The sequence below is a fragment of the Melospiza georgiana genome, chromosome 6, assembly GCF_028018845.1.
Source record: "Melospiza georgiana isolate bMelGeo1 chromosome 6, bMelGeo1.pri, whole genome shotgun sequence".
Lineage (NCBI taxonomy): Eukaryota > Metazoa > Chordata > Aves > Passeriformes > Passerellidae > Melospiza > Melospiza georgiana.
Window position 1 is genome coordinate 4,922,432 of NC_080435.1, and position 552,246 is coordinate 5,474,677.

At 42.5% G+C, this 552,246-nt stretch overlaps 10 protein-coding genes and 1 pseudogene across 20 annotated transcripts; 4 read left to right on the forward strand and 7 right to left on the reverse strand.

Moving 5' to 3' along the window:
* Positions 1 to 244: 244 nt before the first annotated feature.
* Positions 245 to 47,295, forward strand: LOC131084326 (uncharacterized). The gene is given in 43 exon segments (XM_058025692.1): positions 245 to 359; positions 1,154 to 1,239; positions 4,844 to 4,916; positions 8,155 to 8,291; positions 8,767 to 8,898; positions 9,953 to 9,993; positions 11,370 to 11,412; positions 12,233 to 12,295; positions 12,689 to 12,853; positions 12,970 to 13,056; positions 14,029 to 14,066; positions 15,726 to 15,873; positions 16,733 to 16,869; positions 17,811 to 18,033; positions 18,435 to 18,549; positions 19,620 to 19,757; positions 20,696 to 20,803; positions 22,280 to 22,471; positions 23,247 to 23,413; positions 24,661 to 24,847; positions 26,011 to 26,221; positions 29,049 to 29,163; positions 30,015 to 30,074; positions 30,716 to 30,799; positions 33,256 to 33,328; positions 34,304 to 34,440; positions 34,838 to 34,969; positions 36,438 to 36,478; positions 37,181 to 37,223; positions 37,851 to 37,920; positions 38,115 to 38,284; positions 38,426 to 38,506; positions 39,263 to 39,300; positions 39,967 to 40,102; positions 41,363 to 41,499; positions 41,913 to 42,135; positions 42,841 to 42,955; positions 43,282 to 43,419; positions 44,080 to 44,187; positions 45,142 to 45,333; positions 45,786 to 45,952; positions 46,337 to 46,523; positions 47,087 to 47,295. Coding segments are annotated over 43 exon segments (5,262 nt in total).
* A 5,992-nt stretch (positions 47,296 to 53,287) lies between these two features.
* Positions 53,288 to 90,603, forward strand: LOC131084309 (cytosolic phospholipase A2 epsilon-like; annotated as a pseudogene).
* Positions 90,604 to 93,959: 3,356 nt separating this feature from the next.
* EHD4 (EH domain containing 4) lies at positions 93,960 to 120,712 on the forward strand. Its single transcript, XM_058025704.1, has 6 exons — positions 93,960 to 94,195; positions 101,839 to 102,015; positions 106,294 to 106,391; positions 110,419 to 110,831; positions 113,614 to 113,778; positions 116,236 to 120,712. The coding sequence occupies exons 1-6, from the start codon at positions 93,960 to 93,962 to the stop codon at positions 116,770 to 116,772; spliced, it is 1,626 nt and encodes a 541-aa protein (XP_057881687.1). The 3' UTR covers positions 116,773 to 120,712.
* An 8,346-nt stretch (positions 120,713 to 129,058) lies between these two features.
* SPTBN5 (spectrin beta, non-erythrocytic 5) lies at positions 129,059 to 218,405 on the forward strand. Its single transcript, XM_058027083.1, has 67 exons — positions 129,059 to 129,169; positions 131,518 to 131,685; positions 132,165 to 132,284; positions 132,958 to 133,115; positions 134,015 to 134,243; positions 137,095 to 137,726; positions 138,694 to 138,832; positions 140,182 to 140,414; positions 140,858 to 141,011; positions 141,515 to 141,715; positions 142,853 to 143,059; positions 144,210 to 144,401; positions 145,119 to 145,271; positions 145,798 to 145,928; positions 146,605 to 146,856; positions 147,403 to 147,690; positions 148,334 to 148,580; positions 149,408 to 149,547; positions 150,543 to 150,642; positions 151,205 to 151,375; positions 151,464 to 151,628; positions 152,372 to 152,598; positions 153,118 to 153,304; positions 154,426 to 154,626; positions 155,659 to 155,775; positions 156,348 to 156,511; positions 158,275 to 158,407; positions 159,254 to 159,399; positions 160,580 to 160,694; positions 161,989 to 162,099; positions 163,252 to 163,431; positions 167,409 to 167,612; positions 168,866 to 169,015; positions 179,065 to 179,169; positions 180,164 to 180,349; positions 184,169 to 184,324; positions 184,952 to 185,143; positions 185,762 to 185,857; positions 188,477 to 188,595; positions 189,239 to 189,353; positions 190,033 to 190,146; positions 191,256 to 191,377; positions 192,018 to 192,180; positions 194,040 to 194,228; positions 195,015 to 195,092; positions 196,518 to 196,690; positions 197,757 to 197,847; positions 198,468 to 198,614; positions 199,768 to 199,905; positions 200,635 to 200,891; positions 201,045 to 201,231; positions 203,592 to 203,804; positions 204,180 to 204,376; positions 204,968 to 205,172; positions 205,875 to 206,069; positions 207,188 to 207,343; positions 207,910 to 208,127; positions 209,720 to 209,909; positions 210,711 to 210,887; positions 211,831 to 211,935; positions 212,905 to 213,525; positions 214,476 to 214,547; positions 216,095 to 216,181; positions 216,586 to 216,677; positions 216,847 to 216,932; positions 217,403 to 217,538; positions 218,146 to 218,405. Exons 1-67 carry the CDS (start codon positions 129,059 to 129,061, stop codon positions 218,318 to 218,320), a joined length of 11,679 nt encoding a protein of 3,892 aa, XP_057883066.1. The 3' UTR covers positions 218,321 to 218,405.
* A 2,436-nt stretch (positions 218,406 to 220,841) lies between these two features.
* LOC131085302 (cytosolic phospholipase A2 beta-like) lies at positions 220,842 to 272,735 on the reverse strand. Of its 4 annotated transcripts, XM_058027288.1 has the most exons (23): positions 272,650 to 272,735; positions 268,174 to 268,284; positions 264,853 to 265,016; positions 243,849 to 243,921; positions 242,663 to 242,839; positions 241,886 to 242,022; positions 241,056 to 241,187; positions 239,803 to 239,861; positions 237,956 to 237,998; positions 236,702 to 236,765; positions 236,124 to 236,251; positions 235,890 to 236,000; positions 235,642 to 235,679; positions 234,622 to 234,757; positions 233,536 to 233,672; positions 233,046 to 233,268; positions 232,319 to 232,436; positions 231,186 to 231,323; positions 229,913 to 230,017; positions 229,273 to 229,458; positions 226,136 to 226,302; positions 225,453 to 225,639; positions 220,842 to 223,257 (listed from the first exon to the last, which is right to left on the reverse strand). In XM_058027288.1, exons 4-23 carry the CDS (start codon positions 243,919 to 243,921, stop codon positions 223,019 to 223,021), a joined length of 2,598 nt encoding a protein of 865 aa, XP_057883271.1. In that variant the 5' UTR covers positions 264,853 to 265,016; positions 268,174 to 268,284; positions 272,650 to 272,735; the 3' UTR covers positions 220,842 to 223,018. The 4 variants fall into 4 exon arrangements, with proteins under 4 accessions (XP_057883271.1, XP_057883270.1, XP_057883272.1 ...); XM_058027287.1 differs by lacking the exon at positions 272,650 to 272,735 and having other exon boundaries at positions 268,174 to 271,692; XM_058027289.1 differs by lacking the exons at positions 242,663 to 242,839; positions 272,650 to 272,735 and having other exon boundaries at positions 268,174 to 271,692.
* Positions 272,736 to 273,832: 1,097 nt separating this feature from the next.
* On the reverse strand, positions 273,833 to 277,658 carry LOC131085303 (acyl-coenzyme A thioesterase 1-like). The gene is made up of 3 exons (XM_058027290.1): positions 277,078 to 277,658; positions 275,571 to 275,773; positions 273,833 to 274,530 (listed from the first exon to the last, which is right to left on the reverse strand). The coding sequence occupies exons 1-3, from the start codon at positions 277,532 to 277,534 to the stop codon at positions 273,928 to 273,930; spliced, it is 1,263 nt and encodes a 420-aa protein (XP_057883273.1). The 5' UTR covers positions 277,535 to 277,658; the 3' UTR covers positions 273,833 to 273,927.
* Positions 277,659 to 278,618: 960 nt separating this feature from the next.
* Positions 278,619 to 286,259, reverse strand: JMJD7 (jumonji domain containing 7). Its single transcript, XM_058027291.1, has 8 exons — positions 286,193 to 286,259; positions 285,476 to 285,629; positions 284,334 to 284,587; positions 283,819 to 283,875; positions 283,307 to 283,402; positions 281,087 to 281,163; positions 279,860 to 280,019; positions 278,619 to 279,332 (listed from the first exon to the last, which is right to left on the reverse strand). The coding sequence occupies exons 1-8, from the start codon at positions 286,257 to 286,259 to the stop codon at positions 279,244 to 279,246; spliced, it is 954 nt and encodes a 317-aa protein (XP_057883274.1). The 3' UTR covers positions 278,619 to 279,243.
* A 95-nt stretch (positions 286,260 to 286,354) lies between these two features.
* On the reverse strand, positions 286,355 to 387,713 carry MAPKBP1 (mitogen-activated protein kinase binding protein 1). Of its 4 annotated transcripts, none has more exons than XM_058025471.1 (32): positions 387,628 to 387,713; positions 386,481 to 386,824; positions 358,607 to 358,698; positions 334,646 to 334,708; positions 334,010 to 334,067; positions 330,852 to 331,022; positions 327,778 to 327,915; positions 326,982 to 327,164; positions 326,373 to 326,390; positions 325,673 to 325,833; positions 325,097 to 325,286; positions 323,968 to 324,114; positions 322,907 to 323,091; positions 322,705 to 322,796; positions 322,211 to 322,336; positions 320,502 to 320,572; positions 319,938 to 320,059; positions 318,961 to 319,036; positions 316,313 to 316,424; positions 315,687 to 315,750; positions 312,507 to 312,632; positions 305,940 to 306,088; positions 305,177 to 305,226; positions 303,779 to 304,015; positions 302,661 to 302,830; positions 300,916 to 301,061; positions 300,297 to 300,467; positions 299,308 to 299,386; positions 297,469 to 297,779; positions 295,770 to 296,681; positions 292,304 to 292,389; positions 286,355 to 291,304 (listed from the first exon to the last, which is right to left on the reverse strand). In XM_058025471.1, the coding sequence occupies exons 2-32, from the start codon at positions 386,595 to 386,597 to the stop codon at positions 291,011 to 291,013; spliced, it is 4,917 nt and encodes a 1,638-aa protein (XP_057881454.1). In that variant the 5' UTR covers positions 386,598 to 386,824; positions 387,628 to 387,713; the 3' UTR covers positions 286,355 to 291,010. The 4 variants fall into 4 exon arrangements, with proteins under 4 accessions (XP_057881454.1, XP_057881456.1, XP_057881455.1 ...); XM_058025473.1 differs by having other exon boundaries at positions 386,481 to 386,819; positions 387,628 to 387,707; XM_058025472.1 differs by lacking the exon at positions 387,628 to 387,713 and adding an exon at positions 387,084 to 387,267.
* A 17,746-nt stretch (positions 387,714 to 405,459) lies between these two features.
* MGA (MAX dimerization protein MGA) lies at positions 405,460 to 464,650 on the reverse strand. 5 transcript variants are annotated; one of them, XM_058025562.1, is made up of 27 exons: positions 464,591 to 464,639; positions 463,469 to 463,584; positions 461,429 to 461,546; positions 451,665 to 452,806; positions 445,576 to 446,506; positions 445,165 to 445,252; positions 444,929 to 445,024; positions 441,125 to 441,232; positions 439,621 to 439,719; positions 438,433 to 439,076; positions 437,427 to 437,784; positions 435,905 to 436,128; positions 434,881 to 435,021; positions 434,402 to 434,471; positions 432,529 to 433,061; positions 430,767 to 431,064; positions 428,461 to 429,084; positions 427,547 to 427,843; positions 424,450 to 426,143; positions 417,997 to 418,121; positions 416,634 to 416,685; positions 414,782 to 414,964; positions 413,974 to 414,085; positions 412,750 to 412,983; positions 411,924 to 412,100; positions 411,349 to 411,501; positions 405,460 to 410,384 (listed from the first exon to the last, which is right to left on the reverse strand). In XM_058025562.1, the coding sequence occupies exons 4-27, from the start codon at positions 452,726 to 452,728 to the stop codon at positions 409,084 to 409,086; spliced, it is 9,606 nt and encodes a 3,201-aa protein (XP_057881545.1). In that variant the 5' UTR covers positions 452,729 to 452,806; positions 461,429 to 461,546; positions 463,469 to 463,584; positions 464,591 to 464,639; the 3' UTR covers positions 405,460 to 409,083. The 5 variants fall into 5 exon arrangements, with proteins under 5 accessions (XP_057881545.1, XP_057881543.1, XP_057881547.1 ...); XM_058025560.1 differs by lacking the exon at positions 463,469 to 463,584 and having other exon boundaries at positions 441,104 to 441,232; positions 464,591 to 464,650; XM_058025564.1 differs by lacking the exons at positions 430,767 to 431,064; positions 432,529 to 433,061 and having other exon boundaries at positions 434,402 to 434,468; positions 441,104 to 441,232.
* Positions 464,651 to 477,677: 13,027 nt separating this feature from the next.
* On the reverse strand, positions 477,678 to 518,989 carry TYRO3 (TYRO3 protein tyrosine kinase). Its single transcript, XM_058026100.1, has 19 exons — positions 518,506 to 518,989; positions 515,076 to 515,259; positions 512,912 to 513,012; positions 508,799 to 508,969; positions 506,025 to 506,111; positions 501,973 to 502,088; positions 498,991 to 499,168; positions 498,371 to 498,513; positions 496,942 to 497,086; positions 492,727 to 492,856; positions 491,792 to 491,892; positions 490,762 to 490,857; positions 488,987 to 489,067; positions 487,250 to 487,342; positions 486,397 to 486,518; positions 485,945 to 486,054; positions 484,365 to 484,524; positions 482,905 to 483,041; positions 477,678 to 480,109 (listed from the first exon to the last, which is right to left on the reverse strand). Exons 1-19 carry the CDS (start codon positions 518,591 to 518,593, stop codon positions 479,734 to 479,736), a joined length of 2,619 nt encoding a protein of 872 aa, XP_057882083.1. The 5' UTR covers positions 518,594 to 518,989; the 3' UTR covers positions 477,678 to 479,733.
* A 3,941-nt stretch (positions 518,990 to 522,930) lies between these two features.
* On the reverse strand, positions 522,931 to 545,454 carry LOC131084546 (transmembrane protein 151B-like). Its single transcript, XM_058026101.1, has 2 exons — positions 545,314 to 545,454; positions 522,931 to 526,259 (listed from the first exon to the last, which is right to left on the reverse strand). The coding sequence occupies exons 1-2, from the start codon at positions 545,401 to 545,403 to the stop codon at positions 524,829 to 524,831; spliced, it is 1,521 nt and encodes a 506-aa protein (XP_057882084.1). The 5' UTR covers positions 545,404 to 545,454; the 3' UTR covers positions 522,931 to 524,828.
* Positions 545,455 to 552,246: the final 6,792 nt, after the last annotated feature.

Below are 552,246 nucleotides of genomic sequence, written 5' to 3' on the forward strand. Positions count from 1 at the left end.
AGACTTCTGCTACTCCTGATGAAAAGGTGGTCTGATCAGAAGAAGAGGAAATGTTACTAACAAAGCCCATGAAACACACAGCTGTTGAAAAGCACTGCTGTGGCAGCAGTGATCATCAGCATCACCTGCCTGCCCACACACAGCCCCATAGCCCTCGGCTGAGGGGCCCTCCCCAGCCTGGAGGAGGTGAAGGAAGGAAGCAATTAGAGCATCTTTTCCATCGTGGAGCCTGATTTTGTCAAGAATGAGGAAGAACTTCAGAGAGGCGGCCAGGAGCAGCAGGTCTGGGCAGCCTGCCACGGGGGATCCCAGCACATCCCGCAGCATCCCACGGCTGCAGCAAGCTGGGGCAGGGATTGGTGAGTGATGTTCACAGCCTGAAGCATCCTGAGTGCAACTGTGAAAAACTCACACACACTCTTTAAGGAGACCTGACTTTCAGACAGCTCAAGATGGACTTTCACACACCACCAGCTCTAGGTGCACCATCAGCAAGGAATGATTTGGTCTCTGGCTACCATCTAGTTAAATTAGCGCTTGGAGATGAAGAAAGGAGTGCCCTGCAACATCCTGGGAGTGATTTCATCTCAGCAGAATGCTTCTCTGAGCCAGGAATTCAGGAATACCTTAGACAAGGCAAGGAATTGATCTTTGCCAGGAAAGGCTGCTGAGCTAGTAGATGACGTAGAAACACATAGAGGAATTATTACTGGGTGATTGCAGGAAAAATGTGTGGATAGAGAGGAAGTTTTTTTCCGTGGGTTCCATAGATAACACAGTCTTTTTCAGGTTGGTGTGTAGAAATGGCTTTTTCAGCCATTGTAAAAGTAAATTGATTGTGCTAGAGGTATTTTAAATCTTGTCTGATCTTTGCAGGATGGTTTGTGGAATAGTATGTAGTGCAATTGCACTGGAATAGGTAATAATACTGGCACACTGTTGCACATAGTTCTCTTTGCTTCCTCATCACAGTTTTGCACCTAGCATGAGACAGACCACCTACTCATGAGACCTGGTGAAACACATTCCACATTTCATGTAGAAAATCAACAGCTGAATATCTGGGTGGAGGATGCCTGCTTATTGGTGATACAGTTTTCAAACACAAAAACTTAATGTGAATTTCAGGCTCTCTGCATTATTCTTCTGTTAGTTTATAACTGCTTTGGAATAAATACCAATCTAAAAAGAGGAACAGTCAAGTCTGAGGATGTGTTGACTGCTCACAAAGATTCAAAAGTAAGTTCTCTTCTCTGGGTCAGTGTTGTTGGATGACTGGTCTCTGTTTTGGGAAGGCAGCTACAATATTCTGCTATCTATGCTAAACCAAGCACCCAACACTAAAAAAAAAACCTTAAAAGCATTCACCCAGCACACATTTGACTTTACTGTTGTGGAATTGTTTGACTGGGGTAATCTACAGTAAGTGAAGGGCTGAATGTTCATACTATTGATATCACAAGCTGGAAAGATGTAGCTAGCAGCCGTCCATGCTGGCAGAGTCTGTTAGATGAAGAAGCCTAAAGGCTGAAGAAAGAAAGCTACTGAGAGAAAAGCAAGTTTAAAAAAAAAAAAAAAAGAAAAAGATATAGAAATAGAGTCACCCTCTGGTCTCATGGACTTTTGGCTCATTAAGGAGTCCTGCCATTTTAGAGCTCCACAGCCACTTATGACAGGATGTGTTACACAGCTAAACTAGTGGAGTAATTTACAGCAGTGCTTCTTGAGATGGATGCATGCCACACATACCTACATCTGAATATAAGCATGACTTTAAAGAGGCTGCAGAGGCACAAATGTTCCAGGAATGCAGGCAGCCTGCATCACCAGAGTGCTCATGACAGTAAAATTTGTGTTTTCAAATTCTTACTCCTCAGCTGGGAGAAAGTGGGTATCATTCACATGACAGAGGAATCCCTGACTTATACCAATGTAGTAACTTAGTGCCAAGTATCATACCATGTTGCTCTTTTTTATGGGAAGAGCTATAATATCAGAAGAAGAGACTATGAGGTCTGTTTTACATTAGATGGAGCTGCTGTTTGGAGAATCCCAGTAAAACTTCATTTCCCTGGGACTTCAGAGAAACTAGCACTATACAGCCTACTCATGCAGAGGCACCTCAGAGTGCTATACTGCATGCATACTGCATGTTACACACACAAGAGCACGAGTTGGGAAACACCAAATTGAAGACAAGCTGACAAGTTGGCAATTTGCTGTGGTGGAAACGTCTCTGTATATGGAACCTCATTAAAAAGCAGCAGCTTTTTTTTTTCTGGTAAAGATATCATAATAGGTGTTAAGCAAACAGAATAACAGAACCTCTGTCTTTTGTTTTATACATGCATGACTGCTATTTTCTTTGTCTCTGTAACTAGACCCTGGTGCATCATGTTATAGTTGTCCCAGCTGCTATTTAAATACATTTCTTTTGTTTAAGATGTTACCGGAATTAATTAAAATGACAAATCCTCCTGGGAGCAGAAGAACTGGCAAGGCCTGATCCCCGGGTGCATTGTACCCTTCCTCTTGTCCTTGCTACCACCACTGGCTGTTGCTGGGGCTGTCAGGAGTGATGCCTGGCTCCTGCCTTTCCTCAGGGAACTGCCTGGTGGCATCTGCCTCTCCCCTACTCCAAGCATAGGTCCTGATTACTGCAGCTTCTCTAAGCCACTGATTTTTTGGTTTTTTTTTTTTCAGTAACTTTTCAGTAAATCCTTTTGTGAATCCTGTGTCTGTAAGAACTGATTTCTCCATGCCAGATAGGGAAAATCTGGCTAACATGTCAGAAAGTCATTGCATGGGAATCAGGAAGAAGGTGGTCAGATGCCAGAAACCATCTAATATTCTTTAAAAGAAAAAAACCCAACCTAAGTTTTCTGCTATCTAAGAATCACAAATGGCTTTGCAAACAATGAATTCATTGGTTATCACTCAAGCAATGCTGCTTGTCAGTGGAAGTGTTGCCAGAGCTGATCCAGGAGCTGGCACCACCTTACACAATCTTTGGAGATAAATGCCTGCTACAATTTCCTCCATGTTTATGCAGAACCTAAGGAGCAATGAGTTTCTGCCTTCTAGGGCATATGCTGAGGTGCCCTAAGCTCATTCCTAACATGTGAGTATGGTGATCCACTTTGCTCATTACCCAGCTGAGAAGAAGGGTAAATTAACAGGGTGTAGAACTGTATTAACATGGATAATACTGTTTCTAAAATCTGAACCAGTGTCTTTGCACGAGGTAGCTCTGAGGACATATCCTTCCACCAGCTGTCTGCAAATTTTGCAGCTTCTGTAAGGATTTTTCTCTTTTGAGAACAATTAAAATAGAAGGTAAATAGATTTCGTTGGTTGAATTTCAAGAAGAAGCACTAAAAAAAGAAAAAAGTCATCAATTTCTTGAGACACATATAAGAGGGGTGGAAGCAGCAATGGTTTTTAAGAACTCTGTAAAAAGATTTTAACATAACATGATATGTTAGAGGAAAGAATAGAGGATTCCAATTGCATATTGGAAAAGTAATTTGTTGTGATGAAAGAGGCATAATTACCTTTCCATCTGTAAATAAGACCCTTTTTCTCTGTTCTCTTGAGGAAAAAAAAATTGGTTCAAGTGAGGTTCTTCCAGTTTCTGTCTTAACATCTATTTTGTCTGGTTGTTTATAATGGTTATAGGAAGTCTCTGAAGTGCTATAGAAATAGAAGGATGCTCCTAAATGACAGGAAACCTGTTTATAAAAATAGAAATTGTCAAAAAGAATGACTTGTGGGGCACTGCTTTAACCACTTATGCAGATGGAAATGTTTCTAGGAGTGTGAGGAAATAACCATGTGTCACAGCCACAGGAAATGCTGATTTATTTATTGGCTTGGTCAAAATAACCTTTTGCATATAGCTCTGAGCCAGAGACAGGTTTATGGAATGAGCCAGCAGGAAATTGCGTTGCTTAGAAGAAGGAACTCACATTTATCTTCTAATAATAAATAGGAAGAGGTCCCTGCAGCCACAAAAGCTGGAGAGACTTGTTTTATAGAAGATTAAGTCAAATATATTTAAAGGGAACAAAGGAAGTTTAGCACTTTCAGTCTTTATGTTTTTTTTTGAGGACGGTTGTATGTTTTATTTTTCTCCAAAGGCAACCCATACCTAAATCTTTGGATCCTAAATATTTAGGTAATAATTTGTAGCCATTGGCTTATCTCATAGTTGTGGTTTACAAAAGCTCACATTACTATTACTCTTTTTCTTGTGCAATTGTAAATTGCAGTAAATCAATGTTTCTGAAGCAGAAAAACATCTCTTAAAAAGTGATACTTTGGGTTTATCCCATGGGAGTCCGCAACAACAGATATTCTCCGCAGCATTTTATTTTCAATGCTATGGGACCGTATGGGTGGTTACTAGGGGGACTGACTGTAGCTCTGACTAAGATTGATGGCATTTTGACAACTTCATAATGGTACCCACCAGTGAATTTAATCTGTTCAAGAGACTGTAGTTGCGTTGTAGACTAGACTCAGCAATTTCAGAGTGAAAGGTTTTGCAAGCATCTCACAGGCTGTGTAAATTGTCAGGGATTTATTCCTTTTTGGAATTCAAAGTCCTTTCTGCTCTGATGAGCAATCTGGAACCTCAGAGTAACAAAGCAAAAAGACAGTGAAATATATAAAATATTAAGACATTTTTAACAGCAGAAGCTTCATTCTGCAAAATAGTGAGATAATTGGCCCAAGTTTTACCAACTGTATTTATGCTTTGTGGCACCCAGGTAGTTTGCACATTTGAAATTTTTTCCCACCAAAGGCTTATTCAGACCCCATTTTTACTGTTCCTCTCTAGATAGAATCCTCTCCTTGCTACCTGTTGACGGTAAGGATCATCCGGATGAGAAATCTCCAGCGAGTGGATGCCTGTAAGTATCTCCATTCTTAGTGGTAACTCAGGAAACAGGCAAATTAGATCTTTTATAATTTTGTAACAGCCTTTTCTTAGTGTTTCTGAAATAGCCCAGTGTTTATGTAAACTAATTATTATAAACAAGGCCAGTCCTTGCTGCTGTTTCATTGTTCTCCCTGTGCTTTCTGACTGGTTTCAAGACTTGAATGCGCTTTTGGGAATAAATATTTTCTGTCAAAGAAAGGAGAGTTTCTGACAGAGGTAGATGAAAGACTCCATTCCATGTTTTTAAAAACAAGGGGTAATTCTGCTGATGGGTTGTAGCACCTTGGGAAATGTGGCTGGGAGGAGCAAACCTTTTCAACATCCTCAGTCTTGATTCTGACAAAGAGGAATTGAACAGGGAAAAACTTTTTATGATCATTACGAGCAGGCTAATGCCATCATTAATTACCCTGAGGACAGTTAAAAAACCATACTAACTGAGGGCTGGATGCTTGGTCCTTTCTAAGGCTTCTGCAGCAGACTTGCAGTTGAGCAAGAGTGTGAGTCATGTGGCAGGAAAGTGGTGGGAAGGGAGTAAGTTGGAAAGGAAAACACCACTGTTTTGTAAAAGAACATGGACTCTCCACATATGTGCTGTGGAGAGGTGTCCCACACAAAATAGACAAGTTAACAGTTTGTTTTGTTTGAGTCAAAAATAGAGCTATGTGAAAGGATGCCGAGATTAGTTTTAGCGTGAGCTTGGCTTGAGTTTGAGCGTAACCCTCACGAGTCTCTTGATTCTGCTGTTTTGCTGTGAGCAGCAGTGATTGACTCTACAATGTCTTGCACACAAAGAGTCAGCAAAGATTTTCTGAGGGAGAAAGATCTGGATTTACCATGCAGTACCACTCCTGTCTTACCCTGTGGTTGCCACATGTTTTTCTGGAAGATGTACCAGAGGAGCTCCCTGTGTCACAGCTCTGAGTGAGGCAGACAACAGCTGTATCCTGGGTCACACCACTGGGCTGCACGCTCTGCACCTCCCTCCTGGTCCATGGCTGTGGCACACGTGTGGTGAAGCAAGAACACAAAAAGGTCTCATCAGGGACTCGTCTCAGATCTGCTGTGTGTCAGGCAACAAGGCAAATAATGAGGTTGTAGAAACAGATTGTGCAAGCAGAACTGAGGCAACATTTTGCATTAAATACACAGCTGACTAGTTTGGCTGCATCTACTCATATAATTAAGGATTGCTTGATTAAGGATTGCTTGATATGCTTTGTATCTCAAAGTACAGTTAAGATATACAGGAATGATGAATCACATCAGCAGAATAAAGTGCTTGCCAGCCAAACAGCCATCTGTCATTGATTTGAAGTGATAAAGCCAAAGTCATATAGTAGTTACAAAAAATCACCTTTAATGCATTTTAAAATCAGTAGCATTACTTCTAGACTATCCAAATATATTCAAATACATATTTTTGCAATTTCAGAATTCTTCAAAGCATTATTGTCTGCATGGAATTTCCTAGATTAAAATTAAAAAAATAAAACAGTTGAGGAAACAGAATAACTTGAAACAACTTTTACATCCAGAGGGACTGAAGAGTCTATAGTCCTTAGGTGTGAAAGTGAAATTATTGAGGAGGACATGGAAGCTCTTGCAACAAAACAGAAGAGGCAAAGAAGGTGAATAAGGAGTAATTTTTCACAAGGAGGCTAAGAAACAAGAGTCGTGGGAAGGTAGAATTAAAGCAGATGTAATGACTCTAGACAAGTACAGTGAAATTGCTGTCAGAATCTCATTTTTAAAGCCAAACTAAGATCTGAAATGTGAAGTAGAGCAAGACAGTCAGAAGGCTAGGGTCTACTCAATATTTTCCAAACAAACTTCTCCAGTGGAGGAATTCTTTTTTTATTCAGTAGGAATATGCTAATTTCTCAAAGCTTTTTTTGGAAAAAACAATTGACAGAATTAAACTTCGTTGATGTTGTTTCTGCATTGTAATGTTAAAAAATTGAAAACCGATCACTGAGCTATCTATTGACCTATCACAATTCATTTATAATTTTTCAAGCAGTTCCAGATGTTTTTCCCTCTCACTTGGACAGGAAAGCAGCAAGGCTTCTTGAACACTTTCAACAGCATAAAATGCAGCCTCCAACCAGTTTGAGAGAGTCAGTAGCTGTAGGGTGACATGGGGCAAAACTTGGTGGAGAAGGAAGGAGAAGAAGAAGAGAAAAAATGCTTGTTGCAGACAGGCAAGATTTTGCTTTTCCCCACAGGTCAGTGTACAAGCTCCTGTTCCCTGCTCTGCCTGCAGAGTCCTTACCTGCTGCTGAAGGATCTTCTCCATTTACTGCTGCCATCACGTCTCTCTCAAAAGTCTCACATCACAGGACATAATTCTCAAAGCTAGTTACCTTTTGCATTACATAACAGCTGATAATTTTTTTGTTGAGGACTGCATCAGAGAGGCTTTCAAGGTGCCGAAGTACCTTGCATAACCTCCAAGAAGAAACACAGTAAATGGCATTTTTGTCTGTAGCTGTTTGAGATATACCTTAATTTAGGTGAGAAAAAGGATGTAAAATCTTTCACTAACTTTCTGGTGCCTTTTGGGAGAGAGACTTGGTCCCCCTTCTTCCTGTAGGTGGCAGTTAGTTAAATTCCAATGTCTAATTCAGTGAGCTCCTTTTGGAGGAAGCCTCTGCCATCACATACAGCAGGCGTAGTTCTGCAGCTCGTTTCACAAACCCTCACAAAGAACATCACTGAGGGCAAGGCAGAGATGAAGACCTTTTGCAGTTGTTCTCAAAAAGTGGAGGAAGGTTCCAACCCCTCTTATCAGAGAGCAGCTCAGGGTGAGTGTGTGTGTGTGTGTGTGTGTGCATGCACACATGAGCACAGGAAAGCTTGTTGGCTGAGAAACTGAAGTGGCTGACTAGAAGAAAAAATTCTCAGTGGTTTTTTTCTTAATGCACAATATCAGTGCTGTGTGTAACTCATACAAGGAAGAACAGAAGCCACCTCCTCTTCTAGGTCACCTTGTGGTCAGTGCTTTTTCCCTGTCAGAAGGGAGTCGTGGAAAGTTACATGGCATCAGACTTTTCTATCTTTAAATAACTTATGCTTGTTTTTGGTACCAGTTGCTGCAGTAACCTCTCCAGTGTCCTGTAGCTCTGCTGCCTCTGCCAGTTAGCAACTGTTTTGCCTCTCCCCTGCCCAGTAAGCCAGGCTGATTTTTTTGCCTCTCCCCTGCCCAGTAAGCCAGGCTGATTGCTACGTGTCCTTGTGGCTGCCGACTGCGACGTCTGAAAGGGCACGCACGAAAACTGTGAGAAACTCTGACAATCCAGTGTGGAACGAAACCTTCTACTTCAGAATCCAGAGTCAGGTCAAGGTAAGGAACCAAAGTTGTCTGCTTGAAGCAGCCTGAGGATTTTGTGTATGTATGTATCTCCTGAACCATGCCCAGGAATTGTTTAAGAAATGGCACACAATAAAGGACTGCTCAAAGCATTTAACAGCAGAGATGACAGAGTTCCTGTGCCTGTTCAGTGGTGCTATGTGGGAGGGCCAGAAAGCGAGCCCAGTTTTGAAGTTTTAAGGAAACAAGAGACAGATCAGTGCCAGATGGATACAGAATCTGGGAGTTACCCAAGCTGTTGTATAGGTATAGCCAATGTATTTCATTACAGCAATTAAAATGAACTAGACAAGAATTAATATGCTGTTCAAGCATGTTTTTCTAAAGGGGGATAATGTTTAATTTCTCAGCTTTTCTTCTCAAGCTTATCCTCAGCAATACTTTTTGCCTGGAGCTAATGATGTCTAGCCTGAGAAACAATAACAAATTCTTCTCCCTCTTTTTCCAGAACGTGCTGGAGCTCACGGTGTATGATGAGGATTTTGCTACTCCAGATGACCATCTCCTCTGTGCACTCTTTGATACTGCTAAGCTTCCACTTGAAAGAACAGTGATCCTGTACTTCAAACCTAGCCCAAACGTGAGTGCAACTAAGCAACTAAAGCAACTGGGAAACCAGTGGAGAGTTACAGAACAGTCTCAAAATCTTTCTGAACCTGCCATAGATTACTTATCCCAGTAATGAGTGCATTAATTGCCATTCAAATTATAACCACAAAAATGTGATTAAAAATATGAATTTGAGAGTCTGAACTCTTCTTTGCAATATTTTTAAAATTATTAAAGACCATGGGACTGAAACAGTGCAGTAGGTAGGGGAGGGATCTAATTGCGAGCTACCTCTGAGCAACACCAAGGCCATACAGCTCTTGCAGGGTGAATAATCTGCATATTTTTTTTCACAGTGTAATTCATAACCTGAGTAATTCCCATAATTCATAAAGCCCTGCCCCTTTGCTTGTGTCTTCTTTCACCCCAAAAGGCGAATTTACCCCTGTGTATATCCCACTATAAATGGATGACAATTCACTCTGTTTCTTAGTTTCCTATCTATAAAATGGGAAAAATAACCTTTATTCCCTTTGAGATCTAAGGATAAGATCAGCAAAATATCTCACATACAACTTCTTGCTACCAGGGAGAAATTCTGGTATCCAAACTAGGTCGTTCACAATCAGCTTGTACACATCAACACTGCCTTACTTGGGGTTGCATAATAGGAATTCTGAATCACTCACTGTACTCTGTTTATTATGGTAAAGTAATGGGTGTAAAGTATGTTTAATTTCCAAGATAATAGCCAGTACAGTAAGTCATGGCAGGACAGTGCCAGGAATAGTTGGAAGGAAAGGGTGGAATTCATAAAATAAAGGAAGTTGCAAATTGTTTTTTTGCAGCAGCTTCACACTAAGAAGTATAGGTTGTTTTGGTGATATTGTGAAGTCAGAAGGAGATGAGGAAGGAATCATTTGATCATCTGGCTGAATTTTTGATTCAGGCCACCCAGTCTGAAGTATTTATCACAGGCTACTCATTGCAACCAATAACTTCAATATTGCCTATCAGACTGTGGTTTAGACTAAGGACAAAGCATTATGTAGCTACTTCATTTAATATCTTCTTCTTGCTTTCAGGCCACGGAGGAGCTAGAGGTTGAATTCAAATTGGAGGTTGCGTAAGTGATAAAGAGATTATTTTAAAAATGCAAAAATCGTTAATGATAAAACAAACAAAACAGTATGAGAAGTCATGCTTTGGATATTTCTGTAAAAAAGTTTCAGCCTTCTCCTGCATTATTGCTGCAGTCCCCAACACCTGATGGATTAGCTTGTTCTGTAGCTTAGCTGCTCTCAACGATGCATGTACCAGTTACCCAGAGAGCTGTGTGAATGGCCCACCCCTGGAACTGCTCAAGGTCATGCTGGGTGGACCTTTGAGCAACCTGGTCTAGTGGAAGTTGTCCCTGCCCATGGCACGGGATTGGAACTAGATGACTTTAAAGATCCTTTCCAACCCAAACTATTCTATGATTTATCTACCTGGGGACATTTCAGAAGGCTTTCTGAGTGTGTAAGCATTCCTGCCTATCAATTTTTCCTTGCCTGTTTCAGGTTATGTATTTGACACAGTTTTAGTGTTGAAACATCCTAGTTAGGTTTTCAGTATACCTCCAATTCCTTCAGTTTTCCCTTGCAGTACTCTTTGAATCCTAGTAATTGTGTTTTCTTTCTGCCTAACACAACCACAATGGGATGGGAACTCTTGTAAGGATGTAAAGCTCCTTCTCCAGCATGGTCAGCCTGCCACCCATGAATCACCCTTTTTGTCTCTGTGTGGCCACAAGGTAACTAAGGCATGGCAGAATCAGAGTGACTAGCTAAGGCCATACTATTGGAGAGCCAAGGCCAGAAGTCAAGTTGCTCCACACCATGTTCTGATTTCACATCTCCTTCACTCACTTGAATGATCTGGAAGGCATTTGGGGTTTTTTCCCATGTAATTGGTGCTGCCTGCTGCTTTGAAACAGGCTCCCCAGGAAAGTGGTTACAGCACCAAGCCTGCCAGAGTTCAGGAAGAATTTGGACAATGCTCTCGGGCGCATGGTGTGATTCTTGGGGTTCTCCTGTGCAGGGCCAGGAGTTGGACTAGGTGTGGATCCTCATGGGTCCCTTGCAACTCAGAATATTTGCATGCCAGCAAATACATATAACTGTCTTCCCAACAAGGACATGCTGGTGTATCAGCTGAAATACATTTATTTCACATGTTACAGTGAGAAAAATTTGACTGCCTAACAGGAGATTCCATTTTAGATGATCATGAGATTGCACTGTAAAAAAACAACCATGTTAAACATTGTTCAGCTTTGGTACAGAGATGAGTCTCCTCAGAGCAGTGCTCAGTCCATGCAGGCAAGGAAAGGAGTTTGTTACATGCTTGCTGGGGTCCCCTCAGACTATTGTTTTTTGAAGTGGGAAGAAAGGGCAACATCCTGGGTAAAGATGAATGGGATTTGTTTAACGTTAAAAAATCAATGTTTTTGTTTCCCAGATCTGGTCCTCATGAAATGATTGCTAGCAATGGAGTGCTGGTGGTATGTGTCTTTCCCAAGATATTTTCTATAAGTGATTCCTTAATGTAAAGTGCAAGGGAGGCTGGGGATTAAAGAAGCTAGTAGGCCAGTTCTTTCTCTTTCTTTCCTCTTTCCTATTTAGATACATTCAGAATGGGACATTTTCTTTACCTGTTCATTGGAGATATCCCATTTGTCCTATACTTCCCTATTTCTAATTTTTCCTATACTTCACCACACCACGCACACACACAAACACACACACAGAGACAGAATTTTTCTCTGTTACTAGTACTTCAAAAAGTGTACTACTATCTATCAGAACACAATGAGAAAAAGGCTGTGAAGTCACTTATTGATAATCTACCCAGACCTTTCCTTCCCTTGGGTAAGTTCTGTATGAAATACTGACTTGTCAAAACACAGTACGTTGAAGAAGAGTAAGCACCATTAAAAAAATCAACCCCCAAAATACTAAAAGCAATGCTTCTTCAGAAAACTCTTCCTACTACTGACTCTTGATCTCTCAGTGGCATATCTTTATTTATTTCCTAGTTTAACCCTTTGTATTTATGCTACAATCATGAAAACAGTCCTGCTTTTCCTTCTTTGTATATTCCTCTCACTGTGCTCAATCTTAAGTCAGTGTCACACATACGATTCCTGCAACTCCCTCCAAAGCTTTTCCTTTTCTTTAGTCAGCAGCTAATGGGAAAAAGCCTGGAGATGCCAGGGAATTCAGAGCTCCAAGTGACTCCAAGCTGAGGGGTCCACAGCTCCCTGTAACGAGGATGGGATGTGATGATCTTTCTCACAGAATCCCGCATTCTGTCTTTCACAGTGTCGTGAACTTTGCTGCTTGGAAGTTGAAGTGGCAGAGAAGACAAAGCAAAAATCAAGTAAGGTTATTGCTTTGTCATCTATTTACCAGTAATTGCATGCTTACTTATGAGAAGGTGCCCCTTCCATCTAATGTGTTAGTGAAATAAATAGTGCTTAGAGTATTTAGTAGAGTTAATGTCAGGTAAATACATTAGGTTGTTATAGACTCCAATGACCTCATCTAGATATATGTTAACAAGGCCTATTAAATGCACAATAAAGTTGAAATCCCAGTTCTGTGTCACAGCAGAAATATTCAGAGTCCCCTTTCTGTCAGAAGAGTATCCACTTTGCTCTTTTCCCTGTAGTGCCAGCATTTGCCCTGGGCAAAGCTATGCCACCCTCACCCCACATTTAATCAAGCTAGCACATTTTTCTGCTTAATCATGTTAATCTTTGTTTTGCCACTTTAGAGAAAGAGCTTTCCCTGACTGTGAAGGGCTCCTTTGAGGGGACGCAGGATATCGTGCTGGGCCCCAATGGGGTGGTCAGCCCAGCGTGTCCCACCGAGTTCCACTACATCAAGTACGCGGAGCCAACGCTGGATGTCATGCTGCCAAAGAAGAGGCGCTACCACCCCGTATGTTGGAGTGGCCTCAGGGGTGGAGAGATTTCGAGTGGCTCTCAAGAAAGTGGGAGGAAGGAGAGAGGGTAAACTCGTTCCCGATTGTGTCCTAAAGCATGTTGTTTTCCCAGTGGTCCTGTAGGTACAGCACAGAGACCGGCTCCCCAGTCGTGATGCTGAACTCGCTGCCCATGGGAAGGAAAACGACCATTGCAGAGGTGGGCATCACTTCCAGGTGTTGGTAATAAAGGGTCACTCCAATAGAAACCATTCCTCATAAGATTGTCCCAGATGGCCACTAAGAGTGTCAGAAACATTCTGCTTTTCTGTTAGACTTTGAGAAAACAGGAGCTTTGTTTCTCCAGATGTTTTCTCCACAGAGACAGGTTGTCCCTGTATTAATCTCCATTTTGTGCCGGTAGTGAAGACAGAGACCTAAAAGGATGTAAGAAATACCATACTTGCTTCAGAACATCTCCCCCTGTTTACCCAAAGACTTGCTGACTCCCCCTTTGCTTAGGATCCAAACTGAAAGTTGCTCCTTGGGCACAAAAAAGGAAAACATCAATAAACCTGCCCTTAGTCAACCATATATTTAGGAGGACAATATATTGAAAGATGCTGAAAATATTAGTCATGGGGTATGTATTTTAAATAATATAGTGAGAATATTGATTTAAAAGAGCCATTAAGATATCCTCTCAGAACAGGGCACATTTTATAACTTAATATGAAGATTGGAATAATGATTTTTAAGAGACAATAAAGTGTGGGCAGAAGCAAATGCAGACTTTGCAGTCTCTTCACTGTGAGACTATGTCTGGGATGTCAAAGATGTACTGTGTACTAGAGCATAAAGAATGGAAAAGGCACAAAAAATGGTAATTCAGGATGCTGCAGGAAGCTTATGAGTTGTACAGGAAATGGGACCTACTGTGTGAGGCGCAGAAACATCTTATACCAGGATGCTTAAAGGTTTCTTCAGCCTGGGAGGATTTAGGATCTGTAGGTAGGGGTGTTCCACTAATGATAAGTGAATGCTTTTGGAAATATATGCCAAGATCTCAGACATTGAAGTTTGTGATTGCCAGACATCGCTGGGTTATAAATCAAACTCTGACCCCAAGACAGAAAGGGAAAATAGAAACTTTAAAATTTAAACTTTAAAATTACACATTCTTGCTTTCCAGGAGAAAAGATTTGACTTGAATGTGACAGCAAAACCTTGGTAAGAGATTTTCTTTTATTCCTTTATACTTGGTTCATTGATTTTCATATTGTTTTAGCCACATGGAAATGACACAAGCAAGCATTCTCAGTCTGAAAACTAGAATGTGCTTATAATAAAATGTAAAATACATGCATAATATATAATGCATAATTAGCCTTAGGAAGATTTGACTTTAATCCGTTGATAAAGCATTAAATAAACATGTGTTTATTTCAGCATTATCCCTTTCATTCTGACCACAGAATATTTTCTTTGGTCAGTGTCAGTCTCTGAAATTCACGAAAAGAACAAAGCTAGCTGACAATGACAAAAAAAGAATAGTCAGATGTAAACATTTTGTTTAATCAGGAATTAAGAATTATTTTTTTGCTTTACTGTCACTATTCAGTGGTGATGAACCTTGTGTTCTGTTAAATCCAGTTATACTATATATTGAGTAGAAACTAAGGTAAACAAGGTAACTTGTGGTTTGACGTCTGTAGACATGCTCCTTAATACTCATCAGTAAACACGGAGATACTTCAGGTTATCTGTAGCTATGTGGGACACATAGAACTGGACAAACTGGTATTTTTGTGTGTGTCTGACTAAGAAATAAAAGGAAAAAGAATATTTTTGAATTCAAACAGAGTTTTCTGTCATTAATTTCAAAACAGCAAGTGGTCAATGATAACAGGAAAATCAGTGTTATACCACAACAGGAAAAACAACTTCTGCTTATTTATTTTATTTTCAGAGAACTTTAGAAATAGTTTGTTTGGATCTTGATTTACAGTAGAAACTGGCTTTTGCCGCTCTGCCTAACTCAATTCCCATTGTGTGAATTAATTTACAAATAAGGTTATAATAGTTTATACAAACTTGATTTTATCCAAATTTGGTGGTAGAGAAAGCTCATAATTAAATTCCTTTACTAGTTTCATACAAGTTATGGACCCAGTAGAAGAAAGAGGTTCTGTCACTGGAAGAAAAAGCAAACCCCTGTCATCTGGCAATGTAGATCTGACCTGACCATGACCATCTCTTGCCTATTGATGCCTTGTAGGAGCAGGGCAGGAAGAACGAGGAGGGAGATTAGTGAGCAGAAGAGCAAAAATGCCCAGGGAAATAAACCACAATTGTGGGGCCTTAAGCAACGGCTTGTTGAATTTCAAAATAGACTCCAGTGAAATCTTCCTCTAAGGTTGAGGAAGAGGAACCACCGCTAGAGGGGGGTGCCTTCCCACTCCGGTTCCTCAGAAGGAGAATTTTCATTCACATTGAATATGCCAGCCTTTGGAAAATGAGTGTTATTTTCAGATTTTGAATGAGGAAAATAACCTGTGAAATGGGAATCAGTGCTTTCACTTTTTACCGTTTCCATGGATTTTCTAAGCTTGTAAATCTTTTACTTGTAGAATATTTATTTAAATATTTTTTTTAATTTGTAAACACTGTACATTGTTTCTTCCAGTTAGCAATATTTAGGAATGATGGCACTAGTTAGTCTTGACATGAGTTTCATACTTTTAAAAATAGTACTATTATTCTCTCTGGCTCCTGTCATGTTGCATCATCCTGTTTGAAGGGAAGGATGCTGTAGATTATCTTTGATCAACGTCCTAAGATTGATATGGGTGTGTTAATATTTAATATATGTGTCTGTTTTTATCTTAGCAATTGTACATGCCACCAAGACCTGGACATGCGCTTTGGGTTTAACTTATGTTCTGAAGAGATGGCTTTCCTGGGGAAAAGAAAGAGATATGTAGCAAGTGCTCTCAAAAATGTTTTTCACCTACCACATGATCTGCAGGATCAAGAAGTACGTGTGTGCTGAGTGGATAGAACTTGAATCTCTAGTGTTTTCATGTACTCCTGTAGATGAGTGGTCAGCAAAACAGGCCACACCTATCTGTTGTGCAGGTACCAGCTGCTCCATGTGTCTTAAGTACATTTGCTTCTGCTGCTGAGGTTTGTTACTGAAAACACAGTCACCATCCTTTATTACTATCAGTTTGGAACTTTTCGTAGTTGAGGTGTGTTCATTCCTGCCAGGCTGAGCTGTCACTGCCTTGGTTCAGAACTACTGAATACATTCCACAGCAAAGATTTTTTTTTTTTTTTCCCTTATTCCAGTTTCACTACTTTGTGAGAGTTTAGGACAAACATCTTTGAGTGCTTCTTGTATCTTCTGTTTCTTGCAGTTTTGAAATTCCTTAAAATAATGTAATTTATTTTAAAATAACTTCAAGATACTGAATAATAACAGTATTGCTGAGGGTAACTTAACAGTAGCTGTGAACTGAGTATTTCTTCATGGGATTGGCAGGCAGATTTTCATACGGAAGTAGTCAGTGTGTGAAATAAGTAGTGGAGTGAGTGATGCATAGATAATACATTGTTACTTCCACAGAAGGTTTATTCTTGTTCGTCTGTGCCTAAATTGCCTTAGAGATGGGCAAGAATCCAAGTTTGGGTTAATCTCTGAATCCATGTTAATCCAAAGGGAAATAAGTGGCAGTAGCAGTTGTTGCTGGGTTTTGGAGTCTTTCCTTCTGAGAAGGGACCTGGGCTCTGAGATCAGGCCCTGGGCTGCCTGTAGTGACCAGACCCCATTGCAGGGTGGGCTGCAGAGTTGGATGCTGTCAGTGTGAATGTCCCATCCTCCCTCTGCCCTACAGGTGCCCATCGTGGCTATCATCACGACAGGAGGAGGACTGAAGTCAATGACAGGATTGTATGGCAGCCTCATGGGACTCAAGAAGTTAAACCTCCTGGACTGCATAACGTACATCAGTGGGCTGTCCGGCACCACGTGGTAAGCCAGCTCGAGCAGAAGGCCTGACCAGGCTTTCTGCGGGTCACGCTGATGCAGTGAGAAACTCCAAAAAGCAAACAAGATCAGGAGATTTTCTTCAAACATGATATAAACAAGTTTCTCAGTAACAGGCCATTAAGTACTAGCTTGATTTAGTGCATGCTTTTCCTGTAAGGACCTCTTTACTGTGCTTATCAACTCCACACGTGCAGCAGTTAAATGTGCATATGACAATTACACTCATCAAGATGCTTTCCAGTGGTTACTGTGGATGTAACTGTGGATGCCCATAGCATGATGCCTCTTCCTTTCTGCACTGAATCCCAGCTGTTGTGGTCCCGTTAGCTTCTGATACTGACTGTGATTTCTAGCTGGAAAAAACTGCTGGATAGTGCATACTGACCCCTGCAACCTGCCAGTTTTGTGTTTCCCTGGGCAGTGTCATTCCCTGCTCACAGGACCTACAGCTCCCTAATGTCTGATTGTTCTATGCAGAGGAGGTTGGTAAAATAGAGGTTGATGTTAAAATAAAGCATAGTGATATCATAAGATTAACAGTAAGTGAATCACGGCAGGAAATAGCAGCTAATATGAAAGAATTTAAGGTTCTGAAAATAAAGCAAAGAAAATTTATTATAATTTTCTGCCTAAACTGTGCTTCACAAATATAAGTTCACACCTGGCAGTTTTATCCCTTAAGCTTCTGCCTGTTCTGCTTAAAAAAAAAAGTTAAGAACGTAAACTCCCACCTCTTTTTTAGTGCCACTTTTAAAAACAGTCATAGAAACTCTGAAGTGTTCATTCTGCTGGATGGAGCAGCTAAACCAGAGTATGTGTGAGCAGAAGGGAATCCATAATGTAAACCTCTATTCTGAAAGCACAAAATAGCCAGTCTTCTTTTGCTCCTTTTAATTTTTGCTGTCTGCATTTTCTTTCTCCAGGACCATGGCCAACTTATACAGAGATGCCTACTGGTCACAGAAGGACCTGGACTCACATATTGGTGAAGCCCAAAAACAAGCAACAAAATGCAAGATGGGCTGTTTCTCTATGGATCGCATGAAGTACTACAACAAGCAGCTTTGCCAGCGGAAAGAAGAGGGATACAGGACATCATTTATAGATCTTTGGGGTCTCATGATTGAGTACTTACTAAATGATGGGGTATGATAGCTGTTCCAGTTCTAAAGAACCATGTGTTTTTCCCTTAGTGGATGGAGAGGAAACTAGTTCATCATTTCACAGAATGTCCCTCAAAACAGAGGGGAATTCTCTGTGTTAACAATATAGCGCATTATGCAGTAGTTTTGGTTCGCCCAGTCATAGACGTGTGCAGAAATAGTTGTCTCCCTCCTCATCTTTTTGTGAATCCGTGCACAAAGCCAGGCTGGAGCCTGGGAGCCTGGTCTGTGGTGGTTGGTGGGGGTGCCTGCAGTGCTCTGTGTGGCGGAGCTGCCAGAGCGTGTCCTGCAGGCTGGGAGTGGAGCCGCCCGCCTCCTCCCGCGCCGGGGCCAGTGCATTCACCATGTGCTCCTCTCACGTGAACGCTTTTTCTTCAAAACCAGAAAGACCCCCACAAGCTCTCAGATCAGCAAGAAGCACTGTGTGATGGCCAGAACCCACTGCCCATCTACGTGTCGGTCTGCGTCCGGGATAGTTACAGCACCAATGATTTCAAAGGTAAGGATGTTGTTTCAGATCCTCTCAGGCTAAAATTGGCAGCTGAATTCCTGTCATCACTCTTCTCTTCTTGGTAGCACTTGGAGTAAACAATCCTTATGTGTCAGTTGCTATTTGGAGAAATAACCATTGCCTCCATACCTTACAATTTTAATACAAGGGTTTTGGAGAGCAGCATTTCCCTGTCTCAACATACACAGTAGAAATTCTTCCAGAAAGGCCATTTTGAGAAATATTGGAATTATCAAATAATTGCTTTTTCTCAACAGCCAGTTATTGTTTCAGTATGAAGAAGACCACATGGTTATGGGTAGAGTTTGGGAAGGCTCCCAACTGAATCTGTTGCTTTTCTCATTGTTTTGTTTGTTTGTGTTTCTTTCCTATGGAGGATCAGAAAGAAGATAAGGGGAAAATAAAAATTCAGATACAATTTTTTATTGTTGAGGCAAGAAAATGAACCATTTCTGAAATGAAAATGAAATTACAGTCCATGACATTTCTGTCTCAGGTTTCACTCATGCTGCAGTTATATCAAACAACTGCACTTCACTTGGAGAGGATATCCAAGAAAGTCAAGAGCTAGTTCTGTTTCTATTAGTACCACACAGAGAGAGTATAACTGGTCTCTTACAAAAAAAAATAATTTCTGAGGAGCTGAGTACATAAATATCTTTGTACATTAGCAATTATTTAGGGAAGATAAATTAACTGTATTGGTGAAGTACTGGTCACCTGGACATGGTGTATGGAAGGGCAGAGAAAAACTGCCTAGGTGCTGGAAAACCCTGGACTGGTGTGTGCACATGGGATGTGCAAGGTCTGGAGCCTTGCCATGCCCCCAGTGTGCCACTTGTGCCACCAGCAGCACCACCACGACCAGCACAACTGCTCCTGCCTCCTCATCACCACCATGCCCAAGCTGAGACACCTCCCTGGAGATCTGTGAGAGTGAGGCTTTGCAAAGGCAACATATTAAACGTAACTCAGACCAATGCATGCCCAAACTTCCCCTCTCTCCACGCCTCTCTGGGAGCCCTCTAAATGCCCTGCTGTGGCTGTATTTATTGCAGAGTGGGTGGAGTTCACTCCCTACGAGGTGGGACTGCTGAAGTACGGCGCGTTTGTTCGCACGGAGCATTTCGGAAGCGAGTTCTTCATGGGCCGCATGTTAAAAAAGGTCCCCGAGTCCCGCATCTGCTACCTTCAAGGTGAGGTGTAGTGTTGTCCTGGCACAGAGACACTTTGGAGGGGTGCAATGCTGTTAACCAGCAGGTAGATAGTTCTGTCCTAACAGGCTGGACACTGCCTGCGGGGAAATGGGAGTGGTAGCTTATCCAAAAGAATACAGTAAAAAAAACACATCTTTTTTTAGTTTCTTGTCACTGTCTTGTCACTGTCTTGGTAGATGAGTTGTCTGTGTCTTAGAGATGGAATAGATGAAGATCCTTAATTCTTTCATTGTAAGTAATAACGCCTGCTTTTTTGGTTATTCTTCTGATTCCTCTGAATGCGCTCCAACTTAAGTCCAATTGTGATAGTCAGATTTAAATTTACAATGACTGGTGGTATGGTGGCACTCTGTTTTGTCAACAGAGCCACCAGTGCCCTTGTGGCAAGGCAGAGAGGGGTAATCCTGGATGGAGAAAAGAGTGCACAATGGAGCTGGAGCCTCCTGCATGTGTGAGCCTTTACAAACTGTGGTGTGAGATCTTGTCTTACAAACAAACATCTGAAAAGCCAGTTCATCCCCTTGTGAAACAATTCAGAGTGTTGAAAGAGTTACTGATCAGAGTGAGTGCAGAAAAAGACAAGATGGAGAAAGGAAGATGGGGATGGAAGTTATGTGTTTGTGGTGTGTTATCTGAATTCTTTGTTTTGCCTCTTGAGCAAGTGTGTCTTGTTTTCTCCTTTACTTGCCTCACATTCTTTGCTCCCTTACCATGTGGCAGAGCCATAAACTAGGTTAGGCACAAAGTTGATGGTAGCATGACGTGAATCAATGACGGAGAAAGAGGAATTTAATAGCATAGAAGTTTAGAAATATTTGCATTAAGCCCATTAAAAATTAAGCCAGATGGTCAAAAGAGAAGGAAAAGGGCATTTTCTTGTTAAAATATGTCCTTGTGTTCACTAATTCCTTTTACAGGTATGTGGAGCAGTATATTTTCTGTGAACCTTTTACAAATATGGGGACTGTCCCACAGTTCAGAGGACTTCTGGAAGAGATGGACAGAAGACAGAATAGATGAAGTTGGTGAGAAATTACTAAGCCTTTCATTTATGGTCATTTATTTTCCTGTGTGGCTTCTGGCATCATCTTGTTGCCTTTGCTGAAGCTGGCATCATAGGATCTAAGAGATAGTGACTTCTCCTCACACTGAATAGAGTAAGAGGAAGAGGGTAATCAGGGAAAAAGGGAAAAGCTGCTGTAATTGCAATATTTACTAAAGCTCTACTAGTTCTTTCAGAGGAAGTTTTAGAGGGGTGAGACACTTCTCAGGAAGTGTTCTGGCATTACAGCTCTCACTTAACCATACAGAACCAAGAACCAACAGCAGAGAATATGATATTTTTTACTGAGGAGAATAAACCTTAATATCAACTGGTTAATCAATTTCCTGGGTTTTTATTTTTTTACTCAGTACAGTAATTACTGCATTGTATTCATACTGACACAAAGATAAATGAGGCCCAGAGGGTATTTTCTGAAGCAATACAGAAACTGTGATTTTATTGCTAAATCTCTTGATATGATAGTAACTATAATTACAGACATCCTGAAAAATGTAGAAATACAATGTGCAATCATGGAAACCACTAAGTCTCTCCTGCTCCACTGTCAGCCTCTCAGGCTGGCAAAGCACATTGTCATTTCTGGAAACCACACCTTGTGCCATATTTCTGCTTTTCACCCATATGCCATCTAAAGTACCCATAGTTTTTGAATAGGAATGTATGCCCCAGGTTCTCCTGGAGTGCTCTCACTGTGCTGATTAAGCATATGCTCATGGAGCCATGAGTGATTATTAGGCTGCTGCTGTCACTGTTGCAATGGTCAGTCTCTTTCTCCAGGCGACAACAGATAGAACAAGAGGACACAGTCTCAAGCTGCGTCAAGGGAGATACAAGTTAGAATTAAGAAGGAAGTATTTTACAGAAAGAGTGGTCAGATACTGGAATCATCTACCCAGTGAGGTGGTGGAGTCATCATCCCTCGAAGAGTTCAAAAAAAGACTGGATGTGGCACTTGCTGCCATGATCTAGTTGAATTGTTAGAACATGGGTTGGACTTGATGATCTTATAGGTCTCTTCCAGCCTTGAAATTCTGTGATTCTGTGATTCTGTGACCCCGTGGTTGCTGTTGTTGCCCATCTGGCTGAGCAGTAGCGTATTCATCAGCCCCATTTTCTCAACGCTTGTGCCTGTTTCATGTTATCTCCCTGTGATGATATTTAAGTTCTGGCAGAACATTTTCTGAATCGCCTAATTTCCTTAAGATGTCCTTTTTCCAACACTAAAGACTGCTTCTGATGAACTGCCTTCAGCCCAAAGCTTAAGACCATCACCAGAGCTTTGTCCAGCAGCCATTCCTTTCCCTCCACTCCAGAAGAGTTTGTGTGCGTTCAGGGGATCATCCCACAAGAGCCCCTGAGAACTCCTTTGTGCCAGGGCAGCCAGAGAGGAGCGTAAGTTACCAAGCAGCTCACCGGCTTTTCCCCCCTGCTCTAGATGAGGACCCGGTGCTGCCCACGAGGCCCCACGAGCTGCGGACCCGCATGTACACCCCGCCCGGGCCCCTGTCCAGCGCCCTGCGCGGCGCGCTCACCGACCGCTTCTCCGTGGCCCAGCACCACAACTTCCTCAAGGGCTACCAGCTGCACAACAACTACATGGAGAACCAGCACTTCTGTCGGTGGAAAGGTGATGGCCGCTGATGTCCAACTGGCATCCTTTTCAGGGAGTTTTGGCGTTGGGGACTTTAGGAAAGAAGCTTGTCAGGCTCGGCAGGGGATAAAAATCCTCCCAAGAGAACATTTATTGTCTGAATAGAGAGAAGACGCTAAGACTTCAGTGTTGTCAGGTGCTGAAGACTTAATGTTTGTATTAGTTTGCTTCAGCTGAGACCTCTGCAGTCCAGACTGAGAAGGTAGACTTGAAGGTGACACAACCAAATTTAAAGTGGCAGAGAGCAGAGTGAACATAGGAGAAAGCTTAATTTGGCAAGATTATACTTCTAACTTCAGATGCAACTGAAATATCCAGGAAAATATCACCTATAACAGAAAACTGGAAATGAATGGGGCTTTCTAGTCCAAAGAAGAGGGGACTGAGTGGGAAGCATAAGTCCAAATGTAAAAAGGATTGAAAATACTTTGTTCTCCAAAGCAATGGCAGATAGAAGATGAAAAAAATGACTGAAATGAAGCAAGGCAGATTTAAGTTAATTATTAGACGTAGCTAATTGGCATTAATAGGTGTGCCATGTTAATGCAGTATATTGCCTTGAAACTCAACACTGATTTTTCATAACTGGAACTTAGGTGTTTTGCAGTCCTTCTCATGCCTGTTTGATAATCTAGCAGTATAGCAATTAAATTAAACCAGGCCTCTGGAATGGTCAGTTGCACCTTACATTTCTTTTTCCAGTCAAAATACCCACAGATCTATTCTTATTCATAAAATATTTTCCTTTTAGACACTGTGTTAGACTCACGTCCCAACCAGTTGATGCAAAGTCCTGATCAGCTGGGCATGATAGATGCTGGATTTTTCATCAATACCAGCAGTGCACCACTTTTAAGGCCACAGAGGGAGGTGGATGTCATCATCTATCTAAGTTATACTACTGGATCACATACATCGGTGAGGATGCTCTTGTTAGCATGTGTTGTGTCTCCTTTTACTTTTAAGTGCCCAGCCTGTAGCATCCAGAACTGCTGGTTTTATCAGCTGTTTGTTTACAACTCCTGCATTCCCCGATATGTTTCACTGTAGTGACTAATACTGTTCCTATTTCTTCCTGCCATTCCTGGACTCTTTCTTGCTGGTTTATGAACATGTTGAATTATTCAAGGGGGTGTCAGTATGGTCATTTCTAGAGTAATGGGAGGAGCCCCTTCTGCTTTATACTGAATCAAGCAGTATAAATAATAGTAAATAATATTCCTGTGCATATTCTGGACCATGCACAGGAATATTCATAAAGATGAGGAATTTATTTCTTTTGACTTAAGTTAGAATATAAAAAGAGTTAATTGAATATTAGCAGGTGATCCTTTCTTTTCTGGGCTGACAAATAAGACACTACAAGTAAAATTCAGTTTTAAGCATCTTCCTGCAGAAAACCCATTTTGTGGAGATAAAGCTGATTAGCTGGCAGAAAAAAAGTTTGGATTTTTTACCCATCTGTATGTTGGATGAGACAGATGTAATGAAGTTTTATTTCAGCCTCATTCATTGTCTAGATAAACTTATAAAAAAAGACTGCTACAGTTTTAAGTATTTTAGTAGAAACCTTTTTCTGCTTGACAGTGTTTGCTATTAGATGGTGCAGAGTAAATAATACAGTGCATATTATTACATTATATTTTATTAAACATTTCAAGGAAAATATATAGCATAGCCTAATACTTCAGATTTTCTCAGTAAAATATTAATCTCAATTAACAATGTGCCATAATGACTGCACAGGCAGAGATAAAATTGCACATTCAAACTTAACTTTCTTATCTCCTAGCTTCCAAGCATAATAAGATACCTTAAACATTTTCTTGCTGGGATTTCCTTCTCTAGTTAATTCTATACAATGCATTAACACAGGCTCTTTCATTTGCTACAACTAATGCTTTACCCTAAACTTCTGCAAATTGCTTCAATTTTTTAAAAAAGCTGTGCCCTGGGTGAACTCTTTAATTCTGAAATTGTGTTTGTTTAGAGCTTATGATTAGCAATGTAGTCACTATGTGTGGCAATTATATATAGAGTAACCCTTGATAAGACAGAACTCGCCCTATGGGTCTGAGTCACTAAACCTTAATAGTAGATGACAATTTGGGGTCTTTGCACAGTGAAGTTGATTTCCAGTGCTGACCATTTTTGTGATCCTCCAGTCTCTAGATAAGGCATGTAAATACTACTCAGAGCAGAAAATCCCATTCCCAACAATTTCTTTGACTGATGAAGATAAGAAAAATCTGAAGGAGTGCTACATCTTCCAAGATTCAGATTTGCCAGGATGTCCAATTGTGATTTTTCTTCCCCTTGTGAATGACACCTTCCAAGAGTACAAAGCACCTGGTAAGTTACAGTAGTAGCAAAGCATTAAACAAAAGACACCACTGCTTCCCTGACTCAGACAGAGACTTCTTCTTTGCTGCTGGCTGTCTTTGTTCACTGGGTTCATGGGGGAGCTCTTTAGCTAATTGAACTTGTTTTCCCATCCCTGTCAAAGCTATTATGTTCACTCATGTCTTCATTGTGGCCTTAAGAGAACCAGCACAGCCTGTGTCTGCTGGAAGGTGTCTACCTTCACCTCTCTCCCATTTGTTACTTGAAGTGGTCCTACCCATTTACAAAAGTTTTTTTTTTCCTGTGAAAGGTATAGCTCCCTCAGATTATTTCCCACTGCATATATTGTCTATTGTTCAGGTTTTAATTCTACACTTGAGGAACCATAGTTCCTCCCCAATATGAGGGATGGGGGAGAAAGCCTGGCTTTCAGGCTGAACTCCAATAACGTTAAGATTAGTGGGTCTCATTTTGGTACAGCATCAGCCCAGGGATCATTGTACTGACTGTGCTGTTTTCAGGGCCTGTCACTCCTTTTCTGCCAGATCATCTGCTTTGTACTCCTCTTCTTTACTGCAGCTTACTGGGATGCATTTGCTCTGCTCCTTGGTAGCAGGGAGGTTAAGCCCAAAATACTGCTGTTGTGGAATTGTGTGACACAAAAATCAGAAAGGCAGAGATGGATCCTGGTGGCAGGTGCCCTGGGCCTTATTCAGCATTGAAGGAACTCTCAGTTTCCACATGTTTCTGTTGCTCCTTTCTCACTTAAATTCTATTCTCTTACTAGCAATAATCTTCTTTGACTGAGGTTCATAGAAATCCCAGCTGCCCAGGGTTCACAGAAATCCCAGCTGCAGTGCATGGACACTGGCTTTTGGAGTGCCCTTGCAGGCTGACATCCTTGTCTGATCCATGGCTTTAATGAGACAAATGTTTCTGAGTAAGCTGTAGATGAACATAGTGATGCCATCCCTCACTTCTCCCTTGTGCCCTCCTTACTTGAGACTCACAATGTTCTCTTGACTAGGGTGGTGAATATGACCTGCACTGTTTGCATTTAAACCCTATGAATTTTCTTCAGGGGAAAAGTCGTGCTCTTTGACACTTTATGGACAGTTTGACACTGGCTAAGATAAACATCATGTCACAGCAACAACAACTCTTTCTCTCAGGTGTCAAGCGCTGTTGCTCAGAGATGGAGGAAGGCCAGCTGGATTTGACCAGCTCCTGTTCCCCCTACTGCATGTTCTCAGTCAGATACACCGACGACAACTACCGCAAGCTGCTCAATCTCAGCGAGTACAACATCCTCAACAACTCTCAGATGATTATGCAGGCCTTGCAGACAGCGATGCAAAGGAGGAGGCAGAAGATGTGCTGATTGCCTGTCCAACTGCCCTTATCTTCTCAGAGGAGTTTTTCATGCTCTGGGACCCAGAAGGGACACAGCTTTTTCAAACACTGGCTGTTCTGCACTACAGAAACCACCCCAGCCAGTGGAGTCGTTTGCTGGAGTTTTTCCATTCCCAAGAAGTGGTCTCTATAAGCAAAGACATTGTGTGGGAAATTTCTACTTACGTTTTGTTCCATAAATTAAGGTTATCTGTAGAACACTCTTTGCCTAAAATACTTGTTAGATTTTTTTAAATAGTGTGATTTTAAGGCTAACTTATTATAATATACGACATAAAGGAAAATAATTTTTTATTGCCACAGTGCTGCAGTTATACAACACAGCCAACACACCTAGAGGCCATAAGAAGGGAGTATAAACATCTGCTCCCACAATTCTGCTCTGTGGAACACAAGGTATGACCAGCCCTGGAAAACAAAGAGAATTTGAGACACAGCTGGAAGCTGATATTGGATCCCTGAGTCAACTCTGTTTTGCAAGTGTCCCAAAGAGCAGCCACAGAGGCTGGAAATGTAAAGAGGGACAAGTGTGTGCTCACAACCAGCCCCACGATTTGCATCCACATCCTGGGCTCTCCTGGGCTGTGAATGAATCATATGTGATGGGAAGGAGCAACTTAGGAGGAAGTGGCATAAGACTTTTCACATAAGTTTTTTTTTTAAAAGCAAAGGGTGTAATTTGGGCGCATCAAAATCCCCTGTTGATTTATGTGAGTTTTAATTGGTTTGTACTGAGAAAATATATGAAACCTTAACACTTCAATTTGAAGCTTTCAGAATAAAACACCCTGGAACTTGTTTTCCCTGTTACTTCTCATAATAAAATACCATTCTTAAATTAAAAAGAGAAAGTACTTGAAAATATTTTACTTCCAATAGACAATGAAAACTTTGCTGTGTTACTCAGTGTAACAGTTTAGGTCATATGCCTATTTAAAAAAAACCCTCTTATTTGTTCTTATTTGTTTAGTTCTGCCCATTCAAACTGAGTAGAACTGAGTCAGAAGTCTGAAACAACTAAGACCATCTTAAAACAACCTGAAGACCATGTATGGAATCTATCACAAAAACACCAATTACATTTGTTGAGGGCTTGCATTTATAAACTTCCTTCCTTTTCCCTGTTATTGCAAGTGTCTTTTTTTAAACTATACTAAACTGTGCTGAGGGTGAGCTGTAAAAATTGTAAATCCATAACAACTTTGTATTCCAGGAGCAAGTCAAATTGAAAACACACTTTATTAATAAAGTTTTGTATCCTAGAGACAACTGGGAAAATTTTGAACAAAGAGTCTATTCAGTCAGAAAAAAAGTGTATCAACTACATATTATAATATGGGACTAAAATAAACCAGGGAAAATGCTTGGGTAAGTTGAAACATTTCATATTAATATTTTACAAAACATCTTTGTTTTGAAACATAACTTCTTTTTAATAGACTGCCTACCTCGTCAGCCCAGGGAACCCAACATGAAAATAACAGGGTTCCTTCACAGCCAAATAACCTGTTTGACTCATTACAAAATGACACTCTGAGGATTTTCATTTTAGCAAGGAGTGACGACGAATTATCTTTACAAATCGGTTCACAATGACTTTTCCAACAATTTAGTCATTTATTATGTCAAAACAAAACTTACATTTTTGTGCAACTGTAGCCCAATATTGCCAGCCTAAAGATCACGGCATAAATATTAACATTTGAAACTTGTCAGGTTTTGAACAACTATGCACTTCTCTTTTTTTTTTTTTTTGGGGGGGGGGGGTTTGTTGCTTTTTTTTTTTTTTTTGTTGTTGTTATATGGTAGTTTTAGTAGTCATAGTCAGAAATATAATGCTATGTGCTCTGCATATAATCCTGGGATTTACCTCCATTTTTACCTGAAAACCCTGTTGTGAAAAAGTAAACAGGTTCTAGCCATAAACTCTTGCCGCCTCCAGTTCTGAAGAAATGTTATTTCCATGCAAAAATTTTGTGTATACAGTACAAGACAATAAAGGCTTGTTTGCAAAATGAAAATTCTGCCTTGCTCCACATATTCAGGCATTTCAGTAATATGCTTCAGGTTCACAGTGTGAACATTCCTTGTTCCTGGAAAACAAAACTGTTTTTATCTCTGCAAAGAGCATACCAAATACTTGCTGTGAGCATCATGGATAAAGGAATGTCACAGAGTCGGATTGCAGGAGTGTGGAGTGAACTATGGTCCCTCCCTCATGCAAGGGCTGTCTCTAATGTGAATTGCAAGTGCTGTCCATGAAAATGAGAGTTTTTTGGCCACTGGCACTGAGGGAGTGAGAGCCTCAGAGGTGCAGTGCTGGTAAACAGTCTGGTTAATTGTTTTGCCCTCCAATGAGACATTATAGTAAAGCACTGTCTTTAAACATGACTGACATGCCAATGCTGCCAATTTTCTGTGACCTAATGAAAAATGCATTTCATCAAGCTGCAGTGTTGAGCTGGCACCGAGAGGAAACATGCCATGTGTGACAAAACCACCCTTCATGACATCACAAAATACTGTACCCCATGGCAAAAATTTATTCTGCCAAGTTGGCTGTGATGACTGTTGGTATTATTTTGCATGGAAATGTGCAAAGGGGACCTGTGATGGCTGGTGGCAATGTTTGACCAGTAAGCTCAAGAATGCTCAGGGAATGAGCATCTTTTTGCTCAGAGATGACGTACTGGGGAAGCAGGGAAATCAAAAGAATCTCTTTCCCCAGGAAGTTTGATCTGTTATGATCCCTTGATGATGCAACAGTCTTTGTCTGCCTTTTCTGATCCTCTTCCAGCAAGTATGAGCCGTGCAGTTTCAATGGCACGGGGGTCAGCAGTGTGTGGGCAGGGGCAGGCGTCCTGCCCCAGCAGTGGTGCCACAGTTGTGCCAAGGACTTTGGGGAGGGCAGCGTGAGGTCAGGGCTGAGTTTTGCATCTGGCTGGCAGGTTTCATTGGGTCAGACACAGGTGCTCAAATGCAGCTAGTTTGCGGCCAGAGTCAGTTTGAGCCATAAAACGGTGCAGAAGTATTCATGAGTGTGGAGCTAAGCTAAGGAAGGTCATTGCTTCAGGACTCTACATCTAAACACACAAATAATTATAGCAAGCAATAGGAAAGGAGAGGGAAAGAATACAATGACTTGAGGAGAGAACCAGCCCTGCTGGACCTTGGCTGAGTAGATATAAACCACCATATGAGTGTGCTGCTCTGCATGCCTAGACCTGGGAATGTAGGGGCATGTAGTTCAGAAAGCCTTAAACTGTTTTTTGCAATAACCAGCTTAGTCTGAGACCAATAGTGTTCTCTTTTGGGTTTTTTTTCTCATTAGCTGTTTTATTATATCTACTTACTGTCACAGATAACCTAAATTCAATTTATGAACTGTTGCTGTATCTTATTTGCAGAGTATATATTTCTGTGGGCTTTGAGGTCTTGCTAAGTTGAAATTTCAGTGCTCAGGTAAGAGGGCATCCTTCTCTTATGTTTAGTTTTAAACCTGCCATTGGCCAGTCTAGGGCAAAGTGACTCAAACACAATACTTCCACCTGCAATATGGCCAAAGGTATTTTTTTCCTACTTATTTGACCACAGGATTCAGCTTCCTACCATAAGAAAATGGGAGGGGAGTAACTGGTTTTAAGAAACCCGTCAGAGGTGGGGCTCTGAGTCAGTTTATAAAATAGTTGCTCACCTGCACCTGGGACATTTTGAACCATTGGTGTCTGTGGAAGCTGGGAGATGTGAGATTGCATTGCCACAGATAACACTGGATGTGTGCGTGAACGCTACCAGAATGGACCGAGATGGGATTTTGTCTCAGGTAAGAGGGGTGCAGAGCAAAGCAAGGCATCTGGGATCTCAAATGGTTGTGCTGCAAGTAGTGTAAAGATGACACTAATTTATTGACCTACCGTTGACTATAATGATTCTGTGCAGGATGAAGGAAGTCAAGGCTTTAATATTGCAACTTTTAAAGTTACAGTAATTCAAAGAAAGAAAAAGAAAACTACTTGGGGAGTAAGAGCTTGTTTACAAGGGGAGCATTTTGAATATTTAGGGGTTTTATAAATTTGAGAGACACCATATATGCAACTTTAGAAGAAGCATTAAGTAACATGGAGGCGTACTTCAAGATGAAAGATTAATAACAGGGCGTGTTTATGGGAGACGGGTTTGCTGTTCCTTTAACAGCCAGGGCCAGGAGCTGCTTCCCTCCCCGTGTGTCATGAAGGGCGGGCCTTACCTGGCTGCTACGCCTCTGCTCAGGCTTAGTGGGGCAAGCACAGCCCAGGCTGTGGCACCGGGCATTGCAGGGAACCCCGGCTCTGCCAGGGCTCTACAGCCAGCACTGACCATGGGCTCCCTGTCCCTGTGGCTCTGATGTTCTCCATTCCCAAAGAGGATTGTCTTTAAGAGAAATGATGGTTTTTTCAGGGATAACGTTGGCCCTTCTTGTTCCAGGAGCTAATCACTCAAACCTCTCAACAAGGAGACGGAGCTATGCAGCTGAATCCTGATGGGAAACAGTGGACTTCTCTTACAAAGGTACCGCAAAGGAGAATTTCTAAAGGAAACTGTAAAGGCGACTTTGCTGATGGGTGGAGGCTGGGTGAAGGCAGATAGGGTTCAGCGTCTGCCAAACAATGTAATTAGCTACTGTAACCCATTCAGTTCCCTCCATGAGACACTGTCCCACTTATCACTTTGATCATTCTACTTACATAGTCTTGCTTCATGTTAAATTCCCAGTGTGGCTTCCTGTCCTTGACACATGGGGAACAATGTCTGTTTAAATAAGACTGATATCTTTAAAGTGATGGGTTTCAATAGACTTTCTCCGTATGTGTCTTGCTAAAGCACAAGGACAAGTTTCCTGCCAGTGTAGAAAGCAAGAGCTGGGAAATTATGCCATTTATTCTCATAATAGTATGGCAGAATCTTAAAGTGGATTTTCAACATCTGATTTCCTGAATTAACCCCTCTTCTAGCCTCTAGTAAAAACTAGTAGATTTCCAGGAACCTTCAGACATGAAATCTCTCTAGGAAATGAGAGGACTAGATGTATAGATGTGCTAGAAAAGATTTTTACCTTTCCTCTCTCTAGTTTGAGGCCATTTAGTAATAATTAGGAAATCTCCCTTGTTCTGTTTTGTGATGAGTAAAGTTGCAGAGCAGCAGGTGTTGTGCTCACAGTTTAAGAAACAGCCAACCTTTTATTGATTAGCTGGATGGAAAACCCAAAGATGAGAAAATACACCCTGCAATACAACTCTCTACGCTTCAGGGGTTGCAGCAGTTTCAGAACACACCAAACACCTCAAATATTTTAGGCAAAATTGACAAAGCTGACAGGATTTTGGTCATTTGTTATTTATAGCTCTGTGATGTGATTTATAGTCAAGGCTCCTTGGTCATGACAGGGCACATCCACGTGCCTGAGTATTTTATTCAATCTGCAATGCCTTCTTGACGCATTGGGATTACCACAAAGATAATCCAGGCTCCAGGGGATCTGATCCATGAAACTGAGTTGAGCCCTTCCAGGAATTGTTTTCTCCAAACCCAGTCACTGGCAGCATCAGTTATTGGTTCTGCAATTACTGAGCACTTTCTGTACCTGCCTCATTTCTGTGCCTTTAGGAGTTAGGTTGTAGACATGAATTCAAGTGCCCTTGGTGGTCTGATCCACAGCCACTCTTGGGACCCTCTGAAGGGGTTTGACACCCTTGATTTGCACACCCAGTGACCTGGTGTGCGGCTGCACAGTACAAATATTCTTGGTGCCTTTTCCCAGAGCAGGATACTTTGGTTACTTGAAGGCTGATTTTACTGTTTCTTCATTAGACTACTCTCTGACTGCCTCCAATCTCAACATCATTGTATTCATTAGCCCTGGCTGCCTGCATTGATACACTCAGGTTAAACATTTGGAGAGACTTCACATGGATGTATATTCCATTAAGCCTATGAACACTGTGGCATTTCCCTTTTTGTGAATGGACATTATTAACAGGCCACATACGAAATTGTTCTGCTCAGACAGTCCAACTCAAAGTCTTGCTCTCCTTTCCTGCACTGCCTGTGTCACACTTCTTTCTCATTGGGTCTGATGATGTTAGTGTCATGCAAAAGCCGCTTCAGGGCTGGCTATGGTCTTTTATAGTCATTTTGCAGTATAGGTGAAGTCTTTACCTGTCCATGGCCCTGTGCTAAGTGTCTTTCAGGTCTTTTGGAACAAAATCTTCCTGTGAATTTATATTCCAGTATGTTGTGTCTTTCCACCCCTCTCCATGACAGTAGAAAAAAATAAGTTATCTGGAAGGTATTTATTTGTTTATTTCATGGTAAAGGGAGAGGAGATATGAACTCATATCTCCAATATGAGATCAGAACAGCAATGTGAGAGGCTAAGAAGTCATGCATGAGGTCAGAAACATGGTCTAGTATGAAAGAGGGAAGCTGCAAGAGAAAACAGGAGTTTCTTATCTGGTGTGAAACACTGTTTACACTTCTTAGGCAAAACATTGCAAAGAAGCTCAAGACATGAAGAGTTTACATACTTCAAAACTAGAGAGAAATTTCTCACAAGAAGTCAGAGGTGACCTTAGGTCAAGAGGGCAGCTATATCCCTGTAAATTAAAAACTCATGCATAGTGAGTAGCATGGTGGAAGCACAAAGCAGCAATCTCTTTCTCAGATCTTAAAATCAAGTGCTGAATCTTAGCACTTTGTGCAGCCAGATTTTAGATAAGAAACAAATAAATGCTCTAATAAGGTTAATCCTCATATCATGCTCTAGAAGAAAAGAAGTATTTCTGTCTAGTACTTGATTTAAATGTTAGCAGGGAAACAAATGCATTGGCCATTTCATAATCAAATTGAAAATTCAACTAAATTGTTCCTGATTTGGGAGTTTATCTCTCTTTATCACTTCTGTCTTCTAAATATGCTATCTAATGTTAGCATTCATTCCTGTCTTTTGTATGTTTTTTTCCCTGCAGATAGAATCCTCTCTGTGTTACTTACTGACTGTAAGAGTCATAAGAGCAAGAAACATCCACCAGGCAGATGTCTGTAAGTATCTGTAGTGTTCTACACAGGAGCTCATGGAGGTCCTCTCACCTCTGTGGGCTATTAGCTAGTCCTGCTGCAAGAAGAGGTGCTTTCTACATTTCTTCCATGAATGGAGACAGTTCTGTTGTTGGTGTGCTGGGCCCAGCAGTGAACACAGAGTGCGTTGCTTTTCTTTGCATCAGCCCTTGTTCTGAGCTAACTCCATTAGGTCACAGCTGTGCCTATCACGCACATTTCTCTGTGTCCCCAAAAGGAACAGTGAAAGCTCTGCAATCTGTTGAAAGCAAAAAAATGTGGCAAGATCTCCCATGTTTTCCTCTGGAGTACATTTATGGGACAAACACAAAATGGTTGCATTAATTGAGTAAATACCGAAAGATGAGAAGGTTTGTCTCAAGTTTAGCTTGTATTCAGTTTTCTCAATGCTAAATAATCCAAACTACCGTACCCTAATTCTCTGTGTGCCAGCATGCCCAGATAAAAGCCCATCAGGTGTTTTTACATTTTGTAGCTCCTCTGGCTTCTGCTGGCCTGGAACCAAAATATAATAGAAGATTGTATCTTTACTTATGCGGAAAATAGGAAGCTTTTTCTTAATGTTCTGTTTGGCTAAATGAGAAGATATAATTTTTTTCCTTAATGCTTCCTGCATTTGTCCTGGATTTTTTATCCTTGGCTAAACTTATTGTTTGATGACATAGAAGGAAGAGAAAACCCTTTTGTTTAATGTATTTTTATATTTATTATCACATTTATCTAGAGAAAAGTAATGTCACCCTTTTTCTCCATTCCTCCTACCTAAATTGTATTGTTTATGTTGAACAAATATGTCATTTTGTATCATAGAAAACAGAACAAATATGGTGAAACAAATATGTCATTTTGTATCATAGAAAACACAACTTCATATTCTTCAATTAATTCTTTCTTCTAGAGCAAATGCTCATTTTAGATGTGTTTGTGTTTTTAATACAGTGAGCCAAACTGATTGCTATGTGAGCCTGTGGCTGCCAACTGCTTCAAACGACAAATTTCAGACTAAAGCCATCAAGAATTGCAAAGATCCAGTCTGGAATGAAACCTTCTACTTCAGGATCCAAAGTCAGGTCAAGGTACTGAACTGGGACCTTTCTGGTAACTGACCAAGGGAGCTACTGAGAAGCTTTATCCTTTTGCAAAGGGACATAAGCAATTTTCTCATGAGGCAAGGAAAGATGCAGAAAGATGTGAGAATAACTCATACCTCGTGATGGTTTTCCATGCCATGAAAGACGATTGTCTCTCTCAGCTGTAGGTAGAATATGGCATTTGAAATGTCTCTGATTTCCTCTCATTCCACCTCATAGGTGCTGGCATGGACTTGATTTCCTCTCCACTTCCTTCCCTTCTTGTTCTTTTTCTTTATGTCCTCCCACTTCTCACAACAGCTGACTCAATCAGTTGTCCCCAGGATCTCCTGCTTCGAATAAAACCTGACATATTTCTAAAGGCCTTTCCTTCCTTTCCCAGAATGTGCTGGAGCTGGCACTCTATGATAAGGATGTGGTTACTCGGGATGACCACCTCTTCACAGTGTACTTTGACATAGCCAAACTTTCCCTGGGAGAGGAAGTCTTCATGCACTTCAAGTGTGACTCACAGGTGAGGTCCCAAATAAGAAATTAAATAGCTTAGCAAAAGAATGTGTTTGTTAGCTTTTCTGTCTAAAATGTTATTTGTAAAATTTTGCCTTTTTTCTTTGTTGTGTGCCAGCTGCCCAGCCACATAAAAATAAGTTGGTTTTCACTCTGACATGGGAAAACCTCTTTACTCCTGGATCTGTAGGCACACTCAAGGGTTCGGTGTTTGCCACAGAGGTTCATAAATTTCAGGTGTATTGGCAAAATTGTGACTTTGCTGAACCTGTCCCCATCGAGGGTCAAGGAGGGTGTCCACACCAGTAGGTGATGCCTTTGTCATAACCTTTTACTTAGCCTAGTAATTAGGAAGTAAAAGCTCTGTGATCAGAACTAAATGTCAAGCCAGACTAGTTGCTAATTATGGAATGTGGCATGGGTGTTTAAATAAAGTCTAAGTCATGCCACCCAGCTTGGCAGCAAGAAATAATCCAATTTTGAATGTCCAGGGAGACTGAAAGTTGTACATCCCATCTCCCAGTATGTTCTGTCTATCATTCTCCTTTTCCAATGCCCTTCCAGTTTCTTGTGCATCTCGTGTGTCCCTCAGTTGAGGAATTACCTTATCAACACACACCCAAGCTCCACACTGCACTTCTTTGTCTTGAAATGCCTTATTTGACAATTTAATTCCTTGCAAAATACCAAAGGAGCAGTGTGTGGACTTCACTAAGTGATGGCGAAATTAAAACTTTGGCTAGTTGTAACCCAGCTGATCACTTTGAGTGATTACAGGTGCCATATCCAAGCCTTTTCTTTTTGTGTTTGCACAGCTACACCAGTTAGAGCTCATACTCTTCAAGCCTTTGTAAACTTTTTTGTTCTATATTATTAACTTCTTGGTGTCTTTAATTCAGTGGGTAATTTGAGCAACTAAGTAGCGTACAGCATGATCTCACTTTGCTGTTCATCATCCCTTCTGTCTCCACTTTTGTTTTCCTCTTGGTTCTGCTTTTTTTTCCCCTGAGGATTATACTCTTTTCACCACTTCACAGACCAGGCCTTCATTTACCTCTGTCCCAAAGACCTCAACTCTTTGCCAGACAAAGAGATTTTCCTCTTCCACAACTGCTTAGCATGTCACCATTTCTCCTCCTGACACCAGAAGGCTTTGGCTCTCCCCTTCAGCACATCCCCTTTCCTTTTGCTGGCAGACTCAGAATGAGACATCTCTTCCTAGGTCTGTGCCAGAAGCAGGCAAGTCTAACAATTTCTGTGTTAAAAACTGCTATGACAGCCATCCACAAGCTTCCTATCACTAGAGAGTCTTGAGGCTAAAGACACACAGATGTGAGGTGGTGTGTGCCTCTCTTTTAAATGCTCTGCTGGTCACAAGCAGTGCATGCATACCCAGATTGTGAGAATGAGTTCCTGCATTATGAAAATTGCCAGTAAACTAGTACCAAAATCATTTTCCTTTCTTTATTTTCCAGCGACAAGAGGAGTTGGAGATGGGATTTGTCTTGGATAATATGTGAGTAAACATGAAATGCAACATTAGCTGGGAAAAAAAAAAGAAACAGCAATTCAGAGGCATTAAATAATTTAGTCTGATTGTTCAGAGTGCATCATTCCCAAGGAATCTGTGCTATGAGCTGTGTTGACAAATGGGTGAATGCCAGGATGACCTCCCATGAACTTCAGGCAAACAGGGAGAACACACTAAAACCTTTTCTTTGTCTAATGTAGTGAACACTATTGACGACCAGAATGTTGCTGGTTTGTTTTGTGCTTGTGTTTGAGATCAGCAAGAGGGTCCGGCTCCCTTTGAAACACAACATGGAATAATACATTGGATTTCTGATCCAATGCCTTTATTGTTTCATTGTCCAACAAAGCATGATTAAAAAAAAAAAAAAAAAAAAAAAAGTGGATTCCATGAAACCATCCTTGGCCTTAGCTTGGGACTCAGCACGAATCGCTACATGGTTTGGCCTCAGAGCACCTTTGGCTTTTTTTTTGCTGAGCTCCAGGACCGGATGAGCCAGTAGGATGACAATTGTGCCTTGACATAGTAAAGTGAGGAAACTTGTACAACAAGTCTCCTGGGACTTTTCTTTCAAATCCAATATGCAGGTAAAAATATACAAGAGGAAAATCAGGAGAAGGGTGGGGCTCATGAACTATACTGTAATTTTAATGAGTTAGTAAATGCATTTGTGTTTCTGTTTCCTAGTTCAGGCCCTCCTGAAACCATCATTACTAATGGAGTGCTAGTGGTAAGTGTTGTATTTCATCATCTTTCTTGTCCTGTTGCCACACTTGTTTCACTTGACTCACAGTCATCAGGACAACATACTCCTTGACTGAGACAGCCAGCACTGAAACATTGCCATTTTCCACTTCATCATGACACATCCTTGTGGATGGCACCTCTGGAGATGCTGTGCCTGGAACAGCATGGAAATCCCCCATGCCAGCACCCTTTCAGGGTTGCAAAGGAAACACATGGTTTAGGTCTGAGACATCAGTGCAGCAGTGAATGCTTCCTTAGACATCACTCCTCCCAAATTCCCATATTGCTGAAGTGAGAGGGTTTGTCCTGTCCCATGCACATATAATTTCCCACATTCAAAACTGCTTTTCACACAGGGACTTCCTATCCCTGACATTTTCTCCTTTATTATCTTTGCTTGCTCATGAATTGTGTTTAAAACAATCCTCACATCCCTGGGATCCTGAAAGTACTGTTTTTCACTTTGTCCTCATCTTCTCCCTTCTGCAAGCCCTGTTCATCCACACTGCACTCCTGCCTTGCCCTGGTTGTGTCCCGTTTAGACTAGGAAACTGAATGTCATATTGGAAAATTCCCTGCCATGATGTATTTTACTGCTCACATCTTACAGTCTCGCAAAATCTGCTGCTTAGAAGTTCAGGTGGTTGAGAGGAAAAAGAAGAAAAAAGAGAAGAAATCAAGTAAGGTTATTTCTCCCTCAGCTATTTTTAACTGATGTGCTAATATTATGAGCACAATTGGATTAATGTAAGAATTAAAAAGCCCCAACAAATCCAAAACATGAGAAGAGCCTTATGATAGACTCTGTGTGAATTTTTGTTACCAGTTTTGATGAGAAAACTAATCTGTGTCTGCTTTTGTGTCATTTTCTTAGAAAAAGAATTCTCCTTTAAAGTGCAAGGCTCTTATGAAGGCACCCAGGACATTGTGCTGGGATCAAATCTGCTCTTCAGCTCCTCCTGTCCTGCCAAATTCCACTATGCTAGATACAAGCAGCCAATGCTGGATGTTACACTACCAGGGAAGAAAGGACCTCCCTCCTCAGTATGTTACAACTGAGCTTTAAAAAACATAATAATGGCATGTAAAATATTAGACACCATAAATGGACACCATTAATTCGCACTGTGGGCAGACAGTAACATTCCTTACAATATAAACCTTGCTTTATTTGTATTTTTTCAGCACTCATGTGTGTACGATACAGGCTCTCCAAATGTGGAACTTCATTCCATTCCAAGTGGGAAAAACATGATCTTAGCAGAGGTGAGTGCCTGCTTTTTTAGTGGGAGAGGCTGAGAAACCTGGATATGGAAATCTGCATCCCCCTGATGATTACCATGGTACTTTCTAACAATGAAAGCCTGCAGACAAAATACCACAGCCTAACAGTGGTGGGTCTTTCAGCAATTAGGCCAGGTTGTACCTTGTTCTGTTTGAATAGAGGTGGGGCATCTTGCTACTCCATCCTGGTATTACTCCACGTGAATGTTGAAGATCTGCTCTTCCCCTTCTCACACACCAGCGGGGCACCTGAACTGACTGAGGCAGCAGCATCAGACTCCTGCTGATGCTGACGATGCTTTACAAAACACTTTGAGATTCATGGTTTTAAAAACCCATGTAGGATAAAAGGATCATACTGTTGTGTAGTATAAGCCACAGAAAGAGGGGAACAAATACTGCTGTGTAGAATCATAGTCCTGGCAGGCTGCCTAGGAGGTACTGTTAGCAGAGATGGGTAAGGTGTACATTATCGTGACTCTGTAAACAGCAGATTTATCCTGTAATATCCTCCGATGTTACATTTACTGCACAGCATTAAAAATTATTGAACAGCTTCCCTTTCAGTAAAACACTGCAGTCAATTTGCATAGGCTGCTGGATTATGTGAGCTCCTGATTATTCAGAGCACCTATTTATACCCACATTGCTAGGATAGCACAAGACAAAATTCCTGCTCAGGCTGCAGGGAGGAAGCAGGTTGTCAGCACTCACATTGTTCACATTCTTGCTTTCCAGGATAAAAGATACCGTTTATATGCGAAGGCAGAAGACTGGTAAGAGACTTGGCCACTCTTGGAGGTGAACTTTTACTAAGCTGAACTCACCTCACCCTAGGCTCTTTACTGGGGAGGAGGCACAGCTGGACTGTAGGTGGTGTGACCAGGTGATGTGGCATTCACATGAGCTGGAAGCAACTGCATGTAGTATAGTGTAATACATCTAGATAACCCATACTGAGACCTGAATAATGAAAAAATATGCATAAAACAGAAAACATAATATTACAAGTCAATTATGCTACCCAGTGTTACGGTCAGCACAGTCTTTTACCTTTAACACTGGGCTAGAGCGCAGCCTATCACGTGGCATTGTTGATTATGAAGTAGGAAAAGTTTCTCCCTAATTCAAGAAAGTATGAGAAGTTTTTCCTATAGCTCTCAGTTCACTAAAATATGAGAGAATCCAGACAGCAGGTATCTCAGAAATTAGCTGCAGAAATGTCTTTCCTTAGGTTTTATTTTGATAGCTGCTTAGAAATTTATCAGTCATTTTTTCTATCCTTCTTTCATGCAGCATTGTATACTTGCTTGGGAGTGTAGGAAAGGGACCTCCTGTAAATGCAGCATTTTGTGGATCAGGTTCATTTCATTGCATTGGAAACTCCTAGTTTTTCTACCAAAACTAAAATGGATTTTTTTTTTTCCTGATCTCTGCTTCAGCCCAGACCACCTTGATGTGCGTTTAGGATTTGACCTCTGCATACAGGAACAAGACTTTCTCTGCAAAAGGAAGAATTATGTTATTCCTGCTCTGAAGAAGGTTTTGCAGCTGGAACAGGATCTGCTGGACCATGAGGTCGGTAGGGAAAACATTTAAAACATCTCAGCAGTGCTTAGCAGTGAGAACTTAATGGCATAATACAACCTCTTTTTCTTCATGGTTAAAAGTTTTTCTGATCTTTCCTCATCTTAAAACTTATATATACCTCCAATACTGCCCTATACCTCTAAATTCACTCTGCTGTTTGTGTCCTTTGCAGTTGCTATCCTGAGTTTAACCCTTTTCCTGCTACACCTGTCTTGGAAGTCAGACCAGATATTCCTTATATAGGAATGGCTTCTTCCACACTCTTTAGTATTGTTATCCTTATTGATAGTCCCTCCTTTCTTCAGCCTGTGAGTTTTCTTTTTAATTCCTGTTGTTTCAACTGATTTTTTTCCTCTCTTACTGTGTCTTTTGGTTTGAATCAATGCATTTTTATTTGTTTCATGCCAAACATCTCTGTTGAACACACTGGAGACAAGTGTCAGATTTCTAATGGTCATTGCTTCTATTCCTGCTCTCCTTTATAAAATAAATGGTAGGTTATATTTTGTTGTGGTGTGCTGTAATGTCCCATTTTGGCCTTCCAGGTCATTTCCCCAGGTGTGCCTATGTCTCTCTCCCTTCCCCCTTGCCCCCATGCTGAGTGAGTCCTGTCAATCAGGCTGAACATTCCAGCAAGGCGTGGTGTGGTTGGTCAAGTTCAAAGGATGCCCCTATGCCCAGGGGTCATTGGCCTGTCTGGTGTCATCTTCCCCTGAGACCCTGCCCCTCTCACCTGGTTGGTGCTCACCTGTACCTCCCCTCCCCCTGTCCCTGAGCTTAAAAAGGTCATGAGACCATGCGGTCTCAGTTCTGTTGGAGCAGTTGCTCACGTTCAGACCTCTGTAACCATGGAATAAACCTCTGGACATTAAACCCTCCAGCAGAATCCTCTCCTTTTTCTCTTCACCATCACCTGAAGCCATTCCTCCTGAGGTAAACGGGGGTCCTAACAAGCCTGGACTTGTTCAGTGCCCAGCTGCAACCACCAGCAAGCCAAGGTATCTCTGAGGTGACACACCGCAGCTGCTGCCTTTGGCCCAGCAGCGAGGGTCAGACTGGGTCAGACTGGCCCAGGCACAATCTAACTGGTAATACTGGGAGCCTTTTTTCCAATAATATTTCAGTAGAAATAATTTAGAAAGGAGTCTGTGGCTGGGCACAGGTGGTGGTGCCAGGCTTTATGTATCACTCTGAGGTCAGGTGCAGCCACCGTGTGACGCCAGCCCTTTCTGTCCCTGTGTTGCGCAGAGCCCGGTGGTGGCCATCATGACCACGGGAGGAGGGATGAGATCCTTGACCGCACTCTACGGCAGCCTCAGGGGGCTCAAGAAGCTCAATATCTTGGACTGTGCCACCTACCTGACTGGCTTGTCTGGTACCACGTGGTGAGTGGCGCTGGGCAGCCCTTGGCTGGAATCTCCCTCGTGACACCAAAGTGCTGAAGGAGGCTGGGGCTCATGTACAGTAGTTTACCTATACCAGCTTCTCAGCATATTCTTGAGCGTTCGTGATCTTCTTCCAAAATTGACAGAATAAAGTCTTTCCTTGGGGGAAAGTCGCATAATTTGCAACTATATGAAAACAAGCATTTTTCTGAGAATGGTCTGTAGAAAATTGTTCCAGCTGTTTTGAAAGGAGTAATGACTGTGACTTCAAAGGGAACATGACAGTTTCATAGGGAATTGAAGAAAGGAAGCATTAATCAAGAACTTAAACCAGAAACATTAAATGTAGCTATTGCCTACCTCAAGCCTTGGTGTGCTTTTTATCCCTCTTCAACATGGATTTCTCTTCCTAGGACCATGTCAAACTTGTACAGAGATGCTGACTGGTCACGAAAGGATCTCGACAAGCAAATCAGTGAGGCTCGAAAACATATGACAAAATGCAAAATAAATTCCTTCTCCTTGGAATATTTGAAGTATTACAAAAAGCAGCTGTGCCAGCGGAAAAGAGAGGGCCGCAAAACATCTTTTATAGATTTCTGGGGGCTTGTCCTGGAATCTTTTTTGCATGATGGGGTACAGTATATCATAAAGCAGCATTCACTGTGGCTTACCATTTTCTGAAAAGTTGTTTCTAGAGAAGGTATTTTTCTGTTGGCTCTGAGAAAAGGAGTTTCTGAGACTGTGCAAGCAAATATGCAGCCATTTCCAAAACTTTGGTACCAGACTTGTAGATGCTCATCCATGGTGGAAATCAGCATTCTTGCTTGTGAAATTATGAGTATATTTTTCTGAGAAAATTCCAAGACTAACATTCAGTTAAATGAAATAGTATTACTGAAGTCTATTACAGTTTAGAATGTTTTCAAATTCTGCAAATTACTTGTTTAGAAATAACAAAATTGCAGATATTAGGCATGCCCGTCAGAGGTGTTAACAAAAGGACCTGCAGAGTTTTGAAAGGTGTGAGGTCCTCCATAAAGCTGCAGCACAATGCAATAACATGTTTTATATCAAAAGTATTGCTTTCTGCTCTGTATTATTCCTTTCCATTTTCATCTTAATCTGTCATCAAATAATCTGGCATCGGATTGGATGGGTGCAGCTCTTTCAGTAGCAGAATGTCTATGGGAATTTTGAAAACTCTGGAACATTTCAGAAGATAAGCCAAGCGCACATCATACATTAGAGGCAGGAATTTTTCTGCCCTGCAAGCTTAGATGCAGAGAATATTGCCATGCTAATTTTTGTCTCAGTGTAACCGTATTTCTGGAATCACAGAAAGACAACCACAGACTCTCTGATCAGCAACGGGCCATTGATCGTGGTCAGAACCCACTTCCTATCTACACTGCAGTCAATGTCAAGAACAACTACAGCACTCTGGATTTCAAAGGTAATTATGAGACTTTTTGGAGTCATTTATCTTTATATTTAAGGTGGTAAATCACGGAACAGTCTTTTTAGACAGCCTAAAAACCCCCTCTTATTTGAAGACCAGAATCTCAGCTGATGTGTGTTCATATAATACCCTTGTGGTCAGGTAAAAGTTTGACTGTCTATGCAACAGACTCAAAAATATTCCAAAGCCTTTCCACATTCATGAGTTTTCAGTTGTAGCATGCTTATAACTCATTGCTATTGGTCCGAAATATTAGACTCAAAAATTATTTTGAGGGCTGTAATAAAACATTGTTCTCTTCTCTGGGTACTTTTTTACAGAATGGGTGGAGTTCACCCCATATGAGGTAGGATTGCAAAAATATGGAGTTTTTGTTCGCACCGAGGATTTTGGCAGCGAGTTCTTCATGGGACGATTGATGAAGAAGGTCCCTGAATCCAGGATCTGCTTTTTGGAAGGTAAGCTATTAAAAACAACAAATTATTTTATTGCTTGTTTTGTTTTGGGGGTTTTGTTTTGGGGTTTTTTTTGTTTTTTTTGGTTTTGTTTTGTTTTTTTTAATGTGAGCTATATAAACTACACTCTAATAAAATAGGTGGAGGACTAAGATGGCAGTTTCACCAGAGAGGATAAATATATTTTTGCCAAATTAATACTTACTATAATGGATTCAGTTTACAGTAAAGAAGAAAATTCAGAGGGACAGTTATTTATAGTAGTTATTTACACTATTAAACCTGGTTTTGAATTAAAATATAGTACGGCTTCCAGTACAACAACAAAATTGAGGTCCCTGTGAATCCATGGTTCAGCCCATGCTACCCCAGAAGGGTGAACTTCCAAGCCTACTGCCTGTCTCACGGGTAGTCACTATTTTGCATGCTCCCTATAAACAAATTCCATATTAATTCACAAAGATCTCCATAAAGATCTTTTTGTCTAACATAGACAAAAAACTGGATATCAAAAATAAGGTCTAAAACCCAGCAGCCAAATACAAATGACACACCATGCTTTTAAAACAAAATGACAAAAAACAAACTTCATGAATTTCATCATAACAGTTTGAGATTCATGATATGTGAATGTTTGAATTAGAAAGCTCTTTTCTTTCACAGGCATGTGGAGTAGTTTATTTTCATTCAATGTGTTATATATCTGGAATTTGTCCCATTCATCAGAAGATTTCTGGCACAGGTGGACCCGGGACCATATTGACAATATAGGTAAACAGCCATACTTCTTTTTCACTGTGTATTTATCGTCAAATGGAGTTATATGTCTCATACTGCAAAGTACAAATAAATAATTTAAAAATCTCTGATCTTGTGATCTATCAGGGGTCAACACTGATGCTAGCAGATGATTAAAATGTTAAGAAATAATAATATTGATCTGTAAATTATTAATAAAGCAAAACAATTTTGACTGCTTCAAGTGGGAGGTACAGTAATACAAAGAAGCTCAATACATGTCCTTTTCCAAAGCCTGTTCCACCAATGTGTGTATGTCCGGAGCGGACTTTTGTTGCTGCTTGACTCTGTATCTTGGGGGTTTTTATCCAAGTCCAGACTGTGTAAGGAAAAGGTATTTGTCTAGTGAGAGTAGCTTCTCATTTTCTGTTTTGTTTGGTCACCTATGCTTTTTGGTCCTTTAAAAAAAGAGAGAGCATCATCAGGGTTCATTACTTACCTCGACTGCATGAGGGATGTCCCTGCTCTGGGCAGGCGGACTTCACCATTTCTTGACTCTGTATCTTGGGGGTTTTTATCCAAGTCCAGACTGTGTAAGGAAATGGTATTTGTCTAGTGAGAGTAGCTTCTCATTTTCTGTTTTGTTTGGTCACCTATGCTTGTTGGTCCTTTAAAAAAAGAGAGAGAGCATTCATCAGGGTTCATTGCTTACCTCGACTGCGTGAGGGCTGTCCCTGCTCTGGGCAGGCGGACTTCACCATTTCTTGACTCTGTATCTTGGGGGTTTTAATCCAAGTCCAGACTGTGTAAGGAAATGGTATTTGTCTAGTGAGAGTAGCTTCTCATTTTCTGTTTTGTTCGGTCACCTAATGCTTGTTGGTCCTTTAAAAAAAGAGAGAGAGCATTCATCAGGGTTCATTACTTACCTCGACTGCGTGAGGCCTGTCCCTGCTCTGGGCAGGTGGACTTCACCATTTTTCCCCGCAGAGGAGGAGCCGGCGCTGCCCGCGCAGCCGCAGGAGCTGCGCACGCGGCTGGCCACGCCGCCCGGGCCCCTGGGCAGCGCCCTGCGCGCCGCCCTCACCGACCGCGTCTGCCTGGCCCAGGAGCACAACTTCCTCAGGGGCCTCCAGATCCACAACCAGTACCTGGAGAACGCCCACTTCCGCAGGTGGAAAGGTAATGGGAGGCCTGCGGGCCTGGGGAGACGATAAACCGGCTGAACAAAACAAAACCCCAGATTTGACGTTACTGGGATTGGAGGCCAGGTTTGGGCGGAATCTCTATAACATCAATCTATGGTTGATCGTACTGCGGGACGTAGCATGGCGTGGTGTTGAGTTACGTATCAGTGATTTGCTGGTGGCACTCACCTCCGGAGGCTGGGCCACCAGGTCCTTCCTCTTTTCCAAGACACACTCCGTGGTGAGGCACAGTAAACCCCTTTCATGAATCTTAGAACTGCAGGTCCAAAACTGCATGTGGAGCTGAGAGGGAAGAAGAGAAGGGATATGGCAAATCTCCCTTCCCCAAGGACTGTAACCAGCTCTATGGACATTGTGTAAGGGTGGAAAAACAGGCCAACAAGTTTTGTGGTATTGCACTTACAGCAAGAATTTCTTTTCTTTCAGATACTGTGTTAGACACATTTCCCAACCAGCTGACACAATCAGATGAATTCCTCTCTCTGGTAGATACTGGATTTTTCATCAATACAAGCGTCATGCCACTTTTAAAACCAGAGAGAAAGGTGGATGTCATCCTGCATTTAAATTACAGTGCAGGATCCCAGATACAGGTGGGAGTAATTGAAACAGTCTTTATGTCTTCTTCAATATGTGTATACCTATAATTTTTTTAACACTTAGGTGCTTTTTATATTGGTCCTACTAAAAATCTTAACCTTTAGCATTTTTAGCTTAATGGTGAAGCACAATGCATCTTTTATAGGCTGCATGTAGTCTCGTTTGTTTTTCTTGTAGATAAACTGTATTGTGCTAAGACTCAGGAAAACATTAAATCACAAAAAATCTTCTGTCCAGTGTCACAGTGCTTTTTATTAGGGGTTAAGAGCTTTTGCACAAGCAACTTAGAAAATATCTACTTTATTACTGGACCCCAGGAAATCCCGACCCTTAAAATCCTATTTGAAGTCTTAATACTGCTCTGTTCCTTGATCCAGGCTTTGGACCAGACCTGCAAGTACTGCTCTGAGCAGGGAATTGTTTTTCCCAGGGTGGACCTGAGTGAAGAAGACAGGAAAAAGCTGAAGGAATGTTACCTCTTTGATGGTGCTGAGACTCCAGGAGCACCAGTACTGCTATTTTTCCCGCTAGTTAATGATACCTTCCAGAAATACAAAGCACCAGGCAAGTACGCAAACATGTTAAAAAGAAGTTTTACATCATGGACAGCCTATTAAAAGGAGTGTATATAATACTCGAACTCTTGAACTTCACTGTTGACTCTTTTCAGTACATCAAGCATTTCTGTTGCTTAAAGTTAATTTTTTTAACCATGTGAGATTTGATGCAAGGGCTGTGGTGTTTCCATCCCTAAGCTAGTTATCTTGCAGGTAATTAGCTTTCAGGTAACCTTGATGTTTCTACTAATGTGTGCTTCCATAGATACATACTGTAGGTACCTTCAGGTACAGCTAAGAACTAGGCAGCAGACCCATACAAGAATAATCACCCTTTTTTCTCCCCTCATCCTGTGAAGCCAGTCTGGTATGCACTTGAGCCAGGGACTGAGCTGCCAATTTGAATAAGAATTATTTGGTTTTTTTTTTTTTAAATAAAGTCAAACAAGTAATTTACGCTGTGAACTCTCTCTGTGGAGAGACACCTCCTTTCCTTCCTCTGTTAAGAGTTTGCTTGCTCATGACCAGGGTGATTTCTCTCAGCAGTGATTTCTCACCCCTTCCTCGCAGGTCAGAAGCGCTCAGAGTCAGAGATGGAAGATGGCAAAGTTGATCTCTACGGCTGCTGTTCCCCGTATTCAACATACTCCCTTCAGTACACTGAGAAGGCGTTCAACTGCCTGGTTCAGCTGGGTGAATACAACATCCTCAACAACGAGGACCTCATTTTACAGGCCTTGCGCACAGCAGTGGCACGGAAAAGGCAGATGAAGAAATAATGTCAGACAAGACAGGGCGCTTTTAAGTCCTTTAACCTGCTGAGAGACTGAAGGTCTCTTATTATTGGCCAGCAGGCTTCAAAGCATTCCTGCTCAATCCCACTAAATGGTAATCTCAGGTGAACAAAAGACTGAAGAAAAACCTTTTCTCCGAAGAATTTCACTGCAGAAATCTGTTGCAATTCAGCTACAACAATGGAGTATGAATCGTTGTGTGGTACAGAGGATGGGCAGCCACAAAGAAGAAGGTGCTAAAATGATAATAAACATGGTGCTCGTTGCCCTGAGAAAGAGCTTTAAGTGTTTAAGCCTGACATCTTCAGGGAAGACCACATTAAAAGCATATTTTATTAACTTGGCTTGTGTTTTGTATTTGCAAGGTGGTCTTGAGACAAGCAGCAGCCTTTGGGGCAGGTTTGTGACTGGGGTCATGGCAGGCTGCATGCTTAGAGAAAAGCACATGCAGTCTGGAGAATAGCACTGTGGAAAGGGACCTGGGAGTCTGTGGCAAGCTGGATATGAGCCAGCAGTGCCCTGGCAGCCACAAGGGCCAAGCTTGGCCTAGGGTGCATCAGGCCAAGCGTCACCAGGCAGGCCAGGGAGGGGATTGTCTCTGCTCTGCACTGGGCTGGCTTCACCTCTAGTCCTTAGTGTTTTGGATGCTACAATGTGACAAGAAAGATAGAAAGCTATGAGAGGGTGTCCGAACAAGGGCACTGAAACCGTGCAAAGCCTTGAGGGGAAGCCCATGGGGGGTGACTGAGGTGACTAGGTCTGCTCAGCCTGGAGAAGACGAGGCTGAGGGGAGACTTCATTGCAGTCTGCAATGTAAATATCTTGTTGGCTTGTCAGGTTTTGGGTTGGTTTTTTGGTTGGTTATATGTTTCTCTGTGGGTTGTGGACTTTTGGGATTTGGGGTTTTTTTTGCTGTAGTGCTTTTAGAAGGTTACGTTGAAAGGTTAAACTTAGATTGAGTTTCTCAGAGTACTTAACAGTAGACTATCTACAATTTGTTGCCTATTGAAACCACCTGTGGTACCATTTAAAATCCTTTGGAATGCAGAAGATGCAGACTAGAATATGAAATGCTGTGCTTGATGCATCCCAGGCTGTCAGTGCACACTGCTGGCCCATACTGAGCCTGCCGCCGACCAGCACCCCCAGGTCCCTGTTCTGCAGGGCTGCTCTCCAGCCACTCCTCCCCCTATTCATACTTGTCTCTGGAGTATCTTGTGTCTTCCTGTATTGGGTTTGCATGGCAAAGTGTTGGTAGCAGGGTGGGCTGCTGCTGGCGTGGCCTCTGTGGCGGCCAGCTGCATTTCAAGGCTAGCGTGGAGGATTTTATCTTTGCTTTCCAAACAAGTTGATAAAGATATTCACAGTGTGCTTAGCTGAGTTGTGTTACTCTGAAGCTTTAATCAGCATCATCATTCTGGCAGAGGCAGTGGGACACAGCGTTTCTGCAACAACAGGCCAGCCAAGGACAGCAGTGCTCTGTGCAGCTCTCAGTTCTAGAATAGAGAGGAGAAGTGTTAATGACAGGGAGGGGTGCCTGTGAAATGCCTGCCTTGTGCCTACGGGGGAGCTCTCTGGATATACTCATGCTTTTATTTCTGTACTGCTGAAAAGTTGTAGCTTTAATAGTGTGGTTTGTCCAGGGTAAATTCTTGGAAGATATTTTTTTTTGTATATTATAAACAGGTTTTGCCTCTCAGCAATTCTTTACTTTGTACCTATCCTTCCAGAATTAAAGTCTGAGAATTTGTGTTGTTGTAGTGAGGCAGGACTGATTTTCTCATGAGCAGTTCACTTTCTTTGCAAGGTAAGTGTGCACATCTCAGGTGATGGTTCTTATAGCTACAAGCAGGGCAGATGTGATTTCCTTACAGATATCACCAATGCTTCCAGCTCCAGCCATTCCCAAGCCAGTGGGGAGCTGGGTATATCGTATGTGGCTCTGTGCTTGTCTTTTCTTCTAGGATGCCCATCAAATGGATAGGCTTTTTGAATCCACTGTGGTCATTTAAAAAAATGTCTCATTTTATACATTTTCTGGTAGGCCTTACTGAAGATTCAACAAGTTTGAGGGAGGCTTTTTACACCTTTTGCATGTGAAACCTGAAGAGGAAGTTCAGCAAGGAGTGCAGTAAATAAGTCTGGAAGGTCCTAGGAGAGGGGAAGAATGCTTGCAAAGTTGTTGGATGTAAAACTAAACCTGGAGGGATACCTAGCTTGACTGCATCCTTTGCCTTTGCAATCCTTGTTTGCAAGTACATAATAAGCCTTTAGCAGAAAGTCCAGGGACAGCTTTCTGGGCTTTCCCACTTTTGCTTGCTAAATGGTCCTACCAGCTTGCACTTCTTTGATAAGTCCATTTTATAACACTGTACAGAGATATTCAGTTGTGTAACTCTGATGAATTGCTATTAGGCTGTGGAAGAACAAGTAAAATAACAAATGAGCTTATATTATACTAGATTATTGATCTGATTTCTTTCCATGGCTTATAAAAGCCAGAAGTACCATCAGATCATGTTGCTAGACTTGATAGATGTCAGACTGCTACCTGCCATGCAGTTACTGAAATGTCAGTCTTGATGATCTGTGGCTGACCAAAGTCTATCTTGAAGAAAAATGATCCCTCTTGTATTATAGATATCAGGAATGGTGAAGTCACCACATTTTGTGGAGCTAGGTTGTGATCAGTGATCATCTTCCAGCAATGGATATGCACCTTGTTTCCAGCCTCATTTATTTTGGTCAGAGCCCAGATATTAGCACATTACATCTTTTCCTAGCACCTTAAAAGCCATTGCATAACCACTGTTTCTTTATTAGGATCAATTTTGTAGAAAAAGTTTACATCACAGCCTTCTTTTTGTCAAACCAGTAGATGCAACCCTTCAAATTCTGATTATAAACCCCCCCCCTTTATCTGATGTATCCAGCTTTTTCTCATCTCTTGCACACGTTCCAATTCTTCATTGTCCCTTTATCAAATGCAGACTCCAGTACCCTTCCCATTAATGCTACACACTAAGACATTAACATTTGTTATTCTTATATTCTTACACATAAATGAGTTCCCAGTTTCTATACATAGAATCCAGTTGTCCTCATTTGCTATTAAAGGCTTCTCACCAGTTGTTTGTCTTCCATAAGCTGGTTAGTTAGATTTTTACACACTCCAGTCTTGCCTTTTGTATGGGGGAGGAAATTAAAACATACATTTGGCAATTCTTTAATCATAACTCACACTCCAGTGCATTAAATTTTACCATGGTTAATCAGGCCAGTCTATCAAGTAGATCAGATCATTCTTTATGATTTCCTTGTCCTTAGTATTACTCCCTTGATCTTTGTTCTGCAAATCTGGCCAGTCATGGTGCCTCGTTTACTTCCAAAACACTCATGAAAATGTTCAATAGAGTTTGAGACTGGTAAACTCTTAAAAATTCCTCAAAAGAAAACTTGTCAGTGATATTTATCACTAAGGACTGCTTCTGAAATCAGTTAGAAAAAATATTCTTTACCTTCCGAATACAGACTTTCTTTTCAGTCTTTGCATTAAAAGATCTTACTGTCTTTGTACGATACACTTTAAAAAATGTGATATTCAGCATAGAACAAAATCTGTTTCTTCATATTGAAAAACACTATTTCCTACTGACTGGCTACCAGAGACAGCTCGGGGCTTACCAAACCTGCTCATCACCTTACAGGGAACCTCTAGCTAATGCTAACCCCAGAAAGATCTCTTCCATGCAGTTACCTTTCATTGCCATTTTGCTATGCCATGCACATTTCTGGGAGGACATCCTGTAATTACTTTGGCATCCTTTGCAGCCTTGGTGCACGCTGGTGACTTAAAGGCAGCTTCAGTAACCTGCCTTGCAAGATCAATGCATCCGTTGGACAGCACATGTTTTGGTCTCGCAGCGGCACCACCTCTATAACATACCTAAAATAAGGAAATTAAAGAAGAATTTCTTTGCATAGTCCAAATATAAGTAAGACTTTTACAAAGTTTTAAAAAGAAAGAAAAAGGAAAAAAATTAAAAGAAAAAGAAAGGCACAGTTATATCCCTTTATTAATATCAACTTCCGCCGGCTTTCCTATCCTTTTCCCCTGTTCTTTTATTTCACAGCTACATGGTTCTTAAGCTCTTTACTGAACCATATGGATAGGCATTCAGTTCACATGCAAGGGAGGTAGGTCTTTTAATTCTGCATTCATGCAAAGTGTTTCAGACATAATTTTTTACTCCAAATATTCCCTGGTGTTTTTATACACACATATATATATGGAATTTGATTGGGTGGAACCTGTCCAGACAGTAAATTGTACTAGCTAATGACTGTCCTAAGGCCAACTAATTACACATCAACAATCTTTTTTTGGCAAAACACTCCCTTGTGTGGTGGAGCACAGTTTTCAGTGGATAATTGCTTTGTATGCTAAAAGTTATATATATATTATAAACATTAACAAATGCTGTACAAAATGTATGAAGCATAAAAGTAAGGAATGTATGCAACTTGAAACCAACTCTTCCTTTAACACAGAGATTTCTATCAACTACTTCAGGGATGATGGAGCATTTGGCATGCATGGCTACCATCCCACATTTTGAGGAATAGCAAGAGAACCCAGAGTGGTAGTATAAGATAATTTATTTTTAGTTAGTCAGGTATTGTATTCATTATGCCAATGGCAGCCAGGGTAAACAAACCACTGGCACATTACTACATCCCCCTTGCTACTTTTAAAAATTGGCACAATATTCACATTCTTTCTGTAGTTCTGCAGTATACCAAGAATTAAAATAGCTGAAGCATAGATAGTCAAGAATCCTAGACAATGTTTTAGAAACTAATTGGTAAGAATGATCTCTGTTCTGTCTTATTACATGTTGGTTGACTATGTGATCATTTTCATTATTCATTGATGAAACATGTAAAGTGTCATCTTTTTGAACATAGAATACAAGTGTTTTATTATAATTTCTGATTTAGTAGCATAATTAGTAATTATTTTTGCTTTTTATATGAAGTAAGTAATAAGGCCAAACCTTTGATAGCATTTTGCTTTCTCTTCATAAACATTTCCTTTTTATTTGCACATATGAGCTTATTATTGTCTTGGACTTGTAGAAACACAGCAAATAATTAATTTTCCTTTCATGTTGTATCTGTGCAATGTGATCTAACTGAGTAGGTTTTAGTTGTTACATCACATAGGGTCAAAATATCAAACACATGTGAGAGTTAATGCAAGAGCTGTTTAGACAGGTTTCCACATGCTTTAGTAATGCGTGGCTCCCTTACATTTATTGTAATGGCTATTCAGCAATGTTTGCCACCAAGAATTTGTTCTTCTTTAATCTGTTTTCTTGACCTGACTTAGGAGTCATGCTTGACTTTGATGTCGGTGAGTTTTAGCACAGTATAGTGTTGCAATGGTGATCTAATTTCACATGTAATAGGATGTACCTACAAAGTTGCCTATCTTGATCTCCTGGAGAATGTTTCTTTCCTTACGCATTTCTGAAACACTTCCTTAAGATGTTTTGCAATGGTTTCTTTAAAGTCGTTCCATACAGAGCTGTCGACATAGTTTAATCTTTGTGATCAGCCCTTTTGTGAGTAAGTGGCCACACTAGATTCCTGCACAGGTTTGTATTTTATTCTGACGGAGCATGTGTTATGATGGTGAGACTCTTTTGCTTACCAGTCCCAAATTCTCCCATACAGCTGTGAAGCCATGTGGAGTCCCCGGGAAATGGCACTGTTTTGTTAAAGCCCATGTGAAGTCATGTATTGTGGCATCACTGAGACCCCATCCCATGGGCAGCTGGCATGAGGCACGGTGACAGCTCAGAGGAACAAAGGGCAGCTGTGACTCCCAAAGGAGCCTGGGTTTGTTAAGCACTGCTTACATGACCTACCAGGTGCCCTGGAAAGGCTATCATTCCATCTTCCCAGTGACAACATGCTGTATATGGGGCAAGACTGGCTGTCATGCGCATGAGTTCAGATTGCTCAATGAATGAACAGCACGCAAGGCAGATACTGGATGTGAGAGCTTCTGCAACAGCCAGGCCTTTCTCAGACAAGGAAGGGACACAAGGAATTTCAGCACTGCAAGATGAGCTGGAGTGAGTACATCACCTAACCCCGTGCTTCCTTTTCCTCTTCAGGCAGCAAATGGGGTGGGAAATGCCCACAGTGGCTGGCAGCCTTTCCTCCTCTGGGTATGCGCATGTCCTCTTCCCATAGCTTGTGTTTTTTCACCAGGGCTCTCACACTGGAGACATCTGCATCAGATGTGAGCTGTGGTCTCATAATGCACCATTCTATAATCTTTTGTGATATGGAAAATGACAGAAAAATTAGGAATTTCATTATACCAAATCCTGAGGCATTTCCGTGTTGAGAAAAGCAGTCTCCTGATGTGTGCTGAAACATGCTGGCTGTAGATCTCTTGGCTGGAAAGGCAATGCACTCAGAAAGGTGCTGTGGCCACTTTTACACTGAGGACGTAAAAGAGAGCCTGCTTAACAATGGGGAAGGCTTGGAGGAACAGCCAGAATCAGGAGTGAAACTGTCACCTGCATTGGGGTTCCCTTACCTTGCCTGGGACTCTCAAACAGTTCTCATGGGAAATGGCATTTTTCTCTCTGTAGTCAGGAAATGCACTCTGGTAACCAGCAGATTTATGCATCAACTAGATTTTGTAATGTACTTTATCCCTTGGAGCTAACTGCAATGAACACTGGAAATTTAAAGCTGGTGTTAGCCTCTGATGTCACATATGTTAGACAAGGATAGTAAACTCAAAAGTATACCTCTCCAGCACTTGCTGACTTTATTAAGACAGCAAGATACCATCAACTTACTGCAGCTGGAAAGGTTTAGAGGCCAGTTATTTCTGGATAAGTTGCTTTAGCAACCCCAACGTCTTCTAGTGTTTGATGGGATACTGCAGTGATGCTGGCAAGAACTAGAATACTCAAGGCAGTGTGTGCCTTACAAAGAAAGACTAATTTAAGAAATTGATATATAAGCTCCATAATACCTCCAAAGAAGTATTGCGTTTTTGCATATGCACAGGTCTTCTATGAGTCAGGTCAGAAGAGAGATTATGTTCTGTGAAAGAACATATATAACTCTGCAGATATGAGGTACTATCAGTATTTGTCCAGTACATTAAGTACTTTTGGGAGAGTTTCTGAAATATTGTCTGAATACACATTTTTTCTGAGTCTGAGTAAAGTTAGCTTTATATGTTCACTATATAAAGCTGACTTTACTCAGACTCAGTACTATTTAGCTTTATATGTAACAACAAATATCTAAACTCCCTATTTGTCGTGGGGAAGAACATACAGAGACCTTTTAAAATCAAGTTAATATTTGAAGTGAATAGAAGCACTCCTTTTTCTGCTGATTTTACCTTATGGTCCAAATTTTCTCAAGCCATTTCCCTTTTTCTATCCTAATGCCTTCATGGTTTAGTGGTAGACTCAGTGGTGTTAGATTAACAGTTGGTCTCAATGGTCTTAGAGGTCTTTTCCAACCTGAAAGATTCTATTAATCTATATTTGAATTACAGATAAATATGTTTATGTATACCTTTCTCATTATGACATATATATTTATCTTGTTCAAATAAAGACCATATGGGTCACCAGAAGCAGCTATGTGGATCAGCCTGATTCTTGTGAGCAATATTCAACATTGCTCTTGTGGGGATTGTTATGATCTGGACTTCAACATTTTTGCTTTTATTCAGATGGGCCTGAAGCATCATACTGATGCACATTAGCTCCATTTACCTGTATCCCTGAACAGAACATGGATGTTTCTAGTAAAGATAGTAATCAGGAATAAAACAGAATGGATTTCAGTGAAGCTCCCTTTTCTTTTATGTTCAAAAAGGTGGTCTGAAAAGTCTGAGAGGAACATGTGCTGGAACACCTGATATCAAAAGCCCATGGTATAGGGATGAGACATAATGAAGAGTCTGTAGGCTGCAGAGAAGCTGTAAAGGATAGGAAAGAGTCTGAAGGGAGCAATCATGAAGAATGATTGACAAAAGTGGAAAGAAAACACAAAATCTAACTCATCTTTTATTTGTCCTTAGCAGTCACTTTAATAAATCTTTTAATAATTAAATCTGATCCATCCCATGTCTTTGAGCATTAATATTGAATTCCTAACTCAGTTGGAGTGGTAGTTTTATAATGTGTTTATTGTGGTCTTAGACACCATCAGACTAATTAGGGAGAAAAAATCATTGCAGAAAAAAACCTTAAATGAAAATCGTTTCAAGGCAGAGCAACTTTGGGTGAACTGTGTCTCACCACCAGCTCATCAGCTGGCAGACAGACCCCAAAACCCCAAAATTTCCGTAAGTGTAGTATCTTGGGGTGGCCCAGCAAGGTTTCTCTGCTCTTTGAGCTGCAATAACTGTATAATTTGGCCACTGAGGCTCTACCCCACAAGTCAGGAGTGAAATTTTCTCAGAGAGTTGTTGCAGCCCTCTGGTGTCAGTCTTTCCCTCTGACATTTCCCGTTGGTCCCAAACTTGTCTCTTATTAATCTGCTGCTGAACATCTTCAGATGGCTGTCGCAGACATTTCTCCACAGAAATCCTTTCTTTCGGATTTCTGCGTCTTCTGGAGGCCAGAGGCCTCAGAAGACAAGGTAAACAATTATTATCAGCTGCTGGGGAATGCAACAGGGACACCTATTTTGATTGGTGATCGGTTCATGTTCTATGTTTATAATTAAGGGCCAATCACCAGTGCAAGCCAGGGGACTGAGTCCTTGGCCACAACTTTGTTTTAGATTCTTTTCTATCTATTCTTAGCCTAGCCTAGCTGCTCTGCAAACCTCTCTCTATATTCTATTAGTATAGTAATAATGTATTATATATGATATCTCAATAAATCAGCCTTCTGTTTCAAGAAACAAGATTCACCGTCTCTCTCTCACCAGCTGCGACCCACTCAGGCACGGTAATAGATGGCAGCCTGGGGTTTCACAGGAAATCCAGCTTGGTATTACTCCCTTAATGCTCCAGGACATGAGCTGCCGCTGCACAGCCTGTGCTTTACGGGCAGCAATCCCAAGTCAGGCTGCCTATTTCACCACCATGGGGGCCTTTGGTGATCCTTAACCTGAGCATGGCTGGAAGTTTGTGCTGCTACTAGCCACATTGAATTTTGCATTCTCTGCCACCCTGGTAATCACAAAACTTCTTCTTTGTTATTTGAGTGGATACCAGAGAGGATTTTTCATTTGTATGCTAATAGAGCTTTTGCCCGAGGGTGTTTTGCAGCTTCGCATTGCAACAGGGTGAATCCACGTGCTGACAACAAAACCAGGCTCCTCGATGGCAGGTTCCCTCTGCATCAGTAACTTTGGAAACAAGTGACTGAAGAGGACATGTGGATTGCCCACGGTGGGATTCATCTCAGCTGCCTTCAGACATTCGGAAGTTCGGTGTCAAGTGTGGCCTGGACATTAAGGCTTCTCCAGAACCATCCCGTGTGGAGATGTTTAGTCATTACTTGCAGTTGTCATGCTTTTTTTTTCATCGACTCAATATAGAGAAAATACAACCAGCTTCTACTATGAGTTTAATTTACAGATGACTTAGTCAAGTCAAGTCATAGTCAAGTATATCCTGAGCACACACCTTGTGAAAAGGATGTGTTTGCCTCAAAAGGAGTAGTGCTTCATAGCAAAAAGCAATTTTGAACTTTGAACTAATTTGGGAAATTTAATACCAGTGCCAGCTTTGAGTCAAAGGTACCTTTGGCCACCTCTGTCTTGAGCTCAAAGAAAAAGAATTTCATATAGGGAAGCTTGAGTTAGGAAAGAAAAGTTATTTTCCAGGCAACAAGCAACTTTTAGTCAACTTCCTAAGGGATGCTGAAGGCTTCTTCCCCCACCTCATTTCCTTTTGTCTTAAAAGAAAAGGTGCAATATGACAAGGGAAATGAAAACAGGATCTCGTGCAAAAACCTCACACCCATTAGCTTCCATACATTTCAGAAACATGACCTTGATCTGAGAGCTGTAATAAATGTTCTCATTCCTCGGTGAGGCGCTGAAACTCTTCTAGGTACTTCAGCCAGGGACACAGGTAGGTTGTAGCAGAAGAAATAGAAAATGTGTGTGCTTTTGTGTATACAATCACTTTTGTCTAAACGGTTTCTTGTCACCATTCTCACAGGAAAAAAAAAAAAGATTCTAATACTTTATTTTACAGAAATGCAGATGCTCACATTAAATAAAGCATCAGCCAAGGAATGGGAGAGACTTGTGACTCTCCTTAACTTACTGCTGTAGATTATCTAACTCTGGCTTCAGTTAAGCAGTTCCAGAAAATTTCAATACAATGAAGGTGAGAAAGGAAGTTAAAAGCAAACAGCTCTTGTATTTCATGAATAAAATTAATGTGCTTATTTCAAAAAAGCATCAACAAAAAAAGATAACACAGATAAAAAAATGAAACCTAAGAAATCAAACTTTAGGAAGAATAGAATACTCCATGTAAGATGATAAGATTGTCTTAACTTGTTCTTCTTGTAAGAACAACTTTTCCTATTGTTTCCTCTGTTCACATAAGAAAAGTATGTAATGAGACTTCTAGAAGTCATTGGGTTTGTCTCTAGTTTCTGTTAGTCAAGGTCCTGGTACAAAACTCATACCCACAGTCAGAGTGGCAGTGATTTCACACATTTGCCCATCTCTAAGAGGAAGCAGGATGCTTTGTCATCCTATTAATCTCAAGTTCTTTCATAAGCACTAATTTTAATCATTCAGGGGGACTTTCAATGCGTATGTATGTGTGGCTAATAATGCTTGCATAATGTCTTAGAAAATTTAATCACTGAGCTTCCTAGAGGTGTCCTGAACACATGCAGATCCTCATTAGATTAAAAAAATTCCAACAAAAAAATTGTTCAATCAGTCCATTAAATTCCAATAATCTGATAATAACGTCCAGCCAGATGACAATTTCAATACAGTTGGTAAGAAATCTGGAGCTTTTCTTCATGAGAAATTGATATTTTATTTTGTTGAAATATTTAATGATTTTTAAGATGAAATGTTTGAATCTCATTTAAATTTGTTAAGCTGCATGCTGTATTAAATGTGAAGCCCAGAAATAAGAAAGACATTTCAAATGGAAAAATGATAAAATGTAGTTTAGGGAGCAGAGAAATGTTACTTATCATACCTTCTTTTATTTCTTTTGAGATCGAGTGTGTACGCAGAAATCATGATGCAACAGCACTTTTCAGGGAAACATGTTCCTTCAGAAGAATTCTTATTCTCTTCCTCATGTAAATGTCTTCATTCTAACAACCATCTCCATAGCTGTTTTTAAATTTATTTTTTATTGTGGATGTAATTATGTATGGAATTCAGGTGTTTGCATGGAGAAAATACGCTGATGTGTTTATTAGACTATCATCACTTTTAGAATATCCCTGTTAGGCTATCTCACATAGATGATCTCTATCATATCATCAGTCAGGTTACAGCTGCTACTGCATTTCCTTGAGCCCCAGGTGGGAACAATTTGGTCCCTCAGCAAGCTCTGCTCAGCCGCAAGACCTGCAGCTACGAAGGCTCACACCTTGCAGCAGCTGCTCTTTGGACAAATAATGTGGGTGGGAAATTTCCCTGTTTCAGAAATCGTGGAGGGGTGGAGCTCTGACTCAGTGCAATAAAACACCTGTTCAGCAACTTCTGAGACTTTGTCAGGATTGTAAATTTGTTTCAGGAGGCACTGGCGCCTGTGGAGCCCAGTACTAAGGTGCCATTCACAGCAGCTGCTTTTAATGTAGCAGCGATCTCGATGGCATCGACCTCTGCCTTATCTCAGGTAAGTGGAAAACTGAATAACCCTGGCAGCAGTCTTGGAGTTTTGATTCAGATTTGCCCCTGAACTACAACAGGTCGAGTTCCCTGTTATCTATAGGACATAAATTTCCAAGAAAACCGGATTATCCTTTCTTGGATATTTGCAGTTGCCAGGACATGGAGTCAGAATCTTTCCATATAGCACAGAACTGGTACATCTATTTCATTAGCCACAATGAGGAGGTGCCAATTGCCTGTTCCACACTGAAATGCTACAGTGGGGAACTGAAATAAGTAAAAAAAAAAAAAAAAAAAAAAAAAAAAAAATCTTTGCTCTCTTTTTTATCCCCTGTTCTTCTTCTTTCAGCAGCATTCAAGCAGAAAATCAAGCCCCTTGGAAAATGAAGAAAGAAAATGGATGATGCACTATGTAGCCCCAAGTGATGATGCTAAGGTACCATATTTTTACAAACTAAAAATATAGAGGACTAAACCAATACTTTTTTGAGCAGGGTAGGATCTTTCCCCCCTGCCCAGATTTGGTTATTAAAGATTCACGTGGTTATGTAGAAATAGGAATATTTAATGAAAGACAATTTTCTTTAGAGGCAACATCTGCATAGTATTAATAATAAAGAATGTGTTGTTTCCATGGTTTTATTCCTTAGGGAATTCTCTTAGTGGAAAAGTTACTGATTTGCTGTTAAAATGAGACTCACTTTGGCTTTCTTCTAATGCTATCTATTGACTTCATGGAGCTTTACCCAGAACAAATGGAGAATGTTGGCATAGGCAGAAAGTCAGAGCACGGTTGTTGGTGAACCTTTGGGGTTTGGTCAGTATTGCCAGTTTTCAGGACAAATGCCCACTTTGATCCCTGTGCACTTCCTCACAACAAAAGAACAACTCTGGACACGTTTGCAGGGCCTCTGGCACAGGCAGAGTTGCATCAAACACGTAGCAGCTCTATCAGTGATGATTTTTGCTGCTGGCATTGTGCCAAACTGCCTCCAAGTAAAACATGGGGGCTACAAATGGAAAGAAAACTTACTTTTGATGGCATTTTAAATGATGTGTGATTCAAGCGTCTATAGCTCATATATATTTTGTTGGGTTCTTTTCGTGTAACCAGACTACCAAATGAACAGAAAACCACAAACACTGTTTTGCCTATGTATGTCACAACCTTATCAAACTGATTGATCAAACTGATGTCTTGTTAACAGCGTGCTGACAGCTCCTACAGATGGATATTAGTGTACAAAAGGTACAAACTACCAGTGGGGAGTGAAACTTGCTGTAAGGGCAAAGTAGCACAACCAAACCTGGCATGGCATTCAGGTGTTCCTAATTTACTCTCTGTGTGTGTATGCGTATGCTAAAGCTCGGCAACAGAATGTACTAAAGCAGGAAAAGCAGCTGTTGGGGGAAAATGATGACCCAATCTCCTTAGCAGTTTTGTAATGATTTAATGTATTCATACTGTAGTTCTGTTTTGGGTTAGAATGTCCATGGCTAAAAGCAACCAACCCCCTTTACCGCTAATGTAGTTATATTTACATAAAGATTGTTAGAATCCAGCATATGTTTTAGAACATACCTGAAGTAATAATAAAAAAATTATTCTGTGGCCATAATCTCCAGTGTAGAGGGGGCTGTGGGGCCCTTTCCACAGCTTCAATTCATTATTCATGCCATAATTTCTTCCTGCCAAATGAATTTCTGAAAGTTCTGTTTGCTGTGCACAGGCATTTAACAACAAAGACATTCTCAGGCACTCTTTATTTACCTCCTGGTTTTGAATGCCTTCTCTCCTCAAGTAATAAATCTTGGCAGAAAACTGGCACTAAAGGCACGGACTTGTCTAAACTGGCCAATTTCTGCCTCTTACAGCTATTGAGTTTCCTATGTAGCTTTGGTAATTGCCTCAATTTTTGTAAGTCATAGCTTACACAGATAATCATTAGTAGGGAGCTATTAGAAAGGATAACATGCTTGTAGCAGACCTTGACTTCCAGGAGAAGTAAACAGGTATAAACTTTCCTTAATGCAAATGCTCAAACATTTGCCTAAGTACTTGTTTAAATTTGAGAGGGCTTTGCATAGCTGTGTGATAAACTGAATAACTACTGGATTTGGTTTAGTAAAACATGCCTGGGGCTGTGCATGGAATTTAGCTATAGTGCAAAGTCAGATATGTTCCACTGCTAAATTTTCAGGGGAATGTAACAACAATTCACAATTGTGTGGAGCTGGCTCAACTGATAATGCTGAGATCTTACCTCCCCTGTTTAGAACATAGCCAGGTAAAATATCCTGGGCCTTACAAATGACTTTGAGCAACAATGATTAATTTATTTTTCAGTTTTGGAATACACCCATCCAGAAGCCAAATACTCTATTCTTTGTAGCCTGATGAAGATAATGCATTTTTTTGGCACTTAGCCCACTTGTTTTGATGTGCTGCTTCTGTACCTCACAACACAAAGTGTTAGCATTTAACAGTCAGCTCACTGAAGACATTCTGGTACAATTCCTGGTCATAAACTTGAGCTGATGGGCAGGCAGGATGGTTATATTAGGCACTGGCTTCTATTTAACATGCCTTTCAATTACCCAGTGTTTTATAAAAACATCAATCTTGCCATTTTTTTTAACAACTTCATAGCCTGGAAATTACTGCATTTTTTGTGCAATTTCCTTTGATGACCTTCATGTCTTTCATTCTTATAGAGATGGAAACTATTTGAGAGGTTAAGCTAAATTTTATCATGATGGATTCCCCATGGTCCAACGCTCTACACACTTCAGCTGATGTACTGTCTTGTCTCACTGATTTCTTATACTTTGACCTTTTTATCAGCCTTTGACTTTTGTCACAGTAGCAGCATGTTTGTAGGTGCTTTCTGTTATTTCACTCAAGAGTTACTCCCTATTATTTTAATTGAAGTCTCTCAGAAAATATCTTCCAATAATTTCATCATCTTCAACCAGCTCTGCTCTATTTCACTTCAGATTGTCTTTTCCAAATTTTGGTCATTAGCTTTCATAACAGCTTCTCTCTTTGGCCACCCCTTTTTTTTGATGATCTTGCATATTGTGACTTTTTAAGAATTACTGATCTATTTTTCTTCTGCCATTATCTGAACTTCTCCTTGAGCACTGTCTGAATATCAGTGACCACCTACCTATTGGTCACTGAAGTGGCCATCTGTTTCTTGGCCCACCATATGCTGTGCCTTCGGTATTATTTGTCTGAATATCTTTTTGCAAATACACAAGAGGCATTATAATAAGTTTGGTCATTTTATAACTTACACAGATCCTTGCTACTAGAACTGCAAACTAACACTTCCCTATTCCTGAATCTGCCTCATTTTAATGCTATAATATTTTTTTTCATTAGTGCTTTGCTCAGAAGTCCTTGAAAATTTCCTTATTATTTCATAGCCTAACTCAAGGTGACTTTTAAAATTACGTATTATTTATAGATGTACTATTTATACCTTCCCCTTTTGTTGGAGATACTCAATTCAGGATCTGATAACATATTTGTATGCAGATTAAAGCTCTTCATGCAGCAGTTGCAGTCAGACCTCAGGGCTGTTTGCATTTTCTCCCCTGCAAAGCCTCATCCTCAGACATCCACTGCAGTAATTTTATGTTACTTCTACCAAACAAAGACCTCTTACTACTATAATCATGCATAAACTGCAGAACTTAAAACAATCTGAAATTCCTTCTTTTCTTCTGCTTCTGTTCCTAAACAGTGAGAGAGGGAGCCATCCCCAGCGCTGCTTTACCCTTTGCATTCAATCTCTTTAGCACAATCATGATTCAACTCTCTTTCCTTTCTATAAACTTGAGCTGTTTTGATAAATATTCCCCAACTGTTTGCACAGTTAGAGAATCAATATGACCACCTGTGCTGCAGCCACAGTAAGCATTGTCTGTTTTCTCCTTCTTTTTGCTGATATCCTGCTTGCTGTATCTGCTGCTAGGGGACATGATGGGTATGTTCTCTGAAGATGTAAAATCCATTAAGCACATGTGATTGTCACAACTCCTGCAGACCCAGATGGGCAGACCTAGCACCTCCAACAAAGAATTGGAGATAACCTTCTTTGAAATTAAGGATTGTAGTCAAAACTATTCCATGTCCATCAATCAGATAACCATCCTTGGTAAGGAAAACCTCTGTTCCCACAAAGCAACTTGGAATGTTTGTCCAAAGCCATGTGTTGTGGAGTCCTGAGACATTCCCTAAGGTGCTAACACTCATCCTTAGTCATCCCACTCTCATGAAAATTATTGTTTTAAAAACAAGCAAGAAAACTTAAAAAAAGAACCCTCCTTCTCTCCAATTATCCAAGCATGCATTAAAAGAAGACTTTTTTGCATAAGCCTTTATTCTACCTACAGCACAACACAGGCTGTTGGCCAATAACAAACCAAATTTGAAGCATCTCTGATTTTCAGATTCACTGAATTTTGTCTTCATATTGGCTGCTGATGTTCATGTATACAATTTAATGTTACTGGCTAAATGAACTTTTTCAGCTTATTTACACCAACTTAACTTTCCTATTCACCCTCTCTCCCCACACCTTCTCTTTATGCTTAGATAGCTACAGGCTTTAGGGGTTAACAAAGTTTGTGAAGAAAGTGCATCTTGCTGCCTATTATATTTTTGCTGTGATGCCAACTGGAAGAGACAACTTTAGCAGAACCTTGGTTCTTTTCAGTGTTTGGTTGTGTTACAGTCAATACATATATTCAATGTATCAAGATACATCTCCTTTGTTGTTTTTTTTTCAGCAGGAAGAAATGACACCTTACTCCTTGCTTACTGTAAGAATCATAAAGTTGAAAAATGCCCATCAGGCAGATTTTTGTAAGTACCACATTTTTTTATTGATGTTACATTGTTCTCAAATTTCTATATCAGCCTCTGTTTCTGCTAGATATTGCACAGATGCAAAACACTGAAGTCATAGTAGCTAAGAAATCACAGTTGAAGGTAGTTTATGCCACATAATATCTATTTGCATTATCAGAGGTTTATTTTGATATGGGAGTTTTTTCCACTTTATTTATCTGACAAGTTGGCTGTTTCAGGGGCTTGAAAATATCTTAACACCAGAGTAAACACACAGATGTTTATATAACATATCCATGACAAATGCATAGAATATAGAGATGATATACTTACACACCAGTCCCTCTTAATTCTTTGGTTGTCCTGAGCATCATGACATCAGCTGACTCTTGCCCCCCCAGTGAAAAATGTCTAACAGAAATCTTTTGGGGACTATGGTACATGCAAAGTGTTCTGAAAATGTGTGGTACTTGTACCACCAGCCCTTGCCTGTGGTTCACATTCCCAGAGATTTTTCTCTGAAAATTTTCTCCTGCCATTCCTACATGTGTCTCATGAACTTGGCACATCACTAATTACACAGTTTTGCATATCCCTTTATCAAACTGTTCTTCCTCCTCTTGTTTTGCATTTTCTTTCCTTTTGGGGAGATCATGATGAAGTTTGCTGAAGTGATAAAATCCTACAGATAAAATTTCTCACCATCCCTTTGTATTTCACTCATTTTGGTGTTTCAAGGCCATGGATGTCAATGTCACCCTTGTCAATTTTCCAGTCAAGTGGAGAGAAGTGGTCTGTTCACATTGTCTGTAATACAGGGCTGAGAAAATAGAAGGAATATTGTAGTACAGCAGAAAAGGTCAAATTAATTTCTATTCCTTTTGAGAGCTATGAAACACTGCATATATGTGCATGACCGCACCTTCATTCCTTGGAACTGTTGGTTTAATTTTTCTTAGTATCACCTTTGATCTAGAAAATTGAACCAGGTAAGAACCATGATTCAGCTGCTAATGCAAAGGGATTGCCCAAAGTAAAATGATGCTGCATTCTCAGAAAACAGTGACCTTGCCCTTCATGCTGAAGATAGGGAGATTTCTGAGAAGCCTCACTTAGTGAGTTGCAGACATTTTGAAAATTCCTATTATCACCAAAATGTACACCCCTGGACTAGAACTCAAGACATGTGGGCTCAGTTTTTAGCTCTGTTCATGGACTTATTGCATAAGAAGTTTAGGTAAATTTATACATCAAAACATTCTGTGCCTCTGTTGCCCTGTCTACAAAACAGAGTATCTTCTCCAATACCTGTTGTTTCTCTCTTATCCATTTAGGTGATGTGCTCATTTTGAATCTCCTGCTATTGTAGAGAGATTTTAATTAAGTTGTTAGGTAAGGCCTAGAAACAGTGGGAAGTATTTTCAGATTCCTTTGTTAATTACCAATCAATAAGGCTTGGGGACCAGTTGGTGAAGAAAATTGTCTTTCTGTCAGTAATTCCCCAGCTAATCTGTGAGCCCGTTTGAGACTGTTTCTTAAGGATGTCATAGAATGAAGTGCTGTAGACCAGGGTGCTGTTGAACAAGGAAGATAAATAAACATCAGATAGCTTTTTGTTGACTAAGTAACAACCTATCTCTGCTTTCAAAGAAGTTGAAGTCTCACAGGAAAAATAGTGTGATACTGGAATTTAAAAACTTAAGTACAATTCAAAAGAGATATATTGTACCTTTCAAGTCCTTGATTTTGCATTGCTATTGATGTTCTTTTAGCTTAACGTTTTTATTTTAACATTTGAATTATTGGAAAACTAAAATAACTAGACATGCTTCTGTGTGCTAATGAGAATAATAAAATTATATTTACATAGCCTTTTTTCAGCAATATGATCTTTCCCCTGTAAAACTGATCAGAAGCATCTGATACAGATGCTATCTGACTCTGAGATATCTGTAGAAGAATGGCAATTTTTGTAATAACATATGCCCGACTTCCCTAAATTTTCAGTTTCCCTGTATCAAATCCAGGAGCAAGCCACCTTTTCAAACAAGTGCAGCCACTTCTGACTTGCTTTTTCTACCTGAATGCTGGCTTCCCATCTTTTTCAGCATATGCAGTGCTCCATTCCATGATTTTCTCTATTTGTTGTAAGCGCAGTCACACCAGGTTATTTGGTCATAGAGTTTCTACATTTTTCTTTGACTTACTTGCCAAATCCTGGCTTCAGGGAACACTACTTCTGTATATTTCCCCTGATATTCCTCATGATTCCGTGCACCCAACTTAATCTTGGCTGGTTTTTTTTAAAAATATGCACCTCAAGATTCATGGGATGTGTGTTTCACAAGCCTGGGATGAAATTCAGGTTTACCCTGAAATCTGATGTTACACCTTTGCCTGTGTTACACCTTTGCCTGTAGACAACACATGCTGATGGAGTTTGGCACACAATTAAAAAAATTAAACCGAAAGGAAAACAGTTCACTCCTCCTGAATGGGTCAATTGGCCCCTTTCATATCCGAGCTATCACCCCACCCTTTTTGTGGTCTCCTCCATATGAGTGATGTTCCTCTCTAGCATCTGCTTCATGCTGCATATAATTGGTTTCTGTCTTGTCTTATCTTACCATGCAAATGCTCTTGACAGACCTGGGCTAATTATTTTGCACTGTACTCCTAACTAACCTTTATGCCAATTAGTAATCATGGGTCAGACTCAAACATTTCTGGCACTCCCTGATCTCACTGTGGGCACTGGAGAGAAAGGCACCCAGATAAGATCACTTACACTCATCCTGCTGCCCTGCAGGCGCTGAGTGTCATCACCAGGCCCCAGTGCTCTATGCAGCTTGGCTGTGAAGGTGGTACCAGGACTAGAAAGGAATAAATCCCATTAAAGTTTGCAGTCTGGTGTCTATTTTGCAGTGGTATTCCCCTCCTCAGTCCAAGACTGCATGCAGCCTTTGGTAAAATAGTGACTTTTTAGGTCACCGGTGTGTCCATTTGCTCCTTCTCAGCTGGAAGTCAGTGCTAGTGCTTTTACAAAAGCTCGTGTTTCCTAACTCTATTCATGGTGTCACTTCTACAGAGCTCCCCATATGTGGGAGGAATATCTGGTCAGGAAAATAGTCTATTATCTTATTTTCTTGCTGATGATACCCCTTCCAGTGTTTCCCAAAAGAAAGGAAAAGGAGCTGGGTGATGGGAGAGGAGGACCATGGTGGCACAGATTCTCCAACACTTTCCAGCTGCTCTCCTTAAACAAGTGAGTTATTGGGTGGCCACATAGAGCTGCACCAAGCTCCCAGCCTGGCCCATTTTCACCATCATTAGTGTTTGTTTTATGGCAGCCTCTAGACCCCGTGGCTGAAGCTGACACCTGCCCCACAGACAAACAGAGGGTCAGTGAGGGGCTCTGCCTCATCTGGCATGCCTGAAGCCCAGGCACCAAGAGAGGGGATTGCCCTGAGGCAACAGAAGTGGAATAAACCTCTTCCAGATCCTTAGCACAGGCGAACAGATCTGCAGTTATGTCATCTCTCCACCACTACTTAGTGCCACGTGAAAGAGCAAAGTGGCTGGACTCCTCTGGATCTCACCTGATCCTGAAGATCTGAGTAAAGAGGTCTGTGTGACAGCACTCCTGTCTGAAGCTGTGGCAGCCTAGTGGGTGCCAGCTGGTTCCACATTCCGGGAGATGACCTTTGCTGTTGGAGTTCATGTTCAGGCTCGTTCACACCGATGAGGTGAAGAGTGGTGGTGTCAGGTCTGGCTTGACACATTTAGCCTCAGTGGTGCTGAGTGTTTGCAATGCTCTTCCTGGACTGCTGAGGTGGATTTGAGCTCTGTGTCCCAGTCAGAAATTACCCAGAGCGAGCTTCAGATTGGCAGGTGCTTTTTATTCTGGGACACAGAAACTTCTCTGAGAGAAGTCTTGCCAGATCAAGAGGCTGTCAGAGCTGAGGTAGGAAAGTCAGTGCTGGGCTGAAATGTGACTGCACTCCAGTATATTTTCTGCTGTAGAAAATAGGCACATATGGAAACCTTCTCAGCTGTGGAAACAAACCTGTTAGTCTTAGCTGGGATGTTAGAACAATCACTCCTCTTCCTTAACTCTTCCTTCTGTTTTCAGATCTTCCATTGGTTTTTCCCCTTTGAATGAAGAGAGATCTCATGTATTTATAAAAGAGGATCTCAGCGACTTTGTCCTCTAAGGTCTTATGAAATTATTTTGTGGAAGCTTTTATATTATCCCTTCAGAGAAAATGAGTCAGTTCTGCAACACTACAGTTGGAACCTTTGCAAATCAGAGTCATTCTCCAGAGGCATTAAGGGTTATTTTTGCTATAGAAAATAAGTGCAAAAAAAATAGGGAGATTACAGCTAGTGCAGGTGATACTAATGGCCCTGTCCCAGGAAAGCAAGTGGTGCCAGTGGGAGCACAGTGGCACAGGAGGTGACCCAGGGTATGAAACTTTGAGCTGGGACTGCAGCAGGTACTGCACCCACTGAATCTGCTTCAGGGAGAAAATCCTACTTTGCCACTTGACTTAAATGGCTGGATTGGGTAAAGGGCTCATTCACAAGAGGACTCTGTTCATCCCTGGCCAAAGACATCACCGATTAAGCACAGTTCACCTATGAGCTTTTGTTATTTCCACAAGTAAGGCACAGAGAGCAATACTGTGCTTACAAATGAGTGGATACTGGTAGAGCTCTTATCTGAGTCCAAATCCTCTCTCAGATAGCAGTAGGAGGTAAATCCTCAATACTGTTTGTACTGGACTAAGCTGGTGAGGGAAAATGTTCCCAAATATCATGTCCAGCAATTGAGAAATGGGAGCAGTACTGCTCCTCCTCTTAGGTGAACTGTAGTAAACTAGGATTCAAGGCGAACCTGTCTGTGCAGGTGAAGAATATTTCACTAGGAGAAAATTATTTCTTCGTTTTGGTGTTACGAAATGCAGTAACAGGACGGATGGGATTTTGTAGTTTACCTTCATTGTTCCTATGAGACTAGTTTTTCTTATATGCTTTACTTTTCAGTGCTGTAATTTTCTCCTAATGGAGGTGAGTGATTTTAGCACGTGATGGTTCATCTCAGGTGCACGTCACAGGACTGTACTCTCACAGACTCGCACACATGGCTGCAGTTCTGAACTCCTTCTTTTGGTCTTGTATTTTTAACTGATCTTTAGCTGTCAGGCAGAGTTGAGGAGCAGTCTCACCATCATAAAAATTGAATCAGAAGCTGCAAATTGGAAAAGGACACCAGAGTCACTTAGTGCTGGCTTTCAGAGAGACTGTGACTTCAGATGTCTCAGCATTCACATGAGGTGACATTATGTCATCAGGGAAGTTGCAACACGTGCACTAAAGTAAGGGCCTGGCATGGCATGAAACTGCTAACAAAACCCAGCAACTGCATTACAACTGGAGCATGAAGAAAATGTAAACAGAATTTTTATGTATTAGCTCTCAGGTAGCAATGAATAAACTGGAACATTTTCAGTAGCTCTCCTGTACACTTTTTTGAGGGATAAGAGAGAGCAATGTAAGGTGATTAGTCATTTCAAGGGCTGCCATGTAATAATGGTATCATAATTATCATAGTATTCAGCAGACATTCAACTATCCTTTTATTTTTTTATTTATCTCACTGATTGCCTCACAGTTTAGCCTCAGTTAATATGAAGTGGCACTTCTACAGAAATACGTAAGCTCAGTTAGAACCACAGCATGGGAATACTGTCTGTAAAATTAAAGGAAACCATAGAAAATCACAGGAATCCTATGGAAAACAATAACATCTCCACATTAGTAGGGACTGTAGATAAATTGTGGCAAAACCAGATGTGGCATAGTCCCCTTTCTTCACAGGAAGAGAATGTTCTTTGTCCTAGTGGTATCACCTCACCCCATATTCAAGGTCAAATTTGCATACAGGAGTTACTAACACTATTATGTAAGTTATTTGTGTGTGACAAACTAGCCTTGTTACAGCAGAATCACACAAAATGGCTGAGGTGTGAAGGCACGTCTGGAGATTGTGTAGTCCAGACCCCTGCCATAGACAGTATTGGCTTCAGTAGGTTGTTCAGAGCCACACTCATTTGGGTTTTGAACATTTCCAAGGGTAGAGACTTCACGACCTTTCTGGGCAATCTGTGACAGTGTGTGGTGGTGTTCACACTGTCATGGTGAACATTAAAATTTTACTTATGTTTCAGTGGGATTCCCTGCATATTGGTTTGTGTCCTTTTACCTTTCACTGGGCACTACAGAGGAGGGTCTGACTCAGGCTTATTAATTTTCCTCTCCCCTGATCGGGTATTTACACAAATTGGTAAGACCCCGTAAGCCTTCTCTGCTTCAGGCTGAAGAGCCTCAGCTTCTCCCCACAGAGCAGATGATCCATTCCCCCATTCTCTTTCTGGACTTTTTTGTTCAGCTCACTTCAGCATATCCTTACCTCTCTTGTACTGGGGAACCCAGAGATGCGGCCTTGTCAGTGCTGAGAGGAAGGACCACCTTTCCAGCTGCTGGCAGCACTCCTGATGCAGCTCAGGAGGCTGCTGGCCTCGCTTGCCACAGGACAGCTCACTGGCTTGTGTTCAACCTCACATGCACAGATGCTTTTCTGCAGAGCTGCTGTCCAGCTGGTCGGCCCTCAGCCCATCCTAGTGCTGGGGGTTTGCCTCCTCCTGTGAAGGACTTTGCATTACATCCCCCCCCCATCCACTTTGGCAGTTATGGACATGCTGGATTCATGGTTTTGAAACACTTGAGATTGGCAGTTTTGTGTGCGTTAATGAGAGGAGGGATGGTCCAGGTGCCCTGAAGCCACGTTTAGTTCTTGGCCATTGTACAGGCTCTGTAGATCAGAGGCAGTGATACCATTTATCAGGATTAGTACATCACAGCTCAGCAGGCTGTCAGGCAGCACAGGGAGGGAAGAACTTTCAGTTATCAGACAGATCAACAAACAGAGCCCTCCCACTCCTAATAAATTAAGTATTGCACTGGTAATTGCCAAAGTCAACATATTATCCCGTCACCTCCATCATGTTAAAATCTGAGATTCTGTCGTCAGTGGAAATAATTTCAAAGACAGAAAATCTACTACCTTCTAGAGAGAAAACTCCTGACAGTGTCAAGAAATGCCTTCAAGATACAGCATGAAGTGTTACATGGGGATCTCCATAATCGACAGGCATCTTCCCCTGAGGATGCCACAGTCACAGGGTCTCTGGATTTCAGGCCCCTAAAAATAAACACCTTATGTTTATGCAAAATATCCCAAAGCCATGTGTTCTGAACAAAGACACGGGGATGAACTCACTTCTAACCTTGAGGAGCTGCCTCAAGACCTGTACCGTGTTCACAGATGGTAGGTGCTCCTCTCCCTGCTTGTGAGGTGGCTCTCTCTGTCGACTGCACGGCACCAGACTCCTCCTGTTTTCTGGCAAAAGCCTGCATTTACAGAGCAGGATGGATCAACCCTTCTAGCTGCCACTGGAAAGCTTCCTGTGCAAGGTCTGCGAATCTCTTTGGTGTTCACTTGGTTCAGGGTCTGTGTGAGATGGTAGCTTACAGCAAAGTGCAGCCTCACTCCACTCCCTCCGTCCGCAAGATGTAAATCCTTTCTGCCATTTCACTTTTCCTGGGAAGAGATGTGAAGTAGAAGTTAAATTCCTGGTCTTTCAAGCATCAGCAAACACCAGGAAAAGGCTCCAGTTCCTACTGAGCTCCTGAAGCAGCAATTGTACTGCTGGTAGGCCTCTCCCTTCCTACCCCGCCTAGGGAGACAAGGATCAAGGTCGCTGCAGTAATTAATTTTCTGTCATAAAGAGTTAATAGCCAGGCATGCCAGACATCTACTATCCGAATCAGACTTAAATCTGATTCTTTTGGTATTTCTCACAAAGTTCAATTGCTACAGAGACAATTTATGTGCAATCCCTCTCCGGGTCTGAAGTTAATGCTGTGCTGCCTCTGTCACAGTTTTGCCCGCCAAATTTTGTTAATATGGAGCAATATAAGACTTCTGAATATATATACTGTTCTATTTGCTAGCTAGGATTGTATTTTTTTCTTTGAATGTATAAGAATTACACATGATTGTTTGAATACACTGCTTATTAAAAATAGTGTTGAGATGAGCAAATTAATTTTATCCAGCAGTTTTATCTTCCTGGTTTGGCCAATCTTTATCAGAAAGGACTGGCCATTTCTCACCCATGTTTAAGCTGAAGAACATATTGAAATGTCTCCACTGCTTGTATCATGCCTCCTCTGCCAGATATTTTCTGCCTCTGTTTCTACAGTAAGTCAATCCGATTGCTATGTGAGGCTCTGGTTGCCAACAGCTTCAGATGAAATATTCCACACCAAAACCATCAAAAACTGCAGAAATCCTGTGTGGAATGAAACTTTCTACTTCCGGATACAGAGAAAAGTCAAGGTAAGCAACCCAAAACCTCTCCTTTTTATCTAATCTCTGTGCAGAGTCTTTCAGTTTAGCCCAAAACCTCTAAACTAGAAATATCTTCTAGTGCATTTCTGAGTTTACTTAAAATTCCCCACACAAGCTGAAGCAAAGCAATTCTGGCCTTGCTGGAACCCAATTTACTCTTAACAGATAGTTTTTATTTACATATGGGTAATGAGAGTCTGACCTCCTTGGGGAAGGCTTGGGACCCGTGACAGTGACAGTGACAACACAGGGAAACTGAAATGAAAATATAAAATTACACTGTAACAGAAAAACACATCTTTTTCTGAAAGGACATGAAGTAATGGCAAGAGATGATGCCAAATTCTTGTATGATAAAGATCTTTACACAGTTTGCTGCTAATAATTGAACTACACTCAAATACCTGTGAACAGGTGGCTGAAAGCAGAAGGTCCAAGGATCTAGAAGAGTGATTATTGATATGAAGTAATCTCTATTGCCCCTGCCGATATAAAGCAATATAGAGCTTTTGGTAATCCATATTCCTCCCTAGCAGATGGCATTTTTTATGATATCTATTTAAAAGCATAACAGCTGACTCAAAAGATATCTCAGTTCAGCTTTAATTGATAAGACTAAGACATGGCTCTTTATACTTGCTTTCTTGCTCTCCCTTCTCACACTTTTTCATCACTTATTTTCTATTTCCTCTCTGTAAAGCAGACACTAAGCCTGGAAGAGCTGCAGAATGTCGTATTTCTTGTATGCCATACATGCTAGTGAACTAGATATTTTTCATTTCTTTTCCTAGAATGTTCTGGAAATTACTGTTTCTGATGATGACATCATTCACGATGATGACCATGCAATTGTGCTTTTTGATGTTGCTAAAATCCCCCTTGGGGAAAGAGTTTTTACAGCATTTCCACTAACCCCAGAGGTAAGAGTTCTGTCAGACATTTGGTACAGCTCGATGTCCATTCTCTCCCCTCTGTTAAAGAGGTGTACTGTCTCTTCTGGTTTTACCAACAGGAGCAGCTTGGTGGTAAAGATGTAGCAAAATTTATTGACATCCTGGAAACTGCACATCAGTGACAAAATAGATGGCCTTCTCAAATTCCTGTTGGTTTCCTTTCACACTGATCATGGCCAAATTCGCAAGCCCCAGAGTACATGCAATTTTAGGGAAGCTTTGCACTTTCAATAACCTGATAGAAAATAACAGTTTATGTAATCCTCACAAAGACTATAAAAACCAAAACAATGCAAGCACGGGGAAATGGCCCGTTTCCACAATATCTTACTAAACACTAAGCCTTAGCATATCATGTTCTTCTCTGCCTGCACATGGGAGCTGGCAGAGAAGAAAGGGTGAAATAGGTTTGTTAGGGAAATTTACAAGCACCAAACGCCCTTCATTCTTCAAGTACAATTGAGTTCCTTGGGGAAGAAGAAGCTGCCTCTGTCATTTAATGCTGATAATAGCAAGTACAAAACAGAATATTTTTACTCGTTAAAGGTAAATGACACAGTGCTTGCAAAAGTTAAGGTCACTTTGATAACCTCTACACATGCTACTTGAGACACCTTTTTTTATTTTCAGGGGAAGGAGGAGCTGGAAGTTGAGTTTTTATTGGAGACCATGTGAGTAAAACTCCATTACTGTTGGCAGCTTGGAGTTCTGCATTAGTGCAGGGAAACCTTTTGTAGATCCAGTACCATCTTAATAGCCAGAGACAAGTTTTTCCAGACTTAATATGTGCATTAAAAATCACTATATGAAAGGGAAAATGCCATGATGTGGAGAAGGGTTGAGAATTTTTAATTCAGTGACTTTCTCTTAAGATTTTTGACTTACATAGTTCAGAGTTGGCTGGCAAACCCCACTCCAGTAAGTCTGCAGATTTACTGTGCAGTGTTTTCTGGGAAAGTCATGGCTGAGGAGAATGTTGCTACCCAATTTGTGCCATGCCTTTGCTACTAAGGCTGTTGCAAGGACTTGCCAGGTGCCTTACGGCAATTTAATAATTCCTGCTGGGTCATTATGTGGCATCTAGTGACAATGGAGTATACTTACAGAAATCACAAGAAGGAGTAACAAAAAAAAATAGTAATAAAAAATTTAGAGAGAATAATGTGTCCTGCTCAGGACAGTATCCAGAACGTATTGTTTGTAAAATACATATTGTTTGTTTTTGTTTTCCAGCCAGGATCCTCCTGAAACCATCATCACAAATGGGGCAATAGTGGTAAAATAATGTTTTGTTCTTTTGTATTCTTTCTTTACCACATCATTCCTCACCACAGCTGACTATAATGTCAGTGAGGGAAACATTGCAAATCTTCATTCTTTATGATACTTTCTCTTAGGAGCTTTATCTTTAAGGAGAACAGCATGATCTTAGAGGTGCCCTCTAAGATCAGAATTATAATTTTCCCTTGTTTTGTCTGCATCCATTGAAAATGACAACATGTTTAGCATAGCACCATCTTCCCATGTGACAATAAATTAATTCTCACATTCACTGTGTCTGGCAAAAGTGTCCAACACAGCTGGCCTCCCCCCTTCAAACCTTTCCTACAATGATCAAACCTTTCAAACCTTTCCTATAATGATCCTTTCAACATCTGTCAGCACTGGTGGTGAGATGGCTGGATGAGCTATCTAATTAGATAACTCATTAGATAATAATTAGCTAGTGAGTTATCTAATCTGTCCTCATCACACCTACCATAGTGTCGTGAAGAAGCCTGTTTGGAAATTCACTTGGACAGCAGGAGACAAAAGAAGCGTTTTTCAGGTAAGATTATTACTTCTTAAAATAATTATTGTTGATTTTACTGTCTCTAACAAGGCCTGGACATTGCATCAGCAAAATACTAAGGTTTAAATTGATCACATCTAAGGTGATTTGTACAAAATTTGCAGTAGGGAATGCCACCAGTCCTGCAGCAGTTCAGGGCTCTGACTTCATGGGGAGTCTTGTGCCAGACTAGAAACAACTAGAATCAGATGATTATACAGAAGGTATCTAAAACCCAAGTTGAGATTCTGCAAACCTCTGCTGCAGTACTGCTGAACCCTGAAGAAGCTTAATTCCTCAGGTATTATAGTTATATTATAGCATTAACTTTGCTCAGGATCTCTGTCACTTCAACTTACGCATGTGCACAGAAACACCTCATTTTTTGCAGGGGTTAGCCACTCAGCAGCTGGCTCCTGCCTGACCCTGGTCAAGATTCAGAGTCTAGAAGCTCCTCTGCCCACATCCCCTGAGGGGCTGGATCTGGTAGGCAATCTCAGAGCATGCATAATGCACACTGGCAGGATTAGCTGAGCTATTCATATAAATAGGGTCATCTGCTGCTCAAAAGAGTCAGATCTTATTTTAGGGGACTGAGAAGTTCTTCAGCTCATTATTTGGCCTGGGATGAGGATAATTTATCATGCAAAGTACCTGGTTGTATTCACCGTGTCATGATGAAAGCGCAACAGAAAAGCAGCAACCTAAAATTCAGTGCCGTCCATATCACGTTCCCATCTGACTCCTTGCTCAGCACATTATAACGATACAGTCACCCGAACTGTCTGGGGTTTGGATCACTTTTAGAAGGTAGTTTTCCAAATACAAAGGAAGTGGAGAAGGAATTTACTCAAAGCTACCTTTTGCTTCTTTTTTTCCTCTCTCTCTTTTTTTTTACAATTATAAGTAACTTTGTGTATGCATTTTCTCTCATTGTTTTAGAGAATGAGCTAACATTTACAGTGAGAGGATCCTTTGAAGAAACTCAGACAGTTTCAGTGGGCTGTGACCCCCGCTCCCCTCTCCCAGATCCCACTGTCTTCCACTATGCCAGATACAAGCAACCTTCCCTGGATGTTGCACTCAGGAAGAAGAGGAAGCTTCCCACCTTTGTACGTTGCCCCAGAACATGGTAGACAACACAGACAGTTCTGTGACCTGACATTTATGTGTGAATAGGGAGCAAGAGGAGAACGTTTCTGTTTTAACCAAAAAGCCCTCCATGTTCCTTTTCAGTGTGCTTGCATGTCATGTGGGCCAAGGAGGAGAAGTGTCCCCTTGACAATCCCTCTGAAGTCTCTCCCCTCCGAGCAGGAGGTGGTTGGTGAGGTGAGTGTCTGCTGGCCATGGGGAATCCTTTGCAAGCTTTTTTAAAATTCTTTCTGATTTGCATGAAGCAGAAACCAAGGGCCAGCTCTCTTTCGACAGAGACAGTTGTTTTCTTACCTCCCTCCAGCCTAGGGCAATGCATAGTGAAGTGAATTGTTTGAAGCAAAACAAAATGAGAAATCCATGGGAAAAGGGGGAAGAAGAAAAACATCCAGCATCTTCAGTGCTGGATCCTTCCAGGCAGGTGAGCTGCAGCACTGCAGCTCTCCTGGTATTTATTAGTGCAGCTAGCCAGTACCAGGCAAGCTGCACTGTGTTTTATGAGAGAGATAACATGGGGACTATAGATGATAGTGTACTAAAGTCTTATCTATTAAATCGGTGCACATCTCTGGTTATTATTGAAATATTGAGAAGAGATCTCATTTTTTTTGAGATTCAGAGTTTTGTAGGCATAATGATGACCCAAAAGATCTGTGTCTCAGTCTGAGTGGGGTAAAGGAACTATTTTAAACAAAATATCAATTTTCATCATTTTACCTTTTCCATTTTCAGCACAGAAAATTTGATTTGCTCCTTAAGGTGAAAAAATGGTAAGACACCTGCAGTTTTCGCCTTGTTTTCCCCTTGGTTATTTGTATTTAGATAGCTGTAAATCAAGTTCCAATCTCTTTGTTACTACTGCCTTTGAATGCTGGTCCATCCTTATTTCAGACTATAAAAAAAATACACTCAGTGCATAATGCAAAGATTTTAAGCAATGGAGTTTTTGCAATGGGAGAGGGAGTTAAGAAAAGGTTTTATAAAGAAAACACCAAATTTCTATTCATACTGTGCTGCAATCAATATTACATGGCAAAGGCTACTGTAGACACCTCTACTATTTATTGCCAAATGCAGATTCTCAATAAAAGCAACATTTCAAAGCTGATTGAAAAAAACATTTTCTGTTTTCCAAAAGGTCTCTTTAACTGTTTTCTTCCACTGAAAGATCAAAATCAGAGTTCCTGTATACTCTAAGATGTGAAAAAAAAAAGAAATAATAAATGTACTGGCACTTATTGTTTTAATGTCTACTCAAAGAGATAAATGCAAATAAACTCAGTGAAGTGATTGCTTATTTCTAAAGGAGGAAACACACTGTGTGTTTTGGAATATTGTTCAGGCCTTAGTAAGATTTATAAGATGGCTATGTTACATTATGTTCCATATTGTAACAGAAGAGAACTTCCAGAAACGTAGGTGCTTTTTCCATCATGCTGTTTATTTTCAGTAAATATACTATGAAATATACAGTTTACAGCTGCCATTTGAAAAGTTCTTCCTTAGAAGCCTATGCAAGATTTTCACAGCAGCTTTCAAACCACAAATGTAGTGCTTTTAAGCATCAAAAGAACATCTGATCATGCAAATCTACGACTTCAGTAGAACGTTTCGCTGGTATCAGCGGCAGTTCACAAAACTTTTAAAAGCCACCTTTGAAACACTGCCCTCTGCAGGCTTCTGGATTTATATCTGAAAAGGAACGGCTGCCATTTGTACCTATATTTAATTCCAGGCGTCTTTGGCAGGGAGAAAAAAAATTCCTTTCAGTTCAAAGGCAGATGGGCTGGTTTTTCTCCAAGAAAAAACCAGAACATTTAATATCTTCCTCCTTTGCTTTATGTAGACCTGGTAGTGAAGGCATGTCTATTTATCAGGTAAAGCAATTAAGATGACTACAAATGTGATGCATGATACCTGACCCTTGTTGCAGCCAGGAAGACCTGGACGTGCGCCTGGGGTTTGATCTGTGTGCCCAGGAGCAGGATTTCATTCACAAGAGGAAGAAGGTGGTTGCAGCTGCTTTGAAGGACATTCTCCATCTGGAAGAGGACTTGCAGGATGATGAGGTATCTGAGACATAATTATTCTCTGCTTTCTGCACAGATAAGCGTCAAAACATAGCATTGATGGTCACATTTTTTTGGAAACGCTGTAGCTTCATGTACAAGCTACATCTGAGTTCTTTTCTCAGTGGCTGACTTCTCTCTTCTAGGGAAGGAATGAGTGCTCATCACAGACATGAATAAAAAGCCTTGTAGCCCTGAAGCTAGAGAATCTAGCCTTGTGTTCAGTAGCAGTCTGCCCTATAACATAGAGAAGGGCTTGGTGCTCTCAGAGCCAAGGCCAAAGTTTCTTTTTGGCCAGATCTGAACAGTGGATCCAGCACTTCATTCCCTCACGGCTAAATCTGGATTTTGTGTATCATTTGTGCCACCATTTAGGGTCCTGTTGTCTGAGCATAGCATGCTGCCAGTCTGACTTCATCTTGCACAGCAAGCAGGATTGATAACAGAAATTTTAAGGCAGGGGAAAATCAGGTGTCTCTTATTTTATTTATGCACCTATGACTGTAGTGTGAAACCTAAACTCAAATGCAGACATGATAATTTTTTCTTGTTTGGACCTAAACTGAGTTCAGCTTTTCTTGCACAGCTGGGCCTTGCAGACACAAGACTCTGCCTTTCAATGCCAGCACTAAGCCATGTGTCATTCCCTTCCCCTCAGATGTAGAGCCCATACTTCCCTGCAGAGCATACAGTCTCTCTATATTTTTCCGATTTATATATGACATTCATTCACTCCAATGCACAGTAACCGTCTTTACTGTTAAAGAAGCCAAGTCATGCTTATAAATTAATTCTGTTTCTAAGACTGCCCAGAAGTCCCTGGATTTCTGTATGATCACAGAAGCCAGTAATTGCAGCTCACTTGCATACCTAGTACTGTAAATACATATGTAGCAGGTGGAGTGAGCATGGTTCCTCTTTCCCTCCAGAAACTTTTAAAGTTTCTGGAGGGAAACTTTTAAACCAGCCTCTGGTTTCAGGGGTTCTGAACTGGCCTGTGTTCTTAAATCTATCAGTCATGACATTTCTAGTATGGCCTGTAGAATAACTGTACAATAGTTTCAGCAAACTTCAGGAAAAGAGAAGTTATTACTGCCCACATGGAAATTGTGAGACAGCACTGATATTTTCTGCTCTGATAATAATCTGATTCAGATGAAAGAAGGTAACACTTCCTCTAATTTTTTGCTGCTCTGTTAATGGTTTTCAAACAGAGCACTGAAAATGTGATAATGGATTTCATGTTCTATTGCAGAGCTGCTTGACAGAGGAAAAGATGAAGTATTTCTTACTCCTTAGCATGCTCCATTATTAATTCAGGTTTTTCTTCACGTTGGACTTCACGTTCTTCACGCTGGTGGCATGTTTTCACTACTTTATCAGTGCTATAAATTTCTCCTTCTAATCAGAGTCTCTGTCCCTTCTCAGGCCATGTCACTAAATCCATGTGTTTTGGGATTGAACAGGTACCTGTGGTGGCAATCATGACAACGGGAGGTGGAACCAGAGCTCTGACAGCCATGTATGCTCACCTCCTCAGTGTGCAGGAAATGAATGTCTTGGACTGTGTCTCATATATCACTGGTTTATCTGGAACAACATGGTAAGAGCAAGATAAGAACACACGAATTTTCCAAAATTGACGTTAAGGAGGGATCTTGAGTTATATGATCTTAATTATCAAGAAGAGGCTTTCTTTTTCGGCTTCCATTTTGTTGTTGTTTCTTTCAGTGGGTATTTTCCCACATTTGTAATTAATTAAATATGTGGATACTACCAAACACATGGTGTTTTTTTGTATAAATGAGGACAATAATACACAAACCTCCATAACTTCCCAAAGCTCTGTTTCAGAACTCACACTTTTCCTTGTGGGGTTCTTTTGTTTGTTCTTTTTTGTTTTTTTAGGACCATGTCAAACTTGTATGAAGATCCTGACTGGTCCCAAAAGGATCTCAAGGAAACCCTCAATGATGTCCGAAAGCATGTACTTAAAAATAAGTTTGTCACTTGTTTTGCCCCTGATCGTCTGAAATACTATTTGGAAGAGTTGTGCCAGAGGAAACAGGAAGGACATCAGTTGTGTTTCACAGACCTGTGGGGACTCATCATTGAAATCATGTTACATGATAAGGTACAAAAACAGCACCTTTCTCTTCAGATTTGAATATCCAGTGAATACAGCAGTGAGGAAAGAGAGTAAATCAAAAACTAGTTGAGACTGGAAGGCACCTCTGGAATCATCTTGTCCAAGCAGGATTAGGAAGGGCCAGCTACCCTGAGCTATGGGCTTTGAATATCTCCACAGCTGAAGACTCCAGAAATTCTCTGGGCAACACATACCAGTGTTTGACCACCCTCATGCAAAACAGGTTTTTTTGCATGTTTGTTTTTCACAGATATGGCTAAAGCATGTGCCTTGGCAGTACCATTCATTGTACCATTGTACCATGCTTGTTGCCTGTGTTATAGAGATCTTAACTTCACACCTGGTACAGAAAGGATGGGAATGAAAAGAAATAACAGGAAACTTACAGTATGAACCTCTTTCAAATTATTCCTCACAGGATGTAGAAGGGGCTTATATAAAAGCTGGGGAGAGACTATTCACAAGGGCATGCAGTGGTAGGAAAAGAGGGAAATGGCCTTAAGATGAAGGAGGGCAGGTTTCGATTAGGTATTAGGAATACCTAATAAGAATAAGAATTCTTCACTATGAGGGTAGTGAGTTCCCAGAGAGGTTGTGGACCTCCTGTCCCTGGAGGTGTTTAAGACCAGGTTGGATGGGGAGCAACCTGGTCTTGTGGAAGGTGTCCCTGTCTGTGGCAGTGGGATTGGAACTAAGTGATTTTTAAGGGCCCTTCCAACTCCAAGCATTCTGTGATCCTGTGAATTCACATGTAAATATTTCCATGAAAATCCCGCTGTTCTTTTAAAAGAGCTGCACAATAAAACAAGGCAAAGGAAAATCACAAGCCCAAAGACAGTATCTCTGAGCTGTTAATAAGACATCACCCTGCAAACATTTCCATCAAGAGCTTTGTTCGGGGCTATTTTAATCTTCTTTAATATTTCTTTCCCACTGGGTCATTTATGCTTTAGAATGAGAAAACATCCCCCCTGTAATGTTTAATAATCCCCCACACAGCCACATTTCTACTGCCTGGTGGTAGCACAGTGGTAGAGACTCCCTGGGGCTGTGTTCAGCAGGGAGCTGTGGGTGTCCCCAGAGCCCTGTCCCCTGGCCAACAGTGGCCCAAGGGAAGCCTGGTGGCACTGGTGGCACTGCCATCCTTCCACGGGCTCACCTGCAGCTCTGCTTGTCGGAGCACCCTCCCAAACCTTGGTTCTGCTCCCAAACCATCCTGCCTGAGCTCTGCAGCAGAAAGGCCAAGGCTTGTTGCACACTGTGCATGAGCCTTGTCTCTGTCACAGCTCTGAGGAAAAGGTGTTTTCTAGGCAGTCAGAGAGGGGCTCACTCTTTCATAATGAAATATTTCCTGTCAGGAGTGCTTTTCAAGCATTCCCAGACATTTTTTGTGAAATTAAAAATGTGGGTAACGGCATTTTCTCCTCACCACATTCTTTCAATACATGAATTTAGGATTATTCTTGTGCTGAAGTGTTGGGGCAGGGGAGGGGCAGGGATAGGGATGACAGCACCTCTCTAAACTAAGCAACTGGGGAATGTCTTAGTTGGAGTCATGTATGACTGCATTGTCAGAACCCAGGTTTAGATTAAGTGGCAGGCTCTTTGTGTCATCCAATTGTCCTGAGCTACTGTCATTTTTCAAAACAGGAGGACTGCCATAAGCTCACAGATCAGCAGCAGGCACTAAATCAGGGTCAAAATCCGCTGCCCATCTACCTCTCTCTCAATGTGAAGGATAAAATCAGCGACCAGGATTTTAGAGGTAACAATACTCCAGAATTGCATGTAATATTTAATCCCAATTGGGGTCAATTTAAGATTAGATAAGGATATCAATTCAATGAACAAATACTCTGAAGGCTAATCCACCTCAAAGGAGATATTTAATAGTTAATATTTTAAAGACCTTTGTATAATTCAGTATTCAGGGCCAAAGGCAGGACAACAGAAGACACTATGTACTTCTGCACTTCTGTGCGCATTATGCACAGAAACTGTCAAAAAGCTTATACAGACATATAGATGTAAGAGGACAATTTGTTCTGCATGTTCACCACTGTGAAATGTACAGTGAATAAATGCCTGTTGCAAAGGATGTGAATTAGAAACCAGTCTGCCTTAACCTGGCCAATATCATGCTTTATTCAAATAACTATGCCTCTGCTGCTGTAATCAGTCTGTCTTATGCCTTTTCTTTTAGAATGGGTGGAATTCACCCCTTATGAGGTAGGATTCCCAAAATATGGTGCCTTCATTCCTGCAGAAGATTTTGGCAGCGAGTTCTTCATGGGTCGCCTGATGAAGAAAGTCCCAGAATCCAGAATCTGCTTTTTGGAAGGTGATTTCTTGTACTGGGAAAAAGTAGTATAATATAATCTGCTCCTGCACAAACCCCTCTTCTGAAATTAAACATTTAGTGTGTTTTTATCTACCAGGAGCATTATATGGTAAAATATCAGAACTGATAACAGGTCACAATCTGCAGGATTTTTCATTTTCTCTGTGATCTTATTCATTTTAACAGATTTATTGATTTCATCTGTGGTTATGTGCACTGACATGAGACCTTTGCAATACATATATATATATATATATTTGTCAGCAACAAAAGTTGTGTATCTTTGCTGCTAGGTTAAATCATCCATTTCTTTTGCAGCCTGAGTCTCTAAAATGTACCTTTTTATCTACAAAAAATGCACCTTTTTATCTACCACATCTAGTCCTGATTAGTTCTTAAGATAAAATTTCCATTTCAGAGTGCAAATAGGTTGTAATACTTATATTTTTTTCCCATCTTGCATTGCATAAAAAAGTGAAAGCAGTAAGGAAACCTTTCTTCTCTTTGCAGAAGCAATCTCTTGCCTCATTGTTCTTTCTACTTCCACCAACTGCATAAAGGAAAAAGGAAGTTTCAGGGTTTTTTTTTTAGAAGTTGAAACTTTTTGCTTGTGTGGAGATTTCACTACAGCTAATGGTGAGGCATAAAGAAGCAACTTAGAATCTCTCTGTCCCTGGCTGCAGTTTCTAGTAAGGACCCAAATCCTTCTGTGATCAGAAACAAAAGTGGATGTCATTTTGCATCTCAGGTCACCACCCCCTTTCTACACCTTGGCACTTTCTCCTTAGCTTCTCTAGAACGATTAAAGGACATTTATGCCCCTGTTCCCTGAAGTGTCCAGTGACACAGTTATTTGAAAGTTTTACATCAAATTCCTTTGCATCCCATTTATTTTTTGTCAAATACATCCTATGCCACAGGGATATGGAGCAGTGTATTTTCCTTGAATCTCATGGATGCTTGGTATATATCTGTTAATTCAGAAGACTTCTGGCACAAATGGACACGAGACAAAATTACTGACATAGGTGGGTTATTCTTATGTGATTATTTTGGGTTTTTTTTTGGGGGGGGGGGGTTTCCCCTCTGTGCTGCTGCTCTGTTCCTGAATTTTTTTCAAAGTCTTTTTAGAACATTCTCTTCCAGCAATTCCATTATCCCCATGTAAACCAGAAGGAAATTCATGCCATGTACTACTACTATGGCAATTATTTCAGTTGTATGTGAAAAGAACCCACAGGATCCATCACAGAAAAATAAAAGAGACAATGACCCTCTTATGAGATGTTTTCTGAGCAGGAGAGTAAAACTAGAGAAAAATATCCCTGTAGATGGAGGATGTTCACATAGCATTCCACAACCCTCTAGCTCCTCACTCACAAGTTGGAGCATCAGAGAAATGGGAGCAAACAACATCCTTGCATCTCTGAAGTCTACAAATCATTGACACAAACTTCAGTACTATTGGAAGTCATTCCAAACTACTCATAAGGATGAGATTTGCAAAACATGATACAAAATTAAGAAAGATCTCTGCAGGGTCAGATTTCAAGGATAAATACTCAAGACAAACACATTACAAAGAAAAGATGACAAGGAAGAGAAGTATTTCAAAAAGGCTTACTTATTTTATCTTCTAGCGCTTTTAAGCGAGTAATTTCTGGTTGTTAAATCAAGGATTCTGTATTTGCTAGTGAGGAACATTAATTATGTTTGTGTGGCTGAGAGTTTGTGTGGCTTTATATGTGCCTGAGAGAGAAAATGTGGCATGGAGTAGCAAAGGAAGACACAAGTAAGTGCAATTTGATAGATAAAATCATAGCAGAGCAAAGAAATTTCTTGTAGGTGAAATGGAGTCTTTTGCAGTACAAAAAAAGCTTTTATCACTGTGAAGTGAGAAGAAGAAAGGGATTTTTCAAAGCTAAGCTAAAAAACCCACGAGATTTGTGAAAATCCTGGCAGTAAAAAGAGAAAGAAGTCCAAATTTTTCAAACATACTAGACTAAGAGATGACTGCAAGATTGACTTCAGATATATAAGCTGTTATTCTTTCTTCTGCAGATGATGAAGCCCTATTCCCTACAAGACCAAATGAGCTGGATACTCGAGTGGTTTGTCCTCCTGACAGCTTTTCAGAAATATTCCGAGATGTTGCAATGTTACGTCCAGCAGCCTCAGAAATCCATAACTTCCTGAAAGGCCTCCAGATAAACAACAACTACCTGGAGAGCGAGTTTTCCAAGTGGAAAGGTGTGGTAACAACACCCTGCTTTGAGTTACAGTGTAAACCAACCTTGTGAAAAAGAAACAATCCTTTAAAAGTTATCAAGCTAACTGGTTTTTTTGTTTTGTTCTGATAGTATTTGACACTGTTTGTCGCTGAAAGCTAAAATTAGTCATCAAGAGAGGCTTCAAACTAAGTTCTTAAAAAAAAATTCATAAAGTCCCACAACTGATAGGTGAGAGGAGTCCCAATTAGTCACCCATACTCAAGGGCTGCAGCAGTGAGCTTTGTTTCCTGTCACATTTTTACTTCTAAGTAAGACATAACCTTTGTAACAGTATTACCTGTCGTCCAGGTAGGGAATTTTTTTGTTCAGTCTGGCACCAGTTATTCCATGTAAAATTGTAGCTGTGTGCTGGTTCTCATAGTGAGCAAGGCACCCAACACATTTAGTCCTTTTACTGTGTTGAGAGAGCGGGGTGCCATTTTAATTTGTTTCATATTAACAGAAAAGACAAAAAAAAAAGAAAACAAAAAAACACACTAACCTGATCAGAGTCACACACAAGATGAATTAAGTCTATTCTTCTGAGCCCCAAGTTAATCCCTTTTAGTCAGAGGAAAACCAAAGAAATTGCAGAGTAAAGAGAGAAAAGAGGAAGCCAGATGAGGAACTGAGAAATTACTGAACTGCAGCCATCAGCTAGATGGGTAGGTCTAGGACCCAAGAAAAGATGAAGCCCCTTTTTGTTAACAGTAGACTTTCCTCAGCACTTCCCTTGCATCAGGCACTTTCTCTGAAAAAAACGTGCTTCTTTCCTAGACTGTGAGCTGGACTCCCAGCCCAACCACCTGACAACAGCTACAGACTACCTCATCCTGATTGACACTGCATTTGCCTTTGCTACCAGTTACCCACCCCTTATGAGGCCAGAAAGGAAAGTGGATGTCATTTTGCATTTCAACTACAGCTCAGGTTCACAGACAGGGGTGAGTCTTGCACATTCTTCTTCAATGACTTCTCTGTTTCATTGCTGAATTCCCAGAGTGGCTGATCCTCTACTCATAGAAACTTTTGTTTTTCTCCAATATCTGGGAAGTGTCGATAAGTTAACAGTTTGCTGTTAACTGGGGGTCACATATCTTTATGGAACAGTACAAATGTTATCAGGAAGTAATCATTTAGTAAACTGTACCTGCCCCTTTTTACATGTAAGGGGTTTTAGCTGATTGGAAGGCAGCCAGAAGTAGAATGAATGAAGCTAATTGCCTTTAAACATTGTCTAATATTTGTCAATGCAATATTGAGAAATATTCCCTGTGCAAGGGAAAATGTGCCTTCAGGACAATATAACTGTAACAATAGGTTTGATGTAGAAGACTAGATATGCAAATAAATGCAACAACAGTTTGCATTTAGGAATGTTAAATTCCTCAGGAATAAAAAGTTGTTTAAAGGCAACTTTTTCATAGCCAAATGTGAAACATAGCCAGTGTAGATTTTCAGAGACATGTGGAGTCAGATCCATCTCACTTAACTCTGGCCTTCCAAGGCTTGGCTCCATAAAAACCCTCAACCTAGACCTAAATTGGATATGCACCATAATCTGTCAGAACCTGTCCCTTGCCCCACAAATATTCCCAGTGAAATTAGATTTTGGTCAAATTCAAAGTTCTTCCTGTATGTCCTGATGTTTTCTTTTGTTTTGTTTTCCTATTGTGGCAACAAGCCCCTCAAAGATGCCTCTAAATACTTCGCAAAACAGGGAATTCCTTTTCCTACAAAGGTGCCAGATGATCAGGAAACTCCACATCTGAAGGAATGCTACATTGTTGGTGATAAAGAGAGCCCAGAAACACCTATTGTGATATTTTTCCCTCTAGTAAATGACACCTTCAGGGAATACAAAGCACCTGGTAAGTTAACAGTTACCCATCACATTAACAGCCAGTGGCCACTTTCTTCCTCTTTTTTACTGGATAATACCTGCTTTTCAGATCACACTGTAATAACAAACTTGAACTCTCTTTGCTTACATATGAACCATATCAAGAAACTTAAAATATGTGATTTTTCCTGGACAGTAGAGGATCATGTGGGATTAGCCTTTGCCACATGTTTTCCTCTTCAGATTTTTTTGGCTTTTCATAAGCAGATTGCAGTTAATTGAGGAAAGCAATATTTTTTTTATCTGCTGTAGCAGAAATTCACAGGGTTAATTTCCTCTCATACTTGTCATCCTCTCCTGTTAGAGAATGCTCCAAGGAGTCTATGGATTTCATTGTTTAAAATAATTTCCAGGCTTACAGTTAGGCAGATAACCTTGAAAACAAAAGTATGAACTAGCAAAGTGATGAAAATGTAACAGTGAAGCACAGTGAAGTGATGAAAGTGCAACACTGAGCCATTCCAACAGTGTCTGTTCCCTTTGAAATTTAAAGAGTGTCAATAGCAACATTGCCTGTCACTTCTAAACAGATGAATTATAAGTCCTGGTACCATATCCCACATGCCATAATATTCTCTTGCTACCAAAGCCTCAGTTGCTCCTTCTCCAGATGCTAAAATTCCTAACTCAGATTGTGAGTTCACTTCAAAGCCCCACAGTATACTTGAAAGCCAGAAGTTCCATGTTAGTACATGGTACATTCAATTTAACACCAAAACAAATGCAGAAACTATGGTCTCAATTGTATCAATCCTTATTCTTTTATGTTAAGTAAGTTGTAAAAGATAATATGGTACTTTTGTTTTGTTGATTGACTTCATTGCACATTTGAGGTGTACAACTGGGGTTTTGAGCAGGATTCAAATAGACTAAGGGTATTTATACAGGTACACACACCATTCTACTCCAGCTCTCACAAATGATGAGATAGCCCAAAAGTTGCTTTCTGCAGTTGCCTTTTGTAGAGAGAATTAAAGAAAGGAAAAAAGAAGAAAGAAGTAGAAGGAGGACTGAGATTTAGCTTCAGTTTTGCTCTTCTATACTGAACTGCTCTTGTGCACTGCTCTGTGAGGGAGTTTGCTGGCCTTCTTCCCTTCACTAATTTCCAGAAACGAGGGATGCCTAGCCTCAGTCAGTTATCTACTATCAGGTGTACGTCTGATGATGTGCAGATGCTAAATGTCAACATAAATTATCAGCGAGTCTAAAAAGGGGTGTTGCTAGGAATGAAGAAAATTCATTTGAAGACCTGCACAATATCTGCCTATTGCAAACCCTTGAGGCAAGCTTGTGTTGCCCAACCAGTTCAGCTGGTGGCTGCAAGATGAGACTAAACAGGAAGAGAAAGAAGGGTCCTCGTCATGCCCCCTCGAGCAAAGGGTCAGCTGAGCTGGCATGGAAGGGCTCTGCGCAGGCAGATTTTTTGGGAGGACTGACACCTTGCAGCTGAGACCTGACCTCCATAGCAGCAGGATGGATGCTGCAGAAGGTCCTGTGAGGCTGGAAAAGGATGTCTGCCTTTTGTTAGTGACAGGCAGAGATCAGCTTAATTTATAGGGCTTCAGTACCATGCCCTAGCCCGGTTTTAAATTGTACAGCATGTGAAGTTTTAGTACAATCACATAAACAGGCAGTTTTTCCATAGGCAGTTCATCCAGCAGCTTGTTCAGAGGGGGAATTTAGAGTCTGGGCAGTAAAAAAGTAAAACTGACATATTCAAACTGCTTAACTTCTGCCCTCTTAAGTTATTCCATAATTAAGTAGAAAGGGAATTCTCTGTGGGACACTTAGACTGCTTCAGTTGAGTGGCACCAGTTCACTGTAACTCTGTCTGCAAAGCCGAGAGGAGTACATCTATTGGGCACTGAGAGACCCCTCAAGGAAAATCAGAACCCTTTGATTGATGTTGTTAGATCCATGTTGGTAGAAAAGATTCCCCAAATGCATGATGTACTGTCAGGGAGATGCTTTTCCCAGTGCCTACTCCCCTGCCATGGCTCAGGGGGTGCAGGTATCTGTGACGGTGGAGGGTGCTTGTCTCCTACAATAACGCCCTCTTGGCAATGTAATCGTCTCACTGGAGGCTGACAGAAAAATTCTCATGTTTCTGATACTCTCTCTGACAGTATTACCTACCATTTCTGGGTTGCTAATGCTCTCTTTCCTTCATGCCACCTGTCAGAAAACCAAAGCGTCTGTGCAAATGATGAGGAAGCATAAAAACATATGTGAACCTGGTTTGATCTGGGAAAGAGTTAATTTTCTTCCTAGCAGCTGGAATAGTGCTGCTTGGGATCTGGAATGAGAATTATGTTGCTCTTCCTTTTCTGTCCCATTAAACCGCCTTTATCTCCACCCACATTTTCTCCCTTTGCTCTTCTGGTTCTCTCCCCACCCCCTGGTCAGGGTGTACTGAACAAGCAGCTGTGCTGCTTAGCTGCTGGCTGGGGTGAAACCCTGACGTGGGATTGCAGGACACCACGCAGCAGTGGATCCCCACCTCCTCAGGTCTCTGCCCCATGGCTGGGATCTTCAGCTGTCCTCTAGCAGTTAAAGGCACATAATGGAATCCAGTAATCTTCAGAATCCAACAAAATTAATTGACCTCTTCCCTTTCAAGAACCTATTTATTCTATGTATTAGCAGATAGATAGAAGCTCAGCCTGCTCATATGCCGAGTCCCATTGGTGCAGCGTGGAGCAAAAACCTGATTTAGTTTAGGTTTGTGATCCACTATTTGTGCATGCCTGGGAAACACCCAGACCCCAATTGTTCTGTGCAAATTAACCAAGCCATTGCTTGTCTGTTTAGGTGTGAAGCGTAGTCCCTCAGAGATGGCAGAGGGCGAGGTTGATGTTACCAATGCCTGTGGCCCATATTACATAAACAATCTGAGCTATTCAGAGGAAAATTTTGACAAACTGGTGAATCTAAGTTACTACAACGTCCAGAACAACAAAGATTTGATTCTTCAGGCCTTGCGTACAGCTGTGGAGCGGAAAAAGCAGCGCAAGAAAGAGCAAGGGCTGCACAAACAACCCGATGGCCATGGCACGCCTGTGCCTGCCAGAGAGGGAATCCAGCGCTTGGCTGGCTGCCCAGCACCGGGGAATATGAAATAAAGGATCGTCCTATTGATGAAGAAGAAAAGGAATTTCATTAGGAAGTGAAGACAAGCCAAAGAACGCTAAGAATAGCGCTTAATTTGTCATCAGAAATGTTAAGCCTGTCTGTCAGTGGAGGGAATAAACTCAAAGAACCAGCTCCTCCTTAATGAACTCATGTCCTTCCCACGTTGACAACCTCAGGAGCGTGGCTAGGTGAGGCTCTGCTCCCCTGTACTTGCAGAAGTGACCTGCCAAGCTGTGTGGACAAGGAAGTGTGAGGGAGTTTACACTGACTGTTTGTGTTCTACCTGTGCTATAGAAACAGAGGATTGCCGGTCCAGAAATGCAGCAGAGAACAAAATCCATTGTTTCTAAAAAAAAAAATCAAGGAAGCCATTTGTGAACTAAGAAATCTTTATGTGAATGTAAATAAATATTGAATTTATATAATAAATTACTACTTCTGAGTGGAAGTTACAGCAAATAAATAGTTTTCATATCAAATACCTGTTTCAGCTACTTATTTTAGGTGCTTCTTCCTCTAATGGCAAGACAAAGAAAACATGTGGACATTTCATAGCTGCTGAAGAATTATTGAAGAAGAACATGTACCTGCTCCAGACCTAGATGTAAGCAAGTGCAAGATTCTGGAACCCCTTGAGTTTAGGATTACAACTAAAACCCATCTATACAAGAACCAACTCATGTTAATTTGTTTTAGCAAGCTGGATTTAAATGCTATTGATATTATCAAACATTCTTTAAGATTGATTGAGACTATTACATCAAAAACACAAGAAACACAGACAAAGCAAAACTGAAATTGTGTACCTAATATCACTCATGCAAATGTGATTTTTTTTAAACTTGCTGTAGAGTATAGCAAATGAAGTTAACAGACATCAATTTTCAACTTTCTGATGCTTTGGTTGTGAGACTAACATATCTCTTTTCCAGCAAGCAGTCTGGGTTTTTGACAGATGGAATCTGTAAAAATCGACATTTATTCTTCTTCTAATTTCTTAAATTCAATGCTATAGTTTTATTTATTAGACATGTTGCATCCACAAGCCCATGTTTTCCTACAGGCTTCCCCACTCCTGAATTCTGCTGTAGTATTCTTTGTCAAGAAATCCTGTTATTGTGGGCCAGAAATGGAACGGCCTTTGGTCTCAAGGTTGAGGGTCTCCTCCTCTGTGGTGCACAGAGATGTAACCCCTCTGTTTGCTACTTAGGTCAGTGAACACTTAGCTGCTTTCTACAGGAGCCCAGAGAGCTCCTGGACTGTATGCCCAGAGTTTATGTCCCATGGAAACGAGAGAGCAAACAGGGCTGCACCAGCAGTTATGGATCTCATCATAGCGTGGGATGGGATGTAGTCAGAGGGCACAGCCAGACCTGGGAATTTGGAAGCACTCCCAGGTTCCCATATACAGTTGGAGCTTTATTGTCTGAAGGGCAAAAATTATTTCACCGACAGCAGGAAGCATCTAGGCAGGAAGTCTGAAGACAAGCCGAACGAGGTGTGTGAGTGCAAACACTTCCCTGCCCTTCCTGCTGCTTTCCAGCAGACACGAAAGGGTCATGGAGAAAAATGAGCACTTTACCACATTTCAAAAAATCTTGCGTGGAATAATTACTCAGTATTTCAGTTTTCTGTGTTCAAAAAGAATACAGAGGAAAATGTCAGGCCTGATCAAGGAGGTGGAACTGCTTCCACCCAAGGCACAAATAGCTGAGGAATCTGCAACCCAGAAAAAGAACAGGAGGAGTGAAAGGCAGAAAAGAGAGATGCATGAAGTCAGTGCACATCTATCACAAGACCTTGAGAGGACCAGTCAAAACTAGTGAACAGCAGGTTTAAACAGAGTGAGGTAGTTCTGCACACATGTAATTAAGTTTTCTTGTTGGCAAAATTTTATGCATTCAAAAAACTGACTGAGACATTCACTGGAAAATCTTTAGGGACTGAAAAAATACAATGGCTCTGCATCTGCCTCAGTCCTGCACTGAATCATGAATTCCCAGAGGCTTGGAGGACAGTCTGAGGCAGTATCATACCTGCCCTGTAAGGCATGTGAGCTATGTAAGCTTCTCCAGTCACTAAATACTGGATTTAGCACTGCAGACAAGGGGGAAAGGAATCTCACTCCACACTGCAGTACTTAGATTTTCAACAGCCCAGATATTTTTGCAGATAATTAATAATTAGGAGCAGTCAGACCTCTAAAGATGTGGTGATACAAGACTAATTTAAAAGAAATTACTGAAATAAAATAGAGAAGGTGTAAGTAACTACAAGGATAACTTAATTGTGTATTAATTAAGCCATAGAGAAAATGAATGACAATTAAAGGAATACTATGAAAAAGAGATTTTAAAAACTGAGGAAACCAGTCAGCAATACCCTACGTGAACTGGTATAAAATCTTTGGACTCAGCATGGAAATTGCAACAAGAAAGTTGCAAAATATATGCACAGCCCTAAATAAAATGCAAAGCAAGGAACCAAGAAAAGGCAAAGTGGTTAAATGCCCAGAACTGAGCATTGCTAAAGTCTAACATCTGTTCTTTGAGGAACAGCATAGAGAGGAAGGAGATTAAAAGAGCACATCTAAACCTGCTGATGTATTGAGAAAAGACCCAGGGCATATCGAGAAAATGCAGCATTCAATATGGAAATGAGGATGAAGAAAGGTACATAGATAAAAATGTGAAACAGTAGATGTACTGGACCAGCAAAAGGGGATTTATATGATATGGGTACTCTGAAGGAGCCATAAGTGCCACAAAAGGCACATTTGTAATACAGGGTTTAAACACAGTTTCAGCAAAAATTTCCACTCCTTTGCTTTTAACGGAGATCCCAAGTTTTTGTTTTGATTTTTTTTCTTTTTAGTTACTGAGCAAAAACTTTAATATCAGAGGACAAAAAATACTTGTTTTATTGATTTCCCCAAGATTGTAATGAATCCGGTGTTACCCTCCACTAAAATCTCCTGTAAAATCAATGGGCAAGGTGGCAGGACCTAGGGTTAGAACTAATGGTCGTGTCTTCTACACGAAAGATTCTGTCTCACAGAAAGATTTCCCTGTTTTACTCAGATTTTTCACTGTGTTTAAAACAGTTGCCTGATGTCGCAGCTAAACACCACGGCGCTTAGTCACACATTTCTTTTGCATCCAAAGACAGCAACCATCATCCCAAAAACACGAAAAGCATTTGGGCCATTCTACGTTCAGATCGGAGCTGTCAAAGTGCTTCCGCATTTAATCGCCAGGGGCTGAGATTTTAGCGCAGAGGAGCAGCAGGCACAATTAAACCTCCAGAGACGGACTTGTGGCCAAAAAAAAGAGAAAAAAAAAAAAAAAAAAAAAAGAAAAATCATCGGATTCGATAAAAGCCCCAGACGACCTTCCCTTTCCGAAGAGCCCCAAGCGTGCCCCGCCGGCAGGGTGTGTGCCGCAGGGCCCCGCCCGGCCCGGCCCGGCCCGGCCGCTGAGTGGAGCGCGGCCGCGCTGCCGGCACCGCCTCTCGCCGGGGCCGGGCGGGCCCGCGGCGGCGGCTGCGTGAGGCGCGGCGGCGGCGGCAGCAGCAGCAGCGGTGGTGGTGGCAGCGGCAGCAGCGGCGGCGGCAGCGGCAGCGGGATGTTCAGCTGGCTGGGGAAGCAGGGCGGCGGGCGGGAGCGCGGCGGCGGCGCCGACGTGGTGCAGACGGTGACCGGAGGGCTGCGGGACCTCTACCTCCGCAAGCTGCTGCCGCTGGAGGAGCACTACCGCTTCCATGAGTTCCACTCGCCCGCCCTGGAGGAGGCCGACTTCGAGAACAAGCCCATGGTGCTGCTGGTGGGGCAGTACAGCACCGGCAAGACCACCTTCATCCGGTAGGTGACCCCCGGCGTGCGCGGCCTTGCCCGGCCGGCGCCCCCGCCGCCCGCTCGGCCGTCCTGGCTCGGCTCCTGCCCGGCACGGTGCTGCCGGCGGTAAATCCCTCCCGCGCCCACGCGGGTGCGAGCCGGGCCGGGCAGCGCCGCGCCCCTGACGGGCGGCGGGGCTGGAGCCGCGACCCCGCCGGCGAGCGGGGCTTGAGAGAGCTCCGAGCTGTGCCGAGGGTGTGCCGCTCCCCGCCCTGGCACACGCTCTGTAGCTCGCCGCTTGCTTCCCGGTCAAGAATATTCTCTCCATTCCATGTTCTGCTGAGAAAGTGTAACCCCGTTGTCTACTTCCTCTTAGTTCTTGTAATCCCCAAATTGTTTCAAAGGAAAACCAAGGGCTTCGTGTTGAAACGGTATGACTGCATCGGCCGTGGGGGATCGCTTCACCTTATCTCCTCCCCTTTCTTTCCCGAAAGTGGCTTAATGCACAGATCAGATGTCATCATAGAGGAGAAAGGTGACAAGAGTTTTGGGCAAAAAACCACGTGGTATCTGGAAAATCTTCCCTTCCATGTGTGTTCATTTTGATCAATTACATTGAAGAAGCAGTATGACTATTAAGGCACCTTAACATTGTTGTTCCTGTTGTAGTATTTTCTGTCTTTCCTATATTCCTTATTTCTAAGTTTCTGGTAACTCATTTTTAGGAAGCTGAAGCATATCTTGGGTAAGCACAATGCTATCAATCTGTAAATATTTTGCATAAGTTTGTCCCTCTCACATGCCCCTTACAAATCAGTCTAATGATTTGCCCAGCTCTGCAAGAGACACTGAGGGGTCACTTGGTTCACATTTTGACCTGCTTCTATCTGAAGTTCATTGTAGTCTTTCTGTAAAATTTACAAATATTTATCTTTCAATTCCAAGGATTACAGGCAGCCTTTCCATAACACTGTTTTCTTTTTGCAGTGCAAAATACCTACCTCCCTCTCCCCTGAAGATCGATGTTTACCTTTAATCACCTGAGAGCTTTTCAGATGTTTGCAGAACTAATCATGTGTGTGTCTTTTCAGATTTTACAGCTAGTTAATTGAAAGCTTAAAGTCAAACATGGTTTCTTTACTGATTATTATTGAACTCCCACAAATACATAAAGAGGTGTTGCTCAGAGGAATATTTTAAAAATAAAAATATGTCTGTAATTAAAAGAAAAGAAACTTAGTTTCACGATCTCCACAGACAGTCACAAGGTGATGAGTGGGGGGAGAGGGTTTCGATCTGGATTTTGCCAACGTTTCTCTAGGTACGTTAATTCATTTTCTTCTTTAAAATTACAGTCTCCTTGTTAGTCTGTATATATTTCCTGATAAGTGTTATTACTTGGCTTATGGACAAGAGATGGGGTGAGCGCAGGTAATATAGAGGGAGGCAGAGTGGTCAGAAATATGTCCATACCAGAACTTGTGCTGTCAGCAGCATTGTTCTGTTATTTGCAATTCATAGAAAACTCTGGGTCTCCCCTCCTGTAAGAGTCTGCCTTGGTTCAGAACACAAGTTCTGGATTTAGGGACATTCAGCTTTTCTGTCCTTTATAGCTGCCCATATTTGACTGAAGTACAAGTCAGTACTGTGCTTAGAAATATTAGTGTTCCTTGCAGTGCCTGAGGTGTATTTTTGCTACTGTTGCTTTGTGAGTAACTTATCACTTTAACAATAAAATGCTGAGCAAAAAGGTTGATTGATACTAATATACAGTCTGAATGAGAAAGGACCTATACTTTATTACAGCTCTTACCAGCTTTTTTAAGCATTTGTTGGTGCCAGATGAAGATGCCTAGACAATTTTGACAGAGATGAAGTTTTCAAAAATGGTTTCTCATGTGTTTTGTTAAAATACTTGACTTGATGCAAGATGTGGCTTCTACTGTGATGTGCTCTTCTTTTTATCCTCTTACCCCTTTCTGCTGTGCCCATTTTAGGAAGCTTGCAGAGCAGTTTAATCTTGTACAAGGTATTGGAGAAGACAGGCATTGACTACAGAGGCCAAATCTGTAGCAGAATATCTTCTATTGCTTCTAAAGGCTCTCACTGTGATCAACATTGCTTACCTCAGTGTTTTCTATAGCATAGATAATAGCTGGCTAAATCAGCATTAAAAAATGCTCACTGAATATGGGCAGCAACTTAGACAATAGTGTCACAGTGACTGCTACTCAAAATCCAATTTTGAGGAGGAAAAGAAGGGCAAAAAAAAAAAGAAGTTCTTGTATGCTGTGTGCAAGACTTAGAAGAAGATGTGGAAAAATATTATAGTGTCCAGGTCATCCAGAAATAAATTTATCCTCTGGTAGCCTGAATCTCCCATGGAAAAATGTCATACCCTCTCAAGATTATTATAATCCTGTATTTGTTCTAGATTTTTTTTCTTAGGATGAAGTAACACTGTAGGGGACTTATTCCTCCAGACCTTTTAATAAGAAAACATTATTTTAAATTTTAAATAAATAATAAGAAACTGCCTTTTGTTCACATTTCTTGACTTCAGAGTCAGGAGGGCATATTAGGTCTACTTAAGTGTTTACTGTTTGGTTTATGTGTGAACATAATAATTATGTTTAGCTGTCAGATATTTATTTGGGATTTACTTTAATTGCAACGTTATCGTGAGAACTTCACATTTTCATACCTCTGACACATCCACATCCACCCAGTTCCTTCCACTAAGTCTTTATGGAAAACACTGATGTACCAGTGACTGAATGTCCCTAGGGGTTAAGATATGGAAACAAACACTTCCAGGTTTCTAACAGCTCTTGTGTTTTTTCACTCAGTGCTGTTTATCCGCTTTGGCACTCGGAACAATGCAGTGAAACCAGTGAGTTTTGCTGTCTAAGGTGTAGTGTGGTGATAGTTTTATTCACTTATTTGACAGTGCTGACAATTCAAACAAACACATCCAAATGTTAATGCTTGTCCAGTTGTGTTTAATGAAGTGGGAGTATGGTGAGAGCCAATTGTTATCTTACATGTGAGCTGCTCGGCCTTGCAGTTTCTGTAGTTGTCTCAATTTCTTGTGCCTCTTTTAGAAAAAAAAGTGGGGTCGGGAGAGGAGAATTGTACTGTATGAAAAAGAGATAGGAGGTAGTCAATGCAAATAGGTAGCTTCTTTCATTCTGTTTTAGAAGTGTTGGAGACTGATTTTTTTTAAAGAACTTATCAACATGAGGCAAACCAGAAGTAAATTCCTCAGATTGCCAAGCTGCGCTTTTACTTTGCTCACAGGTATTACTCAGAGGTTAGAAATTGTAAACTTCCTGCTATTTAACTCAGCCAGAGCTGACTTTTGTGAAAGCACACTTTTGTATGCATAATGTCTGGAGTCTGCAAGTGGTGTGATCACTTGTGCAGCTGCATCTATTTATTTGGGGGTGAAGTGGGAGGAAGGTCCTTCTTAATTTCTTTGGGTGAACTTTTTCACTATCTCTACATGAAAGCTTTGGATTATTTAGAGCAGAATTCTTACACTAAAGTAAACATCTAGTTTTGCTGTGTTAATAAAAACCCTGAATACTTGGTGCAGTATGTAGTATGGAGGTGAGCAGCCCTATAAAGGAGCCATGAGTTTATCTCCCAGTGCATCACAGGGTATCCCTGTTCAGTGCTGCTCTGTCCAGCTCACTTGCTTTTAAGCATTAGTGTGGCCTAGCTAATACATTTAGACTTCAGATGATAATTGGTATCTGCAACTGTGAGTAATCTTTTCTATCTCTGGGAACTTTGGAAGCTAGTTCCCCATAGTCTGGCTATCCATCTTGCAGAGGAACCTAGATGAATGTTTATTGGCAAAGCTGAAAGGTTATAGCCCAGGTAAAAACAGAGAAGAATCAACAGGATGTCTGTTGTTTGATCTAGACTGTCTTTGGGGCATTGGCTATTTTTAAGCATTCTTCCTGTGAACCTTTTTGAACTTCTTCTCTGCTGAAAATTCCTGAGAAGAGCATGTAGTTGCAGATGCTGAAAATCCAGGTATTTTCCTGTGCTAATGAAGCATTTGGTACAGAAACATTGACAGCTTTTCAATGTACAGAAGACTGCTCTTAGCTTTTGTGTGGGTGGGTAAAACTGTTTTTTCTCACTGAGAAGAGTGATAGATTGTGTTGTGGCTTTGCCCAGCCCACAGCTCCAGCCTCGGCCGAGCACCACACAGCCACTCACACCCTGCACGGTGGGGTGGGGGGAGAATCAGGATGGTAAAACTGAGAAAACTCATGGCTTGAGATAAAGACAGTTCAGTAGGTACAGTAAAAGAATCACAGGCAAGGCAAAGCAAGGAATTCATTCACTACTTTCCATGGGCAGGCAGATATTCAGGTATTGCCAGGAAAGCAGGGCTCTATCATACATAGCAGTGACTTGGGAAGAGAAAATGCTATCATTCCAAGTGTCTCCTCCTTCCCCTAGCTTTATATGGTAAGCACGATGCCATATGCTACAGGACATCCCTTGGGTCAGCTGGGATCAGCTGTCCCAGCTGTGTCCCCTCTTAACCCTTTGTTCACGGGATGGGGTGAGAAGCAGAAAAGGCCTTGAGTGTGAGTGCTGCTCAGCAGTAATGAAGATATCCCTGTATTGTCAACACTTTTCAGCACATATCCAGAACACAGCCACATAGTAGTTATTGTCCCAGCCAAACCCATCACACTTGAGCACAGCCAGTGCTCAAGAAGAGGCTTATTTTAGTCTGTACTAATTCTTGATGTGCAATTGTGAGCCTATCTTAATGGAAAATACCTGTGATGCAAAGTGATTTCTGCGTCTGTTAATAGTTGTACCAGGCAGAGCATTGTGACTGTTGGGTGGGGCTTGGTATTTGGAAGGAGGTCTTGCCTTTGGGTGGGGCTTGGTATTTGGAAGGAGGTCTTGCCTTCCTGGATTGTTATCACTATAAAAGTCTGGTTTTTTAAAGCTGCCTTTATGACATTAACTTGAGAGTATCAATGCAGTTCAGGAGCACTTTATTCTGGTTTAGTCATTTCAATAAAGTGCTAATCGGAATTTGCACTATCAAGTTCAGAGCAGCAGAAAGAGATGTTGGAAATCATGAACTCTTTAAAGCTGCTACAGATTCATGAACAGGCCATGAAATTACCTTTTTAGACACCTAAAAGACTGTCACCACTGAATTTCCACAATCATGCCATAAGTTATGAGCTTAGGATAGATGGCAATTATCCTGTTACCCTGGAGGTGTCTGCTGCTGCGTTTAGATCCCACCATGTAGTTTTCCTTGACCTGGGATGTGGGACTTCACTCCTGTGCATTTAATTCAATATATGTTCTTTACTGCTGCTCTTGGAGCATCTTCTGGTATTTGTTGTCTGTCACCTTATGAGTTGCTGCCTCTGTCGGTAGAAGCCCGGGAATGACAATTTGTATCTATAGAGGAGCTTATTTACAGAGCTCTCTCTTAGAGACTCTTTGTCTTTTAAAAGAAGGGAAATGAGGAAAAGCAGTGTTTGAAATAGAACATTTTATTGTGGCAAGTTAAAAACTTCTTTTTAGAAGACGAAAGTATAATTGATCTTTCAAAATCAAAGCCATGGATAATGCCAAGCTGGAAATTTTTAGTGGCTCTTGTGAGTTAGCCTTGGCACCCTGTTTTAGAGAACTCTGGTGTGCAGTGATGTTCTGTAAAGAGCTGGGAACACACTTTGGCATTTCATGTGTTCAGCTGTTTGCCAGAACACTTGAAAACCCTGGATTTCCATGAGGGCTTCAACTGGCGAGCAATTAAAGGAGTTTTGTCTTCATTTAATTCAGATAATTTAATGATTTAGTTTGTACAGTGAGGTATCTGCTGCATTTTACAAACCTGTGTGGGCAGAGAGGTTTGAGTGTTGTTTCATTTGCTTTTGGAGAGGGGTCAGTTTTATTTCCCTGTTACTGTGCATTAGGTACAGCTTATTCTAGAGATAAAATAGATTGTCATGTTCTGGCATGATTGTTCCTATGTTCCTCCTCTTATGTTCCTCCTTCCTCACAAGTTTTAGTATTGGTATTTTTTTAATTTCTTTTTTCGGAAGCAGAAAGCTACAGGAAATCTCATGTAAATAACTGTTCCATGCTCCCTGATCATAGGCTGAGTGAATTGGAGCCAATTTGCTAAGGCTCGTGGAAAACAGTCTTTGAAATATGTAACGTATATTTAGTTTCTTAAATTCAGCTTCTGTGCACTGATCTATAAAGTTTGTGAATGCTTGCGTACTTTATTTGGAAAACAGAGATTGATCAGCAAGTATAGATACTATGTAAAATGTTTTTTGCAGCAAAAGCAAACAGCAAGTGCTCTCAAATCAGTATTGATTTAGGAAGCTATAGCAGAGTAGACATAGCACTGTTGGATTAAGTCCAGAATAAACCTTTATTAAAAGAGCAGCATTAATATAGATGCACTAAAGTGTAGCTAGTGCTGTCGCTGCATGCAGGACCACCACCTGTGACTTAAGAAAAATTCTCATGTAAATCCAGTTTTGATTATGTAAATAGTTAAAATATACTTGATTAAAATGGCGGTGTTTTGGGTTTTTTATAGGAACTGCAGGGTGACATTGAAAACGTTTTGTTTTAGTCTGGAGTGCCAAGATGGTGCTGTTGTGCCTGTGGACAATAACACTCTTGCTGTAAAGTTAAGCAGAGCTGTCTGTGTCTCTCTGAAGGATGGCAGCTGTCATAGAGTGTGTGCTAGAGGGAGGTTTGCTCAAAGGACTTGGTGCTGCTTTTACTTCTTTGCACTTGCCATCCATGAAGGGACGCAGACAGGCATTTTATGTAAATAAATGCCCTGGTTCCATTAAGTTTTAATACTTAAATACACACTAAATTAATTTCAGACCTTGTTGTCTGGAAAGTCAAGGCCCTCTGAGTTTGTGCCATATCTCCTGTCAGTGGACTACTCAAAGGGAAGTGCAGGATGGTTTCTGGTGGTAGAGCACTGCCTGACTTGGTGCCTTTTGGAAGTACTTTAGTGTAGGCCTAAATTTCTGCAGATCTGACTTAGTTAACAATTAATTTTTGATGTGCAGGTCAAAAGAAAGAAAAAATTTCCTCACTCCCAAAGAGATAAAATTTTATTGTCTCATAGTGGTTCTCTTTGCCTCTGACAGGATGAGTTAAAGTTCATGAGATCACACCAAGTTGATTAAAGGGTTGGATCTGTCAAACTGAATCTGCTCATTTGCAGCTGCAAACCATTCCCTTTTTGTACCAGCAGCACTGGTTTAGGCTTGGAAACACTCAGAAAAGCAGCCATGTGTTGTAGTGTAACCTACAGCACTCAGATCTTTGGTAGGAAGCATCCACTTAAATCCCTGCAGTTTAGGGAGTGCTTTCCACAATATTTGTAAAGGGATTTACTTTATCCTTTTACCTAGATGTTGTGGAAAACTAAGTGAGTTCTTTTCCTCCTTCCCCAGTTAACAGAAATAATGAAATAAAGGAAAAATATCATCTTAATCTTATAGAATGTGCATATCCTTAGGAATTTTCAAGCAAATTTGCTTTTGCCTTGGATCCCAATCATTCATTCTTTTGGAATATTTAAGTACAAATATAGCAATTGTGTATAAATACATTTATGTGTTATTTACCTCCAGGTACCTGCTTGAGCAAGACTTTCCAGGCATGAGGATTGGTCCAGAGCCTACCACAGATTCCTTTATTGCTGTAATGTATGGAGAAACAGAAGGAAATGTTCCTGGAAATGCCCTGGTTGTTGATCCTAAGAAGCCATTTCGGAAACTCGGCCGCTTTGGAAATGCTTTCCTGAACAGGTGAGATCATCTTGCTTTCTGTCTTCTGATGATTACATTTAAATTTTGGCACGTTCTGTTTTGAACAACATGGAATAAATATAGAAGTACAAGCAGGAATGGTGACAGTTCAGGTGAATTAAATGAAAAAAGGCAGTACTAGGTAGGGTGGCGTTATGACAGAGATATTCAGTCATCTGAATAATAAATAGCTGTTAAAACCAGTTCACAGAAAACTGTAGAAATGATCCACTGGGTGACTTGTTTGTGACTCCAGATGGAACTCAGGATAAGTTTATGCAAAAATTCTACTCAATAAAACTGATAGGTTAGTACTATTTTTTAAAACTACCATTCAAAAAAAAAGAGAAACAATTATTTTCCCTTTGGTGCTATCTTGTTCCTTTCCACTGATCTTGTTCCTTTCCACTGATTTCACTGGAAATAGCTCTTGGTATAGCTATTTGAAATTATGAATTGCTAGGATATGTAAAAAGAGATACAAGAAGGAAAAAATTTGAATGTGTCCAATGGATAAAATAAAAGCTCAAGCTGTTAAGTGTTTAATATTAAACTGCCTGGGTGTTCAGGTAGTTCCATAGATCAGGGAGATAGTGTTAGTTTTTGCTGTGTATTTGTAAAAAGGGAAGAGTTGTTCAGGGACTGTGAACATTTTGATAGTAAACTTAAGTAGCATGCTGAATATTTTCAGTTGGAAGTTGGTTACTAATAACTCTATTCTTATTGTCTGAGCAATCACCTTGTTTTCTTCCTGTATTTGATGGTAGCTTGACATGGAGGCTTCACTTTGCAAGCCAATTAATCTAAATTGGTTCTTTTTAACAATACAATTTCCTGTTTGGCTGATAAATATTGGCATGCGTGTTAAAAGTTCATCATGTACAATTTTATCTGTTGCTGTGCTTATTCAAAGAAGAAAGTTTATAGCTGCTTACAGTTGGCTTGGCTATCGCTTTGCAGAGATAAGAATATGTGCTGTGGGAGACTGTAGTCAAGTCCCATTTTAAATAACAATTTAGAGATGATTAGTTAAACTCTGTCTTCCAGATCACTATTCTCTTTCTCCCTTTCCTCACCATTGTGCTCTCTCTACAAAAAATTAATATGCTTATAATAAAAATTATATAAGTTGTATTTTGCGTAATATTTATTATTTGCGCAGAACATTTAATAATGGTATGTGTTTGTTTGGATGAGTGGCAATGCAATTTTTTTGCCTAAATCATCTAACTAGTTGTGTCAGGTTCCAACTGTTATGCAAGCAAGATTATTGGCTAGCTAAAAAGATGTACTTTCAAAGTAACTGACCAAGTTACTCCAGTTCTTTTGGTGACTGTGATATTGTTGTATTGAACTGCTGTGGGCACCCTTATCTTCCCCAACAGTCACTCTTACTCGTTAGCTATTCAGCAGAGGTCTGGGTGCTTATCTTTCCCTAGCATTTTTCAACACTTACCAACTCCTTTCTCTTTATGACTTACATAAAATTGTCTTAGGCTTCGGTATCTTTGAGTTCCTCCCAGGTTACCTGTAATCATAGTACACATTTTACTTTGCCTTCTCTTATTTGCCATGCTGACAGTTCTTTTTATCCAATATTACATTTTTCATACCTGCCTCAATAGACTTCTCTCTACTTCCTCCCCCACTGTGTCCCATTTTATTTTTTAAATAGTTTCCCAATCCTGAAGTTTTGTTTTATGGAGGAACTTAAGGCTATGAACACTTAGACTATGAAGTTGAGTATCTTTTTCATCCAAGTCTAACAATCCAAATGACAGGAAGCAGGGACTGAGGTAATGGAAAAAATGAAGCAAACAAGGAAACGGTATCACAATCAAGGCTTGTACTTAGTAATTAGTTGCATTAATTTATTATGTTACCTTGTTTTTGTCTTTGTCCATGATCCCTTCTAATTGCCCCCTGTATCCCACTGATTATGGGAGGTGTTCCTCTATTAAACTCTTACTTATCCTATATACTTTTAAGAAAAGTTGGGGAGGAAACCGAAGGGGGACAGGACCTAGTGTGTCCTTGGATGCTGGTGAGGGAAGAATACTGCATTATACAGTAATTTACATGCAGAAAACCATGTAAATAAATTAGTGCTGCTGAGAAGAAATGCATGGTCCTAGTCTATTTTGATGTGTCATAAGAAATTACAGTCATTCATACAGCTGGTTCTGTAACACTTTTTTAAAGAATCTCTCATTCAGGTGGATAGCATGTAGTTCTGTTTTTTGTGATGTAGCACTTACTTGACCTGTATGAAGTGGTATGTTAAGAAATAAGTCTCGATGTTGAAAAGAGATACTCAATATCCACTATCATTACAGTTGTCTAAAATATTAGTTTGAGGCAAGATTTTTAACCCATCTTTCATCTTTATCTTATGGACATATTCTAAAAGCTAACAAGCAGTTAATTCTGAGCTCATGCTTCTATTTCCTATGTGTTTACCCATATGTTTACTTATCTCCTCCCATTGCCACTAGTGACTGCTGCAAAGAAGGCAGTGTCTGCATTTCTGAGGCCTGTAATTCTCTATTTTATCGCATGGTCTTTTCCAGCTGTCCCAGTTTGGGTGGTGCCTGAGTCAAGACACTGCTGTATTGTTCAGCTGGCATAACAGTGCCTTTCTTCCCATAAGATAGGTCTAGAAACATCTTGGTGATACTGAACAAACACTGGGCTTTCTAAGGTTGGATGAGAGTGATAAGAAAAAATCTACATGGAAAGTCAGTCTTCAAATATATATGAAAGCTGCTTTATGCTGTAGTAATGTATGTATTTTTGTAATGGTTCACATGATTAAATGTGTTTTCTTTGTCACTTATGCACATCCCTTATGCTTCCACATGTTTGCTTTGACACAGCACTGCCTTTAGGTTTTGGCAAGTTCAAATAATGTAATTTATTTTTACATACCCTCAGGTTCTTTCAGGCTTGGATGGCTGCTCTTTCCTTATGCCCTTTTGGGTTTCAGGGTGAGGTGCAGGTGATGCTGCCATTTCTGTTTTATCCAAGATCGCACACTGTGTGCTTTTGTTGAAGGTTCATTGCTACAAGGTCACTTGCAGAACAAGGTGAAGTGAGGTGTTAGGACTTCTTTTCTTCTCAATTTCCTTTGAACAATTTGCATTATATAAAATATCATCTAGACTTTGATATAGTTTACATTTTATATCTGATACTTGACTGGTTGAACTCTTCCTAACTCAGATCATCCAAGGCCTTAAAGGTCTTGTTTAACCTCAGCACAGCTACAGTTTCCTGTCTGTGATATCCTGTTTTTTGAGCCATTGTGCTTTGTGAAGCCATAGGTTGGCATATGGCAGCCCCATCTTGGAGCCTGAGGCTGCAGCTTAACCCTGTGTGGGGCAGCCCTGCAGGAGGAGGCTGGGTTACTCTGTGTGCTCGTTTGTATCTTCAACTGCTCCCTGATAAGAAGATTAAACTCTTATGCAAATCTCTTAAAGGCAGGTTATGATGAAGGGCAGTGAAGTTCTTCAGTCATTAACTACTGTCACAGAAGCATCATTGTAGCTTGCGAGTAACGCACCAAGTGTTCTGCGCAGCTCTGAGTCCTTGTCAATTATTTATTCCTCTGTAATACCACCATTGAATTTGCCTCTCGTTGCAGAGGCAGGAGGTTATTGTTTAGAGTATACTGTGTGTAATTTGAACTCCTGCTTCTGGCAGTGTGACAGTTTTGGCTGGGTTTGTGGGAGGAATACTGGTGTTTTTCACTGGTGCTCCAGCTGAGGAGAGTGGGGAGTTAGGGAGTAGGGATCACTCGAACACTGCTAAATCAGGCAAGAGGGAGATGTGGCAGGAACTGGACCTTAAACATATTGTCAGTATGGCTTTCTGCTTCCTCCCCTTTTTGGCCTTTGAGTCTGGGCATAAGCTGGAGTACATGAAGAATTTTCTCTTGTGTGTACTAATTTTGGTCCTAGCAAAATGTGTTTGATGCCATCTTTTTGATGTTGCATTTTCAGCCCAAGTTGTCAGCTCTTGCAAAATTTGAAGTCTTATCAGCACTTAGATGTATGGTTTTACAATGTTTCCCTGTGGGGTTTTTTTGAGAAGCTCTCTTCATAATTTTTGTTAAACACGTATGCCTGCGAAACGTAGCGGTTTGCCAGGATTCAGAAACTGTTTTGAGTCTCACTTGAGTCTTTCTAAAATCAGATATGTAATGGAGAGCTCTCAAGCAACAATCTGTATGTGAGCTAGAGCTATTGTTAATGGTTTTTTTTCCCTGCTTTCCTGCAGGTTCATGTGTTCTCAGCTACCCAACGAGGTCCTGAAGAGCATCAGTATCATTGACAGCCCTGGCATTCTCTCTGGAGAGAAGCAGCGCATCAGCAGAGGTGAGTTGCAGAGCTTTATAGGCACCAAGCTCACTGAATGTTTTCTGCTCTATTGGACAAATCAGCATCCTAATCTCTGGGAAGCCTGTTTTAGTGGTACTGTATGTACTTTTGTACTGCAAGCCCATATTTTAAGGCTGGATGCAGCTTTGGAATTTTTTCTCTTGAAAGCTGGTGGGGGTTGGTATTTCTGTCATCCTGCTGCTATGGCTGCAAATGGCTACAGTTGCATGGTCTGTTGACTAAATAGTGCTTTATCACTCCCTAGAAATAATTTTTAATTAATTAATTTAATAATAAAAATTGATAATTTTAATCGCTTTCCATGAAGTATTAATGACTCATACATATTGTTGAAGTTCATGAGTGAAGAAATGTTTCATAATAGCTGTAGATTGGTTATGTCTGAAAAATTCAGGGGTGGGGCTATAAATAAGGTGGGTTTTTGTGGGCACACCTGCTAGAGCTGCTTCTTAAGGTTGCTCAGTCATGCCATAATATAATACAGTCAAAAGAGGAAGTCAAATGGTAAAAGGAGAAAGAGCAAATGAGAATATTTTTAATAATATGAAAATTCTGCAGACAACTGAGCACTGTTTATCAAGCTGTTTTAAACATTAGCCTGTCTTGAGAAAGTATTTAAACAGAGCAGCGTAATGTAAACAACTTTCTTCCTTGCATTCTTCAGCTGCATTTAAGTGCCTGTTGCTTTTCTGTGGAGTTGTAAATGGTAGTGATGCAGGGTGTGGCTTATGCTGCCCTCTGTTTGCAGGCCTTTGCTTAAGAAATGGAAACTTGTGTTTCATGTCTCTGTCAGAGGAAATAATCAATTCTTTACCATACCACACCTGGAATTTTCTGAGGAAATCATGGTACAAGCGCAATATATGGCAGCTATGCAACAGTAGTCTTGTCTTTATAATAAATTGATAAAATAAGGGACTGACTTCTTAGGACTATAATCTAAATTATGCTTACCTAATAAACTGGTCAACCACATGCTTCTGGATTCTTTATTCAGTGATGTTTTGTCCTCTTTATTACTCATAGTCATGGCTTTCCTTTATGTGATGTGTTGGTGAAATAGTAGAGATGAACAGCATGAGAGCTCTGCATCTCTGCAAGCAAAGACTTGAATCTTGTGAAACCAGAAATAAAACAAATACTGCATGTTGGCACTCATATTTTGGACAAAAGCTTGAGAGTACGACTAATGATCTTTAGTCCTGAAAAAAATCTTCTGATAAAATGTCCACAAAATATTTAGATTGCAGTTTACACAGTCTCATAAAATCAGTAATGGTCTGCTTTTCCATTGCGGATTCCAGCTCCGTTTTTCCTCCTCAAGAGAAAACTGACCCCTTCTTTGCTTATTAAATAAAGAGAAAATTATATATGGCAGCATCTGTTGCTAGTTTCATTATAGTATGAAGGGAACATAGAAATGAGCAGAAAACTAGAGTATTACATTAATATACCACTGAAAAAGTGAACAATTGTGTAACCAAATTCAAGACCATTAGGTAATGCTGTGGAAGTCTCAGACTTCCGAGTGCAGGACAGAGTTGTGTTTCTCTCCAGATTATGTTTCACTGGTAGTCCTGTTTTGACTGAAGGACCATGACTCTTCACTAGCATCTAGAATTGCTCCTGGGATTTAACAAAACATGGCTCTTGTTCCCTTGTTGTTCAGAAACTCCTTGTCAGGATGGTATGTGCCTTATCAATTGTTACAGCCTAGCTGGCTTGCCCTTTGATATGATAGACTTCCACCTAATTTGACATAGTTCGGTGATTACCTCAAACTCTTACCTGTTTCACAGGCTTTAATTTGATTAATTTTTTTACATGTGATAAAGATTGTCTTGAATGTGTCCCTTGTCATAGTTCTCTTATCAAAGTGTCGTTCTCCTGTATGCTGTCAGTTTTAATCATGTTTAAAGTGTCATTGTACCAAATATGAGGTTTTGGGAGTTGGCTTTATAGCGCTGTTCTCTCAGAGTCCCAGGCTTTGAGGGCAGGTTAAATAAAGGTTTCGTACACTTAGGCATCACCATACAAGGAGTTATTTACAAGTGCCTATGCATTTATTGCATGCACATACTCCATGCTATCATGATCAGAAATTCCTACACTCAACCTTGGCTGAAATTCTGCATAGTCAGATACATTTCCTGTAAATGGCTTTTGGGCTGCTTATGCAGTTTGCATATAGGTGGTTTTGTGGGCCACAGACTTGACTTGTCCTGTGATGCTGCAAATAGCAAGGTTAGTCTGACCTGCTTCTTGAAGGAGTCAGTCTGACTTAGACATATGTATGCTATAGGTCTAATTTAGCACATTTTGAAGTTTGAGTTGCTTTGATGACTTTCTAAATTATTGTGTGTAAATGTAAGCAGGATTGTACAAGGTGTTTTCTGCTACCCCTGAATGTGTCTGTCAAAGAGGGTTCTGCTTTCTAGAAGTTTACCTTCTGTCTAACATTGGTAAGCTACAGCTTTTCTTATTTAAAATGTTTGATGGAAGACTAACATTACAAGGCATCAGTGTAAGACCATGTCTCTTTGCTGTTGGTGTTTTTTTCCCATCTCACTAGCTACTGCTTAACTATTTACCTACAAACGAATGTAACATCTGTACAATATTAATGTTTGACAGGTATCGCTAGGAGTAAGTTGAAGCCTTCTGAGTCCAAGAGAGGACTCAAATAGTAGCTTTCATTTTAACATGCAGGAAAACAGCAAAGGGACTAAGTAAAATTTGAGGACATACACTATTTCCCAGCATGCTCTATTTTTAACTCTGGAAAGCATCCAGGATGAAGGAGCTTGATTTCTTGAAGGGTCAAAAATATACACAGAGGGCAACATTTAAAGAAGTCTCAAGACACACCTTTCCCGCTCCTGTTGTCGCCAGGAGGGTGTTCCAGAAGCTTCCTGCCTGTCAGTTCAGGGGCAGTGTAAGTGGCTGGAGGAGAATGTGCAGATGTCTGCCAGCATTGTCCCCTGGGCAGACAGTGCCCGTCCCTGTGCTGCTTCTGCAGCATCACTGGTGATGTTCACGCCCCTGCAGACAGAAATGTCTGCGTGGGCTGCAGGACTTGGAAAAATGAGTGTCTGGCAGGATGTAGGGAGGAGCCCCTTTAGGAAGGGAGGGGGTGTTTCGTTCATGACTGAGTGGTGTGAGGGCAAGTGTTTCAAAGAGTATGGCGAAAGAGTTCAGGGGAAAATGGATTTTGTGGGTTTTTTTTAAAAAGCAAAAGGCTCCCAGTACATACTTAGCTGTTCCTTACTCATACTAGATGAGTCACATCCATGCCAAACCCAGAGCCTCATCGCCAGTGGTGACTCTGCGGATTAGATGTGTCACTTCTGAGTAAGGAGTTCCTGGATACTGTTTGTTGTGTGGATTAGGTACCAGCTGAACCTGTAAAAGCATTTAGACAGGTGCTATGAATAGGCTTTCCTTTAGAATGTGATAAAGCTTGTTTCAGGTGATGAGGAAGGTCACTGCTTGTGTTCTTGTAACCTGTCATGTCCTCAAAGCCATCAGCAATGTACTCACATTACTTGTAAATTGTACTTTTTAGTGTGTTGTGGCAAAAATAACAGCAAGTGTTGCAAGGTAAGGAGAGATCATTTTCCTTCCTAATTCAGATAAGCAGTGCTAATGAAGTGACCAATATTGCAGTGACGAAGAGAGATTGTGATTAGACCCCCACAGCCCTATTTAGCTTTGGTGCTGTGCTGGAACCAGACTCCTGGAAAGAGGCAAATGTGGATGTGGGACAGAAAAAAGGGCAGTGATAAAAACAGAAGGCGTTAATAGTGAAACTGGTCCAAGGAAATGCAGAATACAGTTGTCATGACCTCACTGCCCAAATATACTGTCCTCTTGACTCATAAATGTCCTTTTTGCCCCCAGGCAGAAGCTGTTACCCTCTTGTTCTCTGTCCCCAGCCCTACATTCTCCAAAACTCACTTTTCTGAATGGTAAGAGTGTAACAACATGTTCTTCCTTCCTTCAGGCTACGACTTCTGCCAAGTCCTCCAGTGGTTTGCTGAGAGGGTTGACCGAATCATCCTGCTTTTTGATGCCCACAAGCTGGATATATCTGATGAGTTTTCAGAGGCCATTAAGTCATTCCGGGGCCAGGATGACAAGATCCGAGTGGTGCTTAACAAGGCTGACCAGGTGGACACCCAGCAGCTGATGAGGGTCTATGGTGCTCTCATGTGGTCCCTGGGGAAGGTGATCGACACGCCGGAGGTGCTGCGGGTCTACATTGGCTCCTTCTGGGCCCATCCTCTCCGAAACACAGACAACCGGAGGCTCTTTGAAGCCGAGGCACAGGATCTTTTCAAGGACATCCAGAGCCTGCCACAGAAGGCTGCTGTGAGGAAACTCAATGATCTCATTAAAAGGGCAAGACTTGCAAAGGTAAGAAGAGAGGAAAACAGAATTGAATGAGCCTTCTCTGCTGCTCCCAGTGTGTCCTTTCTCGACCTTGCCAGTTTTTCTCTTGCTATAAAATATGTCTTTTTAGCACAGTTTTTAATCTGGGATTGAATTGTCACTTTTTCAAGGAAAAGATAGTCACTTGAGGAGAAAGCTATTGGTAGAAGACAGGATCTCTAATTTCCTGTGCAGTTATCAAACCAAATGCGTTTTCCTTGAAATATATTTTAATGTGAACTACTAATCAGAAATGAAGAGGACTTGAAAATCCATCGGTATATGAATAGTTGTCTGGGGATGTGTACCACTTCCTGTGTTGGCTTATTTAAATTTCTGAATAGGAAGATAGAGTTTCAGGAGTTTTTGATGGGGTTATTTTTGGGGGTTGGAGGGGGGAATGAGGGAGGGCTGTTGGTTTGGGGGTGTTTTGCAGCCTGAGCTTTAGGGCACCCTGTAGAAGTTGCTGCTTTGAAAATTCCATTTAAAATCACAATGATGTTGTGTTAAAAGTTGCTCTGATCCCAGACCAATCTCAGATCCAGTCTGTTTTGTAAATGTTGGCAGCATTTTGTTTTCATTTGTTACAATCATTTTGGCATTTAAGGAGGGTCAGTTGAGTAATTTTTAGATATTTCTATGAAATGTAAAATAAAAATTTATAAAGGTAAACACAGTACACAGTGGTCTTAGGGATATGTTAGACAGTCCCGGAAGGGGAATAAACTGTTTATGTGCAGGAAAGCAGCAGTGTAATCCAGTGGCATTTTTCTGCCTTTCAAACTGCTCTCAAAGTATTGACAGTCAAAAATAGCTTTTTACAGTGTTGAGTGTGGGGTTTCTTTTACCTTATTCTGTGCTACTCTCTTCTTAATGTTTTCTAAAGCATTTACAGTAAATTGAAACAAAAGCAAACTCTTAACAGGCTGTCAGATTTAGGCATTAGACTTTTTTTTTTTTTTTTCTTCCCTAAGTCCTGTGACTCACTATCCCGTTTTGGAGATGGGGACTGTTCTTATCTGCAAGAAACACATGTGCATACTGGCAGACCTTAGGCCACTTAGAATACACATGTGAAACTGTTGGTGCTTATGAATTATAAACATATTTTTCTGAGTTTGATAGAAATATTCTTTTAGACATAAGATCCATAAAATTGCTCACAATTATTTGTAAACTCTCTTAAAAATACCCTTACTGAATCCATTCTGTAGTTCTGGAGAAATACTTACATCTGTACTCTTAGAAAATTTCATGGTTTTATGCTTCTTTATGCTGAAGTTTTTTTCTCCTCTATAGAAATGTACATTTATTTGCCATTAAAATGCATACGCTCTTTTTGGATATAAGGAAGTGTTGTGTGAAATTTGTGAACTTAAGATGTGCACATAAAAACTGGCTACATCATTTTTCTTTTAAAAGCAATTTTTTTTTTCTGTTTCTTCCTAAACAAGTAAGGAAATGAATGGGCAATTGCCATGTGCAGATTGTGTAAGGTTTGTGTGAAATGCTACAATACACACATTCTGTCATGGTTTGGTAGGTATTAAGTATTACACTTACACAACACTGAAGCAATCACTTGTTTTACTGATGCTTTTTAATGGTAATTTGTCTTCCCCCAGTCTCCAAAATTTCACCTGTTTATTGCTCAACAGTTTGATAGACATACATAATTTTTAACTCTTGTTTTTTTTTTCTGTGTGCGTGAAAATTATAACTTACTTCTGATTTGTGGACAGCTACATTCTTTTAAAATGAGCAAGGACCAGATGTAAAGACATCCTGTAGTGGGGCCATTTGGCTGCTGTGGTCCTGCAGAGGTCAGAGCTTAGGGCAGCATTACTTCTAAAAGAAGGCTTCCCTCTTGTGTGCAAAATGAGTATCCATGTCCACACAATGAGCTGGATAGGTGAGCTCACCTCAGTTAGGAATTGCAATCACTGTTTCTGTTCTGTAGCTGATCACTTGTTCTGTGGCCAAGCAGATCCTTTTAGTGGGGAAAGGTGGTAGGAGAAGAGATGAATGGTTCAGACTAGAGGCATAAGGAAGGTGGGCAGGATGGATATTTTGATGGCAATGCAAGAATCAATGTGTTTAAAGACATCCTAGATTAGTGTCTTTCCTTGTAAGCTGGAAAGGCTCTACTTCTCTCCCTAGGGCTTCACAAGGCAGCCATGGCATGCTGCTCCTGTTGGAACTGGCTGCTCTGTCATCTGCATAGGTGGCTGCATAAATACAGACTGTAGGTACTCACTTTTCTGTCAGTAAATAGGTAGGAATGCAATATCACTCCAAACAGATAGCTCTGCCACTTGGCATACTTGGATTGCTGGAGGAGTTATCCCATTGATACCCACAATGGCTGGCTGCTGTGGCAAATGAGCTACAGATCATACAGATGGACCAGTGTGGCTGGAGCTCTGTGTCAGGACGTGGGGTTTGTGGTCTTGCCTTTTCTCTTGCTGTTGGTACTCGTAGAGTGCTGTACCAAGCTTCTTCTTAAAAGAGCAAGTGTGCATCTGTATTTCCTTGAAATGTGTTTCCTTTCTCTCTGCCCCTCAAAGGAATGCTGAAAGCAGCAAAAGCTAATAATAAACCAACAGGCAGCTAACTGTTCATGTAAACATGAAGTTCCAGAAACAGTAGTTGATAACATCTTTCCTTAGGGAAACATGTTTCTGTTTCTTTTTATCACCTAGGTGAGGAAACCTCCTGCTAAGTGTTGGTAAACAGTAGTTTTGATTTCGGTTTTGCTTATTTTTAGGTTCATGCTTATATCATCAGCTATCTGAAAAAAGAGATGCCCTCTGTATTTGGGAAAGAGAATAAGAAGAAGGAACTGATCAACAAGTTGCCTGAGATCTACATTCAGCTGCAAAGGGAATACCATATTTCAGCAGGGGACTTCCCTGAAGTCAAGAAAATGCAGGTAAGATGGTAGATTACCATTCCACTGAAATAACTCTTAACTTTGTAGCAGGATTGGCAAAATTGAAAAGGTAGAACAGAGTATCTCAGTGTCACAGCTGAGGGTGTAGAGCAGTTGAAATGACAGTCATTTGACTGATATGACATTAGAGTGACTTGGAAGTGCTACAGACCAAAAAAAGAATGGTAACTTGCTTAGTGTGCATTCACTAATACAGGACTACATAAAGACTATGAAAATAAGGAATAAAAAAATCTGACCTACTCTCCTTTTAGTCAGTACTTGGTCTCTCCTGACCAGAAGTAACAAAGACTTGGTGCAAATAAAATGGCAGTGAATACTCACAGCTTAAGGGGCTTCTTTTGAATCCTAAATGTGGTTATATTTATCTTTTTTGTGATAGTATCAAATATTTGTGTAGGTGAAGATATCATTAGTCATTAGCTCATTTTCACTCTACTCTGTTCCTGTTCTTACTGGTACTGTTTCCCAGTGACTAATAAAGGCAATGTGTTACTTGAAAAGTCCAGCTTAAAACCTCTTGCTTCTGAAAACAGTCTTTGGCTTTTTTTCTTGTCTATGAAGGAGAGAGAGAGAAGTTCTAGGTTTATGCTCACAACTTATTTTTAAATACCTTTTGTCTCTTCCTCTTTTGGGTTTTCTGCAGTCTTTCACACAATTTTCTGTCACTTTCTTGCCTATTTATTTCTGTTCTCTGATTCGAGATGAGTTAGAAAATATCCCAGGGAAAAACAGCTAGTGTCATGTTAGTAGTGATTTCAAGCATCACTTGGCATTTTTTGCATCTCAGATCATAGGCTTATTAAATGGCGTTTGAATTAGAGGATAATTCAGCTTGAAAGCTGAAGAACAAGAGATCCGGGGCCTGCAGTTTGCTCTGACCATGGACTAGTCATGAGTGTGATGGAGGATGTTTTCCAGATGTGTCATTCTGACAGCACACGTGGTACACTTGCACAGCTATCATCAGGAGTGATGGCTGGCTGATTATCTATACAAAGGCACACATTTCTTTCATAAACTAAAGTATTTAACCTAGGAATCAGCTACTGGCATGAGATAGCAAATCACTGATGAAGCATAAGATGCATTTTAGCTAAGTTTTCACAGGCAAGATTGGTGGAGGCATTTCGTGAGTTAGGCTTTGAAAGAGGATCCTGGGGCAAAAGTTGACTCTTTCTTCCCTTGCTGCTTTTGCTTGTGATGCAGAGTGAGAGAATGAGACATCTGAATATTGAAACAAAATTTGAATGAAACTCTTTCAGACTTGTACATGTCAGTTAAGCCTCAACAGCAGATGGCAGCAAATATTACAGGATACTGTGATACAAATATCACAGTCACTTCTGCAATGAGGAGCAAAACTGCGAGAAAGCAAAATTGTGTGAATACAAAGTTGTGCCAAAACCAATAGCAAATTGATCTTTGATTCTTGGTATTTATTCCACTACATACATTTATTCTGATCATGTGCTGTCAATCGGGTGATTGTGTATAAATGTCACCTGAACAGAGTTGCTGTTTGACTGTATTTACCCTGTGCTCCAGGTTTCTTGGGTTCATGTCATGATCATTTTGATATGTATAGGAGCAGCTTCTTGAGGGGATAGATGGGATTTGTTAAAGCAATTTAACATCATTTTACAGAAGGTGGGAGGTGGCGGTGGTGGTGATGTTTGAATTTTTTTAACCTTTTCTGCTGTAACTTTCTCTTCGTTGCAAGCATTTTGCATGTAGAAAAAATTTAATAATTGCCTAAAGCATTTTTAATTTTCTGATGCTGTGGTGTAAAACGTGCTTGGGCTTGTGTTGGAATAGTACATATTACCTAGGTAAACATCTCACTGGTGTTGGGATGAAAACTCGACAAATTCTGCAGGGAGCATCTGACTTCATGAGTTCTGGCAGCACTGCTGTATAACATTGTTGCTATCTCAACTCAGCTTTTCTTTATTAGTAAAGGATACCTTTTCCTCACCTAACCATAACCAAGAAGTCTAATCTATAAAATCAGATGAGTCCTGCAAACATTTGATTTTATTTTTAACTCTGAACTCTTGCATAAGTGCTAGCAGGACTGAGGACTTACTTGCATGCTTTCTTTGATGTTTGGAAAAATATCATCAAATGGAAAGTTGCTGGGTAGCATTCATCAGCTACTGTGGTTTTATCCACTGCACTTTGAAATTTGTATTGTAAATGAAATTTAATAAATGAACTCATACACTGTTGCAAAATTGTCTTAGTGTGTTTGATGAAATATATTGGTACATGTGTTTTGTTTCACCATCAAGAGGAGTTTCAGCTATAGAGCCAGCTTCAAAAAATACATATTTTAATTGAGTTATCACTTGACTATTTTAATTTTAAGCCCATTCTTTAAACTTTTCAATGCATTGGAATGGTTTTTAACTACTGTCACTGTATCATTCACAGGAGCAGCTGGAGAATTGTGATTTCACTAAGTTTCATTCTTTGAAACCAAAGCTAATTGAAACTGTGGATAACATGCTGGCCAACAAAATTGCCTCCCTGATGAACCTAATCAGACAGGAAGAGAACAACATGCCCACAGAGATGGTGCACGGTGGAGCGTTCGATGGCACCATGGCCGGACCTTTTGGCCATGGATATGGGGAAGGCGCTAAGGAAGGAGCTGATGAAGAGGAGTGGGTTGTTGCCAAAGATAAACCTGCCTACGATGAGATTTTCTACACTCTGTCACCAATCAATGGCAAAATATCTGGGATTAGTGCAAAGAAGGAGATGGTGACTTCTAAACTACCCAATAGCGTCTTGGGGAAGATCTGGAAACTTGCGGACTGTGATGGCGATGGGATGTTGGATGATGAAGAGTTTGCATTAGCAAAACACCTCATCAAGATTAAACTGGATGGATATGAACTGCCTGGCACACTACCTTCCCACCTGGTGCCACCATCTCACAGGAAACCTTTCCAGACAGCAGAATGAACAATACAAGGAGAAGAGCGAGGATTTTGAAATTCCAACAGGAAATGCGTTGAAAATACCAAAATTCGAAGTTAAGCTTAGATCCTTAAACCTCACAGCACATTTCACACAAGCTACTGAAGTTATAAGCATGGCAGCAGGGAAACATTCGTGTTGCTGTCCCTGCTGACCTTCACTCAGACATGCTTATCACAAGTGCCTTATAATAGCTCTGTCATAAGGTGAAAATGTTTTTGTAGTCCTGTGTCCATGTCTTGCTGCCTTCACAACCATAAAGCAGAAAAGACCATGCATAAAATTTGCTGACCTTCACCAAACCTAAATACTTATCAACCCTGTATCCAAACTATCCTAAATAGCACACTGAAGCTCAAAATGTTAAATTCACCTGCATATGCAAAGAATATTTAGATGCTAAAAATGTACTTAAGCCATTAAGTGAATGTAAGCATCTCTATAGTCTAAGAAAAGGCTGATATAAAAGGAAATCCTTTTCTTTCTTTTTATTGTGTAATTGGAATTAGAAAAAGATAGAATAATAATGAGGAGAGTCTTGTAAGTGCTCAAAATGTGCACTAAAACCTGTTTTAAAATTTCAGATTCTATCTAGAACTGCAAAAAAAGTAATTTTTTTTCGATCTGTCATTGTGTCTTGTCTGAAGACCAGCTTCTTCAGTTTTACACAGCACTATATAGTCAGTATTATCAATAGAAGAACAGAGATCTCATTTGTTCCTTGTATTTAGAGTTTTATTTGCAGTTTAAGCTTAGCTTCTGTGCAGACTATGAATTTCTGAATGGTTCAAAGTGACAGCAGAATGGTTTCTGTAGCTGAAAAAACCATATTTGCATTGAAATTAAGCCTCACTGTCTGTTCAGAAGAGGTGTATTGCTCAAATTCAGCCTCCTCAAAGCATATCAAATTGTCTCGGAATATTTTCATTGGTATTTAATTTCTATTTACAGCTAATTATACAGTTATGTCTGTGTATTTTTTAATATATAATATATTTAAGGGAAATTTTTAACTCTTTTGCCAACACATAGCTGACAACCACAAAGAGAGTTTCAATTCTCATGGCAGCAGATTTGAAGGATGGGGAGGCTAAAAGAAACTGTTACATTGACTGTAATAAGTATAACTCATCCCTCCAAATATTACTCCTTTATTGAAAACAATCCATGAAAGGAATGGATGTTTAATAAACATTTATTTTCCAACAACACACAATCAAAGTTGAACATACTGTCTGCTTACAACTGATTTTTATCAGTACCTTAAAAGAAGGCAAGTCTTTGGCCCTGTGAACTTGAGTCTTTCAGTGAGGGCCAGTTCTTTCCCAAAATCAAATTTGGCAGCCAGTTCTGGTCTATGTGTATGAGCAGGAATTGATTTGTATTCCATTTGTAATAGGAAAGATCCTACATATCAAAGGTACTGTACTTTCAAGCACTTTCTTGTGAAGTCTCAATAAGTGGCAGCACCAATGCCTTCTGAGACAGAGCAAGCCAAAAAGTGCTTTAACATCCTTGTAGTTGGGGTGAGGAGGAAATAGTTTGGATATTGTCTCCCAGTTAAGGTTTTAGTCACACTTCCATGTTCAGTTTTGTGGGTGATCTAAGAAAAGCCTCAGCTTCTTTTTTCAAATCATGTATTTGTAGGTTGTCGGGTTTAATACTTCGCATCTTTCTGGACCTCTCATCTTTCTGTATCTGTTCTATTCTGAGGTGCAATTTCCATTAACTGTGTCAGGGCACTTGCAGGAGAAAACAATGATGCTATTTTAAGTAATGGCAGAACGCCACCTTTACCTCGCGAGGTTTCTGGGCCTGTATCAAGGATGTCCTGGCATAGCTGAATTGTTCTGAGGACTTGATTTTTTGGGGTGTTTTGTTGTTTTTTGTTTTTTTTTTTTTTTTAATTCTTAGGTGTTTTTCCTATCATTCAAGCATACCGACTTTATTTCTGTTAGACCTAAATTAGGAGCCAAATTAACCTTAGTGCATCTCTGTGCACTTCAGTAGAGCTGTGAAACTTGACACTGAGTCTACCTGTGTGACTGTACATCTGCAGAGTAACTATTTTCTATGTAATTTATTTTTGATTGAAAAAAAAAGTAGTCTATAGACATTGCTGGTGTTGAAAAAGAAAAAGGCTGCAGAAGTAGTAAGGTGTGTTTTTTTTTGTGGGTAGTGTCTGCAGTCATTACCACTTCATACACTACTGACCAGTTTAGTACTAGTGACTAGTTTAATCAGGACAGCCACCAGGAGAAAGAATGCAAGCTTGTGTATTGTGAGTCTTGGAGTGTAGGCAAAACTGAGAGGATCTGGGAAGCTGCTGATTTTCCCACTCTGCCTTACCTTGCTTTGCAGCAGCACAGGGCTGCAGCAGGGGACTCCTGCTTGAGTTCCCACCACATGCAGCTTCCAGGGGTGATGCTCCAGATATATTGGAGCCATGTGATCCCATGCCATTTGAGCAGGGTAGTTTCAGTGGTTTTATTCTATTTTTCTAGTTTTGTTGGTAGTAAAATGGAGAACACAGCCTTTTCCTCGATCTCTGTGACAGTATGCTAGCTTGATCTTAAGGCAGACAAATTGAAATACATCCTTTTGATAAATTAAAAAATTTTGCCTAGATGGGGTTGTAGTATTTTGCTTTGCGTTCCTGTAGAATTTGGAACATGAATGCATGAAGCATGTATAGGAGTAGAGGTGGATTTTCTCTGGCTGTCTGGAGAAATAGGAGTGTTTCGTGGTTGGCATCCAGAGCTACATAAGTCCATTTCTAGGTATGTAGTACCTAGGTACCACTTAAATCTAGGTGTGTGGTACAGTGAACTTAGATGATAGGAATAAAATACATTTCATGGGAACTTTAAACAGCAGTTTCTTGCACACCTAAACTGATGGAGTAGCTTGCTGTTGCTCAGGGGAGGGGTTTTCTTCTCACTATGTTCTCAGAGGTCCATGGGCCTCCCCCGTTTCCCTTGCTGCAAGCCTGTTCAGTTAAACCAGCCACACACAAGCGTTTGGGTAATGTTATGTGGAGTTAGTGAATCCGTGTGTTAGAAGCATGGGAAGTCAGCAGGATTGCCTTCTCTCAGGATAGTATGCTCTAAGTAGTTATTTTAACAGCAGTGTGAGGTAATCTCTGGTGTTCAGTTTGTTGCTAATGTCTACTGAAGAAAGGTGAAGATGTTGAGTTGGTTAGATATTTTATGCCTAGGATTTTAATAACGTTTTCTGCAAGATCATTCAAAGCTGTCTGTAATTCATCCTGTGAAATCTGTGCCCACTGATGTAGCCCACTGTCTTAAACTAAAAGAGAAACTGCTGCTTTTACCTTTTCTCCAACTATTCCACAACACAGTATCAATTTACGTTCATTTTTAAATCAGGATGAGGTCCCTTTTGTTAATTAGGTGTGGTGTGGATTTGTGTGGAACCTGGTCTCAAAGCAGCAGGTATGTGGTCCCTGGCTTTCAATGTTGTTTATTGCCAGCACTTGAAATGCACCCTCTTTTTCTTTCCATCACTTCCTTCCCTTCACAATGTGCACTCATTTTAGTGGCTCTTTAAATTGTTGGATATCAAGCAGAGTTTGAAGTGTATGGTTTGATGGATATGTGTAACTTAGCACTGAGGAATGATCATGAACTTCATTTTCTATTTCACATGCTCACGTTTTCTAATATTTTTGTTAAACACTGTTTTCACTTAAAAGGCACTCTGATTTTTGAGGAAAGGCTTGATCTGTGCAGTGTGCTTCAGTTTGTCCAATTAGGCAAACAAAGTTGTAAGTTCATTATTGTTGCACTTTTATTACACAGTAAATTCTTTGCAGATACTGTAATATATTTTAATATGCTTTGTAATCATTTTTAGAAAGCGGTGATAAAAATTGCTGATTTAATAAACTAATATTGAACTACCTGAGATTCTGGTTTGTATGTTTCTTTCTGGAAGATAATCTTTCAGTGACTCATATTTTGTAATCCTGCTACTTAAGGCTCATAGGCAGAGTAGCTATTTGGCAAGCTGCTGATTTTCCCACCTCACTTTATGTATCCATAATAGGTTCTGGCTATTTCTTTTCTGTGCCCTTGAACTTGTTGCTGAAATTACTGCTTGTGCCATGGCTTGGTTCCAGAATTAAATTTATCTGTAAAGAATTAAAAAAACTCCCACAAACCTCCAGCACCTCTCTGTAATTAGCATGTTATAGCAGAATGTAATTTTGGAACTTCCTAATGTCTAAATGTGGAAGTACTCCAAAGTCCAAGTGTGGAACATAAATCTAAAACTTCCTGTGTGGATTGAAGGTTTGAAACTTGATCTGAGAGGTGGTATTTTAACTTCAGTGGGGGCACTAAGCTTGAAAAGTAGGAGTAGATTGAAAAACAGCTTAGCAAAAAGCACTTTGATGTGTTTGTCCCAAAAAATCCGAAGACATCTTCCACACCGTGCTGCCTACTCCTTGAGAGTAACCAATGGCATAAATAGAACATTGATTGTAACATTGTGCTGAAGTTAATCCCCCGGCCCCTTCTTTCTCCTCTATGCACACATCTTTCTTAAGGCATTTCCAGAGATATATCTGTGCCATCAGGATGCTGGAGTTTAGCCATGGCCCCAAGTGGTCAGATTTCAGCTGCTGTGGAGTTCCTATGTAGCAGTGTTGATGCCATGTGTCACATGAAAGCAAATGTTTCACGTGCAAGCAATCTGTGGGTTCCTGGAGGCTCCCTAGAGCTTCAACTGCAGCGACTTGCTGGAACTGCTCCTTATAAAAGTAAAAAATAATCTGAAGAAGAGGAGGTTTTAGTGGTGTCTGTAGGTGGGAGGGGTTGCTCTTTGTGGTTTTATTTTAATGTCGTTTTACATGCTCTGCATATAAGATATTTCAGGCTTTGAAATATTTACAGAACACTTCAGCAGTTGTTATCTCTAATCCACAATTCGTATTTGGATAATAGGAAAAGTGGACAACTGTCCATGCTACCAGTTTGTAAGTTTTGCAGCAATTGTTGTTTCTAATATTTGGCCCTATTAAACAGTAAAACATTTCTGTTTTAACTCGGGTGCCAGTACTAACCTTGAAAAATAAGAGTACTGGGGAGCCACTTAGTTTCTCCAAATCTTATTTGCTCCCATGTGTGGTGCATTTGCAAGGCCTTTGGAGCAGACACTGCTCTGGGTTTCTCTGATCTTGCCATGCTGCAAGTACTAACTGAGAGTGCAGAGGACCTTTTGAAGGCTTGGCCCTGCCTGCCTGACTTGGCCAGGAAAACACAGGAGAAAAGGTTGGCTGCCCTGCCCTGCCCTGCCCTGCTCAGACAGGTGTACAAATGCATTTGCTGAAAGTGCCTTCTTTCACTCAGGGATCACAGCAATGAGCTGGAAATAAATATCCATACCAAATAAACACAGTCAGGAAGGTGGGGTGGTTTCTCACCAGTGTGTTCAGAAGTCCTGAATCTATGCAACTTTTTCTGACCTGAGGGAAAAATATGGATGGAAACCATGGTTTTGAGGCAGAATCTTCTCCCTTTTCCCACTGGAGGACTTCATGCTAGCACAGATTTGTACCTGCTGATAGACTGGGGGCTCAGTTTCTGGTCCAGTGAATACTGGAAGCTCACTAATGCCACATGTAACTTGTTTTCCCACCTTTTCTCTGAGATGGAGCTTGTCCATGTTCTTTCCAAGGTCTTGCTAGCTCAACAGCCCATATTCCACTTCAGTCTGAAGCTCTGAAGATTTCATTGTAGCGAAAATAGCTCATGAATGGTATGTATCTGTCACTAGGTGCTGTATTTCAGATATACTGTAAGATTTCTATGTTCACCATTTTGCAGTTTTTTTAACAAGGAACTGCTGAAACATGCTGCTCATGCTTAGTGAGTCTCTTCAGATAATTCTGTGGGTTTATTCTCAAAATGCATTTTTTTGTGTCTAGTCAGAAAGTAAGAAATTAACAAACAATGTAAGTATAACCGGTAAGCTCAGGGCTTGGTAATTTTTGCCTACAATGGAGATTAATTGCTATTTTTATTTGTGTTGTATTAGCATGTCTTAGCTTGCATCTGCTAAAATTCGCACCTTTAATGTTAACTGTTTATACATTTTTATTAAAATGTATACAGTGTTTTTGCCAATGACCTTCAACCATTCCACATGACACCTTCATATGGAAACTGAGATGGGCTGGGCTGGTTTGCAGTCAGTAATCTGCTGGTCAGGGCTGTGGGGGACCAAAACCTGAGAGCACACCATTGGTATGCACTGTTCCTGGAGGCAGGTGCAGTGCTCTGGCATTGAGGGTGCTGGGAGCCACTTCCATATGTGAGTCCCACAGTTTTCTTCCATCAACAAATGGAGCTAAGTGCTTTATCAGTCCAATATATAAATAAGCCCCTAAAATACAGCTGTGAATAAAAAGTTTCACTCTCATGCAGCAGTCTTCATTAGTAGCTGTGGAAAAAATGGAAATATCTCATTTAAATGATACAAATGCGCTAGTTAGATCTGGCATTGCCAACATGGTGATTTCTAAGCCCAGTTTCAGTTTCATGTTCAAAATATTAAAGCTATTTTGTCACTTGAAATCTTTTATCTATGTTTGTATGAAATGGAAAGAGACTGAGAGTCCTTTGTCCCATGTGTTCATCTCAAAAAGCCTTTGAAGCTCTTATGTTAACTATTTGAGGTTCAGAAACAGAAGGGAAATTTCAAGATAATATAAACAGCTCCAAGGAGAAAATGTCTTTAACTCATGACTAAACAAGCAAACATATATTTTCTGTTTCAAAATGATGACTGAACTTCTTCATGCCAGGAAAAATAAATCCATCTGATTTTGCTTTAAGCTGTCCTCTTTTTCAAACGCAGTGAGGGGCTCCAGTTCCTTTGGATGATGTAATTCGACTGTTCTGCTTGAGTTCTGCTCCCTGTTGATGTCATGTCGCTGCTAGCCAACTATTCAAAGAGAAAAGCAACTTCTAGTTTAGACTGGAGCACGAGGAGGCTGAGGTTTACAACGACCCAGCGTGCTGGGTTAGATCCTCCCAGGCAGAGCCCAGCTTTAGGAGAAGCCCATCCACTGTGGACCTGCAGGTGGGTGGCACCCCGGGGTGGCTGGTGACAGCGGGTACGTAGCGGCAGGGCACCGGGGGTGTGCTGAAGTCCTTTGGGGAAAGAAGCTGAGAGAAATACGTGGCTGTTTTGGGACAGAAGTTCAGCTGAGAGGCCTGTGAAAGCAGGGAGCCTCTGCAGACCGAGCTGGAGGTTGCCGTGCCTCTCCTCAGCTGCTTTTGCCCAACTCCTCCCAGCTTTTCTTCAGCTCTGGTATTCCATTCCCAAGTGAGTGAACAGCTTCTTCTGCTCCTCCCCCGTGCTCCCAATATCCAAAGTATAGATCCTCTGTGCCGCTGTGAGGTCTAAGATTACATGTAATGCATGGTTAGGAATGTGCTTAGATGTGGTCAGGAAACATCCTGGGATCATGGTTCAGTTCACCTGTGTCCACACTACGTTGATGAAACTGAACATCAGCTGTTTGCTGGCATTGGGAAGGGTGGCAGAGGGAAAGGGCCACCTGTGGGACCCAGATTGCTGGCCCCAAGTAGTAGGATAGTTTCTCTGCTTGCTTGGAACACTGTGAGCTACAAGACTGTAGTCCCAGGAGGGGGCTGCCATTATACTCCGGGAGTCAATGTCCAGATGTTTTGGGACTCTTGCTTATGGAAGTAACACGGCTGAAAACCCAGTGGGGGACAAAGGGCTAAGCTGTCATGCACGTGCTTACATTTAACAAGCTTATTTTCTTTGGGATTTGGGGAACCCTCTACTTAGTAGGGATCAGGCAGGATTTTCCTGTACCTTCAGAAAGGTGTGTATGCACAGCTTGTGTAAGGGAGGGGCACACCGAGGTACAGGAATGCCAGCTACAAATGGCCTTGCTGGGGATGCTGTAGTACAGGAAGGTGCTGCACCCAGCCATGTGTGTGTGTGTGTGTCTGTGTTCCTCGCTGGGAGACTGCTCCATCCCTGTGGGCAAGGGCAATGAGGAGGGGAAGCCGTGCTGCTGCCTGGAGAGCACAGCCTGCTCTGGTGAAGCTCATGGTGGGGAAGCTCATGGTAAGATCAGCCCTCACCTGAGATCAGCAGTGGGAGTGGTAGCAGCAAACTCAGCATCTGCATCCCTGAGACTGCATCCCACTTCTGGGCTTTTTATGGCAAGGGAATTAAACATTTCTTCCCATCTTAGAGAGGTGCTGAAAATTCACGTGCATGTTATGAGAGGAGGGCAATAATGACATTTAAGAAAAAGAATTCAAAGAGAATGAAGTATCACGTCCTTCTTTGATGTACGTGGTGTTGCCAGGAGGGGAGGAGCAGTGGGAGATGGGCTGGGAACTGTGGAGTTTTGGGGACAGGCTGCTTGTGCATGAGGTCTGTTTGATCTCCATGATCTCCGTTTTCCTCTTAAGCAGAACAAGATTGTGGGCAGATAAGAAAGGGTGGTAAGGAATCTTAACACATCTTACTGGTGGCTATTTTGTAGAGGGAAATCTGGCATCGGGATCCTTCCTGTTAGGAAACAAACACATCTGCCATCATGGAAAACCACTTCAGGCTGGAAACAAGGCATGGGAAGGGTACTCTTTGGGCCCTTCTTCCTGAGGTCAGTGGAAAGTCTTTCCTTCTCTGCACAGGCAGCAGGAGAGGGCCCATAATTATCCTAGATGGGTGATTTTTTTCCTGATCCCTCCAGGAAACTGCACGCAAATACTGTTGTGCCCTTCCTCTTGCTTTGTTAGGATATAAATAACTGAGGAAATGGCTTTATTTATCACTGTCACATAAGTGTCCACCATTTAACTTTGAACTTTAGAAAGATATTCAGGAGTTAGTGAAATTTTATACCATATCTTTGATTGCCTTGTGTCATCATAAAAAGCAAAGGGAGTGATTTGCACATTTTACTATATAGATAATAATTAACTTGCAATAAGGACAAATACCTGCATCCAGGACCAATTCACTCACTGGTCCTCTACCTTCTGTTTGAAAAGAGCAAGGAGATTTTCTCAATGCACAAAACCTAACCAACTTGTGCCAGATTTAAACCAACTGCTCACAGTATTAGTTGGCTAGTCCAGGACATGAGCCCAGGAATTTTGAGGGAATATTTTGGGAAATACCTGTAATGTAAATATTCAACTTATTTATTTTTAGCAGTTTTATGTTACATTGTATATGATATTTCTAGTGTGCATATGAAGATATAGAATCTACTGATAAAGTTTTATCTATCCTGAATTTGGGTGAGTTCCTAATTTCTTTTTATGTTTTCTCCTGTCCCTTTTGGAGGCTAGCTAAACTACACTTGCTAAAAGGGAAAACACTGCTATTCCCTTATCTCAGCTCTGAGCTTGATATCTTTCCTTACAGCCTCTGATTTCAGATGCCTGCCCATTTTCTAGTACTGGGTCCCAGCAGAAACTTTCTGATTCCTGGCAATGATGCCAGGTAAATGTGTCCTGTGCACGTGTCACCTTGCAAAGGCCAGAAGGGACTCACTGCTATCTATATAAGTCGCCAGAATTATCTTCCCTTTTGTTATTAATGAGAAGTCCATGAATAGTAAACTTTGGAATCAGCTGGCATTGCCAGCTTGACTCCAGTTGCCCGGCCAGCAGCAGGTATCTGTGCACAAAAGTGTCCTCAAAGCAGTGCTGAGCAAATTCCTAACACTTCACAGTTTCACCTTCTCGTTTGCTGTGTCCCAGTTTAACCGCTTGGCTATCTCTCTGATCTTTGTACTCTCTGCTGTGCTTTCATTTCCTGAGTCCATTGTCAGGTTCAATTTTCCAGGTAAGAGTTTCTTTAGAAGGGCAGAACCTCCAGTTCAATTGTGCAAGATGCTCTTTACCAGAGCCTCAGAGCTATGTATGACTTTTCAACGGGTTTACAGCAATTTTGTTGACTTTCATATATTATTTTTGAGTGTAAGAATTGGACAAGACCAGTGAAGACGTTTACTCATTGTGTCCTGTTGGGTTAATTTCTTTCAGATCAGATGAGAGGTTCATAGGTAGATCATAAATACTTGGTCTCTGTTCCTGAAAGCAAAGGTCACTCTGCATTAAAGCAGTGAGGAGAATGTAGAAGTGGATCCAGTGGAAGCCATTCTCAGAAAAGCCAGCTGCTGAATGTCAGAAACTACTTCCTCCAAAACTGGGTAAGTCCATTTTTTTCATGTTCTTTGATATTTTATTTTCTTGTAATGTACCACCATGAATAGTTTTAGTTCCTAGCACTGTTTATGCATCCTGAAAATGCAGATAATCTACTATGGATGTGTCCTTTAGGTAACCATCTACCCATGCAGGGAGCATTTCTAACTTGATGAAACAGATGAGCTGTTACGTGAGGCAGTAGCTCAACAAATAATCTTCCTTTGTACCTAAACGAAACCACTTCTATCATTATTCAGGGTGACTGCAGTGTTTGGATAGGAATCCTTAAAAAGAAAATAAGAGGCCTGCAGATGTTCTGAGAAGCATTTGGCAAACTCAGAAATGGCATTATGGGTTACTCAGATATGGATTGTTACATGGGAGCGAGCTAATGTCACCTCTACAGCAAGGAAAGGCAATTCTTTGAATATCTGCTCTTCAAATGGAGAAAACAGGCAGTGCTGAACTAGCCCACAAAATAAGAAAATGTTGAGAGAATGTTCTCCATAATTCTACATGAGATTTTGCTCAATTCTTCCTTTCATTAGGCTCTCATCTACAGTGATGACCCTTCCCTGTTCTGAGGAAGTCAGGCTCTGAGGGTTAAGAAATATCTGCCCCAAAAAGAAATAACAAAAAATGCAGTAATAAATTATTGCTTCTGCACTTTCCACACCTCTAAATATTGTAAAATGGCAAATTTTTTTTAATATTAATCAGAGCATGAAAAGCTATCAGGTAAGGACTTTCCTATTTACAGTGGCTGCTGTTGCTGGTTCCCTGTTGCTGTCTTCTCATGCTAGGACAGATAAAGTTTTCTTCCTCAATATTTTATGTTTTATGAATTAAGTGGGTACAAAGCCCATAACTCTTCAGAACTTTGCCTTGGCAAAACAAACATGGAATTTTGGGAAGTATGTCACACTGCTCCGCAGGTTCTCAGATGTTTTAATTTTTCATTCTTTTCTCTCTTTGCAGTGGGTTGACAGCAGTAGACTCCTCTCTCCTCTCCCATCACTATAACAGGTTTCTTGGTTTCCCAGCCAAGCTGATATCCAGGTTATACTTATCATTATAGCAGTAGTGGTCACTAAAAGTGTCCGTAGCCATGAATCATACACTGATTTTTCTTTTTTTAATTTTTTAAAAACAATACTCTTGCCTTCATAACAGCAAGGCTGCAGTTAAAATTTACAATGTAAGCCAAGTGTTTTCAAAAGAGATATTCAGCTGAGCTGAAATCCAGTTTATTGTGTCACAGACACTAAAGGCAAGAGTCCTCCTTTCTAATCTTTCTGAATGTTCATCTTGGGTGCTGTGAGGAGTTACAAGCCTGACTTTTCACTGGTATGGATGAGGTAGACAAGAGTAGGGGAGAGGAATAATGTTTCCTGACACCCAGGCTAGGACCTTTTTCATGTGACTATGGACCTGTGTTACCATCCTTACTGTGATAGATGTGCAAAAGCTGAACCTGTGAGAGGAAAGAGACAAGATGGTTCCATTTCCTTTCTAAGCAGCTCCGATTTCTGCTGGAAATACTGTGATGTGAAAGCCAAGAACAGAATCTCAACCAGCCCTCAGAGAGCACAACACACTTTTTCTCTTCTTTGGAGGTGATTTGCAGATTCCTCCTTCTGGCAGTGTCTAAGGTCTCTGTGAGGTGCTTTCAGCACACCCAAGGAAGTTATTGATGGCTTTCAGGTAGAAGTGGTCCTCATGGGATCAAGGAGGCTGAGTGGAAGCTGAGAGCAAGAAAATAAAGCTGCATAGGTACATGTCACATTTTCATCCTGAAGCTAGAGATATATTTTTAAAGGGTGAGGTCAAGCAAGTTAAAAATAAAATTGGTGAAATTGAAGTGCAAAGTGCAAGCAAAAGGAAATGGAGGTACTACACTGGGTGTGGTATTGAATCTTGTACCTGTTGGTGCTGGGTTTCCTATAAACACTGGTGTATACTGTTTTTTGTAGGTGGCCTGGCAGATCTTTTCAGCACTCAGTAGCCCACTGAGGTTTCTGGCTTCCTAGGTGACCATGGGCACCGAATATGAAAAAGATCATATCAAAAAGCTGCAGGAGCAGCGAATGTCCATGCAAAAGAAAACCTTCACCAACTGGATGAACAATGTCTTCTCCAGGAATAATGTAGGTAGCTCCTTCAATTTGAATATTTTTTTCTGGTTTTTGTTTGATTTTATTTTCCCACGGTATCATTTTTAATGTTATTGTTAATGTATTTTTTCCTGGATGTTGTCACATGCAAGCAAGGAAGGATTTGACTAACCAGAATGCTCCATCCTCTATCTTTTACCTCACATCTGTCTCCTTTTTCCATGGTACCAGTCTTCTCTGAAATCAGGGTTCATTATGTAGACTGTATAAGCCCATCATATTGTGATGTCCATTGTACAGTGGTGATCCTCTCAGAGAAAAATCCTCATATGCTTCTTTTACCTGTAAATAAATTATCTGCAGATGTCAGGGTTTCTCCAAGCAATGCTCAATTCCTTATTTCCTGGCCAAAATTTATGACTTTGTGCTATGCCTGATCAGTTCAGTTCAAGTTGCTGCTCCAAGGATCTGAAAAAGTAGCCCAAATTTTGGGAATTTCAGACATACTGCCATGCAAGTACTGACCAGTTTGTTTTCTGTAGCTCTCAGAATTCAGAAAATCTTCAGAGCCAGTGTGCACTCGATACGTATGTGGAAGGTAACGCCAGCATGTTCCAGGCTCCAGACTTACTGCAGATAAAGTTTCAGGCATGAATGATGTAGCTGTGTCACAGAAAGGAATGATGTCATCCAAAGCAATTCCATTTTCTGGAGTCTGTAGTAGGTAGTAATGAAAATGGATACTGGGGACACCAAGCAGGACCAGGCCACTGGGTCCACTATAGCTCATCACTGTGTTTCAGCACCAGATGTGTTTTTTCAGTGTAATGTTTTGAGTTTGTGATTCATACAAAGGCAGCTGCAGAGCACAACAAACTTTCAAATTCATTTTTCGTAACGGGAGCGAACAAACGCAAAACGCAGGCTTGTTTTGCCACCTGCAGAAAGTTAGGCTTTTATGGCGTAGGAAATTAGTTCTGTTTAGCTGCAGACATATACTTTCCCATTTTAAAAATACTTTCAAGTTCAGAGATAAAAATGCCGGTCCGAAGTTCCGGCAATGTGCTTGTTCACGTACCATAAATGTCTGGGGAGCAAAGCCTGTGAGAGCTTTCCAGGCCATATACGGCAGAGACCACGCAGAGCTTATCTGGGTCTTCCTGGCAGCTTAGTCCCAGCTTTCCAAGGCAAACTTTGAGGGGATTGGATCATGCTACAGGACACTGCAATGCTCTCAGTTATACTGTTGACTACTTCAAGTCTAGCACTGAGGATGCTATTGGATTGGATTTGTTAAGCTATCTGTGACTGGTATCTTTATGAGAAGAATGAGGCAACAAAGCTATTAAAGCAACAGCTGGGTGAGACATAAAGCAGATGTATGAAGCTTGTCTTTTTACAAATTCAAATGGAACTATTCTTCATTATGGAAGTGTCACAGAATACAACAACTTTAGCTTTTTTATTGTAGTATATCATAGGCAGAACTTTAAGTTTTATTAAATATGCAAAAAGGAATAAAGTTGGCAACTTAACAGGGAGGTTTTTTTATTAAGGTAATCAGTGCAGCAAGTTGTAAATCTTTTTCTCTTTTTCTCTCTTTTTTTGATTAACAAGATGATTTACTGTAATTGCAAAATCACAGTAATTTATTCTTAGGTGTGGTTTATTCTTAGGTATGGTTTTAATGTCACTTCTAGATGGCAAGTGGCATAAGGCCAAAAGGAAACACCCAAGGCAAGTTCTTGTTAGGTCAGAGTACAGACTGTGTCATGCTGTATCACCTGAGCACTGGGTGACCTCATTACTGGCAGCAATAAAGCACATTCTTGTAAATGATCCCAACCTTTCACTTAGTGTGAGATTCTGGCTAAAAATATGGAGACTTTGAGTGGTAGTGCAGGTCCAAGCAGGACGTGACAAACTTTGTTGAGACTATGGAGTATAAGATGAGTCACTGAATGGAATTATCAGCTCAACTTTTAAATGAAATGCACAGCTCAGAGTAAAATTATTCTGATAAAATAAAAGATTCACTTGAATTGGAATAAAAAATGCCAGCATTTTCAAAAGATTTGATTTTGAAAATGCTCAATTTTTTATTTTTCAAAATCTCCTACTTTTTCCTTTTTTACTCTCTTGTGGGTTTGCAGTTTTGTTTGGTTCTTGGGGTCATTTTTAACTTCAGACTACTTGCATAATTAATGCAAGTCCTCCTGCACATCCATTTTTTCTGAATTAAGGCTCACCACTCTGTGTATATAGGCACTGTCATAGAGAAGACTCACTGGAACATCAAGAAGGTGTTGTTTGTTTCATTTTAGAAGTACAGGGTTCTCTGTGCCAAATGTTAAGCTGGAGTCTGTACCTGGTCTTTGCAGGTAAAGATTGAGATAGAAGATATTTACACAGATTTGAAGGATGGCATCTCTCTCATGAAACTCCTGGAGCTGCTCTCTGGAGAAGCTTTGCCCAAACCAAGCCGAGGACAGATGAGAGTGCATTTTCTAGAGAACAACAGCAAAGCCATCACATTTCTGAAATCCAAGGTAAGTTAATATTGATATTAGAGATCACAACAGTTTATGTATGTTATTAATTAAGTATTATGTATGTTATTAATTAAGTATAGCCTCATGTCCATTGTGGTTTCCCCCTCTAGTATACAAGAGCATAACCTCTGAAGACAGACTAGGGATTTTATTAAAAAGAAAAAAAATTAATCAAATTTTAATTTCTTTGTTATTTGAGTAATGTGTTTTAGAAACAGCTAATATTCCGTTCCTTTGGGGGAAAGAAATGCGTTTCTTTCCTCTCCCTAACCACCAGTTTTCAAAAAACATGTATAGAAATTTTAAATTTTTGAGATCACTATCCCTTTGCTAGTAGGTCTGTGGACTGATGAAAAGGTGTAAACATTAAACCTCTTTGCTTAAGAAAAGGGCCTGAACGCCCTCTCTAGTAACAGTTTGTTACACTGAGAGCTGGACACGAGTGCATTTATGCTGAACAGATACTGGTTTATTAGCAGGTACAAGTAAAAGTGATTGGTCCTGAGAATATCGTAGATGGCGACAGAACCTTAATCCTGGGCCTTATCTGGATCATCATACTTCGATTTCAGATTTCATCTATCAAACTTGATAAGGTAAAACTGTATCTTTGTCTTTTCGCTCGTGCAGTTGTGAGGTTTTTTTCAAAGGGACAAAACAGTGACTTGGAGATAGAACATTCATGTTCTTCACCCTCTTCTACAAATTTTTTACCAACTTTTGACTTCATGTTGAATTTCTCTGTCAATAGTTCTCTCTGGATTTGAGTCCCTTGACACTGCTCTGAAGAAGCACACGCTTTTTAAAATCGTTTAATGTGTACTCTAAGAACGTGAAAAACAAGGTTCTATAAGGGTATTGTGAAATCAAAGTTGATCAATTCTAACATTAGACCTGAACACATAATATTTTGTTTCTGAGTTCTATTTCACAGCTAAGGATGCAAATAAACTGAACTTTCCTTTCTGCCTGATTTCTACAGACCTTACAGAAGAGAAACATTTAAAATAATTCAGCATCTACATTTTATCTTATAGTTTCTGCATTCATTCATTTCACTTTTTTTTTTTTTTAATTGAAAACTTCTATTTTCGTGTTAAACTTTTCTACCTTTATGACAGATACAGTCTGTAAGTCGTGACTTTGAGTGGATCTGTGAATTGAACAAAAGTAATACAAAGTGACCTTTGGGAACATAAGTGTAAACTCACTGGTAATATTTTCATACATTGTTGACACCAATTTTTCTTTTCCCTGTTCTCTTCACAGGAAGAGTTTGGAGGTAGAGCTGATGTTCTATTTGCCAATGAAGCCTTATTGCTATGGTGTCAGCATAAAACTGCCAGCTATTCCAATGTGAGTGTGAAGGACTTCTCCAAAAGTTGGAGTGATGGGCTGGCCTTCAATGCACTCATACATGCTCACAGGTAAGATTTGATGGATCAGTTTGGGCAGAGTTGCTCATTGCTCTTTCTAGCTCTGACACAGGTTGTTCCAGGGTCTGAATTACAAGTTTTGGTCAAGAAACTGTTAGATACTCTCTGCCCTTTCTTACTGAGGACTCTTCTTTCTTAAATTCTCTCTCTCCTTGGAAGGAAGAACAAAAAGCTCCTACTTGGAAGCTCCTTTAGTTGGGTATAATATTGAATTTTCAGGGGAATATCATGTATCTGAACAGTACTGCCCATTTGGTCTTAACCCCTCAGTCATGTTCCCTTTGCTCTTTTTCTAAAATTTTTTTCAGGCAGTGATTTTATTGTATGACCTTTGGAGCATGTATATCTTCCTGTTCAATTGTAATAGAGTAAGCAACTTCTCAGTCTCTTTTTTTCTCCCTTCTGTCCCTTTGAAAAAGAGTGAAGGAAATAGCCAAAAGCAGGAGAGAGAAACCACTTATGGGAACCTTGAACACTTCTTTGTCCTCAAGAGTTCTGCTATATCTTACAGGGGATACCATAGTGGGATTGTGGAACTTCCCCAGCTGGGAGTCACCTCCCTTCTCACAACTAGTGAGAGAGAGAACTAGTCTCTCTAGTGGGCTTTGGTTTTCACCCACTGGGGAAGAGGAGAAATAAGGGCAGACATTTGTTGGGAGTGGTAATTCAATTTCATAGAAAACAATTTTCTTCCTGCTATGTGGGCAAGGGACAATGCTCTTGAATAAAGTTCAGGGTCAAAGTAATTCCAGCATTAATGTCACATAACATTAACAGTTACATGACTATTCACTTAGTCTCATAAACAGTTTGTGGTTTATGATCTGAAAGAACTTACTACAAACATAAATCTTCCTTCATCTCTATGCCCTCTTTATCTCCTTGCCCAGGCCTGATCTTATCCACTATAGCTCACTGCGGCAGGAGCAGCCCATTAAAAACCTGAATAATGCCTTTGATGTGGCTGAGAAAGAGTTTGGAATCAGCAAACTGCTTGATGCTGAGGATGTGGCAGTGCCCTACCCAGACGAGAGATCCATCATGACTTACGTGTCACTCTATTACCACTACTTCTCCAGACTGAAACAAGGCCAGACAATACAAAAAAGACTTAACAAGGTAAGTGCATTGCTATCTTTGGAAGTTATAAGTTAAAAAGGTAAGGCTGAATTTAATTTGGAAGTGTGGGGGGTTTTCTGCAAGCTCAACTTCAGGATCATTTTAACTGAATCAAGAGGCACAGCTATCTGAAAGACGTGGTACCTTGAGACTTGTACCTGTACACTCTCTGATGTCCAAGAGGGTTGCAATTATCTCTCTGAAAATCAATCCCTTTTTGACCTCACACTTTCTGTTTGAGAACAGATATGGTTCCAAGGCAGCTTGAGGCATAGAGATCTCAATAATATTTGAAGAAGATTAAGACTAGGCAAAAGCAGACCTAATCAACATTTTTCTCATTTAATAGGAATGATGATCCCTTCCTCTATAGAGCTACTTTGGATTTTGATCTCCTTTGAAAATCCTCATCCTTTCTTTCTAACTCCTTAGGTGAAAAATGAAAAAAAAAACAACCAAACAAAAAGCCCAAACAAATGAAACAAAACCAAAACAATTTAATACCGCCACCACCAAATAAAACTGAGAGAACGCTAGTTAAATTGGCTGAATTTGTAAAAATTTTATTAATTTTTTTAAATTTTTTATTAAATTTAGCTAAGTTATGGGTTTTTTCTGTTTCCACTTACAATTCATCTCACATAAAAATGAGCTATATTAAAATTTTCTTGTATCCCACTGATGGAAAACTAAAGTAATTTTGTAGTTGTTCCTCCGAAGACCACTTCCCTTGAGAGAATTTGTCTTCTATCTCCAGAGAAGTCTGTTCTTGTTTTGACAAAACTACAAAAGAAGTAGCCTGCAGAAAGCCTACACATCCAGGATGGGTCCTACAAACATCTGGATTCAGAGAACTGCCTGTGCAGCTGAGAGGGGGAATATATTGCTTAGAGGGAGGAACAAAAATACACACTGAGACTTCCTGGTGGTGCCAAGGTGAAAAAGCAGGGTTTGGTCAGCTAAAAATGTGGTGTGTGTCAAGGATCAGATGATCCTGTAGCATGGCTCCCCACAGCACCGAGCCTGTTAGTGTGGAAGGAGTTTCTGGAGGATGCTTTTTGTCCGAAACCCAACGTTAGGTAGTCCTGCAAGGAGCAGGGAGTTGGACTGAATGGGCCTTAGGGGGCCCTTACAATTAGAGATACTCTAGGATGATATGTATTAGAGCAGCATGTTCTCCAAAGAGATGCATTAGATGAGAGCAGGACTTGGAATTCAAAGTTTGGGCATCAGTGAGGAGAGTGGGCAGTAGGACTCCACAGCTCTACACATGGGTCACTGGATTTTGGCCAGGAAGCATTATTTATCTCTTGATAAACATGAAATAGTCCTTGAGTCCACAAGCATGTATTAGAGGAACTGTAAGGACCAAGCAGGCCATCACTTTTGTATTTTATGAGTAAGCAGTTTGCTTGCTCTTTCTTTTTTCAATTCTCATTGTGCTCCACTGTTTTTCCCATTTTTTCATTTTTTCCTTCTTTTCTCTCTCTCCACTCACCTGCTTCTTTTTCGCCCTTTGACTCCTTCCCTATTTCTAGCCTGTCTTGAATATTGCATTCCCATCATCCTGCATTTCTGACACACACAATCAGAAGGAGAAGGAAAGAGATGTTAATCTCTTCATGTCCTCAGACCCCTCAAATAGATGGCTCTGAATTTACTAATAGGATTGGGAGGGAAGCCTGAATGTGTCAAGGAAGCCTTTGGATTCAGACTAAATGTGTGACCAGGATGGCAGAGAGAAACAGCTCTGGAAGGCAAATCTCCTTTCCCTCTGCCATCTGAGGTCTGGGATCTACATTTGCTTGGGTCTTTCAGCAAGAACTGGGTACGATGGCAGAAAATTCACAAGCGAGCCCTGATGTCATGGGCTGCTTTTCCTGCACTAAAGGTTGGTGCTATTTTGCTGCTCTTACAAGACTGCAGCACTTAGTGATTGCCCAGTGCACTTTCTGGTAAGCAAAAGCAGTTTACCACTTGGAAGGACTGGGTCTTTTCTCCCTCACTATTCTACCTGGCTGGGGCAGGTAAACTCAGGAGAATGATAGAGGCAGACAGCATTGTTCAGCACTACACCTGACATTTGCAGGAGTAAAGATCTGCATCTTTACTAAGTTAGGGTGAGGAAAAAATAATAGGAAGTAAAAAGACAAAGTTGGAAAAAATGTAAAATAGAAAGAAATGATAATTTGATTCTAACACCTTTTGTTTCATTGGGGATTCAGTTCTGGATGTTTGCTCCAGTATTTACCTGAACTTGAAATAAAGGCAGGTCAGGCCACAAATGAAACAGATAAACATTTTGGTCTTGAAAAGTTAGTATTAAATCAGAGTTAACATCCTTACTAAAACCCTGTTTGACCACAAAACTTTTTCAGGTAATTTTAATAAAGAGAAACAGTTCCAACAGAAGAGATGGAGAAGGAGATGTTTGACCACAGTCTGCTGTGTGCATGTGAGAGAACTAGGATCTTGTCAGATGGTCTGCTAAATCCTAAGTGGTGAAGCTGAAAGGGTGTAGTTACGGATCAGCCTAGAATTGTTTGGGGTTGAGGAATGAGACTGGTAAAAAAAATCTGGTTTTTTTCTTCAATTCTGAAACAAAAATTGTGAACCATGCTGTTTATTCCAAAATGTTTTCTTAAATAAAAACTGAAACGAAACATTAGGTAATATTGATTTATCTGTGTTTTATGGAAGGCTGTTCTAGCATTTCACCTAGCCTCAGATGTGACAGCTATCAGCAAATCAGTATAAAAATGTGATGACAGCTGAAGGCACTGCTTTCTGTTCACCCACCATGCCTCATTCTGTTTCTTATGTGGCTTGTCATTTTATCTTCCCATTACAGATTGTGTTCCTCCTGAAGGAGATAGATGACTTGAAGCTTCAGTATGAGCAGATGGTCTCTGACCTCCTGAAATGGATTAGACAGAAGGTGGTGGAACTGGATGACCGTCATTTCCCCAACTCTCTTCAGGAAATGTGGCTGCTCATGGCCAACTTTAAAACCTTCCGCACTGTGGAGAAACCCCCCAAGTACCAAGAGAAGGGCATGATTGAAGCTCATCTCTTCAACATCAGGACCAAGCAGAGAGCCAACAACCAACGGCCATACTTGCCCCCAGAGGGGAAGACGCTGCAGGATGTGGAAAAGCACTGGATCATCCTGGAAAAGTCGGAGCACAACCGTGGAAAAGCGCTGCAGAAGGAGATGCTGAGGCTGGAAAGGCTGGAACAGCTAGCCCAGAGGTTCCTGAAGAAGGCAGCCCTGCGTGAGTCCTACTTGGAAGACATGAGGAAGGTGATTGGGAAGCAAGACTTCTGGCCAGAGAGTGTGGACAGGATGGAGGCTGCCAGTAAGAAGCTGGAAGCCATTGTGGCAGATGTGCTGCCCAGGAGGGAACGCTTCACAGCTTTGGATGAAATGGCCTCCGCTATCAGCCAGGAGAACTATCACAGCAAAGATCAAATCTTGCAGAAGTGAGTGATGGCTGAGAAACTCTGTGGCAGTGGAGGTCAATATTAGTTGAAACTCTGTGGTGCGGTGGAAGGAAATTAATCATAATTGTGAACCCTATCTTTGCTCCTCATGAGTAGAACTGTCAGCAATTTCTTCTACCTGTGTACGGCAGATAAGACAAACACTTAACCTTCTTCAAAATTCTAACTTTTTTCCTTGAATGATCAAATCCTCAGACCAATTTAGAGTGAAAAATATTTTTAAGGTATTTTTTTAATATATGAAAATATACCTACAATTTTCTACTGAATATTCTATCTGCCATCAAAAAATGCTTAGAGAGGTACTATTTTTTTCCCAAACCAACACATTTCTATTTCAGTCTGCGACTTGGGGAGATATGAATTGTTTAAGGCATGGTATTCTCAGATTAACTTCATTTTGGAGAGAAATTATATATTCTGTGCTTATCTCAGGTTATTATATAACCTGATTTGTGAGTATCTAAGAATGGCATCCAAACAACTTCTCTTATGGTGCTTTTCTAAATTCAGACAAAATCAAGACCCTCTGTGAAAACTCAGAAAAACAGTTTAGAAATAGTAAATCAGACTATGAGATCAGGTTGTGACTTATGATGTTTAGATTAACGTTTTAATTTAAGCAGCCATTTAAAGAACATTTCTTTATTTCCAAGCCTTTTCACTGTATCAAGCAAAAGCACTGTAGCAAACAAAAGGATGTTTTATGAACATCCTTAAAAATAGTGTCTAAATTTTAAGAAGTCAATGACAGTTGATGTGCTAGTCAAAATTCCCATAATAACATTCTTTTGACCTGTTTTGTGTTCCTGGCCTGTCCTTTTACACTGATGTCAAGAGTCATGTGTGTTCATTTAACTCCTCTAAAGCTGCAAGCACTGAGAATCCTCCAGTGATGCCCAAGGCCTTTGGTCCAAACTGGTAATTTCTTTCTCTTCCTTTGCAGGCAAAGGAACATTTCAAAGCAATGGCAGGATCTCCTGGATCAGCTGCAGAGACGAGAACAATCCCTGGGAACCATGCAGGAAATTCTGGGCCTCCTGAGGGACATAGATGCCATTACAGAGGAGCTGAAAGAGCTGCAGGTACTGAGCCCTCTCCAGCAGCACACAAATTGCAGTGCTGCCAATGTGTGTCCCCGTGTTCCAGGGACTGGCTGCTGCCAACAGGAGATAAGTCTACCAGCTATAGAAAAAATAGACAGTTTTTACCTAGATGTCTAATTGAGCATTTTGGTTCATCATCACAGATAGCTACACGAGGAAAAACAAGCTTTGCTCTAGGGGATTTCCCTAAAAGGAAAGCCAGGAATCCTATTACGTGGAATGTACTACAAGTTCAAGTTATATGGTAATATAAAGATGTGAAACAATATTTTCTAAATTTACGATTGCAAAAGCAAAATTGGAATAAACACACTCCTGTTTCCATTCCACATAATTCTTCTGAATAGCTTCTGGAAGTTCCTGCAGTAATTTTACAGATGGGAATTAGCTCAGCCTTACAGATATATAAGCTCATGAGAAAGAAAAGTTCTGCTGTAAATGCATAGTGGCTGCTTTTAGCAAGAATTTCCAACTGTTACCAGAGTCTTAAAGCACAAACTATCCAGCATGAGAAATAACTGGATTCATATTGATTTTGTAATGGAAGGAAGTATGTGTACATTCTTTGCCTTGAAGACAGAAAAATCCTCATGACTGCAGGTTGCTTTGTACCCAAGCTGAAAGAGTCAGTATGGGTGAGTTTCAAATTAAAGATAAGAGATATCTCTAAGTTGCAAATATTTCTGTTCTAGTGCTAGTAGGCAAAGAATAGCTAATGGTAATATTGGAACAACAATAGTCTGAGAATATGGGAAAAGTTTGGTAAGGAGAGATAGTACCCTAGGATTAATGGTTGTATCCATTGATACAATTGGGAAGAAGACAGACTGATAAGCACTTCTCATCAGTCACCAGTTAACTATTATAAAGTACTTATTTTCTTTATTTACATAGGCAAGTAGGCTTCTCAAATGAAAGAACATTGCAGTTAGAACATATCATAGAATGGGATATTGTGGAATTCTTCAAATACAGACTGTGAATCAATCTGCCTACAGTTGGGTCTATAGCAAAGAGATATTCATTGCACCCACAAATCCTGAGACCTTGAGTGCTTCATCAGAAGAAATATCTTAGATGCCTATTTGATGAGACTGTTATTTACACTGCAACAGATCAAAACTCTGGATTGTTGCCATTAGCTTCTAGAATTGAAAAAAAAAAAAGTATAATTTCTCTAAATAGGCAGGTTTTTAGCTTTACCTATCCGACATTCTGGGACATTTAGAAGCTATGAGAGACAACCGGAGCCTTTTAACTGATTTATTTGCACTGAGACCCGGGATGGACTCTCTGAAAATGTCTATTTTTTTCTTCTCACTTTGTAGGTGCTGGTGAATTCCCAGGACTGTGGGAAGCAGCTCCTTGAAGTAGTAGATTTGCTGCAGAATCACAACTTGGTTGACTCACAGATCTCTTCCTATGATGACAGATTGACACACATCACCCAGAGAACAGCAGAAATCAGCAAGGACAGCACAGTTAAATCAGAACTGCTTCATGCAAAAGTTCAGATGCTTCGTCAGCTGTACCAGAACCTCACAGCTCAGAGCAAGTCACGGTAGGGCTGTGCTTGTGGCTCTGTTCTTCCTGATTAGGATGCCCAATGTGCCACTCTTTAATGAGAAGGCACAGCTTCCCAGCATTTGAAATTTTGTCATTTCTCCATTTATCAACACATAACAAAAGCAACTTGAGTGTCTTGATGGCACTTGTGAAAGGATCACTCACTTTCATAGATGAGAAACAGATTCACTCTCAGCATTTATTATAACTTGCTTTATGAGAAGTCTGAATAGCAAATGGTTATCTCCTCATCTCCTGGAGAAAGAAGAAAATATAATTTTGTTTCTTTTGTCTTATTCCATGAATAAATTAATATATGACAAAGAGGAACTAAAGGCATTCAAATTCTCAATTTTAAAATATTTCTTCAATCAATCTACCACTGTCTTCATGAATCTTAATTCTGACATTCACATACTGTTTGTTTCCTTGGTTCAGTAAATCTCAGCTAGAAGAAGCCTTGAAGCTTTTTGAATTCTTCCGTGATTGCAAAGAGGAAGAATCATGGATCTCTGAGAAGTGGAAGCTGGCAAGAATGACAACATTAGGGAAAGATGTCAGCCAGATCACAGCCTCCATTCAGAAAAACAAGGTATCTTACTCTGTTGCTGGTGCCTTGTCTTTGTATTAAAGCAAGATTTTAGATCATCCATGTCTTTCAGTTCAGTCCGTGCAGCACTTATAAGAATGCTGTCAAACTAATCCTTATCTTAAGGATAAGATAATCCTTGTCTTATTTCAGGGTTTGGAATTTTTAAAAAATGTATAGAGCAGGCATTTTTTTCCCAAGGAGTGGAAATAAAAGGGTATAGAAGGAATATGCTTCATTCTGGAGTAGAAGTGGGCCTTCTTGTGGAGTCACTGAGCTCCATATTAGCTAATTTTTGATGGGCAAAAAAAATGGTTGCTAGTTTCTGTGTCTCTTACCTTTTTTCCCCATCCAAGAGAGATGAGGTTAAAGAGAGAAGCGGTGAAAATATCAGACATGGGGCTCTTGGAAATACTTGCATGACAGCAGCAGAGAGTAGGAGCCGCTCTTTTCTCTTGGCTGGTGGGGAATGAGCTGTGCTGACAGGTTTTCTGTCCTTGTGCTAGGCTCTTGAGGCAGAGTGCAACTCACACAGGGCCATATGCACGGAAGTGATGAGGAAGGGCTGGGAGCTCAGCCAGAAGAACCCCACGCGCCAGGACGACATTCTGAGGCAGACAGACAACCTCCAGAAGCTGTGGCAGCAGCTCCAAGATGAGATTGCTGATCGCAAAGGCCGCCTGCAGGCAGCAGCCCTCATCAAACAGGTAAGAGGAGGTTCTGCTGGGGTGTGTGATATGCGGGACATGCACGTAGCTCAGTTCTGCCCCATGCCCCCACGTGGAAGACAGCACTGGCAGGAAAGACTTCATCTGTTGGCCTTCAAAAAGATCTCTGGCAGTGAAGCCTCGATCCTCCTGCAAGCCAGGCACGCAGGAGATTTGAGCAGCTGGGAGATGCTTTAAAGGTTAATGGAAATAACTCACATGACAGCACTAATGGAGAGTCTTTTTAGAGAGTGGATCAGGTAGCTGCGTGATATATTTAAAAAATGAAAAAAAATTCCAAAGACCGCCAGCAAAAGAAACACATTGTAAGACTTAAATTGACTGTGAACTTCACAAATCCTGCAAAGTGTTTGACCCTTCCATTCTGACCGACAGTTTTACTCCCACAAACATCCACACATCTGCGAATAAAGAATTTGTATAAAAGCAACATTCTTAAATCTTATCACATTATCTCAGGTATTCTTATTTTCCCCTTCTTAAGATTTTTCTCAGTCTGTTGTTTCCATTAAATGTTTGAGCAAAACTGAACAGCTTTTTTCTTAAGAAAGTCTAAATTCTCTCTTCTCTCTATTGACACCGTTATGGTGTTTTTGTTTTTCATTGTCCCTCATTACTATGGGCATTCTTTGTTTCCTGTTATTCCTTTATTCTATGTCTCAAACCCATGTTTCACCCTTCTACAACCATAGCCAGGCAGACTGCAAATTCTGGAAAAAAGTAAACTTCTGTTGTAGGCCATGTTCATTGCTTGTTCCTTAAACAATTAGAAAGTATCTGTTGGTCTTACATAGTGATGCATACCAACATCATACATTTTATTGCTGCTGTCATGCACCACTAAGTTTTAATTAGTTAGGCGTTTTTAGGCAGCTACATAGGCAATCCTTGAATCTCTTTACTCACTATAATTCTGCGAATTAGCTGTGTTGTGAGCAGGAAACACGTCACAAGCTTAGACTTACCTTATCCATGGCTTATCACAACACCTGGAAGTAGCCTGAAGACTACAGACCTAACGGAACTTCCCCTTACTCATAATTTTACAACGAGGAAGGGGCTGGACGTGCTACCTCCAGCACAAATCCAAGTGTTTCTCTCCCTGTGCTCCTTCAGTACTTCGCTGACGCCGACGAGGCGGACTCGTGGCTGCGGGAGAGGCAGCCCCTGCTCGCCAGCCAGGACCACGGCAAGGATGAGTCGGGCGCCGAGGCGCTGCTGCACCGTCACCTGCGCCTGGAGAAGGAGATCGCGGCCTACTCCTCCGAGATGAGGCGCCTCAAGGAGCAGGCTGACGTCGCGGCCCGGCACGCTCCAGCCGCAGTAAGCAGGGGAGGGATTGTGTCACGCTGTGCTGAAGAATGCCGGCGAAATTTTTCGGTTTTTTTTATTATTCATTTTTTTTTTAATTTGTTTTACCCGAATAGAGTATTCCAAGTTAAGGTGTTAATTAGAACCGGGAGAAATTTTTATGGCGAAAAAGAAGTTTCTTTCTGCTCCTAGCACACCTAGTTAGTATTCTTTAAAGTGCTCTCATCCATGTTAGTACCTCTAATGGTCCGCAGAAATACATTCTCATTCTTTATTCTCATAAAATTATAAATTTTAATAATCTTTAAAAAGCAGACATTTAATCAAAACATCCTTACAAATTCTTCTGGTACCCTTAATGTAGTGAAGAACTATCCCACAGCTCCAGGAGCAGCTCATTCCATCCCTTGTTATTAAAACAAATGAGATGAAGTCACGCTCTTCAGATGCCCCTCTTTTTCACTGACTAGAAAAGGAACTTTTTTACCTGAAATCAGCTCATTTAATAACAGAATTCAGGGGAGATGAATGAATGACACATTTATTAGTTTATGTTAAATGTCTATATTCACTCAATGTTTAGCCCAGTAAATTTGAGAGCAATGAGCATCTCTTGTGGCCTTCCTTCTTGTGGCCATCAATCCAACATTAATTTTTATTAGAAAAATATTTTATTACTTTGCTATGAAATGTAAAAAAGCACATGACAAGATGATGTTGATGCACAAATAGAAGTATTGGTTCACTAGGGCACTCACAGATTTTGAAACTGGAAGTGTTCAGCTGCTGAAACATCACCACAAAGAGAACCATGAGTAGAGTTAGTTGCCTTGCTTTGTTGGCACTCCTGAAAATAAAAAAGCTTCTCCAACCAAACAACTTTGATTTGGGCAGAAAATGAGAATTTTTACTGTATCAATACATTTTAAAATGAGATGAATTAAACTTCTTCTTTAAACAAAACCAGAATATTTTCCAGGTTTTTAAATTAATTTCTCAGAATAAAACAACGGAAACAGTTCCCAAAAAATACTGGAAGTTTTTGGTTTAAAGGGTCAGAATGCTGTGATTTGAACTAGCAAATCCAAATTTTCCTTCCAAGTGAAATTTCATCCAAATCAGAAATTCTTATCCATTGATTTTGTTAAATTTTTTTTAACAGATGACAAAGAGGGAACCTCCAAGTGACTTAAACCAAAAGACAGCTAAGCTACCATTCAGTCGAACCTGGGCAACATCTGAAACTGCATCCACTGGAACCTCAAGTCTGGATGATCATTTTCTTCCAGAGAATATCCGGAAGACCCAAGAAGAAATAGATTCACTTTATGAGCATCTACAGAGCATGGCTGAGGTATAATATCCCCTTCTGCTGTGCAGTTCATGAAAAAATCCAAACCTGTGAAAAACTGAAATTAAGTGCTTTGCTGGCTTCTGCTTTTCAGTTTAATAATGTGCCTCAATCCTGTTAATTCCTGAAGGACTTCAAGCCTTGAGATTATCACTGAAGTTTTTTATCAAAACAGATTTTATGTGGGCAAATTTCCCATTTATATTCCAGGATTTTAGTCCGTGAAAAGCAGATTCTTTTGTGTAATCCTTTTCTTTTCCCCCCTTAATTTTTGCTGCTTGTAGCTCCTCAATCACCAGGCTGACACCAGAAAAAATAAACTGCAACCTGTATTTTGTTAATATGCTGCTCTTCACTCACACCTGCTCTAATCATGCCCTAAAGACTGACACAAAGATGTTCTATGTGACTTTTACATATTCTAGAAACTGCTGCCTTATGCCTTCAGCAAGCAGAGGCAGGTTGCACAGCAGCCTTCCTTACAGTCCAGAGGCTGAGCACTCTCCAAATTATTCTCTTATGCTTTTAAACCACTGTTGCTCTGGAAGAAATATTGTGATCTTAAAATTTCATGTTCTGTTCTCTTTCAGCAGCATATGGGAAAACTGCTAAGATACTAATACTACGTGTATTGTAGCTTAAATGGAAGGATCCTTTTTCTGTTTCTTCAAATGGTAAGGAGTTATTACAGCAATAGTTAAGTCTTCATCTCTCTTATAGGACAGAAAAAAGGCTCTGGAGGAGATGATTGGATATTATCGCTTCTGTAGCTCTTGTGAAGAATTTCAGTCATGGATGAGAGATAAAGAGAACATTTTCCGCACTCTTCAACCACAAGCTGACAATGTGGAGGTCATGCAACAGAAATATCAGGTATCCTTTTTTCCTCTTCCCAGATGACCCCTTTTTAATCAATTTTACCTTAAGAAAAAAGATAAAGTTGAGAAATTATGTTTTGAGAGCCTTTTCATTAATTTCAGCTTAGAGAGTCATGCATAGGCCAGATATTTCTTTTGTACAGACTATGCCAACTTACTGAAGCTGATGTGACTGTGTCCCTTTATCTTCCTGTGAACACGGTATCCTGTACAAATACCATGGTACACAAGGATTCTTTCTGTCATTTATCTTGCATCACTTTTAAAAAGTACCAAATTATGAAAAAATCCATCAGTGCACTTGCATCCCAGTGGAGTGGGACATATGTGCACAGTGTGCACACCAGGGAGGGCAGGGGGATGCAGGGGAATTGTGTGCACGTGTGTGCATGGAGAAGGCAGGCAAGGGAAGAAGCCACCTGTGGAAGAGGGATATGAGTGGATGTAAGAGATGATAGAGAATTGTGTCCACAGAAACAGAAAAACCTCATGTTCTTCATTATTGTATTGTTCCATTTTAGAGATTTTTAACGGAACTGGCTGCAGGCAAAGGCCAGCTGGAAGACATTGAAAACTTAGCTGCTAAATATGGGAAGATCAGTCCCAGTAAATATTTTGAGATCCAGACTTGGATGGAAAAGATCAACATCAGGTAAAAGCGCTACTGATAAGCAGAGGATTGTTTAACAGGGATAATTGGAGAGCTGACTATTCTAGAGCCTTCTAGACAGCAGTGCCACCGATGGGAAAGGGGCAGCCCTCAGCTGGCTGTAGGCTGGCCCTGAGCTCAGTGCTGTGTCTCCAGGACTGAGGGGGGCTCCTAGGACCCTGGTACCAAATTGCTTATACTGCAGAAATGTTTGGGTGCCAGTTAAAGCACAATGTGAATTCATCCACAGGTGACGATGTTGTATTCAGAGTAGTTCTGCTGTGCTGCAGCTGATTTGGTTACTTAAGCATCAGGCTGAGGGCATACTTCACAAATCTTGAAAGGAGCATCAAACCATGTTTGACTTCGCTAGGAGTATTTAGTATCTGTTGTGAATGAATTCCTGCTACCATGTCACTCAGTGGGCATAGGCAGGTCCTGATTTTGACCATGGTTATTCAATTGCATTGTGTTCACAGTGTTCTGGTCACCTGAGCAGGTCCCGATTTTGGAGATGACACTGATATGAACTTTGATGTTGTAAGGGAGTACTGGTATTCACCCCCACCCATCCCAAACATTTAAGTCCTGATGTAATCTTTATACAAGACTCTTTCTGAACAGAAAGCAGATGCAGTTCATTTATAACAATGGCTACAAATTATCATCTCGCTTCAAGGTGGCAATCCATGGAAACGCTGAAGGAGGAGAAAGGCTCTGAGCTGATTGGAGTGGCTGATGTGAGGACATTTCTTCAGGACTGTCAGAGCATAGGGGTACTACTGCAAGACAAGATGGTCCAACTCAGGGATCTGGAACCAGGGAACTTGCCTGCTGGACTGGAGTCAGACAAGCGCAAACTGTACACAATTGAGAGAGAGGTCCTGGTGACAGAGAGGAAAATTGAATACTTGAGGAGTGTTGCAAAATCGTAAGGAACCTTCTTTATGTTTTCACTTTCTTTGCTAGTTCTCTAAGATCATGCTGCAAGTTATGGCTATAAAGAGAAAGAGCAGCTTTTGAAGTTTCTCTTTCTAGAAAACCAAAGAACTCGCTTGCCTGCTGGACTGAGCTGATTTCTCTTGATTGTGGCTGGGTGGCTGGGGAGGTGTTTTTTTCCAGACTTCGCAGTTGCAGAAGGATGAAAATCACAGGATTGTTTGTAGCTCTAAAAAATCCTCTCTTACTAGTTACCTACTTCAAAATATGGAGGTATCACTTAGGTCCTGAAATAGGGTAATTAGGGGAAGCAAGGGTGATGGTAGGAGAATAGCAGATAATTGTGCAAAGGAAATTTGCCCAAATAAATTTGAAATATTAAGGGTTTTTACTTTAGTTTTCAGTACATTCACAATGGGGATATGTTGCCTTAGCTGACTTTCTTTTTAATGGAACTCTAAATATCCAAATCCATTCCTTTTAAAGAGTACTGGTTCAAGCTCTAAGTGTTCATACAGTTGAATGTATTTTATTGAAGGATCAAAGACACCAACCCTGCAGAGAGCAGGGCCATCACTGAGCAGGTAGAAAACATGGAGAGGCTTCTGGCAGAGCTCAAGCTGGAGATCCAAAAGAAGCGAGACATTCTGCAGTGGGCCCAAAACCAGCAGTCCTTCCTGCAAGACAGCCGCAGGCTCCTGCTGTGGGCAGAGGGCATTCGGGAGAAACTGAGCAGTGAAGAAATGGGTCTGGACGTGGGATCTGCAGAGCAATTGCTGAAGGAACATCAAGACCTGCTGATAGAAATTGGCTCTCAGAATGAGAGGTAGAGAGATTCTGGCAGGGTGGGCAGAGTGGGGTGATATGACAACAGTACTGTGAAAATGAAATGTGTAAATCATGTACATAAATTGTGCATGAAGGTGATGCCAAAATTTTATTCACATTCACTTGAATGTTCATGACAAAAGGAGACTGCAAGACATAAAATCTTGTCAACTTTTGCATGCTTATCCTGTAGGCTGAGGGAGGGGGAAGGAGGAGCTGTGTGTTTGCAGTAGTAGAATTCCACAATCTCTCCTGACACTCTCAGAAAGTGCCATCTGTACTTCTTTCCAGTACCCCATTCCTTCTCGGGCCTTATGCTTCCATTTGCCATCATTTTCAGTTCTTCTTCTGCACTGTTATGAATTTCCAGATACTGTTGGCCCTCCTTTCCCTTTAAATATGGAAGCCTGCTTATGTGGGCTTTCAGTCCCAATGGGGAAATCTCACCTACTGCTTCCAGCATGTGTCCCTGAGCAATAAAACAGCTGCACTTTGTAGCGCATAACCTGCAGGGAAAAGGTAATAGGGAAGGAGGGACACTTGGTGTATGGGTGCTGCCAAGAGACCAAAGAGCTGTGATGAAAAAGAATTTGTATTCCCTCATGCAGTGAGGTCTCATTTTTCTTTTTGACTCTGGGAAGATTTCTGCAGCTTGAAGAGCTTGGGCGCAAAGTAGTTGACCAACAACCCAGTAACAACAGGAGCCGAGATGTCCACCAGACCATGGAGAGGCTTGCCAAGGAGAACAAAGAGCTGGAGGAAATGTGGGAAAAGCGATGGAAAAAGCTGCAGGATGGCCTGGAATTGCAGAAGTTCAACAGGGAGGGAGACCGTATCAATGCAGCCCTCTCTGGCCACGAGGCCTTTCTCCGGGGGGATGACCTTGGGGTACAGACAGCAGCTGATCTTGTTTCCTCCTGCTTCTTCTCCCCATCCAGGGAGTAGCAACAGCCTTCTTTATTAGAATGGCTTCTTTATTCTTCTGATCACGGCATTTCCATGCTTGGGAACTAGACCTTCAGGATCTTATTAACATTCTCAGGTTCTTACTCACCTTAATGGGAACAAAGCTCATTGTCCCTCAAAAAAATTTTAAAACAGCTAGGGTAGTGATTTGCTGCTGTTTGTACCTGTCGTATAAATTTTATATAAAATTGACTCATCCATTAAAAAATAAGGTTTCCACTTAAACATAGTAATTTCTTTTCAAGTCAAATTGCAACCTTTTTTTTTAAAAAAAAGCTTTTTATTTCATTAATTTACGAATATTAAAGCATATGAAGCAAAAAACAAATGCAGACAATATTCACAAAATCAGTGAAGAAGGAGGTTGTGGTCTTTCACTGCCTCTTATGTTCTCAGCTGAACCCAAAACATTGATACTTTGGGATCAACTGAGTGGAATAAAGTTTTGCAAGTTAGTCTTTTGTAATGCATATCCCTGCATGGGCCAGAGTGGGGACAGAGAGCAGATTTTCTTAAAAGGTGAAAATGGAACCATAATGGAAAGGTAGAACAGAGAAACTAGATATGATGCAAACCTGCTGCTTGTTTGTAGCCCTGAACATCCTTGGGCTCATGCAAAATGTATACCGTATTTCCTGCCTAAGAGAGAAGGAGGAAAGTGAGGTCCAACTTTTTTTTTTTTTTTTCCCCTGATACAGGAACAATAAGAACAAGAAAAGCCCTGAACAAATTTTCTTTTTCAAATGCAGGACCATGTAGATGCTGTTCGAAGCCTCCTGAAGCAGCATCAGGAATTTGAACAACTGCTGGTGGCACTGAAGAGACGAGTGGAAGCACTCAATGAAAATGGGGTGAACCTACTAGAGAGCAGGCACTTCGCATCTCATGTGTGAGTCCAAACCCATTGCCTTTTTATTTAGCTTTAATAAATGATCCCGTGATCCATGTGAAATGAAAAATTTTCTCTGAGGAGAAATTAGTTGACCTCCAATCCACAATTTGATGGATAAGGGAGCCAAAAGGAATTATTTTCAAAAAATAGATTTCCTGTGCTCTTAGGACAAATGAGCTTTAGGTTAAATGTGGCATTTGGCAGAACACTAGAATAATTTGTTTTGTATCATAAATTACACATAGTGATAAAACTTCCTTAGAGTAAACTCATTAAATGCCTACAGAAAAAGAACTCCTTAATTTGTCAGTATCACATATACTGACAAATGATAGAAATACGGTTTGCTTTCAAAAAGTTACTGAAGCAAAATTCTTCAGGAGCATCTCCTTCGTGTTTTTGTCCAAGCTGAACTGTTAACCTGTAATTCCTTTCTCTGTCCTAGAGCCACTAGGATCTAGTAAGGGGACTCCTTTGCAAATAAGAATTAGAAATGGAGGGTTAGAATGGACCTCTTGGATCAGAAGACTGTGTTCTTGTGATCATAAGTGATAATGTCTTGAACACTCCCTCCACAAATTTATAAAACTGCCCTTAAGATCTGATTTCTTGCCAGCACTACTACCATTAGAAAACCATTCCAAAGCCTCATTGCACTTACACCCAAGTGGAAGTTATTAGTTAATTATGAGTAATGTAACAATTACATAACTATGGAATGTTCAGAGCACAGGGAGGTCTCAGTGTTCCAGTGTATGGCTGCAGTGCACTAGTGTGACACAGCCATACAAGAGGAAAATCCAGAGCAGCTAGCAAGCAATACCTGCTCTCCAGGTGAGCCCAACATGGTGATGGGACAGGGCCTTATATCCCTTTTTTCCTGTCAGCAAAGTTGTAGAAACTAGATTAGATTTATATCACAGTCATGACTGCAGCATAAGCAAGGGGAAGCAGTGTTAGTACAGCATTGGACTTTCTGTTTTTCATGGTAGTATTGAAGAGAGAATGGTCACTCTCCGGAGAAGGTGGGAGCAACTGATACAAAGCAATGCCAAGCGAAAACAGAGGTTGTTGGATTCCCTGCAACTACAGGTAACTGATACTGCAGATTTGGTCAGGCATCTGTGAATTTGGAATTTTACCCTTTGTCTTAATATGAGACAAAAACTCAAACTGCTGAACATTCCTACTACAGCTCACTTTCTCTTTGGCTCTGGGACAGAGCTTTGTTTTCCAGGGAGCAGATGATGGAGTGGCAATAAAACTTACAAAGCTATAACCATAGAATTTTTTTTAAAAAGAGGAGATTCTGAATGAAAAATATCAATAGAATGCTTTGTCTACTGGTTGAATTTATTCTGTTTATTACTTACTATTGGTCTGGGCCTTAATAACTTAGTGCAGTTAATCAAAGCTTTGACACCAAGCTTAGTTTCTATGCTGAGATATGAAGTTATACTGGAGGACTGGTCCTCTTCTGGTTAAAATATTCTATCAACAATGCAAAACTTCACTGACAATTACAGGCAACAGATTAGTAAATGTGGTAAAAAAGAGACCAAGAGGTATTATGATGTCTTAAAACCTCCTTTATAGTTCAAGATCATACTTCTTCATTAGTTAAATCAATTTAATCCTGTTTGTTTTCTGTAAGGAGTTTAATCGTGATGCTGCTGAGCTTTTGATATGGATGGAAGAGAAGTACAAGATTGCATCAGATGAATCCTATCGAGATCCAACAAATGTTCTACGCAAGCTGAAGTGGCATGAGGCTGCTGAGAAGGAAATGTTGGCTAATGAGGAGCACTTTACAACACTGATTAAGGTGAAGGCAGCTTTGGAGCTGTTTTCCATCTTGTACTGAAATTCATAGATGCTGACTGCTAATAAAGTGATGCTCTGTGTTTCTCCAGAAAGGAAATCAATTGATTCAAGACAACCATTACGCTGCAGTTTCTGTCCAGGAGAAGATGTCAGAGCTTCAGAAGAAGTGGAGGGAATTGTATGGCAAGATGATAGAGCGAGGTGACAAACTGCGACAAGCTGGACAGCAGGAACAACTCATGGAACTGCTGCAGGTCAGGAAGTCATGAGGAACAGATGGGAGGAATAGCCTAGGAGCCTGGTTCCTCTATTGTGTGGACACCATATAAAATAGAATACCATCCAGACAGAAGTTGTTTTCAAGGTCTCCATTTTGTCTACAGTTCCTGGAAAGAAACCCCAATATTATAGTATCCAAGCTAACTTCAAATTTATGAGCATGATAACAGCCAGCAAAGCATCAGGCTGTTGAACTTGGGCTCAACACTGCATCTGTGTGGCCATCCTGCACTGGGAAAACAACCCAAACTCTGTAGGGGTCAGTGCTATGCACACATAAGTGCTTGCCTGGAGGCAATCTGGGGCTGCAGACATGACACTGTATTAAGCACATGGTCATCCAGTCTAATTTTATAGCAAGGACAAATATGCTGTGAAGCTGTTGTGAGACCATTATGAATGGAATTGCTGTTGAGTTATAGCTACAATCTGAAGTCTTTGAAGATTGTGTAACGCTTTTATATTGTGTTGCTGGAAGATATTCCAAAGAGACAGTTTTCAATGATGTGTTTTAGTGTTTCAGAGAGAAGAGTACTCCAAAATAGTTCACAAAACAAAATATTCCCAGAAGATGTCTCTTAGAGACATCCAGACATCATATTACCAAGAAAGGACAATTGAATTTAAAAATTGTGCCCAGGAAGCTGCCATAAGAGGGAGTGAGTGACAGAAAGTGTTGAAAGGACAGTATGAGTGTGCTGTAATCTTTTTCTGGCAGGATGCCAAAAAGAAGATAGAAAAAATTGAGAAAGTTCTTCAGGAATCTGAGACAGGCCATGATTTGCGCTCGAGCCGTGATCTACTCAAGCAGCACAGACAGCTGGAAAATGAGACACGTGAGCTGGCAGAGAAAATGAATGCCATTGTATCTCATGCAAGGAAAATGGCCACCAATCACTTTGACTCCCAGAGGATTCTGGATGAAACACAGAAATATCTGAAAAGGTACAGTGTCCCTCTGTTTTTTGTTCCCGTCCACGTCTTGTGACAAATAGCATTTTTTATTCTACCTTCTAAAAAATTCTCTTGGTTGATTAAGTTTAACCCATACTCGGGTAAGATTTTTCCTTCCAGCTGGACCTGATCTGTACCTACACAGCTGCCTGTTGACCCTGACTGAACATTGCTCCTTGCCAGCTGCACTCCTCCTCTAGTCCCTTTCTTATCCCTACTTCATCCACTGCTTTGTAAGAGGTACAGCGATCCAGCATTCAATACATCACAGGACAAACCTAGGACTTTAAAGGTGTAAATAATTTTTTCTCTGCTTACATTTAGCGGTATCATATAGGTCTGCTTGCCAAGGAATCCTTGTATGTGCAGCAACTACTAAACATTGAAATTTAATTGCAAAGAAGTGTCTGGTGCTTCAAAATCTCCATGATGGTGTTGTCGTCTAATTCCCTTGGCAGAATGAGGATAAAGCTTTGTTTTATTAACATGTATTTAATGGATGACCCCTAGGTTTGAGTCTTTGCAAGCGCCTCTTTATGAGAGGCATAAGTTGCTGGAAGCTGCTGTGGATCTTTATGAGTTCTACCATTATCATGACATGGAACTGAACTGGATCAATGAGCGCTTGCCTATTGCCCATTCCACCAACTGCGGGAAATCCTTGGATGCGGCTCAAAACCTGTTGCAAAAGCACAAGGTACCTCCTTTATTCAAGTCTTTTATAGTGTGGTAACCCACTGCACTTCACCTCAGCCTACAAACCTGCACCCACCCCTGCACAGTCAAAGCTTCCAATGAGTACATTCACTGATTCCATCTCTGGTCCAGATAAAATGGTTCAGTGGATCGACACCAATCAGCAGAGTGGTGATGATTTTCAGAGCAAATACAACATTCCTGTGAGAACTGCAAAATTTGTCGTATCATGGAGAATTATTAATGTGAGAAATTGTAGAGCTCTTCCCATTAAAAAAAGGATTAAAAAAACTAGTGCGTTTGGCACTACATGGTAAAGAGTAAACAAAATAAAACTATTGTAGTTTTCTGGTTATGGCTTCATTATAAATTGTATATTGAAGTTTGTGGATGCTGGATTTTCTAGGAGGGCATATAATGGGCATTTAGGAATTATCTTAAATCTCTACAGATTTTACAATGGTCTGGACAAGCTACAGTCGCTGTATTCATAAGGACAGGTTAATATTAATTTCTGGGGAATTTGATTCTTTGTAGCAGTTCCTTACAGCCAGAGTGGTACCTCAGCTGTTCTGCACCACAAGCAATGCTGGATTTTGTGGCACCTTAATTGCAAATTTCATGAGAACATTTATAAGACTGGTGGGGAGGATTTATGGAGCAGTAGTCCGATAGTTTTCATGGTACTGATGACAGTGTCTCTCTTTCCATCATCCTCCAGCCACTTCATCATCTTGGATATTTTATTTTTGCATCACCAGCTCAACATTTTTTTCTGATTCCACCAGCTTTTTGTCTCAGCCTGTGATCTGCTCCTTCTCCCAAATCTCCCTGGCTGCTGGACAGGGGAAGGGGCAGGAGCATGGTAAAGAGAGGGCTTTGGTGTGGAGAAGTTAGGGGATGTGTGCTGCTTCCCTCGATGGCAGTACCGAGAGCAGAGCATTATGTGTGGGGGCTGGCACCGCTGACCAAGGCTGCAGGAATAAGACAGTCCTGGTGTCCACTTGCTATACTCTGCCCACTGTCACCAGCTGCCAGTTTTGCTTAGGATTAGGAGCACGTAGAATTTAACTTGTCCTCACATATCCTTTATTCTTAATTTTTCTTTTCCCTCATTCCCAGGAACTGCAGGCAGAAGTGAATGCCCACAAACAGCAAGTCCAGCGGGTCCTGGATAAAGGAAAGGCGATGATTGTAGACCAGCACCCATCAGCTCAGAAAATAAGTGAGAAATGCCAGGAGCTTCTGACTGCCTGGCAGGGCTTGGAGACATCCTCTGAGGAAAGGATGAAGCAGCTGCAGCACTCAGTTGGCTTCCAGGAGGTACAAATTAAAGCAAAGAGCTTGCACAGTAGCTGCTTCAGATGAACAAGAGAACCAAAATGTTAAAGTGAATAAAAATCCAGCTTTGCTGGGACTGGTGTTCTCTCCAGCTGCTTGAGGCCAGACTCATGGGAACAGAGGTCTGGACTGCCCAGCTGAATGCAGACCCACTCTCCACCTGCTGCCCTACAGGTTCCCTTGGGTTCTATACCCATCCCATACAGCTATGCACAGAACACACATTTCTCCCAGTAGTAGCTCCTTTCTCTGCGTCTTTACACAGTCTCAGGCTTCAACTTATTGATGTAATGAATCCTGAACTGGCCCTTCAAGCTGGAGAATTATAAAATGGAAATCAGAAAAGAGAGGATTTCTTGTGCTATCCATTCTTTACCTGTTCCACGCAACAATTTTCCAGGCAATAAAGTGATACTGAGGAACAGATACTCTCAAATACTCTCAGATACTCTCCGAACAAGTTAGGGAGTTTGACTTTATTCTTTTCAGTAGGCTTCTGGACCTTCATGCTTATTCTGTTTAAAAAAATAAAACTAAAAATGGCATGCAAATATTTATATCGGTAATCCAAATTTTCTGTCATCAGTGGGTCCTTTAGGAGTTCAGTTACTCAGGTGGTACATGCAGTTTTGTAGAAATAAACAGCATTTGCATGAAGTTCACAGCCCCAGTTAAAGTTTGTTCCATTCGATCATCTGACCTTTATTTCCTCTATATATGAACACACTTGTCAGGACTGTAGACTTTATGAAGCCTGATTCTTACAGTGATTTGAACTTCTCAGGCAGAGGAAGGAGAAATGTCCCACTGATATTATACACTTAGTTATCCTGCACTGAAGTCTTCCATCTGTGATATCTTCATCATTTTATGATTTCACAGAGAACAGTGAATTAAATAAAACATTACAGTAAGCCTTACAGTGCACCATCTATTCAGAATTTATTAGGTAAGAAAAAAATGTCATTAATGTTTTGAAAGTGGAAGCTTATTTGTTTTCTCTTTAACTGATAGTTTTTAATGAATACATCAGACCTGGAGGCTTGGATAGCAGAAAAATATCCACTCGTGACAAGCAAGGACTATGGTAAAGATGAAGATGGAACACTGAAACTCATCAAGAAACATAAGGTATTTCACTGCCTAAATTCTGTGGGCTAGCCTGATCTTTTGGTCCCTCTGCAGTCATAAAATTGTTTGTCTTATTGGTAGTTGAGTGCCCAGCCATCTACAATGTTTTGCATTGATAAATGTCTACGTATGAATAGATTGATAGAAGAGATCAGTGCAGTTTGCTAACTTGGTTGGTAAAATGTAGTTTGGGGGAAAAGGCGGATAGTGAATATTCTCATATTCCTCTGAGGCCAAATCTGACTATCTGCTTTTCAGTTTCAGCAGATGTGTGCAGAAGCCTTGTAATTTTTTCCTAAAATCGAAGATACAGATAAAGTATTAATCCAGGAATACTTTACCTAATATTCCATCAGGGAATTCTAATTGTCTTTATTCATTTAATTGGTTTGAATTTCTGTACAATTTTTTTTTTTAAATGTTGCTAGAAAATACTCTAAAATTATTCAGGTCTTGGAAATGTCCCATCCTTCCCAAAAATATTTCTTTTTCAGTCACTGCACCCTAGGCTGTTCGCAGGCAGTGGCTATCTCGGACAACTGGCTCTCAATTCACTGTTTTATCTTTGTCAGGCACTGGAGCATGAGATTGCCATTTACCAGGATTTGCTGAAAGAACTGAGTGAAAGTGCCCAAACTCTTCCTCTTGTGGGCTCTATCCAGTGCATTGAGGTTGATGCACCAAGGGAACAAGTTCATTCAAGGCTCCAGGAGCTGCAGGAGCTAGCAGCAGCAAGGTATAAACCAGAACTCCCCCTTGGGTCCTAGATTAGATTCAAAGCCCACTGAAATCCATAAAGGATATCTCCAGTTACGTCACTGGAATTTATATTCATTATATTATAAATAAGTAATTCATTATAATTATGATATTGTTCTTGTTATTAATTTTATTTTGCTTCTACATTTTATAATTAAATTATAATATCTCCTCTTTTTTCAATTATATTTAGGAAATTACTTGTTTCTATATTGTAATTCTGTGCATTTATCAGCTTTTCATTTTACTGAACATGATTTCTACAATTTATTCAAGGAGTTTCCCTACATATTAAGGATTTGATATCTACCAATTTCCTCTTTATCTTTATTCATCCTCTTGTAAAATGACTTCAGGTGCCAGATTCTGGCTTGCATTTGTGGTATTTAGAATCTGCTATCAATTGGAAAAAATATTTTAGAATGTTCCCTTAATGTTACTTTAAAATTGTTCGATTTTTACATATCATAAGAGACACAATAATGAATTCACTTATTTATGTACCCAGTGACTGTGCTAGTATAGGAAGGCTTTTATTCTTGAATGATTCTTTACTTTTAATTTCACTTTCTTTCAGTTATTATTACATTAAGATATTTACAACAGGAACAGTTGGCTTGTACAAAGGATTTTAACACTTACAGTTTTTTTTCAGAAAGAAAAAAATGTCTGAACAACTTTGATTTTTCCCCCACAAAAATTTCACTCAGAAAAGGAAGAGGATTCTGCAAGCAGAATAACAAATAAATTAATCTGAATACTAGAATAATTAAACCTAAAGAAAATGCTGGTATTTTACCTTTTATTTTTAATCTTGTTTGCAGTTGAAGAAGTAAAAGCATCTATAGAAAAACCTGTGACTGAAAATTTCAGGAAAAGAAATAATCTAGAAATATCAAAACACTTCTGTGTGTTGAACACAGAAATGTCTTCATTTTTCTAAATGTTAACCTGTGTCTTGTGGCATCTTATTGGTGCTCTGGTTTGCACCTCTCATCTGCATTCTCCTTGGGCTGGACTCTTAACAAGTTACATCTCTTGTGATGAACATTTGTGAGTCAAACTGGGAAGCCAGATTCTTCTTTTCTGCAATATTTGCACAATGGCAGGCTGATAGATGGAAAATTGATTTTTTTTTTTTTTTTTTTTTTTTTTTTTTTTTTTTTTTTTTTTTTTTTTTTTTTTTTTTTTTTGCTGTGGAAGCCCTGTAATGTCTCTGACTGAATTATAAAGTAATCTAGATCATTGGAAATATGTAACAGATTGGAGCAATTCTGCCGAACAGGCAATATGAGAATTGCATCCAAAGGCTTTCCTAGCATCTGCTTTCCTGATGCTCATTTTCACATATTTCCTTCTCATTTTCACAAGTAATTCAATTATCTTTAGAAAGACAGATCAGGACAGATCTGGAAAAAAAAAAAAGGGATTCTTTCTCATGGAAATAAAAAAACCCAGCAAAAGCAATAACAAACCCCAGGCAAAATCAAAAATAGAGCAGAAAAAGAGTTCAGATAGGCACAGTACCCTTCTGGGAAATTCAGCTCATGAGATGAGCATGACCTGTCTGACAGCTGGCATCCTACAATCATCATTTCCAAATCTGAGAAATAATCAGCTCTTTCATTACAGAGAATGAATTTTGATGGTGAGAGGTTTTGGGGATTCATTGGAACAAAGTTACTGATAGCCCCTCTCTTCTATTATTAATTATATTATCTTGTCTCCTTCCCCCAACAGAGGGAAGAAGCTCGATGAAACTCTTCTCTTGCATGAGTTTCTACAAGAATATGAAGATCTGGAAGACTGGATCACTCGGCAGAAACAAACAGCCAGCTCTAAAGACTATGGAAATGATTATGAACATGTTTTGGTGAGTTTTTTGAGTAGCAAATTAAAAAATCAAATAAACTGTATGTAGTGAGACTGTAAACAGATACTAAGATTGTCCTTGAAAACTTAAAAGATAAAGTAAGAAGTAAGTATAAATACCTGGAAGATGGTTGGGTGAAGAAAAGGGTGAAGTGGATGGGAAGGACTGAAGAACAGGCAGATTGCATCCTGTTACCATGAGGTCTGAGCTGTCTGAAACAACTGCATGCTAAAATGTCTACACCTTCAGAGAGCAAATCTTTTCTATTTTTAATAAGTAGATATTTCAGTATGGTAGCCATTTAGGATTTTTTTTCTTTTTTTTTTCTTTTTAATTGTGATTGCTGATATACAGACCTCTCACATGGCATAGAAACCAATCTAATGTCAGCCTGTTACAAATCACTGCAATGTCAGTCTGTTAGAAATCACTACAATTCACCTGTTCATCTTAACTTTTATAATATTTATTATTTATTTCAAAATAGCTTGTCTTAAACCTGAAAATCAGACTACATTATCCATTTACAGCACTGAATACGTATTTACATTCATTAAGTAAAACCACATAATTTTATAATTGAAATTCATTGCACACAGCTTATTTCTGTCCCCAGTAACCATGTTTATGCCTCCCATCTGCATCACAAACCTCATGTTTCACTAAGAGTTTGAAGCTTCTCATGGTCTTTGAAAGTAGAATCCAGTCATTCCCTGAAGTTTCTCTACCTCTAAGTATTATCAGCTTATTACATGTTTTATGGCTGTGTTCTGATGAGCAGGTATGTTTGGAAAAAGAGAGCACTCATAAGGGGTTTTCTCTTTATTCTTGTTTTCTCTTCTAAAGCAACTTTGCGCCAAATACGATGCATTCCGACATCAGTTGGAAGCAGCTGGGAGAAGAGTTGTGGCTTTCCAGCAGCTGGCAGACAACTTGCTGAGCCAAGGGTACTCTGAGTCCTGGGAAATTCGGCAGATGCAGAAACAACTGAGGTAGGAGCCTTCTGTTAGGTCTAAAATGCTTTGTCCTTTCCACCTGCTCTCAAGGAGGAGGAAGCAACAAGAAACTAGGAAGGGATAAGGCATGTCCTCCTGATTCTCTAATTGCAAACTATGTAGTTTGCTGACACAGAGTTGCTTCCAGCCTCACTTAAAAATAAACATCATACTTGCTGTTCTGGCTTCTTGTAAATTGCTTTGGAGGTGTTTCACCAGGTGAACTTCCTTTGCCCTTTGAAAGAGGATCACCAGATGAAAGGCTCAGAGTTTAGATGCTTTTTATTGCTCCTTTTTTTTTCGCGTTTGAATCCCATCACTGCACTGCAGGATAACATTGAGATGCTCTGAACTTCTTAGTTCTGGCATCAGTCCAAACTGGCCCAAAGGAGAAGTGGGTCTCAGGCAGCTGTGGTCACCACAATATAAGAGAGTTATTAAGCTATTAGAGAGTGTCCAAAGGAGGCCGTGAGGATGATGAAGGGCCTTGAGGGGAAGCTCCTCATATGAGGAGTGGCTGAGGTCACTTGGTCTGTTCAGCCTGGAGAAGACTGAGGAGAGACCTCACTGCAGTCTGCAACTTCCTTGGGAGGGAAAGAGGAGGGGTAGAGGTTGATCTCTTCTCTGTGGTGACCAATGACAGGACCAAGGAAATGGCCTGAAGCTGAGTCAAGGGAAGCTTAAGTTGGATATTAGGAAAAGGTTTTTTACCCAGAGAGTGGTTGGGCACTGGAACAGGCTCCCCAGGGATGCAGTCACATCACCCTGAGTTCAAGAAATGTTTGGACGAGGCTATCAGATGCATGGTGTGATTCTTGGGGTGTTCTGTGCAGGGCTAGGAGTTGGATTTTAATGATTCTTGTGGGTCTTTCCCAACTCAAGATATTCTGTGATTATATGCTTGGTACTCCAAGTACTGCATATAAAACCTGAAAAGTGCAATTGAGGGGGGAACTCTTAAATAGGACCATTTCTTTAAGTTCCTGGAGCAAACAGGAGGACAGAGTAGGGTAAGAGACATGCTGCCATTCAGAGAATAACTCCAACAGAATTTAAAGGCAGGAATTAAAAACTAAGCAAGAACAGGTTCTGTTTTCAGTATTTCTTTAGACATTTGGTCTCCTTTACTGCTAGTTCAAGTGTTTTACATTGTTCTTTTCCCCATTTTACCGTGAAGGAACTCTTGGGAGGAACTGTTGGAAATGACCAGATCACGAGGTGAGCAGCTGAGAGATGCTGAGGCGATTCACAAGTGTTACCAAGATCTGACAGATGCTCTGGCCCATATTGAGGTAAAAATTCATAGGAAAATCTCATATAATGCAAACTTTATTTCAGCTTTTTTTTGGTGGAATATTCTTATGATTCTCAGCACTCTTACTGCTGACTTCAAATCCTGGGTAAATCTTTGACACGTGACTGGTTACCTTATGAGATTCACTGGTGAAACAAGGTGGAGCTGGAGCTCCTGATCTGTGGGGAAAGCTGAGAAGATCAGGGTTTGCACTAAGGTGCCTCACAGTGCAATGCATACAGTGATGTAGTTTGCAGTCATCAGGCCTAAGAAACTACTGCCCCACCATGGTGGTTCTTTGTACACTGTTGTAGTTTCATGTGTGCTGAAGAACTCTCCTCTGAAAAAGGCATTTGTTTGGATTACAGTGACCATTAGCCTGGAAAGTTGTCAGGCAATCATGTGATCTGAAGCGAAAAGCTGAGCCAAAAATCTTTTCCTCTCATTCCAGTGCCCAGTACTGGCAATAATTTCAAACTGTCACAGCATGAAAACTAGGGGGAGAAGTCTCCCGAAAAAATCTTCAGCCTTTTGTTTTATCTGAACATCCTGAAGAATTTCACAGAGAAACCACATCCTTGCTGTAATGAGAGGTGTGGTTTCCCTAACGCAGATGTTTACAGGAGGCAGTGATCCAAGGGGTTCCACTGTTTGCAAGGCAACAGGGCTTTGTTTGGTTACATGTGATGAATTTTCTACTTGTTTGTGCTGGCAGAGGCTGCCCTATTCAACCGTGTTATTCCTGTTTTCTTCCCCTGTCATGAAGAGAAAATCAAACACAATATTTCACTATTCACCTTGGCTGAATTAAAAAAATGTTTACATTTTCATTTATGTAGTGGCCCCTCCATTTCTCTCATCTTTACAGTAATTTTTCTTGTGCATATATAACCAAAATTGTATCTAAAGATGGTTCACAGGAAGAATGGACTGAAACTGTTGCTTGTTAATGCTACTTTTAAGAATTCATTGTCCCTGCAGTAGGTACTCAAGACTGATTCCCAACACAAAGCCTGTAAGAAATTTTCTTGTATTGTCTGATCAAGGAAAGACACAAACCTTCATTTCTAACAGTCCATTTGAAAAGTTTAGCCATTAAGATATTTAGAAGTGAGTTACTAGAAGAGATTTTTCTGGCTTCGTTTTATCTATCATAGTTGAGTAACTCAGAATGTCCTCAAATGTGCAGCATCTGTTAGAGTACCCAATATTATTTAATGTAGGCTTGTAGTGAGTTTTGCTTGGAAACAGGAAAAAAAACCCCAAAGCTTTCTCTGATTTCTTATTTCCAGGAGAAATCCAAAAGTATTCCAGATGATGTTGCCAAGGACATGAGAGGTGTGCAAACCCAGCTCCGGAACCATGTGGCTTTGGAGCACGAGCTCTCTGGGAATGAGCAGCAGGTAATGGCAGTCATTTGTGGTCTTCAATGTGCAGCCAAAGTTCAGCTTTCCAAGAAAAGCATAATAATAATAATAATAATAATAATAATAATAATTTGGTATTGTGAACCAAATTATTACAGTCTCTCACAGAAAGCCTGGAAATCTCTAGTGATTTTCCTTCATTTTCTGGGTTTTTTTAATGTAGTCAAGGTCTGATGGCAGTGATAAGGTAGGTAATTAAAACTTATCAAATAAGGTGCATACTGACAGTAGTTCAATATGACCATTGAAGTGATTCACAGGGATATTTTTGATCATGGTTTGAAATGTAGGATTATGCCAGGCTTTGTGATATGCTTATTTTCTTCTTCAAAGGGTTCCAAGTGATTACAAGGAAAAATCCAAAATCAGTTTTATATGCAGACAAAATTAATATTGGTACAAATTGGATTGTGAGAAAAAGGATGGCGCTCACAATACAAATATGTAAATGTCATGTAAATAAATGTAAATGTTACAAATACATAAAATTTTATGAGAACCTGTACCTTGTATATGGGCGACTTGATTGGCTTCAACAAACTATTAAAACCAGCATGAGTTTTCACTCTTGTATAATATGTGTAATAGTATACAATAGTATATACAGTGTAAAACACAGCATGAGTTATACTGAGATTACTGAAGTTATCCCAGTGTTACTTATCAGTGGCCTCAAATATTTTGGCCTTGGGGTGGTAACGTTAGAATTGATCCCATCAGCTTTTCATTACTTTTAAGAGTAAAAAAGCATGAGACATGCATGAAGAGAATGTAGTCACAGTTAAGCTATATAGTCAATAAAGAAAAAATTGTTTTGCTATTACTTGCATTATAATAGTAATTATAATACTACTTTCATTGTTCATATAATAAATGATGTAGTAAAAAAGAGAAAACAAATCTGCCTCTGAAAAATCACTTGTGATGAGCCTTGACAAACACTGGATGTCACTATTACTCCATACAACAGACATTATAAAAGTTTTTGTTTAATACGAGAAGAGTTAAGTCAGAAAACGATGTATTTTCATGTACAGAAAAGATAGCCCTTATCAGAACTTCTCTAATATTAGCAGGATCTGCACGATGCTCTCGTTCTTACCCTCTTCTTTCGCCCCCTGTGCGCAGCTGCAGGAGCTGATCCACGCTGCTGACCAGGTGCTGCCCCATTGCTCCAGGAAGCAGGTGGAAGACCTGAAGGCAAAGCAGCAGGCAGTGGTGGCCAACTGGAAGGCCCTGAAGTCCAAAGTGGAGCAGCGCAGGAGGCTCCTGGAACAAGCCCACAAGCTCTATGAGTTTCAGGCACATGTAAGCGCTTCTGCCCTTTGTCCCTCTCTACTCAGGGAAGGTTGCCTGCAGTGGGTGTGAATCAGAGGTTCACTTCCAAGCTGGTAAAAGGCTGCAAGTGCTCTCTGTGTTATCAATCAAGCATTTAGTGCTCACAGATATTTAGAAAGGCATTAGAGGATAAGGGTCTTTTCTATAGGATAAGGATTTTTTTACCTTCTGTGGGAATAGAAGCTTCCATGCAGAGGTGTAAGGAATAATTGTCAGCTGTCAGAAGCAGTCACCACTTTGCAGGAGTAGCAGTAATCTTTTCAAAGTCTTTGCAATTTCCACTGAGTAAGAGTGACAAAAAGAGATGTTACTGTCCCATTTAGAATGCATAAAACTTTGTTCTCTCTCTCTCTCAGGGCATGCAATAACCCTTGGTTCACTTACCTCATGGCACGTATCAAATACAACTCACTGATTTTTGCACTAACCTCTCAAGCTGCTCAGACAGGGACACGGATATATCAGCATAGCATCAAAATCAGCAATGCACAGTTGCTTTTTCTCCAAAGAACTCAGCAGGTCACTGAGCTGTGATTTGCCATGGAATACTCTGCAAATGTCAATAGTCTCAGTGAAGGCACTTGAGCTACACCACTACAGATCGGTAGATTATTGCTGCAAGCACTGCAGGTGCTAAACCAGCGAGAGTACCCCCTTACATCATGAAAGGAGTTGCTAATGTAGATTTCAAGAATGCATTTACATTTTTTTATTCTTCAAACCGTTCCAAGTGTAACTATCGTGTCAATTCAAGATACTTCTGGTAGTTCACGTTCTGCTTCCATTTTTAGTGGGAAGCAGAGAGTGTCCAGATTATGTTGACCTGAAAAAAACTTGCTGCAAGTTTATGTTAGGGCTGTGATCTGGGATCAAGACCACAACAGAGTGTACATGGTTGGTTTTTTAACATGAGAGGCATCTGCATATTCAATTAATCCGCTTTAAGTCTAAGTGTTTAAATTAGCCTTACCTGTCTTATTTTATACAAAGAAATGTTATATAGTTAGAGATAAAGGATGTTTATGGTAGTTTGGGGGTTTTGAGGGTTTGGTTTGTTTTTCAACTGCTGCAAGTTCCATTATCATGTGCGGAACTGTTGATGGGGAAAATTAGTGTGATTCTCCTGGTGTAGGTGAAAAGTTCATTTGCCCACTGTCTTTCTAACAGTATCTAGGACTCATAGAATGAACAAGGCAATGTAGAATGTACAATTTTAGAATGTATTTTTCTATCATATATATTGGATTCTTGAAGTCTTCGGCCTGGAGGCATTTTCATCAGGAGGTGGATCTTGGTGGATTTGACCATTAAAATGTAGTCACTCAGAGTTCACTTCTTTATTGATTTACTTCATAGCTTACATCATAGATTTAGTTTTTGACTTCAGATAAAAAATGTTAAGTTGTCCCTATCCTGTGGGAGTGTTAGTCTAATTTTTATCGCTGGAATGATGCAAAGCACCTTTGGTTTGAATTTTGTCTGAAATTCTGAAGTGTGTGATGCAGCCTGTGGTCTGAATGACAAATCTATAGTTCATGTTTTGCTCTGCCAGTGTGTCCTTTGATCTTCATTACTCTTGACATCATTAAACAAAATGACAAAGCCATGTGACCATATTCTCAGTGATGTGTCTAGATGGGACTATGCCTCAGGCAAGTCCCTCTGTCCCTCTGATGTCAGGCTGATGGCAAAAAGTATTCCCAGTCCTCTCAATTTCCACCTCCTTATGTGACAGTAATTCCTGAAGAAGTGAAGAGCTGGTTCTGCAATTTGGTAAGCCTGTCTTGCTGCCCAGATGGGACAAGGCAGGATTATGCAGCCATGGCTATATAACTGTAAAAATTTCAGAAACTCTACAGTAGGTAAGAGCAGCTTTGCTGCAGAATATCTCCCAAACTACTGAAGGCAAAGAGGCAACTTTGCCTTTCCTCTTTCAGCTGCGCCAAGAGGTGCACAAATTTAATGTTAGTCATAGCTGCTCAGAGTACTTTTTCCATTATATTGTTCATTTGCCGTCCACAGGGCCTTTTCATTTAAAAATCATCCACAGATAAAGTGAAACAAGCAAACAAAAAAAATCAATTTCTATAAAATGAGAATTCTGCACCATCATCTAGTGTATCTCCTTACACCCCAGCAAGTACAATTTTAATGTGATGAAGTAGCAGAGCTGAACCTAACTGACAACACGCAGCACAGCAGAGGGCTTCAGATCTTCCACGGAACTTTGTCAGGGAAGATGAGTGTAGACACAGACTCAAAGTATTTCTGAATGATCTGGGGCCCTTACTGTGAAGTTTGTGCTAGGATCTGCACAATCAGAGTCGGGCTCTGCTCAGGAGTTTCCTGCAGACTGATGCCTACTCTATGCTTAAATATTGCTGGCAGTGGTCCAGTAACCTCTTATTGGCTCTTGACTCGTTCCACTGCATTATATATCCTGAGGCTTATGGATTTTTTCCTAATGCTTAGCTCAAAAAACTCAGGGAGTTTTAGACATTTGCAGTGCCAAGTACAATGTCAGTGTCTACAGTGACACCCAGCTGTGTGAAGGAATTAGTTCTACAAATGGAAATTATGCCAACAAGTGTGCACTACCATGGGCCCCTTTAAAAGGACCACAGTCTTTTTAAAGAGTCATTTAGTACCTGTGTTCACTGGCTTTAAAAAAGCAGTATCTTGGCTTTAAAGGCTAAAGTCAAGACTCCAGATTGGCCAGTTTCAATTTTGTGGTGCTTTTCTGAATTTTTTTCCTGGCTGTCTTTACAAGATTTTCATTATAGGAACACAAATCTATGGGTAGAATGGAGCAGCCGAGAATCTATTTCCATTACATATTTTCCTTCAGTGAAAAAGCCAGCAACCATTTAAAAGATAAACAAAAAATTTATTTTCTGCAATAAAAGAGAATTTTTCTTCAGCACTTCCTATAAATAACAGTACTTTAAAATAAATTTTATAAACCTGAAAGACCATTTACTACCTAAAAATTGAATAAACTAATCCAGACATAGCTAAACTATAACCAACTTTAATCACCATAGATAATCCCTTGTATATCCCTCACAGTCCTAGTTTTTACCTACTGACATAAGAGCAAAACTCCTCCTGCAGATTCAAATAAGATGCCTAAAGTAAGAGACTGTTGAAGTATAGAATCAAATGGAGAAAAAGACATACAGAGAACAACAAATTATTTTTACTTGTAAAATTTTCTTCAATCACAATTTTAAAATAAAGCTCAGGGATTTGTTTTAGCATTTTTATGCTCATAATTGCTTCACACATTTTGAGTTATTGCAAGTATATTTATTGGTTCATCAGATTTTGAAAGTAAGCTAGCATGGCATACTTGTTCCTCCCAATCTCAGTCCTATACTTCTACATACATAATATGCTTATGCAATTTATTCTGACCTGTGATTTACCCTTTTCCCACTTCTATTAGAGTGCATTTGTTTTTTTCCTGAAAATTCCCACTCTCATTTTAGAATATGTGCATAATCTAATTTTCCAATAGGCTTGTATAAGCAGAAGTTTTCACAGAAATGTAAGATGACCTAACAATGACCATATAAACATAGGTTTATCCTTTATGAGGGAATAACATCAGAAAATACTTTAATAAAGATGGATTAAAGGGCAATAAATGATATCCTGCTGCCACTGATATGATATGACAGTTTGATCATCATCATAAATATCATCATATTTATGATTATGATACTATAAATCATGTAACACAGTATATAGGAATTCCTGTAGTCGTGTTGTCCATCGTTATAAAATTCATAGAAATACTGCAAGCACTAATGAAATATTTTATTTATCTATTATTTTATTACCTATTATTCACTTAAAGTTGAAGAGTCAGCCTTAGATTTTTTCCTACCTGCTAACCTGAGTTTGAGCCCTAACCTGAATTTTCATATTTTCTGGGGTTCCAGGTGTGGGACTATTTCTTATGGACAGCAGAAATCATAAGGGGAATGAGAGCCAAGGAGTCTATCCGGGACATATCTACCAGCAGCCTGAGACTCACCCAGCACCAGCAGCTGCTGGCAGAGATCGAGGCACGGGAGGAGAAGTACAGCCACGTTGTACAGCTAGGACAGTCCCTCTTGCAAGATGAGGAGATGCCATCAAAAGAGGTAATTGAAACTCCTCTGAGCTCAGTCACGCATATTCAGCACTGCACCCCAAGGTAGTGTGATTCTGTGTTTTATCACACTGTGAGATACAAGTCACACACTCACTTGTCCCTGTGCATGACCTACATTTGCCTCGGTATGTGACCTATCTTGGGCACAAAAACATCTGCTTCATTTCTAACTCCAGCAGCAGGTGTGTAGAGGCGTTTCCTAAAGGCCCCCTGCAGCAAATCTCGACTTTTTCAAGAATTTCATCATGTTCTGAGCCACAGAATCAACTCTACAAACTTCCCAAACCCGATTTTCAAACAGTGCTATACTTTGTATTACAGTGGTATACCCACGCCAGGACAGTCTGGACAAAATCCTGTCAACCAAAGAATGAAAACACTCAAACGTATGGAGAGAGTTTAAAGATTGATTGAAACATTTTCTGTAGAAAAACATTACACTAGAAAATACACTAGTAAAATACACTCCCTGGAAATGAAAGATTTAAATCAAAATGTCAGTTTACTCAAGACAAATCACTTCTAAGATTCTCACAGCATTTATTTCTTTTCCAGTACCTACCAGCTCATTTCTCCCCTGATAATTCATTGACATGTCTGTTGAATACCTTCAGAAAAATGCAGAGTTTGTGCAAGTTACTCTCCCATCTCACCAAGCTATTTCCTGAAAATTTGCTGAATATGAATTGCACTGTATGACTATGGTAGCTAGAAATCTTGCTGACTTTAAAGTCCTTTGCCTGTAGAAAAAGGCAGGAAAAAAATCATTCATAGAAGGCATGTGGATATACAGTGTTAGAGAGCTGAATAAAGTCTAGCCTTGTGGCATGAATTCACTGACTAGAAAATTATGCTATGTTGATAATCGTTATTTTAATATCTATCATATAAAAGTTTGAAGTGCTATAATAGCACTCTTAATGCTTAAAGATAATGAAGAATTAGGATCTGATGCTAGAAGTCACACTTGAGAAACAGTTACCTTTCTTTGCTTTTGGTTTGGACTGCTATATATGCTCTAAGCACTTCTCCATTGCAGAAATGAGGCACCTTTGATTATCTCTGTGCCCAAACAGAAGTGCTAGAACTTGTTCTAGTTGTTTGGGGTTTTTTTCTGTTTAATAATTTTCTGCCATTTAAAGGCATTATCCACCACTCCACTTAATCCTCTCTTCTGTCAACTTACCCGGATCATGGGATATAAAGACCAACACAAGTTTTTAACTGGGTTTTTTTTTTCAGATTCAGCAGAAGCTACAGGCTTTGTTGGAAGAGAAGAAAAATGTATACAATGCATGGAGAGAGAAGAAGGAGTGGCTGGAGAAAACACACCAAGAACAAATGTTCTACAAGGATTGGGATCACCTTGACATGCTCCTGAACTCACAGGAGGTGAGCAAATTATAAACTTGAAACAAGCAGCTAAAACCTTCAAGCATGTAAACTCTTTCAAACTAAAAATGCCACTAGTGTTCACCTACAGCTTGAAATCCCTGTGCCTGTGTACAGAAAAGACAGTCTCTTTTATGGGTATTGTTTGTGTTGTAGTATCACTTGGAGACTGTAGCAATGTGCAAGAAGCCTTCCTTTCTCATTGGGGCTGAGGTGTGGAACAGAAACAAGTAGATGATCCTTACCTGAAAGATAATTCACTGCAAATACACCTAAGAGGGAACATATGAGCATCACAACAGAAGAGGGAGACAAGAGTCCAATATTAGTCCACTTTACAAACAGATCTCAGCTTGCCAGCTGCTTAACCACTGACAAATTTGGTAGGATTCAAAGAGAAAGGAAATTGTAAAGAGGGTTTGAAGGGATTTTTCTTTGCCGGTGTTGCTGGAATTCTCACCTCAGGCTGAGAGTTATGCTGGGAAAATGCAGCTGGAGGGAAATGGATGTCAGCAGTGTGAGATAATACAGGAAGTGAATCGACTTCTCAGTTCTGCAAGGGCATTGATAGGAGTGTGTAGAACAACAATGAAAGGAGCATTAACTTCTGTTTGATGCAGTTGAGAAAAATGAGCTAGTGAAAAAGGCCGTCTCATGAAAAAAAAAGAGGGCAGATATAATCAGTGCAAAGAGACAGAAGGTTGTTCTTATTATCTTATTTTGCAGCTCTTGAAATAGATATTTTTTCAGCATTCTTGAATTATGTTTTGTCTTCCTTGCACTTTCTTTGATTCGTGTAACTATTTCAAAAGGTTCCATTTTGAGGTCTGGCATTTGCTATTACAAAACTGAGTGCAGCCACTCTGAAAATTCATGAATTGATAGATTGCTGCAATTGTGCTGAGACTTGGCATACAAACCACATCAATGGGTTGCAGGTTGCCAAACTGAAGGATTGGTGCAATGCTGGAGGAGGTTGCACCTCTGGGTCATTTTTCATTAAGGAAAACTAATTCTTAATTCTCCAAGACCACTGAAAGCAAAATATAATGGCTCTTATTTTGCACTGAGCTCGACTTTCCACCAGTGCTTTCCACTGGCACTAAATACTGGCACTAAATCCTTTTGGAAACTGACTCTGAGCTGTGCCATGCAGTGATACTTAACCCTTTGGAGTACATGGGCCTGGAGATTTCTGCTACTCCTTCCTTGAAGGAAATGCATGTCTATATAATTCTTCATAATTGGTTCTTTTAGAAAATGTGACCTGCATTCTGGATTTTGTAGCGTGAAGCAGAGAGTTTCACCTAGGTGTAAGATATTACATAATTCTGACCACTATTTGTTGCTTATATAGCAAATGACATGATTTGCATTATCTACCTCAATTCCCTACCAAGCAGTGATACATCATTGTTAAGCTCCTGCATGAGAGCTTATCAGGGAGAATGTAAACACTACAAAAGTTTGGCCACTGTATTTTTTTTCTCTTTTCATTAAATGGATATCAGCCAACACACAGAGGCACTATCACTACAGCATCTGCTTTGCTCTGTGTAATGCAGGGGTAAATGTGTGGGAAGCTACTGTGGATAGGTGATTTTTTTGCTCCTCAGTTGTGACTCCTGGTTGCAAAAGTCTGTATTACTCATACATGAAACGATATGAAAGGATAATGCACCTGGCATTTCTGGTATGGCCCCAGCACTTTCTCTAGAGGTCAGTGGCACTTCACATTATTTCTGTGTTCAGATGAATTTGCCATTGCCATAGGTTGTGACGTAGAGTGCCACAAGAGGGCTGGTGTTCATCAGAAGCTAGGCAAATTCTCCTGGTGGGATCAGAAAGCAGAAGTTTCTTCAGCCAAACCTGAAGAAAGCCTGAGAATGAAGATTGTGACCTTGAGGACCACGAAGAGCAGTTCTGTTATCAGAATCTTTTTCCCACAGTATCCTCTCTATGAACTTCAAAGGAGCCTGGTGCTCAGTTTTTCGCACTGACACTAAGCATCCAGAAGGTGGAAACAGTAAAGTGAGGATGCTTGGCTGTCCCTTGCAACAGCTGTCAAGCTGTCTTTTGCAGCTGCTGCCATCTGCCATGTAGATCAGAATAAACAATTTGACAGCGGAGTGATGTTCCTTAGTCACTACTTGTATTTCACTTTTCTGCAGTTGAAGAACTCTTGGAAGAGAAATCTATTTCTTTTGGATTGAACTCTGTTACTACTATATAGAGTTAAAATGTGGTTGCATAGTGATACAGACCAGCAGGATGATAGGAAAGCAGTTTTATTCAAACATGTTTTTAAAAAAGAACTCAGCCAGGACTTCAGCTGAAGAATCTCAAACCATTTTCCCAATAGGAATTTCATAATTTGCTGCTTTCAGAAAGAACAAAAGCAAACACGCATTCAAAAAGGATTCCTATCAGGCAAACAAATAGAAGCAATCTCTCCACCCTTTTCGTTTCTTCTGACTTTTGTGTTTGAGTTAAGGCTGTTATGTGCATTTCACTTCTTATGTCTGCAAAACATCTGTGTAAGAAAGCATGCCATAACTTTTCAATCCTGTTTTGGCCGTACTTCATATGCCATAGACCAGAAGCAAGAAACAGGCGAAGGAAGAAGGTAACAGAGGAGTATTTTAAACTAAGAATTATTACTAAGAATTGCTCTTTCATTCGCTGTCTGTGCCACTGTGACAGGTTTGACTTTAAGCCAGCATCTTATATTACATCCAAGTTACTTAAGCCTTCAAAACATTTCTGCAGAATATCATCTACCATTGTTCTGTGCTAAAGAAAATAGAGTACATGTGAACAAAATTAGGCAAAATCAATTTTTAATTTTTTTATTGTTGTTAATTCAGTTGCGCCATCAAATGGAACTTCTGTAGGAATCTCTTGTAAGAGTTGCAAACTGAGATCTTGTCATGCAGAGTGCAGACAATTAACAGCTGAAAAAGGGAAAGAAAGAAAAATATTTTTTTTACTTTGAGCAGAAACTGTGTCCAATACTCTCTACTCTGTTCTGATCTTTTCACAGCAGCAGATCCACTGCTCAGGTTAGCTGGTTTTTTTTTCCCCACAGATGAAATAACAGCGAGTTTGCAGGCTGTCTCTGGCAGGCACTTTTGGCTCCCTCCTACTCTGTCTGCAGTCTCACTGTCAGAACACTCAGGGAGCAGAGCCGTGTGCTCCGTAATTTATCTTTCAGCCCATCCCACACTCATATTGCTTTGCAGACATGACAAGAGGTGGTAGCAGTTTTAGAAGAGCTGAGATTTTTTATTTTGAATGTGGATTTTTTTTGTTCGCATTTTTCTTCCTGGAGAATGTTTATTCATCTCCCATTCCTTTGCTTCAGAGGAAGAATGGAAATTTCCAGTGCCAAAGGAAAAAGGATTAGGACTTGGTTTTAAGCACAGGGGGGAAGGCAAGCTCTGTGGATTTGAATTGTGCATCATTTAGGACTAAGCTTCAGAATGTCATACAGGGACCATTGCTGCAAACCTTCATCTGCAACCTACATCTCCACTGTGGAAGTCCTGCTCTCTTCCTGTAGAACGACCCCACCTCCTGCTTTTGAATCTGCCGTGCAGGACAAGCCTTTTCAAAAGATGCCAGTGCCAGCTTGGCATCCTCCCGCTGGTCAATCAGTTGCCAAGCTTGCTCCAGGAAATGCCATCTCACCACCTAGCAGTGTGTCTTACTGCTCAAGGCTAGATGTCATCCTGGCACACACAGACCAGAGGAAAGGCTTTGGGAGCACTAGTCCCTGTGTCAGTCCTTCTGATGAGACATCCATATGTTCCAGTGCTAGCAAGGATCCTTGGGACCATGGATATGAGAGGTCTGGCACTCAGTCAACATCTGCATCTTACAAGCAATATTCAAAAAGAGAAAAAAGTGTTCATCGTATTTCCCCTGGAACCAGTGATCCCTTGAAGCTTGCTCTGTCTTTGCCCTCAGATGTTCTTTCCTGCAAAGCTCCATCAAGCTGGACATCACACCTAAATGTTGATCTGTCTGCTCTTCCATCTGCTTCTGTGCTCCACACCAAAAATCTGCAGTCAGCCCCGGAACCTTGTGATTCACTGCCACGCCAACAACATTGCTGTAGCCAGTGCAATGTCCAAATGTCAGACCTCCACACTTCAATGAAGTTTTACATTTCAACGTGCAGCTTGATGATAAAGCCTTTTCGAGCAGGTTCCCATGGAAGCAGTCATGCTCATTCAAGTCTGCTCATGCCACAATTAGAGAAGGTGCCTGGAACTCCCTCTGGTCTTTCAACACGATCCCAGAAACCAAAACAAGGTTTCCCTTCAGGTGGGTCTCCAGCTCTGCAAATCACAAGATTTCATGTGACTTCCTCCAAGCATCGTGGCCTTCCCCAGCAGGCTTTATCCAGAGACATATGGCTGTCCCCAGCTGTGCTGACTGGAAGAGAAAATTCAGCTAGCAGGAATGAGATCGTGAGCAAGGATTTAAGTCCAGAGCTGATTGTCTTTCAGAATTACCCCTCGTCTAGGCCAGAGTTTAGGAAGACTCCATGTGATGGTCTAACACCTGCTCACCACAAGGTTTCCAAAATCACCTTGATACTTGCCACTCCTTGGACTGCTATGCCTATCCAGGTGGTAAGAGAATTTAGAAGAAGCCCAAATCCAACAATCTTTATCAAAACTCATGATTCAGATAGAGCTGGCCCACCCTTTCACCCTGTGGAGATTCGGGCTGGCCTCTCTCTTTCAGTAAACCCTGTTTGCTGCTCAGGATTGCTTTCTAGCCACTGGACAAGATCTGGTTTCAAGCCTTCCCAGGAAACATGCACTGTAAAAAGTGTATGTCCTGACAACCTTGTGACAAAAATTCCAGCTCCCACCACAGCTTCAACTCACAGAGACACAGCGCGCCCGGGGTCTCCATCTATTGCCGTCAACATTGCATCCTTTGGAACTGGGAGGAGAGTGGTGAAGATTTGCATTCCGTTCTAGGAACATTTGCAAACAGAAGATCTAAGCTGTGTTTACCCAAGCCATATGAATTGCTTTTTGTATGCATCCATGCCATGTTCCAACTCCTTAGAGATGACTTGCAAGACAAGAAAGCCACGTGTGTTCTGCTGTCACCAAGGCTGCAGCTACAGATTGATCCAGCTGAGTGAAGATAAGGACTCTGCTCTAATCGAGCACTTAACAAGAGTTTCATTTTAACCATTTGAGTGCTGCTGTCAACACAGCATGCAACTGCTTACAGGCATGATTGGGCCGTAGTGCTCAGCACTTTGAAGACTCAAGATTCTAGAACCAAGAGCTGGTTTTCTTCTCTGCTAGGTTGGACTTGATGATCTCAAAGGTCTTTTCCAACCTAGTCAATTCTGTAATTCTGCAGTCAGTCTGGGACCTGGGAAAAAATCCTCAGTGTAGTTTTTCTTAGTTCTTTTCTGCTTCACTGTTTTCATTTCCTTACTTGTCAAATTATGCTGTATTTCTAAATGGTTAATTCCTGGGTTTGTAACTTTAAAAGCAAGGCTTGTTTTCAAAAACCAAAGCATTTAAGTATGTAGCAAGAAATCACTTTTTTCCCTTATTAGAAAAGGAGAGGTACCACCCTTTCCTGAGGGAAAAGAAACAAAGATAATTTAATATCCACAGCACGTCAAATTTGGATATCCCACCAAAGTTTCCAGCCGTGAAACTATGGGGAGTTTCAGAGGAATTTAGCCTGCTTTCAGACAAGTGTTTCATAAGTAAATATTTAAATGATGATGTTGTATGGGTGTAAGATTCTGGTATAACACCTAATACTTACAGGGTAGGGATCGATACTGCAAATTTTGAAGAAGGAGGAAATAGGTGTGAGGAAGCAACTAGGGCAGTTATCAGAAAAAACAGCAGTTTTATCTCTGTGTTTTCCCATATATATTTCCAATATCAGATAACTATATTCTTATGCCCAGGAGACAGCATGCAGTAGGGGGAGGGAAAGAAATTTTAAATACATTCAACATTAGAATTTTGCATATAAATGGTGAGGACAGATGCCAATGATGTCACCATGGTAGAAAAAATGTATGTTTTCTTTTTATAAGCAACTTTAGTATCATTTATTCCTCTTGTAATAGTATGATACCTTCTTACAACTTTTACTGAAATTAAGCATAGTAAAACATTTTTGCGAACCTTATATATTCATGGTATCAAGAACATTTACTTATTTGCTAAAGCAAATTTCAGATTATTTTCATTAGTGTTTTTAGTATTTACTTTTATGAGAATTAAGTCAAACCACACCTTATTCTTCTCTGTCTTGGAAGATAGTTTGGACTTGCTTACATGCTTTAAGTGAAGGTTTTTAAAACTGATAACAATTCAGACTTCTAGTACATGGTTAGAGCAGAATGATTTTCTGTGGTTTTCCAGCAATCTCAGCAGCAAGCCCATGACAGGCAGTGAGAGGCAAAATCTGTGGAGCTTGTTATACTTGGAAGAGAAAAAGCAGAAGAAGGAAGTGGATTTGCACAAATACCTAAAATATATTTTATTCTAGAGAAATAAAAACTGCTCTTCTTGGAATAAAAATTTATTTTGGGGCTGTGTCATTTTCCAGTGCATATAAATGTGAAATTGTGGCATCCAATTTCAAGTTGGAACATAGTTAATGACTGAAATGTTTCATTCAGTGTTTCTCCAAAAGCTAGAGCTGGCAGATGCGGTCACCTAACTATGTAAATAGCATTGGTTTATTTAAAATTACTTTTTTCTTAATTGGACTTTGTTTTTAATTCTGCATTAACTTGTACAAAAAATGCAGCAGCTATGCAATGAACTCAGAAATAAGGAAAAGCTCCAGAAACAAGGAAAGCTCCATGGTTTACAATGTTAGTAACTTGAAAATTTATTCCAGAAAATGTCAGAAATCTCAAAAACCATTTTGTGGTTTTAAGCATCTTTGGAAGTCTTCACTTAAAAACAAATCTGTTTTATAGTGAGTGGCTGAGTCTTTTGTGCTTTTTGTGTCTGAATATTAAATTCCCAATGATGAGCCATGATGCCTAACAGACACAAACTTGACAGAAAGTTTATACCTGCTGTACTCTGTGGGAGACCTCAGTACGTTACCTGAGGAGAGCTATGCAGTGTTTTGTATTTGAAATCAAAGTGTCTCATTCAGAGCAGGAGTTAGGAGACCTGTCTAAAAGTGAGCCAAAATGTTACTGGTGACAGGCCAGCATTGTGGCATGGGAGCCAATTTTTATTCTGCTTTCAGGCTGGTATAACAATTGCTTGAAACCTTGTGGTTCTGATTATAGCAATGGCTGTTGTAAGATTTCTGTGTAAAATACAAATGGAATTTTTTTTTGCCTCAGCAGCTCTCCAGGCAGCAGCACTGTTGGTGCTGCAGGGGCTGCTCTCCTCTGAGCACTTTGCCATTTCCTACCCTGCAATGTGTGCAGCCGCTTCCCTTTCGCAGCAATTTTCTTTCTGGGCACCAGTTTTCCTACTCAGTGTCACAGCCTTGGTTGCCAGGAGCATTTGCACAGACTTTGCTTGGGGGACTTAGTCCAAAGCTTTCAGTAGTCAGGAGGACCTTTTCTCAGTGCTGTAACATCCAAAGGAATTGAGCTTTGAATGCCAAGTGTCATTTGTGCTCAGTGGATTTCAGTGGGAGCAAGGCACTGAGCTCTCTGATGGCAGCTGCTCATGAGTCACCACCCCACACCCCTGCTCTCAGATGTCTCTGTTCTCTCTCTCTAAGGAAAATAACCATCTTTACCAGTAGCTGCTTCTTGCCTTTTCCTTCCATCAGAGGTATACAAGCAGGAAAACTAATAGCTGACCTTTTCTTCAGGTATCAGTTTCACTGCTAACAGCTACAAAATAAAAGTCTTGGAGATAAATCTTTTTTGACCAGAAATGGTAGATAAGCCACAAAATGTATCAAGAAGTGGGAGTATTTTTAAAGCAAGGTTTAAAAACCCAAAATACATGATGTTCAGGGCTAAGCCTCAGAGAGGTTTCCAGATGGGAGCAGGGGTCCATCCAGGGCATTTTACTGCAGTCAGACCCTGGCAAGTAGGTGTGGATTACCCTGCACATGTGTTCAAACTTAGGAAGCTTCTCCTACAGAAGATGCTCTGTGGGGTTAAGCAGTTGTCCAGAGAATGAACATCATGGCTGGTTTTCTAAAACACCTTACAAAGAACATCTTTTCCCTCTTACAAAAATCCACCCTCTTAGACTGCTACAGGATTGTGATGCTTTGCAAAGCAAGAGTGAGCTCTCTAAATTGTTTTTGTTCCTGTGCACATCTGTGGCTTAAAAGCACAGATTTACCCATGTCCTTTACTAGCCATTTTCCAAAACATTTAGCATTTGTTTAGCAGACTGATTATTCTGTTTCCTTCCTGCCTCTTGATTCTTTCACACTGTATCACTGATCTCAAATACTTCTTCCATCTCTGTTAATTGCACTTTACCCAGGCAAAGTTACTGACTGGAATTTCTCACCCTCGTTTAAATACTTGTGATTCCATGAGCTCAAAAATTGGATTACACATTACACACTGCTGATAAATGCCATCACTCACAGCATGCTGATTTCCCAAAGTCTGTCCAGCCACAGACACTTCAGTGTGAACCTTATCTATGAGTAGTCCTTGCTCATGTCCCATCAGAGCCTGTAATTGGGGATTTTATCCTGCTGTTGTCTCATCACTGAAGAAAAAGCCTGTGGGCAATTCCATCCAATGAAAAAGAATAAATTCCTGTCAACCTGCAGAAAAGCATAATTTTTCTTGATAATTGATAACTGTATTTATTCTTTTGCATTTGGCAAAACTGAGTATGACAGAATGTATGGGACAAGTAATTGGGCATTCATTTTTCTTAACACCAGAACAGAGTAAGGGAGCAATGCAATGCCTTTGAAACATGTGTGAATTAGTTGGAAAAGGCGCACACTTGCACAGTGTTAAAAGGTGCAGAGGTCAGATTCTTTAAAACCACATTTATTATTTGTTATTTTGAATGCATCAGACTGGCAGAACAGACAGTAAAAAATATTAATGCAGATAGGTTGGAAGGATGGCCTGAGAAAGTGACAGGTGCCATGCACTTGATACAGGTGCCAGCTACGACATTTTTTCAGGAAGGATCAGCTGCATAAATACAGGATGGGGACAAGCTGGTCTGACAGCACTTCTGAAAAGTTTCTGGAAGCTCATAGCAAATTGCAAGGTGAACTTGAGTTCGTGGTGTTGTATAAAACACAAGCACTATATGCAGATACCTGCTGAAGATTGCAGCTTGAAAGTCACTCTGTTGCCTTCCCAGCCTTCACTCTGGCAGCTTTATTGCTTCTTGCCACTTATTACATCAAGTCTCAAAATAAGTGGAAGTGGAGAAAACCCAGAGGAGAGTGAAAAGAATAATGAGAATCAAAAAAACCACAGCTGTTGTGGAATGATCAGTCAGATCACTGTAGTTTAACCTTGAGAAGACAGAAATCCCAGTATGTAAAAGGTCTATAAACATGCTCTAGGCTGAAGCAAACATAAAAGGAATGATCTCCTGAGTGTGGTTGAGAGGGCAGTATGTAACAAGGTGTAGCAATAGCCATGCATTTTCAGGCTAGGTGTTTGAAAATTCCTGCTAATGGCTGAGGTAATAAAGCACTGGTAACAGGCTGCAAAGTCTCTGGTTTGGGAACTCTTCTAAGAAGGAATCATTTGGACATCTGTCAGACATGACAGTGATCTTGCTTGGGATTACAAGGATGGCTTAGACTTCTGGAATTCACTGCCTTGTGACCTAGTGATTAATAAGGACTGACAGGTCACTTTCCTTAGCTAGACCTGTTAATGCTTCTCTTTCTTGCTCAAGACCATGGACTTCTAACAATTAATTTCTAGCTTCTGTTGCCTCCTCTTCCTTTTTTCCACTCTCAAGTGTACTCTCAGCAGCAGAGTTAATACCTCTTCTCCCATTTATGAATCAAGATTATGGGATAATTGATTCACTGAGAAAAATAAACTTTTTTTATAGGTTTATTTGAAAAGCAGTGACCTCGGAAGGTCTGTAGATGAAATAGAGCAACTGATAAGGAAACATGAGGCTTTTGAGAAGCTTCTGGCATCACAGGATGAGAAGGTAAAAAAATAAACAACTGATATTCTACCAGCTAGAATTCAATGAGCTAAAATGATAGATATTTGTAATTATGGTAACACTCTGAATTGGTGACGGGGATGAAATGCTTGGTAGGCCTGATGTGTTTGAACAAAAGATAAAATGGAGAAGCTTGGGAAAATAAGAGGCAGAGCATTGGAGAACAACTGTCAAAACACTCCATGTCCAAGTCCTTGCAACAGATAGGAAAACCACTTTGTAAGCAGAACAGGGGGACTTAACAAGAGGAAATATTTAAAGCAGGCCATATTGTATTATGGATATCAGAAGTGTCTGCTCTTTTTATTTAAAAAAATAGTGACTTTTAAAGCAAGTAAAATGGAGTAGGTATTTTACAAAATGCAGTAGGCATTTTAACATTAAAAGAAGTTGTCAAATCCTTTAAACATTCATTTGGAACAACAGCTGTACCAAAAAAGCAGCCTCTCTGCACCTTTGCAATAGCTCCTGAATCGCTCACCCGTGTGCAAAGGAACCTGCCTGGCTGGTGGCCACTGCTGTAACTCACCCAGGCTGGGGCTCAGCTGAAACCTGCAGCTGTGCCTGGGTTCCCCAGAATGAGCTCCAGGACTCTTGCCAGCTCCCTGCCAGGCTGATTGCTCATTTTGAGAGCTACATTACAACACCTGGTTTCCAGAAAGCAACAAAATCTGAGCACTCCTGGATGTCATGCTTACTCCATGACTCCTTGCACTGGATGATCAGCGGCCTAGGGACTCCTGAAGCTACAACTTCAATTAATTTATGTAGCCAGGATGCACCATAGAGTCCAATGACAGTAATGTCATAGATGTAACATAGTACAGGGTGAGGGGGAATGCTGGTTGGCTTCTCCCTGCACTTCTTGCTTCATTACAGAAAAAAGAGAGTATTTTAACTATGAAAGGAGCTTGATTTTGTTTCTTTCACACCACTTGGAAGCATAAAAGTAATTTCAGTTCTGTTGCCTCCTCAGATGATGTCTCTTCAAGAACAGGCAAGGAGGTTGGAAAAGGCTGATGGGCTAGAAGGGCAAAAGATTCAGCACAAACTGGATGTCATTCATGAGAGGAAGCGTCAGATCAAGGATCTATCCCAGAGCAGGCGAGAGAAGCTGCAGACCGCCCTTCTTCTGGCACTTTTCTACCAAAACTTGGAAGAGGTAAGAGGGTTTTAGACTGGGATGGGGATGAAAAGCAGAGGAACCATCTACCTCTATTGGATGAAGTGCTTGCTCTTGCCAGACATTATTGAGTGGATGGATGATCTAATCTGGTGTGTCAGCTCCTGCCACACTCATGCAAAAAGATGCTCCAATGCCATTCCTGTTATTGTACTATTGTTGTGGCACATTACAGCAACTTCAGTCATCAAAAGCTCTGCTAAAATAAAACAGTTGAAAAGAAAACTGCAAGCTAATACATATTTTTCCTTTAGTGGGAAAGAAAATGTATTTCAAATCAGGATGAACACAAAGTGGAAAGCATTATGGCCTGGGCACCGAGCTTTATTAGTGGGTGTTCATTGAAGGCCTTCAAAGCACTGCTGTGGCTCAGCATAGCTCTTGAGCTGCTGTAGACTGGCTCTGCAGAACACGCTGCTCTCTGTCTCCTGCTCTGGCCTTAGCCCTGTAACTGAGTAGCTCTGCTCTGTCACCACTGTTGGAAACATAAACGAGGTCAGCCTTTCAAAGGGCAGCACAACATGTGGGACTGAGAACTGTGCTGGCATAAACAAGAGCACACAGACTCAGGGGCACATTTTCAAGCACTCTTGCTGGTCTGGTATCCACCCCTTCTTCTGCTGTGTCCCATGAAATGTCCTCAGTGATTTACAAAAACAGAGCTATACTTATTCCTTCCTTCCTTCCTTCCTTCCTTCCTTCCTTCCTTCCTTCCTTCCTTCCTTCCTTCCTTCCTTCCTTCCTTCCTTCCTTCCTTCCTTCCTTCCTTCCTTCCTTCCTTCCTTCCTTCCTTCCTTCCTTCCTTCCTTCCTTCCTTCCTTCCTTCCTTCCTTCCTTCCTTCCTTCCTTCCTTCCTTCATTTCCTTCCTTCCCATTTCCTTCCTTCCCATTTCCTTCCTTCCCATTTCCTTCCTTCCCATTTCCTTCCTTCCTTCCTTCCCATTTCCTTCCTTCCCATTTCCTTCCTTCCCATTAGGTAGGAATACTTATGCATTTCTTTCTATCTCTCTGTAATTGTCAAATCAGTGCTTGAGCTGGGGTCCCCTTTCATTCTTGAATCACACACTTAGAGCATGAAATTTGGCCCTGCATAGAAGAACATTTCCCTATTCTCATCCACTTTCTCCACATAAATTCAGCCAGGAGTTCTTTGGGGAACTTTTGCTCTCAGGTTATGTGCTCATTTACCTCACCAACCTAGAATCATTGCCCACTGTTGGAGGATGTGAATGTCACCAAGGAATTACAAAACAAAAAATCTTAGAAAATCTTACTCAATCAGTGATATCTTTCTTTCTCTTTGTCGGATAGAATGGAATGTTTAATTTCATTTTAATTATATTCTGGGCGTGTACAAGTTCATATATGAGAATGGTCCCCACAGGAATGTTAAATTTGGAGATGAGTTTTGAGTTTAGCTGTGAAATCAATGAGGTCATTGCTTATTCTTACTTATTAAGAGAACAACACCCATAGCTCAGGTCCCACTCCCCTGAAAACTCTCTGTCCTGCAAACATGTTAAGTAATTTCTATTAAACAGAATTTTTTATGTCAGCAGAAATTAGTGATCACTGTCATCATTAAAATTCTTCTTACTCTCTAGAAGCATAGAGACCTACACACATTAGTACAACGAACCACAATCATTAACTCAAGAGATCACATACAGATTACAAAATAAAACTCAGCCTTCTACTGTTGAAATTGGTGCTTTTGTCTCACTCAAAAGAAGCAAGATGGACTTACAGACTACACCCTATTGCCAAAAAGTCTGTAGCTCAGTGCTAATCTGGAAGGGAAATGAGCAAGTTGCTACTTAGAAATATGTGTATTTAAGTTATTGCAGAGGGAATACTATAAAGTTAAAAGTTTTGATTCTAAAGTTGGCTCTGGGTTTTAATGCTGACTTAGAAATTTGCTCATGGTATTAGTAGTACTTCCTTTCCCTTTCACCCTGTACATAAGAATAAGAAAACCATTCACATCTTTAACTCATTAACACATTACTTTAAGGGTAATGAGAGAAAGAATTAGTTGTTGTCTCTAGATGTCTGGAGCAGGCACATCCCTTTATATGCTTTGCATACTTCTGTCATTAAAAAATCAGTGTAATTTACACTTTGTACTTGTGAGGTTACAGTAACTGATATTTTGAAAAAGTAAGATTCTAAACTGGTAGTGCCCACATTTTTTATGACTCCCATAGAAATAAGTCTGGTCTTGTGCCTATACTGAGCATAACACTGGTTTTTCTGTTGCCTTCAATGAAGCGAAAATGGCCATCCAGACAAATCTTTCCATAGAAAGACCTTGGGAAAACAGAGCAGCTTTGCTTCACGTCTGAATGTGGGCAAGAGGCCAGGAGCAGGATCCCTCACTCTCTAGAGCCATCTTAAACAAGCCTTAAATAAACCAAGGCACTGAGGGTGCAGATGTTCAGTCTGTCATTAACGCCACTGCTTCTAATTAAAAAGTAAGAGGGAAACCGACCTTAAAGTCGTTTTATCCGGGAGATTGGTTTGTTTCTCATTCCAATTGTATGGGTGAGCCTCCATTCAAATGAAGAGTCGCTGAAGGGACGCTGAAGCACGAGTGTGTGGCTGGGAACGGGAGAAGGCCATCAGGGAGGGTGTTGGAAATGCAAACAGCACGTGGCAACATGCAGCCCTGGGCAAGTTTGACATGGCCTGTCTCAGTCTCTAACTGGGCTTTGGAGGGAAACAGTTTCTGGAGAGCATGCTGCTAGTGAGAGCTATTTCTGTTATTGTTTATGGAATCTCAGCAGCTGAAACAACATTTCAAGTCATTAATTAACAGAGAAAATCCTCCAGCTGACAAGTCTTGTGTGCACATAATGCACAGTTCCACAAGGACAGCCAAGATATTTTGAAGCTAATAAAGCTGCCCTTCAATTTGCAGCTCTTGTGTTGTCAAAACATTGCATTACTTCAGTGCTCTGAGGACAACAGGATCAGTTACAACATTATGTCAAGCGTTCAATTCCCAGTGTTTTGATGGATAGAAAATATTTACTTCAATGCTAAGGGCTAAAGTTCAGCAGAACTTCAAGAAAATTGTAGAAAACTTGTCATCCTATTCTTCATTTTATTCTGCATACTTTAAAATCCCCTTAAAAATAATTTCCTAAGAGAAACATATAACTTTTGGTTTGTTAGCTCTCATAAATCATCTGCTTTTCTGATATTCCTGACCAGACCATTTTGAATTTTATGAAATATAAAAGCAAATACAGTTGTATTTCCTTTCAAATAATCTGACTCGTGCTTGGGCCCTGTGTGCAAATCTTTATTTGCGTTGCATTTTCCATTTAGGTCTCACAACACCACTGACATGAGGGAATGTTAGTGCTATTTTATAGGTGAGGCACTGAATTCTAAAGAATCTTTACCCAGTTTGCAGGTAGGTCAATGGCAAAGCTACCAGATGACTCAGAGCCCTAAACCCCCAGAATCAGTTGTCATAATCTCATTTTAAATATATACCATGCTAAGGCTCAAAGATTCTCTCTACATAGTCTAGGAGACTATATAATCTGTTAATGTCTTGTGATAAAATCTGAGGTATTCAAGGAATTTTTCATTACTCCTGTGGTCAGATAAAAATTCGTTTCGTTCCTACCTGTTCCTGCTTTTAACAAAGTAGAATGAGTTCAGAAACTCGAGATCCACCTCAGCTGTCAGCTTGCACTCAATCTATCCAGCCCAGGTACAGACACTTGGAGGCCCCAGGATCCCAGGCAATTATTGTGCTAACTCAGGTGCTTCTCAATGCTGCAGGCAGAGGATTGGATCAGTGAGCGCATGCAGAAGCTGGAGGATCCCTCCATACAAGACCCCAGCAATCTGCAGGACAAGATGAAGCTGCTGCAGAAACATCAGGTCTTTGAGGCAGAGATTCTGGCAAATGAAGAAATCATCACAGCTGTTAATAAGGTGACCCTCTCACTCTGTTACTGTTTTTACAGATAATTACTGCTCATCCAAAGACTGATTGATGAAATGTAAAGGATGAGTTTGGTTATCACTTCTGCATCAATTATCCTACTGGATCGACAAGAACCCAGTTGCTTTGTCATGGAAATGTAATGCTGTTAATTTACAACAGGGAAATACTTTATTTGCTCCATTCAGTGAGCTTCCATCTTTCCTTATAGCCTAAATGGAAAATATATACTGACTTCTTCCTTGCCTGACATGGTTACTCCTACAAAAAGAGATAATAAGATTTCATGCCCAATTTTGAATATTCTTGTTGGAACTGGGTGAATCATATAGCTAAAGGGCGCAGTCATCTGTAATACTTGGTGCTCCCATTCCATGAATATCTTTCTTGGCAGGGAAATATTCAAATCCCAGTTTTCAATTTTCTAGATTCCCTCCAGATGTAAGAGCTTTCCAGCTGGCTTTATCATTTGAGTGACAAGAATTTATAGTAGCACTTTATTGTTCAGTCCAGGTTAGGAAGGTGAAAGACTCCTCCTAGGAAGGTCATGCAACATGGTAATCCCATTAAAAACTAGTGGCAACTTTAATTTCTAATTTCCTCCTCTGTATGTGAAGAAAGGAGAAGCCCTGGTATCAAAAGGCCACCCAAAATCAGGAGAGATCCGTCGCCAAGTCCGCATGCTTCAGGAGCACTGGGAGAAGTTGAAGAGAGCTGTTGCTGCTCGTGGAAAGATGCTGGAGGACAGTCGGGACTTCCTAGAATTTCTCCAGAAGGTGGACCAGGTGGAAGCCTGGATCAGGGAGAAGGCAAGTGGATTTTAGTGTTTAACCCAAGCAGCTCACTAAAGACTTGATATTTAGCGATGACATTCTGATAAATGTGTCATCTTCCAGGATATTTTCCTAGTGATTTTTGTCTGGAAGAATCATTACCTGTTCTACAAACAATATGAAAGGAATGATTGAACAAATTCTATGGAGTCTGTCTGTACCAGAGTCAATTGGGCAGTATTAGCACATTTTCTCATGTAAACTGTGCACATTAAGAGTTTTCTGTGTGATTATTTGAGGCCATCTCATGTGCCTCTACTGAGACAGAAAAATGAAAGCAGATTAGAATGGAAGAGACTTGAAGCATTTGGCAGCTGGTCTTCACCCTAATTGTATATCAATTCTGAACGTTTCTCTTTGTAGGAGTGAAGAATTGCTTTCATTCAGAGGTTGTTTCCATAGTTAGTAATAAATGGAAAAGGGAGTTGGGACCAAGTCTCGTAATTATCTAAAGATCAGGAGAGACTATTTCAGAAGCTGTGGGATGGTGATTTATAGACCCATCACAGAACTTATTGCATCAGGTTAAGCACTGGGAGTAAGTGTGTTCTTGTACTCTTCACCTATGTATTTGTCTGCTGCTTGTTTCCCCAGGAGGTCATGATTAATGTGGGTGATGTGGGAAATGACTATGAACACTGCCTGCAGCTCAAGAAAAAGCTGAATGAGTTCCGTGGAGCAACATCAGGGGTAAGAGTTGTTTTCCATGCTCATGTCTTGCAAGGCTGCAAGCAGCAGGTAACTTTTCAGTCCAGTTAGCAAACACAGTTCTAGTGCAAATACAGTTCTAGTGCAAATACAGTTCTAGTGCTCTGTGGAGGTGCAAGACCAAAGTGATAGGAAGCATCACTACCTCAAAAGTCATTAAAAAAGACAGAATTTTCTCTTATTATGCCTTCTGCTTTGAAGATGTCTAGGCAGAGCTGTCAGGCACTCATGACACAACACAACATTTCAGACTGCATTAAATGACTGGAAAACTTGCTGTGTGAGCCTGACTTTGAGCAGATTTTGTTTGTTTCATGCAGTCTGCAAAGTCACAGTGATTTCCACCCAAAAGTGGTTTTAAAATAGTGGTTTCAGCCATGCTTGTTTGAATCTGAGAACTGATCTGGACCTTTCATGAACAGGCACGTAAAAAAAGAAATACTGATTTCTCTATTTCTATCCTTTATTTCTCCATTTTCCTCCTCCTGAGGAAGGGTCTCATTCTCATACTCCTTCATCCAAATTAAGCACGTAAATCTGGGGGCCTCTGTTTATACAGCACGCGTGGTTACTCATGAATCATAACATTAATAACCAGACATTCAGTAAAACAGAGCAGTGGTTTATGCTTTGGATAGCAGCCATGTGACAAGACAGCTGCACTCTTCACGTTTCAGTGCTGAGCGCTCTGTCCCTCTTTCGTGGTGCTGAGTCATGCCAGCTGCCTCTCCTGCCCCCAGAGAGATGTGCCAGCTCAGGCACCAAACCTGAGGAACAGGGGCCTCCTTGTCGTGTGTTCAGCTCCCACCATAGGAGCTGTGAGGCCACATATTGAGGGGATGCGTTTGCAGCAACCCCCTGTGCTGATGTGCTAGTCTGGAAATTGTGGGGAAGTTCTGGAAAGAGACGCGTTATGAATTTGTGAGCGATGTTTACTCTAATGTAGTCTCCTGATATTCTTTATCCTTTGTTTGCCTGTTGTCTTTTTGCCCATTCTTGTTATGGCAGCTCCATCTTCTATATTTGTTGCCTAGTAGCAGAAAGAGACAATCCTCTTCTATGCAAACTAACAGTGTAGATGTGACACCAGGGAGAAACCCTAGAGTTCCTTACTCCAGAGCCCAGCAGAATTTCGTGACAGTGCATTCACAGTGGATTTGGATAGAGAGCCAAATTATTTGGCTTCAGTACCAGGGAATTAATAAATTGAAGAGACATTCATTTTACTCACCAGCTGACTATGAGCTAAGGGATTGAGCAAGGGCTCTTCTACAGCTTGTACCAGCCAAAAGAAGGATGATTAATAGGGCAGAAACAACCCAGTATTCCAGCCAGCATAACTTCTGAACAGAAATATTTTTCCATAAACTAAGGTAGATCTTCTATGTGCCACTCTTGAAACTCTTGGCCTTAGACAGTATCAGCTTGTAGCCACTGCTCCTGTAAAACTCTGAACATGACTCCTGCTGATAAAAAGTTGGACAATTATGCAGTTATGCCCTGATAGCTGATGCTCAGTTATGCAGTGCTTCCTAGGGAGATACAAACAAAAGGAGGCTGCTTCTGGCGCACTGTGTGCATCCATCCAGTCTGGGTCTTCCCACTTGAAAAATCTGAGATCAGGATAGGGAGTAATCCTCCTGCATTGATGGCTGCCAAATTTTCTATTAATTGTGCTGCTATTATTTCCCAGGACAGGAGGCTGCAAGGTTTCTGAATAATATCTGACTGCTGGTTTCTCTAGTTTACTTTATGGCTGTACATAATAGGAAAGCACATGTGGAGGCATGCATGTTGGTATGGATGCAGCATAAACAAAATAAACAATGCAGTGAATGCTTACATTAACAGCGTGCTGGCATCTTGCAGCTGTGCTTCTTTACACTAGTGATTGTCTCCCTGCTAAACTTGTGATTTGTCCCAGAAAAATAGGGAATGTTTTTGAATCTTGGAGCAGTGTTCAGTATTGGCCATCTGTAGTACTCCAAAATAAAATTCTGTGCTCTAGAATAATATGTGCAAATATAATCCATTCTATGGTATGTGCATGGGAAGCAAGTCTCCTAGAAGACTTAGAAGAAAACAGAGTGGCATAGGTTGTCTGGGATTCTCAAGGCTGTATGGATTTGGAGCCTGTTGTCTGCAGTGCAGAAGGCACTCTGGGAGAGGAGCTCACCTGGGTAAAACAGACCCAGGAGCCCATGAGTCACTGCCTGTCTGAGAGAGGAGCAATCTGCCACACATCAGCTCTTCCACAGCAGCCACCTGTGTAGCCAGCAACTGCAGCTGTGCTTCTTCACCAAATGAACCCCTTCTGGAATGTCTGCCTTAGAAATGAGGGTCTGAGGGCCCGAGGGCCCTCACCTAGACCAAAATCATTGCTGCATCTAGAGCCATTAATGTTCTTTCTTGCCTTTACTGTCTAATCATCAGACACGTGGTAACACCAGCACTTGTAGTAGAGCAAACTCCATGTGTCTGAAATGTAACTGGGGTAAAACCCTTTCTTGTTGCTGCTTGTGTTGATTTTCACATCTCAGTGGAAAACTGGATCACAAGAAATTTTTCACATGTACCTTTGTTCCCCTTCTCACTTTACAGGAGTCAACAGTGGATGATGCTCACATCAGGACTATCAATACCCTGGCCATGAAACTGGAGAGACAGAACAAGGAAGAAACAAAGACAATCTATGAGCGCCGAAAGCAGCTCAATGAGAAGTGAGTATGCTTTCAAATGCTCCTTGTAAAGCAAAAAAAAGAAGGGAAAATTAGGTGTCTTCAGCTGAGATAAATGGAGGAATTGGAATATTTGTTTTCATCTTTAATATCACAGTTACCAAATATCAGACACTGGAGCTGTCTTTCGAGACTCCCAGAGCAGGTCGCTTAGAAGGATTTTTAATCCAGGAGTGCCAAAGTCATGTTTCTAACCTTGGAGTCAAATACTCTGTTTCACATCACTTAGCACACAGGATTCGTGAAGCTTAGACACTTCCATCTATTCACACAGTTGTCCTGGTGAATTGCCTTGTGCTTTTGCTGTTCCACAGCCCCCTGTCTAGGAAACAAAACATGAAGGTATCGATTGGGAGATTATTGTAAATTTAAGGAAACTGGATCAGTACTTTTTTAGCTTTAACCCCCATGCCATCCTAAAGACATGGAAAAAATGCAACCAGATAGTCTTCTCAGGCTAATGCTTTATCCCTGTGATGAGTCCCCTTTTATAGAGAATTGGGAGATCAATGCATGAGGTAGGTCAGAAAACCTGTGGTTTTGTTTAAATGTGAGCATCACAAAGCTCAGTTGTGGAAATCCTTACCTCTGAACTGCATCTCTAAAATATTATTTCCAATTAAAGGTGGAACAGTTTTCATGGTAACCTGAATGCATACAGGAAGAAGTTAGAGGGAGCCCTAGAGATTCATGCCTTAATCAGAGAAATAGATGACATCACAGAAAGAATTACTGAGAAGGTATGTTTTCCAATTTTGATTAAGTGAAATGGAAAAATGTTCTGTCAATCTTATTCATTCAGAAAATGGAGGTAAAAATGCTGAACCTGAATTATAATTTTGAAATTAACAGAAAAAAAGGCTATATAAAAACCAATTATTTCAACAATTTAAGTGATTATATTTATTTAATTATAAGTCAGTAGACATTGTACTACTTAAGCTTATAAGACTTTTGGCTTGATATTTTTATAACAACTTTTAAAATTTATTTCTTCATTTTATGGGATTTAATTTCTTAGGATCCTAAGGATACATTTTATTTTTTATATTTTCATAACACACTTGAATTTCTGTGCAACAATCTATTGTGAAATATTTTTCTGCTTTGATATATGGAAAAAAAACCCCCAAAATTAGAAAAGAACTATTGAGAAATTCAAGGAGGCATGCCTGTCCTTGTTTTACATGTGAATGGCCAGAGGGACCTTAAGCAGGATTCAGTGTTCAAAAGAGATGTGGATTCTTGTTTCATCTCTGTAAAGAGAGCAGACAATGTGCTCTATTGATATTTTAAAAGACAATAAGAATATTTAGATGGCAGTGCAAAGAGATTAAGGAGGAGGCTTTTTGAAATAAAATACAGATTCTTTTGTTTGGTGTTACCTTCACCATCTTCACATCCCACTGCCCTTTCTAGAGTGCATTGATACAAGCACTGGATTATGGAAAAGATGTGGAAAGTGTGGAAAACCTGATTCGAAGACATGAAGAAATGGAGAGAGAAATCAGTGTTATTAAGTCCAAAATGGAGGTAAGAAGTAGGGAAGTACAAAGGATAGTGAAAAAATTTCACCTTTTCTTCTTGAAACTATGGTGCAAAAATCATTGTTACTCTTTAGATTGATTCGCAGGAATTTTCAGCAATGCAAGTGCAGCATAAATTTCTTCTCATGAAAATACTGTGCTGCTTAATCCTACTTTATCTTATCAAATATTATTCTTCCTGATGCAAAAAATCTAAGAAGAAAGGTCCCTTTTCAACATCTGGGTCTCTGGCCCTCACCTACAAGCCAGATCAGACTGTCCCACACATTTTGGAAAGCATGGACTCCATCTTTCCCCCCAGTTCCTGTACCCAGCTGAACCAAAATCACAAGTCTGTTTCTGTTCAGAACAGAATGCAAACCCCATACTGCATGCAGTTTCCTGGCACAGACATCCAACACAGAAATTCTAGGTTATAAGTGCCTGCCTGATCCAGTCTGGCTTTTGTAAAAACTGGTCAGTTTGCATCATCCAGGACTAAATTAAATTGAGCATTGAATATGGGTCTAAGCTCCTTTATATCTGTATATTTTTACTAAAAAGAAATAAATCCTGTTGAACAGTAGTAGAAATTCTCACATTTTTTCACAGTTGGCCCTTTCATATGGAAAACATGAAAAACTTTTTCTTTACAACAGTATAATAACTGCTCTTTTTTAAGGAGTAAAACCAGCCTGTTTTATTTTTTTGTTCTGCAGAATTAAAATTCTTCATTTTAATCAACTTGATAGAATCTTGCAACAAAGTTTTCAACTTTAAACCTGAGTTGATGAGCATCCATCAGACTGCTAATAGAAGTTAGAATTTGCACTTCATTTTCCAATCTGTTTGTCCATATTCTACAAAACTGTTTTCTAAATTGTAAATCAACTTTTGTGCATACAAAGCAATGCCTGCACATGGATGTTTGCTCAAAAATGCATGTGTATTATTTTTTGTATATTATATATCCCTTTGTATATTTTGTTACTGTAATTTAATTACCTGCCTTTGAGAGCTGGGGTCTTAAAATGAACTATTTTTTCCTGAAAGGCAAACTCAGGAATGAATATAAGTGTATGGCATAAATTTACTCCACTATAAATCTCTTCCCAGCCACTGGAACTGGAATCTTTCCGTCTCTCCACAAGGAATCCATCCATAAATGACAAACTGACTATGAAGCAACAGGAGATGAAAAACAACTGGCTCCGACTCCAAGGACAGGCCAAACAAAGGTGAAGACTTAGAGTTGTTTGAATATCTCTCAGCAGGAGCAAAGCTGCTCCCTGGGGTCTAAACCGTACTTGTCAGAGGTCTCTAAAATTTTTTAAGGATTTTTTACGAATTTTACATAGGCAGCTAAGATATCTGCATTGGAAAAAGTGTGACTTGAGACACAAGAAGTTCCACTGATGTGACTTTGGGAAAAATAATACAATGTTTTTGTGGTTTATCCCATTAAATAATGTTACTAAAATGCCTCCAGACTATCAAATTAAATCTATCATAAAGCCTTTGGGAAAGACTTCTTTTTGAAGGGCGCTTGAAGATTATTTTTTTCCTCAAATTTTTCCAAAACAAGAAAGGCTTATACCTGATCTGTAATCATTGCTGTAAGCAACAGATATGAAGTCTTTTTTACCTTTCTTGTGCTAATGGACTGATGTAAAAATATTTGTAAATATGTTGTCTCCAAGGCAGTGTGCATCTCCTGTGGTTTTGGTTAACGTGAGGAACTCTTAGGAACTGTAAGGGAATGCTTGAATTAATTTCATTCCGCTTCTGTTAAGATACTTTCCTCTGCAAACGGGGAGGAGGGAGAGGCCACTCTGTAATTCCCTCTCAGATGATGCTGAACTGCACCTTGTGTGGCAGGAAGGAGAAGCTGGCGGCCTCGTACCAGCTGCAGAAATTTAACCTGGAGATGAAGGAGATGCTCGACTGGGCGCAGAACACCAGGGCTTTGATGGAAGCAGCGGGGCTGCCCAAGAGCGCCAGCGAAGCCGAAAGCATGATAGAGGAGCATCAGGAGAGAAAGGCAAGTGTCTTCCATGGCTTTCACATACTGGGAATCTTTCTGTGTGCAGAGCGCGCCTCCTCTGTCAATAACAGGGTAAAAAAAGCTGTTTTCAGTACCAGGCTGGGGATAAAAATCACCTGCATACTGACAAAACTGTTCCATGGGCTGTTTGGCAGCTTGTGTCTTTGCAAAAAGGCTCAGAAGCCCCATGAGCTCTCACCCCTGCTGCTGTCCAAGCCTGATGGTGAAAAACAGGTTCGGTCTCACATCATGCACGCTGCTTATCTCCTTATTCATATTGCTAAAGAACTTCATGCCAGTTAATCCTTGCTTCCAGCTAGATTTTTTCATGTGAACTTAATTTACGTGAGAAGAAAATAAAATCAGTGCTTTATTTCACACAGCAAAGCAAATTACCAATGAATGGTGCTACATATTCCCTTTGGAAACACTTCATATCCCAGTAATAATTACCTTATGAATGTTTTGGTGGCTAATTCTGCTAATATTTTTGGTTTCTTTTATGAAAGGAGTGGAATTTGAATTAACATTAGGAAAAAAGTCAATATTTTACCTTTTCCCAAGAATCATAGCTATCTTTCAGCTGTTGTGCTACATTCTCTTTGTAATTACTTTACTTCTCCTAAAAATCCTGTTCACAGAATAATTACTGATAACCAGTGCTTTGTGGGTCCCATTATTAACACAGTTTGTGGACTCTGATTAATTTTAAACCTGAATTTATTGTGAAGTACCTGAAATACCCTCCTTCTTTAGAGTAATCCATTTTTACAATGCTTTCTCCTATCACTTAACAAAGTTTTTGCTAATAATGATTTGTTATATTAAAAATATCACAAGCCACTGATGTAGTGTGCTTCAAATTTAAATGGTGGCAACATCTAAGTCTTTAATATCTGTTAGTCAAGGAGCCCAAATGGCTCTAAGGAGATAGTCACGGAATTCAGGCATTATGTTCTTACGCTGACTAAACTAAAATTATAGACAAGGCAAGAAGGAGGGGTTTTTCATTTTGGTTAGTGGCTCAAACCAAAGTCCATAGGAGAGACTGGAGTTGAACACGAGATGCTCATGTGAGTTTCAAAAATATTTTAATTACAATTTTATAACTCTGTTATCTATGAATGGGCAACACCACCACCCCAAAAATCTCTAAAAGCAGCAGTTCTAATTTCAGAAATGTCATAGTACATGCCATAGTGTTTAAGGTAGTTTATGAGTTAATACATGGCATTATTTCAGTCCATAGTCCATGGTATTATTTCAGTCCATAGTTTCATTTTGAAATTGCTTACATTAGAAATTCCACATTCAGTTTGCAGGGATCATAATTGCTTTTTATGCTTTCACCTTCAGGATTCAGTATAGAGGTATAATTCATTCCTCAGACCAGGTGCAAAAGTTAAGTGTGTTTCATTTTAACAACACAAAATGAAATAAAAGAATACCTTTAACATAAAAACCTGATGCAAGCTTCTTTGTCGGGAGAGGAAAAGTTCTAGGCACTGTTTCTTAAAAGCACCACTTCTGTGTAGGAAGACTGGGGGATGATATTATGGATGTTTGAAATTGTGTTCATTTATATCTCAGCATTTTCTAATCTGTGTCTAACTAAATCTCAATTTCCATTTGTAGGAAAACAATTGTTCCTGGACCAATAAACTCATTTATTATTTACATTTACTCTCTCTTAGGCAATTCTTTGCACTTCCAGTGACATAGCTCAAAGATGAATTATTTTCCATGCAAATATTAGTGCTGGAAAGTTACAGCCCAAGCTCTTCCCCTCAAGGCCTGTATTCTGAATAACTGGCTTTTCATAAACCCTTGACATCAACCTCAGTAATGTATTTTAGGAGGAGATTGAAGCCCGAGGGGAAAGGTTCAACGCTCTCAGTGACTATGGTAGAGAACTTGGCAATTCTGGTCACTATGCAACCCCTGAGATTCGCCAATCCCTCTTCAGACTGCAGCAAGCCTGGTCGGAGCTGATCCAAGCATGGAAAGAGCAATATATTAAATTGTTTCAGGCACAAGATTTACAGGTGAGTAAAACGACATCCAAGAGAGGATAATCATGCCACTGACAGTTGTTTCTTGATAAAAGCAGCAAATTTCTGAGATGGCAGGATGAAAAATGTGCTAATAATACCCAGTGTTTTATCTGTATTTCAGTGGTTTCTGGAAGGCGTGCTGAGGGCCAAGCACATTCAGTGGCGACAGGACTTAGAGAAATTTTACCTCTACAAATCATAGAAATTTCTGTGGAAAATGTGCCAATATATTTTTCAAAGACTGTAAAACTTAGCAAATTTTGGTCAAACTCTCATACATCTGGAAAAAGACACATACTTATAATACAACATCACTATTCTTCCAAATTCCAAAACCTGCCCAAAAAGACATGGAGCCAGACAAGTATTTTTAAAAAACTGAAGAAAAATTTAGCATGGACAGAATAATGTATTTTTTCCTGGCTTTTTTTCCTTATAAAATAACTACTTTGGCTGCAATTTTCCAGAAATACTTCTCTGTAACAGTCATCTCACTTTAAAAATTTCTGCTCAAACAGAGATTCTACAATGAAGTATGTCAAGTATTTTAAATAAGAGCTGGGCTACTAATCCCATCTAAAATCATCACATATATAGGGAACTTAAATCCTATGGTATGGGCAGTTTCAATGCTGTTTCATGTACTACATTAATTTTTGAAATGACTATTGAAGTTTCATTTTTTTAGTATACTCTGCTGAAGTCATGTTAGCTTCTGCTTTATAGCATTTCAGCATGTTGTCATGTTTGTGACTGCTGGGTTTTTTTCCTACACAGAAATTCTATGGCTACGTGGAACAGATTGAGAGCTGGCTCAGCAGCAAAGAGGCCTTCCTAGCTAATGAGGACTTAGGGGTATGTGCTCTGAGAAATTACAGTTTTCTCTGCAACCAGTCTGGAGGAGAAGGGACTTTACAATGATGCGCTCTGAATCTTCCCGTGCTCTTTCTCCTTCTGAAATTACTGCTCTGCCCTGTTGGTGGTTTAGGATCAGATTTCTTTCCTTGGTACTTTACACAGGATGGGACTCCAAGAGTAATGGAGCAATCCAGCTGCTCTCAGTATGGCAGGAAAATGAGGCTTCACAGAAACACGGAACTCTAGCATGGTTTGGGTTGGAAGGGACCTGAAAGACCATCCATTTCCAGCCCCCCTGCCATGGGTGGGGACACCTCCCAACAGCCAGGTTGTTCAATGCCCCATTCAGCCTGGCTTGTCTTATCTGACCCAAATGCATTTGCCAGCAGTGTGCAAGTCATCACTGCTGTCACTGCTGGCATATCCAGTGTAGCTTTAAGTTACCTACCACAGGTATCAGTAACGCTGCAATAACTCAAACTGCAGACTGATGCATGGGCTGCAAAAGCTGCTCAGGATGCTGGATTTACATTCTGACACTTAGCTCACCCTACACCTTGGATAGGTAGTGCTACTAAATTAGTTGCCCCTGCGGGTGCTACAAAAACATCTCAGAGTTCAGTGGATTTGCAGTCCCTTCATTACAGTACAGACTTAGAAGGACTCATCCAATCATATTTAGCTTAACAATGTGCAGAAAATGCTCTGTGAGTAATTTCCCATCCAATGACTCATGTAAGCACCCAGAAGTTTAGTGGGGTTTTTTTGACCCATTTGATGTGAGCTTATTGCTTCATTTAGAATAGTGGAGAAGCAGAGTTTACTGGGATAACAACAGTTTGACACCACTGGTTCTATAATTAAAGTGCAGAGAGGTGATGAAAGGGGAACTCTGAGTCATTAATCTTGGGATTCACAAACATTACAAGAACTGTTTCTCTGCAGATTAAATGTAATGTCAGACTCCAATCCTCAAATTCAAATCTGGATCTGAGCTCTTCCAAATTCCATGGGTTGAAATTGAGACTCTAATTTTAAACTCCTTCTGTGACATATTTGTTCACTTAACTCTGATTTCAGTTTGACATCCCACGTTTGCTTTCAACATGGCATCTGTCTTAAGACTGATTTAAAATTAGGGGCTGATGTTTCAATTCCTGAGGCGTTATGTGTTCTAACCAGCACAACAATATGCACAAGAAACTAAGCATCCAGCACTGAAATAATGGTTTCAGACCTTGCACGGAACAATATTTAGGTCCCAAGTGTCAGATCAATGCCAGTCAATTCCAAGGAACAAAAAAATTTCTTGACAACTACTTTGCAAATATGGGGTAAATGCCATTTATCTTCTGGATTATCAGTGTTTTGGATGGAAAGACTCTGACTGAAAGCAGCTTCCCTTTGTTGAATTCTGTCCAGGACTCAGTGTCTAGTGTGGAGAGCCTGCAGTGGAAACACGCACAGTTTGAAAAAGCCCTGGAAGCTCAGATGGAGAAAATCAATGAGATGGCTTCATTTGCTCAGCAGCTAACACAGAACAAGCACTATGACTCAGAAAATATCAGCAGCAGATGCCAGGCTGTTCTGAGGAGGTAAAGTCAAATCCTTCCCATGTCAGCCACCAATCTCTTCTGCAATGAGACCCTCCTCCTGTGATCATTATCTTTAAGTGAATTAAGAGAACTATAAGCTGGTTTGCATTTGCTCAACTTCATGCTTTGCACTGGAGTCTTCCCAAATTGGCTGTATTTCATTCCAAAAAGCAATTAAGTGGAGGGGGAGCAGGATTCAGAAAAAGGCAGTTTCTCTTTAATTTTGGCCTGGCCTTGGGGACAGTGCTGTGATGCTCATTCTGGACAGTGCTGAAAACAGAAGGCCTGCCAAGCCATTAAATACTTCATTATCATTAAATAACATCATTAAATACCAAAGGTAATTTCCTAGACAACTGCTTTACTCTGCTCTAATGGGGTTGATCTTTAAGCCCCACTCAGATTATCCATTAGGGCATTTGCAAATTTTCTGATCACATCTTGCCCTCTCGTGTGAATTACTTTATTGCTACTAACAATTTGCATATTGTTCATCTTAAACAAGGGCTGAAGTAAAAGCAGTTGTATTCCCTGCTGTGGTAGATTAAAAGAGCTACATAAAAGTTATGAAAAGAGACTGGAAGTCCCCTTTGATTCTAGTGAACATACTGATTTGTAAATGTTTTCTAATTTTATATGATTTATTAATATCTCACATCTGCATTAACACTAATAAAGGGCTGCAGGTCCAAAAGTGGGGGAAAAAAATTAAAGGATGGTGTAGCTTTAGTTTATCCATGACAAACACCATCACATTTGCAGGATTTCCACATAAGAAACGTGCTGAGTTTATGTTCTCTTGAATCCTGAAAGGCAATAATGGTGATTTCCAGAGGCAGATACCATATACACAGAACTTGTGGGATATCTGTCAGTTCGCAATCTTTCCTACAGTGTCCTGGGCATCTTCTCTGACAGCTGGATCAAGGGAATCTGCATATCATGGACATTTCCCTTCTAGGGAATGGAGGATTTGATCATGTGTGTTTTAGAGGTGAAATTTGAAAACCCTTATCTATCTAATTCATTCTGTGACTTTTACCTCACATATCTGTCTTCATCTCAGAAAACAGAGACTGCTGGAGAATGCTGCTGCTCGCAGACATTTGCTAGAGGAATCAAGGCTTCTGCAGAAGTTCCTGAAGAATTCTTTTGAGGTAAAATTACACAGGATTCATAATATTCTGGTTTCTTAAATTACGCTGTGCTGCATAGATCTGAATGCCCAGACAGATTTGCTGTGAGGAAAATCAAGGAACTGAGCCTGGAATGAGATAATATTAGGAAAGATGAGGATAAGGATGAAGGGATATTTTTCGATTCTTTCCTCTAGTCTAGTGTAGTAAATGAAAGATCTACTGTGCATTGGAAAACAGCAAAATGCAGAAAAAATAAATGCATTACAAGGGAATGTGCCATCATTAAAAAAAAAAGGAAGATTTTTTTGTGAGATACTGACAATGGGTTAGAAATAGGGTGATCATTGTCTATGCTCCCCCATGCACACAGGTGCCCATGCATTTTCTCACTGCATGGGGGCTATCTGATGGAGAAGCTCCCTTTCCAGAAAACAATGCTAGTAAACAAACATATAGGGGTGACCTCATGAAGGGCAGGAGGAGCTATGGGAAGCAGAACCTCAGAAGGACAACTCATTTTGGTCCCCATTTCCCAGTTCCCTGTTTTATATATATAAGAGGAGAGCCTGCAGGCTGGAGCTGAAGAAACTGAAGAAACACTGAAGATTTTGTTTATTTCTGTTCTTCCCTCCTCACAGGTGGCTGCCTGGATTAACGAGAAGAACAGCATTGCCCAGGATGATAGCTGGAAGGATCCAAGCAATCTGCAGACCAAACTGCAGAGGCACCAGGCTTTCCAAGCAGAGATCATGGCCAATAGAAATCACTTGGACTCCATCAAATCAGTGAGAGAAGCAGGGTTTTGGGCAAGGGTGGGGAACTGGCATGAAAGACTCTGCAGACAGTGTGAGTTACAGTGATCTCAACCAAGGGAGGGGGAGTCACTGTCCTCTCACTGGTATTGTCCATGTTGTCTCTGAGTGTACTGAGAAGCTTATTCTTTTAGTCCACCAAGAATTTTCTGTGTCCATCTCTTTCTTCGCTCCCTTACTATCTAGTGTGAGCTTGCTCTGCATGTTCACTGTGCATGCAATGGAAACAGATGGGGACCTGCAATAAAAGATTCAATCCACTGGCTTTAGGGACATCTCTCTGGGTGAATGCCACTTTAGAGGTATCCTTGTTTATTTCCAGCAGAGAATCTATCTGATTGGATGTACAGCCTTAACAAGACATGTAAGATGTATCCAACAAAAAGGATAGTTTTCAAGTGCTTCCTTTGCAGAGACACGTTAGTAGGCGAGATATGAAGGAAGCCTGACAAGGCTTGTCAGATATTTGGCAGAAGCTGTGATCAGATGATAAGTTTGGAAGGACAGACTGTAACATGTTTATTAATTTTATTTTCAGTACAGTGCTTACTGGATGTATTTTGCAATAGATTGCTACATTAAAAGTAGATTGCCCCCTCCAGATTCACTTGCATCTTAGAAACACCTCTCCTTTTCTTTTTTCCTTTTTCTTTTCTCTTTTCTTTCTTTTATTTGCTTTCTTTTCTTTTTCAATCCCCCTGTTTGCAGACATGACAAGAGGGGGTTAAAGGGAGCTACAATCCTCAGTAAAATTATCTGGTTTTATAGACTTGTTTGCACAATCTCTTTCACTTTATTTCATGATGCCCCGCCTTCTTTGTTGGGAATAGTCCTAGTATTTGTGCTAGTCCTAGTAGAATACCTACTGACCTAGTATAGCACCTTTCACTTGCTGTGCCTCTTGCTTCCCTTGCTGTGCAGTTTCTGCCCTAATTTCAGTAAGCCTTTTGTCTTTATTAGATTTTTCTCTGTCTCTGCAATATCTCCATCTATTATGTCAGGAGGTGAAGGTTGCAGCTGGCCCTTTACCAAAGAGTGCTGGTAGACTTTGGTGATGAAGACAAAAGTGATATATTCTAGTGCATTCAGCAAAGGAAGAATATGTTGCCTGTTCCTTCTGACATAGGAAGGGGAGAAGATGCTCCATGAAAGGCACTATGCCCCAGAAGCCATTCAGTCCAGACTACAAGAAATGGAAGAGCTGTGGGAAGAGCTGCTAGCAAGTTGCCAGGATAAATGGACCAAACTGCAGGATGCTTACAAGGTAATGCCAGTGGCAACAGGGGTGCCAGTGGCTGGATCTTGGTGTCTTTTCCAGAGATAGCACAGCTGCCTTGCTACATGTCTCATCTACAAGTGCCACTTGATACAATCCAGCCTGATTCCTCAAGGCCATTATTGCAAAGAATCTGCTAAGTGTGGACTGACTGAATGGAATTGGCAGGAAAATTGGAGATCCCTATGGAGGGAAGAGGATTTGTATCCTCTGGGCTCCATTCTGCTTTCTGCTGCTGGTTTAGATCCAGATTCCAAAGAGAGTTACTGAGGAAAAATGTGTTTACTCAAATGTGTCAACTCTGCATCTTTCTCAAGGGCATCTTTTCTCTAGCACATTGAGAAAGAAACCTACAGCTGCTTTTCATTTTTCTAGCTCCAGGCACATGAATTGTCATGACTGTGAGTTATGCTTGCTTGGGCTATCAGAAAATCTGTGGTTATAAAACAGAGCTCTCCCTTTAAATGTTCTTTTTTTTAAAGATGCTGTGTCCATGATCTGCATTTGTGCAACACAAGTAAGATAAGCTAGTGATGTTCAATGCGTCTGTTCTTGTCTTTACCATGACTGAATTCTCTTCTTCATTTGCACCACCATTGTGTATGGGAAAAGTTCACTGAGCAGTGTGTGCAATCTTTACTGCAAGTGGCTGAGATTTTCACATCACATTATCTGTCCTAAAGGTTTAAATTATTTTTTCTTCTTGCTTGTTCTCAGGGTCTTCATTTTCAGCGAAATGTAGAGGACACGGAGAAATGGTTGGAAGGTGTGGAAAATGACCTGAAAGCACCATACAATGACAATGATCTGGTGGTTTTGAACAGTCATCTGAAGAAACAAGAGGAACTGGAGGAAGACATTGCTGCCCATAGGGACCGGCTGCAAGAGCTTGTGGTCACAGCTCAGCAGTTCCAGAAGGAGAAACATTTCCTTGCTGATGAACTAGAAGAGAAAGTGGATGAACTGGTGCAGAGGTGTGTGAGAGGAGCCTGGCCTGTCTTCTGCCAGCTTTTTTCTTCCCTGAGTATTCTTTTTTCTTTCCTTCTCTACACTATTCTGAAATTAGTGTTTGGCATTCATTCCTTATCAATCTGTAGTCCTCACTGGATTACCTTTAAAACCTCCAGGTACAAAAGGCTACGTGACCCTCTGCAGGAGAGGCGGGGAAGTCTGGAGGCAAGCAGACTGCAGTACCAGTTCTTCCGAGATGTTGATGAGGAGCTGGCTTGGGTTCGTGAGAAGCTCCCCATGGCTTCCTCCAAGGATTATGGCCAATCCCTGGTAACCATTCAGAGTCTACAGGAGAAGCACCAGGTAGTGTCATGTCTTTAGAATCAAATAAAGAATCAGTCTTTAGAATTAAATAGAAAACACTTAATTCAATTTGTCTCTAGCAAACTTCATCTGCTGTGCTTTGGCTAACAGGAGTCAGCATGCCTGGCATCATTTTTATCCTTTTCTTTTTCAAGGATCTGTCCATGACTTGACAACATGCAGGATGCCATCCTGCTTACCATTGCAGGGGTGCAAGTACCACACCACAGACCTTCTGTGGTCACGTTGGCTGTTTCTGTGAACTGAGTTCAAACCCTGGCCCTTTCAATACAAAATAGAGTTTACAAACTTGTGCATATTTTCATAGGTTCTTTGGTCCTAACAAAATGCTTTCAAACTCAGTAGATCCAAGAAAGCTCATTGCTCAGATGTCTCAGGATAAGTTCCCAGGAAAATATTTTTACCAAAAACTTTTTCAGCTCTGATGAAGGGAGGGAGGGAGTTAACAGGGAATTATTATGCTAGCTGACGTTCACTCCAGTGGTAGCTTTCAAGACAACTGCTGAAATATTTCACAAGGTTCAGATGGGCCATCAGAGAAAGCAGTGCCTGGAATACTGTCATCTCAAATACCAATAAATACCTTCCTGATGGTTCTTTAATAAGGAGTACTCTCTCTTGGCAAGTACAAGGTGGAAGAAAAAATATTCCTGCTAAGATTTGCCAGCAGCTATTGGTATTTAATAATAATATTAGCATGGGACATCCCATTTAAGTGCCATGTCAATGACTTTTGGAGAAATCTGTTCAAGCTGCATTAGGATTGGGAAAGACAGGAGATCCTATGAATTGTCAATGTGTGTGATAGACACAGTCAGAAAGAGAGAAAGCCCAAGCATCTGGTGCTATCATTGTGAAACAGTAAGAATGAAAAACTTGTTTCATCATGATTAATAACATAAATGTTGTTTTGTGTGCAATAACTCCTATAATTTATGAACTCTTTGGCTTGGTAAGAAAGTAATTAAGTTCACAGAAGAAAAGAATGCTTGAGCTGAATTAATCTGCGAAAATATTTCAAATAACTGAAGGAACAGAGGAGATACTGCTTTAGGCTATGATTAATTTTTGTTAATTGGCTAAGTCTCAAAATGTTTCAACTAACTGTGAGAGTGGGAGATATATACCATAAAATCGGTGCATAATAAAATTCTCTGACATTTTACTTACTATTCTTCTGGAAACAGGATTAAAATATAAGCTTTTAATTCTCAAAAATTGTTAGCTACAGCCTGTGCACTTTATTTTTAATGTTGGTTTACAAGCAAGCAAATGTCACAATTGGCATAACAGTCAAGAATTGAATATTCTGTTAGTTTCACCTCTATTGTTTGTCCTAATGAGCCAGATTTGCAAAATTCATTCCTTGATTTGTTGCCACAAAAGAGATTGTGAGTGAACTGTATTAACCTTCTTCCTAAGGAAGAAAAAAAAAAGAAGCTGCCTTGCAAAGCAGCATTTACACACAAATATATTTTGCCTTCAAACAGCTGCTTGGCTTGGAAAAGATATGGTGTTACTTTTCAACAACATCTTGAAATCAATAGGGGGAAGTTAAAGGCAAGATTAGAATCAGAGCTTTTTCCAGCCAAGTTTGACACTTGAGTTGAGAAAGCAACTCCTCTCCTCATAGAGGGCATCTCTTCTACATTAACAGAGCACTGCAGTCTAACTCTGAACCTGCTTACTCATAGCTGTGAAATTAAACAGAGCAATGGTAAAATAGTGGGGCTTGTTTGTGCTCAGACACAGTCAGCCAAAGAAAGCATGTATGCTCACAGAAATGCATGTATGCTCACAGAAATGCATGTATGGTCACAGAAAAACCACAGCATGGGCCTTGCCTACCCAGGGCAGAGTATATGGAGGGATGCATATAGTTTTAACATCTACCAGTCTTCAAAAATTAATGTCAAGGAAAGCCCTTGAGAATTGGTTTGAGGTGGTTTTCTTCTCTCCTTGTCCTGTTGGCTGCCTGGCACTGGTGTACCTGCAGTGTTTACAGTGGCTGCTATGCAAAGATGCATCTTCTACAAAAGCATTGGCAAGTGATAAATAGTAACGTGCAGGCAAGTTGAACCTTTTCCCTCCATACTCTGAGGTAGATATACATCAAAGTTCAAACTTCATGGCTAAATTTGATTTCTATGATCACTGCTTCACCCCAAAAAAAAAGTCCTCCACTCCAATCCAAGCATGCACTCAGACTTTGTACCTCTGACCCACCTTTGTGAAGAGAAAAAGCAAATTTATAAAGGAATTGCATGACTACATTTTCTGGAATAAAAATTCTGTAACTTGAATTTTTGGTCTATCATTTTACTCTTTACTCTTTCCAGAACCTGGAGAATGAGATAAACAGTCGAGATGCTTTGACCAAAGCAGTGATCAGTACAGGACAGAAACTGGTAAGGGGAGGCCACTCAGCCTCTCGCAAGATTTTAGAGCATCTGAAGGAGCTTGAGACTTCTGTAGAGACCTTGAAGGCAGAAGCTCAAGAGAGGAGACAGAGGCTTATGCAGTCCTATGAGGCCCATCTGTTCCTAAATGAGGTAAGGATGGCTCCTGGGGGATTTTATTTTTTTAATTTCTTTTCTTAAAACAACTGGCACCTGTATTGTTGAATGGATGTAAGTGCTGAGAAAGAAGCAGAATTCACACTGCCTTGATTTTTCATATCTGGTAAATAAGGATACAGTGGAGAAGCAACAGTTATCTTCCCAACAAATGGCAGTGAGTAATATGTAACTGCAATTACTGGATTCTGGGTACACAATTTTTGGAACGGTGTCCGCTAGACTGCATTACAGGAACACATCTAAGGTGCTCTCTGTTTTCACTGATGTGTCAGTGCACCACTGCTTTTAGTTTTCTTTGTCTTGACCTAAATCAAGCTGTATCAAGGCTCATCCCTGTATTTTATGCAGCTGCTGGAGGTGGAGGCATGGCTGGCAGAGAGGAGTTTCATTCTGGAGACCTCTGATTACGGGAAGAATGAAGAATCCACACAAGTTTTACTTCGTAAACTTGAAGCTACCAAACTGGACATGGATAGCTTCGGGTTGAGGATCGAGAAAATACAGGAGACAGGAGCCAGCTTAATAAACAAAGACAGTCCAGAGAGGTATGAAAGTAAAATCAGGTTTCTCCTTCACATCTGACAGAAACTCCCAGAGAAGGCAAATAAAGAAAAGTTCAACTATGTTTGATGGCTCATTTAGAAATAAGATTTCAGGGATCATCCATCCCTCCATCATCATCACGGACACTGAACTCCCCAAAAGCTTGATGATTGTTTGATTGTTTTAATGCTTTCATGAGTTGTTTTTTTTTTTTTCACAACAGACCGTTTAATGCAGATCAGCTTCTTTGTCCATTGTCTGCTCCCAGGAGTAGACATCTAACTTAATTTACCACAAATGTTCAAAAACCACTGTGCTTGGGAAAGGAAATGAACATTCTTGACAGTTCACTGTTTTTTATTGAAAATTTGTTTCTATATCTGGGGAGAAGGATAGGAAAAGAGCAGCCATTTGTATGATTTACTTTAATTTCCTGAGCTAGCTGGGTTTATTGGCACAGCATAACTCACTCCATGATCTTATCTGGTTTATTCTGTGTTTTAAAGGTGTTGCAAATTAAACCTGTCAGAAAAAGCAGCGTTTAAAAAGAACCATAAAGCAAAGACATACTTTCTGCTTCTTATTCTTTGCAGTTCGGTAATACTTTCAAAGCTCCAGGGGATCCTAGCAGACTATCAGTCTCTCCTACAGAAGTCTGACACCCAGAGAAAACGCCTGCAAGAACAACTCCAGCTCTATCAGTTTGAAAGAGAATTCCAGCTGGTAGATGCATGGCTTTCCAGTAAACTGTCTGTAGCAGAGTCTGATGACTATGGGCAGGACTTAGATGATGTTGAGGTAAAAGAAAATAAAAAGTATCGCATGTGTGGTGTGGCAAGGCAGGGATATATTTGCTGCAATTTTTATATAGCTGCTGACAATGAAGCATGTTACAATGACAAAAACTAAGCAGAGCTGTTATCTGTACAGCAAGAACTCAGACTGGCTTCTGTCTGCTTTGACAGGCTTGCTGAGGTAGCATCCTCCAACAGAAAATTAGATGTATCAGAAAGTTAGCTTTTCTTGGAATGAGATGAGGTCAGCACACTCCTGCTTATAAATTTGACAGGAGCTAAAAAATTTGACTATGGTCAAAAGCAGTGGGCTGCAGTGCTCATATCTCTTGCTGCTGATTTCAAGGATAAATTTCTCCCTGGGGCACACAGTGCAGAGAGGTATAATTAGCAGTGTCCACTCCTCCTAGGAACTGCTGCATATGTAGACAAGTTCTGTTCATTAACTTTTGATGTGAGCAGCTTCTGCTTGTCAGGACATGGTTATTTTTTCTCTGTGACACAGAATGTTAAATGATCAAGACAAAAGATGTCTTCCCCCTTTCTCTGACTCTGGGTCATTTGGATTTAGCAAGCAATTTGCACTTGTAGATTGCAGTGCATAGCTTTTGTGTTATACAAAGCAGAGAAAGTGATTCCTTCTGCCTCTCTCATGGAGGTAGGCAGAAATTCTTTATCTAAATTTGTGTGCCCATTTATTCTGCAGGTGCTGGAGAAGAAGTTTAAAGATTTTGTAAATGAGATGAAACCACTGGGACATTCCAAAGTTGTCTCCTTAAATGAGTTAGCATCTAAACTGGATAAGGAAGGCCACAGCAAGATGGATGTTATCCAGAAGAGAACTAAGCAAATCAATGAAATGTGGGAGAAACTATGCAATGCCATTGATATAAGGACAGAGGTAGGAAACACATTAAAAACTGGGGCATTGATTTCCTTGCAGCCTCCCATGCCCTTTCTTTCCCAAACTCATGTTGAAACACATGGTTTACAGGGGCAATGAGTACATTTTGTTCAATTTTTTCTAGATTCATTTCCCTTTATAGCCACTGCTTACCCTACTGTTCCTGGCAAGGTTTATACTTGAAAGATGTTTATCAGTGCCGGGAAATTGTTTTCCTTAATTCACTGCTAACTCCAGTTTCCTGAAAAACAAAGCCAATCCAACAATTTACCACCACTAACAGGAGTCTGGCTCTGCCACTTATCAGTCTTTTTATGGAACTACTTATGTGACATGATCAAAATTCTCCAGGATTTTTGCTGAGTTAACTTCTTGAAATCAGAGAAGGCGTATGGAAGAGAATGTGGTGGAGAACACAGAGCCAGCCCCCTACCTTTAGTTGGCAGTTGGGTGTTAAATCTGCTCACTCTCCCTCAGGAAACTGCAGTCACAGATATGTATGGAAAAGCAGAGGTGACACACAGAAGTCAATGTTTTTGTTTGTTTTAAGGAGAATATAAATCATCAATCATATTTTTCACTACTGTTGCATGACCTGTTGCTTATGAGGTAGCTCAAGCCCACTATTGTCTGTTAGCAGAAATAAATGCATGACAATTTTTGCTATAAAGTTTAACTATAAACTAGTATTAGAACTTTTTTTTTAATACTCTCATTTCAGAAAAGCATGATTTTTGCTCAATTTATTTTCACTGTTTGTAGTGTAGACTTTATTCCAAGTAGTATTTTAAGACAACCTCTGTGATGTAGAGAGCTACTTTTAGAGGGCAATTCATACTCTCCATTTTGATAATTCTTCTTATGTAGGGATAAATTGCTCTTTGGAGACATTTGTTTCTTTCCATTGTCCAACAGAACTTGGGGACCCCAGGTTAACACCTCACTTTCAAGGTGACTTAATGGGGAAGATATTTCATTCCCTCTCAAAATCCCCAGTGATTTTGTACTGCATTTTGACATATTGTACTGCATATTGACATTTGACATTGACTTTCTTCATGTTGTTGACACAAAATGCTGTAGAGTATTACCATTAAATTACTTTCTTATTCCAGAATCTAAGAGCAGCCCGTCAAGTTCACCAGTATGACCATGATGTGGATGAAGTAAAGGGCTGGATGCAGGAGAAAGAGGCAGTGGTAGATATAGAAGATTATGGGTATGATCTTCCAGGTGTACAGACACTTCTCAGCCATCTTGAGGGAGTAGAGGTAAGAGGATCTCTGATGAAGCAGTAGCAGAAAAGCATAGATGGCAAAAAAAAAGAGACTGCTTCTTGACTGAAGCCTCTTAAAGGCCTTACTTACAAGACAAATTTATTGCATCCTTAAAGATTCTTTGTGCCTCAGAGAAGAGGGCTTTTTCCTCCTGTTTTTAACATTGGAATATTATATACTTCTTTATTATATGCTATGATATATAATAATGATATTATTATATATGCTATGATATATAATGATAATATATGCTTCAAATCAAATGCTTTTGCTTTGAAGGATGAATTCTCTTCTAAAATCTCTGCTATGATAATTGCAAAGGTGTCAGCTGAACCATGGGAAACTTCAACTCCACATTCATCAAAATAATCTTTCTCATGTCTAAAGAAGTTTCTTTTATGTTTAATGATGAACAAGGCATTAAAGGAAAACTGAGAGGCATTCATATTTCCAGCCTCTGTACAGCCAGAGTGTAGAAAATATATGCAGCATTGTTAAATCCACTTTTGATAGAACTAAGTAGTGACTTGGTCTTACAATCCATTCTGTCTCCATTCCAGAGAGATCTGGGAGTCATCATGAAAGAGCTGGAACGGATTCGAGGAGACGCTTGGCACCTCAGCCGCACGTACCCTCAAGTTAAGGAGAACATCATGGAGAGGCTCACAGATGTGGATGAGTGCTGGGAAAACTTGGACAAAAAGTTTCTGGAGAGGAAGGCAAGACTGAGCCAGGCAGAACAAGTCCAGCTCTACTTCAATGACTGCAGGGAGCTGATGTATGTATTGGCCCCTTGTGTTTGGCATTGGGCCTTATTTCTTGTCTTTCCCATAGAGGATTTTCTAAATTATAGCTGTTAGTTATTTGATTCCTGCCCCAGGTGCTCTGCAGCTTGCTTTCAAATCTCTTTGAACAATAATCCATGGCATCTCCTCAGCAGCACTTCACGGAATTTACCAGATATCAGAGGTGACCATGATGCCTCAGCACAGTGTGCATGACAAAGACACTTTTTTTAGACTAATTCCTACACAGTCCCTAAACAGCCCCCTGGAGAATTCCATCCCTGTGCATAAATTTGGTAGTTTCACAATTTCAATTGAAAATGCTGTTGATTCTGTAGGAAGGTAGGGTTAGATAGTGAAGTAATTTGTACACCTGCATAGACACGAGTGCCCCTTTTTCTCAGAGTCAAAACAGCTGCATTAAAGGTAATCTCCTGGAATAGGTAATGAAAAAGTTCACCTATGACAGGAGTAGAAATATAAAGACAGTGGAATGGTTACCACTGACTATTGGACACTTACTATGCTAAGGGATAGATCCTGAGCTCAGGTAAATCATGAGCAAGTTTGTGCCAGCTGAAAGTTATGGAGTAGAAAATGTTTCTTAAAAAGTACCTATCAATATGCTTCTTTTCATGAATGCTCTTTGTGCACATGAAGTACTTTCATGTGTGGTCCTTTACAGTGTATAAAAATACTGTTAAACTGTGTTGTCTAGGCAATTGCAGTTAGTTCTTTCTGAGAATTTGAATGCACAATGCTTTGGTATGTGCAGATCTACATCTTTATTTTTAATAGGCTACATATGGAAACAGCACTGGGAGTATTATAAATCCCCAGATTTATAAACCTTCATCAGCATATTTGTATATTGCTATGGTTTAACCCCCCCAGTCAGCAGCAAAGCCAAGCCGCTCACTCCCCCAGGTTCCCAGTGGGTTGGGGAGGAGAATCAGAAACTAAAAACAAGCAAACAAACAAAAAGCAACTCATTTGTTGAGATAAGAACACTCTAGTAATTGAGAAAAAAGTAAAATATAATAATAGTAATGATTAATTTCTTTAAAAAAAAAGAAAAAGGAAAAATAACCCTCCCAGAAACTATTGATGCACAATACAGTTGCTCATCACCACTCACTGGTGCCCAGCCTGTCCCTAAGCAGCCATTGGTCCCTCCTGGCCAGCTCCCTGCAGTTTATATATGGGCTGTGATGTTCTGTGGGATGGAGTGTCCCTTTGGCCGGTTCAGGTCAGCTGTCCTGGCTTTGTTCCCCCTGCCCGGCTCTTTGTGCACCTCCTCACTGGAGAGCCTGGACACTGAGACACCCTTGGCTTAGGGTGAGCACAGCCAAAACAACAGAGGGCTGTCAGCATTGTTCTCGTACTGAATCCAAAACTCAGCACTGTACCAGTTACTAAGAACAGAATCAACACTATCCCAGGCAAAATCAGGACAATATTAATATCTTTTGTGAACAAATAAAAGTCTGCATACATGTATCCACAGCCAGGGGATGTATGCATTCCCAAATGTCCAGCAGACTCAGATTCCTCCCCTTTTTACCCTTTTTTCCCCATTCTGTAGGGCCTGGGCCAACGAGATGCATGCTCTGGTGATATCTGAGGAACTGGCAAACGATGTCCTGGGAGCGGAGCTGCTCATCAAGCGCCACGAGGAGTACAAGCGCGAGATAGAGAAGCAGTGGCTGAAATATGAAGAAATGCAGCAGGCAGGAGGTGACCTGATGAAGAAGGGGCATTTCATGTCTGTAGAGGTGTGTTGAAGAGTTAAATATTTTACAAACAAGAGTGAACAAAGAGGTGAAACAGGCAGGAGGTGCAGCTTTGTCTCTCAGAACAGAAGAACTAAATGGGACTATGGGGTTCTTTGCTATTAAAAGCTACGTATTTCATGTGACACACAGAAGAAGAAAACACATTTTAAAGTTCTTGTGCTACATTACAATGCAATCACCTTGCATTGGTAATGTCCCTGAGTTCACCAGAAGAGATGTAATTCTTCAGAAATGTCCAAAAGGGGAGGAATGTTAAAATTTCTGTGATTCTGTTACCTGTGTATCTTTAGACTTTGCCCAAGACACTGTCTGTAGATCCAGAGATCACACCATTGAAAACATCTTCAGAATTTATGCAAGATCACGTTACTTCTATTGTAGAAAGAACAAGAAAACTTTCCACAGTTGAAGTGTCTCTATTGTTGCCTTGCCATACGTGCATGCATTTGTTGAATCTCCCAGTTCTCACTAGTTTCATAGTACAAACTGCCTAGATATAAAGTTTCATCTTGGGAAATCATATGGCAGAATATTTGTCATTCAGTATGTGGAATATGCCTAAAGTTGTATTATCTAGCTGCACAATTTACATGATAAATTAATTCAAGTAGAAAAAAGAGGACTCAGACATCTTTTCTAAATTATGCTAACATCACAAAATTATCTAGAGATCATCTTCTAAATCATGAAGGCAGATTAGTGACTGCCAGACAGTTGACTGTCATGTGAAAGTCTGATTGGATTCTTCAACTCCTGGCATTACAAATATTCTTTTTCTAGATTGAAGAAAAACTGTTAGAGCTGTCTGAGCTGATGAAGAAGGTAAAGGAGAGCTGGGACATGAGGAAAGTGTTATATGAAGAAAACTGGGAGATCCAATTGCTCCGCAGAGAGCTTGAACAAGCAGAAGCGTGGCTGGCTGCCAAGGAGAGCTTTCTCTCAGACCCATCCTATGGGGTGAGTAACAGCCCTGCAGCATCACTGAGCACTGGCTGCCTCTTAGCATGTGCAGAGGGCCTGGCTCGTGGACCAGCTCAGGCCTGAAATTAATCACAATCTCAACACCAATGAGCCCTTGAGATTAGAAAGGGCAGGAGCTCTGTCCTCTTGCAGAAGTGAGCCCAGGGCAGCTGCTGCATTTAACATGGTGATGGGCTCCTGGAAGTGGTGGCTTCCAGGGGGTAGTAGAAGCCCTGGAAGGATTCCAGATCATTTTTTCAGATACCTTGCAGAAGGTTCAACCTTCCCTGTCTTGCTGAGAGCCTGATTCAAAAGGAAAAAGAAGTTTTCCCCATTTTGTAGGGAAAAAAAGGGGGCTTTCCCCACCTTTTCATTCCCATTAAGTGGTAGAATGTTTTACACAGGCACGTTTATAGCTAGTTTGTAAATTCCTTTTAAAACACTAGCAATCATATTTTTTTTGTTTTGCTGAGATTTTTTTTTCTCATTGTTGACTGTCTTTTATAATTTATAAGATTGGAAAACAAAGTCATGAACTTGAGTATCATAAACTCAGAGGACATGAAAGAAGTCTCAGATGCATTTGTTGTAGGGCAGGAACAAACTGTGTGCAGCAAAAGCCAGAATCCAAGTACTCAATCTGCACAGAAACAGTTATAGCTGGAAGCCATGGTACTACATGGCCTTGCAGAAAAGGGAAGTTTGGTATTTGAGCCCTTTTTCTCCTTCACAGCAAACAGACTGCAAGATATAGACCATTTTTTAAAATGTAAATTCAGATTTTCTTCATACACAAATGAAAAAAGTTTAGACATTCAGTTACAAAATTTTCAGAACCTTCACTTGGCTAAATAGAATGGATCAATCTGAAAATCTTAGGTGTGATCTCTTCCGATGGACTTTATTTTGGACTTCTGTATGTGGCAATTTTTCCATTCAGGATTCAGTGTCTGAAGTAGAGGAATTATTGAAGAAACATCATGATTTTGAGAAGATGCTTGCAGCGCAGGAAGAGAAATTTGCTCAGCTCAGCAGGAAAACCAAGGTGAGTAGTAGAAGGCTGATGAGCTGTGCATGAAACAAGATTATGTGGGTCATTGATTGTTTGAATGTCACTCTATGTAAAAGATGGGGTAAATGAGAAACCAAAGCTGAAATATTTCAGACATAGCAAGACCTATATGTGGATCAAAATAGACTAGCTAGCTTGAAAAAGCTGTAGGGGAGAAGTGCAAACTTTCTTCTGCCAGGACCAGCAAACAGGGTGTGAGAAACAGGGTGAACCCTTGCCACACAGATGGAGAGATTTTACTTCATTCAGAATTTCAGTAAGGAGCTGGAGCCACCTGCAAGTGACAGAGAATAGCAAAGGTCTGAAAATAAATGGAGACCAATGCACAGATAGGCCTTTTTCCTTAAGATTTTTACAATGGATTGTGTTAAACACCAAAGATATTAATACAGTGAGCTTCTCAGGTTCTCTTTCATTTTAGGGGAGGTTTTTAAAATTATTTTCCTGAAACAACCAGAAAAACATAGTGGTTGTGTTTGCCTTTAGGCTGAAAATTAATCTGTTTTTTGTTCAGTGACTTGAAATTTGGCTTAGTGAAGGGACAAAGGCCCTTCCTGCTGAAATTTTCCACTAGAACCACCCTGGGTACTCGGTGTTCTTACAGAAAACTTAAAGAAGCAGTGCCACAAGAGGAGCACAGTTTCTCCTTAGCTTATTAAAAAAAATCAGCCTCCAGAGAACTTATTAAGGACAGAATTCACCATATTTGAGATTAACTGCCACTAGTATTCATGATCTGGACAACAAAATAATGCTTAGCACATAGCAATTAAATTCAGATCTAACTCAAAAAATGCCAGTGGAGGTGCAGGCCTTAAGGTTCATTGCCAGGAGACAGTTTATTTGGAAAACCATTCCTGCTTAAAATAAAAAAAAATCTTAGGTAAGTATTCATGAATGTATGAAGGCAATTTAAAAAAATTTAATACTGCTGTCCTACAGAGAGAGATGAATCTCCTGAAACAAGTGGACACAGAAGAAAGTGAGCAGAAGGATAAAGGCAAAATCGTCCGGGTTCCATCTCTGAGAAGAAAACCATCTGACAAAAGGAATGCGCCACCAAAAGTGACAGAGACCAAGAGCACAACGCCACTGCCACCTGTGCCCGCACACAGCGTGTCCTGGAGGGTCCCACTTGAAACTATTTTCTCTCCCATTGAAAAATCTCCAACAAGGTTCCAAGAATTCACTTCCTCGGAAGTCCCTGAAGCGCAGAGCAGCAACAAAACCGAAATGAAAGCTGAGACAAGGCTTGGTGAGATTATCACTCCAGCCACACCAAAGGCACTGGGCCCACAAGCTGCATCTTTAGAAAGTCGCAGTTCTTTAGGCTCTCCTTTATCTCCTCCTCCTATAAGCCAACAACTCAGCAGCAATGTGTCAGAATCACAAGCCACCGACCACAGATCTCCTCAGGAAAAAGATACTGTAGGCTCCTCTTTCTCCAGCCTGCAGACCACACCAACAGCAGCACCACCCGAGCCTGGACAAAGGTCACCAGATAACTCACCAAACTTACTGCTGTCTAGCTCCTCTTGGGAGAGATTAAAGAATACATCTTCAGTAAGTCCCAGGAATTTCTGGTTCTCTCCTCACAAAACCACTGTCCTGTGCTAGTTAAATAAGGCAGTAACAGGAAGTTCTGTGGGAAAGTCACAAAGAGCACCATACAGTAGCATCCTGATGGGTACACTCCTGGATTCAAACAAGAAGCATTTTATGTGTCTTTGCAATTCAAACACTTTCCACAAAGACAGCTTAAAACTGATTTTAATTTACTGAGCTTTATAACCTTGGTCTTAACACCTATATTGGTTTCTGTTTTTCTCTTCCTGAACTAAAAGCTATTCCTGCTGCTGAATACCGAGCAGAGCACTTAAAAACAGGTGATGTCTCACACAGAGAATGATTTACCTACAGCCTCTGTGTGAGGTGGCAGTGCTAGTGTCCACTCTGTTTAGAAGTCAGAGAGAGGCAGGACCTCATGGCACACTTGTCAAAGAGCTGACCAGGTGCAAGATTAGAACCAAAAGCTCCTATTTGCTCACCCTGGCAGGAAATTCACTGTTACCTCATTGGCAGATAAAGCTGTTTCCTTTTACTCCTCTGCTTTTGAGAGGAGCATGTTTGTTAGATACCCAAGTGTGCCAGTACAACACTATACATTAGTGTAACTCAGCAGTTGTGGAGATGGTATTAATAACTTGAACAATTTAAGTTGTAGAATGCAAGTAATAATATAAAAATAATATTAGTTAATTAACATGCTAAGGTAGAGAAAATTCCATAAGTAAATTGTTCAAGAAGGATTTGAATTCTCTTCATTCAGGTGGTCTATCAAACACACAATTGCAACCTAGGGAGGATTTCCAGCTGTGCTGTCAATGTAAGGGCTAGAGGAACCAGAGATCCGTTCTTTGCATGGAGTTTATCTAAAAAATACCTTCAGAAATTTAACATAGGTGCCTAGAGGCCATTTTAAAGTTAAGTAGCATTGTGCTTGTATATCCCAGGTTCCTGCAAGTCTCCAGAACATGGAGGGTTTCCTAGAGAAGCGCGACCAGCTCCTTCCACGAAGACAACAGGTAGAAATAAATACCACCACTCTGGGTTATTTCATTGCTCCTCGAGTTATAGTCCAGATCTGCTCTGACTTTTTCAGGATAAGCTCTTGCTGAAGAGGAGCTGAGTAGTGTGAGTTTGCTTCAGCTATCCCTAAAATGCATGAGGAAGTGTCCACTGGCTTTGGCAGTACCTGATCTCTCAGAGAAAGAGACAATGGAGTTTTTGCCTTTCACGGAAACCATGTAGAACAGGGTCTGTCTACAGTTAATGAATTTATAAACTAAAGTCTAGGCTGTATGAACATGTTAATTACAGTTTCCTAATTATAAACAATATAGCAACTGGTTTCAATATCTCAACTGAATTAGGAGGAAAAAACCCAAATGAAACAACCAAAAAAAAAAAAGAAAAAACTACAACAACCAAAAAAAAAAAAACCCTAAAACTTCATGATCCTGTAACTGTTTGTGTTAGTTTGTCAGCAGTGGATGCCCGCAGTCTCATGCTCCCAATATTTGTAATTCCTAGCTGTGCTAGAACAGAATTAAGGTCCTGTTTATCTTTGAAGAATTGGTTTCTTAAGTACAGGTTTGAATGAAACTGAAACCTAAATTTTTATCCTGGGAAATAATATCACTTCAAAGCAGTAGCCTAACAATCATGACAGGCCAGGAAATTTTCTACTACTCACCACCAATCTACAGACATCCATTTTTTGCTGAGTGTTTGCACATAAACAAGTTGTCTTGGATTATTTGCCGCATAGAATATTTCCTCTGAAATTCTTAACTTGAAAGACCTCTTTTAAAAGGTGAATCTGGTATGGGACTCCATCTTCTTGAAGAGAAATTTAGTTTTTCTTCACTTCTGGGCACACACTGTTCAGAGATACTGAACTTCATTATCCCCCAACAAGAAAAGCTATGACTTAACCTTCCTCAGAACTGTTTCCTTCCTTTTCTGTGAATGACCAAATTGTCAACTTTATTCACTGGCATAACAAAATATGAATATAAGTTAAGGATCCTTTATCAAGAGGAGTCTCATGGCATTAGGCTAAGTTTCAGTGGTGCATACTTGGGCTTGGAAATAGCTGCTACTTTTGCACATTGCTCAGTAGCATTCCACTGGGGTTAGCTTAGTAAATGAAGAATTCAACAGCCACATTAGATAGTAACACTTGACAAAATTAGCCTGTGACCAGCAGGCAGGGGCTGGTGTTCCAGCTAGGGAAAAATGTGGAGTTTTGGTGGCTGAAAATTAGACAGAACTTTGATTATCCACCTTCAGCAATGTTGCTGACCACATGGTATAGAGTTTGCTTGAACCAGATTATGTCGTTTCTTCAGTTCTGACACATAAAGACCCTTTCTTGAATCACTCACACAGAAACCATAGCAGGTCCTGTTTTTCTAAGAGATAACAATGACTGTGAGAACTTCTGTGATCATAATATCAACAGATCCTGGCTTCCTATGAAAGCTGCATGTGAAAGATTTCACTATAAGATTTTCCTATAAAATATATACCTCACAACTGAATTTTATTACCTTTTCTATTCATATAGCCACACTCAAGGTCTTGGAAATCCTTCTATGTAAAACTTGATGGATTAAAGCTTGATTTCTATGATGATGACAAAGAAGCAACTAAGGTAATTTGTTTTTTTAATCTTTCTAGCAAACTTTATGTCTACATATGTAAAAATGAATTTTTAAATGTCACATTTGGTTTCGGGCTGGGGTGATCTGTTCCCTTTCAAATGTGAGCTGAGTGAAAATTCAGCAATTATTCAACTGATACAACTGAAAACAGACTGATAAGCTTCCAGAAATTTTCAAAGATACTTCTTTTAAGGCAAATCTAATTCAAGGGTTGACTTCAAGATATAATTCAATTGTCCATGGTTCCTCTGTGGTTCACCCTATTCAGTGATCCTAGGATTAAAGTTAGAAGCATAAAGAGATGGGTGTGTAGTCTGCCTGCAGGTTGGTATGGAATTGAATCCTAGCAGAAAGGACGCAGAAGACATTTCATCTTAATTTTATCTCCCTTCAGAACATATCCACAGTCCTGTCCCTCAGCATTTCTGGTGCCAAATGTGAGAGGCTGGTGAATTACAGCAGGAAGGAGAACGCCTTCATGCTGCGGTGAGTCTTACAGAGAAGGGCACAAACAAAAGCCCGTGCAGCTCCCCGCCCGCAGGCACCCAAGGCTGTACGTTGTTAGGAGCCATAACTGGAGTGTCTCACACTCACAAACACAGAAGGTACAAGGCAAAACTGACTAGAATTCACCTTTTCCTATCCTTATTTACAGGCTGAGAGATGGGGCAGAGTATTTCCTTGCAGCACCTTCTCAGACACTGATGGAGGACTGGCTGCAATCACTACAGAATAATATAGGTATGTTCTCATTTCCTTCAAGAATGAGCTGTGCTTTTAGCAAGTGATGGTAACAGAAAGAGAAGAGAATGACAAGATGTCCTTAGTTTGGGGCGTTTTGAGCCATCCTTTTTGCCTCTGTTAGAAAGCAATACACAAGTCACCTGCTACCTGTGATGTAGTGACTTGGCAGAGGAATGTGCAGGGTGACTTGCAAAGCAGTCTTGCAGTTGTACTGTGGCCAACATCAGGTTATTCTCTGCTAGGGGTGTGGTATTTGTCCTTTTATTAAGGAGCTGCTTTGGGTCTTGATCAACAGCTTTTCTTCTGGACATCTCTCCACATAGTGGCTTACTGGGAAGGAAGCCATAGCATAATTATAACTATGATGGTCAGAGAAAATAGTTATGGACCCAGAAGTGGCAAACTCTACTTCTAATGATACTTTTTCTTTGTTTTGGTTTTTTTTTTTTTTTTTTTTTACTCTGTAGGACATGGTAACAGATCCCATTCTACAGCGATGGCGCAAACTTTCCTTTCAAACACAGAGACCTCCCAGAAAAGAGCATGGGGTTTTCCAGACAGGGACTCTGCTGAAAGACTAAGCAGCAAAGGCTCGCTGCTGAGGTATGGGCTCTGTGCTGCAAAGCTGAGCAGATGTCAGTGCTCTTTGTGCTCAGGTAGCAGCCACCTACAAAGAGACTGCCCTGAGGTCCAACAGTCCCGCTCCTCTGTCACTAATGTCACAAAAGGAACGTGGCCAGCAGGAGCGAGGCAGTGATTGTGCAGTGATTGTGCAGTGATTGTCCCCCTGTACTTGGCACTGGTGAGGCAACACCTTGAGGGCTTTGTTCAGTTCTGGACTGACTGCTCACTTCAAGAAAGTTGGATCGTGTCCAGGGGAGAACAATGAAGCTGGAGAAGGGTCTGGAGAACAAGTCCTGCCAGGAGAGGCTGAGGGGGCTGGGGCTGTTGAGACTGGGGAAAGGAGGCTCAGGGGAGACACAGGCAAGGAAAAGACAGCTACAGCCAAATTCAGAAACCTGGCCTGTTTAAATAATTTTTCTTGCATTTGGAGTCTGTACAAACCTTACAGGCTATGATGTGAAATCCTCATCCCACAGCTGGGCAGACTTTTGATGCTGAGCTAGGCACTTAATGAGTCCTTACATATATAGAGACTTAAACTCCTCTAGATTATACCTGATTTTCTGATGATGCATTCTCTTTGTAGGAGAACACCTTCCTTCAAAATCAAACCAGAGAGAGAGTCTGCAGAAATTTCCAGAGATTTTAAGAAAGATGGACCCACAGTGACACAAGCCCCAGTCACCACCCTAAGCCTAGAACAAAGTGGAAATAAAACAAAACTGCTTCCCTCTCTACTAAAAGCAGGAAGAGAAAAATGACATTTGCCTCAATGAATTGCAGACAATTATAACTTAACTCATCCCTCTGGAAATGTATTAATATGTTTTAAATTAATAATTTCCCTCTGAACTTTTAAAATTATGTATTTAATCTAACAAAATCTTTAAATATAATTAAACAGGATTCCATCTGGTATACTTTTGTGTGTACAACAACTTTGTCATTTGCCGTTATTACCCAAGTGTTATCTACTCCAAGGTACTAAACCAAAAGGCAGGGGGACCTTTAAGCCAGACATGAAATAATTCTGTGAGACAGGAATGGGGAGCAGTGAGCAGCGCATGAGGTGCATCTGTGAGCTAAATACAGCCATGTGCAAGTAGATTTGCAGATACCAACAGAATAGATTTATGATGCTTGGGTGGTCCGTGCAGCCAAAGATAATGTTATATACTTCCTACAGCACTTTGTGGTCTCCACAATCTTTTTTACAACACATTAACCAACCATACTCTATTTGCCAATTCTTTCTGGATGAAGCTACCAGGAAAAGAAAGTCCTGCAGCATTACTCATTTATAATGGAATCTGAAATTTAAGTAAGGCATGAACAATCAGTGTTTCAGTGTAAAAGGAGAAGAAAAGTAGGATAGCAAGTAGGAATTCTAGTCCCCAGACAGAAAGCTTCACATGCTAAGGTATGGTGTAATCATAGGGAAGAATATATATTTTTTCCCCCTACTTATCTCTGTTTCTGAGCCAAGGCATCCAGTAGGTGAGCTAATAATTTCATTTTTTTGGCTAGTCCATCGCTCTCCTCTGTTTACCCCAGCTGGAGCTGCTGTCTGTCATGAAAAACAAAAGACTCAGCACATCAAAGTAATGGGAAACTGATGCATTTCATTATTGTTAACCATTTTTAACTGATAAAAAAAAAAAAAAAAACCAAAAAACAAACAACAACAAAAAAAACCCTAACAAAACAACGAAACACCAAAATTAAAACAGCTTCAGTATTTTAAACTTACCATGTAATTGAACAAACATGTGCCTTAGCTGTGGCTCAGTACAGTTGCCCCCTCAGCCCCTTTTGCCATTCCACTGAAAGGGTTTTATCCCAGGAGGTAGATTTTGTTCCAGGTTCTCCATACCTTTGTAAGCCAGAAGATCTCCCAGATTTCTTCCATTCAATCTTGAAACCAGTAAAAGCCCTGTGAAGTTCTCAGCAGGCATTTAGCATAAGTAGAGCTTATACATCTGGAAAAAGCCTTGTGTTGTGTTTAAGTGCATAAGGAACTTCCATGGGTCTGGTGCTCTTTTGCAGTATTTTATTTTTAATTAATATATTATTAAATAGTTAAAAGACACAAGCAAGCAATTTCTATGACGAGCAGGTAATAGTTTTAAGAACAGTCTCATTTCCTTTGTATTTGAGAGCAGATAGGAAGCTCTGTATTTTTGGGGGTTTTTCCAGCAAAATGTTCATCAGAGAGCAGTGATCTGGGGTGCATTTTGGATAAGGTTTTTGGCAGGCACACCTCCATCTTCAATGGTTAAGCAAACACAGCACCAGACCAGCAAGGCCTGGTGTACAAGTATGGCACATGCCTTTCTTGGTGAGATGCAGAGAGAGGCAGCTTTCTCCTGGAAGTGCCTGCTTTGGTTTCCATGCACTCTGTTCAGTCACAGCACAACATGCGGTACTAGGCCAGGCAAGAATGGGGACAAGATAAAAAACAAAACCACAGCCTCTGAGGAACAACAACACAAAATTTCAGAGGCCCTAAGACTCCATGTTTACCCTAAAGGGAACAAGGACCAGTTCTGAGCACAAGTCTTATCAGCCTTACAGCACTGAAACTACACCTTGCATTTCTGTGGTTCGGGGGCAGTGCAAGCCAGCATGCTCTGAACCCGAGCTCAGGAGTGCTTTGAGGACACCCTGTGCCAGCCACCCCTTCCCACAAGCTGCACAGACAAGACTGTGCAAGGTGTAGGTCCCTCCAGCCTGCAGAGTTCTCCTCTGTCCTCGCAAATGCCCTCCAGGTCCTCCTACTGCACCATCAAACCAGCAACTCCTCCATTCTGTGAGGAGTTCCTGTGATTCTATGACATTGACTCCTCCAATGTCACAGAATCATAGAATCGATTAGGCTGGAAAAGACCTCTACAACCATCCAGTCCAACTGTTAAACCAGCCTTGCCAGGTCCACCACTAAACCGTGTTCCCATATGCCACACCCACATCATGTTACAAAAACAAAGAGGCAACCAAAATGAAACAAAAAGACACTCTGATGGGCAATGATACAGCCCTCACATAATTTCAGGCTCTGAAATGCAAAACTATATTTGAAAAAGCTTTTATAATTTAAGGCTACAGAGGTACCACATGGGGCACCAAGGAAATGAAGGGGCACATGCCTGTCTGTGCCTCTGGCTCCAAAATTAGGCAGCAGTTCCCAACCTGATTTTAAGTGTTGGCAAAATCTCTGGTGATAATTCTCCCAGAAGAGTCACACCACCTTCCCCACCCACAGCTCCCTCCCTCCCACCCTCCCTTTGTAACAGGATTTAACAGTCCCTCAGAACAGTAATTCCCCACCAGCTGTGGGTTACCTGAAACCTTTGTGGTTTTGTGGCTCCTTCATATTTTACTGGGCCTCTCTGTTTGTATTAGCAGCACTATGAATGCACCAAACATGCTCCAGTTGTTAGTCTGTGGAGCATTTTGTAGGACCAAAATCAAATTTTCTCAGTGTGGCTGAGCTGCTTCACTGCTGGGTACATGCTGCCAAGGTTCACAAGGGTTACATACTGTTCTCTGTAGCCCATGGACACAACAGCAATATCTTTTTGCAGCATCAGAGCTTTCTAGGACCAGCCAGAGGAGCATGGAAATGCTGCACACCCTGTGCACATGTGTGCACAGAGCCATTTGGGCTTGTATGTGCCACACAATGTTGGGCCAGGACATGCTGCTCTCCTGAGCAAAGGTAACAGATCCAGCTGGATCAACTCCCAACTCAAAATGGCTCTTTATGTTCTGTCTTGCAGCCAGTATCTGATTAGTTGTTAACTTCTCATGATCTGAATCCTGAGGTACATTTGCATTCCAGCCGTAAAGGCTTCTCAGTTCTGGATGGTGTTCCTCAGCTCAGCAAGTAAACATTGTACAAGAAGCATTGCTGAGCCTCAGCCATTGCAGCAGAAGCAGTGTTTAGTAGATGTAGGCTTCAGGAAATCATGTCTTTTGTAAATGCTCTCTCTTTAGAGCTTCAGTATTGTCTGTGTCTACCAAAAAGACAGACCCCTCTTTTTCGTTCTTTGTCTGATTTTGGATTTCAAGTAGAACTAATTCTAGATCTCAAGTAAATTTCCAACACAGAAGAAATATGTAAGATTTTCCTTGGAAGTCCTGATGAATATGCTGTATTTGGAAAAAATAATTCAGAAACAGGTCCAAATCCTTCAGTGTGAGGAAGTCTGCAAACTTCCCCAACTTCTGTGAAGCTCTGTTTTATATTGCTCAGCATCCTTCCCTAAGATCTTTTTAATCTAGTGGAGGGCTATAAAGATGTTCCAAGCTTCTGGCTCAAGGCAAAGTCTCTCACTGCATTCCAGAGGAAATGAAAGCCAGGTGTCATTTTCCAAATATTTTCCACGAGCAAGGAGGAAAATGTGTGTCCTATTTTTTTTTAAATTTGTGCTCTATTTTATGCAGCACCTATTAAAAATACTTTGCCTGTGATGTCAGGGGTAGAAGACTATAAAGGGAAAAATCTTCTGTGTGTGAAAATACAATGGCTCTGCACTCTGTTCATGAGTTATGTTGTCCTACATTCAGTTTATATCTGTAAGGAGAATCAGCTTACGTCTCAGTCATCATCACTAAATTAAATGTACTTGAGTCTATGGTAATTATTCCTCTCAAACTTCTGCTATGAAAAACTTGTTTCAGGCTCTTGACATTTTAATCAAAAAAGGCACTGCTGATATAAATCAATGCAATCACATGTGCTTCATGCAGAAACTTTCCTGCAGCCAATGCTCGAAGGAGCTGTGCTCACTCACTGCTGCTACTGCCCTCTCTTTTGAAATGTAACTGCCCCCTTTGTGGTAGTCTGGAGCAGCATTTCTGTGCCAAAGTCTTGCAGGGGAATGGAAAAAAGGAATAACTTCTAAATCAGCAAGGGAAATAGGCCAGACAGAGTGCAATTGTCCACACTGCAGTTTGGCTGCTTTTCACATATATATATGCCTGACTTCAAAGCTGATCCCACCAATTCAGTGCAAATTCTAGTTGCTCAGCCTATCTGAAAATCTGGACATCACTGAATGCAAATGGCCAGGACTTGATCTGTAATCAAGTATTGAAAGGACACCAACAATGGGCTCAGGTTGAAGGGACAGGCTCATACAAAGAACTATCACCACCACCATATACTGTAACATCAAGGAGATCCTGGGAGGTCTCTGCCTATCAGGACCCTAATTTCTTAACAAGAAAGACCACATTGTGAGACTCTTGTGGTCTGAAAATGTGGGGGAAGGAGATAAAATAAACCCTTCTGAAAGCTGGGAGCCTGAACATGGCAAGGTGAGAAATGTACAGGTTTGGTCAGTTTTCTGCAAACAATGAACACTGTGATGTGTTGTAATGTGACTGTGATGTGTTGCAATGTGCTGCCATAGCCTTCAGTGGGGAACAGGGCAAAAATAAGCTGGATACCCAGCTTAGGGGTATCCAGAGTAGCTGGGGAAACTCCCAGTCCTTCTGCTTCTCTTTCGTTCTACAGCACTCCTGATTGCCTGGAGAAGCAGGTCTTTGTTATTGAGGATGTTGTATTTGCTCAGGTTCACAAGTTTATCAAAATTTTCAGAGGAATAAATTAGCCTAATGAGGTAGTAGGGTGAGCAGTTGTTCTCCAGATTTACTTTGCCTTCTTCCATCTCTGAGTGACCACGCCTCACTCCTGCAGAGAAAGAGAAAACCACCACTGTGAGATGAATCTGGAGTACAGTGTTGTAGGGGACTGATCTACTTGGCAGGACCCCCTGCTAAAAACAGCCCCCAGGAAATACTGCAAACCCACTCCACAGCTTGAAAGAACCATTTCTGGTCTGTTTTCCCAGTTCCTCCTCCTTTCCCTCCTGCTAAAGCTCAGACCTGGAAATCCCTCAGCAGAGCTGGCCCAAATTCCTCCTTGTCCTGCCCCTGCAGACATCATTCCTAGGCAATATGCCCATGGGTCCATATCCATTTCCAAACCCTGTAAGTCTGATTCTCAGACAAAGACACGCACATGGAACACTTTTAAAAATCCATGATTGCCCCTGGATTAGTGGTGACAAGTGCAGGTCTGCCAGCTAGAGTGAGTGGACAGCCTAGTACACACAAGGAGACCTTGTGATGCCAACCACACAGGACTGCCTGTTGCAGAGTGCAGAGGGACCAGAGCATCCTACATCAGACTCTCAGCAAACTCCAGCCTGGCCTCAGGTTTTGCCTCTTGGAATTGGCAATATCCATACTCCCTGTCATGTCAATGCTTTTGTTTAAAAGGACCCCTTAATTCCCTGCAGTGAGGACTTCAGCAGTCTCATATTTATGTTCCTACAAATTTTTTTGCTTCAGTTTTTAGCTGGTTTTTTTTTGCCTATCTCCTTGCAGTCTGAACCAAATATGCCCAAAACACTAATGTAATGTGAGATGAGTTTCAGCGGGGCTACAAACAGACTGCTGAGATACTCCTTATGATTTCAACCAGAACCTCATGAAAAAGACACAAGAATTGTGTCACCTGCTTGAGATACAGCAGGTCCTAGTCTAACCTAGTGGTTTCTGAACAGTGTGATCTCAGGGTGCTAGGCACAGACTACCACTAGAAGCGTCTGAATTAAAAATATCCAATGTTGCTTCACTGAGCCTCACAATACTCAGAGAGATGTATTATCTATGCTGTCCACATCCAGATAAAGCTGCGTTTGCCTCAAGCACACCAAAGCACAGTCTGTAACTGCTGCACTGCAAATGGGCACTTCACAGGCTGAGTCCTTTTAGACTGTAAATAGTTAAAAACAAGAAAAATAACTACCCACATTCCACAAGATGTCTCTCATCCCCCTAGAAACAAAAAAGCTCCACTGTTAAACTTGAGATCCATGAAAGCAAGTTGCCAAGGACCCCCTCCTCCAACCACCCACATCAGTTGCTGGTTGTCAGCTTGATGGATGAACCAGTGACTGCTGAGAGACGTGCAGGTGAGTGTCAGAGCTCACCAGCTTAGGCCTGGAGCAGAGAAGTGGCAACAGCTGCTCTGTCTGCAGCACCTCAGCTATTTTTCATTCAGAGAGATTCCAAAATCTTCACCTGCTTTACCTGCCACCCACTGCTCAACGGTTGGATCTCACCCTACATTGCCATTTGGACCATTTCCAGCCTCCACTGAACAAGCTTAGCTCCCTCTACAGAGTATCTCCTCTTTTCATCCACTGAGTTTCTAAATGTGATTTTCTTGATTTAGCTCTTACTGTACATATTCACTGAGCATCACTGAATATCAGAGCAGAAAAGTACCTTTACTTTTTGCTGCTATTCCTACCCTTCCCAAATGCTCCCTCAGAGACTTCCATTTTGCTCTGGTCCCACTGTGGGCCCCAATAGAATTTTGGGTAAACCTGGTGGAAGGAGCTCACCCCTGTCACCTTACTCTCCACCACAAGCAGCCTGGGGAAGACAGGGGTGCAGGGCCAGCTCTAGGGCTGGATGGCCCAAGCCCCCACCAGCAGGTCCTTCAGGAGGCCCTTATCTCCCTGTTCCCACAGCTCTCTGGGCCTTTCTTTACTCTCCCTCATCCCAGTGCCAGAGAAAATTCCAGCACTCTGCACATCTCCCTTGGCAGGACACGGCAGCGGGCGCAAGTGAGGAGGACCTGCAGCTCTGCTCCAAGGGACAGCGACACGAGCCATCTGCCACAGGCAGGGCTGGAGGAGGCCCTGTGGCCCTGAGTTGCCCAGGACTGTGTCCTCCATGCTTTTCAAGTGGAGAACAACCAGCAGGAGTATGGAGGCTGCTCTTCTGCCTCCCATCAGGAGACATGTAACACATACCAGGGGTAGAGCACAGTGCCCTTGACTGTGCTCTACAGTTCTGTTGAACTGCATTTACCTGGCTCCTTGAATTCCTTGAAGGTGTCATTCACCAAGGGAAAATGGATTACTATGGGTGCTCTGGGGTCCTCTGCATCTGCAAATATATAACATTCCTTTGGGTTCTTCTCTTCTTCTGGACTTAGCTCCACTTTGGGGAATGGGATATTTTGTATCTTGCAGTATTTGTATGTCATCTCTAATTGCTGTGGACACAGAATGGAATGGAGTTAAAGCTCTAAAAAAAGAATCAGGTTCACTCAGGTATCCTGGAATACAATGGCATCTTAACTCCTTCCCTAGAAACACTATGGAATGTGTAGTCCCAAAGTAGCCACAGTACAACCTTACTTTCAACCAAGCCAGACAATGACACTTTATTACCCTGTAACATTTTTTACAAGCCCAAGTGAATGACCCAAAGTCACACTCAGAATTCATCATGACAGACCAGGAGAGGTCACAGGCATGTCTCCAGCAAACAATCGTTACTGCAACTCCCTGAGGATTATAGGAAGTATATGTTGTAATCCCCTACAGAAAAAAGAGCCTAACAGTTTCTATAGTTCCATTCTTGAAGGAAGTTTCTCTCCTCCTTCAAGGTATGGTGATATTTGATTAAGATTTAGACAGCCACTTACTTAAAAGTTTTAATAAGACAAGAAGAGTTTTACTCTGGAAAGCACAAAGTAATTTTCTCACCTTGAACACATGTCCCAAACCATAATCAAGGGATATAATGACATCTACATTCCTCTCTGGCTTGAAAAGTGCTGCACCACTGGTGTTGATGAAGTAGCCAACATCTATCAGACAAAGATACTTCTGCAGTGGTGTCAGATTGTTAGGGAAACCATCCAGCACAGTGTCTGAAAAACATTTTAATATAGTTAGTGGTGCATTTTTAGGAAAGAAAGAGTGACTAATTCTGTCTGTGCTACATGCTAAGGGCAGCTCCTTGGTTACCCTCCAGGCTGGGGTCACCTCCCTCCACAACATGAGCCCACTAACACAGCCTCTGGAGCATGCCCTCCAATCTGCACATCTGGACACAGCTGGCCTGTTTCCACACTCTCCCAGGCACACTCACAAAGGCAGGCTGTGGGGCAGCCAGACAGAGGACAGGTGAGACACAGACTCCACTGACCTCACAGCTGCTCTGGGGAGTCATTTTTCACAGAATACAGACTTCAACAGATTATTATTTTTCCCCCTAAGAACTGGGAAAAATGCAAACAACAAAAACAATTTCACAGTGTTGCAACACAACTAACAAATGCAATACATCATTGCACTTCTGCATTGCTCTTTTTTTTGCTTTTGCCTTCTCAGGCTTTGCCTTCAACCCCTCTTTCAGGTAGAAAAGTCTGGCTCCAACTTGCTTTCAGTGATGTCATATTAACTATCAGCCAAGCTGTAAAAAAACACCACATCATGCATACAACATCACCTACCAACAGCTTAAAATACTGCTTGAATTAATTAAACCTCACATTAATGCCAAAAGGGGATTACACCAACTGGTAAGTTGAAATCTAAAGCCAGTTTCTGATAGCTAGACTCCTACTTCTCTGCTAGCAACCTCCCCAGCTTGCCCTGTAGACAGCAAGTCCTTTACCCTTCCTCTAGTGCACTTTCAGTCCCATGGAACAGGGAACATTTTGCCACGGTTTTAACTATCAAAATAGTGGTTTGAGAGTGTTCCTCAAGTTCACAGAATGAGGCAGCAAAGCCCAGAGCAGAATACTTGAGCTTCAAATAATTATGTTTAGGCATTTTAAGTGCTGATCACAGAAATACTGTTGCTAAGTTTCAGCATTTCAATTCATTCAATTGGCCTCATTCTGTAGTGTTGATTTAAACCATGCAGAGTAAATGCAGCTTGTTCCATAGCCTGGAATGCTTCACACCAGCTTGAAGTAATAATTCATAATTTTTCCATTCCCTCCCTGTCAAGTCTTAACAAAATGTGGTTATTTTAGCATTCAAGGCTGCTGAGAATTCACAGATTCAACTGTAATAAGAGACATTTGCTTGTAGTCCCTCACAGAAGAAACAGAGCACACTTTTTAGTTTTACTTGGCCTGGTGAACATTTTTAGATGAAATTCCATTACCCCTGTTTTCTTATCACAGAGATGGAACTTTGCAGCATTTATTCATGACTGTGTATGTGAACTACAAGTAGACACTTCTCTTGTGAGAATCCCCTCTTTCATCCCACATCCAAATAGAAATTTTAAAGAAATCCTGTCTCAGAAATATCCTTTGAAGCCTGAATGCTACTGAAAAGGCATTAAATTAAATCCAGATTATTAGTTCAATTTCTCATGAAGAAAATTAGGCATGGAAAGTCTTGTTTTAATATGTCAGATAACCTGAGCTTCAGGGAAGCCTCTAAAACAAAGCTCTATTCTTAAGATTTCATCTACCACAAGATTCCTTTCGGCTCACAGACCTGGCATTTCCTCTTACTCCTAGAGATGGATCCATACCTGGGTTTAGCTTGATCTTACACAGGCAGCAAAAAGAAGATGGAAAACCATTTTTCCCACTCCAGACTTTCAGTTTCCCTTTTCCCACTCTGGATTTCATGGTTTCCACATATTTTACTTTATTTGTAGAATATCTACCTTGAGATAGTCATTAGTGTTCCTATGCTCACTTCCTCAACATCCTCATTGAAATCTGCTTCTACCCATTTGTCTTTACAAAATTGTCAATAAATATAAGGACAGTTATGTTTTTTAACATTTACTGACTGTCAATTTCATCCTTCATCCACTTTCTGAAGCTACTTGCTTGTTCCTTCTCTCACCCACCCTTCTTATGTTACTTGTTTTTTCTCCTTCTTTCATTTGTTTTCTTAGTGCAGACCCTTTTAGGACACAGACATTTTGCTTACTGAACATTTTAAAAGCAGATAGCACACTGTGGGCTCTGCCTTAACCCACAGAAATGCACCACCATCTCTCCAAGTTGTCAGCAAACTGTGTAGCAAGGGCAGAGAGGGACAAAACACGTTGTAACTTGCCTAAAATGGGAGAGAAAATGCAATTTGCCAAAGAGGAGGGCTCAGAGAAGGCAGAGAACGTGTGCTTTCTTGCTGAAGTCAGATTAACCTCAATAATGTGGGGTACTCCCACATTGCTACACGTTCATGGAATATATGAAGATGCTGGGATTATAGGAAGATTTATGATGCAGAAAATCTCAGCTCCATCACCTTGCTATCATTTCATAGATTGTTTCATGGGTTTTGAGATAAAACCATTGCTGCCTGCCTAGACAGCAAGGGCCATAGAAAATGGCTCTTCAATTTTTAAATCAAGTCTATATATCTGTTCTTTTAACATTTAAAGTCTAAACCTATGTTAACTTTCTGTAGCTGGATTTTGGTGTTTCTGAGACAGGTATCTGGATGGTAAATTCATCAGGCAGAAACACCAAATATATGGAAAACCACATGCTTGCAACTAGTCCTTTCCTTCATCTGATCCACATAATAACCTGCTATTTTATGCTTCTGGTGTTCCCTTTGTTTCTTGACCTCAAAAGATTCTGCCCTTCCTAAATCTTTTTACTACTGTACCTATGCAGAGCAACAAAATTCCTGTAGAAAAGCACTTCTTGACCCAAATTACAGGTATCTTCTGGAAGTGAAAGAGCAGTCCATGGACTAGTTAATTTTAACCTGTTACCCTAAAGAAACAGATACCATGAATATAGGTCAAACTCAGCCAATTTCCAAACCCTGAAACAAATATGAGTTTTCCATTTCTAAAAAACAAAATTTGAGATGTTACCTGCACAGTGCAGCTAACTCTTTGTTGCAGTTACCTTTCCATTCAATAAATTTTTTCTGATGGATATAATCCTTGTGAAACTCTAAGCCTCTCAGGAAGTTATGAGACTTTCCCAGCAGCGGACGCTTGGTCATGATGTCCTGAAACATTTCATACAACTTTCCTGACAAGCAAGACGGAGGCTCAATAACACTAACATCTTCCTCAGGAGAATGTTTTTCTGAAATAGAGAAGAAGCCATGAAATAGAGAAAAAAACAACAAGCAATCTGCCCTGTCAGACACCTCTGCTGGCTAGCTGCCCTTGTTGCCCTCCTGTGGGTCACTCTTATCCCTGTTTCTTGCAAGCTGCTGGAAAACATGTGCACACAACCCACATCATTTACCAAAGAGATATTTAGTTTTCTTTAAGGCACAGGTTTTGTGTTTTACTCTTTCAAATGACACGCTGGCTTTGTACTTTCAACCACAAGTAAAAGCCAAGCTTCTTATTTGCAGTAACAGGCAAAGCCATTGAGCAGACCATGAGGAAACTTTAAATGAAAAACATTTGTACTAACATGAAGCATGTTTCTGGGGAAAAGAGAGAAGAGAAAAGGACGTAGCAATCATTGTGATACAGATTAAAGTCATGCTGGAAGATCCACAATGAGGCAACTCTTTAGAAACTCTTACCTATATCTACCATATCTTGGGACCATCGCTCCCAGAATTCATTTGAATTTGAGGACCAGTACAAGCCATCCAGCAAATTCCTAGTAAAGATGTTTGTCCAAAGACCTGCAAGTCAAACCACATGGGAAAAGTACTGCACTACCACATGTTAACCACTGACTATTGTAAATATCCATGCTACACATTATTAGCCCACCCAACCTGACCCCATCATGACACAACTAAGCAGTGGTTCCCAAGAAGTTCAAACACTGTGGTGTAAGCACTTCAGTGCTCTTTCTCAGGAGGTAACTACACACAGAACATTCACTGCATAGTACGGAGTAACAGAATAAGAGGTATCAGTCACCCAAAAGATGTTGTAGAAAGTTTCCTGTGTACCTGTGAGAGAAAGGAGGCTTTGAAAGCATGGTGAAGCCATGTAAGCATAAAGGCTTTCTTTAAACTGATTTATTAATTAAATCGATCTAAGACTCATTTTCTTCCTTCCAGGCATGTTTTGTTTCTGTGGAGTGCAGCTGGTCCAGGTTCAAAATAGAATTGGCTCCATCTGTGAGTCTGCTTTTGGAAAACAACTATCCCTCCTCATTAAACTCTATGCCAGGTACTTACATGAGGAACAAACTGAATCTCTATCAGACTCCACAGTGAGATAAATATGGGGGTTTTCTCCTCTACCCTTGTGTTTGGTATCAAAACTAAAACACTTATAAGGATTTAGGGACTGAGACTGATAGGTTCCTCTACTAGCTGCTTTTTCTTCACCTGTGGTGGCAAAATTGCCAGTCAAAGTAGTTGTTGGAGGTCAAAAGGCCCTCCTTCAACCTTATGGGCAGAGAAGATTAGTGACATCCTCAAGCCACAAAGCTCAGGTAGTTCCTGCCTTGTTCTAGATGACGTTTTATTCTCAGCTCCTTCCAATTCTACCCCAGTAATGCTTCGTCTAGAATTATAGTTTATGAAGTTGAAGAGTTGGAGACTGATCAGGGAAGGAACACTTATTATTTCCTCAACTTGCTTCTTCCACCATCTTGTTTGGTTTAGACAATGGAACAGGAACTTTCCTATGCTGCAACTTTTCCAAATCTACCCAGGTGAAAAGGGAGGACAGAAGAAAAGAAGATACACAAAGATGAGAAGTGTATGAAAGGATAAAAAACCCATTGATTTAAGACCTAAAGCAGAAGTGCTGGCAAGGAGCGTTGCGCCTGTGGCTAGCAAATATCACACTTTCTACAAGGCTGTGATTAACTGCATAGCACTGTTATGTCACCTTCCAGATAGCAGATCCGAGATTCTGGCAGCTTCTTCACTCTCCTTCCCATGAAGAACTCGCTGTCAAAATACTCTGAAGGAATGGAGACTCCATATTTTGGCATGGCCACTTCGTAAGGAGAGAAATTTGCCCACTCTACAAAGAATTTACATGAGGCATGTTTGCTGCAATAAAAATAAAACCCCCAAATCTTCCCAAGGATCTTGATTGTCTCAGCAGCTCTGTACTATCTGCACTTTTGTACTGCAAGCTCCACTGTCTACTTCCCTAAAAATTGAGATATTATTTACAACCCAAATGAACTAGCCTTTTCAACTCAGAAAAGCTCTAACATTGGGTTCAAATGCTTAGATATTTATTTCTATATAAAGATTCTGGGATCACACTTGTCCCTCTAAATCAAGAGCACCAACTGTACTTCATGCAAGAGTGATGTGAATTGCAAGGAGTGACTGGCATGAAAGCTCTATTAACCCAAAACTGCCAGCCTACAGGATATAACAAAGCAGCCTGAAGACACATCAACATCACACTAGAAATTACAGTGTGGCATGGATTTGCAGTTTCCTAGCTCAAGCTGTCCTGCACAGGCATTACAGTACAACAGTAGTTGTAAACATAAACAAATAAAAGGATTAATTACCTTTTTTTCCAGTATCTACTACTTTTAACACCTTTTGTTGAGTGTGGCCTGTATCCAGTCAAAGGATATCATATCATACCCACCACAGCAATCATATTCCACTCCATTCTCATACCCTCATCAGTGCCATATTTAGGAAGTGACACTTACATTTCACAGCGCCCCTAGAAACTAAGGAAGCATCAAAGCCATTTTATAGACATGGCAGGAAAAGATCAGATGATTTGCCCACACTCACTCATAGTGTCTGTTGCAAAAATAGGATTTCACTGATTTTTTATTAATGTCCTGTTTATGGCTTAGGATGCTATCCAGCAGACATGCTCTTTTGCTCTTTGCAAAAAAGACAAACATTTTATTAAAAGATGAATACTGAGTGAGGGCAAGCAACTGATGTATTCCCCCTTTTTTGTCCCCACAGAGACACCTCCCTCCAAATCCTCTTTAATCCATACCCAGAATCAGAAGAAACTCCCTGAACACCTACCTCTAAATTTGAAAGTACCAAACTTCTCCTCTTTCACATTGAGGACTGCATAGAAAGGCAGTGGGTTTTGTCCATGCTCCAGTGCCTTGCGCTGGTCTGTGAGTTTGTACTTTCTTGGCTAATCAGTGAGATAAAAAAATCACAGTAAACCTCTGTAAGAGCATAACACTGGCACAATCTACCCAAGTAAAAATTTAAAGATTGATAACAGACATTTTACAACACAGAGGAATCTTAAGTCACATTTTCTTAAAAGACCTTTTCCTTCATGTTCCTGCACTTTCCTTCCTGGCTGCCTTTTGGGTACCCAGTAACTTTTTCATTAGAATATCCAAGTGCCTTGACTGCCTGCATCCCACGGATCTTTATTAAAGTTGAGATTAATATTCACATCAGGATACATTACTCTAACTTTCAAATGTCAAACTAGAAGCAGACTTTAAAAATCTGACTTTTCAGGGAGAGTGGGGGCTGGGAATCCCTCAGTTCTTTCTGGGAGTTTGCCTACTGAAGTCACTAGCTGTTGGGCATCCTAGGACAGAGGCACCTTCAAATGATTATCTACTCTGAAAAATCCTGACCACGAGATCCTCTGTCATAGTTTACAAACCACCTTGGGATGGCTCAGTCTCTTTGGATTTATTACACACATTACCTTGTGCCCTCAAAGAGTAAGGCTCTAAAGAAAGTGGTGTTTCCCAGATGTGTGGCAGGACCATGTACCTACCCGTTCATGCAAGAACATCTCCTGAACAAGCGACCACAGAGTTGTAAAAGATGGCACATGTCCTGCTTTTGCCCTTTCAGCAAGCTCCTTGTGATAATACTTCAGATGGTCTATAGACATAAGGTTGAGTTTGCATTTTGTCACTTGTTCTTTTACTGCTTTAAGTGGCCCCTCAAGAGACTTCTGTGACCAGTCAGCATGCTCGTACAGGTCTGCTAGGGTCCTAAGGAGCAGAAATGTTAGAAAATCATCCATTTATTTAGATGATATTGGAAAATTGATACATTTACACAATTACTTCAATTAATTAAAGAAACTCAGTGAGCCCGATTCTCTTCAAACTGAATTCATAATTGAGAGCCAACAGTAAGAGCTTCATGAGGGAATTATGTTCACTTGTTAACAATGTAAGTCTGAAAGAGATTAATCTCCTACTGTGTGGAAAAGTAGTCACAGTCATTCCAAATCCAATCTCATTTTCTATACGTACCATGTTGAGCCAGAAGCCCCAGTGAGGTAGGTGACACAGTCCAACAGATTTAGCTTCTGAAGAGCTAAGAGGTGGCCAAACATAGCTGACATTGCTCTGAGACCTCCACCTGTTGCCATAACAGCTATTACTGGGACCTGTCCAAAACACAAGGATTATTCTCAGAAAGTTACTCCCTTGCTACTTGGAAAAGTCTAATTACAGCTCTCAGAATTTCTTCATCAGGCTCATTGGAGGACAATGAACTAAATCACCACTTAGCCAATCTTTACCAGTACCCTTCTGAAATTAACCTCCAGAGACTCTTAACCTCAATGCTTGGATGAGTTTGAAAATGCAGTCATTTTAACCTTCCTTCTTACCTTTGCTCCCTATAATTGCAATTGCAATGATTAAAAGTAGATAATTACATTATTTCTTTATAAACAACAACAACAAATTGCAATAAATGCAGTTAAAATGGATTAAGGAAGTTTTTTGAATGCTGCTGATTCTTTGGACAGCGTTCATTTAACAAATACAATTCCAGTAAGAAAATAAGTTTTCCCTTAAAAAGTCACCCTGGATCTTGGCAACAAAACATACTTCAGCTTGTTATAAAATATTCTAATGTTCTTTCTTCACCACAAAAAATGTTTACTTTTTGTAAGAAGTGTTCTGAGAATGAAGAAAGAAAAAAAGTAAGTATAAAGAAGTGACATTACACTGATTTTATAAGTATTTTAGTGAGGTGAATTTCCAATACTTTTGTTTTCCTATTGGTTTGGGTTGTCTTACTAGGCTGTATCTAAGACAATGCCTCATGTCTTGCTGACTTGCAGCACCACACTGTTGGAAACTTGTGTTTGAAGAGTGCTATTATTACATCCTTGTTATTTGGCCCATTGAAAAGATTGGAGGGATGAATACTGGAGCTGAAATTTTACACGAGTCTGGGATATGCCACACTCAGAGCCTCTGCTCTGGTGCCATTCAAATCAATGGGTTTGTTAGCAACAAGCAAATATTACTAGAAACTTTGAGGGGAGTTGTGCCTATCCTAATTCAGTAGACCCACACCCCATGCTTGGATTCCAAAGCACACACCTCATGTCCATGTAGATCTCTTTCCAGGTGAAGAACCCTTTTCAGGGCTCCAGCAACGACTCTCTTCCTCTTATGCAGGAATTCCTGCTCTCCTTGGCACAGGTCATACCCTAAGCGCACGTCTAGTTTTTCTGTGCTGCAACAAATAAACCCAGAGGCACAGGATTGGTGTTTAAAATGTATATGGATCCAGCTACTGCAATCTAATGAATTCATTAAAAATCCTGATTCTTTGTTCTGATTTATACAGAAATGTATCTTTCATTTGCAAAGAAATCAACTTCTTTGCTTCTACACGGTCTCTTTATTGTTTCAGTGTAAGATTTACTGTCAGCTAAGGTTAATAAATATGCAAAACAAAGAAGGGCTTCTTTGACTTTCAGTAGCTTTGTAAGCTAAATCCTTTCTATTTCTGCTTCATATGATTTCTGAGCAAAGGATGACTTTAACCTAACAAAGTCTTTCATAAGCATTTGTACTGCAGATTTATACAGAAACCATACAATGAAAAAGATATTCAAATAATTTTTGTTTGTTTCTTGTCTGACACATTATTTTACAATGCAACATTTTGTCTTCCCTAGTTTATACCTCTTTGTCTTGATATCATCAGAGACACAAGCCCATTTTCTTAAGAGAACATGTCATTTGGGTAATACATGGACTCTGATGTTTCATTATTTCAAATTCTCTTTTCACTCTGCCTTTTTTCTGTACCCCTTTTGAAGAAGCCTCTAATTTTAGTTTTTGATTCTTTGATGCAAAAGATACTCAGTGACTAAGTCCCTCACTGTTTGAAACTCTCACAATTTTTTTTGCATCTTGGTGGGACTCCTTTGCCCCAAGGATATTTAGCTTTGAACTGTTGTGGTGACTCTTTAATGATGACTTAAATATTGCCGCATTTTGCCCCTAGTCTTGTGCATTCCTTATATCTAAATAGAGGATACTCTGTTCAAGATTTCACAGTTCAAAGAGCAATAAAACCTTCAGAGAAAAAAAACAAACCAGTCCTCTTACCAAGCATTCAGTTGGAGGTACAACTGTAGTGGCACATTCTGTGAACAAAGAGGTGATAGCAGGAACATGAGTGGAGGTGAAAGAGAAGTTCTGAATCCAGATTTTCAGTGCCTCCTGAAAAATCCCACCCCTGCCACCCTGCATACTTTTTGGCTGTTGTTTTGGGATTTGTTTTTTTAAATATTAATGCGCTCAATAGTGAGGGTTATTCTACTCTTCTTTTCAGACACAAATTATGAAACACTTACATGTCTTACGGGAAGGGTTACTTTCACTTTATGTCCAACAGGGAGAAATTTCAGCGGTACTGTTAAGGTGTCACTTAAATTGCTGTTGTCATCTTCCTTATCAGAAACTTTCTATGAAAAAACAAGAAGCATAGGCTGTATTCACAGAGCAGAAACAGTGCAGCTCTTCACTGTTTTGGTCACACCAGAAGTAAGCAAGCAGTATGAACAGCAGCAGTGTGGGGTGCCCATTACCTGCAGCCTGACTTTTAGGACTGGCTCCCAAGCCTTCACGCAGTGGAAGTAGAAAGTGTCGGTGTCCTCTGTCGTCTTCTGGGTTCTCTCATGGGATGCAGGCACCGTAAGCACGAGATTTTTACCCTCTAGTAAAAAAAGGTTTGTTTAGAGAATAATACTGCTGTTCAGGCAAAAGAGCTAGCAAAGCTGGCAAACTTTCTGGCGGAGTAATTTTCTGTGGTAGCTCCTCTGTAAACTACCCCACCAGCAGGTCTTCTCCAGCACAGGACCTGGTACTCCTGCCTTTACCCCCATAGCTTGGAGTGCTCCCAGAGTCAGCATCCTCTCTTACCACCACCAGCAAGTGGAAGTGTCCAAACTTGATAGCTCCAAGGGAAAGACACAGAAACCAGTCCAGGGCAGTTCAGGGCATTTCAATGCATTGCATTTTATTATTTAGATCATATATCACTACCTATATATAATTTAGAGCATTCTTATTTGTCTCTGTACTCTAAAATGCCTCCCTCTGGATCTGAATGACTGTAATAGGGTTGGTTTGGTCACGTCCTAAGTTCACAGAGAAATTGCCATACCTTTCAAGTATTTCCTGCTTTCATTAATGTCCACATGCACTTCCAAGCAGCAAACCTCACGAGACTGTAAAAGAAATGGAAAAGGGTCAAGAAAGCAAATAACATTTCTGCTGCAAATAGTGAAACATCCTGCAGACAGCCACCACCTATAATACTGAGCCAGCTGAACTGGTCTCAGTGCTGGGAGTGATCCAAGAGAAAATTCAGAGCTCATTATTCCAGGACAGTAGATCAAGTTGCACTGTGTCGGAGTGTCAATACAGTGGTGCATTGTCAGAGGCTGTTAACACATTCAAATTACCCCAAAATCAGGAAACTCTGTACAACACACTGGTGCCCAAACACATATATCTAATAATTATTTAGGAAGGGTGGGTGAAAATACCTGATGATGAGTTTCTGTTTATTGTGGCAGTGATTAGCCTACAAAGCATCTTCTTATTGGCCCTGATGTAGGGAAATCATGAATTTATTCCACCCTACCCTCCACCTGAGTCACTCCAGTTCACCTTTAATAACTCATGCCAGGACAGTTTTCCAAGTCATTTCAGGAACAATGCATGCCAGTCATTGCAACTCTTGTGCCTCACACAGAAAATGAGGGGGAAAGAATACAATATGTGTTACTTTGCCTCAGGGGTATCAAAGGCTAGCATCTGGGAACCATGACAGGCTTGGAGGAGCTGGCATGAAGTTCTAGGTACTCCTTAGCTGCTGGGCCAGCCTGAGGAGACAGGTAATGTACCACATGCTGACTAACAACAAAACAGAGCTCTATATTTCAACAGCTAAAATAACTCCTTATTAAAAAACTCATGTCCCAAAAAGCTGTTACATTAGATACCCTTCCAGTCATAAGCACACTGAACACCTACTATTGTCTTCTACAGACCTTTTGTAACCTCTGTTTTTCCTGCCAAGTGCCATGCTGGGTTACGAGAAACACAATCAGTTTTCACTTTGAACACCAATAAATATGGGGTTCTGCAAGAGTAACAAACCCCAGCTTGGCAACATATTGACATCTGTAATAGCTGAGGACTTCAAGGACTCACAGCTGCTGGGTTTTTTTCTGGAGAGGGCAACAGGTGAGCTGTAACACAAGGGCACTGTCCCATAATTCTGACTTTAAAATACACACCATGCTCTTATCTATCATGGTAGGTTGTGTTCTTTCTACAAAATGGGGGGGAAGAGGAGAGGACCAAAATGAAGCAGATGTCACTCCAAGATAAATTCTTATGTGAACCTTACCACTAGGACATCATTGGTAATGAGATGCTCTGGAGGGCCAGGACTGAAAAGATAAAAACAAGTAAGAAACAAAAAAAACTGTGTGAGTAGATGGATTTGGTGTGTTTTGTTTAGTTTTTTAAATAGCAGTTATATGACCTTTCCCACTTGAATATAGGTAAGTTATCACAATTTGTTTTCTAAAAGGCAAAATACATGATCCTGTGCTAAGCATGTGAACCAAAATACAGCAGCCAAACAAAAGACAGACAGGAAAGCCCATAAAAATCTTAATGCTAAGTTACAGCAGGACAAAGGCATATTGGTATATGTGGAATCATGTCCTGCTATTAATAAAGTGACCATATGACTTAGGGAAAGCAAAGACTACTATTAATGTGTTCTGCAAACATTTATTAGGAAAGACATTTCTGACTAGTTCATATTATAACTTGTGGCTGATCACAAATGAATGGCAAATAAGAATTAGCTTCCACTGTGCTATATATATATATATATATATGACTGCAAAACACAGAGGTAAGCAATAAAAAGCCTTTGTCCCAGATATTTTACCTTTTCAGACCTTTGTCTGTCACTGAATGGATGTGGTCATTTAATTACATGAGTATTCTGTAGAGTCTACCAAGAGCATCTTTCACTAAGGCAAATATTCCAACACCTCTATGTTACACACATTCATAAATGCTTTCATATATCTGAGAGAGCCATTGAAATTATGTAGTACATAACCTTTGTATGTCCAGGTTATGTCACCAAACACCATTTCCAGACTTAAAACTTCTATTTCAACTGTAAAATGTATTTAAATAACTAGGTTTGATTCCTAAGGATGGTCGTTGTCCAAATGCCTTATAATTTGAATGTGAAAGATGCTCTTCTTATTTCTAGCCTGAATCCAGTTCCCAAGCACTGCCTCTCATTCTGACCTTTCTTGTGTCTGACTGTGACTGCTTCCACAGTTGCAGGAGATGATTACCATCATCATACATGATACCATCTCTAAAGGCACCTCTCACAGATAAATAAATACATTTTGAGTTTCACTGTGGGAGAAATTAACCAAGAACACAAATTCTTTTTTTCTGCAGTTTCCTCATGTTTAAGAATAAGAAGTCTTATTTGTCATATTTACAGTTCCTTCTCCTGATCACTCAAGTTAGACAGTTTTCACTGGACTAGTTTTTTTTTCTTTTTTTTTTTTTTTTTTTTTTGGCTAATGCTAAACTCACATATTTCAGAATGTGTAGTTTAGGGTGTTCTCTTCAACCAAGCCTGTGATGGGATTTAAAAGACAGATGAAGTTTATCTTATGGGACTTGTTCTCCTGCAGACAATGATGATTACCATTTTGAGGGGGATGGTCTTATTTTCATTATTTGTTGATTTTATGTTTTTTCAGTTTAGCTAAGCTATTGCTAAATGGGTGAGTTTTCTGGTACTGTCTACATAACTCCATGTATACATTGTTATAATAACACAAGACAAGTTTTAGGATCTCTGAGAAATTCCACAATGTTCTAGGCATTGTTCAATTAATAACAACAATTTGAAGAGCACTCGTGTTAAGTTTCACATCCCTCTTGTGTAAAAGTTATCACATTGTGACAATTTTATTACATCTCTGGGATCTAGATATACACATTCAACAGAAGTTTAAGATTTGTATGAAATATACTGAAAGGTGGAATTAGCTAGAAAAGGTAAGGTAAAAAAAAAAGTTTGAAACTGTAATTTAGGTTCACTGCTGGGAGAAAGAGCTGGAAGAAGTTTCTAAGTTTCTCATCCTCAGAGGTATCATTACTCCCTGGCAGATCTATACCTTTTAGCTTTGGAGTTTTACTCACACTCTTTCCATCCAGAATTCCACTTCCAAACTTTCCCATTTCTTAAAGCACCTCTCCGTCTAAAAAAGAAATTGGTAAAATAAATATAGATTATTGAAGGCTGCAAGAATTTGGCAGCACAGATACACCTAAAAATCACTTCAAGGCCTGACATCTTTTCTGCTAATGATACCAAAAAAAAGTTTGGTTTTGTGTCTTTCCAAAGCAGAAATTGCAACAGAAATCACAGACTTGTGAAAGTCTGGCAATTAAGATTAATAATCTCCCATTGTGTGATATGTAGAATTATACATATTTCCCTCTCCGACTGAGAGGGAGAGCTAGATTGAAAAGGAAATATGATGGCTCTCTGCAAGATAATGTGCATGGGGGAAAGGCATCAAAGCCCAGCAAGAAATGTCACTAAGACCAGAGACATTTTCACATACAAACCATTTAAAGCACATTTGAACTGAATCCAGAAGAGATGAATGAGGCAAGTGACTGAAGTGGTTATTGAATCATTGTATTTCCCAGTGACTCACCCACTGGCTGAGAAGTGCAGCCAGCAGGGTCACAAGGAAAATCCATGTTAACAGCTTTCATTCAGCATGTGGGAAGTAGCTGTTTTTATGGGCTGTCTCCCTCCTGTAATGAGTGTGTAGCAACACCTCAGCAACAGCTCAGACAGGCCCAGAAGTTGTCAGAGGCCTATCCCAGCTTTGTTTACTGGACAACTCTCTTTCATGGTCTCCTTAATAAAATACCAAAGATGTTAGCAGGACAGACGTTCCTTTACTATGGACTAGAGAAATCTGAACCAACAAGGAGGAAACCAGCATGAACACCAACAGGGGAAAAAGCCTGAAAGAACCACTTAGTTCAAGTGATGAGTGAATTGTTTTCATGCTTTTAATAAATAAACTGCCATTTATGAAGAAATTTCTCCCAAGCATGGCAAAAGTGGGATAAAGCTGAAAGGTAAGCAAGTATTTCTTCAGATTCTAAAAGATACAAAATTATTATTTACAGATGCTTCCTGTTAAAATATGTTGCCCTCAGATAGCATGAGACAGAAGCATCTTCATTTTCTGAATTTGTAAAAAGAAATTCATGAAGACACAAAAATAAAGCAAAACTATATCTGCTTTGATGAGGTATTGATAGTGATATTTAAGGCTACCTGTTCATGAAGATCCAAACCCTACCTAACATGGAAGACAATGTAGACAAACGAGGTCTTGTCAATCTCTCCCTGTGTTTTCAGCCCTTACCTCTGGTTTCAAAGCAAAAGTCTCGCGGATTGTCTCCCCAGGTCTGATTCTAGCAAGATTAAAAAGAACTGTGAACTGCATGTCATCTTTGGTGAGTGCATCTTCATCACACACTGCCAATTCTAAAATATTCTGGTAATAGAAAAAATAAGAACACTTATTGAGCTTCTGTTAGGCAGAAACAAAAAAAAAATTCTTATAGAAAAAAATTTATTATAAAATATTTTTGCAACTGTTTCACTAGCAGAGCAGCAAGAATAAAAAAGCATGTCCTTTTCTTCAGTAGTCTGCTAATGTAGAACATTATTACACCCAGTCTTGGGAAACCGGTGAAATAGAAAACAACTACCCATAACAGAGGTTCCCGCTCTCCTGAGACAGAAAAGATGCCAGTGCTCTGCACCCCACTGATAACCCACCCAAAGAACAGACTTAGTTTCTTCATTCCCAAAGTTCTCCAAATTCCACAGTTTAGGGAAGGATTAAATTTACTGTCTTCACCACAGCAACTTGTCTACTCCTCCCTTAGAACCAGTGGAGAGAAAGCTCTTTCAAAGTTAGCCATGCCAACACAGCACCGAGGTATGCTACAGTAGTGTTTAATTTACCAAGGTGACAACAAAGGGAGTCTGGACTAGCTTAGATACAGGCATTTACATCAGCAATGTCTGTAAATAGCTGAGCAAAGTACTGCTTCTTATGTCTACTGTTCTGTGCAAACCAGTCTGTTAAGCAAGCGTTTTCTTAAGTTATTTAGCACAGAGAATCAACATGGTGTCTACTGAGGATTCTGAGTATTCAAATTGGTGAAAATTCTATTTTTTTACTACCTCAACTTCTCTCTGGATCCTAAAGTAGAAAGTCTCATTCCAGACAGGGTTGTCAGAATTCCTGATGGTTTTGGTCTGAAGCTTTCCAGGTGAAGCAGACGGCAGCCACAAGCGTACATAGCAGTCTGATGCCGTCACTGCAGCAGAGAAAAATTAAAAACCTGATGCCAATGTTATAGAGGAACAGTAGGGCTAGGTCATAATCCTGGAGATTAATAAATATTACTACCTTTTTTTTTTTTTTAATTAGTAAAGAGATCACCACTTGGAAACAACCAAGGAAAACCATCTAATTACTGAGTAACTACAAACTGCAAATGTACACATGCACACACAAGGTACATTAAGAACCACGTTTCCCATGTGAAGAGAAAGAGGAAAGTGGACTATGCTCACTGACCGTTCCTCAGGCATAGTCCTTACAATTCCAGTCCATGATGTTAAAAAGTTAAACTGAAACTACAGCTGGTTCCACAAAGGGCTGTTAGGATGATTACAGGAAAGAAGAATGCATATTACAGCAAGATCAGAGTCTGGCTTGCTCAGTTGAGTCACACAAGCATGCGGAGGGGACATAATGGCTGTCTAGAGGTGTTAGGCACTAGGCAAGATGATCTGTTGCAGCTCAAGGCCAGCATGGGCCCAAGAACTGGAGGGCACAAGCAAGTTGGAAATCTTCATTTCACTTCCATCCTATATCTATTCCTTATGGTTAGTGCAGGCAGTGCCTCGAGCAGCCATCCTTTGGGGAGAGCCAGGGTGGGGAAGCGCATTTACTTTGTGAGGCTTGGCAACGGTGTGAAAGGAAATCTCCCAGGTGATGTCTTTCAGAGCTGGAGTCAGGACTTGACGGAAGATTTCCACTGCAGCCCGAGATGCCTAAATACTTCAGACTGGTATCAAGCAGTGAATAACATTGCCCCGCAAGGTTTTGGCACGAAAGTGGAACTGTCCCTTCAATAGAGTAGATAGAAGAGATCATTGAAACTCAGAAATACAGGCTTTGTCACACTAACACCTTTCTAGTGTCCGCCTCTGGGTGATGCTACGTGGCACTTGCCACTGGAGCACAGGAAGTCTTTGGCAGGCAGTTATTCAACCAACAGGGGATTCACTCCCTCTGGTCTCCCTCACATCCAGGCTTGGTCCTACATGGCAAGGCCTGGATGGTCTCAGCTGTAACTTGAGTAAATCATTGCAAAGTGATGCTTTTTTTTTTTTTTTTTTTTTTTTTTGCTGAGTCATTTTTCACTAGAGGAATACACAGGCCAAAAGTTACAAAACTGGCAAAAGGCAGCTCAATGCCTCTGCTCTAACTGAGGAACTCATTGGAGACCTCTGCAAAAATGGCAGCTGAATAGCTGGTCCACAGCACACCTGGAGAAGGAGGCATAGGGGGCTGTGAAGGGGAGATAATGAGTTAAAGACACTTGAACACAAAAGTACCCAGCAAAGTCTGTTTTGCCTGCATGCTCAGCATGGGCTTTGAACTGGATCTGCAGAGGTCCTCCTTAAACAAAACAATCAAAATAGTTTATTGCGACTGGTCAACAAACACCCTGAAAGATAAAGTATTTTAGAAGGCTTGAAATTCTCTAATTTATGTTTGATTATTGTGTATAATTGGTACATATCAATAAAAGGTCCCTAAATTCACAGACTGCATGACAAAATTCCTGCCCATGGAGATTCATAGATTGCAGTGTCCTAAGGAAGTCTACCTTCCCTTCTTGGCCCAAAATATTAATCTGGGTGTCTTGTTTTTCACCAGTTCCCTGAAATGCCACTAGAGATGTACTCCAATCTAATGATACCTGAGACATTTGATCTAATTACAGCCCTGGCATTAGTATTTATATTGCTGGGCTTTGCGTATGTTGCTTGCATACCTTCGGAACTAAAGAATATTGCTCACTGTGTAAACTCTGCAGGTGACTAAAAACACAATCAAACCACAACTCACACAGGTCTCTTGACTTGATGTTCTTAGCTTGTATGATTCTTACAGAAAGCATGTGGATGGGGCAAAACTTCATCTGCAGAGAAAACAAATGCAAGAATTTGATCAGCTCAGAAAGCAAAAACAAGACGTGTTTTGAACAATACAGGGGACAGTCTGCCCACGTCTGTTTGAAATGAGGTGACCACCTTCAAGTGGCAGTACACCACACTAAAATGAAAACATAGCAGCACACTGGGCTGTTTGCTAAGGAGCTTGAGGAAATGAAGACAGAGAGAAAACACAGGCTCAGACAGTGGTATGGAAAGCTTTCTTTGTCACCCCACAGGCACTTGTTTTCAGGCAACCTGATGCGTGTATGGCCACAGTGATGGTTGTACTGCCAGCACCCCAAGGGTCCTGTGCCACCCATAGCTCAGAATGGGGCCCTTGGAAGGGGATATTAGGAATTGCAGCTCCCTGCCCAGGTCATGGCACAGCTGACCTACCTAGACTAGGACATGGTACTTACCAAAATGTGCTATAAACATCTCACTTTGTATCTGAGCTAAGATTAAATTTCTGTGATGCTTGTAAATAGGGCAAGCTCACCAAGTGGCCCTGCTGACTTTGAGGGATCAGACCACAGGCCCAGCAGTTTTCATACAAAATAAAAACTGCTCTGCTTTGCAGGTATGATATCACAGAATTCCATATCATTATGCATCCTGAAAATACACAATGGGAATGGAAGCACTTGCCTTCCAGACATGAGATTTATTTCTATCACAGGCAGGCTATCATTTTAACACTATTTCAAGTTACTTGTTCTTAATTCTTAACAGTTAAAGTTTTCCAGGCTAAGCTATTCAGAAAATACTTGCCATTTTCAAAAGACATTCTGAGAAGCATGAATAAACACATACATAAATCTTAATAAGAGAAGCAGGGAAAATACTTTAATCTTTTTTGAAATTGATACATTTAAATTTCCTTTTAATTTTCTGCTAGGTTTTTTCAGTTTTTCTGCATGCTATACTAGCATGACTTGTCAGCAATATTAGGAAATAATAACATGCAGTTATTACAGTCCCACTACCACTAATAAATTAAAACTTAAAGCTTAAATTACCAACTGAAATAATACCTCTATTTGCTTAAACAGATAATCGCATTACACCACCATCACTAAATAATTTGACAATTTTATTTTGAAAGTTAGCAACATGACTAATTTTTCTGACAAGGAAATTATTAACACTGTAGATACAAACTGTTGGAGAAGGAGGAACCTCTCTACAGAAAGAGTCACTCACTACAGTTAATCTGAAATTCTTTTAAAATGAGGTGGAGACTATTATTGGACATGTTTATTAGAAATGAGAATAGCCTGCATTCAGCTTTATTCAGCCTTGTTTAGAGGTAAATTACGTTACACAAGATGGATATCATCTGAACTAGCATGTGAATTAGCATGTTCAAATAAAGGCCTAATATTAAATTTTATTATGTCACTTAAAGTTACATACTTTTAAATTTCAGATTTATATTTAAGAGCTACTCTGACCAGATAAACCCTTGTTAAACCTATCAAATCACTTTAGTCTATCTCTTGGCTTGTATAAAATTGCAAAGCAAATTTGGTTTTGTGTGACAAGAACTCTTTCTAGTATGCTTTCCTCCAAATTTAAAACTGACATATTTAAATCTTCCTCAGTTTAATGCATTGTGGACATTACAAGTTCTAACTGGGACACTTCCATATTATTCCGGTTGCCCGCTGAAAGAATTTGACTTCAATATTCCTGTGCAAATAGTTATTTATCATAGAACTGCCAGGTGGAACACTCACTCAGCATTCTTAGTGGTTTTCATTTACATGAATTATTGGATTATGTAGACAATTACAGAGGTGACTAGTTTTAATTAATGTGTTAATTCTTAGTCATTTTGTAATCAACTTCTCCCTTGCTCAACAGAAGCCCAAACCATTCATAGGATCTGCCTTCACTGAAGAAATACATGTTGGCATAAATTTTGCTTTGAAACATTTAGCGATGAAAATTTCCTAACTACTTATAAAAATAATGCATCTGCAGGTCATCTTCAGAGTACTCTCAGATGTGACAGATGTTGTGTTTTCATCCTCTGCCACTACAGCCAGAGTGCCTCACTCCTTCTCCCTCCCCTTCCACCAGCAATCACCTTCCTTAAACATGCCAACATTCGCCAAATGATGGAAACATCAAAGGTGACTTTTCACTCCTCCTGATTCAGTGCAGCTTAGTCCTGGTGTGATTGCAGGATAAAAAGCAAACAGATTCAGATGGGAAAGTGTGGCCATAAGAAACCCCGAGGGCTCTGTAAATCCCACAAGGAAGCCAGAAACCATCCCTCTCCCAAAACTGCAGTTACTCCAACCTGTGATAACCATTCAGGAGCGGGCTAATTCCTTTTTTCATCAGATAAAGGCAGAGCTAATTTTATTCAACAACAGTCCAGAGCAGACCCCTAGGGTCTGATTTGGATGATGTAAAACAACATCTTTGCCTGAAAGGGCTGGTACACCAGAATACCCTTCTACAAAAAATAATTACAGTTAGAGGTACCATTTGTTGTTTTCATAACATGAAAGGCAACATGTAACTTCACAATTAATGCAATTTGATGAGTGCAGACACCCTACCCAGACAGCTCTTGACAGACAGCTGTACTGGCCTTGTTGGTTTTAGTTCACTTCCTTGGGAGAAACATGTTTTCTTGTACAGGCATGCAGAGAGTAAAAAACCCCTCTGTAAACATCCAGAGTCAAAGGCAGCTTTCCCAGAAGCACATCACTCAGTTTTTGCTGGGAAATTACTAGTGTGACACTGGGGCCAACAACAGAGTGCAGGGCTCAGCTACCTGTGTATTGCTGCATCCTAAGCAATTACACTCCAGGCCAATAAATAGTAGCATCTCCAGAGTACCAAAGGGGAGGCTTAAAACTTGGGGGAAAAAAAAAAAAGAACCAACAAACTTCTTTTCACTTGACAGTATTTAGCATTAAACTGTATTTCTGTAGTCTCAAACCAAGCTTTGAGGGAGTAATTTCTGTTTAAAATACAGAAGAGTCAGTAATCAGGAGATAAAACTAGCATGTCAGAATTGCCACAGCTGTATCAAACCTTAACAGACTGAAAATTCACATCTGTTGCCACCATCTCCTTGATTGTAATAAAACATGCTCACTGACTTCCTTCCATAGGAATGTTGATCAGCTCTGGAAGGACACATAAATCTTTTGTTTACAGGCAGTTAGTCACTTAAGGCTTCATTCCAAAAAGACAACTTTGAGCATACGAAATCTTAAAGTCATAAATATTGAGGAGCATACCACAACGATCTGTGGATGGCAGTAAAAGAAGAAAAACCTACCAAGAGCTTATATATTTGATTTCAGTCTTTATTGCCCCTCCATGCTGCTACTAGAAGAAGATCTCAAGGCCACCTTCACTAGAAAGTCAGTATTCTAGGGAAGATTTTGCAGTCTGGGAACTTCATCCCATAATTCCCTGTTCTCTTCTTTTTAAATAAGTCCTTGGTTTGTACATGTTGGAAGGCTGATTGGAATGTCAGTGTTTCACTCTCTCTGCGTCAAACTCAGACAGCTCTCTGAGCAGAGTTATCACCATGGGATAACACCAAATTATATTAAGCTTTAGATGAGGATTTTGCTGTCTTCTGGCATTTTGATAATAGCTGTAGGATTTGTCACTCATCTTTATACATATGTTTCAGACATGAATAATTATTTTCTTTCATGGATTACTTCTTCCTCCAGTGGCGTACTAGAAGCTGTAGAATATCATGCCTACAAGATCTCACACCAAATGTAATTATTTCGCATATTCTTACCATTATTTTATGTTAGATACTGAGGATTTGGTCCAACTACAGTTTGGCAATTTACCAAATTGAGATTAAATCTATAAATGTATCAACTATAAGAAAGCTCAATTACCAGCCTGGTTCTAAAGCACTTCCTTCCACTAGATCCTCTAACATCTAGTACGGGCTATAAGCCCTTCCATGTGGTGAGAACACTGCTAGAAATTTGTCTTTCCAACCAGCTGCCTACTTTCATTAAAATTAAAGGGATGAAAAGTTCTAGTGGAAAAAGTGACTGACTGAAGAAATATAGAAAACTATGAGAGTCTCATTTTGCTTGCGAATCACAATCGTCCCAAATTTTATCATTGGAATTTAAACAATTAGTGAGGAAATCTAATTCACCTTACAAACCTATACTGTAATTTCATGTAATCACTGATGGATTACTTCAAGAATCCTTGTGGATTTGGGATGTATCTCCTGTTCATACATATCAGTTAGCTCTTTATACGTGTGAGTGGGTCCCTCGGGGCTTTGTATTGACAAAATTTCTGAGTATTTTGCCAGGTGAAAATTATTCCATAGCCCACAAAATAAAATTTCTAAGGAGGGATTATTCTTGTCTGAGTGGAAGACATTGCTACAAATATAAGTTGTAAATTAATATTGACAATCACTTCTGTGTCAGTTTGGTAGCTCTCTTAAAGTACAAAAAAACTAACTGGGAGATTAGGAGATCTTCCTAGATAGTTCAAAGTACCCACACATTTCTAAACATGTGGGTTTTTTAATGTAAAAGAAAAAAAACCCACTCTATTCTTATTTCCATATCTATTTACCAACTTATACACACTGAAACACAGGCTTGCCTGACACAACAGCAGAGCTACCTGGAGTACTGAATTAAACTCTTTCCTTGGGAACAGAAGCTTTCTGACCTGAAACTATGCTTGCACTCAAACCTTTTGGCAGTGGTGTCTATTTACCAGGAGTCTGTCTGTACTCATGGAACATCAGTTGCAGCACTGGGATGAAATGCAAGAACTTTGTCATTAAACTTTCTAGATAAAATTATACCTGAGCTATCTACCCATGTATCAGCTCCAGAACTGTCTTACTAGATACAACACTGATCTTTAAAACTGACAGATAATATTCATATCTACAATAGAGAGGTACATCTGGATCTAACTGGTAGATGGACTAGATACAAATTTTATCCAGAAAGTACATAGCATTTACAACTCATTTTCTCTTCCTGAATGCTTGCATATTTTTAATCTATCCCTTAAGCTATCTGTTCAAGCTACTGATATTTTTCTAATCTTTACCTTTGCCTTTAATATTACCCTGTCACCATTAATGATCTCTATAGGCTGTAGCATGTAACATTGTGTCTCACTATATTTTAAGCCCATGAATGCCCATATATCTTCTATTAATATATTATATAGATATTAATAATATCTATATAATAATATAGATATTATTAATATCTTCGTAAATTCGACAAAGGATTTGATACATAAAGAATTATTATCTGTAAGTAATTCATGCCTTGCATTCAGACACCATGTTGATTTTAAGATACACATGAGAAAAGAATTTTCAGCTAATAGTTCTGTTGATTTATACTAAGAGTTATCAGTTAAAATCTCTGAATGGAACTTACTATTAGAAAACTCAAGTCCAGACATGAAATGCTTCCACAAGAATTGCAAAAGCTGTAAACAGTACGTTAAAAATAGTTAGATCTAAACAGGTCAAACAGGTCATTAGATGTCTCCCCTGCAGCTAAAGTAATATAGATTATGCCTTGTTGCTAGATAAAGCTGTTGGTTTATTTCAGCTGGGGCAAGCAACGAACATATGCTATCCAAAGAAAAGGACTTAGGAGGCCTAAAGCACTTTCATTTTACGGAAGGTAAACTCTTCAAGAGCAGCCTCCTCTTCCTTCAGGCACTTCACTCCGGCATGTACACCAAGGGCAAAGCAAAGTATCCCATTTGCTCTGTGCCTCCACTGAAGCTCACTGACAGATCAGTCACTGGGAGGTAAAAGAGGAGAGCGTGCAAAGCTCAGGATGCCCCTGCCCCACCACAGCGGCCTCAGCAGATGCAGGGAGGAGGGAGCTGGCAGGGAGAGCTGGAGCAGAGAGGCCCCAGAGCGAGGAGCCCGGCCTGGGCTCCGCTCCCTTACCTTGGCTGGTGGGCTCCCCATGGCGCCGAAGATGGCGGCAGCGACCGAAACCCCGATTTGGTTAACAGATCTGTCAGCTGACAAACAGGCTGGCAGCTTGTTGTGCTGCTGCTGCTGCTGCTGAAGTAACCTGAAGGACACATATAATTTATACAGGCGCCGAGCTCCACCCTCTGCCTCCTCTGTGTGGAGGAGAGCCTGCCTACATCTGAGAGGGAAAGATCTGCAATGTCAGAGGTGAGCAGAAAGGCCGACACTTTTAGTATTTCTCACCATTTGCTATTGACCCAACATCCTCCCAACAGGTTTTTGGGTTGATTCTGACATGTACAGGAAGTCTTCCTTCACTCTCACCTCTTCCACAGATCTAGTCAGAAGATTAATTTTCAGTAGCTTTTAAGTTTTTCCACAAATACTCCATAAAAAAGAAAAAGCCAAAGGGATTGGAGAACTAAATCTCCAATCTCTGGTGGGAGACCTACAATCTCTGGTGGGAGACCAACCCGCTTCTGAGTGCTCTTTTCAACTTTTCCCACAATAGGGACTCAATATATTCCAAATATATTATTGGGAATCTTTTTGACAACCAGTAAATCATGACTCCTCAAGTGCAAGTACCTACTGGCTGATCACCTGGCCAAGGCAGAGATGCTGGTGAAATTGAGATAAATATTAGCAGAGAAAGGGAAAGCTGCAAGCCTTCTGGCCTTTTTCCCTCTACCTGCTACTGATATGAATATGATAACTTGACATTTCCCAGTTTCCCATCCTGTTCCCCCATCAACTTGCTGTTGACAGTGCTGGGTCAACAGGGCATCCCTAAAGACGGCAGAGGCAGGGCTTCCTCCACTTCTCCCATGCCTGCTGTGACCTGCTGACAGAGTTCCTGTCAGGACACTGCTCCAGGCAATCTGCTCTGTCTGTACCTTTATCCACACTTGCAATTTCATGGTGTACAGACCCAGACTTGGAAAAGGCCTGGAGGCCACCATAAGTTTTCAGTAAGGTATGTACTCACTGGGGCATAGTAATTCCAGATAGGATCAAGCCTCACAAAACAGCCAGTGGACACCTTAAACTAATGGAGAATGTCAAGAGTTAATTTTCATCAAATAGTATGAATTTGGTTTTTGACAAGTGAAAAAAAAATTAATTCTAATCACGATAGTTTGTTAGGAAAATAGGTTTACCTGAAATCTTTGGCTTCAGATTATTCATGAAAGTCAGATACACACTGTGGATCATCCACTTCGTAAAATATTTTCCACAAAACCTGCCACCAGTTAAAATCAGTTTTAGGCAGATGCCCCTGGGCTTCTGCAAGTGACAACCAACCACTCCAATTGACATTTTGCAGACTCTGCTCTGGAAAGCAGCACTGTGCTCACCACCAGGCAGGACTAGATGCACTCGGTTGAAATCTTTGAAATACTAAGAAGAAAAATATCTCAAATAAAGGTCTGGTGTTTACATGCAGTATATCAAAGGGCAGTAACAAAGCTCACAGAAAAATCAACCAAAACTCATTTGAAAGCAATGTGGAGTTCAGAGCAATTAACTGTGGAAGCCTGCAGGACTGCTGCAGCAACACTGCTTTAACAGCCTCACTTGGGCATTTTTATAGCACCAGTTAAGACTGTAGTGCACACACTCATCTTCTTGCTTCCATGGACACAGGAGTCTGTAACATCCCATTTCCAGAGACAAGGAAAAAAAGCAGACAATAGAGGAAAAAGGCTCTATTCAAGAGGAGTCTTGGTTTTCTACTTTTGCACTGCTATTGCAGCTTTAATCAGACAGTCTGCTGCTATAGTGAACTGAGACACCAAAGTAGTACATTGACAAATTTACCTCCTAAACAGAAGGCAAGTGGAAAACCAGCCAGAGAACAATGAACTGCACTCAAAGAGTGGTATGTCTGCCTGGAAACGGAGCAACACATTAAAAACAAAACAGCTGTTTAAATGCAGGGAGACCCATGTCTTCATGGAACAGGAAAGAAGAAAAAAAAGCTCCCAGAATGCTTTCAAATCAAGGTGCAAAAGTTATTTTGGAGAGCTATGGAACTAATTTTTCCAATAGCCTCTCCAAGAACTTAATGTTTCCAGTAAATCAGCATGGCCAAAATACATAAAACATTTTGTGTTTCTTGTCAACAAGCACACTGACAACTACTACATCCATTTTCTCCTGGACATCAGGAGATGGGCTATGTGACATCAGGGCTTGCTGCAGACATTAAAAATGTACAGCATGTGGAAAGTAAGACAAAGTCAGCTGCGTAAGGAAGGAACAACAAAACTTAGAGGTTAAACCTGAACCAAAGAGGGCACAGCAGAATATGTCAGTGAACTAGAAAATAACCAGGAAATAACTTTAAGATGGTACAGAAAGTCCTCCCCCTCCCCTTTTTAGAGGGAGGAAGTCATGCCAGGCTTATACTAGTGGAGTTAGGCTCAGAAAATATGATACTGTACCTGCAGCAGCAGATTGTAAAAGACAGTTCAGAAGATAAAGAGAAGAGATATCCTAGAAAGATTTTACTTGTTAATTAGGACAGTCTCATTCCACATTTGTGACTGAATCTTACTTCTTTTCCAAACTACTATTAAGAAAGTACTTGGAAATAAGCTGGGGTGGGGGAAGATATAAAAAGACATATCAAATTACAACGAGGTTAAATTGGTTCATACACTACCTGTTGGCATTTGGATAATGCACACAGGAGACTGTGTGAAACAAAATCAGAATGGAAGGAATGCAAGCCCACGCTGCAAGCTCAGCATGAAAGAAATAAAAGTCAATTAATATAGCATTCAGCTAAAAGCAATTTACCCAGTGGGCTGCTCACTAATTGCCCCTTGCAGGAAGTACTGAGCTGCCAAAAACCAAGCAGTAGAGTGGCAGCAACTCCAAATGATTCTGAACTGGACTATCCTACTGGTGGCATAAACTGTAAAGCCAACAGGGACAGAACCTACAAAAAACACAGAAGTTTCATTTAGCGGAGATCATCATTTGCCCCAGCGATGGCCCTGCAAAATCTCAAACTCGGCTTTGGTGTACAAAAACTGCCCTCACTGAGGCACTGTCGTCAGAGTCCTTCCACCCTTGGTCCCAGCAGCTTCGTGAGGAAGGATGGCAGATACCAGAGCACACTCCTATAAATATAAACATCCCGTAACTTTGTTTCAGAAAAGTTTTTCATTCATCCCATAAAAGCTTTTAAACAGAGATAAGTGATGGCTCTTTCTAGGGCTAGATGCAGCCACACCACTGAGTAGGTGGAGGTGGAAGACTGCATTTTGAGGAGATGTATTTTTTTGCCAGACAGAGACTATGGAAGATAACAGTAACTTTCTTTTTACCTCATAAATCAGTCTGTAGCTTGTTCAGCTCAGTGGCTAGATTATGAAAATTATATTTATCTAGGAAAAGAAATGTGTACAATCAAATACAAACTACATTTTTTAAAATTTTCTCAGAAATTGAGGGAAAAAAGTAATTTTTTCACTAGCTCATCACCAAAATATTTTTTCCATACTTGTTTTCTTGAACTACTGTAAAAAATAATCCAAATAACAACAAAAAGTTTATGAAAGTATATCTCAATTTTTCAATTCAAAATTACCATGTGAAACTAGGAGCTATAAAGCAAGCTTCAGAAATACCACATTTAGAACATGTAACATTTAATTGTGAAATAAAAGCTAATTTTTCATTGTTTTCCCCTTGCCCCATTCCAAGCAAACAACATAGCCATTCTGAAATTATTTTAGAACTTTGAATGCTTTCCAAACAACAATATTCAGAACCTGCTGTTAGTTAGAACAAAACTACAGGTTGTCTATCTGAGCAACAATCAGGTGATAACATTTGTAAATGAACTGTCCTTCTGGCTATCAACATCCAGCCCTGTTTTAGAAAAGTAAAAGGTGTTATATCCTCTTCCCTATCTCCTGAACCACTGTTATCTTAAACAAAGACTTCATACAGTAAATCCAGTATCACTGGCTCTTTTTCCTGGCCAGAGTAAGGGAGCTACTAATTTCCTTAGGTGCTTTGCAGGTGTGGTTGTAAATAGGGCAAGATAGTGATCTTTGCAGCTTCACCACAGGAGGAAGCTGCTTATTACTTACCTGGGGTATCTGAGGACTGCAGTGTTACCTTTCCAAGACACGTCAATGTAGAGCCACACATTGAAACCTACGGTGTTTATGTTTAGAAATTGTTCTTTTATTTTAAACCAAGCGATTGCAGAGCACCTAATTGAAATGATAATTGAGTAAGATATTTCGATGTCATTCCACTCAAGCCAGTTTCTGAAACCTTTATCTTTAGATCTTATTCAAATAGTCTGACACTGATGTCAGTAAAAAATTGCTTGTGCAAAGACCTCAGAAGAGTTAGGTAAGTATTACACTTCACCACTTGGCTGACAGGAACACTTGACTTATGGTAATGGCATTCAGCTTCAAATTATCACAAGAAGGGTTTCCTTCAAGAGGTAGGGTTGCCACCTACCACTTGTATTTATTTAATGGTCACTTTTTAGACTTTTTAGAATCAAGAGAGTAACTCTTGCTTTCTGCTATTGTTTTTCAGCCTCTATGACTGACTGTTCTTTGGGGCAGGATCTGCTAAGGACATGTTTGCTACTGAAAGTTATTATACTGGGCAAGAGTAATTAAAACACAAAGGTTGCAGTGATTGTATGACACATACAGCATCATTTCCTTTCTGTTTCTGTCCAATTCTCTTTCAGCTCTGTATGTGGGTTTTTCAAGGTCCAACCTTTACCTGAGCATAGCCCTTAGATGTTAGCTGAGAAAGAAATAAAAGATATACAATAATTTATTTCAAATAATACAGAAATCATCAAGGGTTCAACTAATGCATTCCTACCTGTGCCTTATTGTCTCAGAAGACCTTCAAAAATAGCAAGACTAAAACAGTAGCAGGCATCCTGACTGTGCTATTCTGTAGGTTGGTATTGCCAGTGGGTAGGCTTCTTAAATAAAGCTAGCATCAGCCAACTAGCCAAAGCCTGGCCTAGGTAATCTGGAAGATTTTAATGAAGTGCAAAGGTAAGAAAACCACTGAGCTGAGCACAGAGGCAAGGCAAAGAAATATGGAAACAGCCAGTTCAGGGAGAACTGAATGCATTCAAGTTTATCACCAGTAGCTCTGGAAATACCTGCAAAGTGCCTTTATAGCAGGCACACTGATCACTAAGAACAAGTGAATGCTGACACAGAGTCCTTGGTAAATATCCAAAAATGAGCAAGTCTTAAAAATACCTAATGGCAAAGTTTCATGTTGCAGCAGGAAATCTAAGGGCTGGCTGCTGCTAAAACAGGAGGTTTTGCTCCAGTCAACCCCCAAGCTTAGAAAGCCCTGCTCCTACTTCACAGTACTGGCTCTGAACTCCTCTGGCTAAATGCTGAGCTCATTTGAGGAGCTTAAGCAACAGAAAACTACTCTTCTCCTTTTCCTGAGGAATTTCCAGGGCTGCCCTTCTGTAGTGGCGTGCAGCCATTACCTCAGCTTGAGCTCAGTAGAGGTAATGTGACCATGGACAGGCAGCATTATCCATGAGAGCTGTCTAAATCATCAGAACTCCAAGGGAAATGAGTATCAGAGGTGGAAAACACGTTAGACAATTCAGTGCACATTCCTGCAAGTGGATCATTACCCTCCACTGATCCCACTACCAGAAAGTCACAGGGCTTTTCACCACCTCTCCGTAGGGAGTGTAGGTCTTCTAAGTTTACTGAAACACTGTCAAATTCAAATCCTGAATTTTTTCCTTTTTCCTTTCTTCACTTGTGATATGTGCCTTTTTTTAAATACAAAAACTCTAGACATCAACCAAGCTATATTAACAATTTAAAATAAAATAACCAGAGTTTGACTTAGTCATTAGAGTTATTATGAGCCTTGCAAGCTTATTTACAGTAATTAAAAGCCCTGTGACTCACTTCTGGTGAATTATAACTTCTGACACCAGAAGACAACTTCAGGGGGTTCTACAGAGGATTTTAATACAAAAGTTCCTTCTGCATTGATGCTTATCCCTGTAGAAAATATTTCTGATGAGAAAAATTTCTCGCTTAAGGGTGTTTCTCTTCTTCCACTCAACTTGTAATATTTCTGTGACAAAAAGAAGTCAAAATTTTCCTAATACAGCAACTGGGAATTTGCCTTGCTGAGAGCACTCTCATCTTAATTCCAGTGGTATGAAAGCAGCTTTCTGCCACCTGCTCCCCTTAAGCAGCAGAGAAAGCAGACAAGTGTGAGCAGAGCCTGGCACTTGAAACACAGTGAGCATCTCAGCTGGTCTCAGGAAAGCTGCTTTAACCTGTGCCAAGGCAGAGTCATCCACAGAGCCTGATATTATCTCTGAATCTCTCTGTGTATGCATATTAGGTCAGGGTTAATTCCTCCGTTTCAGCAGCACATAAAACATGACACTTGCATAACACTGCAATTTTAAAAGATTTTGGTCTAGTAGAAAAAAATATTTTTACAGGCAGAAATCTTATTTAACCTCTTAACTTATATAATACTTTGGGAATTCTGAAACTCTGAAGATTTTTTAAAAAGTGCTTCTTGAAACCTGAGAACCTAGAATAGAAAATCATACCAAGAGAAATGTATAGCCTTCAGCATCTCAAGGAACTAGGGTGTTTTAACTGTAGGCCTCCCACATTCATGGTCTATGTGGCAGGTAAGGCATGACATGGCCAACAATAGAAAAAATTTTTGAGTAGGCCATGAAAAGCATTGAGTCTGTTTAGAGCAGAACATTAAATTAAGTTACCTGCACTGCCTCATTTGGCAGAGGATTCCAGACCAATGTGCCCAAGGCCCAAAATTAGATCTCCTGGCCCTAGCCAGGAAGAGTCTGAGCTGGGGGAGATACAGTCACTCAGAGAACTCTAGCTTCCAGGGGCAGAGATCTGATGGAAGACAAGATTTCAGATGATCACCTCTCCCATAAGCAGCTCCAGGAAGCTCACCCACAGCCTGCCAATGCAGCAGGGCACAAACTACTGCAACACGCACAATTTGTACTCTGCAACCCTTCCCCACGCAATAGACACATTGCAAAGTGGCAGAGACCCTTGCTTTGTATGATTCAAATCCACTAATTGTTGGTCTTCCCTCCTGTGTAGTTACACACATTCTGAATGCATTTGTCAGCCAAGTAGTAGCAAGCAAACTGAACCACAAAAAGGTAAAATGTCCTGCACAGTGCTGGGAACTGGAATGTTCATTCCACAGAGGAAATCGTGTTGGCGCACCTCCCTAAAAAGATTTCACTCCCATATATAAGAAAGATTTTGAAATATTTCTGGGTTGATGCCTCAGCTGACATGCCAGGACCCTGCCTACACAGCTGTTCAGGCTCAGCAGCCCCCCTGGGCACACTGGGAGCTTCACAGCTAAGAGATCTAGGAAGATGGAAGCAAAGGAATTGACCAACAGCCTAAGAACATCTAATGGGCATCTCATTCACCTGCTGACCAGCCTAGGGGGTGACCCCTGGTGAGTGGGAGCATGTCCTGTCATCACAGAGTGATGGGTAGCCAGAGGAACAGGCCAGGTGGGTCAGCGAGGCATACGAAAGCATGACAGCTTTCCAAGCAGGTTCCATGAGGCAGGAGAACCAGCCAGCCCAGCAGTACAGAACCCAATCACCATTTTCAGACAGGGAAGGGTTGCATCAGAAAAGTATGATGGGCTCTGCTCATCAGACACCGCTTCCTCACGTACGCTGCACCTGGGAATGGCGAGGACCTGACTGCTGATAACACACAGCATATTTCCTCCTCCTCCTCCTCCTCAGGCCTCATACACAAACAGCTGACAACATGGACAGATATGTGGAGTATGGAATGCCTTGTGCAACAACTTGCTTACAGTAAAAAGAGAAGAAAGGAAGTAAGATTTAAATTGGTAATGTACCCCCTGCTCTTTGACCCTGTCATAAATCCTTTGTACATCTTAGGCAAGTTAGTGGGAAATTTGTTGTGAAATGGAAGTAGCAACAGCCGGTTCACCTGAGATCACAGAAACTGCTGCAAGCCAAAGGAAAGACAAACAAATATTGTAAAGAAAAAAAAATTATTCTGTTGTTGTAGAACACACATTCTATTTATGAACACAATCATTGTATACCGAGAAATTGAGTGTATTCCCCATCAAGTGTCTATACTTTGGAAGGCATCAGTTTAACCAAGGTCCAGGGAGCACCAAAAGGTCCACTAGTCATGGTGTAAATCAGAAATGTGTCCCACCCTCTGAAGTAATGCTTTGAGGTGCTTCTTGTTGCACATTATTTAACCTTATGTGGCTCTGAATCAAATTAAATGAATGGTTGCATTACGTTATTACAGATGCAGCTAAATGCTGTTCACTTGTCCCAAGCAAAACATTCTTCAGCTCTGGGGGGAATAACCTGGGAGTCAAAAAGTTAATTAAGGGTTTCACAAGGCACCAGGGACAGTCTGCAAGAAGCAGTGAGCAGGGCATCTTAATTTTCATTCAGTATACTCATGTACTAGGAAGTCTCTATTAGTAACTCAAACAGAAGATACTATGGTCTCCATTGCAAAACCAAGAAACAAAAATACTGTAAAGCAATTTGATGCTCTCCTAAATAGGAGTAGATCTTAACAGCTATTAACAGCCCCTTTCATCCCCATCAATTGAAAGAACTGTACAGGTGAATCCATGCAAATCCATTTCAGACTCTCATGATAGATATATCTATTTGATATCTTAATTCTAGTTCTGGTCATGATCATTTGAGCTCCACTTCCTTCCTTCTGATATGTGTAGTCATTGCCATTATGTGGTCTGTCCGTGTCAGGACAGGGTTTAATGAAAAACATTCTAACAATGGAGCATCTTGGAGTTTTTATTGCTAGCTGTGTAGATCTCAGCACAAGTAAAACCCTCATTCCTCACACTCTGTCTCCTGCCCCTCACCACTCCAGATTACTGAGGGGATCTAGTCAAAATTCAGCCAGTCAAAAAACAACCCACAGTAAAATGCTGAAAATTCAAAGCCATGTCTTTGCTGTTGGAAAAGATGTGCAAAAAGAGTAGTAGACATCTTCCTCATCTGCAGCTACTGGTAATTCACTAGTAGGTCTTGTGCTTAGACAATTCCAGCTTTTCTGCTGTCCATTTAGGAGTTAACATATGCATTTAAAAAGCCAAAAGCTTTGATCTCCTCAGACACTTGCACACATTCCTCTCAGGAACAGTCTAATTGATATTAATAGGATAATTCACAGGTAAAGTGCCACCTCAGATGCACCAGTGCTTAATGAACTGGAGCACAACCAAACAGACAAAGGAATATACACAAAACATCTGCCTGATTCCCCCTCTCTGCTCCCTGAGAAAACCAAATGTATCACATTTTTTCCTAGGTTTAATTATTCTTAAACTCCTGTTCCTCCTATTTCTTCATATGTGTTGGTGCTCATGCATTCTATTTAGACTACAGATCTTTTTTGGAGCAAGGTCTACAGCTTTTCTGAGAACTTTTATCACTTTTAACAAATCATTTCTCTCTTGCCTTTTCACAGTGCCACAGTGCCACAAACGTCAATAAATTCTATTTCTGATCTTGAAACCTGTGTTAAAGCTAAACTATGTATCTTCCCTCCTACACCTTCCTTTCACATGGTGACCCCTGACTTTTCTCAGCCTCCACATCACATATCCCCCCCCATGTGATAACTAAATTTAAATTCAAACTGGATGATTCTCTTTTATGTGTAGCTCAATCAAACACGAGGAACTTGATTCAGGAATTACTGGGAAAAATGCATACATTGGATAGGTCCAACTAAATATTCATAGGTGGTTTTTGTTTTTAAAATCTCTTTTTTTCCATATTCAATCTTTTCCTTATATCAAACATATTTTAGAAACCTGTAGTTGACCTATATCCACAGATAGTGATGGTCTCTGTGCTTCATAAAAAGCTTCAGATGAAGAGACAAGCTGTTCCTTATTTCATGAAGACTCGCTTTTTAATCTAACAGTGTTAGAAACTAACATTGAAATGCTCTTGGCACTGATATACAGTGCACCTCTTCCAAAAATATGGAGTACTAGAGCTTCCCAGATAATACCTTGCACAAGACAGCACATAAATGCTTCCTCAGACAGAGCCTTGGTTCCAGAGCCTGAGGTTCACAAAACCACAAGGGAAGGAAACACCCATCCTTCCCCTGTTTCACAGCTTTCTTCCCTGAGCAAACATTTTGAAGGCAGTTCCTGGAGACAAACCTTGAAGGATTTCCTCAGCCAGTTTCCATTTCTTATTGGTATTCCTATAGCAGAGGCACCAAGCCCTCATTTGCATCTCATTTGTGTCAGAGGGTTTCAGTCTTTCCTGTTTATAGTTTATATGCCATCATGGCGGCAGTGCCATTAGGATAATTACATATATTGTTATGTTAGGACTCCCCTGCACACTACCAGGAGACGCTTTGTGTCTTAGATAACGAGGTCAGCAATTTCCAAGATCTGCAGAACACGGACAAATTGTTTTGGCAATACACCCAACTTACTCCCAAGCTTGACCTACCACCTTCCCCTACAGGAGACCCCATCTGCTCTTCTGCATTACTGTTTATACCTCCTGCTTTAGGCTCTTCCTCCAGGATCAATCATACCATGTTTTATCCTCTTCAGAAGCTCCCATACTGAAGGCCACACAAGCACAGAAGCCAACAGAAAATTCTTCAGTTAAGATAATCACAGAAGCAAGGGTGCGGGGGCAATTGAAGAAATCATACGCCAAAATCATATCTGAGTAAGTTTTTCTAAATCACCATCAGTGGAACACACTTCTAAGCTGGATTTGCATTACAAGTAGGAAGAGGAAGCACAAAATAATCTGCTATTCACAAATGTACACACAATGGACTCACAAACAGTCTCCCAAACCCTCCCATTGCACTGTTGCTGCCTCCACAAGGAACAGGACATCTCAGCTCCACTGTAGCTTGTGAGATCTGACAGTCCAGGTTTTATTTAGCATTTAATCTCAGGTCATATTCAATGCCAGCTAACACAGCTAATTCCTCAATTCATACCATTGCGCTGAAATTCTGAGGCACCTGAATTTTCAGATCACCATGCTTCGTAGACATAATAATTCTAAGTATGACTTGACTGTGCACTTAAATTGAAGATATGGCCCTCAAAACAGACATATTACAAGGGAATTCCTGGTCCAAACAGAATTGATAGTGAAACTATCACTAAGAAATACACATCTTAAGCCAGAGCTGTCACGCTCAGCAGCTCTGCAGAGAGTAAGCTCCATACAAAGCAGAGCGGCTGGCTTAGGGAAAGCATTGCAGCTACCTAATGTGCTAACCAGCAAAACAAAGCACCATGCACCCTCCGTGGGTGTTAAGCCGCATGTTTGCTTCCTATAAAACAATCATCCAACCTACGTGGTCTACCAAGGTGTGTTAGCACAGGGCCTGCTACCCCAGGCTCACTTGCCACTCACAGAAGAAACAGTGCACCCCAATACTTAGCCCTGCATGAGATTTGGCAGCCTTTTGACACACCCTGAGCCAGATATCATCTCCTTGGCTAAGGCTTGTACTGTATCTGTACACAACTGTTGCTCTCACTGTTGCTATAGCTGTACATTATGAAACCCCTCAAATACGCAATACATCCGTTTTTGGCACAGCTCTCTTGAGCAGGTGTGTTGTGCAATGGATTCTTCAGAGCTAGCAGGGATTAAACAGAATTTTGTGGGTCCCAGGAGATGCAGTTTATATTCGTCTGAGCACCATAAGGCCAAGTTTGCTGTATTCAGCAGAGCCAAAGGCTGTTGCAAATTCAGACACACAAAGACAGAAGGAGAAAAGAACTATGAAGTTTAGGACAAGTTCAGCACAAATGAATTTTTAAGTTTCCAACTTGTAACAATTTAAGATAAAGCTTTCTATATAAGCATGTTCCAAAATACAGACATTTGGAGAAAAGTATTTCTGGGCTAAAAATGTTCTGATTTATTCCAGGGAAGGTAAAGGAAGCTGAGAAACAGATGTTTTGTGTAAAATATCTTCCTAAAACTCTGCTATGTGAAGCTTTTGGGATCTTGTCACTTTTGTTGAAGTGTCTCCTTAGATAATACGACGTGGTTGGGATAGTTTGAAAACTTGGAATTGCTAGGCTTTATTGCTAGAGGGTTTGGTGCCTTAAAACACAGTGACACCATGTGGCCAATCGCTCAGGATGGAAACAACGCGCTCATGGAAAGGGCAGTGTACCATTCTCTCATTCTCTCATTTATCTCTGGCTTTATTGAATTTGTCTTAGGCATGCTTGAAGCTACATTAACTACTGAGAGCAAACTAGGTTAGAATCTTCATCTGGGCAGGTAAACAAAGCCAAAGCCAATGGTCAGTTTGGATTTCAGCATATGTTCAGAAGTCTCAAGTTTGCAAAATTGTCCAGTAAAACCTACCTCTAAATTCAGCAAGCAAATACTCATAAGAACAGTTTGCACATATGTCAAAACTCATATTCACTTGCAAGCAATTTGTAGAGCTATAATTCAACATTCTCAAAAAAGTGCATCTGGAAGTTGCGCTTAAATATCTATAGTTTAATTCTGCAGTAGTATCACAAAAACTTGCAATTAATTTTGAAAATGGAAATATATTTGCCTTGCTCTCATGGCTTGTTTTTCTTCCAAATGGATACAGTTACCCCCACTTATTTTTATAGATATTTCTGCACGAAATATTTAAAGTTGCAAGTGGGAATATTGCTGCTAGCAATCTTCTCAGTAGGTTTGTTATCACTCTGCATTATATAATATGATGGCTGATGTGATGAATCATCTCTCCCTAGCACAGTCCTTTTTTCCAAATGAGGTGCTGCACATTGGAAAAGTTCAATTCACAACAAATGGTAAGAATGGGCAGATCTCTTTGAAAGACAGACACACACACGGGCAGGCAAATAGGCAGATGAAAACTGAATACAGAATACCCCTTAAACAGAAGGAGAAAAATATACTAATTAGCTCTTCACAGGGAATATATTCACTCAGTAGTACTAATGCTCATCAAGAAATGTGTATTTTCAGACAGCATTCAGATCACCTTGCTCTCAAGGGGAGAGAGGAAGTGAAAATACAACAGTATGACTCCCAGTTGCACAGGCTTTGCAAAGTCAGTGTGCCATCCATGTCTTTTTTGCTGATGAGTTACATAACATGCTGGTGTCATTTTTTCCATTCCATACTGAACTCCTGGTGAGCAATTTATGTCAATACTATCACAGTGCATCTGAATGTAAATGAAATAGGTTAATTTGAAAGGTGATCTAAAAGGATTTTTCACCTATATATATAATAGTTTCACCTCTATACATAGCAGTTAGAGCCTATGAAGCACCAGCTAATTGGATACAGGACTTTCTGACTATTCAAAACAGGAATTTGAGCTGAGGAAGATTACTGACCTGACCCTTCAAATTTTGTCACCCTCACTGGTGAGATGATGCTGCCATCTTGTGACTTGCAAATTTTGCTTAGCCACAGTTGACACTTTTTCCCCTAGACTGGGAGGATAGAGTACATGATCTCCCTGGTACAGAAGTGCAGTAATGATGCTTTGAGCAGCCAAGCCTTCTTTTATATTCAGACCCACATTGTCTCTGCTTAGCTTTCTTACCTGTCTCCCCTGGACTGCACCCTTCAGTGTCAACATGGTTGCTAAAGGAATTGCTGTCCATGGACAGGCCAGGGTAGAGGCAATCCTGCAGAGGGGCTGAAGCCCACAGTTTAAAGGACTAGGGGTTTGTAATAAAAGCTAAAGAATATCCCCCTGCTGCCAAGAGAATCATATGTGCTGGAAAGCAAAACACACATTTAGCCAGCAGTAGAAAATTGCAATATACACTGAAAAAAAATTAAAAAGACATATTCTTTACAGCTGGGAAGCATTATTATAAATTATTACATAGTTTTGTATATTGAGGATAAAACTTTCCTCTCCATCATCTCAAGTGTAAAGTTTGTATATTTATGGTAACATTTTTCTTGCTTGAAAAGGTTGTCGCTGTATTCTGAATCTAAATAGGGTTGTTCCATCTGCTCACATTAAATAAAATAGCTGTATGTCAAATGGATATGCTGTTCCCTGAGCAATACAGGCTTCAGCTGTGCAATGACTGCTTACCCAGCATTTTGAAATACCTGTAAAAAGGTTTGTGTTACTGCAATCACATTGAAAAGCAAGCTGGGATCCCCTCTCCTAGTGAGGCCTCGTTCTTTCCTTATACCCCAACCACGTGTGCCTCCATCAGTGTGTACCCCCACAGCACTTTTCAGCTGAAGACACAGAATCAAGTCTTGAGTTGTTCTTTCCTTATACCCCAACCACATGTGCCTCCATCAGTGTGTACTCCCACAGCACTTTTCAGCTGAAGACACAGAATCAAGTCTTGAGCTGCTGGCAATACGAAATGCATGGCAAGGCAGGAGCAGGCACATACCAGGAACAAGCAGGTTTGAGGGCTCTGAGCCAGCAAGGCAGCTGCTCTGAGCTCAGATAGATTGTTTGGGAGAGCCCCCACACAGCATGTACAGCTAAAAGGTTCCCTCAACACCTCTACCTGGAGACAAAGCATCAATCCTTCCTCTCTACCAAAGCCTCAATCATCATTGGACACCCAAATCATATTTCCTTTCAAATCCTTGCTTGCCAAAGGAAACCAAAGCATCCTGCACTCAGTTTCTGATCAGAGTTTCCAGGACATACTGTATTCTCTTCAGGATATGGCATAGTAGAACAAGAGCTCCCAAATAGCCACTGAAGGTTATGTTTACCCATACAGTAAATGATGATTCTAGAATATGGAAAGAGGAAAAATGAACCTCTATACTCACCTAGCATCCATTTCTGTAACATGTTGATCACTTTGGCATCAATCTATTACTCATAGATGTGTAAAATCCCACTGATAATAATGTGAGGTCCTTCAGGATATGTACCATATTTTCTCATATAATCTCATGGTCAAAAGTCCTAGTGACAGTGTTCAGGACTCCACCTAGTGAGGTAAAACAAGAAGTCTTTAGAGCAGACAGATATTGCTGAAGAGACCATTCCTTTCCTCTGACAGGGGTAGAAGACCAGCAGAAGGTATTCCACTGTCAGAAAACCTTTACAAATCCAGGCCATGTTCAGGGATTGCTGATGTTTTTAGTACTATGGAAGTAAGTCAAGGATACATCGGAAATCCATACCTGGCAAGGATATATCCTTTTTCTCTTGCAAAATTAATCCATATACAGAAATGTACAGCCACATATTAATGAAAGAGGTAATATTTCCCTATGGAAATCCTTGTCATATCAGCATTTGCATCTCCATATTCTTAAAGCCCAATTCCAGACATACAAGATACTTTATTTTATTTTTAGATAGAATCCACCTCTGCAACAAGAGTTTGTGCTGGGTCTGCCATTTCTTCCTCATTTCACAATGAGGTCTTAAGAGCTACCAGAAGCATTGAGCAAGCCCTTCTGCCCTGAAGCAAATACAATCTTTAAATCCTTCTAATATATAATCTCCTCTCTCTTGCAGTAATACATCAGGCTCTTCCTTTTCTGATACAGTCTGCTCCCAGAATGGATTCAGGTTGCAGCAGCAGTCCAAATAGTCGGTGGATTAACAGAGGAGCAAAGTCCATATCAGTGCTAAGTATGTTGTAGTTCGAAAGGTTACTAATCAGACAAAAACCTGATCATTAATAAATTTCCTTTCAACAAACCTCATCACAACAATCTGATCCCCTGTATTACAAGAGATACAGAATTCATTTTGCAAAGTTTGTTGAGAATAAGAACTCAACATAAGGCTGGAATTCTTCTAAAGAGAGACAAGAGGAAAGAAAGAAAAGCAGAATTCAGGAAACCTAATGGAGGAAAACAAACTAAAATAGATGGAGAATAAAACAAAGGATCAGGAAGTGATAAACTGCAGAAGCTCAGACCTCTGGTAGTCTGGGGGCAACTGCAGAAGAGAATTTTGGTTTGGTCTGTGGCTATTGCCTGAAAGTAGGTACCTGCTGCGCCTGCTGTTTCTATGGTACTGGCTGAGGGTGCTGCTACCACCACATTGAAAACATCTTTAAATATGGTTTCAGTTTTCACACCTCTTCAATGAAAACCTAAAATCCTTCAAGAGAAATCTTGCAAAGATAAAAGTATTCCTGACTGTCTCCACGTGGAATCTCACACTGGAGAATTGGGGACCGCAGCAGAGAAACCACCCTTACCATCCACAAACACTCCTCTGCTCCCAGAAGAGCTGTATTTCACACACCAAGTAACATTCTGTCGAGAATCTCCTGGACTCTGGGATCTGTACATGTGGTGACCCTCAGAAAAATCACTCTGTTTTTTGGGTGCAGCAGGAGGCTCTGTCCTCCAGGAACACCACCTCATGAGGAGAATTCTGCACTGTTCCACAGACAGAGTAGCAGGAAAGCAGCTGAGACACGCACAGGCACTGCTCAAGTAACAACCATATGTACACAGACTTACCCTGAACAGCCTGCTCAGAGGCCACAAAAGCAATGTGTATTACTATGTGAGTGCTACATGAAATGACCCTGCTGTCAAACCTGGTTTAGGAGCTGCAGAGTATACACAGGATTTATGAGACTAACCTCTGGATTCCCCCAGAGCACAGGAAATTGCATTCCTTTGAGATCTGGACTGATGTTCATTGATAATGCAAAATTATGTTCCTCTGCAGGGAGATGAAAAGCAAAGCGAAAGCACTGGAAAGCCAAATAGCCTTATGTGGAGAACTGAGAGGAATGAGGAAGAATAACAGTCTTAAAAACTTCTACTCTCCTCTCAACCCAGCTGAAGGGAGAACCTGCACATGCCAAGTACCGGGAGCAAATTACTTAAAAAGTCAAAGCTATCTTTCTTAAATGAGTGATTTTGAAAGGCAGAGTGGTATTACCTGCCTCAGCCCATCATGATCCGCTGTGAGGTGTCTGTTATAAGGCTAATAAGGCAGACAGAAATTATAAAAATACCAGAAAGCAAATGGAACAAGCAGTAAATGAAGCAGAGAGAAGACAGCTCTGGCCTGAGTATGACTGAACTCTCACTGGGTGGTAACTATTAGGCACCAGTATTTTCTCAGGCCATGTAAGGAGATGAATGGGTTTGGCTTTTCCCAAGCTGTTCTTCTGCTAGTGGACAGTATTTTTTAGGCTATACAAAGCACACCTTAGTAGCCAGAGACAACTGGAGAAAAAAGAGAGAAAGGTTGTGTTTATATCTGCTCTTCCTCCCTCCTCTTTTGGGCACAGGGTTCCAGATGAATCAAGGGAGACACAGACAAGGCACAGATTAAGCCATATATCCTAAGGAAATTAATTACCAAATTACTAACTTTGCTTTATATTATGTGAAAGGTAACTCTTGGTAAAATAAAGCTCTCATCTCATGACAAAAACAACAAGATTTCAAAACCTATTGGTCTAATGAGGAATAAAATTTAAGCCTTTTCCCTGAACCCACCATAAGCACTAATGTACTAATAAACAACAACCTGCTGACCAGAACACAAATCTGGGAAATGGAAGAATCTTCTCAGGCAACGCCAAGGCATGAGCTTCAGCCTTCTAAATCCCATGGAGAACCCCAGCTCTTAGGTGAATGGTTATTTCAAGGAGACTTTTAACACTAGTCCTTAGGAGGATAAAACAGAGTTACTCAACTAAATACTAATCTTCTCCCCAGTGGGAGAAAACTTATTTCTTATCTCAGAACTCTCTAGCCATTAGAGAACAAAAAACTACATTATTTGCAAGTCTGATGAGTGACTGGAAAATCTGAATGGAATCAACCAGATATAAAATAAATAAAATTTGTTCCTCGGTTTCTACATTGACCTCAAAGTGAGGGAGCTTGAGAAAACTTCTATAACTTGTCACTAGAGCTACAGCAATGGAAAGCATTTATTACCTCTCCATAACAGCATTCGTTCTCAATGACAGTAAGTGTACTAATAATGACTGATTGCAAAACCCCTTAGTTGAGAAAGCAAACAAAACACAGGTTTCAGTGACTTGTTTGTAAGTAGATCCTGTGTCCTGTGTTAGGATTAACCCTGTGGCTGAGTAATGGGCACTGTGCAGAGCCCTGGAATCCTGGAGCAGGCAGGGTTCACTGTACACTCACCTCTGGCACTGCACAGTGAAAACATCTGGTTTGTGGACATGAGCCATGGTACTTTCACTTGTACATGTCTGTCTTCTGCCAAAAGGAGATTTCTGCTGGAGAACCTACATTCTATGGAAAAAAAAAGAAAAAAAAGAAAAAAAAGAAAAATCTCAAGTTATTACAAAACAGAATTTTTAAATCATATAATATCTCTACTTGAAAGTGACCCATAATCTTTTCGTTTTCCTTTGCTTTTCTCTCCCCATTCCTCACTTCCTTTCAACCAACATTTATATATGCCCACACACTCACATACTTCCCTTGATGAGGGGGAGAAATTTAACAATTGATATTCCCTGAATGCACACTATCTTTCTTTTCTTTGTATGCATAATTTATGTACAATTCATACCTCTATTTTGGTTAATTTTTGATTTGTCTAGCTAGGTTACAATTCTGATTTTGGGTGCTCTGGAAGTGGTATGGCCTGGTTCATGGTCAGTGGGACAGAAGTGAAACTGTTAAAGATAGAGGGGAAAAAAGGAAGCAGACATTGTATCCTCAGGTGAGGGAAGGCAGACACAGAAAGAACAAGATTCCCCAGAAAGCTTCAAAGAGCAGAAGTGCCCCAGCACAGTGCTGATCTAAATGGAGCCTAGGAGGTCTCAGCTTTACAGGGAGTGGTATACAGACTGCCATGGAAGCAGTAAGTGCTGAGCTGTTCAGTGATTTGATGATATTTCCACCAAAAAAGTACAGACCACTGACCTCCTGTTCTTCCACTACAACAGTAGTGATGTCATTAGGTATCAAAGTAGTTTTCCTGTGTCAAGATGACATATTTCTGATCTGAAATAACCCAGAGATGGGAGAATGGCTGGAGTCAGAGCACTGTGCAGCCAAAAATAATCTGGTTTGAGTTAGTGCTGGATGTTTGAGGATGTCAGAGTGACACTGTCCAGGGACAGACTTGTGTAGATAGCACAGGATTCTTGATTCAGAACTACCTTGCTGAATTCATAGCATATTAAAATGATAGCAGGGCATTAGAACTTGCTCCTCTAGATGAAAGCAGAGATATACACATGCTCTGTTCCTATCCAGGACATTTCCTTTGAACTATCTATCCAGCTTATCTCTTATCTGACATCCATATTTCACAATTTTCTCTCTACTGTCAATTCCTTTGCTCCTTCGGGACCAGATCCACTGCAAACAGGGGCAGCACACAATGAGCCAACAAGCACTCACTTCACTGGATACAGAAATGGATTCACGATTTGCAATCAGCTGGACTAGTTGCTACAGACATAACTAATAACTGTACTAGTTTCTTACTTCTCTTGGCGCAGTATGGCTCACCCCTGCTTCTCCTGATAACCCCATACATGTTCCTGCCGTTGCCTTCTTTGATCCAGCAGAACATTTTAATCTTCTTTTTGTTCTGTTTTGTTTTCCACAGGATTACCTCTTAGATCGCTAACCAGAAAAAAAGCATGACCGTCCCTCTGTGCAGCAAGAGTATTTAAATACTCTTTTAGGAGTTAAAAAATTGTAAAACCACACCTTTTACTGAAGTGATTTTAATGTAAACATAAATTCCCAGTCTAAACACAAAATATTGAAGTTCAGCAGCTTAGGTAATTGAAAAGATATAATCCAAAATAAATAGAATGTATCTCATTTACTAATTTTTCTCTAAGTATTATCCAGAGTCAGGTACAGACATTTTTAGGTTTTACCCAAATTTTGCACAGACAATTTTTTAAGACTCATAATTTCTAATTTTTGTCCTCAACAATGAAAAATAGCAGGGATATTTCACAGTAAATGCTGCAAGGAGCACTAGCTCATTGGAAATATTAATCTTTCTTCTCCCCAAACTTAAACAAAGCATCACTTTCTTTGTGCTTAATACTACATTTGGATCAGATTCCATTCCAGACTCCATTTCCGAATAATATGTACATAACACTAAAAAGTGCAGCATAGTAGGGTTTTTTTAATGAAATGGTAGAATTATATTTTTTTTAGCAAAATATAGAAAAAAAAAATACTATTTGTATTTTGTCATTAAACACTGGTCTTATCCTTCAGCTTGATAACAAATGATCTAGTAATGTATTACAGAACTAAGCTTTGAATTAAAAAAAAAAAACTAAATCTATAGACTTTCAAATACACTTAGGGAATATAAACCAGAAATGGGGAAAAGTGACTCCTAAATTACACCACACAACATATATTCTCATCTTTCACTTCATTCCTGTTCTGTGGCCATGAAACCACCTCACTTGCAGAAGCCATCCAGAGACACTGCTTCACCTGAAGAAGCTCAAGGCTTAGAGAAGCACATTTGCATTGAAATCCCTTTGCTCAGCATAATCCTTATTAAAATTCCATTGAAGCCTCAAATACCCACTAATTCTGCAGAGACAGCCAGTTTCTCAAAGATGTTTCACCTCCTCTGCATCTGTGGTTCACTTTTTGCTTATAAAGGCCTTTTGTCTACTTTCATTCCGCAGTTTCCTTCAAATTATACTGTATGTGTATCAAAATGCTTCAGGGTCAATCTTCAATGCAATGATGGAAAATCTTAAGAATGTATTGGGCAAATCAGCACTCTCCATTGGTGCCTGATTCCATGACAGCTAGGGAAATCATCCTACCCTAAAAAAGTATTGCAAGACATACTGTTCTCTTATAGTAAACTTGTTCATACCAGCTTACATGTGGGGATATTCTCCGTTCTTAAGAGGCTTGTCACAAGCTTTTCTTATTCTCAAAATAGAAATGAAGTGCAGAGCTAAACAGTGGGTGACTAAGAATAAAGACAAGATCCTTCAAGCTAGTCCTTTGATACTCTGTTTTATCTGAAGCACTTTTCAATTAAGCAGTTTACCAGAACAGAGTTTCCCATCCAACTTCTATTAGATTTATCAGTTTTGCTTGGCAGAGGATCTCTTGCAGCTAAGGGTCTATTATCTTTAATTAAATAATAACTTTCACATTGTTCTTGAATATTGTTGTCTGCATTCAGCAGGCCTAGAGAGACAATATGAAGCACTCTGACTCAACAGCCTGCAATTAGTAGAATATTGTCTTGAAAAAAACCTATTATCTTAGCCCTACTGGTCTAAACCATCTCTTCAGCAGAAGAAACATTAAGTAGTAGAAATCTTCAGCAAAGTGCTGAAGAACATTCTTAAGAACAGGCAGAAGTGTGTTACTGATTTAAGCCATTTCCAGTTATTTTGCATTAGTCTGACATCAGTTTCCAGTTTCTATTTCCTGAAGATAAGTTTCAATTTTGAGTTTAATTTTAAAAGTATTCTCAGTGCAACTGAGTCGCCTTGAATATTTTCCTGTACGTGGCACAGAGCTGCTCAGCTACATCAGCTTTTCCAGACTTTCTTGTCAGATGTCATCCAAGTGATAAAGGGCTCTTAAGTGGGTAGCAAAGCTGTCATTCCAAAGCAACAAAAGAAAGAAGTCCTATGTGCTGTTGTCATCAATGGAGTCACCAGTCAGCTCCCTTCATCCTCTGTTTTGAACACTCTTTTCCATGAACCTGACTGCCAAATGTAACAACATAAAAACTGCATGAAAGCATCACTGAGCACACTGTTGATTTACTGATGGAGAGCATTTTTATTTGTAATGGTAGTTTCCTATAGATAATGTATTTTCTCAGAAGGTCACAATTTTGTAAATCAAAGTATAGATGTGTAAACTGCTCACTGAAGGCTGGGAAAGCTTCGCTTCCCCTCAGAAGGGAGTAAAATAAATGTGAGTTATCCCACAGACTAGAAACCAACACACTGTTTTGTATAAACCCCACTGTATTCAGTAAAAATAAGAGAACTGAATTACTCATACCACAGAGAAACTCGCAGCCTAGAGCCCTGAGTCTGAGGAAAATGTGGATCAGCAGCCCAGGGTTTTCTGAATGCTTCAATAAAACAGAAAAATTAGGGAAAAGAAAATGCGCCTTACTCAGATGGAACTGCTTGAATGTGTTTGACTTTCCTTGCTGTTATATGTTACTCTGCTGCCAGGCCCCACTCAGTCACTAAACACCTGTAACAACCACAGTCCATGCAGACACAGGCACACAAGGGACAAACAGAAATCAAGTAAGAGGCAACAGCATAAAACTTGATGGATGACCAGTACGGCTGAGCAGGAGAGAGAAGTCCCCAAACTAACTACTCACACCTTCAGGTAGGTGGTACCCATCTACCAGTCTGAGGAACAGGGGGCTCAGGAAAACCAGAAGTACCTGAAGGGACAGTCTGTGCTGAATATATTGTATGAGAGAGTCTCCACCCCTCTGAGGTCCAATGTGCTCATTTTGAGTGACCATTGCCTCCCTGAAGCAAGAAAACTAAGGGCATGATTCCTCCCTCAGCAGGATCCAGGCTCCTACAGGGCTTTTGTCTCAGCAGGAACTGGAAACCAGGGACTACACTGTCAAAGGCAAGATTTCTCTACCTCAGTGCAATGCAGAGACTTCCAGCTCCTGCTTGCTTCTGCTGCCAGGGTGTGAGTCTTGACTGCTCCAGGAGGGACAACCTGCTCCACTGATGCCATTTGATATGTAGCTGCTGTTGGCCACTATCCCACAAATGCACAAGGTGGATTACAGCCCCCCCCTTGGCAGGTTTGGACACTGGTAAAGGGTAAGAAAATGCCCATTCTTCCCAGAAGGTGAGGTCAGTCCTCTCTTGAAGAGTGGAATTTCTCAGCTATCGCTGAGCCCACAGCTGTCTGCTAAAGTGCAGGACAACTGAGGCAGCCCACCTCACTGGGCTCCTGGGAACTCAGCAGCAGTGGCTCTACTGTTCCCCTCCAAAATGGAGACAAACTAACTTTCACCATAGGAGAGCAAGTACTTGGCACATCTGTATCACCCCCACGTTGGACACTGTGCAAAACCACAGACTCCACCACTTGTCTTCCCAACAGGAGGTGAGGACTTCTGCTCATGACCTCCTCAAATGAGTGAAGGAACAGCTTGTGGCCACACCAGAATTGTTCCTTAATGTATTGGCAGGTGCACAGATGGTTGAAGGCTTTGTTCAGATAATCTCAAGCAAACTGTGCACACACACTGCACATTGCACTCACTGAGTGGTGCAGCAAAAACTTTACCCTAATATGGAACTTACATGGAGTCAGCAGGAGATATACCCAGGGTAACCTGGGTAAGATTCACTTCTGGGTTTTGAAGTACCAGAAAAAATAATGTTATCATTGCACTTCAGATTAAGCCAGAAGAGTGCCTCTTCCCTTAGCTGAGATCAGAACTACTGCAACCTTTTTACTATGAAATGGGAGAAAACAATATACTAGGAGGAAGGATGAGTGCACTACAGCGTTGTCCAACAAAATTGCTGTTTTATCTATGTTAGTTAAAGGTGCAAGACTAAATCATTCAGTGGATAGCTCCTCTTGTGAGAGTATTTCCTCTTATGAAAGGAGATGGTGGCAGATTGAGGGCAAAGATAGCTCAGCACAAATGTGATTTAGGTGATGGGATGCTGGGTTGTTTTCAGACTACAGCACAGATGGTGCCAATCTACTGTGAAGCTGGGGTCAGAAGTCAACTGAAATTCAACTAAAAAAATGGGAAATTATTTGGGGAATGAAAATAAACAACTATGCAACAGAGGGGTTTAGAGGAAGGGAGTCCAGCAAGCTTTTGGTGAGTTTCCAAGATCCAGTGAGTGCTGAAATACCATCCCTGGCCAGAATCTATGACAGTTTCCACTACAGCTTGCTCTTAGGGATGTCTGAGTCCATCAAATGTTGCCAGAAAAAGGCCTGTATCCTGCGCCATGCATCTTCTTGGGCTTTAGCATGCTCTCTCCACTGCCCTCCCCAATGCACCAACATCCCAAGCACCCTGTGGATTGAAACTTTGCACAGAGGCAAGTATGGTGGCTCCAGGAGGTGCCCTGCTCCAGCATAGGAGTAAAACTCCACTTCCCGGCCGTGCTGCTGAAGGCGCTGAACAGCATCCTGGCAGTAGAGGTCACTTTTCCAGTTCAGGTCATCCAGGCCACACAGGAAGAGGAACTTGGCTAAGGACCTCTCCACAGGAATGCGACAATCCCAAGTTGCTGGGTCCATGTGATCGTCTAAGACATCTGAAAAATCTACTATTCCAGACTCATCATTGATCTTCACCCTCCCCAAGTCATATGGGTGGACAGGAATAGTGAAGCCATCCCCCTCCAGGGGAATGAAGGAATTAAAACAACTTCCAGATATGCTGACAGCTGCCTTGATGCCAGGTAGAAATGTGGCCATGGAAAGGGCTAGATCACCTCCTTTAGACAAGCCCAAAACACCAATGCCAGTATCTTTCACCTGAAACAGAATTATGAAAACAGTAATATTAAGTACTCTTTATTTCCTGAGCGGACATAACCTCTCCAGTTCTTTCTCACTCATCCAACTATGACCACTCACATTTTACCCCTTCCCTCTCTCTGTTCAGGTTATATTACTCCTTTATCTATCCCTCTGCTGAGCCTCCAAAAGAGCGACTTTGAATTCCACAGCTCCTCAACATTCCTCCTCCTGTAACACACTTGCCTCCTGGTGACCTGCACAGACAAAGTGTCCTTGCTCCCTCCACATCTCAGCTCAGCCTGCTCTCAGTACAGTGTCTTTTACTGCTCCTCTCTCCAAGACACTTTTCCCTGGATTTTCTTGCATTGAATTTCTTCATTGTAGTTTCTTCTCTCCTACAGCTGACCTGTTATTTTCTGTGTTGTCTTGGAAGACATAATGTTCATTACACCTGAGGCTAAGTGAGCCCAAAAGCTGTTTTAATCAACTTATTTCTAGTGAAGGTCCTTCACACTGAATTCTAGATGTTTCAGCACTCTCTGAGGAACAAGACAAAGAAGCAAGGCTGAATTCTGCTCTCACACAGCCTACAATGCTGGTGTCCATGTAATAGAAAGTAAATAATTTTGCAAAACAAATACACATTAAGTAGCATTGCATTAAAAAATTAAATGCTACTTGATTTCTCTTGGTCACTTTTAGGCTAAGTATGATGATACATTGCCATAAAATGTCTTTCTTGTCTTGTCCCACACACTTGTTCAAATACAGCCTCAGCCTCTTAACATATGTCACACCTCCAGTGCTACAACTGTGAAGGATTCTGTTGTTAGAGTGTTTTATTACTGTCCTGCAAAACTCAGGATCAAAAGCCTGTAATATCTCAGAAACAGTAAAAAAGCCAATGGATTCTTTTTCCCTTCTAAAATTTTAAGATATGCAAAACTAGTACAAAATTAATGTTTCCTGCTTAAGCAATTTAATAGCTCTAGTTTAGGAACCAATTAGCAAACTGGAAAATAGTTTCAGGAAGAGCACCATAATTTGTCTCTTACCTGCTGCTGCTTACGCAAAAAGTTCACAGCCTCCTCAAAATAGCTCAGTTCAAGGGTCTTTGGCATAGCAGGGATGTCTTCAAAGGACATGTAAGCAAGGGCCAGAGTCACAAAGCCTCTGCTAGCCAGGAGACTTGCTCTGTATTCAATAAGACCTCCTCCAGATCCATACAAATCAATAAGTCCAGGGAATGGGCCAGGTCCTGCAATGAAAGGAGCGGGTATGCATAACCAAAAAGTTCCTCTGGGTGTCCTTTTGTGGTGCCTCCTCAGCACACATCAGGACAGCAGATATCAGAAGAAAATCATCCTCTGAAGCTTTCCATGGTGAGTATCGTTCTCAGGAACAAACAAAATGACTGTAAGGACATGAATTTGCACATTTCTTTCTCTCTTAGAAACTCATTATAGGAAGTTCACATGTTGGACATCCTTCTCTCATTCTGAATTTCAGCTGGCATTGGCCTACAAGTCCTCAGGCCATTGAGGATCAATGAAGAAACAGTATTACTGCAGGAGTGGCTCTTCCTTAGGCACTATGCTGGCAGGCATGCCATGAAGGGAATACTTGAGTTATGAAATACTCAGGTTATGAAATATTCACAAATGCCAGAACTGACCTGTGCCAATTCAGGCTTCAGTAAGACCCGAGTAACTGCTCCTGAGCTCCTCACCTCTCCTGCAGCAATAGGACCTTCGATTCCTGATGCTGTCTGCCCATTCTCACAGTCAGATTTCCCTTACAAGATGTGGTGTTGCTGCAGCTGCAAGGGACTGTTTGTCAATTACAGAGCAAGACAGCCATGTTTAAGGGCCATTCAAGGAGCAGAAACACTTCAGGCTTAAAGCAGCTTTGCACAGGATTCATTCTCAGCACTGTGTGTGTACAGAGTTGTAAAATATGGCATCTGTTTAATTAAAGACCTTGCTTTTCCCATTTGTCTCCCATCTCCCTAAGTAACCCATGCAGTCCAGCTGCCCAGTCACGAAGAGACTTCTTTCTTTGACTTTTCCTTAGCTAAAGAGAAACAGGTCCAGAACCTGCAGGAAGACCTGTAGGAGCTGCTGAGGGCATGGTTCTTCAGCCTAGGCTGGCTGCAGCCTGAGTCCAGTGCTCCCGCCATGCCTTGCCATTCTTCACCCCATGGCCAGAGCTGTCACGCATCACAGCTCTGCCAAGGACCGGGGCCTCTTCGTCCTGGCAGCTAAACAGAAAAGCTAAGAAATAAACACACCGTTTGACAAAGCTCTCACTGCAAGAGAGGTCAAGACACTCAACTAGAACAACCAGGGGACACCTTGTGTTAGCACTGCTGTTCCCTCTGCACCAGCATACCCCTGCCCCGCCTGTTGCTCTGCTGTGATGATCCAGGTGCCTGCGCCAGGCACAGGCTGAGGGAAGTGTTAGCTGAGGCTTTGCTCTGGGTTGCTGAGTGCATACAGGGACCACGGGGCAGAATACCTGGTGTCAGGCATACCTGCAAAAACAGAATGGAATTAAACTCACCAGGAGGGAGGAAGAGGGTTGCTCTGAGACGACCTTCTCTGACCGGAATCCTCTTCACTCCCTCTCCTAAAAACCATCGTTCATTGGTGCATTTTCCCAGCAAGCGGCTCGTGTCCTCCCCGTGGCCCTCATACACTTCCAAGTCCACACAGAAAGGGGTCAGGACGTTCCTCTTTGCCAGCCGCTTATAGGGCGTTTTGGACTGCAGAGCCCAGAGCAGCCCCATGGGCTCCACTCCCAAATAGCTGCCCCCCAGCGCTGGGGAGCGGCTGAGGTCCAGCTCCCCGCTGCTCCCAGCCCTGTAGAGAGCGTGGGATTGGAAAAGCTCCCCGCTCTCGTCCAGCAGGCTGGCCCGGAGGGTGACCGCCTGCTGCGGCTGCAGTCCGGCCACACGGATCTGCACGGGCTCATCGAACAGGCACCGGAGGGAAGGCAGGACGGACAGACGCGCCGCCATCCCGGCCGGCCGGACGGAGAATCACAGAATCACACCCTGCCTAGGGCGAGGCACCGACCGCCTGAACTGCGTGAGACACGAGCCTCAGCAACCTGTCCCTTCTCGGGATTAAAATCTCGGCTCAAAGTCCAGGAGGAATCATCGTGAGCGCTTCCTCCTCCACTCGGCCGGCACGGGCTGCTGGGAGCCGTAGTTCAGAGCCCGCCTCCCGCCAGACTCTCCGGCTCGGGGGGCGCGGTGACACCGGCCACTGCCACGGGCACAAGCTGCCACTTGTTCTTGGCGAGTGCTTTTACTTTTAATTACAGAGAGAAACTAAATTAAAAACCTCAAAGCAGCAAAAAGAGATATCGAAATTGCAGCGCCCCCCCCCCCCACCTGCAGGAAATCCCAGATTTGGAAGGCTTGGGAGACTTTGCCAGGGTGCAGTAAACACAGACAAGCTGCAAAGCCTAAGCAGCGTGACATCTTAATCTCATCACGAAACAAAGCCTGCTCTTGATCCCTCTTGAGCTTCCTGCAATTTTTGGACAAGCACCACAAGTTAAAATGAAACTTTACGCTATAACTATGTTTCTTTTAAAAAGCAAAAGAAACAAAGTCAAACAATTACTATATTTTTCCTTCCCAATAATTAATTTCCCCCGTGTTAAAAATGTTTCTAAGGATCTGCTTGAAGATTTGACAATAAACACCAGTTTTTGGTTTTCATAACCAACAATACTACATTTTTACAATGTCTGCGTATTTAAAAGACTTCTTGTCCTACCCTGGGGGTCTCAGACACGTGAGTAGTCCCATCCCATTCTGTGGAAATAAAAATGGGAATTGTGGCTGTTTGAACCAGGCTCCTGGTTCAAACAACTTGCCTGACCATGCTCTAAGCAGCAATTAATGGCAAAGGAATGAAACAATCAGTGAGCTTACAAGCTGTAGAAATGACACGTCATGCCATGAGACCACATGAAGATTGACAGCAGATATGGCAGAGCAACTATAAAATCATCCCTCAGGATGCAAGAGAATGCAGTTATGTTTAAATACAACAGTGAAAGGAAACAAAAAACAGCACTAAAAACGTGTAGCTTTTTATTGGAAAATAGCCAACATTGACTTTTGCATGTCCTCCTAGACGTCCTTCAGCCATTGTTTACTTTGGAAAAAAAAGGTAAATTATTACAGAAATAAGGTTTAAACTGACCTATTTATTGCAGAAATTGTAGTTTCTCACCATCAAAACACCACAGCCACTGAACTTAAAGAATTACAACAGGACAGACTTTTGCCTTAAGCAGATTGCATAGATTGGACTATTGCAGCCTGATGCATAGAGCAGATCCTTCCTTCTCCACTTGGGTTGTAATGAAAAACAATCTGTAGATCTGAAAAAACAGTCAGGGCTTCCCTTTTGGGATTTTCAAAACCTGGATTATCTCCCTTCACATTTTAGTTTGCTCACCATCACCAAGACAACATGCAAAGGCCTAAAAATCCTATTATCAAAGTTCTCTTTACAAGCCAAAATATCTGGCCAATTGGTCTGGACTCTGAAATCAAGAAAAATAGCCATGATGTGTTCAGCAGGCATTGTTGACCATAATTTAATGTTCAGTTCTTTTTGGGGGAATCACGTTTGTACTCCAGTCACAGATGCTGATGATTGCATCACATCAGAAACAGACATCACAGGCTCGAGTCTCCCACCTTTGCTATAGCATTTTCACAGCTTTTGTGAGACAATCTAGTAGTTGATAATAGCTGTACTTAATGTCATATTCCATGTCATACCAATAATTCACTGAGGAGACAAGAAAAGAGAAATACATTTTAAGGCTAGAATGTAACGATTTACAAAAATCACTTCCTCAAACCTTGCAAAACTTGCACAACAATAATACCTTGCACCACCCCCACCCCTCCACATGTACCCAATGAGCACTGATCAAAATTCTGGAATTCACTTGGGGAGAGAACAAAAATAAGAGCTAGAGAGATTATAACAAATCCTACAAAGAAAACGATGACAAGACTTTTGGTAAGTGCAGGGGAACAGTAACACAAATACAACCTTATTAGCAAGGTAAAGATTAGGTCAGAACAGATTTCAGCTCATAAGAAAACAGAGTGTCTTCCATGTTGTGTCAACAAACTATGAATTATAAGCAAAACAGGCTGAAAGGGGCAGCCCCCATGGGATCTGTCAAGATTGCAGAGAGGCAAATAACCTTAAAGGAACTTTTGCTTCCACTGGTGCTTTGCTGTGGGATATCTACCTGCACACCCACCACAGTTCCAAAATGTATCTATAAATACTGTCTACTTTACCTGCAATACAGCCATGTGATTGCTGAACATGATGGAACCAGAGAGAAGGTAGATATAACATCTCACCAGCTTTCACTGTACACTTCAAAGGCTTTGCCTGAGCATACTCTGGATACAGTTCCAGATCAGGGTTCAAGGGGTCCAGAGGGATCCAGGGCACCTAAAGGCAAAAGAGCGTGCGTATATGGTACTGACCCTGGAAAAAATTCCAGCAAGCTTCCAGAAAAACAACTGATAATCAGACTCACTAGGTTACAAAACATGTACTTTGTCTAGAAAAACATGTACAGCTACACAGCTTTCCACATGCAATTGGGAATAGGTCAAGGATGCAAAGATGTTCCTCCTTTGGTGATGCATTTCTATTTAGATAAAAGGCAATAAATATCATCCATAAAACTGCAGTCTTGTGGCATACTTTCAAAACTCCTCCAGCCCCTTAAGTTTCTTGTTCTCCCTACATTCAGTACTTGAATGCTTTATCTGCAGCACTCTTTTTAGAAATTCCTTTCTTCTTCTTAGGCTCTTTGGTGTAATTTTTACTCCCAGCAGCTGAAACATCCCTCCTTTCTGGGAAGTCCCTCACGCCTGCATTAATTCTTTCTCTGCCCTACAGAATTGTAAACTTCAGCATTCCAACCTTTCTGAATTACAGGAATGAGATTCCATGGGCACCACTCTGGAAACAGAGAACAAGCCCCAGTTCAAGTTCTGTTGTAACATTACTCACATTTTCCAGAGGCAAAAGATTAAGATTCTACTGAGATTTGTAAAGTGCTTCCAGATCTAAACATTTTAATCAAATAAATATTGCTACTACTAAGAAAATACAACTTATTAATTTAGACAGGTATGTTCTATTGCACTGGGTGATACTACTGTGGACCTGAGTAGAGGGCCAAAAGAAAGTGAATGTAGAGGGGTCTATTTCAGGTATAATGAAATCAATTTCTTTATTGTCAATGTATTCAAAAGTTCTTTAGTGGATCTATCAGAGTCTGGTGCAATGCAACACTTAATTATATTAATCGTTTTGGGTGTGCAGTAAAATATTTTTCTGGAAGCTGGGTATCCTTTGCAAATAGTAAAATACAAGTGAAATATCTGGACATTCTCTTTCCAATAATGCAGGATTTCTAAATATCAATCAATATGCCGAGTTTGAGGGCTCAGCAATGTCCCAAACTCTCCCTACTCTATTAACTGCATTCTCTATAGAGCTTTTACCTTCTCTGCAGTAGTCTCATCCACAATTTCAAATGAACCATCTTCTGATACGTGGTAGGTTGCTGGCTGATAGAGCTCTGGAACCAGAGAAAGAATTAAATGACAATTCAGAGAACCTAACAGCAGTGCATGTCACACTTTCATCAAGAAAAATTAAGACAAAACCACTTTCAACTTTCACTATCCTTCTCTTTTTCCATTTCAAATTTTATCCAGTTTTAAATATAGTTTTTTTGCAGTCAGTCTGAATAATACTGATTCTCCTCCAAGTCCATTTGTAGCCCAGTCCTATTTTGTCCCAGTAACTGTTTTCTTTCCTTTTCAGAAGGCATAAATGCACCCCTGACTTACACATCATTCTATAGTTGGGTGTTTCATCTTAGGTCAGTCTACCAAAGAAGCACTCACAAGAGTTATTAGTGACTCGTGGCCAGTCTTTCATTTCTAATTTTAATTGACAGGGCTCATCAATTGCTTCAGATACTGCTGGTTGCTTTTCTTTCATTGCTTCAACACATGTGGTTTTCTAAGCCCTCCCTTGAGACAGTTTCTCTCCATTAATTAACCGAATGCTCAAAAAGATGGAATTCTCTTTTTACTACACACCATGAAATGTAAGCATTATCTCTGTTCTTTGCTTTAACAATAACTTGTTTTACAAAGTAGGACTCCTATAACACACACATATTTCATACACTCACATACATGAAACACCACCTGTCCAAGAAAGGCTGAGATGGGGTTGTTCAGCCTGGAGAAGACAGGGGGCTAAGGAAACCTCACTGTGGCCTTCCAGTACCTAAAAAGTGCTTATAAGAAAGACAGAGAAGGACTTTTTACCAAGACCAGGACAAGGGTTAATGGTATCAAACTGAGACAGGGTAGATTTAGATTATATATAAGGAAGAATTTTTTAACAATGAGGATCATGAGGTACTGGAACAGGTTGCCCAGAGAAGTTGTGGGTGCCCTGTCCCTGGAAGTATTCAAGATCAGGTTGTAAACAAAATAAAAACAGTATAAATAAAATATTGTAGCAGCACACATCTAGCCAAAACTATATGTCCATCATAGAGCACTCTGCATTCACTTAGTCTGATGGTTTGAAAGCCAAGGAATGGGCCAATTAAGTCTTACGAGGCATAAAGTTAAGCTGTCCATCTTTTAGATGACACTGCAACAGTAACTACTGCTGTGCACATAGGAAAGCCACATAAAGAAACAGAAATCAGGCAGTGTGAAGCAACACTGCCATAAGAATCTCTTTCTTAATTTCTCAGTTTTCAGAGATTCAGTTAGTAGCTTGAATATTTCATTAAAATACAAGTCATATTTTAGTTTCCTGGCTTTTTTTTCCTAGAGAAAAGCAGGTAGGCAGAATCCAAACCTGTAAAAAATCAAAGATGACATGCTACAACACTGCCAATATACTTAAACAATTTAAACATTCTGAAGCTGAAGAGACTGCCACGAGTATCACAGAATCAATTGGGTTGGCAAAGACATCAAGAAATGAGATCCGAGATCATGACTGAACACCCCCTTGTCAACTAAACCATGGCACTAAGTGGCACATCCAGTCTTTCCTAAATCACCTCCCTCCAGACACATGATTTCACCACTCCCCTGGGCAGTCCATTTCAATATCTAATCACATTTATGTGGACAAATTCCTCCCAATGTCAAATCTAAACCTCTCCTGGGCACAACTTGAGACCATTACCTCTCCTTCTGTCAATGGTTGCCTGGCAAACGATCCTGACCCCCATCTGGGTACAACCTCCTTTCCAGGAGTTCTAGAGAGTCAAAATCTCCCCCCTTTCTCCAGGCTTTTCTCCAAGGTAAAAAAACCATGCTCCCTCAGCTGCTCCTCATAGGAGTTACCCTCTGGAACCTTCACCAGCTTTAACACCTTTCTCTGGCCTTGCTTCAGTATCTAAATGTCCTGCCTGAACTGAGTGGCCCGGAACTGGACACAGGACTCAAGATGTGAACCAGTGAGCTCATTACTTTACTGGACTGGAAAACCTGGCTTCAGAATAACACTTGTATTACAAACTACCTGCAGCATGAAGTAGGAGAGATTTCTGTCCACACTTGAAAGCATAACACTGCATAAACATCAAAATGTTACCACTGCTTCCTTTTTTTCACATCTTTCAGTGTTTTAGTCTGTCCTCCTTCCAGCCTTCAGACACATTGCACAGCAAAATGATGTACCATATGGGATGAAGGGACGGTCACTTGGTGGATGCAGCAGAAAATATTTCTCTCCAGATACTACACAGTACAAGTTCTCATAATGATCTTTATGTACTAGGATTGAGAAAAAAAAGAGAAATGGGGAGAATGACAGAATATCATAGCTATTTCCTTCTCTGCAGCAGAAACTACAGTAAACTGAAAGTTAACAACTTTCCCTATTACTATCAGACTGCTTCTTCCTCCTGCAGCCAGTGGAAAGTCACAACATCATGTTATATGATGCCAAATGCATTCAATGAAGCAAATTGTCAGTGCTTTGTCTGACAAAATGTCAGGTAGATGCATCCAGAGATACTGCAGCAGGAGGCTGCAGAAGGGCAGAATAAAGAATGCAAAAAAAGGCATGTTAAAATAGAAGTGCCCTGTCAGAAAAACCACACCATTCTCCTGAGCTACTAACTCAAAACAAGCCAGTTTAAATTTGTGCTGAAATCACCAGAAGATTTACACTGCCATAGGATACCTACAAGATGTCACAGCAGCTGACTCCCCAAGCCAGAAATTTACAGCATCAGGCTTCTTCCCTGTATAGTTAGAGAAAAGAAATATGATGACAATAACAAATCATCCTTTTTTTTTAATTCTGTCCTATAACTTCCTTCATAACTATGACAGATTTCATGGCAAATAGCACTCTGTGAACAACAGCAACCTCCTTCTACACTGTGAACACTAAGCCAAAACATAACTCTAGATCAAAGAAAAGCCACTCAATGTAAAGTGTTACACAACCTCTTTTCAGCTGTGAGGGTCCCATTACACAACAGAGATACTGACTTCAGAGTAATCCAACCCCAAAACTTGGATTACTCTATTAGGTATTTTACTACTTCTCTTCCTAAGAGGATAAAACCAAACTGAGCTGTGGCATTCAGAAAGAGAACAAGTATTCACCATGTAGTGAATTGTTTTAAATGTGTTGTGATTGTTTTAAAGCCCCATGCAAAATATTTACTGAATATGAGAGAAAATGAGGGATTACCCAGTGCTTCGCTCATCCATGGTATGTCAGGCTGCACATCACAGACAAGTTCAGGGAACTCCTCAGTGAGGTTTGAACACTGCTTCTGCACATAGAATACATTGGGAGAGGTCACTTTCTTCTCCACAATGTCCAAAAAGTCCATGAAAGGCATTTGGCGCTCCTCTGGCATAACAAAACGGTCCTGAAACACTGCATCTGCATAACCATTTGGTGTCACTGCCACACTCACCACCTTGGGACCTACCACCTCCCTGCAAAACAAAACAAAGGTTTATACCCAGGCCTGCAATTAGCTCTTGTATTACATACTGGTTATTTTAAAAACATGCTGCAGGGGCAGCAAAAATAAGATGCCTGTCATTCCATGGATGCGTGTCTCTAGATCAGATTTTCTGCTATGTGGTAAGGACTCCAGCATTCTGCTTCCCTGCAGTCAAGGCAACTCTAGTTTCTTTCTCCTCTCTGAATTCTCTCCTAACAGGACAGTTCACAAGGGATCTCCCTTTTCCTCCACACACTGGTCCTCTTTGGCCACTTCTTTTCACCAGTCATGGCAGAGCTTGATATTGTAGCCATTAAACTCAGCCAAATCCACGTGTTCACAAGTTCAAAAGCATCTGAGCAGGGAGAAGGGGTGGACAGAAACTGATAGATACACACCCCATGAGGCTAGCTGTCCTTAGTTCCATGAGATATTTACCTTAAAACCCCACAGAATTTGACTCACAGATACTAGGTCTAACCACAAATCCTCTCTTAAAAGAGGACCTTTTGTTAAAATTTCAGCCATTGTTAAAAGGCTCATCCTTTAGTTTTTGAAGAAAACAAGGTGTGCTCAGTCACAAACAAGTCAGTCTGTTCTTAGAGCTTTACAGCTCCGCTCCAGCTGTGTGGGTTTCAACAGCCTGAGTCTGTTGGTTGCACACAGCCACAACACCCACCCTCCTGGCTGCATCGGAACGGGGAGGGCAGTGTGTGTGCAAGGAAGACACACCTGACCTTGGGAAGACTGAGCACCTTCAGCCAGAAACAGGAAGGAATCTGGGCTAAACTTACAAATAAAAGCAAAGATTAACCAAGGGGTTTTTGGTGAGGTCACCAAAACTGAACACCAGTCCAACTCCACAGCTCGCTCATACCTGAGGTACGCTGAGGTCCATTTCTTCAGAGCCGGCCAGTGGCTGATGGCGTTGCGGATTACGCAGGGTTTATTCGGACTCACCCACTCTCGATAGAACTCCAGCGGGGACGGAGGCCTATCAAGATAGGGCACGGACTCCGGCCAGCCCAGCTCTGTGCAGGCAAACAATAAACAGTGTTACTCAGCATCCCGGGACAAGCGTCTCCTGCCAGCACACGGGCTTCACACGCCTCACCACGCTGACACCAAGCAGCGCTTTCCACGGATCCAGAATCCCTCTGCTAAAGCCCAGAGAGTGTCAGGGCGCTTCCAGAGCCAGATGGAAACCTCAGGCCAGCGCCTGAGGATAAAGGGCCAAAGGGCCTGCGCCATAGAAAGTGCACCTCCCACACAAAGGTGATATCACGGGATGATTTTTTGGAAGCTGGAATAGTGCTTTGTTTTGCTACTTTATACACAGAGAAACAACCATTAAAGGACCGTTTTCTCGAGTTTCTCTCTCATCTTGCGGGGGCCTTTCTGCTTCACCTTGACCTCGGAACCACCACATGCCGGCAGCACAGTGGGTGCCGCTGATGGCCCCACGCAGCCGCCGCCCGCCGAGGCGGCAGCACCGGCCGGGCCGGGCCCCGTGGCGGCGGCGGGGCCGGCCCAGCACCACTGCCCGCCCCGGGCGGGGTCACCGCGGCCTCCCCCGCCCCGCTCCGGCGCTCACCGCGGGCCTCCCGCGGGAAGGCGGCCAGGCAGCCCCTCACGGCCCGCAGCGCCGCGCCCTCCGCCATGCACGGCCCAGCCCCGCAGCCGCCTGCCCCGCCCGCTCCCGCCCCTTCCCCCGGAAAACGAACCGCGGGCGCAGTGCCCCAGTGAGTCGCGCAGCTCAGTAGCAAATGGTCACGTTTTTATTGAAACAGTTTAAGACACGAAGTACAAATGGATACAGAGTTAAAAACAGCTCCCGGGGGAGCCTCACAGTGCAAAAAAAAAAAAAAAAAAAAAAAAAAAAAAAAAAAAGAAAAGAAAAGAAAAAAAACTACAACAACAAAAAAAAAACCAACCAACAAAAGGAATTTTTAATTCTTTCCCCAAATAATAATTAAAAAAAGGACAAAGTATTATTTTGCCTAAAGCCGAAAGTATAAAAACGCGCATTTATAAATAAAGCAGGAAGGGTTTTTTGTTTGCGTTTCACAGGAGTGAAGGAAAAGGGCAGTGCAGGAGGGGGACGGGGTGAGGAGGCGCCTGCCCTGCCCTGCCCGAGGCGCAGCAGGACGCGCGGGGCGCACATGGCTTGTTCCGTGTGACACGAGCACAGCCCCAGCCGCCCCGCGCCCTGAAACACGGGACACGCCGGACCTTACCCAGAGAAGGAACCACTTGCTCTCTCGGGGGGCTGCTAGAAGACCTGTCTACCATTTCAATGAGGTTTTTGTCATTTAGTGTCCTGGATGCTAAACATCCAACGGGCTGGGGGAAGACACTGTATACATGCATGAGTTTACCAAGGGTGTTTAAATACCTGCATTTCTTTTTTCTTTTTTTTTTTTCATTATATATAAGTATATACATATTCGTTCTTCTTAAAAAATTAAGTTGGTATGTTTCTACTCCCAGAAAGAAACGTCCCAATTCCTCTGAGTCATGATGAAGTCTGCAAAACGGGGAGGCTGGGGAAGGGGCTGCTGTAAGGCCATGCCCCAGTCATCACTTGGGAGATGGCATGGAAAGGAGAGGACAACCTGAGAGAGGAGGTGGAAGAAAGGGATGCCCATACACACAGCTCCCGAGTGCCGCTGAGGGATGGGGAAGATGAAGGTGTTACCTGCTTGCAGCAGGAAATACAACAGTTTGCTGCCCTTTCAGGTTGCAGCCCTTCCTACTGTCCCAATTCAAGAGAGCCCTTAAACGAACTGAGGGATTCCACAGGCAAAGCAGTACTATTTGCAAGATGGAAAAGAAACATAAAACTTCTCATTTTGACCAGGAATGTTGGGTTGAAGAGGGGAAAATATATGTAAAGAGGATAGGTAGATCCAAATTACTTTTTCAGGCTTTATGTTAAACAAATAACTTATCGTAATACAGGTATCTTGCTGTGCCTATGCTAACACCCACCAGTAAAAGGGATCACAAACCATTAAGAGGGATAGACTCAAATTTATTACCTCCTCTGACAAGCCTCTTGACTTCCCAGGCAGTTACCACTCATTATTTCTCTACGTGGCCCAATGGACAGCCTGTAGTGAAACATGTTCACAAGGTGCAAATGCAATGCATTTATGCTCTTTTTGTTCTGTAAACTAGAGGTTTTAGGAATATTTCCTACTGCCAGCAATAGGAAGTTAGCAGGGAACAATTAGTTAGATCACTCTTAAATTATAAAGAGCAACACTATCCCCTTACCCCTCTCAGCAACAAACTTGTGGCACCAGCATTTACTGGGCGTCTAATCAATTCAAAACATCAAAGCCTCAAACAAGCAGCTCAGGACTTTGCCATTTAAGAAAAAAAAAAAGCTGCTTAGAGAACAGTTGCAAGAGAAGAAGCAAGAGGCTCAACAGAACATATTTAAAAACAAACTCCTTCCCATTCATCCTTCAATTACAGACCACCATCTCCAAGTCCTATATCTACTTTCCTGAAGCCTTTTGGTATTGTATCATTCACAGGTATTGGCCAAATGGTGTTCTTCAGACCAAGACCATCTCTACTTCTACTGTTTTCCTGAGTCTCCTACATACATTGTTCTAAATTTATGTTAAACTACACAACCATTCTCCAACTGATCTACCTGCCCAACACTTTTCTTACCATTATTCTGATCAGAAACCTCTGGTTTCCTGTACACAGCCATGACCTATAGCAAAGTCCATTCCAGGAAATAAAACCCACTCTGATCAGCTTAAAAACCAGATTTGCTTCACACAACTTATTTCCAAGGAGCTTTGTTTCATATCTCTATGTCAGCTTTGCTGGTTGTTGCCCTTTACTTTCACGGTCATTTCATTCTCACCACTTGGCTCTTCTGTATCATCTCTGACCTTTTTGTCACTACCTCAATGTTTAAATAATAACATGGTATAAAATTGCACAAGGAAGTAATATAAAGGACCCTCAAACCATTATCAACAGTACCAAAATACACCTGGGTTCAAGGGGCTGCTATTTTTCCTGAGTGTCTTGTGGCCCCAGTACAGCAAGAAATTCCCTGTATACTAGGACATATGTTCACAGTCTGAAAGTGGAGGAACAGGTCACCTCAAAAGCAAGCTTGACCCACACTAACTCCCATCACAGACCCAACATGGCTGTTATCACACATTCCACTCATGGCATCTCCAGCTCACCTTTTCACTGCCAGAAACTTCCTCTCTGGTTTCCAACTTGCCTTCCTTTGCAAAACCTGTCTGTGCAAGAGCAGCTGCCCATGGGACTGAGCACACCAGCTGATTCAGCAGAATACAGTGCAGAGAAGGGACTAGAAAATAACCCCTTTAAAGTTTCAGTATAAGCCCATGGAAAGAAAGGTTAGCAAGGACATCTGAAACATGATTAGGCAGATTTCAATTACAGGCAGAAGGAGCTGGAAAGCTCTCAAAATGTTTCCCATGCTGCCATGTCCTGAAGCACTCAGCAGTGATCAGGCAGCCTGTTTGGGGGGGGGAGACAGAACTGCAGATTATTCAGCCCTAGAGTACTCAGGAGAAACAAGTTGTCCTATGCCAGTCTGGCCAGACCAGCAGAAAAAAGGCTGCATTGCAGATCTGCAGTCACAGAAAGTCAACAGACCACATTTCCAAGTGCCACAGGGTTTCAGAGAAACAGCAGCCAGGACAGTAAAATGAAAAACCTGCTTCCACCCTGTAACCTCTGCAACCAAGTGATGCAGTCTGGCTGTCTCTGACTGACTTCCACAGATGCTAGCAGTCTCTCTCCCATCAAACTCTTGTTGCTTGCATTAGTTTTATGAACTCGGATTACACTGTGCTGTCTTAAAAATAAATGCAAGACAGACTGGAGATGCAAGAAATGAAAACATTTCGTGTTTTTTCCCCTGTTGTTGAAAGGAATGGGAGTAAGGGGGAAGGTGCTGAAGAATTTCATTGGTTTAAAATTGTTTTCCTTAGCTTATATCATTGACCTAAAAAACATCATTGGACAATTTTAAGCCACAACAGACACAAGTTAGCATGGGTTTAGAGAAGCTCCACAGGGCAAGAAGAATATTGCACATACAAATGCAAGAAGAGAAGATTCTGTTTCTCAGACCAGAAATTCCTTAAAAGCAAAGAAGCTAGAGGCAGGAGAAATGGTGGTCATCACACCCCAAAATATCTCATTTGAAGTTCTTAGGAAATAATTTTATGAGGGTATTTGAAATAACTTTACAAAAGGTAAAAGAATCCCAGCTTTCTTGTGATGTAAATGTTCTGTTTTCATGTAAAGGCAAGGAGAAAACATTTTCCTATCACAGTGAAATGAACAAATGACACAGATGAGCCATGGCACTGAAGATCTCTCAAACCCATAGTGACACTGTACGAGATGGAAACCATCTTTTCCATGTCACTTCTCCAAAAATAAATCATAACAAAGTCAATATCCAATTCTTAATCATGAAAGCTGGCTGAAATAAACTTTTGTATTGCATCTAAATCCAATTTTTAAAATGTCTGCAGAAAACCCAGTCTGAAGTATTCAAATTCCAGATTAAAAATACCACTGGATGAATTCATAAAGTAATCTCCAAAGCATGGCCCAAGGGATACAGAGCCTTTCCCTTGAGGTGAATGCAAATAAGATACAGTGTGGGGACTATTTTGACACAATAGGAAAGCAGACAGGGTTGTCATAACAACAGCAGGATTACTGCAGGGAACAAAACCAAGGCAGGAAAACCAAGAACAGCAAGAAAATATCTAAGCAGAGAACAGTTCATTAATTGCACAGACACTCCAGCCTGTCTCCCTGTTGGGGATTTATAATACAGAGATTGTTTCTCGCTGGGATATGGCAAAGGGATTGACAGTTTTTTTAAAGGACAAAGGTAACAGCCACAAACGTGGCATAGAGGAACAGTCAAGAGAAATAAATTAATAAATGAACCAATAAAAAGTCTGATTTCTTATTCTCATGAAGTCTTGGAGAGGAAGGGATTGGCTTCACATTGACCTTTGCTGTTAGTCAGCAGTTCAGAATTTCTTGGATAAACTGGATTTTCTTTGTATTTTAGGTGTCAAGCATCCTGATCTCCTGGCTATGAAGAAATTTCAAGGCAATTCCTCCAAATTCCTCTTTCAAGACTTTGTTTAGAAGTCTTGGAAGTTGAAGACCATTGGGAAACAAATATTAAAACTGTGGCCAGCACATTGCTAAGAATTGGAACAAGTCAGTTGTTGGAGCCTGAGGAAATCAATTTATAAATGTATCCCCACCAGCCCTAGACCAGCTGATGGTAGCATTGGTCTGAAGCTCTCTCTGTGGTCCTCTTCTTGCAATTATTTCTGTGTATTCACAAACACCTGAAAGCCACCCCTCAGAGTTTTTTGTCCATGCGTCGTTCCACAGCTTGCAGCAATAGCTCCGAGTACTGTTCCAACAAAGCGAGTGTCTGCTCATCTCCCAAGCTCTTGGGACTCGGTAGATTGGCACCACATCCCTCATTCAGTGGGCTAGTGTTATCTTGTGGCTTCACCAGTGCCTCCTTGTCTTTTGGAAGCTCTTCTGCATCCTTCAGAGAGTCCAACTCTTTCTTCATGGAGGAGAATGCTTCTGTCAGGAGGCCTGCTATTTTATCTTTGTCAGTAGAAGATTCCGTATCGTTTAGTACCTGAAAACAAAGAGGAGGGGAAAACAAGGAATGCATTGGGGTTCAGGTAGAGCACCAAGTAAGCAATTTTAGCCCTTGAGGGAAGTAAAGCCATAAAGACTTGCAGACCAATCAAGTCTACTTTTCTTCAACATTTGAGACTGCCTGTTTAGACATATAGCAGCACATGCATCCAATACTCCCTAGCTGCATAAAATCCAGAGGCATTAGTCCAATAGGACAGAGATGAGAACACATTTTTGGGCAGTGTTCCCCTTATAGTGGGCTTAAGGAGGTACTGTGTTTCCCAGCTGCAGCACAGGGCCACAGTCTCCAGTCCCTCCTGTCTGCCAAATGCAGCTGGTCCCAGGAACAGAGCAAGGTCAGAGAGCTAATGCAAGTGCTGTGGCCAGAGCTGCAGAGGACCATGTGGCAGATGCTCACCATCAAAGTCTCACACTCATTGCAGGAGACCTGACAGATCAGTGCTAAGAAAAGGAACAAAGAGCTGTTATATCACTCTGCATGTAGCTCTGGTCTAGAGGTGAAAGGGACAAGCAAACAGCTGCATGTTCTCTCACAGCTGGATTCCCATGGTATCCCACATTTGCTAATCCTTTTCCCAGGCATCAAAGACAAAGAACAGATGGGGTAATAAAACTCAAAGCTCCTGTAATATTTCATATCCCTGAAATACTGTATAACCATTAATTAATTCCCTAATACCCCTTTGAAAAAGAGCATACTGTTATCTTCAGTTTGCAGATAGGCTAAACAGACTGAAAACTTAATTGATTTGCTCAGAGTACCATAGCAAATCATTGGAAAATCCAAGAGCTGGAAATCAGAAGCACCTGGTTCAAGTTGAACAGGTGGACAGCCAGACAGCTTGTGTCACTGAACACACAGTCAAGAGAACACCTTGAGGCAGCAAGCACTTACATCTGTGTAAGATGCCTGTGGGCTGTAAAGCCCAGCTGGTGTACCAGGGTCTGTGTGTGAGGTCACTCAGGCACTCACCCTGCGGTAGAGGTGAAGGGCTCTGCGCATGCTGTCCTGGAGCTCGGACACCACATGCTCACACTGCTCTATGCTGATGCCCGACTCTGCAGGGAGGAAAACATAAAAGCACAAGGTAAGGCACAGGCACTCTACTATCCACAACCTCATAGTCTGGAAAGAAAACACACTTTTTAATGCATATCTGGAAGACCATGCACACACAACTTGTCATTCAATATTTAGGGCTAGTTTGAGCAAATTATTAAATAGGCATATTCTGTATGAGCTTTCCTTCATACTAACTAGACATGCTGCTTGCTTCACACCCCTATTTTTCCAGTCTTTAGACTCTCCAAAGTCAGCAATGTTTTTCCTCAAGCTGCACATTTTTGTTACAGTCACAGATTACCCATGTGATTTCCAATTGCAATTAAAGCCATGTTTGTATGGGGACTTCCAGGGGCATGAGGGCCTGATCCAAGGAGCCTCTAATTTAGCTTCTACCTAGTTAGAAATCTACAAGCTTCCCCTCATGTATCCTTCTGCACAGAGTATTAAAAGCACAGAGCATGATGGATTATACTGAATTATTGCAACATTCTCTAGTGAAGACTGAGTTCCAGAGGAGCTGTGACAAGCAAACTCAGAACAGAATTGCATTGCCGAGCAACACATGACATACACTGGGGATAGACCATAATCCAAATCTAAAAAATAAAAGCAAGCGACTGAAGGACGGCATTTCCTGCCTGTCCCCACCAGATATTATCTCCAAAACATGAGCTGAAGGCCTGCAATCTTCTTACAACAAACACTTTCATGAGTTAGACATAAACCATGAACAAAGACATAGACACACAAACACAGTCTTCAATTTGCAAAGGCCTGGACAAAGGACATTCAACTTTCTTTAGTTACCCAAGCCCAAAATTTTGTCACATGAGCACTGTAATTTCTGCAATTCTAAGAACACCATCTTTGAACAGACTGGAGAGGACCCAAGCTAATTTTTTTAATACATCTAGATGATGCATAAACAACTACAGCTAGAAAAACATCTACTTATACATAAACATAAACATCCACAAAGAACAAAGGAGCAAGAACAAATCCTTCCATCTGCATCCTTTGATCCTAAATCACCCGTGGAGTCTGAGGACAGTGGGCTTCAGTGCAATCCAAAATTCTTGATTTCTGCCCCCCTCCTTATGTTTGAAACCCAGCTGTTTCTTCTCATTTCTCTTTTCTGGATTTCTCCTCTGATCATTGTTTTTATGCTGGTCTCCAGCTCTGGGAGGCTCCAGTCAGGAGAAAGATCACAAAACCTAATATAAATGCTTAAGTAACAGGCATTTTCTGCCTCTCGGGTGTGCCGAGCAGAGCTCTTCAGAAACCAGCAGAGAATATTAAACACAGCAACAGTATCAAGCACATCTACAGCATCTTAACTGTAGCTGTCAAAATGCTTTAATAAGTACAATGAAGTCTCTTTATTTGCAGCTGTCATACAAGCAGGAAGTGGAAGGACAGAAAAATTAAGTGGAAATCCAAAGTAGCAGTGCAAGTCAGAAGCAGAACAAGTCTCTATCAACAAGTCTCTATCAACTTTAGTTTACATCTAAACTGCCACATTGTGATTCCCAGAAGCCACAGTAAGTTGTTCACAGCAATAGCCAACTTGGATCTAAACAGCTTTTCCAGCATCTACCACTAAAAATCTGGGAAATGTGGTCTGCAAGAAGCTTAAGGTTGACAGCTGCCTGCTGAGAAAAAATAAAAAAAAAAAAAAAAAAAAAGAAAACACTGCAATTCTCAGTGCTGTATCATTCCAACTCACTAAAGGATGCTGTTAAACATGTTAAATATTCTGTCAGGGTGTGTTATGTCTTGGGAGTTGTTAAAAAAATAAAATCAATACTGAAAATCTTTATCTGTGCTACCTGTGTTAATTCTGCAAACTGACCAAAAGCCATTTGCTATGTAGTCTGATTCACAAATCTAGAAAAGAAAACTCAGCCTAAAGAGCACAGACAACAACAATTCTGCAGTAGAATGTGATTCCACAGCTTCAGGCTGCATCTGGTGCTAGAAGAAACCTCACCCCTGTAGGGGGAGGGTCTGAAAATTTCAGTTGCACTCACTATTTTTCAGAGCAGCAACAGTATGATAACTGCAGGTCCTTTGACAAAATATCACATTTCTTGTTTTACATAACAGTGCTTCAATCTTAAGGTGTTTGATCTCTCTAGAAATGCAAAAAGAAAAAAAAACAGTGCATCGGAACCAGATTAAACCTTCTGCAATGTTTTGGTGCAGAAATATTGTCCTTAACCATATTGTGCTGTACCATTCCAATGAATGGTGCAACAGCCTGGCACCACAGAAAGTAATTGATCACAGGATTACAGAGCTATCCCTTCTCAGATATGAGTAAGAACAACATAACAAAAGGGATAAAAGCTGTATAGTCCCTTAAGGTACAAGCTATCAGTGCAGTGGTTAACATTCAGCTTTCTAATGCACAACTCAGAAAGGTGTATTTCCTTTCTGATTGTGACACAAAAGAAAAACCTCAGGAGATTATGTGGAACTAAGCAGTGCCACAAACTCTGCCACTGGAGGTTTTCCTGCCTTAGAGGACAGGATTTCTGCTTCAATTTGAACTTATCTGCTAGTTTTCATTTAATTGAATTACCTTAAACTGAGACCTGTAACAGATCTTAGAGCTGTTTTCAGCAGGTGAAAGTTTTTCATCTTGTACCTTTTTCTCCAAACTAGAGATAATCCAAAAATTAATGCACTTTTTTTATGTTCAAACCCTGCACATACTCAGTTTGCAGACATGTCCTCAAAGCAGAGTGATAACAGCACAAAGACCTGCTTGCTCTCACAGGTAGCTACAGCAAGGAGCTCACTTTCATGAACTTTATCTCATAGGAGAAAATTGTATGCAAACCCTTCTGGACCCTGCACACTTGCATATTAACAAAGGAAACTTTGAGCTGCCTGGCATAACTTCATTGTCAGTATTACCTGTGTTTGCTTGGTTCTGTTAGCACATATTGGCCTGTACCTTCATTTGCTGGCCAAACATGCTCCAAGAGGAGGGTGGGGAATGTGACCCATGTACTTCAGGGGATTCCCAGCATATCAGCTTTTAGCATTGACCACAAAGAGGTTTGAACCCCTAGAGGTAATTGTACAGCTAAATCACTAAAATCATGACAATTCTGAGGTCTACAAAACCAGCTAAGGAGGACTGTCAGACATAAGACCCAGAGGAAATGGAAACTAAAGACTGAGAAAAAGATGTTAGATTGAAGAAGTGTCTCACCATTGAGGGGATGGTTTATGGAACGAGACAGGTGCAGACAGGACGAGACAGGCCAGAAGCTGGACGTAAAGAAATGTGATGGGATCGTGAGGCGGTTCACAAAGACAGGAGACAGAAGGGGGAAGATAAGAGATGGGTATCCATGCACACCTGAGACCTGTGCCGAGGCAGTTATAGCTGTAGGAGACCTGAGCCTGATGGGGTCTAGTGGGCAAAGTCCAGGCTGGCTGTCTAGCACACAGGCGATGCCGGTGATCCGCTCCCTGCCCCTGGGCAGTGTGCTCTCAGGAGAACTTAGCTGCTGGCCCTCTGACACTTCCCTCACTTTTAGACTAGTGACCCCTGGCTCATCCTGGCAATCTGTCCTTGAGACTGAATAATCCACTGGGCTCTCCTTAGCAAGCCCTGTTGAGACCTCTCTACCAGGAACCAGAAACCCAGCAGTTTGATTCTCCCTCTTGGAGGTTCGGACCTCAGGAAAAGAGGGCTTCTTTTTAGAGGCCCCAGCAGGTGACTGTGGAGACTGTGGCTCAAGCAGGGTTTTTGCTTTGGTAGTGGGTGAGAAGGAGGCCAGTGTGGGTCTATCAGGCAATGGCTTGGGAATGTCAAGAATCAGATGTGCTCGGTTTGATGATGCCAACTTGCTGTGGAAGGACTTGGGAGATGAGCAGTTTACAACTGGCTGGAGTGCAGGTTTCACTGGAACATTTTCTTTCACTGGCAGCTTAATCTTCTCAGCATCTGATGTGGAACTAAACTGTGTCTTCTCTGTCACTGGAGGACTAGTCCTCCCATCAGTCAACATTTCAGTGGAGCAACCAAGGTACAGATTTTCCCCTACAGATATGCTCCTTGACATCTTAGCCCGGAAGCTGGTTGTGGGGTTCATGTAGGACTTTGGTTTTGCAGCCCTGACATCTTTGGCCAGCAGAGCACCAGATCCATCCATCTTCAACATACTGGCTGATAACACCCTGCAATTGTTAGGTCTGGGATCCTTCTCAACCACCAAAAGAGTCTGAGGACGCTGCTTGGCAGAGGATATCACTCCTGGACCCTTATCTGTGAAAATTAAGCAGATAAACATACCAAAAATAGACAAGAGCCTGCAGTGAATTCCTAAATTGGAATTTAACATGGCTCAGCTCAGCCCCTGTGAGATGTGTTCAGGTTAGTATCACCAAGCCTCAACAGCTTTCTTTTTTTGCCATCCTTCATCCTGCTCAGACAATTCTGCTTTCCTCATGAGAGAGATTTGTTCTTAACATGTATGGTCAGAAGACCTTGGACCACTGTGACTCTTAAGAGAGAGGCCAGAAGATGCAGGCAAAAACTGATATGTGCTGTTGTGGTGATCATGTGGGGTTTATTTTTTGGTTTTTTAAACAAATTTTAAACTTATTAACGGTGAGTGAGTTACTTGTTTCAAAAATAGAGTTATTTCACTCAGTGGGCATGGATACAATAAGCTCTCAGTTACTGTCTCTTCCCTCTTTCTCTCCTCCCCACCCTGGGGAGCTTCAGTCTTAGCTTGAAGCAACCACCCACAGCAAAGGAGACTATTTTTGCAAATACTTCATTTCACCCTTGCCAGTGCTTCTCCCACAGATGTCAAACAAATATCAGAGACCGACAATTAGAAGACCGGCATCTGCATTACCAATTAAAAATATTAAATAATATTTAAAATAATAATATTTAAAATATTTTCCCTTGACAGGCTAGGAGTTAGAAGATATGTAAAGCCTGTAGCTCAGAACGCAGAAAGGCAAGTTTAATTTAACTCCTCCACTGAGTTGTCCCCATTTCATTCTCAGGTTCATACCATCATTCCAACATGTGTCCTTACCCTCATGCATGAGGTCATGCACTGACTGTGCCTTCCTCATGACTGCATTCACAGGCCCTTCTGGAAAGGAGGCAGTAACCCGTCCAGGAGCCATACCAGCTCTGCTGGGCTCCAAAGCTGATCTGCGCTTCTTCTGCACACAGGCAGCTCGGTTTGAATTTACATTCTCCAGGAGCTGGCCGCTCTCCGATGCGTCACCAGGATGGCTGCTGTCATTTTTCAACAGGTTTGATGTAAACTGACTGGTCTGGGTTGGTGGCTCGATGGGCTTTGAAACCAGTGTCAGATTGGATGAAGAGAGTGACAGTCGTCTAAAGAACACAATAAAGAAATCGCAGTTAAAACAAGTAAGTGTGTTCCCCTGGATAGACAGGAACATGCATTAAGTTTCTCTGGAACTAAGAACTCATCCCTGTGTGAACTTTTTTGAGTCAAAAATACCCTAATCTGTTACCACTTAATTCTACTCAACCCTGCAAACTCTGGTCTTCAGGCACTTGACTAGAGACTGCAATCACAGATAGCACTGAGTTGCTGTTTCCAGGGAGGACACCATAAAAAGTGAAGACAAAAGAGAAGGAAAAATTCCAGGCATAGGAGAGACTGGGCAAAGTCAGGTCAGGTCTTTTCTCTCAGCTCACCTTAGAATTTAAATCTTTTCAATTCTAAGATAACCCTAAGAGGAAGTAAATATGCTTTCCTAACATTATGAAAGCATAATGACTAGGAAAGCTGGTCAGTATCTCAAAGAGGAAAGCCTAATTTCCTTTTCCTCTCCACCTCAGACAAACACAGTGGGCTTACTTCAGAAAGGAGGCAACTTCCAATCTGGCATGTTTAAACAGCTGAACAGATTCAAAGCCCAGAGGTTTTCATAATCAAAAACTACCTCCCCTGTTACATCTTTAGAGCACCGGTGACTTCCTTCACTCATCACTGCAACTCTCCAGAAGCTTACACAATATCTACCATTGGTTTTCTTCCCAAATATACACGAATTGGACTAAGAAGCATTTGTGACAGCAGCAACAGCAGCTGAATACAGCAATAACAAACAAATTTCCCTACCATACTGAATCTGGACACAGCTGGTGAACCTTAGAAGATGTATTCAAATCCGCTTAGTCCTATATGATGAAATTCCTTTGAACTAAGATTTTAGAGGAATACAGTATTTGTGTGTTTTAAAAATCTATGAACCCAAATCAATAAAAACATTGACATAATGCTTTAATTTTTTTTAAATTTATTTGTTTTGTTGGGATTTTTTTTTAATAACAAGGAAAACCATTTGCAGAGGCCTTTTGAAGTGCTTTGGTGTTGAGGGAATTTTGGAAGAATAATATCCCTGTGAGGCTTTTTGCGAGACACCATAACACCCTGTGAAGGCATGGGACCGAGAAACAAAGCTGAGTAAGAAAGGACTGTAAAACAAAGGAAAAGTTGACAAATCTACTTTCATTGTCCAAGCTGAATGAAATGCAAAAGAATAAACAGAGCATAAACAGTGAAGAGAAAATTAGATTATTAGTGATTCCTCCAACTTAATCAACCAAGGCATTAATCATGAAACAATTAAGCATGTTGTTGAAAGAGGGAAAAGAACAAACAATAGTGTTACATTAGAATAAATAGAACAGCTACAGTGATCCAGGATAACCCGTCCAAATCACAAGAGTCTGCAAGCAGCCTGCCAAGGGCTGTGCTAACACTTTGCTGTGCCTAGGCACACCAAGGCCAGAAGTTTGTTCAGCTATTTTCACCCAGAACCTAGCATGAGACCTACTCATATTAGTATAAATACACAGACAGAAACACTCAAAACAAGCAGAGCCATACCTGAGAGCCGGGGACTGGGAAAGAAAGCGAGAGGAAATGCTGAGGGTTTCGGTTCTTTCCAGATTCCTACATGAGCCACCTAAAAATTTTGGTTAGAGGAGAAAGAAAAATGAGCAGTTTATTTACAGAGCATTCTCTGTAAATTTTCTTATCATAGAGACTATAAAGTGTTCCCTGATATCCAAGGGGATTTTTTTAAGCTAAAGCCAGAGAGAATGAAATAATTGTATTTCCTTTGCCTTTAGTGTTCTACTTAGATTACTCTGCCTTAAGCTGCTACTCTCCCTAAGGGTACGCCTCCTCCTTTTTTGCTTCCCTTTGTGTCCTATCCTGCCTATAGGACTGTGAGGCACTGGCATGAAGCAGAAAACAAACCCATCAAAGAGGAAAAAAAAATTAAAGCAAAAAAATAAAAGGAAAAAAAAAAAAGAACCCGAAAAACTCACGTAGCTATTGCTGCCTGTAAGCATTATCAGTTCTAAAAAGATATGCTTTGTTCTGGAGTTGGTCGATAAAGGCAAACCAGCTCCTTTGCCACTCTGATGTCTCCTCTTATTCTCTCTCTCCACGCAGCTTTTCAGCCTTTTCTTTTGTGACACTGGCTATGCCTTGGTGCACCACTAGAGGCCACTGCGTGTCACCTACGCGGGGCGAGCGCGCCGCCAGCGCCTTCCTTTGCAACGGGAAAAAACAGTGTATCCTGTTTTTTGCAATGTAACAGCCCTGCAGGATTCCAGGGACAACACTTAACACAAACCGACACAGAGCCCAGTCTCATCTACACAAATTAACACACGGACCGATGAAGTTAACAGATGCTAACTCTTCTTCTTTAAGCCTCTTACACTGTTTTCCATTTTTTCCCCTCTCCCCATATATGCACGCATCTATGAAAGCCTAGCAGAACTTAAAGCCTGTTTTGGTTTATATAGGAGAAAAATCAGGAGTGACCTTACAAAGTCTCCCCCACTGAAAATATAGAGATGTACCTTTTCCATCAGTGTTGCTCAGGGTCCCAAAATGCTCCTTGAGGAACTTTTCCTGATCAGGTATCTGAGGAATTTCTCCCTCAGGCATGCTAGTACCCACATCCTCCTCTCCTTCTTCTCCCTCCAGGTCTGAAACACCATCTACGCTTAGAGGCTCAGTGCCTTCAGAATCTGGGAAAAGGCAAAAAAACCCCAGTGCTGTAAAAACTAAATCAGAGTAACATTGGCCAAATTAAAAAAAAAAAAAAAAAAAAAAAAAAAAACAAAAAAAAAAAAAACCCAATAAAGATGCCGAATTGAACCTAGAAAAATAAAGTTAGTCAGCATTATATGCAGTAATTCTCTAATCTACTGTATCTTACAAACAGCACAGCCTATGGCATAATCAGTATTAAGCCTCCTTGGCTAGTGAGGTAAGAGAAAGCCAAAGGTGCAAAAGGAAAGAAGGAAAGTCCACCAACTCCTGCTTCCACAGTGGCTTCATTGAGGTGTCTGTTTAAATGCCCCTGAATCTGTACAGCAGTGCCAGTGTGACTAATAGGAGTGTAACCTCAGCTCAGCTCAGCTCACTAAGAGCTCATATATAAATAAATATATTTATAATGGCTTTGCATCTTACCTTCATTCGGATGGTCTGGGCTGGACAGACGACTGCTGCTGTAATCTACAGAGCAGGCACTGTCTGGACTGTGTTTGTCTGGGCATCCATTGCTGTGATAACCTCTACACAGCTTCCCATGGGGCAATGCTTTTACCTGGAACTCACTACAAGAGAGACAGGAAGATACAGCACTAGAAAACATACTTGTTTTCATGTAGAGAAGCACATTTTAACATTAACACATTAATAAGGCCTTACCTGTGTTAGTAATACCTTTTATTACAAATGTAAGGCTTTAAAGAGAAAAAGAAGTTGATTTCTCTCATCATAATACAGTATATTCTTTGCATTTCATTAAGCTTGGACATGGAAGTCCCAAGGGGACTGTCTGATTTTCTGGGCGTTGTCAGTTCCCATGATTACCAGGCACCAGCAGCACCCTGCTCTGGCTTGATTTCCAGTACAGGTGAGGAAAAAATGTAGAAGTTTACATGATGAAAAAGGGACTAAAACCAGGCCTACACCTACAGGACAGAAACTCCAGTCTGCCATAGATTTAAGCTCTAATACACTTTTTTTCCCATGTTCATGATCTGCCTCTTTGGGCAAATTCTGTGATGCAAAATATACAAGATTCTGGCTTTGAGAAAGACTAAATTACTGAAGAACACCATACAAAAATACAATCTTACATGAAAGGGTTACTGATTTCTGTTGTGATTTCATGGAACTTATTTTGTCAAATGTCATCAGCACTGTTCTTTTGCCTGATGCTTAAGGACTTCCATTTTCCACTTTTTTGAATACTTTGGTTTCAAACTCCAAGGCAAGGTAGGATGCAGAAGTCAATCAAGAGAACTGAATGGCAACTACTCCTGGCAGCTCCCATAGGCTGTAAACATTGCCATGTGTCCAGTCTGTATCCAACATCACTGGAGGGTCTCCCTTTCTTACATGATGGAGCAGCACATGGGTCTACTCCATCCAAATGTTATCATCACAAAATTAAAAATGAAAAATAAGCTAGGTGAAACTTTGCAGCCCCAACTACAAAATCTTGGCATGCACCCTTGCTTGAAAGTCTGTCTAAAGCTATCAGCCCTGCTCTCTGTAACATAACACAAAACAAAGGAAACAGCTACTAGCATCAGGTTAAGAGGGGAAGGGAAGAACAAAATTCAGGGAAGAAAAATAAAAGGCAGCACAGAAAAACTAAATTATGTAAAATTAAAACAGAAGAAACAGCAGAGGAATAAAAAAGGTCTCCACTGTCTCCAGTGTCCTTTTCAATTCCATCTGTATTGAGCAATTCATTCTATTTCCCACAGAAGAGTAATCACACACTACGTTTGCTAAATTCTTGCCCAATTTTCATAAATAAGTGTCCTGTCATTTCTCCTGGGTAGGCATTTCACTGCCACATATGTGTCGCTGTCGGTGAGTTTTCCAGCTTCCAAGTTTTCCCTTGCTATTTTCAATCCAGATAAGGGAGAAAGCAAAAAGGCTACTCTCAAGTTGTTTACTCAACAAAAAAAAACTTGGAGGAGAATGTTAATGTGCAGTTCCCTCAGAGGAAAATTACATTAATGGTGCCTTCTTCATAGTTTCACATTCCTCTAGCATCCATCTGACATAAAACTCTCAACTAAACATGTCTGACATCAATTAGGCAGTAAGTCAAGTCATCAAAGTTACCACACAAGCTGCAAGAAAACCAGAACAGAAATATCTGAGCCATGCACAGCAGAGATATTATTTTTAACCTGCTAGAGTCTGTGGGATGGATTTCATCTTGCTCAGGGTAGATTACACATTCCTCACTCTCAGAAGGTTCCAGTTCCTGAGAGAAAATCCCTTCTTCACAAGACACAAGACGAATCACTTGGGGTCGTGCACAAGACCCATTATCTTGGGGAGGTATTGAGCTGCCAACCTGGTTTAATTAAAAAGAGAAAAAACTAGATATTACCAGTGTTTTACCTTACATCATCAACTGCTGTGCAGGGCTAGAAAGTATGCATTATAGCATAGAACAGGTTCAGCAATCTGAGATCAGAAAACACAGCAATCCTATGTCTTTTCTGTTCCTTATTTACCAAACTTGTCAGACTACTGCTGAACTTTTCTGGTTTGTTTCCTGCTTGCAATTCCCTGAAGTTCTTTGGTAAAGTACTCTTTGATCACACATCAGGAGCGTAAGCCATGTGGCAGCAGATTCTTCCATTACCTTCTATAGACTGATCGGACAATTCACAAAACTGGGCCATTTCAGCTCAAAAATTGAATTACTGCACACAACAATCTGAATCCTCTTCTCAGTCACACAGTTATAGGGGAGGCAAAACTTCTAATGAAGCTAGGCACTGGACAGACTGCTGCTGGAAAATAGGCACTAGCTTTCTGAGGATGAGCACACATTACTTGCTGCAACCCATCAATACAAAGATCAAAGAGAATTTACTCATCCAGCACAGCCAACACCTAAGGGCATCATGTGAGCCACATTCCAGTGATTACTGGAGTCAAGAAACTGCATCCCAGCAGAGTGAGCTAACAGGTTACCAAATATTTACACACCTGTATCTCCAAGCTCAACTTCTCAGCTTGTTTTTGACATAAATATTCAAAGAGCTAAAAGAAAACATGAGGTCTTCCTGCCATTGAAGAGAAACCTTGACCCCATACGATCTCTGCGATAAGACAGCAGAATCACACATTGCAGGAGTATGAATTACAATAGAGTTATCTAATAAAGTTCCTCAAAAGTCATTTAGAAGACCTTTAACAATAAAAAGAATAGCCTCAGGTAGGTAATAACAAATAGATGCAGGACAGATGCACTCAGAGTGGGTTCCCCTCCTCAGAGCAGTACTGCCCTTACTTTGTTGACGTGCACAGGAAGGTCCGTGTGCTCTTCTCTGTCGTCCCCATTGCTGTTCTGGGACAGCGAGTCTCGGCTTGGAGAGCGGGAAGCAGAGAAGGACTCCAGCTGCCGCAGGTCGAGCATGGATTTCACCGTCATCTCTATGCTGCTGCTGGGCTGGGACCAGCGGCCACGCTGCCGGGGCCCCTTGCTCATCGGTGCCTCTGAGCGCTGGATCGCTGCTATCTCTTTGGCCTGAGGGAAATTAAAACACAGACTGTCTCAGAGACTGAGCTTGGCTGATGGAAAAATGTCGGTTTCTCGGCCATTTAGGTGGCCTGGAAAGGCCCAGGGATGGCCTTGGACAGCCGGAGCTTCAAAGGATGAGGAGAGACTTCAGATCTTTTCTCGGTCTCGGTGTTTATTAATTGTTTATCTAAAAGATTTTCTCTTGGCCCAACAGAGGTCTGCACAGCAGCCAGCCATGAGCACACTGAGAGCCCCCGGGGCGGTCACCTATCTTTATACTCGAAGTTACGTGTACAATATTTATAATTTTTCCCCAATACCTTCTACCCTTATTAACCGGTGCACTTTTAGTAATAACCAATCCCAAAGTGCCAACATCACCACAGAAGATGGAGGCCAAGAAGAAGAAGAAGAACAGGACACGCCCCAATTCCTCCATCTTACTTCTTTAGACCCCCCTGTACAGAAATCCTAAACCCTGTGTTTTACACTCTATTTAACTTATCCCTCCACCATTCACCCAGTGAAATCCTCCCATCCTCATACAGGTATCGTCTCCTGTGTAGGATCAAAGTTCAGCCACCAGACCCTTCTGGCAACGTTCCAGGACTCCCGAGCCCCCCAAGGGTGTTCTTGGCCACTCTGCACCTCCATCCTGAGGTGCTGAGATCCCACAGAAAAACAGGAGAAAAAACACAAGAAACACAGAAAAATATAATTATGTCCATCTCAATAAAAGCCTCAAAACTGTCTAAGAGACAGTCTGAAAGGCACCTTTAATCATAAAGCATCATGTAAAAATTATACTTTTGTTGCTGCTTCTTGCACAATTGAACAGTTAAATGTCTTGCTCAGATCCAAGTATGTGAACAGCTTCAGCACCACATGAGATTCAGATCAAAAATTAACAGAAAAAAGCATAACATCTGATGGAAAAAGACTGATGTAAAAATCCCAAGTGCAGCTCTAGACTCCAAACACCCTAGTCTCTTAAACTAGGCTCTATTTTACCATCTCTAAATCATTCTTCAGAGACGGGCTTCTCAATGGTTTCCCACTACAGCTGCACCTTTCCCACATGTGCAAATGCAGATTTTAATCTCTCTGGGAATTTCTCCTTCAGTTTCCTTGTAACAAGAAATACAGTCTGAAGGTTTAATAACTCACCCTCCTCATTTCCCAGTGGGAAAGGCTTCTTGAGAGGGTAAGGTCTGGATCTGCAAAGGTAAAGAGATATGCAGCTAGTTGACATCCTGTACAGCAGTCCAGCTTTTGAACAACCTCTTACTTCATCTTTCAACAAAGGCAGTATTCCTACACCTTTTGAACCACTGTCAACACATGCTTTCCCACTGACTACCCAAATCATTGTATCAAAATTTTAATGGAGACAGAGTTTTATGTAAGATTTCCATTGAATCAGCAGACCACTGCAGAACACTTGCCACACTGCAGTGCACTCCCAAAGGCTTGGGGAAAAAAAAATCTGCTCCAATACACTGTACCATCTCTGGTAAAAATACATCAAATTATTAACAGCAATCTCTACTGTAGGTTTTATCAGACATCTCTAAAATTCTCTCTTTTGAGGAGATCTCTTGATCTCTTTTGGTTTCTGCAGAATTTTAATAGCTTGTAGACCCCAGCCCATGAAACTAATTCAAAATTTCTTTAGCCAGTTGGAACTAGGAAGAAACTTGCCAATTTAACAACTGCATTTCTAGACAGAGAACTCTGAAATGCACCCCTCTTCAGATGCAGGAATGGGCAGCTCCACATTACCCATTGGTATCTATCCATATGCTTCAGCTTTGGCCTGTCTCTTTCTGCCCATACCTTGTTATCCCTAAGCCAGTGTCTCTCATCTTGTCCTCCCTTCACATCCATGTCATTTTCCTCCACTCTGCTCATGTACCTCTCCCAGTTATACCTGAGTCTCTCTCAGTGTTGCAGTTGGACTGAATGTGGAAAGACTGCAGCCCTCGTAACTCATCTTCATCATTGCCTTCATCTTCACCATCCTTATCGCTGTCTGATGAGAGGGCAGGCACAGAGGACAGGGCAGAGATGGACTCATGCCTGGAAGGCAGGAATTAGAAGGAGTATTATGGTTTATGCACAAACTGCCCACCATTTCAATCCTTACACCAGTTCTCCTTATCTCCATCCATATTCAGGAGGCTGCCTCAACTCTCTCAAAGAGCCCTTGCTCTAGCACAGCCCACCTCTGAGAAACCCTCAGGCAAGCTAAACCCTGCATGAAGATTTGCAGACCCTGCCACAACAATGTTCTCATACACATGGAAGGTTGACAGAAATCAGAAGTCAACAAGTGTGAGAAAGCCAAATGGAATTAAACTGGGCCTTCCATTTCAGACTCTGCCAATTGATAAGGTCAAGATGGTAGATTATATTTGAAAGGCAAATATTTTTCCCACCCTTAAGCATTTCTTCTCTGGAACTGATTTGCACATCAAAAACATCAGAGATAGTCTCTGTTTGAAAGTAATTGGGTTAATAGCAAATTATCCCATAAGAGACAGGCTCATTTCAAGGATTGCTCCAGGCAGACCCCGAAGGCACAGCCCACACACCACAAGAGCACCATGCTGACTATTTTAACTTTCAAGCACAAGGATCATGTAAAATGTATCTTGCACAGATCTTTGGTTTAAGTCGATCAAGGCAAGTTTTACCACACACACCTCAGAGGCACTCCCAGCATAGAATTGCCACCACCAATCAAGGACACTCAATAACATCAAATTTCACTCTCCCTCTTTCTTCTCCTCTTCCCTTTCCTCTGCTCACTCCTTCAGTCCACAGAATCAAATGAACAAATAAACTTTGGGACAACAACTGAAGAAAGAAGAATCCCCAACAAACACATCTGAGTAGCCCCCACTCCATGGCCTTGAGCTAGAGCGCCAAACTCATCATAAGTGACATTTATAGGATATCACTGGTGAGTGTTGAGTGCCAAGCATTATTCATAAAATAAAAATAGCTCATCCACCAAATACAGAGCAGTCTGGCGAGGGATCAACTTCTCCTGCAGCTGACAGATCACAGGCAATATTGAAACATGGTAAGAAGCAGTTATGGTATTTTAATCTTTTCCTGTGTAATGGCAGAACATCAATTTCCATTTCATTATGAGTAATAACCATTTCAGATGAGCTTTGAAGTGTTCTGGCAAAAATAAAAGTGAAACTGACTGTAGCCTGCAGAGTTCTTAAGTGAAAAAGTTTCATTTTGGTCATCCACATCTACTTTTGACATTTGAGTTTGTCAGTCTCTCCATCTTTTCCACTGTCTCCTTGTATGCTCGTCTTGTCACTCTCGGGTTCTTGTGTCTAAGCAGGGAATCCTGACAAAGCCCAAGCACCCCAGTATGTCTGAGGTTATGCCATGTTTCATCCTATGGTATATATTAATTACATTTATTCATGGTAGGCAATATTAACTTTGTATCAGTAACTTTGATAGCATCCTTCTGCTTGTGTTCATCATGGTTGTTTGAGGAGTTTATTAGGACAAAAGGGTTGGATTATTAGACCTTTAAACATCTAGCTGGTTGAATACCTCACAATGATGAGGCGATATGGCAAGGCAAGATTATGGGTTTGCCAAGCTCCTATGTGTACTGTCATTGGTTTAAATGGAGAAGGGAGGATTGCCATCCATGTGTTACATGTTACAAATAGAAAGATGGCCCCTGTCCATCAGATGGTGTGACTGAGAAAATTGGTGAGGGGAGAGTGGAATAGTATGTTCCAGTGTCCTTAAAGTAGCAGAGTAAGAGAATGCAAAACATACAGAAGTCAGATCGGTTTTTTCATACTTCACAGGAAGTGATAAACAAGTTATGAAATAACATATTTGATATAAACATAAGGTCATCTTGCATTATCCCAGCAAAAATTCATGCCCCTCTTCAACATCCTTCTTTTTACAACTCAAGTATGCTTTTCAAACGCAGTTCTGTAACTTGAAGGGAGACAGATGAATGAATGATATTTTCAAAATGATCCTAGGTCCCTGGCTTGAAACTGAGATACTCCTGAAATGAAAACTAGCTTCACAAGGTCTTGAGTGTTTTAACTGTTGTTCTTGCCCAAGTCAACCCTTCTATTCAGACTTCATTAATTCTCCTTTCTTTCCCTGCCTTCCCTCATGTACTGTGGATTTTCTCCTAAGCCCCCTGCTGCACACATCTCCTCAATACCCCTCCTCAGTTCTTTTTCATGCTTCAGTGGGAGTCAGTGTAATGTATAGTGAGTTTTCAAGCACAAAAGCTGTTTCCAAATAAGCACAACATGAGAGCATTTTGAAAATTAAGGAGTAAGACTTCTGGAGTTTGCTGAATTCCTCCCAAGAGCCAAACCCCAAAGCATCATTATACCAGAATGAATGTTTCAGAGTAGCTATTCCAGAATAGCATGTACAGACATGTCCAATTCTCAAGATCCATGTGACTCAGAGTAAGTGTTTCAATTGTAATAGTTCATCTTTGCTGAGGAACTATCTCATTCTAGCATCACAGAATCACAGAATCATTGAGGTTGGAAAAGACCTCCAAGATCATCAAGTCCAACATTTGACTTAGTATCACCATACCCAATTAAACCATATCATGGAGTGTCATGTGTACTCATTTTTAACACTTCCAAAAGTGGTGACTCAACAATTTTCCCTTGGGACCCTGTTCCAATGCTTAACCATTCTTTCAGTGAAGAAACTTTTTACTAATGTCCAACATGAACTTTCCTTGGCACAACTGGAGGTCATTTTCCCATGTTCTATTGCTAATTGCCTGTGAGAAGAGGAAAACTCCCAGCTCACCACAACCTGGATCTTGTTCTGTACAGGTCAGCAGAGCCAGTTGCTCTTCAGCTCCCAGTTTTTGAAGGGTCAGACAGTACAGTGTGAATGGAAGGGAAGGACCTTACATTAGAAAGCCTTCAGTACACAGTATAGACTTCAAAGTGCCACATGTCATTATGGAGTGCTAGTATTCAGACAAGTGATAATAGATACTCTGCATGCTTTTGTATGACCTGAATCCAACCCTGTTTTGCTTTCTCAAAACCAAACAAAGCAGACAAGAATGGCAACTATTCATTTAAAGAGGTATGTCATCAGCATTCCCACTCTGATCTTGTGCTACTTAAACCCTCAGCTTTAGGGATGTACTTATGAAACTGTAATATCCTGGGTGTTAGGTATCACCAGCAGATTAAATTCTCCTGCTTCCCCCTCAAATGCTGAAGTGTTTTAAAAGGAAAGTTGTTCTGCTTTTCCCCACAGAAGGATCCCAGAGTTCATGCACTGACTTCATAGTTTCCCAAGTGTTATAATTGCACTAGTTCATCACAGACTGAGGCACCATTTCTGATAAGGCATCAAGAGCCTGCCCCATTCTAAGCCCTGGAAATGGCACAGCTTTCCTGGACTGCACAAGACCCACTGAGAATTTGATAAGGAGCTCTTCTTTCCTAATATATCTGACAGCACACAGTACTTCTTCAGTGTACACATATAACTTTTAGACAATTTAATTTGGATATTTTTTCTCCTGCTATTTATACTGGAGAGTCAAGGAAAGCCACAGATAAAGTGATTTTTAAAACTATGACTATAAGCCCTGCAAACATTCCACAGTAAAATCAGCTTAAAACTTGAGACAAGCTTTTCTAAACCATAAATGCATACTTGGATCAAAACCAAAACCCTACTAAATGTCCTTTACAAGATTCCTTCACTGAAAATATAAAAGCCTTAAAACCAGAAAGTACCAGCAATATCAACTGAGTACAAGTTCTATTATCCAGGACTATCAAAGCTCCTCATGTTCAGGAAAAAAAGCACACATCTGCAATTACCACAACCAGAGGTAGAACTCAAAGGCTCTCAGGCACACTATGGAGAACTGTGGGTCTAACAGGTCAGAGCAATTCCAAGGTAATACAATGTCCCATAAAGGTGAGTCAGAGAAATCATTTAGAGGAGAGACACTTTAGTCTCTAAAAACTATTGGAGGGACTGAAAATGCTGGGATTCTTCAGTTCAGAGAACAGGTTGGATAAAGAGAGCTTATGAAAAAGGTTTACAAAACCATGGGCACTACCAATAGCTGGCTGGAGAACAAAAGATCACCAGAGCTCACAATATTCAGAAACAAACTTCAGACTTTCATGAAAACTAGTAGGAATGTGCTTTAACAGAGACAAAAAAGTCCTTCTTTCCACAGAGAGCAGTGAACTCCAGGAACTTCTCACCAAAGGAGGCTGCAGAGGCAGACAATATAATGAAGCTCAAAAAGAATTTATACAACTCAGTGGACAATTGGTCCATGTGCAGATAGTAAAGGAAAAAGGTGGAAACATACCTCCTAACATCCCTAATGTAACAGTGGAGCATGAGGCAAATGGACCATAAAGGTTCATACAGCAGGGCCCACAGAGTTTCTCACTAAATAGCATCTTCCATTGCCAGGGTCACAGGCAGAATGCTGGGCTTTGTGGAGCACTGGTTTGACCCAAAATAGCATCTTCTGTGTGTTTACACTGCTGATGTTACTCCCCTGTGTCAATTCCTGCCCTGACAGTTTCAACTGGATAGACTATCCTGAATTGTAAATCTTCATCTCCCATTGTCTGTTCAGATCAATTTTGTTACCCCACCATTATTTTGATTATTCATCCTGTAATACACCCATACCATGATACTAGCAGAATGTGTTACTTCCCCCCCCAGATTCTAGCAAGACTGTTCTAAGGAAGATCTAATAGAACAAATGACTTATCACAAGGCAGGCACCTTTCTCATACTACTGCCAGTCTTTTGAGACAACAATTTTACACCACTAAGTTGCAACTCAATGCTCTACTGCAACCTATACAGACAGGCTTTGGAAACAATCAGAACAGGTACAGGACACCTAGAAAACAAATCTCACTCAAGTTCATTAATTTTTCTTCTCCCACCTCAATAATGCTGGTCCACTAGGCTCTTCTTCCATTGTCAGTACCAATCCAAAATGCTCTGGGAATTATCTTTGCTGATCTCCAATGAGCACAGCGGACGATCAAAACTGAAAACAAGCTTTCAGAGCTGACAAGCAGATTGCAGGCTTGCAAAGAGGCTACCAAACAAGTTTACTGAAGTTCTGGGCTTGGCGTGGCACTAGCACCGCCCTTCAGCCAGCGTCTGTGATGGAAACAAGTATCACCTCACAGGAACAGGGCTGGGATTATCTGTCACAGGCTGAGCCTTGGTAGGGTAAGGCTGCAGCTGCTGGAATAATAGAGAGACTGCTATAAAAAGCACATTGCTTGACAGATCCAGAACTTTGGCTAGAAAAAAGGCTTCCTGAGTTTTCCCAGTATCATTACTAAAAGCACTTACTAGACCAGACTCACTTCAGAAATGAGCAGATCAAGACTTTCCAGAACAAAACTATGTAGACAGACTGGTTACAACATTGCTTGCTCCCAAAGGGAGTGGGAAAGTCCTTGTGACACTCAAAAACAGTGTGGTAATTCCTCCAGTGCTTGGGTACTTTTATATCCAGAACTCCGTGTGTAGTCATTTGGGACATAGGAACAAAAAAATCTGCATTTACCCTTTTTTCCCCCCACTGTGATCTCATAACAGGTTGGTCAGGACTCTCCCCTGCATTACTTACAGTCCAACTAGTCTCAGTTACTTACAAACTACAGAGAAACCAAACACATTAGACTAATAATCAAAAATACCTTGTCACTCTTGTTCTGTTTAAAAACAGAAGCACCGCTTTTAAAAGAAAGGTCACTAGATAAATTTAGATCTATTCCACTTGCAGGCTGCAGTAATTTGTTTTGAGATATGTTGTTTACCTAGCAAAAAAGAATAATATTATTCAGCTAGGAAGAGCTTTTCCCATTTAATTTATTTTTGTATTTATTAGTCATTTTATAATTATTTTAGCTGAGTTTTTCACAGCCTCCAGAAAATAGTTAACAAAGAAACAGCAAAAGTGTAAGGACTTTTTTAGAATTATGATCAACATAGTCAACTCATAGAGCTCACAGCTATACTTCAGTACTGACACCACAGAAAACAGCTTTCAAGTTGCATTCAGCTTTGATCTAAACAACCCTTACTCATGAAGGATCACAGCTTCCCTGCTGGAATTCTGTGTACCATCCTCAGTATTCCTAGGTGAAGTGCTTAATAAAATTTCTGACCACATCATTAAACTAAATTAAGACCCAAGAGGCATTGCATACATATTGCAATCAGTGAAGCACACTAAGTCTGTCTGGAAGATGCCAGTCTGGTTTCTATATCCAAAGAAGGGGGGTACAAAACCAAATTCAAAAGAGAAATAAGAGAACTTTTGGAAGAACACTATCAGTGAAGACAGACAAAACCTTACAGTTGAATCCCAGTGCCCCACTTTCACATTCCACCCTACACAGCCAGCCACCTGTTCTCAGTCTGCTCTGCTCACCTCATGAGTGCAGCTGCCTTGTGAGGAGGAGGCTTCTCTGCCTGCTTCCCTCTCTGCTTCATGTCCGACAGTCGCTGCCGCATGTTGATGGTCATCTCTGAGCTCAGACGCCAGATGAAGATGCAGCTGAAACAGAGAAAGGTGAGGCTGGGATCAAGGCTCAGCTCAGTTTATTGATACTAACTCCTACTGCAGAGACAAGCTCTCTTTGGCAGAGGCACACAGAAACAGTTTCACAGAAACTCAGTCCCATCACAAGCCTCATGATTAAAGGGTTAAACCTGCCTGTCAAAGCCTCCCTGTGAGCGAGAGCAACTGCAGAGATATTTACACAGACTCATCTCTGATCCTACACCTTTTTTGACTGTCTGACGAGCTGCTGAAGGAAATGCTGTCACAAGTCCCTCCGTGGTCAGCAGGATAAGTGGAGCCTACAGAGGTCCCTTGCATCCTCTAACAGTGGCTAAGCTGAAGTCTCTGACTGTCCCTACCCCCACAGTCAAGGCCTTCCTAATGCCCGCCATCCCAAGGAGTGTCTGTGCAGTATTAAGAGTTAAGCTCATGTGGAAGCAGCAGGGTGCTTCTAATATTTAACTTGGGACTCCCTACAGGACACTTGCACAGAATCTACACAGTCATTAGCTTGGCTGGTCAGAGCACAGTGCTAATAACACCTAGGCCATGGGTCCAATTCCTGTATGGGCCATTCATTTCAGAACTGGATTTGATGATCCTTGTGGGTCCCTTCCAAATCAGAATGTTCTGTGAAATATTCTGTGACATTTGACTAAATTTGGTCAGTGAACTCAAAAGCATTGGAGAAAAAGAAACCAACAATTTGGTCTCATTTTGTGAATTTCTTCAGAAATTCAGTTTAAAAAATATTCCTGATCACATTAAAGAATAATGTATCTCATCTTTAGCTATTAGAAAGTAAAATGACCAGCACTGTCTTTGAAATTTAAACTTAGTGCTAACTAATTCTTTTCATCTCAGTCATCTTTCCTGTCTAGCTGGGTATACCTACACTGATGTAGAAACAGAGATGGTGCTTAGGCTATCACTTATAAAATCTCGCATGCTACTTTGGAATCCAAAGAGGATTTAATTCAGTTCTTCAAGTCCCATCACAGAATCACAGAATCACAGAATTTTCAAGACTGGAAGAGACCTATAAGATCATCTAGTCCAGCCGTGCCAGTATACTCATGGGTACTCCAATACACAGAAGATTTTTCAATGACTGGCTTTTCCTTCTTTCTTGATAGCATGTAAACATTAATTTGCTTTGCCATTTTGAACAATGACCATGAACTTTGGTCTCCCTGACCTGAGGGAAAAGTTAAAAGTGCCAAGATCCTGAATACCTGAATCTTCATTTTTTTCTCTCTCACGAAAAAACAATTTAAAAGGTTTAAATTTCCATATCACACCAAAAAAACCCCATAATATCACCTTTGCAGTCTGTGGAAATTTTAAGGCAAAACTAAAAATTCCCTTCTTGTCCCCAGTGCTATGCTCAGGAGCATCACTCCCAGCTACTGAAATCACATACAGACACTTTGCATTGCCAGTGAACACACTCTCATCCTCCCACTGGAGCTGTTCAACCAGGAGAAAGGGGTGAGGCACTGTGTCTGGGAACCATGGCAACCCAAGACAGCCAGCTGTTTCCTCTCAGGGAGCAGCTCTCTCCAACTAACAGCAACCATAATCTGCTGCTGAAAAAATACTGAAACAGGGGAAACAGAATTCTAAAAGCAAATCTAGCTTGCTCATTATCCCACCCCCGCAGTTAGCAAACCTAGAGACAAGCAGCAAACAGCCCAAGCCTGTGAATACATTAGCATCCAACACAAACTCTGCCAAAGCAAGCACCCACCTCTCCTTTTGCTGGAGTTGGGGAGGGGATATTGTTTTGTTTTTTCTTACCTTGCATTACTTTCCTCACATGAATCTCACAGCCCTTGTGCCCTTTCTCATCCCTGCTTTTCTCTCTATTCTCAGCTCTACTCTTTGCACATACTGCTATGTGTGAACAGACTATGTTCACAGCAAACTTCTTCAGGAATCCTTTCCTCACTTCTCATCCACTTCCTTCATACCCTCAATGAAGAAAATGATCCTTTTGCTCATGAAAATGTCAACAAAAGAATGTCGCACTAAATCACAAGGACCACTGGGGACTTCAAACCTTCCATGTTTCTGGAATTTGTCAGAAGTTCACAACAAAAGGACTCTCTCTCTTACAACTTTTGTCCCTAATCTATTCAAACACATGAAAGAGGAAAACAAAATTATTTATTTATTACTGAAAGATAGAAACAACCAAGTGATGAAATATAAGGTGAAATATTGTATGTTCTTCAACCACTCACCCTCTAAAACACTCTTTCAATTCAATTGTGATTTATTAATTTGAAAAAAAAGAAAGAGAGAATCTGGGTTCCTCTGAACTTGCAATAGCATTCCAGGAGCCATCTTTATCAAAGGAAAAATTTTATTCAGTTCAGATGATTTAAGCATTCACTGATTCTAGAAACAGTGGCTCCACTCACCTGTACGATCATCATCATAGGCACGTATTCTCCCTTTTCCTTTGGGCTCTGTCTGGTGACTACTTAAGCTTTTAGTGAACTGATTTAGCTCACTTAATGTGCAGAAAACTCATCTAAGGGGAGTACTGATGTAGTGATCTGATTTAGCTGAATAAGGGGCCAGCTGCACCACTGCTGACTCAGGGGAGTGGGAAAAGGACCAAAAAGTGAGGACAGGACTGTCCCTTTTGCTGCTAAACAGACTCTTACACCTGGTGAAACCTAACCAACAGGAGTATTGCAAGAAAAACTTTTGGCACTACTAGCAAAAATAGCCCAAGATGCCTCTTATTACAGGCCTGAAGGCTGGTCAGGAAACAGGTCACATGTCTGTCTCCTTTCCAGCACAGTATTTACTCCCAGAAAAGGGAAATACTTCACATGGGTCCCATTCCATGAAATGATAGCATAAGCTCTGTGAGTTTTGCCAACACCACACATTCAGGATTCAGAAAGCTCTGAGATTTATTTGGAATTCATAAAACACCTCTGAAAAACAAAAAAAATCTACCTTTCCTAAGGACACGTTACATTTAGTATGATATGGCATAAGCCAGTACCATGAACAAGCAAAACTTCTTACCTGTCACCAGAAACAGAGATCAGATGTTTGCAGTCATTACTGAATTTCATCCCAGTTACAATCTCTGTGAGAAATAAAGCACAAAAACCAATCTTCCCTGAATTATTCAAATGGACAGAAGAGATAATTAGCCAAATAGCCTGTCTGCACTCAGTAATTCACACTTCACAGATTAATATGTCCCAATTACCATAACCATTTAACCAAGAATCTAGGCTTGACATGGAAGAGGTACTCCATGGCAAAACATCCATGAAGACTGAATTCTCTGTTTCCCTATAATAGAACAGCTCCTGCATGGTAGGAGCTGAGGGCATATCATAATAAAACTAAATATACACTGAAAAAAACCCACAGACTACTTTATAGGCTATTAGAAAAACTGTGTAGATAAATACATGACTTGACAAGTGGGAATGTGTGTGTGTGCGCTTGTGTGCAAAATGCAAATATTGAACTTGCAATAAAATATTACAACTTCATCCAACTACAATCTATTCAAAAATACCCATTAGGTAAACTTTTCGTGGGGAGAAATCTTCAGAAAGCTAGTATCAGACTAGTATCAGACCCCACTATACAGTCATCAGCAGAAAAAAATACTTCCAGACATTTATAAGCCTTACCTGAGTGCCCATACATGGTTGCAACACACTCGCCAGAATAGAAATCAAAGATGGAGAGGTTCTTGTCAGAACAACTGGTTGCAATATAAAGACCAGAAGGATCTGTTTGCACCTGGTTTAGGAGACCAGAGGAATGCAAAGATCTGGTGAGAAACTAACTTCAAACTACATAAAAATAGTTCAGAGTACCCAAGACAGTCAGACTAAAATGCAAGTAGCCCCCACAGGAGTCCAGTTGAGTACCAGCCTATCCAGTATCCCAGGACAAATCTTCGACCTGACCAGACTTTTAAGACTATCTCCAACCTAATCAGAGACTGAAGGCACTTAAATTAAATGCCTTCATGACTGCGAAGGTATTGCCACCAATGGACAGATTTCTACTCCTCTCCTACTTTTTTTTAACCATTGGGGTCTTACTTTCTTCTATGTTAAGATCAAAACAAAACAACAAGAAACTCCCACCCCAAAACACACACACCATAAAAAAAGAAAAATCATCAGAGATGACAGAGTTAAGGGAAATATTAAAGGATTTGAGTCTTTGGGAGTGAAAGCAAAAAAGAACTCAACGCTGCCAAGAAACTGTCTTTGATAATGATGCTGTCACATCTCCAGTATTTGCAATTTCCATTTTTCAGCTACTTTGTTTGTTGTTTGTTTCTTCATGTGCACTATTTGTTGCTTTATCTTGGATCAAGTATAAAATCCCCTGAAAAAGCCTCACCAGATCTAAAGCAGCACTACACAGCAAATACAGTTACTGTCACCAATTTAGAGAATTTTAAGGAATTGAGAGGATAAACTCTTTTTTCAAAGGAGACATGGTATTTAAATAATGGTAATTCTTTTGGTTTGTTATGGCTCTTGTTAAGGCTCTTTTGGTTTGTTATGTTTATTTTGTTGATGTTTGCTTCCAGTGTCACTGTTTGAGTTCTGCTCATTAAATTGCAATGTGTACTATGATCTCAGAATAACATGCCAAGAAAGTTTAAATTCCAGAGACAACCATAATCCCTTGGTTACATAATTGTCTTAAAAATGAGCAAAGCAACAGTAAAAGTAATTGAGATTCCCCACTTGAGATACACATTAAAAGAAAAACCCACAAAAAAACATAAAGGATATTAAGAACAAAAAATTCAGCTCCCAGAACATTTCATGGTTTTTTGTCTGAGAAAAATCTAATCAAGCACCTAAGCTTATCAGCAGTTTAAAGTGCAGCATCAGTTTTTCATTTTCTTTGCTCTGGCTTACAAAAAATTTGTGGGAATTATAATAGGCAAAGAGAAAGATCTTTCTCTGTAAAACAGAAGAGCTGACACTGAACAAAACTTTGTTTCCCCCTTCCCTTTTTACCCAGTTGTTTACACCTATCAATAGTTTCACCTAGAAGGGAGCTACAAATATCATCTACTCCTGCCTGACCCATTCAGAGTTGACCAAAGATTCATCAAGATTAGTCTCCTCCATAAGGGCCACATGTTTAAAGTTTGTTATTAAATGCACTGATCAAATGCATCTTCAACACTGTCAGGCTTGGAGTATTGACCACCTCTCCAGGACTCCTGTTCCAGTGTTTGACCATACGCTCAGTAAAGAAATGCCTCCTAATGTCCCTGGTGCAGCTTTGAACCATTCCCACACATCCTGTCACCAGATCCCAGGGAGAAGCACTCAGTACCTCCCCCTGTGTGTCCTCTCCTCAGAAATCTGTAGAGAACAATGCAGTCACCCTTCAGCCTCTTCCTCTCCAAACTAGATAAGCCCTAAATCCTCAGCTGCTCCTCATAGGACATTCCTTCCAGTCCCTATTACTGCTGACCTGTGCAGCAGTAGAAAATTATCAGTGAAAAAAAATATAATGAAGAAGCTTGTTTGGCAACTTTAGACATATTTTGATTTTGTCAGCTGGCTTTCCCCCTTTATAGACAAGAATGCAGTTCTTCCATTCCACTGTGAATCTCAAACACACCTGATTTACCAAGGTAAGCCTAGAATAGTGGCAGAAGCAGGTATGCTACCCTGGCCCAAGGCCTGGACGCACTCGGCAGGAAGGAAACTTGAACAGACTCTCCCTAAGCAGTACCATGCTTGTCCAGAACTCTAAGACTCCGGCTTTTCAGGCCCAACACTATTTTATTTTATCAACTCAAACAGTTTCCCTTGTATTTGTCCTCTGAAATCCACTTCACAAACACTGATCAACAGGTATTTCCACTTTAAAAATCCTAACAAAACCAGTCAAGAAAACCAGAATGAGCTCTCTGGAGCAGAAAGCAAAGGATTAAATTAAAAGGATTAAATCATCTCCTGACAGATATTGGTGCAGTTCTACTTGTTTTTACAGCACAGTCCTGTGACTCACTTCAGAAACAGGACAGAGAGAAAAATCAAAAATCAACTTCAGCATGCATTGACTCTCTTCCTGTTTTAACCTGATGAAACCCAAATATATTACCAGCCCTTAAGGGTGGAAGTAGGAGGAAGCAGCAGCAGGGTAAAGGACAAAGTATGGAGCAAGAAAAAAAAAGAAATAAAAAGAAAAAAGAAATTACTGTACTCTGACTTGTATTTCATTTTCTTGTCCCTGAGCTGCATTCAGAAAAGCTGAAAATTGAAAAAGGAAAGAAAAGAAAACAGCTTACTTTGATAAGGGTGCCATCTTCACCTTGGGATCCCTTGTAAAGCTTCTTCTGCTTCCCACTGCTTATGTTGAAAACCCTGAGGGGATGACATAAGATAACATGGCTCACTGTGCCCAGGTACTACTCTGGGGCTGCTGGCACCAGGATTCTTTTCTCTCCCTGTTCCTCATTCCATATAAAATACAGGAAATGAGGCCAAACTACAGGAAGTGGAGAAATTATCTCCATGAAATATTATCACCAGTCATTTAAATGGTTCAAGAAATAACCCCAAAAGTAATGCAAAGGCAGATTATCTGAATTAAAATCGAGGCTTATTCTCAAGCCAATAAACAATCAGTCCTCACTGCTGTAAAAATACCTGGGCTCCTTCATACTAGAGCAAAGGATTAAGAGAGCAAGACACTTTATGCTAGAATACAAAACCAAATTACACCCAGTAGTGATATTTAGCTATGACCAAAACTCTTAACATGTGACACAGCTACAATACGAGGAGACACACAACCACAGAGAGACTCCTTTGCTTTCAAGCAGACAGATTGGAGAAATGGATAGAAATAGAGAATGGGCTCCACTTGTTCAATGACAGTCACATCTATTTCTGTTTTAGGCTCCCACAGTCCCAGGTATTCCACGGGATCCCACAGCTGTTCACTAAGTACCTTCAAAACCAAAAATTACCACAGTGCAGAAGTTTTTGCCCCACAGTTCAATGATGTGCCAAGGAAGGCACACTTGCTCCCCCAGTAGAAAGCCTTTGCTCTTCAGAGCAACCCAGTGAGAAGCCACAAGTCCCATGGGAATTGCACACATACAAAGCTCTTTATCAGTGAGAGGAAAGGCAGAGTTCAGCCTCACAGTGCCTCAGATCTGTCTGAAAATGCTGTAACAAAGAACTTAGAGGAATAATGATGGATATGGGGTTGCTTCATTTATGACTGGAAAAATATTTTCAAGTTGAGAAGGAAACTAACCTGATGTTCCGATCCTGGCATCCAATAGCTGCATATTTCCAGCTGGGGTCCACATCCATGTCATAAAGTGTGGTCTTCCTAACAATGTGATGTGTTCGGGTAAACTGGACCCCTTCTCCTGTCTAAACATATGGGTAACAACTGTGTCAAAATCAAGTTGTTAATACATTATTAAAAGCAAGTAAATACAGGTGAGTCTTCTCACAAATGCAGCACAAAACAATCCTTCCCAGGGAGCTGCTGGGAGCAGCTGGGACTGGAGGCACAAGGAAGGCTTCCCATGAGCCCATTCTCTTTCACCAGTTTTCACAATAGCATTGGCAGTGAAGGAAAAGCAGATATCCTAGCAGGTCTCTATTTCTGCTGTGAGAGGTCAGGCTGGGAGTAGCTGCATGCTACACAGAACTGTTTGTCTGAATGCAATCTCTTCCATCGAGTTAGTGAGAGGCACTGAGGCTGAAAGAGCAACAAGCTCCTACAGAAACTCTGATATCATTCTTTGAAGTAACTCCTTTGTGGAGAGGTTATAAATTAGAAGTGTACAAAAAGGTGTGATAAGGTTACCTTCTGCGCAGTGCGGAAATAGATGCTCTTGTCTGCCCCACAGCTTATCATCCGCACTTTCCCGTCGTTGGCTGGAATAAAGAGGCAGGAGACAAAAGATAAACACATATACAAGGTGCAGGAAATGTTTGAATTTGTACCAGTGCTCATTTATTCTGGTCCTGATTAGCTAAGACTGACTCTTCCCCAAGCAGCAAAACAGAAATCCCTTCTCAGGAATAGAATTTGTCTTTCATGCTCAGAGAGCACGAGGCTCCAACACAGAGGCTTTTCAGAACAGATTAGGATGTAATTCTGTCTTCTCCCTCACCAACATGCTCATATCTCTGTGTGCCACAGCACTCTGGCAACATGGCACACTGACACTCAGTAGAAGCTGAAAACAGGTAGTAGGCACTCTTCAGACCTGGACACATCTTTCTTGCTGCCCTTTCTTACTGCAAGATCAGGCTTCCCTTCTTCCCTTAGGACTCTTCCATTACGAAGCAGCTCCTTCAGCAAAGCAACACCTAATAAAACTCCAAGTAATGACAATGCATCCAACACCACACAAGTCCTTGAACTACACCCACTTAGAGCATGCCAGCACTTGGCTCATAGACCAGCATAAAGGCCATAGCTGCCAGGCCTTGAGCCCACTTCCCTCATCTTGTGGGAGTTCAGCTGGCTGCATTCAAGGCCAGCTCACTGATAAGACAGATCTGTCAGAGAAACTGCTGCTGAACTTGGAGATCCTCCAGAAAAAAAAAAAAAACTTGAAAAAGCCACACAGTTGCTTTGGGGAGCCCCTGCTTCAGTGAGTCCCTTCACCTGGGAGTGGTTTTCAAGCTGAGTTCTCATCCTTGAGTCCCAACTGAGCTACACTGCAGCAGCACTGCAGCCACAGTTGTGCCTGGACATGCACCAAAGTCTGACCCAATCCATGGACTCACCTTCCTGATCTGAACTCCATCTTGCCCTGCTATTATGGACTTGCCTGGCAGGCACTGAACTATAGCTTGACCCTGACCACTCCAGACTGATCAAGAACTTGAATTGCTTGAATCCATGGTCTGTCTTATCACTATGGATTCGCCTGGTGACCTGGACTACTGGCTGTATCTAGACTTGATCTGTTCCTGTTCATGTCCTGTGGTACTTTCCCACAGCCAGTGGAAAAGGCCACTACCTTTGCCTGCTTTCCTGTCCCCCATAGCTACTGCCTTTCCCTGGCAGAGCAGCCAGCTCTTGCTGTTCTGACTGGTATTTGACCATTGGCAGCAACTGAGTCTGGGGATAAAATGTGCTCCATTACCAGGAATGCAAAGTCTTACAGTGGCTTACAATCACAAATGTACTTTACCCAAAACTTATTTTTTGTGTGTGTTTTGCGTGATTTTTTTTGAACAATGACTGTTCAGAGTTCTCCTAAATTAGTTCTCTCTGAAATTAGTAAGTGGGAATAAATCATTACAGAAAACAGTTTTCCAAAGAAGTTATGAGGAAAGGTTCTCTTAGGAGGGAGGAAGGAGAGGAAATTAAAGCAAAACCAGAAAAGAAGGCAAGTATCACCTTCTGTTAAGACTGCAGCTAAAAAAGATGACCAAAACCAACACAGCTGCAGCTTCAAATTGACCTAGTCCAGTAGATAAAAGCAGATAAAATTACAGCCATAAGGGGACAATAGCAGTGCTCAAATCCAGCTTTGGTGGGAGGCCTTGATATGCTACCTGCAAATTTCACTGCAGTGATGGAAGAAGAATGTTCATCCAGGGTTTGCTGCAGGCTATAGTCCTTCCCAGCATCCAAGACATGAATCAATCTATCCCGACTGGCTGAAGCTAAGAGCTTTAAACCTGTTAGAAATTGAAAAAGACTGCAAGATCATGACTTTAAAAGTCATTTTTAAAACAGCTTCCCAAGTCTTCTTGGAGACAAAAAAATTATACTTCAGCTAACTGCATATATGGACACAAAGCAATACACCTGAATTTTGCATTACAATAATAAACAGAACAAGCTGCAATCTCAACATAAAATATTCCAAAAAGAGTAAGAGAAAGAAGACTTTTTCAAAGCCTGGCTCTACTAGCCCAATACCTGAAGCCTCATTTGAAATCCATGAGTAGTTCAGCATGACAATTCTAACATATCATGGTTGGACATTCTGACTTGCTCAACATTACATTCATAGGCAAAGGGGAAGCAGCTCAATTGCATTTACCTGTGTCAGGTTTGGAGTATTCCAGACATAGGATCTCTGAGTCATGGGCTTCCACCTTCAGCATTTCCTTCAGAGACTGCAACTCATATATTCTAGGATATAACATGGCTCATTTCAGTATGTTTAATAAAATTAGCAAGACCTGGTTATTTTCTCATGCCTGACCAGTCTGCAATCTGCATTAGAAGCTTTATGGGATTACCTGAGAGTGCCTATCCTGTCCCCTGAGGCCAGGTGCTCCCCGCTGGGACTCACACAGACAGTGCGTATCCCCACCTTTGTATCCAGCACTTGTGCATCAGCTTTGTCTGCACTTCCTGCTGAGTTGTAATCAGTGTCCAGAAGTACCTGAGTGTTGTCATCTACATAGATGATTTTCATCAAGTCCTGGGGACACAATACATCCAGAAATATTTATTAGTTAGAAAATATTAAAGCAAAGCATCTGCCTTAGAAATTGAGCTCCTAGCCAACATAAACATTTCATTGGCAACAATGCTGTAATTGGTAGCACCTTTTAGTTAGGAGCAAGCACTAAGCCCCTACAGATTGTAGGATGAAAGTTTCACAGTTGTCTCACAATCACCCCTTTCTAAAGATTCAAGCTAGAAACTAGCAGCATCTCCTTTGCTACTGATAAACTCTGGGATTAGTGATTACAAGATATTAGGGCACACAGCAGGAGTAGAAAAAACTTCTAGTGATTATCTAAGTCAGCAGTCTGAGTACTGACAGAAAAAGCAATTTTTTCCACCTGATTCCTGAGGTCAGAGCTGCTGTGTCCAGAAATCTTCCAACTCAGATGAGAACATAAGCTCATGTCACTGCTCTGTATGATTAGCCTCCCTCTTATATAGATGAAGTGAGTGCAAAGTTTTACATTCAATTTTCCAAACCTCCGCTTCATTTAATTCACTTTTTCCAGACAAATCTTATAAGTGGTTATACATCTCAGAGATGCAGAGAAAGAGAACCAGCTCTCCTGAAACATATGGCCCTTATGGAAAAGACTAAGCTTGATGAATCTTTGGGTGGTTTATGAAAACAGCAATAATCCCCAGGACCATTTCAGACAACCTGTCCTTCCGCCCAGTACTCCTTTTGTGTTTCTTTAGTTTCATACATTTAACCAGATTTGTGTTCAGTTTACAGAAACCTAGGTTGACTTGGAGATACAAAAAAATTTAGGCCTTAACTTGGGAATCTGTGTGTGAAGAAGAGCAACCCCAAGGACAAGGAGGTGATCCAAACCTAGGATCTTACATTGCTGAGGATGTTGCGATGCAGGGCTGTGCCGTGGATGTTGGAGCTTTCAGTGTTCCACAGACGAATGGTGTTGTCAGAGGAGCAGGTGATGAAGGAACCAGGGGGGAGGCAGGGCTGATTGTTGTCCTTCACCTCTGGATACATCTAAGGGCAAGTAAAATCAACCCCTGAATAATATTGCCTGGCATCTGGCACCCTAGGCACTGGTAGCAAGTTTCAAAACAAAATGAGACAAAAGGGGTGTCCTCTCTGTTTTCTAAAGGTGAAAGCCAGACAGTTCTGACAAAAACCTATTTGCAGACCAGAGCTTCATACTGACTTCAAACAAATGTTCCCTGAGCTTCCCTCATCACAGAAAACCTCTTAAGAGGCATGCAACAAACCAGTATCTTTTGTTTCTAATAGTTCAAAGAGAGCACCTCAAATCCCAAACAATGATCATGCAATAACCAACTTGCACTGTTGTTTCATCTACTACTGTCAGTTTATAATTCAGAAGAAAAGGGTGAGATGCAATTAATAAATAAAAACAGAGTTCTCAACTTCTTCCCATTTTCTTTCCACTTTCCCCTCTCCTAAACATTGTTAGACATATTTCAAGATATTAACAACTCCATTGTTTCCTATACTTCCTTTCCTTCCCTCTGAGGGAAAACCAACTAGACAGACTGCAAGATGACAGACACTTGAGAGGCTATTTACACATGTTCAGATAAATATGTTAAGAAGGACCAGAGTTCACTATTTTACCACTACTCCATGTTTTTGACTTAGAAGCAATTACTCACCACAGATCTCAAGCAGTTTTTTTGAGGTCAACAATACACTCTTGTGCGTTTTCTAAAAGGATGCTCTGTATTCAGGTTTGTTTAATTCTCCTCCCTCTCCCACCTCTCACCTTTTAATGGTGAGATTTTTTTTTTCCCAGTAGCACCACACATTTGGTCAGCCATTGCAGTGCAGCCAAAGAACTGTTCCCAGGCCCAGCAGCAAATGCACTAACCGCAGGTGAAAATCTGAGTCAATTCCCTCTACAGTCAGCATTTGCATTCAAATTTGGCAGCTCATCTGATGACCTTCTCAGCTGCAACTCCCAATCCAACACCTGTGTCTGCAGACAACATACCTCAATGTTCCACACACAGGAAGAGTGATACAAAGCAGAGTACACCTTGCCCACTTTCTTCGGATCTTTGACATCCCACACATACAGGCTGTGGTCATTGTACACACAGGAAAGCCACTGGTTGGTGGGGTCAAAGGTCAAGGCAATGGTGTCTGGATACTTCGCATCAGCCACACCAGAGAAAAGACGGCTGCACAAAGAGAGAACAACAGCCTGGTTAACTTGTGCTCTCCAGGAGCTGGGGCAATGCTCAAACAGGAGAGCTCAGATTCTCCCCGGGGCACTGTTGAGATGAACAAAGGCATCTATAGGTAGACAGAGTAGTTAGCCAGGAAGACCTGTCTCTTGAACAACAAAAGTCCCAAAAGAAGCCCCAAAGTCCCATGGCAAAAGTCTCTTCTTGCCATCCAACTGTAGTCCAGTCATACAGGGCAAGCCTGCAACAGCTCAGAGAGATCTGCAACAGACTGCCAACTTTAATCCATAAAAAGAGCATGCTCCAGATGGCAAAGGTCTGGGGAACAGTTCTAACCCCCACTAGCTTCCCTTGCTCCCTTGCATCCTTCTCCACAGTACCTGGCCTCAGTCACACTTGCGATGTCAGTTCCCAGGAAGTGTGGCTTTGGCAGAGTAGTGACAAAGTGAAGGTTCAGAGGGTTAAAAATCCGCACGGTGCCGTCAGCACAGCCACAGAAGATGTAGTCATGATTCACAGAGATGCAGTTTGCCACAGTGGTCTGAGGAGGACACAGCACAAGAGACAGCAAATGAGAAATGTGCTCTCATGTCAAAGGTCACCAGACAGACGTCAGGGAGAAGAGCGAATTGACAGACAAAGGAGTCATGGTCAGAAGAGCTGCGGTGAAGTCGAGCCCTGGGAGTAAATAGGCCCTAAAGGAAAAGCCTAAAAATCAATTTCTCCTTTCTGAAGAACTTTCCAGCCCAGGTCCACTGTAGATCCCAAACAGTTAGAAAAAAGCCCAATTTCTCTGCCACCCACTATGATGGGAGGCCAGCAGAGCTACATATTTGATCCAGCTGAGTCCTACTCTGAACACTGCTTTTATTTCTGTGACATTCAACAACACTGGCAGGCAAGCAGCACCTCACCCTGTACTAGCACACCAACACATTACCTGTCAGGAGGGAATAAGAAACAGAACAAAATGAATTTTCTTCCCCTCCCTTTGGGATCTGTACAAATGGCAGAAAATGGCACAAAATGGAGTGTGGTGAAAAGGGGATGAGTTCAATGCAAAAAGTTTTTTCAACTTACTGTGAAGCTGTCTGTATTCTGAGCGAGAGTGAAAGGCAGATTTTAGAGAGGAAAGGAAAGGAAAGAAAAGAAGAGGCATTTCACTTGAGTGAAAGCGTGGACAGACTTTTTCCCTTGATTTTAATACACAGGATCCTTGCAGGTGGGCACATTACATTCAATTGAAAGGAAAACATTGTGATCAAATTCTTAACTATGGGCAGGCCTGGTGGTTTAGAATAGACAAATCAACTAGCACCTTGGGAACCTGCATTTGAGATGCACAAGCCAAGTAAGACATTGCAGAGTGGATAGAAACCAGAATCCTTCTAAAATTCCTACTTGCCCCAGCCAAGCCAGGAGGGACCATACAGGAGTTGCCATAAGGACATTGCTTTGCCAGTAGAGCAGTCCCTGTAATGCTGGGGTGTGAGAATGAAAGAGGCTCAACAATCAGTAAAATCCCTTTGACAAGAAATAACACTATTCTTGCCCAGCCTTCCAGAGTAAATCACAGGGTTGCAGAAGCACAATTATTTTCACTGCTTGTGGTCAGCCTGTACCTCTGAGTGCCCTTATTATTTGTTTTTCCTGCTGTGCTTGAGCAGAATAGGAGGATGTAAAACTCACCCTCAGCTCCACCCACTTGTCTAGCAGCCTTTTTTCATTGAATTCACAGAGCAGGCCTGAGGATGTGATACAGAAAGTGCTGTCAGCTTTTTTGCCCCTTCCACAAGCCACGTCCGCAAAGAAGTTGTTCCTCAGTTCTCCAAGCAATCCTGAGCGACCCAGCAAGGGGACAGTGGCATTGACCTACCAACAGAAAACAGTTTGCTACAAATACAGCAAGGTACTTCAGGCAGACAGTGATTTTTTTAGACAATCAACCCCTGAGTGCTGAAGTGATTCAAAGAAAGAACTGTAAATAGCGTACAAGGAGAGGTTTTACTTGCTGCTCATGTTTACAACTGTTCATGAGCACACAGAAAAATCACCGTAGGTGGATTCTGCCTCCCAGAGAATAACACAACAGCTAAAACTGTTAAACACTTTGGCTGATGCTTCAAAATTACACTCACAACCTTTTGAGATGCTCATACCAATGTGAAAGAGCTCTCCCCACCTCTGTGCTCCAAGGAGTTAAATTACTGCAGCTCCTTCCCAGCTTATTTGTTCTTCAGTATATGTGACTACTAAAGAACAAGCATGCTGCTATGCAACTCCAGGACTGACATCCCTACATCAGTGCAAGACAAGCTTTTGGTGCTATCAGTCCATGACACTTCAGAGCCAGGCGTGGAAGGCTATCCTTGCATCCCAGAAAAATAAAAAATTTCCCACTTCCACAGCTCACTGGGGCAAAATCCACCCTGCTTTAAGACAAAAATGCCTATTTACAGGTTGGCCTTGATGCACTTTCTCTCACCTTGGAGGTTTTGCTGTCATCCAGGTACCAGAACTTGATATGTCGATTTCCAGCAGTGACAAAGTAACTGCAGTCCTCCGAGAATGACACTGCTGTCACCTTACTTGAGACTTTGTTGGCTGCCACTACGATGTTTTTCTGGAAACACAATTGTTTACATTGCTTAATTTCTTTGTTCAGAAGCAAAGGAAACTAATTTCAATTACAGGCACATATCCAGTACAAGCAGTGCAGCAGGGAAAAGATGAAACCAAAACTATTCCCCATTCACTTCCATATACAACCTCTTCAGCATTAGCTAGGAAAGTTGATTTGGCAGATAGTATAAATCACATTTATATTAAATGAATATTATTATACTCATATTTATTTTAATTCACATTTATATTAAAAATTCAAATTTATATTCACATTCCACATTAACTATGATCAAGAACAAATCAGCAGGCACTAGTGCCTGCAGAAGCTTGGTATGTGAGCCATGACAAACATGTGGGTTTCACAATCACCAGGAGCTCAGAGCAAACCCATTTCCCTTCCTAAACAGCAAATGCAGATGTAGGTCAGCACAAGAAAGAACTCCCCCAGCCCCCAGGCAGCAATGAGGCCATTGCACTCAAGATGAGAAAATGGTATTTTTCACAGAGAAAACTGTACTTGTTCTTCCATAAATTCTTCTTTCTCTTGAAACACATTGTACTTTATCAAGAGACTCGAAATACACAAAGACCATCCCTGTACTGGAAGTGAAAAAGCAAAATCTATTACACCTCAAATGTGCACCCCAAAATGGCAAAGTTTGGGAAAGGAGGAAAAAGACACAGGGACAGAAAACAGGATGGACACTGCTCAGGCAGAATGGTCAGGCAGCAACATCACACAGCACCATTGCTCAGTTTTCCTCTCCCTGCCTTTCCCCAGTTAGAAGTGAGAATAAACAAGTTTTCTGCTTTGTCTGTTGTGGATTTGCAAACATGCAGCACACAGCTGACAACAGTGCACCCCTTTTCATTCTTGCTGTGTTTCCTTTACCCTTCTTTTCAGGGATTCAGCTGCTCCCAGTCTTCCAGGCACAATGCCCTAGCACACAAACCACATCACTCCCAGGGCCCCACTGGACTGTGGGGAGAACTGAAGAAACCAGCACAAGGGGAATCTAGCCTGCTGCACCATCACCATGGAGGATCCCCCAGCCCAGAATGAAGGAAAGGCAGCAATTATCATAACTTCTTTCAAGACAGTGGACAGAGAAAAGGACCCTTGCAGACCTCAGTAACTGGATCATTGCTGTGGTCTTTATTTAGGGAAGCAAGGGAATCCTACAGACAACATGGATTTTCTTTCCCATCACAGTCAAATGACTAGGTCTACCAGTCAGGAAAAATGGGGAAATAAAAGCAGCAGCACAGAGGATAGAAGGGTTGTGGTTAAAAGTGAAGGAAAACACTTCAGGAGACCTGTATCCTCAGTCTTTATTGACTTTGGTCAGGTAAAGTATATCTAGTTTTGGTGCCCAGCCTGCAAAGTAAAGGCCAGCTAGAGCTCCCATCCCAGTCTGGAGCATAAGCTTAAAGTGGGTGTTCCTCAGCAGGGAAGAGTCAGACAGTTCTTACCTCAGAAGTTCTCATGTCCACAATTATACAGTGAACAGAAATACCTGGATAAGCAAGGGAAAGCAAAACTACTTGTACTGTTTCACACATGCCATGCATTGTGACCCTGTCCAAGTCACTACTTTCATTTGTATAACTAGAAATAATCCAAAGAATGAGCACTCAATTTGCAACACAGACATACAAATTTAGGTTCTCTCACTACACACAGTATTTAGCTATATAAAAAAATAGCAATGACAAACTTCAGCTCACACAGAAGATAACAGTGAGATCTTAAATTACAGCACATGTGATTAAGATTAAATTACAGTAAATGTGATGAAGAGAGTAACATACTAAATGAGTGTGGGCTTAGAAGCTACAAGAGAAGAGGAGGATCTGAGTACTTAAAGAAGACCTACAGAAAACATGGGAAGGACTTTTCATCAGGAACTGTAGTGATAGGACAAGCAGTAATGGTTTTAAACTGGAAGAAGGTAGATCTATATTAGTTATTGGGAAGAAATTTTTTAGGTGGTGAAGGTGGTGAGGAACTGGAGCAGACTGCCCAGAGAAGTTGAGGATGCCTCATCCCCAGAAATGTTCAAGGCCAGATTAGACAGGGCTGTGATGGGGTTTCCACTTGGTCTAGTGGGAGGTAATCCTGCCAATGGCAGGGGAATTGGAACGAGGCAATTTTTAGGGTCCCTTCCAACCCAAACCATTCTACGATACTGTGATCCTGCAAGATTTATTAGATGCATTGATTTTTTTTTTCTTAAATCATATCTCTTTTAGAGAGGGTTACAGCACTTGAAGAGTTAGCAGGAGCATCTATTAATACAAAGGATTCCTAGCCTACTAAAAATAAATGTTTGTTTTCTTATCTACAAAAAACAAATGCTTAAATGTTCACTAGAGCATAAGACACAGGCTTTGTTTCTACCAAGACTTGCCTCAATCCAGTGACAGGCAGAGCAACTTTCCTCAGCTTTCACCCATTATGAATTCCCTATATTCCCCTTCTCACCCATCAGGGATGGGACCAGAGTATCACAAACTCTGACATAAAAAAATCAAAACAAGCCAAGAGTATCCGCTACACTACAAAGGAAATCTCTGGCTGATGAGAGCTTCCTTCCTTAACCTCATAAATTAGTTTTTAATAAGCCTCTAAAAAACACAATGGTTTGGCAAGGTTTCAAAGTCCAGGCTTTTCTGGCTGGACAGAAAAATGTAACACATTCCCAAGCATAAAGAATATCCCTTCATGGAAATGACTTAGACCTTCCCTAAGGGACCATAGCTTTCTCTCTTGTCCAAATTTGTCTGTGTGTATGAATGTCAAAAGCCAAACAATAACTACAGAATTTTAAAAAACAGAAAGCAAGATGGAACTGAAGTAGTTTACAGTCAGACCAGAAGCTCTTTCTGATTTAGCAGCACCACGTGGTCCACCCGACCTCCTAGAAAACTTACCTTCCATGACCACACGTTGACAATCATGTCATGCTGGTAGCCCACAGACACAATGTACTTGGAGCTGGGGGAGAAGGCCACACAGGCCACACCATACTTGTGCTCCTGGAGCTCTGCCACCTGGGTTCGCTCAGCCACGTCCCACACCCGAACTGCTGGCATGTGTCCGCTCTGGAAGGGACAGGAACAGACATAGAACAGGAGGGGTAGCCCCAAAATCAGTTCTGACACATTCAAGCATGTAAATGTGCAGGAACTTGGAAAAAGATGCCTACATGGTGCACTCACAATAGGTTTAGCAGTTCCTCTGATTCTTTAAAGCCCAGGTTGAGACCAACAACCTAAGGACAATATGCATTTCAACAGCTGTGCAAATTAATACCACCTCCCCTGCTTTAAACCTTTTCTTATGCTACTCACAAAATGCTAGTCCCTGTTCTAGCCAGGGACTAGAGCAATACTTTTGATGCACATCCCTGGTGTTTGTAATGGGAATTTACAGCCTGCTTGTGAAAAGGATTATAATAGATTGTTATCCCTAGACCCAGTGAATGAAAAGCCCTCCCACCCTCTGCTCCTAACACAACACAGACATCTGAGATATCAAACCAGGTCATGCCATACAAAACCATGACATGGCTGTTGTGGGAACTCTCACACACCACCTGAGGGAAGCCTCTGAGAAGCCAGCAGCACCATTTCTGTCACAAGGTAACGCACAGACACATTCCACCCAAAAGAGTGCGGGCAGGGTAATGTCAGAGAAAAAGACATGGCAGGAACAGAGCCTCTGCTTTAATGTTGGCTCTCCAGAGAAACAGAAATGCCAATTCAGCACTTTCTGCCAGACAAATCTATTCTTTTGTTTAATTGTTTGTTATTAAACCAAATTAAAACAAGGCACACAAGATGAGCTGAAATGCTGGCCAAAAAATGTGCTTGATGGGCAAATCTTGCTCAAGTAACTGCTCATGATTCCACATTGAAGTCTGTCAAAACAGCAGCTTGTAAGATAACATATCCATGGCAACATGGCAGAATGGTACCTTTTTGATTGGTTTTAAGGTAGTAATTTGATTGTGTGGGAGAGGCAACTCTTATCACAAGTAGAAGTCGAAGCTTTAAAAGTTTAAAATTGTGGATGTTTAAATTGCCTTGTTCAAAAGCTCTGCTAAGCAACTGCTGGTGGCCTGGAAAAATGCCATGGTCAGATTTAACTGCAGTTGGTACAGTTCTCCCTCCTGCAGCACAGAGCTCAGGTCTCAAGGTGGCTGGCAAGATATTACAATGAGCTGAATCAGCTGCTCTTCAGAACAACTGCTATAATTAATAGTTACATATACATATAACTATTTCCCAGTAACTTAGCATACACCCCAGGACTTTAACAAACTGAATTTGCATTTCATCTTTTAAGAAATTCTCACCAAAAGGCAGCTCTGTGTGATCCCCATGGACTCTACATCTCCATGAGGAGAAATACAAAATAATAATTAAAAAGAGGAAAAAAGAGTTTTCTTATGAATTTGAAATACGTAAAAGACATTTAATATTATGGCAGCCAAGGACTAACCTCCATGCTCTCCTCCCTGAAAAGCCAGCCATACAGAAAACTAAGGTGTTATTAGGCAGAATTAGCATAATGCAGCTACAAGGGAGCTTGAGAAAGTGAACTCAGAGAACATTTCCCTGTGGGACAGGGGATTACAAAGACACGACTGCTGATACCAGCAGGGGACACTGCTACACTAAGCAATAATTCAAATGTCAGACACGAGGGAGGATACTGAAAAAAAGAAATGGTTTTACAATAGGGCAAGAGGAGACATGTTTTGCAACAAGGGGAAAAGGAAAAGAAAACAACAAAAAACCCCCACAAAATCCCAAAAAACCCCGCTACAACAACAAGAATAACAACAAAAGCCCTACAAATTCCAGGATAACTGGAACAGCTTTTTTTTTTTTTTAATAATTTTAATTTGCCATTTACCCCAATAAATTTTCAAACAGAAAAGTTTGTTAGTAAGAAAAGTTCCCACTTCATTTTTTACCATTTTTCTTACTCCTAATGAAAAGCATCGAGCACCAGAAATTAAAAAAAAAAGGAAAACAAAAGAAGGTACCAGAATCATCAGAACTGAATACTATGAGCTATGAAACCTCACATTTTCACATAAAAGCCCTAATCACAACATCTAGTGATGGAAAGTTAATGCTAACTTTTTCTCTGTCGTGGTAGCCTCCATCTAAAAAAACCCCACTGTTGTTTCTACCCTTGGTCTGATCCACCCAGGATTCAGGCCCAGGACTGGAGCCCCCTGGGGACATGACAGCTGCCATCACAGTGACCACACTGGGGACCTCTGGAGAGAACAGTCTCCACCTTGACAGCTCCAGCACAGAACAGTGACACACTTCTCCTCCCTGTGCCTGAGGCTCAGGAGAGGACCTGTCTCACACATGCTCCCTCCCCATCTCTTACAGAGGCACAGGGACTAGTGGTAAACTGCCATTAGTCACACACAAGAGCTCAACTAAGCTCAACCATATGAAGGTCAGCATTTCTGTCAATTTTTAACATCCAGCAATTTCAGGCTCATGACACAGCGTGTGTCTTGAGCTTCTAATGCAGAACAGACACACAGTGTACTCATCCTTATTCTCCCCTTTGGGCATGCTGGGAAAGAGAAAGCAATTGTTGCTTCCAGCCAAACAAACAATGCCAAACCACAGGCACCAGCATCTTCTGTGACTATTCCTAAAACTCCACTCCAGGTGCACTTTTCTTTTTTCCTGCAACACTGTTTCTGGCTTCAGTTACTTCCTGAAATCCTGAAGGGACAGTGCTAAGCTCAGGCCAATATTCTGGACCATCCAAGTACTCTTCATTGATGTTAGAGTAGAATGATGCTGTGTGTCCTCTTGCTTATTTTCACTCTACCTTCAGCCCACAGATGACACTCCAGAAGACCCATCCCCAAAGCTGACATGTTAAAAACCTCCCAGCTGGAGCACCCAGTGCCACCCATAAGCCAGCAGGTCCACTGAACAATGAGGCAACACTGGAACTCCTCTGTGTGAAAACAGCCTGTTTCTTCTAAGCCCCTCTGCCCTGCTTCAAGGTGAACAAGGTGCACCCTCTCTCCTCTCACACTTACCTCTCCTGTAACCAAATATTTTCCATCTGGAGAGAAAGCAAGTGCTGTAATTGTTTTCCTAAAACAGAGAAAATAACGCTGAGAAACATTTCCAACATGTGATTTCATTTCAATACATCATGACTAGGGAGTAGGTTGGGACGAACTGAAAAAATGCTGAAGTCACCCATAATAACCTGACATAATGGTTTTGCTTTACCATGGGGATTCCCTGCTGCCCAAGTCTCAAACAGCAGCTTATAGCAGCAGAAAAGCTCCAAAAGTTGAAGCTCATTGCTGCACCTTTATTCCAGGTGCAGGACCATGTCACACTGCTGGCTTCAATAATGAGGTCATCATTTTAGGTGGAGGAAAAAAAAAAGTCAGATACCATGGAACTGTAGTAAGATCCCCTCCATGTCATGACCATTACCAGTTCCTCTTGGGATCCAGTGTTTACGAGGTGGTACTTTGTCAGCAATAGCACCTCATGTGAGAAGGAGCTGGAGTCAAAGCTGCAGGCAGCCTGTCCCCAAGGCAACTCCAACCAAGGGGATTTAGCCTGGAGCAACAGCAGCTCCTCCTGCACTTCAGTCAAGCTATAAAAGTCTTGAATTCACCTCACAGAAAGCAAGTCCAGCTTAAAGCTTTACTCACCTGGAGCTGTTTAGAATATGGTGTTGCTTATTTTTTCTAGGGTTGAACAGCACAACAACACACCTAGACAAAGGAAACACAAAAACAAAGAGAGATTACATCACCACATGCATAAAGATAACCAAAGAGCTATCTTTGCTGGAAAAGTTAAAAAAAAAAATTAAAAAGAGCAGCAAAAGTAGTCTCAAAAAGCTGCTTTATCCCCTAATCTCAGACTGAACTGAGGTTAACTAAAAAACAGAAAGCAAAAGAACAATCCAGAGGGAAATCACATCTCTTTTATGTTGAGGGATACCATTTGCTAGTACCATAAATAATTAACTTTCCACCCTCCAGGAACCCTGAGATTGATTGTTCAAGCTGAACAGAAAGTTTGACCATGAAAACTTGTGCAAAGCCCTAATGGATTATGTCCCCTGCCATAAAAGTGACCTTGTGTGCTGGGCACCAAAGCAGTGTGTCTGGTGCAAGAGTAAGACAATAGGGAAGAAGGAAAGAGGGGATCTTTTGGAAAAGATTTGGGAAGTTAAAGGCACTAAATTTCTGTGCCTGACCTTAACAATAGACAGGACACAAACCACTGAGTATAGCACAAGAAGGGACTGGCCAGTTGAGAAGTGAGACATACGTTGCCAAAAAAGTATTGACCTAAGAAGTCTATCTGCATAAACAGCTTGCTCAGGGGCCTTGCAGATATCCCTCAGTAAGATGAACTGCTAAAGCAAGCAATACTAAGCTCCTGGTAAGCAATATAATCACCTCCATTGTGAGCAAAACACCTCTGTTGCTGACACGGGGGGGAAGGAAGGAAAAACATCTCCCACTATTCTTGCCCATAGCACATTGCCTCCATGCCTCAGCCCACCACAACCAAATCTACAGCTGTCACAGACACTGCAGCCTTCCCCATTCTCTACAAACATCCTATACACCATTTTTAAATCTTCATGTAACAGCATTTGTCTTGCAGCAGAGCACAGTAACAACCAGTAACAGAAAATGCTGTTATGGGAATAAAAAGATAGAGGAACAATTGTTCTGATGACCTTGTGCCGTATTTTTCACTTCACATCTAAAATAGAAACTGTGGAGTTTGTCTGTCCGTCTACAAGAACACTGCTGGAGTTTGGAGAGTCCCAGCTCCTCCTTCACTGCAGTGTTGGGGGAGCACTGCAGGATGTCCCTGCTCCACTGCCAGCAGCCTCTGCTGCACTGAGGGTTTCACTCACATCACCATCGTGCTGGGGCTTGCTTGCAACACAAGCCAGGCTACAGACATCAATCACTGGGAGAAACATGCAGGACACACAGGAGAAGTAGAGGAGTTGGCCTGAAACAGCCAATCAGAAGGGTAAAAAGCTGAAGGACCCCAGAAATCCCCTGCAGAACCTCACCTACAGAGCTCACCAACATTTCAATTCACACTCACGCCCAGGACAAAGCACAGCCTGGCACCACACTGCCTGGAACGAGAGCCACATCCCTCCAGGCCCCACTGCACATCCCCAGCAGCAGGCAGGGCCACGAGTGCTACAGGCATAGCTCAGGGGAGACAGGGCCCTGCAATGCCTCTGGCATTCCCTCACCTAGTCCTGGCAGCTTTGGTCTTTGGTCTGACCAGGCTACACTGCCACAAGGAGTGTCAATTTTGAAAAGAGAGCAGAAAAGAGGAGTGACACACCAATACTTTAAAGCTGAGAGTCCTTGGCTGGACCTTCCACACTCCATTAACATTGATAGTTCAAAGCCAGCATCCAAAGCACCAAGGAAGCACAGGATATGCCCTCCCCTCCTTTAGACTACTCTACTCTGCAGCCATGCCATTTCACACACCCCTATCCACTCATACCCTACCCTGAAGGCCAAGGTAATAAAGGCACCAAACTTTCTTGACAGTTAAAGGGTAGATAGCGATGGTTGGAGATGTAGCCTTATGGAAGAGCAGAGAAAGTGTAGATAAGCAGTTTGTTCAGACCAGAATTGATCCTTTTTTACCCTGGGGAATCAAACTGGAGGGTTTCAAGTCAAAGCCATGCTACATATTTCTCAGGGATTAGTGCAAAGAAGCAGGTGGATTGTGTTCCATTAACAAGTCAGGAAAGGTTAAGCCTTGCAAATCACAAGATATGAAATAGGAAGTTAGCAGATGTAAAAATCTATCTAATCCTGAGCTTCCAGCTAATCAGAAAAGCAAAGCAAAAACCCCATTATGGTTGGATAGGGTTAATGGACCAAAATCCTGCAGAGTTAAAATACGGATGAATTGTGCTTAAAATAAGCTTCAGAAAACCAGAAAGAATAAAAGGAAGAGATGAAATCTTCACAAAGACTTTCTTACGCAGCTCTTAAAGTCAAGTTTCTGTTTTATTGTGAGGAACTCAGCAGAGAAACAGAACTTCAGAGAAGTGAGCACAGTTTAAAAAACAGAGGAAAGATACAAAATATAAACCGCGGTCTTCAAACCAGGCAAGCAAACAAACCACTTCCTAGAATAGTGTAGTGGGCCACAAAGGTCCAGGGTTTCACCATTATTAACCTATGGGGCTGAACTTTTGCCACTTACAATCATGAATTTTAGTATAGTGGCACTCCAGAACAGCCTGTGTGCCACACACCAAGGCAAATCAACAGACCATTTCAAGAGCCACACAGCTCCTAATGCCAGAGCAGCTATCACAGCAGCTGTCTTAAGACAGCTATACTTGATTCACTGAGTTTGACCCATAATTAATAAACACTAACTGCAGGGGCAGGGGGATAAATCACAGGGTCTCCTTACAGGTAAGCAAGCATTAATTTATCTCACAAAGTAGTAATTTTAACTCATAAGCTCAGCAAAAGAAGGTATTTAGATTTATTGGTTAATAATTAACATAACTTAGTAATTAGTTATGACCTTCTTGCCAACAAAGCCATTTAGCCAGGATTAATTAGTCTTCTGAACTTGTTTTCTTAAATTAACTGCTACCCAACAAAAGCTACCCAACTGCAATGCTGTCCCATGCTGATTTTCCACCATTCCTCTCCTCTCTGCCACACACAAGGGCAATAAAGACTTCAGCCAACTCCAAGGACACTCTATTAAGCAAGATGGGAAACCTCAAACCATCAATCATACAGTGGGGCACAGATCCTGTTCTGAGAGTCAGGAGCATGCAAGTTTGTATACTAGCTCCTTCTCAAAATGCTTGGGAAGGTTTCTAGTCCATTCCATCCTAAAGAACACATTTCCACAACAAGCAAAAAAAACCTATTTCTAGTTCTTTAATCTCTTCAGAGTGTTAGGAAACAGCCTCAAGTTGCATCAGAAATGTTTAGACTGCATATTAGGAAATATTTTTTCACAGAACAGCTTGTCAAGCACTGGAACAGGCTGCCCAAAGAAGTAGTTGGGTTGCCATCCCCAGAGGTATTTAAAATATGTGAAGATGTGGCACACAGGGGCATGGTTTAGTGGTGGCTTGGCAGTGTTAGGTTAATGGTCCATGATCAGAGGTTCTTTTACAACCTAAGCTGCTCAGTGACACAGGGTGGCCTTCACTGCCTGCTCAGACACAGCTCAGCTCAGTCCAGCAGAACCTGCAGCAGCTTCCTAAATAAAGTATTTCAGAGCCCATTAATACTCTGGGCATGGTCCATTTTAGCAAAGGAAATCAGTCAAAATAAACTGAATGGAGACACTGAATGATCAGGTTGCTGACCCACCTACTCCACACTGCCTCCTATCCAGTAAGGCCATCAAGCCCTCAAGTGAGTCAAAATATCTACTCCTTTCCATTTATGCTTGCTTTAATCTTACACTAGTTAAAATAATAAATATAACTACCATGGAAAATTAGTTGCATCACAGAGCATACACCCATATAACCATCCTCCACCTTTGCTTCTTTATAAGGTTGCATTCAGTATTTTACAGCCAGAGGGATAGGAAAGGATGAATGGCAAGAGAGCACTGATCTTTTTATTCACAGCTTCCAACTGTGCATGTAGACAAAGCAAAGTACTTCAAACCCAAAGTTCCACAATGGACACATCACCTGTTCCACACACTCCACCCCTTTTCCAAACTGAAGCTTTCAAAACAAATTCAAGTGCTCAAGAGACCTTTGTCTGAAGAGATATTTTTGAATGCTAGTACCAACATGCAAACCAAGGCTAGCTCCAGAAACACCTCACAAGACCTACAGAGCCTGGCACACATCAGCTGTTGAGAACATCAACACTGTTAGCCCTCTTGTTTCAGCACAAACCCTATCTCCTCTGCAGCTGCAGACAAGGCTTGATGATCACAGCACCTTTCTAATCCACAAGTAGATTCTGACTTCCAAGACATTTATAGAAACCATTCCCTGCTGTATGGATTACAGGTGTACAAACCATACATCAGCCAGCTGGGATCAAGTGTCCTGTTTGTTTGCATGCTGGCCCCTGCACAGGCTGTAGGCAATGGCACACATATTGAAAGGCATTATTTCCAGGGCTATGGTTCCACCTCACAACTATTAAGCACACCTTCCTGATACAAGCAGCTTTTATAAACAGCTCAGCTGGGCAATCCTTCCCAGTATGCCTCTTTCTTGTGGGACATCCAGGGACACAAGAACACAAGGGAAGGACAGAATTAGCTCTCACAGCAGTGTCAAAGGTTTTTACTGACAACATGAGCATTGTCCATCAGGGAGCTCATTTGTATCAGCCAACAAGAAAGGTTCCTTGAAGAGCTTTCCAAACCTCCATGGAGGTTGTATCTTCACAACTGTGCGTCATATATGCCGATGAAAAACAGGGAGGGAGAGGGGAGAGGGAGAGGAAAGGAGAAGGTAGGCATGGAATGTCACAGTAGTTTCCACTGGCTCCAGCAAAAGCAAAAAGACCCACAAAATATAAAAAATTAGCAATTTTTCTAGGCTAAATATCATATAAGGAGTGAAGAGGAATCAGATGTCAGTATCACATTTACACAAAGTATCTGACTCACTAAGTCAGTAGCAGTGGGTCACTCCACCTTCACTTCTGACTTTTCTTCTACTGGCTTCACTTCTGCACTTACCAAATTATAGTTTCTGGGTGTTTTACTCTTCTCATTGTCCTCCTGTTTCCCACAACATCCCTCTATTAACAGCTGCCTTACCCCAGCCATCTCCTTCCTCAGCAAGCTGACAAAAATCAAATTTCTGCAGAAGTGTGTTTTCCCTTTTCCTTCCTCTACAGGTCCCCCTTACAAGGGTTTGGGAAAATTAAAAGGCTGCAGTAGCATTCCCTTCCAAGCTACAAACCAGCTCAGTGTTGCCTTATCTTGTGGGACACATGACTGTAGGGAAAGCTTATGTGTCAAGCCCTCCTCTCCCAAATGCATGGAGCCTATGCTATGAAGAGGATGCTGTACAGAGGAAAGAAAACTCCATTAAGACATGAAAACAAACATTAGCTTTCTTTCTTTTTTTATTCCCCACAATATACTCCTTTCATGCCACTGCAAGAAAAAATGAAAAGAGTTAACAGTCCCATCCCTTCAAAATCGGTCCATTTCTCAATTTCTGGCTCATACCTTGCTCTCTTCCCCTCACCCAAAGCTATTCAAATGAGAATGCAAAAGCTTCCTATGCACTAAATGCATGAGGAAAAAAAGACTTTGATAAGAACAAAATCTTTTTTACACTGCATTGGTTGCCATGGCAAGCTTGATCAGAGCAAAGCAGTGTCTACAGAAGCTGGTGTTAATTTTCTATGTGGCAATTCTTCCTGCCAAAAAGCTTCTTTAATTCATAGCCAGTACTGGGAGTGAGTTAGCAGTGATGAGAGGATGTGCACACTGACTATGTAACTGAATAGGTATTTTCAAGCAAACTGTATTAATTACATGCATGCTGAGAAGAAAGATCTATCTGTTGAGAGGTTAAGAGCTGGGTGTCAGTGCCTGAGCAGAAAAGCCTCTAGAGCTCCCTGTACCAATCTGTGATAGAACTAAAAAGGTGGGAGCCTGAGAGGTGCAGCCAAATTCATGCTTCAGAAACCAACGCAGGCTAATGAAAAGCCATGAACACCGAACAAGAAACCCACTGTGAAAAAGAAAGTCAGTGATATATTTAGTGTCACTAAACTAATAGGGTAGAAATTTCTGATTGCCAACCACACATACTCTATTTAAAAGACTGCATGGCACCCCAAATCTGCAGGAGTAGGAGCTCAAACACATCACACAATAGGATCTGCTCCAATAAACCACAGGAAGAACTGTGACAAACTGAAGTCCAGTTTCTTGCCTCCAATAGCCCAGTCCAGAAGAAGAACAGGGCATATTTTAAGATACTTGCACAGACTCTTTCCTCAGCCTCCAGAAATTTGACTTTCAGAGATATCTTACAACAGTGTGCACCTACACTGAGAGGAGACAGAGCAGCAGAGGAAATTTCAGCAGACCTGAACTGACAAGGATTTATAGGGATAATCCCCAAACAGACAAGGGCAGCCTCTGATCTCACCACCACTTCAGCCTACTGAATTCACCTTGTCCATTACACTAACTGAGCCTCAAAGCTGAGAGCCCTGCAAAATCTCCACCAATACCTATGTGATCTGATGACATTCAGAAAAACAGGCAGCTTTCTCTCCCTGTCATCTGGCAGGGATGCTGCCATCCTCATGATCTTCTGCTGCCAATGTGGTTTGTGCCTGTCTACCTGAACAGGCCCTGCTGCAGATGAGAGGACAGGGCTGAGTGCCCAGAAAGCTTCTCCTCAGCTCCTGCCCTGCACAGGGAGGGCCAACACCAATCCTGCCACACACAGCTGACAGCTTCCACTGGCTGCTCTCAGCAGCCCCTTTACACCTGCCAGACTACATCTTTAAAACAACCAGCTGTGTCTCTAACCTCAAGCTGCAGATGGCAGAGAACAGATGCACAGATCTGAAATGGCACCCAAAATGCTTTAAAAATACTTTTAAAAAGCTCAATACACGAACAGTTAAAAAGATCCAATAACGAGCAGAGATTGTGACTTTAACATCAATCAGGGCCTCTCTTCTTTCCTACACAAGGCACCACTGAAGTTCCAGCTTTACCAGGACCACAGATGAGAAATTGCAGAAGATTTCCTTCCTGCCTCCTCCTAGAGTGAAGGTGCTGCCCATCCTCATGGGCTGGCTACAGTGATTTCTAGCAGGTCCAGCTGATCTCACTGCAACATATCCTCACCCCCCTGCAACTATTGTATGTGGAAAATCCTTAACCTACCATAGGAGGTGTTCATGCTATTTCAAGGTCTATTGTTAAGGAGGCAGAGCAGAAGAAGAGGAGGAGGGTTTTTAAAATTAGCAACCCTTCTGACACTGGGCAAATACAAGGCAGGGTGATGACTCAGGAAAACAGTTCACACAAAATGGATGCAGAGAGGAAACACAGCCTGGGACCCGTCTCCCACTGGATAAGTTGTACACAACTCCAGAGGAGCCACACTGGAGCCAGAGACATGGCAGTAGTGCCCTCAGGAGAGTGATGGCTTTTTAAAGAGCTGCACAATAAGGAGGCACCTTTCCTGGGAGGCAAAGAGCTAAGCCAGACACAAATTGTGAAAGACTTGGGCAAGAAGTGCATGTAGGGAAAGCAGAGGAGAAAAAAGGCCTCAGAGGAAAACTATGAAATTTAAACCAGCTTACTAACTGGGAATCATTACAGTTGCAAGGAAGATGAAAATGTTTCCAGTTCATTGTTATGGCTCACGGCTACCTAGTCACCAGTGATTCAGCAGGAACTTCTCCTTCAAAACAACACCATTCCCTTCAACAAATCAAAGCCAGGAGAGGGAAAAAAATCCTCATGAATGAGAAACCAGGAATAAAGCCCTGTCCTAGCAGAACCAGGGACAGGCCATCTCTGCTGCATTGCAGAATATTCCACCTGTCCTCCAGCCTGCAGCAAAGGTAGGTAGAAAAACGAAGCCATGCAAAGCAGCAGCTGTACTTACACAGACTGAAAAGTCTGTCAGTCTGCTCATCTGACAAGCTTCAAAAGAGACAGGGCACTGATGACAAATGCCTGTACAGACACACACACATATATTTGTAGGTATATACACAGACACATGCATACATATGGCTCACGGCTGACTATAACATTTACATGCACATAGAGAGTGCACATTTCTCTCTCCCGCTCTCCAAAACCACTCACTTGCCTAGGGGCAGGGAAGCAATGCCAGCAATACACCTACACGAAGTATCAAATCAACTGGGCTAGGAGTTGCAGAGCTGCATTTTATTTCAGTACTGTTAGCAAACACCCACGGAATACTGCAGAAGAGCAGCAGCCCCAGGGTTAGAGCAATGGGCAACTGATGATGGGTAGACTGGAGGAACAAAAGGATCACTGAGATAGTTAATGACCAGAAAATGTGCTGATCAGACAGACAAGAAAGACTGAGAAGCACTAGGAAATGGAGTCTTGAGCAGCACCTGGCTGGTTCCAGGTGTGACCAAGAGAGATGAAACAAACAGCCAGAACATGGCTAAAAACTTGAAGAGCTTCGCGTGCAAGACAGAGAATGCAACTTCTTCCAGGATGGACACTATAGGATCACAGTAGTTGATTATGTTAATTCTTGGGAAAAGACCTATTTCCATATGCTGAGAGCTCCCAAAGCTACAGCTGTCCCAGGAACATCAACAAGGAGAAAAAACAACTATCTGTCCTGACAGACCAGCCAAGACACCTGCTTTGGGGATCTCTAGCTCCCCAGTTGTGCTCCACCCCTCCACTTGCTCTCAAGATCCAGTCCCTCTTCAATCAGTATCTGGCTGACAGCCCCAGATTTGCCATTTTCAGCAACAGGCCACAAACTTTTTACTGAGTCTCAAAGGCCTTGAGCTGCCTGGGTTTGTGTGCTCTGAACTTTTCTTGACCTGCTTGTAGCTCTGTTTTACTTGGTTGAGCTGTGACAGCAATTTCTGTAACTGACCAGGTGTCTATAGATGATTTGTTTTACTTCTGTTTATCTTTTGTGGAGTACAACCATAGTTTTATATAAACAACGTTGACCAACAGCTATTTTATGTAGCCTGAGATATTTACAACTAATGACTGCATAGTGGAGAAAAATGCAGGCATGGTATGAGAGTGGAGGCCTTGAGAAGTGGAGAAGCAGGACACAGTGCAGAGGAGTACAGGAATGGGATAAGAGAGGAGGCACGTGCTTGCCATTCGAGACCAAACCACTGCAAACAATTCATGTGCTCTGTTAAAAACCATACAGACCTGGAGCTGAAAAAAAAACAGCTTTTAGGGGTAGCAAATGAAACAAAGAAAAATTATCCAACATGCATTAAAGACATCATATATAGTGAATTCTAGAAGCATTGTGGAGTTGTACAAGTGTAAGATTTGCAAATGTATTAGTAAACATATTAAAAATTACCCAGATGAACCCTGGAGTAAGGAAGAATGCAGTAAAACCCACATCATACTCTTCCCAGAGAAGGGCTACAAAGATTTACCTTCAACAACTGACTAAGATCCAGAGGAGCAGCATAAGGATGAGCATAACATCAGAAAAACCAAACAGAAACAAAGAAATGTATTACAGTTTTAATTGCACTATCCCAATTATTGAGATATTTTTATATAGAACTACCCTAATGCATTATTAGTCCTTCTTTTATCTGTCATAATTAGTGGTAAATTGATTCATGAATTAGAGTGTTATGTAGTTATACCAACAATCAATTCCTGCCTTTTTTTATTTATGCACATACACAGCCCATATATAAGGGGTGCTTCCTCTTTGCCCATGAACAACAAAGCCCAAGCAATTGCCTCAGAGAAAAGACACATGCCAGGGAAGAGACAGCAATAAAAGACAAAGTTGAAGTTCAAAAAAGTTGAAGTTCAAAAAAAAAATTTGAAAATTTTAAAAAACAGACAAAGAGCAGTTTAGAGGGAAAGGCAAGAAAAAGATCAAGAGAAGCAAAGTTTAAAATAAAATTAATGCAGAATAATCAAATCTGCCATCACATGTTGAGCAAATTCAGCTTTTGAGCCTATGGTATAATAAGAGAAGATGGGAGCTCTCTGAAGGTACGCTCCTGGGATCAAGCAGCTCCTTGCAGAGATTTGCAGACCCACCTGGGATTACACAGAGAAATCTGGCTCTACACTTCAGGTTTGCACCAACTTCCCTGCAAGAGCAGTTGACACCATGCCATGATGGCTCAAAAGCTGAATATGTGTCTTCCTTTAAAACCAAGTCCCAAAGGAAAAATATATCCTGCTTTCAAGCAATTGGCTAACACCTCTGTTTCCAGCAGCATGCACAGCCAGAGTATTCCCTCATTGTGCCTGAGCAACTCAAGAGCAGGGAGAAAGATCCATACATCAAACTAATCATCTGGGCAGACCAACATGACAGCTCATGGCTGATGCCTCAGGGCTTTAACTGTTTTACCATGAGTACAAAGTGTATCAATATTAAAATGGCATCATTCAAAGGAACAAAACAAAAAAGCAATGAAATTTAACCTTGTCTGCCAGCCCCCTCTCCACCACCATCTCCCTGGATGGTCACACCTGGGTAAGGTACTGGCAGACCCCTCCAGGGTCCATTGACCCATTATTGATCTCTCCTGCATTCCAGAGCAGGCAGCAAAAGCCCCACTGCAGCAAAAAAACTGGAGCAGCTTTTCCCCTTGAATGCTTCAGTAAGCATAATCCAGGCCACATCTCTGCAAAAGTGTCAAACAAAAACAAAAAAACCCAACCAAACAAACAAAAACCCACGACAACAAACAAAACAACACACCAAACACACATACACACAAAAAAAAAATGCTTCTTGGAAAGCATGAAGTTAAAGAATCACTTGCTTAAATAGCCAGTTGTTTTCCACTTCTCTAGGCACGGTCAAAGCTCACAGTTGCCTTGAGCAGCAGGCTGCCAGATCCACAAAAAGGCACTAAAGCCTCCTGCCAGCCTTGCCTACTCAGCACCCTACAAGGTCAGGCTGGCAGATGCTGAAAGAAGGGGCAGGGGGGCCTGCTTCTCCCCACAACTGTCCACACCACAATGCACAGGAAGCCTGCTGCAGTTCCCAGGCCCAAACATCCACAGCTCATGCCAGTTCCCTCTCCCAGCCCTGCCACTTCTCACAGAAGGAACAGCTCAGACATTGCCAGATTGGCAAAGTTAAATTCTGCCCATGTTATTTTTTTAGAAGCCTTGTGACAGCTCTGCCTTTAACAAAAGATGAACATTTACTTCTCCTTTACCTCTATCTCAGCATAATACATAGCATTTTAAATGCACTGCAATTTTTCTTCAGAGTAGTTAATGAGCATCAGTTGTCAGGAGATTTGAAAAGACAGCTTTCCTAGAAGAAGCAATCATTATAAAACTCAGTTTTGCTTTCTTGTATATCCCCATTTCCTGTCACAGAGAGATGTTGTCAGGTTAGAGTCCAAGACTAAGAGTACTTCCTAAAAAGTATTAGGTCAGCATTGCAAAAGCATAACAACTGACTCCAAAGGCAAGAAATTGGCCGGTATCAGCTCTGTCAGTCCTTGGCTGCCTGCTGAAAGAATCAGGTTCAGGTGCACAACAGGCCAATGTGTTCATGCATTGCAGGGCACATCTTCCAGTGCAGCAGGGAGGGAGCAGAGTCCTACATCTGGTTCCTAAGCAATAGTCAGGGCATGCTTACAATAAACAAAATACACCATTTTCTTGGCACTTCTTAGCTAACACGATGCTCATTCACCTTTAACTCGCTGCCTTCTGACACTGAGTGAAACCCAAGTCCATCTACAGTGCCAGGCTTTTCAGAAAGAGGAAAAGAAGTAATTCCCTGTTGTTCACACCTGGTGATGGGATATGTCCTTTGGACTGTATGTACTTCTTTTAACTTAAACTCTGTGATTTGTGTCAAGGTTGCCAGGAGACAGTGCCTGTTTTGAGATTCTTAGAAAGGGTGGAGCTCAGCTGAGGCGGCTGGTATCTCATTTTCATCCCAGACTTTGCTATTCAGTCCCCACTGCCCCCCCTTGCTCTTATGCAAGCTCAGGACTTGGCTCACAGGCCAGTGGTGTTGCTGCACCAAGGCAGTGGTTGCCAGGAGGTGTAACTGGAGAGATGCAGAGCAGGTAGAGCAGAGAGCAGGCTGCTGCCTGCAGGTACACAGGCTTTGGGGCACTCGTGCTCTCTGCTATCCTTCTCCTTTCTCAGCTAATGGGCAAACCCCTGCAGGTTGCAGAGCCTCAAGCTGAGAAAAGGCCTACATGTTCCAAAATAGCTGAGGTACTGAGAGCTTAGCAACACTCCTCTTCCCTATTTCACTAGCATGCAATAGCTTTCCAAACCTGTCAAAGCTTCCCACTTGCAGAGCTCTAAATGAGTGTTTAGCTCTGCTATCAAGTAAAGCAGTCATGCTTATTCTCTTGCTTCCGTTTCTTTGCACATAAACTGCAAGTTTATGACCTTCACCATGGGACTGCTTCTCCAGCCTCTCCCCTTTTTGTTTTCCTTTTCAATAGCACCTCACCTTTAGTTCACATGCTGGTTAATGAGATCAAAGCACAAAGTAACAAACCAACCATCTACGCAGGACTATTACCAGCTTGCCTCCCAATTTAAAAATCCAATTGACACACTCTAGGATTGAGGACAGTCAGGGTTTCTCTTAAGGCAGATTAAAAACAGAAATGACCAATACAATCATTAAAACAGCAACGGCTGTAGATATTGTGACAGACATGATGGCACTTTCCTTTTGAGGGAACTGGAATATTTGCTCTGGAACTAGGATGGCAGCAGTAAGAAGCAAGTACTACGTAGTTTTCCTTAATATGGTTTGTGAGGCAATCCAAACAGCAACAAACTTGCAGGACTGCTCCAAAAAGCCCTACCTTTCCCTGCTCACAGCCTCGGGAATCCAGCACAGGGAAATTTCAAGGACAGTTAAGTGCTTTTGCTGTGACAAGAATTTTTATTGCAGCCTTGCAAAGATAAGAGCATTTCCATTTCCCTGCTCTCCCTTTCTTCATCACTAACATTTTTGGCAACAGCAAGAATCCACACTAACATTCATGTTCTTGAGGACTCAGCTAATACTGTTGGCCCCCTAAGAAACATTGCACAGGCAGTGCCTGGACCTGCCACACCAGTTCTGTGGGACAGTGTGGGACAGAAGCTACCTAACTAACTACTTGCCCTTCCCACAGTACCCAACTTCATTTACAGCTCACTCACACCACTGCAGCACCACATACAGAACAAAACCCCTCTCCAAGATTTTCCATCACTGGTGGGAAGAGCACATGCACACTGCCTACACAGACAGTGCAAGCAAGGAGCCTTCTTTGGCCCATTATAAGAGTCCTACCATCCATTCTTACACTAAAAACCACCCCCAACTTCACCATCAGTTAAGCTCAAAAGTTTCTTATAGTTAACACAATTGTGTTTCATGCTGCAGTACTGAAGGGTCTGAGTCCAAAGGTAATTAATAATCAAAGAATTTGCATGTAATAGTATTCTGATGTTAAAAAAAAAAAAGGAAAATGTAAAACATAGCACTGAAGGAATGCTTACACAAACTTCATCCCATTTCCTTCCACAAACTGTTCTGAGAGCACTTCTTTCCACCACTGCCCCACTTTGTATCCTCTCTCTGAGAACCAGGCTTGCTCAGCACTTAGAACAGGTAAAAACAAGGACACAGAAGGAGTGAAGCCAGTAGCATCTGGTGGTTTTTGCCACAATCATGTCCTTCACTTTGTGTGTGTGCACATACCACAGTGCCAGCTGAGCTCGTGTCCCCTTCATGGAACCAGCTGTGGGACTTTGAGCAGGAGCATGGCACTGCAAAGGCTCTGAAAGGCAGCACAACATGTCTCTGTGGGCTTCACCACCTTGAGAGAAGGTTACTGTGTGGTCTTGGGAGAAGAGTGTCCAAACTAGCACAGGGAAAGATTGGTGTACAACACAGCATCTTTCCCATTATCCCTTTTTTTTTTTCTTTTTTAATATAGTCATTATTTAATTCCCATTTCCCATTATTTATAAGGGAGAATTTAGAAAACTGTTACTTTTTAGGAAACAGTGCAAGCTAAGAGAAACAAAGTGATTTTCTCTACCATCCAGTCCCATGACAGGCTATAAATATAAAGAAAAGAAGTCTGTTCCCCATGCCCTACAATACACTGGCTTTTCCCTATCGCCGGCTTTTTTCAGCAAAGTCATCCTGTCCTTTGGACAAACCCTCAGTATCATTCTAAATATAGAGCAACATAAAGAATACAGAACAACACACACTTCTCGTGAGACCCCACCTGATGTGCTGCATCCAGGTGTGGAATCCTCAGGGCAGGAAAGACATGGAGCTGTTAGAGCAGGTCCAGAGAAAAACCACAAAAATGACCAGAGGCCTCGAACACCTCTCATATGAGGACAGGCTGAGAGCTGAGCCTAGAGACAAAAAGGCTACAGAAGACCTTACTGTGGCTTTTCAATACTTAACAGTGACTTACAAGAAAGATGGGGACAAACTTTTTAGTAGAGCCTGTTGTAGTAGGAAATGGGGGAAATGCCTTTAAGCTAAAAGAGAATAGATCCAAATTAGAAATTTTTTTACAAAAAAAAGGTAGTGTGTTGAAGCACTGTAATAGGTTGTCCAAAGGGGTGATAGATGAGCAAACTGATTTTGTTGAAGATGTCTCTGTTCACTGCAGGGTGGGTTGGACTAGATGGCCTCTAAACATCCCTTTCCAACCCAAATTCTATCATTCTATGACTTTCCTGTACCCAACCGTGCATATTTGAAGATGAGAATGGGAAGGAAGAATAGAGCTACCAGCTCGCCTCTGAACTGAACTCAGTTTTCTGTTCAACTCAAAGCAGGGTTCCCACATCCTAGGGAGATCCCCAGGCTGCTCTTCCTGGGGATCTCCCTAGGATGTGGGAACCCTGCTTTCCTGGGGAAAGGCATCTGCCTCCTCTCATATATTCCCTTTCTCTACAGATTTCCTGTGAACAAATTTGTGAAACATGTCCCAGAATGTTTAATTTCAATTTGATCATTCCCTTGAAAAATTCTCAATTCAATCTAGGTATCAAAAACTATCTGCCAGTCTAAACAAGTCAAGGCTTCCTATTGTGGCTTTTGGGGGTCTGGTTGGGGTTGGTTGAGGTTTTCTGGCTTGTGTTGTTTTGTTTTCACAAACAGCAGCAAATTCTTATCAAGGGCCACCAGACTTCAGCTTTGATTTACCCTGCAGAGAGTGGGTACTGCCTGTCACAGGTCCTGGCACTGGCAGGGCTGCAAGAGAGGGCACAGATTGTGCTCCTTCTGGGACAGGAGGTTCTGTAGCCAGACAGGGATGGGGCAGTGTGCTCCTCCATTGATCTCAGCTGCAAAGTCCTGCCTTTTCCAGCTGCCTGACAGAAAGGAGGAAGCATGGATGAGCACAGGCTGATCCCAGATAGCATGGGGTACACAAAGAAATTTTTGGGAGACAGGGCTCATATCACGTGGCTTCTCTTGAAAGACAGGGAATAAACAGATACATTGGTACCTGGAGGCTTGAAGGAGGCTGCCATATCAGACCTATTGCTGATGCCAGATCCTCAAATCATAACTGTAGGATAAAACATCACATTACATCTCTATCTGTCCCAAGCTGTAGTGGCTGGCTACAGAGCAGCAACCCATCCCTTGTAACCTGAAGGTTGGATTAGCACGTGGCACTCAGGACAAGGACCCAGAAGCTCTGTGCACAGGGGAACAGCACTCTGTGGACAGCACAAGAGCAGCTTGCCTCAAAGGGACCTGGCAACACCAAACATCAGCACTGCCCTGACTCATCTTTCAAGAACAAGAGTGGCACAACGTAGAAGTCATACAAGGTCTGAAGCCAAGCACTCCACAAGATTCCCACTGTCCACCTCAAGAGCTACTCCACACCTGGCAAAGATGGCATTAACCAACTCTCCATCCAGCAGCTGAGTTCTCAGACTCAGGGGCTCAGCTCCCAACACATTCCCTCCAGCTGTCTGACAGCACCCCAGTGCTGCAGTCTTCAGTATATGCTGCAGCACTTTTGGCAGACTTGACTAAGTGTCCCTCCAGTTTAGTAAGAAGCTTTTCTGCCCAGCTATTTTGAGGTTTTGTCCTATTTTTCTCCCTTTTCTGCTGGGCAACAGGTTAGCTGCAGGTCTGAAGCTTCATTGCTACTTCACTATTTAAGATTCTATCAAATATTATGTCCTCTGCTGGTAGTCAAAGGTAAAGAATTTTAATTAATAAGGCAAGAGACCAAAAGCAACCGCAGACACACACACACTAGGGGACTGGCTGATGAAAACTGCCTGGAAGTCAGTTTAACAGGTTTGACTCCAGTTCTGGTAAAGTCTTAAATCAGGGGAGTTTGCCTACAGCTCCAGGTGATTGCTAGTACTGCTTTGTTTGCTTATTTGTCTTCTCTTCTGCCAAACCAAGCAAGGTTACAGCTGAACTGATCAATACACAACTGCTCAGCTAACAATTCTACTCTTTAGGTGCAGTTTTATTAGAGACATGGATTCAGTGTGGAAGAGTCTCCAGTACTCACTGGAGAGACGAAAAAGGGAGACTAAGAAAAAAAAAAGTAAAAATTCCTGTCTGGCTGTTATGGACACTTACAAATAGCTCACACAAGAAAGACTGCCCCTACTCCAGCAGTCAGGACCTTTTCGGTATGAAGTGCAGTGATGGGGATTGAGAACTGGATGCAGCTGCTACCCCGATTTGAAGAGGGCAATTAACCCAAACTGCATGATTGTTACTTGTGAATGTCATGGGTCAACTGCAAGAGAACAGAAGAGAGGCCATAGCCCCTTAAATAGGCCATAACCCTCTTAAATCCACCTCTGATAATTTAAATATCAGTTACAATTATTTGGCCTGAGAATAAAGCACTGTTGCAAAGCATATCTCCATTGTTTTGTCCCAAGTACATACTTCACTCTCTTGCCAGAGACTAATACTGCATCAGCCTTCTTCAGCCCACCCTTCTCCACAGCTATTTCTTTAGCTAAACCCTCCCCTCCTCCCAATCTACATTCATAAAGAGAAGTAGTGAACAAAGCCTTGTTACACCTCAGTACCATGCCCCAGCGCAGATACCTTCCTTTCTCTCCCGTGGGTATTTAACACAGGGAGATTTGAGACACAAAGTATCCCTGCTTCTTTCTGAGAAATCTGCTACTGCTGGGGAAGGAAAGGCTTGGCTACTTTTTGTCATCTTTTTGAATAGATCTTTTTGAAACCCAGTGTCGTTCACTTTTGACACAAAGTTTTGCTCCAGTTTGGTTGTAGTGGCCTTACTCAAACCATTCTGCAATACAGATTCTAATTATGTTTAACAATCTCACTTAAGGGGATTTTCTTATCTTCATCTCTGAGCCCATCATCACAATTGTGCCAGCTGGAAAATCTCCCCAGATGGCATGTTAAGCATAGTAGCCTCACAGAAGGAAGGTATTAACAACACTCCAGATTCCTGGGAGATGATGAGGGGAAAGAGGTCCAACTCTTGAAAGGAAACTGTCCTGTTTCAAAGAAGACAAAGCAAGCTGCCTCTGATGGGACCAAAGATGCTGAAATCTGCTTTGGAGCATACACAAGAACTTCATTTTATTGTAGGTTTCTACATCTTTACAACACCACAAGATTCTCCTTTACAAAAGATCATAAAAAGAAACCACAGAGCTTCTCCTTCAGAGCTTTTGGTAAGTAAACTTGAAAGAGACAGCACCAGTAGAAATGGATTTACCTATTGGCAACCCAGCAGCTCAATTATTTCAAAATCCCTGTACCAATTCAGGCTGCATTTGAGATACAGCCCAATAGCATTAGTGCTTATGCTAAGCAAAATTAGTGAAAAATTGTACCTTCACAGAGCAGTAGAGCTGTGCTCAAACTGCACATGTACCATGTACTGGCTCTATAAGGAAGTGGATTCCTTCTGTGCACCTAGAGTTTTCTAAGGCAACTACCATTGTGACACCCAAGCAATGTGATCAATTAGTTAATAAAAACAGGCACTGAAATAATGCAGGAATACTTGTTAACTTACAAATTAGGATTTCACTGTCCATGTCACCACTAATTCTAACCTGGTCAAATTTGTCATCAGTCTTGGAAAGATCCCAGTTCAGAACAGCATTCTGCCTCATTCACCATCAGTCACCTGTTAGATTTGCCTCTCAAAATGTGTTACTGTACCTCACTGACCAAAACTTTCCACTTTAAGTAAGAAAGAATGAGCAAGGCAACATCATACCTGCTCAAGTTACACAATGTTTATCCTAAATGTGATTTTTCCATTGCGGGTTATATACAGCTTAAGGTAAAGCGAAATTGTTCTAAACTGATCATTTATTACCTTGTGCAGTAATCTATCTATATGATGATGGGAAATTATGACTAAAACTTTCCAAGAGAAAGTTTTCCATCCACATGTGGATGGACTGGAAACCACTCAGCCTTACAGCCTATCTACTGGAACTGGAAAGAAGTATTTGAGAGCAAACCAACAATCACTTCTGGAAAAGAAAAATCTCCATTCTTTCACCTTCCAGAGGGACTTACCACTGAGCTATGTGAGACAGCTACACATGTGTTGAGCAGGCTCCTAGATGGATTAGAACCAATTCACTCATTTCCTGTTCATCCCCTTCCTCCCTTTGCTGTGATAGAGCCCATCGTCACTGCCAGTCAGTGCAGGACCTGACAGCCAGGAGGGATATGACTCAGAAGGGCTGAGGAGTTCAGTGGCTTCCACTCCATTCTGCAAATCAGCTGAGGATGAGGAATGCAAGAGGGGAAGACAGTGAAAAGAGACTGTGGCTGGATGCTGCTGCAGTGCAGGCCACCACATGAGAAGTGCTGCACTGATATGCAGCATGCACAGCACAAAATAAAATAAAATTTGACCCAGAACTGTGCAGTTTTCTGATTTGAACACTCATACAATTATTTATTTTGGAATATTACTTGTCTTTTCTCCAAAAAACAAAACAAAACCACAAACAAACTAAAACCCCAAAGTGATAAAGCTGAAGAAGGAACAAGTCTAACTCTTCAATCAGATCATGCAGCAAAAAGTAGCAGGATAAAAGACTCAGTATCTTCATTTTAACTTTGATCATCCATCTCCTATTGTCCCTCCCTTCCTATCTACAAATAAGGATGATTCATTCTGAAATGGGTCAGAATAAAGGGGCATCCAAATCATGTGTTCAGCAAATGTACTGTGCACACACACAGAGCTAGCCAGGGACCTGTGTGTGTACAGTAATTTCTGAGAGAAAGCCAGAGAAACTCTTTTTTCTATGTCTCAGAGAGACAGGAGCTGCTGTATGTAAAGGTCATTCAAGAGCTGAAAGGAGGAAAGAATAAAAGAATATGCAGGTTGAGACTGATCAACTCAGCACACATGCTATGTATGAAATACCAGTTTTCCCATCAAGGAACACTAATGTAAAAAATCCCTGAAATCTATCAGAGTGGCTCCAAGTCGATGAGCAGAGCTAGAGGGATGCTTAAGCTGACCAGAGCATGACTGCATAGTGTTTAAAAGGCATTTCACACTTAAGGCACAAAGTGCTGTGTTCCTGCTCCTCAGAAGAAAAAGCACAGGATGCTTCCTCAAGCAGGCAAGAGCCTCACCAGAAGATCAGGTTCCCAACCAGCTATGAGGATCAGCTGAGAGCCAAGAAAAAAAGGACAATGAGAAGTAAAATCAATCAATCAGTCACACCAACCTACAAGGCTTAAAAAAAACTAGTAAACAAAACACCAAAACCAGATAAGCTGACTAAAGCTATCTTAGCAGCTGGTCTAGAATTTAAATTATAGACATTTCACACACCCATTTTTTCCTTTTTAATGTTAGTCATCCTCAGAGGATTTTGTTAGTTTTGTTTCTCTTCTTGTTTCTAGGAAACAGAGCCTCAACTAGCTACTGAAAAAAAAACAAAAAAAAACATAAAAAACTCAAAAGAGAATAAATTGAGAAGAGCAGGGGAAATGCAAAGCAGGGAAATTGAAACAAAAGAAGGCCAGAGCCAGTCCTGCCACAAGAGGTAAAAAAATGGTACATTTCTGTACTCCCCTCACAAGAACAACTTTGTTACTCACTGCAAAACCCAAACAAAGATCCAATTAAGCAACTTTGGGTTTGTTTCACTCGACAATATAAAAACAGGTGAATGCAGGCAGCAAATGCAAGACTTTTGCAGAGGATACAGTTTTCTCTCTTTATGTTGTCTTATCTCCCAAGACAAGAGCCTTATATAAAGTGGTAGCCTGGAATATCTGCAGCACTCAGTGCCTTTAGCCCTTTACCACTGACATGAAGAAAAGGTCTCCTATAACACAAACATCCCACAAAAAACATACCAGGATCAGCATAGCTGCTGTCTCCCCCTGCCAGAGAGGGAGCCCCATTAGGGTCAAAGCAGAGAAAGGATAATGTGTGCAAAAGACATTGGGGGAAAAAAAGGAAAAAATAATGTAACACTCAGCTCTTTGGCACAACAGTTGAGTTGGAATGAGTTTTGTTGCATTGGGAATTGCTTCTTTCATCAGTTTAAGAAACTTCCCGGGAGATTCAGAAACTCCAGGAAAGAGAAAACTGAGAAAAACAATCACATTTAAAAAAAAAAAACTATTTTAAGCAAACCAGAGACCCAAATTAAGATTATGCTCAAAGAATGCCAAAGCTCACTCACATCGTTGCTTGTATACCTGACTTGGATGAAGTCACAGTGCCTGGGGCAACTGTTTTGATCTCAACCAAATCAATCTAGGTATGTTGAAAGTGTTCTTAGGAAAATACAGAGTTGTTACGTAAATTCAGCTTTTAGGGGTGGGACTGGAGGAGCAAAGCATCTGCATGTCAGCATTGCAAAACCTCCCTACACGAGCAGTGGGATGGGGAAATCACTGGACTGCAAGTGAGGATGACCAAGTTGCATGAACAGGTCATGAAACAACTGTGCATGAGCCATGCCCAGTCTGCTACATCAGACTCATGTAAATAGTTTGGTGTCCAGTAAATGCATAGTTCTTTCTGAGCAACAGAACCCAGATGGTCATAACCACTGTCACAGGGTCTGGTTGGAGTCCTGTCACCAGTGCTGCCCCTCAGGGTTCAGCACTGGGCCCAGTGTTGTTTAACTTGTTCATCAGTGACTTGGATGAAGGAGCAGATGCCTCCTCAGCAAGTTCACTAATGACACAAAGCTGGGAGGAGTGGCTGATACCCCAGAGGGCTGTGCAGCCCTTGAGAAGGACCTCAACAGGCTGGGGAGATGGCCAGGGAAGAACTGTCAGAAATCCAACAAAGGCAAGTGCAGGGTCCTGCACCTGGAGGAATAACCCCACAGCACAGGCTGGGGCTGACCTGCTGGAGAGCAGCTCTGCCAGGAGGAACCTGGGGGTTCAGGTGGACAACAACCGAGCCAGCAGTGCCCTTGTGGCCAGGAAGGCCAGTGGGAACCTGGAGTTCATCAGGAAGAGCACTGCCAGCAGGTCAGAGGTGATCCTGCCCCTCTGCTCAGCCCTGGTGAGGGCATATCTGGAGTGCTGTGCCCAGTTCTGGGCTCCTCAGTACAAGAGAGTCATGGAGCTCCTGGAGTGGGTCCACCAAAGGGCTAGGAAGATAATTAAGAGACTGGAGCATCTCTCTTACCAGGAAAGGCTGAGGAAGCTGGGCCTGCTCAGCCTTGAGTAGAAACAATGGAGAGGGGACCTCATCAATGTCTATCAGTGTCTCAGGGGAGGGTGTCAGAGGATGGAGCCAGGCTCTGCAGTGGTGCCCAGCAACAGGACAAGAGGCAAAGGGAAGAAATTGGTGCACAGGAAGTTCCACCTGCATCTGAGGAAAAGCTTCTTTACTGTGCAGGTGACAGTTCAGTTCTTTACTAAACAGGTTGCTCAGAGAGGCTGTGGAGTTGCCCTCACCAGAGATATTCAAGAACCATCTGGATGCAATCCTGTGCCATGTGCACTAGGATGACCCTGCTTGAGCAGGGAAGTTGCACAAAATGACCCAGTGTGTTCCCTTCCAGCCCTACCTGTTCTGAGAGTCTGTTTAATTCAAATAGAAACAAAAATACACAAAATGAAGCCAATGTACCAGAAAGGCCAGGATTCTTGCAAAGCAAGAGACATTCACTGCAAATCACAATGGGGGGAAAAAACCCACAAAAACAACAAACCAAACTAAAAAACACCACTAAAAAACCAACAAGACCCAAACTGAACAAGATTATTAGATTGTTAGCTTGAGACTGTATGACTGCAGCAAATCACAGCAGTATCAGGCCAGCCATGGCACAAAAGCAGCAAGTCATAAAAGCATTTGAACTTTTAGAACACACATCTAGTATATTCCTGCCCAGGCCATGAAATGTTACCACCAACAAGTAAGGACAGGAATTCCCCTGTAAAGCCCTAAGGAACCACATAACCTTTTAATTAGCCAAAAGAAACCCCAGGTGTACTCACACTTGATTAAATCAATGTCAGGCATGCTCATCAAAGGACGTTGCTATTAACAAAGCTAACCTACCTTCAGCTATGCAAGAGCCCAAAATGAGTTCACTGCACTCATTTTCTTCTCTCTTTGCTCATTTCAAGTGTGAGCATATTCAGTATCAGAAAAGATACACAGGAAGAGGCAAAACACACCAGAATATATTTGCCTGGCTCCAAAGAGTTCAAGCATAACAGACGCTATTGAACAATGATGTGGACCTCAAATTGTCTGCAGATTAACAGACTGCTCACTGACAGAAAAAGAGGCAATAGGCATAAATTAAATCATAAAAAAATTTTTAAACCCTTTCTTTTTATGTTTTTATTTTGTTGGTGTTACTATGAGAGTAGTCAAACACTGGAACATGGTGCCCAGAGATGGTGGGATCTCCATCTCTGCAGATATTCAAAAGCTGTCTGACCATAGTCCTGGGCAACCTGCTAGAGGTGACCCTGACTGAGCACCAGGGTTGACTAGATGATCTCAAGAGGCTCCCCCAACCACAGCAATGTTGTGATTTTGTGAACTAGGATATCACCAGGACAAGCAAAAATTCCTAGCCAGTTTCACTGACTCCATCTCTCATTTTAGCCACAAATACAGAATCTTTAAATGCTGCTAGCACACTTATGGTACCCTTGAAAACATCATCTACAACCGATGTGGAAGTTCTTGTCTTCTAATTCCAGCTTTCATGTCTAAAGAGTATGTCCATGCAATATGACTTGGAGTCATGTCCTTTGTCTTCTCTTTTAGCTTGCTGACAGCAGAAAAAGCTCAAAGGAGAGCCAAACTCATATTGATTCCTGCATTGCAGCAGACCTCTCCAGCCCTCACCCATGTCCCTGTAGATAGCTCTTTTGCTTTCCATCAAAGTCTCCTTCTGGATACCTCTATTTGAACTTAGACTACAATTGACAAGATGTGTTTCATTCCAAAGAACTCACATATAAGCAGGTTCAGGCTGTTAGCCTGAAATATTTCCTCACATTTGGCTGAGGAACATGGCAAGTCATAAATTGCAGGGCATCTACAAGAAGGCTTCTGTCAATTCATTGAAAGAATCATTTGTTCCATTAGGTTTTTATTGGATTGAGAATCACACTGAGTTATGCCTATGTTCATCACACTACAGAACACAGTGAAAAGTCCACAAAATGCATTTAACTCCCAGCTTAGAGCAAGAGGAATGAGACTAGTTCCATTAAAAGGCATCTCATTAAAATTTGATAATGCAACCCCTCTCCCCTGCCAATTAAACTAACAGTGCTGAGGTGTTTAAAGAGCAGTAAATAGGCTTCCTATAGAAGATGATCGTGGAAACAACCTGAATCTTTATGTTAATGCATCAGTCATGGTTTACTTTAGCTTTGAGGAATGTGGTTAGTAACTCACCCAGCTGGATAAGCAACGAGGCCAGTTCTGGGGTCACAGGCCAGTCCTCTGCCTCCCGACACGGTTATGCCCAACACCTTCTCCAAAGTCACCTAGAGCATACAAGAAAGAAAACAGGAAGCACCATGAAATGTGAGTGCACTTCAAATAGACCCATAACACAGATGCTGATGGTCTGGTTCACACTGGTTCCTAGAAATCCACTGAGAAGCACCAGGTACAAAAGCAACTCCATTCAACTTTCAGTATAGGCACAGGAAAATACTGCTGGGGTACAGAGAAGGCGTTATCGACCCACTTATTACTTTTTCTATGTCAGAGCATTGCAAACAGAGCAATGCAAGCAAGCAGCAGACAGTACTGGTGAAAAGCTGGGATGCACATTCATTGGCCAGAATCCCATCCTTCCACTAAGAGCAACATACCACTGTCTCTAGAGCTTGGCTCTTTCCTGAAAACAGTTTCCAGGTTGACACATCCAGTAGCATGTGGTTCAGCCTGGTCTCAGCCTTGTATTCCTAGGAACTGAATAGTCCATTTTTCCTATGGTGCTGGAGGTGGAAATCACAACGAGTGGTTGAGGGTATCCCTTGCCAGAAGTGTGAAATAGAACCCCATAAACATTCACAAGCCTGCTGCATACCAATGACCCTTGCAAGAGACTGTTATCTAAATGTCCTCATACTCCCCTCAGGCAAGCATCTCCATTATTTTTAAGAAAAGAAAAGAAATGCAACTGGGAAGAGCTACTTGGAAGATATAAAGGCCTCCGCGGTAAGAAGCTGATAAAAGGAAAAAGAAAAACCACCACCAAAACGGGAAGGACGGGTGACAAATGGACACGACACAATGTTTCAGGAGCAGAGAAGGCCAGGGAGATTCAGCAAAAGGCTGCAGTGGGATTACACTGCACAAAATCTGGTTTGTGGCATGAAAGGACTCAACCTCTGAGCACAAAGCAGCTGTCAGCCCTGGGGTTATTTTGACCGACACAAAATTATTCTCTTTCCTTTACATTTGCACAGCTTCATTTTATTTATTATATATTTGATGCATACATTCTTCCCCAGCATTGCTGTCTGTGCCAAACTCAAGGATTTTACTGGGTCGCAGACTTCTGTTTTTAATTATCATCAAAGTCACATTTGGTTAAGGCCTTAGGGGCACGGACACAGCATCAGAAGTTACTATTGTAATAATTACTACTGACTTTAATAGCTGCCCTGAAGACGAACATCTTGCATTTATACCGAGGTGGAGCACAAAAGGCAGGGGCGGGGCAGGTTTCCCACGCCACCCTGACCGCACGCCTTACCAGACCTGAGGAGTTTGCCTGCAGGGTGAGACACAAGGTCTCACTGAGCTCAAGGCTCAGGTTACTAGGTAAGGGGCCAGAAATAACCCCACACAGAGAATCTCCTTGATTCAGCAGGTAAAACAGAGCTGAGGTGCCACCACTTAACATGAGCCATCCATGCCTTCAGTTAGTTCAAATTTGGCCTGCCTTCAAACAGTGACATGGAAAGTGGAAGATTTCATTTTCCAATCTCTGGAGCAACTTGGTCTTTTTTTTCCCCTCTTACTAATAATATACCCCAGGTACTTTAAGACATTATGAGAACCCACCAAATTCTCCTCTTGCAAACTGAGAATCTCTGAAAACATGGCTTTTACAAAACTCCACTGGATTTTTGTTAAGAAAGAACATGCAAATAACAATGTAGTTACAAATCCACTGATAAAGAAAGGAACTAGTTTTGTTTCAACTTAATATTGGAATAAGGTTGGGGAGAGGAGTGGGAAAGGCCAGGAGGATATCTACTCATCCACATTTGTTAACAATACTTCAAAACAAATCTTTTTAAAGCAGCTCAAAAACATGCAGAAAGAACTCATTGATTCTGCTGCTGAGAATCTGGCTAATATCAGCAGTTTCCAAACTAGAAGAGGTTTGAATTCATACAGAAAATGCATTCTTGACAGCAAAGGAGGAAGTGGAAGAGACATGTGCCATCAAGTAGTTCCATCTAGATAAGGCACCAATTACTTGATTCTGTCAGCAAACATCAATTTAGCAATGCTGTGATTACACTGCTCATTGCAGGCTTTAGTTCAGTCTGGCTGTAATTGCCACTATCCTAAAAGGCACTGCTTGACCTTGGCCATGCAGATATTCAGCAGCACTTCAGCAACCTACTTTCACCAACAGGTATGATTTTGCTCTGCAGGGACATTTACTGAGCCTCTCAGTGTGCAGTCTTACACCACAGCGGAGCTGACCTTACTCAGCCCAGTGATATCCCTCTCCAGACAGTCCTGGCATGGCAATTACATGTCCAGAAGGCCAAACCAGCAGAAAACCATGTTCTACTTGTAATTTTCTGTTTGTTTTCTGTTTGCCAGCCTGGGGAAACCCACAGGAAGATCAGACCAAATTCAGGGGATAAACCCCTAAAACAAACATACCTTTCCCTGGCAACTGGATCAATCTAGCTGCACATCCAAAGCCCAACCTGACTCCTACAAGTCTTTAAGAAGAAGAGAAACCAAACAGGAACACTACCTGATTTGTCTTGACATCCTCACATCACCAACACCAAAATGTCACCCTTACTCCAGCCTCCTCTCTCACTCTGAAGTCAGTGGAGGTCCCCTGCTGCTTTGCCAAGAGACTTTTTGTGGCAAGGCTAGGATGTGGAAAGTCTACCTTTCTCCTATGGTCAGCACACAGCTTGACAGAAAAGGAGTAGCTCAGTCTTCCAATCTGATTATTTTAGGGCCAGCAAGTATCTTCTGGCCTCCAACAGACCATCTGTTCCTTTAGAAAAACTGTCAAGGCCATACCTCTGATATTGACAGAAAAAGTGCTACAGAAATAGATAACTGTCTCTAGACTAAAGATTCACAACTAATTTTCTAAAAAAGGTTTCCCCTCTTTTGTTCCCAATCTTAACTTCAAAAACTTTCTAGTGTAAAGAACTTGAAAGGCAACCCCACAAAGCCTACCCAAAGGCAGCAACTCCACTTGATAATACTTGAGTATTAAAACCAACTTGCATCAGAAAGTACGCATATAAATTTAAAATGTAACCAAATGTGATCTTATGAGACTTGTGAGATCCACTTCCACCAACCTGCCCACAATACACCAGTTTTTTCCCCATGACCATCTTCCTGACTAGGTGACATAGGGGCAAGAGATAGTCACTTTGTCAAAAAATTTGAGAATGAAAAACATTTCAGAGAGAAAAACAATAGATAACACAGTATGAACTGGAAGTATCTCAATTTGCCAGCTAAAACAAATGAATTCTTAATATGGTTAATTAGGGCAAAACCACATCAACTTTAACTTCCTAATCTGGTATTAAGATTTGTCAGCAAAGGGCAGATCAGTCGATACAGGTCTGCACTATCCACCTCTGAAGTTACCACTTCCTCCTGTGGTAAGGGCAGTCTCCCAGCCCTACACAGCCATAAACACTGCCATTCATACAAGTCTCCCAAGCAGTACTTCAGCACATCCCAGTCTGAAATCCATTATTTTGCACACCTTCCCAAGGCTGATCTGAGCCACAGGACCTGGAGAGTTCCCCTGCAGATTTGAGACACTGTTCATACAATAGCTCTTGTGTTTGCCCAGTTTGAATCCTACAGTTGTCAGACATGTCACTGCTTGCTCAGGCCTTCACAGGCAACTAATGGGCCACCTCAACACCCCCATCCAAACCTGGAAACAACTGCATGATTAAACCTGCCATTTGTACCTAAATTAGAGGCAGCAGAGGAGGCTGACAAGCTGCATTTGTTACTTCATCTTGAGGCTTCTATTAATAGCATTTGGCACTTTCAGTCAACATTCTCTGTGCGACTTGCAAGAGCTGTTGAATTGATCCACACACAAAACACTTCTGCAGCTCATTTTGCACTGCCACTTTGCTATCTGAAACCATCCCATCTCTTTCCCTTTAAGGTCAACTTTTACTCAAATGTCGATGCTCAATATACACTCTTAGGCACCAAAACCTGTGCAGCTAACACCTATGTTGCAAAATCTGATATTCAGCCATTTTACAAAAATTTGGTGAGTTGGAACTGCACAAATGTGTATAAAGAAATTTTTGTGTCTAAGCAGATCCCTTACCCTGTTCCTTCCACATCAAATCCCAACACCATCAGATAGGTAGGACCAAACCAGCAGAGTCCTGAATTGCAGGACTCAAGGCACCAACAGGTATTCACAGCAGCTGGGCCTTCCCAGAAAGAGGGGTCCCACTGCAGCCCAATCCCACCTGAAGTCAAAGGGCATATCTGACAGCAGCGCTTGCTTCCACCAGGCACAATCCCACACAGTGCATGGGGCAAGCCCATGCTTGGGGAAAGAAGCCATATCATCTCTGCCTTCCATCTCTGCAGATAATCGTTTCAGAAAGACTGATCTGAACAGCCCCAGCCAGCCTCGTCTGGCTTCTCAGGAAACTCCATGTGTGACCAGCTGCACCCAGGTCTCAGAGTGAGTTTTGTTCTTGCGTGAGCTCTTTCTGTTGTTTTGAGGAAGTTATCACAAACAATTGCTTCCATATGCTATAAGGACAACACAGAAATCCTTGAAGGATCAGCCCAACTTAACCCCCACCTGTAAACACTTTCCTCTTTCCCATCATTTGCATTCGTTTGGGACCATCTACACTTGCAAAGCCACAGGGGAGTACAGGAGCACTGTGGCCTGCACATCCAGGCAGGACTCTGTTAGAAAGCAGTAGTAAACACAGCCAGCACAGCAATGACTTCCACCAGAACGGGTGCCAAAGGGGACAGTTCGTCACACTGACAGTCCTGCCTGACTGTCACAGGCACTCACTCTGCCTACAGCTGCACTGTTTCACTACTGAACCCCTGGGTAGGAGCTCCTGTATCTGTGCCTGTTTGCATAACAGCAGATTTCTGAGGTCTGCCTTCATCTTAAAAGAGAGAAAGAGACATTTTCAAGAGAAAGCCATCCTTAGGCTTTAGGCCACCAGGCATCCCTCAAAGAGCTTTGACTGCAGGCTGAATAATGAATAGCCTGCTGCCACTCACACCACCATTCTCCCTGGCCAGCAAAAGACTAAGTTAGGAGTTCAACAGTATTTGAGCTCCTTATCCTCACACTCAAATGCTAAAGAAATTAGAGTTTTCTGACTTGATTGTCTCACTACCTGCCTTCTTATGCTATCTTCATTCTCTTTTGGGCCCAAATTCTCATTGTTCACTACAAGCACAATTTATTTAAGCATGGAAACAAAAAAGCAAAGTATTTGAAAGGATCTGTGCTACTCTCCAGTGCTCAAAATGACAACCAAGTGGAGAAAACTGATGTTAATGTACAGAGCTGCCCACACACTCCAGCACCTACAGCATTAAGCAGGAGGCTACAGCCTGAGAAAACCATGTCCAGTAAGCAGATATGTCTGTTCCAGACTTCAGGAGATCAGCCACCTTGGATCAGAGACCAATATCTAGCCCTGGTTTCTTTTCCCATTTGCAGCCAAAAGGAGGAAAGTCAGAAAGAATGGTATAAAAAAATGTATGGACAAAGGATAAGATCAAGGAAAACAAATTTGATTCTTTCTCACATCCTGTCAGTCTTCCAGTCTCAAAATAGATATTCTGCATTTTTAACTTATTTCAGTAGAGTTCTCCACCATGAACTTATCCACTTTGTCTATAAAAGCTTAGCATTCACCACATCTTTTGGCAAGGAACTCCACCAGTCTGGTATATTGCAAGATGAACCACCTGTCATTATTTGTTTTAAACCTTACTTCTAATAGTTTTATTTGACATGCCTCAGTCTTTGTATGGGAATAGACAGTGAACAGTCAGTCCCTATCCACCACCTTTAGGTGGTTCATGATTTTGTAAGGAGCTATACTATCACCTCAAGTCATGTGTGTTCCAAGTACAAGAGTCTTCTTGAAGTCACTTTATGGCTCTTCTGAAAGCCATTTCATATCCTCTATCAGCTCTTCTGTGAAGCCCTTCTATGTTCCCTACATTCTTCCTGAGACAAAGGGCAAACACCAAGACCACATGCAGCTTTCCAGGCATGGCCACAGCATTTACAGAGCAGGATAATAAAGCCTGTTTTGTTTTCCATTTTTTCCCCTTACTCTCAATCTGCCTTTCTGACATCTAAGATCATTTACAGAGAACAACAAAGAAGTCACCCTGCTCAACAAAGTCACAGGTAAGACCTGCTGCTGCTTTGCATTTGGAAACATATCCCCCATTCTGTCCTGTCTGCTGCTCTATGGAATGGGAAAGCCTATTCTTGAATTAATAGTTTGATTTTAACGTGCCCCTTTCTCTCCATACCGTTGTGAGCATCTATGATCAAGAGCATCCTCAGAGAGAGTTCTTGCAGCACAGCTATTCCAATCCACTCCAGAATGGCTACTTCAGCAAATGTCCACAAGCAGACAATTTCTATTTTAAAAGCCTTCCCATGGGCCTATGTATAACATAGTTAACATTCAAACCCATTTAATTAAGTGGCGGCATCGAGTCAGCATGACAAGACAACATCCATCAGAGTTCATCTACCGTCCACTGCACAATGTGCCTGCCCTCATGCCTCTCCTGCTTGAAAATAGGCATATTAATAATGCATGTGCAAAGGCACGGGCTCCTGAAAAAGCAAAGGACACAGAAATCCCTTAGATACATGACCCATGAGGGCCACTTCGAAAAGCCTTCTCTAGCACTTAATCAGTTGTAACTAAGTAATAATCTTGGAGGGGGGGAAAGAGAGGGAAGTGGCTACATAATCATCTGGGCTTTTGTCTTAAAAAAAAAAAAAAAACAAAAAAATTAAAAAAAAAAAAAAAAACATAAAAAAAAAAAACACAACCCTTTACTGATCAACCTGAGATCCTAGTCTTGAGACCCCAATGTTCTTTGGTCCAATACAGTGACACAGGGAGCTCCAACATCAGGCCTGAGTTTCACAGCAGCACCGTGGTTTGCCCGTCTGTCTCTCTACATTCTGCTCCCAGAGTTTTCAGCACCTCTGCATGCACTCCAACGTGTTTTCCATGCTGCTACACAGCAAAGTCGTATCAATGCACTCTGGCATCCAATACGTGAAAATGCTGAAAATGTGGCTGTACATTGTCAGCGTCAGCATTTAAGAAAGCTGTCTATCTTACATAAGTGAAATTCAATACAGAGCGCCAAATCTCACAGCTGGCCCTGTTTGTACATCCCTGCTGCTGCCCCCGAGCCCCACCGCAAAAAAGCACGTCCGACCTCCAGGGAGCAGCGCACACGTTGTAGGCACTAATCCATCGTCTGAACACACTGTCTGATGGCCTGTTACTGCTGCAGAAAAACAAAGGCTTCAAGTTTTACATTTAGTTCTGCTGAGCTTCGTTTGGCACATAAAACACAGAGCACTAATTACAGCATACTGTTCTACTTAAGGGGCTGTCAGCATTTCCACTGCAAAGCCTTCATTTCAGGGCTTTATAACACAGCTGTGAAATATTCATTTTGCACTTCAGCTTAACATGCAAAGGTCTGGCTTTGGACCAGGTTCCCCGGCCTGATTTTTTTTTTTTTTGGAGGGGGGGAGTTAGGGTTTTTATTGTTGGTCTGGCAGGGGAAGGGCTGAAGATGGGTGGATAGAATTAACTGCAGGAGGTCTTTGACTTACAAAAGCACACAAACAACAAAACTACTCAGCTCCATAGTTGGTTTCTGCCCCTCATCTACCCAATGTGCTCCTGTGCTTTTGTTTATGAATACAGAATATGCACTTCTAAAATTTCTTTTACATGTAAGTATTTTATATTTTTTAAGAGGTTTTTCTATCCTCTCCCACTTCTCCAGCCAGTCTTTCTTCCTTCAGCAACCAGCGCTAGGAAAGAGTAATGTCTTGACAAGCCTGGAGGCTGAAAATATTCCACCTGCAAAAGGCAACAGTAGCAAGCCAAGCTCCAACACACCCATTCAGGAGGTCTCTGGCTGACAGAGCAGTCTCCATTTCTCTCGCTGTAAGCTTCCTAAGCCTTGCCCACAGCCACCATTGCCCACCTACACCACCTGCCCAATTGACCCTCCAGGAACTACTGCAAGACCATGAAACTGGTTTCATGCAATCCACTACACAGATATGTTCTGATATTTAAGGTGTTTCCAGCCAATATCCAGTTTAAAGGCGGTATTCGTGGGAAAAAGGATTGAGAGCTATAAGCAAGCCTCACAATTAACCAATTAAAAAAAATAAAGTGAAAGAGGAAAAAAACCCACAAAGCAAAACAAAACAGAAAAACACCTGACCAGACCATCATAGTATGACACAAGCAGTTGCCAATTTGATGCAATTTGATTTCAAGATAACCACTTTAATATAGTCAGGGAACAATCTCCTTCAACCCAAGTTATGAATGGCACTCCTTGGCACAGAAGTGGCAAGAGCAGAAACTGACTTGCTAAAAGGTTTTGAATCACTGAGTTATGGGGAGCATTACATTACATTTGTAAATCTGCATAATAGCAGAGGTGGGATGGGGGTATTCCAATGGAAGTGCTGAGCCTCAGCTCTAATGCCTCCACCAGTTGTGTAGCACAGGGGTTGCAACTGGGGTGTGCACACATTTATTAAAAATTATCCAGACATTTAGAGAAACAGAGCAAATCAGGGATGAAGGTGGGAGAAACGAAACACAAACAACCCAGGGTCTCCATAGGCTGTCTTTCCACAGTGTGCATGCATTTGTCCATCTCTCCACAGAGCCTCTCTTGCCTGCTCTCCCCTCCTGGCCTCCTCACTGCGCTGGCTGCCTTCAGTCCAATTCCAGCTGTCAGGGCTGCATTCCTGACCCATCAGCCCCAGCTGTCGGGCCGACGTGCTGAATCTGCACTCTGCCTTCTTCTTCATGCACCTGAAGAAAGGCAGTCCCAGGCAGGCCATAAATACCATTGCACAGCTCCAGGGAGTGGGTGGGAGGCTATTAAAAGCACCTCTACCAGCAACCATAGTGAGGGAACTTAGAACAGAAGAACACACCTGCAAGTGTTCCTGCAGCCTGCAAAGAGGACATGTAGAGGATTCATTTCCTACCAGCTTCTACAGCACAACTTAGTCATCATTCAATAATCTTCTGTTTCTTTGTTTAACAACAGCCTGGACCACCAATTTTCTCTTCCCCGCTCCCACATTAAGTTCAATTTCTTCCTAAATATTGCAGGGATGAGGAGAGGTCCATGTAACCTTACCAACTCCAGACAAAGGCAAGACAAGCAGCAGTTTCTCCTTCTTCTACCATTCAGTCATGATTCTCACTGTAAAAGCAACACCAACTCAGACTTTATTGAGATTTGACAAAACTTTCAGAAAATCTGAGCTTCAGAGATACAAGTGTGGTGAAGGGACAGGGAAAAAGTGTGTGTAAATTGTCCACCATTGTCAGTGCTGTCATGATGCTATTGTGACTTTGATATGGGAAATTCTTTTTTGTTGGTATAAGCAAAGTTTGTGAAGACTGTACAATGGACGCATGAAATGAATGCAAAAAGAAAAAGTGACATCAAACAGGCTACAGGTATTCCTGGTACATAAAGAGTCAATCCTGATTTGTTCCAGACTAAGCATCTGCACATGGAGTCAATCGGACCAGCTCCACAGGGGGTTAAGCTCCATGGAACAAAACAGAGACACCTCTGTGTGGGCAGGCTTCAAAGAAACCCTTCCTTGAGCTCTTGGGACCAGGAATTCTGCAGGATCACTCCTTCACAAGAACCAGATTTTTCCACTTTGCAAATGTGCATTACTTTTTCATAAGGAAAGAGAGTAGACAAGATACCAGACTTTATGTAGGGTATGCTTTGTCCTCCTATACATGCAATTTGTCCAATGATTTTTTTTTTCTTTGTAGTAGAAGATGAAGCCAATTCACCTTCCTCTGCATCAAGAACTACCTATACAAGTTTTAGGTACAAATGCAAACTTGCAACACTGCAGATCAGTGGAAGCAACTTCTGACTTTCTGGCAATCTCACACACTGGTCTCCTCCAAATCCATGCACGGGGCTCGGAATACAGGCAAGGAAAGTGCTTCAGTGAGAAGAAATAGAAAAAAAAAAAAAAGTCTATATAGCTCCCTTGGGCAGAGTTTCAGTTACTCATATAAGGGTTTGAAATCAAGCAGGAACAAACGGTTCTCTCAGCATAAGGGTCACTGTTCATCATCATTAATCATCACTTCCCAGATAGGAAAGGCTCCTTCCCCTCTGTTTTGCCCAGGCTTTAGCACTCACAAAAAAGCAAGAGACAAGAAAAAGAGCCAATAGGAATGTGGCCACAGGCTGGCAAGGTTGCTCCCTCTGTGGCTCTGCTGAAGTCCCTCCTCTTGGTCCCAGCCCTGAGCTGAGCCTGCTCCTAAATGCAAACAGGCAACAGTTAAAAGTCCACAGCTTCTCGGGCACACGCTCCAAGGAAACCGTGGCAGCACCACATAATTCTTGACTCTGAAGCAGTCAAACACAGGGGCCATAACACAGCACTGCTCACACTGATACCACCATGGCAAGGACTCCCTCCTAAATCACCTCCTGCTGAACTCTATAAACAACACATACATTCAAGCTAAACTTGGACACAGGGAAGAAAGAGAGGGAGCAGAACGTCTTCCCCACAGTCAACCCTGCTGAGGGGAGCCACAGAAGGAAAGCCACATCTCAGCACTTCAAGAAAAGCATCATGTTACAATCTCCTTCCCCTTAATTTCTTCTCTGGGGCTTATTTTTGGTATAAACGGATCTGTGAACTGTTTGACAAGGCTTGGGGGGGAACTTAGTGGTTCATCTTGAGTCCAAGAGTAGAAACACAGAGCTACGCAGGATGAAGAAAAGCCTTTTGATCAGCCTGTCTGAGGCAACACACGTAATTTGTTTGTAATTTCTTTTTTCACCCATGACCCCATGCCAAATCAATTAATTTTCATCCTTCACCAGTGATTTACACAGCCATTCTGCCCTAAAAGTCTTCAACTGCCATATCTCACCCCTACCCTACCCACCTCACATTGTCATAAAAGCAACTATGCCTTCTAGAGAAGAGCATAGCTGTAGGAAGTCTTAAAGAGACTGTAAGTAGTGTCTTAAAGAGACTCTGTATGTACAAGCCCCATCTTTTTATGCCCAGATTCTTTCCACAGAGCAGGTGTCTCAGAGCTCATCTCTCCTGTCACCTGAAGGATCTCGCCTGTAACTCCTGAACCGCTCCAGGATAAGACACCTTGTCCTCCCATGCATGCATCTCCCTAAGATTTCAGTGATGTTATGGGGGAAAGCACATACCTGCATCCTCAGGGAATGAGAAAATGGTTTTGTAATTTTTAAAGATAATTTAAATCAGTTTACAACATGTCAACAATTTAAAAGATGCTGAGATGGGAATAAATACAACAGGAAGGACAGAGTAAGAGCAAAGCATTTATCACACAGACAACATCCCTATGGAAAGAGGCAGGAGGTTAAAAGATCAGTATTCCATCTCTCCCAAAACATTGTCTGAACTATTTATTATTAATTTCACAGTACTTTCAAGAAGTCCCAACAAACACAAAGCCCTCCTGTACTCACAGCAGGCAGCAACGTGTACTCTCACACAGTTGGCAATCTACAACCAAGAAGTATAAGAGGACTAGGTGGCAAGACCACACAAACACTGAGGTTAAATGTCTTAAACATGCAACAAATTAGCAACAGAACTGGGAATAATCTTACTCCCTCACAAATTTCAGCAGCTATCTACTGCATAGATCATGCTGCACCACTCCTGTACTTCTCTCCTGCTTGAGGCCAAGGACAGTATTTTTAAAGAAAGCTTAAAAATTAATCAAAAGAAAGCAAAAGAGAATTCTCTCTTTTGCTCAAGCCAACCAGTATGTACAGGAGGAGACATTCAAGCTTCCTGCCTGCCCCCTGCCAAGACTCACTGCCCAGCACTAGGCAATCCCTCCCTGCACTCTTCCCTGCCCTCTGCCCCAAAGAATAAGCTTCTTACAGAATAGACTTTATCAGCATCTTGCCCTTCGTGAGTCCTGGAATTAAGAAGCTCTTCACATCTGTCCATCAACATGCATATTGAGCACCCAAGAGATTTGTCCTGTCAGCCAGAAAGGAGACCACATCCCTCAGGGGGATTGATACAGAGGAACATGGGCCAAAGAGTGAGAAAGCAAACTGAAGAGAACAGCACATGCACTGACTTCCACCATCTCCTCAACAACCCTGCTGCCACTTCCCCTCCTGTTCCAGTACAGAGGAAAGCCCTTCACCTGTAACATGGTGTCTCTGGTGTCCCTGTCACGCGCCCCTGCTGCTCAGTCGCCAGCACAGACAACTCCAGCAAACTCATATGTGCTCAGCCAGGTACACACCACTGAGCCATCCTCCTGCTGCAAAGATGCCAAGTGGTGCTTCAGGAGAAGCAATCATCATCCAACAGTCACAGCAGATGCAGAATTCAGTTGAGTCTTTTCCAAATAGTTCAATTTTTTTTTTTTCTTACAAGTTTTATGACATAGACCCAGCATCCCAAAGACCTGAATGCTCTTCCTCTAGGACAGCAGCAAGAAACACCATCGATCCCCACACTTTTGCGTGCACACACACAGACAAAATCACCACTAAATAAACCAGAGAGAGACAAAAGGCTATGAAGGTAACTACAAAGCAATCCTAAACAAACTCATTAAGTCATTCATTCAACTTGCTTTCATTCTTCACTTACTCTGCCCCTAAATCACTTCTTCCTGGGATTTTCCCCAAGGTTCTTTTCATTTTATTTTCCTGAAGGAAACAAAGTCTGTAAATGAGGGGTACAGTAGTCCAAGATAAGATGACATATTTGAGTAGCTGTTAAAGTGACTTAACAGAAAAAAAAAGCCATCCAAGTCCCTTAAAACCCTAAAAGAGGGAGTAGCTCTGGAAAAGAAGTCTCCTCTAACTTGCATTTAGGTTCAGGAACATGGGTAACTGGTAGAATTACCAAATGTGAGAACTGGGGAAGTAACACCATACTCAGAGGAAACAATTCTTATCCACATACTTGAAAAACCTCTTGGTTTTGTTACCATGTGGTTTCTGTCACATTTCAAGAAAGCAAACCTTTGCAATAACCACTATTTTTTACTGCTCTTGTTTAGAAATTCAGAAAGCCCTAGATCCAGGGCACAACCAACTCTTGTTGCTTCAACACTTGACAAAGAACTGCTGCTTTTACATTCTTAGTTCTTAGCAGAAATTGCTGTTGTAAAAAGTAGAAAGCAAAAGTAGAGATTATGGAACTCCAGTCTTCCATAATTAGTAGGGGGGCAACCCTCCTAATTTCCTGGTAAATAGCTTTAGACACATTCACCTGCTTAGAAGCATTTAGCAGAGTCTGTCTGAATAAGAAATAACTTTGAGTGACACATGTAGTTCAGAAACACCTGAACTAAGTACATTTCTGCAGTTTAAACAAGGGAGATAATAACCAGGCAAACACTTGAAGAGCAAAGCAGCACAAGAGAGAACATCCCTATTTGTGCTGGACCACCATGCTAACCCTGGTCAAACCGTATTTTTCTCTGGTAAAATGAGAGCTGTAAAGCTTCTATGCAGCTTGTGTCCACTCCCTGCTGTGGTGCACTGGCAGAGAGGTAGTGGGCAACTGCTGGATACAAGATTTGCTGTCACCGCTGCACCAGAACTGGCTCCTGCATGAATCCAGCCTGCAATTCCCATCACTGCCCAGAGGAGAGGTGTTGGATGAAACAGAGCTGATGGCCTGTCAGAGCTGAATGAATGCAGCTGATGATTTGCACTCTTAACACAAAAACGCAGAAAGAAATGACTGTAGAATTGTTTGTTGGAGCACTGAAACCCAAAAACATTCCCACATGTACACTGTCTTGTCTCTCTTCTAAGTACATCAGTCTGTTTAAGGAAAGACCTGCAAACGTGTCTGCAGGTTGATACCTGCAATCGAGCACTTAGGAGACAATACTGGGCTACTGTCTCTGTTTAAAAATTAGCCAAAGACAAAAGAAGTACTTAGAGTTCAAAGATGGAATTAATATAATCCACAAGCAAAGACTAAAACTGGCTGCTCAGTGCTTATCAGTACTTTCTGCTATTTCTACAGAGGTCATTTCCTACATTTCCTTTAGGTGAGATACAAATCTATCAGTGACAGAAAGGACCACAGAAACTGGCACAATCTGCCACATCAGCCAAGCTGACTGAGCAAATACTTGCACTAAACAATCTCAACAAAGAACCAGAAAGCTGTTTTTAAATTGCAAGAGTTATGTTCACAAGCGCTGCCTGGGAGAAGTCCTACACATAGTCCCCGTGGTTCAAAAGATGACAGCAGCATCTCGATGCACCCATGAAACCCCAGATGATGCCACTCCAACATACTGCTCCCTACCACGTGTGACATCATGATGATCAAGGCAGCTCCACAAGTACCCACACTACCTGTTCTAACAGTTTGAGAGGAAAAAGTCCGACAGTTCAAGCAAACTCAGCAACAGTTCTGGAGTCAGAAAAAACTACGATTGTCACAGACCAAACTCTGTGGTGTTGGGCCACCAGGTTGTTGAAACTGAATCCTGGGATTTCTGACAGATGTTTCACCACAAGAGAAAAGAGCCGAGCAATCTTCAAGCAGGAAGCCAATGCTCCAGACCCAAGCACTTATGCTCTTCCCTGAAGGCACGCCATATGGCATTTGTTGTTGCTTTCAGCCACCTTCCACAGCCTTTTCCACTGGAGATAGAGTATCTGGAAAGTCTTCTTGAATCAGCTGTAAGGAAGGGAAGCCCTGGGTCTACCACTTTCTTCTATTTATACCAACAACATTACTGCACCAGTTCAAACATATTTTATATATAGCTCTGTGGCTTATTTCCAGGCAGAAGTAACTCAATGCTGGTGTACATATGTTTAGACCACAGCAATTGGAAACAATGTCCCATAAACTCTGTTAACTGCTGATCCACTGTAACCAGAACAGGCTCTACAACTGCAGAAATACAAACCATGATAGGAAAAAAAAATTAAATTTTATCCCCCCAGAAGCTAAATAAGCCAGTTGCCACCTGCACAGCACTGACAGACCTCCACTGTAGCCCCAACAGATTTATAGCTGTAAGTTTACAGCCAGCTCTTGTCACATCAAGATACAGTGTTTGACTGCCAAGACACCACATGGAGGTGACATGGGTGTGGGCCAGCATAAGGGCAGACATGCAATACACAGAGCATCTGCCAGTATCCACTTGCATTTTGTAAACTTAAGAGTGGACAAACAGAAGATAGTTAGATGTGCACAGCTCTATTTGTAAACCCTGTACTGAAAATGCCAGCAGTGCTACTATATTTTGATGAATCTGACTTGAATCCAGTACCCATAAGCTCACACACTGAAAAGAAACAAGAATGACAAGGGGCAGGAGCCCTGGCCCAACACCTGAAGGCTGTTTACCTCAGCACTGGTTGCAGGGGTCTCAGTGACACTTGCTAGAAAGCTCACAGGTTACTGATGCCAGTGCTGAGCCTAGGCTTTGACACGGCCTCAGGTGAGCCAAGCTGCAAACAGCAGCCCACATGCAAAAAAAGCAAGATGTGATAATTACCATGCCTTTCACCAGACTGTCCCTCTCACAGACTTCAAATACAGCCCTGTCAGTCTTCCCAACACACATAAAAACAACCTTTCATCACATTTTTCTCTGCAACAGCTAAATACTGGGAGGGTGGACAGGGAGGACAGATATGTGATTAACACGTTTTTAAAAAAAGCTTGCTTTTCTTTTGCCTGAACCCAATGGGACTGAGCTTTAAAGAGCAGAAAAGCATAATCAACACTTCACAAGTATCTAAAAAGGCACAGCACCTTTGGTTTTGGGAAGTGGAAAAGTTAATGACCACCATCTCAGGCCTCTGGAGAGACAGGCGTCTCTTCTCCTGGGGTATAAATAACCTAGCTTTATCCTGCATAAACCTGTTTGTAACTTTAGGGATGGAACTGCCCTTCCTGAACATGCCAGGTTAGCATCTTGCTTAGATCAGAGGAGGCTCTGTCACTCTGTCAGAGAGCTTCTAGATGGGGAGAAAAAGGGAAACCAATTTCAGGGGGGAAATAAAAATGGAATTTCTCTGGTCAACTGCTTATTTGGAGGATGTGAAACAGGGAAAGAGAAACAGTCTCTATGTTTCACAGGACTGGTAAGCAACACATTCAGGAAATATGGATTATTGGACAAAGTGCAGCTGTCAAAACATGATGAAGACAACTGCATGATATACATATAAGGCATGCACACAGATACAGTTACGTGCATTAAATGAATCATCCCACAGAGACTCTGATCTTGCAATCAGCCACAGAGACACTTATCTTTACATCCATTGGGTAAAACAAACCACTCACACTCATACTACCTCACTACACAAAGTTAAGCACATGCTGAAGCACCCACAGGAATGGCGCCAGAGTTTGCATTCAGTTTTCTTTCAAACCTTTCAAGGTCATCACAACTCTAAAAACACTACAAAGAGTTGTGTAAGACTGTGTACATTACAGCTGCAACATAATACCACTGTCACTTCATAAGCAGGGGAAAAGATCAGGCTGTAAGTTACAGTACTAACAGGCACACTAAGAAAAGTAATGTACACTGAACCAGAACAGAGAATGGCCTTCGTATTAAACACACGCACACAGAAAAATAGAAACACAATCATACCATCATCCAACCAGGCCTCAGCATTTCAGTACACTCTACAAGGCAAAACCCTGCTTGGCAGCTCTTTACAGTACTTTCCTTTCTGGGGATCTGAGAAAAGCATCCAAATGAAATCACAGTAGAGAGTGGGAGAGCAGGACATGGGACAAAACACAGGCAGCAGACCTGGAAGTAAATTCTTCTTCCAGAAAGATGGCTGCAATGCACAGGCAGCATTCCCTTTGCTGTCCAGAGACAAGACCCTCTCCCCAGCAAGGGAAACCACCCACTTTGACATTCTATGATGGATTTTGTTTCTAAGCACTTCTTTCTGTCCTAACTGCTTCTGCAGCTACAGAGATCACTGATGATTTATAGTTCTGCCATCTCTTCAGTATGAGAGCTCCTCAACTCAATTAATCCCAAATGCTACACAAATATGTTTCAGGCCCCCAACTCCCCTCCCCACAACCCAGGGCAGGAATACCAGCTCATCTCTGTCTGGACAGTTATAGTACTCTGCACAGCCTCCTCCTCTCCTCAGCCAGGGCTGCCGGCTAAGGAGGGCCGGGTTGCTCTTCCCAGAACAACAGGCCCTAAGTGCCAGAAAAAAACTAGGAGCAGAAAGAAAGAGATTATTTTGCTTGCCAACAAACCTTTAGGCAGTAGGTGATGAGTGTTCCCAATTGTTTTAAACCTCTGGAAAATACTGACAGCAAAACTAAATGCCTTATTGCAACAAGCACTCTTCTTTTCCCAGGGTAACAGCATATGAATGTCCACAGCAAGCAGTATTTCTCAACCCCTGGTAACCTCAGAGGTCCCCAGGTGCCCTGTAAAACACTTCTCTTTCACCAGAGGCAGATTTTTCCCAACAAATGAGACAATTCAGTTTCCCTGGCAGAAATGCAAAGCCAGAAGCTGCCCAGTGCACCATATCCCCTACCATGGAGGGCAACCTGGCGGCCTTTCCCAGCCTTGCTGGTCAGCCTAGAACTTTGGTCACCAGAGTTACACCATGAAGGTCCAGGCACTGTCTGGAACAACACAGACTTTGAGCATATTATAGAGGGTTATTATATTATAGACTGGGAGCTTGGCTGTCTCCTTTTCCCAAACGTATGTTTAAACTAAGCTTTGCAGGCTTACCAAGGGCCACAGGCCCCAGGCAGTGCAGGGCTCTCCCCAGGCACCAGATACCCACAGAGCCATAGGCTGGGTCAGAGTGCCCCTTCCCAAGCACACCACACATGTCCACAGCCACGGAGGCTGCAGCACCTGGAAGAAGCCAGGGCAGAAGCCATGAAACTGCCAGCAGGCAGGCAGACCAGGCCATGCAATTGTGGCCTGGGTGCTGCATGGCCCACTGGCTCTCACCCCAGCTCCAGCAGGCCATGTAGAAATTCACTAATCAGCCCCTTGGCCATTTTATTAACAGCTGTGTTTACACACTGACACTCTGGGCAGAGATGTTCATTCCAAGGGCCTGGAGCAGCTTCAACACACAGCAGAGATAGTCCAGGCATTGCACCTTCTCCCCCAGCACCACACTCATTTTTCCATTGATGGCTCCATCAGAAAAGTATTTTTTGCAGGTCTCAGACATAAAAAAGCTTATTTGCAGCTTGCTACACAAAATGGGCTGAGAACTTCACAAAGCGAGTGTCCATAACTCACTCACCACAACAGTGATGCAGGAGACCTGTTCTCTCAGAAGTTACAGCCAAAGCAGGCAGTGGCAAGGAAGCTGAAGGAAGCTGCTTCTCACCCAGAGCACCTCACCCTCATCCTCCCCCAGCAGCAGTTATTCACGCTGCTGATTGCGTGTTAATACATCTCAACAGCTTAGCTCGGCAAGCCTGCAGAGACAGGCAGCACAAACCACGGATTATCAGGGAGGAGGATTATCTTCCTGCTGCAGAGGACAGTAGAATCCCAATTCCAGCCTCAAAAGCTGCTCAGGCTTCTAGAAACAGCTACGTTCATTGAGGCCTACCACAGACTCAGAAATATTTTTCATGCATTTCATTAAGAACACTTTCTGTCACCTTGTATCCATTGCACTCAACCACCACTCCCATAGCAGAGTTTGGGGCACACACTGGCCAAACACTCTCCAGCCAGCCCTCATAGTTTGGAAAGGTACACAGAACCATATCTAAAGCCTATCTGGCCATGATTCAGTCCAAGAAAACTAGATAAGCTGGGACAAGATGGGCTTAAGCAAAAAAAGCAGATCCCAAATTTGTCAGTTCCAGTTTACAGTCAGAAATGCTTTTGGACCCAGCTGCTCAAGAAGGATGATAGCCCCAAAGCAGGTTTGAAACAACTGTGCTCAGAACCACTACATCTAGTTCAACACTGGGAGATAAGCCAAACACAAGGAGTTATGCAGCTGTTTTAAAGCCCTGGACACTGGGACACTTTGCAGAAAGTGGACAAGTATCCCTGTCTGTTTTACACTGAGGGAAAGAAGAGGCTCAAAGACAGTCTGTAGAGCAGAGCACAGAACCCAAAAACTTTAACTTCATTTCAAAAGAAAATTACAGAGCTCTATTTCAAGGTTCACTCTACCTTTATATAATTCAGCAGCAAAGAAACACTGGTTAAGAGCATGAAAAACATCAGTCTTAGCCCACACGAAGCTCTTGAAGAAAAGACTAGTATTGATGAAACATAACTGGCAGAAAGAAGTCCTTTCACTCATATAGCCTGTTTCTCTGTGGGACAGGATCATTCAACAGACTCTTTTGATGCTGTGTTACCATAAAGACAGCTTGGTTTTGGATCTCAGCTTGCTAATTCTTTCTAGCACAGGCAAGTGCTTAACCAAGTACACCCTGACACTCATGCTCCCTCAAGATACCTCTGACACCATCCCTATCCCCCTCATGGTTCCAGTCACACCATGGCCATGGCCAAAGCACAGAGCACAGCGAGTTCTGAACACCAAGACCTGCCACCAAATAAGTAGGCAGGTCTTGCAGACACTTCTTTCACCCTCAGTCTTATTCAATGTTTCAGGAGCATCTCCAGCATCTAGATTGCATTAGGGACTGTGCAACGAGCTCAGGCTCCTTTGGTGCAAAGACTGGCCTGAGCAATGGTGCTATTTTTTTGTAAATGAAAGCGTCCCTAGTACAAACAAGACTTCAAAGGCAAGCAGCCCCTTATGTGCTACTCAAAGGTGAGCAGCCAATTTCAAAGCCCTTGGGAGACCTCAAAGGCTACCACTCTGAGCACAGGAGAGGTAGCTAACACTTCAATACTGGCACTTCAAACACCTGCCCGTGCTGGGCCTGTCTGTCAATAGGGAAGGGTTTCTGCAGAGGCAGCACTGCTTTTCACAGTGTCTACCTGGGAGAAAAAACAGGAGCAGAAAGCTTTACAACTCTATATCCTTGAATCCATGGGCAAACTGTCTTTTAGTTGTTTTCCCCTTTCAGAAACTCCTTGATCTACCTGCTCTCAAGACATTTGTTTAATGTTATGACTCTCTACTATGATGCAACCTCAGATAATGTACCTTTTTCCTGAGAAAAGTGTCTCTCAAGTCCATGATGGGGGAAATTTCAGGCTAATTGTGCAAAGTGTCAGGAAGATGCAGAAATTAAAGAAGCATCACTGTAAGGAAGGAATGGCATTGTTAAAACTTCATTGGGTAAGAAATCTCATATTAGTTGTTATATCACATTAGCTATCTTGACCAACTATGAATTTTAATACTGTATTTGAGAGAACAAGCAGGTCTGACTTTTATTGCTATTGACTTGGAAACTCTGAATACACCAGCAGTTCATAGTCCTCTACAGTACTATTTTCAATCAGTTTCCTCACAGTAACTAACAACAGTACTGGTCTCCCGGGACACTAGCAAATTTACAAGGCTTACTGGGGTTTCCACAGCTCTAATTCTTATGGTGCTTAATCTGCTTGAGCTTGTTGGAAAGTCATCATCATTAGAGCTACTAAAATCATTAGTGACAATAGAACCAAGTCAGCATCTACAACAGCACAGTTTGTGGACTTTAGAGCAAATAATCTTAAATGAACACAAGTCCCCCTCACATGGGAGAGATGAGAAACATCCCTGGTAATCTCCAAGAGGTTGGGCTTTGTCACTAAGGCTAGGACTTGGCCTTAGAGGATCAAGATTCAGTTTCTAGGTCTGCCTCAGACTTCCTGTGGGAGTTTGGAACCATATCTGTATAGAAAAAGCATGTCCCATTCCTTCCATTCCTTTAGTTTTTTAAACCTGAAGCTCCTCTGGTCTGGGTCTACTTTATCCTGTCTGTCCAGTGCTCATCAAAGCAAGGTTGAGAGATGGGATGCTCCTGCAGTCTATGGTCATACAGATACTAGCAACGAGTCACATTTGCATTGATAATTTTGAATACAGATCACACAGCACAGCTGATTACAACAGCTGCAGGCCTCAGTTGCATTTTCCTTGCACAACACACAAACATGCTCAGGGCAAGGATAAGCAGCCCTGTGGTGAACGGAAATAGCAGGAGGGTTTTCCAAATTGCAGTAGCCACCCTTTGGTGCGTACAGCCTCAGCAGAGCCTGCAGGGTTTCAGGCACAGGGACCAGCCCACATCTGGAGCTGGGAACCAGAGCAGCAAGCGTGCCACAACCCTGCTGTGCACATACCAGAGCCCTCAGAAACTTCCAGCTATGCGGAGGCAGGTATGTCAGGCACAAACACAAGCCTGAAGTAACTGAAACTGGGCTTGGTGATAGTTAATTATTCAGTCCTTAGCTGGGATCACTCAGCATTAATGTCAGGGCTAAGCACTGTTTGAGTGCCATGTACGCACCATTCCTGGCACCGAACATCAAAACCTTCGAAAAAAGCCAAAGAGTAGCTAGTATCTGTTGTTTGCTTTCACTCACAAAGAAAACTGAACCAAGGCTAATCAAGCAACTTCTCCCCAGGACCTGATCAACAGGAAACAAAATATCTACTTCAATTTTCCAGGCCATCAAAATGCTGACCACCACTTTCTCAGCCAAAAATGGAGGTGGTGCCCTGTAGTTACTTTCCACTAGACACAGAGGACAGTAAAATAATATACAAGTCATTTCACAGGTGCTTACAGATCACTGATGATGGAAAATCAAATATTGGCCCAGCCTGGTCAGACTCCCAACCAACACTTCAATTGCTCTGCCCTTCTGAAACACATGAGGTGATACACCACAGGGAGAGCTAAGCATGCAGCTAGTGAAACAGATGGTACACTCTAAAGGAGGTCTCTTTCCACTGTGTCAGAGGATGCCTTTCTCCACCAGCCCCCTCAGCATCACAGTGAACAACAGCTCTGACTAGCAAGCAGCAAATGTACCACCTGCAACATCTCTTAACAGCCTGATCTCTGCCATCTTACTATCCCAGCCAGGTCTTTGGCAAACCCTACACGCTTCACAGCCCGTGGACAAAGGGGGGATTCTGTACACAGCTCATCCAGCACAGCAGGGACAGCAGTGTGAAACCTGCTTATGAGCCTCCCCAGCCAGGTTAGCCAAGTCCTGTGTGCCCTCTCAGAGGGCCCAGCTCATCTGAAGGAGATGAAGAACAACACTCAAGGCAGGACCACAGCAGCTCTGAAAGGTTATCCAGGTAGGCAGTCTATGACCATCCACAGGAAGCAAGAACTATTAAAACCTCTGAGGCAGATGACCTGGTTTGTGTTATTCATGCTGACTTCACCCCAGCACCTCATCATGCTCCTCCTGCCATGGAGATGTTTTCCTGCTGTCTTTCACAGTCAAGACAGCACGTGACTTAGGGGTGGCTAGAAGAATGGATGTTGCCAGCAATCTTGCTTCAAGATTGGCAAAAAGTATCACAGTGTTTTAAGCATACAACTGCAGGCTATAAGACCAAATATGTTGATTTTTTTTATATCCATTATACTTCAATACCCAAAGTCAACTGGCACTGTAGTTCACCAGCAGAAAAACTCTGGCTTTGATATGCTCTGTGAATGTAAGTCACATTTAATACTCATGTTTATACCAAGGGAGCTAGCCAGATCAGCCTGTATTTTCAAGACAAGGCATCTCATTCACAGATTGAAGACTGGAACAAGAAAATGCTGTGTGTTAAACTATTCACAAACACAGAGGCACCCTGAGCACCACATATCCAGAGGTAGAATAGGGAGGACCAGAGCAGGGAACCAAGCAGGGAAGCATTCAAGCCCTGAGCTATGACACTCTCACCTGTTCCACAGACTATCTACAGATACAGACATGCCACTGAAATGCAGGTCTGGCTATGGAGAACCCAACCAGCCTTTGTCCTGTGCTTTAAGGGACACTGTTATAAGCCTGACCAGAGACAGACATGAAATCCCTTCCATGTCTGAACAGCAGGCCCTAAGCTTTTGAAGCAATTGGCTGCATTTAGACTGAGCAGTGCAGAGCTGTGAGAGAGATCCCCAACTACCACCTGGGGTCAATATTCATGGATGCTGAAGCAGAACAGGCACAGTAGCAGACATCCAGATCAAGGTTACAGGCATTCCCTCAGCTGTGCCCCTGGCTGCACTGGTCCCAGAGATGGGCTGAGCACTGCTCAGACTGCAGTGGAATGAAAAGCATGAATGGGGCAATACTGCACTGACTAGCTCCTCAAAAGTGCCATCATTTTGCAGAAGACCCTTCCAAACCCTGCCAAAAGAAAAGCAGACAGGCTGCTCCCTATCTCACCCTCACAGTCAGGCTGCTCAGCCCTGCATCCAGCCCCCTGGGAACCCAGCAGGTTCTGCTGCTGCAGGACCAAGTTCCCAAAGACTTACAAAGAATCCCACTCTGCAGCAAGCCTCATCTGCACCTGAAGTGATTTAATAAGAGGTGATGATTTTTTGGTGCATTTATATCAGTGAACTAAACTTGTCTGGTTTCTGGTTCTGTTACAGTTCAGGTTCAGCAGTTCTCAGCTGATCCAGTTAAGACCAGCAGTGGTCTGACACGATTCATGCTGGAAGCCACAATATTTTCAAACAAAAAGGATGGTGTGCTGAAGGCAGGAAGTTACAGTCAGGCCAGAAACATGACTCCAGTCTCCTGTGTCCAGGACAGCCTGTGGTCCCTGCTGAGATCTCAGGGGATTAAGAAGCTGGAGAACTTTGTTGGGAATGATAAGACATGAGGGGTCTGAAGCTTCCATGGATTTGTTTTCCTCTTAAATCTGTGCAAGCTCACTGGCAGGACACAGAATTACACAGAAGTACTTGTTTCTACTGGCTGGCAGTAAGAACAGACCGTGCCTCACCAAAGGAGGACAGGAAACCCTGTCCCACTAGGAGCAACTTAGTCAGGGCTCATTTTCAGAACTAAAGCTCTCAAGAAGCATTTGCAGAGCCACCCAGTCCAACTCAGCATCAGGGGGCAGGAACAGGCACTCCAGCTGCACATGTTTGCATGCCACTTGGAGAGGGGAGAGACCACAACACAACAGCTCTCTGCTGAATGACTTCCTGCTGAGGAATTCAGGTTTTAGTCAAAGCACTCTTTTAAACAGACAACTTGAAATATTTCTGGCTTAGAAAAAACAGCAGAGATCAAAGACAACAGCAGCAAATTCCAAATGTGTTTCTTTGATTCACTGGCTTCCTGTTTCAGGGAAAGCCTGTAGCAGGTTTTGTAGCAATTTGTTTTTACATTGACATTCGCGATCTGATTTGACTAAGGATACCCGCACACACCCTCCCCCCTGAAACAGGCACTGCTACATCGGTTAAAAAGAGGTTCATATTTACAAGTGTAGAGCTCAACAATACAAACAACCCCTGCAGGAACTGTACTTGCTTAGGTACATTACTTCTGTGAGCAGGGTGATGGGTCAGGCCTGAGCTTCCCCTCTGTCCTGATGGTGCTGCTCTGCAGGGTGATTCAAAGGCACTTAGCGCCCAGCTTTTAACCCCGAGTCTCTACTGGAATCACAAGCACGGTGACCAGATGCACGGCTGGATTTCTGGCAGGGCTAGTAATCCTCTAGAAATTGAATGCAGGCCAATCAACTTATCTGAGGAAATTTTAGCTTCCAACCGCCACACCAATACATTACAAATCCCAACAGTCAACAAGCCTTAGACTTAAGTCACAGTACCCTAGGTCTATATTGGTTCAACACAAAAAGTAGAGATATGGAGAGCACAGCAAAAGTGGATTCAAGCACAGCAAAAGTGGATCCCCATGAACATGAGAAGACACACACAAAAAAAGAAGTCTAACCACAAAACTAGTCAGGCAGCAACAAAAATCAGGACTCCCACTAAACAAAAGATGTTTTCAAAAAGCAGTAACAAAACCAAACACTATATCCCATTTGTCAACAAGCTTTACTTAGAGCTCCCATTCGTCCTCCCAATTTCCTTTTTTTAAATGTCCATGATTATCTATTGGCTCCCTAGTTTTACTTCTATAGAGATCTCCTGGAGCTCTACAGCAATACCATGCATTAATCACAGCAAGATTAGTCCTAGTCAAAGTCACAAAACAAGTTCTCTCTTGTACAGATCCCAAGTAACAACACTGCATGTCCTGCACAGCCATCATGCAAAATATCTCTCCTTACCCACACTCCCCCTTCCACAGCAATGCACAAACAGGTCTCTGCAGAGCCAGCCTCCCACAGACTGCCCACGGCCAGCCCAGCAGTACACGGCTGCTTCACTGAAAGGAGGCAATTTCACAGGCCTTCCCTTCAGCATGACAAACTGCCCGAGGGCTCTGGCCCTAACCACTGAGACAGCCTGGCAAGCCTCACACACCCAAAGGGTTCTTTAGGAAAGAGCTGGGACACTTCCCACTGGAGGGGAAAAAACCCAAACCACCACAGTTCATGGAAGTTTAAGCAGTGCCACCCAGGGTGCTTGTCCACCTTAAATAGAGCACGTGGCTGCAATAAAATGTTGAGGCACTCAGACAGCTGTTGAGGGCTGGGTCTTCATCTACATCTGCATATGCAAAACACAATATCATCTTCCAGGAATTAATTTAGGGCAACAGTCCATCCAGCTCCATCCTATGTAACCAAGCAGCATCCAGCTGTGATGACCAACTTCATTAACCCTTCCATGCTTACACCTGACCAGTTTCATACAGCTCTCAGAGCAGTTATTTCTCATAAAGTCCAAGAGACAAAGATGCCTCAAAGACTCCTTCCTGCCGGTCAGAAAAGATCCCTCAGGAATGATGTATATGATGGTCACCATTAGTCCTGAGGTTTTTACACACACCAAATAGCAGACTGAAAGCTGTTTCTGCTATTTTAGAAAAACAGAACTGCTTCTCACCTTGGAAAGCAGAGGAGCACACATGTAGCAGAGGGGGTGTCTCCACAGATACCCAACACCTGTAAGATCTTTGATAAAGGGCCCACTCCCTTTCACCTTGGCTCCTCCAGCTGGCCCACCAATGGCAGACCCTAACTCACCTGAGCTAATTCAGAGCAGACCACTTCAGGAAACCAACACCTGCACCTAACTCCTCGTAATGCCAAACTGATTCTGCCAGCCAAACTCATTCTACCAGCAAACTCCCCATCAGTTCCTTTGCACCTCACTGATTAACGGCTCTCGCTAATAAGATAGACAAAATCCAACCCTGAAACCCAAATTTGATGGTGCAGAATGAATTCATGATATCCCTCCCCAGGGGTTCATACAGCCCTGGCTGCATACTACGAGACAGCATGAAAGATAAAATGGAGCTCTCCCAAAAGACAAATGTAAGGAAAGCAAAATGAAACAAGTACCAGGGTATGTAGCAGCAGGTCCCAGCCCTGAACAGAAGTGTGCAGACCACAGAGCCAAAATCAAATGCCCACCATATGTGAAGGTACAAGTGGCTTTTGTGTCTTCCAGTAGAAGTCACTGCAGAATACAGACCAACAAACACCAACAAAGCACATTTCACCAGCAGTCCACAGACTGCATGAAATGTACATACATGCACATGCACACACTGAGGTCAGGCACAAGAACCAAGGACTTTCCCCTAGACAACTTTGAGGAAGCCAGGCAGGTTTTTCTCTTGCTTGGCAAGAGAAGAATACTGTGTTCCTTGATATTAAAGAGCCATCTAAGGGAAACTCTGACCTGAACCAGAGTTCTGAGAACAGGATGTCATGCTGGGGAAAGACCATTTTTAGACACAGTGTCATTTATTTCCCCTGAAATTTTAGATACACTCTTTGTTTCAAGAGAGACATTTTGAAACATTACTGTTTTGAGCCAATGAATACACTTTTCAGACATGTATTACAAGCATTTCTTATTTATTAGCAAGTCTTCACAAAAGGGGAGGGATTAAGTTTTCTATTTATGGAGACAGAGAGCTACACAAAGGCTGAGTGATTTGCCCAGGGTTACAGGTGAATCAATGGTAGGGACAGAACAAGGTGCCCTGACTCAGAGGCACCTGCTGTCAGCAATGCCACCCAGCTCTTGCACTCCCTGAAGCAGGCTTAAGTCATCCTCTCCTCATGACACCAGTCAATTCCTAGTCAGTGAGTGCCTGTCAGGAATTCTCCAAAACACCAAGAAGAATGATGGATTTTAAGAACCAATTATACCCAACAGAAGATAACCCCAAGGAAAGGAGGTCTGAGGCATACAGAAGAAAGCAAATCCCAATCTGTAGAACACAGATGCTATCTGAACAGATACCTCCAAGACATGTTTCACATCTTTCATATCATCCTTCCCTTCCCCACATGCTCACAGAACTCTCCTTTGCAGGGTGAGAGCAATTGCCTACACACAAGAGGTGTTTCTGTATCCTCAGCTCCCAGCTGGTAACATGGAGGAAGAGGCAGCACTGCATTCCTCCTGTCAGTCATCTGTAACAACTCCACACACCACCGTGTGGGAAATCCCAAAAGCTTTCTGATACAGACTGGGTTCATATCACACAAGCAAAAAGAATAATTCAAAAGAGGGACACAAGCTTCAGGAAGGATCAGTCACAGATCAGTTAGTTCCTCTGCATCACTCTACAGTTATACCAAGTCTCCCAAAGCAGCATCACCAGTACAGATGGAAACTTATGCAACAAAGTTAAAGCACACTGCTGCACCACACAGCACTCACCTTGCTGCCTATATCTTCTCGCTTGTTCCCAGGCTTGCTTCTCCTCAGCTTAATGGAAGGGGAGCGAAGCAGATTTTTGATGCGACTCGTTATCGTCGACCCTTCGACTGACATCATCTCCAGGTGCCACGGAGGTGTTCACCCCACACACAGGCTGTGCCTGGGGAACGAGCCCAGGTTTGAGGCAGAAACACCGATGGGCTCAGCTTGGCTCCCACGCATTCACATATCTCTCGGCAATTCTGCTCGGGAACTCCACTCCTGTTACACTGCAAAGCTATTCACAGAGCCTGGCAGACTTTCCTTTTGCAGATTCCAGAGGATCAAATCAGCAGCAATCTAAACTGAAAGATGCACCGTGAGTCAATACGATATTCACAGTAAATTGAATTCTAGCCTCATTCTTTGCAAGAAATATGAACGCAAGCGCTTACAGGGATGGAGGCAGCATTACTATTTTCAGAGGTTTCCACACAAATTATCATCCATTTAGTATCAATTAACACATCTACACCAATTCCCAAATCCAAAATTTATATTTTGCATTTCAATATCATCTTATGAAAAAGACAAAAATTCCCACCCCTTGCTTTAGCTCCTTACATGTCCATTCCACCTTATGCTTCACAGCCTGGAAAGCACAATGCTGTACTTGACTATTAAACACCGAGTCGCAGAAAAACCTCCAGAATACACACGGGGGAGTTTTTAACTCTCACAAATCTATCTCTGCTTTAAGCCCACACAATTACATAGTGTGTGATAGCAGATAATAAAGGCACTTGATGTTTCCACGTCCCCCCACCCCTATTTATAAAGTGAACCAAGGAGGCACTATAGCTGCTGCCAAGGATTACAGACCCCCGGCCAACACCTCCACCTTTCCCGAAGTAGAAGGTGGTGGCGGGAGGAGAGAGGGATGCAGTCAGAGTCTGCAGTGAATGATCCTCCCGGCTTCTGTGCAGAATGGGGGCGGGGGGAAGAAAGAGAGAGACAGAGAGAAGGGGAGACAGAAGCGCGGGGAGGAAGAGAGAAGTCCAAGCCAGCGCAGCCGGCAGCCTCCTCCCTGCGGCGGCAGCACTGCGGGTCAGGGGCTGCGCCTCCTCCCCCCGCCCCAGCGCGCCCCGCCGCGTTGAACGTCTCCTACCTGGCGCCCAGGAACGGCGATCCCGGCGCCCGCGGTGCCCCGCAGCGCCTGCCCATGCAGCCGGCCTGCCCCGAGGAGGGGCCGCGGCGCGGGCCGCCCCCGCGGGCGGGGCGGGGGCCGTCCCCTGGGCGGCGGCGGCAGGGAGGGGGCGGCAGCGAGGGGGCGGCTCCGCAGTGCCAGGTGCGGGCCAGGCGCCGGGGCCAGGCCGGGACCCGCCCGCCGAGCCCGCCAGCACAGGGGAGCGCCGCCCGTTCGCCCGCCCCGGCCCCGGCCCCGGCCCCGGCCCGGCCGCGCTACGGCGGCTCGCGCGGGCCAAACCGCGGCCCCGGGGCGGCGGAGGGAGACGGGCGGCGCTGGCGGAGGGATCGCGGCGCGGCGGCCGTGCCGGGGCTCTGTGGAGGGAGCCTGTGTTGGGCCGGGTCCGGGGAGCCGCCGGCGCTGGTCGGGCTCAGTCACGCTCAAATGGGGATCCGAGGGCGCGTCTCCCCCCCAAGGGCCAAGCGAGACCCGGGGGAAGGTCAAAGGCACGTTCGAGGCCCGCCCTACCATGTCCGCCGCCCCTCAGCACCCATGGCTGCGCCCTCCACCTCCACCGTGCCCTGTCACCTTGTCACCCTGTCCATCTTTTCCTGATTGAACCTGTTACTGTAGTGTCTCCGGCAGAAATGGAATACGGGTTAGCTTAACATCCAAACTTAATATGGCAGTTCCCAAAAATAACCAAACTACACTTGCCAACAACAGTTAAGCAAATATGGAGCATCCCTTGAACAACAACACCAGAAATCTGGAAAATTGGCCCATACATAATACAAGAGGTAGGACAACAGCCGATGTCATGTAACCCATCTTGGTCTCTCAAACGGGTTGAATTGTTGGTGTGAGTTAGTGTGTCTGCAATTCAACTGCACTGTTTGCCAATCCTCTGACTGGAGTTGTTTCTTTTGAACAAAAGCATTTACAAATTTTGGGTGCTTCCTCCCCCTTCAGAGTGGGTCGGCACACCATGCCTGGGGTGTTGCTGTCGCTGGCGGTGTCACAGTGACCTGACTGCCCCACACACCTGCCTGGCCCTTCCTGGCTGGTCACCACATCCTGCCTGTGCCACAATAGGAGCCTCCTGGGGAAGGGGACCGTGAGACCTTGTCACCCTGCTGCTCTGGGGTGGGAGAGGGGACAGAGAATGTCACCTTGTGCCCCTATAGTGTGGGACAGCTGACACTTCACATCTGGTGTGTGGATCTTTTACCAGGGCTAGGATGTTCACAGAGGTGGTGTGGAGGCTGCTGGCAAAGGCACACCCATGAGCACCTGAGCTGGGTATTCCTGGATGACCATGGGAGCCCACAACCACACAATGGCATGGCAGGGCCCCACTGGATAGGTTCCCTATTACCGCGCCTGAGTGGGTCACAGCTGGTGAGAGAGAGACGGTGAATCTTGTTTCTTGAGCAGAAGGCTGATTTATTAAGATATTATATATAATACATTAAGACTATACTAAATAGAACATAGAGAGAGGTTTGCAGAGCTGCTAGGCCAGGCTAGAATAGATAGAAAAGAATCTACAACAAAGTTGTGTTCAAGGACTCAGTCCCCTAGCTTGCACTGGTGATTGGCCCTTAATTATAAACATAGGAAATGAGCCAATCAAGGTGTCCCTGTTGCATTCCCCAGCAGCTGATAATAATTGTTTACCTTGTCTTCTGAAGCCTCTGGCCTCCAGAAGATGCAGAAATCCGAAAGAAAGGATTTCTGTGGAGAAATGTCTGCGACAGTTCCCAACTATGAAGAAGTCCTGGAGTTCCTTCTCCCCTCGGCTCTTCAAAGTTTTTGTTAGGAGTCTGGCAGCCCACTGGCACATCAAGACACCCCATAGAGTCAAAAATTTGGACACTTGTGTGCTGGCTCCTAGTAGGTGAGAGCCTAGAAGCAAATACACAATACAGATCAGGCCAGCAAGAGGATTTTGCCCTGGAGCTGTCTAATACCCATTCCCCAAGGAAGAGATCAGGAGCCACTATGCTAATTCCTTTGCTTCCCAAGGGGGAAGAGAGACAGCTGCCCTACCATGCCATGGCAGCTATTAACCACATGAGAAGAGGTGGGGAGGCAGATCTCACAAGCCAGCAAGCCTGAATTGCTGTCAGAAGGCATACCTTTAGGATGCAGCTCTGTCTTTCAGCCCAAAGACATTGCATGTACCAACAGAACCCTAAAGGGGGGAAGGAAACCAGCCTTTCATAGCATGGGAAAGTCCTGCTAGCTCCCTCTTCCTTAACATGCCCTGTCATTTACTGCATTTTTCCCACATCCTTGGAGTATCTTTCTGGCTCCCTGTTGCCTGCTGTGGGTGACCTACTCCCTTTCTTTGGTGACTGTCCCGGCTTCAGTCACTAACTCAAACACAGACTATTCATAGCAACTGGAGAGGATCTTTCCAAAAATACAGGCCATGAAAATTTGCTGAAGTTCAGGCAGAGATTTACAATGACAAATGATCCACATGGGCTATGGTCTTCCCCGTGGTCGCCAGCACACTGCCAGCATCACAGCTTGTGACTGTGTGAACCTGCGCCACTGGAATTTCAGGAAAAGTTTGTTTGCATTCCAGGTGGGATTCTGAGCAGGCACAAGGGCTTGCAGGACTAGGATCTTAAGGTTTATCTGGTCAGAAACCTGCATAAATTGATGAAAACACCCATAGGGCATACTGCTAATCTCTATCAGTAACTTGCAGGAAGTGAATTTAAAATGTCAGTGTCTAACCTTTGATAGCTTTTGTTTTGATACATGTGCCAAGGAGAAATCCATGCTTGTTGCTGTGTGAAAATGTCATAAGTTTCTGGGAACTATGGCTTTTCAAAAGATATCAAATTTTGTGGGATTTACAACAAAATTGCAAGAGTTGGTAACATTGCAATTGTTTTTAAAATGAAAGTAATTGATGTCCATGGAGCTAAGAGTGTATATATAGAATCATGGAATCGTATGGGTGTCTTAGCTTTCAGCCCCAGACATAGTCTACAACTGAGAGGTGGCACATAAAAAAAATATTCTTTTAGAAAATGTGAATGTTGTCCATTCCTACCAAACCTCTTGTCCTATTGCTCAACAACAGTGTCTTTATGCTAAGGGTGAGGAGAAACTCGTGAAGGAAACCAGGCCTGCTGTTGCAGCAAAAATAAAATCCCTCTTGTAGGAAGATTTACACATGTGGTTAGCTTAATCCAGGCTATCAGTTCTAGTGAGTGGAACTACTCATGGTGGATATGGAGTTCAAAAAGGGCACCAGCCTGTACAGGACTAGGACCTGGCACTGCACAGGAAAAAAAATGTAGTCAATAGTTCTTAAATTTCTGCTGTTCAACACTAAAACTTTAGAGTCATCACACTTGGGAGAAGTGCATGCAGTTGGGAAAGAGCCGAGGGATGGCTTTGAAAACAAGGGACAGCTGAGATGTGTGCTTGGGAGACGCTGTTTAAATGCAAGTAGAATTGTTCCTCTTTTGTTGGAAGCTGAGCACAGCAGAATGTGATTTGTGATTACAATTCTTTGTGTCTGTGAAGCGACTGAAGAGACAGGCTAACTCTGAAACATCACTGGACTTCTAAATTCACTGAAAAGGAACTGGGACAGGCAACGGATGTTTCAGATTTTCAGACTACAGCATACTACCTTTCTAGTTATTTTTGAAGCAGCATGAAATGTCACAGTTTCTTCATTTTGTCCTAAGGAGAAAGATCTTGCCAGTGGTTTTTAAAGAAACTTTTTCTATAGTTTCATTAATAAAAACACTTGCTCTTTTTTTCTTTGATCTCAATAACACAAAAGGGAAACAGGCAGGAAACACTAGTTTCCTCTAGGTATTTGCAGTACAAGTCTCACCACACACCTGTTTCATTGTTAGACATATACAATTTTCCAATTGTAGTATCAAATTTGTGAAAGGTTATGGAAGTGAAAAACCCTTGCACTAACTCTACAACCACTGGAGCTTCGGCTGGAGTGAAACCAGAGCAGATGATGCTGTCCTGCATGGCTTCTGTTCTCCCAGCCCTATCCTCCAAGAAATACCAACCCACTTGAAATGGAGAAACTGCTTTTCATCCGGTGGCATGGCTAGAAGCAATTGGTAAACCTGCTGCTCCATGACAAGCTTCCTGATGTTGCTCTTGCTCGTGCTGTCCAAAATAAGCTTTCCTATGGCAGCAGTCAAGCTGGTAATCTGCTGGCCAGCCACTGTGTTGAAGCTCATCAAAGGTGCATGTGTGACTTGTGCTGGGCAAGTGCTTCACTCTGTGCTCACTCACCCCAGAGCTTGCTGCTGTTTCTTTTGTTAAAGTGCCATTATTGCCTCCTCACTATTGCCACAGATTACCTTTATTTCTGAACAAGGCTTGTGTTTTTACAGTATGTTCCTGTAGGGCCCATCTCCACAGGGCAGTGCCTTGACTGAGATCAGTTAGTGATAACCAAAAGCAACAGGACTTTCAGCTTCACTCTAGAGTCATGAATTCTTCTTTGACAGAAAGGATAATGTACCATGAATAAATTATGTCATTTATCTTTGACGTTTTCAGCATTTGCTCTTGAATTATGTGTTCTCAAAGAAGTCTTTCTGAGAGATGCCTTAAGTAATGAAAGAACAGATGCCTCAACAAATTAAATGCCATATTTTTAAGCACTAGATAATGAAGTATCTGAAAAGTTTTTTCTCTGTTGCAGAAATCCTCCATGCTTTTCTAAGAAATAGCATTTTGCAATAGTTTTGAAATCCTGTAGGGCTCCAAGCAAAAGGAACATTTTGGAAGGGATTTTTTTTTTAAAAAAAAGTTACTTTCCTAGTTAAGAATATGGTGATAAAATAAGAGCACATAAAAAGAAGACACAAAGCAACAGAGCAGAAGTGCTACATGAGCCCTCTCAGTGTGATATTAAACCTTTCCTTGAACATGTTCTCCTTAAAAAGCTCTTCTCACCACCTGTGGCCAGTCAGGGAGCATGGGCTGAGTCTCCAGACAGCCGAGCTGACATGCTGAGAGCAGATGTAGTCCCATGACTGGATACACTAAGTGCTTTCCAAACTCTCTGTGTGATGGGGCTGCAAGGTGCTCTGTGCCTCTGAAACCCTGATGTGCTGATAGCATGTCACAGCCAAGCCCCTGAGTGGTGGCTTGCTCAGCTTGGGGTTTTGCCATTTAAATTTTATTTTTTTTTTTTGTCAGAGAAACAGAACTGAGAAAGGATTTCATTTTTTCAGACACCAGTGTGCTGGAGCTGACCTGCTCTCTGGTACTAGAGGGAGCTCCAAACTGGAAGCTGTGGCAGCCAACATGAGCAATTGAGGCCAGCTCAGTGACCAGGTGAGTTAGTCAGGGAGCAGCATCAAACTCATGCAGACTCATAGCTCCCACACAGCTTAGAGGATGGGTTGATCACCTTCATGTGTGCCTGCAGAAGCAGTGGGGACAGACATTTTTCTCCATGCCCTCACTGCTATGTTCCTGAGCAGCTTTCAGGCCAAGTGAAGAGCAGTGAACATAAGCTTTAAACTCTGTGTAAGAAAAGCATTTGGTCTTCTTCTGTAAGAGCTGCCTACCCTCCAACCTCCAAAGGACCATAGTGCTGCTTTCCAGATAGGATAATGACTGTCATTTCAGCCTCACAGGATGTTGATTCAGCAGGGTCATTATGGCTTTTTCCTCATGTTGACTTCTTGTTACAGCAGTGAACAGCAGGCACTCAGATGTGGAGAGAGGGTGGAGGAGGAAAGATAAACAGCTTTGGTCTAGTCCAGAATAAAAATAGCATATATGTACAATGTATGAGAAACTAGACAGGTAGAGTGTAAAAGAAGAAAAGCAGTTACCAGGCAGTAAACAGAGGGCATTTCATGTTTAACTTTTATCCAACCATGAAAATAACTGTGAACTTAATAATAATTTCATTATTAACCTCTTAATTAAATATGAATTTGCCACAGCAAAAAGCACCAAGAGTTCTTTTCTGGGCATACAGAGGTCTCCAAAGCTCAATGTACACTAGGTCAGGTGATGAAACCCAAGCAGAGTTAGTTGGTTTTGTTGCCTTGTTTGCTGGCAGTGAGCTTTGTTCCTTCCTCTCTCTCATTTATTGCCACAGCTACAAGGGATAAGCAGAATGAATTTCTAGAAATTTTTTCCAACCATAGCTTAGGCCTTTTTATCAGGCTCCTGATACCTGACTTGAAATGTTTAGAATCCAGCCAGCAGTTACACAGGATCTTTTCTTCATGTGTTCCCATTGAAAAGTCATGTAGACATCTATGGTTCATACTGCATCCAGGGAAAATATGCTTATATCATAGATCCCAGCTGTGCTTTAAAAAAAGAATAATATACATGCATGAATGCCATTCAGCTGGTTGCTAGGAAATTGTGCTGATAAAGTGAAACCGTGGGAAATGTAAACAAAATGTGTAGTATAGAAAGTCCAGCTGAAGACATAAAGTTACTGCTTAGAAAAGACTTGTATCCACTAAGGACTAATAGTTTCTGGAATAAGACAAAATGTGTAGAGATGTACTTGTAAATCCCAGGCACAGCTACACTTGATTTTTTCTGAATTAGAAGAATGTCCCCTAAACTGAAAGAAAAATTACAAATCCATTTCAATTTTGACTCTGCTATTGTAACAGGTGAACTAACCTGCTTATGTCTCACTCCTGTATTTTGAGGGATCAGCAAAACTCATGCTCTCAATTAAAACTATTTTTAACATAATTAGCAAAATGTGCACAAGTGTCCATTCAGCTGTCAAAGCAAGGCCATGTTCTGACTCACCTGGTGCCCGAGGCACATGTGCATCCGGTGCGCAGTCAGGTGCGCTTTCCAGCCTGCTGTGCTGTGGCAGATGTGATTGGTAAAAAAAACATCTGTACTGGCTGACTGAAGCCTGGAGGAATGGCTGTGGACTTCCCACAGGCACCTTGGGCAGCACACAGCTCAGGAGAGCCTCAGCAGCACCGGAGTGCTGCAGGGGCAGACAAGCCTGGCAGGGCACTGCAGGGGCCAGGGGCTCCCTCGAGCAAGGTCACAGCCCCCACTACTGCTCCAGCCCCTCCACTAGTGCAGCACTAGATGTGTGAGCAGCTATCCCCACTAGCTGTGGCCTGGCCCACACATTTGTGCATTAGCCAGCTTCTGGAGGGAGATAAATGATGATACAACCCCATGAAATTTCCACAAGAAGCAGGACCTGTCTCTGTTGTCCGTTTCTCAGTGGCAAGGGATGAGAAATGCTGTGTGGTAGCTGCTGAATGTGAGTGTGTTGTTCTTCCTGCTGGCTGCGTGGAGGTTACGAGGGAGGATAAACATCAAGTACTGAGGTAAAACTTAGCTCGGACACTGGGCCACCATCACAGCTTTGGCTGGTCAGACAAGCCACGACATGGTACTCAGGCCAGTCCCCAGGAGTCCTCTCAAGCTTAGATCTAGCAGAGTCTGGCCCCATTTACACACAGGACCAAATGGTTTGACAGTCTCAAAAGCCCTCAGTGGGACTGCAGTGTTGCATGAACTCTGTCACTTTTAGACCGTAGTTATCTGGGACATTAGATGTGGGTAGAGACAAGAGCAGCACCATGCAGATAGGAGAAGGATGTCTCCCATTGACTGGACAGGTGCCAGGGCTGGCAGGCACACAGAGATTGGATGTTGGACACTCTTACTTGCAAAGGGAGTCCAGATCTGAAAACCACATGATAGGAAAGCATTTGACTGAACTGGTACTTAAACAGGGGATGCCAAATCCTTGTTCCTGTTTGTAGGAGTTATTTGTCTTCCATTGTTCTCCCTAATTACTGCTCTCTGGAAATACCTACCCCAGGTTGAAATTACCATTGAACTTTGTGAGGAGAGATAAAGGCCTCCCTTAGAGCAATCACTTTATACCTTTCCCAATTTTGGGGCCATAAATTTTTTCGAGTGAGAGGGGCTTCAGGCATCTGCACACTTCATCTTGTTTGCAGTGGGTTTAAGGTGTTTGTGAAAGGTAGCCAAGAAGAGCTACTTTGCACAAATGTCCTAAAATACTTGCAAGGGCTCACTGAGGAGAGGCTGAAAGTGCTGCTTGGCTGCTCTAAGATCACCCAGAGGCCAGTTCACTGTACCAAGGTTGGGTTGAGCTATGTTATGTTGGACCAGGTTAGATTAGAGAGAGTTCCTTACTGTTACAAGCACAGAAAGGGATCACAAGATAGGTTTTCCAGCATGTGTCTAAACAACTGATTCTCCTTCACTTGTCCTCCCTCTGGCAGCATAAGCAAGAGCATACAAAGTAACCATCTTCACTCCCAGACTGTTCTGCAAAGGAAAGCAGGGAGCTGTTATTTTCCAGGTTCTGCCCTCACAGAAGAGGCCTTGCAGCTTTCTATGGGACTAAACACCAGACAGGAACAATGCTTGGCTGATGTCTGCCTGAATGTCCTTATGTGTTTAGGCCAGCTCTGCACAGACTGCACGGGTGGCACTGGGCACAGAGGCTGGCCTGAAAGGAGAGATGCCTGCTAACCCCTCTCTGCTGAGCTGCTGTTCCCAATGGCCTGCTGTCTAACCTCCCCCCACTCCCCAGGAGAATGTAGGTCACTGTTCACATTGTTTTCCTCTGAGCCTCGACCGTTCCTGTTTTGCCACTTTGTTTGCAATTAGCCCGTACTTTTGTAATTGACCTAAATAAGCCTGTTTGTTTCATTTTCCTCCATCCCATGCCTTATGTTTTCAGAGAGCTGTGATTAATAAGAATGATGCAGCATGAATATCTTCTGCAAGCCCAAAGCAGGCAGTGCCCCGACTGGAGTTAGTCCTGCTCTTGATGCTCAGCAACAAGTTGACAATGTAAACCAGAACTCAGGCAACTTTGAGTTTTGCCCTGAGAAAAAAGACAGCATGACAGATCTTACAGCTTGGTTGTGGTGTATGGCCTCCTCAGATGCCTTTTATTGTTACTATCTTAGCAAAATGAAAGAACTAGAGCAAAACTGTAAGTGAGCAAGCAAATAATAGATCCCTCTCATAACAAGTGATGTCCAAGTGTTATCTTGCAAGCCATGAAACCCACCCATTTATATCAGTTTGCACAGCTGCTCACTTTGCTCCCACAATCACACTTAGCACAATGATGATGTCCTAAATTTCCTCTCATGTCACAACCCTGCCCTCCCCATGATGCCTGAAATGTGAATGCTGGAAAATCAAATGCAATAGAGCATGGAAGTTATCCCACTGAATCTCTCATGCTGTTGGGACATACTCAGCTGGACGGGTTTCAGGCACCGTTTTTGCCTCAGTTTTCCCATCTGTTCTCATAACTCCTGCTTGGAGAGGAACATCTCATGAATGTTTCCTTTATTTGCACTACTTTTTGCCTCTCACATCCTTTAAAGACAAAAGTAAATATCAAAACAAAACCTTGCAAGAGAGCTTTTCCCAAAACTTCCTGTTGTGTTCCAGACCCCCCCACAGAGATGTTCTGCTGCTTCCCACCGGGGTGCCCATCTCTGTGTCCCCCTCCTGCAGGCAGGGCTGTGTTGGGGTCCATATGTCAGGTTGGCACAGAGCTCATAGGCCCATAGGAGTCACAGAGCCTGTGGTGTCCCTGAACACCAGGCTCCAGCCTCTCATTTTAGAGATGCTGGAGGAAGGCACAGGGAATGAAATGCAAACTACATGTCATGCTTTTCAGAAACCAAATACCAGAAATGCTGGCACTGCATCTATTTGTAGTTTTCCTGATGCATTGCCCGTATCCTACCTAGCAGTATGGAGTCAATGTCTGTCCCTTTGCTTGTGCTTGCTTCTCTAAAAAGACTCTGAGAGGATTTTAGTACATGTCAGATGCAAAGAACAACTCGGTCCCAGGGCAGACTCTGACTCTGTCCAGCAACCCGAGAGATGACATGGAGATAGGCACAACAAGAGCTGTGGCATAGGGTTGTGGAACTGGGGTTTTCCAATAAGCCTAAATTTTGTACCCAACTATAACTTAATTTCCTTGGGAACTAGGACAACAAATCACCATAAACCTCTTTTAAAATCCCTCCATTTAACCTCTTGCTCCTTGACACAGACTTTGAGATCCAGGCTTCCCCCTTTCTCTGTAATATACCTTGGCTTGCAAAATTCACCATGCAGAATGAAATCTGAACTTTCCACTCCCCATGGCAACCATAATTCAATTAAACAAGACAAACCTTGGACAGCAGTTGGTCCTTGGACAGGACATGGTATGCTAAATACAATACCAGCAGGAGGAGAGTGAAACACAAAACTCATGAAACAATCCTGTTAAAAGAGGGTTGGCAAGTGGGTGCCCTTCAGGACAAGGACACACAAAAACACACATGCTCTCCCCTTTCTTTAGTCCAGCACACTTCACATAGATGACAACAAATAGGAAGGACTGGGATTAATGGCAACTTTTGCATGCTTACAAGCCTCTCTGAAGAGCACCCAACCGCACATTCAACTTCTCTGGATGGATGCATTTGTTCCCTTTGCTAATGTGCAAATATAGGTCTGACTTAGGGATGCTTTCCTTAAGCAGTGCCAATGTGGGCAGAAAACAAATGTCAAATCCAAGAAAATTGCACACAGCCCATTAGTCATCTGGCAGGACAACTGACTGAGAAGGAAATATAAAAGTATAGCCAGATCACACTCTCACAGAGGTGAAAAAAAAGAAAACATGGTGACTAAATACCAAAGTCATGGCAAACCCAAATATTATTCTCAGAATGACAAGAATTAGGAAGGCTAGAAGATAGGGAGCAACAGACGTGAAATATTGCCCAGGAAGAGGCACTATCTCCACCCCTTGAGGTTTCTAATTCCTGGATGGAGAAAAACCTGACCAGCCTGATTTGATCTCATGATTGCCCCTGCCCTGGACAGGAAGCTGGACTATAGATCTCCAGAAGGCCTTTCCTATGTGAATTTTTCTGTGATCCTATGAATGCCTGTGATTTGGCATACAGAGAAGGCAACTACTGACATTGCCATGACAACAAACTGGATTTCTGCTGGTTTTGCAGCTTCCTGCAAAGAGAAGAGTGCACGCTTCCTTGAGAGAAATGCTCACAAACCCCCCAAGATTTATAGCACTAGATTCATTGGAGCTTTGCTTTCAATCTAATGAAAGAATTAATAGGTATCAGCTTGTTGCACAGTTCATTTCTGCTTCTGCTTCAATTTTCTTTTCTTTTTTTTAAAGATAGTGAAGAGAAAATTACATGCAATCTTGCAAAAAGAAGATAATTACATCCTCCCCCTTGGGGAGACAACCAAAATGGCTTCAGCAGATACTTCTCATGCCAGTGGGAGTCAGCAGCCAGGGCTGGCTGCATATGGCTCATCACAGCCAGCCCAGTGCTGTAAAGCATTTTCCTTCACCATTTGCCCTGTGGTCTTCCTAAACAGAAGCGCATGAACCGAAACACTTCCCATGTTTTGTTCAAATACTGCAAATACTACTCAGCTGCAGCAAGCAGGAGTTTAAAACCGGGAGCTGGGCAGACCCGAGGCAGTGGTGCTGCTGTGGCCGGTCACACACGCAGGGATGGTGATAGGGCTGTGTGACCTGTGGGGGTGCTGGCCTGTCTGGAGCCCCTGTGGGCTCCTGGGGCTGCAGGCAGAGGATGGGGATGTGGGACTCTGCTCCCACAGCTTCTGCCCTGGCAATGCCCATGGGGGAGCTCGGGGACACGAGAGCACTGGGGCCTGAGGTAACGCAGCTGCAGCAGCAGCTCCGTGTGCAGCCACACAAGGCAGCACAGAGCATCCTCAGAGGCAGAGGAGGGCTTGGTTTCCTGCACACTTCCCACTTGCACTGTCTGCCTCTCAGCCAGAGCCAAGGATCCAGCCTCCTGGGACTCACCTTCAGCCAGGAATAACTTCTGACTTGAGGCAATTTTAGTAGGTCACCAATGCCGCTGGCTTTTTCCTTTGGCGGTTTTGCTTTTCTTCCTCACTCTATGAAAATCGAGTTTTCTTTCAAACATGAATGTGCCCCTTGTAAGCTGATCTGCAATATAATTATTTTCTCCCTTGCTCAGCAAACTTTGCAAAACTGGACATTTTCCCCATCAAAGCCAGACAATGAGGCCTTGTCTACACTGGAGCACAGTAGTAACAATTCCCACTGTGGCTGCCATCAGTTCAGCTCGCCTGGTGGGAGCCGTTTATTAAATTTTTTTCCTGAAGACTAAGCCTCCCAGTTCAAGTTGATTGCCCCACATGTCAGAGCCACAAAATATTTGTGGGGTGAGAATTTTTTGCCATGGGCATTCAAAAGCTAAGGAAGCAAATTCAAAGCTTTCCAAAAGCTTCACGAGCTGCAAGTCTGCTTGAGCCATTTTTTAAAACCAACTAGTCATTGTAATCTAGAAGTGCAGACACTGGTTGGGGAGCAGGAGTTAATCCTTGTCCTTGCAAAAGGTTTGCCAGCACCTCCTTTTCCTGTCGTGGTTTTATAGCCAGTCACCTTAATAGAAGTTAAAACATGATCACATCAGACCTAGACCATTAAAAAAGGTATCAAAATAACCAGAGCAGGAAAATTGTACAGCTGTGTTATCCATCTCGTATATGGAAACCTTCACGTGTGTTTGAAGTTTGCTGAAGCTTGGCCCATTTGAAGTTATCCAACCCCTTAACCTGTCCCCCCATCAGAGGCCACAGCAGCACCTCCCACACAGCCCAAACCCAGCCAGCAGCTGCCTGTCGGTTTCTCGGCCGTTTAGGTGGCCTGGAAAGGCCCAGGGTGGCCTTGGACAGCCGGCGCTTCATGGGACGAGGAGAGACTTCTGATCTTTTCTCGGTCTCGGTGTTTATTAATTGTTTATCTAAAAGATTTTCTCTTGGCCCGACAGAGGTCTGCACAGCAAGCCAGCCATGAGCACACTGCGAGCCCCCGGGGCGGTCACCTATCCTTATACCCGAAGTTACGTATACAATATTTATAATTTTTCCCCAATACCTTTTACCCTTATTAACCAGTGCACTTCTAGTAATAACCAATCCCAAAGTGCCACCATCACCACAGAAGATGGAGGCCAAGAAGAAGAAGAAGAAGAACAGGACACGCCCCAATTCCTCCATCTTACTTCTTTAGACCCCCCTGTACAGAAATCCTAAACCCTGTGTTTCACACTCTAATTAACTTATCCCTCCACCATTCACCCAGTGAAATCCTCCCATCCTCATACAGGTGTCGTCTCCTGTGTAGGATCAAAGTCCAACCACCAGACACTTCTGGCAACATTCCAGGACTCCCGAGCCCCCCAAGGGTGGTCTCGGCCACTCTGTGCCTCCGTCCTGAGATGCTGAGATCCCACAGCTGCCCCCACCCTGAATTGGAGGGGCACAGGTGGGGCTCCACCGACCCCCATCCATCCCAGTGTCCTGCTGCCACACAGGACTGCCCAGGCAGGGGGACCTTTCCCAGGCCTGCTGCCTTTCCAAGGCTGAGCACACAAATGTGGCTCCAGCCAGGCCCCAGAGGGACACTAATGGTTGATCAAATCATGTTTTACTCTAGCTACATAACATTTTATAGTGACATCCAGGTCCAGCACATCTCTGAAATAAGGCACAGCATTAGTTCACACCTTCCTAAAGCTCAGCACTGCCTGAGCCTCCGGCTTTGGCAGGGGCAGACAAGGGCCATGGGGGCCAAGGGCTCATGGCCGAGGACAGCACAGCTGCATCCATGCCAAGCAACAGCTCCTGCAGGAAGAGGCACCTTTAGCTGCTGTTTACACAAACAGTTCCAGCCTTCATTGGATACCAAAAGAAACCAGACACCTTGTCTCCATTGAGGTTTTTCCTTCAGGAGAAAAGAAACTCAGCAAGGAATTCCAGAACCCCTTCAAAAATTTTTCTGCTGTTTTAGGACACCTTAGGTTGGAACATGTTTAGTGAATTAAAGAGTATAGCTGGCAAACCCTCAGCCATGCAGAGGGCAGGGTGAGCCAGAGGGAAGCAGAAGAGGGCAGAGGGATTGGCATGACACTGCTGCTCTTCAGAAGAGAGAGCCCAACACGTGCTCAGCAGTTGCCTTGGTGCCAAGAGGTGAGTGTAGCCACAGGCCTGGGCTTTGAGGTGCTGGTGTGTGTGTCATGGCAGGCCAGGGAGCAGTGCACAAAGCAGCAGGGTCTAAGCCCCTTTTCCTTACACAGAGGATGGGGCTCAGAGGTGCAGGCCTGACTGAGCAGGCAGAAGGACTGGTGGAAGGAGGGGAGAAAGGGGAGCACCTGCCCCTCAGGCCAAGAGCAGCTTGTGCAGCCCTGCAAGGGGCTCTGGCACACAGGGCACAGTGAAGGCAGCAAGGGATGGGTGGTGCAAGTGCTGGCAGCAGATTCCCCAGCTGCTTCTGCCAAACTACTGAGTCAGCTCCAGTGCAGACCCACCCTTCTCCTCTCACTGCTGCAGGAAATCCTGGCCAGGCACTGAAATGGAGGCTACAGCAGCACGTGCTGCTGTAACAGCCTTCAGCAGACAGTGGTGTGCTGTTCTAAAAACACCTGTAAAGCTCTTATTGTGCTGCTAATGGGCTTCTTGTTAAAAAGAACAGTCAAGCTGCTACAAATCAAACAAGTCTTGATCATACTTTCACTCTGCAGAAGGTCAAGAAGGGGAGGTGATCATCAGTCATCCCATCCCCATGGCCTGAAAATACACTGTACTGTTTTCCATAAACCAGCAAGCTTGTGTCATGAATTCATCCTCTCTTTTGGTTTTTTATGTAGATTGGGTCCAGCACAATTTCAAAAACAAATTCTGTCCTCTTTTTTAAAAGATGATTGGTATTAATACTGTGGTTACTTTACATTTTTTACCTAATAATAATCACAGAGTACTGGATCTGAAAGTCCAGAGGACCAAAGTCCATTTTCCAGATCCAGTGGCTCCTCAGAGGCATGCAGTGCTCCGTAGTCTCAGCTGCAAAGTGGAGCCCATTGCTCAGGTAAGCTCTGCAGACCCACGTGAGCCTACAGACCTTGCCCAGAGACTTTGTGCTGCACAGCCCCATGCCCTGGAGAAGCCAGGGAAGAGCTGCACACCCACAGGTTTTGCTGCTCTGCTCTGGGCAGCCACATCCCTGCCCCAACAGGCCTGGGGTTTGGCCAGCAGGACAGACCAGGAGGAGCTGGGCAGGCTGTTTCATACAGCTGCTAAAGAGTTAATCGGTGCTGGAGCGCTAAAAATGGCACAGAGCTTATGTCTGCGTATCTTTTTTTAGCTGCTATTTAATTGCCTGGTTCCAGCCCACGAGGCACAGCACGGGCACTTGCCAGGGGCACCGCTCTGCGTCACACAGGGGAACTGCAGGGAGCCCTGTGCTCGGCAGGGACAGCAAAGGAAGTCAAAGGCAGCAGGAAAGGCTTTCTCCTCTTCAGAGCTGGTCCCAGCAGGCTGGCAGAGAGACTGAGCCCTGCTCTCACAGCACAGCAGCCTGCCTGCTCACACCCACACAGCTGTGACTGCCCCTTGATACACCCCCATCACACCCACATCTTACACCGGCAGGGATCCTGCTCCCCAGCAGCTACTCCCATGCTGAGAGAGCTAAGGTGAAATGCTGCCTTCAGGTTCAAGTCTCTGATTTCCAGTATCTACCTTACCTTAGAGAGCCAGGGCAACAGCTGTACCCTCGAGGCACCACAGTCCTGTACACTGACAGCCCTACAAAAGCCAGGGAGCCCTCAGCAGGATGTTCCAGGTAAGTGACTACTATTAAAGCAAGGACAGGTCTTGGAGCTTTGTGTCACAGCAGTTCTGCTGGCAGCATGGGGCTGCTAGAGAGCAGCCCCACCAAAACAGGGGAGAGCAGGGACATTCCCAAACACCAGCACAGGGGAGACACCCCTGGCTGCCGGGCTGGATGCATGATTGGATTAGACAGACAGCCATAGGTCCCCAAAGGCCTCCCTGGCACCGGGCTGTGGGATGTGCTCGTGCTGATGATCTGCAGGAGGTGGTGTGGCTGGAAGCTGGGGCAAGGGGTCTCCAGCTGCCTGAAACACTGCAGGGAGGCTCATGCTGGCAGCCTGATCCTGCAGGAGGTGGTGTGGCTGGAAGCTGGGGCAAGGGGCTCTCCAGCTGCCTGAAACACTGCATGGAGGCTCATGCTGGCAGCCTGCGAGGCCCACGCGGCTGCCCAGGACACACCGGGGCTTTCCTCTTCATCAGAAAAGACCCAGACAAGCGGAGACTAAATCCTTCTAGGGGTAGAACTCTATTAAGAGAATGAAGACAAGGACACCTCCAGAAGAGCTCTCACCTGGTCAGACACCTCCAAATCCCCGGAGACACAAGATGAACAACTAAAGTGCGAGCTGAGGCACCACAAACTCCAAATGAACAGGAACAGCCAAGAGCACTGTGGTGTAACAATGCCTTCTTGGTGTGTAGCAGCAGTTTAAAGTGCAAAGAGATGAGGCACTGAGCTCAAGTGACAACAAATGGCATTAAAATTCCTCCACTACCATGACCCCAAATGACAGTTATTTAGATTACATTCACTGCCAGTTATGGACAAACTGGTCCTGCACAATTTTGGATTGCATTTATGGACTCCAATCTGGCTGCAGCATCAGTTACTGCACAGGCTCCCTGTAACTCTGTATTGTCAACAGAGTTTATTTGTACCACCATCTGCATCTCCAAGAACACAATGAATATGCTGGAAAACACAGATCCTCAGCACAGATTGTTGGCCTCTATTAGAAAGTTCTTTCCATTGCAAGGCTGACTGGATATACTTCATGCTTACACTTCTTTCTATTCCAAGAAGTAACTTTAGCCCTTAAAATAAGGAGTAAGAGGATGAGACCTTGCTGAAGGGTTTGAGAAATTTCAGAAAATAAGTTGACTGTGTCAACCGTTTATATTAATTCATTCCTGTAAGGTCTGATGTTCCTCTTTAAATAAAAATAAATTCTGTGACATGTCTTCTCCAGTCAATTGCTTACCCTCACGTGCAGCTGTTCTCCTCATTGTATTTTCTTTTCTCAGGTCTGTAAGACTAACTTCTCATTTGTAGAAATGCACTACATAATGAAGAAAAAAATACCACCAAAAAAAGAGGAAAAAAACCAAACAAAACCAACCAACCAGCCAACCAAGAAAATAACACAAAAAGGCCCCACAACCAACCACCCACCAAACAAATAAACAACCCAAATAAAAGAATCCCTACACACTTTCAAATGTTATCTTTCAATCCCTGCATGTGGAAGCCATAGATGGCTACTTGTTATGGGCATTTTATCTATTTCTTTCAAAAAAGCATCTCTCCTCTGACACTTCACTTAAAGGCAGATCTGCAAACCAGTTCCCACTAGGACAGCCTTAGTGTTCAACTTCTCTAAAGGAAACAGATACAAAGGGTTGGGGTGAGGAATCTAAGCTTTTCCGTGGACTTAATCTCTCAGCTCTCAGATTTTTTTTTCTTTTTGTGCCACAACCAAATGTTAACCCCCTTGGCTTCTTGCTCAGGGTACATCTCACAGAAAAGAAAGTCCCTCTGTTGCATTTTCTGCACTCAGCAAGTCAAGATCCCCTATTAAAAGGGACGACATTTCCACTTTTCCTGCATACTGCTAAGACTAAAGGGAGAAATCTCTGAGTTGTCTGATCACTAGAACCAAAACCCAATGTCTGAGCTGCCAAGACCTGGGCCTCAGAGCATTCATGTACCACTTGCTCAGGTCCAATGCCACATGTCACCAACAGCCCACCACCACGTCATTTCTGCTCCCCTCTATCCCTGTAACAAACTTTCAGAGCCAGTTTCTAGTTGACCTTGATTGGTTTATTTTAGTTTTACACTTTGTCCCTCACATACAGTTAAGAGTCTTGTACTGTTAGATTTCTACAAAAATATCAATTCTCCAAAAGCAAAAAAGAGGGAAAGATATATTTTAATATATAAAAGGAAAAAAGCTAAATCTGACATTTCATTATATTCTTAAAAACATTCCAGTCTATTTACAGATGTGTAAAAAAACAAAGAAAATCTCCAGGTCTCTTGGTCAAGCAAGAGCGTGCGCCTTGCAGGGGTTTCCTTGTTTCTCCTGTTTTCCTGTTTCCAGAATCTTCTCATAAAGTGTTATGTTCTATGATTATTGCCTCAAAAAACAGCATATGTAATTTTTAAAATGTTTGGGAGCTTAAGGGAAGAGCAAAGAGTCAGCATTTAAATTCATAGCAAAATAATGTGCTGCAGACACAAGACAGTGAAACAAGCAAAACCCAAGAGCATTCAAACATGCTTTGTTGGCTGGTAGAACCCATCAAAGATCTTTCTTGGAACCACACCAAATGCCACCACCTTCTACAGCCATACTGGGGGGCTGTTCTTAGTTAATTTTCTAGTAACATTTAGGGATCAAAAGGTTTTGCTGTCATCTTGACATCATTATATTTTTACTGCAGTAATTTTTTTTTTCCTGCCCAATGTCAAACAGTAAATTCACATACAGAAATTTTATACTCCCAGATAATAAACAGAACATCCTCAAAAGTACATTATTTTTTTTTTAGATCATGTGTGATCAGTTATCATGTTATAGCCTCTCTGTCTCACAGAAAACACACAATTCTGTGTGAAAATTAAAACTGGCTATTTAGAACCATAAAAAAAGTGAGGTGCAGAAACAAGGCTTAGTGATTAGGAATTTAAAGTAGTCACAGCACAAGTCTTGCTGCTGTTTCTTGCACAGGAGGAATGAAATCTACTGGAAAAAAATTATTACAAGTTAAAACAATAAGCAACTTCAGCCTATTGGAAATACTCAGAACCAGATTTCCCAGATAAATAAATTTGAGTCTGATGTAGTGCTAGTAAAATAATTTAGTTACTCCAGATTTCTACTAGTTTAAAATAAGGTTTAAATCCTTAAGAAGAAGAAACATTTGTTTCTACCAGTTTAAAATAAGGTTTAAATCCTTGAAAAAAAGCAACATTTCTTTCTACTAGTTTAAAATAAGGTTTAAATCCCTAATAAGAAGAAACATTTGTTTCTACAAGTTTAAAATAAGGTTTAAATCCTTAAAAAGAAGCAACATTTGTTTCTACTAGTTTAAAATAAGGTTGAAATCCTTAATGAGAAGCAGCATTTCTTTCTACTAGTTTAAAATAAGGTCAAAATCCTTAATAAGAATCAACATTTGTTTCTACTAGTTTAAAATAAGGTTAAAATCCTTAATGAGAAGCAGCATTTCTTTCTACTAATTTAAAATAAGGTTAAAATCCTTAATGAGAAAAGCAGCATTTCTTTCTACTAATTTAAAATAAGGTTAAAATCATTAATAAGAAGCAACATTTGTCTAATTACTAACTGGGATTGTAAATCCCCTTTCCTAAGGCATTAAGTGACAACTGTAAAACCCTGCAGGACTCTCACAACGACCTAAACTCTCCTCTCCAAATCGCTAATACCAGACTTGTATGAAATATTAGAATAGCAAATTTGCAAAAAGGCAAAAGAGAGTTGTATGGAACTATTTTAAAACACGCTGTTTAGAATGCCCAGATGAAAAATATTTTTTAATGTAGTCTCTGGAGTAACTTTACACACAATGAGCTTGAAGGGCTTCTCTCCTCTGTGGCATAATATAAATAATAAAAATGCACAGAAAACACCGGAGATATGTTTATTCCCTGATGGATCTAATCTAGACATGGATCCAGAAGATGCAGCGTACTGGACAGGGCTATGGTTGTACAAACACTGCTCCCTCCCTGTGGAAGAACATCAATTGCAACACCTGCACAACCTCTGTGCTGGAAGGATGAAATTCCTGGGTTACTGCATCACCAAAGATGGGCAATTTGGATGGCAGGGGGTAATCCCAGCTGCTGTTGCTGGAACAGTTAAGACATGGAATTACATTCCTAAACAAAAAACAAAATGCACCATCGAAATTCTGTATGATTTTCAATTTTCACGGCAATATTTTTTACCTTTTTCAAACAGTTAAGAAGAAGCCCCCCAAGCGCACCGTAACTTATATTTACAAACTTGATAGGAAAAGATTGTGTATACTCATTAACAAATCATCTCTCCGAGGCTGAAAACTTCATTTGTCAAGAAAACTATGAAAACAGAAATTGTGTACAAAAATATAAATATCTTTACAGTCTGCAGGCCCCTCACAGTTCAACAGCTGAACAGCGAAGAGCATCTACAGGTTATTGAGTAAGCAGTGGCAGAGAAGAATAAAAAATACATCTTGTGATTCAATACTGCCCTATTTCCCTGGTAATGAGCATTTTTGTTGACTTTTTTGCTATACACAGCTTGTGCAAATGCAGTGAGAAACCTCTGAGTTCCTTTCCTGAATTTATAAAGAAATGAAAGGTTTGGAAAGCTATACACATATTTTCATATTTACACTCACATGTACACCTCGCTCACTTGCGCCAGGCTACAAGACTCCTGAAAGCTTTCTGTGTTTTCACTAAGCAATACTTGGTATGAACATTCCCAGCCACCACACACATCTTGAAGAATGACAGAAGGAATGAAAATAGGACCTGGGAAAACACTCAAACTACTTCAGCAATGTATTTAAAGACGTAGCAATAGGGTGGCCACATTTTCTTTCAACTCTGCAATTCTTCCTTATGGATGTCCTAAGCATCAGAGAGAAGAATTTATTTGTGTGGGGGCAGGAGGTGAGAGTGAGGACAGTATTATTAAAGTTAACATACTGTCCTCCTTCTAATTACATTGGGAAATGTGTTTTTCTCTCCCAGCAGTGAGAGTTGTGTTTATTAAAATTTTCTGTGCATAAGCTCTTAAAAAGTCTCTGCTAGAGAACTATCTAGCACCAAAGAAAAAAACTTTTTACTTCAGCCCTCTGCAGTCTCAGATTTCCCTTCTGCCGCTCTAGGTATCAACTTTCAGAGCAACTACAACCTGATTCCTGCATATTTATCATATTCTGCAAATATTAAAAGCAAATATGAACAATGCCGTTTCTGCATAGATAATTTGCCTGGTACAAAACAGATAATCCTTTTTTTTTCCCCAACAAGACAGCTGCCTCCCTACTGGGGAGAGAAAAAAAATCTCCTTCAACAGCCTCAGTTTCTCAGTCCCTCGATAAACTATTCCTGTGAAGAACCCAATTTTGGAAGGATACCATGTGCCCAGCAATGGTTATAGATCATCTCTGTTGTCTTGAGAATGGGAAGGAGAACACCCAGAATACAACAGTGAGGTAAAAGTACATACACATGCCTAAAGTTTCCTAACACTTATTTACAATTTGGGGCCTGCCCCTCAGATGAACACAGTACTGATGCTATACAGAAAACAAGTGTTGCAGACAATGGAGGCTGCTGAACAATGACACTGGACACACTGCTCTAGATCTCTGTTCCAGTCTGACAAAAAAAGTCTGCACTTATTTGCCTGCTGAACTTGAAGGCAAGGTCCCAGTAGTATTCAACTTTGCAACCACAGGTGCTAATGGGGGCATTACTTTGTTATCCTGTCCTTCTTGAACAGCTGAAGGTAAAGAATTTTTTACCCCACTAGGTGCCAGTTTTGCAACTATAGGTGCCAATAAGGGCATCACTTTATTGCTCTGCCCTTCTGAGTCTACTGGCAGACTTGCCACTTTTAAACCAAGTGGTGCTAGCTTCGGCATGGGCCTCCACGACTTGTCAGCATTACCAGCTTCTGGATTAGTCTTCATCTGCAAAATCGGTGGAGTCACATTAGTGGCATCTGACAAGGTTGTTACTGTTTTGCCATTCCCACCACTGGTTACAGACAGATTGGAAAGTGGATTCTTCATTTCAGTACCTATCACTATCTTTAAGACATCTGCCTCAGATGAAGGATCCCCAGAGTTCTTGTCCCCATCACTAAGGTCATCATCTTCCAGGTGCAGCAGAAGGGGGCTTAAAGAGCCACCACCTCCTGGAACTTCAGAAAGGTCCTTAAAACTGCCTCCCAAATGGCCAAACTGGAAGGAAGACCCATCTGCAGCGGAGAGATCACTGGCTGCTCCCCGACAAGCCTCTGCATCTTTATGAGAGAAATCTGAGCTGAGGGCACCAGGCAGCTCAGACATGGTTGAGGCATCATCGTTCAGCTGCTGGTTGAGGAAGGCGATTTCATTGAGCAGCGAAGTGAGGGTTTCATCGGTGTCATCACCCTCCTCAATGCTGCTCAGGATCTCACTTGTATCCAGGTCTGCTTCCTCCATTGCCGACGCCACTTTCCTCAATTCCATTTCTATCCTGGAGTCCTTGATCTGCAGCTTGCGGAATGACAATTCTTTGGATTTTAATCTTTCCCCTCCAGAATCGCCATCTTTCCTCCTAGTTTGGCTTCCTACAAACTCACCAATGCACAGCTTTTTGCTGAAGGACTCTGGAGATTCCTTTGTACATGATACGTTCCAGAGTTGTGGAAGGACGTCTTTATTTTCAAAGAAAACTTTCTTTGGACCTGTGGTGTTTCCTCCATCTCCACCACTGTCTCCCAGACATGGTTTGGCTTTTTCTTCTGAAAGGATGTTGTCACTATTCATAGTTTCAAGGGGTGCTACAGCCAAGGATTGCTCAGAAGCTGGAGTACCTGCAGCTGCTGTTGCATTAGAATTTTTGTTTCGGTTCAGGTTTAGATTCATGCCTGCTTCAGCAGCCAGTGATGTTACATTAACTATCTTTGGCATCATGAATGAATCTTCACTTTCTGCAAAACCACACAAAGCACCATCCATTAGGGTATGTGTTAACTGCAAGTAATTCTATGTAAGTATAATTAGCTCACTTCCAGGGTTTTCTAAAGTAAACTGCAATTTAGACTGCTTACACAGCTCTGGTCAACTGAAGGTTTAACACACCAATAGCTTAATTTTCAACTTGTAGAACAAGAGCAAGCTCCAGTGCAACCACCTATAATGCTTACAGTTCAGATGGTGATGCACAAGGCAAACATAATGAGAATTTTCCCTCTTACTGTTTTTTTATGCTTTGTTTTTATGATCACATCTTGCACTACTGTTTTTGTGCACTACAGAGACATTTCAGGGACTAAACGATTACCCATTTTCTGCCTCCTAGCCATTCCCTGTTAATAGCACTCAAATTTTTCCCAGCTCTATACCTGAAGTGAACTTTCCTTTTTCATTATGACCAATTACAAGGAAGCAGAAAGTGAGTGGCTTGCTTTCAGCACAACAGATGGCAAGCAGAGCCCTGCTGGCAGGAACCACCCCACACCCAGATCCAATGGACAGCACAAGGTCCTGAAAAACAGCCCTCCTATGGGCAGCAGAGCTGGCACAGTGTGGGAAGGGGTTGTGCCACAGTCAGAGTCCAGATGTTACAGGCAAAGATTTTCAGTAGCCCCAACACCACTCTGAACTGAAGCTTCCCCAGGAGGATGCGTTATACCACAGACACATTCCAGGATCTACTCTTCCTGACTTTCCTGAGGGCAAGCAGGCTCAGTGAGATGATGGAAAGTTAAAAAGCTCTAATCCATAATCTCCTAGAGGCCCCTCTAAACTGTTAAAACATTTAATCATGATTTTCTTTGAATAACATTAACACCTACGATTACTCCCTAGTGAGAAAACAATTTACCTTCAGCTTTGCAAGGATAATGTTCCCTACATGCAAGCACAAAGATCCATGAAAAACAAAGAGTTTACCTGAATGGGGTTCTGTAGCTGATACCACTGTTGAGGTTGCTGGATCCTCAGCAACAGCTGACAGTGTAATAGGAATGGTAGAATTAGTAAGGATTCCTTTTACTTGGACAGGAACTGTTGATCCTGGCAGCTGAATCATCACAGAAGTAACACCTTATACAAGAAAAGGGAAACAGGGGATGAAGTGGAAACAAAAGCCTTTCAGATACTCAGATACAGTACTTTCAGATATTTCAGATACTCCTGGCTAAAAGGAGCAGTGCACTTCAAGGCAAGACTTCAATAACATCTTAAAGCAGTAAAAACAGAAATGCAGACCTGTTGTGTGGTTAGGAATTCTCCTGTATGTTTCCCTAATTTCTGAATAGCAAAATTTTAACACATTTTACTAACCTGTTGATAAAGTGACAGTTTGAATTAGTGACATCTGATCTCTCTAACCAGAATCAAGTTCTACCTCAGCCAAGTTGTAAAAAAAATCCAAATTATTAAAGCAAAATTTCATCACTTCATAAACTGCTCAGCACATCTACGAACAGTATTATACTGATTAACATCATCCCACATGATCCTACCTGGCTGTGTGGCCATGGTAGTACCACCCCCTCGAGGCTTTAACTCAGCCTGCAGCAGTGTGGAAGGAACAGCTGCCACCTGCCCTGGGACCAGGGGGCTCTTCAGTGTAAGCACCTGCCCCTGTGGAGTCATCACTACGCTGGCAGCCGTGAGTGTGAGAGAGGCTGAGGAGTCCTCTGCAAGAAAAAAATGATGTAAAACACTCATTTATTCTGGCACAGCACCCTGCGAGCCAGCATTAGGGACAGCTCTGGAAGGAACTATTCTTTTGTTCCTTCCTACGTTTATGATGTGAAGGTCTCCACAAATGTTGAACACTTCTCTACAAGTTCTCAGCTACAAAAAAACTCTCCAGTGCCTGACATTCAACTCTGCCACTGAATTTAAGAGCAAATTTCCATCCTTGTTGAGAGCTAGCATTTTGAGGAGGGAGGTTTTGAAGAGTCTGTTCTAGCAACTCCTGCATTCTAGGGGCTGAACTTCAGGTTTTGAGTCAGAAAAAGAACCACCTTTAACTCTTAGAAATTACTGCCAGATTGCAGTGAAACTCCCTGAGATTAAAGGACAGCTCAGTAAGAATTTACTTCCCATCATTTTGAGACTCTGAAGTCATGTCCACCCGAAGACCTCAGTTGTACTGGTCTCATCCTTTCTGAAAGCAAGTGGTTTTCTCACCTATCATATGGACATTTCCCAGTCCTATGCACAATTCTGTTTCAGCAGTGAGGCTGCCTGCACAAGCCAGCTGGCATGTTGCCTTCCCACAGAGTGCAGCTTCAATGGCTGCTTCCCCTGGATGCAGGACATGCACCCCTTGTAGCCCACCTGTGGCCCGCACTCCTCTCCTGGCAAGTATCAGTGGCTTGCCCCTTCTGTTTGTCATCGCTATCGGGGCTGGCTCTCTGGGGGCAGCAGAGGATCCTTCTTGCTGGCTGCTAGCAGTGGAGGGTGCAGCTGATTTCTGTGGCTCAGGTTCTTTCTTCTTTTTTTGTGCTTCTGTTGCTTTTTGTTTAGCATAAATATATTCTAGCTTCTTCAGGACAACCTCTTCTGTCTTTCCTACACAAAAATTACCAGAGAGTCAGCCTGCTTTCAAATTCTCTTCCCAAAACAAAAATGCTGAAGGTAGAACTAATAATGTGTTAAGCTGACATAATTCAATTTTACTCAAATGACATTTGAATCTAAACTCACATACAGTTTTACCATTGCCATGAAAATTCTAACATTGGACAAACACACAGATTTCATAAATAATTTGTTTTCTGCATATACACACAGTTTTACATGATCCAAGTTCAAGTTAAGCTAGACTATACTAGCTTGTTTTCTGCTTAGTGTTTATATTCTAACATCATGGTATATCGTTAATTGGGTCTATATTTGTAAATGTAAATACAAAAGATTTAAGTATCTTTCATTTCTACTTTATAGGCATTCCATTGTTTATAGTCCCAGACTGCAAGATTAGAATAATATTTTGTTTATTCACACATTTTGATACTGGTTGAAAATGTGTCACAGCTTTCCTATCCTTCCAAATGAGACAGAATATACAAGATATCATGTCTGGATAAGCAGCAGCTTAGAATCTACTTCAGTTTTGTTCTGTGTATAGAGCTGACACGTTCTAGCCTGCAGGAGCACTGGTTCTTGGGAAAGCAGGACAAGGAGTCATTTGCAAAGCTCTGCAAGGAGTTGGAGGTTTCAGTACTGACCAGAGACAGCTGTGTGTGGCTGTGAAGGGCTGAGCAGAAAAGGCATTTCAGGAAGTGACCAGTGACAGAATGAAGTGACACTATCACCATCACCCCACCCTTCCAAAGGAATCCAAGCCTGTGGCTCCCAGCACAGAGAGCATTCCACACTTCCTTTAGGCATGAAGGAAAACAAAAGCCATTTCTATCAGTACAACTTTGTTTGGCATCACATCTGAATTTTATGTGAACCAATGACACACCTGGATGCACTGATTACTCCACACATTCTCACTCCTAAAAGCTTTTTCTTTCATTATTACAGCTAGTTTGCATCCAAAACCAGTCTCACCTGAGAGCGTGGATACTTTTCGAATCAGACCATCCCGTTTGCGTGTCAGTAACGTCTTCTGTCCAATAAACTTATCTGCCTGATCTGTCAGTCCTTGGATTTCCTCAAAGGCCTAAAATAGTATCAGGGAACTCATTTATAAACCAGTGACACACAAAATAATAGTTTTCCTTCCCAGAAACCTTTACAAAATTTATTTTCAAACTTCTGTAATCCTGAGAAAATAGGATTGAGAGAAAGCATGTGAAGTACCATGAATGCCAGCTTTCCCTAAATGCTGGTTGAAGAGTGATAATCATCTTGTTTGTCCTCCCTCCAAAGGTCAGCAATTTTTAAGAAAGACCCCAAACTTTTATCTTCCAGTTTCTAGGTAGAATTGATAAACACAATTCCATATCTACCATTCATATTTAGTTTCCTTTACAATTAAGCTTCTAATGTCTGTAAACTGCCTAATGGAACGCTATCTTCTCAAGCATTAAAAAAGTAATGGATTTAATGGATTAAGATATTTCCTTATGTTCACAGTAAACCACTAAAGAATTATGACATAACGTTCCACGATTCACAAAGAATACAAGGGGAGGGCAAATCCAAAAATATATGTTCATGTGATCAAGACTATGCTTTTAGGAGTATGGATTCTCAGATTCTTTCAGGTATTGTTTTGTTCTAGAGTGTCCTGCAGGGACGACAGAATTCCCCTCTACACTGGTACTCACCTGAAGAGTATAATTACTCTGAAGAGTATAATTACTCTGTCCAGAACAAATGATTCTCCTCCTCACTAAAGCTCCAAAATACCTACCTGCTTGAGAATGTAGCATTTGGAGACTTTGGGAAGGTTCAGCAGCCCCAAAACTTTCTTCAACTTGTCAAAGAGACCTCTCATTTCATTACGTCGCCGACGCTCATTTGCTGTGTGTGTCTGGCGGTAATGAGCAAAGGCTTCAGCCTGGGACTTCAGCTTTCTTTTCCAGGTCTGATGCTTCTGCAGGAGGAGCAACCAGATTGACCAGTTTAAGCAAAGAAGGCAATGTAATGGCAGACAATGTTCAAATGCATGTGAGATTGACAGCACTTCTACAGACACCTGAAGATTCCACATCATGCTATCCTGCTACTATGTCTTCCTGAAAGTTCAGAATCAGAAGGACACACAGTAAGAAATGAAATGCTGACCAAAGAAGTGACCAACATAATCACATCAACCCTAATGGAAAAGAGCATGAGTCCCTCCAGTTCATAAGCTTTTCTTTTTTGCAACACAAGGCTACTTAGATAAAATCACAGCATTACAACAAAATCACATATGTTTGAGCCAAGTATTTTTTGTTTGCTTGTCAAGAAAGTCTACTAATGCATTCAATAATTACATGAAATACAAGAGACTTGAATCTTTCCCTGGAGTTAAACTAGTTTGGTTTCCATTTTCTTTCATAGGTTCATTATGGGTTGGTGTCAAAGACACATTTTAAGTCAGAATGTGAAAGATGGCATTGACATTTATCACCCCAGGCATCCACCAACAAAGAGAATGTGGCCAAGTGCCTCTGGTTTTGAATTTGCTTAAGTTTCTAAAACAACTGCCAGACAATAAGCAAAATTACTGATCTTCACAGATTGAGAAGTTTGTTACATCATCATTACTCTTTCAGGTTTTGTACAGCTATGCTATGTATTTAATGGGGAAGTAATTAACACCGTCTTTTAGATAATTTTAGGTCTGCTTCAAACCCCAGAGTATCAGTGGAAAGATTCCTCAGATTCAGTGATACTATTTCTGAGCCTGCTGGACTAGAAGGAATCTGAAGATTTGTCTCCTGCAATCTGGCTCTTGAGAGCCATTTTGCTCTCACAGGCAGACTTGAGCACGGTACAGCTGCAACTGCTCCTGTGTTGGCCATGGGTTCCTGTCAAGGGAGGGCCTTACAACATAAATTCAAGGGCAGAGAGGAGGACACATGGAAAAGGTAAGGCAGGCAGAGCATCCTGGACCTCATCCAGGGGTCTCAGGCAAAGGCATACATCCCATCCTGCTCTAATAGCTAAGACATACACCAGGTTCCCACCACACCCAAAGCCTCACCCCACCACAGAAGGAAGCCCTAGAGCTGACGTCAAGTATATCACAGACAGTTATGAACAGAGAAACTGGCTTCAGAGCAACCCAAAAAAAAAGCTCAAGATTCTGAAGGACTGCAGTGAGTTTAGGTTTGAAAGGATTCTGTGACATCTTAACTTGCCTAAACATATATTCAAACTTCTGGTTTTAGAAATCCTTCATCTAGTGCTGTGTCTATATAATTCTACATACTGTCTTCTTCAACACATGACAATTTTGCTCATTTATTATTTTAAGTGTGCTGTAAAAATTATTCATGCCAAGGATACAAAACCTAAGCAAACACAGTCATAAATAAAAGGCAGATCTTCCTCCCATTGCCAAAGCTGAATCTGAAACCCACTGCCAGCACCAGCCCTTTTGCCTTAAGGATATCTGGACTGAGCAAATCCCTCCCCAGCACATTTGGTTTCTTGCATTTAATCACAAGTATCTGCAAGACAGATTCATCATATTAAGAGCTGCATGTGAGATGAAAATTTATCTTTAAAATGGAGGTGTGATACTAAAAGGAAAGAGGAGAGCAAACATATACCTTTGAATGTTTTTCTGATAATGTTTCATCCGAAGAATTAGGAGGATGGTATCTGGAAGAAAGGTAAAAAGTTTTTCCCAATGCTACTCATCTCATACACTCTATCCTCATTAACTACATTCCAACAGTCTAGAATTGCTCATTTTTATGCCTTGAAATTAACTTTTCTTGTGTAACTGCATAAAAGCAGGATACTGTTGAGTTTTCTCAAGAAAGTGAACTCTTATCTCCAACATCATCATCCTGGAAATAACTGAGCTGTTCTGAAAGCTGTGAAATTATCTCAGAGCGCAAAAGACAAACTATTTCACTATATGCCAAAAGGAATAAATTCAGCTTGCGACTGTTAGCTGCATAAAGTATCTTTTTAAATTATGTTTTGGTTCTGTTTTTAATAAATACAGATTTAATATAGATGGCAGAGCAATCCCTCCCCCACCAAGAACCACCAATCAAAATCCTCAAATTTATTACTATCCTAATATATAATAACAGCAGCTTCCTCATATCTCAGGAGCTGCAACAGAACAAAGAAAACACATTTGAAAATTATTTCTATGAAACATGACATCTGTTTTTCTCGCTCACTGAAAAACCTTCAAAATTTAAAGCAAAGTCACCACTTAAGGATAAAAGTTGAGCTGTTATCCTTTAAGGGGAAGAAAAAAGAGGTAACTATCTGGTACCAAACAGTTTTTTCAAAGTTTCAAAAAATAAATCTTCAAACAAAAAGAACGATAGATGCCACGTTCTCTTTTTGTTTGATGCATCTGAGAAACCGCTACGACTATCATTGCATTCCTCAAGTAAGCAATGTTTTTATTTTGCCTTTGTCATTATAAATGCAAGTAACAGTAACAAAATTAAACCAACCAAAAAAATTAAGCCAAGCTATCCAACCATGGCCGACTATATGTCAATAAGAAAATGCTTTCTTTGCTGGGGCAATGGTCCTAAAGACAAACCTTTCATTTACAGCATCAGGGATTAACCTAATGACTGCTCCTGCCCAGAAGTCCACCAGCAAGAATAAACAAAGCTTACCAAATCACATGTAACACAAAAACAACCCTGCTAATTTTCAGTTTGCAGGAAGGGAGGCTATTCACTCAATAATTTTACATTGCAAGATGCATCCCCATAAATGAATTAATTAAAGGGGAAACAGAAAAAGTCTAAGACACCTTGACACTACTCTTAGTGCTGCCAGTACCATCCTCACAGACACTGGGAAGCACCAGCGCTGAGGAAGGCATGCCAGAAGCCTTGCCTTATCTTGTCACCACATTACAGCTGTTGTTTAAGGGAATCACTCGATGGCAGCCAGCAGCAGGATACACAGGTGCTCTCCAGGGGTGCTTACTTCTGGTCGGAGGGTTCGACATGAGCAGCTGTGGCCTTCAGACGGGCAATGTTAATCTTCTCTGAAAGCTCCTCCACGGTCTCAATGTCCACCTGCTCGTCATCCTCTCTGTATTCACACGCATCCTGGAACAGGTTTTGTTTGGGTTTTTTAAAACGAGTATCTACTCAGCAATAGAGCTCAGGCCAAAACAGTTTCACTTCAGTCTCAAATGAGATTACATTGTAACATTTAGAACCATCAAAGAATCAACATCTCCAGCTACTGGCCAGTAAACGGTGCTAAGCAGGGGATTAGTTCAACTGTCACCTCCAGGAATTCCTCCCACTAGCAACTCTGTAAAATGCATTTTGGTAAGGGCAGAACCCATCTTTGTCCTTAATGTTCTTATTATGGCTGGGACAAAAGCTTTCACAAGGCAGAATTTTCCTGCCTCCATTTTCCTCCTGCCCTTACAACCTAATATCATAGACTCTTGCTAATTGACTTTTTTACAGAATTTGAAACAGCTACCACCTTAGTAATGGTCTCTCATACCTAAGACAGCAAAAGTCACGATGTCATACAGTCAGGCTTCTTTGGATCACACAGTAAACTGTTTACATGATGAGTAAGATTTTGGCTCTTTCCAAAATGCTGTCAAAATGATGCCCAATAATTTTACATATTTCTTATATTCTGAAGAGTATGTTTTCTCCATGCTTGCCTGACAAAGAAAACTTGCTATTTTGTGAAAAGAGAGATAAGGAACAACTGCAGTTCTGTAGCAACAAAGAGTTAAATATCAATCCTGTGGCCATCTGTAAATCCAGGTGATACCCCTTTCCCAAGAAAACATGCCTATTCAACCAATTGTTTTGTATTACAGTTTTTAGTGAAGCTTTTTACATTACAATCTTTGGTCTGATTACAATGAAGAAGGAACTCTTTCTCCTTAAGCAAGAAAATGTGATAACACTTCCATTCTCTACTCTATTTCACCCATTTTCCTGAACTACCCTGATGAAACAAAAAATATTCCAACAAAGATGCTATTTAAATCACAGAACTACTGAACAGATACTGCCATTATGTTGAAAATACTCCATGTACAAGAAGTAGTGCCAACATTGATCTATTTCTTTATATAAAGAGCACTTCACATTCTTGCTTGCTCTCTTGGATCATTCATAAATCCACCTGGATGCTGAAAGCCTCCTGATACTTTCTCTAAGCTTTTCCACTTCATACAGTACCATTTCTGTGACTCTTAAGTGCGAGAGATGCATACTGGTGTTGTTCAGTGGGCAAGACTACTCTGTCTTAACTACATTTGGACATCATTATATTGCAGGAAACATGGTCTGGCAGGGTGGTTCAAAAAAGATGCTATAATCCAGAGAGAAACAGGAAAAGCACCCAGGAAATTAGCCTACCATAGAAACACTGCTGTCATAAAGCTTTCCAGAGCTGGTAAGTTATACTGGGCTAATCAAAGGATTGAGAGCCATTTTCCACGCTAGAGCTGCTCTAGAATTGCAACAGTTTGTATAGTATCATATTAAAAAATGGTATTTAAAACCCAATATGTGGTATCTTTATCATGAAAGATGGACAAGATAAAACAGAAGTAAAAAACTCCGTTGCCCACCAAGAACTTAATATCTTAAAAGTTTACACATTTTGAATGTGGACATATGAAAAACACAAGTAATTAATTTTTTTGTTCTTACATCTAGCAACAAAGGGGAAAATACTTCTGGTTAGTAGATCTTTCCTCTGTACCCCTGAATTCCTAGTAACAAGAAAATACCACAATCATGAAGATCACCAGAAGTAAGTCGTTCTGACATTAAGAACAGCTATTCCTATAGAAGTACTGCCAACCTGCCATAGGCTGAACCTTATCCATAGCCCAGCATGATTCCCAAAGATGCTTGTGGAAGCCCTACCTTTCTAGCATCACTCAATCCATACTACTTTCCAAACTACTTCCTGTACTCACATAAATTCTAAATGCCTTTGAGTAAGGGTGAAATACCTTATAGAATGAAGACACCACAGGAGCAATACCATTCTACAACAGAGTTCTGAAGTTGTTATGGAAATTACAGCTTTTTTCCCTCTCTTCATTTCAATGCCTGTTTCTAAGCCCTCTCCTCTGATTTTTGTCTGTTCCAGGCAGCCTAAACCCCTATTGCTAATACCTAAAGAGCAAATTACTGATGGTAGAGGATCCTCAACAACAGTGCTGAGGGAAGAGGTTACAAGACAGTGGATGTCATTACACATTACCCAAGTAAATGTGTAATTTCTAAAGCTGCCTTCTGTGCTACAATGTCTGCAGGTTTCACACATGCTCTGAACTAAAAGCTGACAACATGCAAGAGATTGTTAGAATTTATATTGTCCACAAAATGTAACACTTGCACTTTGTAGGAAGCTTACCATTTTATAATAACTGATAACAGTCCTTATAATTTCAGTGTTTGGCTCAGAAAAAGAATGACTGAAAAAACACTTTTAAACAACACTTACAATGCAGTACCATGCCAGACATAGAAGTTGTTTTTAGAGTAGTGAGCTGAACCATGGGACTCTTATCTGTAGCATTACAGTACCAGAACAAACCCTGGCATGGTCTTGGCTTATGCCAACAAGGATTTGTGAACAATCAGGAGCCCAGGCCAAGCAGCCCTTCTCAGCAGGAGCTCCATGTGCAACCATCCTGCCTTGGAGATCAAGAGTTTAACATCACCTCAAACCATCGCACTTGAATCTGTCCACACAGCAGGTCCTGATACTCATTAGTCTGCTTCTACAGATATTCCCAGAAAGCTTTACTCATATCACTAAACCCACAATGATTAACCATCCTAAGCTTGTCTTGATGCAACTCAGAGTAGGAAATGCAAAAGGGAAAAGATACCATCTCAGGAACCTTCTTTCTGTTGACCAGAGACTAGAACAGTCTCTATGTCAAGGACACAAAGCCAGCACAAGGTAAGAAGGTACTCTGAAGGAAACTAAGAACAATTAACCAGTGTGAGAAAATGTGCTAAAGAATAAACACTAATAGCTACTACAGGTAGGCAGCAATCTTCCTGACTCTCACTGGAGTTCTCTAAGGTTTAAGTGGCCATTTGCTAAGCAACCGAAACCAGTCCACATTCCAAACTAATAGAAGAAGAGCTGTCTTAAGTATTTCCACTAAACAAAACTGTTAGTGGACATGCACATACTCTTTGCTTCTGTTTCCACTAGTTTAATGAAGCAGATAAACATCCTCTACCTTACATCATCTGACTTCATCCAGTCTGACAAACAATACCAGTGCAGCCTATCTTGTAAGCACTATGATGAGAGAAGAGTACATCCCAGTGAAAAATAACAAGTTTAATTCCAAAACTGATTTCTCCATTAGGCACTGACGTGCTAGCTCAACTAGCCAGCAACAGCAATTAACAAATCAAATTCCAGGCAGGTTTTTACAGTCCCCTGAGATCTCATGCCTCAGCTTTACTGCTCTAGAACCAAAGTTAGCTTATTGTATTTGTATGAGCTTGCAGTGAAGACATACCCTTACATGGCTTTCCAAGCCATATCCGCCAAAACCTGTGCGGTAAGTTTCATCCAAAACAAACATTTCTTACAATCTCTAATATTACTCATTTGCTTAATCATCCTTTTGCAGGATGAAAGAAAACAGTTTTCAAACACCAACCTTGATAGAAGACTACTCTGTGACCTAGACACTATAGTTGGTTCACCAACAAAATTCCTAGGACTACCATGTCAGAGAAGTTTATCTGGCATCAGGAATGAATTAACAGTGGTTCTCAAAACTTCATGATAACTCTGCTCAAGTTATTAAAGGATACAGGAGGTATGAAACTGCCACCACCCAACTGAAGACAAGGCACCAACAATTCGGTTTTCCACTTAAAAGGAACTTCCAAAAATAACATCTGTATTTCACCTTCATACAGTTGAGATGCTATTGTCTTGTCTGAGAACAGCAAGCTAGACTATGAACTGATTAGTCAATTTTTCTGGAAGTTGAAGAGATTCTCTAAAAGCCAGAGTTGTTCACTTGGCTATCATGGAATAATAGAATATCCTGAGTTAGAAGAGACCCACAAGGATCATTGAAATCCATGCCTTGGCCCTGCACAGCACCATCCCCAAGAATCACACCATGTGCCTGAGAGCATTATCCAAACTTGTCTTGAACTCTGTCAGGCTGGTGCTGTGACCTCTTCCCTGGGGTGCCTGTTCAAGTGCCCACTCACCCTCTGGGTGAAAAACCCTTTCCAAATATGCAACCTAAACCTCCCCTGACCCAACTTCCATCTCATTCCCATGGGTTCTGTCACTGGTTACCACAGAGGAGAGATCAGTGCCTCCCCCTCCTATTCCCCTCATGAGGAAGTTGCAGACTGCAATGAGGTCTCCCCTCGGTCTCCTCCAGGCTGAACAGACCAAATTATCTCAGCTACTCATTACAGAGCTGCTCCTCACTCCTGTAAGGCCTTTTGCCACCCCCACAGCTCTCCTTTGGATGCTTTCCAATGTCTTTTATATATAGTGGCACTCTAAGCTGCACACAGGGCTCGATGTGAGGCCACCCCAGTGCAGAGCAGAGTGGGACAATCCCCTCCCTTGCCTGGCTGGCCATGCTGTGCCTGATGCTCTCCAGGACAAGCTTGACCTTCCTGGATGCCAGGGCACTGCAGACTCACATCCAGTTTGCCACAGCCCAGGACCCCTGGGTTCCTTTCCACAGCACTGCTCTCCAGCCTCTCCTTCTCCAGGCTGTTTGTACACCCAGGGTTGCCCCATCTCATGTGCACCTGCCCTTGTTAAACTTCACATGGTTGGTCTCTCTGCAGGGCCTCTCCACCTTTGAGAGTCAACAGCTCCTCCCAGTTTGCATCTCTAGCAAACTTACAAAGCATCCCTTCCAGTTGTGCCTGCACATGATTTATGAAGATGCTGAGGAGCACAGGCCTGAGGATGGAGCCCTGGGGAACCACACTAGTGATCAGTCACCAGTCTGATGTCACCCATTCACTAACACCCTTCACACCTGACCCATGATCCAGTTGCTCACTCATCACTTGACGGGTTTATCCTGACAAGTGCTGGACATTTTGTCTAGAAGGATCCTGTGAGATAAAGGATCAAACACTTTAGTGAAATCCAAGACGACTGAATCAAGTGGCTTCCAACCAGTCAGCTGGGGGGTAACCTCAGGGACCTTCCTAACTTGTTCCTCAAGCAGCCTGAAGTCTGCTCTCCTCATATCCAGGGTTGAAGTCTTGCTGGCACTTTTCCTCCTGTCACCAGAGACATGAACTGGATTTTTTTCGTGGCTGCTGTGGCCAAGATGCAGGCAACTGCCATTTCACTCTGTGTTACCAAGCAGCAGTTCAAGGAGGGCACCTTTCCTAGCTGGCTCCTGTAGTACCTGTACCAAGAAGTTATTGCCCAGGTGCTCTAGGAATCCTCTAGACCAGTTTGTACCAAAGAACTCTAGTCTGATTTTCAACTGCAAGAGGATTACATTAACACAAAAGGACTAAAAGAATTCTATCCTGAAGACACAACCATTATCTCTCCTTTTTTTAATTTGTCTGTTTTTCAACTTCTCCAGTTTAATTCTTCTCTTTTCACTTGTATCTCATTCCAAGAAACAGCTATCTTAGTTCATATGTCCACTTGACTAATTCATAAAACAACAGCTTCATAATTTTAAGTAACAAAGCACTGTTTCTCAAGTCATGTAGTGATATGTAAGAAGCAAAGGAATTACACACTGGATTACTTTATTTTAAATTTTGGGTTATATTTGATGGGAATTTTATGAGCGTTAAAATCTAAATGTATCTTAACTACACTAACCACGTTTTACCCTTTTCTGTGACTTTTGGAGCAATTTGTTTTCTATCAAATACAGAATGACAGCTCTCACATACTATTTAAATGTATTTACTTAAAAAAGGAATTCAAGAATGGATTAAAATACTCCTTTCAGAAATAAATGTTAACTAAGGCTACAAAAACTAAATAGAAGGAAACATCTTAAAATAACAGAAATACTAGGTTGGCCACTACATTTTTAGATCATTAAGTCATAATTTGCTCACAAGTAAGCAAATTATTTGAGTAAACACTGGAGGAAGACAACCTGCAACAGTTCTATAACAAATTGTTCAACAGAACTCCTGTTATCTGAAAACCAGGCAATTTCTACAAGGCCACTATACTGCTACCTAAAAAAAAGCATGCAACTAAGAAATGAAAGATATTTCCACTTGGAACCCCAATTTACACTTCCTAAAGAAACTAAAAGTCCAAAACACAAACATCATACTCTGTCTTTCAAATCCATGGGTTATGACAAGTTAATTGGTCAATTAAAAAAAAATAAATAAAAGAAAAAAATCCCTTCATAAATAGCTAAATGCTTACCACTTTTTCAACATCTATTTCCTCTTCACTTGGGAAGTCAGAAGCACCATCCAGCATCTCATCAGCAGAATCATCAGTTTTTTCATCCTCTTCTTCCTCTTCCTCATCTTCCTCCTCATCCTCTTCCATATCATCAGCAGTTATATCAATAGTGGGCATGTAATCCTTTTTGTGTGCCCTCTGTTCTGGTGCTGTCAGGAAGTCACCTTTCTCTGATGTATCAGCTTTTTTATCTACTTCACTTCTATTTTCTAAAGGGGGTACAATACTAGATATTTTGCTCCAAGAACTGTTAACATGTGTTAGGATATCATGGCCTGCTTTCATTTCTTCCAGAGAATCACAAGCACCTTTTTCTTTGCTTTTACTGCCGTCCTGCCTAGTAGCTATGTTTCCTTTGCCTTCCTCCATATCAGCCCTATGCTCTTCTCTTGAAGCATTATCCAGTTCTTTTGCACAACCAATTTCAGACCTACTTCTTGTTTTCTCTACTGTGTTTTCCACTTCTACAGAGCCCTTGTACTCCCTCCTTTCCATATCTGGCTGTGCAGCATCACCCTGGAATTCTTGTTTGTTCTCAAACAGTTCGGTCTCACTTTGTTCCTCCTTGATCTTCACCTGTGTATCTTGCTCTTGTTGACTATGTAACTGCCCAGAACTTGCTCTGTTGTCCTCATCCATCTGTGTCTGTGCATCCTCTTCCTCCTCTTTTACTGGTTTCTCCTCCCATTCAGCAAGTGTTTGTTCCTTCCCATGGTTCCTCAACTGTGCAGCCTCCCAATTCTCAAGACTCTGTGAATGTGCATTATCCAGAGGAGCAACCAAAGACTCATCTGATGACCCACAAACAGAGTTAGCTGAAACTGCCTCCACAAGAGTTTCAGAACTGACAGAATCCTCTTTCCCTTCAGAAGCCCCCTTTTCTTCCTCATCATTAGGTTTCTCACTGATGTACGAATGGTCAGATGATATGACATCTGCAGAAACATCATGCTGAGAAGAAAAGCTGTCATCACAAGAACTCTCTAGCACCACTGAGCTCTTCTCCACTATCTCTAATGCAGTGGAATTTCTATCACCACTAGGTGTGACTGCGGCAGATGCTGACCCTTCAACAGCATTTGACTGGTTAATCGACAACTCATCTTCTTGTTTCCCATGTGGCACTGTGACATCAGACTCTGTAACTTCTGTGTCACCTGAGCATGGAGCCTTCCCATTCTCCTTCTGCTGAGCAGCACCTGAGTCCTCTTTCTTGCATATTTTCCTGTAATCCTTCTTCATCTGCAGAGATGCAAAATGGTGAAGAATAGAGTTTGGCACTGTCTTTTGTCCTGGGAGCTGAAGTAAAGCAAAACTTCCAGACTGTAAAGGTATGAGATTAGCAGTGGTGGCTGACAGACCAGCTGAGCTGCAGGCTATTTTAGACTCAGAGGTTGTTTGGTTTGTGACATTGCTGACAGCAGAGGAAGCGATCCTCAGAGTCAGAGTGCCTGCCTGTGACACAAAACTCGTTACCGAAGGAAGAAGAGAAGATGCTTGAGTGGCTGGGTTGGATGGGGGGGATAACTTGGGTACTGCAGTTGGTACAGCTGAATTTGCAGCAGGAGAAGTGGAAGACACAGAGGAAGTGGGAGAAACAGGTGACTCAGGAGGCTTGGAAGGTGCAGGTAAACGGATTCCTACAATAGATCCTGTGAGGAAAACAAAACATCAACTGAGACGTTCTCAAAGCAGCTTTTTTTCTTCCACTTTCAGTATTTGATGCTGTGCTAGAAACAGACTCCATTCTCAAGGATCATAATGGAATCAGGTGTTTGACCTCCAGCTCTCAGTGGAAAAGTTGGTCCTACATAAAGACATAATAAACTTGCATTTTTTAAAGTAACACCACAATGAAACACATGAATTGGCCATTCTAAAACTAACAGACTTGAGGTTAAGTTCAAGCATTGAGCTTTTTGATCAAAAAAGACATAGCATTGGAAGTCTTGCATTTTACTTTCCCATTTTACATTTATTGGAAATCGAGGAAATTGGGGTTTTTCAGAGAAAAAAGAAAGTAAAAAATAGTATTTAATTTTAAAATATTTTTGCTTTTCTTTTGAAAAAAGACTTCCAAAGAGGAAAAACTATGCCAAAATTACACAGTTATACTACCACATTTTACCTTTATGAACTCTTCTGCAGCATTTCAACACTTCATAAACAAGAAGGAAAAGTATTACCAAATGGCAACTACTTTCTCTTGTTCAGCAAGAGCCTCAAAACAGAATGAAATTAAATAAACTTGTTGACTGATTCTTTACTACACCTCATGCTCAAACCTCAACTAAAGCTCAGCATTGTTTGCTCCCCTCCCCAGTTTTATCTACTGTGCTTGCTTCTGCTCTCCCTTCTACTCCACTCTAACTCCCTCTCTTTGAGGTGTGTTTTGAAACAGGGAGAACAGAAGAGTAAACCTGCATTTAAAGTACATTTGGGTTAGAATTTACAAATACATACAACAGCACACCAACCTGCAATTTCTAACTCTTCCAACCCTGTCTTCAACTGTGTACTAGAGAAAAAAGCTGAAAATCACACTTACTTTTCTTTTCACACTCTTAAGGAGGGAAAAACCTGGCGATTCCATATTGTAGTACAACATTTCATCTGAATACCTTCTGTAAACACACTAACCAACCTCAAAACGTAACAAAAACTGAGTAGCACTCCAATGAAACATGGGTAACAGCTCATTCTCTTTAAGAGAATCTCCAACAAGAATTGTTTTTGAATCACCAGGTCGAGTCCTGTAAGTTGTGACAGTACAATGGACATGGCTCTGCTGCCACACATACACACAGGCTCTTTTACTTGCTCCCAAATTTTGTGGACTTAGCTATTAACTGCACTTTCTGAATATTATACACATGGTATTTAAGTTGCATTGCAGCTGAATAATTACACTATGTTCTTCAACTAGTCACAGAGAACCAAACTGGACTCTGTTCAATTACTTTCAGCAGGTGAAAGCGTCACAGAGACATTCATCTCCTTGCTCATTTCTGAGTAACACACCAGTCAGTCGTGAAAGAAGCACTGGCCTTCGTACCTGGATTGCGGAGCATCACTGGCTGCACGCTGGGCTGAGCACCCGCAGCTCGAACCTGCTGCAGGGGAACAAGCTGGATGATCTGCCCATTGGGATGTCTGAACAGGTTCACAGCCCCAGGGCTCCTCAGGGGCTGAAGGACCATCTTCTGCCTCTGTGCCACCTGCGTGTTCAGTGGCCGTAGAGCAGAGGCTGTCTGGTGCACCGGAATCAGCAGCAATCGAGGTCCGACACGTTTGTCTGTTCCAGGAGCTATCTTTGGGGGAGTCTTACTTGCAGCTTGTGGAGCAGCATCTTCTGAAATATTTTAACAAGTTACAAAAAAAAAAATCACTTTAATAAGAGGCTGCCTACAAATCAAGCATTATTCTTAATAAATTCAGGTGCAAATATTTTGGAAACAACTGCATCTCTTAAATTTATTCAAAAGCAAGTTTTTCTCTTTTTTATCCACAGAATGCATGGAACCAACAAGGTCAAAACAGTTTGGGGTTTTTTCTGCGTAGTTCCACTGACATTTTTCAACCATGACACAGGAACAGTAATTCCCAACCTAATTCCTGAACTCTGTGCCAACCATGAAATTCTAGCAGTCATAACTGTGCTATATACGTCTATAGGTCAAGGGATGAGGTGATGCTTCCTGCTCACTTCATAGCAGTCACTGACCAGATAGCTACATTTTTTTCCTTTCTCTACCAGCACAGACTGGCATACAAGAATACAAAAAGTAACTTAAGAGATGACATTAGGGTGATGAATAGGACTTTTTACCTTGTTTTTGAAAGGGGGACAAGGCAAGTGAGTTCATATTTAAAATTAAACCAGACACAGACTGTATCACAGCTGTGAAAAGAAGCAGAATTAAAAAAAACAAGTGTGTGCAGTAATAATCCAAAGCACCTAAGCATTACCTCTTTTTGGAGGACTTGAATTAACTCCTGATAGTATCACTGGAACAGAGGCAGCAGAGGAAGTCAGTGTGGTCACCACAGGCGTAGTTGCTGCAGCTGTTGTCAGTACAACTGTAGAGGTGGATGTTGTGACAACAGCACAAGTAACAGTTGGTGGTGTTACTACAGGTTTTGGGAGTGGCGCAGCTGCTACTGCTGCAACAATCCCTGTTGTTTTTGTTGTGCTCACAGTAGCAGTAGCAGTGGTGGATGGAGTAGTACAGGTGCTGATTCCAGGTGTTGCAGGAGCAGCTGTAACTGCAGTTGCAGGAGGAGAGCAGGGAGGTTCACCAGCTTTTGTCTGGCAAGGAGTGGTCCCAGTAGATGCCGCTACACTGGTACTTTCCACAGTAACTGTAGAGGTGGTGGTAGCTGCAGTGGCTGCAGAAGTGACTGTGCACACAGCTGGAGATGGCACTGAAGGAACCACAGGAGCAATAACAGTGATTGGCGTGGGCTTGATACTCAGAAACTGTCGCCCTGAGGCCGCCTGGCGTGTGCTCACTCCAGGAACCTTCTGCTGCAGAGCTCCTGCTTTGTTTATCACAAACTGGGTAAACACACCACCAGGTGAGGGTCGGGTAGCTGCAAATAAAAACTTGCAGGTCAAAATTTTAATAGATTTCCTCTTTGCATTTCATGAGTTGCTACAACTGTAATTTCAGCATGAATTTGAGCCTCCTTTTTCTATGTACCTTGTAATTAAATCAAAACCTTTATGGTAGTCCTGGATATGCCTTACATGTTAGAAAGACCTCTGCCTTATTCCACTACTGTAGCTTTTTACTGCATTTCTTCTCAGATACACAAAAGAATCAGCTTTTGAAGGGTTGTTCTTCATCGTGAAACTATGGACAATCCTAACTAACAGCGCAGGAAAACAAACATTTAAATGAAATAATGGGCTCTAAGTATTTTCTAAACATCAAATTCTTTGTGTAACAGCTTGTGTCATCTTTCATTTTTTACTGCTTCTTGATTTTCATCCCCCTTCTACTGTATTCATCTTACACAGACAGAGGGAAAAGGGATGGGAAGGATACAGAGTTTCCCCTTCTAATTGCACTGACATTCCAACAACTGTACACTAGATGGAACAAATTTAACCAATGGAAATGAATCACTGTTAGGAAGATCCTTTACCTCATCCCTTACCCTCCAAGGGACCAGAATACTGCATTTACATTACCCCAGATGCCTACAGATGAGTACAACAACACAGAGATTATGGACCAAGACCAACTTAAACACTGCAGTTATTTATGCATACAGCATTCTTAACCCAGATTATGCCAGAACTGGTACTTTTAACTTAAATCACATATGTTGCAATGACTTCACCCACCAATGAAACACAGCCAGCTCTTTCATACTGCATAAACACACAAAACAACAAGTTTTATTACAGGACAAGAGAAACAACACACCCATTTACACGGCAAAGAAAATTTAGGCAGAAAGAATAATAGATTATCGATCAGAAATTAAAGTTTTTCCAGGACACAGGAAACATCCTTTTCCCTTGCAAAGCTTCAGATCTTTAAATAATGTGTGGGATTATGTGGATGGGTACTAGTCTTCTCTTTTTAAAGTCATGCAAAATGCAATCGTTAAGGGCAACTTCCTCTCTTGCCACACTGGGGTAACCATTTCAGTACCAACTCAGATATACAAGTAACTCATGAATCTTCCAGTTTTGTTGTTTTTTTTTTTTTAACTGTCTAAATCCAACCCTGTTTAGCTTGTGAAATCCAATGAGATTAGAGACTGGCGTGGTTATTGGCTGCACACCTGTTGTTTCACTAATCCAGATTTGGACCATCTTGTCTTTCACGGCTGCTTCACACTTCTTTGGCCATCACAAGAATTATGAGTGCAACATCAACTGAAAATCTAATCAGTGAAGAACCACGTATTAGTGGTACTTTACTTGTTTGAGGTTATTCTGTGTTTGATGAAAAGCAATTAAAAATTACAGAAACTCCAAAAATTCCAGTTTGTATTTGGAGAGTATCCATCCACTCTCATCTCTTGAAAATATGTACTAGTAGCATTAATAAAACAACTAATAGTCAACATCTGTAATCTTACTCTGAAGTCAAAATAAAACTTTCTGTTTTGAGGTTATTTACTGCAGAGGCATCTTAGGTAGGCAATGCAGCCAAAGGCAGCATGCACTGCTGCACAGAAATCAACATGAACACTGTACACTCACTCTGTACTTCAGCTTCACGCAATTTAAAACACAGTAATAAGTTCCAACCTACCTATCTGTCTCTGTGCTGGGACATGGGTTTTCAGAGTCGTCACAGTGGGGGTTGAAGTACTGCTGGTGGAAGATGTAGTTTTAGGAGCTGATGTTGTGGGCCCCTGGACTGATGGTGTCCCAGAAGCAGGAGTTTTAGCACTGGGTGCTACCTTGGAGATCACAGTACTGAGGGCTGCAATATCAAGTACTGTGGGCTGCAGCCTGCCTGTGATATAAGCTGCTAGCCGATTGGCAGGATGCAATGCCCCCATCTGTCCCAAAAGCAGTTTGGCCTGAGGATACCTTTTATCATTAACCTGAAAAAAGGGGAAAAGGGAAACTTTGTGAAAAGAACGCTAATTCACCACTTCTGGAGAAGTGTTTCATTCTGTGGGACTTCTAAATGTCCTTTTCAAAGAACCATTGCAATTCCGACTTGGAATTCCTAATTTCCTCATTGCTCAGGAGAACTTCAAACAACTTTTGTTTAATCTTTGCAATATAGATTTTACATGCTGCTCAGACTCACATAAAACCAGAGAGTCCAAGGAACATGTGAAATCACTGAAATTATGTAAGAATGAAGCTAGCACCTGTTTTTCCTGCCCCATGCTTATGCCGTAGTCCTGAATAAAAAAAGGTTCCCTAATTGAAGGACAATTTTGGATAAAATTCTCAAACTTAATTAAGACCTAGCATCACAAAAGAAAGAATATTGATGACATATACATTGAGACAAAACTTTAAAGAGCTTGTAAAAGCTGCATCAACTTTTTCCTTATCTACGCTGTTGTCTGATACTGTAATTAAGGCATGATGAGTTCCCTAACTCAAAATTCCAAGCTGCAGTGGTAACAGACTGCACAGGAAAAAACCAGAATATCTTGCTGAATGTCAGGCTTTATGCCTAGTAGACAATGGGAAGTTTTGGTAGTGCTGCATTTTGCTTTCACATTGTTTGATAATACCTACTAAAAGCCAAATGTATTTAAGGCACTACTAAATAAGTAGTTTTTATTGATCAACTTTTATTGAAGGTAAGAAAGCTCACCTTTTTCTCTCCACTAGCTTCTCTTTCTGAGGGTGTCATATCTGCAAGGTGTCATGAAAACATATTTTACTCTGATTTTCTAATTCATATGATTTTCCTCAAAGTGGCTTTACTATAACCACAAATAGCTATGATGGAAGAAAAGTATCTTCATCCCAATCCCATAGTTCCTACTACTAATTCTTAACATCATGTCAGCAACATAAAACTGCAGGGAAAAGACCCTGTGAATTTAGGATTATAAAGTCTCTTGATGAAAAATATATAGTCTACAAAGAAGATTAAGGCTGTTAGTGAAGATTAACAGTTAGCTGTAGCAAAAAGCAATTTTATAATGTTTACTTTTTCATTTTAAAGTTTTGTCACAGTGTATACTTCCCCAGAAAATATTCTTTCTGTGGACTCATAAAATCATTCACTTAGAAGCACTATGTGTCAAATGCTCCTTCAGGGAGTTTGAAAAAGAATTGAAAAGATCTTGAAAGAGATTCTGCACTTGGGTCAACAAGACCCAAATTGCCAAAAAGACAAGTTAAACCATCAGATTTCAGGATTCTGATAAGATAAGTAAATCTTGAAAGGATTATGGAGAGGAATGCCACCAGATACCAAGAACTCTTATCTGGATAGGCAAAAGACGTATTAAAGAGTGGTCTCCATGTCAAGGAGTTCTGGGATAGTACTGGATGAAACTGCATCTAATCTCCACAGTAAAGGCAGAGAGACCCACCTGAATCAAGCCCGAGGGGCTCGTATTAGCATTGCATTTGTAGGCAACCAGCTTTCCTGCAGGAGAAAGCCCTGCATAAAAAGGCTTGCCTTTGCCCCCATGCAGCTTCTCATTCAGCTTCTCCTCCAGCTTGTCCGTTGGGTCTGCTCGCGTGACCTTTACATTTTCTGAGTTATTGCACGCTGCCACTGTGCTATCAGGAGTCTCCAAGACAGGGATCTCAGGCCTCTTGTCCTTGTCCTGGTAGGACGGCACTGAAATTTTCACTCTGGAGGAGCAGACAGAAGGATGGTTCTCATCCTGGGCCTTGTATTCCGAAGCCAATTCAATAGTGAAGCTACCCACTTTGAGGCACTGTGGTGCGTTACTGTTGATATGCTGTGATAAGATGGTCAAGATCTTATTGTGATCTTCCTCCAAGTTGCAGTCAGAGATAATCTCGATAAGTTTGGTTGGTTCACCTTGAGTGGTGTGATGAACATAGGAGGTGGAGAAAGAGTCCCCCTCACTACGGGAAGAACACCAGCTTTTCTCTGAGAAAGAATTGAAATAGGTTTCTGCAATACTATGGCATTTTAAGCACCTGGATAGTCAAACAATTTCATTCTGCCCATACCTCCACCCTTAGTTCAGCTCAACTGCGGGCCAACAGAAAGTACAAGAACTGTTCAAAGCATCACCTTCCCTTGTAGAGCTTCACAAACAAGCAAAAACTCACTGCAAAACTAATGTAATTATTTCTCACGGCTCAATCCCCGCAGCCATACCACGTCACCTTGTATCCCATTGCATCACAAGCTAAACAAAGCCGGGTTGTTTCAATACATGGGTGAATATTCTCCAAATACACCACCATGGTAGAAAGCATCACTGGTTATTCAAGAGATGGCACTTTTCTCTTTGAGTCAGAAAAGCACCCATGTCCTACAATGGCATAAGGGGACATGCCACTAGCAGAACTGTCTTTTGCAGAAGATATGTGAACAGAAGCGTGATCTTTTGTTGTCATAAGAGCAACAATGCTCTTTTTTGCAAAACTAAGGATGTTGATCCCTGTGTCCTGGCCATTTTAATTTCACCTACCAATGCACCACCATTTTCAACTAATTGTATTATTTTTCCATTCCCATCCTTAAATGTAGCATGCGCTGTCGTATACATTAAACAGCAAAAAGATCAGCTCAAAAAGGCAGATATGGTTCATAAGTGGATGACACAATGCCTCTAGTATATGTCTCATTTAAGGTTTGTAACACGATTTGGGCCGCTTCAGATGGAAAGAGAACATGGATGTCTAGCCTATTTCTTCACAAGCTAGAAACTCAAACCCAGTATCACTAACACAGCAAAACTTCCATTTTTCAACTTGAACTAAACAAATTCAACATCAAACAATTCCTTGTCCCAACCAGTTCTATGTGAAGAATATGAGGATCGCATCCTCCCAGTGCTACTTAGATATTTAATTCTTCAGTGACTACAAAGTGATAGTAAGGGAAAAAAGTGGGAGAAAAAAATACCCAGACAAAGCAAAGCCATTCATCTCCATTCCTTTCCAAGTATCTAATCATCTGTCTTGAAGACAAGTCTGCAGTTTTATACTTTATTGCTAAACAAGCTACTGGCAGCACTGGTCATTTTACCCTTAGAGCAGCAGCAAGCACTGGCTATTTAGTCTGCTGTATCTCCATGTGTCCCTCTCCAGCTGCTAAGAAAACAGGAAGCTGTATCCATGTCATAAGATTTTTATTAACAACTGTAATGACTCCTCCAGCAAACATACTTCTGTTTCATCAGGAGCTACTGTTTTTTAAAGAAATACTACAAAAACATGTAACAACCAAGTGGAATTATACTCCAGATCAGCTCTTACCTCTTGATGTGTCTTTGTCTACCTCACAGGTTGCCTTTTCAGGAGACTGAAGCTCTGGTTCATGCTCCTGCTGGAAGAAAGAAATACAAGAAAATATTCATCCTAGACATCTTACATACACATTAAAAGTCACAGCACAAAATTAACGAGGTCACCTCAAATGATAGAAATATGCCGTCTTTGACTGTGTTACAGGCTTCATCTTAGCAGAGCTCTATTAACATTTAACATTTAAGCCTTACATAATAATGCACTTGTCGCAGACAGGAATCTCCCCAAGAAACTGTAATGTCACAGTAACAGAGTAAGTTTCCCAGCACTGCAAAGTGACTTAGGCTCCATGTTCCACAGCCCCACCACCAACAAAAGCAAATCAAGCCCTCATGTCATGTAGGAGTCTCTGGGGAAAATATTACTTCACCACTTTCAACATTTCTGCCTATTCTATAATACACACTAGTTACAGTGTGACCTCTTACCTTTACACTACAAATCTGTGAATCACTTTTGTCTTTTTGCTGCTTTTTCTCCTCTCTCTTGGGCTCATAGGCTCGCACCCTCGCACAAGTCATTAAACTTTCAAAGTACATGTAGACAGGATCCTTGTCCTCCTCTCGAATCTAAAAGAAAAAAAAAAAAAAAAGAGACAAAACCTCTTTTCTCTGTTCCGGATGCACATCAGATTCACAAAACAGCTCTGCTTTCTAAAAAACTTCAAAAGAAATGCTTCAATAGTAAGGGTCAAAAGAAAAGTTTAGCATTTAAAGCTAGATCCGCCTTCTCAGTATCATCTCATAGCCATCACCAGCTCCCTGAGATTCAAACCCATTCAGATATTCTTCTAAGTGAAACAACAAATCCTAAGCACCATGCATTGCTTAACATTATCTGGTATACATTAAATAGCTACTCTGGTATGCTTGTTCTTCAGATATAACTACACTCCACTCTACAGCTGTTTTTCCTCTATTGCTGTTGTTGCTTTTCTCTGATACTAACGTGAGGGGAGACACAAAGCCAGATTCTTAGAACACTGGCAGTGAAACCTCAAGAAAGAAAAAAAAAAAAAAAAAACAAACCAAAAAACAAAAGAAACCCCTCCAGAACTACACTGAACACTTTGTGTCTGTATCCCAACATTTTTTGCAAGTAATTCATATTTAGACAGGCTACATTATGTAGCTATTAACTTTGACAAACACAACAGGACTAAGTTTTGACAAAAATAGCATATATTACTGTATTTTTAAATGAGGCTATAAGTGAATCATAATCACCTTCCATCATCTCCATACTGCTATAATAAATTCTCAACAGAAGATGAACATAGTAATATTCTATATATAATCAATCCATCCTAGTTTATCAACACACCTATAGGCAATCAGTCCTAAGCTTTCACCTCAAACTTTCCTAAAATTGTCTACTACAGAGGCTTTTGGCAGTATTTGTTTTAGTTTTCAGTACAAGGAAAAACATGCATCTTTTTTTTTTTTTTCTTACCACTGGATTGGGTCTAGGAATGTACATTCTGCTTGGTTTTGTTCCACTGGAAGATCTGTTCTTACTAGGAAGCCAGACCTCTGGGTTGGGCAGTACCATAGATTTAACTGGTTCAATAACAGATGGTGTTGGGACATAAATTGGCTCTGGATCTACTTCACCTTCCACCCTCACCCACAATGGACAATTCCTAACAGGTTGTTCTGGCTCTGAATCACAGATAGCTGAAAAAAAAGAAAAAACAAAAATTACTTACAAATAAAACACCATCTAACACAGCAGTAACAGAATTTTTTGTTTGAGTTTGAGGTCTAGCCATGCAGCAATCACTAATCCAAACTGCCAGAAAATCCTTCTGGATGCTTTTCTTGCGTCAAATTCTAGTCAAAAGTGACTGGGATTTGTCTACAAGGAAAAAAAATGAAAGTAAAAATGTACACTAATCCTCATTTCTCACTTTTACTGTGATAGAAGATCTGAAAAACCACTGAAAATAAGTGACCTCCACTGATGCTGCTTACTGTAAAATTGCAAAACACAAAAAAAAAAAAAAATCCCAGACCTGTATACTGGAAATATATGGAAGAATTAATTTATTCCAGTAGAACACCAGATAATATTTTGTGTTAGCTATTGCTAAAAATATTGTTAGGAAAAAACTGAAAATGTAAATTCACAGGCAGTTTCTACCAATTTGGTTTTCTGAGCATACCTTAGGCCAGATCTGAAATTACCACAAATAGCTATACTTCCAAGGAAGTCCAGCCATATACAGCAACTGAAAATGCAGCTCTAATGACTTGTTCACAAGGAAAGATAACTGCACTGTTACAGTGAACATTACCAACAATGACAGCAGTAATTATCCCATATCCATCATAGTCTTTTTAAAGACATTTGGAGAGTTGAACAGGAGTTTAAACTACCAAGAAGAAACTCCAACCATTTGATTCAATAAATAACGACACAGTGCCCAAAATGCTGATCACATAAGTAAGAATTAAAAAGAAAAAAGATATTGTTTTCTGTAAGTAAGCAGGATTTGTGGAGAGATTTATTAATAGTTGGTTAGCTGAGAAAGGCCATACTGACATAATGCCACTGGTTAAACTGAGAGAGGGAAGTCAGCAGTCAGTAAGCTGAAAAGAGAAGTCAGCAGTCAGTGACCAATGACAGGCAAGGACAGAATGCCCTTGCCACAACATGAGGATAGGGAAGAGAGATTCTTCCTGAGAATATGTAGAAAGTATCAAAAGTATAACCATAAGAATGCACAAGTAGGCGTAGTTGCTGATATGTAACTAACCAATCCTGAGCTCAACTTTTGCAATATGTATGAAGCTCATTATGAACTGTATTTAACCTGCTGTACTGATCAATAAAATTGGGCCTGTGATGATCTAATTGATGTCCTGGTCTCCTTCCGTCGACAGGATTTAGAAATGGCATCACTACTACATCCTAAGAAAAAATGCCCATGAAGTTTGGTGCTTTGCTGTACGTAATCTCCACCAATACTCACTGTATTCCACCCTTTTTCTCTTCTTCCTATCCTTCTGCTTCATCTCCTCTTCTTCCCCATCACCCTCTTCTTCCCCATCTTCATCCTCTTGCTGTTGTCCTTGTGTTCCAAACAGCACAAGACTTCCACGCACAGCCTTTTTCATCATTTTCTTATGCTTTGATCCTCCCTTCACCAGCAAGACCCTTCTCTTGAGGCAGGTACAGCCAAACATGCAGTCTGGCCTGCGGCAGTGGGTGGGCTGACGTTTCTCCAGGGCCAGGCTGGCACATATGCAACCCAGTCGGCAGAAATCATTGTTGCAAGGAGGTGCTCGTCGTCTTATTATCTTGTGGATAGGTTTGCTTTTAAGAGATGCCTAAAAAAAAGTTTTAAAAGAAGCATAAACTTCAAACTTTCAAAAGAGGAATATTTTAGTAAAATGCAATCAAGTATATGGAAAATTGCTATTCAAAGTTCATTTAGAAAATGCCTCGAGCTACATTGTTTATGTACAAAAACTTGTTGTCTATACCACAAAAACCCCAAAATCCCCACAGAACAGAGTTTCGATTTGAAGGTTTTTGAGAGGCAACTGGAGACAGCAAAACCATCCTGATAATAAGCAGGATGTGAAAAAAGCAAAAGTTATCATGGGACAACCAGGTTACATGACCAGGATTTTCTTGTGGTTAGCTCAACTGAAAACATCAAAATGAAAATAGCAAGGAAATGCAGTTACTGAATAAGAATTGTTTTAACTCAAATTTCAGTGGTGAGAATTTTAAACAGTTCAAATTATTAATAATTTGTATCAACACACTATTATCACAATTAGCTTTTTCCCATACTGCTAATTCAGCACCCCTCAAGTTTCACTGCAAAGACACACCACAAAGGAATCTCATGCTTTATCATGATCCTTAGAAGCTTCAGTCCTATTTTCTGCATCACTATGCAACATCCCTTAGTGGACAGATTAAGAAAAGCAATAGCACAGATAAGAAAGAAACTATTACAGATGTACCTGAGCTGTAAGCAGGGTTACCAAAGAGATGTCTGCTCGCTCTTCTGTAATATAGGTCCGTGGTTTCCCATCCCAGAGAGCACAGTCTTCCAAGTCCATTAACTTCACTTGAGATTTAGACAAACCTGGTGGACGAGGTGCTTGGTGATGCTGTGGTGCTTGACGCAAACTGATCTGTTTTGGTAATGTATTTTCATCCACAGCTGGCAGCACAAAACTTTCTGCTTGGTTACTCAAACTGCTAGCAGGCTTAGCAGACTTCTCCCCAGACACTGGCAAGTTCTGCTTCTGCTTTGGAGGAAAAGGTGAAGGCAAAATAGGTTTGTAAGGTGATTTTGTTTTACTGTTTGTAGATGTCTGTCTGGTTTGAGTCTTTGTTTTCCTAGAGGTAGATGATGGAGGAACAGGCTTCAATGTGTAAGATGTTGATGGAATTACAGTGGACTGCTTCTTTAAAACACTGTCGAGTGTTCGAACATAGCTAGTGCTCTTAGTGGGAAGCTGATATACCACAGGAGAAGTGGGAGTGTCAGAAGAGAATCCCATACTTGTTTCCATCAATTTCCCTTCATTTTCCAGGTACTCATCCAGCTTGTCACTACAGAACGCTGAGCGATTCTTCAATGAACCTTCTGAACTGCCACCTAAATAAATGGAGAGTACTTTTACCTGCTGAAGTTAAATTTTATAATAATCAAACATGGTAGGATACATAAATACAGCTCTAAAAAATGCACTTTCCACAAGTATAGTATATAATATAGGTACACCAAATATAATCCATTCTGAAATACAACCAGCAGCCTGCACAATTGTTTTTGTGGAGATCTTACACCTGCATTTGTGGTGGGCTGGCCTTGGCTGGACTCCAGGTGTCTGCCAAGCCAGTCTATCACTCAGCTTCTCAGCAGAATGGGGGAGTTAAAAGTAAGCTGCAAAAAATTTCATGGGTCAATATAAAGGAAATTTAATAAAGAAAAAGCAAAGTTTCTCTCTTCCCTCATTAATCTCTATTCTGACTATGAAACCAGTACTAAAAAATTCTTTAATCGTAACAGTCTCAATATAAAAAAATATATCTCTTACTAAGACACAAATACCAAACAGCAAGGTCCATGAAAGGTCAGGAAAATGGCCACATGTTGGAAATATGTACATTGATCTCTCTCTTTTTACATTTTTTTTTACCTTCATTTCTAGAAGCACCATGAAGTTTCCCTCGCCAGCCTTTGATTTTTGTGAAATCATTTGTCTTTCCTGTCCTGGAAACAAAAGAAAATCCAGTATCTGGAAAAGAAGAAAGTTAGCCTCAGTTTATGAACCAAGTTTAATTGCATCAGTGTCTTAGCAAACTCTGCTTCTTCCTTTTCAGGGATAGGTGAACAGTAGCAAAATCAAAATATTTGAAGCAACCTAATTTTTTCTATTTGTTTTTTTTTTTTTAGTTAACAGAATACTTAAGAGAAGGCCAAATTCCCTGTAGAGTTCTGCTCTATGGCCAAGCATCTGCAAGCTCACACATAAAGTGTTTCCTTTATTTTCTGTTTTGGTCTCCTTGGCATTGAGCAAAAGCAGTTGGCTCTGAAAGTCTAATGGGCCAATCAACTAATTAGCAGGCTAAAAGGGAAGAGGCAGGTTTTGAGCTCATACTACAGCCTCACACAGCAAGAAAAGTAATTTGATTCTCTCCTCTCAGCTGGGCCAATGGCTTTTATAACACCTGCAGAAACTTCATTTAATGTTCACTGCTCTGTCAAATTCAGATGAGTATCTATTAGGGGCATGGCCAGTGAATAACCACAAAAGGCAGTTACCTCTCTGTCAAGTTAGCATCATCTGTGGGAGCTAAGATGGAATGTAAAGGTACTAACAGGGATCTGTGTGGCCATTTAACATATTCTTAGGTTAGAAATAATTGCATTTGACACTAAATTGACTGAGGTCTTCTGAACTGAATCTTCCTCTCCTGCAGTGTAAACAATCTGAAATTCAATGTCTGCCTCTACCAGCTCCTAAAAGCAGTAGATTAAGAAAGACATTAAGTAATCAGAATACTACAGTGGGAGAAACAGTTAAGTAGAAGATGAGCATATAAGATAAGCTGCACTTTGCCCATCCAGTCACTATTGACTACAGTACCTACCAACAGTACGAGAACCACAGTCACAGTATGATTCACAGTATGAGAAATGTACTTCTTTGGATACCAAGCAAATTTTTAAAAGAACAATCAGTCACAACTTTTGTAATAAATAATTATCATGAAGTTATAGGGTAGGCCCCATGTGGCATCTCAAGGCCTTCTTCTGGAAAATTCAGATACTCAACTCCGTTAAAGACAACTTTTTTTTGTTTGCTATGTGAGCACTATCAGACAAATTCAGATTGCTTAATCTTTTTCTGAGCAATTTGAGAGGTCAGTATAAAACAGACAGATGCTATTACTGGATCACAACCATCACAAAACGGGAACCCTCAAAATAATTCAACCACAATTACTCAGGACTCCTTGCCCAGTAACCACAAAATGATCTACAGAAGTTCTCCTATTTTGTCATTTTAGTATCATTTTCATCTCTTTAGATACCAAGTTGAACTAAATAGCCATTCTCTCCTCATTGATAATAAAAAGGTGGCACTTGAGATTACAGCAAATTCATATTCCACCCACCTGGAGAATTGGGATTGGTACCTGGATAGCTCCACAGAGAGTAATTTGAATACGAGAGAGGAAGTTGCACACCCAAGTATTTCAAATCAATGCTCATTGTTGGGTCCACAGAATTCAACTTCAGTCCCACTACAAGAAATAAGTAACAGTAAATGTCTCAAGGAAGCAAGATGTTACAAAAAAAAAAAAATCAAGATATTCACTAAAAGATTAACCGTTCAGTGACCATGGGCTTTTCTGGCATTTCCCCACCATTTTAAGAGACTTGAAAAAAGCATTACTGCCATAACAGTTACTTACATTGGATTTACAGCAGGTATAAATTAAAGAAATTTTACACAATGGGAATTTGAGAAAAAAACTGAATTACTTTTCATCATTTTTTGACTGCTACTGAAGTTTTCACAGAAATTTATTAACCACTGTGCCAGTGCTGTAAAAAATCTCATAATAAAACTCTCTATCTGTTTTTCTGAATAAATCAGCACCATTTACACCTTTGAAGGCTAGAGTTACTCTCTGAAGCCAACCCAGCTGACTGATAGTTCATATCCCTAAGTTACCAAGCCTGCCAGCAGTACTTACACATCCCCTTTTGTATTGAGCTAAACTCGAGCAAGAACATACATCACACATACATCAGCTTCAACCAGCAATAAGAGACAAGAAACCACATTTTAGCTCTGAAGAATGTGTGTGTGTTTGACTGCTGTGATATGAGTTTAGGCAGCGATTTCAGGACCCACCTGGTCCTGAAATGGGGAAAAATGGCTATAAAGAAACTAAACAATCTGTGTTGTTAAAGGCACTGAATCATTTGTGGCAGCATCAACATGTTCCTTCATTAACAACCCCCAATAGTCATACTGAAAGATTTAATTGCTAATAAAAGCTATTTTTGTCAATGGCAGAAATAATATAGATACAGAAGTGATGAGAAAAGTATAAGCTAGGAAAATTGATGTTGTACCTTTTCAGGAAATATTGTTATACTGAATTCAAGAAACCATTGACAATAAAATTCAGCTCACAGTTGGGAGCTGAGAACTTCTATTTTGACTTTTAGCTATAGAAACTTTCAAATGTTGCTGCTGTTGCCCACAAGTTTGAAATGAATACATTAAATGCATGCACCTTGAAACTGAGAATGTAGGGCTTGACAAGGCTCAAGAAACAAAGTTATATTTGCACATACAGCAGAAACCTTGTGCTGGCCGTACACATTTATGCTCACAAGTGGAAACACAGTGACCAGATTACTAGCAGCCTGAAAACAATTGACATGAAACAAATCTCAAGCACGGTTATTTAAACAGATACTGTTATCACAGGCAGTCTACTGAGATGTAATTTTCATATCTACATAGGGAAAACAAGAAGTAAGTCAGTCTCGTGTTTTGTATCAAAATATGTCGACTGACAAGGGTCAAGATGCCATTAATTTATTTTTTTCTATTCAAATAAAATTTAAAGAGTACAGAGTTTATTTTTCTTTACTCTCCTTTTTTCCACCTGCAAAAGTAAGCCTATCTTTGTTTTACCCTTAAAACAAAAATAAGAACATCACACATGCAGAAAATCTATTTTTTCAGTTTAGGATCACGAAGTAAAAAACACCCAAGACAAAGCCCACGAGGATGAGCCCAAGAAGTGCAAAATGGAATGACTGCAGCCAGGAGCAGGCAGCCAGAGGAGAACAAATGGTAGCAGTTAAGCATTATGTCAATAAAGACATCACCATACACAACAGGTGAATAATCACTTCTCAAAATTTCTATCACTTCCAGAGCACTGCTAAATTCCAGTTGCTGTAAGCAAACAGTAGAAAAGAAGAACTATAAGAACTTTCTCATCTTCATCAGCTGCAGCTGATTAACCTGAAATAGGTAACATGACAACAGTGCCTTCAATTTTCAAGAATATAGTCAGGGATTCAAATCAGCCCAGTTAAAAGAAGCATCCCATAGCACTGCAGTGCTCCAGCAGGAACTTTCCTTTTAACACCTTAAAGTTGGATTCCCTTCTTTCTGAAGCATCCTGCAATTCCGGTGTCTCTAAAATCTATACAGCCTCCATCAGCCTCTTATTAACATCACAGATCAAGAGCAATTGTAGGGTTCAGGTACAGCTCCAACATTTCATCAGTGAATCTCAAACAGAATCTTAAACTTCTCAACTACACTGTTGAGAATCAAAACAGAGTTAACATCAAAACTGCTACGTCTGTTCCTTCCAGGATCTCAAGTCTGCAAGGCAAGAGATCTGTAATTATTTGGAAGGTGAAAGCAGTCTGGAGAAAGTCTGGTTCCTTGTCCACATGCAGCAGTATGTCCTCAGTCTACACCAGAAGGAAGCAGCTTCTTCCTCCACTTCTTTTTCCCTTTCTCAGTCCCAGCTGTGGGTTCAGCTGGGCTTAGCACTTCTTTAAAGGGGTAGGGATGGATAATGTTAATGATAATGAAGTCAAACAACAAGAGTATTCATAGTGTAATTCACTTCACAGCCCAATCAGATTGCATCTATTGTAGTAATGCTCTTGCTTTCCTGTTTTCCTGTGTCTTCTTTTCCCTCTAAAACTTAGAAGCTGTGGTTTACCTCCATCATTGCTGAATTGCAATTTCACTATTTAACAAGCTCAGCAGATTACCATCCAACATGATGGAAATGATGGTCATTACCACTCAAGAAAATCAAAATTCTTCAGATGTCTTTTTCTTAGCCTAATGCTTGACATTTCTTGTCCATTTTGTAGTATCTGTGAACTGCTCAAAGCCCTTCAGAAGGCACCTCAGACTTCAGCTGGAGAAAAAGCACGTGGGTTGTATATGTTCCCAGCTGCAAGATCATCTCATGAGTAAAAGCCCTCAGAAGTGCTGTAGCTGCCAATGTACCACATGGTTGCCAAGACACTGTAATTTTATACTTTTTTGGGTAAAAGTAACACCTAGGAGGTCCACAATAAAATCCTAAAATGGCTCAACATTGCTAGTTCTAATCACACACCATGCATAAACCATTCAAGACAGTCTAATGTTCTTCACCACAGAAGCTCTGTGAGGGCCCAGAACAGCTCCTATCAGAGCCAAGATCAGTATTTGGAGACTCAATCCCTACAGTGTTACAGTTATGTGTTTGAAACATTCAGGGCACAACCTCAGGAGTATGCAGTACAATGTTTCCACGTGTATCAATAATTTCATCACATGCTCTGCTGCCAACGTTAACGTCATTGGTCTCAGGACTACCATTACTGTTGTCTTTCATCATCCTAAGAAGAGAGAACATGAAGTTCCACTCTGTGGATCCTTGTTTTTTCCTCCATCTACCTCAGAATAACTGCATATAAACAGAAGATCACAAACTACAAGTACCTTGCTTGGCCCTTTAACATGGCTAGTGAAGTGGATAAATAGGGACTCATAGAAATAAGGAGTCAAATCACAGTAAAAGTAGTCTTGGTTAAGTGTTGCTGGATCTCTAGCTCTTCTACTCACCAAGAAATGCCTACTTTTATGAAGGAGTAAAACCAACTCTAACTGCTTTCAACCAGGTTTAGGTCATTACAAAACAGGCACCATCAAAAGGCTCAGCAACTTCTGCAAGAGGCACAAAACATGCAGACTCCTGCTCTCCTGTTGGGAGATTTAGGAGTCACCTTTTGCCACCTCCACATTTTCTAGCTTGCAACAAAAACGTGTGCAGATGAGAATCCAGGGCCCAGCCATATCAGGAATGCACAGTGTTGGCACCAGTAGGAAATCATCAGCTAAGTATGACTAAGTGCAATGACCAATCAGGCTTATCAGCATGTACATGACCACTTACCTTCCTGAAGGCTAGGATGTATTACTTGTTTATGCCTCAAGGTCTTCAGCTCTTCCATCAGCTCCTTTTCTAATACTTGTATTCTTGCTTGACAATCTACTCAAAAAAATAAGAGAACATATAAAAAACATTTGCCATGCAAAAAACCTGACCTAATTATTAATTTTTTCAGTGTGTCTTTACAAATTCCCTTATTGCAGGAAAGAGCCACTCACAAAAAAAGGAGAAAAATGTACCTGGATCACTTGTAGTCAACAGGGGAGCCTGAAGATTCTGAGACTCTTCTCCACCAGCTCTATCAACAGTGTTAATGTCAAGAGCTTCCTACATATATGAAGAGCCTTGAGTAAGTTAAGATACCTTGAAACACTTAGATGCAAAGTAGATCACATCAAATATTACCAAAATTATTCAAAACATGGGACTGTTTCATAAACAAGTATGCATTCCTTTATACAGAACTCTAGATCCCTCTACTTTTCCCTAAGCTGCAAGAAGTAACACCATGTTATGAAGAACAGATTTGCAAAGAGGTCACAAAACTCTAAACTCAGTTTAAAAGAAAACACAACTTCAGTTGTAAGCACATAGGCTTTACAACTGAACAGCAAATTTTTGAATTTTACTCCACAACAATGAGGTTTTACCTTTGATGCAAAGGACACGAAAAGAACACCATCAACATCTTCAAGGTCCGGTTTAACATCTGGAAGGATATTCCCAGGCCCCAGAGAAGTGTTCTTGCTGGCTACTACATTTTTCCCTATACCTTTAGGTGGTCGACCAGCCTTGGAAATTTTCAGTTTCCGGGGCCTTCCTCTTTTATTTGTAGCTGATGATAGAGTGCTTTGATTGTTACCAGAGCCTTTGAGGGACATAGCATTCTTCAGTATGCCAGGCCTTTTTCTGCCACAGACCTCTTTGTCTGGATAATCACAATTTACTGAGCCCCTGAGATTAAAATTAGGTAATTTGGATAGAGCCCACTGGGCCTCTCTGACTGAACAGTATTTCTGTGATATCTTACTCCCAGGAGATTCTTTCTTCATAACTAACTCCTCAGGCCCAGTGACTGTGCCTGAGCAAGAGTCTTTGTGATTTTCAAAACACACGGGCATGGAATCCAGGACCGCACCCAAAGGGGATTTATCCTTCTTGCAAGAGGAAAGCATGGTCTGAGGCAGCTCAGATATCTTCACTGTGCTTTTTGTGACTGTACAAGGCTCCAAATAGACCACAGGCATCTTACCACTATCCAGTTTTAACATTTTTGCTTTGGCAACACCTGAAGGACTGGTTAGCATACGCTTCCTAGATGTGAATTCTCCATCAGTTCCATCTGTTTCACGGCGTCTCATTAGGTGTTTTTGTACAATGGGATCGTCATCATCAGTGTTGGAATATTCATCAGTTTCTTCATCTGTGTCTTCCTGTTTCACAGTTATTCCTTGTGTGCAAATATTTGACTCATAGTCATAGTCATCTACTGGCTCCTCTTTAATAACTACATTAAATTGTCCATTTGGGTCCAATGGAGATGCCACACGGGAAATGCTCTCATAACTGCTAGCAATGGGACTGGGGTGGGAGAGAAGGGACAAAACCAAAATACAACATAAGATTTTTATTTTATCAAATCTCCTTTACCAAAATTGCACCACCTCTCATAATTCCTGGTTATATTGTAAAAGGCCTCTAAAACGTTCCCAGATATGTCTGCTAAATAAGCTGTCATATTCAAGCTTACACTTTTAGAAATACTCAAGAAGCCCCAAGAAACTGCCATTATTAACAACAATCCAACTTCTTATCTGAAGGCAGCAGCACAACTTCCTTCCCTACTAATATCAGGGTGACATTTACCCTTTTTCCTCTTTTACTCAACATGAACTCATGCTAAGCTGTCATATTTGAAATGCTCAGAAGCAGCCTTAGTTTGCTGTGTATCTCATTAAGACACTAAAGCCATTATGCTTGCAAGCAAGAAGCCAAGTGAGCCCTTAAAGCACCAAAATTTTAATTAATGCACCCTGAAGCCATATGCAGACAAGTGCTGAATTCAACTGTTGTTTGAATACTTACAAAATACTAATATCCTACTGAATTCTGCTGCATTTTCCACTAGGTCTGAATCCTACCCTAACCAGAATTCAAAATACCATGCATTAGATACTGAAGACTAACAGTACAGGCAGCTCATAATGGGATTCTTTGAGGGCCAGACAGATCAGTCAAAGAACTACAGTCACCAGTCTTCTTTAGTGTATCAGAACCTGGCTCCTTGTCATAAGAAAAAAATGCTAACGTATGAAGCCAGAAATTCATACCCAGAATAAAACTCAGGAAAAAAAGGTCAGAATTTATTTACTCAATGTATCACATAGTATTCAAATAATACCTTATTACTTATTATATTATACACTATGTATAATTTAATTATATATTAAATTATTATTGTCAACTTTGTGTTATTAAAAGTAAAATTATTTGTTAATGACAACAATGTCAAGTAAAATTTAATGCAATTGTAGCACTAATATATTATATAGAGAGTAAATATTGCTTTATATATACTGGAAGTATATATGTATGTGTGTCTATTAGGTTAACATTATCCATCCCTACCCCTTTAAAGAGGTGCTGAGCCCAGTTGAACCCACAGCTGGGACTGAGAAAGGGAAAAAGAAGTGGAGGAAGAAGCTGCTTCCTTCTTGTGTAGACTGAGGACATACTTCAGGGGGAAGAGCTGGGACACACAAGAATCTCAACACAGAGCTGGGAGTATTCCCTTTATGGAGAAACACTGCAGTATTAAAACAGGAAGCTGGCAGTCAAGTTACAAATGTATATATTTACATCTGAAACTCTAAGTGAAGCTACCTAGAAAATTTGATGCAACTCATAAGGACACTAAGTAACCATTATTAAGCTCAAAGCAAAAATACTACTCCTGAGAGAACAGCAGGAGCAGGAGACTGGAATACCAGTCCTGTTTTGTCTACTGTTTTCTCTGGACAATGAGTTTCCTATTAAAAATTTCCTAACTTTCATGTAATTAATAATGTGAAACGTAAGATTAAAAAGCCTTTCTGGGTCAGTGAGTTACTGTGAAAGAAATGAAAAGACAGACTACTCATAAATTACTGGCAGCTGAAAATCCTGGCACAATACTAAACTAAGAGGTTGATTCAGCAAAGCTCAACCACAATTAAAATTAATATTATTAAGACTCATCTGCTCTGCTAATTTAAAATTCTTGAAAATCAAGAGGCAAAAAACCCTAACAAACTTGCAGGCCAGGATTTCTATTTGATATCTGGAACTAAAAAGCCCTGCTGTAAAACTGAAACTTCTAGACCCAAATATTGTTTTATTCTGGATAATGCAACCATAAGCCAGTGGTGACAAGAGTGAGGTATGACCCATGCATGTATATGCATGAGAAGATAAAGCATTAGCACAAAATCCTGTTTTAAAATTCTGATGCAATAACCAACTTTGCAAAGAATAAAAATGTTGCTCTCCAAGCACTGAAGCAATTTCATCTGGCCTTAGTTTCTGAAGTTACATGCAACCTAAGTGTCACAGAAACTTCTCTTCCTCTAATTATGGGAAGATGAATCAAGGAAGTTTGTCCTCTCAAAATCTTCAATCTAAGATCAGGTAAAAATGTTGAAATAGTGTCTAAACTAGCTCTTTCTTTACCTGGTAGGGAACACTGCATATTCAAACCAACTTTCTTATAGTCCAAGTAATGTATTTGGCACCCTTGCAATATAACAAAAGCAGACAGACTGCCTTATTGGCTTTTTCCAGATTAAAATCCACTAAGCTGCTCATTTTTTGAAAAGTACTAAGATACTTTTTTTTTTTTGGTACATCATTTTAAATTACACTGGGAAGGAGTTGGAAAGGGAATCTGATTTCTTGTGCAATTAATCTAGCAAACTATGGCAGAGGTTTGAAGGATAACCACTTGCCTTTTTCCCCAAAAAAGAAGGGCAAGAAAGGAAAAACACTCAAACTATCAAGACTAAACACAAGACAACTAAATTAGATCAACAAGACTAATGGAGCATTAAAAATCCCACAGATTTTTTTATTTTTGAAGAAGAAAATTCAAAAGACCTTGGAAAAGAGAAGGAGTACATAAGCCTGTAAGACTTATGAATTAGTAAAGTTTGTTTGTCCCATGGCCTAAACATCTAAGTACATCCACAGTTAAGCACTTCTACTGAAGTATCCACAACCCAAACTTTTTTTTTTCCCTTTATAACACACCTAATTAAACTAAACATACTATCAGGCCACAGAAGCAGAAGGGAAAAACCCACATAGTACCTTGCAAAAGAAAACAGTCCTTAATTTCTGAAGTCCTCTAATAACTCAGGATTCAAATTACTCTTAGGTACATATGCAAGCTTTTACATAGTTCTATGATCAAAAAATGTCAGAAGAATTGAGTATGAGTGGGAAGTATCACCCTCAACAGCACTAGGAACTCCACTTCTTTTGAGGATTGTCTGAGAGGCAGCAGTTCCCAACTTGCTTCTCAAATCTAAGCTCAGCAGAAATCACTACCCTGCCTAAAAGCAAGACTGTTCCTATCAAGTACTACCTACTAAGAGTCTGCCTACAACAAAAACCCAAAACAAACAAAAAACCCACCAAACCCCCCCAAAAATACAACACAACAAAAACCCCCAAACAAATAAACAAAAAACCCACAACTTCCCAGCCTTGATTTGTAAATATTAATGTGTTTGGTTTGATTAAGAAAAATGTCACACACTCAGTGCTGTCCTTGGAAGCTGACATACTTCTAAACTCAATTATAGGGCATGAAAACACTGTGAACAGATCAGAATAAAACAGGAGCACAAATGTTCTGAAAACCTCCAGCCCTTATAAAGATAGTTTTGCCATTTTTTTGGATAAGGTCAATTTTCTCTTTCCAAGTAAAGAATTTGACTTTTTCACACAGATTACAAAAACACAACAAAAAGCTGGCCAATGCCTGAAAGTAGTTCTAGGACAGTGGTAACACTTATTCATCAATGACAGGTGCTTCCAAGCCAGAAAACAAACTTTGCAGTTTTCCAGACTGCACAGATTTTAGCATATTTCAGAGATCAGTTACCCTGGAGGCAAAACCAGAGAAGGAATCTAACGTGCTCTGGATCAAAAGAAATTAAATCTGTCAATGTGCATCACCTATTTTGAAGGAAGGTCCCTGAGTCCTTAAAACATCTTTTATTCCTTGGAATAAACAGTTCTCAACTAAATCTGCTTCAATGACCCTCTGCAGGCAAATGAATATCATCATGAAAGCAAAATAAAGCTGTCAATAATTATTTTCTGAGTGTTACTTCTAACATGCAAAATTATCTAAACTTTTCTCCATGCTCTTATGAATTAAAAAAAGCCCATCTTTTCTGTAATCTGTGTATTTTCAGATTTAAGTTGGGATAGAACAGCATTTTTTGAGAATAAAGTAAGTCTCTAAGATCTTTTTACTAACAGACTGACACATGAAAATACTGCAAAAGAAAGGTTTGGGCACTCTAAATCTCCAAACTCCTAAGAATTACTACAAATAAATTCAATAAAGTGTCAAAGTATGAATAACTTTGTAATTTGAAGTTTTTCAGTTACCCAAAGGGAAAAGAGATCCTTCTTGCAAGACAAAAAAAAAAACAGTGGAAACCTCTGTCCTCTCTAAAACACCCTGCAGTTGTGTAATACAGTTGTACAGCATTACAGCCTTTGTATAACTGCATCATAAATATAACTTTTCTCCAGGAAGAACTGACCTCTAATTTCACCATTAACATCATCCTGATATCCTGCAGTTAAATAATTTTCTTGTGTACTGGTCTACAAAGGTTGCTTCAGTCACTAAATCTTTGGCAGATTAAGCCTGTTATTAACAAACTGACATGAACCAACATGGCAGAAAAGAAACCCCAGTGTTTTTTAAAATAATTTCTTATCATTCAAAGTATCTCTACACGGACATTAACTATTCACTAAGTCTGCTCCATGCTATTGCTTGGATTTTCAAAACTAAGTAAAAGTGCAGTAAAATAATAGTTTTGCCAGGCTTGCTTTAGAAAAACCAAGTTGTTCTGAAGTACTTCCCTTACCTCAGAGCAAATATGAGGCAACTGACTACCAACAGGCAGGCTACCTCACACTCCTTTGTGGAATAAAAGAATTCACACCAAGCAGTGGTTATTGACAAAACAGTGGCTTGCTGCCAATTACAACTGCCTTGCAGCAATCCCTACACATATGCAACCTAAATACCCACACACCATTACTTTCATTGATGAAAACTGAAGCTATAGATAGACAGCATGTCAATGTGGTGAGCAACCCTAAAAGCAAAAGCAGTGTTTTAATGACTGCAATATGCTCTGTCTAAAACTCTGAAAAAATTAATTTAGCTTCCTAAAATGCTAAGAGGGTTAAGTGAAATCCCTCAATGCTTCTTAACAATGAGAACTAAAGCAACACAGAAAATAATACTGAACTCTTGCATTCCCCAGACACCTTAGAAAGTCAAGACTGATACTATGACTGAGGAAAGATAAGTTTTTAGTAATATTAACTGTTCTGCCATTTCAGGTCATGCAACCTTTAGCACCAAACCTCTACACTGAGCATCCTGTTATTTATTCACAAAACATCCCACTTAACCAGCAGTTGTACTGAAAATGCAGCGCTAACCCACCTTTCAGAGACTTCTTGTTTCAGCTTTGGCATAACACCTGAAGGCAGGTCACTGTCCAGGAGACCCAAGAAGTCTCCTTCAGCATTAAAGGACTCTTTGTCCAGCTCAGTGTCTGATGGATTTTGACTAATGAATGAAGAATCTAAACTTCTCTGATGCACATCTAATGCATCAACTTCAGCAGGGTGACCACAAATGCTAGGAGTGCTAAAAACAGCACCTCCTTCCAATTCTAAGTTGTTGTTCTGTTTCACATCACGCTGAGGCCGACTATTCAGCCCATCATCTCTGAAGCCTTTAGCGAAAGGATTGTAGTCTATTTTCAGCTGGGTAATCTGGATGTTCTGGTAGGCTGTAACTGCAAAGAACTCTGTCTGTGGGAAGGTAAATGTATGGACATCGGGGCCGTTAAGCTGAATGACTTCTGTGGCTTTGTTTGCAGGCACCAGGTGAAGTCGTGGCAGGTATCGGTGCATAGAATGCAGGATGATGTGACCCTCCTGGTCCAGGGTATTGTTGGTGAGTTTAAGTTTGTAGAAGGATACTGGCTGGTGCATCCAGAACTGGCCAGTGGAAGGGGATTCTGGATGAATAAACACTCGTCCTAGAACATGTGGTTCTGCCCTCCCACTGGGCTCCCACCAACGGCCGTTCCATTTGTATCGGTGGTTGTCCACGGGGGATATGTCCATGACCAGGATGTACTTCTGACTGGAATTCAGCCCCGTGATCCAGTACCGGCAGTACGGGAACATCCGCCTCCCCTGCTTGGTCAGGATCATCTCTGTGTTGCGATGGTAGAACTCATTCCACATGCTGTTGTTATCCAGGGTGACAGTGATGCCCCCTGACACACAGTCAGCTGGGAGGCAGGTCTTCACTCTGGGTTTGACTGGAATGGATACACTGCTGGCGAGAGCACAAGCATCACTGTTTGCTACTAGGATTCCTTGGTCAGCTTTTCCATTTCCCTGCTGTTGTTTCAAGATGACAAAGAAAGCAGGGGCTGCACCAGACACAGTCCCACCGTCCCGGCTGGCCAAGACAATCTGCTGTTTCTCCATGACGAGCACTTTCACAAGCTCTCAAACCAAATGCAAATTCTACAGAGTTCTGATAATCTTCTACGTGTGATCACCATTCTGGAAGAAACAGAAAACACTGTTAAAATTATTCCAATACAGTCTAAGAAAGTAATTAAGTAGCATAAGACATCCTTTTTGCAATAGCTCTCCACATTATAAACTTAAAAGATAAGCAGTACTATAAAACAGAGCACAAACAGGGTCCAACACATCAAGGCTGTATGTGTGTATACAATTCTGACCTGATAGACATGGGGGCTATGACACCTTTAAATTGCTTTTTCATACAGGGTTTGCCCCAACAGAACTCCTTGCTTTGCTTGGTATTTCTAAGCACTTTGTTCAGACACTCCCTCTAGTCTGCAGATCATTCACTTCACAACATTAGGCAGAACATGCAAAAGTTTTCAGAAGAGCAAATGACACATTTCTGACACAAAGATAAAGGTCTTGTCAGAAAGATAGAAAGAGTTCCCTGAGGTCTACAACTTGTCAAAAATGTAAAGGAGGAAAGAAAAAAGAAATGTTAAAAACATTTTCTCTAATTTCTTTATTGAAATTGTTGAAGTTTGTGTGTTTGGAACTTCTTTGCTTACACTCTCCAGCAATTTCTAACTGTCTGTCAAGGGCAGAGAGAGAAAGAAAGGACAAAATACTTCAAATGGATAAACTCTGGAAAAAACCACAAACTAACCCCAAAAGACCATGCAGCTAAGATTAAATGGATGAATGTGAAGCATTGGGCAGCCTTAGCTCCCTTTATCTTCTCAATTATGGAAATAATTTAAATCAAACAAGAAAACATTTGTACTGTAATGATTAGCATAATCACTATTTAGGGAACTACAGAAGTTACTTTTATCTGTATATACACAACTCCACTTCTGTGTGTCTACCTCCCAGGTTAAGAATTATGTCAACACTGTAACAAAAGATCATAAACTACTTCATTTTACAACTAGCCTGTATATTTTTCTATGTGAAAATTTAAAATATGCACTTCTGGTAACACAAAAATCCTATTTCCACATCCAGATGTTTGTATTTTGATCCTTATTGTATGAGGAACACAACACTGACAAAAAAAATGATTGACTCATCAAATATGTAGTTGGTAGGAGCTGGAGACCAGAGTTAATCACCACTGCTAGAAGCTGAGATGCACCCCAGAGTCCTGAGGGAACTGGCTGATGTGCCAAGCCACCTTCCTTATTAGTCAAGAAGTCATGGCAGTCAGGTGAAGTGCCAGGTGACTGGAAAAGGGAAATACTGCACCCATTTTTAAATTTTTTTACTTCTTAAGACAGAAGTATTCTGGGAACTACTGACCTGTCGACCTGTCTGTGGCTGGGAACATCGTGGAACAGATACTCCTAGAAGTGATGTTAAGGTCCATGGAGGACAAAGGTGACTTGCCAGCAGTTTCACCAAGAACAAGTCCTGCTTGACCAACCCAGTGGCCTTCTACAACAGTGACTGTGTTGGTGGACAGTGGAAGAGTTACTGATGTTGTCTATCTGGGCTTCCATAAAGCCTTTGAAAACGTCCCCCTCTCTAAACTGGAGAGAAATGGATCTGATGGGTGGTGTATTCCCTGGATAAGAAACTGGTACAATGGTCCCATCCAGAGGGTAATGATCAACAGCTCTGAGTCCCAGGGGACATTCACAACAAGTGGGTCCAGACTGGCAAGGTAAGCGAAGCTAACATGCCTGAATGTCAAAATGGACCTGGACAAGCTTGATAAGAGATTTGACAAGTCCAAGTGCAAGGTGATACACCTGACATGGGGCAAACCCCAGTATCAATCACAGGCTGGGGGATGGAGAAATGGACTAGTCCTGCTGAGAAGAACCACTTGCATAGTTGTATCCAAAGCAGCATGGCCAGCAGGGCAAGGGATGGGATTCTGCCCCGCTGCTCTGCTTTGCTGAGACCCCACCTGGAGGGCTGTATCCAGCTCTGGGGTCCCCAGCACAAGAAGGACACAGATCTTTTGGAGCAAATCTAGAGAAGGGGCACAAAGATGTTGAGAAGGACAGAACACCTCTCCTGTGAAGAAAGGCTGAGGGAGATGGGGCTGTTCAGCCTGGAAGAGGCTCTGGGGAGCCTCTTAATTGCAGCCTAGGTACCTAAAAGCGACCTACAGCAAATCTAGAGAGTGACCTTCACAAAGGCAGCGACGGAAAAAGGGGAAATGGCTTCAAAATGAAAGACAGAAATTTAGATTGGATATTAGAAATAAATTCTTTACTACAAGGGTGGTTAGGCACTGCAACAGGTTATCCAGAGAAACTTTGGATGCCTCAACACTGCAAGAGTTCAACACCAGGATGGAGATGGGGCTTTTAGCAACCTGGTCTAACAGAAGGTGTCCCTGTCCATGACAGGAAGGCTGGATCTAGGTGTCCCTTAAGGTCCCTTCCAACCAAAACTGTTCTATAATCCTATGGCTTGGAAAACAACCATATCTCTTTCAAGAGAATTAACTCTTAATTCATAAGTTTTAAGTGAACTGGATATTTAATAAGACATCTTTATTTTGTTAGGACTGGGTACTGAAGGAGGAAAAACCCCTCTGTGCTAACAAGCTGTCACATGCATGTGGCAAATGACCTCAAAGCTCAAGAGACAATTTATACCCTATTTATCATTCATATGATAAATGTTCTTAACAGGTAGGAAATATGACAGATCCATTTTTACCCCTTACACATCACACTTTAAAACCTAATGTAAAACTTAAATTGGAGGAAATAAACCAAAACTGTTCTGCACAGATTTTGATACCTGTGAATTTACAAGGTCTGGTTTTTCAGTTTAACTTTGCAGAGGAAATCCTTCCTCACAAACATACCCAAACCACCTACCCACTGAGGACTCCTAAACAGAGTCCAGGATACAAAAAGAGTTCAAGTATATTGCTCTGCTTTTTCAGTAGATTACACCTCAAGTCCCAGCAATGAAAAAGGTTATCCCCAAGACACAAGCACTTTCATATTCACCTGTAAGAATGGAATAGAAATAAATCTTAGATACACAGAGTGGTGAAAAAGGAACCACATAAGTTTTACATGATTTTCCACCAGCTTACTTTGCACATACACATATAACACATTTATATGTACAGTAAACATACAGTTGGAAAGTGAGATCACACTAATGCTGTGCTGTATGCACCAAAACTGCATTTGCTCACAAAGGAAACACACCATCAAAGTGGTTTCAGATCTGGTTTAACGTATGCAGGATGTCTGTAGCTTTACATTTACTTGAATCCTTTAAATTTATTAGACTAAATTATCTTACTAAAGACATACCAGAAAAAAAATTACAAAAAAAAGCTCAATAACCATGCATTCAGCAGAAATTCTATGCATATGAAGACCTACAGAGTAATAGTTTCTGTTCTCCAACGCTCAAAGTTCTTATGTTGTACTGCAGTAGCTATTTCTACCACAAGCACCACGCACAGTCAGTCTAAAACGTGCGTGGTTAAAATGTGATTATGGGCAATTAGAGTAATCAAAATCTACGTTATTTCAGCGCTAGCACAGTCTCTTACCAGAAAACAATTTAATATATTTTATTACATTGGTGACACACAGGAGCCTGTTTTATTATAGCACATAGACTCTAATGCAATATTTCAGGGGAAACACGTGTATTTGTGGAAGCTGACGTTCTGAACAGCGTCAGAGATTTCCCCTCTCTACACAGAGCCCTTGTAATTGAGAAGCAGCGTCCACGCAGGGCGCAGCGGCCAAAACCACTCACAAGTCGCACTAAGACCCGCCAAAAGCAGGATGACAATCAGATGCAAAGCGTCCTTCTCACGTAAACAAACCAACCCAATTCCCCACGCGCCGACCGGGACGCGGCTCCGCGCACGGCGCTCCGGGGCGGGCGGGCCCGGGAAGCGCCGAGGGAAGGGGAGCGCCGGCGGCGCGCGAGCCCCGGGGCTGCCCCGCCCGCCCCCACCCGCCGCGCGCTGCCGCCGAGACCCCACGGCGCGCGCCCAACGGCAGCGGACACCCCACGCGCCGCGCAGCCGTTTAACACCAACCGACCGAGCGGGCAGCAGGAGGGGCCGCCCCGGGAACGGCGGCGATAGACGGGGGCCCCGCCCCGGGCAGGTGGCGTCACGGCTGCGGGCCGAGCGCAGCACCTGTCGCTTTGAACGCCCTCCTCCCCCGCCCGACCCCGCTGCCCTCCCCGGCCGCGCCGAACGGACCCCAGCCAGAAGCCTCGGGACGGGGAGCGGCAGCCGCCCAGGAGCAGCGGGGGCCAGAACGAGCGCCCGCGCCAGCTGGCTGAGGGCAGCGGAACGAGCGCACGTGGGAAAACCGCGCCGCTCTTTGCCGGGACCCGGCGCGGCTCTGCCCGGCGGGGCGCGCGCCACCGGCGCTCCCGAGGCGGTCCGCGCGCAGCGGCGCCTCGCGTGGCCGCCGGGGCGCGGCCGACGGGCCCGGGCCCGGCCGCCTCGTGCCCGCGCCTGGTGTCAATTTTCGCAGTTCGGGCGGCGGGCGGCGGGCGCGCTCAGAGGCGCGCGGGGTTCGCGCGCGACGCGGCCGCTGCTCCCGGCGCGGCCCCGCTCCCCGGTCGTTACCGTGCGCGAAGCGCGCGCGGCCTCCCGCTTCCTTTCTCACGCGGACCGTGTGTCCGCCAGCTGGGGACAACGTGCGTGCGCACCGTGCTGACGTCATGGCGCCGCAGCGCGCGCATGCGCACGGCAGGCCGGCATCCCCCTCCCTCCCGCCTGCCCGTCACGTGCCCGCGCCGAGCGCAGGGCCCGGTGCCCGGCCCGGCCCGGCCCGCGCAGCGCCGCGCGCGCGGGGAAGCTTCTCGAACGGGCGCGCTCGCGCATCGCTCGCGCACCGGCGGCCGTCGAAAGCCCCGGGGCTCCGGTCGCGCGGCTCCGCCTCCCTCCGCGTCGGGAGTGCGCGCGAGGCCCGCGGCGCACGGCGCCCCCCGGCGGGCCGAGCGGGGCGGCGCCGCCCCGCCGTCCCCGTGCCCAGGGCAGCGGCCGCCTCCTCCGGGAAAGGAGCACCGCTCCCTGCGCCGGCAACGCGCCTCTCCACACTTGGCAGCGCTGCCGCCGGCAGGAACCGGCCACCTCCCGCGGAAACCCTCAGCTGAGCAAGCAACGCAGTCAGCGCTATTTCCATCGTCCGGGCAAGTTCTCGCTGACCGGCCAAAGCGCGGCTCAGACTCTGACCACGGCAGACCGGTCACACCGCGGCCCCGAGCCGGGCCCTGGGCGGTGTTACCGAGGCGCTGACAAACGGAGAGCCCGGGCTCGGCCCAGCCCAGGCACGGCCTCGACAGAGCTCCCCGCCTGCACAGCACGGCGCCGCGCAGCTGCCGCCCCATGCCCAGCCTGGCAGGCCTTCACAAACACCAAGGGAATTAATTACATGTTATAAACCAGGCACTTCTGACAATAAGCCCACTAAAACACAATTCTGAACGTTAAGGGAATTCACAGCAAAATGCATCATGGCTGCGGGCAAAAACACCTCCATGAAGCCTTCCATCCCATCCCTTTTTCCATTAAGGTTATTTATTTTACAACACTGTCTACTAAGAAACGACAGAGACTTACACATGGTGCTAGAAGGCAAAGACATCAGGGTGACACCAAGGTCCAGGCTCACCCATACTCCCAAATTTTGCACTGACCATTGCCCACCACAAACTATAACTTTGTCAGGACTGCTCCTCATTCTGTCACCCTCAATCTTGTCTTATTTGAAAATGGGCAGAAGAACAGTAACATTACAAAAGGTCAGCACCCTTTGGAAATTTCTTGGCAGCGTATGTTTATGCTATAGAAAATTATCTCAGAAGCACAGAACTAAAGAAAATAGATTTTTAAGAAACTTGACAAACATGCATCAAAACATTAATACAGGTGGGTGTGTATGGAGGCCCAGAGGAATGCCACCAGCTCTCTACATGGATGCACACCTCTGTCTCTAATGTGCAGGTTGTTGGCACCATGTAAGCAGGGCAGTCTCAGCCACCTGAGAGACAGCCAGCACTGGGAACAGCACTGTGGCCTGGAGCTGCTGTGTCCACAGGCCAGCAACCAGGGAAACTGGGATTCAGGAACCAACAGTGTCTAAACTCTGCTGCTGAAGGGTGCCTACCATACATATAAATATATATACACACACATATATATATGCATGTATGTGTATGACCTCCTCCTGCTTAGGGAAGGGAGCAGGATATGGCTGTGTCTGCTGTGCTCCTGTATGTGTATGTCTGCCTGATTAGTGTGGCCAGCCATGTTTACATGTAAATGTCATGTGTGCAGGTGTTCTATGGGCTTGTAGCTACCAGCAATATATTTTCAGCCTTATTACTCGTCATATTTGGGGCATGAAGCTGCAACAGCCTCAAGGTGTTGGATCCAGCATAGTATTTTTCCTGTAACAAATCCAGTCAGAAATAATTACACCAATTTCAGGGATAGCATTTTATACCTACAGTCATCACATATTCTTTGGAGCAGTCATTGAGTTTTAGGGCCACAGGATAGAGATGCTATTTTGTATTAACCAGTTTGCTTCTGAACAATGACAATACAGAAATAAATGGGTTTTTTTTTTCAGCAAGAGAGTAATTTGTACAACTGAGAACAGACACAGAACTCAAGAGCAGACAGTACCCCATGTTCATGGCCCAAAAGCCACATGTTCCAGTCATGATAAAAGAAACAAACAGAGACTGTTGACATTGCCAGAGATTTTGCTACAGTTTTACCTAAGGCAGGTAGAAATGCTTGCCTGCACCAAAACTGAACCCCTGGTTTATCAAGAGAACAGAATCATCAGTAAAAGTCACAGCAATACTACAGACTTCCACCAGCTTAAGTAACCCAGTTCTAAGCAGCTTAAAGCTGACAAGAAACAGCAGTGCTGCACTGGAGAACAACATCTTGTTTAGATCACTGTGAACACCAGTTTTAAGGACTTGTTTGTGATAAACATGAATTGGCAGCACAGCATTGAACTGGCTTGCACCTACTGAATCCCTGATCAGAGGGAGTTACAACCATCCCATTACTGGCTAGTATAAGGTATTTGAAATCTTTAAATTCGCTACCAAGACGTACACTCTTCCCCCAAATGCTTCTTGCAGACACATTCCCTTGAAGGTATGAACTAAAGTCTTTACAAGCTGCATTTCAGCACCCAGTAAATCACACTCCCGTTTTCAGTAACACCCACATGGTGCTATAAAGCACCCATTCAAGCCTACCTGCTACAAGTAATAAAAAACTGTAAGTGCTGGAGCTGCAGCAACAAACTGTTCTTCAGCCATTCTTACATTTAACCCGTGGTAAAGATTCAGTAACAAAGTCCCAGGCTTCACTACAGATGTATAAGTGGGAGAACAACGTACGGTATATACACATGTAACTATATATAGGCAAAACTTAACAGCTGTCAACTTGTGAAAAACACTCAAGAGGTGTTGATTTCATTTTTTGTTAGCAATCCCCTGAATACAAAGTAGATACATGACAGGACTTTTCTGTCACACAGCACAGAATGACACTACTACAGGAGCATAAAGGAGGCTTTCAGCTCTTAAATTCACTTGCTAAAAACAAGCACTAGCTGAAACTACACTCACAACCTGGAAACAACAGCTATCAAAACCAGCTGTGCCAGTGTAACACACTCACAGCAGCAGTCAGCAGTTTATTACAGCAGTCTAAAGTTTACCACTAACAACAACCAGACAGCCCTGACTGGGCTCAAAAATCCCACGTTTTGGACATTAAAAACAAAAGGCAAAAACCAACAAACCAAAATGCACAAGCATTTAAAGAGTTGAAAACGTAGTGATGTTACAACCAGAAGTATTGAGCAATGTGCGCAGTAGAAGAGTTAAAATACAAAAACCATTCTTTCTTTAGATAATGTTTTGCCACTTTGGAGAATGATTAACAGTAGCAACCCAAAGGAAATTCTGTTAATCCAACATAAACTCTAGATTAAACTGCATGTAGAACGTTATCTAGTCCCATTTTCTATGCCATAACCAGCCCCACTGGCCTCTAACTCCTCCTTCAGTAGCAGTCTCCCAGAGCTTAATGTTAGCTGTACACAGATGTCTCTAATAATTAGCAGCATCTATGTCAGCTCCAGACCTCTGTCCTTAAGCAGCAGAACCAGGCCAAATTTGCTTTGGGAAAAGTTTACCTAATGTTATTTTTGATAGGAAACTAGCTTAAATTCTTTTCTTAGCTTTAGTGAAGAAATATAGTTCAGTGCCAAGATGATAAAAGATGAAAGTGGTGTCAGAATCTAGACCAAAAGTGAGATTAAGAAAAGAAAATATTGAAAGAAATCAACCGTTGCAGGAAAAAATGTTTTTCAGATATTTATAGAACATTTTTTGGTTTCTTGCTGATGCAAACACACAGAAACACATGCTACAGCTGCAGCCAGCAAGCACTTATGCCCACAAAAAGTCTGACACAGCTCAGGCAATGCCAGCTTTCAGCCCAGAGTCTTGCTTTATACTAAAACCAAATTCACATCACAGTCAGAGGCCTGACTAATGCAGGATGAATAGGTGGTAGTTCAGAAAGTGTTTAATCAACTGAGAGCTACACACCTGCAAGAGCAGCAGCTGCTTTTGCAGAAACAAGGCACATACCTGGGAGGGTGGAGGAAAGAGAGAAACTCCTGCTTCCCCTCTCCAGCAGCCATACCATGCCATGGAGTCCAATCTTCCAGCTCCCCATGAAGTCAGTAGTTTGACACGAGCATTAATCCTGCAACATACAATGTATTTTATATTTCTCAAGAGTTACCAGAACTTTCGGGAAACACTTCCCCAACACTGAAGATTGCAAAATGGAAATGCACCCAACTGGATGTGGCACTCAGTGCCATGGTCTAGCTGACAGGTGGTCAAAGGTTGGATTCCTTTGATTTAGAGGTCTTTTCCAACACAAATGATTCTGTGATTTCTCTTAAGAATGAACCACTGGTGAGAGGCCAGGGAAAAAAGGCAAAGTTAACTAATAATAAATGCTCTTTTTTATCTGTATAAAACATGTTATATTTAGGTTAACGTATTTTACATTATTTTACTTCCCATATTTCATCAGTCAGTGATATGCCCATTACTCATACATTCAATGAATGCTGCACTTCTTAACATGCTATTATTTCAACTACCAAAAATCACAAAATAAAACAATAAAGCAATGCTTTGCTTTTTGCCATGCAACACTGGCAGAAACTAGACATAATCAGCAGGAATAGCACCATTTTGATGAATTTCAATCCCTTTATGGCCATCATGAGGAACATTTATCACATATATGTATCTTCAGCTGGGGATCTTGTCCACATCATAGAAGGGAAAAAAAATGAGGCAAAGGGACCTGAGATCAGGACTATCCTACTCATTCAGCTACTTTATAGCAATACTCATTGCTACAGAGCCACTAATGGCTCAGCAAGTTACAACTGCCAAGGAACCTGTATTCCCCTTTCAAGTAAGGGTGAAAAAGAAAGTGACACTAATTGAAGTCCAGACTGTTGGCAATGTGTTCCAGGTTTATATCCAGCTTCATTACTGTTTATTGACTTACCTGTGGTAAGGCAAACCACAACAAATTAACAGAAAGCACTGTATGAGAGTTAGCAAAACAGCACAATCACAGCATCACAAGTATCACACAGGGTCACAGTCTTGTAATTCTCCAAACTGGCTTTTCCTGAAGATTGTGATTGGAACAAAGAATGCATTTTTGTTGTAGAGTGGGAACTAGAGAAAACCTTTCATTTTCTCTCTTTTACGCTGTTCACATTTCTTTAATGCCTTTCTGCTTTGGGCTTGATTTTAAATAAATTTAAAAGAGCTTTCTTCTTATGACATACCTTCATCATCCTTCTCATACACATCATTCTCACTGCATTCTTCCTTATCCAGTTCAGTAAAGGATTCATCCCAGGTACTAAAACTAGCCAAAATCCAACAGTGAAAGCACATTTCATCTTTGTGTGGAAAGAGAAGAGCAACTCCACCATCAAAACTTGATTCTTTGTTCTAAGGTAACCCAGTCTTAAGAAAGATTAACAAAAACCAATCCAATACAGCACAACACATCTTAGTTATGGAAGAATAAGACAAGGGGAAAGCCCAGCTGGTGCTGCAGCTAATGACACTGATCCCTATGCACATGCCATGGCAGAGTGTATTTTGTAGATCCACTGCTGTCTGTGAAACAGCAGACAACAGCCTCCTCATAGAGAAGAGCTCTTTCTCACTCCACTAGCCAGAGACCTATTTCATCGTGTTTGTAAGGAAAATGTTTTGGACTTCCCATTTCTTAAGAAACCAGTTTTAAAAACAACCACAAACTTAATAAACCATCAAGTGGATTTGTGTATAACTGAAGAAGTGGCCTACAGTCAAAGAGAAAGAATTTAAGGATTTCCTTGTTTTTCTTTTTTTTTCTTTTCTGGAAGGTAACCAAGTTTATTCACAAGTGGTTTCCTCCAGTTGCATGTTTTCCCCCATGGCAGGCACAACGATGTCTGCACCAATACTGAGCCAGCAATGGGTGAGGTTAACAATCATCTGCTGTTAGATGAAATACAGAAGTGAATGAATGCTGCCCATCTCCACCAAACCTAAGAAATATGGGGTTCTTCCTACAAAAAGATGCACAAAAATGCTCACCTACGGGAACACTTTTCAAGCAGAATCAATTTCCCTTTCCAGTTCTCAGTACAGATTCACAAGGCACTGTGCCCGAGGGCACTCAAAGGGTGCTGCAGCTGCATCGGGCAGAACACCTGCAAGCGACAAGACCAAAGCTTCAGCCCGCCCCTCTTCTTTAAAGTCCTCTCGGTTTTCAGTCTACAGCAACGTCAAATCTTCGGGGCTCTAGCCCATTCCATCAAGCGCGACTACAGACGGCCCATGCCCTCACACAGTTCACGTAGGGAGAAAGGCAGCGTGACTGTTGTGCAAGATCTGACATCTTAATGAGTCAGGCAAGATGCTCCAACCACATACTGGGAAACCACTCATCTCCCCGGGCTGCTGAAACAGCCGCTACTCCTCGTGCCTGCCTACTCCTGGCTGAGCTCGCCTTCGCGCTTCGACTGCCTTCCAACCTCCTCACTCAGCGCGAGCAGTCCCGAGCAGGTCAGGTCGGTACCGGGGCCGCCAGCGGTGCCTGCCCCGAGCGCCCCCGCGGCGTGCCGGGGCGCACGCGCGCCGCCTGCGGGCCGCCCCGCCCCCGGCCGAGGGGCCCCGCTCCGGCCCCGCCCAGCCCGCCGGCCGCTGGCACCCAGGGGGCACCGGTGCCGCCTCCCGGGAAAGGCTCTCCAGTAACCCAGCCCTGTCTTATAGATGGCGCTGGACACGCCCCCAGCGGGGACCGGTCCCTGGGGGCGCGATGGCTTAGGGAGCAGCGGCAGCTGCCCAGGGCCGGGCCTCACCCGACCCGACCATTCCCGGCTGGAGCGCCCGGATGCCGCTCGGTCCCTTTGAACAACCTCCCCGGTCAGGTGACCGCCGGCCGCTACCCACCGCCCGCCCCCCCGGGTCCCGCCCGCTCGCACCCCTGGACAGAGCGGCGCGGGGGCGCGCGAGGGGAGCGAGCGGCCGCCGGTCCCGTCCCCGTCCCGCGCGCGACCCCCTCGCCTCAAACGCGAGCGCGGCGGCAGCGCGCGGGCAGGCGGCGCGCGCGCGCGTGATTGGGCGGCCGCCGCGCTCACGTGACACGCGCACGCCTCGCGCCACCTCGAGCGAAAAACTTCCAAGGAGAGGGAGGGGGGGGCGGGCGGCTCTTACCTGGCACCGCGCGCCGCCCGGCAACGCCCCGGCCCACGCGGCCCTCGCCCGCCACGCGCGACCTCCTGCCGTCCTCATCAGCCGCCGCCATCCATCACGTGCGCTGCGCACGTTCCCTGCCCCTTCCCCTGGCTTCTCTCCCGCCCCGCGAGGCCGGTGCCGGAGCGCGGCCGTGCGGGAGGAGCGCCGGGGGCACCGGGGACCGGCGGCGGCCGCGCGGACCAGCTGCCTCGCGACGCCCCGCCAGCGGCGCGCCGCCGATTGGCCGGAGCCGCCCGCCGACGCGCTTCCGCTCCCAGAGTGCCGCCGGCCACGCCCTTCCCGCCCCTCCCCCGGCCGTGCGCGAGGGAGAACACGCCGCTCGCGCGTGGGGCCGCGCGGCAGCGCCTCCCGTGGCCGCGGCGCTCGCGCGCCCTTCCCGAGGGACAGCCGCGCCCCGAGCGGCTCCCGCGGGCGCGCCGGGCCCGGCCCCGCCGCCGCGCGCCTGCCGCGACACCGCCCTGCCGCGACACCGCCCTGCCGCGACACCGCCCGCGGCTCCTCGTCTTTCCTCCGCCTGCCGCGTTTGTGAATCACGGACGGGCGGCTCGTGCGCTGCGGGGTGCGATGTTCCGGCGGTAGTTGGAGCTGCGGGCGAACGCCGACGGAGCGCGGCTGGAGTTCACAAGGATTTCCCACGCTGCGGGCGCTGCTGCCGCTGGCACAAGGCTCTCGGACCCGGAGACCGGAGTGTTTGTGCAGCGCCCACGGAACTGCACTCACACCGATCCCCCGGTTACCGGGAGCTACGTGTGCGCCCAAAGAGTTAAATAAAAGCCCGTCGGCAAAGGGACGTATTCACTAATACCTCTGAATATAACAGCCCTGCGTGGTGTAGGCGAAAGGAGATTCTGGACACTCTTATCCAGAAAATCTATATTTGGTATACAATGAAATAATGGAACAAATGTTGATTGAAAAAAAAATAATACGTAAACCCCCATGAGCTCTGAGCAACATGGATGTGTGCAGGTTGGCGGAATTGTGTGGCAACTGTAGCTGCATCAATGAGGAAGGTCAGGCCTCCCGTGCAGTCTTGAACAATAATTTCCAGTTGACTAAGGTAAAGGCAGATCACATGTAATGGAAACTAATTTAAAACTTAAACAAAAGCTGGTGGCAAACAGCACCATATGTAGCCCTGGGCTGAAGTTTCTGTTTTGGAGGTCTTGGCCTCAATAGGTGCTCAGTCATTGCAGCCATCTGCATTCCCCCAGGCCTTGTGACATTACTGCGAATGTGTGACAATATAGCTGGGGAGTCCATGAGGGAGGTAAAAAGGGAAGTGTCTCATTAGACAAAGATTCATATTTCTGCAAAACTGAACTTCGTGTTGAATAGATACTGAATTGAGCGGTTGGTTCTCAGATCTCTGAGAAGATCAAAGATATCTTCCCTCACGTCTTACATCATATTTGAGGAATCTGTATACAAAGGTTACAGATATATTAACTGGTACATAAACTTGCTTTGGGCTTTTACAACCTTACAGCTGAAGTTCAGAAGGGTTTGGATGTCAATGGAGAAAGCACTGGTGAGCTTAGGACCTGTCTTTTTGGAAATTTCATAGATTTCTTGAAATTTCTGCTGCTATAAGGGATGAAGTGCCCCATTCCCAGCTGCAGGATCTGTTTTACTTAATAGGCCACACAGAGGAAACGTCACCCAAATAAAATTTACTGTTTGACATTAACTGTAACGATGTTGCAAACATATAAAAGGATAAAGAAGTCATGCCAAGGCAATCAAAGATATTGGAGTTGGAAAAATAAAAGATAACCCATGGAAGGGAAGTACGTCTTTGATAATCTCTCAGGGGAAAAAGACATTATGACTAGAGTGGTTTCGAAGGAAACCTGATGGTCTTTGTGAATATCACAGAAATGAGCCAAGCGCATGTTACAGCTAAAAGAATAAAAAAGAAAAAGTGTTGGTTTGGTCTCGAAGTGCAAAAAATATCCTTTATTGGAAAGAGATAGATCTCATGACTGCTGTGTTGAAAAAGTTCCTATCCAAGTTATATTGGGAAATCTTAACTTTAAAAATGTACACATTATTTGAAGCTGAGATGCCCAAATTACAAGTGAAGTTTTGCAGACAAAAACCTTCTGTTTGTTGGCTTTTGTTTGTTTGTTTGGTTGGTTTTTTTTGGTGTTTTTTTTTTTTTTTTTTGAAAGATAAGTATTGGGAAACTAAAGTTCATTAGAGATTGAGGACCCTTACATAAGGAAGGAAGAAAAATAATTATCCTCCTTTCCCCCTCCTTTCCCTTCTGAATAAGACCTTTAAACGGGGGAAGTGGGGACAGAGCAGTCAGTACCTGTTCTTCCAGGGGTGTTCGCCCGGGGACCACGCTGCTCTTCAATATCATGTTTACCCAGAGGCTCCCACCCACTGCCCCATTTCTCTCCACCCTCCGGTTCACACATCGTTCACTCTACACTTGAAATCCACACCCAACTTTGTCAGTTCTTCCATCCCCACCCATCCCATGAAGAGTGATAAAATGGGCCTGGAAATCCAATAGGAGTGCTCCTACCGAGGAGCACATATAGGAAACAAGGGCTTTAAAAAACTGAGCAGAAACAGGCACATCCTTTTATAAGAAGAAATTATGCAGGTTTTGAGTGGGCTGAGCTTGTGGGAGGAAGGAAGTGTGATACAAAGAGAAAGGGTGGTGCTAAATCTGGTCTATGCCTAAGGGTGGCATTTTATTGCCAAACTCATTACCTGCTCTGTTTATTCCTGACGACTGTAGAAATCAAACCCCTATAAACAAATTTTGTTCTCCCATCAATAATATCCATTTATAATTAATCAAAATGTAAAAATAATTACCTTTAAATGACAATAATTGCATTTAACAACCACCACAACCCTTATGTTTGAAGTATGTTATGTAAATGCTTTAATCAATCACTCAAAGCCTGCAAAACGTCAGATTAAGGCTGCAACTTCCTGGGCATTGAGAGAGTCAGGATCATATGAAGAAAATAATGTGCGAATTTTTCATGAAATCAGCATTACACACATGGGAACCAGATAACGATCGCTGAGATAATTGTAAAGCTGACATTTACTAGCTTTGCAGCCATGGGTTTTGCATTCCAAAGAATGACCTTCTTAATAGATGGAAAGGGTTCATTGACGATGGTTGCTTTCTAAGAGTTTCCCTTGGTTACATTGGAGCTGCTGCTATTGCGTATCTTTGTCTCAATTTAAACCTGAACCTTCCCTTCATACCGGTCACCAGAGCCGCACATTGCAGTGCAATTGTACAGCAAGAAAGGTTCTTCTTTCCAAAGCCAGAGGCCAGGAAAGAGGCAGCCACTGGGACTGGAGAAGTAAGGTGGAGAGAAAGTCTGTCCAGGTTTTTTTTAATTCAACAAGGAAAAATGGCAGGCAAAGCAGAAGAGATGTCCCTAATTTTGTTTCTGTTTTTCTTTCACAGACGAAATAAAGCCCCCCAAGGCCTCATCGACTGCTCCCCCTTGCAGCCTTCCTTCTCACATCTTCCTGTCTCCGGACACTTGCCGGAGCCCGCGCTTCTGCTCTCTCTTTTACAGAAAACTGCAAGGTGGCCATGTCCTCTCCTTCTCACGGTTCGTCCCAGCTTCCCTCCACGAGGGCCAGGGACAGCGTCGACCTCCGAATTCCAAGCTGCTGCCTTGGCCAGCCCAAAGAAGGCAGGGCTGAAACAAGGCTGCACTTGAGCTCCTCACCTCAGTCATTCTGCAGAGAGCTGGGAGGCCTGCGGCCGCACCCAGGAGGGAGCTGCAGGCGCGTCTCTCTGCAGTTTACTCCCGGCACGGTGTCTGTGGAACGCACTAACCCTGGGAATGCACCAGTGATGAGACACTGGGATTTGGCTTTCTTGCTGCAGGCGAGTTCCTGCGGGGCACAAGGTACCTTTGGGATCTGGCCAAAGACCATCGCTGGCCGAAGGGAGCAGCCCCGGCCACCCCGGCGGAGCTCTCCCAGCCTCGCTGTCTTTCCCAACTGCTTTGTATGCCGTAGTTTTGGCTGCCACAAGCCTAGCCGAGCCCAGTCTTTTTTCCTTCCTTTTCCCGTTTTGAAGACACCGCAGCCTAACAAACCCTTTCCTGCCCGAATGGTTCAAACCTACCGTCCCCAGGCCTCGGGCTGCCCCTTCCTCACGGTGACGGGCGACACCGCAGGCAAGGGGTTAAACCGAGGAAGGCGGCTGCCGGCGCAGCTCCGGTCAGATCGCTATCGCAGCGCCACCGGCCCGAGTCCCGCCGGTACACGGGGGCGGGGGCCGGGGCACCGAGCCGCCCTGCAGGGCTGCGGGGGCACACAGGGCTGTGAGGGCACACAGGGCTGTGCGGGGGCACACAGGGCTGTGAGAGGGGCACACAGGGCTGAGGGGGGCACACGGGGCTGTGCGGGGGCACACAGGGCTGTGAGGGCACACAGGGCTGTGCGGGGGCACAAAGGGCTGTGAGGGGGGCACACGGGGCTGTGCGGGGGGCACACGGGGCTGTGAGGGGGCACACTGGGCTGTGCGAGGGGCACACGGCGCTGTGCGGGGGCACACAGGGCTGTGCAGGGGGCACACAGGGCTGTGCGGGGGGCACACAGCGCTGTGCGGGGGCACACAGGGCTGTGCGGGGGCACACAGGGCTGTGCGAGGGGCACACGGGGCTGTGAGGGGGCACACAGGGCTGTGCGGGGGGCACACAGGGCTGTGCGGGGGGCACACAGGGCTGTGCGGGGGGCACACAGGGCTGTGCGGGGGACACACAGGGCTGTGCGAGGGGCACACAGGGCTGTGCGGGGGGCACACAGGGCTGTGCGAGGGGCACACAGGGCTGTGCGGGGGGCACACAGGGCTGTGCGGGGGACACACAGGGCTGTGCGAGGGGCACACAGGGCTGTGCGGGGGCATACGGGGCTGTGAGGGGGGCACACAGCGCTGTGCGGGGGACACACAGGGCTGTGCGGGGGGCACACAGGGCTATGCAGGGGGCACACAGGGCTGCGGGGGCACACAGGGCTATGCAGGGGGCACACAGGGCTGTGCGGGGGGCACACAGGGCTGTGCGGGGGCACACAGGGCTGTGCGAGGGGCACACAGGGCTGTGCGAGGGGCCGGGGTTGCCCTGCGCCCCAGGGCCCCCGGGCGGGCGCGGCATCGGGTGCCTCGGTGCCCGCGGCCCAGGGCTCCTCCGCCGCCCTACACACGCCGAGGGAACCCAGACACCGATCGCTCGTCGTCCACGTGAGCGCGGAGCTGTCGCGGAGCCCCGGCAGGAAGCCCCAGCCGCAAACCGCCTGCACACGTCTGCCGGCAGCAGCGCGAAAGCAGCCGCGCTCCTGGCTGAACTTCCCGACAGCACCCAAGCCTCTCCCTCGCTCCTAGAATTATTTCCTTTTGAACTGAAGGTGGTGGTGATTTCTCAGATATATGAAGCCAGTAGTTCTTATGCAGCAACATCGTCATTTAAAGCAGTTTCGAGAGCCCCAAATGATATTACAGATCTAACAGACTCCACCCGTGCCCTGCAGCCTCCCCCGGTGAAAGGAGGCATGAAGCAGGCGCAGCTCGTCCCTCCTGCAAGAGGCAGAGCTCTGTCCCTGCAGCCCGGACTGCCACTGGCATACTGGGGTCAAGGCTTGGAGCTTCCCCAAAGCGGGAGGCCTACCCGGTGGCTGACAGGGAGGGAGGAAAAGGGAGAGAGAGGAGGAGGGGAAAGGACGAGGCAGGCATCAGGCACTGGGGTACTGCTCAGAGGCAGAACAACGGGGTCACAGGTTTTATGGGTGGGTTGGAAAGCATTCTCAGACTGTTGTGGACCATCTAGAGGCTCCCACACATTGGCAAAATTTTTGCCCTCCCCAAGGGTGTCTGAGTGGTCAACAGCAGGTGAGGGGAGCTCAAGGTATCGGCTGTACCACCTGGGCATGAGGGCACCCTCTCCCCTCCCCATCTCCCAGCCTCAGCAGCACTGCCTTTGTAGGACTAAGCAGCAGGGCGAACAGTTTTGCCATTCAAAGAAACTCGCTGCCCTAAGCACTTGTCTGCTACCCACATCCTACCTCTGAGGCTGATACAAAGGAAAAATAAAGCTCCTGAGGCAGGCGTGCAATGCAGAGACCAGCTCAGACACCTGGCAGAGGAGCACCAGCTCTCAGAGTCTGGCCTGAGGCAAGGAAACCTGCTCAAAAAGCTCCAGCTGCATCAGTGAGCAGTGCAGTCAGAGCATGTTCACAGACCAAAGCCGCTGGCTTTAGCAGCCTGCTGCTTGTGCTGTACTCATTTGGGCAGCGATGGTTTCCTCAGTCCAGCTCCTCACCAGGTCTGGGAACTGGCAGCCCTTGGGCAGCCTGCGAGCAGTAGATGCATTCTCACAGCCCATCTCCCAGCATGTCCTCATCAAAACTCCCCCAGTCAGTGTGAGGAGGGACTGTCAGGACATTCACTACGAATGCAGCATCCTTGTCTAAAATAAGGACATGCTAAGGTGTCCACTTCAAGTCAGTGTTTTCATGTTATGTATTTCACTGAAATAACATTTCACTGCTTCCAGAGAAACTACTAAAAAGGCACAGAAAAGGCAATTATCAAATATGGAGTTGCTTCATAGATGCTGCTGATAAATAACATAACCACATCACAAAACTGCACAAGCAGTTTAAGGCACAAGGAAGCATCAAACTCTGTATGGTCTGAGAGCTGGCGCTTGAAGACATTTCTGCATCCCTCCCAAGCTTGCTTCATAGGGAAGCTCACCAAATCTACATCCAGAAATCTCATCAGGTTTTGCATGCTGAATGTCAATGCAAGCAAAATAACTAGTCTGGGGCCAACTTCTCATTTCAGTTGCTTCCTGGAGTTTTGCAGGAGTCAATAGTTATAACTGAGCAGAGGTAAAGTCTGGCCAGGAAAATCTCCCAAATCTTAGCCTGTATGGAGCTAGAATATAGAATTTTCTCTCACTCAGCAATCTGCTACTCCTTCTTGACAACTGAATCCTGATAAAAAAAACATTCAGAAACATAAGCAGGATTACCCTTCACTGTTCACCAGCAAGGTCGCTAAGCAGAGTAAAGCACTGAGGCTATCTCAAGAAACGTGCCTGCTGCCAATGACCCTTAGAACAGTTCAGTAGCGTGGTGACAAGGATCTTGAATTGGTCAGCAAGGAGAAGGATCCGACTGGTCACACACAGCATGCTTGTGGGTGTAAGTGCTAGCGGGGATCAGGGGCTGCTGCTGGTGCTACGGCTGCCCCAAGCCAGGCAGGATGGCTGTTCTCAACCTGAGCTGGGGCAGGGACAGGAAGGCAAGTGAGGCCATTGGGAGGTATTGAAATTGCATTTGTGGGATGCAAAATAGGATTTCATGGATGAGCAGGCAGCAGGGAGAGCTGCAGGGGAAACAGAGCCTGCTGGGAAAGGTTTTTCCTATAGACCCGCAGATCATTAAATGACTTCAGCTTTCTCAAGGGCCTATGTTCAACTGCCTTTATGGGCATATTTCTTAGGGTTATGAACAATGAATGTGAGGGATTTTAAAAATCAGGCAAAATCTGCTGTTATACACGTCCCAAAAGCAGCTCAAATTCATTCTGTAGGAGAGGAGACTGGCATTTCTGAGACACTAATGTCATGCTAGAGACTACAAAATGTCCCTGACTGGCACGTTATCCCACCTCTGCCCTCTCTGAGCTCTCTCTGGAGCAGACAACACTGGCTTACTGGCCAATCCTCAGCAGCTGGCCCTGGGGGTGCAAAACTGAATCGATCCCCAAACTTCCTCAGGATTGCTCACTTCAGGCTGCCCTGGGCTCTTCTGTGGATGAGGGGTCCCACCACCAAGGTTTGCTCCTGTTTTCCAGCATCCTCCTTGCGAGCAAAAGCTCAAGTGAGAAGAAACTGTTGGAAGAGAAGCCATTGTCTGTGGATTCATCTGCACTGAGGGAAAGGCATGTTGTGCCCTTTAACCACACCTGGTGAAGACAAGGCTGTGCCTTGCTTCCATCTGTGCTAGCAGGTTCAGGAAAAGAGTTGTGGGAGAGACACAGACACACCTCATCCTGCTACTGTATGGGAAGACCACAGAAAGCCTTGTCTTCTTTAAGATTTAATCCCCATTTGCACTAATGTTGTGCTAAGAACAGCTTTTTCTTTATTTGCCAAATTCAGTGTCAGTGATGTCCCGTGAGATGTTTACTGAGGAAATAAATCCATTAATTTTTTTCTCATGAAATGTTAGAGCCTCCCTGGAACAAAGGAAAGTGCGTATTTTCTACATTCACAGATTTCTGACAAACAGGCAAGCTGCAAAGCACGACGTTGAATTCTTGCCAGCCTTGTGACGGCATCATCCCCTGGACTTCCGTGAGCTGCTGCACAGTGCCCCTGCTGTGGGATCAGCATCAGGGCTCAGCAATGCTACATAATGCTTCAGCAGCTGAACGGGCTCAAGGAGGAAAACCAACGTCATCCCAGCAGATCATCTTCACCCAGGAGAGATCAGGGCACGGCATAAAGGCAGACTGGGTGCATTTCCGGGTTACATACCACATCCTTCCCTCAGTTGTGCTATTTTCATGCCAGAAATCTGATCTGGTGATCTCAGTGCCTTTCTGACAGATTTACACCACTATCAGCAATGGGTGGTTCAGACCTGCAGTGCAGGAGGCCTCTGGGATGAGGTCTGCCCCACTGAGACTAAATGGTTGAGTGGGTGAACATAAATCCCCCCCAAAATGTCTCTGTGGGCCAACTGTGTCATTAGTTCCAGCACTGCAGCTCCCTACCCTACAGCTTGACAGAGCTCAGCAGACTGGCAATATTTTGTGGAGTATATTAAGAAAGGAAACAGAGAAATACTGAGCCGTGCTAATTTCTGCCATAAATTAATAGGTTCAGCCCCTCTCATTTGGATCCTTGCTTGATGATGCCTGCAGAAAAACCCACTGGCTGGTAGGGCAGCAGCCCTGATCAATTTCAGTGATTACCCAGGGAGACTTCATCAATAGGTGGAAAATATGGGAAAGATTTCACATAGTGAGCCTGATCACTGCCTCAGGTACAGCCCAGCATATCAGTTTCAATGGAAGTGCCTTGGTGTAATTGGGAGTGTTGGCAGACAAGCTGAGTGAATCAGATGGGGGGAGGGAGTGTGAGAAGTCACCGGCTGTTTGCTCTGCCAGAGATTTCCACCCCCTCAGCAGCGCTGGTGGAGACATGTGCCTGTGCTTCATCCTTTTCTGTGCATCAGCAGGTGTACCTTCACTACCCTGAGCAGTACCAGCACTGCTGGCCCTGGCTGATGGGGCTCCCAATTACAGCAGAGAGGGAGCACACAAATATTGGGGAGAGGGTCTTAAACTGCCCCGGCTGTCTGATGAAATGCTAAGGCTTGAAGTTCTGATTTGACACAGGTTTTTTTTACTTTGCAGGGCTTCTGGCAACAGCTAAGTGTCTGCTTCTCTCTGGAATGCAGTTTGGATCCCCTGCACAAGCCCCAAGTCTGCATCTTCCTTTGCCCTTACACCCTGCAGCTCAGGTACAAGGTTCATGGTCACCAAAAGGCTATTAAAGCTCAATCCATCCTCATATGCCCTGCCACACACCTGCACAGTATTTCTGCTCCTCTTTCTCTTTGTGTATCTCCGTGTAAGAAGAGGGATTCTGTAGACAAATAATACCAGGAAACATATTAATTAGTTCTGAACCTTGCCTGACTTTGGGGAGGCACGCTGCTTTACATCAACTAGCAATGTGAACCTTGGGAGCTTTTAGCTTCTTTAAAGGTAATTTAATAAGAAGAAGCAGTGAGAGGCAGCAGGCAGTGACTGAAGGGCTCTCTGCTCTGGCTAGCACCGTGTCACACAAGCAAAAGTCGCTGTTGCAGAGGCATTCATTGGCAGAAGCAGAGAGGCAGCAGCAGTCTCCCACGCAGCTCAGGTAATGACAGGGTAGCAGCCAGGATCATTGTCTTATATATTAACTAAGAGAGCAGAGACCTTCTGAATTTGCTGCAGTAACTGCCATGTTGCAGTGTGCAGCCTGCTGCTCTCCAGTGACCCATCATTTCTGTCAGCTCCCCCTTTTCTGTCACCTTCACTGGCACTGCATGGTTATCAGTACGTGCTGCAATCTCCTGTACTCCAGCTGGATCATTTATGCATGCAAGCCCTCTTTCCTTGTCACTAATTTGTGCTTCCTTACACCACATGCTGGCAAGAGCCAGTCCTCTGACTCTTCTGGAAACTAGTCCAGTTCTACAAAATCTATACTGAACTGAGCAAAGCTTAAATCAACAAGTGCCATCTATCTCCTGGGGCCTCACATTTCTTTCAGATCTATTTCAAGCCGGTGAAAAGAAACTGGAGGAAACAAAAGCTGTTTAGATATTTTCTGTGCTGCTGAAATACCTGTTCCCTAATTTCAGTCCTACTGCCAAATATAACCAAAAGATGGTCTGTTTCATCTAACTGCAGTTGGGAGTGACTTGGCTTGGCATGCCTCAAGCTGGAGGATCCATGGAGTAATTAGGAAGTGAGGAGTCAATCATCTTTGTTGTTGCCAGACCTCAGTGCAGTGACTGAGGTCTGATTCATACTGACACTGAATTCCCTTTATATGACAGAAAACGCAATCAAAACCCGTGTCCATCAGTCTTTTCAGTTCTTGGACTAAATAATTGATTTCTAGCTCTGTTTCCTATGGTAACAAGGCTCTCTGATCACCAGCTGCACGTGTTGGCCCTAATAGCTTTTGAATCCACTGCTTTATTTCAGCCAAACGCTATGGCAAGATTGAGGTCTGAAGGATAATTAAGTTCCTATAAGTTTTCTGAAAAAAGTCTGCATGTGGCAGACCCTATTACTTCCACATCAGTTCTTTCACTGCAGATGGAAATTCAATGAGTATTAGATGCCAGAGACCCCACCAAGGGAAAAGGTCTTGTAAGAACCTTGACTAGGGGCCAGCTTCACCCAGAGGTTGCAATCACCCATTGGATCCAGATCCACAGGAATCAAGTGTTTGTAGAACAACTAGCTATTTTAAGGGAATGCAGCAGATATGAAGTGACAAATCAGTGTAAAATTAGGACTGTCTATGAGGGTTCCTCACAGAAATCCCTGGTAAAAAATAAGAGAATTTGCAAAAGTTGGTGATTACTGAGCATCAGGAGAGGATGAACACTACCAGCAATGTACAGAATGTAAATCAGGAAAATATGTGCAAATATCATTCCTTTCACTGGTCAGCAAGACTCAGATTTTTACTCAAAACTAATTGCATTTCACTTCTAGGCAGCGTTTTTACAGAGTCAAGGCTTCAACACTTTCCTCCAAGCACGGGTGAAGAAAGAAGGTGGCTGGTTCCAGTGTAGCTGTGCAGTAGCTCCCAGGAATATCCACGCACTCGCCGCAAGCATCTGCTGAGCTGCCAGCCCTGAGCCCACCACTGCCCACACTGATCAGGCTGGGTCAGGCTGCAGCATCCCCACATCTGCAGGCTGAGCTGCCAGCATGGCCCAGCTGAGGCTCCTCAGCCAGCCCTGGCACTGGAGGGGACGGGGCATGTCTCCTCCTGCACTAACTACTCCTGTGCAACACAGGCAGCGCTGTGAGCTTCTGCTAGGTGCTGTGCAGTCATGCTGCCTCACAACCTAGCTGGTAACTGCCCCTGTGGCCAGAGCCTCTGTTATAAAGAAGGAGACCCTGTCTCAGGGAGATGTGGATGAAGGAGCATGGTCAGGCTTATCCATATGGGACAGAAGTTGCTTCAGGGTAAACGTGCATGTGTTGGACATCCCCAGTACACTGGGCAAGGGCTGCTGCTTGGGAAGATGGGAGGGACTGCCCTGTTGTACTGGGTGCTGGAAAAAGATGGTGGCTGTGGGAGAAACATTTTGTTTAATTAGGAAAACAGTGTGCCAGGCTGGTGCCTAAATTAGAGCTGTTAGGCTGGAGCTTCCCTGGGGTCAGGATCACAATGCTGTCTCCAAGCAGATGCAGGGCCAGGCCAGCTCTGTACAGGCTCTTTGTGATTTGAGAGCAAAATACTGCAGGGCACCTGGGCTGGACCAGAGAGAGCACCTCATCCTTTACCAAAACACACAGCCAGCCCCCACCTCAGACACCTGCTTGGTCCCAGCTGAGGCAATGCCATCTCTGTTCTGGTATGTCATGTATAAAATTTCACATTTCTGCTTTCTGACTCCCTCTTGACAGCTCATCCCATCTGTCCCCATTTTAAAATCTCCTTCCCTCCCTCTTTTTTTTCACTAGTTCTTCTGGTGTTGCCTCTCCCACCCACAATACAGCCTCATTTGTACCTGGTCTCTCCAAGCTTTTATGCAAAAGGATTAAATCATCACTTGAAACAGATCTAAGGGACATAACTGGGCACTGGAAACTTAAAATATTAGCTAAATCAGCTGCTTCATGCTTTGGAAGTCGTTTTTCCTGCATTGCAGATGGGGGGTGAGTGCTTGTGCCATTTCCCATCACTCTTCCTCTCTGTGTGAGCTGCAGGCAGAGGGCGTGCAGCGTGCTGTTTGCTTGTGAAGAATAAAAGCGTGAGGTACGCCTTTTCTTCTCTGCAAGTTGGAAATCCAGGGGCTCTTTTATGTTGTGCTTGGAACACTTGAGTCAGGAGCTGAATTCTACCCACCTCCTCCAAACCTCTTTTCCACCGAGAGCACTGCCAGTAGCTGGTGACAATTTTCAGGGAGCAACTGATGCACAGGTCCTGCATTCCTGGGTGGGAAGCACCACGTCCCAGAAAGGGCTCTTCCCCAGGTTCCTGCAAAGTGGTGGCTGCAGAGCCTCTCTGCGTGGAACCACTGGCCCCTGCCCATCAGATTTTGGCCTTCACAATCTCAAGGCTGGAGCAACGCAGGGTAACTGCAACCCGGGCAGGTCAAACGTGTTCTCTGCCCCCAAGAAGCAGCTCAGTCATGCTTGGTGAAGGAAGAAAGATGACTTCCCGCTGGGCTGACTATGACCCCACACAGTTAGTGAGCATCATCACACATTCTGCTACAGTTAAGAGGCTGGTACTCAAACACAGTACAGGTTTTATTATTAAAAAATGCATAAAAACTAAAGACATGCTTCCCAGAGTTAGAGACTATATGTACATCTGCACTTCCTAGGCAGCTGCAGGGAGCATAGCCTTCTGCCCTCACTGCAAAAGTGCACTGCACAGGTTTTTGTTACCCTTTGTTAGGTGTTATCTTCTCACCTGCATTTACAGCATTCCAGCTAAGTGAAGAGAAAACCCTGTACTGCCTGGGGTGTAAGATGGTAGCATTTGTATCTGTGACTGAGAAACCATACTGAATTTCTGGAGACACCTCTGGGACATCTCTGTTCAGTCGGAAACTTAACAGAAAGGGCCCATGCTCAAGTCTCAGGCTGAAATTCCCCTTCCCTAGGAAGAGTTCTCATAAGGGCTGAAGCTTGACCTGAATTTTATATTTAGACCCCGACTTTACAATAAGCAAATACTGGGTATTGAAGGGTGGATTGTTCTGATACCAAGTCTGCAATCTCATTTGACTTTTTGGTCCCACCTTTGCCAACTCAGTAAATGCTGACATTTGTGGTATTAGTTTGAGGAAGTGCAATGTGGAATCCTAAGAAATACTGCCAAGTTTTCAGCGCAGTGAAAATAAAAGAAATTAAGATCTAGCAAATATTTAGGATAAGTAGAGTAAGATGTAACTGCACTTCCTGGCTGGGAACCACTGCACAAAACAAATGCTGATTTACAGTAAAATATTAAATTATTAAAAACCACACAAGCACTTGCAGTTACAGTGAGTCAGACATGCTGATTGGAAAACAAAACAAAACCCAAAGAGCAAACCCATTAATTTTGCCCTGTCTGGAAGGCTGCAGTGATACTATTCCATGTTTTATGTGACTTTTACAGCATGCCAAAAAGCCTCCTAAATAGGAAGGCCAGTGGTTCTCAAGCTTTTTCATCACGAGGCCTCTCTCTTCAGAAAGAAATCTTTCAGTTGATCCCTCCCCTCAACACACATCTTCCTGAAATTGATTTCACATGTCACTGTAGCAGCTACAGTTCTTCATTATTTGAAGAAGATATAGGGCTAATAAAGAGAATGATAGAAATAATCCAACTTTGAAGCAAATGCTGAATCCTGCTCCTGCTGAAACTGAGCAAGTCATCATTCTGTATCTCAGTCTTCTTCCTCTCCTGGAGGGCAGCACTTAGCATTAATTAACAGTTTCCCCATACTGCTGTAAAGTCCTCTCTACACTGCTTCCTTTCCATTCCTTTGAAGTTGGATTCTGCCCTCACACAAGCCAGCTGCTCTCCCTCCCTTTGCATTTTAATGTCAGCTGCAAGTCTAGTCAGGCCTGAACTGGCATCAAACAGAAGAAAAAGAATAACATAAAAAAAAGATACATGGGGAGAAGAGGAATGCTGGATTTTCATTTTTTTTTTCAAATCTCTTTGCTCACCAAAATGTCTGAAACTCTTAAAAGAGCCCTGGACTGAGGAAGCAGCAAATGTCACTGCATGAAATGAGCCAGATGTTCAAATTCAGTGCTGGGTAGGAGCAGATCCGCTGATCAGTTTGAGAACCACTGAGGTAGGCAACAAGTCTAGGCAGTACTGCTGAGTGAGCACGAGGGGAATTTTGCCCTCTTGTCCTGAATGACAATATAAATACCCACCAGAGTTTTCAGGGGTACCAGTCTCAAAGTCACGCAGCCAGGATTGAAGACAACATCTACACAAGAGCAAGCACTGACTGAACAGAAGGTGTATTCAGCTCTGCTCCAGCACTCAGTGAGAAGAAGCAGAGCACAGACTCCAGCTGCTGCCTTAGCTCTGAACTCCTTTCAGCAGGATGTGGTCAACCTGTAACCCTACTGCCTCCCTCCCTATATCCAAGGGGTTGTTGGGGTTGCAGTTCTTCCAAGCTACTTGCCACTGCAGCCCATCTGGGTGGTGAAAGCTACAGAGCCCTGGCCAGTGCTATTCAAAGCTCTTCCAGGTCCGGCATCAGAGCCCCAGGAGACAGCACCACGCTGCACACATCCAGTCCCAGGGAAGCAGGGTGTCACTGCTATGTACAGGCTAGCAACTCTTCTCTCCTTCTGTCTCTAGCTCATACAGAAGGCTTTTGTCCTCCCCTTCTTGTCCATCTGGATGCCTTTCACCCTCAGCATCATCTCCAAGGCACAAGGGGCTCATGATATAGCGATAGTCACTTGTGACAGCAGCAGCTGCCCCAGCAACAGTCTCCTCAGCATCCATGTTTCCAAAGGAGGCGTGCAGGGCAGGCTCACTTGCAGATGCTTCTTTGTCCTTCCCAATGTTGACATAGAGAGGATCTTGACTGGAAGAGAGTGTGGACATCCTCCCGCGAATCATTTCCAGCTGGGAGCGGAGTACTCCAAAGCTGGGCCGTAGCTTGGGCTCAGGATGCCAACATCTGCACATGAGATCATAGCTGCAAAACAGAGGGAGACAAGAGCATTGAGAAGTGAAGCAGCCATGCTCTGCGCCTCTGAAGAGGGGCTCTGGGCAGTGAAGCCTAAAAAACACAGACACTTCCCCGAAAAACTGTCAGCTTTGGCCTTGCACAGGTGATACAGCATGGATGGCCATTATGGGTGTAATTTCTTGTTTCTTCTCATTTTTAAGGGCATTCTCCCTTTGGTCAAAAATGTTATTTAGATGTATCAAAAACCCAAAAGCCCTGTCAAAGCATGCTGAATTTCCTGGTAAAACCCTTGTTCTGCTGTCTCTAGGGAGCTAGAATAGGACTTTGAGTGTGACATCACCTAGCAATAGTTTTTGAATTTATTCACAAAAAGCACCCTCACAACCTCTGCCACAGCTTGAAGCTGTCCCTCCAAATTCTAGTTCAAGAGCAGATAAATCACAGGAAGAAAACAAAGATCAAATTGCAGGAGATGCATGTTATTTCCAGAGTATCCTTTCTTTCATGCCATGTTAATTAGGCTCCCAGAGTAACGGAAGTGTGCTGCTGCTGCTGCTGCCTGACAGGTTGTCAACAGGACTGGAAAAAGACACCCTGGGTTTGTTTAGAGGGCTGTTAAAGAACGGGCAACAGCTTGAGTGTTGGAAGAGGGATGCTGAAATGGCATCTTCAACTACAAAGGTGCCACTCCAGTGCAGAAGACAGGGCCATTACCAGGTCCCGTCCTGCAGCCTTCCTCCTACAGTGAAATGCCAGCTAGCTCAGCTCTGGTGCCCCAGGGCCAGCGTGAGCTGACAGTCCCTGGCTCTGCAGGCCCGTGCTTGGGCAAGGGGAGAGAGCTCAGTGCCCTGAGCTCACAGCTCGGTGTCGGGGCTGCGCTGGAGCACGGCCAGAGCCATTGTCCTGCTCCTCTTTGTGCATCACCCACAAGACTGGCAGCTGCATTCCTACGCTGTTATTGTTGCCAGTTTTGCAGGGAACGGGAACAAAGCACAGTGCTGGCACTGAAAAACACTGCATACAAATGAACCTCAGTTGAACTTGCAAATGGAAAAAAAAAATCTGATGTGGCCTTTACTGGGAAATAAAGCATTTCATGATGGGTTTTATTTTACTTTTTGTATTCCTTGTGATCAGACTTACAAGACTGTTTCTGATCTCACACTACTTTTACAGAAAGCTTCTATGGTTCAGTTGTCTTAATCCTGATTTACATCCCTCACAAACAGTAGAAATAACTATAAATGCTGCAGATAAAACAGAAACTTCCAATTTTGTGCAACCAAATTAAATACTTGCTTTTACCTTTGCTATCCGTTGAATAATTCATTTGAAGGAAAGGTAGAAAAAGATTGGCTGTACTGAATCAGCTCAAAGGTCCCTTTGCCCTAGTACCCTGTGCTTGACCAAGTCCAGTAGCAACACTTGGGGAAAGCATGTAAGCTGAGGGTGAGCATGTAGTGAGACTTTTCTGATATATTCTCTCAGGTCTCAATAACCTGTAGCTCAAGCACCTCACAAAAGAATGGTTGTATTTTTTTAATAGTTTTTGATGGATTTTTCTCCAGTGCCTATCTAGTAGGTTTGTGAGTATCTTCTCTACTTTCTGTATCTCTAACATCTTACAGCCATAAGCTCCAGAACTTGGAACCAAAGCTCCTCAGAGCAGCCATGATGTGTAATCAATTTAAGCAGTGATATAACTGTTTATGTTTATATTCAATAAAAACTGAACTGCTGAGAAGACGAAAGTGTTCACCTTTAGTAACACGAGTACAGATTATTCCCTATGTAGGAAAAAAGGAAAAGGTGAAAGCAACTACATTAAATAATCCACTATCAGAGCAGGAGGGAAGAGGGAGGAAAGAGGTTTAAGACCACTAAAATCAGTGCTTATAGTTATATCTTGCTTTGGGCACAACACACAGAGCCTTGCTTGGGCCCTCAGTGAAATGATTTCATCTTGTCCAGGCAAGGCAAGTTTTACTTTGGGATAGGTTATGGTGACACTCCCTGGGGGACCCCAGCCCCATGTGAGGACACCAGGAATCTCCAACCACCACCCATGGAAGAAGGGTTCCTAGGCAAACATTTCCTGTGACCTGCTGGCCACGAGTGGACCCTTGGCAGCAGGATTAAGGCAGGAGCACAGGCTGCAGCATGTGGCTGCCTGCTGCCCTGTGGACTATCTAGGTCCTTCCTGTAAGTCTGAAAATGTCTGCAACCAGAATCTTCAAGATTGTCCTGGATTTGTTCCTAGATGCAATTTAAGGTGGGACACTGATCTACACAACCTTAGTTTGTCCCACCTGCTCTCTTATCTTTCAGCCTGGTGTTTCTGAGAGTAGTAGATCAAAATTTGAAAATTGGGCCAAGCTTTGAACGACACATGCAGGCCACTGCCTCTGCAATCCAGTTTCCGTGTAGTCTTGCTAGACTGCCTCTCTATTCATCTTTCAGGGTGTGCCATGGAACTCATCCCTTTGCTCAGATGTTGGCCTGAGAAGCCAGGGTTCAGTGATTCTGGAAACACAATTGCAGTTCCACAAAGCCAAGAACTGCTAATGTTGACCCTGTTGAAACCATTCAGCCAAGTTAGCTGCTTGTGTAGTTACCACAGGTTCCTGGGAGCTCTGCCAGCAAAGAATATCTAGTAGCTAACCCAGGGACTTTCTAGTGAATGGCTCTGTGTACTGGAAAGTGGAGAGATTCAGATCAGCATCCCAGCCAGCTGCCTCTGTTTCCTTCCAGCATGCCAAATTCCTCAAAAAATCATGTCAGCAGGGTGAGGAAGTACTCACACATCTTCCAGGCACTCCGGGGGCTGCTTCAGCCTGTTGCCACTGATGAGGTAGTTGTAGATTTCTGCATTCTCAATGCCAGCATAAGGGGTTTGCCCTCGGGTCACAATCTCCCACATGGTCACCCCAAACGCCCACTGAAAGAGAACAGCACACAGAACAAGTGAACAGACCGTTCCCTGCTCGCTGGGCTTGCTTTCAGTATGCTCAGGCTGTGCTGGGTAATGTCATCTGAGCAGCAGCGATGCAAGGACTATCCAAATTCTAGCCACAAAACAGAAATGACCCACCAGATGCTTCTGGTGCTGGCACATCATCTTAGGAGACAACTGAAGGCCCTGTCCAGCCCCATCCTGCAGTGGAGCAGGGGAAGATTTGGAGCTACTCCTGTCTTCCACCTGCAGACCTTTCCTACTTATGTTCTTTAAGGTATGTGGCATCAATTTTTTGATTCCCAGATAGAAGAATATTTTGGTTTGGGGCTCACAAATCAGTTTCTTAATTCATTTCACCAGATTCTGAGTTTCTAGTAATGTACAGACACAAGGGAAAGCAGAGTTTAGCCAATAAGCAGGGCAAGAACAAACCCCCCCTTACGGCTCACATTCATTTCTGCTCTACACCGCACAGCCATACTTGTACTTTTCAACTAAACTGCAAGGTTTGTGAGGTGCAAAAAGTTATTATTTTTATAAGCAAACCCCTGTCCAATGCTTGTTGTAAACTGGCTGAACTAGTGATCACCAATCACTAAACCCAGTGTTCAGTGGATGCAGCAAGGGCTGGGCAACACAGCAGCCACATTACAAGGCACTCTTGGTTACCTCTTCAAGGACAACCTGACAGGGACAACTGGAAAGGCAAGACCACAGGACTGAAGGACAAAACTAGTGTGAAAATAGATCAAAAGACAGCAAGGAAGAGCGAAGATGGTACCAGGAAAAAAAATCCCAAAAGGAAAATAAGTAACAATTTGAGATGAATGGGTTTAGCCTTGCTCCCCAGGGGCAAAGATATGGGGAGTGTAAGCACTGACGTATTCAGATCTACAGAGCTCCACCAATGCCTTCTGCAGCACAGAGCACCTTTGCTGCACTTGTGCCTAAGTGTGTGGGTCACACACATTTCAAATGTCACCTTCAAACTGCCAGGCAGAAGAGAAAGGAAAATAAGAGAGAATAAGAGAGAGAAAACTGCATAAAGAGAGGAAAAGGAAGGGGAAAGAGGAAGAGGATGGGGAAAAACACTGAAAAATAAAGGACAAAAGGACAACAAGAAGAAAAGGGTTGATGTCTTCTCCATTAAACACTCATATATTTTTAGCCTTAAGTTCTGACATCATCCCTCAAACACAAGGTAAACTCTCTTTCCTATCACCAGGGCCTTTTCCCACCCTCAGTGGGACTCCTCCACTCCAGCAGGAGTACAAGTGGTCCCCAGTACACCAGGGCAAACCTCACCACATCGCTGTGCGTTGTGTACAGATTATCTGCCAGGCTTTCCAGAGCCAGCCACTTCACTGGCAGCTTGGAGGCACAGCCCTGGCGGTAGTAGTCTCCACTGTAGATTTTCTTAGAAAGTCCAAAGTCTGCGACACTCACGTTCATGTTCTCATCCAACCTATGGGAAAGTTTTCACAGATGAGGAAAGGAACGCATTTATTGGCTACCTCAGACAAAAAAAAAAAAAAAAACAAACAAAAAAACCAAAAAATAAGAAAAGGTATACAGCTCACCAAGTATTACACAGAAGGAGAATGATTTCATCTACTTGGTGACCAATGTGAAATAGCTTAGTAGTCTCAAACTAGTTCCTTCAGACTAACAGGGAACTAATCATGACTAAGGAAGTGGCTAGGCTCAGATGGTCTAGACTCTTACACAAAGCAAACTCAGATACCTTCTGTTTCCAAGATTATCAGAGGACATCTGCAATGCTCACTGCTATCACCAAGGCCTGCACCCCATACTGGAAATCAAAAAAATCATAGGGTGATTGCCTAGACTGCCTGTTAAAACTGCTTGAACTGCTAGATCTGCAACATCTCTCCAAGCCTGGTTAATGGTCTGAATTGCTCTGTCACCCACTTAAACCTATACATGCTGGCAGACAGTCCAAGTAAAGGCCACAAACTTCATGCTCCCAGGCCTCATAAAGAACTCACTGCTTCTCCAGAAGATGTGCTGAAATAGCCATTCAGCTTCCTCTGGAGGATGTCTATGAAAATAGAAAATCAGTCTGGGTTTCTCATAAATGCCAAAGCAGGCTAACCCATCATTTTTCATCATAACTATCAGGCTCTTTGCCTGTACATCCGGACATTGGAAATCTGTGTCTCATTGTGGATTTTATTGGTTGTTGTGGTTTTGTTCAGAGGCAGAGTACTGCTGTCACAATGAGCTGTTCCATACTCCATTCTCAGGGAAGAAGCAGAGTGGAAAGGATAAAAAAAGGACTTTTCTTTCCTTCAAAGCAGTCAAGGTAGTTTGGTGTCAAGAACAGTGAAGTGGGATCATATGGTGTGTTCGCCATGCAAATATTTTTAGAGGCATTCTCCACAAGCTTTCAAGGAAACTACAGTTCTTATATTGTGATAATCAAGTCCTCAAAATAGATACCAGAAATACAGACTTCATCATACAATGGAAGTTTTTTTCTCCTAACACAGCCAAACCCATTCCCTCCTGCTGGTTGCTTGACATTGTGGAACAAATAGCCTTTGCTGACACACAACTGGAGTGGCTAATTACAAACACCTACTGTAATCAACTCTGTGAAACTCTATCTGCAAACCAATGATAGAAAAGTTCATTATAAAAAGGGCCTGTTTGAAAGACCAGTGGGAGTTGCTCCCTGCTCCCAGCAGCACCACCACACACCCCACCACAATGACTATGGCCCCCCTATGTCTGTTGTCACTTAATGCAAGCATCAGCATTCTTAGGCAGGACCCCTGACACTTCTGTCATGCAAAAGGTTTTTTATCCCTCCCTCACCCACTCTGGTCTTTCTTTTCATTAAAAACTCATTAATCACTTACATGCAGTTCCGAGCTGCAAGGTCCCTGTGTATGAAATTTTTTGAGCTTAAGTACTCCATCCCGCTGGCAATGTCAATCATGAACTTGAGGAGTGTCTGAACAGGCAAGTTCTGTAAGAAATAACAGCTTAAGTTCTATTCCCAAAGGCTTTCAAGCACATATGACAAAAATGCAAAGTTTGCTGCCACTTTACAGAGCAGGGATGGGGAATACAGGGAGGGGATGGGATGGGATGGGATGGGATGGGATGGGATGGGATGGGATGGGATGGAGGAGCTGGTCCCCAGCATGCATGGAATTAAATACTTTAAGACCACATCTCACAACTTCCCCTGGTATTAAAATCCAACCACCTGCCAGTGCCTTTGGGACACCAATCCTGAGCTGCTCCAAATACATTCTCTGAAAATCCCTAACCTCCCAGAAGGAATTCTACAGTAAGACAGACTTACAAATGGGTTTTCCCCAATCCTTGACATCAGCAGAAAAGCATGGAGGTCTCCATGCTTCATGAAGGGCAGGATCACCATGGGAATTGGGAGACGGCCCTTGGGACGGCTTCGTAGGCTGACTCCTGGTGAGGACACACACAGAAAAGGGCTGTTAGCAAATAGATTATTCCCAGGAGGAATCTTACAGGCTGCTGTGCCTTCCTCTTACAGGCTGCTGTGCCTTCCTCTCACAGATCTGGAGGAAAATGCGCCGTTTTGGTGGGTAGATTCCGTGCTCCAAGCGTCTGTGGCTTTATGCCAGGTGGTAAGATGCCTCTAACCCTGTTTGCTCCAGAGGCTGTACTAAGAGCCTAGAGCCTCTCAGCTCTTCTTGCAGGACCAACTATAAATGCTTCTAGGATCACTCCAGACCAGACAGCCCCAAGCCCAGGCTCTGCAGAGCAATCTCCACATTATGGAAAATACCTGCATTCCAAAGTGTCTACCCATGAATGTCTTGCTTCTTACTCAGTATTTTGGAAAGCCACAATCTTCCTCCTATTTATAGCCTACCTGCCCACCTGTTCACATCTCACAGCAGTTCAGACACGTCTCAGCCAGCCAAAGTCTCCCTGATGCATTTGCAGGAGCCAAAGAACCAGCTTAAATAGGAGATGGCTGCTGCAGGTGTGTGAGGGCAGGTGTGGGGAGCATTGCACACACCCCAAGCCCCTGGGAAGGAGCAGTGCCGACCTGCACAGCACTCCAGGCAGCACAGAGGAGGCTGCAGCAGCGCTGCTGGGGAGAGTGGGGCTGTGTGGGATCATGCAGGAGCAGGAGCAGCTCTGTGGCACGAGCAGCAGCGCTGCCTTACCGATCAGCTTGGTGACGTGAGGGTGGTCAAACTCCTTCATGCAGGCAGCCTCTCGCAGGAACTCCTCAATGTCCGTGGAGGTGAAGATGTCAGCTGGAAAAAGAGACTGTGAGTTTGCTTTCTTCATAGGTGGCTCCAAGGTGCATTACAAATAGTGATTGTCAAAAGCTTGTTCTTTGTGGCACAGCACATCTCCTCAGATCTATAGCCAGATAAGACATTTTACAACAAAGCAGAGCCTGACACTCTCTCCTGGGATGGGCAGCAGTAAGCACATATCAGGGACATCTGGTAAATTGGTTCTTGGTAAAGAACCACTGGTTAGCAGCTCTTTTCTGAGTAAGAACTTTCCTTGGAAGCTGTGCAAACCGTGTGAGGGTTAAAGATGTAAGAATTAATTAGGTAAAAGAACCTAAACTACAAATGTCAGGGAGAGGAGACGTCATGCGAATGAAAGAAAATGTTGAAACTGAGGAGATGGCAGAGCCTGTGACTGGCACAACAGGGCCCAAATAATCTCTGACAAGGAAGTCATGAAAGATAAATGCCTTTATGTCTCTTAGCATGATTGAGTCTTGAAAGGCACTAGAGCTAAGATTTCTTAAATAACCACACTACTGGACAGCTTGGACCAAATTCAGCAGCGATGTACATCAGCAAAATTCTGAAGTAAATTATTTCTCATTGCTATGACTCCAGATTTATGGAAATATATCAATATAATCAAGAAGTATCCCAGTCGACTACTCCCACCACTGCTGCTGCTGAATTTAGCAAGAGTCCTCCAGTCCTGCTGCAAGATCAGACTCAGACCTGTAGGGGAGTGTTCACATTATCTACTTTAGGCAAGTAATTTCAATATAATTCAAAAGACAAAAGGAGATTCCCTTTTTACAGTCAATGAAGAAAGGAAGGTGCCTCTGGAGGCTGACAGATTGTTCCTTAGTTAGATGCCTGAAGGGAGACATTCTGACTACACAAAAGCTTGCAAGCTGATTAGAATTATTGTTGAAGCTGGATAAAATGATACAAGTTACACTAGATGATACTAAGTGTATTTAGTACAAGCTGTTATTCCGTGACAGCAAACTGGGCTCCACAGATAAGTGAGTTTGCTTTCAGTCAGTCACAGTTAATTTCCGCCTTACAGGCAAAAGGGATCAAATAACGTAGGTTAACATATATAAACACAGATATATGCACATTTCCTTTGATTTATACCTATCTCTTAATTGCTTTTCTTGTTACAGACTTCTGCCTGTTAGTTGCCCTTGCTATGTACACTCACCAAATGGCAAATCTGAAGGGAGCTGGGCTGCTCGGTCAAATGCGCTGACTGAGATGAGCTGGCTTGTCACTGCACTCAGCCCAGACACTCTTCTGTTTATTCCAGGCTATGTGCTTGCAGGAATACTGCTCTTTCACTGCTGAATTATCAGGGCAAAGCAGACCTGTCTGAACTGTCTGTGCTACACGATGGAGTGGTTTTGGTGGCGTTCACCACATGCTGTGTGCTGTAGAAGCAACTAGGTGCTATGGGTCCTTTCCTCAAGACCTTCCACTACAAAAAGACTGACATGAAAGGGATGGGAGACAACACGGGCAGAGTGGCTGAGGGGGAAGCTCAGAGAGAAATAAAGAGCACCAGGGGATATTTGCTGAGAATAGGACAGACAACATTTAATCTTTCCAAGCTCTCTTTTCTTGAGTAATTCAGGTAGCCCTGCTCCCACATACCTTTCAGCATCTTCACTGCCACTTTCTGGAAAGAGCCATCATCGAGCTTCAGTAGTGCCTCTCGAACTGACCCAAACTCTCCTGCAAAATTATCAGAGTAGGCAGTGAGGGAACAGCTTCTTGTGAAGAAATTATGATTCACAGCAGGTTCACTTCAGGGGTCACTGGCAAAGAAATACTCTGTTTTTCATTCTGCTGTTCCAGACAGCAGCTTTCAGCACATGTGTGTCTAGAAGAGATATCACTACCAGTAGACAGAGCTCACTGTGCTGGTAGTCCAGAAGGCAAAGGAAAATGAGAAGGGAAAAAAGCAATTCCTGACTAGACAGATGATGCAGAGACAGAGTTTAGGCTGGGCAGACTTTTCTGGGGAAGCCAAATCATGAGGGATGAGTCTGAGTGAGGTTCTGTTCAGAGAGGAGGCTCTTTGCTGGAGCAGTAAGGGGATGGGATGGCTGAAGAAGCTCTTGGTATTGACAGCCATCAGAGCTGAGTGATAGTGCCAGGGCTCAACCATTTGAGACACAGTCAGCCTTATCTCACAAAACTCAGAGAATTACTTCTATGAATCACAGGAGACCAGAGAAAACAGAGCATCTACTTGTGTGTGAGTGATATGTTGATTCACAGAAGGCAGTATTTTGCCCAAGTGTGCTCTCTAATGAGTTAAGAGGAAATGCAACAGGCCAAAACCTCTTTCAAATATTTAGCCTAAAGAGGCTTTATACCACAGCCTAACAGCCTCTTTGCATTAGATCTGGCTCTAGATTTGCTCTCTCTAATTTCGTAACTGCTTATCCCACCCACAGTGCATGAGTATGAGAAACTCTGACACTGAAAAGAAGAAAGCAAAATATGGCACTCAGGACACCTACCCCAGAAGCATTATCTTCCCACTGGCATTTCACCAGTGTCCTTCACTACTCTATGCCATGTGCTTACTTCACAAAAACCATGAGCAGTGGATCTGACCACAAATCGGGAAAATGGGAAGGAACAAAGGTATTTTGTGCTGCTCCCATACTATGGAGCTATAGAGTCAGCAGAGCCCAGGATAATGCAGTTATGTCATCTTATAACATGTGACCTGGGCTTGTGGCAGTGGGGCTGACAACACAGACCAGGTCTTGCCAGCTGGCATCCCCACACCAAGGCCATGCCCTGGGGCCCCTCTGCAGCCAATTTCAGTTTACCTGTCATGGGAGCAGCCCAAGAGGGTTGAAGTAGGATCCCAGAAACTGGCCAAGAGCTAACACTCACAAACAGATGACACAGCTGTTTGATTACTTAGCATTGTTAAGCCCTCTGAGACCATTTCTGCAGGAAGGTCATCTTCCTGCTCTGAAAGAAGCACATTTGTTCTAGGAGGGATGGAGGGGAAGAATGCTCCCTGTGGGAAAGGGTCAAAACCCCCTGCAATAAAACTAGTCTTATAAAGAAAAAGGAAAAGGGGAATGTTAATTGAATATTCCTTTGTTTAAATTTCTGCAAGAAGTTCACATCACTAGTGAATTAACACTGCTTTGGAAAGCTGAGCATAGGCTGCAGTCCATGATTGTGTAGAGCCATATTACAGGAATGGCTTAGCCAATATCCTCTTAGTTATGCTAAACCCCTGAAATGTTTTATCCCAGCGGAAGGGATAGTTCCATTTAAATTTCCATCTACAAGCTGGAGAGAAAACAGGCTGCTTGTAATTGCTTCTTCCTACTCAATAGTTAAATTAACACAAGTGGGATTTTCAATGTAAAGCCTTGTTCAGTTTTGGTTCTTACCCTTGCCCAACATTCTTCCCAAGGTGAACTGCTGTTCTTGGATTAAGACATCTTTTAGTTTTGTCTTCAACTCATCACTGATCCCTACACTCTCCACTGGAAAAAAACCAAACAACAAAACAAATGAAGCATCAAATAAGGGATATTTAAATATTCTGTCACAACATTAAGAGTCATCTGTTCTAATCTCCATCTCCAATCTGATTCCCACACTGTAAGCAGGGAAAAGGGCAGAATTCCTTTCCATGTCCTCTAGCCTCACCTCAGACAAGTGGCCAGTAACTTTCAACCATCAGAAAATGTACTTACAGTACTTAAGGGGAGAGGGTGTGATAATACCACCCTTAAACACTCCAAGAACAATAGGAATACAGAAATAATGTAAAGAATGCTGAGAAGACAAAATCCGATCTGAAGGGCCACTGATAGACACTGGTTCACACAACTTAATTTTACCTGATGGAGCTGCACTATTTTAATTACTGACTGGAGCATCATCCTGCCCCAGCTAAGCAGTGCTGCCACAGAGAGCCATGCCCCTCCTGAACCAGGAGACAGAAATGGATCACCTTAATGGATCATCTGACCATTCCTGGAACTCAATCTCCTCTTTGATAAGTTACTAATTCCTGCTTTCCAAGACTGATTGATTGGTTCATGCTTGTAGCACAGCTCAGCATACTGAATTTAAAAAGTCCTGCTAATATTGTTCAGCCATATTTATCTCACCACTGGATTATATTCCAGTTGAAGGAGTCCTTGTATTGTGAAACTGGGGCAAGGGAGTGGTGAATTTACGTCTTGCATTAATATACATAATGACTGTAGCTGTAATTAGCAAGTGCTATGTAATTGGTATGGAAACAACCATTCTGGCCTTTCACCTCTGCAATTCACAGTGTCTAAGCCTCATTGTAAATTAATCCCATGTTTTTTATCGAGAAACATCAGTTTCAGTGAAAACAGAGAGAGCATTGTAAATGCATGAACACAGCTTCCCGGGCAGAATCACTCAGGTCATTTTACTTACATGTTGCTTCAATGAGCTCTGGGCCCTCCCTGTTGAAAGACCTGGCAGCTCTGAAATGGACTGCTGGATCCCCTCTGCCAACCACACTGCCAAAGGCATGCCTAGAAGGCAGAAAAGACACACAGGACCATGATTACGTGGGCCATTCAATTCTAAAGGGGTGTGTTGGACAGTACGGATGGTTTCTCCCCCCTTGCCATATAAATTCTGCAGACAGCTTTGTTAAAGAGGGTGTATCTGGAGAGGAGAAACAATGGGTTTATGCTGCTTTGCTGATGCACCTACAGCCTTCCAAAACAGGGGGATCACTCCTCCCAAGTGCCTGGGAGAAGCTGCAGGTTGGGGTTGGTTGCAGGAGTCATAGGAGCAGAGATGCTGCTGTGACAGGGAGGTCTGGGAGACTGGAAAGAGAGGGAACCTTGCTTGCAGTAGGGAGCAAACCACAGCCAAGAGTCAGAGGTGATGGAAAGGAAACTTTACTGGGGATCCAGAGGTTCTGGGCAGTCAGGAAGTTACAGGAAGTTACAATCAGCTGATAGACCGAAAACCAGCATGGGATAAAGGGCTCAGACCATAAGAATACAGATATTTCATCTGTGGATCTTTTCTCTTAAGCAGCAGTGCTAAGAATTACCTTCATAGAGTTTATATTTGTATAGTCTAATAAGGCATTGCTATTAACATAACATTTTTTCTACTGTATTTTTGGTGCTGTCATTTTGAAGAAAAGGCAGGCACCCCAAAACTATGGGAAAAAAACAGTAACAACAAACCCCCCCAAAAATTCCAACAGAAAAACAACCAATACAGTTACTCAAAGAAACTGCCAAAAGTACTCCATCCACAATGCTTTTTGGAAAAATAATTGAGTCAGAAACCACAACAGAAGAGAAAGCAGAGATCTCTCTAACCAGCACAAGGAGAAACTCCCTTACCCAAACCGAGTTTCCTTTCTTCTTTTTCGAAGGAGAATAAGAGCCAGAGCAACAGCTGTGACCAGAGCTGTGAGAATGCCCAGTGCCACAGGAACCCAGGATGTCCCATAAGGAGGTTGTCTCTGGCCACCTAGATGATGGAGAAAACCAGTCAGGAAACAAAAGACTGCTAATGTTAAACAGACCAATTTCTCCTTTAGATTTTAAATGGGAAAGCCATGCTGCTGGACCTGGTGGATCTTTGTATACTGGAATTCGGCATAAACAGCCAAATCATCAGGCAAACGAGCTCCTTCTCACAGCAAAGGCGGAGCAGAACCATCTAGTTGTCAGAAACTATTGGCTTTGAGCCTTGAGAATGTTACAGGTGCTGCAGTAGATTATATTATTTCACATGAGCTCATGATCTGGGGCGCTTCAAACTGGAGCCTCAGGACAAGAAGGTTCCTCAGCATGATCATTCTGTGTGTGGGTTTCACCCTGTCCTGTTTGAGACAGACCAGAACCTTGACCAGGTAACACAGCACTACCTGAATGTCAGCCAGGCAACATTTTGAAAGACAACAGAGAAGGACAATTGCCTCATGGCAATATGGTTAAAAATATTTACATTTTTCCTCTAACCCTTCCCACAAAGAGAAGCATCCTGAGGGACTTGGTATTAGCTGTAACTTTACAATGTTGTTTGGTGGTTGCAGCTTCTCAATGTCTCTCCCCAAAGAAAAGAATATTTGTTCCCAGAATATGTATACTTTTGACTACAAAATGTCTACAGAAGAAATGGAGACAATGCCAAGCTGAGCAAGCTGTCAGGCAAGGAAGATAAGCAATACAGTTCTGAATAAAAAGAATATTATGTATGCCTGGCAAAAAATGATAAATTAATCCAACTCCCTGAGAGATTTCTTCTCCAAATACAATTACTAAGGATTAAATGTGAATTTGAATGGATTTATTAAAATCTAGGATGGCCCTCATTCCAAAATGTTTAAGAGCTAACCAGAAAAGGTACCAGGTCCCTGAGCACCTCCTTCATCTTCATGCTCACTTGCTCACCCTCAGCAGCTGATTGCCCTTTACCCGAAGGCAAGGAAGAATCATCTTTGATGATGTAAGTAATCCTGATATAAGTCATGACAGTATAAATAAAACTGTTCTTAAAAGAGATGTTAGGTTAATGGGCTGGAATTTGGATGGATGTCTGCATAGATGCATATGCAAAACAGTCAGACAACCCTTGCTGGCAGAGTCCTGGGAGCCTTATCATCCAGGTTTTTAAAGAAGTAGTATTGGTTAATAAATAGGTAGAGCTTAAGGACACAGAATTGTAGACAAAAGGAGGAAGCAGACTAGTACTTCTCCACTTGAAGCAAATTATCAGATCTTCAGTACTTATTTTCCAGCATCTTATCTCCTTCAGTGACTCACATTTTCTTTTACCATCCAGAAGGTTTTACAGGCTCTGGGGCTTATGATACTCCCTCTTGCTGCAATTTTCAACCCAGCCTTCAAGGCTGTTTATGAGGAGGGAGAGATCAGAAACAGAAGCTGTCTTTCTCAAAAAAATAGAGCTAACTCCAACCCTCTCCACTATTCCCAAGGCATTCACTTGGTGTGATTCTGCCTAACAATCAGGGTAGAAACAGCTAACAACACTGATGAGAAAGGTCCTCTCTCATGGTTAACAATAAGGCTTCCTTCTCCCTGTGGTGAGACAAACCTCTCTTGGCTTATTTTTCTAGTCTCTGTCTGGTGAGAGAGCAGGGATTTAGGTTAACTTCTGGGGAGCCCCTCCGAAAGGAGTATGGATGAAAATAAAACTAAAATAAATTATTCTCCCTGTTTCTAAACTGCTGGGAATCAGAAGCCCATCCCACAGTTTTTAGCAAATGTGTCAGAAATAGAAATGAATGTTGAAATTCACTGCTTCTCCTGCTCTGCCCCACACATCCTTGCTCCCTCTCGTGTCACTGAGTTTGAGAGGAGGCTGCAGCCCACAAGTTGCCTCTCCTCTCTCAACTCTCTCTCCCATCTCCTGCAGCCCCTTTTTCAATTAGCACATGCCTTAAGACTGCACCAGGCAGAGAGAATTCAGTATTATTAGAAGAGTCTAGAAGAGTATTTAGGAGCCGTCGGATGATGAACCCTTTCATTTCATAGAAAGTTTATATTTCAAAAGTGTGCAAAGAACATAATCCAAGAGTCTTCTGCCTAAAATTGTGAAGATTACAGATAGGAAAAAGCTATTACACCACTCTGTTCCTCGCTCTGCTATGAAAAAAGAGGTTTCTTCTGAGAAAGTTTCTCAAAATATTAAAACAATCTTTGTTAACAGCACTCAAGATCTCTGCATAAGTAGGGTGGAGCTCCCACTAGCTTTGCTGTGATGACAAATTCGACTTAAAGTTTATACGAGCTTAGTCATCCTTATTGCCGCACTGGGAGCTGGGCAGAAACCACCCCTGGCATTTCTCACATAAAGCAACCAGTGCCAGGCTGCTATTTTAGGAAAGGAAGCGACTTATGTTTTCTACCAGGCCTGAAACAAAACTGCAGTCTTTCTGCAGCTCTGCTGCTTAAGGCCTGTCAGTGTTTCCACAGTGAACTTTTACTTCCAGCCTATTATGCTTGTGAAGAAATACATGTGCTTCCAGACAGCATTTGGCCAAAACAAGCACCACTCCCGATGCTGCTTTTTTTGAAGTGGTTTGTAAATAAAAACAATCAAGCAACAACATATAGTGCTTTCAGGATTACCCCATTCCAGCTCCCTGTAAAATGCAAACCCTAAACATTCCCTGGGGCTTCTTGCCAGTGATGGCTGTTTTCCAAAGGAAACCCTGGTTCTTTCAGATACTTTTGTATGTATTTGGGTGCCCACAGAAAATACCCAATCAAAAAATAGGAGGAAACAAATTGATGGAGCTAGTGACCAACTTCAGTAGGTTCAGCTCGGAACCTTCCCACCCCTTCAATCTCTTTTAAATAATTTGAGGGCTTTGATCCCACAGTGACTGTGTGCTCACACTTGACCTTCAGTGCTGACTTTGTCAGAGGAACTGGGCTGCCAAAGGACCTGAGTAATGTGCATGCTAAAACCAGCACTAAATGCTCTACTGCAAGTAAGGATACAGTTCTCTACTGGTTGCTCTACCTGTATCCCCATCTCCTGCTTGCTTGGGAACTCCTCTGTTGAGTCCCCCTGCCATCCCTCAGCATGGAGGGATGAGGAGAGATCAATGTCCATGTGATTCCTCAGAGACATGTAGAGTGAGAAGATAGCAGCAGCAGATGGGTCAGCATCAGAAATTAGAGACTTTGATATTAGATAGACTTAGAAATTAGATATCTTGTCCTGCCACAGCCACTTGGAAACAAAACCTCAGGAGAATGTGGAATTTTTGTACGGTCACACCTCTATGACTTCTTATCACCAATCTGTATCTTTATTTGGAACATTTCCCTCTTAGTTCTGTTACAGTTTCCTTCACAAACAGGAGCTTTTCCCTTCTCCCTTCTGTCCATCTCCCCATATAACATCCTGTCTTACTTCATGGCCTGCCTGCCACCTCCCACTCACAGGGAAACACCAGCAGCCAGGAAATCACCCCAGGTGAGCCCAACTGCCCTTCAGCACTAGGAGTGCACTCCACACGTGCATGTCCTTTGCTCTCAACAAACCCTTCCACATGGTCCAGATTGCATGGCACAGCATCTGTGCCATCATCTTCCTCTTCTACCAGTAGCTCAGCTTTTCCATGGAGACAGCTAAACTGGTTTAACATCTATACATTCAGTAAAACCATTATGAACCCCCATGTGGCCACAGGTTAAATCAGGCTTCACTAAAACTAGTCAGGAATGGCATAAAATTAAATCAAAGAAGGCAATCTGTACTGGAGGAGTCTTCTGCCACGTTTACTTGTGTAAATCTGTGTAAGCCCTAATTTGCATATTTTCTCTTGTCTGCCCTTCTGCTCTGCACTAAGCACAGTAAAACCCTGTTCTAAGAAGACAGAGTAGAGGCCAGAAGCTGTTTTGTTTATACCAGCTCTTTGAAGATTATTGAATTTCTAGTCTCCTTAATGAAGTGTGCTGTTGTATAACCCCACATGTAAGTAATAAGCACTGAAAGAAAAAGACTGTGAAAGAACAGCAGTCCCAGTATTTCTGACTTTTGTCCCCAAGTGAAGGGAGAAAACAGTGGACACTTACCCATGACCTCCTGGGCTTCAAGCAGGAAGAGGTCACTCCAGGGCCCACACCCTGCAGAGTTCAGCACACACACCCTGATGATCAGGTCTTTGAGAGGATTCCACATGGAGAGATTGGCTTTTGTGTCCTGCACAATCATCTCCCCCTGAGTGCAAATGACAATAAACAGTGAGCTGTTTTAAAAGGCATCTACTGTAAAACTTCACCTTTAAACAAAACGGTACCAAACATGTACTTCACTGGCACTATAGCAAGGGCTGGGATTTGTGACTTCTGGACCCTTATCTCAGTTTTGCCTGAGATTTGGGCTGTTGTCTTGGGTTTCTCTTCCCAAAAATTGCTAATAGTTTCCCAAAGCATAAGGGAGATAGGAGGTTTAATAATTTCTTCCTTTGAAGTCCTCCCATGCACGTTGCTATAGAAATATGGGGTTTTTTCTGCTATTAAAAGATATACCTCCTTCTTGTGGTTTACTGTAAAGCATCTGGTGGTTTTAATCCAAGGGAGGAATCTGTCTGTCTGTTTTAACTTGCTGACCAAATCCTGAATGGCTTCTGAATTTCAGCCCCGATTTTCACTTACAATGGCAAGGTCAACATATTTTCAGTAGTTTTATGGACCTTCTTCATACAGCAAACCCGTGAGCATTTGGCTGCCACCACTGACACAGAGTAAATTCAATGAGAACTCAAAGTACCATCACTCAAAGTCAATGACGCTGACCTAGTGTGAAATGGGTCATCCAAAATAGGAAATAATTCTTTTTTCCCTCTAGCTGTCTACTATTACAGGCTTGCTCTTCATTAATAAGCACTGGGTAAACACCTATTAGGAAGTTAGAAACCATAAGAAAAGCTGTGAACTTCAAAGGCTGATAGATACCTGGGAAAGGTCAATGCCAACAAATAAATGAAAGGCCTTCTACCCTGTCAGGGTCCTTTCAACTCCCTAAGTATTATAAATGAAGCTAAAGACTCCACAACCTTCTTTCTGTGATTTACAGCACAACTCATTCACTTGTTAAATACACCTTTGCTGCTAGGATTTGGAAAGCCAAGGCCCAGTCACAGGAGAGAGAAAGCCCACATCCTGTACTGTCTGAGCTGGACCGCCCAGAAAGAGGCAGAGACAGACAAATGGACTCTCTCTATGTCCTGCTTGTGCAAGGAATGGCAGAGAACTGGTCTGTCTGCAGATGAACATTCAAGTGAAGGAATTCTGAATATGGCAGGAAGGAGGAAATGGTCCTATATCTTGAAGTCAAATAGTGGGGCATTCCCTAATGTCAGAATACATAATCCATTTTCACAAAAGCAATGTCAGTAAACTAAACCCCTGGTATGGATGAGGGACCTTAATGCCTAGAAAATTTAGTACAAACCTTCTGTAATTCTGTGTTCAATGGCTCAGTAACTTCTCAATCTGTTACCTGAGTTACATTATCCTGAATCCATTCCAGTCTGTATCCCAGGACATTTTCTTTCAGCACATCTGGAGTCACACCTTCCCACTCCAAAATTAGACCAGGATCTCTTTGAATAACATGGATATTTTGAGGCGTGCTGTTTGGAGCTGAAAGCAGAGAACAGAACACCATCACTTGTGCAGGAAAATAAGGCACTATCCACACTGAAAATGGAAGTTTCACCCTCTTTCCTGAGATCATCCAGAAAAGAGAGGGTGTGAGGAGAGGGAACAACTTCTGCAAACCACCAGCACTCTGTGTGTGGTTTCAAGTGGAGAAGACAGGTCAGCACCTCCCATTTCTCTCAAGATGCCACGGATCTCACAGAGCTAATGGGGCCAGCATGCAGAAACCCCATGGCTGGGTAAAGCCCTGTATTACACATCATTTGTATGTATTACACACAAGGCTACCACTTGTGACTGTGTATTATTGTTTTGCTCTGGGAGACCCTTGGAATGCATGAGCAATCTGACAGCATAATGTTTCCCATTCTGCAGAACCAGCAAGGAGTTAATGACGTTTATAATCATCTCTTTTTCAGTTTCAGAACCGCTGTCCTGTTCTTGCCTGCTGTTTCTTACCAAGCTCCAGGGTCTGGAAATGAACCCTGTCAGTGAAAGGGGAGCTGCCCATCTCATTGCTGCACTGCACACGGACGCTGTAGTTGGTGGAATGCTTCAGGCCTTGCACGGTGTAGGAGAAGGGCGGCACTGGGGTCACTTCAGTGGACACCTCCTGGCCATCTGGGGACTCAGCTACCTGTGCCAAGAGTGAAACGTGGTGACTGTTACCATAAACAATATGACCAACATGTCCACATGGATAAGAATTCATTTAATTGTCAGTTTAGGAATGTGTAAGAATAGATACAGCACCAGTCGTGCTTAAAATACTGAAATGGGACTTGTCAAACTAAGAATCATGAAGTGACATCATTTGGGCAGTACAGAAATTTTCCTCCAGATGAAAATTTGGTTCCATATTTTAAAACATTTCCTTCCCTATGTTACACTTTCTGCAGTTGATTATTATTCCTTTAAAGAAAACTAAATGTGCTTATCACTTTGAGTGGTAGCAGCCAGCTTCTGAGGCTTGTTTAAATCTGGGCAATGAAAACCAGTAGAGCAACTTGCCTGTTGCCTGCTGTCACCTTTTGCTCAACTCTTTTTTCCAGAACTTTGTATATTTTCAATTTTGTAGTGGATGAGAGGTATGGTAGACATAGGTAACTTGGTTCAACTAACTTGTTTCAAATTAAACTGGAAAAAGACTTCTTACCACTCCTACATCTTTCTTTTTCTTGTTGCCAAATCTGAGCTTTAAAGCAGCATGAATGTTAATTTAAATCTGATATAACTGTGTGCTTTTAATGCACAGACAGAGTGAATGCTCCTACTTTTGTACTAACAATAGCAGAAATCACTGCATAGCTCCCAAGCTCAGACTTTCTCTTCAAGTGCATGCAAAATAGCAAAGCAGAGAGTAAAAGCAAGATGTACTGACAAAAGCGAAAAAGTCATTTGGACTTTATGTATTTTATATGGCAGCCTTTCTTCCTTTCTCACTGCCCTTCTGCTCACTCTCACATACACTTTTGGCACACTGGTTTATTTGGCTGGTAGAAAGGAAGAATCTCAAATTTCCTGACTAGAAAAGCATATTGTTGTCATTATCACTGTCACCCGCAGCACGGAAAAAACAAGACAACTATTTTGTTAAACCCTGTCTGCTAGATGATGTATTTCTGCTCAACACTCCCAAGAGCTGGTGGTAGTGCATGTGCCCCTTTCACACCCTGGAACTTGGCTTGTGTGAGCAGTCAGAAAACACTGCCATGCCCTGCCCTGTCCCCAGAGGCAATCTGCTGGTCTGAACACGGTGCAATGCCTGAGTGCCAGAACAGCACAGCAAACTTCCAATCCCCCCGCTCTTCCTGGGAGACTCCCAGCACAAGTGCAATCGTGAGGAGCCAGGAACATGTGCATTTTCACATGGAAATGTAGGTCAATGCCTCGCACAGAATCTCATAATGTGGGAGTCAGAGGAAGCACAGTTTTCTGACAGTGCAGGGTCATTGCCAAGTTATCCTGCTCCCAGACTCAAATGCAGGAACTCCGTCCTCCCCAAAAAGAACAGAAAAGGCTTAGAAAAGGGGTGAGAGACTGCTGAGTTGACAGAAACTGGGCTGCTCTGATTCAGCCTCTTTTCCACATGTCCCATCCCCCAGCCCTGCCTCTGCCAAAAGTGAGGGAGAACTTAAACCCCGGAATGATTAGCATTGCAGCGTGCAAGCCAGAGAGAATAGGCTGTTCCAGCTCGAGATAACTGACATTGTCAAACGGAGCAAGAAAAGTATTTTCAACTGCAAAAAAGAACAGAAGTAGCAACAAAACCCACAAACCAGGGCCAGCTGCATTCAGGAATTCTTTCTGCCAGTGAGTTGAAACTAAATTATTATTTCCTTTACTTCTGAAATATAATAAACATCAGAGCATGAAACCTTTGGTTTCCCCTCAAATAAAAAGAGGACTACAAGTAAATTAGCTAGACTGTTTCCAGCATACCTTAAGTTTATAATCCTCCTCTGCATAGTTGGCAACACTGCATAGAAATTCCACTCCAGCTCATAAGGCTGCTGTAATCAGGTAGGGAAAGCATAGGGGCCTGGCAAATAGATCCATGGGGAATGTGCCTAGCTGTGTTTGCACAGCCTGCTTTGGGTATCACCATTTATTTTCTCACTGGGCTCTTTGATCTGATTCTACAGCTAAGTATGCAATGATAGAAACTAACTCTGCCTGAGGTTGGACACATATCATTGTTCTCAGGAACTTCAAGGAGCAGACCAGTTTTTCACAGATGTGGAGTACTCTGCACCTAGCAGAGCTACAGAATAGTATCAAGCTTGATTTTCTGGGAAGAACTGGTCTTTGCCAATGGAAAACCAATCAAAATTTAGAGACAGGGCTTACATTTGCTCTGAGACATGCAAATAGGCCTGATCTTCTATCAAAAAGCCCAATCTGCCTTCTGCTTCCATCATTCCTCCCTTTCCTGTACCACATCCTGTACTCTGCAAGCTCCTCATCCCTTGGATTCATCGGTATGTGCGAATTCCTGCACTTCTTCTGGCATCCCACAGCACAGGCCTGATTTGGCACGGGACTCACAGGCACCTGCCCTGGAACAAGCCACCATGGGCCACTGCTCCTTGCAGGAAGGGTGGGCACCCTGCAGCCACAGCTACTTCCCACAGAGTGCTGTGTGCCTCATGTGTGCTGCAGTGTAATAAAACCTCTGTGGAGCAGCTGCCACGAAGCAACTGATAACCTGCTGGCCAGGAGAATGTGGCCAGTCCTTAACACAACTTTTGAGCATGAAGTTCATGACCTGCTCTTTGGCACCTGTGAGTTGCCTCCTGTTAAGTTTTTCTGTTTTAAGGCTGTGAGGTAAGAATTGGAACACGGCTAAAATGTTGGGAGAGCAAATGATAGCCCAGGAAACGTGGCTTAGAAGAGTGCAATTATTTATGCAGGGCAGGGCACAAGGCAGAGAGGCCATACCTGAAGAGTGCAAGAATGGAGAGGTGCACGGCCATCAAATCCTGGCACCCAGATCACGCTGGCATTGCTGCTGGTGACTTGGCTTACAGTTACATTGAGAGGCGGGAGAGGCATGGCTGGAAAGGAAACAAAGAGACCTTTCAGTGTACACAGAACTGAGCAGGTATTCACATGGAAATGGAAGAGGCTTGAGGCTAAAAATTACGCAATGAAATCACTAACAGAAATGTGCTAAAATACCACATCTTTAGAGAGTGCCCCTGAATTGTTGTGAATGAAACTATTATTTTAACATCTGGACAAGCTATTGTCAGCCATTCATCACTGTCTATGGATGCATACAGGCAGTGGTTGATCTCTTTGACAGTAATGCCAGTGTGTGATGTTTGCACCTTTGCTACTCAGCTCTCTTCCCTTCCCCCTCCATTGCAGGGCATGACTCAGCTGCCTGTGGACCCACCTTGTGAACTAAATCAGGGCTTTAAAATCCCACCTCGGGTTCTCAGTCCAGCCCTTGACACCAGCTCTGCCAGCACCAGGTGGAGGGTGGCTTGCTGCAGCGACCTGAATACCCTGGAGCTGGATTTGCAGTAGATCTCTTTGTGCTGCCTCCAGGTGTCCACTGCAAACTCCCACTGAAACACCTTGGGACAGAACCTGGATTGAAAACTGCCTCCTCAGGCTTGGGATGAATAAACTCTGTTTCACAGAGGGGAAATTCAAGCCAAGGGGAGTGTCTGTCACACTGCCACACGTGGCTGATACCACTCCACAAATTAAGGGCAGGGCCAGGAACAAAATCAGGATTTCAAGATGGGACAGTTAGTCAGATGCTCATGCTTCCTACCACCACAGCACAGCACCAAACTGCTTGGCTTCCTTTTAGGATCTTTGATGCTTCCCTTTGACTTCTCCTTTCCTCTCACTGCAATTCCACATAGTTAATTCCTATCATTCCGGTCACCATCTCTTTTTCACCTCTGAGTTTTCATTCTGGCACTTCACTCCTGACAAAATTAGCAGCTTCATGAAAACTAACCTCTCCCCTGACCTTCTTCTCATTTTAAAAAATTGTACGCTGGTGCTTGTAAGAGTTTTCCTGCAGCACCTCAACAAATTGTACACCTCAGGAGTCCTCTTTCAGAAACCCATCCTCAGGACAAGGCTCTGCCTGCAGATTGAGTTTTCCATGCCTCCTGAGTTGTATCCATCAGAAAGCAGCAATGGAAAAGCAATTCCAAGCCGGGATTTCTCCAGCTGCATCTTCTACCCTGCCAGAGCACCTTTGTATTTCACTGCACCAAGGACAACCACAATACTGCTGCATTCAGCATATCCACAGGGCCATCTTGCAAGAGAAATGCAGAGCCCAAACGCTCAGGTCTCTGCAGAGGGCCTGGAGGAGACAAATAGATGGTGACACAGATTAACCCTAAAAAGCCTTTGTTGTCTGGTTAACCAGTTACCAGGACTCAGGGCAGAGCCTGGCACCTAGATAACAACAGGGTGTATGGGTGGGGGGTGGAGCAGCAGACCAAGGGTCTGGGATGGAAGCTGGTCAATGAGTTATTAGTTAGTTAACTTAACACTTTCCTGCATCTTTGTTTCATTCTCTTTTGATGTTTTGTTTTCAGGTCTCTAAGGTCTTTAAGGGGAAGAAAATTCTTCTTTTACTGCTTACTGGGTATTGCTGAAACATTGTCCATAACTCAAGTTTTTGCAGACACACCTGTAACTTTTGGGTTTAGCAGAACGGGTACTTTTCAACGCAGGATGGCAGGCCCAAAGGAGGTATGTGCTGTGCCACCAGCGAGAAGAATCAGCTGCTAACACACTCCCTGTGTGAAGGAGACAGTGGCTGAGGAGGGCTGGCTGGCCAGCACCTTCCCCTAACTGCAGGCAAGGGCCGGATGCATTGTCCCCCTCATCTCCTGGGAAAAAACTGTGGGCGGCTGTTTCCTGTTGTGCTCTGAAACACGGGATGCAACCCTAAAAGTGTTAGCTGCACACATAAAGGGGAGAAAGGCCTGTCAGAAAACAGGACCTTGAGTGTTAACACAAGAGAGTTAGCTTCCTCTGTGCTTAGAGAGTGGCTGAACAATGGGGCTTTGTAATGGCTGGGGACCGTGGGCCACAATAACAGTAATTTTCTGCTTGGAGTACACCCAGCACATTGTGGGCACTACAGAGAATAGATAATTAACAACAACAGGAGCAAATAGGAAGAAATGTTAACAGTTTGTCAATGTCCTAGCAAAAATATTTGTCTCTGGAAACACAGAAGAAACTAATTGTTTAATAAATTGTAGAAAGATTTAGAGTCCTCATCAGCAGATGGGTTTGTGTAAGAGAGGAAGGCCTTGAACATGCATGCGCAGACAGCTACATCCAGAAGTAACTTCATTGAATTCTGCATATTCACAGGACCAAGAACTAAATAAACATTATTTGGACCTGCCCTATTTCTGCTGTGTAGGAGGTTTGCTTTAATTTTAACAGGGCTATACTAGATCTTCAAAACTTTTCTATTTAGAAAAGCCTCGTCACTTAGGTAAACTTATAACTATGTTTTCAGACATATGTATGAGGTACTACAGACATTACTTTTATGACTACAGCACTGGACTTGCTATTCAAAACCTGAATTTTTGTCTTTGGCACTTGCCATATCTGCTGCAATGTTAGCTGAGTGACTTAAGCTTGCTCTTTCTCAGCTCTAGAACATGTGTGTGTGACCCAAGTGTGTGATGGCAATACGACCCCCATAAATAGGCTGTGTGGATTCATTAGCTGATGATCCCTGATGAACACTTTTCAGCTAAACATAATTGCTGGGAAATGAGAGAGTTCTGAGGTTGTTACTTCTTCATCTTATTAATGGTTAAAAAAATAATAATCTGTATTAAAATGAAAAACTTCAAAAGCTTGTTTATGCTAATTCTTTTTTCAATTTATGGCTTGACAAGATTTTTTAAAGTGTAATAGCTTTGTGAACTAAATTTATCCCAGGATAAAATATCCATAGAAGATATATTCTACAGCTAACTGCGCTGTGTAGACAAGCCTTTAAGGCAACAACTCCAAATGGTTTTAAATTAAGTTATAAATCTTACTAGTGCAACGTTCTGCATTCTTGGCATAGCAGTAACCACAATGTCCTGAACAAAAACACACTCCAGGAGCAGTAGGTTACAGCTGGATTTCGATCTGTCCTTTAATGAACATGAGCTACTACAACTACAGTACATAAAGGATTGCTTGTATCTGTGCTGAGCAATAAACTACCACTTGGAACAAATCATTTTTGTGCCATGCCTCTCCTGGAACTGATGATCACGTAATTAAAAGTGCATTAAAGCATGACTAAAAATTCAAATGCAGAAGCATCTCAACATGAAGAAGAGGGGAAGAGCTGATTGCTCTGATTATCCCTGTTTCAGTTACCTGGAGGAACAGAGGAAATGTCACATCAGCCTGGAGACTTCCAAATGGCAACTGGTCATGCACAGGCTGGGAATTATTTGTTTTCAATGAGCTTTTAAAGAGCAAAGAATTTCAAAAATAAAAAAAATAAAATTCATAAACCCAGCGTGGATGAGCAGACCTTAGTAGCCACTGGTGATCACCTTCCTTGACTTTTTCCAGTATCTAATGTGATGCTAACAAAAGCAAGCAGAAGTAATGGCCTCTTTAGCTCTAACAAGACCCATCTATTCCCAAGAGGGAAGGACTTCCCTGCTACAAATTTATATCAGCTTCATCTCTCACAAAAAACTTAATTGCCCCAGCTCTCTTCTTTTCAAGGAGAAGCTGTCTCTTGACATCACATTTCCACTCCTGAATCAGATGTGGATTATTTTCAACAGCCTGGGATACAGCCCCGCATAGGAAGTGGGAACTGCTGTTAGAACACAAAGCATTGTTTCCACTGCTGAGAGCTCCAGCCGGTGCTGGCAGCCTTGAGGCACCTCCTGGCATTAAGGAGCTCTGCCTTCCCTCCCCAGAGAGCAAATCTGAGGCCCTTGCCCAGCCTCTGGCACCCAGTCTCTCACCTTTAATTTGAACAGTGGCAGTCCGAGATGAAGACAATCCCTTTACGTTGTGAGCTTCGCAGGAGAAAACTGTGCTTTGATTAATACCTGGAGAGCAGTCAAGAAAAGGAAAGGAAACACAAATAGCTATATAATCCAGCTTCAACCTTCAGCAGAATTTCAGTTATTTGTGACATCCAGCTCCAGGCAGTTGGAGGGGTGAGCTGGGTGCCAATCAAAGGCATGCAGATTTCAGTGTAACTAATGTGCTAAACACGTTTTTAATGGAGGGAGGGTGGCAATGCAGAAAAGATTTCATGGAAGTGTCTGAAAGCACTGAAAAGGAAAGAAGAATCTGTCAGGACAGCAGCTCATAGTGCTCAGGTAGTAGATGTCTGCTTCTCACATTCTGGTGAGCATCTTTGGAGCAAGGATTGTGCTGAACTGTGAGCTCACACAAAGCCCAATGCTTTGGGTCTCAGCCTACACTTGAGCAACATTCATCTTCCAACTGGGCTATAAGCCCAGGCAAACCTTCAGTCAGATGCTGCCTATTTAAAGTCAATGCCCACCTGTCCCCCACCTTGCACCAGACTTCTGGAGACACACAAAGGAAGCGGGAGTTAAATGCTACTGCATCAGCACTGAAACACTTTCCAGGGGTGATACAAGTCAGAATTTGTTCTGTGAGCATCCATCCATCCATCCATCCATCCATCCATCCATCCATCCATCCATCCATCCCATGGCATCATGGCACGATGTCCCAGGACACACACAGATATTGCAAATATATCAGAATTGAGATAGATTTGCAAGGCTGCCTGGAGAACTGTGTCCAGCAGATATTGTCACGTGGCTTGGCCCTCAGTTGCCTTAAAAGACTCTGAGAAAAGTTAAAGATTGGCTCATCGTGGGCATACAATTTAGGAAGGAAAATAATTTCAGAGCTGCACAGAGCAGCTTGCACAGTGTCTCTGACCATTGACTCATCCCCCAAGCCTGAGACTAACAGCATTGCAAAGAAGGTGAAATGGGAGAGAGCAGGGAGTGCTATTCTCATCCCTGTGAACCAGAGGAAGAGGCTGCCAAGAGGCTGAAGGCCAGACAGCACAGCAGAGCAGCACCTGAGGTGGTAGGCCTGTCCCAAGACAGAACCTAACACAGCCCTGCCCTGAGGAAAATACAAAATATACCACAAACCAGGAACTGCATGTTCCCTAACACCATGCCAGCACTGCTTTCCAAATACAACATTGCTGAACCTTCTAAATGCTTGCTTTCTAGCCAAGTATTTTGTTACTATTTTCTTCAGAGTGCAATGCTTGTTTTCTTACCAACTGCCTCTTTTGACATGCTTTGGTAATCCAACCATGCAGATTGTGTCCTGCTAACGTTTCAAGTTGCAAAGACAAGATATGCCCAAGGGACACCCCAAAGTGCAATGAAAGAAGGTGTGCCCAAGGGGCATCCCAAAGAACACTGGAAGCAAATAAAGGTGCTGAAGACACTTAATAAATAAAATAGCAATTCATTTGGAGAATCACTAGGAGTAGATGTCTTTTTCAGGCTTCCAAGCCACTGCCCCCCAACAACAGATATTTTGTGAGGCACTGTGGGATGAGTTAGTGGAGGAGGGGTGACTTATTTTTCTATTATCTTTCTCCTCTTGACTATCCATCTTTTCAGTTTCCATTTCAACAAGCAGATTATATCATAAGGGAGCAGTTTTCATTTCCAACTTAGAAACAGCGTTGGTGGCTACCTAAGAGAGGGAGCAGATTATTAAAACCATTTCAAATCACAAATCACGTTTTGATTTGTGAATAAAAAAGGTTCTAAGGAAAGCCTGAATAGGACTGGACAGCTCAAAGGATGGTCAAAGACATACAAAAACTTACCCTGGGTGTAACTGTATTAACACTGATAAAGAGGTCCCAGAGACAACTCTTAGTTTAAAACCTTTTCTTTCTAAATAACTAGTTAAACTTTGGGTCAGGGGAGTTGATAATAATAAACCAGCAGGCTGTTGGACAACTAACTACAATGAAGTTACTTTTAAGAGGTAACTGCAAGAATTTAAGAGGCAACTTAAGAGGTAACTGCAAGGGGTAGCTGCAGTCAGTTCTAGGTAGAGAAACATCAACTTTTTCTGAAAGTGGTCTCAAAAGAGGCCCTAACACCTACTGGCTCCTGAGTTTTTCTGCTGACTCTGCTGGGGAAAGCTCTGCTCTGGGGCAAACCTTGGTCTTGAAGGGTATCAACCAGCCCATTTCAGCACTGATACAATCACTCTTGAAGTATCAATTACATGAGGCAGTGAGATTTTAATGATAAAAGCATTCAGCAAGCCTGCAAGAACAGAGATTAGGTTGGGTAAGAGAGGGGAAAGCAGGGCTATGCACAGAAGGAGGCGATGGCATCTGCTACATGTGAATGCTTGGAGAGTTCCAAGAGAAATGGCACCAACAGAGTCACTTCATATAACCATGAACACCCTCCACGAGGTGGAACAAGAGGCGCCCAATGCATCATCTGTTCAACAGCATCTTCAACAAGAGTGCCAGGCCTACCCAAACTCTGTAAGAGCCTGTGTGCCTCAAGCCAGCAGCAAAAACACTCCTTGAGATAATCCTTGTGTGTGATCATGTGTGATCACGACCACTCAGCCTTTAATGCAGAGCTAAACATCATTCTCACACTTTGTGGCTACCCAACGCATGGGGCACGATCAGAAGAGAGCTGTTCTCCTCTTCTGGTGCTCCAGGTGATCCCGGCAGTGGCAGCAGCCTTACCTGACACATTTAAGATGGAGGGGGAGACGTCTGGAAGCCCCACTCTCGAGTCTCCCATCCACCAGACAATTGTCACTGGTTCAGGGGGACCAACAGCAGCACAGGCCATATGAAATGGAGCATTAGGGGACACAGACACATCCTCAGGTTCCACAGTAAAGTAGGGCACACCTGGAAAAGCAACAGACAAGTGGCAATAACTGGAGCAACCGCCTCTTGTTTATTTCCATTAACACCAGTGCCCAGCACTGGACATCCATCTGTCCTGCTGCTAGGCTGAATCCAACGCCCTCCAAGGCCTCCACAAAAACCAAGGGTCAGATATGCTTCATCACCTCAGGGCACGAACACCTAAGTACTACTACTCCTGGAAGTCAGAGAGAAAGAGTGCTTGCTTCCCACAGTGCCTTTGAAAAACCACTTTCAAGACCCCCCTATGAAACAGCTTTTAGTGGTAGTATTTTCTCAATTTTTCAGCTGGAGAGAATGGAGTTTAAAGAGGCAACAGTCAATAACTTTAGCAGTGGCAGACACCACTTTAAAAGCTAATCCAGCTGCAGATACCTCTTGCCATGCATTAAAAACTGAAGCTTGAGAAAGCGTTGAACTGCTGGCTTCAACAAAGCCACGAATGAGGAAAGAATCCTCGCGGCGAGAGACTGGAGCATTTACAATGCTCTCTCTGGAGCTTGGTCGAATGGAGATGCCTTCCAGCACGCTGTGACACCACGACAACCGGGCTGCCTTGGAGCCAGGGGTAATTTGTTTCAGAGCTGAAGGCTATCCACGGACACAGCTCTCTCAGTAATTACCTGCTCCCCACCATGGAAAGACTCCTGGTTGGTACAACAGGTATCAGGCTAGGCCCAGCTGCAATGCAGCTGCAATGCTACCTACCTTAGGTCATCTCTAAATGGCAATAGCTGAGTGTAATCCCACACATCAAGAGATGTGGTTCTTCTTATGGGCAATGCCAAAGCTCTTGTGGTTTCATTGCTCCAAACCAGTAGCACAAATTTCAGCAGCCATCAGCAGCAGTGCTGACCATGCAGGACAGCCAGTCACTTCTTGTGATTGTTGGAAGAGCTGAAGGCCCAGAGAAATGTTCAGTTCCCTTCTATACAGAAATCTTTGTGTGTCAAACACTGCTGCTACCAACACCACTTACCCCAACCAAAATCAGGCATTCTCAGCTGGGAAAAGTGGAAGCTGCTGATCTGTTGCCTCACAGAAACAGAGGAACTGACAACATTGTGCATTCACATGCTGAAATTATACTGTCTGTCCCTGGCCAAAGATGACAGGCCCAAGCACCTCCACCAGCAGGCAATTAATATGGGTGCCTAATAGGATTTAGAAGCCTGACATTTCCTGCAAGCTACATACAAAAGTGCTTTCCTCAGTCTTTCACTGACTGTCCAGTCACAGTTTCATCTTTCAGGTAGCAGCTCCTTTGCGCCTTCCTTGCCTCCTTCCCTTAGAGTAGTAAGTAAATGATTAAAACAGATTAAAACAGGTCTAAACCCAAGTTTCTTGAGGAATGAGAGTGCCTATCTGTGCAAAGGCTAATATTCAGGACACGTATATCCATTGTCATGGCATACTGCTGGTTTTTGCTGACATATTTTACTTCATTTTTTTATTGCATTCATACATAAACAATAAAAATGAGTAAGCTTTTGAGATACCAGCTGTGACACCTCTGCCTGCTTTGCCTTCCTTCTCCAAGGAAGATTAGAGGGGAAAATAATCACCGTTTCTCTACCTGTGAGCAGGATCCCTGCCTCCTGTCCATTTGTCATGACACCCAAGGTTAACTTTCAGGAAGATCCTGCCCAGCTCAGCAGGTTTTCTCACTTTGGGAGCAGCTAAACAGAGCAGACAAGACCACAATTAAAAACTTTCATAGTTGAGGGAGTGCAGCTGACTCATCCAGCTGAGGAACTCGCACTGCCCCCGTCCGTATGTTACCTGGGCAGCTCGCTGCCTGTGACACATTTAGCCTCCCAGTTCCTGGTACAAGAGGTGAGTGCCAGCACATCCTTTTCACAGACTACCCCACGGAGGCACTGAGCAGTCAGCAGTCAGGAAATCAGCACAAAATCAAGGAAATCATCCCATCTATTCCCCTCTTCCAACGCAGTATCCAACCTTTAAGGCTGATTTTTATGTGCAGTTTTGAGACAGAGTTGATTGATTCAGGGGAATGTGCCCATACAGGTGTGGCTTGGTCTCTGACTGTAGCCACAATGGGGGCTAGCAGCCCCAAGAACAGCCACATAGTCAGAGGTGTATTTCGAGACAGAAAGCTCTGTAAGAAACCCAATCCATTTTTTAACACTCCACAGTGTGCCTCTGAGATCACCTCTCCAGCCATCATGTTCTCAGCAAGGCCAGAGACTAGTTTCTGAATCAGGAAACAGGTTCAAAACAGTTTTGGTTTTGTAAATTCAAAGAAGTGTTTCATAAGATCAAACATTTTTATTACAAAGACAGTTCAAATACCATTGCTAGAAAATCTGGCAGATACAGACTACCTAAGCAGATATTATTACACAGCATAGAAATGCAGTCAAGCTCACTTTAAGTTAGATCACCAATAGTCCACATTTGTTTGTGTGCCACACTGAGGCATGTCAGCACCTAGTGAAGGCTGCAAATCACCAGAGTAAAGATCCTCTTTCAGTCAGAGGACAGTTGTTATCCATAGAGCAGCCACTGCTACACAAAGCTGGCACGTCCAGGGAAAAAATGCACAGAGATAACAGTGAAGGTGGGTCTGAAAACCCAGGTGCTTTCTTATGCTAAGAGATGACACATTTTTTAAACTCCACCCCTTATCACTACTTGTTAATTTTTAATTATATCCACCAACTCCCTTTACACATGATTACATGCCCAGTTCAAGTTTAACTACCTTGTGCTGTACTTGTTTTTCTCATAAAGGCAACTGGTTGATTTTTTTTCACTTCAGCTGTAAGCTTTGGCTTTCATTCTCAATATACTCCACCTTACCTAACTGCAGCTGTTTTCAGAAAGGCAGCGTGTTTATTTCAGCTTGGCACACTGAGCTACCCAGTCACTCCTCATGCACCCACCATGCAAATGCAGCCACCTCTGGAGCAGACCATGGTAATTGGATAGAAATAGAAACTCCACACAAGAGAGTGTTTTAAGCTGTAAAATTTAGGTGGACAAAAGCCTGGGATTTATGGAAGGCAGAATGTGTTACTCCTCTTGTGAGAGCTGCTATGAATGCTCCCATGCTCTGAGTGAGCGACACCTTTACTGTAAAACACCCCGACCACATCACCTCCCACAACACCCTCCCTGCTCCCCCCTGTCTAGGACTGTCAATTCAGCTCTGCCCCAAAATGTTACCAAACACATCCAAAAAACTACTTCTTGCTGAAAATGCGTTGTTCCTGTCAACTTCCTCACCAAAAATTAAGCCATCCTATGACTACTAGCTCCTAACAAAGGATCTAACAGAATCATGGCTCAAGGGAAATGAAACTAGAGAAAGTAAGAAGCCACCAATCCACACCACCTTGGGTGATATTTAGCAGCCATGTAGAAGCCATTCCTATCAGACAACCCTGGACAGAAAAGTGCCACACAGAGCAGCCACAGCTATGAAGTGCTGATGTACAGCACTTCTCACAGAACTCACAACTGTGTTAAAACTGCACCTTGCCCACAAAGACCTGCTCGGCTGACACACAGAAGCAGACTGTGACCCTGCTTAGAGAAGTGGGTTGGACCAGATGAGCCCCATGGATCCCTCTCAACTTGAACTATTGACCATTCTATGAATTATTTAGAGATGGCAGCAACAATGGATTTAAAAGCTGGAAAGAAATGTGCTTGCACAAAAAGATCTTGTTTCCTAACATGCCAAAATAAAACCAGAAGGCAATGAACGGACAGCTCTGCCCTTTGAAGCAGTTCTCCTAGCTCTTACTCCTGCTCTGTAGCGATTTCCCTGCAGTCAGCAGCAATGGTTCAGAGCCAAGAAGCCTGTCACTGGAGCAATCTGCTCTCACCACTTCGACCTGGAGCATATTGGTGGGTCAGCCGTGAAAGGAAACCAGCACTACTACTCCTCCTTACCTTCCACTATGAGCCACACTTGTTGTGATTCTTCCTTCTTCCCCCCGTTCTCAACCTGGCACCAGTACTTCCCAGAATCTGTCCGCTCGACGGATTTCAAGCTGAAAAAAGTCAAAAGCCATATCGATATTTTATGTGGATAAAGCATGTTTTTGCCCCAAAGGACCCTCCAGTGTTTTGCAAACCAGATGCATGGAAAACACCCACTGAGACACAGCCAGCTCTGGGGAGGAGATCAACAGCCAGCCAGCACAAAGCACATGGCAAAACAGCAGAGATGGGAGGCTCCTCTCTAAAGTGGGTGGAGAAAGTCCTTGCAGAGCAGACAGTCTTCCTCCAAAACATTCTCGCAGAAAACCAGTCATCTGTGTCCTCTGAGGATAGGAAGAGGTCATCTCCATCCTGAATCATGACTCTAGCTAGCCTTCAAGTGCGACAGCTTGGCCTACATCTGAGCTAGCCGGAAACTCTGCACTGCAAACCTCTGGTGAGCTGGACTGCTTTGCCTCAGGCAGCAGGACTGGCACAGCCTGTACAGGAACAGATGGGGCAGAAAAGGGTCCCCCTGCCTCAACTGCGCTCAGCCCTACCCCGACTCCAGAGCGGCTCACGCTGCAAAACTCCTTGGGCCTCCCAGTTTGTGATTTCAAGGGGTTATGCTGGTGAATGGTGAGCAAGGGCAGAATTTGGTACCGAAGCAACGAGGTGTCAGCTGCCAAAGGCAACAGTGTGGCTCGGAGAGCCCGTCCGGGCGCCAGCGCTGCCTGCTCCCCGCAGGCCGCGCAGCCTCGCGCCCGCTGCCATGCAGGCATCCCCCGCAGACCTGATGCCCACCTTCCTAAGGCTAGCAGTCCTCCAGGAGAAGGGCAAGGATGTCTCAGGAAGGAAGACAGAAAGGGAGGAGAGTTTGCTGAAATGCACACAATGGACCCACTACAGCCCGATTTTCAGAGCTGGACCTTCAAATGGCATCAGCTGTCCTGCCCATGTTCTGAAATACAGTGATCACAGCAGAGAGTCACACATGGATGGCAGAAATGATCTCTTTGGAAGAAGAAAGGAAGAAGGAGAGAGAGATTCAGATACATCCAGATTTAGCACCCTAACTTATCTCTGGTGCTGCAGAGAGAGTTCTCAGCAGAGTAAAACAAGAGGCAAGAAAGGAGATCAGAATGAGATTGTGAAGGACAGAGTTAACTTGTGGAACTGGGGGGAAGTAAACAGTATAGTTTCAAGACAAACTGTTTCCACAACATAATGTTATGCAATAGTTTTACTGTGCACAGATGTTTTTCCTACCAAAATATTTTTTACAGACAAGCTTTAACACAAACACTTTTAGTTGCTGGAATTGAAGACCCTGTGCAGTGTCAATCCAAGAAATGTAACAGGAGATGAAGCCAGAGCTCAGGGAAGAGTGATTCTCAGTCAGTCAACAGTTTTGAGCTCTTGTGGTGTGGTGTTGGTATATTTATCTGTACAAGCTCTTTTAATGCATAAAAAAAGACAGAGCAGAACCTTGGGTCTTGTTTATCTCAGTACTTCCAGAACTAGCTGACATCCCTCTTCTGTTGAAATAAAAGTATAGAGATCTGCTTTGCACAAGAGTTTCATGCCTCTGAATGGGTCAGGACCGATATCATGTAGTGTAAATGTATTAGGAATAAATTAGGATTCATTGCAAAATGAATCAGGGATGGTTCAGAGGACAAACATTCCTCCCCAAAGAAAGGAAGGGGATGTAGTCCTGGGAGTATCATTTCAATCAACAATCCTCACCCTTTAGGCAAACTGACAGCTCAAGAGAGAGAGTAAGAGAACAGGATGAGTACGAGAGAAAACCTATTTATACTGCTGCATGGCAGAGCAAGATGAACAAACAAAGCAAGACCATCCTTTCACCTTGAAGTCACGTCTCAAGCATCACAAGCATTAGCAAAGCACCTGTCCCCGCAGTAGTCAGAAAACCAATATGGTTCTAGTGGATAAAATCTCAGCACTCAGTGGCTTCAGTTCTGCTCTCAGTTATGCCCTTGCCACACAGTGAACTGCAGACCTAAGGACTTTGCCCCACTGAGGGCACTGCAGTTGCAAAGATATAGCTGACAGCAGAAAACTGTGCAATAGTTTCCATGATATCCTTCCTTCTCTGCATCTGTTGTACCTGAGGAAGCCGATCCAGTGTTCTTCATCTACTGGAATGTACACCTGGTCTACGCTTTGCACCACTGCTCCGTCCTTGATCCACAACATCTCGGGATCTTCCATTCCCTCGAGGCTGCAATTTAGTTTCACGGGTTGACCCTGGGACACCTTTAATTTGATTGGAGGTCCTGTAAATTTCATACCTAAAAAAAAAATACTACTCCGCCCCACCCCCAGAAGAAGGGGGGTTGGAGTACAGCAAATTACTCTAGGTTGGTGGTCTGGAATTACGCACCCTACCAGCACACGCTGCAGAGGAGTGTGTTAGTCTCAGCACTGCTCTACTACGTCTGCTAAGCAAATGCAAGCACTGAAAGCACAGTTGCTGGAGAAAAGTGGTGGTTCAGCATGTACATGGGGGTTTTTTCAACTCGTGTAACAGCAGGGTGATGTTCTGCACAGCAGTGCCCAAGCAGAGACACACAGAAATGCCGGGAGCTTCGCCGTGTCAGTGTTCCAGCAGTGCTAACTGCATCCCTTCAACACGCTGCCACACCTCCCTCTTTTCCCCAGGCCTGGATTTAAGCTATGCTGTTCTTGTGCTGCTAAGAAAACATCGTGCTTGCTCCCTTGTACGCATTTGCAAAGAGCGTGGATATGAGAAAGAATCAATTATGTTTTGTTATTCAGCATACACTGTTCTCCTGCCTTACAGAGAGCTTCTCTACAATTTGCAAAACCCACGAAAACAAAGTCTATTCCACACCATACCTCACTGAGGAGCAGAACTGTGTAGAGAACAGATATTTCTGTCGCGTGATGTGGGTGTGTGCGGAATGAGCCGCCTGGAGGACCCTTCGGTCCAGCCAAAGGACCCCACTGTACCCAGAGCTACACCACTGGCACCCCAAAGCAGCAGGGCCAGAGCTGGTGAAGCTGCTCAGGTTTGTGGACACAGAAGTGATCAGAATTTGCCCCGGAGCACTGTTACATGTGTGGGTGGACCGGGAGTGTTTCCCTCAAGCAGAAGTGAATGTATGGAATTTGTTAGCATGAGAAGACACGGAAGCCAACTATCTAAGCACATTTAAGAAAGACAGGCATATAAAGGAGGAACCAGAAGATCAAAGGAGACCGTGGGAAAGCAGGAAGGTAGAAAATAAATGTAAAGTTAGTTTTGTTAGGGAGAGTGGCTATTTCCTATGCAGTGGCACAGGACTGACAGACCAGAACAGGTCTAGCCTAGTCCAGTACTATGCCCTGGCAGTGGACTCCACATCCTTCAGAAAAAAATTACTCCATCACTCTTGCCTGGCCACGTATCACAGTACATTACAACTTCACGCAGCTCACTGGTTGGTCAGCTTCTCACAGGACGCCTTGCTACCCACAGAGCCAGTCAGAAAGTGCTGCTTAGTGAGCAGCCCTGTTGCTCTCAAACTCTGTTACAGCCTTTCCAGCAATCCAACACAGATTTCAGATCTGCCACTTCCCTTCTTGCTAAAACGCCACCCTCCCACAGCCACGAGGGCACCACCTCACAGGGCAGAGGAGCAGCAGAGGAGCTCACAGCGTGCTTGTAACAGCTGGGAGAAGGGGAGCCAGCACTGTGGGACCAGCCAGCGCTCTGCCACCAGCAGCCTGTACCCAGATGAGTACCAGTAGTCTAGGAGAAAACCCAGAACACAGGCAGAAGGGCTTTATTCCTTTCCTTAATGAGATTCCCCAGCTGGTTTCCCGACGCTCAGTCTTTTGCCTTTCTATCTGCTGTTATTCATTTAACAAATTCACGGAGAGCACTGGAAAACGGGCAAGCTGATCATTTGAGTTTAGTTGCTACAGCTCATTTGCTGGGCTAAGGATTTGATCACCTTGGGTGAGGATGATCTAACCTCGCATTACTTAAATGTGACACAAACTACATGTCCCAGTGCATGCCAGAAAGCATCCTCCCTTTCACCACTCAAAGCACTGGAATAATACGTGAAAGCTTCATAGCAGCTCTCTCTGTGTTACAGAAAACTGACATAGCCAAGCTGCTACACACACAGAAACTGACAGACATTTTCATTACAGGTGCCTTCATGGAAAATCAAACTACTCAACATCCTTCAGACTGCCCTGCTGAAAGAGTTAGTCATAAATTAAACCAGGAAATATTGTTAGAGATTCTATATGGTTTTCAGTTAGCAGAGGAATCAGTGATGTAGGAAATTAGCATACAGTACAAATGTTCAGTCAGAGTTGTACATATTGTCCAAGTATAATCCCTCCATCAATTTCAACCGAAATGAAGAATTACAGGTCAGGTATTTTTAATAACTTCACAGGTCAGTAACGCAGTTTTGGCTGCAGCATCTCTTCCTGCAGGTACCAGGAAGAATCACATAAGAATTTTAATTTCCACCTATTCCTCGTTTTACTCTCCCACTCACTATTTCTCATCTGACAACATTCTTGATTCAACTGTGCAAGAAGTAATTTCATCCAAATAGGTTCCGCCAAGCCTACCTGTAAGAGCTGCAGATTGTGAAATGTATAGGTAGGAAACAGAACTGTTTCAAATGACTTATCAAGCAATTGTCTGAATTGACAGCAAGTGAACACACTAGTTGTCAAAATACATGACACATCTGTTTGTTTGCTTTTTAAACTTGCTATCTCTGAATATTTTAATTCCTAGGAACAAAATATGTTTTTTGTGATGTTGGGAGTGGAGAGAGAGGAAGACGTCTGCTCATGCATGCAGGGTAAAGGTTTTTTTCTCCTCAGATTCCTTAGGACGCTGATCTAGCGATCCAGCCCGTGCCACAGCCTCCCCAGCTCCGTGCCACTGCACGCACATCGCTCCACACACAGCGCGGAGCCCAAACTCCCGCTCAAGTCGGGAGGAGGCTGGCCGGGGCGCCGAGACGCTCCAGCACGCTGCTTTCCTTGCCGACCGGAGTGTGAAACTTCGCAAAACGAGTTCATGACGGAAAACAACAACAAAAGCCGCTGAGGAATGCGCTAGCGCCCGGCTTTCCTCGGCGACGGCCCGCGCTAGGCACACGCCAGAGCAATGCCTCCGCGGACCCGGCGAGGATTACTCGCTGCTCTACTCGCGGCCAGGCGAGGCTCGCACAGCTCGGGCTCCCTGCCACGTCGCTGGTCCCACAGACGCGGTGGAGACGCCCGTGCCCGGCCGGGAGGGGCAAAATGCGCCGGCCCCGACCCCACCTGTGGCTGTCCGAGGCCCCGCGGCCGCCGCACCGGGCGGACCAGGCGCCCCGGCCGCTCCTGCCCGGCGACCCTCAGCGGGCTGTCGGCACTCGTAGAGGCGGCGGAGCGGGAGCTGCCCGCGGGGAGACTCGGCCGGCGGCAGGAGCCGAGCCCCGCAGCCCCTCCCGCCGCACCCGGGCTCTCGGGGGGCAGTGCCCCGCCGCCACCGGGCTGTCAGCCCCGCTCACCTGCCACGGCAGCGACGTCCCGGAGTGCCGCAGCCCAGAGTCCCAGCACGAGGAGCCGCGGGATCGCCATGCTCCGCTTCAGCTCCATCTCTCCCGCACCACCATCCTCTCCCCTGTTCCCGGCGCCGCGAGGGGCTCCCACCGCCCGTGCAGGCGGCGGCGGCGACAGCGGCTGCGGCAGCCCCGCGTCGCCGCCCGATACCGGGCTCGCCCGGCAGGCTACGGGCACGCTCAAACTTCTGGCTCCGGCCGGGGCGAGCCTCGGGAGAACCTGCTGCGGGGCGACGGCGCGGGTCGGTGGGGTCGGATCAGATCCACTCCGCTCCGGTCGCCGCCGCCGGGCGATCTCCCCCTGCCGGTTTGGCCGCCGCGGCGCCACTCCGTGGGTCGCTCCGTCCGTCCGTCCGTCCGTCCCTGCCCAGCCGCCGCCGCCGCCTCCTTCAGGAAATGGCGCTCTCGGGCGGTCACCGCGCACTGTGCTCCCCCTCTGACATCACATCATGAATATGCATGAGCCGGGCGCCCACCGCCCCCGAAGCGGCGAATCACCGCGCCCGCCGCCCCCGCTCCGCCGCCCCGGGACGGGACCGGGGCTCCGAGCCCCCGGGAGGGCGGGACGGGACGGGACGGGGCGGGGCGGGCCGGCGGCGGCGGCGGTCGGGAGGTGTGTGGAGGCGGCGCCCCCCGAGGTCTGCTCCGCCGGGCGGCCTGGTTTCCACAGCGCCGGGAGCGATGACCCACATCCGCGGGAGCTGCCGGGGCACGGTCAGCCCCCTACAGCCCTGTGGCCCCTCTGGAGCCCCAGCGCACCATCCAGCCCTGCAGGGGAGGAGGACTTGGGGCCACCAGCGGGACTCAGCGCCCCCCGAGCCGAGGCTCTGCCGGGATGAGCCGAGCCCCGCCTCATGCACAAGCACCCCCTGCCCCATCTCCCTCGGCCGGCCCTCTCCAGCTCCTCGCTGCGGCCACACTCCCCTCACCGTGCGGCCCCTTGCTCCGCGGATGTCGGTCACCCCATCCCGGCAGCTGAGCTGTGGAGGAGCACCGGCAAGGTGAGGAGATCCACCCGCGCCCTTCAGGCAGGATCGGCTCGGCCTTGACCATTTTTCCACTAGCGGAAAAATAGGGAGAGAGCTCAGGAGGGAGGTCTCTGCTGCCACAGGGTTAGTGGAGCGGCGTGGGAAAAGTCACTTACAAACAGTTTTTTTAAAAATCTAGCGCTGCTTTTTCGTAGGAGTTACGGTGAGAATCTGGGTTGAAAGGCGGCATAAGGAGCAATATCGTTACAACACGATGCAGCTCCCAGCTCTGCCACAGCCATCAGCGTGCAGCACTTGCCCAGCAGCACCCGAAACGCTGTGGAAACGGAGGAACGCAGGGAATCTGCACCATCCCCAGGAGGGGGAAGGAGAAACTGAGGCACAACTAGCTCATATAATTCCATTCCAAACTCTAATCTTCACTCCCCCTCCCAAGTAATTTGCATTTCTGATAGGAATTCCTAGGGGACTGAAGCAATGCCAAGAAGATTTCATTACTGGAATGGAAATGTCACTCCCTCCCCAGTGCCTCCTGCTGCAATGAGGTAGCTGGGAGGAGACACTGACAAAGCCATCCATTCGAGTGCTTGTGGGAAGTCTAGTTGCACCTGGGGACAGGAAATCGCCGGGATCGCTGCAGCTCTTGGGCTGAGAGGTTCTGTGCTGGTGCTCGCTAAAAGCTTCATGCACACTTGCTGTCGCTGCTGCCTCTCCCCCAGGCATCCATCCAGCTACATGGTCTGTGCCTGCACTTAGGGCAATAGCACCCTCCAGAAGGCAGCTACTTTTGCAGATCTTAGCTGTTTCATGAGAAAAAAAAATGGCCATTAGAATAATGACATGTTTCTATGGTGTTTTCCTTCTAAGGATTTCTTCCAGCCCTACAATTACAGAGGTTTACACTACACTGCTCCCATGGGCTCAGTTAGTGCTCCAGTTGTAGCATGGCACAGGCCAGATTCAGGGCTGGTGTGAGAGAGCAAAGCTCTGCTGGAAGCAGTAGACCAAGGAGGATTTTTCCCATCAAAAGATCTGACTTCAGCTGTTCTGAGAAGGACTTTGTGTTAACAGTGATAGGCAGGAGGAGCCATATGAAAATTGGACTGAAATTCTGCGCACACTGCCAGTTGAAGTGCAAACTGCAGTGGGAAAACTTACAGAGGAGTGGAGTATCACCATGCAGAAAGCAAAGGAACTGGTGAATCTTAAATGTTTTTAGGAACTGGAGAAAAATAAACTCTCTTGGCCTCTTGTGGCACTGAATTAGCACCATGGCTTTATTCGTCAGGCGGTAACATCAGTGACAGTGCTCACTGTTCACACACACAGAACACAGCTGTTGGCTCTCTGGATTACATTCTTTCCTTACTTCTGCTGCAATAGTGTTTTGCCACATCTCACCAGACACGCTGGGAAGTGTAAGTATATTCCAGAAAATGCCTGAATACCTATTATTATTATACCATAATCCAGAGGTGAATGCCCAGTGCTGGGAGACTTCTGAAGATGGAGAAAAAGAGAAAAAAGGACAAAAGGGAGGGAGGGAGGGAGGGAGGGAGGGAGGGAGGGAGGGAGGGAGGGAGGGAGGGAGGGAAAAGTGAGAAGGCAGAAGGAAGAGAAGTTTTTGCTGGACTTCCTCACCTTCTTCTACTGTTAAGCCTTTTCTAACTACTGAGACCCAACAGGACATCTGGAATAGGCTATCCCAGTGAGAAAGCAAATCCCCATTTCCACATAAGAAGCCATAGCCCTAAAAGTTCAACAAAAGCTGCTGGCATATACCACTGCTCCACTGTTGAAGTAGTCAGTCTGCAACTGGATAGGAAATCCTTGTGTTTTATACAAGGTGTTTTCTATAGAGCTGCCTGGTTTGCACTGGGATTCAAGAACTTGTCTGCTCCATCCTCTGAGGTGGGATTTGAAAAGCAGCATTAACCCCTCCATTGCTAGGGGGCAGATCCCTCATCCTGCATCGTGAGGCCGTGGCAATGGCAAGAACAAGGATGAAGTGGCATTCAAGGGTTGCAGGAGTACAGGAGTAGCTCTGCTCTACAATGTAGTAGACCCAGGATGGATATTCAGATGCTTCCTGAGTGGGAGATCTGTTGAAGCCAGTATATTTAGTCCCAGGTTAGAACAAGAGCTGCTCCCAGCTTTTTGGTCACCACCAGAGGCTACAGCAAGTGATGGGAGAAAGCTCCCTGAGTATGAGGGCTTTTGCAGCTTAGGGATGGCTTCTCAAATTAATGGCCCAAAGTTGGCCCAGAACGCAGTGACTGAGGAAGCACAAACCCTGAGGACTTTCCAAAATTTGACAAGCTTGAGAGCTACTGGATAATGCAATGGCATTTCAGGTCACTGAGGGACTAAACTGAGAATAAACTATCTCCATTCTCTGTCCAACCCATCATAATGGATTGTTCATGTCAGATAATAATAGTGTTTAACGTGGCCACTTCTGAGGCCCCAAATATAACTCTTCATCTTGGCGTACACGTGGGACAAAAGTGGCCATCCCAAGACCTTGGGTATGGTATTTAAAGCCACGTGTGGCTGCAGCAGCAACAGCAGCTCACAAGAAGGCTGAAACTCATCCTGCCTCTGTCTGGGCTAAGCTTGCCATAACTGAGTTATGCTGCTCATTTAGGAATTCTCTTAGATACAGCTGAACTCTGTTCTCTTTGAATCTATATTATTCTACCATCTCCTCCCTTATCTTTTCTTGTCTTCCTCTCAACCACCTTCTTCACCAAGCAACTGTATTGAAATATTCCAGCCTCTCTGTTTCAGCCTTGTCCAGCTCTTACATCTTTCATATGTGCTGGTTTTAACTTTCCGTGTGAATACTAAGAAGGACAGGGAACTCTATTAAAGATCTGCATTTACTTTGTCTTCAGAATACCAGGATATCAGGTATGAGTCTGAGCTTTGAGTTCTGGCCTGATCCTTTCCTAGTTCCCAAACTCTCCCGGCTCTGCCTGGGTGTGGCAGGTGGCATGGTATAGATGAGGGAAACTAGGTGGAAATTGGTGGATCTAAATTTGGATTTTCTCTAAGTTTCAAGGTTATCCAGTTTGGTCCCAGCTCAATCATAATCATCATCCCAAGCCCAAACATTGTTCCTCCACATGTCTGGGATGGTTGTTTTTTTTTAGAAGTGATAAACTAACACATCATATGTGTTATCTGTCTTTTGTGATAAATGCCAAGCTGTCAGAATGAAAATGTCACATAAATCACACATGAAGTATTTACATTCAAAAAGATCAACTCATAAGAATTTTAAAAACCTTTCTGATGGTGCCGTCATTTGCAGCAGGTTAACCAAGTATTGCCAATGTTTCCATTTCTGGAGTTGAAATAAACACAGCACATCAAAACAGAGTCATCAAACAAAACCAAAATATATTTAACATGGTGCAACAGTCAATGCCGTAAGAAATCACCATATAAGTATGCAGAGTTACATATAATCTACACATATCAATATGACTTTACAAATTTCATATTATATGTTGATACACACAAAATGGACTTGGGAGGAAGCACTTGTTGCCAGCCCCTCTGGGGGCTCAGTTTCTTACCTACTTGTAAGGTAGGGTGAGACAACACTGGTTTTGAAAGTGACCTATGTACTGTGATCGTATTGCATTCTCCTGTGAGTCAGAGTGGATAATAATCTCCACCAGCCACGTGACAAAGGGGCACGGAGCTTGCTCGGCATACAACACCCCTTGTGGGACAGAGGTCTGGCAGGTGCGAGGTCCCTGGTGGGGAGGTCCCTCAGTGTGGCCACAAGGTTCTCAGAGCAGCCCCCGGCTCGGAGGGGGCCCGGCCAGGGGGCAGAGCCCACAGCCCAGACTGCGGTGGCACACTCTGTCAGGACCAGACGCCCTGTGGGTTTGGAGAGGCTGGCACTAGTTCGGGAAGGTGCTACACCTGCTGCAGGGGAAGCCTTGCAGGAAGAGCTCGGAGCCCCAGCAGGAGCGGCCAGTGGGGCTGGCTCTCAGCTGCGCTCTCTGCCTGGGGCTGGGGTGGCACCGCATCTCGCCTGGGAAGGTGAAGTGGGCTGCAGACCAAAAGCCCTCCTCAGGGCACACAGAAAGCTGAAAGGTAATGTAGGCAGTCCTACAACTGCTGTAATAGACACTGTGGGTGGAAGAGCTTCCTAACAGCTCCAGACTCTCTGTGGGAGGGTTAATACCAAATTTACCTTTCCCTCTCCAGCCCCTCTCCCCTTGTCAAGCCTGTGCTGCTGCACTCAAGTCGAAGGAATGAAACAACCACAAACCAGGCCTACTGTCCTAAAAATAGTGGCATTAACAGGGCACTAATCTACATTATGGCTCTCGCTGATTGCTATTAGGGGTGGAGCTGGACAAGGTAAACTACAGCTGGAAATGCAGCAGCGTCTCTGCTGCAGACCAGGCAGGGCAGTGTGAGTAAAGGGCATTTTGCTATATCCGTGTACAACACTGCTCCTGAAAGAAGCCCTCGGCACTTCTCAGGGGCTTCATTTGTGGCTGTGTGAGCAGTCAGTGACATTTGTGCCATGAAAACCTTACTTTTGCCCAATGGAAGATAATTACACCCCGAAAGATATCCTCACTGGCAAAACCCCAGAAGAACTGTAAAGCAGAATGAAAGAACTGAAAAAAATGGAAGATGAGGATAAAGAGAGAGGAGAAGGGCATGAATAAAGGACAGAAGGAATGACAAAAGAAGAGGAAAAAAAGACTGGGGGAAAATAATTTTTTTAAAAAGCACCTCGTTTGGGGTTTGCAGGAGGTGACTCAGCACCTGCAGATCTGAATTCTCCTTCTGACTTGACTCTGGCTGGCTGTGTGCCTTGTGCCTTGCTTTATCTAAGGTTCTTACCTTGCAAAGCATCCAGGAGGGCAAATGTACTGGCAAAGCACAAGCATTTAAAATCCTCCAGCAGCCACAACAACCAAATGCTGTGACTGAAATGCAAAGAAAAGAATGAGGGTGGGATGGCAGGAGAGGCAGGAAATCAAGGAGCAGAGGAAGGGAAGGGTAAGGAGTGAAAGAGTGAGAGGAATGGGGAATGAAGACATGGGAGACGAGGTGGAGGGGGAGAAAATCTTGGAAATGAGGTTAGGTGTTGGTCAGAGTCTCTATGTCCTCTTTCAATGGCAGGGGGAAGAGCTGAAACTTGTCCTGCTGACCTGCTGTAGAGACTGACACTTGCAGGCTCCCCACGGGTGTCACCTCTGCAATCCCTGTCCCGGAGCAGAGGAGCCAAGTGACCACAGAGTTCTGTCACAGAGAGGTTTCTAGGCAGGAGGAGCGCCTGACGTAGAAATGCCGCCTGTCCTGCCCCTCCGGCCTGTGCACGATCAGGACAGGGAAGAATCGGGCATCGTGGTAGGTGGGGGGGTTCTCGTTGACAGCCAGCTGGCTGGAGTAGGAGCAGCACTGCTCGTCCTGGCAGCCCCGCTCTGCAATGCTGCTGCTGCGGCTCCTCCAGAGGCCTGTCCTGTGGGAGCCATGGACGCGGCAGAGGGAGAAGCGGCTGGTGTTGAGGGAGAGGCGGGAGTTGCCGCTGCAGCTGTGGAAAGCGTGGCGCGAGAAGATGGAGGAGGTGCTGGAGGCGCGGTTGCAGCGCTCACAGCCGTGGGCCGTCTGGCCGTAGCGACACACCGCGTAGCTGTTGTAGGCCGGGGAGCTGGCCAGGTCCATGAGCATGGCCTCCGAGTAGCTGGGGATCAGCTGCCGGTTGGTGCAGATGTGCCACTCCAGCTCGGTGCTGTCCTGCGTGCTGTCCCGGGGCATGCGGTACCGGTACAGGGGCTCCTCCGCCGCCACAGGCGCCGTGTACTCCAGGCCCAGCAGCTTCTCCACGTGGTAATGGACATACGCAGTCCGATACTCTATGAGTACCCTGAGCGGCCATGAGATCATCAGGATAGCTGCCACCCAGAAAGCATAATGGGACACGTACCACGGGAGGTGATCCGGGTCTCCGTAGGCCATCATAAGCTCTTTAAAATCCACATTTTTGAGCTGCATGCCTTCCCTCACCTCCATGTAGTCATCTAGCCCCTCGATCTCTGTGAAGAAATGAGCTCTCTGAGTCAGGTAAGAGTTCTCAGACTCAATGTTGGCAAAGCTGAAGCACTTGGTGAACCTCAGCTTGGTGGCTGTATAGCTCTCCAAGCCCAGGAGTTCTTTGGAGATGTCCTTGTATCCACAGTGAGAGTAGTCAAACTCAGCTTCAGCCACGTGCGTGTTGACCCTCTCGTGGTAGACCTGCGTGGTGGTGTAGGCATCGCCGTTGCGGTACCGGGTCACCTGCCGCGTTCGCCGTACGAAGTGGTAGCTGATGGCCTTCCACCAGATGCACGGAGTGGCTTGCTGCATGCGGTTGATGCACTCGTACACACTGTCCACGTCTGCCTTGTACTGCAGCTCCCTCTTGACGTGGCAGTGCCAGCACTCCACCAGGTACACCACGTAGAGCATGGAGAGGAAGGCCAGCGGGATATAAACATAGCCGTCCGAGCACGGGCTGTCATGGTAGATCATAGACTTGCCCTTGAAGGAGCTATCAAAGCTGAGCTTGGTGACTCTGGCCAGCTGACACCAGGCCACTGCACCCAGGCAGCCATACATGAGGATGGAGAGGAGGAGGCATTTCCAGTGGGACTCTCGGCACATGCAAGCGCTCAGGGACTGTTTCACGGGGCGTTGCTTCAATCACACCGTGCAAGGGGAGAGAAAGACAAAGAGAGAGCGAGGAACCCGTCAGTCACGCTGCTTTGCACAACACACACAGTGGCTGCTTGCCATCAAGGCTGTGTCTGGCTTTTCTCTCGACTCCCTGAGAACTGGGACACCACCCTACTTAATAAAATGTCAATAGAAACAGAAACACCCTGCTAGGGACAGAGGACTCTGGTCAAAGCTCTTTCCTTGCTTCCTTCTGGCTCTGGGGAGGGAAGTTGTTTGTGCAGCAGTGACACGCTATGCCCACACCCTGGTCAGATGGGCACCTCTGCGGGGAGAAAGACAGGTCCCCATCTCCTTCTCCCTGCCTGCCACCAGCATCATTTACACACTCCGCCATCTTCAGAGGTCAAGAGTGCTGAGCAGGTGAACAGCCAGAAATGTGGGGCTGTGGAATTGCCCCTTTGCTTTGTGAGTGCCCCATGCTTAGGCTCCCACGTGCTGCTGCTGTTGGGGAGGCTCAGGAGCAGTGTCTGTCGCAGAGCTGCGGCCCCACAGGTTGTGCCAGCACAGGAGGACCAGCACTTCACGAAGCTAAAGCTGCTGCCTGACTCAGAGCTGACTCACATCCAACCCTGAAACCTACCAAATGATCGACACCATTTTCTTGGAGATGAGCCATCAGGAAAATGACTAGATTCAAGCACATTTAGTTGAAAAAATTGTCAAGATTACTGCACGATGCAGCATTGCTTCAGGCTGGTTACACCAGCTCTGACCTAAAATACTTGCAAGCTTCAGTGCTGAAGCTAAGGGTGTATGAGTGAATATTTAAAAGAGCACACCCCCCTCTTTCAAGTCCCAAAAGTCAGGCTGGGAGCAGAGCTGGGTTCACACTCCTGTACTCCCACTTCGTCCCCTGAGAGGGCACAATTGCAGTCCTTACCCCAGCCTGGTGCAGTGAATCAGCTGCATTGTCATGCAATGTTCAGCTATAAAGAAAAACGCCAAATGGAGCCAAGCAGCTCCAGCAGAGTGGTGTCCCTGCAAAGAGCAGTGGCAGCATGAGTTACACCGCTGGCTGGCAGCTGTGTGTCTGCAGAGAGTGCAGGAAGAAAGATCCCCACTGCCCTAGTCGGCAATGAGGAGGGCTGTTTGCATCCCTTTGGTTACTGCCATCCCCTGCCTCTCGCCTGAGTGAGGAAATGACAGTGAGAAAGCAGATACACACTGATACTCATGCATCATCATGCCCTCTGCCGAGCCTGATTTCATGCAAAAATAGAAGCACGCTGTTACTCCTTCTCCCAAGGGCCTACCTCTAATGCATCAAACTGCTCTGTAGATGCCAACAGATGCTAGGTTCAGGAAATGTCTTCTCTTTCTTTCTCCACAGACAAATTTCTCCCCAAGTAAAGCTTATATTGGATCCACAGTGGTTAGGACTCAGTAAGTGATCTTGAACCAGCAAGGAATTTAAGAAGCAGAATCTTGTAACTTAGGAAATAATAGCATGGTGCCACTGGAAAGAGGAGTTTGCTGTCTTCTCAATAAGATGGAAGCATTAGCATCTAACTTTGCAGGGCCTTAGGGTCAGATTTAATACTGCTTCTCTCTTTTTCTTTTTCCCTGAGACAGAAAACCACTCCTAAGTAACCACAGAGGGTTCACAGACTTGCTGTGAACACTGCAAAATTAAATTTCATGGGGTTTGGTTTTGATTTCATAGCTTTTAATCTGACACTGTGTAAGTGCAGAGTAATTTTGCTGATTTTAAGAAGTTACACCAGTATACACTTGCAGGGACTTGGGGCAGAATCTGGCCCTTGATTCTTCCTGATGCATTCAGAAGAAATCTGTAAAAAAGTTTATATTCTTATCCCAAAACTTTTGTACATGTGTCAGAATAAAGTATAATTATTCTGAGCTTTATTCTGGCTTCTGAATTCTCTTAACAGCAGGTAAAACAGATGTAGAGAAGCTCAGTGGGTTATAAAGTACAAAGTACATAACTTCTGTAGGTAGGGCAGCGAAAAAACTCAGTATAGGTAAGAATAAGCTGTTTTTCTTAGCTTTTTGCATGAAACTTAGAGGAAAGCTAAAAGGTGGCTTCAGGCAGTCCCTAAATCAGCTAAAAAATAACTAGAGAAGTTTTGGGAGTGAATCCTCTACGTGCAGCCTATGTGCAGTCACGGAGAGTTTCAGCTCTTGAAACTCTCATCAAATGCCCACTGCTCAGTCTCAGTGTGGTTACTGCCCCATTGTTGGCTTCTGCTCCAGCTGTACACTGGACCAGGTCAGAGCCCCAGGCTCTCCTGACTCACGGGAAACTCACTGGAAATTACTGACTTTTATTCTTTGTCTCTTTTTGACATGAAACTGGAGTTTTCAACTTCTATAGTAATGCCCAATATACAGTGTAATGAAGCTCTATCCTTTTTTTTCCTCCCTTGAAGGTTTTCTGAGGTGACATCTCTCTAGTCCAGGCCCTGAGACTGTGCAGAAGGAACAGCAGGACAATATCCCAAGACATGAATTTGTGTTCTCATTCAGGCTTCTGCAGGTACCTCTCATTTAAAGACACTTATGGTTCACACAGTGAACAGCACCAGTGGACCCACCAAAAAATGCCCAGCAATCAGTTTTAATGTAAGGTGAGTGCTCAAGTCGTCCATGCAGCTCCAGGAGCCCCATTTTTTTCTATGACTTGTTGGAAGCACTGTCAGCCTGGCCCTGGGCACAGGCAGGCTGTCCCATTCCAGTTAGGCACGACTGTTTGCCAAAGGCACTGCAATCCCACCTTCCCTTTATCTCACTTGCTTTGACTAACAACTTCTCTGTGGTCCAGCCTGCAACCCACAGGCTGGCTTCTGCCCAAGGGGTGGTTCAACCAGCCCTGCTGCTTAGGGCTATCAGAGGCCATATCAGAGTGGGCAAATGCCTCCCAATGTGCTCATCTCCATGAAATGCCATGTCCCCTTTGGGGGATGAGATAGCTCTGGTTCCGCCAGGCCTAGAGCAGCACCCAGCTGAGTTGGCAGTAGCTCAGAGGTTTGCAGGTCCAAGATGACATTTCTGTATGCATTCTCTGGAGGCACTTCAAAATGGTTCTTCAACCCTCTGAAAGGGCGCGATCAGCAGCCCAAGACAGATTTTCTCCACTATTCTCACAGAAGCCTGCAAAAAAGGCAGCTTCTCCCCTCCTTGCATTAGTGAAAACATGCAGCCATAGAGCCCACTGCCACATCTGATTCACACACCTAGTCCAGTTCAGCAGGGCCCTCATGTTCATAACCCTTTGGTAAAAAACACAAATTCTTTCACCTGGCTTTTCTGACCCACTGTGTCGCTCCCGCTGCTGTTCCTAAGCAAAGCCCAGTCTCTGCAGATCCTCAGTTATAAAAAGATCTCTCTTCCAGGGTCTACCTCCCCTGCTGTCCTGCCTGTTTCAAGTTCTGAGCAAGTTCGTCTGGCCTATAACCCTCTATTTCTCTTTGCTGAACTAATTATCTAACACAATTATACTATCAGAAACTTGTAAGAAAGACACGAAATAGAACATAACTACAATAAAGCTTCAGACATTCAAAAACCTAATAAGGAAATATATCTTTTAATCTCTCTCTGCATAACAAATTCATTAATATGTTAAACCAGTGGCTCTCATACTTTATTAATTAACATACCACCTTCTTACAAGAATTATGTTTGTGGTACTGTGTGGAATTTTCTCCTTTCTGTACATAGTGTTTCAGATTGAAACAGGGCAAGCTTGTATTTCTGGATGAGTACAATAAATGATTAAGGAAACCAATAATTTCCATGATAACTTGGGCTAGCCAGCAAACAGGAGTTGCATTCTTTGAGGAATACTGTGGCATCTGTGTTGTTTTCATGTGGAATAAAAGCATAACCCCTGGAAAATCTTAAGAGAGAAACATAACTCAAAGAAATAAATGAAGAAAGAAAAGATAGAGAGCCTGGCAGAAAGCCAGAACCAAACAGAGTAGAATAGAAGGAGGATCAGTTATCAGGCACTTTGTCTGCAAGCTAAAACTAAAGGGCTTGGTTCTCTAACCCAAACCAAGAGAGATGTCCTCCCTCTTCTGCCTATGGTGGGCTTTGCTTTGAGCTTTGCTTCCTGCATTGACCTGAGAAACATCCTGACATATTAAATGAGGCACAAGTTGCCCAGAGAAGTTGTGGATGCCCCATCACTGGAAGGGTTCAAGTCCAGGTTGGACAGGCTGTGAGCAACTTTGGTCTGGTGCAGCATCTCCCTGCCCATGGGAGGGGGCTGGAACGACAGGGGCTTTGAATGCCACTTCCAACACAAACTGTTCTGTGATTCCACAACCACATATTGCAAAGAGGAATGGATTTTTCAAATCAAGTGTTTCACCCAAAAGGTCCCAACCAACTCTGATGACAGTACAAATGGTAAAAATCCCCTGTTATGAATGGAATGCCATGAAGCAGCACAGCTGAGGTGTCAGTATCACTGTTTATGAATTTCAAGCTGTGTTAAATACACATGCTGTTAATAACATCTTGCTACTCTCTGGCATGCTGCTGAACTGCTTTCAGAGGCCTCCCTTCTCATTGCACCTGACTGGATTGGAAACTCTGGGTAACTCTTACCGAAACTATCCATAATCACACGCCAAAATTCACTTAACTCTTCCTCACTTAAAAACAGTAACCAAAAATATTTTCCAAATTCTTTAGTAGATGTCAGCATGAATGAGGAAAATGCCATGAGTGAGAGGTGGCATGAGTGGGGACGGCTGTGGGTGTCTGTGTTGTGAACCTTGTGGAGAGTGACAAGGCTTAGGGATAGCCTGCCCTGAGCTGTCCCTAGCCCCAGGCAGTCAGTCAGCCCCACAGTGCTGCTCTGTGCTTGATTTCTTTGGCCCATCATTTCTAGAAAGCTCAGACAGAGCAAAGGCTGTGTACCACTCAGTCAGCTCCATGTGGTTTCTTTGCTCTCTGGTGGTGCGGGGCACTCTGAGACACTACAATGATAGATGCTATTTAATTTGTGGCCATAGTCACTGGAAAACAGTCTGGAAATCCCTACCTGTTGATGGAGAACTGGAATTTCAACCGACACCTGTAGGAGACAGGAGTTTCCAGGCTGGCAACATTTCAATTATTTCTTCTTTAAGAAACTCAGCTTGCAAATGATAAAACATCCAGGCAGTGGCTGAAAGGGCAATTGCCTTCAAAGGCACCCTCTGATGGCAGATGCCCAAGATCAAAAGCATGTTTGCAAGGGCTGAGGTGAAGCCTCCTTTGCACAGGCATACCCACCCAGCTCCTCCTGGCTCAACAGCAGGCAGGTCAGGTTCTGGCTGCAGCAACCATAATTAAAACCATTCAAACGTGCTCTGTGCTACAGGAGAGTGCAGATTTGGGCTGTTAATCTTGCCTAGAGTAAAGAGGTAGAGAGAGAGAGTCAAGGGGGTGTGCACAGCCTGGCACATCCCCTGCTTAACATCTGGAGCTGAGCGTGCTCTGGTGGCCAGGAGCAAAGGCCTGGTGGTCAGGGTTTTGGCTCTCTAACCCACCCCCTGACTCCTCACAAGTGACCAGATTTAGGACACTGGTAGGTAAGTTGTACCTGGTAACCACCCTAACTCAGCCTGAAAGTGACTGCACTGGGGGTGGCCAAAAAAAAATTACTTTCCTTCAAACCCTGACTTTTCCTTAAAAGTTATCTTCAAAATGTAACACTGATGCTAAAGAATGAGAACAACACATTTCTGGAAAAGCAAATTGTGCTAATGACTCTAGGTCCCCTTTCTCTTGATGGATACATAGAACAAATTAATTCCTCAGGCAGAAGCCAAGGTGGTCTGGCTCTTCCTGTTCCTCTAAAGGAGCTCCCCACTTAGCAGGAGGAGGAAGGGCCACACTCAAAGAAGCCCAGACTGATTCCACCAGCCCAGGTTTTTGAATGCCTAACCTGAAACTCTGGTGCCTCTGTTTTGCCAGTGTTGGCTTGCTGCTTTCCCTGGCCTCTGGATACAAGTGTGGACTGAGCAGGACTCAGCCACCAGCCATTCACTAGTGGCAGGGATTCCTACTAGAGAGTAAACAACCAGACAGTTCTTCAGCCTTTCCAGGTAGTCACAGAAATTTCTCCTACCAACTTTGCAAGGTTACGGTGGGTCAGGAAGGTTCAGCTTATATTACAACACAATTTACATTTAAATTTAGGACTGGGATTCACTATGCCTTCTCCTCACATCTCCTGTGTCTCACAGGCAATGCAACTTCACTCTGCCATCCTATGGACAGCCCAGAAACCAGTGGCTGGCAAAAGCTCATCTTCCACAAAAAAACTCTGTTTCAACTGATAGCCTAAAAGAAATGAAGAATCAGCCATTCCTTTTGAAATTTGTTCTGGTGATGAACTTGTATTGCCCTTGTAGTTTTGTCTGGCTTCAGCCCCCCATTCATGGCAGGAGGATGCCCATTCTCCAAGTGATGAAAGACTTTTTTCATATGACTGCCTTCTCACCCAGAAGAGACTTCTCCATTCTCATTATGACATCTCTCAGCTTTCTTTTTGACAATTTAAAGGAGCCAAAGTCTTCAAGCCCTTCACTTCACTGCTCTACCTCTTTCTAGTACTCTGCTCTCTCTTCAGCTCTGCTCTCTCTTCACCTTGAGATCCTTCTTAAGTCTGTACCTTGCAAGTAAATACAGGACTCCAGCACTTATTTCTCTGGCATCATACCAAGAAATAAAATTATCTTCCACTTCGACTCATTCCCCCTTTTTACTGTCTTCAAGGGTTGCATTAAGATATTTCTGCCCAGCAACATCCCAGGAGTTCATGCTCAACCTCTCGCTCACTTGGCTCCCAGGGATTTTTTGAGTCACTCTTTTTTAGGACAGCTGAAAGGTTGGCTGTACTCTCCACCCTGAAATGTGTAACTTCAGATTTGGCTTTGGATTGAGTAACTAAATTATCAAATTAAGGAGATCTCTAAACAGAATTGTGCTCATCTCATCATTATAGACCTGCCTGCTAATGTTTGTGCCAACTGTAAATGCTACCAGCAGTGGTTTTATGCCTAATTCCAGTGAACAGTGTCAAATCTGGTAATTATTCCTGCAGAACTCTGCCAGTCTAATAGCTAAATACCCCATTAACTTACACAAGACAACTGTTTTCACAAAGCTAAGTGGCAATCACAAAAACAAGGCTGTAAGCATTATGTGGACACTGAGGTGCTCCTCACATTTCCAGTGTTCACTGCCAGGAATAATTCCATGAGCAGCTCTGCATACAATACTAAGAGAACCTCCCAAAGCTTCAGTAGAGCACATTATCACCTAGATTGCTATGTGTGACCTTCAGCAGTAGCTGAATTTTACTCCAGAAGCAGCTGTGTAGTAGCGTGGGCTTGAAGCATCTCCTGTTCTAGCTGCCTCTGTAGTGCTCATGGCATGCAAATGGTTACAGTTACACTGAAAAATCCCTTGGTTTTTTCCCCCTGCTGATTTCGACCAGCACAATAAATTTGAACTGAAAGTTGCCAAATTGACATCAATAGAAGGGGAAGAAATAGCCTGTGATGTCTAAAGGAAATATGCCAGATTATCTTGGAGTCACATTCTTTAAACATTTGATCTATAATTTTGACTTATCCCTGCTATTTCTTCATATGTGTTTATTGACAAAAGGACTTTTTCCTCTTCTGTCAGACTTTATTCTTCAGTCCCCTTGAAAGCTCCAGCATGAGCTGTATAAGCAGAAAATATGCTGTCGCAGCATGAGTTTATTCTGTTTGTTTTGTGGACAGTTTGGGGCCAAGCTTGACTGTCTGTGCCTGGTTCACAGAGAGGTACCTGTGTTCCCCAATTTCAAAAGCATTAAAATTCTCCTTTGGGGAAATCATGTCAAAAGCATTTCCTGTTCTTTTAAATCCCACATGCATTTGCCCTTGGTGGCTGACCTCAAGAGCTGCAAATTTGCTGAAGGAAAATGCTATCATGTCTAAAATGAAAGAATGAGAGAAAACAGAGGGTAGCAAAGACGTGGCCTGAATGGAATTAGAGAAATGAGGGGGAAACACGGAAAGTAGGAAGAAGTGAAAGAGGGAAAAGGATAGCCAGGACATGCTCCAAATGCCAGTGCCACTGAGGCAGGAGGAGGGTGCTGGCAGGTGAGGATAGAGACCAGTCAGCCTGGGCAGGGGCAGGAGGGAATCACACCCAGAGAAAGGACCTGGGTGAAGATTAATGGAGGCAGCACTGAGCCTGACAGCACCAAAGCATCCTCTGAGCCAGCCGTTTCCCCAGCTCATCCATGGAAAGCAGATACTCCTGAATGGCTGCGTTCTCACTGCTGGCAACTTCTCCAGAAACAGATCTATGCCCCTCTCTCCTCCCCACAGCCTGGAAGGACAAGGCTGTGCTAAATTGAACCAGGGATTTCCACAGAGGTGAGAGCATACTGCAGGGCTGATGCTGCAGCTGTGTCTCAGCAGGATGTGGCATCACAGCATGCTCCTGCTCTCTGCCAAAACCTGGCTTTGGGGCTACAAGGTGACTTGGTTGTTTTCAACAACAAAACAACTCCACATCTTTTGATAACTCATGTAAGCAAAGAGTTAATCTTGTATTTTTTTCCTCTTATTTAGACCATGGGGGAAAAGGAATGGGGGAAACACTGACAGAGGACTGAGAAAAAAGAGATAAAATCAGCAAAGAAAGAAGAAAAAATGGTGGATAAATGAACATCAGTCATAACTGAATTTGGCCCTGTGGATTTATGCTTGTAATTAATATATCCCAATGAGATACTTGAGAGAGAAAGAGTAATCAATAACCACAAGTCATACACTTTGGCAGGTGGTGACCAGAGTCTGGATGAAAGCAGAATTTTGTCTCTAACTATGACAGACTCTTCAATCTTGGTCAAGACAGGGCTGGGGAGGATGTTCCACCTCCTGATGGCAGGATATACTACAGAGAGGACCACTGAGTCCTTGCTAGACAAGCCCTAGGCTGTGCTATTAACCAAAACTGAGGAGAGCCCTTACACCAGGACCAGCTTCTGGCGCTGAGAAGGGCTTCACCATTTCTGCAGTGGACAGGGATGATGCAAGAACAAGGAGATTTCTATCCACTGTCCCCAAGCAGCCACAACAGATGTGGGTGCAGCTATCATCTTCCAGCTCCTTAACTGATCCTAGTGAAAAACCAGCCTAAGAAATCTGGGGTGACCAGGGAGATGACAATTGCAGGAGAAATGCAACCTCTCACTGTTTTCCAGGGCTAAATGAACTCCCAAGTCAGATGCTCATTAGTACAGTGAGAAGGAGCCCGACAGGCTGTGCTAACCCAGACCCTGGTGTAATGGTGGGTAGAAGCACTCCTCCACCATGTGACCAAATCCTGGCACCACATGGGGTATCAGTAATAAGGCCTGGTCAGGAGAAAGGGAGATATTACAGCAGGCATCTCATCAATGCCCTCCTGGGGAGCCTGAAACAAAACGCCTCCTGCCATCCATCTTGAACGGCACGAAGCCCATTACCCCCAGCTCCTGCTGAGCCAGTAGCACGGAAAGGGAAGTACAAGGGATAGAAGGCAACCAAAAAATCCCCATTTTGCATCAAAGATAATGTCCCTCCAGCCCTTGAACACATAGATTGGTTGCTGCACATCCATTTGCTTGTCTGCCACAAAACTGTGAGAATAAGAAGTTCCTGCAGGCAGGGCCATGATGTCAGTGTGCAGCAGAAATGCTGTTACTAGGTTTGAAAATAAGGACCTGCATCATGCACTCCACGTGTTTGTAGCGTCACTGGCTCAGGCGTAGGCAAGTGCCCTCCTGTGGTGAGCAGGCATTGTCTGGTTTCTCATGATTTAAATCCCTGTGGAGATATAATCTCCTCCTTCCATCAAGGGAGCTGTCAGGGGGAACACCTCAGGGTAGGCAGGTGCACAAAATGGTAGCGTTCAATCCTTTCTGCAGCAGAGCCTATTGCAGGACAAGTCAGAACTATGAAAAGACACAAATATTGCTGATCCACCTGAATTTCAGATGCTAGGATGTCCCTGAAATACCATACAAAGACAGTCTGCTCTTTCACACACTAATCATCCTCATGAATTCAAGCCAGCATCTGAAGGGGAGGAAAGCAGAAGTCAGGACAGAACGAGTCTACAGTACTGTAAAATGTCAGATTCAGGATTAGGTCCTGCAGGATACATCTGAGTTCTTCAGGCAGAAATAAAGGAAATCCAAGAAAGAGAAGCCATTTGGATCCCTGCCAACATATATGCTGCTTATTACAGCAGGATGGGAAAGACACTTAGTACAATACAAGGGTGCATATGTGATTGTCATGAAGAATTTGGCCCTTAACACATCCATAAGTGATGCTTCCTCACTCTGCTCTAAGGAAAACTGTGCAGTTGCATCTTCAGTGCCAAGGAATCCTAGCAACAAAATGATCACGATTTACAAAATAGAAATCAGGGCTATTTTTGTGGCAGCTTTTTACAAGATCACGAAAATGCTGCACTAACAAAATTACTGCTTTCCCCCCCAAATTGCTGATGTTGCTGCCACTGGCTTTTGACTCTGTATCAATTAAAAAAAACATATTTGGAGGCAGAGGATTTTTCCCAGTAATGTCAATGCTGGGTACGAGTTCATCAGGAAAGGAAAGCTGGGATTCAAGCTGCCTCAGAGCAAGAGCAGTTCTTTTTTCTACGCTTTAAGAACCCATTGTACTTAGCTCATATTGCCTACTCCCCTGCCTTGAATATTGGTGGTTTCCAGTAGACAGGGGGTAAATTTCACAGGTATAACTAAATGGCTTGCCTCAACGCTTATCAGTTAACTGATAAAAACACCACACAACCACAAGAATGCTCCTGGGATGCAGTTCCCAGCCACTGTTGGATTAGAAAGGCCAAGTGAATGACATGAGTGATGGCTGGCCGTGTCACTGGGTATTTTGCAGCCTGCCTCATGCCTAGGCAGCCCCTTCCCCCCCACCTACAGCCAGCCAGGCTGCACAGAGGTGCCCAGGCAGGTGCCCTTGCCCCTGCTCCTACACTGCAGGGACATCCTAAAAAAGGGCTGATGGCAGCATCCACCCATCTGTTCATCCTGTGGCTGCAGAATGGAGAGATCCTCAGCAGTGTGCTCCAGCCTGAGAAAGCCAGACCCAGCTCCCTGCACCCCTGGCATGCTGCCAGCAGCACAAAAGTACCACAGCCCCAGGGATCAGCCAGGTGCAGCTTGCTGGCTGGTGCACTGGTGCCCACTCAGTGGCTTTGCTGAGATAAAGGGAAAATTGACACCAGCCAAGGGAAAACAGAAGGGACAGTGGGACTAGCTCCCACTGCTTCAGCCCTTGAGGGATGGGGACAACAGGGATGGGAGAAGGGGAGAGTAGCTATCTGCCAGCCTCTGTGCTTGACAAAGTCTCATCTGAGTTCAACAGGAACCCTGTAATGCTTGCTTTGCTCCCACCTTTACACAGGAGTTGCAGCTCCCCAGGGGTGAGACAGGAGCAAGCAGGCAGAGGAGGCTGGCTGTGCCCCAGCAGAGGTGTGTTCTCCTGTGCTGTGATCATCAGCCTGCAGCAGGGGATCCTAGTGCCACAGTCCAGTGGGGTACAGAAGCTTGTTCCCTCTTGCTCCCAGGTTCCTAGGGTCATGGTTCTCTCCTCATCCTTGAGGAGCATGTCCTGTGCCTTAGTGTTCTCACCCCTGCCACAGGTCTTGTGTCCTGCCCAACCTTCCCTCAGCCTCAACATGGGGAAGCAAGAGACTGATCCGAAGCCAAGCTGGGCAACAGCTATGGACCAGTTTCCCTGAGGGAAAAAGCAGAGGCAGTAAAGACATCCTTGTGAGGAAGAAGCCAGAGAAGTGTTAGTTCCACACCAGTTCTCTAGTTTGCAGCTTATTCATTGAATGCCTCTGTCATAAATGAGGAAAATAGTTGATTATTATGAATCCCTTTTAATCTTTGCTCAGTCTAAAGGAACACCTTGAGATATAAATGAAGGATATAGAAACAGCTCTCAAGTCCTCAGGAGAAATATGATCCAGGACTGATCTGAGCTCCTGTAAAGTCTGGGTGAGTCTTTCAAAGGGATCTGTGAATGAAGGTTTGCCCAGAATCATGGTGTTTTATTTTTATCGTCACTTATTTGCAAGGCCATCCTTTTATCTAGCCAAACCAGCACAACATGGCTCTGTGATTTGAACTGTCAACTTCCAGCCTTCCCATGTGTGACTTCCCAGCCAGAGCCCTTCAGCCACAGCTCAGCAGAGGCAGTGCCAGCCCCACGGTGCTGGGCTGCTGCAGCTCAGGCTGCAGCCATGCCAGGTCCCTCATGCTGCTGAGCTGAGCATCCCTGCAATAACACCCAGCCTTCAGCCTTCAGCTGCTCTGTCATGTTTGGGGAGTGTTTCCCCATCTCTGCCCCTTGCTGAGCACAGCTGTGACCTCAGTGTGTCAGGTTTTTATAATGGTGCTCCAGTTGAGATAAGGGAGTACCCCAGCAGGGATACTTCCCTGGGAGAAACAAGTTTTCATTATAAGTATAATTTCTCTCTCCTTCTTGCTTCTCTGTGACACATTCTGCAGCAATATGTGACAGCACAGCGGGAGAAAACTTCACTGAAAATTCATTTAAAAACCTAATGGTTAAAAGAGGTCCTGAGAGCCAGGACACGTGGCTTTTATTTCTTGCTTTGACTTTGACCTATGGTATGCTGTCAGCACACCTTCTTACACCTCCTGAAGACAGTGAAAAAATAGCACTTATAAAGTGATTTCACATGAGCATTGCAGCAGCACACTCCAGGAAGATACACCATCTGCATGTGAGCTCTTGCACCCTCTCACTCTGAGTTCCAGCTGGTGGGAAGCAGAGGGTTTAGCTCCTTGTTCTGGCCTGCTGACAGGCAGTCCCCTGCAGAGAACCATGGAACACCTCAGGCCTGAAGACAGTCATCCCCACCCTTTCAGCGCATGCCCTCACTACACTCCTCTGGCCTTTCTGCCTGGCCACCTCACCTCTAGGAAGCCATGAGGGAGCTGTTCTCTTTATTTTTGGTGTTTAGAGGGACCCTAATGCTGGCAGGACTCTACTGGCAGATGCTACCACCCCAGCCTCCATGGTGCTCTGAGCTCCCTCTGCCCGTTGCAGGGTGGAGGAGATGGCACAGCCTTTTCCTGTGGGTGTGCTGTGCTCCACAACTCTTGGGCCAGCTCCTAAGGGCAATCAATCACATCAGTATGAAGAATCACTTCTCTCCCAAAGCCATGACCTGCAGAAGCCTCTGACTGATCCCACTCTCTTCCCTGGCAAGGTCATGTCATTCAGACTCCTCATTGCCAGTCACCTCAATTACCTACCCTTGGTTTCCTTGCCAGGAGTGGGACCTTCCATGACTGCTCCTTGCCCTTTGCTGTCAGCTCCTACCCTTTCCAGGCCCTGCTCTCACCAGCTGCTGGCTGTTTCCAGCCCATCTTCCCTGAGGGCCAGTACTACCAATCTTTCCTGAACAAGGCCTCTGGTGGCTGAATGCTGAACTGGGATGTGCAACACCTCATCTCTATGGGAACAGTGCTGTGAGTTGGGATTCTCTGTGCATTATTCACCTGATGTAAAACCACAGAGGCCAAAAGTTCACACATTTCAGGGGGTGTAAGCCCCCTCACCCTCTCCCGGTGGTGTGCGTGGCACCTTGAGAGAGGCTGCCAGCTACATCAGACGCTGCTCCACAAGCTGAAGTCCACGCTGGGAAGGCTGCCAGCCTCCTGTGCCACGCGCAGCCGGGCTCGTCCGTGCTTCCCACTCGTCATCTGTCATGCCTGTTTCAGGCACTTTGCTTCCTTGCTTTCACTGCAGGGCAGAGGTGCTGTGGGCAGAGCAGAGTGCTCAGGGAGGAGCTGGCATGGGCGCCTGTCAAAGGCAGCTTCAAGCCCTGTCCCCCCTGTGTGGCGCTGCTGGCAGAGACCTGTCCAGCTCCACTGCTGTAACACAGGGCTGGCTCCCCTGCAGAGCGCTGCTGAAATGAAGCTGCCCCGTCAGAGTTTTGGGGAGTTAACAGAACTGTTACAGCAACTGTGACCTCGAAAAATTTCACTATGTGCTATTTTTAATTTTACAGGTCTTAAGCTCTGAGGAGCACAATGAATGATTGGAGTCTGAAAGTGAACTACATTTTCCATTATTAGAACTTAAAAACTAATTAATTACTTAACCATACTTTATCCAAAAAGTGGAACTTGTGAAAACTCAGACACAGCCTCATCTGCTGTGTCACAACAGCGTCACTGTAACAACTGAAGGGCCTTGCAGTGCTGGTGACAGCTCAGCAGCCATTTCTTTTGGTGTCAATTCATGACAATGTGTTAGGACACATGGAGAAACAAGCTCTACTCACTGGGGTTTACCTGGGGATACTTTACTCCTTTTACTCTCTGTTTCCACAAGGTCCCTGCTCGCTGGCCATGATCTGAGCCATTTTATTCCAAGTTGTAGAAACAGATGAAAAGAAGTAAAGTTCTGCATTCCCAGGAAGGAGATACCTCCCATCTTACTTTTGCAATGGCTTGCATTGATTGCAAAGCATCCTTGGTATCCACTCTTCCCTTCTTGGGAAAGATCATCCTCTTGGGTCTCTGAATTAAGAAAGGGAGAATAAGAAGAGTATTTGGGGCTTCCAAAAAGTGTGCAGAAGCATTGCTTTTCCACCAGTATCAAGTGACGGTCGGTCCACCTAAACGAACAGCATTAGAAACCAAGTCTGAAGGGAAGCTACCACCAAGTCATCAAGTCTGTTCCTTCCCCATGATGTGCCATCTACACATTTAACAGCCATTTGCCTAAATTGTCCTTGTAACCCTCCAGCAGCAGAACCCTACGAGCTCCACAGTTGCTACAGTCCAGCGCTTCACTGAGAAAATTCCCCTGCTGGAGGGGTTGGAAAAGTCAGCCTGAAGGAACAATTCACTTCATGCTCAGCCACGGTGGCAAGAAGCAGAATACTATGCCTGTAGTGACCCATACAATTGGAGACCAGGCTGCCCTTCAGAGCCCAGACACATTCATTTGGTATTTCCTATTAATTTTTTAAAAACCCTTGACAGTTTCTCATGTGAAGTGCAGAGAAGACAGCCAACTCCAAAGCACCAAGAACAGACATGTGATCAGAAGATAAAGTGGGACAACAAAAAGAACAAAAGCAGAAAAAAGATGCAATGGCTCAGCTTGGATTTTCTTATGCCAGAATCTGCAATGCAAATACTGCCTGAAACTGCAGGATCATGAAAAATACTGCCACTCCTGATGGACTTTTCCCTTAGTCTCTATGAGGGAACTAATTTGGAAAAAGGAATGAGGAGCACTCTTTGATTTATGTCTGATGAACAGACCAAGGGCAGGACGGGAAGAGAGGGGCCTGTCCTATTTGATTTTCATTCAAGAGGGGGAATATCATGCTCTGAGCCTTAAAAAGATAACTGTTTGGTCAGTCATACTCACTTGGGATGGTGACAGCCTCCCACCAGGCTAACCAGCACCTATCGTTCACGGGATTATCTGAGCAGGTTTTTGTATGAGTTTTGGAATATCTGAGGAGAAGAATGAGAGTTTTCCTAGGAATCCTGTCTCACTCATTTCCTACCTTCTCTGGACAGGGTCTGCCATGTGAGTGCCCTGGGCAGCTTTTGAAGGGGGAAGTTCACAAGGAAATAGCCCCTCTCTGGAGATTGGTGCCAACAATGTCTCAGCAGCTTTTGCTTAACTTCTCATCCACCTGGGTACAACTCAGCCCATAGATGGGGACAATTTAAAGCTAACTGGTCTGTTAGTAAGGGCTGTATGCCTGGTGTTTTCAATGCCATAAAATAAGCCTTGACAAATAAAAGAAATGTTGGGGGAAAAGGATGAAAAAGCTGGATAACTAAATGGAGTCAATGCCCCAAGCAGGAGGTGTCTCTCCAGGGGCATACGGCAGAGGAAAGGTCCCAGCTACCCTTTTGGCCTGAAAGCCTATAAAACCATAGCCTGCACACAAGCACTAGGTATGGTTTCTTAACTCATAGCACCCCTTTGGCATTGTTGTGACCACAAGTAGCACTTTACAAATTAGCCCCTGTTGTGTTTTGCAATGGCAACATGAGGAAAATGAGGCAGTTTTAACTGGCCCCTCTTTTCTGTAAAATATCCATCAGAAAGCAAATGACCGTGGGTTTCAGGAACACTGACCCATGAGGTTTTCCCTTTTATTTAAATAATTTAACTGATCACATTATGTCATACCCAATTTAAGTTTTTAAATATAGAAGAGAAGATAAAAACAGGCAAGAACAACTGCTGTTTGACTTTGCCAGTACAAACAAGACAAATACATATTTCAAAATGTCAAGTGGCTGCTGCTTTCAGCTTTCTTCAGTGATTACTTAGCTTTGGAAACAAAAAATGATGTTTCTGCTCACCAGCTTTGTTTTCCTGAAAAAAGCCCTCTTGATTTCCAACTAAGTTTTAAAGATTTTAATTTTTAAGACCATTTCCCAACTGAGTTATAAATTGGCAGAAATTAAGAAAAGTCACTATCAACTCTTCGGTGTGGGTACAGGCTGTCACAGTAACAAGAAAAGCAGCCAGCCTACTATTTAACCAGGGCAGTACAGAGCAGCAGGTTCTGCTATTTCAGAGAGGAAAGCAAAGGCAACTATCTCCAGAGAATCAAGCTTCAGCAATAACTGCTGAAACATTTGGAAAAAGGAATCCTTTTCATACTGTCCCCCAAAAGATCTTGATTCCTCTTCACAAGAGTTTGTAGAATGGTAGAATCCTACACTAATAACAAAAGCACATCTGTTCCAGGTCATTCAGCTCAAGCAATTAATGTTTCATTAGGAAAAAAAGCCAAATCAGAACACTGTCAGGTAATCTGAGGGTTTGCTCTGACATTCAGCAAAGTCAGCAGGAAACCCATGTGGTCCTTGGCACAAGAGGACAAGGGCAGAGGCAGGTAACAGAACTGCTGCTCTTCCTCCTGCTCTGCAGCTGCACCTTTGCATGTCCTTCATTCAAAAACAAAAACTTAGACTTCAGACACATTCTCTGTTACTAGCTCAGGGTTGTATTGATTTAGTACCCAATAAAGGCAATTTTCAGTCGTTGTTACCATTTAGGTCCATGCATTTGATTGAAGTGAAATCCATAAATGACACGGCTTAAAAGTGGAGCCCATGAAATGCCCATTTAATACCAATACAGGGTATTGGTATTAATGTGCAATTGCAGGCCCAGGTGCAAAAGGACTGTTTACCTGGTGAAGGGGAAGGCATGAGGAAACACCAACATTGTAGGATTGCAGTGTTAAGATATCACAGGCGTTTGAGATTCAGACTCAAATGTGCAAATGTTTGTGTTGGAACAGAAGAAGAACTGAGAACAGGATGAAAGAAGGAAGATACAGATAGTGCTTAGCAGAGAGATCAAGTGCTTTCTTTCTACAAATGACTTAGATGTTTTTATGGAGGACTTAATACATTGCAAAGCCTTCAGTAGCTCCTGGTCCTAGACCAAATAAATTAAAAAATCCCTTCCAGCATTAAATATCTATTGATCATCTGCAGGGCTGTAATTACATTGGTGTGCTCTACTGCTAGAACACTAGCTGTATCCTGGATCCAGCCACAGCTCTACACAGTGAACTGTGTCGCAGGTCTTTAAAAAGCAATCAAACAGGAGAAAACCCTAATGTTCACCCATGAATGACAGTTTTTTCAACCTGAGCTGCACAGCCAGTTTTCAATTATAGGTAGTTTCAACTGCTGTTTGGTTTTCAGCTAAGTATCCTGCAACTTCACATAGGCTTTGTTGAGGCTACTGGATTTCGACTACAGGATTATGTGACTGTTGATGAGCCATGGGACCTGCTAACAAAAGCTTTAAGCAGACTAACTGCACATAGCAATGTTCCAGGGCTGCTTTCACTTCAGCTTTCAATTTTCTCTTCTCTAAGTCTGTTTCAAGGCTGCTCTCTGCATTCCTAGGAGCATGTACATTCATATTTAACTGCATATTATGAAGAAAGTTCACTCATTTCCATGAAGCGCACATGGATTATATGACGTAAATGGCAGACCTGTCAAAACTGTTGGAAGCAAAGGCTACATTAAGCGTAGAAGAAAATCCCAGGTATTTCTAAAACAGGACAGCTTACTGTCCCAGGTGTACAGGATAGCACACACACGTTGTCACCTACTGTCACACGGCCTGCAGTTCTGTCTGGTCAATACCTCGTGGCTCAGGATTCTGTGTCAACACTCAGACACATCCATTATTCCCTTTCTATGATGTGCAAGGCCACAGTAAGTGTTTCACAGATGATCTGAAGAAACACTACGTTATATTTTCTCCACTGACTTCTGTTGCAGATTAGGCACCAGGAGTGCCTAGGCCCCAAGGGAAAAGGAGAGGCATGACCTCCTCCTCCTCCTCCTTTGCTCCCAAACACCTGAAACCCACAGAGCTCCGGACTGCAAGCCCGTTCTCACGCTCCTTGTGCCCCTCCGGCCACCTCCACCAGTGCCTCGCAGAGCTGCAGTCTCCTTGACCATTTCACCAGTCCCAGGGAAGAGGCAGGCTCTCCTAGGCCAAGCCCCAAGGGGCTCATTCGGCCAAACTTCCACTGGGCAGGCCCCCTTTCGCCCCCGCTGCATCGTTCCGGTGCAGAGCCGCGAGCCCGGCAGCCGGCGCAGGGCTGGGCGCCGGGGGCCCGTCGGTGCAGCCCGCGAGCGGCGGCCGCGGGGGTCCCGCCGGCGGCCCCGGCGCTGCAGGGCGCGGCGGGGCAGCACCGCAGCGCACCGCGCCTGCTGCAGGTACCCGGCCGGGCTGTGGCTGCGCTCCTCGCTTCTCCCCGCGTCGCAAACACCCCCAGCCGGGGCACCCTCCTCCGCCGCGGCTCCCCACAGCCCACACCGCCCTGCACGCCGTGCCCGCGCCGGGGCTGCCTTTGCCCCTCCGGTAACCCCCGGCCCGGGGCGGACGCCCCCGCCGCCGCTCACCTCCTCCCGCTCGGCGGCGGCGGCCCCCGGCGCGGGGGTGCTGCCCGGCCCGCTCTCAGCAGCCGCCTCGGCTTCCCCCTCCGAGGACATCCTTGGCCATCACCGGCAGCTGCGGCGGCGGCGGGGGCTGCGGGACCCCGAGACGGCGGAGCCCCCCGCGGACCGCGCCCCGCGCCGTGGCCGGGGCTGGGGCGAGCCGCCCCCCGCGCCCAGGGCCGCCCTGCCGGGTGCTCCCGACTCCCTCCACCATCCCAGGCAGGCGGGCAGGGAGGGAGGGAGGGAGGCGGCGGAGGGGAGGAGAGAAAGACGAGGCGGAGTGGGGGGGTGCCCCCGCCGCTCCCGGCCCCCCCAGGTGGGCAGGCGACTGCCCGGCGGCTCCCGGCGCGCTTCTGCGGACGTCTGAGAGCTGCCGGGTATGCCCCCTTCCCGGGATACGACCTCGCAACCCCTACCCTTCCGGGGGGCTCTCTCTTGTCTTCTTCTCAGGGTGAGCTGCGCTCCCCATCCCCGGGTGCGCCCCGCCCGCCCCGGTGCGCCCCCGCCGGCGGCCACCCCCCTCTCAGCGCCTCCTCAGCCTCCGCCGCCCGCAGCTCAGCCTCGGCCACGTCTCCCGCTTTTCCCCCAGAGCCCGGAGTTCGCCCGGGCTGGCGGCGGGACGCGGCCCGGCGGCAGCAGCAGAAGGGGCAGGAGGAGGAGGAGGAGGAGGAGGAAGGCAGCTCCGCGGAAGCGCTCCCTCACGGAGCAGCCCGACGATGCCCCATTCCCCTCCTTCGCCGCTGGACCTGCGCACCGGCAGCAGAGGGCAGCGCTGTCGGGACGGAGCTCTGGGGCTGCCCCCGCACCCCGCAGCCGGCCCTGCTGCCCTCCTTCATCTCCTTATTCTCGGAGGAGTAGCTGGCAGTAGAAATGGATGCACCCAGCTGCTCCTGCCCCTTCCCATCCTCCTTGCGGCCTGAGCCTCTCCTCTGGTTTCACCTCCTCCTGCACAGGCTTTCCCCACAACCGCAAGCCTCCTGCAAACTCTCTGCCCTGTCAATATTTCTTCCTCCTGCTTGCATCCTGTGCTCAGCACATCCAGTCATGATTGGCTCTCCTGCTGATCAGGACTGGTGTGCTGCACCATCTTACCTTGGCATGTTTGCTTCATGTTTCATTATACACTCGTGACGCTCATCCCATTTGATACATTTCTCTCTGTGCACCTTAGAGCAGCATATATTTTAAATCCTTCATAAAAATCTTACAAACAGGCAAGTGAACACTCTTGAAGCATCAACCTTCACTTTAATACTCATACTTCAACTCCTGTCACAACATGCTTGCTGCTTTTTCAGGCATGCTGCTCTGGAAAATGCCACTCCAGGTTCAAGGCACTCAGGCTGCATAAGAGATCGTTTAGAACGACTGTAGAGCAGAGAATGGTGCTTGGTGTGTGAATGCATAAAGCAAAAAACCCCAAAACTTGGACTTTCATAAAGTATTGGGCTCTGCTAAATCTGAATTTTAGGATATTCATTGTATTGCAGAAGTCTTGGCTGATGCCACGTTGAGAAACCTACCCATCCTTGGGGGTGCAAGATGTCCATGAGGGACAATTAGCAAACTCCCTTGGCCTCAGTTGTCTCTGGCTTACACTGCAGTGCAGTGACTGCAACTGTAGCTACAGATTCATGTCTTGTCCTGCTCTGATGGCATCTCCTCCTAGCAGAAATGGCATTTGTTTGGCTGCACCCAATATATATGTCCAAAGTAGTTTGGATTTTACTTCTCTCAGACGTGGAGAGGAGCTGTGAGATGCACAGTGGAAGGGACTTTATTTACAGGTTTATAAACTACATGAGATTGCACATTTAAAATACTCAATTTCCTTTCTGTAAGTGGTACAATGGGACATCTCTGGAGGATAAGATAGTCAGCAGATTGGCACAGAGTGGGTCACACCTAGGACACAGAAGGGAACCAAAAAGAATGCATAAGGAGTGCCTGTGACAGACATACACACCGAGATCTATAGAGCAAGAGAGATATTAAAAGTGTTCTTTATTGTCAGCTCATACTTGTTTGTCTAGGTGCTTTAGTGACCCTTAAATATGCTATGGAATGGGTGCTGGGGCATGATGAGATGTTGTGGTTAGAAGGGAAATGTGCCAAGCCAGAAAACTGTACACTGAGAGACTGGGAATGAACTTCATATTTGTGCCAAATTTCTATCTGTAAGTTAAAAAGCCCTAATAAAAGGCAACATGGAAGGAGATAGAGTAAATAGGCTTCAGCATAACACAGGGCAGCATGAAGAAGCATCTCCATTCAGTAAGGAAAAAGGTTGATAATTTTCAGAAGATGGGGCCCCCATTTGTACAGGCAGTAGGGTGAGGCTGTGCACCAGAAAGATATCAATTTGGCAAGCCACACAGCCCAGGAGTAAGAGCATCATATTCAAAAGCTGAGTCAGGCAAGGAAAGAAAACAAAGACCTGGCAGAGCTCAGCCTGTCAGATTTGTCTGCCATCCCAGTCCAAATGGTTGCTTTTATTTATTAAATACATCTAATACCCACTGGACTTCAGTGATGCCTGAACAGCTTCATGAATTTATTTTCAATTCCACAGTCACTCTGTTTTTGATGTTGAATAAACTGTGATTTATCATCTAAACCAATCCTGACTGCTGTTTGGCAACAGCTGCCAGCAGTCCCAAGGACTGGCTAATTGGCCCTTCCACCTTTAAGAGGTGAAGTTGTCTCTGAGGATATGCAGCCCCCAGTTGAATTCAGGCTTTCAGTCTGGAGGGCACATGCATATACATCTTTCCACCTGCCGTACCATCAGAAATCTGCTGGTACTTGAAGCCAAAACATACGAAAAAAGCCTAGAGATGGAAGAGATCAGGAGAAGGGAAAATGAAGGTTACTATCCCTGAGATTTAAGCTTTGGAAATGTCATCTCTCACCAGGTGTCTTTGTTTCCACCTCTGTAGCTCCAGATTCAAGGTATCAATCTCTGCTATCAAGGTCACTCTCATAAACTGAAGGATCAGGGCAAAAAAGGAAGCTTGAACTCAAGAGAATACTGCAAAATCCGCGCAAAGAAGCTAATTTTTTAATTTCAGAAATGGAGGGGATCAGTGTCACTACTATGAGATGCCTGAAGGGGCTATTTTTCTTCTTTAGAAGCTTTATACTCTATTTTAACACAGATTAATTATGAATATTTATATATATAGCATCAAAAACGTGATAAGCAGTTTGTGGTCTGGCTTGCAAAATGGGTATATAATATTGCAAAAATCAGCTCTCTCTTCTGGGCTTTGTGCCTGTTCACTCAATCTTTCTAAACAGCCAGCAAGGAACAGAGACAACATGCATGTGTAGCTGTGCTGCCTCTATTCAGAGCAAGAAGAAACTGGTGCAGTCAGGAACTGCAGTTTGTGTCAGTTTAAGATCAGCACCCTGTCATTCAGAGCATGCCACTGTAAAAATGTTTATAATCCTTTCTCTGAGCTCAGCTGGGCCATTGCACTGACTCAGCAGGCAGACTTTTGCTCTGCTGTTTAGTGAGAGATGGCATTTGGGCTAAATTTGCAAAGATCTGGTACCATTTTGAAGATAAACCTGGAAGCCTGGTGTCTTTCTTTAAAATGAGACTACTATGAAGGTCCTGAGCATTTCTGGCCATGAAAGCTTGCAGAATACTTTACTGAAAGAGAAAAGCAAGCCTTCTGTTTTGGGTAGACTCCTACCCAGAAAACTGCAGTATGAAGGCTTCAAATTACTTCTCTGCTGCTCCAAAACCAGCATAAATTAATATATACTGTTAAGGAAGTGCTACATGCTGCCCCAAAGCTGACAGTAATGTAAAAACTATTTCAAATACAGATGGTTTGTTAGTTCATTTATGCAGATAGGCATATTGGAAGAGAGGAGCTATTGCTAAATATAAAGTAACCATCCTCTGACTTGCATGTCCTGCCAAAGAACTATGCAGATTATCTGCAAGGACTAAATACTGTGATCCTAACAGCCTTTCAATATTAAAAAAGGTGTATTCCTAGTTAATAATAAGCTCTGCCTTTTTAAGATTACAAAATCAAACATCTATTGCAGTTACAAGTGTAATATCACTGCATCTATTTATGAGTGTGTAATCCAAAACATGCCTATTATATTTTGCTAAACCTGTAAAGAGAGAACACTATGTTGTTTCAATATTAACACTTAGTGAAATATTTGTGAATCAAATTGTGGATATAGCAAAAGAGAATCTGTCTGGACCATTCACAAAATGAGCTTTGATATCCTTTTAGCAAGTAAAAAGCTGAAGGGAGACATCAATAATTTATTAGCACTTGGATTACATCCTCCAGTGCTTGTAGCTTGCTGCCTTCTTGAAGGAAAAGAGGACAAAGGCTGTAAAGAGGCTCTTAGGCTGTAAAGTCTTTGCATGCTCTGATCTCTTGGTTGTGACAAAGGATGCTGTATATTGAGGGGCATTCTGACAATGACTGTGATGACCACAGCTCCGAGGATCACAGTGGGATGAGCCACCAGCCCGTTGTCATGTGATGCCTTTCCAATTAGCAGCATGAAATAAGCCATGTGGTACTGGCACCTCCCTGGCACAGAGGCACCACGGCTGCAAGCAGCAGACTTGGTGTTCTGAGGGGCCTGAGTTTGAACAAACCATCTCTACACTTTAGGCTTTTTGCTTCCCTCCTGTTCTCTCAGATGTCTGTGCCCTGTCTCCTGCCATCTCTTTTCTGGTGGCAGTGATGCCTATGCTCAGTCTTTAGATTTAGTTATGGAACTGCCACATTGCACAGATATGCCAGAATTTGCACTGACATTCGCTCTTTCTTTTCAGAATGAAATGTTCTCTCCTCTCATCTATTTCTCTGGTTTGTGTCTTTCAAATTTGGCACCTGTCTCCTATTTTGCTCTTTCCCTTATCTTACTCCCTCTGAGGTGCTATTTCCAGTACCTGAACAATCACTACTCTCCCAACCTTTTCCCCAGATTTTTCAACCTTTAAGTCCTGAGAAATCTTTCCTAGTTCTTTCCCCATCACTGTCACCAAGAGCGTCATCTTCCCTCACAGCATTGTCCTGCATTGTTCCCAAGCAGCACTTAGGAGAAAGCAAAGGCTATTCCTCTTCTGTATTGAAGCAGAATCCAACAACTCTTTTGTTCTGCTTCATCAGCCTCCACTGGTGGAACAGATACTCCCAAGCCTGGATAGGACAGGAAGGGCCATGGGCAACCTGAGGGATCTAGATGTGCCTCTGCCCTTCTGTGTGCACAAGGGTGTTGTTTCCTGCAGGTATTGAGATTTTCTGTTCCAGGTGTGCAGACAGGCAGCAGCAAAAGGTCATGTCTATGATAGTCCAGCAGCATCCTCTGAGGCTGGTGCTTGCTGCTCATGTTATTCCAAGCCTAAATTGATGCACCCTGATTTTCAGTGGGACTCGGTAACTCAGCCTAATGCTAGCTAGGTTCTGTCCACAAAATGTTTTGGAGAAAATGAGGACAAAACTATTTCTACAAATACTGTAAAAATATCTTAATATCAATGGGGTGCTATGGACAGTCATGAGAAATTTGAACCCCCAGATCTTTCCTCCATGGCACTGCAGGGCTTTGTAAATCAAAGGGAATACCATCTGTTTCAGTATTTTGTTATCTTTTCTAAAGAAAGAGAGGTTCTCAGGCACAGTGGCTGACCAGAGGAGTAATCCTAGGCTAGGCAAATCACCAACAGCTCCAAGCACCAAAATACTGCATGTGTGGCTGGAAGATGAGGAAATACGTTTCATTCTTATCAGGAAATACCTAACCATCATGGGGCTTGGTCAACTTCTTTGCAAAGTTGAACTCAGAAGCCCAAATCCATCCATTAAACTCCACAGCTCATGACTTCTGATGCAAAACAGCCATCTGGTCAGTGTCATTCCAGAGCCAAGTCGATAATTTGGAAAGTTACCAACATTTTCCCATGGGAAGAAAGCTGGGCAGTTGCTGCTGCTGTATGTCTCTAGAAGGCAGTGTGCCAGCACTCAGGGCTGCTGTCCAGTGCCAAACAGGCTTTTAAAAAGCATGGCTCTCAGTGACAAACTGTAATGGAAAGGTGCAACACGTGCACCTGAGCAATCAGTGCTCCCACATGGTGACACTGAGCAAGCACTGCAGTGATCTCTGCCTTTTCTCCTGTAACTGGACTGCAGAAGAAAAGGGCTTTTAAATATCAGTATTGCTAATGGTATGTTACTACTTGCCACTAACAGGAGGGGTGTTCTCTGCCATGAGCTTTACTTTGGTCACTGTCATCTTCTTTGCCCCTGATTTAGGCAACTGTCATGAGAGATCACAATAGCTATAAATACCTCTGAAAATATATTAAAAAGAACAAACAACCCACAACACTGAAGAGAACTTGTTGTCAGACAAAAAATAAGAGAGTGCTCTAGAAAGATGCCTACATATCAGCCTGATAGAAAAGCATGTGCAGGTGAAGCTTTCTGCTCACTTCACTTCCATCACCAAATACCACCAGTGAGAGAATGGTCCTGTCCTGCTGCCAAGCATATACCAAACCTCACAAGCACTGAGCCTCTGGAAATACAGGGTACAAGCTCCTATTCTATAGAAGACTGGCAAAGTATTTTCTTCTATTTATATGGTGGCAAGAGAACTTTAAAGTGATGCAGTGCTATGTATTGGAGCCAACTCTAGGCATTAGATATTTCATGTGATAACAAAACAGTTCTGGTAGATTCCTTAGAATACCTCTCTAACAGGTATCTCTTCCACTTTGCTGACCTGTCCTTTCGTTTCTCATTAGGCTGCTTGTCTCTCCCTACCAGAAAGCTGGGTGAAGCAGTGTGTTGCCACATGAGAAGCAGAAATGCATGCCACTGGCATGCTCCTCTGGGAGCCCACAGT

Bases quoted from the DNA above. Each gene is read 5' to 3' on its own strand.
- EHD4 (XM_058025704.1), top strand. From the start codon at position 93,960: ATGTTCAGCTGGCTGGGGAAGCAGGGCGGCGGGCGGGAGCGCGGCGGC. The intron at 106,392-110,418 runs GTGAGTTGCAGA...TCCTTCCTTCAG, and splicing joins GAAGCAGCGCATCAGCAGAG to GCTACGACTTCTGCCAAGTC. The intron at 110,832-113,613 runs GTAAGAAGAGAG...GCTTATTTTTAG, and splicing joins AAAGGGCAAGACTTGCAAAG to GTTCATGCTTATATCATCAG.
- MGA (XM_058025560.1), bottom strand. From the start codon at position 452,728: ATGGAGAAACAGCAGATTGTCTTGGCCAGCCGGGACGGTGGGACTGTG. The intron at 433,062-434,401 runs GTAAGAGCTGAT...ATTCTTTCTCAG, and splicing joins AGACAAAGACACATCAAGAG to AGAAAAGCTGGTGTTCTTCC. The intron at 429,085-430,766 runs GTAGGTTGGAAC...TTTTATTTGCAG, and splicing joins CCCAGCACAGAGACAGATAG to CTACCCGACCCTCACCTGGT.
- LOC131085302 (XM_058027286.1), bottom strand. From the start codon at position 249,917: ATGGGGAGCCCACCAGCCAAG. The intron at 235,680-235,889 runs GTAAGTGTTTCA...CTTTGTTCACAG, and splicing joins TAACCCTTCCCGTAAGACAT to AATGTGCCACTACAGTTGTA. The intron at 229,459-229,912 runs GTAAGAGTTTCT...TCTCTATTTCAG, and splicing joins CCAAGATATGGTAGATATAG to AAAAACATTCTCCTGAGGAA.
- JMJD7 (XM_058027291.1), bottom strand. From the start codon at position 286,259: ATGGCGGAGGGCGCGGCGCTGCGGGCCGTGAGGGGCTGCCTGGCCGCC. The intron at 281,164-283,306 runs GTACATCATTTT...CTCTGGTTCCAG, and splicing joins CCGTCCCTTCATCCCATATG to AGCTCTATCAGCCAGCAACC. The intron at 280,020-281,086 runs GTAAAAGCTCTA...TTTTGCCTTTAG, and splicing joins ATGAGACTACTGCAGAGAAG to GTGCCCTGGATCCCTCTGGA.
- TYRO3 (XM_058026100.1), bottom strand. From the start codon at position 518,593: ATGGAGCTGAAGCGGAGCATGGCGATCCCGCGGCTCCTCGTGCTGGGA. The intron at 498,514-498,990 runs GTAAGAAACAGC...CTCTGCTTTCAG, and splicing joins TTTCCAGACCCTGGAGCTTG to CTCCAAACAGCACGCCTCAA. The intron at 491,893-492,726 runs GTAAGGGAGTTT...TCTGCCTTCTAG, and splicing joins AGAAAGGAAACTCGGTTTGG to GCATGCCTTTGGCAGTGTGG.
- MAPKBP1 (XM_058025471.1), bottom strand. From the start codon at position 386,597: ATGATGTCAGTCGAAGGGTCGACGATAACGAGTCGCATCAAAAATCTG. The intron at 316,425-318,960 runs GTAAGCTGTTTT...CTCCTAAACCAG, and splicing joins AAGATGGCACCCTTATCAAA to GTGCAAACAGATCCTTCTGG. The intron at 312,633-315,686 runs GTAAGAAGTTTT...TCTCTGTTTCAG, and splicing joins ATCTCTGTTTCTGGTGACAG to CTGCATCTTCATCTGGCGTC.
- LOC131084546 (XM_058026101.1), bottom strand. From the start codon at position 545,403: ATGTCCTCGGAGGGGGAAGCCGAGGCGGCTGCTGAGAGCGGGCCGGGC. The intron at 526,260-545,313 runs GTGAGCGGCGGC...GTGTGATTGAAG, and splicing joins CCGCCGCCGAGCGGGAGGAG to CAACGCCCCGTGAAACAGTC.
- SPTBN5 (XM_058027083.1), top strand. From the start codon at position 129,059: ATGGGCACCGAATATGAAAAAGATCATATCAAAAAGCTGCAGGAGCAG. The intron at 152,599-153,117 runs GTACAGTGTCCC...GATGACCCCTAG, and splicing joins ACACAGAAATATCTGAAAAG to GTTTGAGTCTTTGCAAGCGC. The intron at 167,613-168,865 runs GTAATTGAAACT...TTTTTTTTTCAG, and splicing joins AGGAGATGCCATCAAAAGAG to ATTCAGCAGAAGCTACAGGC.
- LOC131085303 (XM_058027290.1), bottom strand. From the start codon at position 277,534: ATGGCGGCGCGTCTGTCCGTCCTGCCTTCCCTCCGGTGCCTGTTCGAT. The intron at 275,774-277,077 runs GTGAGTTTAATT...CTTTCATTGCAG, and splicing joins AACCCTCTTCCTCCCTCCTG to GACCTGGCCCATTCCCTGGA. The intron at 274,531-275,570 runs GTAAGAGACAAA...ATTCTGTTTCAG, and splicing joins TTTTGCGTAAGCAGCAGCAG to GTGAAAGATACTGGCATTGG.